The 488,361-nt window shown below is 43.0% G+C and overlaps 20 protein-coding genes and 1 long non-coding RNA gene across 39 annotated transcripts; 10 read left to right on the forward strand and 11 right to left on the reverse strand.

Moving 5' to 3' along the window:
- Window positions 1-1,464: 1,464 nt before the first annotated feature.
- RAB3B (RAB3B, member RAS oncogene family) lies at window positions 1,465-53,252 on the reverse strand. Of its 4 annotated transcripts, XM_050306872.1 has the most exons (6): window positions 53,140-53,226; window positions 48,113-48,193; window positions 41,930-42,157; window positions 11,164-11,282; window positions 6,273-6,397; window positions 1,465-3,241 (listed from the first exon to the last, which is right to left on the reverse strand). In XM_050306872.1, the coding sequence occupies exons 2-6, from the start codon at window positions 48,131-48,133 to the stop codon at window positions 3,054-3,056; spliced, it is 681 nt and encodes a 226-aa protein (XP_050162829.1). In that variant the 5' UTR covers window positions 48,134-48,193; window positions 53,140-53,226; the 3' UTR covers window positions 1,465-3,053. The 4 variants fall into 4 exon arrangements, with proteins under 4 accessions (XP_050162829.1, XP_050162830.1, XP_050162832.1 ...); XM_050306873.1 differs by lacking the exon at window positions 48,113-48,193 and having other exon boundaries at window positions 53,140-53,252; XM_050306875.1 differs by lacking the exons at window positions 48,113-48,193; window positions 53,140-53,226 and adding an exon at window positions 50,097-50,114.
- Window positions 53,253-60,733: 7,481 nt separating this feature from the next.
- On the reverse strand, window positions 60,734-69,742 carry TXNDC12 (thioredoxin domain containing 12). The gene is made up of 7 exons (XM_050306876.1): window positions 69,543-69,742; window positions 67,533-67,593; window positions 63,268-63,320; window positions 62,811-62,884; window positions 62,181-62,250; window positions 62,008-62,091; window positions 60,734-61,590 (listed from the first exon to the last, which is right to left on the reverse strand). The coding sequence occupies exons 1-7, from the start codon at window positions 69,631-69,633 to the stop codon at window positions 61,511-61,513; spliced, it is 513 nt and encodes a 170-aa protein (XP_050162833.1). The 5' UTR covers window positions 69,634-69,742; the 3' UTR covers window positions 60,734-61,510.
- Window positions 62,232-67,526, reverse strand: KTI12 (KTI12 chromatin associated homolog). 2 transcript variants are annotated; one of them, XR_007627734.1, is made up of 4 exons: window positions 64,838-67,526; window positions 63,268-63,320; window positions 62,811-62,884; window positions 62,232-62,250 (listed from the first exon to the last, which is right to left on the reverse strand). XR_007627734.1 is itself a non-coding variant. In XM_050306871.1 (1 exon), exon 1 carries the CDS (start codon window positions 66,057-66,059, stop codon window positions 65,337-65,339), a length of 723 nt encoding a protein of 240 aa, XP_050162828.1. In that variant the 5' UTR covers window positions 66,060-67,526; the 3' UTR covers window positions 63,513-65,336. The 2 variants fall into 2 exon arrangements, 1 of the variants encoding a protein (XP_050162828.1); XM_050306871.1 differs by lacking the exons at window positions 62,232-62,250; window positions 62,811-62,884; window positions 63,268-63,320 and having other exon boundaries at window positions 63,513-67,526.
- A 632-nt stretch (window positions 69,743-70,374) lies between the features above and the next one.
- On the forward strand, window positions 70,375-79,789 carry BTF3L4 (basic transcription factor 3 like 4). Its single transcript, XM_050306880.1, has 6 exons — window positions 70,375-70,475; window positions 71,506-71,569; window positions 72,416-72,529; window positions 74,835-75,036; window positions 76,414-76,473; window positions 77,330-79,789. The coding sequence occupies exons 2-6, from the start codon at window positions 71,516-71,518 to the stop codon at window positions 77,374-77,376; spliced, it is 477 nt and encodes a 158-aa protein (XP_050162837.1). The 5' UTR covers window positions 70,375-70,475; window positions 71,506-71,515; the 3' UTR covers window positions 77,377-79,789.
- A 17,129-nt stretch (window positions 79,790-96,918) lies between these two features.
- Window positions 96,919-148,662, forward strand: ZFYVE9 (zinc finger FYVE-type containing 9). The gene is made up of 19 exons (XM_050306319.1): window positions 96,919-97,059; window positions 111,314-111,418; window positions 115,995-116,099; window positions 116,863-118,943; window positions 123,321-123,420; window positions 126,721-126,897; window positions 127,202-127,371; window positions 128,072-128,195; window positions 129,914-130,036; window positions 130,958-131,113; window positions 137,837-138,061; window positions 139,642-139,724; window positions 140,464-140,568; window positions 143,214-143,364; window positions 144,765-144,845; window positions 145,300-145,462; window positions 146,267-146,372; window positions 147,296-147,472; window positions 148,162-148,662. The coding sequence occupies exons 3-19, from the start codon at window positions 116,030-116,032 to the stop codon at window positions 148,321-148,323; spliced, it is 4,254 nt and encodes a 1,417-aa protein (XP_050162276.1). The 5' UTR covers window positions 96,919-97,059; window positions 111,314-111,418; window positions 115,995-116,029; the 3' UTR covers window positions 148,324-148,662.
- Window positions 148,663-150,651: 1,989 nt separating this feature from the next.
- Window positions 150,652-178,485, reverse strand: CC2D1B (coiled-coil and C2 domain containing 1B). 5 transcript variants are annotated; one of them, XM_050306321.1, is made up of 25 exons: window positions 178,437-178,485; window positions 177,990-178,094; window positions 175,171-175,312; window positions 172,380-172,495; window positions 171,615-171,734; window positions 170,633-170,770; window positions 168,522-168,780; window positions 167,909-168,033; window positions 167,703-167,778; window positions 166,420-166,530; window positions 166,201-166,331; window positions 165,860-165,932; window positions 163,988-164,106; window positions 163,033-163,216; window positions 161,001-161,173; window positions 160,772-160,897; window positions 160,187-160,245; window positions 159,809-159,925; window positions 159,273-159,346; window positions 158,591-158,649; window positions 157,015-157,066; window positions 155,583-155,682; window positions 153,007-153,097; window positions 152,547-152,677; window positions 150,652-151,778 (listed from the first exon to the last, which is right to left on the reverse strand). In XM_050306321.1, exons 2-24 carry the CDS (start codon window positions 178,053-178,055, stop codon window positions 152,558-152,560), a joined length of 2,631 nt encoding a protein of 876 aa, XP_050162278.1. In that variant the 5' UTR covers window positions 178,056-178,094; window positions 178,437-178,485; the 3' UTR covers window positions 150,652-151,778; window positions 152,547-152,557. The 5 variants fall into 5 exon arrangements, with proteins under 5 accessions (XP_050162278.1, XP_050162279.1, XP_050162277.1 ...); XM_050306322.1 differs by lacking the exon at window positions 178,437-178,485 and having other exon boundaries at window positions 163,991-164,106; window positions 177,990-178,209; XM_050306320.1 differs by lacking the exon at window positions 178,437-178,485 and having other exon boundaries at window positions 177,990-178,208.
- Window positions 178,486-179,033: 548 nt separating this feature from the next.
- Window positions 179,034-192,872, reverse strand: ORC1 (origin recognition complex subunit 1). The gene is made up of 16 exons (XM_050306901.1): window positions 192,776-192,872; window positions 192,252-192,379; window positions 190,912-191,081; window positions 190,338-190,710; window positions 189,452-189,749; window positions 188,557-188,661; window positions 188,017-188,206; window positions 187,145-187,251; window positions 186,409-186,510; window positions 185,769-185,940; window positions 183,755-183,862; window positions 182,850-182,999; window positions 181,531-181,650; window positions 179,930-180,096; window positions 179,629-179,716; window positions 179,034-179,315 (listed from the first exon to the last, which is right to left on the reverse strand). Exons 1-16 carry the CDS (start codon window positions 192,862-192,864, stop codon window positions 179,121-179,123), a joined length of 2,562 nt encoding a protein of 853 aa, XP_050162858.1. The 5' UTR covers window positions 192,865-192,872; the 3' UTR covers window positions 179,034-179,120.
- Window positions 192,873-194,100: 1,228 nt separating this feature from the next.
- PRPF38A (pre-mRNA processing factor 38A) lies at window positions 194,101-198,017 on the forward strand. Its single transcript, XM_050306505.1, has 10 exons — window positions 194,101-194,292; window positions 194,370-194,529; window positions 195,035-195,156; window positions 195,338-195,423; window positions 195,570-195,680; window positions 196,228-196,340; window positions 196,857-196,883; window positions 196,962-197,059; window positions 197,390-197,438; window positions 197,679-198,017. Exons 1-10 carry the CDS (start codon window positions 194,163-194,165, stop codon window positions 197,719-197,721), a joined length of 939 nt encoding a protein of 312 aa, XP_050162462.1. The 5' UTR covers window positions 194,101-194,162; the 3' UTR covers window positions 197,722-198,017.
- A 941-nt stretch (window positions 198,018-198,958) lies between these two features.
- Window positions 198,959-241,069, reverse strand: TUT4 (terminal uridylyl transferase 4). 2 transcript variants are annotated; one of them, XM_050306504.1, is made up of 29 exons: window positions 232,362-233,034; window positions 230,537-230,700; window positions 227,197-227,313; window positions 224,955-225,132; window positions 222,875-222,963; window positions 221,679-221,730; window positions 221,071-221,140; window positions 220,028-220,154; window positions 219,423-219,542; window positions 218,818-219,039; window positions 218,498-218,672; window positions 216,463-217,205; window positions 215,845-215,995; window positions 215,210-215,296; window positions 214,221-214,324; window positions 213,805-213,862; window positions 213,607-213,710; window positions 213,154-213,243; window positions 211,488-211,601; window positions 210,299-210,376; window positions 209,725-209,902; window positions 209,326-209,373; window positions 209,158-209,240; window positions 207,727-207,842; window positions 206,539-206,699; window positions 205,545-205,642; window positions 202,560-203,082; window positions 200,513-200,686; window positions 198,959-199,505 (listed from the first exon to the last, which is right to left on the reverse strand). In XM_050306504.1, the coding sequence occupies exons 1-29, from the start codon at window positions 232,921-232,923 to the stop codon at window positions 199,414-199,416; spliced, it is 4,878 nt and encodes a 1,625-aa protein (XP_050162461.1). In that variant the 5' UTR covers window positions 232,924-233,034; the 3' UTR covers window positions 198,959-199,413. The 2 variants fall into 2 exon arrangements, with proteins under 2 accessions (XP_050162461.1, XP_050162460.1); XM_050306503.1 differs by adding an exon at window positions 240,956-241,069 and having other exon boundaries at window positions 199,072-200,686.
- Window positions 241,070-244,759: 3,690 nt separating this feature from the next.
- On the forward strand, window positions 244,760-253,856 carry GPX7 (glutathione peroxidase 7). The gene is made up of 3 exons (XM_050306506.1): window positions 244,760-244,973; window positions 251,207-251,468; window positions 253,287-253,856. The coding sequence occupies exons 1-3, from the start codon at window positions 244,767-244,769 to the stop codon at window positions 253,448-253,450; spliced, it is 633 nt and encodes a 210-aa protein (XP_050162463.1). The 5' UTR covers window positions 244,760-244,766; the 3' UTR covers window positions 253,451-253,856.
- A 16,299-nt stretch (window positions 253,857-270,155) lies between these two features.
- Window positions 270,156-287,514, forward strand: SHISAL2A (shisa like 2A). Its single transcript, XM_050306926.1, is given in 4 exon segments — window positions 270,156-270,369; window positions 277,057-277,196; window positions 287,032-287,103; window positions 287,106-287,514. Coding segments are annotated over 4 exon segments (504 nt in total). The 5' UTR covers window positions 270,156-270,187; the 3' UTR covers window positions 287,216-287,514.
- Window positions 287,515-295,412: 7,898 nt separating this feature from the next.
- LOC126635641 (uncharacterized) lies at window positions 295,413-309,587 on the forward strand. The gene is made up of 3 exons (XR_007627756.1): window positions 295,413-295,486; window positions 307,217-307,310; window positions 309,484-309,587. It is a non-coding gene; the product is annotated as an uncharacterized LOC126635641 (long non-coding RNA).
- An 11,654-nt stretch (window positions 309,588-321,241) lies between these two features.
- Window positions 321,242-323,810, reverse strand: LOC126635754 (cytochrome c oxidase assembly factor 7). The gene is made up of 3 exons (XM_050307258.1): window positions 323,611-323,810; window positions 323,400-323,540; window positions 321,242-322,602 (listed from the first exon to the last, which is right to left on the reverse strand). Exons 1-3 carry the CDS (start codon window positions 323,714-323,716, stop codon window positions 322,154-322,156), a joined length of 696 nt encoding a protein of 231 aa, XP_050163215.1. The 5' UTR covers window positions 323,717-323,810; the 3' UTR covers window positions 321,242-322,153.
- A 2,813-nt stretch (window positions 323,811-326,623) lies between these two features.
- Window positions 326,624-347,594, forward strand: LOC126635878 (protein zyg-11 homolog B). Of its 2 annotated transcripts, none has more exons than XM_050307561.1 (14): window positions 326,624-326,741; window positions 331,980-332,145; window positions 334,511-335,265; window positions 337,562-337,702; window positions 338,912-339,088; window positions 339,259-339,323; window positions 339,911-340,010; window positions 340,092-340,142; window positions 340,627-340,788; window positions 340,895-340,942; window positions 341,559-341,756; window positions 341,850-341,902; window positions 342,502-342,599; window positions 344,863-347,594. In XM_050307561.1, the coding sequence occupies exons 1-14, from the start codon at window positions 326,739-326,741 to the stop codon at window positions 345,051-345,053; spliced, it is 2,208 nt and encodes a 735-aa protein (XP_050163518.1). In that variant the 5' UTR covers window positions 326,624-326,738; the 3' UTR covers window positions 345,054-347,594. The 2 variants fall into 2 exon arrangements, with proteins under 2 accessions (XP_050163518.1, XP_050163517.1); XM_050307560.1 differs by lacking the exon at window positions 326,624-326,741 and adding an exon at window positions 329,029-329,076.
- Window positions 347,595-347,761: 167 nt separating this feature from the next.
- On the reverse strand, window positions 347,762-354,312 carry ECHDC2 (enoyl-CoA hydratase domain containing 2). Its single transcript, XM_050307573.1, has 10 exons — window positions 354,159-354,312; window positions 352,964-353,031; window positions 352,253-352,340; window positions 351,643-351,729; window positions 350,523-350,615; window positions 349,859-349,915; window positions 349,291-349,478; window positions 348,815-348,865; window positions 348,483-348,530; window positions 347,762-348,030 (listed from the first exon to the last, which is right to left on the reverse strand). Exons 1-10 carry the CDS (start codon window positions 354,277-354,279, stop codon window positions 347,953-347,955), a joined length of 879 nt encoding a protein of 292 aa, XP_050163530.1. The 5' UTR covers window positions 354,280-354,312; the 3' UTR covers window positions 347,762-347,952.
- A 950-nt stretch (window positions 354,313-355,262) lies between these two features.
- SCP2 (sterol carrier protein 2) lies at window positions 355,263-374,474 on the forward strand. Of its 8 annotated transcripts, none has more exons than XM_050307566.1 (16): window positions 355,263-355,419; window positions 356,941-356,995; window positions 357,518-357,589; window positions 358,069-358,200; window positions 358,795-358,859; window positions 359,852-359,978; window positions 360,867-360,930; window positions 361,173-361,259; window positions 363,300-363,450; window positions 363,952-364,099; window positions 365,701-365,808; window positions 367,609-367,762; window positions 370,453-370,543; window positions 371,102-371,231; window positions 372,578-372,657; window positions 373,624-374,474. In XM_050307566.1, exons 1-16 carry the CDS (start codon window positions 355,378-355,380, stop codon window positions 373,717-373,719), a joined length of 1,602 nt encoding a protein of 533 aa, XP_050163523.1. In that variant the 5' UTR covers window positions 355,263-355,377; the 3' UTR covers window positions 373,720-374,474. The 8 variants fall into 8 exon arrangements, with proteins under 8 accessions (XP_050163523.1, XP_050163522.1, XP_050163524.1 ...); XM_050307565.1 differs by having other exon boundaries at window positions 355,264-355,419; window positions 370,450-370,543; XM_050307567.1 differs by lacking the exons at window positions 355,263-355,419; window positions 356,941-356,995; window positions 357,518-357,589; ... (7 more) ...; window positions 365,701-365,808; window positions 367,609-367,762 and adding an exon at window positions 367,840-367,868 and having other exon boundaries at window positions 370,450-370,543.
- Window positions 374,475-377,102: 2,628 nt separating this feature from the next.
- PODN (podocan) lies at window positions 377,103-403,947 on the forward strand. 2 transcript variants are annotated; one of them, XM_050307562.1, is made up of 11 exons: window positions 377,103-381,301; window positions 383,607-383,845; window positions 385,411-385,504; window positions 387,025-387,089; window positions 391,124-391,233; window positions 393,172-393,328; window positions 395,216-395,331; window positions 397,183-397,840; window positions 400,204-400,352; window positions 402,001-402,202; window positions 403,264-403,947. In XM_050307562.1, exons 1-10 carry the CDS (start codon window positions 381,268-381,270, stop codon window positions 402,167-402,169), a joined length of 1,791 nt encoding a protein of 596 aa, XP_050163519.1. In that variant the 5' UTR covers window positions 377,103-381,267; the 3' UTR covers window positions 402,170-402,202; window positions 403,264-403,947. The 2 variants fall into 2 exon arrangements, with proteins under 2 accessions (XP_050163519.1, XP_050163520.1); XM_050307563.1 differs by having other exon boundaries at window positions 377,103-380,332.
- Window positions 403,948-415,354: 11,407 nt separating this feature from the next.
- Window positions 415,355-461,011, reverse strand: SLC1A7 (solute carrier family 1 member 7). The gene is made up of 11 exons (XM_050306839.1): window positions 460,871-461,011; window positions 459,723-459,802; window positions 447,424-447,639; window positions 435,803-435,845; window positions 434,813-435,032; window positions 431,497-431,596; window positions 430,160-430,393; window positions 424,038-424,232; window positions 420,994-421,128; window positions 417,684-417,783; window positions 415,355-415,630 (listed from the first exon to the last, which is right to left on the reverse strand). Exons 1-11 carry the CDS (start codon window positions 461,009-461,011, stop codon window positions 415,394-415,396), a joined length of 1,701 nt encoding a protein of 566 aa, XP_050162796.1. The 3' UTR covers window positions 415,355-415,393.
- Window positions 461,012-462,630: 1,619 nt separating this feature from the next.
- Window positions 462,631-468,249, forward strand: CPT2 (carnitine palmitoyltransferase 2). Its single transcript, XM_050306954.1, has 5 exons — window positions 462,631-462,779; window positions 463,510-463,590; window positions 463,698-463,804; window positions 465,046-466,350; window positions 467,270-468,249. Exons 1-5 carry the CDS (start codon window positions 462,652-462,654, stop codon window positions 467,599-467,601), a joined length of 1,953 nt encoding a protein of 650 aa, XP_050162911.1. The 5' UTR covers window positions 462,631-462,651; the 3' UTR covers window positions 467,602-468,249.
- A 1,209-nt stretch (window positions 468,250-469,458) lies between these two features.
- Window positions 469,459-474,913, reverse strand: CZIB (CXXC motif containing zinc binding protein). The gene is made up of 8 exons (XM_050306955.1): window positions 474,772-474,913; window positions 474,609-474,692; window positions 474,479-474,535; window positions 473,648-473,729; window positions 473,143-473,174; window positions 472,637-472,714; window positions 470,541-470,606; window positions 469,459-469,767 (listed from the first exon to the last, which is right to left on the reverse strand). The coding sequence occupies exons 1-8, from the start codon at window positions 474,775-474,777 to the stop codon at window positions 469,690-469,692; spliced, it is 483 nt and encodes a 160-aa protein (XP_050162912.1). The 5' UTR covers window positions 474,778-474,913; the 3' UTR covers window positions 469,459-469,689.
- A 707-nt stretch (window positions 474,914-475,620) lies between these two features.
- MAGOH (mago homolog, exon junction complex subunit) lies at window positions 475,621-477,371 on the reverse strand. Its single transcript, XM_050307207.1, has 5 exons — window positions 477,243-477,371; window positions 477,069-477,127; window positions 476,868-476,978; window positions 476,477-476,559; window positions 475,621-475,900 (listed from the first exon to the last, which is right to left on the reverse strand). Exons 1-5 carry the CDS (start codon window positions 477,328-477,330, stop codon window positions 475,801-475,803), a joined length of 441 nt encoding a protein of 146 aa, XP_050163164.1. The 5' UTR covers window positions 477,331-477,371; the 3' UTR covers window positions 475,621-475,800.
- Between the last annotated feature and the right edge of the window lie 10,990 nt (window positions 477,372-488,361).

Raw genomic sequence — 488,361 nt, forward strand, 5'->3', positions numbered from 1 at the left:
TCCCAAACGGCACCGCCGAGGCCCCGTGGGGGAGCTGCCCCTGCAGCGATCGCAGCCCTTCTGCCCCACCGCTGCACACCTGCCCAGCTGTGCTTCCCTGTCACGCCGGGGTTCCCGGTGCCCGTGCGGGAGCCGGTGTTGGCTGCTCGGGGGGCGGTGAACGCCAAGGAAAGGCGTCAGAGGCCAACAAATGAGGGCTGTCTGAGGAACAGGCGTGAAAATTCAGGCTGGATGTTCTACCTGATACTTCAGAGCTTTATTCCTCCACAAGATGGAAGCCAAGACCCATCTCTAATCCCAGGATTTCTCTATAAGTCTCTTGCTGCATCGTGCAAGCCAAAGAGATGCTTGTGAAGAGCAGTCACATCTTGCTTTTTCACATTCCAGTACCTCTTTTTATCTTGCAGCCGTGCTGTTCTACCAGCCCTTCCTATCCTGGGTCACTGCCATTCAAATGGAAGGCTCCATACGAAACCACATCACAAATTTTGGCGTTTGTCTTCAGTGCAAGCAGGTTTTTGTGCAGGTTTTGGTTCAATGCAAGCAGGTCTGTTACTTCCCTTTGCTCTGATAAATCTCTGTCTCGCCTTCTGCCATTACCTCTTACAAGTTAATACAAGAACAATTCCTGACTCACTGCTGATACTGAAATCAGCTGCAGGCCATTTAAGGCAAAAGGCTTTCCCTGTATTCCTTCACAGCAAATGCAAGATGATGAGATACACAAAACACACATTAATGCAGAGATGTGCCAGTTGCCTGTGATGATTTGATTCCTTATTTGAAATAAACTCTGCAGGATTTCTGCACCAAATACTATTTTTTTTTCTATGTATGCAGTGTAGTGCAGGATAGAATTCCTGTCTTTTCCAGTTCTTTAGACTGCCTGTGAAAAACAATTCCCCCATCCTAGCTTGAAGGGCCTGGAATGTAATTGTATTCTTTAAAAAAACCCCTCTGACTTGACTGGAACACAGTGAAACACAACTATATGTTGGGTAGGATAGGAAAAGGTCCTTTTTGCTAGGGGAAAAAAGAGAAAAAAATACTAAGTAAAAGACAAGAATTGAAATTCTATTTCTACTGACTGCATTTTCTGTTGCCATTGAGTTGCTGAGCTGACAAATCATTATCTGCACTAAGGCACTCAGTTTTATCTGCACAGCTCAAAAGCATTGCTATCTACTGTGGATTTTTTTTAACATTATTTTTGCTAGTTATTCAAGTTGCCCTAAAACCTGCTGCTTCTACAATTAAAACACAGCACTGCCCATTTATTGGCCAAATAATCCTTGTAATCTTCACTCTGCTTCAAACCTACACAGTGATTCCAGACTGCACAAAGACCACTGTAGTTTGACGTACTTTTAGAGCATTAAAAGGATTTCTTCTTTACACTTGCCCAGCATTGCCTAACCCAAGTGATGCAGCTGACACAAACTCTCTGGCCACACCCAGTGACTTCATTTCTCTTTATTTTGCAGTTTCAGGGGTTTAGATACAACAGCCACAATCCCAGCACTGCACAAATCACACGTTCAGGACTAAATCACACGCACCCAAAACACGCCACGGGAAAGATTTCCAAAAGCCACACACAAACAGAGGGATGAAACCTGTAGCACAATGAGCTCAAACTACCCCACAGCAGTTGCATTTTTGTCCAGAATTTTGTGCTTTTTTTAATTAGAGCTATTACACTTTGAGACAGAACAGAACGAAATTACAAAAGCACTTAATAGTGTCATGATCCAGCACATTACAGGTACTCCACTCCAGTTCCTGACATCAGGAAGTCCCCTCAGTCAGAGAAATTCACAGGCCAAAGGTAAAGCCATAAAACTTTCCAGGATTTTCACCTTAAATTTCTCTCCACATCCACTTAATTTAAAAATTTTTCCCCCCTTCAAAGAATGAAGCAACAAAAAGTTTGTACACTAACTCTTAAAAGGATGCCTTTGCCATTTTTAATTCACAGTTATGTTTTATTAATCAACCTTCCTTTTTTTAAAAAGTTATACTTTGTGGTATTTGAATCTGAAACCAGAATAACTATCCCCACACACGTACCCATCTACCACAAAATTTAAAAAAATAAATTAACAGCAAATGCAGAGAGAAAATCTCGTAATATTGGCACTAATACCTATAAAGACTCATATTTTGGCTCCTGGTATTTTTATCTCTCTGACACAGCACTATTCCAAGTCTTAGAAGTCAGATTTTGCCTCCAGCTAAGCATGGAGCAGCCGGTTCCTCCTTTCCTTCATCCTGCAACAAACCCACCAGCAGGGAGTTGATGAGAGTAGATCAGACCTGGAGAGGTAAAATTACAGGATACAGGGGAAAGGCTGCAGGACAGTCAGCTCAGAAGATTAGGGACGAGAAGGTGCCAAACACAGCAACACCCCCAGCACCCTGAAAGCTGTTAGTGGTGATGGGGGAGAAGTCTGGAGGCAAGGGGAGCCCCTGGAAGGGCTCTCACTCCTTCACCCAGCACCTGTCAGACAGACGTGCTCTGCTTTCTGCTCCATTGTACAGGAAAACTGAGGCCCATGTCTTTAGGACAGAAATGATGACTCTCAAAATACCTGGGGATTGATTTTTTTTTTTTTTTTGGCTTTATGTTAAAAAAAAAGTATAATCTTGCTTTAGAAAAGATTTTCCCCCGTTTTCTTTTAGACCCAACGCTCTTAACTGGTTTTGTGCTTCCTGCTGTTCTTAACCAAAAAACTCTGCAGTAGAGGAATTTATAATTAAAAATGCAACATTCTCTGTGGAAATAACATTTGGAACACCACACAATTATTTTTCTTCTGTGTAACTCACATTCACACAAGGTGCACTTACAATTTTTTTTTTTTTTTTTGCAGATTTTTAAATTATTGGATGAGGAAATACATACTATTAACACTCCAGCACATTAAACAAACATACCAGTTTCCTACAACAGAGACTTCTGCCTTTGGACTACATGATAACGCAGCAGCACAAATGAAAAGGTGAAATTTCGTCAGGAAGGGAGAAGGACATTCCTCAGAGTGAAGTGCTCACTAGCACGAGCAGTTCTGCTGCGAAGGAGGTGGGTTGTCCGTGAGTCTCATGCTCCTTCCTGAAGTGCCCCTGGAATTGTCTGATTCTACACTCTCCGACATCTTTTCACAGATTATATCCACGAGACGCTCAAACACCTGCCTCACATTGATGTTTTCCTTGGCACTGGCTTCAAAATAGTCAAAACCTGTGGAAAAAGGGAGCAGAGAGTATCAATAGAGGCTGCTGCTGCTCCTGCTGGTTTTTAAAATATCTTTTTTTTCAGAATTCACCTTAAGGAAACAAGATATTAGATAACTCTTAAGCTCAGTTGATTCCCACGATCTCGAAACAGTGAGCAGAAATTCTTCTAAAATTTAGCAAGCATCAGTGAGATGCTTTCTGATATTCATAAAAGGGATAAATGGGTCCTTACTATCACCCTGGCAAGCACATCTGCAGATGATACAGATCTGAATAAAGCCAGGATAAAGGAGTTGGATTCTCCCCCTTTCCCCAGTGCAGGTCCCCTGGGCTGCAGCTGGTGACACGCCACCCCCAGCAAGGTGTGAGGAACCTTTCTAGGCTCCACACACCCTACCAGGCTGGCTCTACCAACCCCTGCTGCAATCTGGCAAGAGCAGAGGCCAGAAGGAGGAGGAAGATTGAGGTTTCATTCCTTCTGCTGACCAACTTCTGCACTCAGGAGCGAAATGCTCCATGACTTTAGACTTGTTCCTTCCAGTTCTTTGTCTGTTTAGATGGAAAGCTCTCCAGGGTGATGGATCCTTGCATAGCACAGAGCACCATCCTGACAAGAGGTTCAGCACCACTGAACTACACCCAATTTCAATTCCAGTGTCCAGTCACCGGCTCCTCATTGCAGTGATGAGCACAGATCCTCAAACACTGACCCTTTCTGATTAAAAAAACCAGCCAGCAAGGCTGGAGTTATGCCAAGGAGGGGATGGCACAGACAGCTCTTTCTGCTGCTTCCCGCTGGCACCCAGTTCTCTGGGAGAACCAGCATCCCACAGACAGCCCAAAGCCTGTCCCAGCAGCAGGAATGCACTGAACTGTGAAGCATTTCCTTATCTTTCCACCTCCAGGGGCCTCAAGGGCCAACCAGTGCTCACAGTGGCTGTTGCTGCCGTTCTACCAGGTTATTAAATTGCCAGCAGCAGGAGCTGAGGCACCAGGGAGAGTTTCTTTTGCAATAAGCTGCTGCTCTGTTGTGCTGCATTTTGGGGATGTTTCACATTGCATCAATTTCCTTTGATTCTGCCACAAACAAAGGGAAAGATAATTTGTCTTAACTGATTAGTCTGCCACTGCCATCTCTTTTGGTTCAGCTCATGCTCAGGCCAATAGCAATTTCTTAATCTGATTAGGGAATTATTTCAACGATGGTAATGTCACTATGCAAATTTGGATCAACATGCTGAAGGACAACCTTTATGTGAATCATTATGATGAACTGTAGCAGTTTAAGCAGTCAATTAAAGAGATTCCCCCACCTAACACACAAAATAATTTCAGATAATGCCGTACACATTAACGTAGTTACTATAAGGAAAAACTGACTGATAAAATCAGATCTGTTTTTTAGCCCTTTTTAAAAGTGTCTAGCATTTTGGAGGCTGCAGAAGGGCAGGGCTGGGACAGCACTTCCCAAAGGATTGATTAACTTTTGGGTTACCCTGCACTGGGGGGTGTTTGTCCAGGGTGAGCTGCACAGACACGAGGACAGGTCAGGGGCAGAACTGGAGATTCTTCAGCAAAACAGTTTCCTACTGATGGATTCAGTTGCTATGGTAACTGTGTGTGTGTGTGTGTGTTTTGAAGTGTCCCATACATAAAGGATTCAGATTCTAGATGCCAAGTTTGTAATCAAACAAACAGATGAATTTTGGGGGGAGAAAATAAACATTAGATGTCCAAATTGGAGTGGGAGTTCAAATAAAACTTTCTATTCGGTGTTACTTTGCTCTGGACAAATATTCAGCTACTAACAGCGTAATTATTCCTGCAAAATATGTGGACACACTTGCATGCACAGTCTTTTTGAGAGTCTGCAAGCCAGGAACCAAGTTTATTCACATTGATCATTTCAAAAGCAAATTAAATTCTGATGGGTAAAAAAAGAGCCTGTAACTGATTTTGCAAACTAACCATGTCTCTGTTTGCTTTGCTAGTCCTACATGTAAAGATGTATTATTACAATAACAATAGTGAGGGGTTTAGTTTGATATTTGCTCATTATTTGTTTATGATGGCAGTGCCTCAAGGCTCAAGTCACAAATAGGACCCCTTTGTGCTTGCCATATATAGAATTCACACTCCAAATTCTAAACCTGCAGGATTTTGTTTGCAGACATGCCTTTTTTTTTTTTTTTTTTTTTTCACATGAAACATGAAAAAAATAACCTGATTGCCCTTAAACCTTTGGAACAGTGACCATCTTTTTGTTTAAATTTAAATTAATTTTTTAACAGGATTTACTTGCTATTTTGAATTCTTTAACGGAAGACAACAGTATAGTTAAATCTTAACACAGAGCCCTGATTCCATATTAAAAATATCATATATGCTTTACTATATAATGAAAAATGATAAATAAATGATAAACTAGTATAAGCTTATTTTGGTGTTCATTCTAAAATTTTCTTTGCAATCCCAATTTCCTCTCAATGGAACTGCTTTGCTTTTTCTATCCCACATCAATAACATAATGTCATTTCCTTACCTGGATAAAAAAGCTTAGTACTTTTTCAAATACATTTTACTCAGTTCTACAGTTCTCATGTATAAACTACTCTTCTTTTTGTTGTTTCATTAAAAGAAAGAAATTCTTCAACAAAAATCAACCTTTGCATTGATTTGCAATGAGTACGTGGGACTTGGAGACCTGGAGGCAGAACTGTATTTATGAAAACCTTTTCTCTTTTCATTCTGCTGAGCTAATAAAAGCTTTTGTGTTCAGACAAACTTTATCTTCCTTCCATCCTCAGGCATCACCTTTACAGATACAGCAACACTCCAAGTATTCTACCAAGGACATCTTGGCCTACTGAGGATGAAGCAAGTAAAATATGGATCTGGAATATATTCCCCTTCTTAGCTGTGAGACCATTATTAAAGTATTACTCCTGGGGGCACTTTTTATTGTGCAAACTAAAAGGAGCACAGTATAAAGTAGCAGAGGGAAAAAGAGGGAGAAAGGAAAGCTTTCCACTCACCGAGCTGATCTGCCAGGTGCTTCCCCTTCTCCACAGGAACAATCCTGTCATCCTCCATGTCACATTTGTTTCCAACCAGGATCACTTGTGCATTGTCCCAGGAGTAAGTCTTGATTTGGGTGGCCCTGCAGCAGGTCAGAAAAGATTGTCACATTCCATCAGCTGTGCCAAAATGATCATATGTTAAATCTGAAAACAAGCACCATTAATGACAACGTCACCACCTCAAAGACAAGTGACCTGGCTTACACACAAAGCGAGGATGCTCTGTAGCTCACAGCACCATTCTGGTTTACTCCTCCTTAATTTGGTGTGTTAATAAAGTTTCTTTTTAAGACTTTGCAAGGTCATGAGATTCAGATAAAAAGCTGCACTGAAGAATTTTTGAAGTCTAGGGACAAAAAAGCTTATTTTCCTTCAGCTGTCATCTGTCAGAGGAACGGCAATCAATTATAGCTCTTCAGGATAATTGTCCCATAGAGAGAGCCATACAATAGATGCACACTTCATTCTCTTTATAATTTTTCCATGATGAAACTCAAGATTTTCTTCCCTGTTTATCCTGAGGGCCAGTCCTCTCCCACCATCCTCGGTGAGGTGCCCCAAAGCTGGCAGCAGAACAGCATTAGCTTGGTGGCATTCACTTCCATCCATTTTTTCAGACCACCACAACCTATTTTATCTTCCCCAAGCCAGCTCTATCTTTTAAGACTCCCTCCTTCCCAAAGGTAATTAGGCTGCTCTGCCAGAAGCAATACACTCCTTCCCACCTCCAGCCCCTAACTCACCTTGCACTCCTTGTCCTTGTTAACCACCACTCCAGGCTGGACACTGCACTTTCAGCCAAACCTGCCATTTCTCAGGAGAGCCAGATTTTTACTTCTGTTTAAGTTTGCTTGAACTCCCTTAACAGTAAAGCACCTGACTTCTTCTCCTTTGAATTAGCAGGAGCCTCCAGCTCTGATCTACCAATGACAATTTTTAATTAGTTTGAGTTGCTTGCTTGCCTTTTCCATGGAAAGAAGCCAGTGGTGCTACTTCACAGATAACTATGGAAAAGGGGGTCATTTCAGTGGGCAACTTGCCTTGAAGAAGGAGCAGCCTGTTTGGATTGCACAGAAGGGGGTGACTGCAGAAATGAGCAAAAAGCCCAGGAAGATGAAATCTCTCCAGTCTCCCTCCATAAGCAATAGAGAGAAATAGAACCTTCAGTTTAAAACATCAATAAACAGGCTCTTCTTCTGACTCCCAGTTCCACCTCTGGATCATTTCAGCCCCTGGCACTGGATGGGGACAAACTGCCAAATCTCAAGCATTTAAACAGAATTACTCATGAAAAAGAAGCAAAGAGCATGAAGGATCCCCCACAGAAACACATCCTTCTTGTTTTGTACAAGCTAGTGAGAAACCTCTTACAGAACACCAGCATTTACTCTTATTAGGAATAAAGATCAACCAACCAAAAAAAGTTATGAAGTTATGAAGAACATAAGATACCACGAAGCCCATACAAAAAAATGGCAGCAAATTTCCAGAAGCTTTTGGAAAGACAAATAAATAAATAAAAAGGCTTGGCCAATTGAGATGTTTCAACACCTATCAGGGTGGCCCAATATACACACTGGGAGAAAGGTAGTTCTGTGACACAATAAAAATGCTGTGCCTTGTTTGTGCTGAATTCCCCAAATTAACAATAAAACACGTTTTTTGTGCTTCACACTTAGAAGAAAAATAGTCTCAGGTTCACAGTTACAACAGGAGGCATCAACAACCCAATTTAGAGATCAGCTTTAAAGATAAATAAAGCTGATGATTTGTGAACCCAGCTGTCACTTGGATATAAGTTAAATTTTACCAATTTTTATTTTCCTTCTATGAAATTGTCTAGATTGTCCAAAGCAGAGTTTCCATAATATTTTCTATTTACTTTCCATTTTCAAATACTGAATATATTCTAGTTCCAGTACAATTTCAAATGAGGTATAAACCACTGATTTATCTACACACAAAACTATCAACCCACTGTCAAATAACAGCTATCAAAGGAGACTGCTAAAAAACAATTCTAGAAACTGAGCTGAAAACCATGAAAGCTAATTTAACCCTTTCCCTCCCCCTTACAGGAAACACATAGGAGCCCCTGGTGGTCTAGGGGGTAAAGGCGCCGCGCTATCACCGCGGAGACCCGGGTTCGATTCCCGGTCAGGGCCACTCCCGGGCAGGTGGGGCTCGTTAGCCCTTAAAAAGGCAACCCACCTACGTCCTAAGGACCTCGCTGCCACCGTCCAAGCTCGCTTGGCCCCGGCAGATGAACCTTAGGATTAAAGGGTGGGCTCAGTTCCGCGCACACTGTGTCTCACCTAAAAAAATCCAATGCGCAGGCTGGAAGGTGGAAAGACCTTCCCCGGATCTTCGCTCGCGAAGACTGGCCATTATTATTACAGGAAACACATATTCAAACAAAATAATTACTTATTTTCAAATATCAGGTAAATCCCATCTTTGCATTTGCCCATTTATGCTTTTTCTTGTAAAGTGATCTGACTGAACTCTTGCCACACTGCAGTAAGGAAAATCACTCAGGCTTAATATTTTAAGGCTTCTCATACATGTTTTACTTTTTCCAGTGAACAGGAGAACAAGTCATGTTCCAGGTATTCCCAAACGCATCAAATTTTGGTTCTTTCTCAGCAGCTTTAAGAAAATCATCATTAATTGGGGTGATTGATGTGAATGAAGGAAAGGCTCTACTTCACATTCATTTACTACCTGGAGAGCCTGTCTAAATACCTGATATACAACCACAATCCTCTCATTCAGGAGAAAGGGTGACTTCACTTGGTGTAGGAGAACTATGAGTGACACAAAGCAAACCAGGATCCTCTTTTAGGACATCCACCCATAAAAAGGGTGAGGTAAAATGATCTCTCAAGGAAGAAATCATATGGCAGGCTGGAGGAGATGTTCTCATTTCCCTTGTGGGTAGGTGAGGCCCGATCAGGAGGCTGTGAAAACAGTCGTGTACCAATGAACCAAAGACAAAGGTTCTGAGCTAAAGGAGCCAAGTAGGAGACACCTTAATTTTTCATGGAGAGTACAATTCCTGACTGAAGACGAGATCCAGCATTGTGGGGAATAAACCCCACCAAAAATCCTACCTATTTGCTACGCTGGAAAATGGCAGAGGCTGATGTAGCAGCACCAGCCACAGACAAAAGCTTTTGTTTCCATTTCTTGTGCCTTCGGAAGTTTAGACAGCGATTTTGCAGGCTGGGAAAAACCTTTGTCTCGCAGCTGCATGGCCGCTAGAGGACTCTGCTGGCCCAGCATTGTGGGCTTTGCTACAGCCCTCATCTCCTCTCCGGTGCACCAGCTTCGGGAAGGAAAGAAATGGGCCGATTTTATCCTCCCCGCTACATCATTTGTGCTCAGAATCTTAAAACTGGTTAGAAAGATCCCTGACACACGGAGTAAAAATACATTGCTGGTTCACCTCTGTCCTTTGGCTGACAAGGTGCTCCTAGCAGAGATATTCCTGCAGCTCCCGTGGCAATGGAAGACGTGAAGTCAAATTGACAAAACTGACCTTTCCCGGTTCTTACTCTTGCACCAGTGCCTCTGATGGAGCAGACCTTAGACCACTTCCAATACAAAGCTTCAGGTTAAACTTCACCTGTACAAACTTCAAAATAGTAGCAGGTCCAAGATTGAGATTTGTTTTTGGTTTTTTTTTGCTAAGACTATAAGTAAAACTTACTAGAGCAGAACCAACATTCAGATGGATAGACAAGCTGTGTAGTCAGATATACCTTGTTTCACCAGGGAACCAAGCTGAAAACATTTATAGTTTAGTGAAAGATAGTCCAAGCTCTCATGCCTGCACTCCTATGGAAAACATCCCCATGCACACACTTGCAGAAGAAGCTTCATCTGAGCTCGGTGGAGGGTTTGCCACATAGAGGAAAGTGGTTTTGGCAAAACCTTTGGGTTTGTGTTTCTAACAAGGACAAAATTTATTCCTCTGTCACCAGCTGCTGAAGGATAGCTTGGGATGCTGCTGCAGTTCATCTCTGCAGCCTGGTGTCATGGATACTAAGATGGGGTGAAAGTGGAGACTACATCTTTAGTCCTGATGATCAAGACCAACTGCTTCAGTGGACAGCGAGAACAAAACAAGGGCGGCCCGGAGGAAAGCCAGATTATTAGAAACAACCAACCACGTTGTTGCAGCTTTTGAGTTACAGCCTGGATTAGAGGGTACAGAATAAGTGATCAACAGACAGCCAGGCTGAGCTGGATGCTCAGAGCCAGCGCCACAGCCAGCACGTCACATTCTCCCCAACAGGTCACCCAAATCATTGCAAATCCATCAGACTTGGGAGATCCCATTAACACTGCACTGCCTTTCTTTGCACCCTGACCACTTATCTGCAGTACACAGCTACCAGGTTACAAGCAGAAATGATTGAGGGGACTCACAGGGCTACTGCTTCTGAGGATAAACACAACCTCTCCCCAAATCCCTGGGATTTGAAGCGAACAACCACTGTTAACCTGAATTGTTTTAACAGCATACCCAGAAACCTCATAAGCCCAAATAATGCATTAAAGGATTAATTTCTTCACAATAAATTTAAACTTTTAAAGGCAACAAGTTCTATAGTATGCTACAGCATTTGAATTGTAACGTTTTTATTAAAGTGAAGCTGTAGAACTTTTTTTAAGGAAAGTTTATGAATTAAATTACTTATCCTAGAGTTTAGATGAAGAGGAAAGAATACGGTGATGCAAAGCAGTACGGAGGGTGGGATGTCTCATGTTCTCAACAAACAACTGTGAGGAGAGAATTGACCAAAACCCAAACAAACCCAACAAAAACAGTGTTTCATACCAGTCCTGCACTGCATTGAAGGAGTCTTCACTGGTGATGTCATACATGAGCACAAAGCCCATGGCTCCTCGGTAGTAGGCTGTAGTGATGGTCCTGTATCTTTCTTGTCCAGCTGTGTCCTGGAACAAAAAGGAATATTTAGGCTATAAGATTTCAGCTCTCAAAAGCAGGAGTTAATTAGTAATTAGGTCCTATATCTAAACTAAGGCAACCATTTTTTGTTATTACACATTTTAAAATTCTCATTTGCTCCAAAATGACATGAACTCTACTTACGTTTTAGCATTAATTAGGCTTGTGCACCAACCATGATTTGTTAAATGCGTTTTGACACATGTACTATTAAAAAAAAAATACCAAAGATGTCAAGTCTTTAATTGCTCTTCTCTGCCTCAGTGCAATAATAAAATGTTGCCAGAGTTCACTGAAAGCTGACACTTCAAAGCAGAGGCAAAAGAAAACAGTCCAGGACTGTACCAGGCAAAAGACATTTATGTGTTGCAATTCAGCGTCACGGTCAGGAAAATGTCCTTGAGAGAGATGCTGGGGGTGACTCAGTTCTTACCTCAGATTAGAGACAATGATTAAAGACCTGATGCAATGAACTTCACCACACGAAGCGAATTAAATGTGGAATATCCCAATCACAATGTCTGAGGCGCACATATTAATTTGAGAGTTACTAAGCCTCTTCTGCTGGTTCAGCTTAATTCTCTTTACCCATAGAGCCCTGCAGAGAACCTCTACCTGTGTTTGTCATTTCTGTGTTCGTCACTTCTGTGTTCAGCCCGGCAGCACAAAGGTGAAACTCTGGCATATACAACAGAAGAATTCTGAAGGACTCGTGACAGCTAGAAAACATGTCAACCACCATCTGCTGGATGCCAATAGCATTTATTCTTCACGTTTTGCCTGCTTTTAAACTGAGGGATATTTCTACTCCAAATCAGCAGCTCTGCAGCCTATCCATTCCCTCTGGAAAAAGGAGAGAAGTGGTGTGCTGATCATATCTCTCGTTCAGGAGATATCTGTCAATTGAACAAACACATTTCATCCATTTTTTGGCAAGTGGCAGCTCTGTGAACAGCTGCAGGGAGGCAAAAGGCCTTACCTTCAAAGCATGTGCTCAGTATGAGGTGTTGACTGCTATTTACTGTGCTGGTTTAGCAGTTCTGAATTGAGCTTTAGTCCCACAAAACCCACATGAGAGAGCATCTGCTGCCACTGGTTTAAAATGTGGTTAAAGTTCTCTTCTCTGGAGAAAAAGACCCTAAAGGACTTATTAACTGTGTAACTACTTGGAAGAGTAAAATAAATCCACGTAGAGCACTGTTGCAGGAGTACAGAGATCAGACACAGCACATCACCACAACCCCAGGAGACAGTGGGTGGGAAACTACTCAGCTTTAAAATCATCTTGCCCATCATTTCCAGACATGCAGCTTTGTTTTTTTCTGCATGCAAGAGGCAGTGTTGGCTCTTCCAGAACACACACCAGCTCGTCACACCTGCTGTTCTGCACCAGAATATCACAGAGCCTCTCTGCAGGAGGAGAGCTCTTGTAAATAAACTCCTGACAGCTTGCTTAAAAGGCTCTGCCTATTGCACTACTGTGAGACTTTCCACAGCTGTAACACACTGTGCATTTCCCAGTGGACAGACTGTGCAGCATGTGTCTTGCCATTTCTCCACCAATTCTCAGAAAAAAAGAAAGGATTTTTTTCCTTAAAACCTGTGCATTTATTTCAAGAGGGGGTAGTCCATTGGCAGATCGTGATGAAGCATCATACACTGCTTGAGAAAGAGTTTTCCTGTTCCCTCCTGACAAGAGGTACCAGAATGAGGTGGACTCCACCTTGCAGCCTGAGTGACCTTTTCCTCTCCTGCCAGTGATAAATCCACCACAGAGCACTCTCGTAGTCCCTGGCAGCACATCCTGACTTGGCTGCTGAACAGCTAAACCAGCCGTGACAACCAGATCCTAACCGTACTTCTTCCAGCAGGAAGGTCTCAGCAGCAATAGTGTTGTTCTTTTGTTCAGAGAGACAGCATAGTTGCTTTATTTTTAGCCTGATTTCATAAAGACACGAGGCTTATTAAATCATCAGTGTCCACACATGCACTTTTGATCAAATTTAACCGAGGGGAAATGCTCTCAGATGTTCCTTACACATGTCACAAAAAATAGCTGGTAAGGTGAAGAGAGACCTTGAGCATACCTTAGCTGGGAAGAAAGCTGAAGTGCAATGATCTTTTTCCAACTCCAGCAGGAGAGAGGCTCTCTTTGTGCCTCATTAGGAGAAAGCCCTAAATCAATATTAGTAACTTCTGTAACCAACAAAGCCAAACAAATCCATAGGAAGTCTGGCTTCTTCATTTCTCATGCTCCCAGCATTTCTGTTTTACACCAGCATTCCCAGGTCCTTCTCCCTCCCAAATCTCACCTCGTATTTTCTCCTCTGTGTTTAACTAGTGCTCATCCTGGCTTAGGGCACGAGGCTGTGACTGGGCAGTAAGCAACTGCAAGACACATTGTCTGGCTACATGTGGAATAATTCAGAAAGAAATTAAATTTGACAGTGGCTCAGAGCAAGGACTTAGCTCTGGGGACGTATGTCCAGGCTGTCCTGGGAAGCAGCCACAAGGGATGCTGAGGGTGACTTCCAAAACCTGTCCTGATCCCATCTCAGTGCCTCAGCTCAGTGAGGAATTGGACTCATCTGTGATAAAGGCAAATTATTGCCTGAAAACTCTGGAATTTAGCAAATCTAGTTTGCTGATTGCAGTATTCTGCCTGTGCCCCCCTGTGTGTGGGCAGGGCCCCAATTTATACATCAGTGAGAGATGGGGCTGGAGGAGGTACAGAACACCAAAGGGCTGCATGCATTTACATAGTCACAACCCCTTGTCTGGTGGACAGTGCGCTCAACTCATTAGAAAGGCAATTTGCATATTCATACACTTGGGTGCCTGCCTTCTCAGGTTATCAAAGGGAGTGTGCTGTGGGGAAAAGGCATCCTGTATTTCCTGGCATGTAAAGTTTATTGATAAGCTTGCCCTGGTAGCCATGTGGTGGAATGCAGAGATGTGATTCATCTCTACGTGAGTCACTGATGCCTTCCTCGCTCTGTTTTACTGTACAGGTACAGAGCATGTCATCTCCCCTTACAGGTTTGTAGTTGCATTTCTCCAAATGCAATTGAATTGTTGTTATATCACCCTGAAATTACTTTTTTCCTCGGGTTACATTACCTTTAGACAGCGATAAATTGGCTTAATTTTCTCGACTCACACCATGAGCAACCCCCCCCGCCACAGATGCCTCGACTGAAATAAAATAAAATAAACTGCAAAATCCGAGCTCACTTTCTTCAGCATTTACAATAATTGTCTTTACCTCAGTTTAAACCCCCACAAACCTTAGCTAATTAGGCATTTCAGGTTTTTTATGTTCAAGTTGTTTATCCAATGAAGGAGAAAATAACTGACAGAGATTGCTCCCCCCTCCCCGTCGAGTTGTTTGCAAAATTTCCAGGTAGACCACAAACTCATTAGAAGACAAGTAGATGAGGCACAGGCAGGGATCAGCAGAGAGGTGATGTAGCACTAATTAACAGTCTAGCCAAATGCCTGGGAAGAAGAGCCTGAGCTTCAGCATCCAGAAGCCCGCTAGGCTGTCCCTGATGAGGAATCAGAGCTTGGCTGTAACCAAGCACAGAAGGGTCTCTGTGAGGTATATTTACACCAGTGTGCTAACAGCTCTGCTCTTGTGTAGTTTATGTGTGTGTCTGTCTTTGATACAATTAAAAACACCCACAAGACCATTAGTTGGGAGCTTGAAACAAAAATTTGAAGGTTTTGCATTAATGAGCAATCAAAATTCAGAGTTTATTCAGAGGAGAAAAAGACCTAAATGCATTAGCATTGTGTGCAGATGCCCTCCAGTGACGAGATCCATCACATAAGCATTCACAATAGAAGCACAACCAGCTTTTCTTAAATTTACTTGGCTGTCTCAGCAGAAACTGCAAGGTACTTCCACAGAAAACATATTTGAGTTTTTAAATTATGACAGACGCCCTTTGCTGCAGGTCTGAAAAATCAGAATCCGTGATTCTGAACCATCCTTCTTCTAGTGAAGATTTCCAGCTACAAGTTCTTTGTTCCAAATAAAATGTCACTGAAACATCTAATCTGTACTGAATTTAATCCCCTTAGCACCATGACTTTTCTAGCAGTGTATGTGACAAATAGCCTCTAAAGAAATAAACCTTTCCATTTTTTTAAAGGATTATGGTTTGATTTTCATGGGGCTTGGGGTTTTTTTTAAAGAGGAATAAAACTCAAGACTAAGAGTTGCTCACTGTCCAACTAGTTGGCAACATTTACGAGATGCACGTACTTAGCACCATCACTTAGAATAGAGAACAGAGGCCACCTCCACTCCAATAACCAGCACCCAGCACAATCTGGGGCTTCATCACTTGGGGTGAAGGAGCTTCTTCTTCCCTGCTGTTGAGTGTCACATTGCAACACCTACACTATAGGGTTTTGAACCTTTTTTACCTTGTTTGGAGTTTGGTCAGCCTTGGAGACAGGATAATCCACTTCCCAACCCTGTAGTTATAGGGGCAATGAGTTGTTAGACATCAAAGTGTCAGGGAACACCTGACTCCCTGCAAACACAGCTCAGTTCTCAGCAAGACTGGCCACCTCAGCTCCTGTTCTCTACCTGACAGATAACCCCAAAAAGCAAGAAATAGAGGCACATCCTGAAGGCAGAGGGATGTGCCTGTTTTTCCTCTATCTGGTGCTCAGTAATACCCGATCCCTTTACATCCAAGACCTGCTCACTTTCCTTTCTGCACGGCTGAGGAAACATCTGTACTTGCATGGTGCTGTGCTGGTGTCTCTGCTGTGAACAGTGAGGGTGCCACTGGGCCATCAGTAACTCCATCCCACCCCACTCTGTTCCCATCTCTCCAGCTGTCCAAGCAGCCCTCTCCACGTATGCCTCGTTCTGCCTTCCCCACAGGACTGAAGTGGCTGCTCAAAGCAGCCTTTCCTTACCTTTCAGAGCTGCTGCAACGTGAGGTGTTAAAATTCTCACAACCTCCAGCAAATCTAGTTGTTTTGGTCACTGTCACTGATGTCTGCTGGGTGTCCCCATCCCACTGCTCTCCTGTCAGGACATGCATTTCAGACATCTGGGACTGAGCCTTCCTTAGCTGGATGTTTCCCCAGTGCTGAGCACAGACAGGATCTGTTCTGCCACCGAATCTCCCGGATGTTACGTTCCCACAAACACATTTCCTTTGCAAAAATACATTTTTGAGTGGAAGCCACCAGGAATCAGATAAACAAAAGTCACCTTGAGAAAGAGGAAGGGGGGGAAAAAAAACAACCCACCCACCAGGTACCACAAGGGAGAGTAACCTTGGACAGACTAGGATGTGTCATTAATAAGAGAATGCTAACATTGAGCTTAGTGTTCCTGCTGGCAGCTAGAAATAGGAACAAACAGGCAAGCAAGATGAGTCACTGGTTAAGACATGGAAAAGATGTGATGTCATGAAAAACCTGTGAAGTTTCAATTGCTGCCAGGAGCAAAATAACACCTGGTTCCTTCAGAACTCAGCTCTGATTAAAATGCTCCAGTTCAACAGATCACATTAAGCACGGGTTTTGTTTTGGGTTTTTTTCTCTTGTTATTGAGTTCTCCAATTGCCCAAAAGTCACTGGAACCTTCTCAGACATATTTAGCTACCTGGAGAGCCAGTTTCATTTAAGCAATATGCAGGAAAGCATTTCTGATGTGAAAACCCCTGTCTTTTTTGACAAAAGGCTCTATCCTTGCAAAGTGCTTTTTAAACATTCCCCCATTATGGCTATTTTCACTTCTACTCTTTAGAAGCAGTAAAACCAGCAGCCTTGGGTAACTTCAGTACTACCAGTTGCAGAAACCTCACTTTTCCTAATCCTATTTTACTTACCCTGTACAGAAGGTTCTACCTCCCTGTTTTCTCTAACATTCCCACACTAACTGCTCCCACCAGAGAGAGAGAAATTGTTTGAAAAGAGACTTTTAACACCTGCAGAGTCTACAAGAGCTCACCAGCATCTGATCAGCCATCAGAGGCCTCGGTCATGCCCAGCACACACATTTTTGAAGTTGTTATCTGTAACTCAGTGGCTGAGTGTCCCTTCAGGTGAGGCCCTGCACTTACCTTTGCAAGTACTTTTGTAAATGAAGCTGATGGACAGGGAAGAAAGGTTACATAGGTTGACCTAATCCACCATTAAAATATTTCTGGTGGTAGGGAAGCTCTTTTAACTTTTCTCAGCAACTCCACACCGTGTAAAAGAAAAAGTGAATCACTGAAAATGCACCAGGCTGCATTTGCTCAGCAGAATGCAATTCCCAGGCTGGAATCGGGCCAAGGTACTGTGATTGACACTACTGCTCATGACCTGCTAAGGCGTTAAAAATATAATTTCCATTTTCCCAGGTGCCTTGAGATTGTAGGGAAGATTAGCAGCAGTTGCCCTTCCTGATCTGTCAGAGGGTAAGGAGGACTGGAATAGGGCTGCTTGCTTATAAACATTATCTTCATCTTCTCATCTTTTTGTAGGTTGAGTTTTTCTGTTAGAGTATTTAAAAGCCAGTGCCTGCAAAGGTGAAATCACATTAAGAGATACACACACAAAGATTAAGTACACCGTGCGTATTTCTTAAATTCTGAGTCGTGAAAAGTATTATTTTTCATGACTTGGAATTAATATGAGATTGATCTTATATTTTTGATTCTTCCTGATCCAGTTACCTTGATAGAAAAATAAAGAAATTGCAGTAATGGAAATATGTAGCATCCACACCACACACCTACTTCAACTTCCATTTCTTTACTGCAAATAAACAGCAAACAAAGTTCAAGAGGTATATGATGCATTTGAAAGCTCATCCACTGTGGGCAAAAGTGATAAAACCATCAATGACATGCTAAAAGAAACCCTAAAACATTTAAGAAAATGTTAAGAGGCTGAGATCCTAGAATAAGGAGCCTTCTGGGCACTGAATGCATTATTATCATAGAATATGTTGCTGCTTTGGCCAGATCTTTTTAGTTGTCCCACATATATCCTTTAATTCTGTTAATCAGAACTGTGAGAACAGCTGTACCACACACAGATGCCTGAGCACTGTCAGGCACTATAAGCATTATTAATTAGCTGCTGTTGAGAAGCAGATAAATTAATCACACCCAGAGTACTTCAGAAGCAGCACCAGGCTCCTGTGAATGCACCACCGTGGACATCCTGAATGGTCCTGCAGGGCAGTGGGTTGAGGTGCTCCGGTGCAGCTCCCACCGCGTGGGTCGCAGCAGCACTCTGCTCACCCGAGAGATGCACAGCAGGAGGGGAAATCTCAGTACATCACGAATCAGCTGCCAAAAGAACAAGCGCGCAGTCTGTGAGGAGGAAGTTAAGCGACGTGCGGTACAAATCTGCCTGAATTCGGTAGGCTGGTTCTTTGATCTGGAAAGGAGCACGGGCAGGTGAAGGGAACCAGCATCGCGGTGCTCCCGGCCTCCCTCCCCCTCCAAGGCACGCAGGCAAAACGGAGCAAATCCCCGCGCTGAGAGCAGCCGAACAGGACTCAGACAGACTTCCCGGAGCCTGTTTCTGGGTGATCAAATGTCATGGTAACCAGCGCGAGAGCCAGGCAGCGACAGGGGCTGTTCGCGGAGCCAGCTCTGCTCGAGGATGGGCAGCGCGGTACCAACACGGTGATGGTACCACCCGCTGATGGTACCCAGACCGGCCCCCGGCTCTGGGCAAAACCTTCACTTAAACTCATTTACAAAGCAAACAGTTCGGCGTTTACAAAAATCAATGACTTTGTCACTGCAAGATCTGCTGCAACTCCTAATTGTAAAAAAAAACACTTGGTACTCTACTAGGAACATCCCTCCTAGGGCTGGTTCTTATCAAGGGAAGATTTCAGCTGATTTAGTTGTGGATTAGGGCTAAATCCGAGCCTCATACTTCACAGGAACCCCCTAGAGATATTATGTCAAGGGGGTCAATTCTAAGACAAAGTGCTCAGAAATTCTGGGAAGCTGTTTATGATATCTGTGAGACCAAAATACCAAATTGAATTACAACCATGAGGCAAGAACACGTACTTTAAACTGAAGGGTAGCAGCAAGACAAAAATAAAACAACCAAGCTTAATTTATATTAAGAACAACGTGCCAATAAAAGTAAAATATAATATTCTTTTAAGGTCTTTAAAATCCTAATGTGTAATTTTTCAAGATTTGGTGGAAGTGAAGAGTTGATCAAGCAGTTTTCAATTTACTACCTTCCAAATTAGGAAAAAAACCTCACTGCTGAATTCAAGTGAGCATTAGACAAAAATATAAAGACATTGAAGATTCTAGAAGTCAAGAAGGTAGAATGAAAGCTAAAAGACAACAAAACCCGAGAACAACTTGAACCTCATAAATCAGAAGGTAAATAAAAAGGGAATGAAAAAAGTACTCACTTCAGTGGAGTTTGAAATACATTTTCTAAATGCTGGAATTTGCAATAACAGATTCCTCTATCTCATATGTTTTTATTTGACAGAAATGTGCACATACTTTGAAAAGCAATTTAATAAATAGATCTGATACACTGGTGACATGAAGGGGAGTTTGTTTAAATTCACCAAAAAAAAATTTAAAAAAAAATCAAATGGAATTTGAAACTCTCCAAGTAAACCCACATCTCTACTGAGGATATAAAGGAAGCCTTTCAGCTAAAGAACAGCTATTTTGGAGGAGTCCTAAGCATCTTAAAATAAAGACTTTGTCAGCCACAAGAGCATGGCAATGCTCAGTAATAGCATAAGACAAAGAAAATAATTTTCTACCATTTCCCGTAGTGTTTTCTATTATAACCACACAGACCAGATGTTAAACTCGACATTTCATTGAGCAGCAGCTGCAGAGGCCTCCTGAGGAAGCTCAGAAAGCAGTTCCTGGGGTGCCCTCAGGGCTGAGGTGGTTACAGCCAATGCCTTTCAAGGTGTGAGGTCCTTTTCCACACTGTTTTAGGTTCACCCACCTCTGTGGTGATGTCTCCTCATTTCCATTTGGAAAGAGATTCATGAGCAAATGCTCCATGACATATGTGTGAGATGTTTTGCTGTTTGGTATTTTTACTGTTTTATTTTTGCTAATCACTTCAGCACCACAACTCCTCCCTGCTCTGTCACCAACTGCCTCTGGCCAGTGGACACATCCAGGGCCTGAGTGGCTCAAATCTGTCTGATGAAAAGCACATCTTCACATCTACCTTTTTTAGAAAGACAGAGGAAAATCACAGCAGATTTTCCAGCTGAAGAAAATGTGTTGTTGGCATTCTAAAAAAACAAGCATGCTGCTGCTCACCTCCAGGGTCACCTGGCCCCTGCCATTCACCACCCAGTGGGACTTTGGTCAGGCTCTCAAGCACAGCCTACTGCTTGGACTTGCAGTTCAGCCCAGCTATGGGGAGATGCCACTTGGTGATTGAACTCTGATAGATAAATTAAGTCCTGATTTGTAAGGTCCTGCCTGCATCCAGTGACCTCAGTGAAGAATCCTGCATAGGCAGGCAGAGGTCCTGACTCCTCTTAAACCAGAGCAAATTTTCAGATAAGAGTTAAAAGACACAGCATTTTTCCACGTGGTCTATTTCTCAAAACACAGACCTCAGCCCAAGGAAAGAGGGCTGTAAAAAGAGCTGTTAATGACAACCCCAAACAGTCTTATTTAAAGCTAATAAAAATCCTGTGTGCAACAAGGACAGCACGAGATCATATTTGTACAGAACACTAAACATGTGTGATGCTGTACAGATCAACAAAAATATGGGTGACATCAGTCTTCATTATATTCTAGCAATTTTATATTAATAGAGCTTCACAAAGTAGGGAAACTGCATAGCATCACCCAAAGCAAGCAAAGGTGTATCAACAAATCTGTGATTGAAGCAATCACAGTATCAGGCACAATCCAAGCACAAGTTCATGCATTATGCTACTTCCCAAATCACTCAGGCCCTCTGCCAGCAGTAAATTGCCAACAGGCTCTCTGGACCACCGGTTCAGTTCAGCAAAGGGCCATTCCACACTCCATTACTGTTGCACTTCTACAGACACTTCCCAGCTTAGCAGTGAACTTGTCGTGTTACGCTGGGGAAAACACATACTGAAATATTTATCAAATGAAAGCAGCTTCCTTAGCAAGAACAAACCTCTGGGCAGACTGAGCTCCCCTGCTCTCACGTGTATCTATGTGAATTGTCTGGAGAAGGTGCAACAAGTTGATGTTTTGAAGAATACAAGTTATTTACTGTGACAGAGACAAAAAGAAGGCTCTTAGGGCTTTTTTCTCGGTCCCAGCCTGGTACAAACCACATCTCTTGACTGAAAGATTAGGTCTGCCAATGAGCTAAAGACATTTTCACAAAAGAGGGCATGACTTCAGCAACAGCATAACTGCTTCAAAACATTGTGAAACTGCAATTAAATGAATTATGATTTCTGCCTGCTGCTATTTTGCCTTACTCCAACATCAAAGAATTATAACTCAGCCCAATTTTGGAAGCTGTAGAGCAGCAGGGGAAGCTCTGGTGTTGGCTGTCTGCAGCTTACCCTGATGCTTGATTCCAGGATCCAGGCAGTGACAGTATCTGCAGAACAGAATGATTTCTGCTCTTGGAGGGAACAGTTCCTGTTTCACTGCTATACTCATACCACAAACACCATTCTCAGAAGAATGGAGTCCAGAAGAAAAAAATGTACCCCCATTTAAAGCATTAATAGAATTAATACAAAGAACTGAAAGGAAAAAAAACCGTCCTCTCTTCACAAGGCACCCAGATCTACTTTCTCCATACAGTGTCCCAAAGGGAAGTAATTTCCCTTTACCAAAGGTTTTTTTTTTATCTTCTGAGCCAGTTGAAAAATTATGAAAGCAACAATAATATCCAAATCTATTTATACGTGTTCTTTTGCTAGTTCTTCGCATGGAGCCTGAAGGGAAAGCTGAAGACTTCATCCCTGTCATCCCAGGACAAACTGAAAGCTCCCATAAATCTCAGACAACCTTAGCCAGGCTCTGTTGGCAGGCCATGTGGTAACACCAGAGCTCATCTCCTGCCAACTCCTGCAGCTGAGAGCAGGGAATCCTGAGATCTAATCCTCAACAAGGAGGTTTTGCCACAGTTAAACAAACAGTGCTTTGTGCCAGCCTTCCTTATGCTTAGTGGTTAAAGATTTCCTAGTTCCACTTATCCTCGTAAAGTGGGGCATAAATAAATATGCTCCAAACTTCATCCATGATATGTGCTCTTTCTGGAGCCAAACAGTCAGACAATAAGTATTAGATGATATAAAGAATAAACACTCTGTTCTAATCTCAAAGTGTCCTTCCACATCACTAATGGTATCATATCAAATCAGCCCTGCATTCATTAGGAGTTACATCAACAGACAGCAAATGTTACATAAAAACCCTCAGATAAGAACAGGCAACATTCTGGTGCATGTTTACTTCCTTTTAATTAGTGAACAGACTAGCTGCAGCCTAGCTCTTGAAATGAGATGTAAACATAAATGACCTCCACATGTGCCCCATCTTTCAAAGCAGCTTATTGACAGGAGCTGCAGGAACCACCTCCCACCCACACTTGTTTCAGTGATATATCCATTTCCTCTTCAGAACTGGAAGAGGCTTTTTTGTGTGAAAAGAAGAAAACCAACAGGTATTAAAGATGCATCTGGCAAACAAAGAGGTTCATCTCTGTGCCCATGAAAGAAAATGGGAGGGATGATACTAGAAATAGATCTGATGGTGAGGTGAGACACCCCCGTAAAAAGGGACAAACTGAAATAAACCAAAAGACCAGCAGAAAAGATGGGCTGGCTTATCATAAACCACTGGAAAAGCAAGATGATGGGTTCAGTACAACGATCATCCCAGGATGTTACAGGGCTTGTTTCAGAAAAGGCAGAACAAGCAGCTTCTTTGGGCAGGGTCAGTTCTCTTCAGCTCTGACAGAGATCAGCAGGACCAGGTCTTCAGGAAGTCTTTCCTTCAAGCTTGAATGACTCCCTGATTCTGCAATTCCCACAGAACATTAGAAACTACAGCTGATAAAGTGATATTATCCCTGTCATACTCAATAAAACCAAAGAACTCTTGTTGATCTCAGTGGGTCTAGGACTTGTGCCCATTTCACTAATTAAATTTTTAATAGAGAAGGAAAACTCTTCAATCAGTTTTTTTATTTGGTAATCATAGACTTCTGCTGGTGGGTTGGGGTTCTTTTTGTTGCTGGGGTTTTTGTTTGGTTGATTTTTACATCTTTATGTAGAGTTTCTCCTGTCATTTCCAGGGGTTTGGCCAAACTCAGCACCCAAGGAGTTGTGAAGAAACCTGGTAAAACTTTACACATTCTAAGTAAAAGATGCATTTGGTTCATGCTTTGTTTGCATCCAAGAGACTCAGGTCAGGAAATGATGCTTTGTGACATATGCTTCTAACATGCAGCATCATCCCCCTCTTGAAGCTTTTCCATTTTGTGACCATAATCTGAATGTCTGACAAGTTCATAGCACGGAAATGCAGATTTTAGTGCACAGAATGCTCTAAGAATTATAACCACACTCTGGAGAGGCAGAGTTGTCATCACCTCTACATCCATGTGGTTACTGAAAAGCCATTTCTCAGACATCATTCTCAGATTTCAGGAGCAATTAATGAAATTCTCTAATAAAACAGAAACTCAATCGCAGGCTTCACATCTTGTCTCAGACTGTGCTTAGGTCAGAATTCTCAGGTGTTAACAGGATTGTTAAAACAAAGAAAGTGAACAAGTGAAGGAAAAAAAAATCAACTAGGCACAGTTGAAATGTTTGTAATTAGCATCTTTGTTTTACTGAAGGGATTGCAAAGCTTCAGTAGCAGTATATAGAGCATCAGAGAGTTTTCAAACACACCGTCATAACAAAAGGGAAGAGAAGAAATTCAGAAAGAATGTGCTATATTAACTTGATATTGCCAAGGTAAACAGTTTTACAATCTTGTAAGAGAGATTAGGATCACAAGTTACCAGGGTACCATTGTTCCTTCCAGCTTCCCATTTTCAACATAAAATTAAATACTTTAAAGGCAACACGGGGCTGTGCTTTCCCCACTGCCAGCTCACTCATCCTGTTCTGTGGGAAGCTGCAATAACCAGCACAGGATTTTTCAGAATTTCTCTGTTCACAGGAGTCTCCAGCTTGCTATTCATAACTCACTATAGTTACAATTTGAAAGGGAAATGATTTCTGGATGCACTTTCTCAACGTAACTTCAGACAAAACAACTGATCCAGATTTTGCTCTCGGCCACGCTGCTGTAGAAGCTGGAGCTTCCTGGGTTTGTCTGATCTCAGCTGAGATTAGCAGCTGATCTTCCATTTCTGCACTTGCTCAACAGCAGCAAAGCCCTGCCAATTCCAGAGCATGCTCCTGTCACTCCAGATGGACAGTGCCAGAGGGGCAGCTCGGAAAATGAGAAGAGAAAGCGTGTCACAGGGTATTAAAGCAAGGGAGACAAGGGCACATTGCCAGGGCCTTTTAGGAGACCTGCTGAGCCTTTGTGAGAACAATTCTCTCTTCACTGACCTTTTACTGGCAAGTATTTTTCTCCCAACTACACAAACACCTTTCTGCCTCCACTGATTACTTCTGGCTACTTCCAACGCCCTTGATCTACTTCTATCCCAAACTGGCCTTGCAGATAAAACTTGAATTTTTGGGGCGTGTGAGAGACACATCTGTAGACATGAATATGATAAAGTCATATCCAGGATGAGTTTGTGTTCTTCCTAAGGAATGAAAAGTTGATATATAAAAGAAAAGAGAAAAAAAAAAAAAGAAAAAGAAGCATCAGTTTAGAGATATCTATTCATTCATACTGAAATACAGATTGGAAGTAGCTATTCATTTATACTGAAATACAGACTGGAGGTAGACATTCATTTACATTGAAATACAAGTTGTTTTGGCCACAGAGAATTAGGTTTCACAGTGTATTAAGACTACACTTCATTTGCCTTTACATCTGTTTACCCATCTGAGGGAATACAGATGTTAGCTCACAAGCTATACCTTCCAAATATCACACACAAACTGCCTCACGGACACATCAAGGCTGTCATCTGCTAAATCCAGGGGGAGATACCAACCTGCTGCCTGACAGGAGCAGATTAAATATCAGCAAACCTCTTCCTGATCTTAGCAAGCATGCTAACGTCCCACGAATCACTCTTGCAGAACATATGGTGAAAGCAGAAAAGCCAGGTTGTGTTCTGTGCCCAAGGAGGACACCCCACATAGCTACAGAGCAACACTTCATATGTCAGTGGGACTTTCTGCTTCACAGGGGTGCTGTCTCCTCCTCTCAACACATCACAGTGCCTAAAGGTGAGAGAACTCCAGAGTTTTTTCAACTTCAGGTTTTTTCAACCCCGCCAAGGAGCCTCGGGAGGTGGGGGAGAAGCAGAGCTCCCTTCCCGCTGCTTCCCTTCAGTATGGGAGGCTCCGGTCCACTCAAACAACGTGATTTACACGGCTCACCTTGGTAGCACAGGCACTGTGATTACTCAAGTGCTGCATGAGAAACCCCACACAGAGAGATAGCTGTAAACCATCCCACTCTCTTTCCTGAAGCAGCTGTGTCTATAGTGATTATTTGCATAAATCACCGGGATCAGTTGCTATCAATTACTCTGCGGTGGATTATCATTTAATGTTCTTATACAAATAAGGTTTTATACCTCCTTGATGAAGTGGGTATTTTTGGCTAGGTGGAAATCACTCTGGGGCTTAGACATCAGTAGTGTCCAGAGAAAGGCAACAGAGTTGGGGAAGGGTCTGGAGCACAAAGAGCAGCTGAAGGGGGGGTGTTTATGCTGGAGAAAAGGAGGCTCAGGGAGGACCTGCTCTCTACAACTCCCTGACAGGAGGTTGTAGCCAGCTGGGAGTCCCTCTCTTCTGCCACGTAACAAGTGACAGGACAAGAGGAAACGGCCTCAAGTTGTGCCAGGGGAGGTTCAGATTGGATATTACGGAAAATTTTTTCACTGAAAGCAGACTGGCACTGGAACAGGCTGCTCAGGGAAGCGACAGAGTCACCATCTCTGAAGATATTTAAAAGACGTGGATGTGGCAGCTGGGGACACGGTTTATTGATGAACATGGCAGTGCTGGATTAACGGTTGGACTCGACCTTGGAGATCTTTTCCAACCTCAGTGATTCTATGATTCTAAGTCTCCCACAAGGAGAGCTGCTGACCTGCTATGACACTACTCCTTTTACTTTGGAAAGATATTTATTTCAATTCATATTCGTAAAGGTGAGTCTGGTGGAGCTGGTTGTTCTAAGCTGTGCATTTAGAGCGAAGCCTGTTTGCTCAGCATTTGCAGGATCACAACATAGACAAGTTGATACGACTTTTTGAGAGTGCAGGAGGAAGAGCTGCATCAAGGAAAGAGTTACACTTCTTTACAAAGAGCAGCACTTCATACCTTGGTTGATTTACACCCACACAACACAGCAGGAAGGATTCCTATCCATAACTGAACGCTCACAAGCAGAAGTTTTTAGCCTCAGGTTTGAGATGTTGCATCCAACAATCTCCTCTCTCTAAAAATTCTCCACTACGATATCATGCTTTTTTTCCCTAAGCAACATGTGCACAAACATCTAAATCTAACAGGTTCCAGTAAATTAAAAACTAACAGACCAATTTCAAAGACACTGGTCTGAGCTGGTCACCCAGACCTCAAGACACCTCTGGTGGAGTTCAGCACTGTATTTCAACAACCTCCTTTTGAAACTTTTTAGATTCACCTCCTGATCCACAGGCAGAAGTTTTGCTAAAAAATGGCACCAGGTTACCCTCTTCCACCACAAAGTGTGGCAGCTGAAGGGGTTTTCCACACCTTGGCATAGGGGGGCAAAGCCCCCAGACTCCACACTACTGACTGGTTAGCAGGTTTTTTGGTTGGTTGGGTTGGGGTTTTTTTATAGCTACCAATGTTACCCATTTCCTGAGGCAAAAAAATACATCTATCCTAGCTAGAAATATTTAATGTCCTAATTTGTACTGACAGAAAAATGTGTTGTCAAGCTGCAATCAGAATAATGCATCTCCTCCTGTTCGTCAAGGAGTAACCACTGAGACAAATTTCAGAATAGTCCAACACATTTTTCCTGTTCTTTTCACGTATGTGATACAAGCACTGTGTATCAACTGTGCTAGCAATTGAAACAGCCTTTCAGACACATTGGATTGTTTCTCATTAGCATATCCTCATGTCAGTAATCAAAATCAATCAACTTTAATCAAACTAATTTTCCGTGTGCTCTGTTAAGATATATACGATATGCTGGCTGAAATGTATACCAAAGCAAGACTCTGCTGCTGTAGGAAGCTTCTTTCTGCAGCTACATCTCACAGCAACACTGGCTCAGTTTCCATTAAAATCCAAAGAAAATCCTTGTTTTAACTATTTTTAACCAGCCTTGTGCAGCTCCAAAGGATTAATTAACTGACTTGCTGGAATTAGTCATTAGCAGTGCATCACAATACCTGCTGTCTCTGTGGGGTCCCATCAAGGGTTAAAGACAAGAACTTACTCTCTGCTCAAACAGGACCTCTGAGAAATCACAATTCAGGAGGCGTACCTGGAGCCTCAGCTTCAGTAGGATTTGCAAGATTTATATGATGGTATTTAAGTCATCGCTTACTCTACCCGGTTAAACATCTGGCTGCTGTCAGATTTTCAAGGTATACCGAGCTGGAATGCACCTGCTCACAATACCAACTACTTCCTGACATCATTTGTATTACAAGAATGCTTAGGACCCTTCATCACGAAGCCACTGCTGAAAGGTCACTCAGGCTGGCTGAGCAGCACCTCCTGTCTCAGTCCAGGAGGACCGGGAGTGAGCACCAACAGCCAGGGGGCTGCAGGAACCACCACCCCAGTCAGCACTACGGTTACCATCTCCCTGCTAGACCATTTACTTTGCATTCCAGGCATGAGGCACTGGGTGGATTGCCCTTCACAGCCCTGTGTTTGGGTTTTATCCCACAGTTCAGCTGCAGAGCTGATATCCAGCGTAAGATGATACGCCACCAGTGCCTTCAGCATCCCCAGGGACCAGGGGAGAGCTGAACCACCCTACAGTGCACTCAACCTCCCTGCTGCTCCTGCTAACAAAACCAGCTGCAGAGGACTGCCCAACGTTGGCTGGGAAGTGTGCACACAGCCTGTTTTTATGTTAAATGCATTACAGTCACTTTAACAGCCCTGTTCTAACCTGATTTCAAACAGCAGGAAGCCATTCCTTGCCTCTCCACTCTCCTTACTAGAAGCCTCAATTTGTACTTGACGAGATGACTTGTTTTTCTCTCAGCTGATCACTGTCATATGCCTAACCAAATGTGTCAAGCAAAGTATTAGAAGGGATTCATAAATGCTAAACCTCTAAGAGGCTTAGGAGTGAGAAACATAATCGAGTGTCACTGCTGGAGGCAGAGGAGTTGTTTAGGAATTCTGATAAGCATCAGTTCAGCAGATACTCATTTTTATCCTAGTTAATCAGAAACAGGAAGCTTCAGAAAACTGAAATGCTTCTCTGGCTCTGAGCTCATTCACCATAGGGTAGAGAAATCACCATGGGGTAAAGAAATCACCATGGCAGCTCAGATCAGCGGCTGAAGTGTTTCAGCATCTGGTCCTGAATAGTACAAGCTTCTGATCCAGTGATCAGAAAAGGATGCTTCCAGAATAGATACAAAATTGCAGTGAAGTACAATTATGTAAAACTTTACCAACAGGAGAAACAGCTTCTTAACTTAGAGGCCAATCACTAATAAACCAGCTTGTGGTGGACCACCTTTTCAATACTAAAATATTCCTGTATAACTGAAGCACTAAAACCTCTCCGCCTTCTCCGTGCAGAATCAGACAAATTCCACAAATCCTTTTTATGATGATGCTCTCAATTTAAAACTTTTTCTTAGCCCTATAGTTGTAATTTAAGGGACTTCACCCCTCATAGGTCCCTCCCTCACTGATGAAACTATACGGTGATAAGATGCTCTCTGATCGTTCTTGCTCAGAAGCCTTAGAAATCTACAGTCATCACATACATCAGGCAAGTTATCTCCCATCTCAGTGGCTGATAAATTTTCAGTCACATTATCTATCATTACTGCTGCCTCTCCCTTTCAATGGTAACTGAGGAGTTATGGTAGAAGGACTGTAAATTCATGGGGTTTGGTCCCTCTCCCAGAAGGAGCCTGTGGCTGGAGATTGAGCTCTGGGATGGGTTCACTTGCCCTGCAGCAGCACCAGCCCCTGGGACTGCTCTTCTTTGGTATTTCTGTTCACACAATACCACGCAGAGGCTTTGAGAGCCAGACCCTCTTCCCGTGCACTCTCCTCAGCTTCACAGCAGAAGTACCCAGCTAGACAGCCCTGCTTCGCTCCTGTGCTGCTGACAATCCAGCCTGTATTTATCTCTAAATTGGAAAGAATATTTCTTATTTATTTTCATTCTGGCCTCGACAGCGATATTTCACGCACAGGTTGGTGGTATAGCACATATTTGTGAACTGACTTCCCACAGAAATCTGTCAAAAGGTCTTCACAGCGTCGGGAAGGCAACTGAGCCCAGCAATACAGATATCTGATGGAGGCATTCCCTCTGTCCTGATCTAGTTAACCAGCAATCACATTACCTTGCTCCTTCAATACCTCTGGGCTCACTTCAATTCACTTTGGTCTCTCTGAACTTGACACTATTGTATCTGTTGCTGTAAGATCCTCTCCAAAATAGAGTTCGATTTGACAAAGGGCTGAACATCTTCAACTTCCATTTCACCAGTGCAAACATACCTTTGCTCAAAACACATCTGGACTCAGAGGGACCACTGCAGCTCTATTAATTAACAATTAGTTGTAGGCTTGTAGTGAACCATCTGAATTGGATGGTAGGATAAAGTAGTCAACAAGTATATCAGCTATTAATCAATTTTGAGCTGCCAAAATACGCACACACATAAAAACATTCTACACTAATAACTTAATAGTAAATTACTTCCTTGTGGTTTCCACAAGGAAAACATCCCTTTCCTTTAGTCACTTTTTGCACTCTTCTCACTACACCTATATAGGAAGTTTCAGTAGCACCATCATATCAATATGGATACACAATCTGCATGCACTTGACTTCAAAAACAGTATTACTAACTGCTTTCTACAAGATAAATGTTTCATGTTATCAAAATAATTCATAAGACATATTGAATTTCATGACTCCTTGCTGCTTTCAGAAGTCTGTTTTCTGCCACAGACAATCAAGAAAAATCTCTAAATAGGTTCATAGTCTTCTGATCATTAAAAAACCCCATACTTTGCAATGTTACTTTGAAGGAGGAATTCTGCAGAAGTAGAGCTGGAAAAGTGAATTATATTACAAGTTGAAAAAGCAGAGAGGGTGCTGCCATTCATTTTAGTCACTTCCAAGCAATTTCGTTCGAATCCGCTGAAGGCAAATTTCAGTGTAAAGTATGAAAGCTCAAGATCATCTAGTTACTAAGATGAATGCCTGTTAAACCTTCAGCTGGGACTATTGCCTTCATTTATAAAAACACAATTTCTTCTCCAACAACAGAATTAGCATAAGTGCTTACAGTCTTGCTCACAGGATCCACCAGCCATATCTCCTTTCTTATTTCGATCTGAGATTGACGTCAGCAGCATTCACAACCTTTTGAGAACTCATTCTCCAGTTTCTACTTAATTTGATGTCTCAGAACATTTATGTGACTCACAAAATTTGGTCTTTGAAGCTTCAGGGCACAAAGGTGGAAAGAAATCCAAAGGGGAAAAAAATAAAATTGTGTTTAGTATAGTAAAATAATAGTAAGGAAAAAGAGTCAGATAAAATATAGTCAGGTGCTATTTTTGGCAAGGGTTGTTTAGCAAAAGAAGCACAATTTTCATTACTCAATAAAACAAAGAAACACAATTTTCTGTTCCATTCATTACTCAGAGTGAATGAAGAGGTCGGTCATCAGAGCAATGTTACACTCTAAGATTTTGCAGCAACCTGTCAGAATTGAGCTATGCTTTGAAAGCACCAAAACTGAGAACCAAGGCATCAATAATCCCAAGAGAGAACACTCCCTTACACAGAACACGTCTGACTCTCAGAGAAAGCTCCTCTAGAGTCAGAAGTCCCTGCTGAAAACTGCTCCAAATTAAAAGTCTGAATCCAAAGGTGAATCTGTGCTGTGCAGAAGTGTAAAACTTGAGAGAAGCTCATTTCTGAGGAGTAGGAAGTTATTATTGATGCCAGCACATATTTTATTCCTGAAAACCCCTGACCCTTCCTCTGCAAACACACAGGTGCTCTACATCATCTGGATGAAGGGAAGACTGTGCAGATGGGGAAATGGATTCCTGATTGCACCTCACAGGGAGACAATCTACTGCAAAGCTTCTCCTCTCTCAGATGGAGGGTCTCTAGTTCCAAAACTGGGTCTGTGCAAGTCCTTCTCTGTGAAAAAAAATGAACTATTCCCCCTTCTCTGAAAAGAGAACACCACTTGTATGAATCCCTCAAGCCTTGATGCACTGTCAAATTAATACTCTCATTGTTAATAATCAAGAATTTAATAGATGATATCTTAAAATTAACATGTCTTGGGAATCATTTCATTTAAAAAATAAGGATCCAATGAGTCATGACTGCAAAAGTCACTCAGCATCTCCTTTTGAGAGACTATTTTGAACAAGTACCTTATTGAGCAGACAGATTTTAACAGAACACACATGACTCACCTGTGGCATGAGGGCAATTAAATCTTTATTAATTTTTTTTTTATATCCATAAAAGAAGTATACAAGAGGTGAAAAATATCCTACTTCTCCTGTTTCCTGATAACACTCCCAGAGTAGTTAGCAAATATGATAGCCTGGCTTTATTCTCTACATCCTGCACCAAAAAAAAATACATTAAGAAAAGAAATCAATGCTACAATGCTTCTTGGTCACATAGACTATAGTTAATAAAAAAAAAAAAGGAAAAAGAAAAAAGAAGAGGACCACATTGCATGGATTCTGATGTAACCAACAAAACAAATACCACCTCTTCTCTGCCTTTGTGTTAGGTGATAAAAAGCAGTTTGGTTTAGTATTGGATTTTTTAGGGTTTTTTTAATCTGTGGTTCTTGAATCATCAAACTGACTGCACTGTCCCTTGCAGTTGGAGGGTAATACAATGCCACACCCTTGGAGGATACATTTTCAGGGAGGATAAACAGCTGCCCTTGCAGGAACTTTAAAACTCTGAAGATTCCAGCTGGAGTCAAAGGGATGTGCAGGTTTGATACTTCCAGCACCAGAGCGAATAAACACCTCGTATGCAGTCCGTGGAAAATAAAGCTCTTCATTTCCTTCTGTTTGAGCACTCGGGTTCTGTAAATGGCAAGGCAGGCGACTGCCCTGCCATCACTTAGCAACATCAGGTTTTGACTGGAGCTACTGCACTTCCCGGTCTCCTGGCTGCATGGAGAGAGGAGGATTCCCACAGCATGTGGGAGAACTGGCAAATGACTCTGAGCCAACACCACGGGCATGCAGAGGTGCTGTCGTGTCTAAGTCACAGCCAGATTCTGCAAGTCCCACCAATTTGGGTGAAATGTCACATTAAAACAGAAAATATCCTGAAGACCGAGACCTTTTCCAAATTTAGGTGAAAGATTATTCAAATCACGGTTTTGCCATGACAATGGTGTGGAAGATTTCTGCTGAATTTGTTCCCTTTAGATTTCTTGCAGTCTCTTGATAGAATTCTAAGTAGTTCCTATGCATGTTTACATCAGAAATTTAGCAGAAAAACTGAAGTAATTTCAAACATGTCCAAGACTTGACATCAATGGCCACAGCTTTGAACAGGTGACTGTTAAGTGGAGCATGTGCAACCCCAGAACAGTTGCAAGTACATCACAGAGGCAGAACTTTATGCAGATTCCTCCCTTGGAAGAGTTTTGCTTTCCCCTAAAATCATTAACCATCAAAAGTGAAAGGAAACTATTGATTTTACACTTCCAAAGCCTCAAGGGAGACCAAGAAGTTCTCACAAATTTACCTTATTAAATATCTTTGCAGTGGTGACTCTTCCTGCATGCTATTTTCAAGATGAAGGACATTCTTACAGAAGAGGATTATTTTTTACTAGGATAAGAAGCCCTAAAGAGGTATGGAGTTGCAGCTGTTGCATAATTATAGCACAACAATTGGAATGAGCATCAGTACAGAAATAACATTCATCTGGAGCTCCTGTAATTGGCCAACCCGTTTGGTTCTGTTCTGTGCTTCACACCGTGTCTCACACTCAGGAAAACAACCCAGGCAGGGGGTTTGGTGAGGAAGGGTGTATAAAAACAGGCTGAAGAGCTTTGCCAAATGCATTCCACCTTCTTCATCTTAGACAGCACTGAGCCCAGACACCAACCACCTCCCAGGAGGGCTGGAATCCATGTGGTGTTCACGCAGACCGACAGTTCTGTAACAGCAGTTCCATCCCTGCAGAAACCAGACACCCTGGGTTTGCTGCTCAGAGACACTGAGCTCATCTCCTTTGGTGCTGTTTTCCACTCTAATTATGTGATCAATAAAGGCACTGGGGTTTTTCTTTTCATGGTCCTGCTTTGGTTCTGCTCAAGTTTCACACCAGTTTTCACGGCACTCCCAGTTTTGGTAGTTCTACGGTCCAGCAAGGGCCACGAGAGGGTGAGAAAACATAAAGGTTAAGGTCCATCATTCCACTCTTAAACACGAAAGATTTCGAAAATGCATCCCTTAATTACCCTTGCCTGGCTGTAAACTTCCAGTGTTATTGTGCCATGTGATCAAATGATGCACCTGTGTGCTTTATTATAGTCAGAATATTTCTTCTCCAAAAACTGACTTCCTCTCTTTTCCCCAGCTCTTCTCGTTAACTCTTAAGCACAACTCCATGATTTCAACTGCTGCTATGACAGCGCTCTGCAAGAACTATCCTTACAGTCAGTGCAAGAGTGCTTACAAAGGTGCTCTCTGACCTCACCACGAGCAAGCCAAGGTGCACAACACAGAGCCAAGAGAAAAGGACAGGAAAAGTGGCATAATCTTACAGAAATGTGTACAGCATGAGGCCAAAATGCACAGTGAGGAAGCAATTTAGCACTTGGTGGTACCTCCAATGGGAATGCATTCTTTAGCCTTTCAATAATGTAGGACAGTCTTAGAGTTTAAAGAAATAATCCAAAACATCTTTGATGGGAGTTATTTCTCTTTCTTCCCTCAAAAAAAAAAGAAAAAAAAAAAGAAGAAACCTGCAGTCCTGGGTAAAGGACTTTCCATGGACTTATCAAAGCTGACTCATGCCAGTCTACCACAATTTGGCACTTGGAGCACTTGCTTCCTCTCACAACTGGGAAGGCTCAATGCCTGCTGGCAGGCAGGGGAGTGGGATGCAGTTACCATGGCACTCGAACACGCAGCAACTTCACAACTGCCACAGCACCAGCACTGACACAGGGACCAAAGGAGAGGAGGCAGCAGGTGAATCTTTGAATAAGCACATCCAAAAGTAAAACCAGCAGCAGGGTGAGTATTGTGCCTCATAAACATCTATGCACAGATCCCCTGCATGTTCTGTTGTATTGCTCAGGCTGCAAGAAAAGCAGAGCAGCAGCCAGACCTGACAGACAGGAGCAGCCTATGTGCACACACATATCTACACACACCCCTCTCCCCCCATGACTTTCCCCTCTAGCACTGGCTACAGATGTCTGGATCAGTTTGTCAGAGAGACCAGCCAGCCAGAATCTGACTGAGAAAATACCATCTTTGAGCCTCCTTTGAGTAATAAACAAGTTTAATCACTTGAGTTGTACACCATGCGAAGGCACTTCAGTTAACGAAGCACAGCAGCTCATAACACAGTGTGTTCATCTGCTCCACTTACACCTGCTCCCCCCAGTTTCAAACACTCTTACCACCTCCTGTTTCAGTTTCTAACATAAATTAGTAGCAAAGCAGTGAGTATTTGATTAGCAAGGAAATGGATGCGAAGCCAAATTGGCAAAACCAGAGGAATTTTCAAACAAGACTCAAGTGCACAACAGAAGCACAGCATGCCACGTGTGAGCTGAGCAACCCGCTTGGGACTGGCAGCTCCATTTAGATGGAGGAACATCTTAGCAATGCTGCACAGCTCAGCCTGTGACAGAAACACAGGATACATTAGGATGCCTAGGGTACACTTTTGAGCTGCAGTGCTCCTGACCATAAAATTCAAGGTGCTTTTTTTACCCTGTTTCTGGTAGTTTTCACCAGTGTTTCCCTCTGTCAGCACCAGACAGGTCTGCGAGTTCAATGCCTACAACACAGCTACACACAGCAGTCAACTGGGTGTCTGAGCACACTGTGGTTACACTGCAGCTTCAGCACCACTTAACCAAGACAACCAGGTGAAAAAGGCCATTTTGGGAACCTGGTTATTAAAAGGAAAAAAACCACCACCAACAACAACGGAGATGTGTTATATTGTAGACAGGGAACCAATACCACTGTTCTCCATGCGCTGGATCATCACTCATTCACCTTTCTAACAAATCAAACTGTGCTTCAGGGATACTCACACGACTTTCCCTCAATGTAACTGAAAACAGCTTTGCCAGGAGAAATACAGAAGTCAGTGCTCAGCATCTGGGAGCTTAGTTCACGCTGTTTAATGACTCAGGATGATGTTGAATAGCTGCTCAACAGAAAATAAATTACAAAGTACCCACTGCTAAACTCCCAGGTAGTCCAGTTGTGCTACAGGGTACAGTCTCTCACATCAGAAAACAGTTTTGGGGGGTTGGATTCCTGGTTTTAGCTCTAAAATCAGCTGTTCAGCATACTTGAGTGTTGCATAAACATGACACTGCAGCAGACAACACAACGGATGAAAATTTTAAATGTGAAGCCACACAGTCGCTTTTGACCAAATGTGACATAGTTTAAGTAGTGCTCACTTGAGACAAATACTATGAGAGCTCATAAATTCCACCCACTGAATTATCTCATAAGTGATCACAGTGTAACCAAGAATATTTAAATATAGAGTATACCCAGTCATTATGCAGAAGATAACATTGTGAAAGGAAACAATAATCAGGGTGGTTCTGATAAGACAAGGACAACAGGACCTTATGTAAAATGATTACAAAATATCTATTCTGAATTTCAGGTAAAAAAAAAAAGCATTAAATGCAAAACATCACGAGGAGAGGAACCCATTTATCCTCTCAGAGATTAACTGCCTTTACTACATCAACAGAGTAATTTCCCTTGAAATTTCCCACATTCAGCTTCTCCTCTACTGGACAAAGTGTTAACATTGGCCCACTTTCTCTAGAAAAGGTCCAAACCTTTGACCTACCAACAGCTCTTTCTCAGACAACACAAACACACTCCACACTGCTCCTGAACACAGCCTGGGACCTCTGAACACAATTTGTACCTTTTTTATTTTACTGAAATGCACAAGGCAAGGGCAAATGCTCCGTATGAGCAGTAACTCTGCAAAGATGGAGCACAGAAAGAGATACTACACCTTGCAGTGAGAGCAAATCCACTATTGTCAGCAGGAATAACTGCTGTGGTGACAGAACTTGGACTGAAGTTGAATTTGGCCTTCACTATAATGCAGAGTTATAATGAGATAACACTGGGATTGAAGTGATTAACTATAAACAGAAATAAACCCTCCATGTCAACCGTTTAACTGCAAACACAGCAATGCCTTGCTCAGCAAGCTTAGGCTGTTCAATAAATTCAATAGTGAGAGGGATAACTAACCACTCAAGGGTTTATTTTTTAAGTTTTTCTTTTTCTCCCTTGTATCACTCCTGCAACTCTAATCTTAAAGCCCATTCAGAGTGGCATCAGCACCAAGTTCTTCTCAAAGCAGTGGTATTATTACTTGAGATGTAACCAAGACCTTGGAATTGAATTGCAGACACTGTTATTGCATCTCTTCTCCAGTCAAATATCCTGCATTGTGTTTTAGCATCAAGAAGTGCTTTATGTCCATTCAGCCACAATGATTCCCATTCCTGGGACCAGTAAGTCCTTAATGCTGCAAATAAAATGTAATTCTTGACTCCCTTACAAGGATCAACCTGTTCTTTTCGCTCTCATGAATTCCTCCATTTTAGTTCTTTGTCTAAACAGCAAATCAGAGGATTTGACAACAGCTGTGAATTTACTGAGCAGAATCAGGCCTGTCAGATCCTTAGGGACATCCATTGCTATTGCATCTATACATTAAATTACAGAACCTTAATATCTCTTTTTTTAGAAACAACTTTTGTGCAAGCATTCAAGCTTTAAGTCAGTGCTTGTAAGGAACTCAGCAAAACCATGATGGGAATGGGATGCCTGGGGAATAGATGATTCTCTCATCTGAAATGCATAATTAGTTTTTGGTTAAGTGTGCAATTAACATTAAAATTTACAATCAAATATGATGGTGTTCTAATTTTACTTCCTGTAAATGGAAAAAAAAAAATACTTAGTTACCAGTGTTACTTCTGTGAATCCCTTCTTATGAGATGAGCTGCTCAGTAACATCCACAAGACAACTGATACAAAAAGCTTTTAAAAACACTCCATATTTGCCTTCTGGACAGCTCCACACAGCATGGGGTTTATTTTGATTTACACTTTTCTGTTTTGTAATGGTAACTGCCACTCAGTATAATTAGCAGTTGTCATATTTTGGTTCTTAAAGATCCGGAAAAACCAGAGCGATGTTGCTTTGTACCCACTCCCCAGCTGTGCCTGAGAGCTGTAACACGTGTTCCAGACATCCACTACAGCTAATCTCACACCCCAACATCAGTTTCAGCAGTTAAGACATAGAAACATTTTTGTTAATGGAAACGAAAAACCTTCATCTTAGTAGTGTAATTCCGATAAGGAGCATCTTCAAAGAAAAATCATACTGCAAGTCTAAATAGGTTGCCTCTGGACACCACAGCCTTTTAGCTGAAGTTTAAATTTAATTCTATTTGCCTTTTACAAGGGGGTTGAAAGTAGTTTCAAGTGCAACATTAGCTGCCAAACCCTGTATTTGGTCCTGTTTATTATTAATCACATGAGTGGTTGTGTGTTACGTGCAGTACGTGCAACAAAAGCCAGAGCCCCCTGTGCAGGGGGCTGTACAAAAGTGTAATGGAAGTGTAATCAAATGCCCCACACAAAGCATGTGCTGTGTGGTGTGCAGGTGCTTTGGGCTGAACGCTGCCCGTGACTTTCCAGCAGTTGTTTGATGTTACTATGTAAAGAGTTCATGTCATTAATGTAGCCTGGGCCAGCACGACCCACCAGAGTTTGCCCCTCAGCTTTTAACCTCAGTGCTGTGCAGCTCTCGAGTTCTGCTGTTATTTCTACCACCGTTATTAGTTACCATCAACAGACATGCAAATGCACAGAAAAAGGGGGAAAAAAACAAAAAAACCCACCACAACAACAACAAAAGAAGAAATCTCACCTTGCTTTCACCTAAAACTGAAATCACTTTTATTCATTCACCGTGGATCTGGACAAAGTGGCCCTCTCTAGCTGCTAGGCAACCTGAACTCTGCATTAAGTATTAACTGTTTGCATTTGCCAAGAATATAATAATGTTACCTTTGAGGTTTATTTATAACAAAAACCATACCTAGCTGAAAATATAATAGCTTTCCTTCAGTAATCAGTAATTAGCAACTCTGAGAATACAAAATTGTTGGTTAAGAAAGAAATAACCTATGTGCACACTCCAAATGTAGAGAGATGTTATAAACTGGCTCCTTACAAATCAATCATAAGGAAGACTCTTTATATGAAAGTACTGTTACAGGTGGCAGTGGCTTAAAAAAAATCTAATTCAAGAATTACATTTATGTAGATATTGGAATATCTAAATAGTATATTAATATCTTTATGTAACTAATCTTTTAAATTTGATATTTTAAAGATTATAAAATCTTACCCAAGTACAAAATTAACTTTCTCAATGAACTTAATTTATATAACACCACCACTTCTAAACGAGTCAGAAAATATTTGAAATTAAAACACAGTCAACTCATCTTGGAGTTGTTTAAAGAAAGAAAGAAAGAAATTTAAAAGCCTGCAAAGCATTATGTCATGTAAGCCCTCTCTGGACCATTTTAATGATTTGTTCTCTAGCAGCAGCACTGTCATTCTACCTTAAAAACATCATGAATATCTTTGCTATGTGCCATTCCTCTCAAGCTAAAGAGATATTCCTTTCAAGTCTTTCCAAAGCAGACCATTCCCAGCCTGCTTGGTCACTGGCACAACTGATGGGGCTCTTATTAAAATATCAATTTGGGCGATGGAGGCGTTAATGTCAACAAGGCAGGAGGCCCACTAATGACATCAAAATTAAGTGGAGGAGCACTCTTTTTTGACCATTGCATTTGACAGCTTGTCAAATCCTGATTCACAAAACGCAGACTTCCTCAAACCCAGCACAGACACAACCGCGGGACCTCTGGCTTGAAAATGCTCCTCAATTTCTGCTGGAGATACAAAAGCTCGAGACGGGCCAGAAAGATGTTTACTGACACAGCTGTCAGTCTTCACACACAGCTGCTTGGCCCTTATTTTTCTCAGCTCTAAGAAAACCCAAAGAAGTGTTTGTAGCTGGAGTACCGCACCCGAATATTCAACACACTCTTCTGTTCAGCACAGGCGTCAGTGTAGAAAGTCCCACTGATGTCTCTGGATCACAGCACAGCAGCAGCAACTGCCCCCTCACCTCAGGATTTACAGAGCACAAAACAAGGTTATTTGGTACAGCCCTTCAGCACCTCAAATCTGCCACAGCTGCACACTCGAGAGCTCCACAAGCACCCCTGAACTCAGAAAGACCTGGCTTTGCAGACAGAGAGCACCAGAGGTTCCCAGAAGTGCTTCTCTCCGGATTCTATAAAGACATTTGAAGTGGTTAAATTAAGCACTTGTACCTTATCCTTCTTCACTTGGTTCCACGTTAAACCTGGCTTAACATCAAGCTCAGGAGGAGCATAATTTAACAAGTCAACATAACTGGAAAACTGTAGATCAAAGCAAAGTGTTCACTGGGGCCACAGAGTCCCACACTCACAGAAGCTCAATAGCAGCTGTAAATCATTTTAAAAAGTAATCGGAAGGCAGATTGGTAAGAAAACTCGTCCTTCCTTACACCTAGGAACACATAGTTTTGTTATGTTAATAGACCCCACTATTACTACCCGTACTCTGAAGAACACATTCAGATTAAAAGTATAATCTCAGGATGGGCAGGAGGCAAACAAGTTCAAACACTGTGGTTTTAATGGAGGTACACGATGTTTCTGTTGAGGTCCTTGAATCATAACTCACATAAGGGATCCATGCAACGAGCACAGAAAGAGAGAAGAACAGAACACGAGTTACTGTGGAAACTGTCAAACACTTAGATGAACCTTTTATTAAAAATTAAATGTTAAATCAACAGTGTTGTTGGTAACTCCAACATTACAGGTCCTATAGATAGCACCCTCTGGGGAATCCACCTGACATCTCTTTCCCTAAGAAGTTTAAAGTTATTAAAGCCTTTTTCCCCCCAAAGCCTTCAAATAGATTTAATTAAGATTATTGCTTAATTCACTTTAATCCCAGTATCTTTGAAAAAGCCCCAAATATTTTATGGTGCTTCCTGTCTTGCTTTTACACAACTTATTAGAAAATTCCACGTTCCAAAATTAAGAAAGACCAACTGGATAAAAATCATCTTTAGTTGCTTATAGGGCCTAAAGTACAAACATTTTTATTACCAAAACCCCAAATTAAATCAAACAGCTTCATGCCAGGTTATCTGCTCTAGTTTCAATGTCAGGATTTTACAACACAAAAAGGACCTTTTATAAAGTAATTTGTTGTACCTTGTATCCAGCAACCCAGAAATAAAATGAATTATACAGCTGTAGTTAAAAGAAAAAATCCTCACTTTAGATGCTTACTATATATTGTGACTAGTCAAGATCACCACAATAAATAAAAAACCCCACACGTGATTACTGTAATTTTACATTTAAATATAATTATTAAAGATCAATTATAAATCAAGTGTATATAAATCAATTAGAAGACTAAGCTCTTAGCTGGGGCAGGATTTGGGTAGAAATGCTTGGCACTGCTGAGCAGGTACAGGAGCTGCAGGAAGATACAAGTATCTTATGTAGAGGTCATAAACCAATAGAAGTGTGTAGAGTTCACTCACTGAACACTCACAGAATTTCTGCTCACTGAAAAAGTGCTACTGAAGGGCTCCAGACCTGAGTAGGGTTTGTTGCAGTTTAATAGGACAGACTCTTCAGATTGCAGAGCAGCTGCTTCAGACAATACCAGGGCTCTGACCAGCAATACAGAGAACTCAGCTCACTTCAGGGATACAAAGATGCAGCCACACAGGACTGAGGAACAACCAAAGTCTATAGCAATCCAGAAATCTACTTCCAAACAAGCCAATTTTTACCATCATATCTTTTGCTGGGATTAATACAAAGTGGTTTTGAACACGCTGGCACTTACCCAAATCTGCAGCTTCACCCGCTTGTCATTTCTGTAAACTGTTTTCACTTTGAAGTCAATCCCTACTGTGCTAACGAAGGCTGGTGTGAAAGTGTCATCGGCGTATCTGAAGAGGAAGGATGTTTTACCCACGCTGCTGTTGCCAATGATCAGGAGCTTGAACATGTAATCAAAATTTTGGTCTGAAGTATCTTTCTGCCTGTATCTGGGATCTGTTACTGAAGCCATCTAAGACAATGACAAACACAGAAAAAGAACACATTTAAGAGCAGTTCAGCATTTGCTTTCCTTAAGTGTGTACCATATGTTTAGGTTACCTCTCTACTTTCTTATGTCATAACCACTATATCTGCTGAATAAAGAGGAACACACTTTGAAATCTTCTTTTAAATCCTGGCTTTAAATGTCTATTATTCACTTGTATTGCTAAGATTCCCAAACCCAAGAAATACACCTGTTACACTGCTTTGTGTTGAACAGAATAACAGATGGATATTGCAGATTGCTCAAATACTCGTGGGGAAACACCATTCTTTACTCCTGTGGCAGGGTGCCACTTCTGTTGCTCCAATAAACTGCAGCACTGCAACCAAGAACTAAAATCTTTGACAGTGCAGCCAACTGTGCAACTCATCAAGCAGCCTCCAAGGTAAATAAACCTAAATAATTCCTTCTATGACTTCTATGGAAAATCTGCACTTCTAGCACATGCACCACCACCATTTTATCCTTAGGAAAATTCTGTCCTCAACATTTACAGAAGAAAAAAAAAAAAAAAGAAAAAAAGGCAACAGGATAAGATGAAACAGCAGGAATTTCAGCTGAAATTTTGAATCTATCCAACACCCATCTACTATCAAGGCTGCAATTGAAATGAACAGCACCTGCATAAAATATGAGGGCTCAGTGTGGCTGCAGGCAGCATTTGGAATGGATAAACTATCCCTTTATTATGTTATTATGTGGTCGTGAGAGTTGTGAATATTAGTGGGGTGGGGAGGAAGGAAGATGCAGCCTCAGAGATCCCTGCTTCCCTTGTGACCCTGAACTGGATTCAGAAAGCAGAAAACAAGAGCTGAATCTGAAATATCAGGACTCACTGAGCAGCCCTGGCTGCTTTAATTAAAGCAGCTCTGACACTTCATGGGAGAAGGCAAGGCCCTGACTTTTCATCTCTGTAGAGAGCAGAACACAACCACACAGACCAAATTGCTACTGAGGAGGAAAAGGAAACTTTACCTTTTACCAGCTATACCACACTTTTAATCTCTCATGCTGCTTCAAACTCTACCCCACATCAAACAAGCAAAGGTCTTGGCTCCTTATAACCAGGCACAGGGCTGGCAAACTGGGGCAATGACAGCACAGGTCTGAGCAGCAGCTGCTCCTCCAAAGCAGGACCTGTGCTACTTGTGTGCAGTGTCAGAAAGCACAGGGTGGAGACCCAAGACTCATCTTTCTCCAGCATCCAAGTAAATAAGCTAATTTTCCCCTCAACTCAGATTCATAGGCACCTTTGGGAACAAAACTCCCTCCAATGCCCAAATACTTCCCTTCTTACTAAGTCTCACCTGCACACAGGACTTCACTCATTCACTGAAAAAAAAAAAAACAAACAAAACCAAACCAAAAATTCACTACAGTTAAACAGCTATAAACCAAAATGTTGTCCAAAGGCAACTTAAATAGGGATGATAATTTAATTTAAATTCCCCACAGAGGGGAACCAAACCAAACCCAACCCAGTTTAAACTTCAGTACAATATGCAGGACGGTTTATCTCTAATTAAACATGTGCAACTTTCTCACACAGAGAAGGGCTGGTGCAGCAGGCATTTCATTCACAGATTGCATTAACAAGGATAGTTTCTGAAGTAATTTATCAGTAGCTCAATAGTGAACAGCTGCACTGAATGCAATAAAATCTTCCCACAAGTGTTTCTCTGTAGGATACAACACAATTCTGATACACTCTCTTCTGAACTTCAGCTGCTCTTCTGTCAGATTGCACAGTCCTTTGAAACACTCCAGAAAACAGGAACAAATTTTCTTCTCATCAGTGTATCAGAAAATAGCTCTTCTACCCATGTGTTGTGTTCATAACAGGAATTTCTAAAATGAAGAATTCAACATCTGACTAACTTCTACACACACACTCAGGCCAATGCACTCACAGCCTCCTCAATCTTAGAAATCTCAGCTGTAAAAATTATGCAGCAGGTGATTAGTTGATTTGTACCATCACCAAACTGGAAGACAGTGAGAGGTTGTCTATTTGAGTAATTTGTCTTCCCCATATACATTGTAATTTCCACAAATACCAATGAGAACACTTGTGCACTCAAGTGAAGAAGGAAAACAAAAAAAAAATCTCTACTTCTCCATTCCACTCACAGAGGCTTGAAAAAGTGAGAAGCCCTCATCACTTGAAGGCTGGTCATTTAAAGATTCAGAGGCAGACCTTTAACAAAGAAGTATTCCACTAATCATACAGGAATCAATACCTTCTTTCTGCCCCTGCTTTCACAGAATCCATCCGCACACTCCAAGCTGATCTTTTAACTGAAGCACTGCTGCTCCTATTAACCCCCCTTGATTGCTCTAATCAGAAGTGTACCTGGCTAAGAATGTGACTTTCAGATCTCAGTTAAGAAAGCAATTACAGAGTGTGGCCAGCTCGAGCAGCTTTGTTAGAAGCACAACACAGAAAATAAGATCAAATGATACTTGCACGGAGCGCGGGGCTGTTGTCATAGAAGCACAACACTCGCTGGCCTGCGCCTGCCTCTGTGCTGCGCTGGAGATGCTGCAGGTCAGCACCCTGAATCACCAGAGGCAGCATCTGAGCACAAAGATTTCAAAGAAAATTCCATCCCCTTGCTTAAATTTGATTTTTCCCTTCCCCCACCCCGGTCAATAGAGTGAAACTGAAAGGACTTCTGTGCTAATATTTGATTACTCCTCTCATGGCAGATCATGACTGAAGATGAACTCCACCAGCGTTTAGGCTGAAAGTGTTCACAGAGCTGCCCCTGAATTGCTGCTGAATTCTGAAGCCAGGACACAGCAGACCTTTCTCCCGGTTCCCCTCCCCTCCCTCTTCCTCACCTATTGTCTAACTCTTGCTTCAAGCACTCCCTAGTCATGCCAGTCCTGTACCCCACCAAGAGCTGGTTCAGAGCACAGAGAGATCCCAGTTAAAAATAAATCCTCCTACAACTTCTGTTCTGCAGGGCTGTTTGTAAAGTTGGTTCAGCTCCTGATCCAGCACGGCTGAGGGAGCCAAGCAGAGGGGACCGAGCAGTGGGAAGTGATGGCAGTTGCTATGCTACTGAGAGACAGGTCCATGGAATCACATCTCCTGCAAGCCCTCGGCACCTGGAGGAGGTTCTGAGCAGAGGGGAACGGTGACAACACACCGAGGGTGGACAGCTCCCATCCCAATCATCCAGACAGCTCACACAGCCATTGTTCCCAGGGGGTTGTATTCCCTCCTTGGTCCAAGGCCATTTAGCTGGCAGTGTGGCCCCTGCTCCCTGGGCACACAGGGATATATTACACAATTACACTGTTCAGTTGGGATGACTCCAAATGGAGCAGCATCTCTGCTGTTTCGCACCCTGACTCGGGTTCAGATGCAGAAGAGCAAGTCAAACACAACCGGCATGCAGAGGGCAAAGGAGAGGCTTGTGAGCGTTTCCATTTTGACTGCCTTGGAATGATCCTCAATAAAGCACCTGTACAGGAAAGATTTATCTGCATTCCATAAAACCCATTACATATGAGAGGAAAAAGCTGCCAATCAGGTTGTCCTTGAGGACACTTCAGTACGAAGCCTTGCATCATTTGGTTGTCTGCCTTGGTAGCCTGCTGCTTTGTTGCTAAGAGCATACTAAAACTGACAACCTTTTTTTCCCCCATGTGCTTTAGTAACGGGAGTAAGGTCTCCAAAACATCCACTTCCAACTAGTTTGTGAAAATAGGCAGTTACGTAGCTGTGAGATACCTTATTATTTCCCTATTGAGGAAAAAGTCTGCAGTGTGAGCTCATCTTTTATTAGACAAAGAAACCACGTAAGAGCCAGTTGCTGCAAATGCTCTAAAGCAATAAAATCTTAATCAGAGCTTATTAGCCACCAAAGAATATGTTCCTCGGTCAAGGCGGCTCTCCTGCATTTAGTTTCTATTTTGGTCTAATGAAGTTTAAAAGAAAAAAAGCCTATTGCCCTAAGACACCTCCATGGGAAACCAGCCTTTGCTGCTCTCAGTGCTCACTGAAATGTGTCATACAGATGGATTCACACAGCTGTGCTCTTGAATTTTTGACCAACATCGTGGTGAAGAATCAAACTAGTTGAACACAGCATAGTGTTCCTGCTCTTAAGAATCACTGGAAGTGGTCACTGGCACCGCTGTTCTGCAGTATTTACTGCCCACAGCCAGCTTCAGTGAAATGGATGAACTGCTCAAAGTGTTGGTTAAAAATCAACTGCTGTATCTCACCATTCATTTATTTCCAGGAAAAAAGCTAAGGTCGACTCCAAGTGCTGCCAGCCTCTTACAGTTTTGGCTCCAAACTAATGGAGTATGCTCTTCTCTATCCTCTCACAGCCAAGAAGCAAGAAATCCAATCATTCCCTTGGAAGCTACACATCTCTTTATTAGCAACCACACGGGTGTGTTCACAGACATGACCATTTCTATGTCTCATTTTCTCTCACAACACTGTGAGAAAGAAGTTTGAGGTTGGAAAAAAGTCTCCTTGTCTTCTATCAGTCACCTCAGTTAACCATGAAACGTGGTCCCACTGATGCAACTCATACTTCAAACTACACACTAACAAATTCAATTTCTTATGAACCTGTATGTTCTGGATATTGCAGCTTCTGGGCATTTCTAGCAGTAAAAACATCTTTTAATATGTCACTGTTTCATTTCTAAAGGCAAAACCTAAATCTCCTACATGTGTTTTGTGTTACATAGGACCAGTAACAATTTAAACGTGACTGTTAAACTGTTTCATCATCATCTGCCAGCACAGACACATTTCTTTGTTCAGGCAGATGAGAAGATGGGGTGAAACCACCCTCTATATTTCTGAGAGTCAAAGATCTTATGTCAGCTGCTCCAGGCTCAGTCCAGCCTCATTTTCTGTGTGTGTATGTCTGTGTTTTCAGCAGCTGAGACCCTGTTGTTTCTCCTGACATTTTTTTTTCACAGAGCTATCAGTGTTAAATTGTTCCTTTTATATCAGAGTCCAAACTTCTTTTTTCCTACTTCCACAGTACTGGTTTTTACTTCCAGTGCTCAAGGTCAGCCAAGAGAGAAAATCTGAGAAAGCAGCTGATGTCTATCAGTCTAGAAGGAATAAATGGTAACAGCAGGCAACAAGAGAAGGGGCACAGTCACAAACACAGCTGTACCTGTTGAACTCCTGGCTATCCATGGGCACTGAGGAGTGTGGAAGGAAGAAAAGAGATTACTAGACACACTCATTTGGTAAAGCAGAAATAACGAGCCCAATTAAAGGTCAAAGTTTTAAAAAAAACCCACATGCATTGTGCTAAAGTCAAATAGATCACACACACGGGCCAAGGCTCTTACAGAAACATAGGACAGCAGCATTGCAGACAGCTCTGAAGATGCTAAACGACTGTGGAAAATATTCTCTAAGTTTTCTGGTAGGGAAGCAACAAAAAAGTAGGTAAACCAAAAGATTTCTTAATCTCTAATACGTACAGTTAAACAGTAACCCATGAGAGATATTACTAACATGCAGCATAACTTCTTTTTGAAAGAGTTAATACCTTGCAGGGGTTTATTCCCCAAAAAGAGTCTTTAAAAGTGCATTTAAATTAAAATACTCTAGTTCACAAATTATACATCTATGTTAATTTTCTATTATAAAAACTCATTCCTTTATGTGCTCTGTCACTGGAAAATAAATATTTTTGTTTTCTTTTTCAGAACTTAAATTCTGAATCGAATTTCTATCAAGCTATGGAAATTTTTTACAACCAATGTGCGTCGTCCTAAGAATAAAGCTCATAAAGGAAATAAGGCTGTGACCTTATGGAGTCTTACACAAATGCTGTGCTACAAGAGAGATTTATCAGAAGCAGAAAACAGAGTGTGAGCAATTAACATAGCTGCTAATAAATATTGCAAGCAAGCGATAGTTACCAATCTGGATCTATAATCCATGAGACAGATGAAGGCTTTGCTGTGAGTATATGAATCAATAGAGTGGTCACACTGTTGAACCTGCGATGTAGAAGCAAAAGGATTAAAATGTTTGTGATAAAGGTGGATAATGAGAATATTAGGGATTATTAGGTAGGAGACTACTGGGTAGGCAGGTTAGGCTGGGAACACACTGCTGTGTAAGATCTGAGCTTCCTTCACAGAAGGTAAAAAGGAAAGTTCTGTAGGGTACAAAGAGAATAGAGACAGTGCTTGAGTTAGTGACAGATATTAAGATAGCAGTAAATATTTAGAGCCATCAGTTTAAAGTTTATTACAGAGAGATTATCTCAATTAAGCTAAAATAAAAGTTCCAGATAAATCTTACAAGTAGATGGAAAACCTTACATAGGAATCATCACACGTGTCCTGCAGAAATGCAGCAGAGCAAATGGAACCAGGGAGCAGCTGAAATACGTCTGTACACACTGGTGTTATGCACAAAGCCTGGATCACAGTCTACAGTGCTGCAAAGGCAACTGCAGTAGGACATGGAAATATCTGCAACTTACAGCACATCTACACACAAATAACTGCCTCAAAGTAATAGTCATTCAGATTTAGAGCAGAAAAACATAAGAGAATTTAGTCATCTTTCTCATGGCTAATACAATCTAAAGGCCAGCTTTGTCTCTGGTGCATTTCCTCTCCAATAACCCAGGGCACACCACCTTTTGTCATCCTGACTCACATTATCTTGCCTTGTGGAGGCTGCCAAAACATGTGGGCAAACTCAGACTTTATGTAAACAACAAGCTGCAGCCACCCATTCCAGGTGAGAACTTGGATCAAAAGCAAATCCCTTCTCACGACCCACACAATTGACAGTCACCTCACTTGGCAACAAGGCTGCACACTGCTCTTGCCCAGAGTATCACATGTTTTTTGGTATCAGCCACATTTCCTCCTGTTCTCACACCCCTGCCTTCTGCAACAGCTGCTCTCTGTGACAGCCTCTGGCTTGCACCTCAGTACCATCCAGAACTTGATTTTGGGGTGAAATCTAACTAACTCAATTGACAGATCTAGAACAAAAATTATTCAACTCTCTACACAGATAGTCTATGTTTATGACTTTAAAAATGTGAACTCCTCATCTTGACAGTAAAAACTAAAATGCCTTTATTAATGGCTCCAGAAGTCATTACAAGAAGGTTCTTGTAGTGAATTTGCTCTGGAATTTACATGCTACAAACAAGTTCAATGTATGCATGACAACTGAAGGATAAAAAACTCTAAGCAATGTCAGTGGTTATTTATTACTATTACCCATTTAGATCTGGGGCCAAGGCTTTAAAAAGAGCTTTATAAAGGTCTTTAAGAACCTTTGGGGTGTGGCACAAGAGCCAAGAACCAGTAGATATCACCCTTTTGCCATCAACTCTCTAACTTCACAACTCTCAGCTGCAGGCTGGGACTGTCGTTAGAAAGATTTCCTTGAGCCAAATGTCTCTGTGTATCTGAAGCCAGGCCTCTCCCATTTCCTGCACAATGTCCAACATCCTCAAAGTCCATTTTAGAGCCACAACAAAACTCTCAGGAAAGAGGAATTAGTCACTCTAATTTTACAATAGCAAAAAAATGTAAAGAAATAGTACTCTCTTCTGTGAGTCTTTTCTTGGTTCCATGCCTATTGGCAAACATGCTATGCCCCAAAATACAGAGGAAGATACCCCCTTGTGAAGGGGAGCCATTAAGTGAGCCCAGCTCAGCTCCCTCCCAAAGGATGCACAGAACAGGGAATTTACATCCTCCTTAAGCACTGAAGAGTGGATGCAGAGATTTCTGCAATTCCCTGAATATTCCATTGAATTCCGGAACCCCAGGAGGCAACCAGTTTCTAGGCCTACAGAATCACTAGCTGAGACCCCAAATCCAGAGAATAGCACGCACCAACGAGGTTGATTGGTGTTACAAAACTCACCGTTCATTAAAGCCCTTCCTTCCTGTCACAAACATTGCAGCGATGGCCGAGACAACAGACTTCAGTTTCCTTCTCATGGGCTCTCCAGCCTCGCAGCTCTGCCTCAGTTTTTCCACGAAGGAACTGGAAATAGTGAACTACTTCCCAGTATCTCACTGCTGAACACACCGACAGTGACGTAAAAGAACTCTGAGCAACACACAAGATGAATCTGTACAAGTTCTACTACAAAACACATGCAAGTAAGTCCCTGCTGATCATTCCCCAGCTTGAAGGCAAGGCACAGCTACATTCTGCACTGGGATACAGCCCTCCACGGAGAAAGCCATGACCATGCCATGCCACAGTGGTGGAAGATAAAGAAAGTTCAGGTACATGATGGAACTCATCCTATCTGGAGTTGGAGTGACACCACCTGCAGATTCAGGTAGACACCCCTCCACCAGTGTGCAGGAGACAGCGCTACAGATTTTTTCTGCATCACTGGGTCTAAAACCTTTCACTTATAGGTAAAAGCAAGCTGCTGTCCTGACCAAATCAGGTGACCAGAGACTGGTATTTTCCTGGAGAAACCACCAGAACCACACAGAAACAGGGCCAGCTCAAGATGTCTCTGCAGTGCTAAAGTTTAATTTGCTGCCTTTTATCCTCCTCTGCCAAGCAAAGACCTGTGATGAATAAGTTAATTCATTTCTCTGTTCTATGATGTTCTCCATGCTGCAAAGTAAGCCACCTGCTAACTGGGATTACAACAAGCACCCCCACATTTCCCCTGTTTTAATTAGCTAATACTTCCAAACATAAATCTTACTGCTTACGTCAAATATCAAACACTACTGTGCTGCACTAAGCTAAGCACACATTTCCAGGAGCTCACCAAATAGGCAGAACTTGAAGCACAAGATACATTTTACCAGCAGAAAACATACCTGAAATGACCACTTCAGGATACTTCTCAATGTTAGCCATTGAGAAATGCTTCAAAAAAACCCTGCTTCCTCAGCCAAACCAGTAACAAACACACACGGACCTGCTGGGGAGGGCCAGGTGGATGTGACTGCCCTTCCGTGGAACTACAACCAGCCAGGGTGATCCAAGATTCTGAAATGTCACGCTGAGACCTGCCCATTTTAATCTGGGGCTGCATCAAAATAAAAGTAAGGTAGGAAAAACTATCTCTGAACCACACACAAGTCAACTAACATGACTATTGCACTACAACAACAACTATCATGTTAACAAATAACAAATGTATTCCTTTGCTACACCTAGATGTAGCAAGAAGTACTGCTGTAAAACCTAGAGTTAGTTAAGTGTTGTCAGTTTGTTACCTGAAAAGTGTATCAGATCTGCAAAGGGGACAGCAGGATTTTGTCAAAATTGCAAAGGAAGCTTGATTTAAAGATGGGTTAGTCTCTCCTCTGGCTTACACTATAAATTCTTCTGATGAAACTGTCCTGAAGACAGTGATCATACCAAAGTCTTCAGTGAATGCATATGCAAACACTTCCAGGATAGCAAGCACAAACAGCAGGAATTAAAAGCCTTTTAGTTCTTACGCTTTCATACAGCAGTGTATGGATTCAATCTTGTACCCACTATAAACGAACACCAGTTCTCCCATGATCTAGGAACAGTTACACAGATTAAAACTATAGTTCCAGTGACATTTTTACCTTGGAAGGGGAAAAAAAAACATTTATAAGGAGATGTTTATTTGAACTCAGAGCTAATCCAGGCTACTATGAAACCCCACAGATTGTTACTTGCACAGCTGAGAGTGCAGCACTAGATCAGGAATAAGTGATAGGAAACAGCAGGAGAGGTTGAAACTAGATTTGCCACCAAAGAGTTGCACAAAAACACATATTCTGAGGCCACACTCTTATATTGTCTCAGGACATTGAAAATCCAGGCTAGAATTAACCCCCACTTTTTCTTTTTTTGACAGGTTAGACTTAATTTAGGTCAGATCAACCTGATGCACTGCACAAGCACACAACATGTCATGCTCGTTAGAAGGAAAGGACAGAGTGAAGGCAGAGCTGTGGGAAGCAAAAAGGTGGAACCACTAGTGCCGGTGTGGGTGATATTGCCCTGCAGTCCCACAGCACGATGTTACCCTCTGTATTAGATGAGCTGCGCTGCCGGGCTGCTGGGAGCATGGAGAAAACACTGGGGAAAATCAAAGTGCAGTCTCACAAAGTATGGTAAAAAAATAACTGTGTTTTGTTTAGCAGATACTGAACAAACTGGAGAGTTTTTATGAACTAAATTAGAACGACTGATCCGTTTGGCTTTGTGCAATGGACTCACTGTCCAGTGCCATAGGGCAGCGTGGGTGGACGCACAAGTCTGGTCTTTCACCTGTCCTGCCGAACAGCAGCTCCGTGGTGGGAGCTCCGGGCGGGCTGTGCAGTCCGACACCCCCCGGGTCTCTGCCCTTCCCCAGCAGCGACAATGGCACCGCGATCCCGCGTTTCCCGGCAGTGCTTTATCGCCGTGTAGTTGTGGTGTTACCTGCTCGCACTCCCCAAGCCGAGCAATGCCCAGCGTGACGGGAACGGGCAGGTCACACACCAGCTGGAGAACAGCTGGGAAGGCCCCGCTCTCCAGCCTCTCCCCTACAGCCCCCCCGCCCCGTGCTCAGGGTATTTCAAAGATAAAGGGCTATTATATCGCCTCGCATTGCTGGGAAATGTTTATTTTAGAGCTGGAACTGCTGTTGCCCTCTGCGCCCCGCCGCTCCCGAGGGCTGCCCCTCACACCGCACCTCGGGGGCGCGGAGCGCACCCACAGGCACCGCGGGCACCTCCTGCCCCCTGCCCCGGGGCAGGCCACCTCCTGCCCCCTGCGCCGGCCCGCGGAGCCCGGGGACAGCCCCGACGCACGGTGCGAGGAGGCTGGAAGAGTGTTTGGGTCCCGGCGAGGGCGGTGAGACGCGGCGAGTCCCCGCTGGCAGCCCCCTCCCCGGTACTTTCGAGGGGAAGGCAGCGCCCCGACGGCGCGGGAGGATCCCCGTCCGCGGGGCCGCGGCTCTTACCTGCGGTGGAGAAGCGCCGAGCCGCGATAAGCCAAGCCAAGCCAAGCCAAGCTAAACCGAGCCGAGCCGTGCGGGTCCCACGGTCGCTGCTCGCGTGGCGGAGCCGCCCCCCCGCCGCTACCTGGGGCGGCCCCGGGGGCGGAGCGCGGCGGGGCGGGGGCGGTGGCCCCGGTTGGGAGCGGCGGCCGAGGGACCCCGCCGTGCCCGGCACCGGGGAGCGGTCGCCGGTGGAAGGCAGGCAGGTGAGCAGACAGACGGACAGACAGGCAGGCTGCCCGAGCCCTCCGGTGGCCCCGGCCAAGCGCTCGCCCTCCGCCCCGTGCTCCGCTCCTGGGGATGAGAACCACCTTAGTCGTTCCTAAAGGCCCGGTGGCAGGGAAGACATCCCGGGTACGACCCTAACTTGCCATCCTTGTCGCGCTTTCCACACGGTCTGGAATTGTCATTAGTAGAACTGTTGACTCTGAAGCCTAGTGATGGTGGCTGTGGCATCAGGAGCTACATCTGAAGTGGTGAAAAGGCAGAAAAGTGAGGCATTGACTGCGATCTGTGTTTGCATGAAAGAGGTCTGGTGAAAGACTTGCAGCAGACCCTCTTAGCTTCAAAATCCTCCAAGACCCCAAGTTCAAATCAGAGACCTGATTGTGGTCTATTCCTTGCTGGGAAACCAAAACAGCTTGCAGAGATAATCCCCTGGACAAAGTGAGCAAAATAATGGGCATTTTAAATGTGTCTCTGACATAAGTAATGAGGTGCTTCCCAGCCAGCAAAGAAAGATGGCAGCACGTTTCCCACTGCCAGGATTTAAGCAAGTGCCTAAGCACAAAGACAGGGTTCTTGAGCAGGTCTGGGAGAGAGAGAGAGAAGCTGCTGGTAAGGGAATGCCAGAGCAGGAGCCATTGAAGGTACTGGATTTGTAGGGTTTTTGTCTTCTCTTCAGGGAGCACCTTTGAAGTCAGGGCTTTAAAACTGGGGACTGCAGATGCCTCTACACCCTGCTGCATCCCTCAGAGCACTGTTCCCTCTCCACTGAGTCTCATTGTGCGTTGTGTTTGATGTGCAGCACTTTGACTCAGCTTGGACACTGCCCACACAGGACAGCGATTGTTTTGTCTACTCCTAAGAGCTTTTAGCACATCTGGTGATATTCAGCATCTGAGCTTCAGTGATCTTTGGACTGGCTTGTAGGTCAACCAGCCCTTGGAGCTGCTTGAGCTTTACAACAGTTCAGCCACTTTAAAGGACTCTAACAATTGCTTTTATTGCTTCATTTTCACCAGGGCAGTTGATGTGGTAGTGCTATACAACTGGCATATAACCAAGGTGTGTATTTTAGGAACAATCACAGGAGAGATGCCAAGAAGTTTTGAGGAACACCTCACTGCAGATCAGAGATGCCATACAGCTTCTCCATGTTACCCAAGCCAGAGCTATCTATCAGGTGGCTCAGAGGACAACTCTACCCAGCATCAGAGTGATTTTCTACCCTCATCTAGAATGACAATGTTTATTTGCCATCAAAACCATAACTCAAATTATTGTTATATAAGCCAGACCCTAATTCAAGCCTTAAGTAAGATATCAGCTTTGTGTAGGCAACTAGAAATAATTAACAGCATAACAGAATCCCAGATCCATTACAAAAGGTATTTCAAAGACAGCCTAACAGGCTGGACACCTACAAAAGTCTTTCTAGCTCCTTGCAATCCTCTTGTTGCTCAGGGAAAGGTGGTCTCTGCGTTTTCCAAAACCTGACTTCCACTCTCCCCAGCACAGTGTCTGCAGTTATGGAGATAATCCTTTTCCCTCTGCCTGCTGCCTGCTCCTCAGTGTAGAGATCCCTTGTGAGCCAACAGCCCTATAAAGCACCAACACAGAAGGCAAGCGGTCATGAGCAGATACCTTTGATTGCACCTTTGATGGCAAAGGGCTCACTTAGGCTCACTTGGGCACCTACTTAGGGATCATCTGGTTTCACATCCCATAACCACAGCCACGACCGCAGAGCTGCTGTTCAGCCTAACTTCCAAAGGCTTTTCCAGATTTCTTGCCACCCCTGAATCCCAGTGTTTACAAACAGGCTCTTTCTCAGTCAGGGATAACCAAAAGAAGGGATGCACCCAGGTAATTAAGAGACAGGAGAATTTGTAGTGATTTTTTTCTGTTTATCACTTTCTGGCCACGTTTCTATAATTTATGGAGAGAATATATTTTGCTCTCCTGGTGCACTTCCCTTCCAGGTTTTAACATCATACAGTCATGAGTTGCTTACACAACTTCCAGTAAGGAGAGCCTGTGTTATTTTAGATTTATAGATGAGGAAATGAGGGAACAGGAAAGAACTCCCACAAGCTCACGGAGGTGGAAGGGAAGAGCAGATGTTGTGCTTTATCTTGTTTTCTGACGTGTGGATCTATCTCACTCTCTCACAGCAGCCCTGAGAGCACATTTATCAAGCACAACACATACACTCTACTATCCTCCCAACATTTTTAATTCAAGACACTGCATCCTCACACAGTGCAATTGATCTAAGGAAACAATTTCAATCTTTTTAGTTCCCTCTTTTCTAAAAAGGTTGTGTGTTTTTGTTTTTTTTAATTAATGTATTTATTTATTCTTAAAGCAAGAACAGCACCAAAACACTTGAATCAAGGATAATGGTCTGCTGTGTGTAATGCTGTAAGAAGTAATAATAGTAATGACCCTGTGTCTAACAGATTCATTGCCTAAGCTCATTATAAGCATTGGGCATAATTAAACAAAACTGTATCCCAAAGTTTGGGATCCCACGGTTTGCACACGCAGTGGTGGTTTCAGCTCACTACCAGCTGTTATCCAGGGAAGGCAGATAAAAACGTGCCAACCTCCAGGAGAAAACAAAATCCTCCTTGTCTGAATAGCACTCACCCAAGTGCTTCTTTGCCTCAGTGTAGAATAAAAAGCATGTATAGCCCATGCTGTGTCCCCAGGATGTGTGCAAATTCCATTCTCTTTAACAGACCTAATGTACCAAAATCCTTACAAATGGCATTTTGAACATTGTTCATAACATCAGAAACGGTACAATAAAGTGACATCCAACTTTGACTGTGCTGCCAGTGCAGCTTCTTTTATGCACAGCATGTTGTGTTGTGACCTGAAACACACTCAGAAAGCAGGGGGAACATTTGCAGTTCTTATCAATTAATATTTCTGCAGCACATCTACCTACACCATGCTGTGCATGAGCAAAATGGCCAAAAAATGAGTGTAGACCAGCAAATTATGTCTAATCAGCCAGATCCTACAGTCTTAGCCAAACTCAGTCCAGACTGTCCTGCCCCTTCAGCTCTGCCCAAGCTCTTCTCTCTGCTTCTATGGGCTTCTCTCCCTTGCCCTGACTGGGAGTGGTAGTAATGGGAGAAGGAAACTTTAGGAAGATATCTCCCCTTCATCCCCCACATCACAGCAGAGACTTGGGAAATGGAGGAGGAGACACCTGTGTTGCTCACAGGAATGCAGACTATGGGAGCAGCAACCACCCAGTCCATGATTCCATACCCAGAACATACCCTGGCTGCTCCCTGCACTTCACCTGACAGGCCACTCTGCCCTGTCCTGGGAGGACTGGAGCCCAGGATGGTGTGTAACTGCCTGTCTTACTGGTCTGAGTCTGAACCTGGAATGCTGTAAGCACAGGTCAGCCAGTTTCTGCTTCCAGCATAATTATCAATAGAAAAGATTGGGGCGTTTTTTTTATTTTCCATCCCGAATCAAAGGAACCTTCTGCAGATTTAGCCATCACAAAATTGTGCCATGACATTTTTCACAGCCTAGAGAGGATCACTCAAGTCCTGTCCCCAGTGCCTGTGACAGGTCACAGGAGCTGGCTGGGAGTTGCCAGTGGAGATTCCTCCTGCTCTGCTGACACCAGGCTGGCACTGCAGGGGTGAATCACCAGCCCTGGCAGGAGTGGTGCTCCTGGGACAATGGCAGGCCTGGGAACTGTGCACAGCCACTCCTTGCTCTGGACAAACTTGGAAAGGAAAAGCAAACTGAGTTTATTTGACTAACTGCTTAACAAATCAGCACCTGTTTCTTCATGGAGGAAAGTGGGATTGAGTTAATATGCCAAGTAGTGTCGAGACAAAGTGACTTTTACTATTTTGACAGACCTTCATTAATTGTTTCCTGGTTCCCTCGAGGCAGCAACCTCCCCTATGCAGTCAGTGCCAAAGGCAACTTACACAACTGTCTGGAAGGGGCGTGCAACCATTTAGAGACACTTCATCTTTGGCTTTGCTGTCTTTGAAAAGAGCGTGGATTTTCAGTAAAGTTTCCCTTTTCATCCACTCTCTGGATAGAGCTCTACTCAGTGTAATTCCACCTTTAGTGCTTTCTGAACCTCTGTCCTTAGGTCTCAGGTTTTGATCCACCTATAGCACAGTTGTCAAGGAACAGCCCTGAGGTGGTTTTCCTGGTTGGGCAAACCCCATCAGGCGTAACACTGGGTCAGCTGCAAAGAAACACCACGGCATAATGCAAATGCAAATCCTCTTGCCAAAAGCTAAGAGAAGTTTCATCACCTCCAAGGATATAGGACCTTGTATTCATAGGGGTTTAATAATACTTCACTTCAGAGCTATTCATTACATGAGCTCCAAGTGAGGATGGTGAATGAAGCTCATTAGCAGTTGGATACAGGCTGGATACGATGGCAGGCAGACAGCCACAGGGACAAAATTGCATTTGAAGTAGATGATTCCTAAATTCAGCATGCCAGGATGACAGACAGGACACTCTGGCCGTGCTGGCATCCTTGGTTGTTGTACTTTTGTTCCCTGCTGCTAAACATGGCAAAGGAAAGGTTTCTCGAGTCTCTTCCTTAGAGCCTGTTCAGCCTCAGGTGCACAAAGCAACCTCTGCTCCCAGGCAGCCATATGGCCAGCTGCAATCCAGGCACTCCCTAATTAACTTTGGTGGTTTTTTTTTTTCCTCTGTGGGTTGTTTCTGGGAAAAAGGGGACTGACAGCATGTTTGTTTACTTGAGATGGATTTGGCCTGGCAGTTCCCTGGCTCTGTACTAAGAATTTTGAAGTGTCTTCGGGTTTTGTTGTTGCCTCACAGGAGGAGAAGCTGAGAATCCATGGGGATTTCTAGGATGCATCTGAAGAAGTTATGTAAGTATGCAGGTCTACTGCAAGTCACCCACAGATGGGCAGCAAATGAAACAAAGCTGATGGGGGCAAACTAATCTGAAGCCTTAGTTACTGTGCGGTGCTGAGCTGCTGCAGTGTATAATTAAACACAACTACAGCAAACACTGACCTGCAAGCAGCTCCTCTAAGCCCTGGGGACTTGCTTGTGTGCATAAAGTCACACAACATATATAAAGCACCTGCTGGATGGATCCCTCTGCACAGAAGAAAATGCCAACCTGATCTAGACGAAAAAGAAGAAGGGTTTAAAGAATCTGCAGTAGGAGTGAGCAACTAAAATGTCCAGGTACAAAGCTGGAAAGAGAAAAATATTTCACTAACAGACTAAGTTCACCCTGCAATCCAGAGATGTGAAACAGCTTTTCCAGGAGTTCACTAGCTGTCCCTAGCAACCAAGCTGTGGCAGCACACGTGTCATGTTCTGCTGAGACCCCAGCTAAACGCTGAGCAGGCCAGCAAGTGCCAAGGGCTCCATCTTGCTACACAGGACGAAAGCAAAGTCTAGGAAAGAGCAAGTGGAAGGGAGGGTGGGGAAGCTGTGCCTGCTCACCATGGCTGAACATACAGAGGGCAGAGAGGATTAGTGGGAAAGTAGGCAGCCACATAACAAAGGAAAAAGGATCATGGAGTGTTTTTTTTTCCTTCCAAAGTAGCAAGTCTGGAAGGCGTAAAGTGCTGAAGGAGAGGAGCTGTGTGAGAGAAGACACGAAGGAGAGTAATTTTGAATCAGGTCCTAAATGCAGAGGATGAAGCACAGTGCCCACATCTGTCTCTGGGTGAAGAACTTTTTAAAAATTACTTTGAGACCACGTTGCTTCTGACATCAGTGTGTTTTGCAAAGAAAGGGACAGCTGATGTACATCTCACGGACTGTAATTTCACTGCAGAGATAAGACAGGAGCAGAGCCACTGCAAAGCTGTGCATGGAGAATCGCAGAGCTGCAGCCTGCTATTGTGCACTAGAGATTGGATTTTGAAGGATGATTTGTTGAATCCTATCCGAGATGATAACGCAGAGTCCTCCCCCTGGTGGCAAGTAAAGAAAGCCACAGAGATGGCTTTTTTAATCGTGGCAATCTAAGGCTATAAATGAATGAGCATCAGACAGGTCCTATTTTTTATTAGGTCAACTGATACAGCTTCGGGGGGGGGGGGGAAGACAACTTTTGCAAAACACAAATCCTGTTTTAGGACTTACATAGGTTTACTTTGAAGGCTGATACAACTTGAGAATAGTTACCGAGTTCAATTCCGTCATCAATTTATTGCAAGAGAAGCAGAGGATGAAGCCTGTAGAATAACTTTCAGTAGCTGACCAGGGTAATTGTGATGTGCAACAATCTCATTATTTCCACCGAGTCCTCATCTTTCAGTGGCCAATTGAGTTTTGGTCTCTAAAATCAGACACCAGGCGGACTGGGATGCAAAGTAAAATTCTTAATGCTACTGAACAGTAAAAATGGACTCAGTAGACAAGTTGGGTTTATTATATATACAATTTTCTCCACTTAAGGTCCTCAGATAGCTCTTCAAAAAATATCTGTGGAAAATGTTCTCTGTGTTTGTTACGGGAAGTTACAGTAAGTGCCTTTGGGACAGGAATTTCTGCTTTAGATGACTAATTTGGTGGATGAGGGGAGAGCAGCAGATGTAGTTTATTTTGGCTTTATTATGGCTTTCTACACTGTCTCCCAAAGCATCCTCACAGACAAACTGATGAAGTACAACCTAAATAAGTGGGCAGCGAAGTGGATGGAAAACTGACAGAACTGCTGGGCTGAAAGGGGCTTATCATCAATGTAGTACCCTTGGCTGGACTGAAAGACCTTCATTAACCACCTGGATGAACTGACAGAGCCCACTCTGAGCGAACTGGCAGTGAAACAAAGCTGGGGAAGAGTAGTTGATAACCAGATGGTTGTGTTGCTATTCAAAAGGATCTGAACAGGCTGGGGAAACGGGCAGGGAGGGTTGTCAGGAACTTAAAGAAAGGGAAATGCAAAGTCCTTCACCTGGAGAGGAATAACTTGTGCAACAGGAGTCTGGAAAACAGCTTTCCAGAGAAAAATATGGGAGTCCAGGTGGAGAACAAGCTGACCATGAGCCAGCAATACACCTGTGTGGCAAAGAAGCCAACTGCATCCTGGGCTGCCTTAGGAAAAGTGTCCCCACTAGGTTGAGAGGTGATTTTTTCCCTTCTGTTTTCCTTTTCAGTTCTAGTAGATAAACACTAGGTATCACCTTGTCCTTGACAGCATAGGCAGTGTAAGAATGGTTGAGTTGTAATGACAAGGAATCTTCTTCAGCTGTGACAGTCAACAGAAACAAAAACATATCCCCTCCCGCTTAAGAACAGAAAGTTATGCTCTTTATCACAAAACACTCTCTGCATGTTTATCTTTAAAAAGGTTTATTTTTTTTTTCCACCCTGGTACAAAAATACAGTACAATGTGATGGCAAGGCATTCGCCAGAAAACATTCAAAGAATAAAAGGGGAAACCCCATAAAGCTTCAACATAACCCACCCTCACTTGATGGAACAATCAAAAGGTGAGTGCCTAAGGAAAAAGTTAAATTTCTGTCCCAAGGCAAATAAAAGTGAATCACACAGTTTTACACAAAAATACATTTGCAGAGCTGATAATTTCACATGCTACTTGGACATTCATGAAATGTATTCTACTGGGTTTACTGGCAGAATTTGTGTTTTGGGATATCTAGAAAATACCTGGCCTAGGAAGATGCCCCTTTCATGGTAATGCCCAGTAAAAACAATGGGATCACATAATACCAGTGAGAAAAGAGGGATTCGACCCTGATTAGGTGTCAAAATGTTGGCTGCTCCGAATTTTTCCAATCACACTGTTTGCCCTCAAATAATGTTCTTCCCTACACACCTCCCTTTTAACACCAAATATTAGTGGCTGCTCAAACACACAAAGGGACGTGTTTGCACATTACCTAGTTGCAAATAACCATCACAGTGCAAACTTCCAGGCAGGAGGAGAAAACACTGTGACTGATGCATGTGTGTGAACTCCAAACAGGGTTTACCCTAACATTGTTGACAGGAGAATTATGTCCCTTCAGTGCAACTACATTCTCGGTCTGTTCAATCGTTTCCTTTTAGAGTTTTGAAGCAGTGAAAAAGCATCATTTAGTGTATCCATTATAGTTCATCTCCCAGGTGCTTTTGTTTGAAAGCATCACCTGTCAGCTTCTCCTGGGCCTCCTTCATCCCTTGGACAACTGAAAGATTAGACAAGAAGACACCAACTATTAATCCCACGATGAAAACATCAAGGTGGACTGGTAATGAAAGCATTTTAAAACAACAGTTATAGAATGTACATCTACAAATTAATCTGTGGGGGAAAAAAAAACAACAACCAAACAAAAAACATCTACAGTCCTGCATCATTTCCTCAACTATGTGTAGCTGGATCATGCAAATTCCATGCTTTTCCATGCCACAACTGGAGACAAAGTTCAGGTCCTACAGACATAAGGTGAATTATGATTCTGAATACGGTTCCTCAGGTGTTAGAGAACCACTCACTCACACTGTAGCTAACAGCTCCCAGTTATGCTGTAAAGCACCATCATTTTTCTCCACTAAACTAAAACTAATTCACTAAAAATGAGGTTCAACTACTTTGCACATACCTTGGTCAGCATTGGTATAGAAATACTTGTAGCTGGGGTTTCCTCTCTCATTTATGATTTCTGGATGGACTTTTCCACTGGGATCTATGAAACAAGAAACCCATCAGGAAATGCAGGTGGTAACAATAAGAACCCAGTCCCGAGAGTGGACACAAGAGCTGTGGATGCCCTACCCATGAAAAGGATTCTGGGAATATAACTTCCATCAGGACTAAAGGCTTCATCCTTGGGCTCTTCGTCATCCTACCAAGGCAAGACAGAAGAGAATGAATGTATTAGCAAGGTATCTAACAAAACACAACACTGCTTTTTAAAGAAACAAGTTATTGCCTTCAGATTCCTTTTACCCTGAGCAATTAACATCTTGAACAGGTGCCAAGTAACTGCAGGATCTTCCACTCTCAAAGGAAAGTATGTTATTTTTACCTAAACAAGTATCCTCTGTGAAAATAATAATATTTTTTCTGTCCTGTTAATTTGCATTACACACCCCACTTTGGTGTAGGAATGTTTGATAGGTAATGAGAGAATAAACATAAATTCCTTTATTGCAGCAACAGAATCACACAAGATACAAATTGTTAAAGAGACAGTGGCAGAGAGCCAGGTTTATAAACACAATTAAAATAACCAGACTGAAGAAAAGTCTTTTTAAAACAATGAGCTGCATCAATCAATCCTGAATGCCTATTCAGGAGTGCAGGATTTAGGATGCACACCAAACAGGATGGAACCAGTTAAGTTGGATTCCAAATGCTTAATTACCAGGTAGTAACATGGACACAGATCAGAAAGCAGCCTACCTCAAGGTTGACCATAACAAAATTATGGGCAAGTTCAGAGATCTCCTTGGATTCAGCAAACTTTGGCTTTAAAGCTAATTAAAAGGGAGGGGGAAATAAAAATAAAGAGGTATGTAAAAACAGCGGAAAACATTTCAGATTTTCAAGCAGTATCAAAATCTCCACTTCATCTCTCCCTCCGGAAAGCTGGTACTTTACTGTAAGCAGTGAGTAAATGGAATGTGTGTATCAAACTCATGTAAACCAGTATTCTCGCTCAACTGCCTCATCCTTTAAGCTCAGCCATGACCCCAGCTTGTTTGTTTGCGATGGCAGTGCCATATTATGCCTGTCTTGATGAAATACAGTTACCATCAGCTACATTTTGAATGCAAAGCTCATGTTTCTCACGGCTACGTGATTTGCATGCAAAGGTTCATTAGAAATTTCAGCAAGCTCTAGTATTAACTACACTTACCTTTGCAAGCTCCACACCAGGACTTGTGAATGATAACCATAAGAGGCAAACCACTAAAAAAAAAAAAAAGGAAGGAAGAAAACTGTCAAAGAAAGCTTCCAGAAAGCCTCTAAATCAAATTCTTTTACATGTACATTTTAACAGTCAGGGCTTCCTCAAAGGCTCAATGTACAGAAAATAAGTGAGATGTAAAGAGATTCTGCTGAGTTCTAAGGTTGGCTTGCAAAAAGTTTTCCCAATCTTAAAACATGTCATATAACACTTTATTGTAACTGCTCACATAGAGAAGATTGTCTTTGGAAGACTTGCTCTTATTAGTTTAGGTTCCTCAGATACACAACTGCTCATGGGGTTTTTTTTACTGGATTACTGGAAATGGTGTTAGTGACACCAGCTGCTTGAGAGATCTCAGGATGGATTTTTGTGGCTGCTTATGGCAATGCAGTGGATGACAGCCACCCATCCATTCTCCTCCCCATTACAGCCCACATGTTTCAGTCACCTCCTGTGACCAAGACCCCCACTGAGCAACCATCAAACCCAGCAACCCTTTAGCTGTAAATAGATACGAAAGGAAATCTCTACTCAGCAGCGTTCAGTTATGATCTTTAGAACCAGGAAAGGGTGGAGAGGAAGCCATTAACATTTAGAGTCATTCAAAGAGAAGTTGGCCCTTTATAATTAACCAATATGTCATCACCTTCACACTGGGCTCTGTTTGCACTAAGGACCAAGAATACACATTGCCCTAGTAGAGCTTGCATTGCATCCAGTGTCCTCTCCCTGAAGATGAAAAACCACATTTTTCTTCATTGTTTCTACAGAGTCGCAAATTGTTTCACCTCTTTCCTGAGGAGAGGCCAATTTACGTCCGGAAAATACACACTGTTCTTATCAAGGACCAGTGGTTCACGTCGAAAGAGTTCAATCATCTGGCAATCAGTACTGCAAAATTTTTTTTTTTTTTTTTAAGAGAGATTTTCAAAGCAGATTTTAAATATAAGTGCTCACAGCCTTGCAATACCAATTCTTAGTGAGAACTCACAGAGGTTTGAAATAATGAATGTGTTTTCTCAGCTTTATTCTCTCTCCTTTGACTGGTAAGACAAACTTATTTACATCAAAACATTTTTGTAGTCATTTCTCAGTTTTGCAATGCATAAATCCCCCAGCAGTCGGTGTGACAGATTGGACTATTCCCTCTCAGGGAGCACTATACATACAATTAAAACTAAAACAACAATTTATGAGAATGAGGGGTGAAGCATCCACCAGAAAGTGAGAAGTTTATACAAACTGTACCTGTGTTATAGCAAACCCCCAATTATTGGAAACTAAATGCAAAACTAAGCTACCATCCCATCGGGTATGGACCTACGAGTTTCAGCAAGAACAGACACTGCAATTTTAGCTTGTTTTTCCTATGAGAGCACTCATTCTTAAACAATTAGTGTTTTTAAAGGTGTTTAATGATGACCTTGCAGAGAAAAGACATGGCAAGTTATTTCAATAAAATAGTCCTGCAGATTAATTGTTTAGTCCATTTAAGGCACACATTTTATTGATAAACCTGTTTGAGTTTGCTAAGCCTGCATCCTTTTGCAGTGCAGAGCTGCAAATCTCCCTCGGGTTCAGTCAGATTTTTTGAAACAGTCACATCCTAAAACACAGCCTGTTCTAATTCTGGACCTGAAGTCTCTTCTGCCGTTTGACGTTATCTGGAGGCAGCCCTGGAAAACCAATCTTCTTATTGAAGACACAGTCATCACCTTTTGGGCTTTCATATTCACACACTACTTTATTACTGAGGTTTATGTCTCCACAGGAGACTTCACTTGCTTGGGGATGCAACAGTTGCTCTCCTTCCTGATGGGGAGAATTCAGGGGTGTGGGGAAATGCACCCCTACAGATTGTCTCAGAAATAGTCTGCTCGGCTGCTGCAGGGATGCGGCACCCAGAACTGCTCCTGCCAACTATCCGAAACACGACGGGTGGGGATCCAGGCTCTTCTGGAAGGTGTGTTCTTACTGTCGCAAGTACTTCGACGACCACGGCCGCTGCCACCGGTTCACTGGATGCTGCGGCTCAGGTACTGCAGGAACATGCTGGCCAGCTGGGACATGTTCTCATCGCTGGGCTGCATCTTGGTGTAGCTGATGAACTGCCTGCGCAGCCGGCTCAGCTCGGCCAGGCTCACGGGCCGGCTCAGCACCAGCCCCTCGGCCAGGCCGGGGACGCGGACCGTGTCTCCGGGCAGCGCCCCGCCGCTCTGCGCGGCCATCACCGCGGCCAGCACGTCCTGCGTGACGCGGTCCAGGCGGTGCAGGAACTCCCCGGACTGCAGGGGCTGGGCGCGGGTGGAGCGGTGCGGGGGCGGCGGGGCGCTCTCGAACAGCGCGGCGCGGATGTCGCCCAGCGGCAGCGGCTCCTCCCCGCTCACCGTGAACAGCGGCCGGTCCCAGCGGCACGCCGGGTCGGGCTCCTCGAAGGGCGGCTCGTCGGGGCCGCCCCCGCCGCCGGCGCAGTGCAGGAGGCAGCGGGCCGTGCCCGCCTGCCGCGCCGCGCAGTACAGCTCGTAGCGGATGCTCCGCAGCTCGTTGCCCGCGTCCACGATCACCACGTCCCGCCGGCTCAGCCGCCGCTCCACCTCGGCCCGCAGCGCCGCCCGCCCGCCCTCCGCCTCGGACACGACGTGCGCGGCGCGCTCGGGGCCGCCCAGCGCCGCCCGCAGCTCCGCCGCCCGCCGGCTCTTGCCGCTGCCGGGCCGCCCGCACAGCACCACCAGCGGCATCGCCGCGCCGCCACCCACCCGGACGGGCGGGAACTGCTTCCGCCGGTCACACACACGGCGAGAGCACCCCCCGCTCCGGGTGGCAACACCGCCGTGCGGGCTGCTCCGCCCCTTCGGGCGTGCGGAACCGCCGAGCCCCCGCCTCCGGCACCGGGACACCGTCCTGACAGGCGTCCGGCTTAGAAACGCGACCGTGCGAGCTGTAGGAACGCTCGATCCCTGCGCTCGTCCGCAGGGAACTCAAAAACGAGACGCCTCCAGCATCCCCCGACGCATCCACGCTTCGCAGTTTATCGAACTGAAGTCTTGAAACTTCCCAGCCCACTGGCTCTGGTGCATCTTATTATTTCTCATCTCCTCCTGACCTAAGGTCAGACTTAGGAAAACAAGTCTACTTCTTAGGTTTATATTTGCTTTGTTATTAGTGCTTTCTCCCAGTCCTTCAGTAACGCTCAAATGCTGCTGAACTCAAATGAGTGAATGGGTCTGTAATTCCGACAGCGAGAGGGTGTGGATTACACCCACCCCTTCCTGCAGAGTCTCCTTGAGCAGGAATGCTCATCCTGCCTAAGCCTGAGAGCTCACAGCTCCCCATCCCTCCAGCCCCCCTCTGTCTCATTTTGAAGCTTCCTCTGCTTCACTGCAAAGTAATGCTCCAATTATACCTGTAAATACTGAAATAATATACTTTTTTCAAAAATATCCAGTTTTAGAAACTTTTAAGACCTCTGAACTGTACCATCTGGGTTAATTTGGTATCTACATTAGAGTAATGTATCAGTTTGAGAGCTGAACTCAAACAGCAAACCTGGAAGGCAAGAGGAATTTCTGCTCATGTCAGCATTGTCAGATCTAGGTTATAAATTTAAAAGCATACCATTTTCCTGCTCACATTTTAACAAGAAACAAGAAATTCTGAGGAGAAAAAATGTGAAAATATAATGTTTTACCTTTTTAGAGACTGTTATTTTTAGAGTCTGTTATTTTTAGAGTTTAAGCTTAACCAAATCAGGTTCTATCAGTTCACTAGTTTGAAACTTCCAGACTTTTTCCTGCAGATTGGAACAAAATATCTCAGGCTGAGGCCTCATCTATATAGGCACAAGGAATTTTAGGGAAGCTCTCAGCACTGCTGAATTCAAGGGGACTGAGCACTATTTACACATTCATTTGTGGGTTTGAGAACCATATCTTTCTTTACTATGGGAAATAATTATTTTATTCTCATTTCAAAGACATGCTAGGGCTTCAATGATTTAATTAGACTGCAGTGATTAAACCCAAGTGGTGCCTCAGCAAAGATATCAAAACTCTGTATTTTCTCTCTAATAAGCTGTAGGGATCTGAAGTCTCCTAAACCATCCTCATTTTTGTTAACAATGACTCTTTTCTGTGGATAAATTTAGGACTGATACAGAACCTTTGCGAATGCTTTTAAAGACACTTTTCTGTATTTAAAACTAGCAAACATACCTGGCTGCTGCCTCTTTCTTCCCATCTTCTAGTGTTCTCCAATGAATATGATCTCCAAAACCTGCCAGAGAGAAGGGTTTATAAATGCTGCATAATTTAGCATGTCAGCTAACAGAGGAAAACAGTCCAACCCTCAAGAGTATTTTCAGCTTATTTTATATTCTTTTTTTAAAGCCAGCTACAATCCCAGTTCCGGAAAGACTTCTGCAAATACTTACAACCCACAGAGTCGTATGAGGAATCCCACTGAAATTAATTAACAAAAAACCATACCATGCTAATGAATATTTATATCTATATGCAAACGACATCAAAATTCCCCAAATGGATATTAAAACTGAAGGGCCTTCTGATTATTCTCCATTCTTCTTCAATCTACGAACATTTATTAACTGATGAGTGACAAATTAAACATGTCAGCATTTGGCTTCCTAAATCCCACTGAATGTGAACTAAAGCAAAACTTAAAAATTCCTAGGCCAACATAATGATCATTAATTGCTCTAAAACTATTATGCTAATTATTGCTGCTGCTGATAATTGAAGAGTAAGAAAGAACACCACTACACAGATTTCTGAACGATAGAATGACTGAATGACAGGAAATATTTTATCCCATATCCAGATAACAAGTCTTGTTGAGTCAATTGACACAAGAGTGAGTCAGTGTATGTTTAACAGCTGCAAACCAGGGACTGCCAGGGTTGGGAATTTTTAGTAGCCAACAAAGCACATGGCCAAAAGCCACCTGGAGAGCGGAGATGAAGGAGATCCGGGAACTGTTCGAAGGGGAACTCCCTTGGAAGACCTCCTCAGAGGTCTTATGGCTCCAGTAATTAACAATTAGTGCACTGGATGATCAGACATCAGCCTCGGCTTGCCACTTCCCATCGCTGAGAGTTTGGATTAGTCAGCAACCCCCAGGGTGCTGAGGGGAGCAGATTTCAGGAGCTACCCAGAGGTCAGAGCCCCAGACTGCCCAGTGCTGACACAGGGGAAAGTGGACACTGTAGACAACTATGGCAAAGAAGCTGGAGAAAGCCTAAAACAGAGTCAGCAAATCCTCGTGGCACCTTAATTCAGTATCCGGGAGGTGTGGACAGTTGGCACAGTGTATTACCTGATCTTCCCTCCTGATATGAACCAATGTGAACACATATGACGCAACACATCAAACAGATGAGCTCGCAGGGAGGTGGGGATGCCCTGTCCACATCCAATCACACCCCAGCTGCTCGGGCAGCTTTGGACACAGGGCTACTTTTGGACAAGCTCAACGTACCCAAGCAAAAGCCAATAGGATTAGCAGAAGTCGTGTTTACCGAGAATATTGACACGTCAGCTATTTCAGTCACAGGCCAAAATGTTAGATTAGGGAAAGCCTTTTATTGTTCTAGCTGGGAAACCCTTTTTGAAAGCTTTTCTATACTTAAACCAAAATCCTATTTGTAGCAAGCTTCAGTATGTTTTTAAAACAATTACACAACACACTACGGACTGTTTCTTTTGAATGAAAGTCATCTGGGGAATTAAAGGAGGATGGCTGGCTGGGATCCACACCACAGAGCTTGGCTGTCATTGATCGAATTGGTTACTACCGGTCCTGAGGAGGAGATTTGCCTCTTAGGCAAAGCCACCACCTGGGGTGAAGCTCAGGCCCCGGCTAAACCCGGCTATTAGACACGGTAATTAGTCAAGGAGCCTCGGTGAGCCAAGAGAGGGGTGAGGAGCGGTCACCGAGGGCAAGGGAAGCCGAGGGCGGAGGGAAGCGCCATTCATCGCCTGCCAGGAGCTGGGCGGGCATCGAGGGGCTGCCCCGCAGGGCTCCGCGGAGCGCTTCGAAACGGGGCTCAGCCGGACAGAACCACGATGGCAGGGACAGTGCAAACCCCCCTCACCTCCAGCCCCCAGACCCGCGCTGTGTCCCCCCGCCCCCGGGCTGAGGGACCGGACCCGCGCCCGCGGCGGGGATACGAGTTGAGGAAAGCCCGAAGAAAGCGTTTTCCTGACCCTTTCCGAGCCCTCCCTCGGAGGAGGCGGCGGAGGCCGCCAGCACCAGGCACAGGCAGAGGACAGAGGCGGCCGCGGACTGAGCCTTCATGGTGTCGGCGCGGGCAGCGGAGCCACCGGGGACGGCCCCACAGCTCCGCACAGCACAGGACCCGGCGGGGTTTTTTTTTCCTTTCCTTTTTTTTTTTTTTCCTTCCCCGTTTTTTTAAAGCCCAGGAAGTGATGTGAGGCGGATGTGGGCGGTGCGCAGCCTTCGCCGCTGGGCTGGGGGGTGCCGGGGGAGGCACCCAGCGGGAGGGGATGCGGCGGGGTACGCGGAGCTGGGTTATTGCCCCGGATAAGTCCAGGGTTATCCCTGTGGGAGCAGGCAGCGGGAGGAGTGTGTGTGTATGGCGATCCGCTTGTATTTTCTCCTTCCCAAATAAACTCTTTTATCGCACTGCTCTCCGGAGTTGCCCAGCAGCTGTCGGGAAGGCAAAACCGGCCGCAAAGCGCCGTGCGTGAAGGAGGGTTCGCTAAGGGGGACAGCGGAGCACATGGTGACGCCTTCGGAGCCACCGCGCCCCGGGTTTGGGTCACCGGCCACCGCTCCCTGACCAGGGGCACCAGAGACTACAGCGGGACACCGCTCCTTGCCCCGGCGGCACCGCTGCCCGCCCCGGGACACTGTTTATTGCCCCAGGCCGCCATTCCCCGCCCCGGCACACGGGGTGTCTGTCCCTGCACCACCCGGAGACTACAACTCCCAGGAGACCCCGGGTCCCCCTGGTTCCCGCCTCTATGCAAATGAGACTGGGCGGCTCCGCCAATCGGCGGGCGGGCCGGCGCCGTCACGTGGCGAGGAGCTTCCTTTCTCTGTGCGCCTCTCTTTCCTTCTCCGGCCGCCATCTTGTTCTCGCCGCGTGTTGGCCGCGGGGGCTCCGCCGCGCTCAGGTGAGGGGGTCCCGCGGCTCCCGCGTCCCGCCGGCCCGCCCTCACCGTGCCCACGGGCGCCTGGGGCGGGGGGCTCGGTCCCGCCCCCGCCCGCCGCGCTGGGCCGTTCCCCGAGGAGGCGCCGAGGGAGCGAGGCCCTGCGGCGGGACGATGTGCGGGGGCTGCCCCGGCTCGGGGGGCCGCGGCCATACGGGCTCCTGAGGCATCAGCCTCGATCCCCTCTCGTTCCCCGTGCTCTGGGGGTGTCCGGCGAGCCGCCCCGAGCCTCCTCTCCCGCCGGTGCTGGTCCCTCTCCCCGGCACAAAGCACACGCGGAGGAGGCTTCCCCGTCATTCCCGGGATCTCGGATCCCTTGCTGGGGCACAGCAGCGGAACGCGTGCCTTGTGCTGAGAGGCTGGAGGTGTTTTCCCACCCATTACGGGTTTTTTTAGGGTTTTCAGTTTTTAAAGGTCCCACCTGACCCTTGGGAGAAGCCACTGGACTGAGTTCCCAGTCACTGAATGGGATCGCAGGGCTTCCAGAGGTTCCTGTGGGAAATCTGCCCCGATCTGAAGTCGCGGGATTCAGAGCTCTCTTATTAGTTACGAGTATCAGAAATTCACTCTATGGAAATAGTATTCGAAGTGGATTAGTGATGACTCTCTGGGCCCTCTTAAAGATAAGGGTGTTTCCCAGAAGCAGTTGTGCTGGTTTGGGTCTGGTTTGAGTTCGGTTCAGTACTTCCAAAAGTAAATTGGCACATTGGGTATTTCCCTCAGACTGATGCAGAATGCAGTGTCTTGTTGATTTGCCTCATTGTGACACAGGCATTTCAGCTAAATAGGCTGCTACGGGACCACTTTGAATTATTTAGGTCTTAAAGCTTTTTTTGTGTGTTTTTATTTGACACAGTGTTTTGAGTTAATGTTCTGCAAGTTTCAAAAAACCCCACTTCAATCTTAGGAATGCTTTGAAAATGGACTGTGACATTTTTTTTTCTTACTGTTTTGATTGTTAACTCGGGTTTTGTGTCTTGTTCTTATTCTTCAGACACATCACTATGAACCAAGAAAAACTGGCCAAGCTCCAAGCGCAGGTCCGAATAGGAGGAAAGGTAAGAAATCCATCAGAGTTGCTTTTCGAAACATGGGCTATAGTTCACAGAAGGGGAGAAAATATACTCCTGAGACTTGACAGATAATGATTTTTGTGTGATCTGTATCGTGGTGCTTCTACCTGAAATGCAAGTTTCAATTCCCAGCTGCTCGATGAGCAGTTTCCAGAGTGTAAGTTAATTCTGTTCTGTTAATTCAGTGACTTGTTGTGACCTGTGGAAGCTCCAGCTAAGCTTACCTGTTGGGTGTTCCAGTTCTGCCTTTCCCTTCTCCCTGTTAGGGATTTTCAGTGCCTGCTGCAGGCACTAACTCTGCATTGAGCTTTTCTTTTCTCTGGGCCAGCAGGTAGTTAATCTGACCAAAAAAAAAAAAAAAAGAAGGGCATGGAAGTTATTCCAGTGCAGGGGTCTCATTCCCCTGCCAAACTTCTACCAAAGTTTGCAAAGTAGAAATTCCAGAATTGCTGTCTGTGGAACACTTTAAAAATGTTAATTACTTGCTTACAAAAGCATGACCATTTTAAATCACTGTGTTTGTTCTTCATCCTGGAAAAAATAGAGTTCTTGGGGAAAATTTCTTATATTTTGCTTAGTAGTAAATAGTATTCTTGTAGTCTTGTAGTAAGGGAAAATACTGCTCTATTTGGTGTCTTTTAATCCTTTACACTGAAGAAAAACCTTAAAATTGAGACTGATGCTACAGCTGTAGGTAAAGGGACACAAGACTATAGAAGTGTCTCATAACTTGGAAGATGTTGCTCAGACTGTTGATAGGATTTTCACAATTAGTGTTGAGAAATACTGGGCAGAGCTGACTGTTGTCTCTTTCTGTTGATTCTTTCCCAGGGGACAGCTCGCAGAAAGAAGAAGGTGGTGCACAGAACAGCTACAGCTGATGACAAAAAACTTCAGAGTTCCCTCAAGAAACTGGCAGTAAATAACATTGCTGGCATTGAAGAGGTATAGTGATAAGTGTTTCCTGTTTGAAATTAAATTCACCGTATTGTTTTGGTGGTGACGTGGTGGGTTTTGCTTTTGTCTTTACAACAGGTTTCCAAGCAAAAACTTGCAGATCTGGTTATTGATAGGCAATGTTATTTGATTGATTGTTGTCTCGTGTACATGAAATATGTGTATGTACCTGGAGAAAGAAGGGAGAAGGTTCTGCTGGCCAGATAGTGGTTACAGGAGGTAGTAACAGTGTGTGTGGTGTGTGTGTCTTGGAGTCATCAGAGAACAGAGCTTCTCTTTGTCCTTGACTTTTACGAAGCTGATCACCTGCTCAGAAGAGCAGTAAATGCACATGTTCTGTGCAGGCACATCCAGGGCAAGAGTTGTGTGGTGCAGAATATAAAGAGAAGTTTAGAAATACCCGGAGTAAGAACTTGAGTCCATATGATTAAAGTTAGGACCTTTTACTACACAAAAATTGCTGCAATTGTTTGCAGTATTTATGGGAGATGATGTTTCTAAAAACACTGCAGAGTCCCTACAGAAGCAGCTTCTGTGCTAATGTAAGTGGGGATGTGAGGGTTTCAGATGTTCTTGAATACCTCTAATTGACAGGTATGAATGAAACACGTTTTCCATAACACTGTAGGGAGTGACACTCATACGTGGAAGGAGGAGGTGGTGGAGGTGTTCCTCCATCATTAATTCAGTATTACTGTGGTGCTTGGTTAAAGAAGCACAGTATTTAATCTGTGATTAATTAATTTAAGCAGGATTGCAAGGTGCCTGCAGAGGTCACGTAGTGCATTCTCTCTTCCAAAGGCAAATGCAGATTCAGTGTAGCAGCCTGGTTTGCCTGTAAGTTCTCAGTCCCCTGTTGCATAAACACTTTTATTTCTCTGTTGTCTTAAACTCAATATGTTTATACTGAGCTCTGTGAACCTAAAGAAGGACACAGTTCTGGGTGTGTGCTTCAGTTTCCTTTTTCACACAAAGCACAGGATCTTTATTCAGACACAGTTATTAAGGATTTTAAACATCTTGATGTGAAGATAATGCCAAATGTTTCTGCCTTGATAGCTGGAGATAGAACTGCAGTGTGTTGTGTTCAGGTGAAAGCAAGCTGACCTTGGTAAGCTTTGTGTAGAAGAGTTAGGGGCGGGTAGCAATGCTGAGTCAAGCATGAGTTACTCATCTGTGTGGTTTTAAGAGGTTTTTAAGTAGCAGGATGACTGTGCTTGAAGCCTTTACCATTTCCTCATGTGCAAAGGACAGGACATTTGTTTAGTTTTGCGGGAAAGCAGCACACTTGTTTTTCCTGTTCAAAACATATTTTGAAATTTGCTGTTGTGTGAGGATTGAGAACTTGGATGCTTTTATATTTTAAATCTCTTATTTCTCCCTGTAATTTTTACTAAAAACCTTGCTTATTAATTTTGTCTCACGAGTTTAATACCACTGTTGTGTTGTGTGGATGGGTAGGACTCTCCTGCTTTGGTCAGCCAAAATTATTTTCCACATAACTGTAGTTTAGCCATGGCCAGAAGAAAAACCTTCTTAACTTTCCATGCTGTCTCCCATTAAGTTTAAAAACACAACCTAAACCCATACAAATATGCCAATACAAACTGACAGAAGGTGCAAAGCAGGTCACTCCACTGGCTGTAAAACTTAATTCTTGGTGATTCAGAAGAGCAGGAAAGAGGAACAGAGCAGGATCCCTGTATCCTTACTCTTTAAACAGTCATCATGGAATTACTGGGATTTCTTGATAGGTGTCACAGGTACCTGTGAAAGGCAATGGCTTAAACTGGTGTGGCTGGGCTGTGTTGGAGTTTTGAGTCTGTAAAGAGTCACCACAGAGCTGAAGGGTTTGGTTGGTTTGTTGGGGGAGGTTTTCCCTCCCCAGACATTCTTCATGTTAACATGTTTATACCTTGCAGTCTAACAATCTCTATATATTTTTTTGCTTTTGTTAAAAATATACATGAACTGCATTACAACATATATTTATAGCTTATATATTTATTAGTATTCAGCTAAGTTTATTTTATGAAGGAACCATAGCTCTTAAATTCTGCCTTATCATGAAGTATGTATGTATGAGCCCATATTTTATCATTAACTCATATTTACTTCCAGTTTTGGTGATATTAATTTCAGATTCTTTTGTCATGGTTATATTATTCTCTAGGAGGAGGGGTAGCTTTGTAATTTTTAATACTTTAATACCCTAAATCTAGATTTTAATGATCGCACTCGTCCAACAAGATACTGCAACACTTTGGTAAATGTTATTACTGTATTTAAACAGGTGAACATGATAAAAGATGATGGAACAGTTATTCACTTCAACAACCCCAAGGTTCAAGCTTCCCTCTCTGCCAACACTTTTGCAATCACTGGTCATGCAGAGGCTAAACCGATCACAGAAATGCTTCCGGGCATCTTAAGCCAGCTTGGTGCTGACAGCTTAACAAGTCTCAGGAAGTTAGCTGAACAATTCCCAAGACAAGGTGGGTCTTCTTGCAATCTTCCATGGCTGATTTCAAGAACATACGAAGTACTTAAGGTTTTAACCCAAGTTGAACAGTTTGTGACTTAAATAAAAGCGCACACACCCTTGATAACTTTTTATTTGCCGCTGTTGAGGAAGTGTAGGGTGGGGAGAAACTTTTCTTGTTGATTCAAGATTATATAGGCAGGCCCTGATTTTAAAAAGTTAAAACAGGTAAGTCTGGCATGCTGTTATTGCAGGTTATATGTATGGAAGAATACTTAGGAAAGCAAGTTCACATTTTTACTTGGAAAAACTCAACTGGTTCTTTTTGTCAGGGAATGGGCTCTGTTTTCTTTCTTCATACAGAACATTTCTGTTGTGATTATAGAGGAAGAAATATGCTCTTCTACTCTGCAATTCCCTTTGGAATTCAGCCAAGACTTTGAAAATCTAATTAAAAATCAGAGTTTTGATTGATAATTAAAAAAAACAAGTCGGAGTTTTGACTGTGATTTTTGATTTTGCTATTTATTTTAAAACCTTAGGAGCATGAGGGGGTGTGTATATGTGCTATAATTATTACTGTAATTTTACAGTTCAGAAATGCAGATTAGGGACAATTCCAGTTAAGACTGTTCTGGCCATTAAGATGACTGTAGTTGGACGTGTTGCAGTTGTCTGTAACTGGAATATACATCACCTGTTCTAATGTTTTCAGCAAATAGTTATTCTTTTTAAATTAGTTTCAGCTTCTTCCACATTTTGTGTTCAGAGTTTAAGTGAAAGTAAAGGGGTTCTTTTTCTGCTTTATTAATAAGTAAAATACTTTTTAAAATTCAGAGGGGTGGATAATCACAAGCGTATTTCATTTGATGCAACCTCAGTACCAATGGATGCTGTGCTTTCTTTGGATAATACAGTGAGGAAAAAGTACTTTATTTTTTAGCTCTTTCATTTCTCTAGGTTACTTGGAGCACGATCTGTGACTGACAGAGTAGGTTTAATGCAGGACAGCTGATATGGAAATACTTTTTCCTGCAGTTGTGGCCCCTTGGTAATTGAGTCATATGATATGTTGGTCACTGATTGGTACCACCTTGTTTTTGCATTGAACACATGACATCAGATTTAGTCACTCTGGGGGTTTTCTGAATGATTTGGATTTTTTGCAAGCTCTGCATGAATTACCCCATGGAAATGGCCCTGCTAATACTTTGATATAATAATGTCCACACATAGGCCTTTTGGTCAGGTTACCTGTCAACACCTGGTCATTTGTGTGCTTTCCACTTGGGGAAATGCTTTCTTTTTTCACCTGAGTGGTTTTGATTGTGTCGTGTGAGTGTCCCTAATTCCGTATCATGAGAACTCAGCACCAAGTTTCTCTTTACAGTGTTGGACAGTAAAGCACCAAAATCCGAAGATATTGATGAAGAAGACGATGATGTCCCAGGTAGGCACATACACACTTTTCTGTCCATTTAATGTATAAATATTTTGATTCATGCACTGAAATATTTAGCTCTTGCTGTGATTATACTCCTCACTTGCTAAGGCTTCATATACAGGGCAGCATTAAGACGTGGCTTTGAAGTCCAGCTTTTGAAAAAGGGTTTACTTGTGCAAGCATCTTAATTATTAAGTGAAACTAGGTTAAAATACCTTCAGTGAGATTGAGCAGGTATCTGAATATCCAAACAGGGGTTTAGGGCTGCAAAATGACACAATTGGCATAGTTATGGGGTTGTTTTCAAATCAGAGACTGGAGTAGGGATTTTTATTTGTGTAGTACAAGAAAAAAAGTTTGTCAGTATCTGAAAGTAAAGAAATATGGTAAATTCTTAATTTGACAATGAATAACTGTCTTATTAATCACCGCATTCTACTGTATCTGTCAGTATGTGTTATCTAAAACAACACTTGTGGATCAGAGGTTCAATTCCTCCTGCTTTGGCACTGCTTTATTTCTTTGTCACCTTGCATAAAATTCAATTCTCTAAAACTTCAGGCATTCTTTACAGAATGCAGATGCTCACAACCCAACTACAGCTAATAGAGCACCTCTGAAAATCAGATCTTCATCCTTTAATGTTAGAATTTTCACTGAGTGTTCCTGTGTTTCTAGTTCTTTATGTCCAAACCCATATTTTCTAAAGCCTTTTGAAATCTGCCCGTAAGGAAATGGTTTCTCTGAATGTAGTTAAGTACTACTTAACCTCTCCTATAATATATGCATTTTCATTAAACTTACTTTCATTAAAGGTAATCTTACTAGGCATGACTGTATTAAATATCTTAATCTTTTTCAGATCTCGTAGAAAATTTTGATGAAGCATCAAAGAATGAAGCTAACTAAAACATTAATAGTTCTGGAAGCTGGCATGGACTAGATTTAAGAAATCAGCTATGTGGTTCCAAAGTTTAAAGAAACAGAGAACATCATCTGTTAATAGTTCAGTAATATAAATATTTTGTATTTTTATGATGCTGTTTGTTCAGCATTTTCTGTCAGTTGATTTTGCATTTTGCACTTACTCCCAGGATCTACTCTTTTGGTCAAAAAAAGAAATGTCAGTGCAGTTTGAGGGGTGTGTGTATGTGTGTGGGTGTACGTACAGTGGAGAACAAATTGGAGAACACTTATTTAACCATTTCCCCTTTTCCTTTGGAAGTAGAAATAAAATGACTCTTCAGCATTGCTACTTTTGAGTACCACCAGATAGTGCACAGAAGGTAGTTGAGGTGAACGTTTTTTCCCACATTTTGTGACCTGAAGGCATTACACCATTAACACTTGGGGTTAATTTGCCGTTAACTGTTGTACTTGCAGATGTTTTTCAGTGTACACGTTTGTTATCAACCCTGTGTTGATCCCAAATGACACCGAAGATGAGCTGTTTCGACAGCTTACTTGGTACAGTAACTTTTTTAAAACCTGGTCTCGGAAAAGTGTGCTTTTCTTAACCTTCTGCAACTTTTTTTTTTTTTTTTTTTGTCTCTAACCTTTTGATACAAGCTGATATTTGACTCTTTCCATGTAGGCTTAGCAGTGTGTTCTCTTGGTTACTGGAGTATTTCCCAGTCAAAAGAAAACCAAACATTTTGGTTCTCTACTCTTGGGTCACTTCCTAAGCTTGGAGGTCTGGTTGGTAACAGTCCAGTGCACCAGTTTTGCACAGTAACAGGTTTTTGCTTGACTAACTTCAAGCTGTTCTCTTGGCATGACTGCATTTACCAGCAGCTGATGATCCACTGTCATTCTTACGGCGCTAGGAATTAAATGCACTGTGTGAGCAATGCTTAGGGTGGGAGGGAGGAAAGAGTTGTTGACACTTTGCCTTGCTTCCTGCTGGGCAGTTTGTGCAGTGATTAGCTCTAAAGGGATTTTTTTCTCTTTTTTTTTTTTGTTTGCCTGTAACTTACCTTGGCCTATAACCTACCTCTAGGTTTGGTGTCATCTACGTAGTAGCTTCTTACAAAACACAAGCACTCCTCAGGCACGAGGAGGACATTGGGAAGTACTGTTGGTACAGTGCAGTATTTATGACCTTTCTTTAAAATGCTTAATGTGAACCTGTTTTCTCAGAGGCTCTTTCAAGGTTCTTGATGTAATGTGCATTACAGTATAGTTAGACATCATTGTAACCTCTGTCAAGGGCAGCTGTGGCTTAAGAAAGCCGTTCTGTTTTTGGGGTTTTTTTCTACATCTGTCACTTAACTATGGCTTAATTGGAACATATCAGCTTTTGATGTAGGCTCATCTGCTAGAGAACTGTAATAGTCCAAGCAAACAGTCCGTGAGTTCTGGAGACTTCATGAAACCACCGAAGTAGAGCTGTAGTGGTTTGTGCTCTGAACTCCTCGGTTCGTTTTACAGGCTCCGTTCCGTTTTTCCTGTTATATTTTATATACTACATGGATCTTACTACAAAATAAAATAACAGTACAAAAGAGGAAATGCTTCCTCCCGTGTGTTGTCTGCTCCTCCCACCAAGGGCAGGTGGATGCAGCAGCTGTTTGGAGCAGCCCTGCATTCCTGATGGCAGTGACTGAGGAAGACACGTGCAGGACAGGGGAGGATTCTGGTAGGGCTTTAGGATGTCACACTCCCTATACTCACTCCTGTTTTCTCTGTGGTGGTGAATGAACCTTTGGTTTGTTGTATGGCTGATCAGCTGCAGATGATTTGTGTCTGTAAGGAGATGTCTCCATTGGTGTGTGCCCTGTAACATGGAATTGCCTTCTGCTGCCTCTGCGAGCCCAAGGAGCAAAGGAAGGACACGAAGCAACAGCTATTTGCAGTGTTCTTCCATTTGCTTGAGAGGGGTGAGCAAAGACCCTTTCAAAGTAGCAACTGTACTGAGATGATGTATGGGACCTCCCCTTCCTGAATACTAATCAGATACTGAAAATTCCTACTCATTGATTTCTGGAAGTAGGAAGTATGTCAAAAGTAATTTTGAGAGAGGTGAAAAGTAAGCCTTGGAAACAATGATTCCGTAAGTTTATATAGCTGAACTTTCTAATTCCTCCAAAATACTCATTTAGTTTTTGCTCTTGGTCATGACAATTTATGTGTTAAACCCTCAGTTTTTCCTATGTTGACAACCAGTAAACTAACTATGCTAGCTTATGTAGTTCTATTCAGTTTTTTCACTGTATCTGGAAACAGTCAACCACTTACGATTTGCTGCTGGAAATACTAGAGCTTATCAATCATTAAACTGATTTTAATTAAAAGTAGCCCATTAAGGCTGTTGTGGGAAAAACTCTTTTTTCTTTGTATTTATTCATGGTATTACACAAACAAGTGTTTGTACATGCTGCTGGAAATGCAAGGTTATTAAAAGTAGTTTCAGGGAGTGTTGGGAAACAGAAACTTCCCCCACAAAAGTGAACGTGAAAATGTTCTTTGCTTGGCTTGAAACTAAAATATGTTGATAACTCGCTTGTATTTGTCAGCTTCCCATGGGAACTGGGAGTTGCTATGAACTCCCTTTTGCCACAGTGTTCACAAATAAGGGTTTGGATTTGGTGTGTACAAGATGAGCTGTGGAGGTCTTAGGGCTGATTTAATTTCTGAGCAGGGTGTTGGTTGAGCAGTGGCAGGAAGGAACTGAGGAAGCCATAGCAGCACAGTAAAGCTGTGCTCTATGTGAGAGATGAATTCAAACCTCTCCTGAGGAACATCCAGGAAGGATCCTCCTGATGTTCCCTGGAATCAGACTGTGCTGCTCCGGACAGCAGGGATGTACAGAGGGGCTGAACACACTGCCCCTTAGGTGAAGGTGAGTGAGTGAATTCTTCCACTGGCACTTCAGATCAGTCTGGTTTTATTACTTGAAGACAATACTGCTTTCTCCAACAAACTGAACAGGCTTTGTTCTGGAGATGCACATTTTCCTAATTCAGTGATCCATGTTTTGTAGTTGAGCAAATGAAGTGGTGCAGAACAGAAGCACATCACAACAGCAGCCACAACAGCTTTGCAGGAGTGATAGCAGAAGTGCAGAGAATGGTTATTCACCTTCAACTGGTTGCTTTCCCATCAAGTAATGTTTTTTTATTCCCCAATTTTCAAAGACCAATTTGCAGACACTGAAGAACTTAATGGATTTATTCAGAAACATGAGGGCTGCAGTATCAGTCAAGAATGCAGGAGCAGGCAAAGAGACTGATTCTAAAATCAGTTGTCTTGGTATGTTTGGGTGGAAGCTTGGGTTGATTCCTAGAGCAGGGTTATTGGGAATTAAGCTTTCATTCACATCCATCTCTGTGTTGGGCAAGACATAACACTTGTACATCTTCCAGTGCCTTGCTTTGCCTTTATTCCAGCACTGCTCTGCCTCCTCTGTGTACTTTGTAAATAATTGAACACGAAACTGGATGTTTTTTAAGAGAACTACATCTCTGTGCAATTGGTATAAAAAAGCTACTTCTACATGATGAACACATGGTATTCAGTGGGTTGTCAGTCTATTGAATACCCTCTCACTACTCAACAGACCCTCAGCTTGCTCAGATGCCCTTTTTTCTTGACATGTTTGACAGATCCTCAAATATTAGGCAGCATTTCCTTGAACTTTGCATTACAGGTATATTTTCATAGCTAAGCTAAATTAGTCACCTCCTTGAAGCAAAAGGAGATTTTGTGCTCACTGGGGTTCTTGAAGCTGTTTTGATATTTTTGATTAAGTATTAATGCTGAGGCAAACATTGAAACAAAAAATCCTATTCCAAGGCCTTTTGACCTTTCAGTGCACGTATCCCAGCTGAATAAAAGGAGTTGTGCAACCTCTTGCCCTCCCTTGCACCATCCTTGTGGCAGCTATAGTAACTGCTTATGTCAAAAGGTAATATTAGAAAGTATTTAATATATTTTTAGATTACGTTTAATGCAACTTAGCTGACAAAGAAGAGCCAGTGCTGAGACCAGCTCTCTACAGATATTGGGAAACGTGGCACAAACTCCATTTTGAGAACAGCGGAGCTCATTTTGAGGCCATGTGTGAAGCTGGAAATTTCCGAGTGATGCAAATTATAACCAGATACAGGTAAGTGAAGACTTAAAAGCTCAGCTGATTGTCAGCAGGTTACCAGGCCCATGCACACCAAGACTGAAGTTCCCTGAAACGCTTTCACTAATCTCGGGCTTCTGTGCTGCCAGTGGGGCAGTCTTCCCTTCGCTTTCTCAAGCTGATCGCTGAGGTCAGCTGGACCAGCTTGCTCTGAAGCTGCAGCTTTGGAGCCCCTCTGGTGTCCTTTGCCCCACCCCCTGCCAGGCAGTGTTGAGTCTGGGAGATGAAGGGTGAGGGCAGCGACTGCAGGCGCTGTTTGGGCAGTGGGGATGGGCAGCAGCCCCGAGCTCCAGGCTGCGCTGGACTGGCCCTGCTGCACTGGACTGGCCCTGCTGCACTGGACTGGCCCTGCTGCACTGGACTGGCCCTCCAGCCCTGCTGCTGCTGAGGCTGCTGAGGCTTGGCTTGGCAAGACAGGGCAACCTGTGCTGCTGCTGCCAGGATCATACAGAGTTAGGGAAAAGGGAAGGATTTGCTGTATTGGTACTCTGGGTGACCACGTGGTCAGATACTGGAACTTGCAGTGTGTTTCCAAACTTGATGTTGTGAAACGGGGCTCAGTCCAGTTCACTGTGACTCGTGAGACACAGGCACTGTCTGCACCGTGGGCTGATAAACTGCAGCATGTGACCCCAGAGTGCCCTGTCACCCTCTGCTCCAGCCATCCCTCTGCTGCACAGCCTGCCTGTGAGCCTGTTCTGGATGCTGTTCAGATGAACACTGATTCATTGGGGCAAACCATTGAAGTTTTGATTCATCCCACGGGTTCTTGTTCGCTGAAAAATCACCTTTTAAGTTATTGACTGAGATCTTGAATGAGGAATTTCCACTTTTGTGACAAGATCTGGTTTCAGATGGGCTCTGGCACGTGGTGTTGAATTGAAAATAGCTGTAATTTGCTTTCAGCATTGTTAGAATCTCCAGGGATAATGATGCAACTAAAGCTTCTGCTCTGTTCATTTTGAAGCTCTTGCTCTGTTGCTGGAGACTGGCGTGCTCTGTGCGGTGGACAGTTGTAATTAGTGACACTTTTGCATGTTTGCTGTTCCTAAAATAATTTTTACTTTGAATAAGGATTTCTTCCCCTGTGTATCTGAAGTTTCGCACAGCCTGCTTCCTCAGCTCCACTGAAAGACACCAGGGATATTTGGCTAATTTGCTGAGACTTCTATTTGGATACAAAAGTGATGTTGATCTTCTGAAAAACAGGGAGTGTGTTACATTTTCTAGCCCTTTTTTTTTATCACCTTTCTCTCTTCAGTGATCACTTGATTTCTGTGTTGTTGTAAATTATTAACTTTTGAACACAGAGATATTATTGCCTCTAACTCTTCTCCTGCCCTTTGAGTTGCAGGATTGCTTTTATTGGCAGCATGCACTGAGAAATCATGTTGGCCACTTGCAGCCCTGAAATTGTAATAGTTTATCCCATTACATGGTGATTTTTTCCAGCTCAGTTCTCCTGAGAACCTTGAAATGGGTTTTCCATAAAAATATTCCAGCCACTCTTTTTCTTTTAAAGGCTACAGTCAAATTTGAAGGGATAATCTGACTATTGTTTCTTGTGGTGTACATGTTCTACCCTGATGATTTTGTAAATGATAGAGGATTTTTATAATGCAGTCTGGGTCACTGAGAACTGGGGGAACAAGCTTGCTTGTTCTTTGTCTGCAAGCAGACATACATCATTAGCATCTTAACTGATGGAATCTTTTCCATGAAAAATGCACAAACTCCTAATGCTTTTAATCTGCACAAGCACTTCATGAGTGTGCAATAAGCTGTAATAAAAGGTTTAGGTGTCTTATACCCACATTTCCTCAATGGCTCCCAGTACCATCCTCAGGAATGTATTCCAAGTGCGCTCTCCTTTGTGACTGCTTGTTTTGTCATCTTCCTTTCTCTGTAGCTGTGGTGAGTATTGTCTGAGAACCAGAACTGTAGAATTTGGGCTGACAGCACAGTATGCTGCTACTTTCAAACTGTTTGGGCCCTCTTGTTCAGTATGATTCGGGATGGCAAGTATTTGTCAGGAAAGAACAAATGAACTAGGACAAGAATTCACTTGCATGGAATAAATATGGTGAGCAGTTCTTTTTATTAGTTCCTCTGCTGAGACGTTAATCTGTGTCAAAATTTGTATGAGATGTGCCTTGGTTCAATTCTCACCCTTTTATTGTTAACACTTAGATAAACCAGGATAGGAGAGAGGTGATTAAATACTTGTCCTCAACTACTCTTGCCCTCATAAGCCCATGAAAAATTGCTGTGGGAGGAATTACATGCATTGTCTGCTTGCACAATAAAAACAAGCTTTAACAGTTGTTCTTACCATAGTTAAGTAATCCTATTAAAGCAGAAACATTTGCAAGTTTTATACTCGGGATGTCTTTCTGGTTTGGTAAAAGCAAAATAAAGGGCAGATTTCAAAGATGCCAAAGAGTGGTTTTGTTTCTCTCCCTCCCCTCCAAGAAAGCAGCTTCCTGATGTATGTACTGTTATTTATTCTGCCCTATTTAATTCTCCATCACGGTCAAAATTGTTTGCAAGGGTTCTGGCAGGCTGAACTGAGGTACCAGGCTTTTTTAACAAACTCAGAGCATTCAGCTGACTGAGGGACAAACCTGAACAACATTCAGAGATGTCTCACTGAGATGCTGAGGAAATAGCTGGTCAGACCTTCCCAAGTGTCTGACTCACTGCACTCCACAAAATCTCAATCATGTGATTTAGCAAGTCATAAATAAGCCTGGGGTGGGGTTTTTTTATGGGTTTAGTGACACCTGGTGAAGCCATGTCCTTTTGCTCGAGCAGGGAGTTGCCACACTGCTGCAAGGGCAAAATGTGGCCAGGAGAACAGAAAGGGTCAAGCAGAGCTATGGAGTTCCTGGGACAAGCAGGAGCAGCTGTGCACTTGTGACCCCATTCTCTCCATGTGCACACTGCCTGGGATGGAGTGCTGGGGTTTGTGACGGTAAGAGCGAACCATTCCCTGTTTGCCATTGCTGCTGACTCAATAAACGACATGACATGATGGAGATGAGCGTGTGTTTTGTGGATTTTTTTTTTTTTTTGGTTGGTTGGGTTTTTTCCCCCTCCTCAAATGTATTAGTGAAAGAGAAATGAACTGCTGGGGCAGCAGGCACACCTGCCTGGGATAGCTGAGTGACTGATCAGCCAGATCTTTATGTAACATCAGTGATGTTACAGCTTCTTTCATTCTGATTTTGTGACTTAATGTCTATAGGGAACCATAATGGTTTGGAAGGGACCTTAAAGATCATGTAGTTTGAATCTCCTGCCGTATTCCAATGTTTGTGGGATTCCAGACTCATCCATTCCATCTTCAACACCTGGCAAATGGGAATTTTAGGTATGTTTCCATGAATAAGGAGGCCAGCAGTAGCCTGGTATGTGAAGCATTTGCTAAGCCCGTGCAGCTGCAACTGATTGGATATTTTCTACCATTAGGGGAAATGAGCGTAGCCAGTGCCATTCCAACCATTGCTGGGCTAGTGCTTGGATCTCAGGGATTGCCTGTTAAACACTGCAGGGCAGGGGAGAACACAGTTGCCATCAGTGTTGCATCAATGTATTGTGTCGGGCCTTGCTCGATACTAATTCCTTGTTAAATTATTTTCTGTAAAAAACCCAGAATGAAAGACAGCCCTTTCCCTTAAACCTCCACAGGGATTGTGCAATGAATGAAACTGGTTTTCAGTAATTATGAATGGCAGTAAAGTCCATTTAGAGGGGTCAGGGATTCTTCCTTACAGAAGTAGCTGTAGTGTCCCAGCAGGAGGACATGGATAACAGAATCCATCCCACACATATTCCCTTTGAAGCAGACATAAAATTGTTTAACAATCACCATTTTGTGAAAGTTGCATTGAGGTATTTGTCATCCTGGCAAAGGGAGCCATCCTTGTTTACTGTTCAGCTTTCATTTTTGTGGTCTGTTACAGTAAATGGCATTTTTACCAAGCTCGAATATTTTCTCAATCAAAGTCTTTAGCAGGGAGTGCTTTGAACTGAGCTTAGAAAGCTCATTCACTTCTTTCTAGTATTTGAAGTCCTTTGCCTATTGCATGAATTACAGGCCTAATGAACTCCCCTTTGTCCCACACATACATTATCTTGAAATTCAGTCTGTGTTCCCCAACCCTTAATTCATCAATCACCTGCACACTGCCACACTCCTGGAGCCATGAGCCTGCCACAATTCTGTCAGATTTTCAGATTTCTTGCTTGTAGCTTTGTCCTTCTTATTCAAGCCCTCTCTCTGAGGTATCCATTTCCATTTGCCATACTACACAAAGTTCTGGCTCAGTTTTAGGTTGGCTCCTTTATTCAGCCAAGAGACAGCATTTCAATTACTATTAAGATGCTCAGCCTTTTGCAAACTATAGGGGGAGATGTTTGCTCAGCAGGTTTGTTTTTTTTTCCCAGTGTGAAGCACTCATTTACCTTAGAGGAAAAGGAAAATCACACCAACTAAACAGAACTTTTCTTTCTGGCTGCCCAATAAAAGGACCACCTCATTCCTGGAGGGAGAATGAGGGAGAGGGGTTTGGTTTCAAGATGTTTGACTTCATTCTGCAGCTGGGTTCTGTTCTTGCCCTTTGGTGCTTGGTTCAGGCAGGAGTTTTCTATCTAGTCAGCTTTCCACTTTTTTCTTCTTTTACTGTGCTACAGTTTTATATAAAACTATTATATAATTTATACAAAGTGAGTTACTTAAAAAGTCTGTCCTATAAACAGAATAAGGGATTTGGTATGGGGTATTATGAATGGGTAAACCAATTCCATCATTTTCCAAGTTTCTTGAAACCTAATTCCCTCCACAGAGAGTTTTCTCAAGTGTCATATGTGGTACTTGAGAACCAGTGAAGGTGACTTATTTGTGAATTAAAAAAACCTTTTTCTGAGCCTTTTCCTGTTTCCCAGTTGCCAGTGTTGTAGCAGCCTGGAGGGAAGGTGCACAGGCACTTGGGGCTCCTGTTCTGTAACACTTCAAAATGACACCAATTTCAGAACCCAGAAATGGCCGTGTGAACATGATCTTCAGAGAGGAAATTAAATGGGTCAGACCTGTCTTCCCCAGTGAATTTATGGTGTGGGGAATTTCATGTCAACTCAGCTGACTGCCTCATTTTTCACGATGGGTTTTCCATTTTCAGTTAAGCTGTTGCTATTTAAAAAGATGACTTCCATGTCATTTGCAAAGCATGTAGAAGCTGGAGGCAATTCAGCATTTTGACACTCTTAATTAACTGATGGCCTGTCATGAAAGTAGGGTGTAATTAAATGATGTAGTAATTTTGGCCGTGCTGCTTTTCAAACTATTTTTATATCTCAGCAGAATAATTCAGGTGGTGACATCATGTCAGTGTATGTGCTTCTCCTTCCTCAGTGCCTACTCAAGAATTGTTGCTCGTGGCTCAAAACAGCTGTAAGACAATAAATTCCAACCAATTCCTGGTGAGAGAGGAAACAGAAATTTAAAAAATTTCCTGTCCCGGCCTGTCATCCTGTTGGGGTCTGTGAAGATGAGGTGCAATATGTGACAACCTACACATCCTGTAGGAGAGAATCACACATTCAGGTTTCCAGGACAGTCCAGATGGGTTCATGAGAAATGCTGGGAGAAAATAAAGTTAATATTGATGGCTACAGAGCCTGAGCCTTGGGACACTGCTAATGATTTCAGTAAGATTGGATTTGGATTTGGCCCAAAATACTTTTGGCTAATGAAGATTATGCTGTCCTCAGCTAGAGGGGCGGGTGTTGAAATGGGAGTGCTTTTACTGGGTAAGCAAACACAGTTTTATGGAGGTATTCCAGGAGAGACATGTCCCTAACGCAGCCTGACAGTGTTACTGTTCAGAAATAAACGGGATTTGCCAGGAGCCAGTAATACCCACTGCATTTGGAGCCAGGTTCTTTTGATGTCCATTTTCTGATGTGCTGCCCTGGGGAAATCTGCCATCTATTCATCTCTTCAATCCTTTAATAACATCCCTTGTGCCAGGAACATCAGAATGCTGAATGCCAGGACTGAGACGTTACTATGAATATGCTGAAGATCTTTGCTTGGTGTGCGATGAAACGATCTTTGGGGAATAAGTGAAACAAAAGAGTGTGTAGGATATCCTTTAATTCAATGAGGAATGTGGGTGGAGAAGTAATTGAAATGAACAAGATGCTTTGGATTTTCCTTAATGCCTTGAACACTTCGGGGTGTACTTAAACCTGTGTGTGTGTGTGTGAACGGTTTGCTGCTCAAAGAACGAATGAAAGCAGGAGCCCGTGGTTTTTAACCTGCCCCCATCACTCCTTTTCCCTGAGGTGTGAGCACTGTATTCCCTGGGGGGGTTCTGAGAGAGGAGAAACAACCCTACAAAGGATTTCAGACCTGTGTGTGTCTGACTGACAGCCAGTCCTTCGTGACCTTCCACAGCAGGCACCGGTTGCTTCTTTCGAGCGTGGTTAAATCTGAGCAACGTGTTCCTGAATTATCTAAGGGGGAAGGAAGATGTGCCTGCAATCTGCAGCACAGGTGTGGGAGCCTCTCTCCTTCCAAAGGCAGCTTGAAATATTTTGTGCACACAGGATGGTGGTTTTGATGCCCACTGCACCCACTGTCACCAGGAAGGAATAGGGAGGAAAAGACCAGGATGCCAGTAGCAGATAAGCCAAGACAACGTTGCCTGCAAAAGATTCCTTCAAGAATAAAATCCCTTTTGTTGGAGTTGGACTCAATCACACCTTGAATGATTGAATTACAAAAAACCATTAACCAGAGCTTGAGAGTCAGGTATGTCCATGGACAGCAGCTATTCATTTATCTGCAGCACAACAAAGAAGGGAAATGCTTAAGATAACAATGAGCCAACTACATCTATCACTTCCTTTCAAGGAAGTTTCAGTTCCTTTCTAAAGAAAACCCTTTGAATCCAGAAAGACCTAAAGAACACACTCATATATACATATTAGATCAAACCCTTCACATGAGCACTGAAAGAAAAAAAGATCCTATAGATGAAGGTCCAGCTGTCCCTCATGCTCTGCCTTCCCCTGCCCAGCACTCACGATGCAGAGAGACTTGTGATTAAAGAGAGATGGAAAATGTCACAATCTTTGCAGAACAAAGAAGGATCAGAAGGAACGTAGTGGAAATAAACAGAATTGAGGATTTTACAGACAAAGATTGTTCTTATATGAGGGAAAAAAGGGCATTAAGTTAAATTGCGCAGCAGAGCATTTACAGCTGATGAAAAAATATACTTTTGAAGTACCACAATTAGTTCATGCAACTCACTGTTACAAGTTGTCACAGATCAAAACAGGATTTAATAGGATTAGATGTTCTTCTCTATAAGCTGTGTGTTCGTTTATATTAGTTAAGTACAACAATGAGCTGATTTATTTCATTTGTATACTGAATCTGTAGAAAAATCTGACAGCTTTTTTGGTCATAGAATATAGTTATGTTGGAAGAAACAAAAGAGCTTACATCAAAAGATATCACTTCAACACTCATAATAATGGGTTATTTAATAACACCTATGTTGATATGATTTTTCAGCAATAGATTTATTTTGCACTGTGTATAATTAAAATTGAGTTGAGTTGGAATTGTCGTGTTTTGATTTCTCTAAAACGGTTTTGTCCTTAGAATTTTCCTTGCATCTGAAGCGTTGACATTCGAGGGAGTGGATTTCTGTTCACAAAAACAGTCATTGAAAAATCCTCCACAAAACATCCTCTGTGCTCCTGTCTGCTGGTGGAATTCCTTTCTGCTGTGTCTGATGCAGTTTGTCCCCAGCCAACATATTGACTAAGTCTTGCAGTGCACCAAGCACTGAGGAGGTTCACTGGAGCCCACACAAATGCCTGAGTCTGTCATTTAAGAGCTTGTAAGCTCCCTTGTAGGCTCATGGTTGGTCTGGTTCTGGAGGATCTCTGTTTAAAAATCATCCCTTCTTCACCACTGTGCTTCCTAAGGGCCACAAAGTGTGAATATGGTGGTGGAATGTATGGAAAAGTGCTTATGGCTTTTAGAAAGGACTGCCAACAACCCAGAAACTTCCTTCTAGAAGCTGTGAGATGTGCTGGTCCCTCCCTCCTCACCAACATATCATACTTAAGACAAATTTTTTTAGACCAAACTGGCACAAATTATCACTTTTATCTAAACAATGAGAGTCACAGTTCTCAATCCACCATCCTCTGGTGTAGTCCTAACATTATTCCTGGAGTACTATCGTCTTTGAGAGAGTTTTATATGACTGATGAAATTAAATAATACTACAACCTAGTGATATCCCAATAAACATGGGATAGGATGCAAAATCAGGAGATCTTCAATTCCAGTCCAAACTCTTAAATGCATTTTTTGAGTGACATGGAGCAGGTTGCTTAATCAGCACAGGGCAACTAGCAGGTTTCAACCATTTGTAAATTACTTTTGGATCTTCACATGCTAAAAACACATCTGTCAGCATTTGAGGAAGATGAAGTTCTGTAGATGGAGTTACTGCCTCAAACTCCTATTCATTTTTGAACCTCAAAGTTCTTTTGCTTCGTGGAACCAGAAAGCACATATTTAGGTGATGATTTCATATCTTCCAAATGATAGCTTTTCATGTAATCATCATAATAACACTTCTCATAAGAGACTCTCCAAGTGGCTTCACAGACCTTCCTAAGGTCTCATGAAACTCTTACTCATGCTGTAAATATAACTACTTCTGCTACACACAGAGGAGAGAGGATCAGACGGGTTAAATGTCACCCAGTAAGTCAGCAAAGAGTCGAACAAGAACCTGTTTCTCCCAATTCCAAATCCCAGGAGGTTTGTTGTTACTGAGCTCAGACATGTTCATCTGGAACACTCTCACAAATACTTGAACCCCATGGGTATTCATTGAAGGCATTTCCATCTTCTGGCCAGAACAGGAATGTAATCAAAAAAGGTACATAAGCATTTCCAGGGCTTCCAAACACAGACGAATAAAAAAATAAGAAGAATTAAATGATCCAGTTGCTTATTGTTTTCTTGTTAACTAAGTCCTGTAAATTGATTTACTGCTTAAGAGAAGCTTTCAAACTACCTAAATATCACATCTCGTTCCAAATACCAAGTCCAAATAACAACCCTTGAAAAGTTGTCCTGTGAGTATTGGAAAAATAACCTTTGTTTGCCCATGGATTTGTGTTGCCACCCTCTGATCCCTTCCTTGCACTCACCCCAGCCCTGCCACATCCACAACAACCCTCATCCCACAACAACCTCAGCTTCCTGCACATCCTCTGCAAGGCCAGAGCAGACAGTGATTAACAAACTCCTTAAGGACCAGCAGAGTTGGGCTGGCTTTGGCTCGGCCCCTCTGTGTCTGGCCATGGATTGACACAAGACTTGTAAGAAGTAAATTTCCTTTGAGACATCAGTTTTACAGCTGTGGCAGAAATTGGCCAAGAGACCCTAGAGATATGGGAAGGAGGGAGGGGGAGAGGAAGGCAAACAATTTAATGGAATAAGTGTTATTACTTCATTAAGCTTGGGCTAATAATTTAAAATGGGTGCCAGAGGGAGAGAAAAAGAAAAAATTGAGACGTAATTGTTCCCACATAAGTTTAAAACAGATACAGACACAGATCTCTTAGGGCCTGTAGGCCAGTGTCTGGAATATTGGAGAGAAAAGTGATGGATATTTCAGGATTTAGGCAGCATAAAGAAGTGATGCCCCCTTCTAAATGCATAGTCTATTGAGTTGACTGTTGGAAAGGATTAAAATGCAATCTTTTTTTTTTTTACTCCTAAGAATAAGTCCTATCTGGTGGAAAATGCATCATAGATTAATTAAGTGGCTTTATCGTATGACTCACTAATACTGAGTTAACCTTAATATAGGATTCTGAGGATATTAAGCCAAGGATTTTATTGATTCACATTGTTCTGGTGCAGGTAGCACTTGAGTGTAATGGATGAAGTCTGCACAAAATTTAGAAAAATCAAAGATCCAAGGCTGATGAGGTAATCAAAGTGTATTAAGACAGCACAGGAGCTGGGCCAGTCTCTCAGCCACTAGAGGGCAAAGCCACGACACTGCAAACTTCATCATCGCCTCTTTCTAAGGGTGCTACCAACGAGGGGTTGTTTTTTTTACAACAAAAACTGGTTAAATGATCACCAAGCCCTTCCCCATCAGTGGCATTAGTAATGAGTACTTACAGTGTTGTTTCTGTTGGTGTGGTACGCAGGCAGTCTGAAAATTTAATAAAAAGCCAAAATTTTCTTCCATGGAGCTGTGAATAAAAGCTTCAGTCACCCAAGAGGTTTGGACCCTTTAGGTTCACAGCAGAGGCCTTTCCTACTCGAGATCTTACATATCAGTAGAAGACTGAGCACTTGTGTCAGAAACTGCATTGGGAAAGTAATGAACATTTTGCTGTGAAGGTTTCCTAATTGTCTGATGGTACCAGATCAGACTGGGAAACTCCTGAATGTTTCCATCACTGTCAGATTTTGGAGGGGTCCAGAGCCTTATATACAATTCCCTACGCAAGTCAGTCTTTGACCTTCTAATGTTAAGTGTTCCTGTTCTCCTCTCCCTGGTTCTTGCCCTCTCTTGTGCCTATGCCTATTATCAATCATCTGTCCTCTGCTCCTGCTAAAATTCCCACTCCAGTGTTCTGAGATCAGGCATGGATCAGCTTTGGTGTGGACCTGAGAGACTGCTTGGCACAAGACCAGTATCCTGCCTGTGACAGTGGCCAGCAGCAGATGCCAGAGGAAGAGTTTAGTAGCAGGATAATCAGACAGTCACACTTGTCAGGAGTAACCTCCCAGCTCCCAGCGATGCATGTCTCAGACTCCCCGGGTGAGAAGAGTTCTCTTGGCATGCAATATTGCTTCAAAGGCTTTGCCTTCTGGGAGCGAGTCCACCCATCCCTTCCACCGGTGTAAACACTGCCATCCCCACGGTCTGCTCCCGTCATGTGCTGGGGAGCACATGAGCCGTGTCAGATGATGCTGAAAGGGATGACAGGTTGTTACTTCTTAGTGCCCAAGGAAATCGGGTTCTGTGTAGACGAGCAATTAGAATCCACAGCCACGCTCACAGAGCTCTGTCTCATGGGGAGCAGACTCACAGCACCGAACTCCTGCTTCTGCCAAAATTTCATTTCTACAGTCACCTGATTCTGACATCTCCAGTGCTGGGAAATCTAACTTGTCCCTTTCTAAAGTGTCTCAGTGATTAATTACCTTCCCTAGTAGAAGACCTCACTGGGAAGCTGAATACAGTTTTGGGAGTGCTTAGAACCTGGGATTGAGTCACTCTTTTGACACTGAAATAGACTGAACATTTTCACTTCCAATATAATTCATTCTTATTCATCTTCTCTGAACCATCTTTTTTTTTCCCCCCTTCTATTAAGGAATTAAGGAATTTGGATATCAGACTTCAGGAGCACTGGAACTAGTACCAGAAAAATAAATACAGGCGTCTTTCTACATTATTCTGTTTATATCCCCAAGGATTGCATTATCCTGTTGGCTACAGCACCACACCACCTGCTTATTTTCTTCTGATTATGTATGATGATTCCCCAGGTTTTTGAGCATTAACTTGTAAAGCACAGATTCTCTCATCCTACAATCACTGTCTTTATTCTTTGGTGCATGTTTTTACATTTGGCTGTACAGAAATGCATATGACTTGTTATCAAGCTGTCTCAGCTACTTTACAGCATGACTTGTCATTTATGAATCTCTCTTGCTTACATCACTTGCAAACTTCGTAAGTGATAATTTTATGGTTTCCTTAGAGCCATTAATATCAATGCAATACAGCATAGAACTAATTGCCAGAGGACCCAGAAACACATTCTTTGATGATGACTTCCTATTTCCCCACTTTGTAACTGTCAGTTAGGTAGAGTCTCAGCAGTTTTAAATGTGCTGTGATGAATCTGTATCATTTTGGCTTCTTAATTAAAATGCTGCAAGTCGTCAGAACAAATATTTTGCAGACCTACTTACCTTCATCAACAAAACTTGTAATGCCATTAAAAAATCAAATTATTTCGGCAAGATTTATTTTCCACATTAATCTGCATTTATTGCATTTCCATCCTTTAATTGTTTTTTAATCAAGTAATGTAGATAATGTCCCATTATATTACCGAGAATTCTTGTCAGTCTGGCAGGTCCTAATTACCCTGGTCACCTTGTTTACCCTTTTAAAACATTGGGACAATGTTTCATCCAGTCCTCTGGAACTTTAACAGTGTTTCAAGATTTATTGAAAATCATCATTAATGGTCTAAAGATACTCTGTGCCAGTGCTTTTAAAACTTTTGGATGGAAGTTACCTGGATCTGCTGATGCCCAACTTCATTAGCTTCTGTTTAACATCCTCCTCAGCGCTTGTTGTAATGGAATGTATCTCATCATCATCACATGGTATTCATTTATCATCTGCCTCTTCCCCAAATACAGACAAGAAGTAGTTGTTGAGTTCTGTCTTTCCTACACTGTTGTCAACCACTCTACTCGTTCCACCTAGGAACAGAGTGGAGCCTTTATTAAGCTTCCTTTCCCCCCTAGTTTCTGCAACTTTCACCGAGCAGTTAAAAAATCCTCTTATTTATCCTTAACTCTGTTGTTCAGAGATTACTCTTGCATCGTTTTGAATCCCATATCAATTCCCTGGATCTCCTAGCTCCCAGTGTATGTCTTTGTATTGAGCCTGTAACTCTCTGCTGCTCCCTTCAACCAGGGCACCTCAGAGCTTCCCCTCACCTTTGTAACTGCGCTTCTCAAGCTCTTTCCAGATCCCTGACTTTTGCAAATTGGAGTATCCTTTTCTATATGCTCTTCTTTATGCCTTTTCCTTGGCAGCTTCTCCTCAGGAGCTGTGGAACAACGGCAAAACACTTGGGAAAAGAGGTAGGAAACTCAATACCAAATGTCTGTGCTATCATGGGGGATACCACTGGGCATGGTTTCTCATGATGATGCTGTAAAGGATCAGGGACATGGAAGAGCTGAAGATACTTCCTGGAGAATTTGTAACTCTGGCACCAGCACTGAATGTGCCAAGTAGAAGGTCATGGTCCATGTCTTACAACTTTGCTGGGGCTTGGAATAAAAATTATTGGTTTGGTTTGGAATAGTGTTTCTCACTATCCGTAGTGAAATGTTTCCTCTTTGGACACTTGCAGAAGGAGCACAGTGAGAACACAGGATGGACAATCTCCCTGCCTTAAGATCAGGTGCCTGGCACCACAACTGCCTGGAGCAGCCATGTGGGTGTTGTAGAGTTTGCTGCTCCTCTAGATACATCTTCATTAGGAACAACTCATGTGGCATCCAAGATACCCAGAAGCAATGGGGAATGAGCCCATGTCCCATCACCTTAACTCACAGAGATGTTTCCCACTGCATGTTTTGCATGCTTTCATGTGACAGCACTTTTGCAAAACAGCTGATTATAATATCCTTCAGGAAAAACCTCTCAATGTTTGGTGAGAAAACATTCCAACAAATGGTTGTATCCAGAGGGATTAAAGTAGAACAAAATTATGATAGTGATATGCCTCTGTGAGACATCTGTAGATGGCAAAGCTATGTGCTTGCATGCATTTGGCCAGAGGGTATGGAGTGTTACACTGCTTACCCTTTAATTTACTTCCTTTTAGTTTGCCAGGCATATTGTGTGTTTAGCAGTCTGAGGTGTTTCAAAAGAATTGTTTTGAGGATGGTAATTGTGTATTGGACCGATCTGAAGCCCTCATCTGTGCTTCACAAGCATGACACCATTAATTGCTACAGAGATAGCAAGTTGGGGTTAACAGGGAATGCTTTATGGGAGAAAATAGATTCCATCTCCATTAACATGCTACTCCCAGCTATGATTGATGAGCATTTTTTTATCTTCTCAGCTCTTTGCCCATGGATTGATGATTCAGTTGATTGGGAGCATCTTGCGTTTTCTGCTTGAAAAGCATATAGTTCTACCAGAATCAATGAATAAACATTAAGTGCTTCCCTTTCATTTCCAGCGGGATGGGCTGATGCTCTTGGAGCAAGGAGGCCTAGATTTTATCACCGGGGCTCATTACACCGTATTCACTGGCGTACGTGGGAAGTTAATGGAGAAGCCCAACCTACTGGAAAGTGATAGCCTAGAAGTGTGAAGGCCTGAGAAGAGGGAACGGCTGTGCAGCTGCATTAGCAGCCATCACACTCGCCTTTCCATCCCTCCTGAGGTGACATGGCCCTCCTGCACCTGGGAGGTCACAGCACTGCCCGAAGGTGAGGGGACAGCGGCTCCTTCCCATTCCCCCGGCGTGAAGCGAGCCCTTCCTGACGGGGAGCCGGGATGAGGGGTTCCCGAGGTGAGGGTTCCAGATGCGAGGAGTTCCTGAGGCAAGGGGGTCCTAAAGCGAGGGGTGAGGGATTCCTGAGGCGCTGAGCGTTGCTGCGGGAAGGGTGAGGCTGCCGGTGGCAGAGGGGCTGGCGGTGCGCGATGTATCCGGGACGGCAGCCCAGCACTGTCCATCCCCGCGCCCGCCGGACCGAGACACGCGAGAAGTGACATTTCCTAGAGCTCCCGAGCGCCTGCAGCCAGGCGGGGAAGTGTCCCGGTCCCGGCATGGGCGGCCCCCTCCTCTTGGAGAGAACGGGCGAGGCTGCGGGAGCTCAGTCACGGTTTGGCATAACCTGTCAGCTCGCCATCGCGGCTCGTATAAGGAACGAGCGTGTTTGCCTGTTGATGTTTGGTGTGGCGTGTTTTCGTTTGTTTTATTTTTCATTTCCGGAACCCTCTTTGCGGACGATCGGACGTGCCTGGGAGCGGATGGCCCCGTGCCTCGCACCCCTCAGGGCGGCCGCGGGTGTCCCTCTCCGATGGTGAAGGTCCTCAACGCGAAATGGCGAAAAAACACTCGGACGGCTCCCAGCCGCTAGCGCCGCTGACCGGGGCGTGTACGGTCACATCGCACCCCCGCTGCAGCCGCCCGCGGGGCAGCTCGCTCGGTGTGGTGCGTGGGTGTCCCCCCGGCCGTGCAGCCTCCCAGCCCTGTGTGTGCGCCTGTCTGTCTGTCTGTCTGTGTCTGTCTGTCTGTGTGTTTTTGTGGCTGTGGGTCCCGCGGGCTCGGTGGGACCCCGCGCGGGGAGGGCGGGCGGCGGTGCCGGCGCGGGGCCCGCGGCGCGGGGCGGGGGCGCGGCCGGTCCGCGCCGCCTCCCCGGCGGTGCCGCAGTGCCGTGCGCTGCCGCCGGGGCCGGCCAGGGGGCGCTGCTGCCGGGCGCTGCGGCGGCCTTGGCCGCGGAGGCAGCGAGCGAGCCCGGCTGGCGGCGGCGAGGGCGCGCCGGCCCCCCGCGCTCCCGGGGCAGCACCCGGGGGATCCCCCTCGCCATGCGCACCCGGCGGCGCCTGCTGCCTCCCGAGGTGAGTGAGCGCCGCCCGGCCCGCCGCCCCTGGGCCCGGCAGGCCGGGGTACCCCGCTCCCCAGGCCCCTGCCGCCCGCAGCGAGGCCCCGCGGGCGGGGAGGGCTCCGGCGCCTCCGCGGAGCCTCCGTGTCGCCGACAGCTTCGCGGGCCAGGGGGGCTCCGGGTGCCCCCTCGCCCCGCCGCCCTTGTCCCCCGCACACCGCCCAGGGGAAGGCAGCGGTCGCCCCCCAGCCCTCTCCGGCCGCCCTGTTCCTCCGAGCCCCCTCCCCGCCGGTCCCCCTCCGTCCCCGGGGTGACCCGCTCGCTCGGGGCACCTTTCTCCCCGCGCCGGCGATGCCGGGGGTGGGGAAGGAGCTCTGGCTCCCCTCGGGACCCCCGTGTGCCGGCGCGGGGCAGGGCGAGGCTGTTCCCGGGCAGCCGCGGCCGCCAGCCCGGCGAGGGGAGGATCCCTGTTTGCATCTCGTGCCCTTTTTATGGCCTGATCTCCGCTCTCTCCCCGGGCAGGGAATGTTACTTGCTCGTCGCGATGTGTAACAAGTCACTCCTGCAATGGTGGTAGTGGTGAAGGGGGATGGGGAGAGCGACCGGGATGCGTTTTATAACATCTCTAATTACGTGAAATTGTGGTCATGTCTCACTCTAAGAATAACTGGCACTCTTGGCATGTCGGACTTTTTGCAGAGGTGGGCTGGTTACTTGCTTATAAATGTTACGGCTAAATAGGTGCCTATGGCAGAGGGTGGCTCAAGAATTGTTTTTATCTCGTTAACCAGACTGAGAAACAAGTAGCAGATGGAAATTGATAGACTTTATATTTTCGTGTTAACGATCTTGTTTATTTATAGACAAGATAGTCCTTATTATTTTATGACAGAGGTTTTTCAGAGGGTGTAATTTTTATACATGTTTTCATTTGGTTCTGATATTAAAAGTTAACTGAATTCTGTCAATCTTATTTATTAAGTGTGGTTGTCTAAGATTAGAATTTCTGAATAACACTGCCCTCAATTTTTGGGTCCAGGCTGAATCCAAAACTAGAAGGAGCCCTGTATAAACAAGTAAAATAATAATGACAACAAAAAGATGCTCTACTTGAATAAAAGCTTATATTTTCGTTGGACATCATTTAGCTGACAGGACAATGTTTGAAAACATTGTAATTAACTTTTATTAGCAAGAAATCCAGATTTTAGATATACCTTCAGTGGTTGAAACATCACCACACTCCTTTATTACTGCCTGAACCCAGCAGTGTGCTGCTTTTTATAAAGTTACAGCATGTGATGCAAAATGAGAAGAACAGTCTCCTTGACCCAAGAGAGACAAAATTAAAAATCTCTTCAGAGGTTTGGGGAATCTGAAATGGAAGCTGAAAAGGGTCTAAAATTTCAAACAAACCTCCCTCTAATTGAAGCCCTGATCCACACTGTACAAGTAACCGTGTTCTGACACACTGATTGATTCTCGTTGCTTTTTGGGGCCTCGTTTAGTGTGTGAAAAAGGAAGAAACCCACCCCAAAACTGCAGTGCTGGCTCCTGATACTGGGTGTTGTTTTTGTGTGTTAGCTTTGAGTCAGTTATGAGGCCAGGGATTAAACGCTTTCAAAGACACACATTTCAGGATCTGAGGCCTGGGGCTAAGGCTGAGATGAAATACAGTTTTTTTTAGTTTGGCATGAAGTCTGACTGTGGTTGTCTCAGGGAACAAAGGTAGAGACTGAACAAAGATGCGATATTAAAACTTGTGGCCAAAGAATGATAAGCTTTTAATGTCTGTTGTAGTCTGTCCACTAGCTGTGCAAGCTTTAGCAGAAAGCAGCTTGCTGGTTTTTGGCTCTACAGGCTATCTGTGAAAAATTACCTGGAAATTATTATGGTAAAGGATTAGAGCGCAGTCTTGCTTTTGGATAAAAGTTGGCCAAAAATAGATTTTTATGTATTGATGTTTTGTTGATCAGAAAAATCTTTTCGATGCACTAAGCCGAGAATCTTCCAAATAAAAGTGACTTTCTTGACCAAAAATAAGTTGAGGGACAACGGTTTCAGCACACAGTCAGCCCCTGTGCTGATGAATCACTGACCTTTTCCAGAACACTGTTGTGAGGCACCAGCATATTCATGGGCTGCTTTGAAAGTTTTATGTAAAGGCTGCTGTTTATTTTTTTAAGGTAAGTGAGATTAAAGTCTCTAAAGAAATCGAAAGGTGGCCTGTTTATAGTTCTGTTTGTGATTCTTTAGGAGGCTTGAACTTTGAAATGGACAGAAATGTGAACTGACATGTTTGGTTTTCCCTGCAGTTGTTTCTGTGAAGCATTGAGAAATGTGTCCCTACAATGATACTGCAGGTTTACAAAGCTCTTGGTATTGATAAGAAATAGATAGTCAAGAGTAAATGGCTGAAAGTAACTGGAAGTGTCGAGTTTTAGGTGATAGAAACAGCTTTTACTTCTGTGTTGGCTTTAAGTGTTGGCTGTATCTTGCAACACTGGGAAAATGATATCAATTAATGTAAATGAATGGGAAGTTATAAAAGATACATCAAGGATCCTTCGTTGACATAGTAGTTTCTACTTGAGTTAGAATTCAGGAAAATTAGAATTTGGCATACATATTCATACAACGTTTTTGACTGCTAACTGGAGCAAAACAGGCTATATAGTTATCACAGGAATAGCACACTGAAAAATCAGTGTGGTAAAAGTAAATGACCATTATCATAATGCACACAAATGTAATTTATATATAAAGAGTGATTTGTGTTAGAGAGATAAATTATTTTGTTTTTGCAGGTAACTAATGTACTTTCCTACTTACTGTTTGTTTGACTGGGTTTCACTTAATTGAAACAAAAACATAGCACAATTTTATTAAATTTGGCTCTGAAGATTCTTTTTAGACATTGCACATTTGTAGATTTTAAGTTGCTTAGTCAAATCTTAATGAATGTATTTCTCAGCTACTGTTTGTGGGGAGGAATGAGTGTGAGCGTCATGCTTAGGGTATTAAACTCTGTCACTCCTTTAAATGTTACTTTCTAGAGAAAATTACAAGACATTGCAGATCCCAGGACCTTTTCATTGGGAATAATGGAATACTGCACTCAGTGCTTTTGTCTTTGACAGGTATTTGTTTTGTGAATGTGGCTTATGAGGGAGAAACTTTTGTATCACACACATGCAGAATCTGGGATATTTAGGAATGCTGATATTCAGATTGCCATAGCAGACAGGTGGAACAGGAGAAACACTTCTGAGTTTATATTCTTTCAGTGAAAAATTCCAGTCTGCTTTATTCCTGGATTATTACATCAGTAATTATATTACCCTTGTACTACTAGAAGGGATAAGCAGAGATGTGAAATATTGGTATTTATTTATTCTTCAAGAAATAACAGCCCTTCAACCTCAGCATCAAATAGGCTTAATGTGAATGGCAGAGGAAATCCATAAAGGGCCACTTAAACTATTCTAAAGGTCGTGAGTAGAGAAATCTAATTAATTTAAAAACACAGGTTGAAGACAAGCAGTGTGTGCCCAGGAACCTATGGGTGACAACACAAGTCCAGCCAGTTGACTTTTGCACAGGCATAGTTCTGTCACAGTAAAGAAAAAAAAAAGTGTAAAAAAAAAAAGTGAGAAGCTATGTGAAAAACAGGTGTGGAGTCCCTAAAGCACAGAGAATCTCCAGGTTGGAAGTGTGGAGCTGGAGTGCTCTCTGCATAGCTTGTGTGGTGTCTTCAGCCTGAGTATAAACTGAGGCGAGAGTTGTGTTCCTTAGGAAGACCAGTGAGAGAGAGCTTTAGGAAACGTTACTGTTGGTTTGCTTCCACGTGAAATTTGATAATTTGGAAATGCCAGTGTGTGACTGTTGGACCATATGCTGTGTTCTGAAGTTTTGGTGTCACTGTGTTAAACTTTTCACATGCTTTGTCCCTAGTGTACATTGGGCAAATGAAAACGTGGACTTCACTGTTGGATTCCCACTTGCTTTGTTGTTTTGTTTGTCTCTGTGTCCTCGAGTAGCAATTAGTAACTTTCATATGGAATTGTTTGCAGATAATGGTAGTGGCTGTACCCTCTGTATTCTGTCTCAGTATTATATAGAGAGCATATATAAATATCTTTGTCTTGTTTGCTACACATGTTAATTGTTACTTATCTCTCTGATATTTTGGTGACAGCTGGAGCTACACATCTACCTATGAGTCAGTGGAGTCAATGTAGTATCAGATGTTTAAGGGAATACTCTGAGGATCTAGAAAAATTCCAGTAAGCTCTGCTAGGATCCTCCAGGTGTTTCTGTCAAGAATTGCAGTCCATGCTACTTGTGTAGATTTTGCTTCTGTTTCTATCCTTTCCCCTCCCCCTTTTTCATTATCAACAAGGACATTTGATGTTTTTTGGGGATCTTTTTGAAGTCTGATTGCTTAATGAAGTTGAATCTGACTTCACATTTGGAAGTGCTATTGCCAGTTAACAATTTTTCTGAAAATTTTTTCTGTCGGATTTCTGTTATGGTTTGGTTCCAAAATAGTAACAAAGGTGGAAAGCTCCCTAATGGAGGCTTGAGGCATCAACTGATTCTTTAGACTGTGCTGCCGAGCCCTGGTGTGGGGGATGGCTTTGTATATAGAGCAATGCAGTAATGGATCTTCACCGGTCTCTCCCTGGTTTTTGGCCTGACTCGAGCTGAATTGACATTCACAGGAGTTACAAAAAGCACTAAAGCCTAATATAGACAAAGCTGGAAGTATTTGTTTGTGTTTTTTCCTGCTATTATCTATGTTTGAAAATACTTCTGTGCTGTAGAATTTGGCTTGGTAGCTATTTTAGGACTGTTCCCCAGCTATTTTTCATTAGTGGCAGAGGAATAAGGCACGATCAAAGATGCTGTAAGTGTTTTCAGCCTTTCATTGTGTTGAGAAAAAAAAATCCCTTGTCCATGTAAGAGCTGGAAAACAAACACTATGTACCAAATTCTGACTGCAATGACTATAGTGTTTCATTGTGAATTTTACTTATTGACTGCTTGTACTTCAGTTTTGCTGATGAGCAGCTGTGGGCCGGTGTAAGAAGGCAACATGTTTAGTGCATGTCTTCAATTCAGTGCCTTTTTTTTTGTTAGTGAAGTGGTAGCTGGGAGGAACCTGTCCTTCCCTCTTCCCAGCATACAGAGTATCCAGAGGTCACTTCCTATCAGGTGATAAATTGAAATTAGGCCGTGCTTATGTCAGAGATTCCTGTGAGCTCTATCAATTACAGAAGTGCTGTAACTGCCCCAGTAGCACCTACCAGCCTTATTTCTGCATTCATGCAGTTTGTAAAAATACTGTGACTGGAAAGGGTTTGCTTACTTCTGTGAGATACTGGAGCCTTTTTAATAAATAATAGAACTCAAACTTTATAAACGTGCTCTGAGTACAACGTTCGTATTTTACCGTAGATTCCAAATTTTATTTATGGAAGTAATATGGGTGAAATACATCAGCAAATTCATAACAGATTATCAAAGGACAAACATACACTGGTGCATTTTCCCAAAAAGTAGCATGATGCACTTAAAAGGAGTTGGTAAATGTTCAGTGTAAGAAGAAGATCAAAGAGCTTTCTAAATCGCAGAATCGCTTCTTTGTCTGGGAATGACACCGACTATTAGAGGAGCTCTTCTGTTTCCACGTTCAGTTTTGTTGTGTCAAAACTCTGCTTTGAACTCAGTGTACACGTTGACTTACCTGTTTGCACTCCAAGTGAGAGCTAGAAGATTGATTTAGGAACACTAAAGTAAAGGCCAAGCCATTTGAAACTGTGAAACTATGAATTTATAGTGGGTATAGTTGTTATAAATTCAAGAATTGGCAAATTGTATACGTATGCATAAAATTTATTGCTTGTTCAGTTGACCAGTCAGATTATTGGAAGTTTGTAAGATACTACAGGACAGAAGTTGTAGATATTTTCAGATTTGTGAGGGTTTTGTTTCCTAGTTATTATTTACTGTACTTTTCTTACATTTCTTTTAACCTGGTCAATGAAACTTTTCTCATTTTTCCTTTTCTTCTTCAACAACTTTTGATTTTTTTTCTTTCCCCTTTCTCCTTTTTTATCCCATCTTTCTCCTATAACACCATAATTCTGAGGTTTTTTCCCAGAGCTGTCTGGGTACTGATTGCCCAGCAGGTTGCTGCTAAAATACATATAGCAACAGTCCTTTGGATTTGTTTTTACTGTGTAAATGCTAGTTTTCATGACACATACATATATTTTAAATATGAGTGTAGAAAATAGTAAGTGAACAATATGATCCCATAATCCTAATTTCTGTAGGAGATTAAAGGTGCAACACTTGAAAAGTGATAGCATTTGAACACTTAACCACTGTGTAAGTCCTCTTATTTGTGTTACTGGGACTGTGAACACTGAGTTCTCTTTGTAGGCTGGAGGAGAAACAAAAGTTACATGGTTAAAATATACCCAGCAAAGCAGTTGTGTCAATGTAATTTTTATTCCCTATCTGCACTGTAATGCAGATAAACGAACATTTAATATGAATTCAGATAATGTAAGAGGAAAGTTCCCTCATTGTATATTAATTTTTTTTTCCATTTATCTAAGCAGTCTTTTGGAAATTGCACGTTTTCCTGTGATACTGTGCAAGTGCATGCTGTAGCTTGGAAATACATGCTATAACTTGGAAATACGTGTTACAGATTGGAAATACATGCTGTAGCTTGGAAATGATTTGCTCCTGAGACTTGGGTTTTTAGAGAAAGGCACAGGTATCCCATTTACACCCTTCTGGGGGTTTGTACTTCAGCACACAGCTGCTGTTTCTGTTTGCCAGTCACACTGGTAGTTTATCAGAGCATATTGGCTGCCATCCTGTTACGAAGGCGCATTGTGAGTGCCTTATTGGTTAATTCAAAGTGAGTATTTTAATGATCCGTTATTTGGGGAACTTGAAAGTGTGTGCAAGGCCCACTTCTGAGGTTATATTATTAACAGATTACTTTAAATAGCATATATATTGAAGCAGCCTCTTAGCTGAAACATCAAATTGCATTGATTGTAGTAATTCCATACTGAGTTTTTGTATAAATGATGAAGGCAGAATAAAACCCCAATGTAATTCATGTGTTTCACAGTTCTTTCTTGACTCCTATAAATGAAACTTTAAAAGGTTGTTACTTAAGCATCAGTCTGCCTTTGTGCTTTTGTGCTTCCAATAATTATATTGGTGTACTGACTTAATAGCCTCTATATTGTATTTACCTTAGTTTCGCTTAACAAGTCACCCATAAAATGCATTTTAACCTATCATCTCTGGAATTTACACGTAGATTTTTTTTTTATTCCTTTTTTAATACTCCTGTAGAGTGAACCTGGGTTTTACTGTGCTTGCCAATTAGAAATTGCTTCTGAGGCTCATGGGCAATAGAGACATGTATGTGTAGTGGTTTTGTTAACCTGCTCTTTTCCTGGTTTTGTTTTTGTTTTTTTTGGTTTGTTTTTTTTGTTTAGGTCTTGTTTGTTTGGGTTTTTAGTTATTGAGCTTAATTCGTGTACCCATGGCTTTTAAATACTGCTGTACCTTCTGCTTTGAGGAAATATATAGTTGTGCCTCCTATGTGTTCAACAAAATGTGTCTTAACTAGAGGTTTCAAGCATAGATGCTTGAGAGAAGTGGGGAGCTGGGCTTGCTCCCACAGTTCCTGGGCATGAGGAATAATGTGGTGTGGTTAATAAGGTTGTTTACAGCTGGTGTGTTTACAGCACACCAGTGGCTCTGAACAGTAATGCTGAAACGTGGGGTTTCTCTTTTTTTTTAACCTAAGGAAGAAGGATGGGCAGGAGGAAAGAAAACAGGTGCAGAAAGAAGTGAATGAGGAGGGAATGTGAGGGGGGAAAAGAAGACAGACAGGGGAAGAAAACGGGAGTATGTCACAGGCTAAGGAGGGGTAAAGAGGTGGGGAGTCGATGGCTGAGCAGAATCAACCACCGGATCAGTGGACAAAAGAATTAGAGGTTTCTCAGTCTTTATCTATGTGAAAAATGTTGCATCTGAGTTTAGGAGAATTTGGTGTTCCTGAACCTCTGTAAGATTTCTGATAACTGTGTTACCACCCATAACTCATTAATAATAAATTCCTTTAAATGTTTTTGATTTTTATCTGTTAAGCCTTTATCTCCTGTGACTGCCAACAGTGATCCAGAATTATGGGCACTTAGCATTACAGCTGAAACTTCCTTGAGTCTGACATAAATTTCAGGTAAATGTCCTGATTGCTCCAGTTGTATAATATATGGGTGAGGGAGGGAAAGGCTTTGCAGTGAACCTGAATACAAGTTACTCAGCATTTCTGTTGGTTAGTGCTCAGTCCCTTCAGCACTGGTAACAGTGTGTTAATGGACCTCAGCAGAGATGGGAATAGCAGTTTCAGCACACACACTGTTGCCATGGATTATTGGGTTGTGTGCAGTGAGTTCGTAGTTACAGATGACTTGAGACGTAACGCACTGTGAGCATCAGCAGTGATGTGAGATCATGATCACAAACGTGGGAGTGAACTTTGCTACACTGACAACAGTGTTTTATAATGTGCTTGCTGTAGTATGAATAGAAAGGTCGATACAAAGTGGCAATTAAAAGTTACTGACTTTCAGGTGATTTCAGGTTGAAGGGAGTGTGAGATCAAAATCCATAGATCTCTGAATTTATTTTCAGGGATGCATGGTAATCCAGCTCTACATAACATAGGATTTGAGAAATAGTAACTGTTTATTGTCTGTAATTATGATATTTCTCTAAAATGTGTGTCAGATTGTAGAACTCTGTTATCAGATGAGCAGAAGTGACCACTGTAGTGTTGGAAACTGGAGTGTGCTGATAAAGGTGGCTTTAGCAGCTGACTGATGCTCTTCAGTAGAAAGGGACTGTGGACTTCTAGATTGTTTTTCTGTTCAGCTTGTCCTTTCTCTAAAGAGCAGCTGAGGGCATAAATTGTGTCACTTCTGGCAGCTTCTCTCTCCCCAGTGGGTACAACTGGAATTGATGGGCTGGTAAATGGTAGCAAAGCAGTTTTGCTTTTTGCCCGTTGTCCTTCTCATCTGTCCCATTGTGGCTGTGTTGACAGTTCTGGTTTTATTATCAGATAGAGACTTTGCTCACAGCACCCACAGGTATCTGCCCCTCGTGGGCTTTATAAAAAGGACAGTTCCTTGGCAGTGGGAGGCTTTTAATTACTGATTCTAGGATACCTTATTGCACAAATCTGAGGAACAGCTGAAACAATGTTGAGCCTATTTGGGTTTCGTTCTTGTTCCTACCCTACATTAGAAAGAAGAAAAATTCATGAGGTATGAGAATACAGGGTAGATCCACTCTGAGATACATGGTGTGTGGCTTTAAATAATTTTAGTCTTCAAATCTATTAAACACTATAGTCAAACTCATGTTTCTCAAATACAGAAACATATAAAAATTCATCTTATAAACCTACTTATTCTACATGTTTAGTTTGTATTTGAATAAAGATAAATAACAGCTTCAGATCAGTATGTTAAATGGATGGATTTTTTTCTAAAAAATGCACATTGTTACACTAGATGGTATTGCATGGAATCCATGCACAAATTAAGAAACATGATTTCATATTAAATTTATCTTTAATGCATTAGCTTTTTGTGGCTTACAATATTTTAAACTTGGGATTTATATGAAGCGAAGTGTTACGAAACATTAGATATAAAAACCAAATTTTGAAGTGACCTTTGTGAGCGTATGAGTAAGCTCAGGAAAGGATTTTCTCCTTTTTTTTTTTGTTTCCAACTGTATTCCTCTGGAAAAACTTGCGTGGAAGGCAGAATTGCAGTGTAAACCTATCTATTTGTTCTTCCCAAGAGCAGGGATGGGTCCTGTTCCAGGCAGTCCCAAGCAGTTACATAAGCAGGACGTGGTTCCTGTCTCCAGGTGCTCAGGGCCCGGCTGAGGCTGCTTGGCAGGGCTGGGGTCATGTCAAGAAAACAAATCAATTGCCTTCTCCTCCAAACAGTCAAAAGGGTAGGAAATGGAATGTATTTTCGACTGTAAAGTGTTGTAAAGCAGGTGTCCTTTCCAGTTGGGCTGCTTTTACTTTCTGGAGCAGAGAGGTTGAGGATGCTGATGGAGTTTGTGTTACTTTTGACTGTGATGTTTCCTGCAGCACCTCTTGGAAGCTGCTGCTCTTTTGAGGGCCTTGCTGCTGCTCAGGATGTGTGAATGTCTCCTTATGGAAACTTGGCTGGAGACAAAAGTGAAATAATGGCTTTAAAATGGCATGGGGAAAAGTCAAGGCAAAAGATGTAAATATTAGTGAAATCATTAGGGAGACTGTTCTGCTTTAGGCATCGTCTGGCTCTGTTTGCTCAGTTGATTGGAAAAGAAGACAATTCACTGCAACATTGAAATAGTTTCTCTTCGTCAGCATTCACGGGTAGTGAGCTGGTACAAAGTGTTGTATTACACAGGAATAGCCTGCCATGCCCCAGTCTGCTCTTTGGTGCGTTTACACTGGGTAGTAGGAACATCAGCAAATTGTGGGAAGTAAAGCTGAAGGATGCTTGGTCATCTTGAGCTTTTGGTGCAGGGAAAGGATTAGCAACAGTTGTATCTTGTTTGTATTTGTTACATCTCATCTCTTGCTGCTGCTGCTGTTAGTATTTCTTATTAAAGGGATTTATGGTGAGTTTTTAATGGGAATTTCTAATCCTGAGCTGTGGTTTAGACCACATATTTTTAAAAAATTCTGTTGTCATTTGCTGAGTCTCCTTTAATAAATTAGAGTTTTGAAAACCATTATTTTCTTCTCTGGTTGCCTTGCATGATTGCTGCTTTTATTTTTAATAGAACACTTCATTTTGAAATGTTTCATTTGGGGCCTAATCTGAAGTCCTTGCCATTGCAGGCGTTTTCATGTGTGTGACCAATATTGTTACTGCTGTGTCACAAACTCTTTGTAACACTCTATAACACTTAATAACCTCTAGATTTGGCACACACCAGGTAGAAAGAGCTCCACATTTTGGGACAATATTGGTTAGGGGTGTGGTAAATTGCCAAGGTGTGGTAAATTTTTCCAAGTGTTACATCACTTGAGTGAAGAACCCCCAACTTTTCCGCTTGTGAGATGTGAAGCTTCCAGAGTATTTGATCAGATAAAGTAATTCATGTCGTATAACTGATGTGTGTCCTGTTTCCCTTCTTGTTTAAGGACACTGATTTCCTGTTGATGGAACCCCCTGCTCTGGGATTTCTTCTTGCAGTTTGTATTCCTGCAGAGTTGGGCCCTGAGCACGTCCCTGTCTGTAGTCTCTGCATCTCCCATCTGATGTTTCAGGGTGTAGACAAGGGATGAAGTGAAGATACCAGCATTGAAATGTGGGTTTGCATTGGAGATAATGCCTAGTTCAACTAATCTAACCATAATAAAGTGCCTTAAAATGGCTGCAAATGTCTCCCTGCCTACTCAAAGACATCTTCTCCCTGGTAGCACATTATAGAGGATCTCTGGTGTGGTTAGGAGCTGGATCTTTGCCAGTAGATGGAAGCATTTTTTAGCATCTCCTCAAGCTTTGAGCATTTTCTGCATTTTTTTAACATAGTATCAAAATTGCTTCTTTTTCAGTCTCTTTCCATTTATTATAAGCTATTCCACTTTGTGCTACTTCAGATTACTTCCATTTAATGTTGTAAACACTTTTTACTTTTTTTTTTTTTTTTGTGGAAGGTATTTCTAATTCTCTACTTTTAGAGTTCTTTGCTTCTCTTCTTCATCCCTTCTTTATTCTGTGCACGTCTCAGCTTGTCACATTTCTCTTCAATTCCTGTTTTGCTTTTGCAGTAATTGGTAGTCTCCTTCTTGGAGTTCCTGAGGGAAATCAGACATGGAGGGTATAACCAAAGCAGCACCTGAGTGATGCCTCTGTAGGGCAGGAGACAGAGATGTTCAGCAACCACCAGCAGAATAGATAAGAACTCAGCTGCTCAAAGCAGCAAACCAGGCCAGCAGAGACACTGGGCCTCCTCTCTTTGCAATGAGGTCTCAGTAAGCCCATAATCTGTAGGTGGAAATGTATTTTTTTCAGGTGTGATGGAACCCTTATTTAACAGTGTGTGTGATTCGTGAAAAACCTAATAATCCTGAGGTCATATGTTACTTGTGAGTGTTCGTGACTCTCATTTGTAGTTATTCTTTTTGTCCCAGTTTTTTATCTAAATATACTTCTCTTACATTAAATTCTTATCGAAAAAAATAGTTTGGGTCTGTTGCCAACTTGTTTTACTTTTTCATGAAACCCAAATGTTATGATTTACTTTTTTTTTTTAATTTGCTTTCTGTTTAAACATATTACATTCATATCTGTAAGCTTGCTTTGATTTTTGCATTGATCTTTGGGAGGGGAAATGGCTGCTGAGAGTAAATATTGACCTGTAAACAAAAAACTCCAGGACCTCCAGGTAACAGCTCTTCCAAGCTTGCTTTGGAGACCCGGGAGCCATTGATTAGATCTGTGTTCCTCTGTGCCCGATGGTTACGGACAAAAAAGTCATTACCTGGGAAGAATGGAACAGGGAGAGCGGAGCAGAATGAGAACAATGAATAATAAAGCTGCTCTGTTGCCCGGGATATCACTGCCTAGAAGGCTTGGTGGTTCAGAGCACCGGTGTCAGCACAGTGTCAGCTGGGGGCTGCCAGGTCTGATCCATTCCTGAGCAGGGGAGGTTGAGCTCTGTGGTTAAGGTGGGACTGGTTCCTGTGAAATGTGTCCAGCGTTCGGGGTGCAGCTGACAGGCCTTGTCACAAATCCCAGGCAGGATTGTCATTAACTGATCCGTCTTTTCAGAGGGGTCATGAAAACTGAGTCGTTTTCCTCCGGTGCAGGCCAGGAGAGGCCGTGGTGGTGGCACAGAGAACCTTCCCCACTGCCACACTGCATGACAGGCCTTTGAAAAACCTTGTTCTGAAACCTTTCAGTGGAATTAAATGCATAGGAAGCCTGGGGAAGAACACTGTGTTAAGATAATATCTACTACTTCCCAAATATCCAAAATTCATCTTAGTTTACAGAGGTGGAAGTATATATATAGCATCAGAAATTGTACTTGTATACAGGAAGAGTTCTGTTGGCATCCAGAGCTGTGGGATTCTGAGTTTGGAAACAGTACTATCAGAGTGCTACTGTTCAGTTCATTAGTTTCCTGGAATTATTACTGTAGCTTATTTCTGAAAAGAATAATAAACAACCCTGGGAAAATTGTAGTGTAACATTCAATATTGCTTTCATACATGGGGAGATTTTTTTTTTTTTTTAAATTCTGTTCATTTTGCTGGAGGTTTAAGATTTTTTTCTAAGATACTGCATCTTCATCAGAGCACTAATAACTATTTCAACTACTTAACAGGTCAAAATACCAGCACCAACAAACCTTAAACCATGAATTTAACTTCTCTTACTCCATGTTGCACTTTTTGTTATAAGCTCAGTCTGTTTTCTCTGCCCATGGCTGTGTGGGATTTTTGAGCTATGCTGAGTGTTAAGATGCAGCCTGTGAAAATGAGCACCTGACCTACAGAAATGCTGTAGCTGGGAGAGCAAAACAGTTTCTTCTGAAGACATTTTTTTTTTGGTCTTCCCCGCTAGTGAATGTTGATGCTGTTGTGGTTTTTTTGTGAGAAGAAGCCTTTAGGAAATGAAGGGAGCCTAAGATTGTAGGGGGAATAATTTGAAGACAAAACCAGTTGTTTAGCTGTAACAAAATCAGTGGGAAGCTGATGAATACAGTTTACAGAATTCAGAGGGCTGTGAGTTTTTGTTGAGAAGCAAAGCTACTATCTCTTTATTTTTGGAAGACCTATTGTAGTGTAATATAATTAATTTCAGAGTCTGGTTTATAAATTGTTACAGTCAAGGTCATCAGGAACACAGGGACAGTTGGAGTTGCTGCCTTACTCTGAGGATTTCCAGTTAAGTGAAGAATAACAGTAGGCAGGCAGCAATGTAGGCTTTATTAGCAACATTTTTCACCAGCCTATTGGAGAGCAATAGTTGGCACAGTGCACAGATCCCTGAATTTAAAGCTGCAAACCTAATCCAGATCCTTGGAAACTTGCAGCACTTGCCAAATGTGCCTGTGCTGGCTGCAGTCACATGTTGAAAAAAACATGGTTTGTGGTGGAATTGCCAGTCATAAAATACATGTTTGTGTTTTCTTTCTAGGATCAAGTAGAACACCCTGATTCAGCAGAGCTGGCTGGTTGTGCTGCAGTCACCATGAGGGGGCACAGGGTCATTCGTTTCCTACCATATGTGTAAGAGAAAAAGGTAAGAGGCAAGTTCTGCTTCAGAATAGAATGATTCATTATGTACCTGAAATACACAGGGTTTTATGTATTCTCATGGATATATGTTTATACACATAGAATTTATGTATGGATGTATCTCTTATATACAAGATGATGGAGTATTTTTAACATTTTGTAATTTTGTTTTTCACTGAGAATAATCGCCTTGTTTTAGTGTGAAGATTGTGTCTTATTTTGTTTGGGAGAGGGGGGAGGTGGGCAAAGTCTTCTTGCTCAGCCTGTGCTGTAGACAGATCTCATCAGTTAAAAATACAGCTATTTCTGGACTCTGAACAAACTGTTCTTCACAGCAGAGGTGCTTGGCTGCTTCCTGCAAGGGCAGGTAATACACACATCACCAAAAGGGAGCTGGAACAATGTTTGGACTTGGCTATTGTTTCTTGGGGTTGAAGGAAGTCTTCAGGAGTACCAGACCTAATAAATTAGTTTGCCCAGTTGATCTGCAGTTCCGTGTGGTCACGCTATGGGAAAATGACATTTTCTGGGTGTCTGATTTTTATCAGGAAGAATAAGCAATGTTCAGTTTTTCTTTGATCATATCCCTCGTGACTTCCATCTTAGGAACTTTTCATGTATACTTTTAGTGAGGACTGTAATAAAGTGCATTTTGTTTAGTAAGAGATCACTGAAACATGTAGGTTCACAGTTTCATATTGCAAGAGTAGTCTCCACAGGACAGCATGATGGAAATTCCCGAGATCTTATTCTGCTTCTGTACACACTCTCTGATTTTTAGGCCTTTGCTGTGAGGCTCATAGTTGCATGTTGTATTTTTTATTGCAGAGTTTTAATGTCATTGTGTGCTGGTCATCCACTGTTGAGGACAATTTGAAAGACTTAGGGCTGTCAGTTCCTGTGGGGAAAAAATCCCACGGGTGATTTAGGATGTGCAGTGCAGAATGTCCTGGGTTACATAATCCCTTATCACAGAGACCAAAACAAATCCGAGTCTTGCTGCTTTGCAGGTACAACACAAGGCCAGTCTCTTGGTCCAGCTCATTCCCCAAGAAGGAGCTGGCATGTGGGATATCTGAGCTGGCTTGAGAGGCAGTCTCCAAGGTTAAGCCTGTTCAGAAAAACATCTAATTTTAAGGAAGGTTTTTCTGTCCTTTATTTCTGCCTGCTTCCCTCCCCACTCTTCAGCTGAAGTTTGCCTTCTGTGTGAATGCAGTGGTGATGAGGTAATTCTGGGTACACATGGCACAGACATTCTGGGCCGTGCACCTTTGTGCTTAGACATCAGGGGACAGTAGAGCATGTAAACTTCATAAAACATAAATGCTTGAGTTTCAGAAAAGAAGGTGGTGATAAGCCCATGCTGTTGTATGAAGACATTGATAAGTAAAACACAGAGTTTCTGAATTATGCATGATCTGTGATCCAGTGGGAGCTTGAAAATAATCTGATCTGACAGGCTGCATGTTTTAATCTGCTTTTTGCCCTGGAAGACAGAAGATGATTCTGCAATGGGTAACAAGTGGTCTCAGGTTCTGGACTTACTATTCCAGTGGATGGTACCATTGTATTAATCTTTTTTGTGCACACAGTTAAAATAAAACATGTAACTTTAGTATTTAATGGTTTGCTTTGCCTATGGTTAGTCTTTTCTGCCAAATCTTTGCAAGGAGGACTGTATTTTTGAAAAACCACCTTGTGCTTTTCACTCGGTGGTGGTTTATGTCTCCTTCTCCTTGCACTGGCACAACATCCTCTCCTTCACGTTGTTCATCCCAATATGTACTAACTTAGGAAGTGCCTCCTTTTTGGCAGCATGCAGCTAAAATTGCCATTGAAATGTCTTCCTGATTTACTCTTGGTTTTATTCTCCTTTTGAGTTGTGTGTTTGCTCCTGAGCTTCTCTCCATGCTATGACTTACAGTAGGTGAGCAACACTAAAGAGTGCAACTTATACAACTATGAAGGATCTTTTAAAAATGTCATTCCAACCTTTGTACTAAGAGGAACTTTGGGACTAGAATAATTCCAGAAGTGTTTACAGTGGTACCTGTGAGTTACAGTCAAAAGTTTCAAAACACCTGTAAAGGAATATACTTCTTTTTCTTTATGTTGGGTATTTCACAAAAATATTCAAAGTAAAATTAAATTCTAAACCACAACTACCTAATTATTACAACATGCTGTGCTAGAGCACTTTATTTTCTGTTTTGATCTTGAGTTGCTGGCTGTGGAGAGCTGAGCATTAGATCTTCAACTGGCAAAAAAATGAGTTGCTGACAATGTATAATCAGGAAGCGTCGCTGGGATCTGTTAGAACACAAGGACTCGTCCTCCTCCTCTGTCAGACAGAGGGCATTTAGGACTTGTGTGGCTTTGCCAGTGTGTTTTGCCCTTGGACAGAGATTTCTAGAAAAGCTGCTGGGGTTGTTGTGTTCTTTAATAGAATAATAATAATTTTAGACGTTAGAGCTGAAGATTTGCAGCTGACCTTTTCTGAGCAATACCTCCTTGTGCAGACAATGAGATCTCATTTAGAGTGGCTGTCAGCTTAGTGACTGTGAGTTTAAAAATAAAAGGTTCTCCATATATCCTGGTACATCAGTGAGTGAAATAACAATGGTGATATAAAAGGTCTTTTCTCTGTTCAGCTGGAACTCACGAACACAAAAATTTGGTGTGACGTTTCTCAGTCCTGCGGTGCTCCACTGACAAATACTCCTCACATCACTGACCTCAGTGGTAGGACTTTGCCTTGGAATAATTATTTATGTCTCCAACCGTTTGCTAGGCAGGAATGTTATTATAATGTAAATGAAATACATCATAAATGGGTGTGAAATTATAAGGTATTTTGTACAAAACAGTCTTAACTTCTTGAGACTTCTGAAATGCAGCCTGTGATCAAGGTGGCCAGCTTTGCCATTGCTTGTGTTATAATCTGTGCATCTCTGTACACTAAATAATATGGGCCCTCATCTATTTTCTCTGCAGAAGGAGTTATCCAAAATCCCAGGTCAGAGGACAAATGTGGGAGTTTGTAAGCTGACAGATCTAGTTTATCCCTGAATTTTTTGCAAAATGGTCTTTTTTCTGTTGATGCTTTTTGCAGTTTCTAAGTTACTATTAGACTGGTTTCCTTTAAAATTAACCTTTGTATATATATTTAAAACATGATTTAATCTGATTATAACATGATTTAGTCTGATTATATTAAATAGCAATGTATTTATGTTGTTTCATGATCACCTTTTGAAACAACCATCTATCAAATTTGAAGTCAACCCTAAAAACTGCATTTTGTGATATTTTGATGCACAACCTTTTTGTGCCAATAACCTAATTATAGCTGCTGCCCATAACAAATACAAAACTGCTCTCAGTGTTGTAGTAATGGAAATACAGGTGGTTGATGTTTTCCTCCAGTCCAGATACTCTGGTGGAGATGGTGGAGTGTTGTTTTAAACTGGAAACTTCTCTGCAGTGCTTGCCGTGTCTGTTGTGTGTGTGGTGGAAGAGAGCAGGTTTGTAACTGAGCTGTCGGGTCTGACACTGCTCTTCACTGCAAAACAAGGTTCTCACCCTCTCCCCCTCCACTGCCTCATTTCACAACAGTGAGAGCCAACCCTGAAGAGAATAAGGCTGGTTTGGGTGATGTTCAGGGAACAGATCAAAGCAAGGTCTCTCTGTGGTATGTAGGTTATGGCACACATTTCCCAGGGAAAATGTCTTTGCTGGCAGAGAATGTTTGGAAAAATTGAATCTGGATGTCCTCTTCTTCCAAGACTTTGGAAGAAAGAAGCCCAATTCCTACTGTTAGGGCAAAATGTTATTTATTGTGTGAAGATAGAAAGTTATGTAATGATTTAGGGTTGAGTTTTTGGTTTGTTTTGGTTTTGTTTTTTCCACTGTCGTCTTCCTCTGTAGCCTGAGAGCATGATGTTCTGATGACACTATTTACTTGTGTGCATTTTTCTAGATTTCCAGTGCCTGCCTTTCAGGGAAACAAGGATTATTGAAGCAGACATTTTAAGAGCCAGCACAATTCAAGTAACACCCATTAAGTCCCTTACCAACTTTTACAAGTATGAATCTGTGAAGCATCTCTGGGAATTGAGGAGTGACACAGAGCATGCTAGGCTAGTACACATTAAAAAATCAGAAGCACAGGGAGTTTAAACTACTCATTCAAAGCCACATGAGCTAATTGGTGGTAGCACAGAAATAAAAGTTTGGTCTTTAGATCGTTGGTAGGCCTTTCTGATTCTCTAGACTGGTTTTTTCTGACTGGTGTCAGGGCAGTTTTGCTCTTACCATTATGGTGATCGTGATGACCAGACACATTAACATGAGAGACTGAAGGTAATAAAACCCAGAGCAAGTCTGGGGAGGTCGTTAATCTGAATGAAGCAAGTTTAAGCACACAAATAATTTTTATTCCTGGAAAATATTTGGATTTATGTATGTAATGTATGTAAAATTTGATTTCCAAAGGACTTTTCCTCTGAAATCAGGACACTGTGTTGTGGAACACTGCTGACTGAAGGTTAAGCATCTGATGGTAATTTGTTCTCTGGCAGGTTCAGACAAGGATCTGGTGGTCGTTCCCTGACAAATGGAGAACTATTTCCAAGCAGAGGCATATAACCTCGATAAGGTTTTAGATGAATTCGAGCAAAACGAAGGTGAGTCATTTTGAACAAGCTCGTGGATGCACATCAGATGCATTCTACAGAGAGCACTATTGAAGAGGCAGAGAGCTGTGACATCCTTTTTGCTTTTGAGTTGCAAATTAATCTCCGAACTTGCAAAAAAGGTCTGTTAATTTTGCACGGTATGCCTTCAGTGTTTCTTAGTATTCTCTTCTGTTTCCATTAATCTTGTTTACTCTTGTAAAATCTCTCACTCTTTCGATAGCAAATGCTCTGCACTCTTTTAAAGAAAGGTTTTGTGAAGCTTAATCTCAGTAGCAATATTTAAATCATTTATTTTAAACAAATCAGGCAAAACTTATTTTAAGCTTCTTTTGCAGAAATGTTTTATTAGGTCACATAAATCATAAAATGAAAGTTATCATACTTGAAGCGTTAAATTTTTTGCTTAGTCTAATTGCTAATTCCGTACTGTCAAGGAAGTCGAACGTTTTATGGGGGTGAGAGTCTTACTAGGCACTTCTAGCTGTCTAAAGTATATTAATCAGTACTTTAAAGCTGCAAATTCAACCTGATACTAATTGGTGTAGCTCTAAATTCCTGAGTTCCAGAAACATTATGCAATTACACTGCTAATGGTTGATCCAAAAATGTTGGTTATGGCAGACGTGTTTTATTCCTTTGCCTGTATTTGAATGTCTCTACATTTATATTTGGGGCATTTTAATGCAACAGAATTAACAGAACCTGTAGCTTCAGCAGGACAGTGAGTTCTCTTGTTGAAACCCTTTTCCAGATGCCGCTGTGTCACCTACCCTGCTGGGTGCAAAGTGGAATCAGATCCTAGATCCGCCTTCTCGCCGCCTGTCGTTCAACCCCAGCGTGGCCAACGTGAACGAAGCTCCAGCTCCTAATGAGTGTCAGCAGAGAGTGAAATCTTGCTCCTTGTCCCATTCAGCGACCACACCAACAGCAGGAGGGGATCACTGTGCTAATGGGAAGGATTTTAGCATAAACCCAGAGACCCCAGTCATGTGGATTGATGATCAGGCAGCAGCAGACGATCAGTTGATTAAAAGAAACAGTAATCGCGGTGATCAGTGTCACGCTGTGGAAACGGGGGAGAGGAAATGTGGGAATACAGCTTGCTTGCCAGAGGAGAAAAACGTGCTAGTGGTGGCAGTCATGCACAACTGTGACAGAACACTACAAAGTGGAGATTTGCTGGATTGTAAAAATTACAGCAGTGAGTCCCTAATGGACACTGTTGGCTTTACACTGGATAACGAGAGCCGACAGAGTGACCAGTTGAGTGTTACTGTAAATGGATCCACAGAAAAGGATACAGATACAGAAAAGCAAGTAAACAGGCCATGCTCTGAAGATGACTCTGCAAGTCCTGTGGTTAATGCTTCATCTGAAAGCCTGAGCACTGCATGCCCCTCCTCTCGATTAAAGGATGATTTTAATATGAGTAAGGATTCGGTGTTTTCAGAAGCTACAACTGCAGGGATCAATGCAGTGACGCTCTTACAGACACCAGTTGATGGTACTGTTAAAATGCAGGAAAATTGTGTATCAGTTGAAAATTTTAGTAGTAAAGCCATTCCTCAGAGAACAGATCTAGAAGCTCAAAACTCTTCTCCTGGTTCCAGTAATGGAAGCTTCGTTGTAGAACAGGAAACAACCCAGCAGTTACAGTCTCAGCTGTCTGGGCTCACTGAAACCTGTCAGCCTAATGTGGCTGGAAGTGGCAATCACAAGGAATGTGTTGCAGAGCAGTTTGGCCCCGAGGATGTCGGTGCCACTGACAGCGAAGTCGTTGAATGTGATAAAAACCTCGGGCCGGCGGAACTGCTCGGCGTGGCAGAATGTTACCCTGAGTCTCAGGAGATGGCTAATTGGGAACTGACAAAGCTGAATGAGATGAACAATAAGCAAACTCTAGGAGAGAATGAAAGGCTTGTGCAGACCAAACAGCCTGATGATGCATGTGGTAATAGCAAAGAAGGTGGAGATGGGGCAATGATGGAGGCAGGCACAGACTTGAAAGGGACTGGTATAGATGAGCTTGAAGGGCCCAGTCTCTCTGATGTGATGGCTACATCAGCAGCAAGCTCTCTGTCTAATGGTTGTGATTCCTATGGAATGCAGAACCCAGTTGTTGCTCACGTTCCAAAGACTTTACCCTCCAAGGAAGACTCGGTAACAGAGGAAAAGGAGATTGAGGAGAGCAAGTCAGAATGTTACACTAATGTTTATGAACAGAGAGGAAACGAGACCACAGAAGGGAGTGGTCTTATCTTAAACAGCACTGGTGACCACATAAAGAAAAATTATTTACATAATCTTTGCAGTCAGGTTTCATCCATGCAAGGGCAGACTTCACCAAAACCAGTGACTAATCTGCAATATATCAGTGTTCCTTTTGGTGGTGCAAGACCTAAACAGCCTACAAATCTGAAACTGCAAATTCCGAAGCCATTGTCGGACCACTTACAAAATGATCTTATTCCCCCAAATTGTGGAGGTAATAGCAAAAACAAAAATGTCTTTGGTAAGACACAATTAGGGGATACAGCAGACACGTTTCCTGGTGAAACATCTTCAAATGCCTCTGGTACTGGTACTAATGGGGAACATTTGGATGAGTATGAATCTGGAGTCTCTAATAGTTCGTGCCTTGCAGTAGCCCCAGATAGTCCAGATAATGATCTCAGAGCTGGTCAGTTTGGAGCTCCAGCCAGAAAGCCTTTTACGACTTTGGGTGAGGTGGCTCCAGTGTGGGTTCCAGATTCTCAAGCACCAAACTGTATGAAATGTGAGGCCAGATTTACATTCACCAAAAGAAGGCACCATTGCAGAGCTTGTGGGAAGGTAAGTTCAGATTTTGTGAGTAGCTCAAAGCACTGTTGGTTTTTTTCCCCTGGTACTGCACAACATCAGATCAGAGGGCTTTCTAAGCCACTGGCTGTAGTCACCTGTGACACCTCTTCCTAAAAATCCGTGTTTGAGTGAAGGGAAAAAGGAAGTTTCTAAGCTCTGATCTATTTAGGGTTCTAATAAAGAATAACTAATTGTTATTAGCCTGTATGAGCGGTGTATTGATTGCAGCGATCATCACCGTTGGGTTTATGTTGAACTCTTATAAAATGGCAAAGTGCAGGAAACTAGTTTACAGAAATTACTGCACCAATAACCCCATTAAAGATGCTGAAACAGCCTGCTGTGGATTGGAAGTGTGCTGTTGGATTGCTGGCATTCCTGCTGGAATGGCCGATCAACTCTGTTCTTTTCATCTTCTGTCCTAACTTTTCTCATGTTGCTTACATTTTTTTAATAGTATTTACACGTTTTGAAACATAAATTTAATCCTGGAGAAAAAAAACCAGTAAATGATCTGTAACCTGATGTATGTGCACATGGTGAGAAACTTTGTAACAAAGACAACTAAAACATAATTTCTGTATCACTTGTTGTGTATGAAATACTTTAATGTAGAGGGGTTTAAAACTTTTATCTGTGTGCCATCTGTGTGAACACAAATTCTTATGTGATGAATTTATCTCTGAGATGCCTCAGTCATCTTCTCATTGCAGCTAAGGAGAATCTGTAAGGCAGAATGTCCATCATTTTAGATTTGATATATTAACTTATACTGTCAGTTATTTAGGTCATTCTTCTGATTTTGGGGTTTTTTTTGAGTTCAACAAATATGACTTCAATTTTCATTTACAGTAATGTAATTCATTTACAGTAAAGTAAAATAATTCTAATTATTTTTGTGTTTTAAACAAGTTCATTGCTTGGATTTAATTGCTTCTTTGTAAAGACTGTAACGGAACCCTGAATTGCACAAGTGAATATGCAGAAAACGAAAATATCTGTAAAAAATGGATAAAACATGCAATGCTAGAGCAGAGTGGGTCTTTTCTTTTTTCTTTTCTCTTCTCTTCTCTTCTCTTCTCTTCTCTTCTCTTCTCTTCTCTTCTCTTCTCTTCTCTTCTCTTCTCTTCTCTTCTCTTCTCTTCTCTTCTCTTCTCTTCTCTTCTCTTCTCTTCTCTTCTCTTCTCTTCTCTTCTCTTCTCTTCTCTTCTCTTCTCTTCTCTTCTCTTCTCTTCTCTTCTCTTCTCTTCTCTTTTCTTTTTTTTAACATTATTCTGACAAACCTTGAGAAGAACAAGCGGTGTTGTTTTGGATTGCCTGTGGGGAACAGATAAAAGAAAAGGTCCCTCTGCTCTGTTTCTGAGCTGTGAAAAGTCACATTTGATATTCTCAGTGTTAGAATAACCCTCAGAACGGATTGTTTTTAGAAACCTTTGTTAGCCAATGTTTGTCTGGGCCAAATTTGCACAAGTGCAGCCAAAAGATGTGGCAGAAAGCACTCAGCAAGAAATGCTCACGATCAGTGTAAGTCAAATAATACTTAGCTCCTCCTGCAAATTGCTTCACATCCTCAGTTCCTGTAAGGATCCTGGGCAGGGAGAGACCAAAGGCTTTGACAGGCAGGCTCTGATGGATGTGGCTGCAGTGGCTGGAGAAAGAAATACCTGTTCTCAAATGTCTTAATCTCCCCTAAAGAACTGGGGAGACGTTGTCTTCAGTTCTTCAAATGGGGAAAGTTTTGGGTCTAAATATTTTGAACACAAGGCAGGTTCTTTTTAAGCTTTATCAGCATCCTGGCAAATCAGTGTAGTAGGGGTGAAAGTTCCTGATTCATTTGAGGATGAACATTGCATTTAAAATTAGTGGAGTGGCACCTGGGAAGTCTGTCTCGATTTTTAATTTCAGGATAATAATTGCAAAGTTAATGGAAGATATGAACCTCGTGGGATTGGCAGGAAGTAATGCACTTCCAGTAAATTTTGAATTAAGAACCTGAAGAATGTGTGTGAACACATTCATAAATGATACATATTTGTATATAACTTCACATATAAATTCTCTGTATTTACGTACTTTCTGTTGTCAGATGAAATGATCATCCTTGATAGGCAAACCAGAAAAATTGGATGCAGTCTTTTTTAGTGGCAACCAAAACTATACTTTTCCACTAAAATATAAAAAGACCCACCAATTCCCCTAGCAACTAATGCTTTAACAACTCCCAGTGAACCTGAAAACCCTGGTAACATCAAATCTTGCTTTGACACTGCCGTGTTATTTTTTTATAGCATGATATACTGAGATAATGACTTGAGGATTCTAATAACAAGTCTGGCTTGTCAGTGGATTGTGTTCTCTGCATTACTGCTCCTAAAGGCTGATGCAGCCTTACAGAGGAGGTTTGGGTGTCCTGTCACTGTTTCTGTTTTCTCTTTTAATGTTTAGATCGTTGCATTTGGGAGCTTTGCTGAATGCCCAACATGAAGGGTCCTAAATTAGATATTAATTTGTGTCGGTCCTTCCTTTATGGTTGAAGACATTGATTTTTCCATGTTCGACACTGAATGAACTTTTGACTGGAAGTTTTGCCCAGAGAACTGAAATGATGTCAAATGTCTCTAAAATATGCTGTGATGTTGTTATTAATATTCCCTAGAATGCTTGTAAATTGGGTTAAGGGGTAAATGCAGAAATCAGATTTTCAAAGTACATTTGCCTTCTTTTTTTTTTTCTCTAAAATGTTTTTACATATGTGAAAAGGTGGGGTTTATTTCTGCATGAAAATGCCAGTGTATACTTACTCCTATTTTGGTTTTGAAATGTTTAAGTTGACATAATTAAGAAACATTTAAACTGGTTGTAGTTAGACAGGGTGACCTCCTTCTTCACATTCGATTTTCAGCTCTCATGGTGAGCTCAGGACTTAGATTTGCTTATTTTAAACATTTTCCACTAAAAGACTGCAAATAACAGGCTGCAAAGTAGTTGTAATTTGGTGTGATCTTTAACTTGGTTGAAATTTAATTAGGCTTACACATATTTATATATGAGATTCCATGTAGTTTCTTGTCTGTATTACAGAAATAATGTTGAAGTGATGGAGTAATTTGATTTAGAAAGCATTACAGACATTACTACAGCATTAGTACATCATAGTAATGCACAGTGGATTGCAGAGATAATACCCACCTATAATTAAAATCTGAAATTCTCTCTTGCTGTGTGAAGTCATTTGTTAGGTAACTGCTTCTGTTTCGAGATTTCCTGGGTTTGACATCACCTCTCTGCATTAATGGATGTTCATCAGTATCTTCACATCACCTGAACAATAACCCCAGAGGAAATACTGTTGTTTTTTTTTTAAATAAAGAAAATATTATTATTTCCAACAAATAAAAACTCATTAGGGCACCTGACTTGTCAGTTCTGCAGCATTATGAGAATGCAGTTGCTACTGTGGGATTATCTCTGCATGCATTCTGAGTTATGGTGCATAAGCCATGCTCATGGTTGTGGGTTTGCTGGTCTGAGGAAGCCTCGAGCCTGTTCCCTGCCCGGGACTGAGGAGTTCTCAGAGCTGGTTCAGGTGAGAAGCTCCAGCTCTGCAGCTGCATCTCCCCAGCACAGTGTCCTCCTGGGGCTCCCACTGCCCCCTGAGCAGCCCGGGCGTGCAAAATGCGGTTCCTGACTTCTCTCCAGTGCTGTGAAGTTGTAGTGTTTGTAATCACGTCAATATGAGCTTTTTTTTAGATAAATGGGGCAAAATTTTCTTTCAGTACTGTCATTCAGCTTTCTTCAATGTCTTGGTTTGTGTGTTGAACACTTAAAACATTTTGATACATCACTGTTCACTTATCAACTGAGGAACAGCTTGTTATATATGAAGAGAGAAAACAAGCAGAGTTGCTAATAGAGATGAATTGTGCTGCTGCAAAGAAAAATAACCTGTTTGAATTAACCTGTGCCATAGCAATCTCATATATATGGAAAACTTGTGCACTGATGTGTATTTGATTCTACAAAGTACTCGTGCTCTCTCTAAGACTGAAGTTAATTCTGTGAGGGATTGTAATGTAGGAGGTATTTATTACCCCTTGTCATTTATGCCAAACATACTTTAAAAACACCCCAGTGCAGTCTCAGGACAGCATGAATTTCTGTTTTCCACAAAATACTGCTGCATCAGGATTAGTAGCACAGGCACGTTGGCAAGTATTAGCCACTGTGGCTTCAGTGGGAAAATACCAGTAATTTACCTGCATATATCTACCAGTAATTCTGCATATATTTGCAGATATTCTGTTGCCCCAACCCATCAGTTTGTGCCTGTTTTTGCACCACCCCTCAGTTGTTTCCCCTTGGTTGCAGGTGTTTTGTGCCGCCTGCTGCAGCCTGAAGTGCAAACTGCTGTACATGGACCGAAAGGAAGCCAGAGTGTGTGTGATCTGCCACTCGGTGCTCATGAATGGTAAGTGGAAAGAGAATACAAGATGTGGCACTTCACTGGCTCTGTGTGGAGCTGCAGTGATTCTATTTAAAAAAAAAAAATCAAAATGCTTTATTTGTATGGGTAAGTATTCTCAAACATAAAGGTCCCTGGGAGGCCAGCGTGGCATCCCAGTGGAGAGTGGAGATTTCTAAGCTAAATACGGTTAACAAAAGGCAAAAATTGGTAAGGTTACAGTGAGTGTGAAAGCTTTTATTTGTGAGTGCTCTACCAGGATTCTAAAAACTGTGATTTGGGCCTTTTTTTTTTGTCTGTTTTCTTAATTCAGTAGCCTACTCTGTGGCCTTTGCTACCTGAGTAGATAACCTGTTACACTTTGGTATGGAATGACAAAGAGGAGAGTAATGCAGTTGTGCCTCTTCTAGATGATGCACTCTAGGGGATTGGGAAGGTAGTATTTATCCACAAATTGAATCCAACTCTTCTTTCTCCTTAACTCCTTGGTGCTGGATTAGGAGGTCTGGTCTAAAAACAGGTCCACAAATGTGGGCAGCTGAGTTTGTCTTGTTGCTTTGGGCACCTTACTGGAGAGTCTGTCAAAGCCAGGGTGGTGCTGTGGGTGAGAGCCTGGTGTGAGCGTGGGACACAGGAGAGAGGTCACCACTAGTTCTGAAGTTGAGATGTAGGACAAACAAAACGTTCTGTTACCTCTGCCTGAAGTAAGGAAAGACTCAGCTGAAGGAAGGAAAGACTGGGTTTGGTTTTGACCAAAGGGCTCTGGAATGTACTTTGTATCCTGTGGTATCAGTATGGGCAAACACAGAGTGTTCTCTTCTCTGGGGCCTCTGAGAATTTCCAGACCTCCCTGCACTGGCAGATACCTTTGGGTGGGTGATTATCTGACTTATGCCCATGACACTGAGACAGCTGCTGCTGGAAGACGCAGCGTTCAGTTTTTATGTTTTGAATTGAGCAGGCAGAAAAATTGGATGAGGTTGAGAGAGGACCCATGTGAGTGTTTAAATCATGAGATAACCTGTCTCCTGGTGAGAAATTCCAGGCACTTCATCTTGGGTTTATTAATGGGAAGGTGAATGGGTGGCTTGGTCTCAGGGTATAAATATATATTGGATAACTGAGACTTGCTGACAGAAGTTAATTCAGTGGTAGATGAAGGTCTGACAGGTGCACTCTAACATGTCATAGGTAGAATAAGAAATCAGACAAATTCAGGCTCTAAATGCAAACTTATCCATTAGGATAACAAACTGTCTTGATAATTACTGAGCAGTTATCACAGAATCTCCAGTGCTGCCAATGATTAGTTAAACTTTGGGGGACTTTTCTCAAAGATTGCTGCTGTAGTTTTAACCAAGAATTAGTTAGGAAAATGTTGGTTTGTGTCAGCATTCAGACAAGGTAATTTTGACAGTACCTTTACACGTTACTGAATAGTGGATTATTTGGTCTACAGCTTTCAGAAAGTTCTGCTAATTTGTTGAACATCTAAACTAAAACACTAGCCTTAGAAGCTCATAGCTTTATTTTTTCTTCAGAAAAAAAGTTCAGTGTTATGCACATTTGGTTGAAAGTAACCAAGTGTTTCGTCTTGAGATGAAAATCCAAAATTAGTAGACGGTTCCTGTTATTAAACAAGAATAATTAATACAAATTCCAAAATATTAAATTTTCAAACATATTAAACATTAATCAGTGTGCAGTGGTAGGTTTTAATTATTAATAATTCTTTACTGTAGGCCAAATATGTAAGGTGACAGAGAATTGTAGGTTGTAATATCTAGAAATTAAAAGTGAGTCCCAGTAATGACATTGAAGGGGTGCTACAGTGTTATGTTAAATACATAATGTTAAAAAAGGGCATGTGGGGGTGCTCTGGGTTACTGATGTAGTTAACCTGCAGCCTCACGGTGTCCAGTCCCTCCTGCTCCTTGCAGTTTTTTGGCAGCTGGGGGTTTGCCCCACTCAGGAGAACATCAATCTTTGCTGGTGTTGGAACCAGGGTAGGTTCGCCCTTTAAAAGCGATTCTTTGTTTCATTGGGTTGCTCGGTATCTGGTTTGTGTTTCACGGGGTGTGGGGGGAGGGTTCTGTGTTTTCTGGCGCTTTTCCACGGCCAGGCTGTGTTCCATCAGTTTCCAGTGCTGTTGTTACTGTATTTTCAATTGGTACATGTGCTGACTTGGCACTTTGCTTGATTTAAAGAAGGCTTTAAAAGTGTTCTGTTGCCATGCTATGACTTTTCTAATAAAATGACCCTAGAGATGTAACTTTGTGCTCTTCTAACACTTTCTTCTTTCAGGACTTTCAGTCTAAATGACACAGAATTGCTGTTTAAAAAGGGCTTCAGTTTAAATAGTTTTCTCAAATGGAACTTCAGTACTACTGACCATTTCACTCTTGGTTTTGCAGGTTGATGGGGGGAAGAAGGAGAATTTGTGTTCTGTTGGGTTCTGTTTGGGTTTCTTTATTTTCACCTTGGTTTTCTAACAGTTCATAGCCAAAGGAACCCAAAGGTGTACGTGCTCTGAGGCCTTAGGTGGCATGATATTTATGCCTGACTCAAAGAATGTGTTTATTTGTCACATACTAATATGGTTGAAGGTGCAAACACACATCTGAATTCTCTGCTACCCTGCTACAAACATTCCTTACAGCTGAAAAAAGTAGTAGTACTGTGGAGATACAGTCACTAGTTGGAGATTTCCCTGTGATGGATATTTTTGACAAAGAAGTTTTATGTGTTCTTCTTTGGTCAGCTGAATTAAGGCTCAAGTCAAGCCTTCCAAATTAAGAGCATAAGGGGTTTGTTTTACAGTTGAGGATAAAAGTTGTTGATCTGTACTGATATGCCACAGATAAAATGAAATGCAATCATATACAAATGATAAATGTGCTCAAGTGTTCTGTGGGTTATGAAACATTTATAATAGGAATGTCTAGCTGTCCATGCAGTTTATATATATATATTTATGTATACATTGAGTGTTTTCAGTAGAATCTTTGAAGAAGAAACAAAATGGAGCATGAGGAACTAAGCACCACTCAAGTAAAAGTGTATTGTTATAATTTTCAGAAAATATTTCTGTATAAACTGATACTTTTCTTGCACAGGGCCAGTGCTGTTTCTCCTCCTGATGTGTTTTTCCTTGCTCAATTAGTCTCCTGTGCTTCCACATGAAGGGAGCTGTTCTTTGGAAGGTGGCAGGGTCCACACCCTCTGCAGCTGGGAACTTAACCCAGTGTTTTGGACTGTTGGATACCTTGCTCTGTGTTCATGGGTCCTGTTCTCTGTTTGCTTTAGCTCAAGCCTGGGAGAACATGATGAGTGCCTCGAGCCAGAGCCCTAACCCTAACAATCCCGCTGAATACTGTTCTACTATCCCTCCTTTGCAGCAGGCTCAGGCCTCGGGCGCCCTGAGCTCTCCGCCTCCCACTGTCATGGTACCTGTGGGAGTTCTAAAGCATCCTGGAGCAGAAGGTAAGAGGACTTCTTTTATTTGCAGTTCACCTGTAGCAAGAATTTGGGCAGTATCTGCACTTCATCCATTCCAAATTCTCCAGCTAATGGCAGTTGTGATACTCCTGCCCTCAGCAGAGATATCAGGTCTTTAAGGACAAGTAAATTGCTCTCAGCAGTTGTGTTTGTGCACGATGCTGCCATAGGGAATGCACTAGGTGATGTTGCAAGTCCCTTCAAGTCCACATTTCTATTTGTGTACTGAAATTTTCCAGCTGATGTTGCTGTGAGATCTTAAATCCTGTTTTTCTTACGTTCTCCCCAGTGGCTCAGCCTAGAGAACAAAGGCGTGTTTGGTTTGCTGATGGGATATTACCCAATGGAGAAGTTGCTGATGCAGCAAAACTGACAGTGGCTGGGACAACTTCCACAGGAACCTTGGCAGTGTCACATGATCCGTCAAAGCCCATGGCCAACAACTCTTTATCAGCAGAAGTAAGGGAGCCTTACTCTGAGTTCAGCACTCAAAACACCTCCTTGTCTTGGCCACAAGCAGTATATGAGCAAGGAAATCTGCTGAGGCTTGTCTTAAATTGCTGTACTGCAAATGTCCTCCTTATTCCAGTGTTTGCAGAGTGCTTAAACAACCATGTATTTGGAACTGAAATGAGCTTTTATGGGGCAGAGCATTGACCAGTGTTTGTTGGCTGTGTAGCTTCCAAGTGTTTGGCTGTACAGCCTGTGTGTGAAGGACATTTGTGTAGTGCATGTTTTAAAACAGGTGAGTCATGGTCAGTAAGGAGTTTAAAACAGTGAGATTGTCAAAGCATGAATCAGAAAAATGCTCTGTTTGTCACAAAATGATATATGCAGGAAAGTGCAGATACAATCTGACCATACCCCATGAGAGTGGAATTGAGACTCCACATACAGGTTTTGTGAGGAAATGGAGGTGTGTGGTGATAGAGAAGGGAGCTGCAGTCTCTGTCTAAGCAGACTTTTTAGTAATAGTTCACATGCAGGAGTCATCACGTGATCATCTATTGTTAAAGAGCCAAATTACTTGGTGTTGCTGGTTCTCCAGCAGACACAGACTCCTTCCCCTACATCTGCAGTGATCTAGTCAGCCAGCTCTTCCATTTTTATCATTATTACTTTGGTAATGTTGCCCTTCCTTGTTGTTTGCTTCTTGTAGACTGATAATGCCTCTGTATTCTCGGGAAATATAACTCAGGTTGGCAGTCCTGTTGGCAGTGCAATGAATCTAATTCCTGAAGATGGGCTTCCTCCAATTCTCATCTCCACTGGAGTAAAAGGAGGTGAGGGTATCATTTGGCAGCTGGCTTTTATGCTTACCAGTTGCAATTTACCTAATGCTTACCGTGTTTATTTTAAAAAGAAGATGCTGGCAATATGCTGAGTATTTGAGGAAATTCTCACTAAATACTCCTGGGTACATTTTGGGACACTCATTTGCTCCACTGGTCCCTCTGAGCCTCTGGGAAGAGCCTCACCTTGCAGTGAAATTCCTGTAAGAAATAAAACACAAAGCAAAACGAATTAACTTCGGTCCAGAAATACGTGCTAATTTCTTCACTAATCGGGCTGTGGGGAATGTTCCACACAGAGATAGATTTTTAATTAGTCCTATGAATATTCATGTTCCCTTCTCTGAAACGCTGTTGGAGCATCAGCTCTGTCTGAGGCATCCCTGAGCGCTGCAGCAACAACGCTCTGGCACATCCTGGCCCACGGTGAAGCTTTTAGTCACTGTGATGTCCCCTTCCAGAGTATCCAAATGGGGGAGGCTTCAGAAAATTAAAAACTGATTTTTAAAAGATATATTAAAAAAAAAAAAGTGTATTTGTTTATCTGAAATTGCTTTCCACAGTCTGATTCATGGCATCCTTTAATGCATTCCTGGAATTATTTTTTCGTCTCTGGTTTTTTTTATTCCTATTAAATGTTTTGCTGATGCTGTGCATTTTTGATGTATAAGCTGGAAGTAACCTTTTATTGCAGGATAGTGTCAAAACTAAAATGTGAGCAGCATTTAATTTCAAAACAATCTGTTCCTTCCTGTGTTAGCTGTTCATATGGATGCCTGATTGTTCAGTCTCCTCCACAAAAAAAGGAGTGAAACTACAATATGCTTTTCAGCTTTCATATAGATAGCCTCATAAATTGTATTTTGCATGCTTAGTTGCTGTTGTTTCCTATGCTGTCACGTGCTGAATTTTCTTAGCAGCATTTTACTTCCCATATTCTAATTCTATTAAAAATAGAAAAATAATTTTTCACATTGGAAAGCAAAATTACCTTTCTCTCTAGATAATTTTAGACTGGGGAGGTTATACATTTCTTTCAAAATATGTTTTCATCAGTGCAGCTGTTTTTTGTTAAAGTTTAACACAGAGTAGATTATAATCAGAGAGATGAAAAATTTTAATTTGCTAATCATCTGGGTCCAATCACAGAGCACACTACAGACATCTTTGGAGTTTCATGTTGGGATCAATTTTACACTGGATTCAGACCTTCCCTGGTTATAAAAAATGCTGTTTCAGATTGTGTTCCCCTCTTTGTTGTAGGTCATGCACAGAAAGTGTGAGTTACCTGACACAGGGACAGACCATGTGTTGGTGTTTGTAGCCCAGGACTGATGCCCTTCTGCTTTACTGTGCCATAAATAATAACAATTTTAACTTCTTTGTCATTTGGGATTTCAGTTGACACTGTGACACACTTCCCAATTTGATTTCAATTTTCTCCTTCAGTTGGTGCCAAAAAATAATTGATTTGTGAAAACAAGCTGCACCTTTCTAAAGGGTGTACAGAGGTTATTGCATAAATACTATTAAAGTTTGAAAATACCAGCCTGGGAAACAATCAGTCAAGCCAGCAGTACTTAAATAAGTGTTTCTTTAAAAGGTCAAAAGAGTAAAAAAAAAAAAGCATCAGAATTGGGGTTATCTCATTATAATGTGGAGTCTGTAGCAGTAAGTTAAGGATTTCATTGTGTGTTTTTCTTTCATAGACTATGCTGTAGAAGAGAGACCTTCTCAGATCTCTGTCATGCAGCAGCTGGAGGATGGTGGCCCTGACCCTCTAGTATTTGTTTTAAATGCTAATTTGCTGTCCATGGTAAAAATAGTAAATTGTAAGTTTTTGTTATGAAATAAATCTTGGTCTGCGAGGGGGGAAATGTTGTATATATTATTAGTAGGAACAGCAGCATTTTTATTTGGTAGGATAGTCTCAGAAAATGTGTACACATTGACAAGTTGGTACTGAGACATATGAAGTTAAATTACAAAAGGCTTTTTTCTGTTGATTTAGACATCAATGCAGATAATTTTGTGTAGAAAATATAAACTAGACTGATAGAGCCTCCAGCTTTGGAGATCTGTGTCTCCTGTCCAGCTTGGTAGGGCTGGGTGTTTTATCCCTTAATAAATTAAGATGTTCACAAGCCTTCCAGCATCTCTTCCATTGCAGTAGGATGTTTTACATATGTATAAAAATGTAACACATAATGGACAGAGGTTTTATTGAAACAATTCTCAGCAAATGAGCTGTGAAGCTTAGAGCATGTGCCTTCACTGACGTTCGTGTGAAGCAGAACAAGCCAGTGAGGTCTCATGAAAAGGCCTGACATTCAGCTCTCCATCCTAAGAGAGAGATCACTGCTGGAAGCTGGTGGAGCTGTCAGGATCATGGGATGCACAGCCAACAGCCTGGCCTCTTCCCAGGCCCCTTCATTCACACTTCCATTCTGTCCTTTAATCTGAATGAAGACACTGCTAAAAGTCTGCTCTGTGGTGTTAATCCCAAGCTCTCACAGGGAGCTGTAATGCTCTGGCTCTTCCTTAGCTGTAAACTGGGAATTACTGAGCTGCCTTTGTTCTGGGTGTGCCTTGCTCGCTCGGCGGCAGATTTGGGATGTGATTTATCCGCCTGACAGACAACGCGACAATTCTTGCTGTACAACTGCCCCTTGCACGCGCTGCCTTCCTGCAGTGTGAGAGGTGGGGCTGTGTTTTGAGATGCTGCTCTCCTGAGCCGTGTTTTCTCTGGGCAGATGTGAACAGGAAGTGCTGGTGTTTCACTACCAAAGGCATGCACGCGGTGGGGCAGTCGGAGATCGTCATCCTCCTGCAGTGTCTGCCCGATGAGAAATGTTTGCCCAAGGATATCTTCAACCACTTCGTGCAACTTTACCGGGATGCCTTAGCAGGTAGGAGTGCTCTCTGTTAAAAATGCTTTGGGTTGGGCCATACTGGCTCAGGTGCATTTTTGTCACAGGAAACAGCTGGTTTTGTGTAAAAAGAGTATAAAAAGAGAGTAAGGGTTGAAGCTGATAGGGGGATGAGTTCTTATTGTTTATTACTACCCAGTGTTATAGTCATCACACCAAACAAAGGTATTAATGAGCTGCTGGTAAGCTGGGGAGCTGCTCCAAAGACCCTCCAGCCAGGAGTAAAGTTTTGGGAATTCTTGTGGATACCATGTTCAACATCCCCAGACCAGGTAGTTCAGAAGTCTGATGATTCCCACACAGTACCTGTGTCCGTTGCCACATTATGGGGATACTATTTATAATATAAAGTAATACAAATATATCTGTGTATGTGTGCCTGGAATTGTGGGGCATTGCAGAAATTATCCCCGAATTTTGAATTTCTGTACCTCAATTGCAAGATTTGTGTGTAAAGCTTTGCACATTTTTTACATTTGCTGAGTAAATAGGCTGCCACTTCTAGCTGTTGGTAGAGTTTAGAATTCAAAAATCGTTGTATAAGGGAAAATGCAAGTATTTGGTTCCACTGATTGGAAAATAAAGCTGGTTTTGCAGAGATGAAATTGGATCACATTAAGGTTACATGCTGAAAATACATTTTCAAAGGGTTCTGCTTATAATTTGCAATGCCTTTGGAGCCATTGAATCCGGTAGTTTAATAAAACAATGAAAAAGATCTTTGTTTCCTAAAATGCCTTGATACAACAAAGGTCAGCTTGTTCAGAGAGGTTGCCAGGTTCAGAATGTATTATTATCACAGGTGATAGTGGATCTTGTGTACACTGCAAACACCTGCCTTTCCAAACCTCAATTCATTTGCAGTTCTTTATCTTCTGATTATGTTGTTCAGAGAGAGGTAGATATGAAAAATTGCAAGCATGTGTATATAAATACATGTATAGATGTATATTGCAGATAGAAACCCAGCTTGGTGTGTATATTGCTATGAAGTTCTGTATAATGACACTACAGAAATACATAATTTATAACTCCTACATAATGTATTTGGAATTCTTTTTTTAGTACCGTAGTGGTAGTAATTGGATATTCCACAATTCCACTGGTCCAAAGAGCTGCTTACTATTGTACAATTCTTAATCAGAACACAAATGCCACTGTTTAAGAATTGCACTGTGTGCTTTCCTGTGGTAGGGTTTGCTCTGGGCTGTATTTCAGACATGAAGTACAAACAGATACCTTCAGTTGCTGTATAAAACCTCCAGGTTTTGTAGATCACAGCACTTGGTTAAGCTCCCATAGCACTGTGGAATGCTCTCCCAATATCCATCCTTTTTCCTTTCCAAGGCACGGGTTGTTTGAGAGGGAGAAGTACATATCAGCATATTTGTAACTCTGGTTTTTTTGGGCTTTATCCAGACACAGAGACAGGATGGGAAGCTGCAGAGTTTCAGTTGGGTCTCTGTAATCCCTTGGAAGTGTTTAGCGGTTTTCCTGCTGTTGGAGATGGAGCTGTTCTTTCCAAGTTGTTCATTTCAGAGGTCCTGCACCTCTCCTGGGATGAGGTGATGGACATTTAGAGCAAATGAGAATTCCCATTAGAAGTTAGAGATTATTGAAAACCCTGCCTCACCTTTTCACTTTTTATTACATACTAGATTGGCTTACATTTATTTTGTCATCAGGAAACTTAAATAAATTCTGTGATGTTTTTTATTTGTTCCCTTTGGCAAAAATTTTCTTTTTAAAAGGTTTCCTTAAAAATAAAAAGGCTGCACCGCCCTGAGCCTTCATTAGTTTTGTTATGGGAAGTCCCCAACATTAAGCTGTGCTCTGGGTTTAGGGCTTTCTAACTGTAGAAAAACCAAGAGATTTTGAAGGAAAAACGACATTTTTCACTATAGATTGTGTGCATGTGAATTGCAAGAAACTAAAGTTGTCAGTTAAGGCAAGCATTAGTTGCTGCTCACTTTCCATCACTTTAGTTTTCCTCTGGCCCCTCTGTCATCAAGCTCCCTGCTGTGTTGCTTCTCTTGTTTTGAAATTGGAAGCTAATGATTTCTGTTGTGGCTGTAGTAGTTGTACTGTTGTGGTAGTAATCCCATGATTATCCTTGTCTGTTGGCTATAAGCCTGGCAGTGAATGGAAAAATGAGAACTTCTGTCCCTCTGAATGGGCACTTTGAGGCAGTTGGATGTGTTAATACAGCGCTGCCAGATCTGCCCTAGTGCATCAGCCCTTTGGTGGAATACAATCAGTGCTACTGTTACTTCTGGAGTGAAAATGTAAATCTGGCAACTGCATGAAATGGCTTTGTGGTCACCCTGGGGTTGGGGATATTCTGTGTGAGGGTGGATCCATCCCAGGCACAGTTTGTGTATTTTTCACCCAGCCTGGTTTTAATCAAACATGGTGGTAACTAATGCAGAGTAGAGCTATAAAAAGGCCCAAGAAGTGGATGTTCTGAACAGAGGAAAGGTTAACTGAGTGAGTAATACAGCCCTGCTACCGTTACGTGAAAGGATGGGTACGAAATCAAACATCATGTAAGGTGTGTGAGTCGTGTTTGGAGAACTGCCACAGACTAGTCTGAAAAACTTTTGGATGCTGGCAGGGGTTACTCACTGATAGTAAGTGAAGCATTATGGCCTTTGCCAACAGGAGTAAGTTCTTTCCAAATTACTTGCTGATGTGTTGCAATAAAAAGATGCTGAGCATGGTCAGAACTTTGGATGTGGAGTTTCACGTGATTTTTTTCTCAGTGCTGGCACCTGCTACAGGTGTGCTGTGCCATCGAGGTACAGTCAGGGTCTTGTCTCTTCTGTGTCTCTTTGTGGCTCTTGGTGTGAGAGGGACTGGGTTTGTGTTCCTTCTCCATAGAGAATGAGCTCATCTGCTCTTGAAGAAAATCCATCTGGCAGGGCTCTTCACAGGTAAATACTGCTCTGAACTGGGGTTCTTGGGGTTTTCAGGATGTCAGCACGGTGTTGGTACTTGGCAGTTCCTGGCTGTTCCTGGTGACAGTGGAATGAGGCTGGACAGCTGTGGGCTGACTTCCCTAAGCCTGCCCTGAGACTGGATGTCCATACCACCTTTGTGACCTGGCATGAACCAAGGGATAGAAGGATACATTAGGAATTTAACCTTTCTGGTTTTGCTAAAAGCACCTACCTGGCTTTACCACATATTGAGGACCATAAACAAATGCAGGAATCTTTATTTTCCCCTCTACCTTTCCCAGTAGGGATTGCCAAACTGCTATGTTAAGTCCATTGATACCTAAGTGAAGAATTCAAACCAGCATGGATCACAATTGAAGGGAAATCACATCAGTGGAGAAAAGCATGGTTTTTTGAAAGGACTTTGTAGAGATGTTTAAGATTTAAAGTCAAGGATAACCCAGCATAATTGAGAAGAGAGTAAGTATTGACCCCCTGCAGAACTGCTTTAGATGCATCATGCACACCTAAAGCACTTCCTAAATAATGTCAGTTGTCTGATGTCAGGTGCTGGAACTTAATAAAAGGAAAGGCACCTTTCTGCTCACTCTGAGATTACCTCTCCAGAAAGGAAGTTGTGATATTTTTTAAATTACATTACATGATTTTGAGAAGGATAGCTATTTTGGAAAGCTTTTTCTGACACCTACACTTTCTCTACAAGCTTCTGAAACACAGTTCTGTGCTTCAAATGTGTAGTGGTGCAGTGGGTTGGGTTTGACAATGTAATAGCAGCTTCTCAGTGGGGCCTTGGCTTGGAATCACCTTCAGAGATGTGGCAGGAGAGGCTGACAAACCCTGGACAGTGCAGAAGTGTCTGTGGGGCCCAAAGAGGCTGTCTGACTTGGGTTTGCTGATTGAAAAGGGCACTAGAGAAGAGAAGTGTGTAGGAAAACACTCGAGTCTTCCCATGCTGTCCACATCCAGTCTCTTGTGTGCTCTTACAAATAACAGATTGCAGCACAACTACCTAATGCCAGTAATTTGCCCTCTTAAAGCAGTGGTAACCTCTTGGAGCTTGCACTGTGCAAGCTATTTGTGTCAGAAGGAGTCATTTATAATGCTGTGGCTTATGGAAGGAAAGGGCTGAACAGCTGAGTTGCAGATTCCACTCGTAAGGGTTTTTTCCTGTTTCCGTTGGCTGAAAAATTCTTATTTAGGCATCCCAGGCGTGTGAGCCTCGGAGCTCCATCTCCTGAAACGGAAAAAATAAGGAGTCATCCCCTTCTGCTGCAGCACTTGGCACCAGTCTCAAGTGGAAACGTCTGATTGCTTTGTCACGGCAGTGGGCAGTGCCACACGCCTGGGATCTGTACAAGGCCCTGCAGCTGCACTTTGCCTGGCCTCTCCCACACAGAAAACACCCAGGAAAGGAGCAGGATCCAGTTCAGGCTGGCAGCTCACATCCCTCAGCCTGCAGGGGCAGGAAGGATTGTTATGGTCACGTTGGAACCGAGAACCCTCAGCAAGGAATGGTACTATTGGGTCTATTTGGGTAGGAACAGATGGGAAGGGGAAAAGGAAGCACAAATGGAGAAGAGGCGATTAGTGAGGGTAGGTGGCAACTGCAAAAGCAAATGAGTGCCAGCAGCTATTTTAGATAAGTGCAAATCTTTCCTGAGCACCAGTGGGTACACAGGTTTGCACTCACTAGCAGGATGCCCGAGCTGGTGCACTGGTGTATCCTCTGAGCAGGCAGCAGTGTCACAGCACCCCTGACAGATGTGCATTTGGCATGGGCAGGGTCAGTGACTCTCAGCAGCTGACGACACTGGGTGTGGCTCTGTTAATCATGTTAGGGGGACCAGTAGCTACTTTTCATCAGGTATGCTCAGCTGAGCCACTCAGTGTCCAGTTGTAGCCACTCTGGGAGTTGTGCAGTTTGATCTGGGGTGATACTGTGAGCTCTGGGTTGTGTGTGTCTGTAAAATTACAGATTGACTTTCCAGGACAGTGACAAGCCCTGAGTGACCTGCACCCTGCTATGGGATGTCTGGGCTGCCAAAGCCTGCTCACCTTCTAACAGAGAACTTGAGAACTTGGTTTGTGCAGCACTTTGTGGGTGCAGAAAAAAAAGAATCCACGAAAGTGCCTTCAAATTTGAATAACGAGGAAACCCCTGAGAATATTTGTTAGTTGGAGTATGAAGGGAGCCTTTTGTTTAGAGGCCTGGCAGTAGCTCTGTTTAAAGCTGGCCAGCCCAAGGTCAGGTGAAGGAAGCAATACTCAGTGGTGATTGTGCCAGGGGTGTCTGGAGGGATGCAAAGCAAGCATGGCCACATCTCCAGAGGGAGGGCTGGAATAGCTGTGTTATTCTCACAGGTTGTATTACTGAGGATGTCAGAGTTGCACTTCTGTGGCTCACGTTTTCACCTGCTTAAAACCTCGTGTTTGTTCGTGCGTGCCTCGTGTGTGAAAGGCAGAAAGGCTCCAGTTACTCTCCAGTGGTTGTGCACATTGGAGACATGCACGTCACTGCCTTGAGTTCAGATACACTCCATTACGAGGTGCTGAGCAAAGAGCAGAAAGTCTGCTTAGCAGGCTGCAGGTGGGAAAGCCTGGGATTGCTGCAGGAGCCCAGGGGTCTGCATGAGTGCCTCAGTGCCGGGCCATTCCTCAGGAGCGGTGTGATCGAGCACACCATGCTCCCTGAAATTACTTGTGTTTTTCTTTGAGAGCAAATCAGCGCTATTAATATTCACATCTTCCTATGGAGAATTGTGATCAGCTGTTCTGTACATTGTTTGCCTGCTGTTGTTGTCATTTGATAAAAGGAATCGCACCATGGGTCTTCGCTTCAACGTGAAATGCTGTGTTGGATGCTATAATAGCCTAATCAACATTCAGAGTCAGTCAGCCGTTCCAGTGTAAACATTTTGGGAAATTAAGAGCATCAAAGAGTAAAAATGTGAATAAAAATTAGTGGTGTTTCTCCCCTGTGTCTCTCAGTTTTACATTAAGTGTACTAATGAAATAAACACTCTTTTGTGTAATTCCTGAAATGACCCAGATCTCCAGGAGGTGTCTGAGCAGGCACCCCAGTGGTTTGCCGAAATGGAAGGACAACCAGTGGGCATTAGTTGTTTGACCAGGTGCACAGCCCTCCTTAAATTGCAGCTGAATAGAAAAGTTTGGTTCAATCATCAGCAGCTTCTGCAGTGGAAGTCCCTTGAGTATCTGGGAGATACTGAAAACAGGCTTTCTGTGGGGGTTTTTGTAGTGCCAGGGGGAAGTTGCAGGAACCATTTCCTTGGCAGCAACACTGGCCTGAGCTGCTCTGTGATACCTGTGATATCCTGTGATCTCCCTGGCACAGGTTGCCCAGAGAAGCTGTGGCTGCCCCATCCCTGGGAGTGTCCAAGGCCAGGTTGGATGGAGCTTGGAGCAACCTGGTCTGGTGGAAGGTGTCCCTGCCCATGGCAGGGGGCTGGAATGAGATGAGCTTTAAGGTCCCTTCCAACCCAAACCATTGTGTGATTCTGTGAAACAGGCAGATCACAGGAATGATTGAGGCAAAAGCCTCCCTGCTCTCCAGGAGAGGTTGGAGCTCTGTGTTGTTGTTTCAGGTGTGAGTAATACACAGAAGCGCTTCAGGAAGCAAAGTGAGTTTAATTTGGATTTTTCGGTTTCCCTTCTGAAAAACTCCTGGCATTCTTGGCACAGCTCTCAAACTAGTGAAGTAATGACCTTTTTGTTTCCACAGGCAACATCGTTGGCAACCTGGGACACTCCTTTTTCAGCCAGAGCTTCCTCGGAAGCAAAGAACACGGAGGCTTCTTGTACGTTGCAGCAACGTATCAGTCCCTGCAGGACCTGGTGCTCCCAACCCCACCGTACCTGTTTGGCATCCTCATCCAGAAATGGGAGACTCCCTGGGCTAAAGTGTTCCCCATCCGGCTGATGCTGAGACTCGGAGCCGAGTACAGGCGTGAGTTTTGGGAACAGTGTGATTTTTTCACAAAATACCTACATTGCTGGAGAGCAAAAAGAAAATCCTAAAATTTGCCTTCTGAGAATGAAGACTGTAGGTTAAACTTGTCCAAAGAGACATTCGTGTTAAAGATGTGTAGGGTTTTTTGTGTATCCATGAGGGTTTTTGAAGTAGTGCATTTATTCCCATCAATATTTAGACAAACAAACAGAATGCCCATATTTCGGATGTGACATCTGTTTTGTAGCACAGAAAGAAATGTTTTCATAGTGACAAACAGAAGTACCTGCTCTGACACATTGTGAAGCTGGGATTTGCATTATTTCCACAGCTGTGGTTTGGATTTAGGCACATTCCCATGTGCTGGGGCAGTTGTGACTGCAGGTCACTCCTCAGTCTCTTCCTGGAAGGTGCTGCATTTGTGTCCAGGGTTTCCTGGGTTTCCTTCCCTCCTGTTTTCTGGTGGAACTGTCAGATTTGAGCCATTTGTGCAGCCCTGCTGGCTCTGCAGCAGATCAGATCAGCTCAGGAGTCCCTGTGGGCTGCTGGATTTGCAGAAAACATCTGCTGAGCATCCGCAGATCAGCCTTGCAGCTCGGGCTCAGGGAATTCAGAGCATCTGGGAGTAGCTGAGCTGCTGTTCACAGACACGGGAAATGCAGCCCTTGTCGGTGCCTCGGGGCACTGAGCACCAGCTGGTCGCTGTGTGGGGGCCGTGGTGCTTTCAGACACTGCACTGATTCCCATCAGGAAATCCTCACCATGTTATTCAATCCTGCAGCCCCTTCTGACCACACTGGGAGCTGTGGAGATGTGTGGCATTTGGGGAAATCAGGCTGAGTGTTTGCCTGAGGATAGTTTAGGAACCTTCCTTCAAACGTGTGTTTAGGAAGCCTTGGCACTGAGTGTCACTGCATGAGTCACGATCCAGGCATTGTGGTGGCTCCTGCTGCAACACAGTCAGGCAGCCAGATCCAGACACTGCCCTGGGAGCTTCATCACAGCTGTTTTACAGGTATGGCCAAGGCAGCCAAGGAATGCAGGTGTTTCACATTGCTGACATACCATAAATGGCCTATTTAATTGTTTGTGACGTAGCCCTGTAGAGCTTGCCACCTTCTTATGAAATAATGAAAACAGCAAATGGAATAATCTGGATTATCACTTGAATGTCCCACCTGTCAGCCACAGAACTGACAGGTTTACGATGCCGTAGTGGAGAGCAGCAGGAGGGTTGTACAAAAAAAGGAAGAAGCCATTTCCAAGGCTCAGAAAAGTCTCAGAAAAGCATTTAGAAAGGCCATCTTTGCCATCAGGGTCCAGGTCAGCAGGTTCAGTGCTGCAGTGTGGCACTTGTCAGCTTTCCACATAATTATTCTTGTTTCTGGGGCAGTGGCACACATGGAAGATGCATTATGGCCTTAAACCCTTCTGCCCTTTCGCTTTTTAAACACTGGACTTTCCAGCCTCTTCTTTAGCTGCTGCTCCTCACATCCAGCTGAGGAGGTGCTGTTTGAGTCTGGTTTGCAGGATCTCAGTGTGTAAATGACAGTCTGACCTGTTGTGTTTTATTCCAGTTTATCCCTGCCCACTTTTTAGTGTCAGATTCCGTAAGCCTTTGTTTGGAGAGACTGGACACACGATCATGAACCTCCTTGCAGTAAGTGCTGCCGTGGAATTCGCGTGTTCCATCCCTGGGAGTTCTCTCAGTGTGGGGAGGACTGAACTCCTGCTGCACGTGGCATCAGGTTCAGGAGATGCCAGGGGAGATAGTGGGGGTTTGGATGAATTTACCTGCTGTGCTGACAGTGGGTATGAGCTTTCATCGACACAGTGAGTTGTAACCAGGTACCCACATCAACATCCCAAACCTGGCCGCCGGAGGATGTTTGGATGTTGAAAAAAGAGCATTATTTGCTCAGATTGCTTCCTCAGAAGTGCTGGGTCATCACAGCGTGCAGTCACAGCTCTCTGATTACACAGTGCTTCAACTGAAGGGAAGTTATTATCTCTTCCTACTTTGCAAATATTTTCAATATAGAAAATTCTCCTTGATGCATGACTTAATCTCACTGCTGGAAAAACTAATATCTCCATCCAGTACCGTAACAGAACACAGAGAGCAGGTTGCATTATGTACAGTGATGATATTCAAGGCTGGAGAATATTAATTTTGATGTAAGAAAATGAGTGAAAATACTTATGCTGCCTTACAGTCACAATTACAATTACTGCAATGACACAGGTTACAGGCTGTGGTGTCCCTGTCCCTCCCTGCCTTTCAGTCACTGATTACAGTTATTTGAATGGGTTAACTAATAGTCACCAGGGGAGTTATGAAACCTCTAGTGTTAATGATGATCATTGTGCCTAACTTAAAACCTTGTTTTAATTACCAGGACTTCAGAAATTACCAGTACACACTGCCTGTGGTCCAAGGTTTAGTGGTTGATATGGAAGTCAGAAAAACCAGCATCAAAATTCCTAGCAACAGATATAATGAGGTAATGCTTGTCATTCATACGTTTCTGTACAGTTTCTTTGTGGTTGGAGTACCTGGGATCTGAAGGAATTTTTATTTTATTCACAACCACAAGGGAAAAATGCCTCAAAAGCAAAGAGGACGTGCAGGATGCACAAGGCTTTTGGAAGTGAATGGGGGTGGCTGCACAGGAAGAACACAGTTCCATTCAGTATTAATTAAACTCTTAAACTCTTTTTTCCTTCAGGTTTTTGAGCTGTTTACATACAAAGTGTAACATGTTTGATTTGAGCAAATCGATTGACAGACTTTACACTCGAGGTAAACTAGGAAGAAAAAATGCATTAGCTTTTCTCTCATCTACGTTGTGTCTTCCCACTGAAAGCATTTTGTAGTGTTTGTTGGATTGCTGATTATTTTATGTGAAATTTCCCTCAACATCTAAATTTCATACTTGATTTCTGGCGTGAGAAAATCAATCAGCATCTGCAGGAGTTAGTGCTGCTGAGAAAGCTGGGGGAGGAGGTGTTTGAACAGTAATGAAAGAGAACAGTGGAGAAGGTGATTGATTTTATGTTCTGTCTGAGGAGAAGGGGGTAACTTGGTACTTTGAAACCAATCAGAGCTGGGGAGAGAGCAAACCTCCCGGGCAAATGGTATTTACAAGAGTTCTTGTAAGATCAGAGCAGAATGCAGCTTCATCTCAAGAGGGAATTCCCCTGCAAGAAACATTCGAGTAAAATCCGTGAGAATAAAGACATTCATTGGAAAGAAAAGAAGAAAAAGTGTTCTTAGGTGAAGTTTGAGAAAAGATTAAATTGATGAAGCCAGAAGATAAAGGGTCTGTTAAAAGGTGCTTTAATTTTTGATGCAGCTGTGAGAGAATGGAAGAGGTCAGGGAGGTTTGTGTGAATTCAGTCTGGATTGGCACAGCCTGCAGTTCAGTGCCAGCCCTGCCTGGCCTCACAAGGTGCCAGCTCCACTCGTGTCACACTCTGGCTGAGCAGGGCTGGGAGGGAGTTGCTGTGCCAGGGAACCCAACAGCAAAACCTCTGCCTCGTGCTTGGGTTCTCTTGCCAGTGTCCAGCAAGGATTCGACTTTTTAAATTGAGAAAGTGTTATTTATTTAACATTATTGCTTGTGATCCAGTTGAAAGGTTGAATTAGTAGAAATTTTTCATCTGAGTTTAGTTTACATTAAGATGAATTAAACCACAAGGCATTTACTTTTTTTCCCATGTAAAGCAGTCAATGACTCAAAGTATCTCAAAAATTAAAAACTCATTCAAAATCTCATGCATGGATTAAATGTGGAGAATTCAGCATGTAATGAACAAATTAGACATTAATATGTAGTTTTCTATTAAATGCATATTTTTGTCTTCAAACTATTTAAATTATCTACAACGTAATCCTTAGTTGCATGTTTAGTCCCTCAGCAAAGGTGACTCATTTCTTAATCAGTCACCTTCTAATGAAGCACAATTGCCATGTCCAGTTGTTCCTTGTGCTGAAGGCAACTGCTGAGCTCCACCCAGATGGCTGTTCTGGAGCTAAAATCTTTCTGGAGCATGACATGATAAACTGGATAATGAAACCCACTGTTGTTTGATGCAAAATCGTAATTAAGTTTCCTCCCCAAACATTACACCTGTGCACATTTGTCAGCAGTGAGCATCAGCTGATGTTCCTGACACTATAATTAAGGTTTTGTGTTGGACTCAGAGAGACAGATGTGTTGTGTGTAGCCTGAATACTTATCAGCTCCAGGAAGGAGAGGGTGGGAGTTTTGAGTGCTGCTAAGAGATGTCAAATAATTCCGCATTTTCCTTCCCGCCAGGGTTTTCACTGTGGGGGAATTTGTGCAATTCAATTTGACTTGTTTTCTTTTAAGCAAACATGTCATTTTCGGGTTTGAAACAAATTCCAGAGCTAGATGACTCCCTCAGTTTTCTTTTGGATCAAAAATCACATACTCTGTGCCTCCCTGAAGAGTGGAGAGAAGGAAAGGAACTCTATAATGTACAGGAGTGTTTTGCCAAGGCGTGTAACTTGGTGTGTGTCAGATGATAAGCAGCAAAACTGAAGGGCAGAGGCATCACAAATATTACTGGATGCTTTCTGGAGGCCTTCTCTGCAGAGAATTAAAATTCTTTCTGGATATCTATGATTTGGATCTTTTAGGAAAGTGTTTTAATTGGGAACATTAATTCCAGTTTCACCAGTTCTTTCAGAGAGACACTGAAGCTTTGGTGTCTGGTCCTGGCAGAACAGGATGAGTGCCCGTGTGGCATTTATGATTTATGTCCTAAGCCACTGGAGTTGTGTAAACAAGCCAGATATTTCCTCCCAGGGTTTTTCTAATGGCTTTTTTCTGTGTATTTTTAAAAATAGGTAGAGGTAACAGCTTTTGCAACTTACATAGCTCAGCTGTCCCTGACATCATTTATCTTAATGGCACAAAAGATGGCACTTTAAAAAATCCAAGCAGCAAAATACTTGAACCCTCTTCTCAAAAGCAGTTTGTGGTTCCGAGTGATTAAACCTGACATGGGACACGAGCACTGTTGGGAAGCTTGCTCTGTCTGTTTAAACTGCTCCAAGAACCACCTGTTTCTGGAAGTGCTTGCTGAAGTGGGTGGGAATTCTAACCCTTTGTGTTTGCAGATGATGAAAGCCATGAACAAATCCAACGAGCACGTGCTGGCGGGGGGCGCCTGCTTCAACGAGAAGGCCGACTCGCACCTCGTGTGTGTGCAGAACGACGATGGGAACTACCAGACACAGGCCATCAGCATCCACAACCAGCCCAGGAAGGGTGAGAGAGGCTCAGCTCTGCCTGGGTGCTGCTGTCCCAGCCCTGTGGGGCTCTGGGAATCAGTCACAGCTGGCTTTGGCTGCCTTTCACTGAGGTTCTGTCAGAGAAAATCGTTCTGAGCACTGGCGTTACTGCTGGGCAGCTCTGTGAGCTGGACCTGCAACGTGAGGAGTTTCCCATCTGCCCTTCACCCCTTGGTGCCTTTATTCCCCTTGCAGACCCCATGAGCTCAGGTGTCAGGGGCACACTGGTTTGCAGTCTTTGTGCAGCCCACATCACACTTCTGTGGGTCAATGGTGCTGTTCTGACTTTGCCCGAGATGTGTTTCAGCAACTTCAGAGATGAAGCAAACAGAAAATAAAGCAGAGAGCAGTTGCTCTCTTGTCCCTGTGGCAATGCTGCTGGCACAGGACAGCTCAGGACTTGCAGTGCTCCAGAGGTCACCGTGCTGGAACTGGCTTAGGCAACACCTCTCCATTAATAATGAGCTGGCTTTGGCATTACTGGAGGTGCAGGTGAGGTTGTGGTTGCCTGTGCTTGACCTACACCATGTGAAAGGAAGAAGATCAGATTTAGTATGAGAGAAAGGCAAATAGGAATAACCAACAACAGCAGCAGCATTTTAATAATGCAGCTGCAGGAAACTTCTCATGTTCACCTTAATTAGACCATCTGATTTCCAGGCTGTATTTTTGTTACAGTAGGCTGAAAGGCTGCAGCAGCAATGTGCTGAGAATTTAAATGGGGCTTTGGGGAACATTTCTGGCAAATAAATTTATACAATCTCCAAATGAGAACAAGACAGAGGCTGACACTGGTGTTTTGCAAGTATCCCCAGTCATCCCAGTGAGAACACTGCATGGGATGTCACTCAGGACTGACAGTCTTGTCTGACTTCTGTTAACTTCACGTGTGGGTCAAGAAGAGGGATTCCCAGCAGGAATTTCATGGTGCTTAGTAATCATTTAAGATAATTTTACTTTGTCAGGTGGCTCTGAGCTGTGGCCTTGTCAGAGGGTTGGTGTTACAGTGCAATCCATGAACAGCTCACTCACACTCTTCGCCAGCTGTGTGGGAACACTTAGAAGTTAATTATGTACTTGGTTACCCAAAATTAGTAATTCTAAAATTTAGAGGTGTTTAGGCAGGGAGAGGGAGAGTGATGAAATAGGAGGATTCATCAAGCTTGACAAAAACTGTTGTCCAGTTTAACTGGGTGATTTGCCTTTGCATATCCAAGCCTATGATATGCAGTACAGTCACCATAACTCCAAGCAGCATTTCTTCTGATTTAGGTTAATCACCTCCTGGGCTGATAGAGCTGTGATACCTGATTCTGGTGTAAGGCATTGCTTTACAAAAGCCTCCCTAAACCTCTCCTGTTGTTGTTGTTGTTGCAGTGACTGGTGCCAGCTTCTTTGTGTTCAGTGGAGCTTTAAAATCCTCTTCAGGCTACCTTGCCAAATCCAGTATAGTGGAAGGTAAGAACTGAACTGCTTCTTCAAACACCCTGCTTTCCTCTCAGCACAGCTCAGCTCTGCAGCTGGCAGGGCTCTGCTCCATGCCTTGGGTCTGGGGATCATCCTGCTGCTTCAGCTTTATCCTACTTTTTAGCAAAAAGCACCCCCTTTCCTCTAATGAGGAGGGACTTGTGCAGATGCTGTAAAACGGGGTCACAAGACAATGAGGGTAAGATGTGACATACCTGGCTTGGGAGCTTGTGACTGTTGTTTCCCATGTCAGCACTCAGCAGAGCTGTGTTTTGGGAAGATGAGAGTTCAGAAATGGTTTTACAGAGCATTGCTGCCCATGATGCCTAAAAATGAACATTAAACGTTTGTGTTGCAAGCAGAGGAAGGATGTTGTGGTTTTTTTCTATGTAGGCTCTGTTTGTTGTGGTTTATCTTGGCTTATGAGGATTTCTTGGTTCCCCAGATGGAGTGATGGTCCAGATAACTGCTGAGAACATGGACTCCTTGAGGCAGGCCTTGAGAGAGATGAAAGACTTCACCATCACTTGTGGCAAAGTAGATGCTGAAGACCCTCAGGAACAAGTTCATATTCAGTGGGTAGAAGATGACAAAAACTTTAGTAAGGGGTAAGTAGAAGAGCACTCACTTGATACTGGTGACTGATTCTGTTAAAATTTTTAATTGATCTTACAAGGCACGTGAGTCTTCAAATCAATAGGAATTCAAAGTCTGTGCCTCTCTTTTGAGTGATAAGATGCAATTAATTGTCATGAAAATGGAACTGAGATACCAGAGCTTTGGGGCATCGATTTAGAAAATTGCCAATGCTATGGATTTTTTGCCATTGCCAATATCCAGTTACTGGAAACCACTAATCTGTGTCCAACACTCAGTGCTGAACCCTGCACACTGTGGTCACTTTGCTCTCTTGGTGCTTAGTTTGCATTAAGTAGAGCTGGAAATAAAATTGCTGAACATCAACAGTATCTTTGGACACTTGATACTTAAGCCAAAAGAAAGGTGGATTTGGCAGCTTAAGTATTTATGTCAGTAAAGTGCTGTTGGGATGTATTTGATATTTAAGGACTCAGCACCTAGAAAGGGTATTTCTGTAGTTTCGGGCTCTCCAGATCAGTCTTGGGTTCTGTAACCAAATCCTGGGCTGTGTAAGTCGTGTTTCAGGTACTGCTGGCCTACAGAGTTTACAAATGAACAGAAATCCAATCTGTATGAAACTCCTCTTTGCTGTGGTAGCCCCTCAGATCCCCCAGCTCTGGAGAACAGCTTTGCTGGAAATGAGCCCCTGGTTTGTGCACGTGAGCCCCTTCAGGGGCTGCCCTGATTCCAAGGGAGTTCCCTCCTGCAGCAAGCTCTGCCCAGCTCGTGTCTCCTGCTGCCTGGGAACTGACCCTTCTCCCTCCCTCTTGCAGCGTTGTGAGCCCTATTGATGGCAAATCCATGGAATCCATAACCAGCGTGAAGATATTCCACGGCTCGGAGTACAAGGCCAACGGGAAGGTCATTCGGTGGACGGAGGTGAGTCTGTCACACCCAACTGCACTGAGCCAACAGCAGCACTGGGGCTGCAGCCTCAGCCTCCTCTGCCTTGGAGCTGCTCACCCAGCTCACCCAAACGAGAGCAGCAAACGCCCCTGAACAATCCTGGGATGCCTTTCCCGCCTGCAAGGGCAGACACCGTGCAGGACACAACACCCTCCCCCTGCTGATACCCCGGCCTGTGCCGCTCTGGCCCCCTCTGCTGACAGGGCTGTGGAACAGGGGGCACAAGAACAGCACTTGGTGACTGCATTACACAAGGGAACAGCTGGTTTCATCTGCATTCGAGTTAAAAGCTGCCTTTTTATACAGAGACAAATCTTCATATAAATGGTTTTTTAAAAATGTTATTTCAAGCCACCTTCTCTGAAATGGTTCATGTTAAAATGAAAGTGCTGTGGCATCAATCACTTCAAAATGCTTGCACAGCTGATGTTACCTGTGACTCTGCCAGCACACAAATGCTGATGTCAGAAGATTTCTGTAAGTGTGTCACTCTGCAGCTTGCCACCTATGTGTCCTTTTTTTCCCCAGGTCAGATGGGCTCAAAAGAAACAAGTTAAGTGACAACAACAGCTCAGATCTTCAGGCCTCTGCTAAAAATGTAATTTTTCTGAAACTAACATCTGTTTAAAAGCACTTTTCCATTAAAACTTTGTGTAATACCTAGTGAATTTCCATAGTGAGGCTTTTGACCAAAATCTCAGAGGACAGGACTATTTAAATCTTCTGAAGATTTAAGACAAGGCCCCCTAAGGTGGCTTGTCTTCAGGGGCTTTTGCTGGCCTTCCCTGAACAGCTCTTCTTTAAGTCTTCATTTGTGGAAGTTTAAATGGCACGTCAGTAACCCCAATCTTCTAGAAAAGCCAAGTGTTATGTCTTGTGTTAACTCTTCCCTTCAGGTGTTTTTCCTTGAAAACGATGAGCAACACAACGGTCTGAGTGACCCAGCTGATCACAGCAGGCTGACTGAAAACGTGGCAAAGGCTTTCTGTCTGGCTCTGTGTCCTCATCTGAAACTGCTGAAAGAAGATGGAATGACTAAGCTGGGTCTGCGTGTCACCCTGGACTCGGATCAAGTAAGTCTGGAATCAGTTTGGTTTAACTGGGAGGTTGTTCCCCAAAGAGGGAATACAGCACTTTAACCAGAATGTTGGAAGTACCCATAGCAGATGCTAATCAGGTGGTGCTGGCTGTTGTTTGGTGTTTTGGGACATCTCTTAGAGCTGGAAAGCCAGTGTCCAGCCTGAATTAGCACAGGCTTGACCCCCATATGGCACGAGCAGCACAGGTGTATTAAATGTGCTCCTGTGTGAGCACAAACCACTGCTCACAAGGTGGCTGCTCCTAAAAGATCCCAGTCTGCATTTGAGGCCAAGGAATGGACAGAAGGTCCCCTCGAGGGCTCCACAGCCACAGCTCCCAGCAGAGCTGAGTCCCCCAGGACAGCTGGGCTGGGCTGGGAGCAGCTGGGCTTGGTGTCACCCAGCTCCTGAACAGTGCCCAGCCTAAGCTGATAACGCTGAGGGCAGCTCCTGCTGCTCTCAGGGAGCTGCTCTGGCAAAGCAGGAGAAAAAAGAGGCTTCTTTTGCCCAGGCAGCCACAGGAAGCAGAAGTACAAAAGCAAGGGGCAAAGCTGCTTTAGTGCCTGCGAGATCCAGTTCACGCACCCACTCCTGAGGCAGAGACCACAGCTCCTCCTCCCTCCCTGCCCACTGACTCAGCCTCATGTCCCTCTTAAAACCCACTCTTACTTTGTATTTTGTAGGTTGGTTACCAGGCTGGGAGCAATGGACAGCCACTGCCCTCTCAATACATGAATGACCTGGACAGTGCCTTAGTGCCAGTGATTCATGGAGGGGCCTGTCAGTTGAGTGAGGGGCCAGTCATAATGGAGCTCATCTTTTATATTCTGGAAAACATCTCATAAGAGGACTTCATTTTCTGTTCAGACCTGTTCCAGCAGCAGTTGTATCTGAATCATTTGCACTTTAAAACTGGAAAAATTAAGCTTTTGTTAACACTATTGGGGAAGTGGGGGGAGGGGGGAGGGACAGTTGTTCCATAATTCTAAATCTTCTATGCATTGTCAACAACCAGAGGATCAGGGCAGCTTCTATACTACAACATGGCTATGCTATCCTTGCAGCTAATCCACTTCTGTTACTGTTTAGAAAAATGCTCATGTTTAAAGACTTACAGTCCTGTACTCTCGATGCTCAAAAGGGTGCAAAGATCACTGGGGCATAAATAAAAAGTGAAACTCCAACCTTGTAGTGTTTGTAGATGGCCATGTAAGAACCAACAGCCAAGCCCTCCATTCTGACCTCATCACAACCTTCGTGGGTATTGCAGACACTGAACAGTAACGTTTACATTATTTTGACCAGATTATTGGTTGAAATACGTTTGGAGAAGCCCTTGAGAACTATGGAAAGATTGTGGTGGTAGTGGATCAAGGGTTGGACTTGATGATCTCAGAGGTCCTTTCCACCCCATCTGATTCTATGATTCCCCAGCCATAACTCCCCTTGTCTGTGTCCAGAGGAGCAGAAGGCCAGGCATCTCTCCCAAGGTTCTGTGACCTGCAGTTGTGTGTGTGGAATAGGCTGGTTTACTTTGTTCCTCTCGTTACCCCTCACCTCGGCAGGTTCCTGTAATGTCCTAGAACAACTCTGCTCTTCTGTACCTTGTTTACAAATCTGGATGAAGCAGAGGAAACATTAGCCCTAAAGTGCAGTTATCTCTCGTTCCTCCTCCCCCCCCAGTAGGTCCTGCTTTCTAAAGCCAAGCACCGCCCAGGGCAGCCGTGTCCCCTCCCTGCTGTTCCCGGTAGTGTAACGCCCGTGTCACGTATCCAGCTTGCACCTCATCCTGCAGCCCCTGTCAGAGCTTACCTGTGTAACAGTGTCGAGTGGCTGTTCCTGCATGTTCTGCTGAAAAAGGCTTTGTGGGCAGCTCTGAACACCTGCACTTGGCCCAGTGCTCTCAGTCTCACCTGAGAGGGCTTTGGGAAGGAGAGCAGCTGCTCGTGTCTGCCAGGGCATTAAGAAGCTGGAATTGAGCATCAGCCAGAGGAAATGTGGTTCCATGTTCTTACTGTCTCCATGGAAAGCTGCTAACCAGTGGGAAGAGCTGGAAGCAGGAGAAGGGGTTTGGTTTGTTTAGCCATAGTCATGCAAAGCAGCTCTTGTGAGTCCCTCCCAGGAAGAGGGGTGAAGGCTTCTACTGTCTACAGAGATGGTTTATTTGGGAAGAGAGGTACTAATTTATGGTGAACATTTATGGTGTGTCAGACATTGCCCGGTCCCTCCTCGCTGTCCCTTCTGGGGGAGGCAGCAGGGCCTGGTTTGGTTGTGCTGTGAGTGAGTAACAGCAGCGTCCTTTCCAAGGGCAAGGGGAGTGCAAGGCCCCTGGGAGACCTGGGCTCCAGTTTTTAAACAAATAAACACCATTGGCTGGCCAAGGGAAAAGGTAACACATCACACAGTGATGTGCACAGAGCCCTGTGCCTGCACAGAGTGCATTTGGGAATAAATAGCTGCTGCTTTTAAAAAGAAAAGCAAAGTCTGACAAACCCAATGTTCCAAATTAGAGCTGGCACAGCTCAGCCCTTGGAGAAGGCAGGCCAGGAAACTACAGCCAGCTCCACAAACAAAAGCTGGCCAGCAAGAGGTAGCCCACTGCCACTTGAGAGGGTGTTCATCCAGGTGAAGCCTTACCTCTGGCACTTGGGAGAAGGTGGCTTTTAATGCAGCTCGTTTAATGGTTCCTGCTGGGCCAAGCCTAAGCTGTGACCCCCCCAGTGCTCCTGCTGAGGTGTCTGTGCAGCCCAGCTGGGCTGAGGGCACTTGGATCCCCCTCTGCACGCTGGTCCTGCACTTTGGGACAGGCGGCACTCCACGGTGTAGGCACCATTCAGCACCTGGAAGAGCATTCCAGAAACTGGGAAATGATCTTCCTCCTCGAGCCTGCACTCCAGCTTTGCCCCAGCAGCGGCTTTCCAGTCACTTTAGTTGCATTGTTATGCTCAATAATGCAGTAAAAGAGGTGAAAAATGTTTATCTTCTCTTCCTTTGCCCCAGAAGTCTTTTAGGTTTGGATTATGTTTGTGCAAAACACTATCAACTGGTGACTGACATGTTTGCTTCAACCATAGCCTTTGAAATGACCTTAATTACCATGTTGTTAAGAAATGAGTACTTGTTTAGAAAAAAATTGTACTTTTAAAATTCAGTTAGTTAACACTGCAAAAAACTGCATATTATATTTTTATTTTCAACATGTAGTTTTGTATATTAAATTTATTGAAATTAAAAACTAAACACTGTATTGTCTTCATCTGCTCAGAAGGACAGAGGCAACACTGCCTGACCTGTCTGGATTCTGTCCTGTCTCCCAGCCTGCCCTTCCAAACCCTTTGGGCAGGAGCACATCCTGCCCTGGCAGATCCCTGGTTTCTGTTCATCAGATGTAAAAAACACAAACAGCTTTAGTACCACTTTTTGTGTGCTGCTGATCAAAAGCATTCCTGAAAACAAGTCATGATCCAGTTTTCTACATGACAAAGAGTGACTATTTTCCCCATCACCTGGAAGAATTGTAAAAGCCTATTCTTGTAAAAATACAAGGAACATTTGGGAAGCAGCAGAGTTTAGTGTACTTTTTTTTCTCTTCTTTTTAAAATTAAAACCTCAACAAAACAAAGGGTGAAGGCACAGTACCCTTCTGTGCTGAACAAGCAGTGCAGCAAGCACGGCAGACAACTGGTAGCCAGAACAAAAATGTGGGTCTGTAAACACCTGCTGCCAAGGAGCCCCGCAGCCTTTGGAACCTCAGGTGCCAAGGGTGTGTCCAGAGGAAGGACTCCCACCCCGAAATTGCTGCCTGAGATCTCTCCTGTTTTAGGAAACAAACAAACAAACAAAAAGACCCCAACCCAAACAGGCCTGGCCAGGAGAGAACAGAAAAAGCAGTAGCAGACTGTTCACTGAACCACAGCAGCTGCTCAGACACTTGGAAAAAGGAATTCTGGGGAAGGTCTTACCTGTGACTTGACCAAAAAGCTCTTGCACTGCCTCAGGGAATTCTTAAGGGGCTCAACTTTCCCCCCAGCACTCTGCATAGTTAATGTAACATTCGTCCTGGTGCTACGTTAGTAGTCCCACGTTAAGGCAACTCTGTCTATTTTGTGCAGACTGGTCCCAAGCCCTGCAGCAGCACTTCCAGAGCCTCCCGTTTGCCTTGAGGGGATTAATAAGCACTATGGCTGTTACCAAAATAGACATTAGGGTCAGTAGTGCATTCTTGAACATCTTTGGTGCTTGCAGCTTAGCAGCATCTTCTGCCTTCCTTCAGCCCACGGCTTCTGACATTCCAATGGATCTGGGGGAAAAAACCACCCAAACGCCATCAAAACTAGTTGCTGCAGTACAGAACAGATGATGACAAGGTGACATTACATGTAAAATGCTGACATGAAGGTTCTGGATGGTCAACTAGAAAAATCAATGGAGCACAATTATTAAGCTCCAGTGATGGAAAGTGCTTCGGCACAAGGCCAAGTTGTTACTTCAGGGAACGCGTCCCTCAGCCTGGCTGAGGCTCACAGCACCTTCCTGACCTCCTTGGTGGAGAGGAAACCACTAAAACAGTCCCTCTGGTGCCCAAATTCAGACTCATGCACTGGAACAAGACCTCTCAACCTGTCCAATTCAGCAGCATTTGGAAGCAAAGCTGTGGCAAACAGATGATGTCACCCTGAAGCTGATGAATATCCACTTAACTGCCATTTATAACCACAAAATAAAATGTGCTAAGGAAGAGGGAGCACGGAGGCTTTGGGAGATCAAGCAAAGGGAGATGGATCACTTATCAATCTTATTTTCTAAGTATTACTCTAAGTAAAGGTGACACCAGAAGCTGTCCCTGTATTTCAAGTGACTGTGAAGCATCTTTGAGATACAAACTAATCAGAGGTTCTGTAACCTCATTTATGAAATGATGTCAACTCCCCACCACAAATACAAAGAGGAATGGTCTGAACCAGAGCTGTGTAATTAGGTCAATGTCACCAGGACACATTACTCAAGCAGAGTTTATCTGCAGCCCTGCCAGGTCCCACCCAGACCCCCCTTGGAGCAGTGGCCGTACCTCCCACAGCACTAATGCTCCAGGACCAGCCAGTTCTCTGTCACTGTTTGAAGATCTTGACCACTGAGGGGCTCCCTGAGTCTCACTTTTACCTCCAGTTTCCCTCCAGTGGGCTTCCTGCCATCAAAAATCTGCAAGAACCACAAAGAGAAGAGCAGTTAGTGCACATTTGAATTACAGTGTCAGAGTGGAGATGCCTCAGGCATCCTTGACTGTATCTGCCCACGATCCAAAGGTGACAGAGCTCACCTGCAGGATCAGCTGCAGTGCTGGGAGGGGCCACAGCCACGAACTTCCTCGGATTAGAGTTCAGCAGAGCGCGTGTCCCCACATCCCAGGCAAGGTACCAAACTCATCTGATACCAAACTGCCCACTGTACACACACACTTATCCAAATATTCATTTCCCTTCTGTGTTTAAATGTTAAGTGGAAGAACACACCTCACCCCCCAAACATACCTCAATGATCTCCCTAACTTCACATTCTGATTCCAGCTTGTCCAGTTTCAAGTGTGCCGTCCCCACGTGTTTGTCACTCCTGAAAAAGGACCTGTTCCAAAGAAACCTTCCTTAGGCAAAGGGTAAGGACTGTCAGGACATTAAAGAGAAAACAAGCCCAGGATCATCTGTTTGCTCCATCAGCACATCCAGGAGGGCTGGGCAGGACATGCTACAAACCTGGGGGCACGAGGCAAACCCTTAACACAGCAGACTACAAGGCACAGGATAAGAAAGCACTCATTTGTTAACTGTTCTCGTGCAACCAAGTTAAACACGAGGACAGCAGTGAAGAAAAACAACCACCTAAACCAGCACTTGGAGTGGCAGCAGCTTCTGACCCTGCACAGGGACACAGGGAAGACAAGCCCAGCAGCCAGGACAGGGCAATGCTCTGCTACAGGACAGGGCTGTTCAATGGGACAGGCTGAGGGACTTCCCAAGGAAGGGAATCTCCAGTAAAACAAACATTTCACAGGCACCTGCTGCTTTTGGCAAAGTACTCATAGGGAAAAGTCACATGAATCATTCTGTTTCATCTTGATAAATCCAAATATTTTCAACAAGTTAGGAACATTTCAGCTCTTGTTTTGATTCACCTTCATACTGGTAGTTTAACAGTCAAAAACTATCACTACAGAGTCTGGAGGCAGGAAAGACAACAGGCCATGTCTGCTGTGTTTTAGACAGGAAATCTGCCCAGAATTCAGAATGTTCCTTTTTATCCACAGTGATTAAGAAAAAAACAGGCAAGCAAACCAACATACAAACCACCCCCCCCCAACCCCAAAACACCCACCCTTCTTCCTTTATCGTCAAGAGATATTAAGATACTATCAAGCAAGAATTGACATTTGCAATAAAATTGCCAGAAATTTATATATGGAGCCTCCTGATCACATCACTGGTGGCAACAGGAGATGGAGACTCTCATCAGTGAGAGTTGACTCACAAAATCATTTAAAGAAGTTCAGCCTTCATTGGCTCACGTGCTGAATATTCACAAGCACCTTAAAATGAGGGGTTACATAACTGTGCTGCAGCGTGTGGGGCACTTTGCTCAAAACTCTGAGGATCAGCAATTCTTGCTGAATTTTTTAAAGCTTTTTTTTTTTCTTTTTAGAATTCAAGAAACAGTGAAGACTGGTTCATCCCTGCTCAGTTCCAGGGGGTTTAAAGTGAACAATGAGAACTTGCTCTAGGCTATGGCTTCAGAAACAGCTCTGGGGAAATCTCCTTTTATCTTCTGAAGCTTTTAGGAGAGGCTCAAGGAGAGGCTTTTCTTTTGGAAAAATACATTGCTGGGTTTTTACTTGAAAGTGTTGTTAAACTGAAGTTTAATATACATGACCTGAAACAAGTCTCCTTTGCTCACTGAGCACCAATAATTCTTGGGAGATGGTCAAAGAGTTATCAGAGACCCCAGAGCTACAACATCTACAAAGGCCCTTCTGAAAGCATTCTTCTTTTGTAGTCTTAGGGAAAGGCAGGGAGCAGAAAGTCCTTAGGAAAGAGCCTGGATCACTTCATCCTCCCCTTTCTCCCAAGGAGATGGTTGGGGAAAGGTGATTAAAAAAATCCATTTTGAACAAATGTCAACACTTCACAGCTCTGTGCAAAGGAGACCCTGAACAGAGAGAGTGGAGCAGTCAGGACTGACAGAAAAAAAAGAGGAAGAAAATCAGCTTTTCTCTCTTCAACAGAGATGCAAAGGGAAGATGTGGAGTAAAACAGTGGGACTTCCGCTCAAATTAAAACATCTACAACTTAAGAATCATCCTAGAGAACCTACAGATGATTTCTGCAGGACCCAGAAACAAAGAACAGCACAAAGAGTCACCGAGACACAACCAGGTTATCCAACAACCCAGCCCAGTCATGGATCACAACCAACTCAGGGATTAGGGAATGCAGGCCACTCTGAGTTTGAGTAACTCAGTTATGAGCCTGGACAGAGGATGATCTCCCTGAACTATCCACTGTTAACATCCATCTCACTGTCCTGCTCCCTGAGCTGAGGGCATCTCAAGACAGTCCAACAGCCTGAGAGCAGTGCTGGGGAAACACTGCAAGATCCAATGAATGAAAGAATATAACCACAAAACCAGAACACCGGTTCTGCCATCCTCTGTCATCTGCTTTACTGCTGGTCATGTTTTGCTGCCACTGGCGTGTCAGTGTTGTCACTTATCCCACAGAACATTTCCATTTTCTAGTCCTGATGACTGAAACCAAAGTGGGTAAGAATCAAAACAATTGCAAGTAAATCTTTGCCTTCTGCATCTCATCAAGTCCTCTTAACACACTAATCCCCAACTCCTCTGTCAGTTATGAATCAGCTTCACTGAACTCGTGCCTTTTTCTCAACCCCACAGGGGAAGCTCCAGAGCTCAGGCAGGTTTTGAAAGTTCTCAGACATGAGAACCAGCCAACATTTCATTGCCAGCTTCGAGACTGTGCTGCTCAGAGTTCAGCTCCACCACTCTTTCCAGCTGTTCCTGGAGCAGCAGTGAGGGGGGAGCAAACCGAGGACTTACCCTTTATGAAATACTTCAAATTTAATCCCTTTGGAGCGAATGGCTCGGCGGAAGCCGCGGTGATTGCGGTTGATGTTCAGCTTGAACAGCTGGTTGTATTCTGCAGGTCAGGGAAAGAGAGAGGAGAGAAAGCTGGGAATGTGCACTGCTCTGTCAAATGCACTACTCAGACTCTGGTCTCAGTTTGGCCCATCTGTGAGAGACACTTCCCACCACATGAACTCCTCCTCAGGAGGCTCTTCCAGTCATTCCCAGGTGTGTCCCTGTGCTGCAGCTCACCTCGCACCCCCAGAGTTACTGGAGAGCCAAAACTGGGAAATTCAGGTCTTTCAGCAAGTAAACAGAGTGTCTGTGGCTAAAAACACAGATACCAAATAATAAGGAAAAAGAACAGTGAGGTTGGAATGACTGGGAAGGGGCATTTTGATGATGTAATTAATTCTGTCTCAGCACCAGATTCATTAACGAGTGTGGCAAGAACTGTTTCACCTTTTGATCAGAAAGGTTCACAAGATTGTCCAACTAATGCTCCAAGACTTATCTGCTCTGCCACCCAGGAACAATCATCTGTGCCTGCCAGCCTGGAAGCCCCAAACACTACCAAGTGCAGAGCAAGTTCCTGGAAGATCTGCAGCTCCACTCTCAGTGTCAGAGCTTCAGGGCTTCCAATCTTAGCACAACACATATGCAAACTCACAAGATGTATCTCTATATATGGATCTCTTTTGAGAGAAAATCGTAACTAGTAATTTGGATAGTGAATTCCAAGTTGTTCTGATACTAAATGGCTGCTAGCTGCAAGAACTGGAAAAAAATAATGGAGCAATAAAAGCAACTCGAGAGTGCAAGAGGATTAATTCTAAAAGGCATGATGAGTCCAACACCTGTGCTCCATGGCAAGGCCAAAGGGGGATTTTCAAGAGGTACAAAGGAAGTGTTTCTGTTGGTTTCAAGACACAGTGTCTTAAAAAAAAAAAAATCATCTCTTTCTGCAATGATGCTTTGTCAGGTTTAGAAACATCAGCTGATCAGCCAAAATCACGACAGAATTGGCAATCTCACAGGACACCAGATCTGACTGGAAAATGTCTGATCCAGGGAGATATTAAAATTAATGGTTTAACTTATTTAATAAAGAAAATTTATTTATCTGGCCCATCTGCCAGCAGGGTTGACAGCAACAGTTGGAGCACAACTGGAAGCTCTGGGATTTCACTAACCCAGGACACAATAACCACCACCAATGGTGGGAGGAGGGTGAAAGAACTGCCAGTGCAGCTGAACTTCACCCTACAACAAACCCTCCATAAGAAAGAACAACACAGGAGCTGGGAGGCCCTCTGGGCTGAGTCACAGGATGAGACCAGCCTGGACTCTCCAGGAGTTCTTAAGGTGGAATGTTTTTCCCACTGTTCCAAAAAAAAGCACTCACCTGGAGAATTGTTATTGTTAATTACAGGTGTTTTACTCTTTTGAGGTTGTTCCTATTAAAAAAACAGACACACATTACATAAATCCATCAGCTATTGCTTTAAAATACAGAGTAGTGACCAGTTTTGTTATCAGCTCTACTTTACGCCTATGCAAGAAACAGGAGGTTTTTGGGGGTTATCTGAATGATAAGAACAGTCATGGTACATTCAAGACTAAAATACTTGGATTTCATTGTGGTAACAAGTATAACACTATATAATGAACAAGCCAAAACATTACATTAAATATAAGAGGCCCAGATAAGGTAAATGGTCACAGGTAATTCAGTGCAATCCCCATGAAGTCCCTGAGTGTGGCTGTTGAATTCCATGACAAACTGAGCCCGTTCCACACCGCTGTAATTCTGTCCCTCCTGCATTAGCTGGAATAATAAGCTACACAAGGAATTCATCACAAATCATTCAGGGAATTGCCCTACTATTATTTTGCCTGACAATCAATCTGCCATCAAAATGAATTAGCTTTTAACCTAAAGCAGAGTACAAACTAAATCTCTGGGGAATGAACAAGGACAATGTGACCTAATTACTGCAGCTACTTTGCAAAACTGATTTCAGCTCTGAAGGAGAAAGGTGGTGTATTTGACTTTTGGCTAAGCAGCAGAGATCTGCTTTTCTTTAAACAAAGGAAAATAGATTAAAAGCAACTATGCTGATTCTTCCTTATTTCACAGAAAATGATTCACACAGACCAATTCTGTTTCCAGCCACCCTGATGAGGTGACTCCTTCATTAAGGCCTTGAGTAACTCAAACTGAAACACAAACCTGCTCTGACCATCACCAATTTCCCACAGGTAATTGAATTTATTATAGTGGAACTATTGCAAAATTTATTAGGATGTAAAAGTCCAGGCTTTGCACTCTCCCAGGGCTCAGCATTAGTCCTGGAAGAGCAAGGTTTGGTTTTGCACTACACAGAAAGCAGCAAAGCCCCAGAACTTCTACTGACAGCAAGACCAGTCAGCCCCTCCTCAGGTGCCCTCCCAGCTCTGAGGTTTGAGTATTTTTCAGACCAGAGACTGCTTTCAAAGGTGAAGGGAAGACACTGGGGAATTCCAAGGAAAGAAGTGATATGTATGTGTATACATATTTTATATCCATACACATACATACATGCACGCACACACAAGCATTGATTAGTAAGGCCAAGAAACTTGTATGGCCCAAGTCATTTCTCCAGATACTCACATTGATATTTGCTAATTAAATCACCACATGCTTTTATTTGATGACAAAGGCTAACCCTTTCACTCCATTTCTCTAATGAGAAGAGATGCCCCAAAGCAATGCCTTTAGAAGGGACTCAAGAGGCAGATCACACCTGAGGTGGCCCCTGTTCCCTGTATCATCATCTGCAAAAACAGATTCAGTAGTTCTGTTTTTCAGAAGAACAAATCTGTTTTAAAGGCAATTCCAAGCAGGATGCCTAGGAGTGTCTTCCCTTTCCCTGGAGACCCCCCCAAGCTCCTGCAGTGGCAGGGGGGGAGGAGCAGCAGAGCCAGGACACACTCACCGCACTCGGGTACTGGAATTCAAACTTCACAAAGGCATCCAGGTCTCTGGGGGACACACCTGAGGGAGACAAAGCCGACCCACACAGCCAAAACAGGGATTGCCGAGCAGCATTTTCAAGAGCACAGAACTGGCTTTCAGCAGGACTCGTGTCCTGCCTCTTGGCAACTGAAAAACCCACCCACCAACCCCAAATCCACAGAAAGCTGGCACCCCAAGGGAAACACCTGCTTCTCTTTATGCTGCTGGTGGTCCTCAGACAGTCTAGCACAGAGGGTTTACAAGCTCCCAGGAACAAGGACTGAAAGCAGTAACATTGGCAGGATTTTGTCTACTGAAGGGTCAGAACACATCAAGGTGGTGCAATCTTAGGGCAGGCACTCACAACAAAATAGGAAACAAACTGTGACCCAGTTATGAGTGAACCCAGGACAATTTACAGTTCTCCCCTCTGTCCACATGGAACCCAGATTCTCCTTATTCACCTGTCTGCTTTTTAAAATACTGTTTAAAAGGTTTTTTGGTGAGGCTTGAGCCCAAACCCTAGTTATTTTGTTTCAATGAGTGTTGGCTACAAAGGTCTTGACTCCTAAAGTGTCTTCAAGATAGAAAGAAATCTCATTCCCCACTACTGTCCTCACCTACTCAGAGGAAAGAGCCCCTCTGCCCTTTCCAGTACACACCTGGAGGAGCTGGTAGGTTTATCCCCCTGACAATAAGAAGGTGCATTTCTGTGCTGTTGAGCTCAGAAAATATCCTGTGAATAAATAAAAAAAAGCATAATCACCTCATAGCCATCACCTGATCCACTACCAACCAGGATGCCACAGGTATTGGGCAGACCTTTTTTAACAGTGCACTCCTACAGAAATCACCTTCATAAAGTTCAACAGAGCAAGGAAAGAACACAAACAGAACTAAAAATATCTCTCAGGCATGCCAGGAACAAAGCTCAAAAGGCAACAGGATTGAGGGAAAAATACAGAGGATGCAGGAGTGGCTGAAGTAACAGAATATAAGACATGAAGCTGGAGGTGTTTTGAAAACAACCCACAAGACAGGTTAGAGAACAACTTCTTTGCATTCAAGTTGTTGAGAGAATCCTTTCCTAACCCTGGGTGCCACCTGAGTTTGTTTAAGCCCACAATTCCCTAAACAAGAGTGAAAGACCAGAAAAGTCATTCCAGCCTGCCTGAGAAATCCTTTTGGTTTTCCACACCTTATCATTTTAAAGGTTCTTTCCTCAAAGTGATGGCTTGGAGGATCCATTCCTTGTGCTCGTGCAAGCTGGAGGATCTCCATGTCCTTTTTACAGCCTTGTGCCAGTTTCTCAAACCTACAGAAAAGGAAAAAAAAAACCCAATAAAAAAGCTACACCCACACTGAGACTCGAAACAGCCTCCTGCCAGATACTGGCCCCAAAATAATCCCAGAGCAGAGCTCTGAGAGCAACCTGCAGATGCAGGAGTCATGGTTACTGACCCCTCTCCCACAAGGAGAAGTTTTCCAACCCAATCCCCAGCACCCTTAGGGATCAGGCAGTCTCAAGCCTGCCATGACACTGTGGCATGACTAAAAAACAGGCACTGGGTCTTACCGAGTGGTTTCTGCCACGTTTCCCAGATGCATGAATTGCTTGGAATACTGCAAACACCTCTGCAACACAGACAGAACCAAACAAACACAGCTGCACTCAGTGAGCCTCACACACACAGCCAGCACTGCCACAGGGTTTGGAGGTTCATGACAACCTAATTTAGGAAAAGCCAAGAGTTTTCCCAAGTCACTCAAGAACAGCCACCACTCTACCCTTCAATCCCAAAGCTGAGCGTTTCTTTGAGCTGTTCTCCCTATTGCTTTTTAATCACTTGAGCTGTAGACATGAGGCTCACCCAAGGACTAATCTTAACCATTCATAAAACTATTTTTTTTCAAACCTGAGTGCTCATATTTAACACTGATAATTTGACAGTCCCAAGCCTTCAAGCACACCCTCCTCAGGTTTCAAATAATAAGAGAATCCAAGTCTGAAAATTCTCCTTTTTAGGACACACAAATAAGTATATTCAAAGAAAAACAAAAGATCCCACAGAAATAATGATGAGATCGTAATATTAATAAACCCCAGAGAAATGTACAAAAGAGACCCCAAAACATTTATAAAAAAAGATAAAGTGGTCACCTCATGTTGGTCCTTCAGCAATTTTACAAGCTGTGCATATACTTCATCTGCTTTCTGAGACAGCCTGACATCCTCATGGTGCACGAAGATAAAATCACCCTCGTCGTCTGTAGGGGGTGATGGCAGCTGCAACACAAGAACACCACATTTCAGAGCTCTTACAGGGAAAAGTAAGCACTTACACGTCCAAGAATATGGAAAAAAGCAGAATGTTATCAGTGCTACTAACCTTGGAAATGTCCACAGGTTTGCCGTGTTTGGCTTGTTCAATCTTCAGGTCGAGGCCCTTCGCAGTTCTGAGATACGTCTTTGCCTGTTCCAGGTTATTGCCCCTCTTTGCTTTGATGGCTGCCTTCATGTATTGCTTCTTCCTGTTCTCCAAGAATTCCAGCTGTTCCCTGACTGAAAACCAGTTGCATAGAAACCCTCACTCATCTGACACTGGCAGTGCCCCTGAAACAGGTGTCAGTCAGGAAAAGTACAGTGAAAGTACAGATATCAAATAAGGACATTTCCTTATGGCACTCTGTTTCTTGGACACTTTCCATTTCAAGCATTAGAAAAAGAAACAAATCTCCTTCTCTCACAGCATCCTTCATCAAAAACCTCATATGACTTCCCAAGTGTAATTACAGCCCCTGATGTGCAGGCAGGACACAGAACTCCAGCACAACTGACTGGTCCAAAGTAGCAGCTGAATTCCAACTCTCAGCTTGCCATGGTAACTTCTAAAACCCAGCAAATATCATGAGCATCCTCTGGACTCATTTCTTCCCTCTCCCCTGACCCGTCAGCAAAAAACCTCAGATGAGCCAATGTGCAGGCACATTCAGATCTACCACCTCTGCTTATTTGTAATCCCTTGCTGTCTTAGTTTCTTATTCGTTCTTGAGTCTCCTATTTCCTTTCCAAAACACTGAGGACAACCACACAAGTGAGGCTGCTTTATATTGTACCAGGTTGGTGTGTTCTGTGAGGCTGAGCCAGAGCACAGGTATTTTCAAAGAAAATCTGTGGAGAATGGACCCAGCAAAGCCACTAAGACAACCAATCCCACCTCCTGGACTTTCCTGGCATGGGCCTTAGGTGCAGTTTTTCTGTTCCACTCCCACACCTGCCCACACCCTGCACTTTCCAGGAAGAAAAAGATAAGACTTTTACAGTGGATTTATTAGCTTTGTAATTCTGAGGGGACAGAGGTAACATGAGTGCACTTTGACTAGTGAAATGCACTTTTCACTAGCAAAGCACTGACATTTTGTTGGGAAAATCACGTTGGCATGGCTCTGTCCAGGTTCTTGTTGCACCTACTGGTCTTATTTTAGACTACTTGAAATAGCCAGGATCGATTCCTGTAACACCAGGGACCAGGTATTATCAATTCCTTCACTGCACAAGTCCAGGGCAATTCACTCAGGAGATTAATATGTCAGCTAAAACTGCAAAACCCAGGAAGCTCCTGAGGATTCATGGATTTGCAAAGCCAAAATGGACCACTGCTACACTTTAGTGGTCTTTATAAAACAAGTCAAGGTGTTTTCTAGAGAGAAGATTTACGAGCTGATCACAGTGGCACTGTATAAAAAGCCTTTGCACTCTGCAGAAGAACTCTCATCAGCCAACCAGGCAGCTCTGCTTCATCCTGAGGGAAATCAGTCAGGGAAGAAGAGGAGGAAGGGATTACAGTCCAGTTATCAGCGAGAGCCTGAGCAGTGCCTGTGTGTGCCCAAATCCCACCGTCAGGTGCTGGTTGTCCCTTACTCTCTGCACAATTAATCTTGTGCAGACAACTGCTCAGTGACCTCAGCAACAGGCAGAGCAGAGGTGGAGGAAGCACTGCCAGTGGGAGATCCCTGCATGAAGCACCAGGCAGAAAGCACTGTGTGATGCAGGAAGCTCCACTGGATCAATGAATAATTCACACTGGCAGCCTGTCCCCTTTAATGAGAGTATATGCAGAGTTCTACTGTGAGCAAGTTAAACATTATGAATCGATACACTTGTTACATCAAAATTAATTAAAAACCCAATCACCCATATAATTACACATGCTGTCTCTGGGAAATAAAGCTGCATGGCTGGTCTGCATCTTCCCTCCAGCAGACATACATACTGGGGCTCCTGTCAGAGGAAATCTATGCCACACACTCACAGGCTCATATCTAAACTAGAATGAAAACGTCTTTACCAAGGGATTAAAGTAAACTAGAGCAAACAACCTGCACTGTGGATCACTGGGAATGGTGATCCCTTCACCTTACCAGCTGGAGGGAGGTGATCCAGGGACTCAGCCTTGTGCAGGGTGGAGGGTGATGCAGCTCGTTTCAGGTGCTCAGGGGAGCTCTCCTCAACAGCAGACACTGGAATGGGCTTCACAACCTGAGTGGGCTTCCCAGGCAGCTGGGCAGGCTTCTTGGCCACTGGGGCCTGGGGCAGAGGTTCACTCTGGCAAAACAAGGTGAATTTCACATTAAACACATAAAATCTATTCCAGAGCTGAGGACAGCACCTCAAGCATCAACAATCATGGTTATCACCGGCCTTCTGGTATCCCTCTGAGGGGAGCATAGCATTCCACAGGCATATTTTAACTTCTGGAGGTAGCTGACCTAAGCAAGCATCAAAACTCCACCACAGACAGAATAAAAAGAATGTTGAACAAGGCAGTGATTTTTAAAAAAGCAGATGCATGCAGAAAAAAAATCATCCAGGAATTCTCTCCATTAAAAGCTACTCCAGGTGAAAGCACAAACAATTGTCAACCAAATCTAGAGAGAGAAAGAAATCAAACCAAAGTCTAAAGGTTTGTGCAGCCTGACAAAAAGCAGCAATCGTTGAACATCCTGGGAAGAACAAACATGGGAAGCTACTGGGATGCAGGATAAAAGTACAGGTGTAAGTACTTCAGAACGATGTAAAGGGGTGGAAGGGATCGGAAGTGTTGGCTTGGAAAATAAAACCCACATACAAGACAGCTCTGGGAAAGCCAAACCCTGGGCTCAGGCTCTGAGGGTACTGACTGTAATAACATCTCAGCTCTCTGTGTCCCCTCCAACACAACACAAACTGAAATTACTACTGACATCCTGCGCTCTTCAGACTTTGGGGAAACCGATTTCATCTCAGTGCCCTTCCCTGGAAATCAAATGGCCTCACGTCTGGCTGCCACAGGAGACAGCATTTCAACTTTTACACATCCTGCCAGGAAATACTGACCTCCTCCTCCTCCTCCTCCTCGTTCTCCTCCATGTGTGCCAGTTTGCTGGCGCTCTCCAGAGCAGCGGCGATCGTGCTGCCACCATCTGCTGCTGCAACACCGGGGAGAGGGGGAAACCCTGGCAGGAAAGGGATACAGAAGTGGAGAGAGTTGCACATGGACCCACATTATGTCTTGCATATTTCTTGTTTTCTGTGAAACTATTTCTATCCAAATACCTCTTATCTAACGCATTTTGGAATTCAGCGTAACCAGACTGAGGTCAAGGCCACAAAGCCTTGCTAGAGAAGGTCTGAGTGGTGGGCTTAAGGTCAGACCTCTCACAGAAATGCAGGTTTAAAGGGCTAAGAGTAAAATGGTGCAATAACAGAGCAGTTTTCCAAGCTTAGCAACTGGCAGCCAGCCAAGGAACCTCACAGCCTCAAGATTTCAGTCGTAGAGATGTCCCCAGAACCAGCAGAGAATTTGGTCTCATTTTTCCTCCTCTCACTGCTGCCTCACCTGAGCAGGTTGAGAGTTCAGCAGACAAACAGTGCTACCCCCAAAGTAACAAACAACCCAGTGCTGACAGCTGGGTAACACTCAGCCTCTGCTGAAAAGCTACTGCAATGCAGAGGTTGCAAAGTTAAGGCAGAATCAAAGTAGTTAAATGCAAAGTGTAGGAAGAATGATTCTTTTAATTGTTTTATTATTCTTTTAAGGATGTGAGGAAGATAAACTCTCACTTCCACATTACCAGTTTAGTGTCAGCTTCAAACAAGAGACACCCTAAAGCCCCTACAATAAAATGTCTTGAAATTTCTCTCATTTAATATGCAGCAGGTATTCTTGTTGCCAGTCTCATGAGAAGTGTTAAGAACTAATGACTAAAGTGCTTCTAAACCTGGAGATGGCTGCTCTGGGGACAGCACAAGCCTGAAGTGCTCAGGCAGGCAGAACACAGAACCCCCGTGACATTCAATCCATTACTCAGCAGCATTTCTGTCTCCAAGGGCGCCAGGGCTGCTCCTTGTCACCACCCAGATGCAGTGAAAGGCACTGCCAGCCCAGGACAATTCACTTCTGGTTCAGTGGCTGCCTGAGGGTTGTCTCAGTGTAACTCCTACGGCCTCTCAATGCTGGCTGGAAACTGCAGCTCATATGTAAGGAAATGGAGGAGCTCTCCGTGTTTCCAGAGGGGTAAACAAGGAGCATGGAGTACCTCACGCTCACAGAAAACGGTGTTTAATAAAAAAGGATCACATTCCAGAATAAGACAGGCTAAACACCCTTTCAGGGCCAGCTCCAAGGCAGGGAACCTCCAAAGCTGGCACTGCCCACTTTCCCACCACTGCAACACCTGACACCAACAAAAACACCACAAGGTCTGTGTCTGTTCTGACTTCAAAAATCCAGGCACGGCTTTGCAGGGCCAAGTGGATCTTGGAGAAGAACACATCAGGCACGACATAAAAGCAAAGATGCTTCCCAAGGGAGAAATGGTACCATGCAAATCAGAGGCAGAGCATTCACAGCTGAGCTTGCCCAAACTTTTACAGACATAGCACTCCTGTGTTCTAAAGAAGATAAACAGGACAGTGTCTCAAGAAGCAGGCTCAGTTCCTGCCTCAGTGGGACCATGGGCATCATTTGTTTTGTCTCTGTAGACTACTTTTACCTGCTATCAAACAAACAGTCAACAGGCAGTGTCAGTGTTTGGGAGCACATTAGTAAGCAGTTTCACAATACCACCAAATAGCAAGCCCACTCTACTCACTGAGGAAAAAGAAGGAACTGTTCCACAGGATGAGGAGGCAATATCTGCAACCCCCTTCCGAGCCCAGTAGGTATGCAAAAGTTTAGGTATTAGGGCATTTTATGTTCACACTTACCAGGAGGAACAGGTAGCTCAGAAAAATTCACCTTTCTCCCTGCCTTATGGGCTCTTATGGCATCCTGGTATTGCTGCAATCAGGAAGACATACAGTGGAGTTGACTATAAATTAGCAATCATTTGTATTTCACCAGCACAAACACCCTAAAAGACCCAGTATTTTGCTACAATATGTGCATTGTCTCTCTGTCTTCCTCCAAATGCTTTCCAGCTTCCCCACTGGACCTCTTTTCCAACAGAAGGACAATACACAAATTATTTCAGCCTTGAAAAAGTCTTGAGCCAGAGAACCCATTCAGCTGGCTTTGCTGGACACCAACAGCCCTGTTGTGGCTTCACCTTGGCAATCCTGTCGTGCATCCTGCCCTTCCGCTCGTCCCCGCTGGCCTTGGCCTGAGCTGCTGCCGACCTGTACTTGTCCAGCCGCTGCTGCAGCGCCTCCAGCACCGTCCTTGGCTGCTGCAGGGAATCTTGGAATCACACAGACAATGAAAGGCTAGATCATGGAGATCTCAAAATGTACCGTATTATTTCCATGACTTGCTCCAAAAGTCCTACCTGAAGCTTCTTGGGACTGAGGTTCAGCTGTTGCAAGATCCTGGGAACTTCCCACCCGAGGTGGTACCTTTTGCTTGGGTGCATCTTGTACATTTCCCAAACTTTCAAGATCTGCAAAGCAAGGAAAGCAGGAAGTTTCACAGTGTGTTCCATATACAGCAGGTCAACACATGATACTCAGAAACCCATCCATTTGATCACATCAACTTCCTGAAAGCTTTTTGGTTTCCAAACAGTATCTCCATGGCTAGTTAAATCTAAGGTTCCCACTACTCAGAGCAAGTGCTTTATAACAGAAAATTCTCCAATGCTGATTTAATTTAGGTTAGGGCTGCTTGAAGGGGAAAAAAAAGGTAAAAACAGTTCAAGCATTCTAAGAATTCTCTCCCCAAAATAAAACTTCTTATCTTGGCAGATGGAAAGAGTGAAGAAGACTGCTAATTGACTAAAATATCCTAGTAACAAAAGATGTGCTGGAAAAGGGAAGAAACTAATACCATCAGTTCAGAAATCTCTGGCATTGTACAACAGTAGGTATTTCAGAAAACTAAATATCATTCACTGCAAATATCTTGCACTTTTTTAAGGCAAGATTATGTGCTCAGTGAAGTTTCTCTGTAATGCCATTTAATGATCAGTTTATAACTTGTGTCATGAATCTCATGATTTACTGAAATAATCTGTCATTTAGTTTGTTAGAATAAAACAATCTACTAAAGTAAATTGTCTAAAACACTGGGCTGCACAGACCAAGCATTAACTATTGGGGATATTGTATCTATTAAAAAAAACCAGAACCCCCCCCCCCCCAGAAAAAACAACAGAAAAAAAATCTACAAAACTCTCTCTTACTAGGAGTAAGGTATCCTTAATATTGGTAACTTGCTTAAAAAATTAGACTTCACTGCAATTTCTTCATTAATCTCTCAATTTGGATGTGAGGAACTTCTGTTTAAACACATAACACTATCAAATACTACAGTAAATTTTCAGAGTGTGCCATTATCCTTCTTTCCTTTTCACTTCAAATAGTGGCTATTATCTAAAGTTACAAAACTGGGAATATTAGACATCAATACTTACTTGAATTTTTAATTTACAGAGTAACTTCAATATAAGTAATGATACCTCATTTTCCTTCATTGGCCTTGATTAGAATGTGAATATGCAGAAAGCCTCAGACCTAAATGATCTTCAGTTCTTTTTATAGTTGTGCAATCAAGTGCAGAATCATTCCATTACAGCACAGACTTCTGAAAAGGTTTCCTTAAGACAAGCCTTACCCTGAGGAGATGGAGGCATATTCTGGAGGTCTATTGGCTGCCCACTGTCCAAAGCTTCCAAGACCACATTAAATTTCTAATGCAGAAAAAAAACCCAAAGCATAAGATTTATTTGAGCACGTCCAAGCCTCACCAGTATCTGCCACTCAGTGCCTAGGGGTACAGCAGAGAGGATGCTCAGCACTCAGGATGTCTGGTGTGCATACCTTGCCTGCCCTCATGTATTCCTTGGCTCTCTCCAGGTCCCCTTGCTGCTTGGCTTTGAGAGCTGCCAATTTGTACTCCTTCTGCCTCGTGAGCAGCACGGCTCGTGTGCGGCTGCGCTGCAGATCTGTGGGATGGAACAGTGATGATGCACTCAGAGCAGCCCAGATGTGCACCCCTTGCTGTGCCCACCTATGCCAACCCACATCTGTCCTCTTCTGCTCTGAATCAGCCATTTGACAGACATCCTTCTTCCCCCAGTCACAGGTCCTACCAGACCCAACAGTTCCATTTTTCCAATTTAAAAAAACCCAAAAAACCCACAAGAAGGTCTTTCAGTCTATATCTCAAAACTATTCAAAGGTTGGGATTCCACATGTCAAATATTGAAGGGGAAACTGCAGCACAGCAAAAGTTAAGGGTACTGATGAGCACATAAGAGCTCTGCAGTAACAACTGATTCCACTGCCAGAAGTTCAGCATTCCATGGGGAGCTCTGAGACATTCAGCGGGGAAGCTCCAACACAAGCAGTGCTTTGCTACACAACACAAAGGTCAGGGAAGATGCAGCATTAAAAGAGTGTTGCAACTGCTTCTCCTCTCAGGTCACAGTACCTGTTTCCACAGCAGGATTAGTGGCAGCACGACCTTGTAGAGACTCTGATTCCAGCTGCTCCACTGCCTCAGGAGAGCTCTGCTGCTCATCATCTGCAGCACACTCAGCTTTATCCTCTGGGGAATCTCCTGAGTTCTCTGGCTCCACTCCTGTGGTTTGAGATATGGAAGAACTCTTTCCTGTTGCAACAGGAGGTGGCATTTCTTCCTCATTGATTTTTTTGCCTTTCTTCACTGCAGCCAGCATGGTTTCCAGTGTCTGGCAGAGGTGGAACAACAACAGGCACTTCCATCAAACACATTACTAACATAAAATCACTGAAACAGAAATTCATTCCCTCATAAGTGATGGGATCTGTTGCTCACACACTACAGATTGCTGCCCCTCAGCTCCCTGTTTTTCTGCAAGGCCAACTCCAGCCCAGGGAAGGGTGTCCAGTTGTATCAGAGCAACACAACGCTAAGGACTTGCTACCCAAACTACATAAATGCAGGTATTTCAACACCCAGAACTGCTGCATGGGACCTACTCAAGTTTATCACAGAGAGTCACCAAGGAAGCTGCTCATACCAACTGTAGATGGATTTTATGTCTTTAAAAACAAAATGAAACACACTGTTCTGAAAGGTCACTGCCTGTGTGGATTTAGGGAAGGAAACCCATTTAATGCAAGGGGAAAAAGCCATTCAATATTACCAAAGGATATGGAGCTTTGGCTGGTGACTCAGGATAAGAAGATCTCCCCATCTGCAAATGGGGTTAACTGCTGCTTCCTTTTTGAAAACCCTTCCCCCACCCCAAATATTTCCTTCCTCAGTATTTTTATTTTTTTAATTCAGTTTAAGGTTCAGACAAAAGATCAGATTGCACTTGAAGCCAAAATAAAAGTTTTACTTCTTGCATGTCCACAGAAACCGAAATGAAAGCACAGAAAGACAACAACGAAATCCCATCAGTGCCAGAATCACTGCTATTTTTAGTCAGTCATGACACTGTTTGACCTATTAAGTAACTGTAGCAGAGATACTTTAAACTGACTGTGAGATTGGGGTTCAGACCAGTGCAGCAACCCCCACACGTGGGGGATGACAGACTGACTGGAAATGCAATTAAACACCGAGCTTAAAGTTCACAGTTCCAAAAACTACGAACAGGAGAGAACTCTACACCATTTGTTGGCATATCATTGTGCTAATTAAGGAACTCTGAGCTGTGAAATGAGATCTAGTCTATTATCCTCAGTTACACTGCTTAGGCACAGGGAAGTTCCCCCCATGAAAAATCAAGGAAGTGGCAAACAGCACACTAAGCTTCATTACTGGGCAAAATAGCTGCTCTGCCCATTCCTCCTGCTCTCTGAAAGGTCAGGTGGTTTCGTGCACATTCCTTTCAGAGCTGCCAGGCAGGGGACACATGGGGACATTTTTCTTGGGCATTTCCTCCCCTAGGTTTGGCCTCAGTACTGCAAGACACCAGGTACATAGTGAGCCATGACATCCTGCTCTCAGAGCACAGCTCTGAGCTGCAAAGCTTTGCTCGAGGAGACAGAGCTGGCTGCTGCCTGAGGGGATGCAGGAGAGCACATGAAAGCAAACAGGGAAATCAAGGCCCTGCACAGCAGCAATCACCAAGCACCACAACTCACTGCAAGCACGCCACCTGCCTGAAACCAGGCAAGGCTGGGGACCTGCTCTGTGCTGCAGCTTTTAACTGCCTGAACGAGACATCCCATTCTATTCATTCTCCAGCACAGCCAAGACACTCAGGGAAAGGTACCCCCTCCATTAAAAGAGGTACTCCCTACATTAAATCCAGCATGTACCACAAACCCTGCCTACAACCACCACTACTCACACTCAACACCAACAAAGCTGATGCACAAAAGGCAGATGAAATTCCACCTTATCTGTGTATTTGCTGTATCAGGTTGGTAGAAAGAGACAACAAATGTTTTTAAAGTAACACAAGGCAGCATCTTAAAACCTCTCTCCCCTTTCAACAAATTCACACCCCTGAAGAAAGACCACAAATTCACAGACCAGGAAAGGCCACATTTCAGAGGACTGCCTTTGCCTCCCCCTTACCCACACACCTGGTGAAGCCAACTCACCTTCAGGCCTCTCTCGTAGCGGCGGATTTTGGCCCCCTCACCCGACTCCCTGGCGTTGGAAATGGCTGTCCTGTAGTCAGCAATTCTCCTCTCCAGGGTCTGCTGGAGCTCACTGGTAACAGCAGGAAGTGAGGAGGTCTCAGAAAAAACAATAAAACAAGTCAAGACAACTTATTTCATGCAGCTCCACAAGTTTCCCCCCAGCACTGACATACAAATACTCCTGTTCCACACCCGCTCCTGAGAGCTGGGTCTGCAAGGAAGGAACAGCCCCTAAAACAGAGGAGTGTTTGTGCTGCACTAACGGGCCCTGGATCCACCTCTGGGCTTTCCCTCAAAGGCATCATAGAGAAGAACGGGTGGAGACATCTGGAAAACTCACAGTCACAGGGTAATTGGAGCCATGTGGTCAGTGAGTAGGTGAAGAGAACAGTAAAGTCTCTCAAACACACACAACAGAGGGTGTGAAGGGGTATTTTGGCACAAACCCTGATTTTTTTTCTTTTCTCATTTTTAAAATACGCTAGTTTGCTCCCTTCTGGGCTTCAACCTGCTTCTACAACAAGAGCTCTTTTTCCTCCTCCTCCTACAGCCTGGAATTAGTGCAGTGACAAAAGCAGCCTAAGCAAAGTTATGAGTAGCTACTTACAAACCCTCCACAGCTACAGAGACCCTACAGATGGCTACTGATGTCATTATTGCCATTATCTCTACAGGAACTCTCTCAGTCCCATTTACCAATGGGCCCAACATACAGGGGCATTGGAATGTGCAGCACACAACAGAAACATGCAGTAACTGCATAAAGGATCTGACTGCCAGAGGACTGACAGCATTGCTTTCCACAGAGGAGGCAGCAATAGTGCAGCTTTCCCTTCCTTGGAAGTCAGAAGACCTGTCCCAGATCCCTGTTTGTGATCCTCATCCCAGCATGACAACAGTGATTCAGCAGAACTGGGAGGAACATGAAGCTCATTCCTACCTGTGACTGCAGCTCAGGTTGTTCATCCTCTGTTTCAGCTGGGGATGGCTCTGTTGCTATCAGTTCATCCTCACAGCTTCCTGTCTCACCTTCCTCCCCCAGAACTTCTTGCAATTCTGCCTAAAGTAAAAGTAAATGCCAACAAAAGGCTCTTCCTCAAAATTTCTTATGTTCTCAAAAGACAAAAATAAAAAATCTCAAGTTCCAAAATATTTAGCTGGATCTTGAACCCAAGTGAGGTCTAAAGATCTTATATTCCAGTCTTTTTTTAAATGTAATTTTATTTTTTATTTTAAAATGAAGCTGGTTCCAGATAACACTGAAAAGCCACACTGCAGCTCAGGATCACCACACAAATTCGTGACTGGAGATCTGAAGATGGAGAAGCTCAGAGAAGTACTTTTACAGAGATCATGCAAACCTAGATCTGAAATTCTCAAAAAGCATCTACTCAAAACCACTGCTTAACATCTTTCCCTAAATCCTGCCAATTAGATCACTGAAATGACCAAGAATTCCTCGGGAGACATTCTCTCAGGCCAAGCACTACCTGAAGCAGCAGCAGAACTGTGACAGCAATCAGTTTAAGGAGAATCTCCCTGGCTGTATTTCACCAGCTGTCACGGAGTGGGATTCCTGCTGTTCTCCCACTTGCTTCTCACCACAAAGTTCACAGATATTTTTGCAAAATGCAGTTCTGTTTAAAAAAAAAAAAACCAACAACAAAACCCTACTAAAACTTATTGCTAGCAGAGTTATGCATACCAACAGATCTGTATCTTTCTCCAAGTCTTCATCATCTGCATCTTCCTCCTCATCTTCGGTCAGGTCCTTCATACACTCTGCAGCCATCTTTTCAATGTGATCCATGGGCAGAGGAGCTGTAAAAGGGAAGCACAAGGAACCATAAACCATAAGTAACAGTTCATGCAGTCACTGGATATAAATCCTAAAGGAGTTGCTACCAGCTAAAGAGAGCAGTGACTTCCCCTCGTGTCCCCTTTCTCAGCCAAGTTCATGGGTAAATGCAGGATATTCATGGATAAAGGTCAGCCTGGGGAAGTGAGCATCCAGGAGAAGCAATAGCAGTGTTTCTGAGAGTAACAGTCAAGGCAGGCAGGGAGACACTTGCACATTTTCTGCACTGCTGTCTCATGCCCATGAGATTTTGCCTTTTCCAAATCTTTCTTGGCTCCTTCATCTTGTAATTTTGCTTCTGGTCTTCATCCTGAAAACTCGACTTAACTTCTCCTTGCTGAGTTTTCATCTCTGCTTCATGCTGTGCCAACCACATCTTCCTAAACTATCAACTTCCCCCACACTCTCTCAAAGGTGAAGTTGTTTGCACACAAATCCCAGCTGTCCGTGGAAATGCCTCTGATACAGTCATATGTCTGCACAGGGAAGTGACTCACCAGTGGCACTGAAGGCTGCACAAAATATACATCTTCATGCTAAAGCTTTACAGTCAATTTAAACAGATCCCATCCACTCCCTGCACTCGCTGCATCAGCTGAAAATTAACCCAGGTACAAAGCTGTTTCTGTTCAAACAATCTCATGTACCCTATCAGTGCTTCAGTACTTACATCAAACATGTGGCAGAGTTTTGCTGAGGGTCAAATACATGAGCAACTCGGACAGCAGGTCACATCCAAAGGAATTGGCTGTACAGAACACCCCATCAGAGGCAAAAAATCCAATCAAGCCTCCTCAGAAGGTCTGTTCAGCTCTAATCCAGTGCACAAGTTGGGGGCACAATTTCAAACACACAAGTGGCTGCCCAGCCAGCATTTCTCAGTCTCAGGGATCTCTGTGCTGAAGATGATGCAACAGTACAGCTTTTGCTGCCTGCATGTTCAAGCTGGAGGAGGAGATCACTTCCCCACCCCCATCAGAGCTCTAGGATGTAAATCCAGGAGGGAATTACTGCATCTTGTGCTCAGACAAGAGCTGAGCACCAGTTCATGTTAAACTGGATCCCTTTCTCCTGCCCTTTTCCAGGCAGGATCTGTTCCTCCCCTGTCCTTACTGTATCCCCTCCTTTTTCCTCTCCATCCTGCCCTACCACTACAATATCCCAGCTCTCCTGAGTCCCCAGTGCCAGCTGTCCAGCTGTCCATCTTCCACAAGCTTCTAATCCATGCGCTTCCAACGCTACCAGGAAAAGAGCAGCTGCAAATCATTCTGGAAGATCATTTTATGAGCCATAACACATACATTGAGAAAGCACAGTAAACATTAACTTTGCACTGTCTGAAGTTTCATTTTCCTCTTCAGAATAAAGAGACTGAAAAAACCACAGTAAGTGACATGATCAGGGTGAGAAGGAAGTCAGCACTTGAAAAGCTGACAACAACTCAAGAGCTCCCGATGCAGATTCACCCTCAAAACACGCACGTTTTAGTCATGAGTAACCTGTGTCCAAGGGCCAAAATTCTGCTATTGTGCTTTTTGTACAATTGTGCTTCCTAACTCTAAGAGTTAATCTGGAGAAGTGGAAATTATCTGGAATTTAGTTTTAGACACAAACACCACCTCTGTCTCTCATCAGCTACAGTGTTTATAGAGTCACTTTTTCTAAATATTTAAAAATCCTTCATTTCCCTGCTGCTCTGTGTGGCATTACAGGCAAATTACTGCAGAGCTGTAAATAAGGCTGGAGGTGCCTTGACCCTTCTTTCCAGCATCTCACACACCAGGAATCCAGGCTAGGTCCCATTTTCCCTGTCCCACCTCAACCAGTTGCTGCCACCCCTCCCTTGCAGCTCAAACAGGCAGGGAGCAAACCAGACGAGGGACCTTATTCAGCCAGCACAACAAAAGTTTATTTTCCTGGTTTCCTGAGCCAGCTCACCCATGTTTATCCACAAACACAGACCTGCTCAGAGGCAGAGCATGCTCATTAGTGTCCCTCTCAGCAGCAGCCCTGATTTACAGTAGATTAGACAAAATTAACAGATCCTTAAAATATTAGGAATGGTAACGATCCATTCCAAGAGACACACTAACCTCCTGCACAACACAAGGTACACGATTCTCCCAACAATCCCATCAGTTCCAAGAATTTCCCCCTTAAAATGGGATTCAATTTTGGTTATATACTCCAAGTAACTAAAAATATAATGCTCATTCAGTAAATTTATTCTTTAAACAGAACCAGAAGAACAACCAAACAACAAACAACCCACACTCCAATTTCCCTTTAGGAATCATCCAGCACCTACTACACCTTTTTAGGACTTCATATGCTAAACAAGCATGTCTTAATTTAGTCACTACAATGGCTGGCCCTCAGAGATCTTTTTGCTATGTCTACAAGAGCATGGACAAAAAAACCTCTTACCCTTTTTGTGGAGTAAGAACTTAAGTATAAGTAAGAACTTTCTAAGTATAGGAAAGAGTAGTTGCAATTTCAGCTTCTACCAGTGACAGAAAAAAAACCAGTTTAGATAAACCTAAAGATTCTTTAGATAAATAATAACTTTGGATAAATTTATAAAAGGTAACTTTAATAAATTATTCAGGTTGCCAATAAATAAAATATTTTAACTTACTTTTCCCCTTTGGTTTGGATTTCCCTTCTTTTACTTTCACTCCTGTGAGAGCAGCCAGCTCTGCTTCCAGGTCCCCATCGTCCCCACCTTCCTCTGCTCCCAACAGCATCTCCTCAGGACTGAACTCTACAAACAGCCCCAGCTGGAGCCCAGGGAAAAGAACAAGAAAGAAGTATAAAAAAATTCCTGCAGTTAGAACAAAGATGACACCTAAAAACATTACACTGCATGGATTATTTTCATGCATTCTGAATTTCACGCATTCTGAGTTCTGCTCTTTTTTTTTTTTTACAGCCCCTATCACACCATTTCTATAACCAAAACAATGCATACCAGGCACTTACAACTGATGTAAAGTTCATAAGTCTTAATAAGCCAGAAATACTCTACACAAACTATGATTTCTTAAAAATCAAGCCCATTCAACAGTCTGGCATAACAAGGTGAAATAAAACGCTGTTTGTTTTACTGAGCCTCATAAAGCAGATACCATCAGGGAAGCTCAGGGTAGTGCCTGTGACAGCTAAGCCAAAAAATATTCACTCCTTGTTCACACACAACAGGTCTGACATGTGGGCACTGCAGGGACTTCACCCTTACCTGCTCTGCTGAAGAAGCTTTCTAGATACAGAACTGTTCTGTACCCCTGGTTAGTTTGGTGTCTAAATCATAAACACATGGGAAGCACAGGGAAGCACAGGGAAGCACAGGGAAACACAGGGAAGCACAGAGCCTTTAGAGCCCAGCAATGCCCACACTGCAGCACCAGGCTGGGCGGATCATCAGCTCAGGGATAACATCTCAGGGGTATATTAATAACAGTAAACACAACCTGACAGCAGGGGTTGGACTTAGTTGCTCAACACATGCCACAGGACATCAGAGAAACATCTTGATGTCCGAGTCTAAAAGGCATTCTGCTAAAATGACAGTTTATCACAATTTTTATAGTGCTGGTTAAGGTACTAACTGCCCCACAATAAAACATTTTAGTTGAAGTATGCTAAGCATTTTATAGACAGGAATTAACTGAGTTAGATTCATCCTATGAGGTAGGTGGAGCAGCTTTCCTCAGACTTTCCCAAAGCACAAGCCCCTGATGGCTTACTGATTCTCACAGGGCCAAGGAGGGAGCCACTTGAGCTTCTCTCCAGCACAGCAAAAAAAACATCAGTTGTCATTATTAGGAGAGTTAACAACCTCCTCCTGTCTCAAGGATCTGAAGTGCTGCAAGAAGCTGAAGCTGCCTCAGATTATAAACCAGTATGTGCAGTAACTTTTTCTTTTAACCCTGCAGAAACTGAGGTGCTGATGGCTACTGCCCTGAAATATTTTGTGTCCCCCCTTGAACTCTTTTATAATACCAGAGGAGAAGGTGAAGCATAGCTGAGAATTACAGAGATTACAGCAACAGCACTCAAAATCATCAGCAATTTGTTTGTAGCACCAATCCTGCCCCTGACATTCCATAAGGACGGGGCAGATCAGCCAGGCCCCCTCTGCCTGATCCATCTCCTGGCCATAGAACAAAACTAATGTATTTGCAGTCTGGGATAGAATGGAAAGAAGGTCAGGATAAGATTTAAATAAGAAATATTTACAATGGTGATCTAAAGATTCAAGTTCAACGTGCAAAATGGAGCAGGAACACATCTGATCTGTTCATTACCACACTGCCAGTGTGCAAAGTGAACCCAGTGTAGTGACAAATGAAGTCAAAACCAGAATCCAGCAGTGCCAGCTCCAGGTCCCTCAGTCCATTCAGTAAAGCACATTTCCAATGAAATTAATAATGTTAAAGAAATGTTTAATACATCAGAAAAAAAAAAGTTATGAAAAACTTGCAGCTGATACACTACACAGCAGAAAACCAGATTAAACTGAGTTAATTTGAAAGTGAACAAACCATTTGTTTCAAGAAACAGTCATCATGCTGTAAGGAAGACTGTGTATATATCTATCTATCTATCTATCTATATATACACATACATATATCTATCTCTCCAGTTATTCCACCTCTTACCAGCCTCTATTCTACCTTTGAAGATTTCTAAAGTTCCATTCTGGTTGTAACATATTCTTTACCTCTAACTTTTTTCTTTACTGTTCTACACAGAATTTTGTCCTGGCTGTATTTCTAATTTTGATGCCGTTGCCTGACTTCTTATACCTGCCAACCCTGACTAAATCATGTATCTCTCCACAAGGCTTCTGAAACTACATCCAAAGGTAAATAGCGTGAAAAAAACCCAACACACAGACACATCTAAGCTCACTTCCAGCTACAGGAAAGGGGTATAGGCTTATCAGTCTATCTGTTGCAAGAAAAAAATGACTGTACACAGGGAAGTCAAAATTAACTGTCTCTGGTTAGCAACTTAACGTTCCCCCATGTATGCTCCTAAAGTTGTTGTTTGATATTCCGGTTTTCTTATTTCTGCTTCCTTAGAGATGTAACGAAAACCTTCCCAGAGTTACCGAAGTTATTGTTAATTCTCAACGTAGCTGGGCTAAGTAAATACTGTAAGCATGAGTCATGAGGTCTCGTGCAAAGATTACAGCATTACAACATGTGGCTTCCCCCTGCTGCATATCAGCTATTTATTTGAAGAAGAATGCATTAGAGAAAGCAGGAAAACAGGCACCGCTCAATTTAATTTTTTCCATGGTCCTGCAGTGTGATTAAGGCATGGGAGGTTCCAGCAGGAAAAGAGCAGCCAGAGCTCTGAACCAGCCTACCCTGAGGGGCAGCGGGAGCAGGAGGTTTCCCTACCTGCTCTGCAAGCAACAACATCTCCCTGGCCCATTGCCCTCCTTACCTGCTTCGCAACTGCAGCTCCCTGGCCCTTTGCCTGCGGGCTCTTTTTAGGTCTTCTGCCAAGCATGTTGGTTCATGAATTTCACAGGAATGTCTCTCTGAGGGACTGAGAGCACACGAAACCCCGTCAGCACTCCCTGCCTGTCCCAGCGTAGCGCTGGCCGGCCGAGGGCAGGCAGCGCGGCCCCGCAGCTCGCCCCGGCACCCCTCAGAGGGACAGGGAAGGAGCGGGGGCGGCCCCGCGGATCGCGCTCCCCAGGGCGCGGGGAGCCCGGCCCGGCCGCACCCCGCACTCCGCCCGGCCCGGGCGGGCAGCGCGCCGGGACCCCCGGCCCCAGCGGGGTGGGCTGGGGGCAATCCCCGCCCGGTGCAGGGCCGGGCCGGAGGGGCGATGGGCTGGGGAGAGCACGGCGGAGGGGCCGCACGGGGACAGGCGGGCCCGGCTCACCTCGGCTCCGCTCCCGCCCGGCGCGGCCCCGGCGGCTCCGCGGCTGCGCCGAGGGGCGGGACCGGCTGAGGGCGGGCGGGCACAGCCGTCTGTTCCGAGCCGTTCCGAACCATCCGCATCGCCTGCGCTACCTGAGGGGACGCCTTTGGGGAAATCCTTGATATTAATCAATAAAAAGAGCTGGTTACCCGAATGACGCACTTCCTTGCGGTATTTTTACTTTCTTGCGAGCAAAACAGTCTCCTCCGCTCAACCGTTCAGCCTGGATGGCAGACTGGAAGTTCCCCTTAATATGTCAAGGAATGAAAGTTTAAGGATGTTTTAATGATGTTGAGTATAAAAGTCACCGAGGAAAAGCTACAGAAACCACCAGGCCAAAGACAACACAAGTCTTAACAAAGAAAGGGGATTCAGGTAATCCATTTCAAGAAACCCATTTCAAGCTCATACACCTCAGGTGAAAGGGGAGCCAGTTACTAGCACATAAAAATATTTTTAAAAACAAAGGAGGTTGGAGTATTTAAAATGCTTTTAAATTAATGCTTTATTATTAAAAAGAGTGCATCAAACATTTTAAAAAAAAATACATTTCGCTATTTCCATTTTATGGACAGTTTAAAAAAATAAAAATAGGCAATATTTAAAACCTTGACACACAGTAAAAGGGATAAAATCTCTTTTGCCCTATTCCTCCTTGAGTGCATACATGACATCGTCCTGGCTGAGGTTCAGCCGCACCCGCATGTGAAGGTATTTACTGCTGGCCTCCAACAGCAGCAGCCTGGAGGCACCGAGCCTGGAGCAAATGGCCATCATTTCTGACACAGTGGGCCTCTGCATCCCTTCAATCCTGCACAGAGCCATGTGCTGGTGGTACACCTGTGAAAAAAAGAAGAAAGGACACAGGTCACATTTACATCCTGCTGCAGTCGAGTACACCCAGGTGATAAAGAGGAGCTTCCTTCCCTCCACATCCACGGCAGGGGAGGGAAAACTGGCTCCAGGCTGTTCACATGAAGTGCACATGCTGCTGTTCCTTGACAGAGTCATTACCTTGCCATCACGTTGTCTTCCATCAAATTTTAGGACTAAAACTCCAAGTATTCAAATATTTACACTTTTGTCCAATAATTTTGACAGCACCTCTCTCTTTTAAGAGAAAAAGCAAGAGTACTCTGAAGCACAAACATACCTGTTGAACTGTTGCCTCCTCAACTCCTGCCCTGCGAAACTCTGCTAAAATTGCTTTCAAAAAGATTTGCTCGTGCAAAGAGGCATTCCTGAATGGAAAAACCAAACAGACAAAAATCAGCTTAAGAAGTTTAGAACTTGGGAAACATCAGGAAGGGAAATCACATTCAAATGCAGGCTGTTTTCTACCCCAGAGGGGCAGCTTATTCCAGCCTACAACTCTGGCACCGCAGGAGATGTTTTTGAAATAACCAGCGCAGTGAAGGAGACACAAAGCAAAGCGGTTCCTCTGAGAACTGTACCTGATTGCAATTATATACGGTGATGAGAACATTTCATCGATGGCCTCAGTGACGTGGGCCATCCCCACTATCTCAGGGCTTCTCTTCTGCTTGGCAAACTCACAGATCTCTGTGGCCCTCCTGCAGATGTCGAGGCAGCGCCGGGCGTCGCCCGACAGCGCCGCAACCTGGAAGGACACGGGACAGCTTTGGAGCAAAACTTCCCTCACGTTCACAAAAGAGCTCAGCGAGAATCAGCAGACAAACAAAATCCAACCCTGAGCACCCAACAGGAGAGCAATGTCACTCCGAAGCGTGTTACTACAGTCCCAGATCCTAAATGACAATCTGATTGACCAAAACCGCCGGCCTCATCTGGGCGTCACACCCCACCCTGATCTGGGCATCACAAACTCAAGGCTGAACAGTTTTCTTAACTACAGAAGTCAGAGGTTAAAGAAAAAAAAAATAAAGGTGAGAAATTCACTTTGACACCAAAAGCTTTCAGAGATACCAATTTAATTATCAATAAAGACCCTTTCCACAACTCAGGTTCATAGAAAGCTGGGGGCATAACACCAGAAACCTCCCCGGTTTTTCCATATTCATTATAATACTGATTTTAAGAGTAAACTAATAATTTTAGTAAGTCTCAAAGGAATATCTGGGATAGTGAATTTTACATTTAGGAGTGCCTGACAACACTTAGGTGTCTGAAATTTCTGAAACTAAATATTTCCTTCCACTTGTGCTTTATAATTTTAATAAACTTATGAACATCTACTAAGATATACTACTAGCCTAGTTTTCACAGTAGATGCTGGTAACAAACAGTCCTAGAACTCAGCTAGAGCCAAGAATGAGAAACCCTTTAGAAAATCTAATTGCAAGTTATATTCATGGATTTTCTGAGGAAAAATCATACTAGAAAAACATTGCAGTTATTCAGTCTACATCATTGCTATTATTCCTACAAAAAGGTGGTTCCTTCCTAACAAAACAGATTTACTTCTGACACATTTATTATTAGGGGGTTTTCATCCTACAGTGATGTTGGATGTTCTGACAATTTCAATAGATTAATTTAATATATAGTTGCTGACATACCACATTAACAATGCCCACATCTCAATCTGAGAAGCTGCTGATCCCCAATGCGTTATTTATTTTTTGTACAACTGAGTATTAAGACTTGCAAACAGAACAGGTACTATTATGACAAGGCATTAAGCATCTTGAGAAGGAAGATTAACATGGATATTTCCACTGCCACTGGCACGCTATTTTTTCAAGAAGAACCAATGACTCACATTATGCCAAACATTGGAGAAACCTGACATCTTATCACTGTGCATTATCACGACTCTCGCTGTCATGCCTCCAGCTCTTAGAATGTGCTGCTGCCTTCACAAAGTGGGTGGGAAAAACAAGGCCACTGCTTTAGCAATGTTTCCTGAGAAAGCACCCTGAATAATGTATGATCTGCTACTTGTGCCCCGCTCGTCTCCCATGCAGAAAACAACCCCAGAAGCAAGCCCAGCTGCTGTTACAAAACTCTCCCCTCTGCCCTCCTGCTCTTTACCAAGAGCAAAACGAAGAGCTTGTGTTTGCTCTGTGCTCACCTTTCTGGAAACCAGCTGAACTGCATCCTCTTCAAACGCCTTCACACCCTTCAGTCTGGACGAAATAATGTGCTGTAACTGTTTGTAGGTGTAGGGCTGGAAGGCCATTCTGGTGAGGCCCTGCAGTGAATGACACAACACAGGGAGAAGCGTTTGCAGTGCTGGAAAACTCCCAACTGCTCAAGCATGGCCTGTATGGTTAAGTTTAACTTTCTCTGGTAGGAGCAATCAGTTTTTCACATCCTTTCCCTCCAAGTGATGTGCTTTAATCGATCATACTTGTGAAATGAATGTGCAAATCCACAACACTGACTCAGTGAGGACCTCTGGCTGGATATCCCTACTGAAAGACCTGAGGAGCAAATGCAGCTGCTATTAGAATTTAAATTTCTCTTATAAAACTTCTAAACAAATCAGAGCCCCTCAGCACAAAACTATTTTGATTACAACTCTTCACACATTAATTTTTAATACTGTAGCAGCAGCTGTGACAAAATATTCATCTCTCCTTTAGCAAATCTGTGTAAGTGTACACAGTCTCACTATTGACTTCATGTTAGCAATTCTTCAGCCAAGAATTAAAAATCCTCTTATGGCTCCAGCAATAAGAACTGCTCTCAGATGAGGACAAATCTGTGTTACAGATGGTGCACTGCCTTTCATATTCTGCAGGAGGCCTTGTATTTCTTATGCAAAATTCTTCTCCCTTGTGACTGTGTGGACTCAGCTGATCTGAAGTGGGTTTAGCAATTCACACTCGGGGAAGCTATTTTGGAGTCACAGAAGGATGGAGGCACAGAGCTTTTTGCAAATCATTCCTCAGAACAGTGATGAGGAATGACCCAGGAAAACATATTAAACACAGGTGTAGAGCACACCCAACTTTGTGTGCAACAGGATCCACCAAGATCCACCAGCTGATGATGGCAAACAGAGAAGTAACGAGGTGCCTGGAATTAAAGGGGAAAGAGCCAGGGAAACCAGAAGAGAATTCTTCTGAGCTCTAGAGTAAGCAGCTTAACCATGAAGCACAGCATTTGATTATCCAGATCTTTATATATTTAAAAAGACATCAGTATTAATTCACTCTTACCCAGTGTACTTACAGAGCATAACATCTCATTAAGCAAGCAGGCTCCTAAACTTACTTTGCCAAGATTTACGTGTTCATTATCAGCCCTCTGGAGAGGGAATTATGAAAACCATTGTTCAGCCTCTGATATAACCAATCCTACCCTTGGCCTGGATTACTTTTGATTGCATCCAGTGTTTAACTTGTTCCCATTTTAGGGCACAGGAACAGAACTGCTGGGACATACCAGCCTGCTGGCGACTCTGTTCATCATGATCCTCTCTGGCAGGTCCATGGTGTTGGCAATGGCCAGGATGATTAACTTGGAGTGCTTCTGGGTGGGCCAGTCAAACAAGTTGTACATCACGTTCTGTTTGCGGGTCCACAGCAGATCAAGCTGCAGAGATACAACAACCAACATCAGACTGGAAAGGAATGGCCTCTTATTTACAACACCTGATGGGGAGGAGGGGGTTGAGAGAACTAACTCTGCCACTTCTCATGTGATCCTGAACAAGCTGCCTCTGTCGTGTTTTCTTTCTCCTTTTACTCATAGGGCTGCATTTTCTGAATTAGGGCTCTAATCTCTTTTGGAAAAGCACAGTCCTATAGGTGCTTCAACAGCATTAGCCACAGTAGAATGATTAAACAGCTGGAGTTTTTAAACACTGCTGTGACACTAATACTACATCTGACAAGATTCAAAGACCCTGCATGTGAGAACCTGAGTTAGCTTACAGCAAAAATAAAGAGTGCATTTGATTATTACTGAACATATCACATTGGAGGCATTTCGAAACTGGATATCACTTATTTCACTGTGGAGTTTTCTCACTGGAAAATCAGCAGCTTCCAGTCAAAATACATCAGAATTCTGTATTTAGAACTTGGTATTACTCATTCCGTGTCTTGGACCAAAACAAAACATAAAACCGATGTGAAATCCAAGGCAGAGAACAAAATGGCAAAAGGATCCTTAGCCTTTTTAGGAAGCTGAATTTCATTGTGTAAGAGGAACTATTTGTGTGTTTTCTCTCCTAAATCTGTTCCTTTGAGATACGACACACTCAAAACATGTCCAATTTGTCTTTTTATCCATCCTCCAAAAACTCCTTTCTTCAAGGGAAGAGCACTCAGGGTTTTTTGTCTCACCTCATCCACTATGAGCACTGTGGTTTTCCTCTTGGGCCCAGGTGTGTTGAACAGTTTTGCCAACAGTACTGCAGCATGGGTTGCTGTCACCTTCTGACCTGTCAGTAACTGGACAATGATCAAACAATGCTGCAGGTTAATCACACCAACATTTAATTCCTGTTCAGTTTTACCTTTCTCTAACAATCAACACCAAGCACCTGGAATTTTTTTTTTCCACTGGGGAGTGAAAAACAGAAAAAGTGGCTCATAAGACACTCAGGTCTACCAGGAACTGTCCAAGAAGGAGAACAGAAAGGATAACAATAACACAGCTAAAAAGAAAGGCCATTGGAATTTTCTGCAATTTGTCTTAGAATCATTAAATGATCCTGAACCCAGTCTCAGAGGACTCCAAACCCAGCATATCTCAAGGCTGTCTCTGAACACACACACCTACTGAAAACATAAGTCAGCTGACAAGAATTGCCTGACTTCAGTAATCTTGGACTCCCATTAAATTATTCATGAATCATCAGCAGGATCTAGAACTAAACTTATTCCACTCCAAGCTAAAAAAATACCTTAAATACCTTCTGCAACAATCTATGTGGCAGAACAGATGAGCTGACATCTTCTCCTGCAGGTCCAAAGACAGCCAGAATTTAAAGCATGACATGTCAAAATTACACTAAATATGTGAATTAATTATTCATCAGTTCAGAGTCAAGCCATAAAGCAAAATGGAGATTGCATTTGAAAATTGTATTTCTTTTCTAGAATCCCTTATAAACTGACCTGAGATTTCACAATTATGAAACAGGTCAGAGCATGCCAATAATGTATAATCTATACTTGTATCGTGTTTCCAGTTCAGTCAGGATGGTCTGAATCTGTCATACAAAGCAGTTGGATCCCAGAGAACCCCGATCTACAGCTCTGGAACTCTGTATCCAGGTGTAACTAGATCCTGTCTTTAACCTTCTCTCTATCATCTGTCAAGGGCTTCCTGTGCCTGTACCTTCTCTCTACATTTCCATCTGCCAGAGAGGCAACTGCAGGAGGGAACACTCCAGGATTTGTTTCAGTCATGCAAAGAAACATCAGCAAGCTGGAGGTCAAGACTGACCTGCAGCAAGAGATGAAGCAAAAGCAGCAGCAGCAGCCGCCTGGCTCTTGGCCAGGGTACTGGGATAAGGGCTGAGGAACGGGAGAAATAAGTGGTTCATGTGACCGTGGACTCCCCTGAAGGATGTTTAACTGGGCTTGGTTAGAGTTCAGGACCTGTGGGAGGCAACAGCTTTCACTTCCAAATGCCTATTCCTTATTAATTTTAAAATCTGATGCTGACTGAGATAGGAAGAAAGGATGTTAAGATGTTAAAATACATTAACACCACCATGAGATAAGGTAATTGTCAGGAAGCCTTTCACTGTGACCTGGCCTCAGTAAATCCCTCTGCAAGACACTGTCTATGCTGGTCTAAAGGAAAGGATGCAAATAGGGTAATTTAACTCCCAGCTATGAGGAGAGGGATATTAGAACACTGTATGCCACTACTTGCTCAGAAAGATGTCAAACTTAAATAAATGGAGCAGAAGTTTATAATGAAAATGGAATAGATGCTTCAGGAAATCATTTCATTTCCAGATCACTTGCTTAAAGTTATCCTAGACTGACAGAGCTCTTGAGCAGTTACTGTCTAATGCCTATTGGGTGATCCTGATCCAGGCCTCAGAAGGTTAATTCCCACCCATGTGACATAAGCACAGTCAGTAGTCCCACATGGACACAGCAGAGTGGTTTGTTATGGATATCAGAAACACACTTTTGTTGACAGACAGTCCTTCTGTAGGTGGATTGCTATTATGACAGACCAATTAACGATTAAGAGCCCACTTAGTCATTATTCTACTGCTACACTGATTTTCAGAGTTGTCATCTTAGTGGCTGTTCAAGCACAGACGTGAAGGAAAAACTACAAAACAGGAATATTTATAAAAATAAGCTGCTTTAGATTTTTCTGTTTACCTACCTCTAAGATCTGCACATAAGCTTGGTGAGGGTCTGTGAGCTTCATGCCATTGATCTCCACCAGCTGGAAGGACGGCAGCTCGTCCTTTTCTGCAGCTTGCTGGAGGCAGCGGATCACCTCGTGCACAGTGGCAGTTTTCCCTGTTCCAGGCACTCCAGAGATGTACATGCACCTACAGCAGGAGAACAGCAGCCTGAGCAAAATGGGAACACTCCTGCACTGAATGAGCTGCAATTCCTGGCCTCTGACACAAGTCTTGAGTACTCCTCTGTCACTGCAGGCAATTCCCTATGTTTCAGCAAACTGGAACATATAACACACTGGAGGATCATGAGGGTTTTTATTATTCCTGAAGCAATTAGAGACTTAAAATACTTTATAAATGTAATTTACCTCTTTTTAAAAAAATAAATGGTTCCCCAGACATCTAAAGTTGACTAGTTATATTTTTTTTTAATTTTTAATTTGAATCTGTGCAATAAAGAAGCCCACATTGTTTCTCTTTCTTCTTAAGGAAGAAAAATACCAGGAAAATTCAATTAGGAACTTTAAACAATGATAACTTTTTAAGTAAAAGTAGTGTGTGTTGTCTGATTGCTTTTATGTCATAGGTAGGTTGGTTACAGTCTCCCAAACTCACCCTCCTGTACCATCAATGAGTTTGCTTTCCACAAAGTTGTAGATATCCTGGAATTCTTCCTCCCGGCAAGGCAGAGACTCTGGGACAGCAGAAACATGCAACCTTTTCATTCAAAAAGAACAAGAAAATTAAAATGACAGTTCTACCTGAAGGGCCCACTGATAAAACAAACAGCCAGATGTGGAGTTTTCCAAATCTCTTTTACATAACTCAAGTCTGAACATCAATGTCAGGTATCTCAAAAGAAACAGCCTGGTTTCTCCATGTGTTTTTAATTTATGCAGCAATAAGGATCTAGCTGTTTTAATTCACAAACTATTTGTAAGTCAGTGCAGAGGAAGGATAAAACAGGAGAGACTGCTTATAGAAAACTGAGTTTAAAACCCAGTTTGAAAGATGTGGTCAATCCCTAATGCCTTTTTTCCCCCACTGTGAAGATCTACAGTGATACCTGTAAAGCTTTTTGGGACACAAAGAAGAGACAAACAGTGTACCTTTACAATCTAAAGCTGATAAGACAGGTTAGAATCACTTGAGATTGTAAAAGTAGCACTGTAAATATGACTAGTATTTGTAAATCTAATACTGTGTTGTAAATTAATAGGGGCTCTTCTCACATCAGGCGTTTTTACCAATTTTATTCAATAAGGTAAAGATGACATTCCCAACTTCAGCATAGCTACTGCTGTGCATACCTACACAAACAAAGATGATTTCCTCCCTGAGCACAAGTTACCTTAATCTGGCTTCTTCCAGTACGCTGGTTGGTTTCTGGGCTGCATTGCTGCGCCTGGGAATTTCGGGAGTGGCATTCCGGGGAGTCTTGGGTGTTCCTGGTAAAGGCTGCAAAGGATAATCAAATCTCAAACAGATTCCCTACATGCAGCAACTTCTGTGGGAGACTAATGATTCGTCAGAGTTTCCCAAGCACAAACTACCCAGGGATGCCAGAGCACGAGATGGACAGAGAAACAGCCAGGGGGTGCTGACAAAGCATTTACACCTTTTAACTGCCTGAAGAATTTTCAAGTTGTTAATGCTTTTCTGAAGTGCTGTGTTGAAAGTGATCTGGTTCTCAAGAGAGGGCAGGCAAGCAGAAACTGATCTATCTGAAGTTCACTGTTCAAACAAAAGCCATACAGTATCTTAATTATTCTTCTTTGCTGTGCTTGCAGCCTAGTTACAGTAGGTTTTCTGTGTTAAACATTTTATTGTCATTAGACACAGAGTAAAAACGAGCCTGGCTAAGGTGCTGAATACAGCCTTAATGAGCCAGGCCTAAGATTCCTGCAGCCTGGGATCCCATCTCCATCAGTAGCCAGCACACTACAAAAAGCTGCTGATCACTCTCTTCGGTGAGGCCATGATGCTGTAGAGCATTCAAGCCAATATTTTCCCTGTTTAGCCCAGTTTTTTAATCAACATTGTCACAACATGAGAGTGGTTTATACACTTGCATAACCTACTCATATCAAAGATTAAATTAATCCAGATAATGCTTCATTAAAAGCTAAGGGGTTCAAATACTTAACTCTGGTACACAGGCATCAAGCATTCAAATAACTGGCTCAGAAATAATAAAAATGGCTCTTCCAGATGGAACCTTACAGTTTTCTTTGGGGTCTTTGCAGGAGTGTGAACTGAAGACTTGCTAGAAGATGTTGGGGTGCTGAATGTTCTGCTTGATTTAGTTTTCTTTTCTGGTGTACAGGGCACATCATCCTCCTCCTCCTCTTCCTCACTACTTGAAGAGTAAGAACTGTCAGAGCTGGACAGATCACCTTGCTCGTTCAACACGCTGTAAGAAACAGAAATTAAAAAAATACATACAAATCTAAACACTACGAAGCCTCATTTGTACATTCTCAGCTTTTTCTGCAGTTCTCATCATCAGCAAACCAACGTGTATTCCACTTGAGCTGCTAATTTTCCATGGCTGTTTAACAGTTTGGAGGTTTAGAGGAAGTCAGTTTTCTGAAGAACACCGTGAGTCAGCTTTATGTTCCTGAAGATAAGACAGCTTTTACTCACCCTGCAATTAAGCTGCACTCCTAGAACCATTTGCATATCAGTGTCATGCCAGACAAACTCTGGAGCCTTCAAGCCATCAACAGCCATCTGAACAAGGTATCCCAGGTGCAAACTTACCTGATGTGCTGTGCAATGAGAGCGCTCGTTCTCTGGGCACATGTTCTGCGAGAGCGAGGGGTCAGCACAGGGCTCTGAGTGCCCCCTTTCTGATATCCAACTAAACTGGAAGGAAAAGAACACAAAGCTGTTTGTGTTTCTTCGTGTTGCACTTGTAAAGACACACAGAAGGCCTCTCAAACTCCAGGCTCGATTGTTATGGCCAATCCAGCATGAATTCTTATTTGTCATTAACAGATTGGCTATGGCATGGACACTGGAAGCACAGATTCCCCCCTCTTGCACTGCCTCTTCAATATATCTTTGCCAAGATAAAAACCAAACCACCTAAAAAATATTTGCTATACTTTGCAAATATAGCACTGCCAGACTGAAGGGACAGGGGCTCAAAACAGTTGTGGTTTTATTTGGTTTAGAGGTTGGATTTTGCCTATTCTTTTCTAACAGAAAGAGAAGACAAAAACTATTTCCTTTGGGCCTCTCTTTGATCTGCCCTTATGAATATATTTTTCTCCTTGTGTTTTGATATTCCTTGGTTGTCTTGGGTGCTTCTCCTCCCTACCACTGAAATATTTGTTAGTACAAAACTTTCCTACTAGTTCGAAGAACACGATGAGATGAATTCCAGATGCTTTAATTATTTGTTAACAGTTCTTGGAGATTTTTTTAGATCTATAAATACAGCTGAAATGCCATTACCTCATCAATGAAAGGTAAACATTTTTATGTTCTATAATAAGTGACCAAAAAAAAAAAAAGTGCAAATTCCACTGTCACATCAGCATCTTTACTCTTGGAAAGGAGGAAAATGACTTATGTCCAGAAGTCTTTCATCAATGTATTTGAAGAGAACGACACGCAAATGGCAATCCCATAGACAAATAACGACACTTACCATATGGGGTCATCTTCCACGGGAAGGTTCTTGGCTTTCTCACTCAAGTCTTTGGCCTTGGTGTAGGGGGACAATCGAATTGTGTCACTGAACCTCTGACAGGGCTCTGCAGTGTCAGATCCAGCCCTGGATTTGTCACTGCTGCAAGGGACCTTTGGTGGTGGGCCTAAAACGTCACTGGTGAATGACACTTTTCTTTTAGTAGCTGCTGATTCTAATGGTGCTACGGCATCACCGTCATCATCCAGAAGGCCCAGAACTTCACTGCCCAGGAGCCTGCCTTTGGATCTTGTGGGACCTAGAAAGCAAGGGCAAAATGAACCTTTGTCAGGCTTCAGTAAGGCTGCTTTGGTTAACTTTCAGAAGGCACGGTACAACTGGCTGTTATTTGAAGGAGATGGGCATTTCACTCCAGGAACAAGGAACTGGATCAGGAGAAGGCATGGACTTCCTATAAAAAAATGACTAAATAGAAGACAGACACATTTGCTGTTTTGTAACCCACCTCCATCACTTACAACTTCACTGAGGTTGCAGGTTGAAAACACTGCATGTTACATAGGATCAAATGCGCTCATCAATCAGGTGAGTGGAAACATTTTAGCACATCATTAGGCAGAAGATTAAAGAGAGGGGGATGTTCTGAGGCCAAGCTGGGCACTTCACTGAACAAGCACTTTAATTTAGAATTGTCAGTTACAAAAGTTGCTCGAAATAACAGACAAGACAGACAACCGATGTGCCCAAAAGGCTTGGGCTGGTCCCAAAGGCAGCTAAAAAATACTGATGCTGAATGTTAGCACTGTTTGAGCTACCCAAAATGGAGAGGCACAGGACATGCTACATTCAGAACTCCCTAAAGGACGGACTATTGCCATGTACGTACTGCTTAACTCCAACTTCTTCCGTGCTGTTGGGGTTTTGATGTCATGGGCCGCTCTCTGTGATTGCCTCTCCTTAGAGAGGGAGGACTTGGAAGCAGAATGTTTTGATTGGATTCTCAGCTCGGCACTTTTGGGTTTTGTGGCGCTCCGAACAACACTCTCTCTCTCTTTTTTCAGGGGTGTGAGGGTGTCTGAAGGAATAAACGGTTCTGACGAGTCCAGGGTGCAGTCTTTTTTCTTCTTGGCTTTCAGCTTAGAGAATGTGTCTGGGGACAAAGCCTTAAAGCATTTCCCATCCCAAGACTGTTTTACATAGAAAGTTTGTTCCTTGTTTATTGTAATAGGTAGTTCCTCCCCTGGATGTAGTGGTATTACCTGCAAACACAGAAAATACCAAAGCACACACACATTAACACTTACATTAGCATTCAGCTATTTTCTGTTCATAGATCTTATTATTGTAACTCATGCAATCCTTCACTTCAACCTACATTCACACCAGCATAAGTTTATTGCACTAGAGGACTGTTCCTGTTTCTCTCATCCCTCTCTGTGCAGAGGGGTTGCAGTACATACCATGATGCTTTTAATGATGGTCTGGGCATCTATATCAGTGTCATAGCCAAGAACTTGGTCGAAAAACACCTCCTGGGGAGAAACCTCTCTTTTGAGCAGCTTCCTTTTGTTCTGAGGTATCTCTCCAATATGGCAGAACCACTGCACAACTGCCCGTTTGTGCTGAGCACCTGGAACAACGAGAAGAGGTCAGTGAATGTGAAGAATTTTATTGTAAATAGTTAGGGCCAGACTGTGTTGACTTAAACCAAAATGCCATCAAGGATAGAAATCCTTCCAGGTGAGAAAGCATCTGGTAAGAGATTGCAATTCCCATTTTCTAAGCTAAATCAATGGTTGAGTTGAGACTTTTAAGGACTAAGATAACACCTACATAGGGTCTCAACCACAAAATACCAGGAGACCAGATCCAGCCCACCAGTTCACTACCACAGATGAAGCGGTTCCTCATTTGCATTCATGTGATCTCCTCAAACCCCACTAACTAAAAGCAGTGGCATAAAAGGAGAACTGAGACATTTCAGAACGTTATTTGTAGTGCCACTGTACTTTCAGAGGCCAGACACGTTTTTTTCACTGCCTAACCAACCAGTGCCTTGTCAACGATACATAACAAAAGAAAAAGCTTGTTTTCAGGCAAGTTCCAGGTGTTTTGTTCCAGAACGAAAAGAATCTTCACTTATGTTGCAATAAATGTCCGTTAGTAAATAAATAAGCTGGGGTGATTTGTGTTTATGTTTTAAAAAAGGTAAAAGAAAATTAGAAAACCTCAAAGCATTATTATGATAGCACAAAAAGAACAAAAGCTGTTCAAGGAAATCAGACATAGCCAATGAGGAGCTCCCAAATTCAGACTCAGACATAGCCTTTGTATCACTCCCCTCCCATGATGTATCTTTTCATATCTAGGAATAAAAAAGGAGTTCTAGAAGGGACAGAAGTAACAAACCCCATTTGCTCAGCCCTGTATTTTTTTGTTAAATTGCCTGATCTCTAAGATCTATCTTTCAGGGCTGCAATGCTCTTGCTCCATTTGGATTCTCCAATCTCTAAATAAAGCACGAACTCACACTGTCTTCCTCAAGGAGCATTTCTTTTTAAATTAAACAACTAAGCAAAAAGACTGTAAAAATATAATGTCTGTATCAAATTTTGCTGAAACTAGCCATCAGTACCAAATATTTGGGGAGCATGTGAATACAGATGCAACAACTACCAAAGTTTAATTTTCTTAATAAATTAGGCCAGTGATACAGTGTTAATGCTAACTACATCCCCACGAAAAGGTAACTTTAAAACATTTTTTTCTCAGATAGAAGGTAAATTGTTATTTCTCTTACCATCTTCATACAAATCCAGGAGCTGTGCTACATAAGGCCGATCTGCATTCACCCCTTCTACTAGAACAAAGTCCCCAAGTTGTATACAGGTTTCTGTTCTGCTGCTTTCTGAGGTGATAATGATCCCCCTAGAGAGGGATAGACAGGTAGATTAACAGAAGTGCATACTCTTCCCAATTCACATATCATTAAACTTGATGGCTCGTCAGCTTTACAGCCAGTTACACCCCTTTTTGAAACGCTTACAGTTTAGTTCCCTGATTAGCTTTCAGATATATTTCAACTAGACAGTTGACACTTATTCACAGATATAATTAAATGCTTTTCGTTCCACGTTATACAATTTATAATCCAAGCGCTTTGTAACAACGTTTTGGTTATATTTGTGCAGTGTCACAACAAAATGCTCAAAATCTTACTCATATTCTCAGTGCCTGCCACTTTAACCTAAACGATGTCAGAAAGGTAAGGAAACATTCCTTGATTGAGTTTCCCCGAGCAAGACAGAAATAAATGTTATTTACTTGTACTGGGAAGTCCTCAGCTTTCTGTCTGAGCTCATGGGTTTTCCATACCAGGAGTAGACAAGTTTGCTTTGCTGCCGGGTGTTCATGATTCCCAACGAAAGCTGAAAGAAATAAGCAAACACATTAAAAAATATATTATTTAAAAACAAAAGAAGGCAAGATGGAAAAATACATAGAAACGCCACAAACTCTTTTGGTGTGTACGAAGAACGTGGGGGTTCGCTCAGAGAAGAACACCTTCCCTAAAGCCTCCAGACACCCTTCCCCGAGGGAGGAGGAAAAAAGGAAGATATTTAGTAGTGAATTTTTATTCAATTCCTATTCAATTCCCCCGCCGCTATGGCGGGGCGGGCTGCGCCCTCCGGAGACTGAACATTGGCTTGTTTTCCACACCTCACTGCGATCGGGTTGGGTTGGTTTGTTTAATTCCTTTTTTTCTAAGTAAGTATTTTCCTTGGAAACTCAGGGCAAGGCCCTGGGTGCCGATCACCTCCCGCCCGCCCCAGGCTGCCGCTTCTGAGAGGGGCAGCGCTGCCTCAGGGAGGGACCGTGCCCCGCTGCGGGCGGCGCATGGCGGCACAGGGACGGTGTCCGCCCGCCCGGACACACACGGGCCCCGCCGCAGAGCCGCTAACCCGCCAGACCCCCTCACAGAGCCCCAAACCCGCCAGACCCCCTCACAGAGCCCCAAACCCGCCAGACCCCCTCACGGAGCCCCAAACCCGCCAGACCCCCTCACAGAGCCCCAAACCCGCCAGACACCCTCAGAGATCCCCAAACCCGCCAGACCCCCTCACAGAGCCCCAAACCAGCCAGACCCCCTCACAGAGCCCCAAACCCGCCAGACACTCCTCAGAGATCCCCAAACCCGCCAGACACTCCTCACAGAACGGGTAAGACTGGAAGGGACAACAGTCACTCATCCGGTCCCACCTCCCCGTTCCAGCAGGGTCATCCCAGAGCACGTTACACAGGACCGCGTTCAGATCTGTTCTGGGATACCTCCAGCGAGGAACACTCCCCACGCTCCCCGAGCAGCCCGTCTCGGTGCGCGGTGACTCGCGCGGGACACACGTCCCCTCTCTGTCCCCTCACAGTCCCGACTCACCGCGACCCCTCCGCGACTCCCGCGAGCGCCACGATAGAACTTCGCGCCAAAGGCGCGAGGAGCTCCGCCCCCCGGCCGCGCGCGCGCGCACACGGGAGGGGCGGGGCGGCCGCCATGTTTGTGGCGGGCAGCCCGCAGGCAAGATGGCGGGTGATGGCCGCGCCCCGGAGGCGGAAGAGGCCTGAGCCCTTCACGGGAGGGGGGTTCGGAGTGCGCGGCTGAGCTCGGGGCGGGCAGCGGGGCCGGGGCCGGGACCGGGGCTGTGCGGCCGCGGACATGGCCAACCGCACGGTGAAGGACGCGCACAGCATCCACGGCACCAACCCGCAGTACCTGGTGGAGAAGATCATCCGCACGCGCATCTACGAGTCCAAGTACTGGAAGGAGGAGTGTTTCGGCCTCACGGGTATGGCGGGCGGGCCGGGGCGCGCCGGGGGGCCCGGCGGGAGCTGCTGCTGACGGCCTGTCCCGTCCCTGTCGCAGCCGAGCTGGTGGTGGACAAGGCCATGGAGCTGAAGTACGTGGGGGGGGTCTATGGAGGGAACATCAAGCCCACGCCCTTCTTGTGCCTGACGCTGAAGATGCTGCAGATCCAGCCCGAGAAGGACATCATCGTGGAGTTCATAAAAAACGAGGACTTCAAGTAAGTTGTAGCACGATTTTTTCCATTATTTTGTGGTGGTGTAATGAGTATCTGTCCAAAACAGCCGGGGATACCTCAGTGCAGGGTTTAGCTCTCACTGGGCCCTGATAAACTTACTCAAACCCAAGTGTTTTCTCTTGCTTTTGAAACTGCTCTCCTTGTCATTTGTGTTTAGAGTGGCTTGCACTCGTGGTATGTGCTTTTCGTGGTAATAAACCTCTGCCTGAACTATTTGGAACAAGGTACGCAGGGAGCCATGTTGATCTAATTTTTCTCTGGCTTTAGCAGTGATGGCACACCTATACAGACATTACGTGTGTGTGTGTATATATACACACACTTGACTATATTTATTATTCATAAACTTGAACATGTGAAGGAGGAAATCTAAATGGCTGTGTATTCTATTTAGTGTACTGATTCTCCTCAGAAACTTTAAGGAAAGTTTTGTCCCAGCTGCTACCTGTGCAAAAAGCCCAGGTCCATGAGGAGGTTTCCTTTCCAGGTATGTCCGAATGCTTGGAGCGCTGTACATGAGGCTGACAGGCACTGCCATCGACTGCTACAAGTACCTGGAACCTCTGTACAACGACTACAGAAAAATAAAGAGCCAGAACAGAAATGGGGGTAAGAACTCCTGCTTAGCTGTGGTTTCTTAGTAACTCTTTTGTTCAACTTATCATGCTAGAGTAAATGTTCTGTTTAGCAATATAAACTTAAACAACTGTGGCATAATCAGCCCACTGGAGTGTTTCATCTTTACTCTAGCCACTAATCTTGTCTCTTAAATGCTGTTTCTCACCCGCAGAATTTGAGCTGATGCACGTGGATGAGTTCATTGACGAGCTGCTCCATGAGGAACGTGTGTGCGATATCATTCTGCCTCGCTTGCAGGTTGGGGAGAGTAGATGGTTATGGAATTCTTAACTGCATCAGGTTCAGGAGCTGTATCAGCTGCTGGCTTGTATAAGCTGTGGATGCCTCCTCAGGTGTTTGTTCTTACTTGGATTATGTTTGGTAAAGTCTGCCATTTCTCCTAGAAACGGTATGTTCTGGAAGAAGCTGAGCAGCTCGAGCCTCGTGTTAGTGCTCTGGAAGAAGACATGGATGACGTAGAATCTAGTGAGGAGGAAGAAGAGGAAGATGAAAAGGTCAGTGAACTATTTTGAAAAGGGATAGTTAAAGCTGAACCACTTTAGAACACTTTATGGTCTACGATAAATATTTGAGGGGAGGCACCAGGAGGCTGCTGGCAACTCTTACCTCCCCCCTTAAAATATTTCCATATAAGCAGCTTGTGAGGATTTGTTAGATCCTGAAGCAGTTCTTGAGTGCTCTGTGTTTGTTCAGCTTTTCTGTCTCCTGAAGTTCACAAATCTGGTTCTGTTCTGTGTTAAACATATTTCAGGTAAATTGTTTTACATATATGTGTAATGGAAAGAGCTGAAGGTGATGATGAAAATGATGACCATCGCAGTCACTGCTGCTGTAGTTCTTCAGAATCAGCAGCATGAGAAGTGGCTGTTTTAATTTCCAGTGGGCAGGTTTAGGCAGAACCACTCACATGAGATACCTGAGGATGGGGAAGCTCGACCGCATGACTTTTGTAATTTACATTAATTATTCAGAAATATTTACTGATAGCTAAAAACCGTGATGAAACAAAGCTTAGAGAACCTGCCCCCTCCTTGTTTACAGCTGGAGCGAATACCATCTCCCGACCACCGGCGCCGGGGATACAGAGACCTGGACAAACCCCGCCGCTCTCCCGTGGTGCGGTACAGGCGCAGCCGGAGCAGGTCTCCAAGGAGGTGACGTGACCCTTCCTGAGCAGTGTTTTTACCTGTTCTACTGCAGGTGGCTGGAGCACAGAGGTGAAGGTGGCAGTTCAGCCAGAACCTCTCACACGTGCCAGTTCCTTTAGCCACTCCCTAAAGTAAGGAGTTGCAGTGCACAGCCACACTCAACCCCTCTGCCCGTTTCTCCAGTCCTTCGGTAACTCCTGAACTTGCTGGCCAACTTTAGCTGAATTTAACAATGCAGTGAGGATGTTAAGGAGAAACAAGTGCTTTGTTTTCATGTATGCCAGAGGCTGCAGAGAAAATCCTGGTAATTCCTCTTACTGACAATAAGCCAGGAAAAACCCAGCACTAACCTCCCTTGCTCACTGCAGGGGCCAGTCCAGAAGCAGGTCCTTGTGCAGCAGGCCGAGCACACACTAACAGGGGTAGGGGAAGCCCTGGTGCTGTTGCTGGAGGATGTGGGAAATGAAACAGCTGGTTCTGCTCATGATTTTTTGTAATTTTTGCTTTTCTCCCCCATTGCAGGCGAAGTCGCTCTCCAAAGAGAAGAAGGTAGAGTTTTATTCTGTTATTTAGTCTTAGAACATGTGCATTTTCAGTCCAGCTCTCTCACAAGCGTCTCTCTCTCAGCCCATCACCGCGCCGGGAGAGGCACCGCAGCAAAAGCCCGAGACGGCACCGCAGCAGGTCCAGGGAAAGGCGCCACAGATCCAGATCGAAATCTCCAGGTATTTCTGTCACCTGCAGATTAACTCTGGCAAGTCTTTATCAGCAGAACATCCACTGCAAGAAAGATCTGTGTCACCAGCATCAGTGTTTAATCTGGCTGACAGAAGTGCTGATTACATGAAAACATAGCTGGAGAAGTCCTTTAGTGCAAGTAAAATTGCCTTGAGCAAGTTTTCAGATAACTGCCACGAGGTTAATTTAAGTGCCTAATTAAGGCTAGGGTTGTTCTGCCAGTATCTAGCACACTTGGGCACTAGGAGCAGATTGCAATGGCAAACAAAGAAGAATTCTGGGGTCTGGGGAAATAACTGTACCTTTTTACCTCACAGGGCATCACCGAAGTCACAGACACAGAAGTCATTCCAAATCACCTGAAAGGTAAAGGTTTGACCTATTTCTAAGGGTATCTGTATTGCTGTAGCAGCTCTTGTCATTTAATCTTGGAGATTGAAGGTGGCTTTATATAGTGTTGGAGATCTACTATTTCACTGAGTGCTTTTCTCAGTGTTTTAAGTCACACCATCCATATCTGACTGCAGAAAGCACCCTTTACTGCTAAGACTCACCTTGGTCTATGAATTACTGGTACTGTGTCAGAGAGCTTTTCTTCTGTTTCAGATCTAAGAAAAGTCACAAAAAGAGTCGTCGAGGGAATGAATGACAAACTAAACCCAGCACACAGTTTAAGGACCTTGACCTGCAGTCTAATGCTGTCCCATCTGCTTTATGGGACAGCTGGATCTGTACTGGCTGCTTTAGCAGCCCATGTCTTCAATCATTCTCCTCTTGTGCGAGTCTCATTGGGTGTTGGGATTTTTTTATTAAAAAAAGTTAAGGATACTTATTATGTAGTGAGTTAGTCATCCTTGGGATAGAATTTGAGGATTGTTTTTTAAATTGTTTTCCTCAAGGCCCATAAAAGCTACTGAAGAGCAATAAAAAAGGTTTGTCTTTCAAGGCTCCTGGCTGCTTTCTTTTGTAATACTGTGTTTAGATGTTCCCTTTTGAAGCTGACACTGCAGAGCCACCAGCCCTGAGCTATCCCAGAGCTCCAGTACAGGAGGGGAAGCAAGACTGTCAAAAGCCAGTGAGTTTACAAAAAACTCACTCCAAACTGCTCTCCACCATGCAGCTGTCACGGGCTCCTTTGTAAAAATCACCCTCACGTTAATCTGCTGCTTCTGCTGCCTCTCAGACAGTTTAGAGGGTTCAAGTAGTACAAAGTGCTTAATTGTTTTGAGGCAAGAAGTTCAATGTATTTAAAGACAGCAAACCACTACACTGAGCAGTTTGTGACCTCCCTGCCTATGCCACTGATCTCAGGTCTGCCTTCTCTGAATCAAGTCAGATGTGGGCAAGTGCCTGGTTTTTAAACTGTAGAATAATTAAGGTCTTACTGAAGTTATAGTTCTCATTATGGCACATTTAATTCTGTACCCCAGGAACTCAGTTTTTAAGCCCCTGTGTATCACATCTTTATTGACAGCCTTGTTTCAGGAGCAGGGATGGGCAGGTTTATCCCTGCATTTAGGGCTTAGGGATTCTCATATACTGCCCAGTGAGTCCTGACAACACAGAGCATGCCCAGGGAATTTATGGAAAGTCCTCTTTAAAATTACTTCCCAGTACAGCAAGAATTTTCCAGAGTAGCTGCATATTATTTTGCAAAGTTAATGAACAGAAAAGCAGGTGTGCTTTTCCCTCAGGAATTTCCAAGACACACACAACACAACATGGAACAACTCCAGCATGGACAAAAACAGGTCTACTGCTTGAATGACTTGTTTAAGATGCTCATCTTAAGATCTTTAAATTTAAGCTATTTTTGTTATTCTAGTTTCTTAATTCCAGTTAAACAAGCATGCATACAAATAGGGAAGAGGAAAAAGTTTTATGTCCTTTTTTTGCAGTTTTATTTTTCTTTTAAAAAGTTTTTTTTTGGCACTACATAGTTCTGTAAAGAATAGAAGTGACAAATTTTTAAACACATGAAATCCCCTTCTAATTTTATTTTTTTTTTTTAGAACAATATATATAAAGTCTGAAGCAACCAAAGTATGAATACAGCTAATAGAAAATAAAGAACTTAATTTTAAAAATTCTCTCTCTTTACAGTTTATCAAGATAAAACAAAACACAATTCCCCTTAAAAATAGGGTAATAAAATAGATGAAATTTGTATCACTCAGTTTTGTGATACTAGTAAAAACTATAGTTCATATCTATGTACAAATGATACAGTTTAAAAACAGTCTTAAATAATCTTGTATCTAAACATGTTGCATTAAGATTTTAAATCAGAACCTGAATTTCTTCCTCCCCTCCCCCCACCCACCCACAATCCCACTGACTTTCACTTTTTCTGTTGAATGTAATTCAGATTCAAGTGTGGGTGTCCTTGAGACAGAAGCGGGAAACGCTGGTTACTCTGCATCAGTGGACCAGCTAAAAGAAAATGGATCACAGTTACTTCAGCAAATCCAACATTTAACAGTGCTTGGCTACATTCAGTGTACTAATCTAACCTAGAAATAAAGCCATTTACTAGACTGACACAAATGCTATCTGTGCAACTAACCCATTTAATGGGACAATGCACTATTACTTTAATCCTATCTCCAAAATTCCCTAAGAATTACCAATACATCATTTTGCTGCATTGCTTCATATATTTAAGAGAAATAACTTCAGGATAAATTGAAGTTTCACTTGGAAACCCTGCTACAGCCAGCAGATTAGGTTTCCAAAAAGGATTTGCACCGCTATCTCATTTTACACCAGGTGACCCAGCAAGATGTAACTGCAAATCCTCCAAGGCAAATTTGGGCATCATTTCTCTTTTTCCTACAGCCCTTCCCAATCCTGCCAGCTGGTGAACAGCTCTACCTTTCACTGGCATCAGACAGAGCTGAGATAAAGTCACTCCTGCAGAGTACCCTGACTGACTGAACCTGATCTAACTTTGACAGCACGTGGGCTGGACTAGGTAACCTCCAGAAGCCCCTTCCAACCTCAAATTATTCTATGGTCTTGCAAGTGTTTATCTATATAAGTCAGTTCACAAAGCAAGGCACAAAAGCCAAATAAATTAATTAGACAGATTAAATTTCTTCATATTTTTAACATGCTCAGGGGCCAATCATCTTAACCTCTGCTGAGGCAGAGGTGGCTCTACAGTGAGACAGCAGCAAAGGAAGAAGAGGCCAGAAGTGCACCAGACAGTGCAGCAAACTGGCTCAGATTGCAGAATTTGATTTAACCCCTTCCCTCCCACAAGGATTTCCATCCATCCATCCATCCATCCATCCCTGGAGGAGGCTGATTGCACTGGAGGATTCATTAGGGTTCCAGGGAGCCTGGCGGGTGCCACGTGATTGCTCGGCTCTGAAAGCCTCGGGGACAGCACAGAGACACGTTGCATGAGCTGGGGATGCACAAACTAGTTCTGGTACCTTGAGGGTAGAAAGGTTTGTTCGGTGGGTAGCTGGCATTTCCCTGCTGCATGTAGTTCTGAGGCATATTGTAAGGCCACGCTCCTCGGAGGAGAGGAAAATGGGTAGGGGTCCCATGGTCCCAAGGGACAGAAGGAGGGTTCATTTTACCAAACTGTCCTTGGAAACCCTGATCTATTTTTCAATCGAAAGGGAAAAGCACATTGCAAGTTGAAAGAATTAAACAGTAAGTCACAAATACAATTTACATCTTAAAATAACAGTTTGTAGAGGGGACTTAATGGGATTAGTCTGATGGGCTACTTTGTTTTTAAATATACATCAATAAAAATTACCAACTAAATTACTTCGTAATTTGCTATAATAGAATTTATTGGGGAGGAAGAGAGAGGATGAATCAGTATTAAAATCAAGACCTAGGATTTCATTATTCCTATGTCATTCTCATGATGAATATACAAGGTCTGAAAAATGTTACTGCTGTCTGATCCCACACAAGCATCCAGTGACATGAGAGCTATTAATTATCCTACTGCAAGAAATAATTCTCAGTAGTACACTGGAATTCCACTAATACCTATATGCTTAAGAAACTTGCTATCTAGATCATCAGACCAATTAAAAACTGATTCTTAAAAATATTAAAATTGATTAAAATTGAATTTTAAAAATATAATTTGTGTCCTTATTTCCAAAGTTTGTAAGCTATTCCATTTAAAATTCCAGCATCACTGCAACGTTAAGGATGAGAAATCAAGCATTCAAGGAGGCAGGACACACAACATGAGGTGTAGCCCTGGAGTATGCACGAAAAAAAGTTGTGTTTGAAACTTCTAACGATCCTACCCTCTGATCAGTTGTCTACTGAAAACAAAATTTAAGCAGCTCCTTCCAACTCAAGGTTATGTGAGCCAAGACCAAGTTTCCAAAAACTTACTGTTCTTAAATTGTCCCAAGACAAGTAAGAAACCAACCCAAAGAGAGAGGAGACAGCTCATCTCTACTGGGCATCCACCCAGTGACCCCAGCTGAGTGGCAGCTAAGCCAAAAACGAAATAAAACTGATTAAATGCAAGGAGGAGAAATACTGTGACTGGGAGCTGGGAAAAGGAGAGTGATGAGGTCAGATATAGGTGGAAGATGAGGAATGGGAAAAAAATACTGTGACTGACAGCACAAGAAAACTGGAGAATAGAGAAGAAACTAGAATTTGTGGAGCTTGTCAGAACTTCCACCTTGGGAAGAACTGCCCCACTATGTTGTATGATGGATGTGGGTTTTTTAAACATAGGAAGAGTTACTCAGAATAAATCAGGAGACCATTCCCATCATCTACAGATAACAGTTAACATTTAGGGGCTGCCACAGTTCATGTTGCAGAGAAAACTGAACGGGCTGTAATTATTATATACTGCTTTTTGTCAGCCTCAAACACACTTGGCTCTGCTATGAGGTGAGAGGCTGTTGCCCACTCGTTGCAGGAAAATGTATTTTCAGGAATCAACACTGAGATTATGGAAGTTGAATGTGGCAGGATAAACTCCAGGAACAAAGAATGGATAAGATGACGTGACACTGCCCTAAATGGAGGCAATATTCAACTTGCACAGCTCTAATCCTGCCAGTCTCTAAATTCCTGGTTGCAGTCTCAGCATTTAGCTAATAAACAATGTAACAACATACTGATCCTGGGGGGCTTGTCCAACCTTAATGTTTCTGTGATTCTGTAACACCACAAAACCATCATTTATCAGCATATTCACAGCAATGTGCTTTAGACTCAAACAATGATTAGGACATTTCTCAGTTGAATGCAGATTTCTCATTGTTGCACAGCCATAAGGGCCGACAAGACTAATGCTTGAAAGTCACAGTTACAGAACCTGCCTAATTTTTTTTTTTCCTATGAAAATGTTAAAACACTGAAGGTAAAGGTTTCGTTTCTTAAGCATCATATTTAAAAAAAGTTGCAAGAGTTAGCTGTTTCTGTAACACCTAACGTGGGTACACAAAGTGAGAGGGGTTTGATACAACAGAGAAGAGTTACCTGAGTTCCCCACAGTGCCATTGTTCACCAGTGAGTTTGGAGTCACGGGATTGTGCCAGTGTCCCTCATGAGAAGTGCTGGGGATTCCCATGGGCCTGGCAGCAGGCTGTGCAAAGATGATACTGGGATCATTCAGGCTTACACTGCTCTGGTTATTGGTGCTGCTGCTGCTGCCAGATCTCATAGAAAACGGGACATTTGTCGAATGAGGAGGGTTACCCGGTGCCGAGTGAATAACGGGCCCGTGAATGGGCCAAGAAGTGTTGGGAAGCTGAATTTGGTGATGGTGCATCTGAAGCAGTCCCAGGTTATGCAAGGTGGAATACTGACCTGGGGGAGATTGGGGAAAGTTAAACAAAGGCAGCTGGACCTGATGGGGTGGCTGAGCACCCTGCTGTGGCTGTGGAACGTGCTTAGACTGGGATATTGATTGTGGCTGAGTCTGGTTAATGGAGGCTGGCTGAGAGGAGTTCTGGGTAAACTGCTGAGGTTGTGGAGAGTAAGAGGATTGATGCGAATCAGACTGGAGGGGAAAAAAAATATGTATTTCTGATTAGTTCATTACTTACTTAATGGTGGTTTTCTTTAATAAGCACACACTGTATTAGACTATTCATAAAAAAGGCAAAGCCCTCCCCAGCAATACCCAAACACTGCACCCAAGTTCCTGCTGGTTTCAGTAAGTGCAGTTCCACTGACACTGACTTTCACCAACAGACAATTTGATTTGTTAATGTGGCACATCCCACCATCAGAAACATCATTCTGAGCAAACATCAGCCCCAAGCTCGTCATTCGACTACTCACACATCTGTTTCTGATTTTTAATCAGTGTCTTCCCCACCCTACTTATTTACTACAACCCAGAATCTCATTAACTGATTACCTTCTTTCTAAATAGAGTGGTTCTTATTACTACATACAGTTTTTTAAGTCATTCCAAAGCTCCTAACATTTCTTTCATTTTTTTAAATCTGTTAAACAAGAAATGCAACCTCCCCAAAACCCAATTTCAACCTTCATAACCTGATGTTAGGCCATGGCTAAAGGCACACAAATATTAATTATTACAGCTTTTGCAGAACTCTTACAAAGCTTTCCCTTTATCAGCAACAGAAACAGGCATAAGGCCCCTTCATCTGTTTGGAATTGCAACTAAAAAAGGAAGCACTTCAAGAACTGGAGTGGCTGAGAAAAGAGTTCCCCAACTTCTCTGCCAATATTTAATACCAATGTCTGGATTAACCCAATCTGGTTCTAAGCACTGAGACAAGATGCTGATGGTGTAAAATGAGTGCCTCCAACAAGGCAGTCAAATGACAGACAGGCACCTAAACCAGAGAGGATCACCTGAATCTCAGATCTCATTCTGCCCCCAGGATTGAGTCTCCTCTCCATGGACTGCAGCCCCCAGCCAAGCTCCAAGTGCCTCAGCTGCTGCCAAACACCTCAACTTAAAGGTCTCTGCAGCTTGTCCCTATCCACGACTGCTCCCCCGTCCATTTAAATTGGCAGTCACTTTTCTCCAGTGACCAGAGGTCTGCAGGACTTCCAAATGTCAGAGCATTCCTTCTTGCAGCATGCTCTGTGTCTGAGCATGGGAAAAAAAACAGGCTGGGATTGCTCCCTGCTGCTATTCCAACTGTCCCTGTGGGAGTGCCTCCTATACCTTTCCATCAAACCAGGAAGAGAAGGTAAAACTGGGATTTGAAAGATGACCACCAGTTTAACAGTTTAAATGCTATAACAATAAAGCACATGCACAGGTTACAGCCCTCCTGCAAACATTAACCCACCACAAGCATGCACTGGACATGCCAGCAGCAGCACTGGAGGAGTGTTAAGCTCCAGCCTCTTGATCTGCTTCCTATTCTCTACCCCTTGCTTCACTGATATTCCCCCCTTCCCATTCTCCTCAAACAATTCCTGCCCAGCACATATTCCTCAAGAAATCCTGCCCAAATGACAACCATGCACCACAGAGAGTGGATGACACCCAGGGGACACAAGAATGTGCACAGGCAGTAGGTCCAGTGCAAATGTGTCTGCCTGTGTGTGCTCCCACATGTCCAGCTTCAACTTCCCAAGCAGAAATACAAAGCTCCCCAAAAAATCCTCCTGTGACATGTTCAGCCCTTCACTTAGATAGGGCTGTACCAATCCCTCCTTAACAGCATATTATTACAGTAAAAATAATGTCATAAGGTGTCTGTTACTGGAGCCAACATTCCAATAAATGCTTGCTGATCAATTAGAGCATTCGTGATCAGCAGCCCTGATTACTGTTTGCTTACTTGCCTGCTTCATTAGCATGTGTTTCTGAGACTAACAGCTGAAAACAGAGGAATTTCTGTTCTATTCTGTACTCCAAAAATATTAAATGCCAGCAGCTGTATTTGCTCAAATACCCTCTGCTACCCATCTACACTTAGAAGTAGGTTAAACATATTTTATGCAGCTCCACAGAGACTTGAACAAATTCTAAGACAAAACTACAAATAATTTCCCCTTTGTTCTGCTTGTGGTTCTAGCGAGCTCTGGCAGACTTCTGATTGAAGTCTGAGGCATCTGTGTTCCCTGTCTGTGACAGTCCCTTAAGACAGTCCTCTTAAACCAAAGAGTGAGTCATGCTTGTCACTACCCTCAGTCTCCAGCATGTCGTCAACAATGAGCTATGCTTTACCTCCCTGAGGAGCTCCAGAACATTGTCAGAATAACTGAACACAAGAACTTGGAAAGGCTCCCTATCTTAACTCTGGCCTTTCAGAATCACAAGGGATCTCACATGAAATTTGACTTTGAGGTTTCCACACTGAAGAGCCGTAAATGCTCCCCAAGAGCCACTGTGACAAATCCAAGTTTCCTGAAGTGGCAGAGTGCAATGCTGTCATTGCAAAGGCCAGAATCTGAGGAACACACACCAAGCCCTTCCCAGCATGGTTGGTTTGCTCCAGCCCGCTCCAACCCCCAGCTCCCTGAACTTACACATTCCGAGGACTGTCTGGTGCGCAGGGGCCGCTCCACCTGCTGCTGGCTCACGGCCACCAGCTGGGAATTCACCATGCTCCGGACCAGCTGGGTGCCTGAGCAGGGAACACAAGTGTCAGTACAAACCCCAGCTGACAGGTGACACAGAATGAACAGAACTGGGAGGCAGCAGTAACTCGTGTGACAAAGTAAATCCCTTTAACCTCTCCTTTAAGTGAAAACCTGTCCCTCTGCTGGCAACAGACAACATTAACAGGTACAGCAGCTAAATACAAAATCTATTTCTGACTAAACCAAATTCTAGCATGAACAAGGCTCACTTTGCTATCAGGTGGGTTTCTACACTACTACTGCAAGCAGTGGCATTTTAAATAGCAACAGCAGAAACTTTTGGGCAAAGAAAGTAAAGAAAAAAAAGAGTAAAGGATAACAGAACACAGAAGAGAAGCCAGGTTCCCTCTGAAGTTCATTTCTGAGTGCTTCCTCTACTTTCTCAAGTAGCACAGCCACCTAAGGGCTTAAGTTGAATGGGTTTGCAATTGGACCAGTCTCTAAGTACTATCAGGAATTAGAAAGCTGGATCTAGCCTCCTAATTCATCTGTACACTTTTTTGGTGATTTTTGGTGAAAATACATTTACTTACCTCTCACAGATGGTGGAGGGTTAGCTAACATTTGAGAAACATTTGGAAGAGGAAATGCATTCAATTATTATTATTATTATTATTACTGCTTCTAAATGCACCCAGTGAGTGGCAGACAGGCAGTGTCACACCCTGCAGTCCACTGTACTTATTGTTGAGTACAGTTTTACCACCCATGCAAAGGCTGTACTTCAGGAGACATTACTCCCCTTGAACAAAAGCAACATTTAAACCAAAAGCAATGACTGAAAGCATTAGTTTTAGGTTGATTATCAGGTCTGTACAAAAATGTAGAGAAAAGGGACCTCAGAACTTTCAAATTTGACTGACAACACAAACTAACTTACCTGGCACGCTGTTATTTCTCTGACGGGTCTGTTTGAATTCAGGACAGTCTCTCCTAACATGACCCACATCCCCACAGATGAAACACCTTTTCTCTCTTGTTTCTCTGTCATCTTCTTTCACTTCTTTTTCATCATCCTTCTCATTCTCCTTTTTCTTCAACCTGAAGAACATTTTTTGTGAGCAGTATCACCAAACCACACACACAGACCCAAAGCCCTGTGGAGTTGTTACATTGGTAAGTTCAAAGGAAATGGTTACACGACCAACAGCTGTCCCAGAATACAAATATCTTCGGAATCTGCTACAGTAAGAGTTTGTGTGAAGAGCAGATCACAACTCCTTTTCCTGAGGCAGATGCAGGGAAAAAAGTGATGCAATTCAATGTGCTAGTGCTTGTTCAGAGAGCAGCTGAAAGAAATAGTCCACCTGTGACCTCAGGGTTCCAGTCCACCTTCATGTATCTTGAACTCTGATGACTGAACAAAAGGCTGTAAAATAAGGACTTTGTGGCAGGAAGAGACCAAGAATCCTTTAAGGAATGATGGAGCATACAGCTGTCAATCCCTGCTAAACTCTCTGGAGATCCTGACCTGTAGGTACTGGGGACTCTTTTTGCAGGAGTTCTGAATCCAAATTTAATGAATTAAATTAATGTACAAGTGTGAGATCTCCACATGACCAGCACCAATCGATGTTACAGAAACGCACTTTAACTCTGCACATTTTAACTATTCCTAGAGCTGAATAAATGAACTCCTACCTGCCTTGCAGATGTTTGTTATCAGATCTACAGAACAATTCTAATTCAACACTGTCTTCTGAACAGGATCACTACATGAAATCCATTTGAATACATGACAAATTGTGCAGCCAGGTAATACAGCCTCCACCTGAATGTTTACACTATAGAAAGATAATTTAGTGATCTGAACTTTAAATTAAGCTTGACTACATATTACCATATTATAGGCTTGATTTTACTCTGAGTGTGCTTGCATAAGCATTCTAAGATTTAAAGAGATGATCATAAATGTTGTAAGAAAGGATGGAAAATCGAGGATCAGATATGAAGCTTTGATTTTCTCTTCAATTCAGCAATTTTTTTTCACTTTCATTAAATCTTCAAATATCCAAATCTGTTCTGACTGAATCTCCAAGATTTTATGATAGCTTTCTATATTACTCACCTCCTCCTCTTTGGACAGTCTTTCATGTAGTGACCAATTTTCCCACAGACACGACAACATCTGTCATTGGGTGCCAACTCCCCATCTGTCAGCACTTTGGAGTCAAAAAAGTATTCCTATGAAAACACATCAGACAGATCAAATATATGAACCATTCACTGACAAGACTGAGAAATGGAAGCATAAGGGCCAGCTTTCATCTCCTAAATGTTACTACTTCTTGGATTACACCTGGTCCTTTCCTTCCCCCAGGTAATGGCAGCTTTTTCAGAGACACGGAGCAGCCTGGGCTAAAAACGGCTGTTTGCTCTCAGGGCCAGGGGCTGAATTTGCAGAACAGCTCATCCAGCTTGCTGCTCACCTTCCACCTCCCCAGAGCTCCTCAGAGGGCAAGTCTGAGCTATTTTGGTGTCTGAGTCACTGCTTGAATTCTTTTCAGAGCAGCCAATGTCCCTTCCCAAATGACATGATTCTGTCCCCCTGGACAGAACAAAGCTCAGGTGGGGAGCAGATGGAGCAGCTGCAGACTGACCTGCATCCCTCCCCTCCCCTGGAATGTGCTCAGGACAGCTGCAGTTCTGCCCTGTGTCAGCACAAAGGCCACAGTTTACAGCCTCTGAGCAACAGAAATATTGTGAAAGTACTGCCTGAAAGACTGAAATAGAGGCACAAACTCAGAAGAAAACACAGATAAAGCAAGCAAACGGAAAAGAGAAGATAGGGAAGGATGATGGGAAATAAAGGTTTTCAAAATATTTTTAGGATCCTTTAGAATTACAAGCCTAGTTAAAAGTCGCTGGGAGAAAATCCTCTAAACTGTTTTAGGAAACAGCTTTCTAAGTTGACGTTAAAAACACTAATTGCAGCTGATTTGCTTATATTAAGAAAAAATACAGTTGCAGATTACACTGGACCCTGGATCACAGAGAAGCACCTTCTCCAATATAATGTTCCATGAACACACTTCTGACCCTGACTAACTGTGCAAATTTTGAAGATCAACTGGTAATAAAATGGTCAATTATCATCCTTTTCTTTCCTTAAGCAGCAACTCTTAACTATCCCCAATGGGAAAAATAAACATCTCTTGAATGTTTGGTTTAGCTACATGAACAGCTAGCAAAGTTCCTAAAGCTGTTCTAGGTTTTATAGCCAAATTTGCAGTTTTCTGCAATATTTAGCATCACACAAGGAAAAGTTCTATTAAAAATAAAAACCAAATGAAGTTTACTGTCCCCAAAAATACCCATCACCCATCCAACTACTCCTGTAATTTTATACTGCAGGAGCCCAAAGCTGTACATTTTATGCAGTATAATTCCATATATTGTGCATACCAAATTGATAAATACATCAAGAGATTTGCCTTGGGTGCATCAATTCAGTGGAAAAGGAAAAGTAAAAAGCACACTAAAAACTCTGAAAACTTACAGCTTCTCTTCCAACAGCTGGGTAGAATGGGGTGCCAAACAATTTTCTGCCATTGATAAACGCCTTCATTATGAAATTGGTCACTGTTGAAGGAAGACAGTTATTAGAAAACAACAGAAAAGGCACAACTCAGTGAAGATTAATCATTAGCAGATATTAATGGCTTACTTTTTCTAGAGACTCCAGCACCGAGATTATGATTCAAGTCAAAAGGATCTGTGCAGAGAAGGGAGAAAACCAAATCAGTGCTGGAAAATACATGCTGCAACAGTTTGGTTTTGTTTTAAAGCAGAGAATTCCACTCTGAATGCATCCACAGAGCAGACCATAGCAAAGCAATGCTGAGTGTTCTGAAAACATGGGACTACCCAGAACAGAGTAAGACGAGTGATTCACTGACGTTTAGTGAAAGTTATGAGTCTGATCTTATTTTGGGAGCCGCAGGACTTTTTTAAAACACTGCTGGCAGCTTCCTCCCATAAAGATCCTGTGCAAAGAGAGCAGATTCTCCAGCCCCAGGGTTCACTGCTCCCTCACTAAGGGCGAGGCAATGCAGCAGAGCAGCACCTTCGATGGCGATGCATTTGGACGTCCACTGCTTCTCGAACGTCGTCAGCAGCTTCTTCTGCCGGATGCTGATCACGTACTCCTTGAAGTCGAATTCCTCAGTGTAGAACCTCAGCAGGCCCAGCCAGAGCTCTCCAAGGGATTCAGTGTTCTTCCCAAGGGAAGGCAGGCGCTTCTTCTGCAATTGGAGACACCTCATGCAGCCACAGTTACTGAAGATACTTCTGCAACATCTCCCTAATTACGAGTGTGTCTCAACATCTCCCTAATTACCAGTCCGTCTACCATGAATGGTTTGGTTTCATTTAGTTAAACTAAGGTTAAATCACTACAGTTAAGACTAATCCTGGACTGTTTCTGAGAATTAAAAGTATTTTTCCTGCTTTATGTTATTTAGAAATGACTTAAACCAAGATAAAGCAGACACTCTTTTCAGCAAAAGGGAACTCATCTGGGATGTTCTAATTATGGATATGGAAGTTTAATACTCATATATTACACTGCTTGAAATTTATTACTTTCCCACAAAAACAAGATTTAATTTTTAGTGGCTCTTCTGGAATGAGAATATTACCAATTCTTCCATGTCATCAAAGAAAAAAGCATTCCATCCATCCACCATTCTCTGTGGAATCTGTTTGCCATCAAATATCTGCCAAAACAGAGAGGGCACAGTCACTACTCTTAAGTCCAAGTCACCATAAAACACTTATACAGTTTTGCTGTTAAAAATAACACAAAAATATAAATATTTTAACAGTTGCTTCTTATACAGACAGAATTTCCCATTGGTAAAACGTTTGAAAGTCATTTTGCATTATTGCCGTACCTCTCTCAAATTATTTGGATATTTAATTTTTACTTGTTCCTTGCAACTAAGAAACATGACTGAATTACCTTGTCAAGATTCCAACATCCCTCTTGCCCACAGAGTCTCTAAGGAGACTTTATACGATTTCTATTACATTTTGACTTTAGCACAGCCAAGGGGAAATTCCACTGTTATTTAAATGCACTCTCAGGGTAGCAATAAAATAACAACCCCCAACCACTACTAAAGAATCAGCAAGAAAGTCTATGAGTCTCAGCTGTAATGCTTAAGCCAATTTTCCTCTTGCACAGAAAGCCAAAAAGGCAGAAAGGGATAATTTTCAGCCGTGCTTGGGAGTTCCAGCGTGTCTCCAGGAAGAGGCAGAGAGCTGCCTAATTATATTTTCTCCACCCATACAATGGAGGTACAGCACATTATTTTCTTAATAAAGTTTCCTGGCACACGTGAAATATTACTTTTAAAGATGTACCAAGGCATCAATTATCTTTTTTTTTTAACCTTACCAAATAATAAAATAAACTTTTTCTCTTACAGAGTAAGTGTTGAGCAATAAATAACGCTTCTGACAATAACTGGTTGAAGAGCTGGACTCACATTTCAAGAGCATCTGGTGCAGTCTCACAATTACAATTCCCTTCTCTCCATACCACCTGCCAATTTTTTTTCCATCCTGTTCAGCTTATAACTATCATCAGGAGACTAAAATCCCAGAGTAAATGTAACAGCAGAACTCAGGCCCAACAGATCCCCAAATCTGTCCTAAATTTCTCAGTAAGTTTTACCAACTAAAACCAAGTGGGAGTTAAGAAGCTGCTAATTTGAAAGGCCCCATATTTCCTTCACCCCCCCCATCCTAAAAGCCCAGACTTCTCATATTTGGCTTGAAGAAAAGGTGCATCCATTTTCACAGCCTCATATTCTGCAAACCAACCTCCTGCAGGACTGGAATAACCGGTGGGTTCCTCTGCTGGAGGAAGTACAAAACCATCAGGATGTAGGCATAGGAGGACAGGCTCCCACGGGATGCATCCCCGATATCGCAGCGCTGCAGAAACACATTTCAACCCAAACACTCAGTTCACAGTTTATTATTGCAGACTAACAGCTCTGTCAGAGAGCAAACAGAAACCCCACCAGTACCAGCAAACGCGTTCCACCTCATAACTAAAAAACTGGTTTATGGAGCCTGAAAAATAAATGCTCTCTAGAGTCAACTGCCATCTGGCAAATCCACAGCATAAGTGACTAATGTAAAAACAGAAAAGCTTCTCTTGGCCAAAATATTTCTTTTTTTTTAAATTATAATGTGCCAAATTGGAAAAAAAAAAAAATCAAAACCCCCAAAACAGAAATCCCAGGTTTTGACATCATAAAATTTAAATTTCTTAAACTCATGTTACTCAAACTGTTTTTGTGATTCCTTACTTTGGTTCCCCTCTCCATTTTTTTATAAAATAATCAATTAATAGGCAAGTATTTCCATGTTGTACTGGCAACTCAGGCAATAAATAGGTGGCATTTTGCAAGCATGTAACACATCCCTAATGAAGGATGGTCCAGCCTGCCCAAACTGGGGAGCAAACAGCCCTGCCCAGGGCAGGGCTTCAAACCAGAGGAGCTCTGAGGTCCCTTCCAGCCCAAACCACTCTGTGACCGTCTGATCAGGGAATTACCTTACTATGCTTGAGGATCTTATTACAGTATAACCTTTCCACAGCACCTGCATCTAAGATATCCTTTGTTTCAAGCCTGTGTCATAACAAACAACACATTTTTAACCTCCCAGGTCTGGAAAAAACAGGGATTCACAAATTACTTTCACATTAGCAGCGGTACTGACAGCTGTTCCTGGTTTTTCTGCCAATGCAAGCAGAGGAGGAAGCATTTTGCATATACATTCAGGAGAGTACATCCCACACCTTGGAAATTTGATCTTTAATTTTAATTTGATCTAAAATTTTTAGAATGTACACAACAGTATGCAAGGCTACCAAAAAAAGGTAAGATTCATTATTGTCAAGACAAGGCATTTTTAATCCGAGACACACAAGAGACATGGCAATATTGTGCACTACTGTCACCACCCCAAGACATCAATCATTCCTAGTCTTGGTGACAGAATATGAACACGTCCACTGCATTCTGGCACAAAGTTACTTTATTCATCTTGATGTATTTTATTACATTAACTTCTGGTAGCATCAAGCACTCTCCACAAGCCATTCAGACCTGCCCCAGTTTCACTAAGCTTTCTCTGGATGTGTCTGGGGAGTGTATTTAATAGTGCAGCTTGAATAAAAAGCAACACCGAGTTTCAATTAGAACATCACAACAAAAGATGCAGCAGATTTGGTATTTGATTATTTCCAAACTCTTAAAGTCAGGTGTATGTCCCAGGCATACATCACCCCTTATCCACCTACTCCTGACTTTTACATCAAGCAAAACAAGGCAAATACCCCAGAAGAAAGCTGCAGCAATCCCTGGGCTTTCCCCAGCTATCTCTATTGTCTCCTTTCCAGGTGATATTAGTAAAAGGCAAACTCAGTAGCAGAAAAACCTGTGTTGCATAAATAAGTACTTTCTTTTCCTATTACCTTTGCAAAAACTTTCATTGTGTAGCCCAGATATTGCACTCTAGGGTCAATAGCTGCATATGTAGCCAGCATCCTTGTGTTATGCTGTGCCTGCAAGAAGGAAAAGTAAAATCAAACAGGTGGGAATGGAAGTCATTTTGCTGTGCTGGGGGAAAGCTGGAATGAGCTGTACTATTCCTGCTGGCAGACAGGCCCTGGGGGATGTGGCACTAAGAGCTTTCAGAAGCATCCACAGAAAAAGGCTTTGTGTGCCATGACCTGCTCTGCCATCAGGTCATACTCGGTTGGGCTGAGGGTGGGGGCCACTGGCTTTAAACAGTGCAGGAAAAAAAAAACCAAACACACAAAAGCATTTTCATTCTGATTTCAAAATTATTCCCTCAAACGATTACTTGAGTGAGGCAGAAAGAATGGAAAAGCTTTCTTTGAACATGAAGCCAAGCAGATGCTCACCAGTGTATTGTATAAACTGATATCTCCCTCTAAGCCACTCCGTCTGTGTTCAAACTTCACTATAGGCACTTTGGCTGTTGTTATAGGCAAGATGTTCCTCAGACCTGGGGAGGCAACACTTTAGTACATAAAACATTTCCATTTACTACATTTATAGTAAATCTAACTACAAAACAAATGGTATTTTAAAGCACCTACCTGGATGCTTCTTAAGAACTTTTGCCAAACCTTCTATGATTTCTTTACAGTTTAACTTCTAGGAAAAAGAAATATCACAGCTTCAGAGATTAAAACATGGGTTTTATTCCAACAAGCACATTTACTATCACATATATTTCATAGAGGAGAAGTCTATGTAGTGGCAATAAGCAAGCACATGGATTTAAATAAACTGGTGACTGTGCTCTATGTGGAGATCTGCAGTACACTGTGTGTTTACAGGGCATTAAAGTACAATAGGCTGTGTCTTGCTTCAGCTGTGCAGAGTGCAACAAGAAAATGTGCTCCCTGCAGATCCTACCTTTTCTGTGGACAGAAATCTTAACTGAATTAAAAAGATCTTAAAGAATTCTTGATTTTAAAATAGCAGATTTCATCAGTTTCAAAACTCTCACCTCTGCATTTTCGTGGCCTTCCAGTGTCATGCAGATGTCGAGATCGCTGTCCCGAAATCCAAATCCATTCTTTGAGGAGCCAAATAAGCAAAGCCTGGCTTTGTCTAACCAAAAGAATACACAAAGAAAGGTAAATTCCATCACAGCTGAATGGTTAAGTGCTTACTATGCAACATTGCTTAACTGCAACGTGCAGGTGCCCCTAAAAATGAGCTTCAAGAGAGCTTCCAATGTCACTTCAAAGACTTCAGCTTTGATAATGGAGGAAGCACAATACTTAAAAAATTATTTACAGAAAGTAAGGCAGGATAAAGCCCATGTAATTTTTTTATGACTGAGGTGTATTACAGTTACTGTAATCATTAAATGGTACCTCTAAATGTGGTGCAATGTATGGGACAGCACTTTGCTGTTTTAAATAAATCAAAATAATGAGCAAACCCAGTCATCAGTACAGCTTCACCACAAAGATAAGACAGAGCTACTCTTCAGGCAACCCAAGCAAAACTTCCAGTTCCACTCATCCTCCTTCTACACTGTATATTTTTCCTGTGCCGAGGTAGATTTGGTCAACCAGTAAGGTTTTGTAATCATAACATACTCTTCAAGAAGATACAAGCAGTGAGATTACTACACTTTATGGAACACTCTCTTTCCCAGTTGCTTTGTTTACAACACAGTATTACAGTGTCTTTTCAGTCTTGGAAAGGAAAGGAAAATTATGTATTTAAGAGGAATTCCTTCCTAACTGCAAAGAATACATTCTTCTGTTCAACTGAAACTACTGCTAGGAAAATATATCTAACACCTATTCACAGCTTTTTTCCTAACCTTTAACAGAAGTCTGCAAGATAGTTTTCCATACAGAGGGAAAAAGAGATGCCACTGCTTAAAGCAAGGAAAATAAAATGAGACCAATCACATCTTCATGCTCTGGACAGCATGACTGAAGAAAGCATCACCAAGAATCACCACCTCCCATTACATACCATTGTACTCTTTTCGAATGAATCGTTCCAAACTTGCCAGTATTTGTTCTCTGTTCTGTTGCTCAGATAAAGGAGGGGATAATTCATCTAAGGAAAGACAAGTTAACACACAGTCAGACGTGAAACTCAGCTACCTCTAAAATCTTTTTCAGCTAATTAAAAGATTGGGATTTTTCTTCTGTTATGTTTACTTTGCTTAAATGTGCGGTTTTCTTTTTCTAGTCATTAGAGTTTTCAGGAGTTTATTTCAAGCCATCTGATTTGACTGCAGTTATTCAAACACAGAGTGGCCTGCTGGGCACCTGCTATCCAGCCAAGTTTACCACCACAGCACCCAAAAGGGCCTTTTCCCAAAACACACCAGAATTGGAACAAGCACAAAAATCAGTAACTTTTACAGACCCTGTGAAAAATCCCACAAAACGTTAGTTTTTCAAATCTGTTACAAGGTTATCACAGCCAGGAATTATGTGAAAATTAAAATACTGATCAATTTGCAGCCTAGGGCACCTGGAAGAGCTTCTCCCTACTGAATTATAAATAATTGTAAGTAAGTAATTAAGCCATACAGATTTTAATTTTTCCAGGTTACAGATCACAGCATACAGGGGAGTACAAACACCTCCTGAACTTACCAAAACATCTTTTACACACTATGTCAAGTATTTCCCGAAATCTGTCTGTCATTGGTGGTAGTGGTTTTAGATCAATTTTCTTGAAATCCTCTGGGCAGTCATTTTTGGAATGTCCATCCCGTTTGCAGATGCTGCATACTATAGTTGGTGGCTTTTGGGGAAAAAAAAAGCACACAAATGCAATTTCTTACTTCTAAGATAGTTCAGCAGACCTAACAATTCCAAGCAACCAAGAACATTTAACATATGAACAACAACAGAGCCTCTGAAAAGAATACAACACCTCTCAGCAGGCTGCATTTAGATCTCCCAGTGCCTAAAAGCACCTGGAAATTCTGCAAGCAAGTAGGAAAGGAAAGGGAGAAATAACCCACAAAACAAACAAAAAATAAAACTCAAGATCTGTGTGTGTGTAAACCTAAAAGCTTTGAATAAAATGGGGGCAACACACCATCTATTCCAAATGGGACACAGGTTGGTGTCCTGCAGTCCTGCATAACAGGTTCTCTCCAAGGGCCATTCCCAACACAGAGCGGAACCACCTCCCTGCCATCCATCCGCCCGCAGTCAGAGCCATTCCAATCCCAGCCCCCCTGCCCCAGGGCCAGCAGCGCTCACCTTTCCCGACGTAAAAATCAACTTATCGAACACGTAATGCATTTCCTCTGGGGAGAGTCTGCCTTCATCTTTGAGATGCCGGGGTTCCCCCGCCGCGGCGCAGAGGGGCGAGGTAGCTGGTGTGCCAGTGCACGTGGGCTGCGCAGACGCCTCCGCGCCCGAGCTCGGCCTGCTCTCGGCGTCAGAGAGGTCATTGCTCGAGTTGGTGTCCTCAGGCTGATGTTCCCTGCAGTTACAGTGGGGGCTGAGCTCACCTTCAGTCACACAAACGGAGATTTCTAAGTCATCCCTCTCCGGCGGTGATTTTTGCTTTAATTCACAGCACTCGTTAGAAATAAGGGATAAAGCTTCTTCTTTGTCTTCATCGTAACTGGAGTCCAGTGCTGGAAGGAGCAAAGAGTCCACATCCTTGGAAGTACAACTTTTGGCTTCAGCTTCGACCACTTGATTACATTCAACTTCATTCTCTGGTACGTTACATCCACTTCCTATATTTTGTTTATCTACAACATTTTCCTCTTGTGGAAGGCAACAGTTTGCTACAGGCTCTTCAGATCTCGTGAATTTCTTATTATTAATTTTCCCTTTTTCTTTTTTCTTGGTATCTGGCTTGGATTTAATCCCATCTTTACTTTGTGGACACGCAAAATATTTATATGCTGTCCTAAATCTCTCCAGGATGTACTCAAATACCATCTGGCTATTCAGACTTCGTGCAACATTCCTCTTAAGTGCAAAAGGATCTAGGAAGAAAACAAACCACAAAATTTTCATTAGTAATCTTTAACTTCTATATTTCACAAAAGTAGCTGAAATCCCTAAATTATTATATAGCAGTTAAACAGAGATCCAGAACTGTTTTGAATATACTTAAGAGGATGTGAGGCCCACAAGTTTGTTTTAGAATCCTTCCATACAAAACACACTCACGTGCAGCCATGAATGGCTGACTATCATAAACTATTCTAAATAATGTTATTTAAAAAGAAAACCAAGGATGTATTGTACCCTTATGGTATGAGCAATTTCTAAACTAGAAACTAAAATGAACATACGAAGGCAAAATAAAAATAGGCCTGCTAGAACTTTTCTTCCTCCACTGAAGCAGGATTCGCATTTCCCTTAAGAAATTAATTTGTCTAAAAGTAACATTAAAGTTATAAGGATGACATGAACCAACCTCACCAGGTTTCATTCTCAGTCCTTCCTAGTGATTTCTACATCAAACATGTTTTCCAAGCAAAAAGAGCACCTGCATAGTTGCTATAAGTCTGCCTGGGAAGATAGTACCAAACTGAGATTCTGTTACTTCATAACTTCAGCTACAAACTTAACATTCACAAGTCAAAAATGAAAGATTAAAAACCATAAAGCAAACAAAAACAACACAAAGAGACCAATCAACAGCAGGTGTCAGAACCAGAATGTAATCTGGGGTTTTTGGAAAGGATTTCCTGTTTCTTCCTCAATAATTTGTCCTGTCATTTACATCCCACATGTTGAACAAACACTACTCTAATTTTACTAAACTCTAACTAAAAGTGATTGAAGAAAAGAATTAGGAGAGGAAATTAAACAAGCTTGGTTTTGTCTGTTTTACTTTTCCTTCTCACTCTTCTTGTACCTTATTGACTCAGCCTTCAATGCACCTTTAGCACCTCATTCTGTCTGATTCTCTTTGTCCTCTCCATCTCCTCAAGTGTTACAGACAAGCCACTTCAGCAACATCTCTAGAAAGTGTTCAAAAGTCATTATTTATGCTTTTATAAAAGTTATCACCTTACATGGTTTCTTAACCTTCCTCAAATACCCAATTTCTCTATTCTTAAGGCCACTTCAGAAAGCCATGCATGGCTCTGGCACTTGCCCTGCTTTTTGAAACAGGGAAAACTTGTCTTAAAACAGACTAAATAGCTGACAAAATATAAATTAAAAATAACCTTATTGTCCAGACTTCTTGAAACAGACTGGTAAGTGTTAGGTAAACACAGAAGATAATGCAGGGTGAGTACAGGAGTGGAAAGGATGGTCCTACCTTCAATGGCTATTCGCCTTTTGGGCCAGTTTTTATTCTCTCTGGTTAAGAGCTCCTGTACCCGTATGCTGATGACATATTCCTCCAAAGCGAATTCCAGTGTGTAAAACTTCAACAGTTCCAACCACAGTTGCCCCAGTGAAACTTGGTGAGGGGTTTTGAGTGCTAAGAGAGACTGAAAAACACGGACAAGAATGCTCAGCTTCAATAAGAAATTATTATTCCTCTTTTTTTCCCCTGGTTCCACTTAAGGTTTAAAGATGAAAAAACAGGGATAAGAGGTAGTAAACAGTTTTCAATGAAATAAAGCCATGACTTACAATCCCGTGTTTCTCCTTTCCATTACTTTGGTTGTCCACTTCGGAGCTTGCTGCCTTCTTGCCACCACCTTTTTGTTGTTCAACTTTAGCTTTACTTTCTGCTCCAGCCGAGTTTTTTGCTGCACCGTTTGTTGGGGGTTTGTACTCCCACCTGACGAACTCATCATCTTCCACACCCTTCAGCTGGTGGTCATCCGGCCTCTTGGAATCAAAGCCTTCAATCTAACAACAATTAAAGTGGCTCTGAAACAAGACTGTATGTAATACACACAACCAAATGATTTCATCAAAGGTAACACTGACAATTATGGTATTTACACCCCTCAAGAGTAGCTGGTGTCAGAGGAATAAATTCAGAGAGCTAAAGAAGAAAATAATTGCCTTTTGTCTAAAACACAGCATGACACAATTGCAGGGGCTACAGCAACTGCCTTTTTAAAGAAGTCTTCAGAATCATCAAGCATCATCTTTGTGAGGATTAATTACCAATGCATTTTATTTACAATTTTCTTTGGCAATCAAATTCTGCACGTTATGAGCTTGCAGAGCACAGAGATGACGTCAACAATTTAACAATAAGGTTACTATATCACCAAATCACTTACCCAATTGCCCAAATAGGATGGTAAAATACGTGGTTTTCTTTGTTGAAGAAAAAATATCACCATTAAGGCAAAGGAATATGAGGGAATGCCACCTTCAGCCTGACAGTCAATGTGGCAGAGCTGCAAGAGAATAAATAATTACTTCTCTGATGTAACACCAGCATTTTAATTTATGACCTATTATAAAAAGGACAAATACCAAAGAAATGTGAGAAACAGAGTGAAACAGAAAATCCTGTCCCTCCGGAACTGCAGTCACCATGCCACGACACACGCAGACAAAATACAAACTACAGGAATTCCTACAGTGCCTTAAGTTACGCTATTTTATTATACATTCTTTTCTTCAGTTCCACCACATTTTGTGATTGTGGGACGTATTTATGCTTCTCATTTCAGTCATGCTTCTAATTCCAGCTATTGGCTCTGTGTTGCTGTGAGGCAGCACCTCTCGTAGGGAGATGGGGTGAACTAATGGCATCAAATATTTCCTACAAACATATTCATGGGACTTACACATGAAACTTACACATATTCATCTGCTTCATACATTCTATTGTATGCAGTACTTAAAGAGAAGAAATGACCATCATTCAATGACTTACTCTAGCCCAGTAGCGGAAAGCCAAAACCAAGGGGATAAGGACAGGCTCCAGTTTTCCAAGAGCAGCCAGCAGGTCAGTTGTAAGGCAAGCCACGTCATTCCTAGCACTTACTTTACACGTCAAACCACTGCAATTACAAACAGATAAAGGGTTATCACTCTGTGGATACAGATGATGCCTGGGGGAAGGTGGGGCATCACACCCACCACAACAAAAACATGAGCCAGTGTCTCCTTGTGTAAGAATCTGAATTTCTGAAACAGAAGCTACAGAATATAATTACGTTTTCTTTACTGTTAACTCATCTAGAACTTACAGAAGTTCATTATAGCTAAAAATATAAAACAGTATTAAGGATTTGCTCTAAGTTCTGCCATTACTTAACTGTGCTATCTTCCACGATTCAACCTCCAAGTATATTGTCTACATGCCAAACACTGAAACAAATAAATAAATTAATACTCCAGACTTGTGGCATTTTAAGAGTTGGTTAAGTTCACAAAACAGCTCTCTAAAAACTTCCCTTTTGCTTCTCAGAATAATTATTTCTATCCTCTTACAAACACAGGAAAAGATATGCCCACCCTTGTTGCATTTACTTGCCCAGAGTTTCAATCCGAACTTCCAGCCAGTCAAGCAATCCTGTTTCATTTTGGAGGTTGCTGCTTCTCAGGAATTTACTGAAACTGTCAGATGATGTGTCCTTTCTGGCAATGTGGATCTTATAAAATGTTTTTAAAGCCTTGGCTTAAACTGCTGGCAGCAATTTTAAATAACAACTGAAACCCATTCCACTTTTCCCCCAGTTAACTCGAAGTAGAACACATCTTTTCAGACTCCTACAACTAACGAGTTTTATGGAGCACAAAAACAAAGGTAGCTTTCTTTCTAGATTACACTTCCATGTATGAGCAATTCCCTCCTAACAGGGATGTTAGCTCAGTGTTACAGCAACACTTCTTGTCAGCAGTGCAGGCAACAGCTGCTGTGAGGAGCAGAGCAGAGCCTGGTATGTCCCTCAACCCCCTGTGCAGTGACAGTACCTTTTAACATCTTTGCAAAAGACAACAGGGACTTTGGCATGGAAATCCGACTCCACATCTGAGTAGACAGCTAAGCAAGGAGAAAAAACAACACTCTGTTTCAAGGCTTTTTACAATTTTCCCAATTCTGTTTTCAAAGCTATTACAGTTCTACCACAATTTTTCAGAAGTGCTGCATAGCTAACCAGCAAGCAATATTTTCTGGTTACTGCTGATGCTCACCACCAGTATCAAAGAGCCAGGCTGTGTTCCTGACAGAACAATGAGGTTACAAGTTCCAGAAGGCTTGTAAAAATTCTCACTCATGTTCATGAGTGGAAAGCAGCTTTGGAGTTTACTGTTCAAAATTTCTGCTACAAGAAGTTTTTCATCTGGCATTTAACACTATTGCCATAACTTCTGGCAACCTGAACTGGACTAACTGGGCTGCCGTTCTCTTGCTGCAGCTTCTCATCTTTCAGTCACACAAGCACTGGTATTAATAAAAATCACATTCATAAAAACAGCTCAGACACTGATCCATCTTTTTAAGGTTACAAAAAAATTAAGCATGAAAACCTCTAAGCAGTAGACAGAATGTTAAATAAAAATGAGATGCAAAAACTCACCACTGTTCTTCAAGATCTCAAGCACCTGGATGAGAACATCTGGCTGACTCATCTACAAAATCAGAGCAGGTCCCATTATTCAGACTATCCTATTTTAGTTTACACTTTATTTAAAAACACTTGAGTGACACAATGAGTAACTCCACGTTCTTTCACAAAAGTGAAATCAGGTGTCAGTATTAATGAAAAACTTGCACCCTGAGAACAGGTACTAATAAATGTATCAGCCAGCTTTTTTCCAGCCCACAGCTTTTCTAGTCAACACTTCTGTTCCAGTTCATATTAACAGGCTCCATAAAGTTAAAACAAAACACTTGCCATATATTCAACAATTTCCATGTCAACATATGCCACTAGAAATGCACAACACCACCAAATTTAATGTCAGTGCTTTCCCAAGGGTTTTTAAAGATTACAGTTTTTAAGCGTGTTTTCTTTTCTCCCCAGAAATCAGCTTAAGTGGTGTTTCAAAGATAAGCATAAATAGATCAAAGAAAGGCTAAAAATTAGCACCACCTTTAGGCTTTTGTGCACAAGTGCCATGGCACACCCCATGAAAAAGGGCTCAGTTCTGCTTCCTGACTGCAGGATCCTTTCAAAATGCCCCAAGTATGACCCCAAACAGGTACCTGGAACTTCACTCTATCACACACAGTCACAAAAAAGGGCACGTTCAGCAGCTGTGCCTCTAACATCCTGCTAATATCACATACCAACAGCTTCAATATTTAAAGGTAAATCATACTGGTCTGCAGGAATTTTGTACTGGAACCTGTAAATTGGGATGTGGTATTTCATTGCAAGTGACCAAGCCACAAAAGGAAAAAATGTCCCTTCTAGCCCCAACTTTAAAAGAGGGGAATCAAGGCCTACAAGATTTTACATCTGAATCACGAGCCCAGGAAAGCACATTTATCCAGAGTCAACTATTTTCATACTGCTTCAATGCTTATTAAAAAAAAAAAAAATTAGAAAAACTAAGATTGTCCAGAAAAAAACAACCCCAGAATTAAAGTTATCTAATAAGCAATGTTAACTTTATCCATAGCACAGCTGACATCAAACCAAAGATGAGATGCTTTGTGATGTTCTAACACCATAAGCCCCAGGAGGAGATGAAGGCAATGGAGTTGAAATAAATGTTGATGACCTTGATGTAAAACAGTGTCAGTTAATACAAGATAATACCCACACACCTTAGGGGGGAATTTGATATCAATGTTCACATCGCTGGTCTTAAAAGCGAATCTGGTTAAACAGGAGCCATACATCCTCAGGGAGCAGTCTGCAGAGAGACAAACAATTATTTAACAGCTACTAAATACAGTTTTCTTTAGTGGATGATGCAAACTTTGCTTCAGATACTGCAGCTCACAAGTGGCACTCCCAGAATAATGAACACTGAAGCCCTTCCCTGTGAAGGTCAGTCATTTCCACCACACACATCCCAGGAAAACAAATCATTCAAACACTTCAATTCCATGTCCAAGTTGTTTTAAAGGGTTTTTTTTGCAATAGTTCTGTTTGGTTTTAATATAAAACTACCCATGAAATAGTAATAACTGTCTCTGTCTCAGTGCAGGATTTTTTGTAGAAGCTTTTGTTGACTCCACTCGATTCCTCTGCAGCTCTGAGCCAATTCTAAAACTCTGTTCATCTCATCAACAAGTTTCTGTGCACATTCATTATGGACCATGCACATAAAACATAACTTCAGTATAATCCCAGGCAGAGTCCAGGATCCATTCCTGTGTTTGGAGTTAATGCAGTTCCATACAAAGGTGCAGAACAAATCTGAACTAATTAGGAAGCACCTTTTCAGGAATAACATGAGCAATGTCGTTCCACTCCATACACAGTAATTTATCCCACTTCATGATACAATTTTTGTAGATGAAAACTTTCCTGTAATATCTATTAGGGTCTCACATGTTTAAAACAGCTGAAAATTGAGACTGTTCTCAATCCCTCCCAAATCCAACCCCTGCTCAGGGTGGGGCACCTAGAGCAGGTTGCCCACAAATGTCTCCAGTTGGGTTTTGAAAATCTCCAAGGATGGAGAGTCCACAATCTCCGCAGGCAACCTGTGCCAGTGGTCAAGCAGTCTCACAGCAGAAAGGTTTTCTTGTATTTTTAATCAGGACCTTTATGTGTGTTTTGACCAAACTCTCTCAATCAGAAAATTATTCTTAGAAGAGAAAATCAATCTTACACACAGAGAGCTTCAAACAAACCTATTTTCCACTCTTTAGAAACCAGTCTCCTCTCAAAATGAATGTCTGTATGGTTAATAATAATGATTTGAAATTATTTCCAAGGGCTTTTCATAATAGTAACAATTTTTGCATAGTTCTAATGTGAGCTCAAGAGAAAATTATGCCAGAGCATTCCATGTTTTCTACTCTGTGCATTAATTCAGTTTTTCCTAATTTACAAACTTAGGAAAACACATTCACTAAAATATTGTTGAGTCTGAAAAGGAGAACAACAACCTGTGATTTACTGTTACAGACTCCCCTTCCACTACCCCTGCACCTCCACAGAAGCTCATCAGTCCAAACAAGTCAGTCAGACAAGTAACAGTAAAATAATAGTTTTTCCTGAGTATTTATGTTAAAATGTTATGTAAAAAAGCTTTGTCTTATGCTATTTAGCACCTTATATTCAAACATGTATTTAACAGAGCACCTGAAACTAAAGCTGATCATCTTGCAGCTAACAAAATCTTTCTTATTGATGTATTTTCATAGAGTAAAGGGGAAAAAAGAAGGTATTTATAAAATAAAAGGACAGTATAGAACAACACCCAGTTTCAATATACACGAAATAAGAAGCCTGAAACATTTTTGGCAATGAGATTAATATTTTCTTCTGTTCAGCTGAACTAAACACCAAACCACTGTTACCATAATGTCAGCATCACCACAGCTCCAAAACTCTGCTCTCAAACTCCCAGTCTGTTAACTACAGATGATAGGAAATCAATGCAAAGAAGTAAATGTCAGATATTATCTTGCTGTTGGATGATCTCACCACTTTAAAAAGGATCAATAACTTCAATTAATACATATCAGAGAAAAGGACAAATGAGCACAATCATATTTTCCTCTTTTTGTATGTTTGTTAATTCCTTTAAAATCAACTGCATATCTTAATAGTGTATAATATCAAGACAATTTAACCCCAAATTCATCGATTCACCATTGATGAAGGGATCAAAATCTATGTAAAAACAACGAAAAATTTTCCCCGAAAGGAAAGGAAGAACACTGATACCTGGTAAAGGCTGCTGAATAATTTTCTCCATCTCATTTACAATCTCCTGACGAATTCTGAAGTCCTCATCTGAGATGCCCTGCTCATGTGCTGCCTGGATGAGGGTAAAGCTCAGAGCAGCCAACTGTGCAGGAGAGGGGGGTGGCAGGGCCCGCAGCTCGTTTTCCTCTTGCTTTTCCTGTGTAATTATTGGATAATACAAGTAATAACTAATATTTGAAGGAAAAAAGGTTATCTCATGCTACTGTATGACATCAGAGCACACTGTTTCCTGTTTGTGTGCTCCTATTTACGTGGTGTCCTGATCAAACACTTCCGAAGGCAGGAGCTGTGCCCAGCCCAACCAATCCGACAGTGTGGCTCCCAGAGTGGCAGCAGATGCTCAGGATTTAAAATAGAGAATGGTGTTTCACAGCTGCCAAGTGGGGGGAAATCTGCTGTGTTCCCTTCCTGAGCCACATTTTCTGACAGTTCTGAAACACAATTCAGCCACGAAAATAAAAAGCCGTAATTGTTCCCATGTAATAAAACTAACTGAGCTGCAGAAGTCGCACGGATTTCTCCAGAGTGGATAGTACTTGAAGGAGAGGTATCAGAGGCAGGAAAAGTATTCCCAGCTCCAAGGAATTTTTATAAGTTCAGTCCTTTTGCAGCTTAAACAGCTGGTGCCAGAAAGCACTGGGTTTAGTGCATCTAATCCAACAGCAAGAACATGTCAGGTGCATCAGGTCATTTGGGACTAAGGACAACAATCTCTTGTTTCATAAATTCACCAACTAAATGAAATATGTGACTGACAACAGAAATAAATAATAACCATAACATAAAGCATTAAGAAAATACACAGTACAGTATGAAAATGTTTGTTTAGTTCTAGGCTGAATCTCTCAACTCTTCTGTTCTTAATTGAACAGATTCCGCATAAGAAAGAATATGGGCATTTTTAAAGGGTTTTTTTATGTTGCTACTTTAGGATTTTTCCTGAGTTGGGAAACCACAGCTGCTGCTGAGCTTATTTGATAGTTATGTATCTCCTGGAGCTGTACATAGGATATTTTATGCAGCAACATTCAGACAGTTACATTTGTATCACTATAATGGGGCACAGGACAGAAAGCCCTTTGGAGACCAGTGTTAAACACCCAAACCGCTCCCTGTCCCCTCCCTGTCCCCCAGCATTCCATTCAGCAGCAGAGAAACCCCATCCCTCAGTTCTTATCTCCACCTCCAGATGAAAAGCAGGGCAAGGAAGTGTTTTTATATCAAACATGGGGCTGGTTCATTCTTTTTCCCCATGATGCAACTTAGCAGACATTTAGAGAAGCAGAATCCTTTACCAATATCAGTGAATACAAAAAGGTTACTTTTGGAGATGGAATGGATTTCTGGCACCCAGAGTGTGCCAGGTTAGGACCTGCACACTTTATGGAATTAGAGCATTAACAGCAAACAGAAGGATGGTAAGAAATACACAGGAACAGGAGAAAGCAATTTGACCAAATTTTGGGGAATGGTTGTAGGAAGATTAATTTTAACCATTTAAATCACAAACCCCAACACACTGGGGAATTTGGAGCTCTTCATCAGCACTTACAAAAATGGGCTGGCAGGAAAATCTGGGCACTTGTTATTGGATTTCATGCATGTAAAAGTTCTCTTGAGCAAACCACACCACCATGGTGTCTGATAAAGAAATTGCTTTTCTCTCTGTAAGCCTCAGAACTGCTTTTCATATTAAACACAGTTATAAACTCCAGCAGATGAACTGTCTCCCTCCATCCTGTGACTACTAAACTTCACAAGTCAGACCAAGTAAAAAAAAAAAACAACAAAAACCCAGCATTCCCAACCCCATCTCTAGTCCCCAGAGATCTTATTACCAATGACATTACTTTTGGGAAAAAAAAAAAAAAAGAAAATCTAATTATATTGCTACATAATATATATATTTCTCACTTAAGTTACCTTGCCTTCTGCTACTAAAAGTATGATGAACTGCCCACTGCTCAGAGACACTAACTCTGAAGCAGTGACCAAAAATGTTCTTTCCTCTCTGCCTGGATAGATCATGAAGCCCTTCCTCTCCAACAGAAAACAGAAATTTGTGCATCTCTGCTCAGCACACAAACTTTCACCTTAATGAACATGACCAAAGAAAACAAACCACGTAACAAAAACCACATATTTAAAGAAAAGAAAAGAAAAAAAAAAGACAAAATAGCCCGAATTTAACTTAACTTACCATTATATTTTTCTTATGCCGTTTTTCTTTAATATGCTTGTGAGCTCCCTGGATGTTTTCAATGTGAACTAAGCAGAGCTTGCATAGATACTGACAGTTGGTGTATTCTGGGGAGCGCTGAGGAGAAAGGGCCAGAGATTAAAAGAAAATATTTCTCCCAAGAGTGGCTGAAAAACCCAACACTTTGAATACTTTGAATAATAAACTGTATGTAACACTTTTAAAGTCAAGGTGCTTTGCAAACATTCATTATTAATCTTCAAATAAAACCAGCAAAAATGGTTTTTTACCTGTATGGCAAGTGGGGAAAGCAAGGAAAGGAAGGGAGATGACTTAAATATGATACTTCTCAGGACATTTTAGTGAGGGGTGATTCAGACTGGAGAGTTTATGCTTCCTAAGGCTGACCTAAAGGCCAGGAAACCATTCCATTGTCAGCTCAGGCTGACAATAAGTGGATTTAACCAATCCCAGTGTTTACCCTCCTTTCTGTGAGGAGAAGATGGCAAGCATTCCTCATGCTACCTGCTCTGTGTGTGCTGACAGCTGGGGGGGTTGGCAGCACATTCCCAGCACTCTGTGCAAGGGCTGCAGGTTTGGCCCGTTAAAAAGGGAGCGAGGAGGAACATCACCACTCACTAATGACGCTGAACAAGGTGTGATCTCTCATGTTGTTCCCCTTTGATGAATAATCTGGGATGCCCAGAACTGGAGAAACACGCAGAACAAGCACCTTTTTGTACAGACAGGCTGGGAGAGGTGGAGTACAAATAGAGAGTGGCCACCAGGGAGATCCAAGTCTGCCAGAAGCAGCCAAACCTCCGGAGATGATGGGGAAGAAGGGAGATCACTGCTCTCAGAGTCCAAGAGAGGATGCTGGGGAGTTTATTCAACCAGGAGAACCATTAAGATCCACTAGACTTGAAGGCAGAAAAGGGGAGGTGTTGTCTGCAATTACCTCCCTTTCCCTGGCTCATTCCTGCACTTGTATCTTCTGACACTACTTCATGTTTTCACCCCAGTAAATACATCTGTATTTACTACAACCAAAAAGCAGATGTTTAGGCAGTGACACAACAATGAATGAACAGAGAACACCATTTTAAGACACTAAGGTAGACCACAGGTCAGTTAAACAAATTTTGACTTACTATATGGAAACATAAACCACTGCTAAATTTGGGCAGGTTTTTCCACTTCATGAGTTTGACCTTTTGCTTTCGGAAAAAAAAAAAGAAAGTCTGATACTCTCTAAATGCAGAGTAAATACCAATGTAAAATAACACTATCATTATGTTTTAATTAGTAATTCTCTTCATCCTTACTTTCTGTGAGGCAGATACCTAGTAAGATGAAATTAAACATCCATTTGGGAGGCAACTGATGGACAGTTACACTTGGCTAGCTGGGAAGATTCACATATTTGATACCTGATGACTGAAGCAGTTCAATAATATTTTACCACTCTTCTATAATAAAATGAGCATCAGCAATAAAAGTATTTTAAAAATCTGTGTATTTCTTTACAATATTGATCTGCTGTATTATGTCAATAGATGTTGCCAGAGAGGCTGAATCATGTAACAACTTTTGTTTTGCCCTTATTGTAAAGACTTTTTTAATCCTCTAGTTATGCTTAACTCCTCTGAAAGGGGCAAGAACTCAAAACAGCAAGACGAAAAAGTTACAGACTCCAAGCTGAGTAAGACAGATGCATCCAAATAAGCCAGGTCTCACGAAATTTGTCCTTGGATATTCAAGGAGCTAATCTATAACACAGCCAGCTGTACTTTAAAGAACTCACAGAGAATGGGAAGGTTCCAGATCACAAGTAAAGAGAAACTTATGAATATCTTTAAAAGGCGAAAGGAGATGAGCCAAGGAATTAGAGACCAGTCAGAATTAGCATTCAGAAAAATACTGCAGTGAATTATTAATAAGCACACAGGGACAAAGGTGACAACCTGATCTGCTACAAACAAACTGTATTAACCCAAACTTAGGGTTGCTTTTTTACAGTGCTTGCAGAAGCAGCAGCAGATGTTGCATCTTGAATTTTACCAAGTTTTTGTCACTTGTCACAGTATCAGCCTCCAAAGGAGACCATAAACACTATCCAAATAAAGAATAGTAGGGTGGGAGCAAAGCTGCTCAGAGAAGTGTCCTCAGAGCACACACCTCAAAGCATGTGCCAAGGATTTCTCAGCAGGGGTCCTTGGGGGTCAGAAATATCCCCACTTTTCTGCAGACTTGGGAAATGCAACAGAGGGTGTGCTGACTACAAATGTGAAAGACACAAACTTTAGGAGGGGATACAGAAGATGTAAAATAAGAAAAAGTTCAGGAATTACAACAAATTAGAGAAATGGAATAAATAAGCTGCCACTAAATAATACCACAGCAAAGTATCATTCCTCCTTAGGTATTGCCAACTGCAAAAAATGCAGGGCTGGGAACACCTGATGGATCATCTCTGAAGGAAAGGTCGTGGGGACCATTGCTAGTCAAACTACAAGCCACCATCCTATTGCTGCTAAAAGAAACAAAGATGCTCAACAAAAATGCCACCTCTCAGACAGATGAAGTCAGCTTTCCTCTCTGCATGGAAGACTGAAAATGGCATGGCCAGTTTAGATACCAATGACACAGTGAGTGTCTGTAGAAAGGCAACAAGAATGAACCACTAAAAACCCCCAAGAGCAGTGAACAAAGAGAGTCTAAAGAAGGGAAGACTGGAAGAATGGTAATGGAAGAATGGTAATGGTGTGCAGATGGTGTGAAAAGGAAGTAATAAACTTACAGTTATTTTCCTCAGACAACACAAGAGGAATTAAAACACTAAAAGAGACAGTTGAATTAGACATTTAGAAAAGCTTCTGGGTTGCCCACACTGACTTGGGTGTTGTTTCACTGGAGATATTATTAAGAGCAGTTTAGATGAAGATCTGTAAGTGGTCATCCCCAATATAAGTGACTGGGTCACCAAAGAGAGCATAAAATTCTGCTCAATCCTGCCTTCTGAGTTTCCAGGGAACCAGACTTTACCAGAAAATCTTATGTAAACAATGGAACTGGAAACCTTTAGGTCTGCAGAGTTAAAAAATCCTGTTCTACAAAGGCTACACGTGCCACAAAAGGAACCAGAAGTTTCCAATCCCTATCATCAGCCACAAGGACTGACCAGTCAACTCCCAGGGATAAATCTTAGACCATCAGGTGATTTGTTCTTCAGAAGAGAGAAAAAGAGGCTGTAGTAGAAATACCACCCAACCAAACCATGGTGATGATAATGAGAGAGGACACACATTTTCTTCTTTATCTGATAAATAACCCAACCTACTTTCTCAAGTCGGGAGATATAATCTCTTTCCAGCCGTTCCTCGGCTTGTTTCAATCCCAGTTGCTGTTCAACTGTCAGATTGGATTCATCAAGACCAGCAGTGGTTTCTAAATAATCTGCTTCCAAAGTATGTTCTTTTGTTGATTCAGAATTCTTGATTTTACCTAGAGAAAGAAACAGTTACTTTCTTCAGAATAACTCACAGAGAGGAAAAGTGAAAATTAGATAGGAGCCAAACACAAATCAGAGCTACATTCCAGTTTTTTTTCCAAAGGCTGGCCAAAATCACCTTAAATGTTAGAATCTTTCCATTATGTTAACTAGTATTTTAGAGAGACTTCAGAGACTAGTCTGCTACTGAGAGTGCTATCAAAAAGAGTTTGAAAAATGGTAGTTTAATTTTGTGTTTCAGTCATAACTTCAAAGTCTCTTACTAGGGCAAGAAAGGGGCACTTTTTGTTATGCAGAACAGAGTGTGACACCCTACTGGAACAGATATAAGAAATATTAGGCATAAAATTATTGTACACAACACATTTTCAGGGAATAAATCATAGAAGTGCCCTAAAGCCATTCACCCATGTGACCTTACAGAGTCAGTCAGCAGGCAGTTCAGGCCCTCAATTTGGAAGCTGCTGGAGCTGCACCTGAACACACTGTGACACCTCACCACCCCCAGCTCTGGAACGCTGCTGCTCCCAAACCCAGGGCAGCTCCCAAGGGCCAGTTCCTCCAGATGCCTATGGATTGGTCATAGGCCACTAATCCGCACAAACATCGACATCAAATTATTCCTGTCGTTTTTACATAAGCAAAAGTGAGGGTTATTTGTGCTTTGTTGGTTTTTCTTTCCTTTCAGGTGAGATTTGTGCCCCCAGAGCAGTGAGGAATCCAGACTGAGTAAGTTTCCAAGTTCTGGTTTCTCAGTGACAGATGGTCCCCCCAGTATATGGTGGTGGTGGTCTACAAACAGCTGACTGAGCACGGGATGCTGCCACCTCAACCTGGTTTTCCTGTTAAATTTTATTAAGACAACTGAAAAAACACACACTTTACTATTTTCCTACTATTTTCCTACTATTTTCCTACAAGCAACTGCTGTACAGGCAATATTCACAAAATTTCCTGTAGCTGTGGGAAATACCTCAAACAGAAGGTCTGCACTGGGATAGCATCTTAAGAGATGAAAAATGCACTCTAAAAGAGTGTGACAGATCCTGAACTACGGAATTAACCTGATGAGACAAAGCCTGATCAACATATTTAATTTTGACATTAACAAATATGTAAAAGAATGGCACGCTCATAAGGGTATCTGCTGATGGATGATACATATTCCAAAGCTTCCTCAATCAAAAAGCCATCTGCCAAAACCTATTTTAAACATTTTTAGTAACCAGAAGAGCACAGCAGTCACAGGAAAAAAAATAACTATTTTTCTCCTACTTATGAAAAAGAACTTTTCTTGCTGATTGTCCCCCTCTGAAAAGCAGTAATAACTGGCATTTCCATAAGTAGCAATGATATTATGAAGGGTTCCCCCTTCATAAGGCACTATATTCACAAAATTACCTGAAACCCACACACACTAAGTAGCTTACAAAGATGTTTAGGTCTCAGGCATAAGAAGAAAGGACAGCTATTATCATAATCTCTTGTTCTCCCAGCAAAATGCTCATATTAACAGTGTGTTCTCTCTAAATGCAACCAGCAACTTTCTCTGTGTGAAGAAAATACTGGAACAGAAATATTTCAAAGCCCTTTTCAGCCTGTTCACAAATGCACCAGAAGAAAATGGAATAAAGCAGTGTTAAATAATACTCACTGAAGTCATCAGGCTTATGTTCCATTTTCCTCTGATCTGCAGCAGCCTTACCAGGATCACCAGTCTGATCAACACCAGCCTTCAAAGCAGGAACTCCCAGTGGATTTTCCAGCACCAGTTTCCCTTTCTGTGTAGCTGTTGAGCTTTCCATTCCAACCCCATTCCCTGAAACATGGGAGCCTGGAGCGTTTTCTCCCCCTGCCTGGGTTTTTGGCTGTTTCAGGTTTTCCAGCACTGATGATAAATTAGAGAATTTTTTTGCTTTCCCATGACTTCGATCCTGAGCGTTTGCTCCCGTATCTTTAGTGCCAGGAATACAACTATTTACTTTGCATGATTTATTTTCCCCTTGTTTATCAGAACAAACATCATTTTGTTTACTTTTTTTGCTGCTATTCCCACTTGGAGAACTTCTCCCAACATCCTTCACAGATTTGTCATTCCTATTATGTTTGTAATTTTGATTAATTGTAACTTTGACAGGTTTGCCTTCCTCACAGACGAGACGGACAGACTTCCTTGGGTCATGATTTCCATTCTTTGAGCTCTTGGCCTCTTCCATTATAGTGAAGACCTGCTTCTCCTGCCTCTTGAGACCACTTGAAGTGCAATTCTTCAGCAATTTGCAGTTGATTTTAAATCCTCTGTGCAGGAGAGGATCGTAGCTGATTGTCTGCCGAGAAAATAATGAGAAGACATTTTTAAATGGAAGGAAAAAAAATTAAAGCTCTACGTAGACAGCACATTAAGTAAACTTCTCTAAGGGAAATGTGGAACTACAAATTATTATAGGAAGCATATTCCTCCCCCCCCAGGCATAAGTGAATTTTCATAATACATTCAGTATTAAAGTAAACTCATGAAAATGTTGATCAACCTGATTTGTATTTAAAAAAGGAGGGGATATTAAGAAATGAAACATGGCAGAACACTGCAAAAAACACTGTGATAAACCTGCCAACAGCTTGCTTTTTTCTTTCCTTCCTATTTCTGGCTTTCTGAGCAAAAACAAGAACCAAGATGTCTGCAACTACACTGGAAAAAATAAAATTAAAAAAAAAATTTAACACATCTAAAAAATCCCACTCAATATATACACAGCTCAAATTAGCCACTAGAGAAAACTAATTCTGCTTCCAGCAAGCAAGCTCCATTTTATTAACTGATTTCAAGAAGCATTTGGAGATACAATGCAAAGCATTAACAATAAACCTGCCTGACCACCTGCACCCACAGATACTCAGCAAACTTTTGACACATACAGCTCTCACATAAGTTAACTGCCAACAATTAAAGGAGATTTTGCTCAGCAAAGAAAGCCCACAAATAGTAAATATTTTGTTTAGCTGTAGATTAACTTTACTCATCTACACCTCAGAGCTTTGGGTGGTGTGTAATCATCTGAGCTTGATGTTGGCCACAGCTCAAAGGCTCTTTCCAATGGGAAGTTATGAGTAAGTGGTCTGTTTGTAAGGAATTACTCTTTTTAATACAGAAATATAGGTATGTTCTTTTTAATAAAGAAAATCTGTTCACAAGAAAGTAGATTTTGTTTTAAATAACCTTGAGATAGCAATTAAAAATTATGAGAATGAAGTATTAGGCATAAATGAAAATAAATTTTGTAAAACTATAGCAAGGTATGGAGTGCAGAGTTTCTCTCTTTCCTGTCCAGTTCATATCTGAGTTTTAGAGAACCCATCAAAACAAGTAGCTCATAATTTAGTGAAGAAAAGGAATAATAGAAAAGTCTACAAATTACATCTATTAAAAGTATAACAACGTACTGTTGTACTTTAATAAGAAGAACTAGAAGGAAGGATCAGATTAAAATGTCTGCTTAAAAAAAAAAAACACACACAAAACCACCTTTCTGAATATTATCAGTATAAAAGACAGTAGCTTTTTTTCAGCCTATATAATATAGTTACTACCTCTCTCTCACTTTAAAGAGACACAAATCAGAAACTACTTGAGGACACAAAGCACGTACTAAAATGGTTATCTTAAGTCTCTACTGAGATAACTGAAAATACATATTATCTTTCAAAAATGAAAAGCAAAGAAAAGAACAAAACCCACAAGAATTTTCCTGAAGCTGATGTGAGCACCACAGTCTTCAGCAAAATAAAAAACCTGAGAAGAAAAAAAAAAATAAAATCTATATTCCTAAATCTGTAGCAATGGTTAAGTATTTTATCTCAGAAACACAATTAGTTAGTATCACAACTATTTTCTATTAAACACTGACTGCACCTGGCTCGTACTTATTGATGAAAAAAATCAAGAAGATGAACCAGTATTTGCCTCTGGACTTGCCTTTCCCCCAGCAATTCCTGTCAAACAGCAGCAGGATCCGGCCACCTGTCCCAGCACTGCTCAAACCCCAGGGTGTGAGGAGAGCCCTGAGCCCCCCAGCTTGGCTAAACTCGGACTCCTCCAGTGCCTGAGCCCACGTAAAGCCCTGCCCTGCAGATGGAGTGTTCACACCTCTGACAGGATGGACCATCTTCACGCTCCACTGCGCGTTTGGGTTTTTTAATGGAACCAAAGGGAAAGCAGAGCAGGACTTTTCAACTCTAAACTATTTCTTATATTTCACTTGTTCAGCTTCAAGAGGGGGAAAAACCATCCAAACCAACAAAAAAGCCCCCCTCCACACACACACACACATCAATTCCGCTTCATTTCTGGCTCGTTCGTGACCCCACATCCCCCTGACACGGCAGCAGTGACACCCTTGGTCCTACCCGGCTCCTCACTGCCGGCTCCGCGGGCTGCTCCTGCCCCGCGCCTTCTGCAGGGAACCGAACTGGAACCACAAGCCAGCCCAACACACAGCTGGCACCGCGAGGAGGAGGAGGAGGAGGAGCACGGCCGGCAATAACAAACAACTCGCAGGGTGGGGACAACTCCTGTTGGCACCACTTCCACATCAAAGCTGCCGTGGAACTCCCGGCATGGCAGGAAAAGTGGGGCCTCGGATTGCTCTGCTTTTTTTTTTTTTTTTTTTATGTGTCAAGTTGTTGGAGTCATATTTGGAAAGAAGGTTTTAAAAAAAAAAAAAAGAAATCCACAAAAATTATTCAAATTATTTGATCTCGTCCATTCAATGAAATACACGGTTATATATTCAAAGAGAATATATAATCTTTAATCAAATGTACAAATGTGATGGGAAAAAACAACTGAGGAGACTGTTAATAAAAACTAGAATCCAGCTAATAAATTGAGTACTGTGATATTACATATCTAGAGCGTGAGTGTAATCAAACGTAAGTAGCTAATGTTAAAAAACCCACAGATATATTCCTTGTTCCTCAGAAATATGAATAAAAAGAGGTCATGAGATCTCATAAGACAAGGAAAAAAAAGTTAAGAGTTCTGCAATGAAATGCAGGATCTGAAATGCAAGTACAATTATAATGTTGAATTCGGGGATTTTTTTTTTTTTTGCTTTTTGTTTCTCTTTTCCTTTTACTTTTTAATGCTGAAGTGATTTTAAACTGCTGCAACATACTCAATAGTGCCAAATTACCACCTCACAAAGAACTGCAAAGTAAACCAACTATTAAAACTTAACACGAGAAACAAAGCAGAGACCACTCCTAAACCCAAGAGGGTCTCAAAAAGATTCCTCTGTCAGATATTGGCCATCTACATATGAGAGAGGGGAGAGAGGGAACCAGGGAGAGGGAAAGGAGTGCCTCTGAAAAAAATAACACGGTTGGAAACAAAACACTGGAGTGGAGTGAATCAGTGCTGAGGTGGCATCTTTCTGGAAACCTGGATGGCACATCTTGTTCACAGGCTCAGGCTCATACCAAACTGCCAGGTCTGCAATCAAACAAGATTTTTTTTCCCAGACAGGCTGGCAACAAAAACAGAGCTTTTCACCCGTGTCTGCAAAGTAGGGTGTGATCAACCTGTAGAAGGCATCTCAGTATATCTCATTTATTCACTACCCCGGAGTTACAGGGACTTGGTTTCCTTTGCTTTCTGAAAGTACAGTGCCAGGAACTCCTCTGAACTCTAGCTCAGCTCTTGGCTCTTTTAGAAAAATAATCTGGCTGAAATACAACTGCTTGAGGTCAGACAAGATACTATCTGACCTCAAGCTCTAGAAATGAATAAATCTATACATATCTACAGCAACCGAATTAAAAATGTTTAAAATCAGCTTGGCTTAGAAATAGTTTTAGGCTCACGAAACAAAGCAGTGAGAATGTTTCACTTTCATTTCTGCCACTTTCAACTCTTTCCTCCACCTCTCAGACTAGCATTAGAAAATTCTACATTTGAATTGCAAAACTCAGGGTAAGGCTTACTTCCAAACGGGAAAAAAAAGCCAAACAACTTTCAAGAAGCTATTTCTACTCATTTACCCTTCCACTTCTCCCTCTCGAGTTGTTCTACTGTACTTAACTCCCTCAAACACACACATTTTGGGTCAAACTTTGACCTAAACAGGGCCTCTTCAAAAATAAAGGCAAGTCAAACTGTGAGCTCCTGCATTCTGAGTTGCTCTTCTGCAAAGCATTTCTTCTTAATCATTTCATTAGGAGCTGAAGTGCCTGTACCTGGTTTCCTACACATTCATTTTGTGCTCCCCAGTCACAGTCTCGCTCACAGCCCTTTGGGCAAACAGAGGAGACGTTCTGGGGCTGAGGGAACATACCCATGGACTGGTTTGCAGCTACTCCTTATGAGAAATGGAACTTCCTCTCCTTTACCGAGCCAGGATTGTTCCAGAAAACACACACAAACTCGATGATCTTTTGACATTACTTCAAATATGGTCTAAAACACGGTCCCAACTGGCTGAAAGGTCCAAAAGTAACAAGAGTAACTGAAGGGAAAGAGAACAGGCTTGCGAGTTTTGTTTCCCCAGGGAGTACTCGATTAAATATAAACAGTGACAGTACTACAAACACAAGTGTTATCACTCTCCTTCTATAAAACATTCCCTCCTCTGAGATAGGGACACGTGTATTTTATCCAAGGCCTGCTTTTATCTGCCCCATTATGACTGTCCTTAAGCTCAAATCTCCCAGCCAGCCTTCCCCACAGTAAGTGGGGTGATTAACCTCAGTGCCCCCCTCGCCTCTTTACCAATACAGCCCAGCTGAACTTCCTCCACAAAAACAAAAGGAAATTCTGCAAACAAAGGTTACAGCCAGGCAGGAACAACAGGAAAGGTTGTCTTCTGCACTCTGTTCATATTGCAGCACAGGTAATGTCCACAGACACCCCTAATATGCTGGGGAAGAGAGGCTCTTCTGGACTGTTTACAGCCTTAGGCCTATTTTTCTGTCCGAGAACTTCTACAAACCATCCAAGCCTCTCCTATGTTCTGTGTCAATAATTTTAAAAAGTTATCACACATTTATGTTTGTTTTATGATGAACAAGACGTAACTATTACGGATTCTTGATATTTTTCCAAAGCACTTAAAACTAAAACTACCAGAGATTAGTGGGCACTAAAGCGCCTCAGGCTCCACCAGCACTAAACCCATCGGTATTCTTAGTAACAAACACAAGTGCTACACAGTGCTTCAGCTCTCCCTGTTACTACAAGCTATAGAATTTATCTTAGTAAGTATAATATTCCCAAAATCTATCTAGAAGAAAGCCAGTACACTGCACACAAAATTTAACACACAAATCAGGGGTGCAACAAAACGCACTCTGGGCTCAGTGAAAATACAGAACTCGGTAGGAAACTGGTGCTGTATTTACAACTGAAAACTTCTAAGGAGTGATCACTACATTAACAACTATGTATATGTAAGTAAAAATATATAAAACTGTAACAGGATGATATCTGAATTACAAAAGTACTGCTGAGTAACTGAAGTAACAAGAAAGGCCTCGCTTGATACAAAACGTAGTAAGACATGTAGGTGCAAATATCTTACCACTGAATTATGAAATGAGCAAAATCTGCTGGATGTGAGACCTGTAAAGGATGTGCTTGTTACAGATCACTCTCTCTGCATTGACACTGCTTTTTCTACAGCACGGGGTGACTCACAGAGAAGGTGAGAGAGAGGCACGTCACCATCACCCAATGCCAAGAACACACTTTCTGACCCTACTACTGCTGTGGACTCCCCATGACTGGGGAAAGCCGTCCTCTGTCACACCCGATGTGTAACTAAGCTACACCAGCTTCTCTACCTCTCCATTTCGTACAGGCTTCTCATGCTTTAGTCCATTTTGGTTCTGATGCTGGGGTTTACTGTCAGTCTACTCCACAGCCGACTGCAGCAAGCACTGGAGCCAGAGGAGCGGCAGCACCTGCCTCCAATCTCACGTATGCTGTGACACGCTGGGATCAGAGCAGAACCTGCTCCGAGGTAGCTCCAACTTTAAAAATACACACACACACACAACATTTGCACCGATGCCCCTGAGGAGGCTGGAAAAACACAGCACAGCAATGCCCAGCTTTAAAGCCTTTCAGAGGCTGAAGTGGCTTCCGGAGACCTGAAGGGATCACGAAACTGGCTTAAAGAGCAGCCACACACTGAGCTCAGTTTAACCAACGTGCTCTTTACCTCCCTTTATGTGGTGCTTATGCTAAGTAAAAATACAGCAGTATGGATTGGTGGCATCTGGATCTCCTACATAAGCAATAATGATCCCTTCACCCCAATTGGAATCCTTGAGGAAGGGATGGCCTGTGAACTACTTCATACCGGTTGCAAACTTCTTGCAGAAAATAGTATTTCATACATCAACAGAAATAAAAAAAATAAAATCTAAGAACATCTCATAAATATTTGTTTTTTTTCCCCAAAGATTTGCTGAAACCTTAGAATCAAAATTGTGAACCAAGGATACAGTATGAGTACATCTGCATGTATGCATGCATTCCTGATGAAAAGAAAAAAAAGGTAAAAATTAAAAAAAAAAATAGGTAATTAGTTTTTAGTACTTCTAAGTTAAACAATTTACCAAACAATACACAAAATCTTCTCAATGTGCCAGAAGCACCAGAAATGTTGACTTCCACTGGATTGCTTCCATTGTGTGAATTAATCCACTAAGAAATTGCAGGCCCTTCTTTCTGTGAGTTCTCAATACAAGTCAGTGCCAGTATGACATTATTTCATTAAGCTAGTGACAAAAACAAAGTTAATTTAGTAGAAATGCTTTGTAAAATTTCAAAAGCCAGCATTACAAGTAGAAAACGGGACATACTCTCAGCTGGGCAAAATTCTGAACTGCCTTATGGCATCACTGTGAACACACGCTTTGGATTGACAAGCAGATCCACAAGACATTTACAGGAGCTCCCCAGGGATATCTTCCTTTCAAGTAGGACACAGGGAAATCCTGCTCCCCTTTCTTTCTCCCCACAGCAGCAATTCCCTTCAGAGGAAGAAGCAGGTAAATGCCCTGAACTGTGCAGGTGTCCCACAGCATCCACCAGTTTCTTTTCCACTGCAAGCTGAGGTGGGAGAAAACGTCCCAGCTGTCCTCTGTGCAAGAACAGAACACAGAAGGAACTTTCTGATCCCTCCGTGTTTATCTTCTGGGAACATATCCCAATATGCACATTCTGGGAAATTGCAATTTTATCCCAAAATTAATTTTATGAAGGTATTTTCAGTAAAGTTAAGTAGAAAAATTATTAAAGCAGCTCAGTGCAAAACTGGTTTTTGCAAAAGAGACCTCTTACTCCTAATATAGCACCTTCTGCCAGATACTGTAATTAAGTCATACTTCCATGGCTGGCTTACTTTTCTTGTCACGGAAATAATTATGTCATAACTATCTGGGGTCAGACTATCCAAAGAGCACCTACTGAAACTGGAAGCACAGCTCAAACAAAACCATAAACAACATGTATCCTCTATTTTGAAGCAAATGCAATGACCCCTGAATCCAGGACACGGTGTTCAGGAAGCCAAGTGACATGGAGGTGGCAGGGATACAAAAAAAATTATTAGATCCATACTTAGATACAACTATCTCTTTTTAATGTACTAATCTCTACCTTAGCCTAAATCTGATTATATTGTTTCTCTGCATGTTACGAGTTCATCCCCCTCTGATATACCCAGAAAGAACCTCAAAAGCGAGGAGGCCTCAGGTAACATGTCATATTCAGCCAGCTGGCAAATCGCAACCTATTGCAAAAGCGGCAAAGTCGTTCAGCTGTATTTGTACACAAAATAAGGCAACAAAAGAGCACGACCACGTCGGCGAAGGGATGCCTGGGCGTCACATCATAACTCACGGAGGGTGGAGGGGGCACGGCCGGCCAGGGCAGCCCCTACACGGGGCATTTCCCCGCGGGCCCCGGGGGTCTCTCCCCCCGCAGTCTTTTATCTCACAGGGCGAGCGAACAACAACCCGCACGCAGCAGCCCCAGCCCGGATGCGCCCCGGGGACGGCCCCGGCCCCCGCTGACCTTGGGGCGGCCCCCGCGCCGCGACCCCCGGCGCGCCCCCCGCCCGGCTGCGGGGCCCGAGGCCGCCGCGGGCCGTCGAGGCGGGGCAGGGCTGGGGCGGGGGGCGCCGGCGCGGACAGGCCCCCCACCCGAGCGTGGTCCCCGCCCCGGGCAGCCCCCGGCCCCGGTACCTGCGTGCGGCGCTAGCGGAGCGGGCGCGGCGCCCCCGCCATGCCCGGCCGCGGCTGCTGCAGGCCCCGACGGCAGCGCCTCAGTCCGGCCCGGCCGCCATGTCAGCCGCGCCGCGCGCTGCATTGTGGGGCGAGGGCGGGGGGAGCGCCCCGGGGGCGGCGGCGCTGAGGGCGGCGGCGGCTGCCACAGACTCGGCCCGGCCCGGCCCGGCCCGGGGACCCCCGGCCGCCCTGGGAGGCTCTTGTGCCTCAGAACTCCCCCTTGGCTGAGGGGCCGACGCGCCCCTCTCCTCAACACTCCCGGCGTTCAGGGCCTCCCTCCCGCAGTGCCACAGCAGCGAGCGGGGATGAGGGAATACGCGGAATAAGCAGCACGGTTTTTATTTAATCCCTCCCCCCCAACAGCCATCCTAATTTACACCCTTTCCTTTTCTCAGACCAGGCCTCTCCCTACGCATAAAATCATCAGGGTTGGAAGAGACCTTTAGGATCATGCAGTCCAACCATCCACCGAGCGCTGCCCCTGTAACCCTTAAACCACTGAACCACATCATCCAGTGCCACATCCAGGTGCCTCCTAAACACCTCCAGGGACGGTGACTCCACCACCTCCCTGGGCAACCATTCCAATGCTTGAGCATCCTAACAGTGACTTCATTTCTCCTAATAACTAATCTGAATCTGCCGTCTCAGTTTAAGGCCATTTCCTCTCATCCCGTCACTGCAGGCACGGTAGAAGAGACCGCCCCTCACCACAATCTCGTCGGGTGGTCGTGGAGAGCGATGAGGCACCTGCACCCCGGGTCCTGCCGAGCTGGGTTAGAGCTCCACGGAGCCCCACGCCCAGTCCTGGCCTTGCTCCCCCCTTCCCCAAGGCTTCCCCTTCTCTTCCTCTCCTCTCGAATCGGTGGAGAGGGGCAGGTGTGCCCTGAGGACACTGGGGAAGTGGCTCCAGGCTCCCTGACCTTGGCTACGGAGCTGGCCCCGGAGCAGCCCAGGACAGAGGCTTGGCCAGCACGTCTGCTGGCAATTTGCAGGTCTCCAGGGAGAAGAGCCAGCCTGCCAGCTCTTAGTGCTGGACGGCGACCTGAAGGCACTGGCAAGTGCTTGTCTGAGGCAAATCCCTCTGTGAGCCACTACTACCCCTTTTTGGCACGGCAATGTCATGTTGTTGGCACTTGAGGCTAAGGAGGCCTTTCCAGAAAAACAAGGCACGTAAAAGATTAGTCTTGAACTGCTATAGGGGTTCAAAGGAAAGTATTAAAAATAACAAGAACTGTAGTGCTGGAAACACTGCCTCAGGGAGTATGTGCAGGTAAACAAAAGTTGCAAAATCTGTAATACTGGATTCTATAAATACTGACGAGACATACTTCTGAATGTATTGTGAAGTCAGCACAATCCTGACTAGGGGTAACCTGCTATTTTTTTTGGTTCACTTGAAGTTCACACTTTACAAAATTAGGATTGGATAACTTAGGGTTGTACTACAGAGGTTTCACCTTTAGGAACGTGAGCCAGGGCAGTCCAGGGCAGCAGTGACAGAAACAGCGGTGCTGCCATGGGGCCAGCTCAGGTTAACCGGGTGGTGGTTTCAGCCAGTCCTGTTTGACAAAGATTTTTATTGGGTTTCACAGGTCAAAGAGTAAATTGCAAAAGTAACCTAATTATACTTGCTGCTGGATACAGTCCTCCTAGATCAACATTTAGACATGCTACTGAGCAAACACACACCAGTTTGCAAACCTGACTAGCATATTTCTTTCAAATAGTTGGATAGACTTTAATATGAAATGTCAGTTCAGTTTGGCTTCCAAAACTTGAACCATTAGAAAGCCAAGAGTCTTTGACATGGCTTCTCTCTGTGTTCAGGAACAATGCTTTCTTCTTTGCTGCTGTTAAAGAATGTTTTATTGCAAGGAGCAGTATAGAAATATGGCAGTAAAAGAGGAAGCTGAGTTCTACTGCCAGCTGGCCATTATTTAAAGAATTCCCAATTCAGTGCCAGTGATCAAAACCTTTCAGATTCTGGGCTCGGTTTGTAGGATAAAATATAATCCTGAAAGCCACCAAATTTTATCCAGAAATCAGAGACAATAATGATCAAGCTGTAGGAAGCAGATTTTATAAAGTCCCTTTCCAGAGCAAAACTTGCTTATCTCCTGCTGCAGTATGACACCTCATTTTCAGTCCCATACCCAAACTACTATAACATTATGCCTAAAAAACGTACAAGTGTATTGTGGATTTCTTTTTCATTTTCTGGCCAAAAAATGCTTATGTTGATCACTGTTGGAATGATTTTTTAAAATTATTTTTAGGATTTACTCGGTTTTTAACATCTATTTAAGTGTATCTACTGTATCAAGGCCCTGTTCTCTGTCTCTAGCTATATTGGAAGAAACTCTAAAGCTTCTTAGATAATTTACTTATCAAATGAGGAAATCATACTTGACTGTCATCTCAAGGATAGGTTCCTGGTCAATACTATGGGCAGGAAAGTTTACAGAGAGATAGAACTTATCTGTGAAGAACTTCAGGTCCTTAGCAAGTGTCTTCCCAGCATAGCAGAAGATTTTCCATCTATATATTTTTGTAGCATATTCCATTATTTCTTGGTGCTGGATGTCTACTTAAGCTGAAATACATAAAAAAGATGTGAAAATTTGAAATGCTCAAAAACTATAATTAAATTTGTCAACTTGCTGTACATGTCTTCTTCACTTACAGTAATGCCAGTCATGCTTGAATTACCTAAGCAAATTTAATCAAAATGTCAAAGATCTACCAAAACTCAGTTAAAAAAAAAATAAATCACCAAGTGAGATGACAAAATGTAATTTGCTCTTCAAAAGATAGATTTTCAATATGCCTTGGAGGTTCTACTTAATTGTTTTCTGTAAATCACTGCATTTTGCTTTTCTTTGCCAAGAACTATCGAAGTCCCAGCCATGGGTGACCAGTTTCTTGGGCCAAGAAGAAATCAATGACCATTTAATGCTTTCTATTGTTGATACTTTATATGTCCAAATCCTTTTCTTCCAGCGGGCATGGGAGTAAAATTGTACAAAAGGCAGTTTTTTACTGCAGGCAACCCAAGAATGACATCAGTGCACCGAAGCAGTGGTTGGGCTCTGCATGTCGGAAAACCTTGGTACCAAATTCAGTTCCTGAGGCTTAAGGCCTCCTTCTTGCTTAAAACCCTTTGGTGGCGTGGATTGCCCCCTGTCACACCGTAGGACCAGTGCTGGGGCACTGGCTGCTCACTAACCAGGAGCTTGCAAAGCCGAAGTGCCTGCAGGCCCGGCTCCTGTGGGGGTGTTCCGTGTGGGGCCGGGCACGGAGTGTTTGTAGTTCTGGCTTTGCTGTCTGTCAGCCGGGACTCTTGTTCAGAGCACGCACAGCAGTAACCAGTAGCAACCAAGCCACTGGTATCCTTTGACATTACACCGTAGTTACCAGATGCTATACTTAGTACACTAAAAAAAGGCACTTGCAAATCTGTCAAAAATCATAACAACTCCATCCCTTATTTTCCCAGGACGTAGTTAAAGCAGGATCTTTATATCTGACTGGCATCCCACAGACTGTTCTCGAGCCAACCAGTACTTTAAAACCACGTACGGTACTCAATGCACCACTTCCACCGTGAAGTGCTCCATGTCAGAGCGCGTGGATCCTCCACGAGTGCCCCGTGCCGAGGTTTGGTGTGGACAGAGCCTCGGGAGTGCTGCAAAAGGCCGGTTTGCAGCAGCCGGTCCTTTGCGGCGGCGCTGTGCCGGGCCGGGCAGAGCGGCGGCGGCCGTGCAGCATGCTGGATCCGGAGGGCAGTGTGGAGCACCAGCCTTCCCCTTCCTTCCCCAAACTCCTGCTCATCCCTCTAGCCATGCTCCTCGCAATTGCAGCGCTCCTGCTCTTAGCCTTTTCCGCCACGCGGCAGAAAGAGCCTGATTTTTACACTTTCAAAGTTGTAAACATCAGGGGCAAGTTAGTCTCCCTGGAGAAGTACAGGGGCTCGGTAAGTGCCGCGGTGCTGGGCTCTGGCCCAGGCTCACTAACAGCCAGTCCTTGCATGTCTGCGGGGCGAGAGGGGGGAGAGAGCACAGAAACTTGGGGCACGGTCGCGTGTAGGTCTGGGTTTATCACTCTTTACCTCACCACTCTTGAACTGATGGGCAGTGCTGCCCGCATGCTGCCTGGGTGCCGCTCCCCACACCTCTGCACTCCTGTTTAGCGATGCTATCTAGTTAATCCAGGCTCCTCGTCAATAAATGTTTGCAGTCTAACCCCTGTGTGTGTCCGCGTCTTCTCCCGGCGGAGGCGGCTGCCGCCTGTAGACGTGGCAGGCAGGGAATGCTGCCCGCCCGCCGTTCCTGCAGCGCCATGGATTGCACTGGATCGTGGCTGTTCACTTGGAAGCTCGGGAACTTTGCGTCTTTGTGTAACTTACTTTTGGAGCTTATTTCTGCCTTTTAAGTGCATGAGTTCTTATATATTAGTTTTACTTAAATCCCATTCCTTTTTAATGTTCTACATTAAAAAAAAAAAGAAGGGATTTAGTCAGTGGCTAATGGAGTAAACAGATTTCACCGTAGTTAGTGAAAATGTGAGAGACATTATAAAGTAATTATTGTAATATCAGAGTATAATGACATTGTAACATCGTGCTGTTCCTCTTTCGCTTTTTAGTAAGTGAAAAAGGGCATGTAGACACACACATACTTTATGATGTCTTTTAAATTTTATTTACATATTACATTAAGGAGTTTTAGGCAGAGCTTTCCATGCCATTTTAAAACAGTTTCCTTGACTATAACGTGATTTTAGTTTAGTTTAGGGTAGGTTTTTTAGTGGTTTGATCATGTAGAAAAGATAGTCAGTACCTATGGAAGAGTGATGAGGGAATTTAGCACACTGAGGGCTTACTGCTATAAACTCTTATAGCCCCACTCACAAATTACGGAAGCTAAAACCAACATAAATCCCACAAGTGCCCCCTTCAGCACTCAAGTGACACATCTGTGACACAGCAGGCAGTCCAACAGCTTCCCTGCTGCTCAGAAAGGCACCACCTCTTCTCACTTTCGCCCTTAATCTCCAGCATTGTGTTTCCACTTTCCTTTTCCCCTCCTCAGGTGCTTCAGTGAGGTGTCTGAGCTCACTGGTGCACAGCAGGTCACTGAAACATTGGCAGGAACGCAGAGAAGGCATGTGGGGAGATGAACATTTTCCTGAGCTCAGCAGAAAGGGATACTGGTGGAGCTGGAACAAATGACAGGACTGAATCTTACCTGGTCCAAGTTCTCATCTCCCTCCACGCACAACCCAGATACAGCAGAACTGGTCCCATGCCCACTCAGATATCTCTAGTGGAAAAAACCATGGAAGCTGTTTAATACTGAGCAATATTGGTGCTTTTCTAATGAGTGCCTTCCAAAGGCTCTGTCAATAAATTCTGCTACTGGGGCATGTTTTGTCTACAGGTCATTGCAAATCTGAATAAGCAAATACCACCTGTAGCTTCTCTACCTGGGAGCCAGAATCCACATGGAAAGGAGTTAAGGGGGAACTCAGAATTCCTTACAGCTACCCCACAGAGAGCTGTGGGTGTTCATTCCCCACTGGAATTGCAGAGCCTGGTTTGGAATCTCATGAACAGGCAGGCTGGGGGTTGTGCCTGTATCCCAGTGCTGTGATTCCAGGCCATCCTTGAGGCGGGACTGGTTTCATAAGGGAGAATTCTAGATCTGTCCCTTGGAAAAGGGAACACCACTGATGAATGGTGATCCCTGATCTCTGCCAGGCCACACGGAGCAGTTGATTCCTAAAAGGTGATGACCAGCTTCTGTATGGATAAAAAGATTTGCATTCAGACATCCTATGGATGTTCAGGCCAGCTGCTCTTTGATAATGCATCTGTACCATTTTAAAGAAAATTGCAGCAATAAAACACATCCCTTTCTGTCATTATATTGTCAGAACTCAGTATCAAGATAGAAGAAAGTTAATTAGAACTCCCATTTATTCCTTAAAATAAATTTGCTTAAATCTGCAGTTAAATAAGTAGTGTTAAGGCGTAGGTTTATCATAATATTTTAAAGCTATTAAAAGCAAATAATATTAAAGTACTACGTGTGTGCTGGTGGTGTTCTAAAGAAAGTGAGTCACTAGTTACCTCCAGGAACAATAGTCTGCTAATTGCCAAACCAGCTTTTAACAGCCTTAAGCTTTCTGGCAGATGTAGAAAAGACATTTTCTTCAATTCAGTCACTCAACTAATTTAGTTAAATAGCTACCTAATTGGTAGTCAAGAAACTAACTGGGAATTGAAAAAGTCCAAAAGCTTCCAGACTACAAAAAAAAAAAAAAAAAAGAAGAAGAAGAAAAAAAGAAGTAAGTATGCTAATTCTAAAAACATAAAAACATGAGAGCTTGCAGAATATTTTTCAATAATTCCTTATTAATATAAATTTTTGTGTATTCAAATAATTGAAACATCTTTTTTCCTGGTAAGAAAAAAAGACTGGTTGATATTATATCAATTTCTATTCGAGTTCATCTTCATAAAAAGTACTCTCCATTATATAGTACAGGAGAAATGGACTAACAATTATGCAATAACAAAAATTAAAAATATTAGGGAACAGTTTGTGTTTTTTTTCTGAAATAAATGTGCACAGACATAATATCCACTTTAATAAAAATACTGCAAAAATGTAAGGGAGTACTCCCTTTCTATGGGGGCATAAGACATTATATTGCCAGAATGCTAAAAGTGTGGCACACGTGCTGCAAAATCAGGTATTGTGTGACATGTACCTGGGAGCAAAGGCTGGGGTGACTGTAACAACTGAGGAAAGAGCATCATGAGTGGAATAGACCCCAAAGCTGTCTGGTTTACTGTGCTATGGGAGAAGGCCATCCTTCCATGGCTTTTCCAGGCTTCCATGCTGATGTTGACCCATCCACGTTAAAAATGAGGGGCAGTGATACGAGGCTGGACAAGAAGAGGATCCAAACAAGATCAGTTCTCTATCTAATCTATCTCCCTGGTTCAAGAATCTTACCTTTCATTTTCTGATGTGTCAGATACACTGTAAGATATATTCTGACCAAAAATAGCACCTATTTGGGAGTCAGAACTCCCAAGCATCAGCTGTTCCCTGCTGTGTTTAGACCTGTCTTTGGTCTAATAGTGCCAAGGCACCCCAGAGCTGAGCACTGTGTGCTGGGGTGGAGCTGAGCAGTGTCAGTGCAGTGCCTTTGGAAACCCTCAGCCAAGGGTACTAGAGCCGTGGGAAAGCATTAGGCACTACAACCACCTAAGTATTATTTTACTGCTGGAAGTAATGCCAGGCACTTTGGATCACAGCTCCCTGCAGTCTGAGAGTGGGTATTACTGAGTGGGGGTAAATGCAGAGAACAGCATTTAATTATTGCACAAATGCTGCTCTTTTTCCAGGGAGGTAACAGCTCTGTGGGTTGTGTAAGCTGACTCTTATGGCTCAGATCTAGCCAGTTAAGAATCTCCAGGTCTAAAATCCCTGCTGAAAAATCCACAAAGGGTTACTTGAAGATGAGACCAGATTCATAAATCTGTCCAGAGACCATTCCCTCCAGGAGCACATTGGTGTAAACGTTAAATAAACCAGGAAGTGTTAAATAAATGAGTTCAGTACTAGAATTGCCTGAGTTTTCTAAGCAAAGGGAAGGACAGGATAGAGTTGAGAGGTCAGACAAGAGCTAATAGAGAATTCAGCTTCAGTGAAATGATTTCTGTGAGGTCCATGATGAACTGTTTGCACTGCACACTAGGTGGTGTGCTTGACCTGCACTCTCAAGAGCATATTGAACTTCATTTAAAGCATTAATAGTTGTAGGAAGTCAAAGTACAGCCTCTACATGAGAACAAAAAGAGTGACTGTTATTTATTAAAAATAAAATATAGACCAAAAAAATAATTATTTCTAGTACCAGACACTTGAAAGATAACTTGGTAAAGGTTTTTAGAGAATCATTTTAAATTATCCATATGAAATACCAATAAATCCTGACAGTTTTGGTTATAGGTGTTAGTTACACTTTTAGGAGGTTTGCACTATTAAATTATGGAGTTCAGTGGGGGACAATTCAGTTACAGGGAATGCATTTTTCTAAGGAAAAAGAAGCATAATGTGTTTGCTGTACAAAGTGCTGGTGTAATTTCCTTCTATTTTGTGGGAGAATGTCTGGAAGTTTGCACTGTTTGCACCGTGATCTCTCAAGCCTTTCACCACCATGCCAAATAACCACAGATTTTAAACAGCTGTAAATTAAAATTGTTTCTTTTTGAGTGACTTCTTTCAGGCCCTCTTTTTACTTAAAATCAAGTAGAGGTTATAAAAGCTTGATTGCTTTCATCTTTCATATCTGTTTTAATAGGAACACAATGCCTACACCAGCTTATTCCCCCAAACCTCCAGTGATAAATTCTTACATTTCCATTCTATTTGAGATAAATTACCAATAGATGTGAATACAATAAGGGATGTGAATACTTCTGCATCATGAAAATGCCGAGCCTTAAACTATATTTTAAAAAGCTTCTCAAATTTCATATGAAAGAGCTATGTGTGACTTCAGCTCTTAGTGGTACAATTTATCTTTACTTCATGCTAAGCTACAGTTATCACTATGCTTGGTAAATCAGATTATTTGAAAGGAACAGAACTGCCAATAGTTATTTTTTATGGCCAATATATGAGTTCTCTTTGAAATGCTGACAGTCTGCAACAGGAATTCATCATAAAATTGTTATATCCTCTCAAAAAGAAAAATCTACTTATGTACCACATATTCAAATGTTTTAGGAAACTGAATTTAAAATTTCAGGCAGAGCTTTTAAATGCCTGAATGAAAGTGATGCTTTGGAGGTTGGCTGGGTGGCTGCAGGTCATATTTCACATGCAAGTGTCCAGGGAGTGCTGAGATTGTGTTCTGTTGACGCTGCACCACAAAGGAGATCACACCAACTTGTGCTTTGGGAGATTTCCTGTCTGCCAGGGAGAGCAGTGCCACTCCAAAACCACTTTAATTTCAGGAGCTGGACCTTGTGAGTCCCTTCCAACTCAGGATATTCTATGATTGTCTATAGCAATATGCCTATACAAGGTAGAATATACACCAAGTGTTGATTTTTAATGTAAGAGATTATAAACACCAACATCTCAGCTTTTTCTTCACTCATTCCTACCCCTCCTGGGCCTTTCATTTATGATCCCATACCTTCCCCAGCTAAAGGCTTTCATATGCCAGCTTGTTTTCTGGCCTTAAAACCCCTATTTACATGTAGCTATTTATTTTTTGAATACTATAATTTACTTGACACTAAATACTTTTATATTTTGCATCGAAGTATTAGAACGGATTCAATTTATGTAGAATGAGCAGCAACTTGAAAGTCATTTAAAGATAAAATATCTCAAAAAACCAATGGAAAATTCCTCAAGGCTTTGAGAAACTGGAATATGTGTGGTTCAGGGTGAGGTCACTTACTTTCCCCAACAGATTCTTGGTGGAACCTGTTCCACACGTGCCTTTATTTTCCCGTGGGTGGGACACCTTCCTCCAGCTGCATCTGGGTAGTCTTCACTTTTTGGAATCTCTAACTGAGGCAGTAAAATTTTGTGAAAAAAACCTGCTGTCATTTTATCACAGCTGAGTAGATTTACTCTAGAAATGGTGGGAGATTTTACAGCCCATTCTGCACGGACCAACCTCAAATCCTGTAATTGCTTCTATTAACTTCCAGGTCAAGACATTTAACCAGCAATGATAAATGGATCAGCCAGTTCTGTATGGGTACTAAATTGTGCTCAAGGAAAGCTGCTGCAGAGCAGATGCTTCACAACAGATAAACAACAAAAAATACATTCATTTGCGAGTTTCTTTCATGCAGCCTTCATAGCTCAATGGGCACTGCTTGAATGTGCTTAAGAAACCGTCCAAAGGGCAGAATGGAGAAATATAGATTCTCTGAAAACTGAAAATTGCTTAGAAGTTTATTAATTATTTTCATGGTTGCCAAATAGGAATTTGGTTGCCAAATGAAAGAAATATTAAATGTTCCTATTGTGAACAGAACTCGATGTAGTTTCAAATATGTATTCAGTCACAGTTCTCTAGGCATTCTTTCTCTTTTTAAATAATCTGCATCCCAGCCTACCTGGTGGAAAGCTGACATGTCTAGCACGTTTTTCAATCTCTCTTCAGGTGTCGCTGGTTGTCAATGTTGCGAGTGAGTGTGGATACACAGACAGCCACTACAAGGCCTTGCAGCAGCTGCAGAGGGACCTGGGCCCCTACCATTTCAATGTGCTGGCCTTCCCCTGCAACCAGTTTGGGCAGCAAGAACCAGACAGCAACAGAGAAATCGAGAGTTTTGCACGGAAGACGTACAGTGCCTCCTTCCCCATGTTCAGCAAAACCACGGTCAGCGGGGCTGGAGCAAATCCTGCCTTCAAGTACTTGATTGGTGAGTAATCTGGAAGCTGCAGGGTTGTTTCTCCAGTGTAGAATTCCTCTGATACAAAATAACAGCTGACAGAAAAGAGATACCTGTGATTGTGTTCCCGGAGCTGGCAGGCCCAAAGAGGTCAGAAGTCACGGAGCCCTTCTCGCCCAAGGCAGGATTTCTCTCTCTGTCCCCTCTGACAGCTTTGTCTGACCTCCTAAAAAGATCTCCAGAGATGAGGACACATCAGTAACAGTTGTCCTGTTAAAAGCTCACCTAATAAACCTCTCCATAGGATATAGATTTTGAAATATTCCCCTGTATACACCCACCACCTGACCTTCCTTCTTCCACTTTGCAGCCTCCGAAGTGCTCCTCCTGTCACATGAGTGCTGCAGGCTGGATTTATGAGATTCATCTCTACAGCTGTAGCATAAGTGGAAGCAAAGCACCTCATAATTTACTTCAACAATCAGAAAGTGAAACTGGGCACTAAAGGATGTCCTTGAATACTCCCTCCCTCATTCCTCCCCAAGCATTGGAATAGCCATGCCCAGTTCCTCCAGTTTCAATCTGCTTTATGGCACCGGAACCCGAAGAGTTTTGCAGGCCCTTAGCAGCCAGCTGGCAGAATCCATTGTAAGGCAGGATATTCTTTACCATGGCACTATTTTTCTTGCACTGAACAAACGCTCTGAATACCATTTAAAGGCTAAATTAAAATGTCAGTCTTAACCCAATGTGGAGGAAATGTCTTCCAGCAATGAAATCAAATAAAGCCCCGTGTGACACAGAATCCCTTGAGCTCCATCCTGCAAGCAAGCAATTCCAACGCTGCTGCTTCTCTGCAGTGTTTGCCCACATACCACTGAATTTAAATGAGAAGTGATAATGCTTTTGACTGTCCCAAGTACACCTCCTTCCAGGTGCCTGGGATGGATCTCTCTGCTAGCCAAACTTCCCTTTAATCCTCTTCAAGTCCTTCCATTTCTGTTTTGCCCAGCAGGGTTGTTCCTGCAGACATGCCACGTGAAACTCTCCAAACTCTCCAAACTCTCCCTGTTGTCCCCCAGGCTGCAGGAGGCTGCTGGAGGCAGCAGTTAAGCAGCACAGTGTGTAGTCTGGCTGTGTCTTGGTGGTACTTTGAAACATCTTCTAATTCCTCGTGAGGTTTTGCTCAGTGTATAATCAAGTGGGAAAAAGCTGCTAATTTGTCTGTAGCATCTGCACTTGTGCTTTTAGTGGGATGAGGTTCCCAGGCTAATTGAAAACGCTGACAGTTTCGTTAGTCACGTTGCAGAATGGGAAAGGGTGAAAGTTCAACTGGTGTAAAATGAGCTTGCGGTCAGGGAGGGAAAAACTGGAGTAGGTGAGGAGTAGGAGGAAACCTGCAACAATTACTTTGTTACTTTGTGTAGCATTTGTTGAAACAATCCTCTGAAGCACCTGACACTGGAGTGCTTTTGGAGGGGAAATTCTGGGTCAGCAAATTACCAGTCCTGGCACAGCTACACTGCTATGCCAATGCCATTTTCCTACCCAAGTCCACTGTGTCAGGTTTCTGGGTGGCACAGACACTCACACGCCCTCACACTGTAACACCCATTAAAGTGCTTTCTCCTGGCTGTCTGAAGCTTCCCTGTTCCCATTGGTCCCCAGGGGGCTCCTTTCTAGTTAAAGCTCCCTGTCTGTCAGAAAATGAATCTTATTCAGCCTGAACTCCCTATTAATTTTACATTCCTCCTTCCTCTGAGAGGGTAATCATCACATTGATATGAACAAATGTCAGGAATTGCCTAATGTGCTCTTCTAATATTTCCCTTTTTTTTTTTCCTGTAGAATCTACAGGAGAAGAACCAACCTGGAACTTTTGGAAATACCTAGTGGACCCCAATGGGAAAGTAGTAAAGGCCTGGGACTCCACTGTCACCGTGGAAGAAATAAGACCTCACGTTACAGAACTCGTAAGAAAAATCATCCTGAAGAAGAAAGATGAATTATGACTTTCAAAAATCCCAGCATGCCAGTTACATCTCTGTTGAGAATTGGGACTGGACTTTGTCTTTTCACATTCCAAAAGGGAGGATATGGGGAAGGGGAATTAGGACCAGCTGAATCTAGATTCACCATCCTAAGAATGTAGACAGCAGCAAGTTAGCATGGGCTAAGTAATTGAAATTTTTTTCTCCAACTGAATTCAGTTTGACCTTTCTGGAAAAAAGAAATTCTCAGTAATTGTTTCTTCCCCAATTCAAATTATTCATTGTGGGCAATGCTATAGGAAGTCAGTTCGTGTACCTGTAGGAAGAAGGCTCAGAATAATGAGAATTTCCTAACTGGGATCTCACTGATATCTACAATTTTGTTGTTATATTTTGATGGCAAACAGAATAAAATCAAGAGTAAAAAGTGCATGATTGACTCAAGGCATGTGCTAAGATGAGGGACAGAACAGGTACCTTCCCCAGGCAGACTTGCATGGATGTGCCTTTGCAATGACCAGGGCCAAACACACCTCATTTCATCTGTCTGGAAACTCAGTTTGGAAGGGCATGGGGGAAATATTAAACTGAAATGGAGGAAATATGAAGACAAAACCTCTAGAAAAATCCTCCACAACCTATGAGAAGAATGTCTGTATTTTTTCCCCAAGTAAAGATTGCCAGATGGTATTTAAAAAGTCATTTGAACATCTGTAGGACCAGAGCCTATAAGAAATGGCTGTTTCTTTCTTCTAGTAACATTTTGTCTTAGAATTACTCTCACTCATAAAACTCTCATAAAACTGATGTTAAATTTATTTTTCCATTTATGACACCATCCAATTTTGGCTGCATGTACAGACAAACATCAGACAATCAACATTTTTTCCCTGGAAGTAATTTTTGCAAATATTTAATTCTTGCATAATTACCTAATTTAATACCACATTACTGTTACAAATTATTAATGGCACCTTTTCAGACATCTGCTCAGACCTCAGCCTGCAGAATTCCTTAGCTCATGCTAAAATAAGAACACCAACAATTGCAGCCTCATTGTTCCTTGACAGAAGGAAAATCTTGTCAGAAGGACTCTTTGTGTCTCAACAAAAACACAATGTTCCCATGCTCTTAACCCCAGGATGCTTTAAGAAGGCTCTAGTCTTGTCCAATTGCAGAATTATTGACAAGTGAAAGCTTTTTTTGTGCTTTTTAATGGTTTTTCAGGTAGCACAAACAATGTTTGTCCCTGTAGTTGTCAGGGCCCAAGTGTACAAATAAACCTTAATTGACCTGACCACAGTAAGGACGTTTTTCAAGTCCTCAATGCCATTAAAGCTCTTCAGTGTCCAAACAGGCTCTGGGGGAAATCAAAGGCAGGGATTGTGGCCTGGTTTGCAGAACAAGAGGGGCAAGAAGAGATGTTCTGTGCAGCTGTCTAAGGAAGGAAGAGCTCCAGGTACTTTAGGATTTCCAGGAAGAGCGTGGAGGGCAGAGATTGTACTGCACAAAACAATCTCAAATTGCCTGGGAGAAGCTGAGAGTGAGGTTTTTTTAGGTTTTAGTGAAAAAAAAAAGGGGAGTGGTATGTGGAAGAGAGGATAAAAGGAAGAAGTAACAGAAGAACAAAAGAAAGAAAGGTATCAAGTAAAAAGGAAGAAATGAGAAGGAAATGAAAAGACAGTTTACAGCCAAAGAATCTTTGGGACAAATGGGGCATAGAAATGTTCCAGTCTGAACGTTGACACTAATGAGTATGTTCCAAGCTATATCAGCTACTTCTCATTTGAACTGTAACTCAAGAGTGCAGGAAATTGGGGGTTGTGGCAGTGACTGTGTGTATTTTCCTCTTGATGGTGAGAAAAGTGAACTCTGTGGTTGATTCAGTCATTTAGTCTGTTCTTACAGGGATCACTCTAAGACAAAGGTTGCTAAGGATATCTCAGAGAGAGGAAAATCAGCCCCAGCTGATACTTTGCTGGGACAGAGAACCCAACTGCTTCAAAAGAAGCTCTTTATTATCCATAGACTGTTTTTCTCTGTTCCTTGCTATTGCTGCAGTGCCCCAGCATTCTGTTTGCAAGTGCTGCAGGGCTCAAAGTTTTGTCCTTCTCTCCTGGTTCTCTTTTATAACTGAAGCCTGGATGAGCCCAGACCAGGCTTTCAAAAACTTTTTAAGCCCTTTCTATTTCAATTTTTTGTGTCCCACTTCAAACAGAGCTCTGGATTTCCATAGAAACAATTTCCCATTCTCCACCAGGCAAACTCTACAAGCCTAAAGAGATGTGATGGCAAGGATCAGTTGGAAAGGTTTTGTACTATATGGACAACTGTTGTCTGTGCTGCTTTTAAAGGCGTTACAAGGCACAAAAAAAGCTTTCACTTGTCAACAGTACTGCAATTGGACAAGACCAGAGCCTTCTTAAAGCATCCTGGGGTTAAGAGCAGGAGACCTGTGTTATGGTTTTGTTGAGACACAAAGAGTTCTTCTGACAAGATTTTCCAAGGGTTTCTGTCAAGGAGCAGTGAGACAGCAATTGTTGGTGTTCTTACTTTAGCATGAGCTCAGGAGCTGTGCAGGCTGAGCAGATGCCTGAGTGCCAGGAATGACTCCAGACTGGTGGCTGTCAGAGCTGGGGTTCTTACCAGTTTGGCCATTTCAAGAGCACTAAGGTAATAATATTAAATATGCAAGCCATCAACAACAGCAAATTTGAACAGGCACATGATTTTAAGCACATACCTACTCTTTCTGGAGTTAAAAGAGTCGTTTTCCTGATTAAATTAAGCACACGGCACATATTCCATCCTTTGTTGCACTAAATCAGTTTGTAGAACAAAGGCTTTGATCTTTTAATCAAAGTTATGGAGTAGAAGTAAATCTTCTCAGTTGTAGATTAATTCGTCTCTAGTCCTGCTCTAAGTCCTTTAGGACTCCCTGCTCAGAGGACCTGCAAATTACCCTGCTCTGGGTTGGACTTGTCTGTTGAGATTGGATAGAGACCATGCAGAGATCAGAAATTACTTTTTTTGCCTCATGAGTTCCAACACTGTTTTAATCTGACAGAGATATCCCCTACAGCAAGTCCTGAAACCTGTAAACCAGCTCGGAATATTTAGCATGAAACATTTTTCCTTGCCACTTCTCTGCTTTGCAGAGACAATATCAGTGTGCATTTACAGCCCAGCACTTTGATGCACGGAAAGCAATTATCTTGATCACCTAAGACTTGGTGTCCTACAGTTTGCAACTTTAAAGGTGTAAATTCTTGGCAGGTTGATTTAAAACACAAACTGAGCCCCCTGACATGATTGTGGCATGCCACGGGGAGAAGAAATGACTTTAAAGCCTGACTCTAGGTTTAAAGTTAGACAGGGTTTTTTAATCTTTCAAAACTCATGAAGAAGGTGACAATCAGACCTACCTGTATCCAAAGCTCTGTTTGAAATGGAATGTGCTCCACTGAAATAGAGCAATTGAATGGAGTGATAGAGGGGGGGTTAACCCCCTTTTTTGGCATCACAAGGAGAACAAAACCAAATACCCTCATTATCCTTACAGCCCCATCTGGTATTTTAGTTATATTTTAGTTTTATACCAGAGACAGTTCACTTGACACAATTTTTCAGTTTATCCTTTCCAACACATTCCAATTCATTCAGTAAGTTGCTGACCATAGTCAGGACTTTCAGAAGACTGAACATCCCTTTGGTTAAGCAAACAAATTTTATGCTGCCTTCAATTATTAGATCAACCAAATACATTCTCTACACATGTAAATCTATACTGCAGCTACTCACAGAGCCAGATGAAATTTAACAAGCTTCCTTCTGACTCGTTGACAGAAAGAATCAAATAAGCAGAGGAATCAGGTGTTCTCTGTGACAATTAACACATCCTGCAGTAAAAACATCACTGACAAAACACAAGGGTGTTTACAAAGCTTTTGATGGATGAGACACTGAAGGCACCGAATTTGAGAACCAGTTCTTAATCACGTTAAAGCTCCACAGCACAGAGCAGAAAGCAATCACTGAGCTGTACCTGGACTCCATCTCGAAGGTGATCTGTGATCTAAAGCTGCCCAGACAGCTCCCTAACACAGTGATGGCCACCACACAGGATGAGAAACAGCAAAACTCAGCGACATCTTTCAAGCCAAGCCTTGGCACAGACAGCAGTGGGGCCCGTGCAGTGCCAGGGGCTGCCCTTTGCCAGCTGTCTGTGCACAGGAGCTCAGTGAGCCCCCAGGAACTTTCCATCCTTAGCCCAGCAGAACCTGATCCCAGCTGTCAATCCACCTGAGAGATCAGCCAGGCTGTTCTCTCAAAGCACTGCCAGATACCTGCTCCAAAGAGGATCTTCTCAAGTAATTCCAGCAAATGAGAACACTTGAAGGACCATTCGAGTTTCAAGTAGGCAGACCTGTATTCTGGAAGGTGAGCAGAGGCAGGGAAGTGTTTAAGATGATTCTGCTGATGGAGATTCTTTTGCCCACTCAAACAGAAATAACAGCACTCACAGGGGCAGGGGCAGACTCTTTCCTAAGTGCCACTTGGTGGAACAGTGACAGTAAAAGGAAATAAAACTATTCTAGAACAATAGAAAAGACTGAAATACAATTGGCTGGAGAACAAACCTGTGTAACACTTGATCTATAAATGCACTTCTGGAGAACACTTCCCCATCAGACAGGAATTACAGAAATTTCAGCTTCAGGGAGCTGCAGTTTTAGCTTCCTTAAGTGAAAGATGCAGTAAGAAAGTTGTTACCGTATTATATAAAATAGTCCTCTGTCTTTTTTGTCCCTCTTACCCTAAAGGCATTGCTGCTTTGTTGTTGGTGCTTTAACCTGATTTATATGATAAACAATTATATTTTTATTTATCAACCACGTAAATCTGACACTGATGAATAAAAAACAGCTGGCAAGGAAAATATCCATGACCCCCAGATTGTTCATCCATCCTTTAAGAAAGGGCACAACAGTCAAACTGTTCTTGTCATGAAAGAGCTTGCTGAATTCCCTGCTCAAATTATAAATCAACTTCTCTAACCCTTAATTATTGTCACACCACTCATTCTGATTTGTCCTTACTTCTATATTCAAAATACTGTTTATTTTATTACAGGTATTTTACTGTCCTCTGGAGAGACCACTAACCACTAGAGATATGTAGGGAAGTGTTTTTCTGCCATATAAGCATTTTACATTTGCAAACTCCTCTTCCAAATCCAGACATGGTATTTTAAGTTTTCAAGCAAAAGTAACCCCCAAACCATCAGTTTGGTTAAGGTGAAACATTTAGTTGGACACAATTGATGAGGAACATTTCAAAGCTGATATTGGTGTTTTCAAACTTCATTAAAAAATATTAAAAATGAAAATAATTTCAAATCAAGAAACAAAATCTAAATGGTAACATAAAAAGCTTGGATGATTTTAAAACTTAGACAACTGATTTTGTGAATTTTGTCAAAACATGTTTTTCTGCAGGTTTCAGCTTAGGGAACAGTTTGGTGAAAAAAAGTTGACAATTCCTGATATGAAAATGTTCTTTTGATAAAGTCTTGCTTGCTTCAGAGCTGCCAATCTCTTCTGCCTTCAGCTACACTGAGGTGGACAGGAATATATCAGTGAGTAAAACTGCAGTCTCAAGTCTCTGAATCATTCAGTTTTATTGAACACTGGGAATTGCCAGGCACCATTTCTGGTTGTTAACTGCATGCACAGTAAATGTGGTTGTCAAGCCATTAAGAAACTGGGAACAAAGAGTTTGGTGAAACAGTTCCAGAAACCCAAAGCATTTCAAAGACCTGACTCAAAAAATACACTATCATGTAAATAATCCATGCAGTAAACATGTGATCAATATAATTTTAATAATTTAAATAGAAGAAAGGACATAACACAGATTTTTTATTTTGTCATCTCTCAGGAAATTTCTCTGCCCTGTGAATATTTACTCTGGTCTGAGTTAGTTCTCCGTCAATTCTACTTGTCAATTTAAAGTTCATCTCTTTTCTAGCCTTTCACCTCTGACCATTTCTTTGGATTCTTTTCCTGATGTGTCTTTCTGACATAATTAAAGTTGAAAGCCTCACTCCACAAAGTCTCACCACACCTATTAAAGAGTGTCCTTAAAACATCTGTTAGTAGGTCACAACACAATAGATGAAAGGAGGAAAAGGGGCTCCATGGAAGGTGCAATAATTTGAAGTCATTTTATTTTCTCCTTCTTCTGGTTTAGTTTATGATCAGTGCTGACTTTCTCCCTTTCTCTATTAACAGCAGGACAACAAAGGATAAAGGAGATATTTCCTGGCAATGTTTCGAAAGGGGAATCTTGTCTTCATACAGGATGGAAGAGGATCATTCTAGTTTGGTGCCAGGACTAGTGGTAATTAGATTTTAGCACAAAGGACTAGTTTTATGTGCTGGAATAATTCTGAACATATTTTTGTGGTGTAAAACTCAAGAGATGAACCTCACCCTCCTGGGCTTCTGCTAGAAAAAGCATTTCACCAACACAGCAGAAATGCAGTTGCCCAGGATCAAGGACAACTGAATATCCCTGAAAATCTCTCTGAAAAAAACTCTCCCCTGAGTTTGTCCTAAGATATGCTCTTCCTAAAGTTCTGTCCCAGATACACAAGCTCAGTAACTGCTACAGATGGCCAGATCAGTAAACAAATATACCCAAGCCTACTGTGCATCCCAATCTTACAGGGAATACTTGTCTGTTCATTTTATATCCTGCAAAACATCATTTCTGAGCACTTCACTATTTATTGAAAGCCCTCCTGAAGAATCCTTGTTCCAAATCCCATTTACTAGGCTGAAACGCACCTGGGCCTTCCAAACAAGCTGTGCTCTGAGCTCCCTTTTGGAGCCCTAGTGCTTTGTCAAAGACAACATCATTTTATCCTTCCTTCCAAAAGCACTTTGTGTGCACTAAAGCACTGCATGAGAAAAACCTGCTGCAGATTTTGGCATCGTGTGGTGTTCATACTGGGTGCTGTCAGTGTTGGGCTTGGCTCCTTGCACTGTAAATGCCTCCTTTCTCATATTAAGCATATGAATTAATCAGTCTTTTTTTCCTCTCATTTAATGGAGTTGAGAACACTACGCAAAATATTTGTGAGTGGATTAATGAGTGAATAAAATAACATCCTATGTGGAGACTGGTGCTTAAAATATACCACATAGTATGAACAGAAGTCATAAATCAAGACACAAAGCAGCAGTAGCTACACAGATGTGCTGGAAGGACCAGGGGTTCAGCATCTATAGAGACCTGGCTTTTTTGTGTGTATTACATTACTAACAGCCAGTTATAAACTTGATTTCTTGGTCATCTCTGCTGGCTTGAATGTCAGAAATGCAGGAAATCAGCTGTTCTCAGGAACCAAACTCATCTGGAGCCACAGCAACTGGGGAATAAGGAAGTAAAACCCACTTGAAAAAAGTCTCTTGCACTTCTAGCACGTCACTGTCGGTGCAGTTTGGTTCCCAGTCTTACTTCATGTACTTTAGGAGTTTTCAAAATAAGTTAAAAACTCCCTCAATATATACAGCAACTCTCATAATTACATATTCCATTTACTGCTCCCCTTTCCTGCTTGCATTAATTACCTGTTGGGAAGAGCAGGATGACGTCTCTGGGCCTCGATGGTGACTCATCAAGAAGTGACCTCATGGCAGGGGACTGATTTGGTTACCACTGCTCTAAATACATTTCAGCCCCCGATTTAGGAGCTGAATGGTTGGTTTTCTAAAAGGAACGGACAGTAACACATCCATTTTTCCCAGAAAAGCAAGGAATGCTCAGCACTCTGCCCCTGTCAGGCCAGGTTTGCTTTTGCAGAGGCTCCAGCAGGGAAGCAGCACACTTGGTGTTCGTCTTCCTTTTCCATCCTCACGTGGGAGATGAGAGGAGATAGTTGGGCTTTCAAAATTCCTACATCCAAGAAATGATGTGGAAAGCCTTACAGGTTAGGAGGATTACCATTTGTGTTGGGCTATAGATAGGATGTTGGCTGTAACTGTTTATACAAGCACAACTCTTGCATCTTTTTCTTTTTTTTTTTTTTTTTAACAAGATCTCAGATCTTCTGAGAACAAATCGCAGTAATATGAAAACCTTACAGATTTCGTATAGGCATTCTTCTGAAACAGAAAAGAGATTAGAATTTAGAGTAGGAGTTTCTAATGTAAAAATGTCTAGTGTGATAAGAATTCTGAATTTTAAATCTGTAATGAGATAAAAATTCAAATTTCTGTCAGAATAGGCAGGGCAGTGCCTGTGTCTCAGCCTGAACGTTTTGAATGTGAAATTTAAAATGCAATGCAATTATAAAGCAGCAACCAGTGAAGCAAATAATGGAATTCTTGGAATTCCATCTTCTTTATCTTTCTTTACTTTGGTACAAATGCTGATTTCAAGTCAAATAATAAAAAGAGGCATGTAGAATCACATTCATACCTGTGCACTCACAGCTCAGGGTTGTGGCACTGGTGCTGAAGCAAAGTGGTTTCATGCCATATATATATCTATATATCTATATATCTATATATATGTTTACAAAGCTGTGTGTGTGTAAGATGGAAGCATTCTGTACCTTATTCTAAATTCAATCTGTACTGAAGGCAATGAGGTTCAAAACAAAACACAAAAATTTTCAGTGAGATGAAAAACAAGAATGTTTGTTACTGCTGGAGGAACTAAAGTAATAATAAGGATGGTAAAAGTGGAACATTTTTAGTCAAATGTGATGATAATTATATTCTGCTACTGTAACTTAGAGAAACCTGAGAGCATCATGAAAAAGGGCTCTAATTGATCCTATAGATGAAGCAATTCTGCTTGTCAGTGACACCATTTTCCCACAGCATGTAAGAAGTTAATGAAAAGCACAGGACGGAATGTAATCCTCTCCTTCTGAGGTTGTACAGATGTATCTATCACCTTCAGTTAATCCAAAGGGAGAAAACAAGCTACCAGGTAACAGCTGAATAATTTGGCAGCAGTTACAGTGAGAAATAGAGAGCAACAAATGAAATAATTACATTCCCTTCCATAAGACAAACAGCAATGCTACTGTAAATTGAGCTAATTTAGCTTGATGCTGCTTTGACTGCTTCTGTTGAGATGTTCATGGTGTCTGACAGTGAGCTGCACTGACACACTGCACTTCAGTAGCAACACAGAAACAATCCCTGTCAAAATCCTGGTGCAAATCCCAGGTACAGAATGGTGAGAGGATCCAATATATCTACAGATTCCTAAGGGAACATCTGACTGTAAGACAGGTCACCTGAACCATTTGTCTGAGGTGTGACAGCTGAGCATTTCACCAAAGCAGGACTGATGAGGGGGAGACCTGACCAAAACTCACCTGGCCCAGCTCCAAAAGGCCTTGTGTGGCACTAAGAGTGATTCCATTAATTACAGGATGAGTGGTAATCAGGGGCTCTGATCATGAGGGATGTGTAAGACTAAGATGTAACAATCTCGTGCCTCAGCTGCATTTTGTAACTATTGTGCTAATGCAGTTGAGTTGAAAGACCTGCAGTGTCTCAAAAACAAACAAACCCAGGTAACCATCAGCTTTATTAGGAGTCTGGATTCATTTAATGCTCTGAACCATCTTACTAAAGGACAGGCCGTGTAAGGTGTTCTTAACAAGACTATGCTTTTTATTTTTCCTTTGGATTAACTGCTTGTGTTGGACAAATGTTCCTCCTCTCTACCACTGAAGTAAAAATGATTTTGAAATGGAATAGGCTTTACAATTTTGACCCAAAGGAAACTGATTCTCTTTACAGCATCCCCAAATCTAGTAGTGCTCCACAGGTGGAAAACAAACTCACCTTCAGCACCTAAAAAGAGGAATAAAATTGATCTTCTGCAGCTAGCAAATAAAACTGAAACTCTGTCAAGAAAACAATTGCTGAGAAAGTCATGTCCTTGCTTGTGACCAACACAACAATATCAGGAGCAAAAAGTCCTCATCTCACAGGGGACTGGGCAAATGAATTAGTATCTGTGAAGCAATCAGAAGTATTACCAGAAACCATGGCTGAAATAATTCTGTATTCCCAGTAGGTATGGTTCACATGCTGTCGAGAAGCTTTTGACCAGGCATTTAAAAAGAGTAACAAAATAAGGTCCTTAAAAACTCCATTGCCAAAGGAGATGAACTCTCTCAAAAAATAGTGTGTGATCATATTATTAGCTCCAAGTCTGGCAAGTGTAAATTCTAAGTAACCTAATATTCTTTCAATGTGACTTTAGATATTTGAAAACAAATAGAGGAAACAAGAGCAGAATTTCATACTTACAATGACATGAGTCATCTGAGATATTTCAAACCATCATGTGGAATTTTGCCACATGAATTGATGAAATAAATAAGCCACTGTCATCATACATGTGAGAGAGAACTCACTGAATCATACGTTTTCCCATAGGAACTAAACATATTTGCTGATAGGAAAGGAATGGAGACCAGCAGGAAATTTGGGTTCTATTCCAAGCTTCACAGGCAGAGCAGGGATTTCCTGGTACTCCAAAGACTGATCCTCTTTGCCCTGTCCTTTCCATTTGCCTCTTTCCTGCTCCCATCTCTTCAGCCCAGCCCTGTTCTCTTCAACTCCCGAATCCCAGCCCCTGATCCTTATGTTTATCATGCCAGTTTCTTCCCCTAAACCTTTGGCCTTAACATCTTCTTTCACACAGGATAGGGAATTTCAGTCCCAAAACAAAGCTTGGTAAGACAAGAAGCAACTGTAAATAGGCTCCTGCAAAAAGCTTCTCTCCTGCTGCAGAGCTTTAACAATAGATGATGTTACCCCTACACACAAAATATGAAGACAGTTGTGTGGGAGAGTTAAAGAGGAAGAGTTATTGCTGCTATTGATATCTGAATCTCTTTGAATTATAAATTAGAATGAAAGTTCTCTATGGTGGCCAAGTGAGAGAAAGGATTCTGAGACAAGGCACACAAAAATATGTAAAAACTATTTATATAATTGTATCACAAATCAGCTTTTGATATTTTAAAAATATTCTTAGTAGGACTGAGTCTAAATTATTGGCCTAAGAGCTTGAACAAAATGAAGAAAATTAATAAGCTTCGGTGGAAATGGTGGGAAGAAGTTTTATTGTATTATTTGTAGAAGTCAATGCTTCAAACCTGTTTTCTTCAGTCTTTTCCCTAAATCTTCAGTTTCAGACAAGGTAAACTCAAACTGTGATAGAAAGTGACAATTCATTAGGAGCCTATGAATCTATAATTTTCTATTTAGTCTATTAATATAGAACAAATGCTGAAAAGATCAAACAACTTACATGTTTTATAAGTGCCTTCTCTGGTGGATACCTTGCTGAAACAATTTGAAATAATAGGCCCATCATTCCTGACTGTCTTGTAACTGAGTACCTCAGTTTCACAATTATCCCCATAATTATCCCCTATGTACAGAACTACATCCTTGCTGGAATCCTTTAAAATTTGCATCCTCCTATTCAAGCAGAAATTGCACTACAACATATAATCTGTTCCTAAAATTACAAATGATTTTATTTGACAAGCAGGATAAATAAAAGCAAAGTCAAATGATTGAACATTGGCTTCTTTTTGTAAGCAAGGACCTTACAATTTCTATGCCTTTTACTCAGAAGAGTAAAAAGAATTTTCCTCTCTGAAAAGGAAAAAGAAATGAAAACCACTCCACAAAGACAAATTGCAGTCAAGACTGGCCAGGTTCATTGTTGAAAACTGTATTATCCACCCGATTATTCTATTTCTAGATAGGAGAGTGTTAAAGGGTAAGAATTGCTTAAGTGAGTCATTATTCTGAAATATTTGCCAATTACAGAACAAAAAACACTGCAGATAATGAGGGCCATTACACATACAAACACAAACTACATATCAGAGCTCCATCCTCACCTCAAAATTACCAGTGTCAACTTCCTACTTTGCTGTGTTTCACTGACTTTCCCTCTTCCTTAAAATTTTACCTAAAGTCTCTTCTTACTTCCTCTTTCTTACTTTCCTCTTCTTCATTATTTAGCTCTGTGAAGCAGAGACAGCATAAAGGCAAAATCTGTGCTATATATTGACTGGAGCAATCAGCTAAAGAATACAGTGTATGATTGACAGTTAAAATGATCAGAAAAATTGTTAGGCTCTGGAGTGACACGAAAACTCATGATGGTACTTCACACATGTGTCCACTTGCACAGAGAGGACCTCAAACTACAAACACCTTTGCCCAGGGGTGTCAGACAGCTCCATTGCTATCACAAATTCACAGAGTTCACCTCCCCAGTGCACAGGAGTGCCAAAGCAGACAGTCCTCTTCAGAATGCTCCTCACATCAGTCCTTCTTTTTTAGTCCTCTGAGTGACAGCATCTCATGTACTCCGAGTCTGCACCACTTCAAACTTCTGTTCCCCTTTCTGTTCTGAACCTCATGCTGTCATCTGCCTTTCTGAAGTGCCTACTACTCATGTGTGATAAAACATGTTGTCTGCACTAACCCTGCTGTCAGTTTAAGTTTTCACTCCTAATCAGAGCTAGTTATACCATCTTGGCATGACAATTTTGTTTAATTGCATAATTTGCCACCAGATTACTTTTGAGAGTAATTTATGCCACTCTTTGCCTATTAATAATTAGGTTATGTTCTTAAGGAAAAACCTGCCAGGTAGGTCTGAGGGTTGATGCTCATCTGACAGCTCTATTGGTAATTTATAATTAATTTGCTGTTTATTAGAAGGTTGGTTGGTAGAATTGTGTCCCACAGCTGTTAATGAGAATGCTTGTTGTCAGCTTTTCTCAGTGGTCAGCACAGAGGCACAATTCACTGTGAGTTGTCTCTAAATAATGGCTAAACCAAAGTTTAGCTTCTCCCCCAAGCCCCCTTTGCTCTAAGCTGTATCAGCCAGGGGAACTCTTGTAATTTACTGCAAAATTAAAGCAGCTCCAGTTCTGCTGGCCAGTACAGTGGGGAGCCAGGACAAGTAAATAAGAGGCTGTGTGCTTTTCACATGAATTGCAGTTTAGGTGGAGATTACAAATATTTGTAATGATTACAGAAAATGCTGCTGTTCTAATTACTGCACAGACAACATACATATCTTTATATTTATTAGTTCATTGGGAAGGCTGGAAAACAGTTATAAGAAAGAAAGAGCCAAAGATGCAGTTCCACGGCACAAAGAATTTTGGGAAAGGGCTTTAAGTACAGCCAAAACAACTTCTTGGAAGCCAGTATGAGTGCCAGTGAACCAGCTGAAGATTTGCAGGAGAGTCTGGGGTGCAAGCTTTTAAGAAAGTTGGCACATTTTGTCAGACTTAGAGCTGGAGCTTCACTGCAGAAGAGACTCACAGGGACGATAATTCAGCACTCAGGGAATAGAAGTATCTTGTTGTGGACACAGTTCTGAAAGCTGCTGCTGAATTACCTGGATAATTTGTCTGTTACTGACACATATCCTGCAAAGGTCTTTGATCTGTGTTTTTCTGAAGGCTGGATGATCTCACTGTTAGGCTGAAACACACTCCTCACTCAGCAGAGAGAACTGCTGTAGGGATCTGCGTAGAAACGTAAATTGATATTGGTAATAGTGAAGAGAGAGCAAGGGCAGCATATTTTATGAAGTCCAAACCACTGGCTCTTACTGGAAGAGGTCAGTGTTTTGTAATTGGAATGGAAAAGGAAGTTGATGTGGTTTTCTTCTGACATAAAAGATGATGCACGTCGTCCACTGGTCAGCGAAGAGCCTCCCACTCCTACTTCAAATCCTGTTTCTGAATGTCATCAAAAGAGGATGTTTTTTTATTTCAACCCTCCAGCAATGACATAGTTAACTCAGTCACTGAGGTAGATAAAGTCAGTTCTAATGTTTCATATAAATCTTTCCAAATAACTGGAACAACAGAGCACTCTAATTATTGTCACCCAATAATCACAGCAAGTACAAACTGATTGCATGATATAAATGAGTATACTGATTGCTAAAAAAAAGATTTTGCCACTTCAGAACATTTCAGCTTTCTTTGAAACAAAATTTCATTAAGTTTGGAGAAAAAAATCCACCCTTGCTCCAACTCTGACTCAGATCTGTCTTATTAAGTATGAGTGGAAGTTTGTGTAAGACTGAGCATAAAACTGTGATACCTAATTTTATTTGTTCCAAATCACTGCAGTAATAATTCTGAGAGGAAAAGAGTTAGCTGAGTTCTGAATAATAGGAGAAAAATCTCCAAAAGTAAAATAACAATGTGAAATACAAAAATAACCGAGAATGTTCTGTGTCTCTTGACCACTTGATTTGAGAAAACGCAGTTGAAAAGGTGTACTGAATGACTCCTGGAATCAATTCTCTCTGCCATGGTTGTTGAATTCTGGTATGAACAGAACCTTGGTGGAAACAAACCAAGCATAAGATGAAAAAAAAACAAAACAAAACACCCAGAGGGATAAAGAGAATCAGAGAGAAAAACAAAGATGGGAATTCGGGTTTTGGAAGAAAACAGTTATTATCAACTGAACAAAGTACATGAAGACATTTCAAAGACTAATACCTATTAGACTGGAATTAGATGTTTCTCTATCCTGGGAAGTTGTAGGACTTAGATCTGTGCTTTGAACACAGTATTGGCAACCTCTCAAAGTCTTGAATCAGTCTCCAAACCCATGCCATTTACCACTGTACTTCTTGGTTTCAACCACACCACGAGCTCTTTAGCTGACTGGTGCATACACACTATCTGGCCAACCAACTGATGGTTTTTGAGCTGAGATTCATCCATCCTTCCCTCCTTAGACTCTCCTCAATCACAGAAAAACAGTTCCTATGTCACTGTGAGTCAAATGACCAGGAGATTGGTCTCTAAAAAAAATAAATAATCTCAAGTAACAGAAAATCCTAACATGTGCTGACACTATTGACATATCATTTTCCTGTACATATTTCAATTAAGTCAATCCTCAATTTTATCATAAAACTAATCTGATTATATCTGATTTCACCAGAACAACACAAGTGAGGAACATACAACTCTCACAAAATCTCATAGTTATCTAGCCTTTTTCTCTGATGATGTTCAATACCCATCGATCCCTCCTGGCCTTCCCCTTTGCACCAGCCACGTCACTGTCATTCATCCTCTCACTTTGTGCAGTGCATCATGAAGTGCTGAACCTGTGTTTGAGGTACCTAAAGTCAAATTCTCAAATTGTTCAAGCTTAACAGTTTAATACTTTGAATCTTCCCTGACTATTCATGTATACATCTAAATACTAGCAAGGCAAATCTGTAATTCAGCAGAAAGAGTCTGACTGAATTTGAGTTCATTTCACTTGATGCTAAGTCAGGGTTGATTTCACAAAATAAAACCAACCAAGCAACCAAAGAATATTTATACTTTTTAGCAAGCACAGTCTAATACAGGAGGACTGTATGGAGTAGTGGAAGGGTTCAGTGTCAGGGCTCTAAGCAGCCACCAACAGGCCCTCACCAGCAGTATCTGGGTCCTCACCACATCCACACCCTCTGCCCGTTGGTCCAGGAGCCACCTTTAAGCTCAGCTGGGGCAGCCTGGCCTTCCCTAAGCTCAGTCCTGTCTCCTGCTCTCCTGGATTCTTGTTGGTCCTTCTGAACAAACTTTAAACCTATGCTGCACAGAACTTGCCTCCTGCCCTGTCTCCTGGATGGACTCAGTATCTTACCTCACCTGGCACTGCTGAGAGTGCCCGTCCACCTGCCTGTCCACCTTCAGATCCTGCAGGACCGCAGCTCCCTAAGCTGCCATCACTCCTGGCTCTTGCTTTTGCCCAACAGCTGGAAGACATGACATCCCCACTTGCCTGGAGTTCATCTCAAGGCAAGACCTGAAATCGAAATGTGAAGTGCTAGCTGACTTAATGCAGTCTTATTAGTTCAAACCAAGCTCTATTGATGTTGCATGACTTCCCTTTCTCTCTAAAATGTGAACTTTTCCTTGAGGAGGTCACTTGTCTGGTAAAGCACTTGATCCAGGCTCTCCTGGATCTAGAGAAGAGACTGAGCACCAGGTCCTCAGAGAGGGTAAGCATTCCATTGCACTCTCAGAGGCTTTTTATTACCCTTTTTTCCGTGAGCCAAATCACAAACAGAGAGTGCATTGTATGTGTGTCGTCTTGAGCTGAGATCTGCTTACCCTTCCCTCAGGAGAGGCTCTTTCATACAGGTAACAGAATGACTGCTTGAGCCCCGATTTTTAAAGTATCCCGAAATGCCCTCTGGAAAGAACAGGAGATTGATCTCTCAGAAACATTAAACTTTACATGAAGCTTTTCCCTCAAGGGCTCCTGAGAATAACGGAGGTGCGGTCCCTCTCCATGACCTCCCTGAGACCCCACCGAGGCGATGGGTGTGAGGGCGGACCCTCGAAACCCCTGCTCGACGTGTGACCCGGCGCTGAAGCAACCCCGAGCCCCAGCCTCTGAGGGGAGCAGATGGCGCACACAGCCCCTTCCCGCCATTCCCTCCCCTCAGGGCTCTGCCGGCTCCCGCCGCTCCCGCCTTGTGGCGACCCCCGGTGGGGGGGAAGTGGGCGCGGCGGTTCCCGCCGCCAGCGCAGCCCCCTGCCCGCCCAGCTCCGCCCGCCACAGCCGCCTCTCTCCTCTCCTCGCCTCTCCTCGCCTTCCCTCCCGCCCGGGCGCCGCCGAGCCGAGGCGCCGGGCGGGCAGCGGCACCATGAGCGCCGAGTGCAGCAGTTACCTCAACGCCGACAAGGTGCTGGTGAGCGGGTTCAGCTGCCCGCGGGCGGGCGGCGATGCCCGCGCCGTGTTCTGCTGCGGCTTCCAGGACGTCAAGTACTGCTGCGATGACCCCCACAGCTTTTTCCCCTACGAGCACAGCTACATGTGGTGGCTCAGGTAGGGGCGCGGCGGTGCCTGCCCGGGTGGGAGGCTCCGGGCGGGCTGGTGAGGTATTTGTTAGCCGGGCGCTTTTGGGCTGCCCTTGTCCCGCCGAGAGTAGCGGGAGAGCGGCATCTTCATCCCGGAGAGACTTTTGCTTGGGCCAGGGTGGTTTCTGAAGGAAACAACTCGTGGTCTTCGCAAAGGAAGCGCTGGGAAACGCTCGGTGCCTCTGGATAGAGCATCCCGAGTGTTCCCCGCCCTTCGGGTGTGAGGGGAACAGCGGTCTCGGGGCCCGAGCGTGTGAGGTGCTGCGGGCATAAAGTTCCCAACGACTTTAGCTACTTTTCCTTGTGTGGTAAGGTCAAGCAATACGTAACTTTCCACTTGGAAGGTGACAGATAATCAGCCCGGTGCTCTCCTGGGGCAGTGCGAGGGTCCGCCTGGCTCTGGCTGTATCTGCAGCAGAGAGGAGAGCTGCACACAGCCAGCCCGGCTGCTCCCTGGTTCCCCTCGGGCTCCTCAGCATCCAGGCTGGCTGTGTCAGGATCTTAGTCCACCTCTGCAGGGTGCTCTCACTGTGTTTCCTATGGACTTGATATGCTTGATTTTGTCAAAGCCCTTTCAGAGCTTGCTTATACCGTCTGCTTCTGCAGCCCTGGTGGCAGCCTGCTGTTTGAAGATACAGCCTTTTATCTGTTTTATACTGTTCCCACTAGTTTTCTGGAGTGCTCTCTACTATTAGTATGTGTGAGATCCGGTGATCAGCAATTGCATGTTCAGTTTATGCATGATGTTTAAAATTTTGTGAGCATTTGGTGCATCAGTTCTCAGCTTTCACCTCTCTGAGCTGAACAGCCTTAGTCCTTTTGGATTATCATTGGGGCAGGTTCTGTGTCTGATGGATGGTTTTAGCTGCATCTCATCCATACTGTGTTTCACTCCACAGTGCCGGAGTTGCATGCTCAAGGTGTGGGTATGGCAAGGTTCTACAGAGTGTCAAAATGCTACCTCCAGCCTTGCTCTCAAAATTCTTCCTCTTGGCCAACTTTTTGTTGACGTCTTTGGCTGCCGGTTCACATTGACTCCGTGATTTCAGTGAGCTGTCACTGATGACTGTAAAACTTGCCTTGAGTTCAGAACTGCCAATTCTAAGTTCATTGCAGTGTAGGCTTGGTTTTGCTTATACATCGTACTGTTTATACATTATGTTATGTACACTGAAACTCATCTACAACACTTTTGCCTGCTCACTCAGTTTTCCTCAAGTCTTCTAGCATTCCTTGCCCTCATGGCATTTGATCACTTGTAGGGACTTAGGATCGTCAGAAACTCAGATTTCATTCTTCACAAGGTCATAGATGAAGATGCTGAAGAAATGTCAGTCTCAGTGACATCTGTTTATACTGAAAAAGCCCACCTAGCCTTGTGCTTTGCTCCTTATTCTTTTAAGCAGCCTTAAATCTGTAACAGAACCTTTCCCTAAGCCCGTGTCGGTTCAGTCTTTTAGCCACACCTTCAGTGCGGGGCTTCGTCAATAGGTTTTCTGAGACATCTAACTCTGTCCACTGGGTTCCTCCGCCCATCTGTCTATTGACACCTCACAGACTCCAGCAGGTTAACAAGGCAGTGTTTTCCCCTTGTAGAAATGCTGACTCTTTCATTAAAGATTTTATGTCAGAAAGCTGCAAGTGCCAGCAGCTTCCTGTGGGCAGAGCGTGGTAAGGAGGGGGATGGGAGCAGTGGCTTTGCCATCAAAGGACCTGTCCCTCATACTCAGGTAAGGTGAGGGGGGGCATCATGGCCTGGGAATGATAGCCAGGCTCAGATTCAGCACTCAGCACCCTGTGTTTACCTCTTGACTTGGGGATATTATTTTTTTTCCCTCACCTTTCTGTCTTGCAAGGGGGTGGGATTCAGGTCTGCAGTTCCTGGGTTCCCCTCTAGAGCCCTGTTTTAGGTTGGAGTTGCCCTCCCAGGCTGCCAGACCTCTGCTAGGGTGGCCTTGTGGGATGATGGGATGCACACCTTGGCCAGCAGTTTTGCACTTTCACACGTGAACTCCTTCAGGGCTCATGAATGAGTGAATGAATGCTATCCAGTACTGTGGGCTTATTCATGTAATTTGTCTAATATTTAACGTATTATTATTTAAGATCTACTTTGTCTGGTACAAGGAGTGGGTTGAATATGGGGATCTCCCAACCATCCACCACTGTGACTGACACAGAATTACTCAGCTTCTCTGATGTGAGAAGACATCTCCAGGTGTCCTTTCTTACACTTAGCAAATACTGTTTTGATGTTATATGATATTTGTGCATAGTCTGATGTTTTGATCACAGTAAACCTTCTCAAGATGGCAGAACTACTGAAAGATGAAGTTTAAAAGGTTTTGCTCTTGCATGGGGCTGATATGCTGCAGTGAAGTTTGTTAAAGCTTGGTATTTTCTGAAAGTACCTCCAAGAGCTGAATCCCATGAGAGGCTTTAATGAAGCACCCCTCTGAAGGGCCTTCCTTCACAAAGATTTTCTGGAGTCTGAGAATTGACTTCTTAGCCTCCACCTAGGTCAGAAATTTGGGTTCAAGCTTTGAAACCTGGAGATGGAACATACCAAGGAAGAGAATGGAAGCTCTGATGGGGGAATTGTTTCAGGTTTTGCTTTACTCTTTAGGTTCCTTTTCCTAAATCTTTACTTGATTCCCCCCGTGAATTTGAAAGCAGTGACTGAGTGCACTACAAGCAGTTGGTGATATCACAGGGATTGTTTCAGTTTGGTGACACACCAGGTGGAATTTCAGGAAACCATTGCATATTCCTTTTGTGGTTTTCCTGCTGTGGGAGAGGCATTGCCAGAGCACTTTGTAGGCAGCTCTGACAGCAGCAGGTCATGGAGAAGCCAGCAGGCTGGGCAAGCTGAAGCCAGTCACTAGCAGGCCTATGCTATTCCTTTGTTTTGGTGCCAAATCTCTACTGCCTGCACTGTGTTTAGAACCAGACACTGCCTTGGCAATAGGGAACCTTCTTTTCCTAAACCACTCCTGCAAAAACTGTGCTATTTGACAAGTCCATCCTAACACCCTCTGTCCTGGGAGCTCTTGGACAATCATAAATAACAGACCTTTGAGCAACTCTGACACATTTCATATTTTCACCAGAATTTATGATACTTAATATTATTCTTTCTTGCTTATATTTTTTTTCTTTGTTTTTTTCCCCCGGTATTTAAAATCAAATAATACAGTATCTTTTTTTTTCCTCTTTGTTAGAACATATTTCTTGAAAAGCTGACCTCAGCAAAGAAAAGTGAAGGGTGCATTTTTTACTCTCTTACATCAGTTGGGAGCCCGTGGAACAGGGAAGGCAACATTAGCAAAAGGCAGGGGTGTGCAGATTTCACCACAAGGTTATGCAGTGTTTGAAACAACAGAACACAGATGCTGAAAAAGTCTGGTGAGCAAAACACTGAGCTCAGCCTCCAGAGCTGTGTGCTGTGCATGTACATGGCAGTCATCACATCTGCCATGGCTCCCAAGCTGAGTGGAAGGGGAGAAATGCTGAACTTGTGATATTTGTACAGAACTGCTGCAGTTAAATTCAGCCTTTTTGTTTCTCATTGTTTTAAAAGATTTTTAGAATTTTTTTGGTCACTCCTCAGTTAAGTTTTATTTTGCAAATTTAATGGCATCTTTCAGTATCACATAAAATTATAGTCTCCATTCCAAAGCTGTATCTTTTTTGTTTCATATAATAATATATATTTGATTAAAAGTTTGTCAGGCCACATAGAGATGTTACTCAAAATGCTTTATTAATTACTACCTTGACCTAATGCTGAGGCCAAGCTTTGCTCGGCTGTGCAGATCTCCAGGAGTTTGTTTTGGCTTTCCAAAACAGCAAGTCTTTTGTTCTTCTATGCCCACTCTTCCAGTCTCCTGAGTATATTTATCTGTTTGCTTTGCAAATACTACAGACACCACGTCACTGCAACAATGGCATTAGGAACATTTGATTCACTGGGATCCAGATGACTCATGAGCTTCCTTTTAGTGTACCAGTGGGCAACACTGCATCTGCTTAGCCAATATTTGCTGCCTGGCTGTTCTTGGTGTGGATGGACCAATTTTATTGACTAAAAATAACTGTAGGTGTGTGGTGCTGAGCATCCACTGACAGAAACGTCGATGAGCCACCAAGCAGCTCCCTGGACAGCAGCCTGGGGAGCCCTGGGGAGGCTGCTGGCAAGTGGAGCCTCTGCTGAGCAAAGCCTTTGGCTGTGCTGCAGGCCCAGATGTGCCACTTGGTGTGACAGTGACGGTGAGATGTGTGGTGTGGAAAGTAACTATCTTTAGTATCTTTGGTGCATGTGGAAAGTCGCTTGGGAGAGTTCTGTTTGGATCTGCTACCAAACTTAACATCGCTGAGGTTCAAAGCATTGAGCAAACACTGCCAGGCCTTCAATGCCATTTTTGCTAAGTCATTGGTTTGGGGTTGGGTGGGTTGTCAGTGCAGAGGTTTTCACTTGCTAGTGAGGCCGTAGCTGTGGGCAAGAGGGACTTGGAGTTTGTTTGCTGAGTGTCTCTGCTGTCAGGAGACTGACCTTGAAGATACACCCAGAGTACCTGTAGACTGTTATTATGTAGACTGCTGAGAGCTTCAGACAGCTCATGTTTAAGGTAAAAGCTGGAAAATGGCTAAAATGCTTTTAGCAAGGACTAAGAGTTGTTTCTGATAACAGCTTTAACTGCTAAAATAGAAAGAAAAGATCCTGCTTAAGAAACATCAGTGTTCAGAGCTGTGGAAAACATTCAATTCTTCTGAATTAAATACATTAAGAAATAACCACCCCAAACTTTAACCCAAAATTAATCTTGAGGAACTTAACCCCACCTTCTAAGTGGGTTGCTGGCTTCAGAGCTTTGACAACAGTTTGGCATTGAAACACTGTGTTTAAAAAGAGTAAGTACAAATTGAATCCTGATTTCTGATTCATTTAGGAAGTGGAATCCAGAGTGTCTGGTTTTGTGAGGCCAGAACCCAGCTGAGATCTCTGATCGTATGGTCATGCTCAGATTCCATATTAAGCACAATATTGCTTGCCTGCAAATTTTGTTTGGGCCAAAAAACAAGAAGGAAAAATTTGCCTGGTATGTGCATATATGCACAAACACATAATGACACTCTTGTTCATGCAGATGGTAAACACCATGACAAATCTGCAGAAGGGTAGAGCTGTTCTTCCCACAACCAGTCATTTCACTGATAACAACTTCTTTTAGTTATGCTAAAGTGGAGCTGAATGTGGCACAAACCTCATTAATGAATCTGACCGATAACTGCCGAAACTGCACGGTAAAGTCATCCTGATATCTGCTGTTCTCATCCTGCTGGTTTTAACAGTTCTTCCTGTGGACAAATCTGTCTGCTGGTGCTGTGGGAGCTCACGGAGAAGCTTTGCAGTAGCTTGAATGTAAAATTCATAAAAACATCCCAGGGCACAGTTCTTCTCATCTCCCTGCAAGGCCACAGTAGAGTTGACTTCTCACCGATAGCAGTGATATATAAAGGCATTTTTATGACTAGAGGATGGAGCTGGTAGGATTCAAGAACAGTCATTTATCTTCTCTCCTTTTGACGTCTGTCCAAATTGTAAATAGAGCAGCAATAGAAGGATTCTCAATCCTCAGACCCTTCATCTGTGACCAAAAGGCCGCTGTTTAATTTCACCAGAAGTCAGGAACTTGGGCATGCACTGTAGAATAGAGGACTGGAACACTGAAGGCATCAAAAGGCCCAGGAGAGGGTAGGAAATGATAGCTAGACTGTGTTGTACCGGGGCCTTTATGTCATCATGAGCATTTTATATTAGGAAAAGACTTGAAAAGAAGGGTTGGAAATAAGGAGAGATTTCTGTATATACATACACTGCCTCATTGTGTGCCTGTGGGAAATGGATAAAGTAACTTTTATCCTGCAGGAGTAGTATCTTGATAAAATTACTGTATGTTTGGCCTGAGGAATTAAGTTCCTGCTTCTTTGAGCCTTTGATATTGTGTGTAAACTAATTCAGCTTTAGTTTTCCGTTTACCATTACAAAGATCATGGGAGAATTTCACTGGTCCTGACTGGAGATTTCTTGCATTAACACATGGGCACACCAGTGATCACAGGACTCTGCCCTGCTCTCCAGAGCTGCTCACAGAATTGAATAACATGGCTTGCATGGTTTTTACACTATAAAAATGGCTTTTCAGACTGAAAATACAGCTTGAATAGTCATGTTGTTTGAGCTGCCTGGAGCCCTAGAATCCCTCTGTGTGTGTGCATATGATCTTATGCTTTTCTAGGAATATGCACTGCACTGAAGAGCTTTTTGATTTCTGATGTTGGTTACTGCGTGACGTTACTTCTGATTTTCATCAGCATGCTTTCAGTCAGACTCAGCCTTGGTATGCACAGGGAGCAGGAAATGTCACCAAGGGTCAGATGTTCAGCTCCTGTACAGTGACACTGACCCTTCTGAGGGCAGTGAAATAACTGCATTTGTGCAGTTTAAGTACTGAGCTCTAAACTTTTGTTTACAGGAAAATACAAAATCAGTCCCACGCTTGAGTACGAGTAAACTCCAGGCATCATCCTGACCACTGCTTAATGGGTATCCCAGGCTGTTTGTACACTTAATGTCTTTGTTTTTCTCTCCTAGTGTTGGAGCACTGGTGGGCCTGTCGATAGCAGCAGTGGTGCTCTTTGCTTTTATCATCACTGTGTGTGTTCTCTGTTATCTGTTTATCAGCACCAAGCCACGCAGCAAACTCGATACTGGTTTAAGCTTGCAGATGGCAGGTAAGACCTGTTGTTTTTGATGTACGTAATCACCTGCAGAGGAAAAGCTTTATTCTGTCTTTAAATGGATGTGGAGGAGTCCAGCAGTGTGTATTTTCTTTCTGATGGGGACCTCAAGATGTAATCGAGCTGTCCTGCTGCTTTACCTGCTGTGTGAAATCTGGACCAAACTCAAAGCATTTAACACAAGCTTAGTTTGTGTTTAACACAAGCTTTTACTTAGTTAGGCATTGGAAGTTGAACAAGTTGAAAAAGGGGAATAATTATTGGAAAAAAGTCCCTTCATCTGCGATTTTTTTTAATTTGTTGTTTTAAAATGCTTCTCCACCTCCGTGGCAGTAAATGACCAATGAGTTACTGTAATTTAGCCTATTATAGAGCAGTAAGCCCCCTCCTGAGTGTCTAGTTAACACAGTCCACTTCATACCAAGCTTCCTATGTCTTATTTTGTTCTCCAGAGGATGCAGGTTTTGGTCTAAAAGTAGTTCTTTGGGCCACCAGGAACTGCGGATCCTCCCTTTGGAGCTGTGTAAGCCAAGCGAGCCGCTGAAACGAAAGTCACACATTCAGCAAACTGCTACTAATCTGCAAATTGAAAACTTCACACTTGTCCTGGGGAGAGAGTGGAAATAAGACCTGCTACCTAGAACAGCCTAAATAAACTCTTGAGTGGGATGAACAAACCGCTCTGGTGCTCCAAGATGGTTGTGTTCTAATTATAGACTGCCATTATGCTTTTCAACGTGTTGCTGTTCAGCTTCTTCCCTCCAGTTTTCCTGCTATGGCATCAGCTCCTAATCCATTGCCAGGACAGCTGTGCTGTTCTCCTCATGCCTTGTGTTTTTGTGCCAGACATGTTTGGCACGTGGGGAGCTGGGAAGGAGGCGGGGGCTGTTGCAGCTGCCACGCGATTCCATCTTTGCATTCCGAGTTGGACCCTGCTGCAAACCCACATCCTGCTTGGGCATTAGAGATATTCCTCTCTTCCTGTCGTGAGGTGAACAACATCCCAAGCTCCCCCACTGATGACCCAGCATTCCTGCAGGCATCCCATCTCACGATTCCAAATGTTAGGAGCCCGGGAAGCTGGGAGATCTTTGGCTTTTCTCAGCCACCTCTTGCATGCTTTGGGGCTTTGTTCAGGCTCCATTGCTTTGGATTTAAACACTGCTTTGGCTTTGCTCTCGTCCTGTGTTTTTCACTTCTATTATTCTGCTTCTTTGGCTGCTCTGAATGACAATTATTTCACATCTAAACTCTGATAGTTTTAGCTGTTCATGAGATGGGCTGCAGGAAATTGAAAGCCGTTGCTTTGCCTGTGGAAATGCTGAGGGATTTCACAGACAAGCCTGAGTGCTTGTCGTCATCATCCTTGGGTTTCTTTTGCAGGGTCTGAGTGTCTGAGGACACGACTGCTTTGCTGCTTTCAGGCCCGGGGAACAATAAAAACAGCCTCTCTCCTCCTCTTCCAGTTCTTCTGAGATCTGAGCATAATCATATCTAGACAATAAAAATGAATTAAAAAATTAAACCAGTTTTAGAAGCTTCAGGAAACTGCAGGACTGGGGACCAAGAGTTTTATTTGAGCTCAGTTCAACCCAGCTTTTTCTAAATTGGCATAATCTTACCTTTAGGTGAAGGCTGTGTGACACATGAGGTGTTGTGCAACATGTGTATCCCTGGAGCATTCAGAGAGTATTCATTTCTGAAGGCAGTGTTTTTTATTGTGTTCAACTTCATGCATAATACATTGCTCAGTTAGAGTTTTGTACTTCATCAAACATACAATTGATTGTTGTAAGCCTTTCTTACCTCACGGAATAGTTAAAGTTGGTCATTGTTCTGTGGGCTCATCCAAAATCCCCTGAAGGAAGAAGTGGAATAGTTGAATTTTTACAGGAATGGTTTCAAGATTGATTATAAATCTAACAATGTGTGAATATGGGAAGCCTTTATTAAAGCTACTGATTCTGCAAAAGGCAGATCAACTGGAATTTGCCTCTGTTTGGCCTTGGACAAATGGTCTTTACTAGCACCGGCAGAGATATTACAGATTAGGTTCCTGAGTTAACTAAGGATGTTTTAGCCCTAGCAAAAATTAACATTTTAATCTGAACACTGAATTTCAAGAAAAATGAGCTCAGTCACTGGTATAGAGAAGGAAGAACCACTTAAATGCTACTGGAGTTACACAGTTCTATTTGTAGTATCATAGTGCAGAGTGCAGAGTTGATCCCTAATATGCAAGACAGTCTGTAGGGACATCAGTAACCAGAACATCTTTGTCCTTTTACTTATATTACCTCTAAAAACCAGCTCTCTGACCCAGGAATTGAGCCATGCTTTTTGAGACCAAGGCTACTCAAATCCTTGGAGCATACTTTCTCTTAGCACAGTGAACTTGCTGTTTGATTATACAAGTTGCTCTTTAAGCTCTTTCTGAGAGAAAGGATTTTTCCCTGAACTCATTTTTCAGTGTTTCTCTTTCTCCCACTTGAAGGCTGGGAAACTGTAACTGGTAGAAAAAAGTCCCAAAGAAATCCAAGCCCTGAGCATGCAAACATTCTGGATTTATCCAAGGCAAAAGGGAATTTGGCCATATGCTTTGTTCTTCTAACCAAAAACTTCTCTTTGTTCAGAAGGTTTCTCCCCTTCAAAATGCAGGGAACTAAGAAGTCAAAAGATGGGGAGTGTTTTGTTAAGGCTGAGTGAACAATGCTGGAACATCCCCTCAGTGCTGGAGATCAGGAGGGCTGAGGAAACATTGCCTGATTGTCAGGAGAGGAGGTGAACAGGCAGAAAAGGAGGAATCCAAAGGCACGAATGCTCAGCTCTGGGAAAAGATGCCCATCTACTTCCCTTGGGCAGGCAGCTGATGGGAGAGGAGGGATCATCTGTGCTGGCCCCTTGGGATGGGCTTTGCCATCAGAGGTATAAAAGGCAGACAGAGCCTCTCCACCTTGGTGACCTGGAGTTTTAAAACACGTTTTCTGAGTTGCCCCTGTGTTTGTTCCAGATGTGGGCAGACCTTGGAGGTGAGGTGAGGTGTTTTATGAGGGTTACTGACACTTTCCCTTCAAACTTGGCACAGGAGGACCTGTGTAATGCATTCAGAGTCAGACAGCAGGGACCTTTGGGTTGGAGTGTGAAGAGAACTGTGACCCTGTAAATTAATCAGAAGTGCTGGGAAAAATGTGCTCTAATAGAACTTATTAATTTCTTGTTCTTGCAAAGCAGTGACATCACAGTATGCAAAAGTTCATTATTTCATTTCATTAAAAACTCAGCTTGAAAAATAGCCAGATGACCTTCCTGTGCCCATTTCTCTCCTTAATTAAAGATTCCTCATGAGGCAGGATTCAAATATTTGAGACATTCAGATATTTTGATAAAAAGGCACTGAACTCTCACACATTCCCCTTCTTATCTTCAGTAGAATTACCTGAGGATTGGTTCTGAAAGCAGGTACCTGCTGTCTGAATTCAGACACACTGCTTGGCTTTTGCAGTGTGCACTGATAGCTTTGCTTTCCAGGTTTATCAACAATGGCAACTGTATGGTCTTTGTGTAACAAGCCTTAAATTTTCCCCAGTCAGGCTAATTTTATCTTTGCCACTCATCTGCCTCAGATTTGTGTATGGGGAAAAACCAGCCAAATGGGCTCAACTATTAAAAAAAAAATAATATAACTGTTTTGGAGCTGGGAATTCCAATTTAGTGGAGGGAACATCATTAGGAAAGATTAAATTTGGAAAGGTTTTCATTGGACTCCTTAGCTTTTAAATTTCCCAAACCTTCTTGTAGCAGTGAGTTTTTTTGCAGCTCATTAAGAGTCAGGTTTTTTTACTGCAAAGATACCTAGAGCTGGTGTAGGCTTCAAAAATAAGGGGCCTTCCTCTATATCTGAGTAGGAATTTTTCTTTCTTCCTTTTTTTTTTTTTTTTTTAATCACAGCTGAAATAACTCACATAGTTGGTGTCAACTAAAATCTTGGCTTAAATCCCATTTTGACATCTTTGAAACCAAACTGCAGCTTGTTCAACTCGAACAAAGTAAATTGCAACTTTCCAAACCCCTCAAACCCAAATAATTCCTTTGCCTGGCTTTGTGTCAGGTGTTTGGTTTTTTAATTAAAATACTAGAATTCTTGACTTTTGTCCTCTCTTGGATTCTGGGAATCTTTTTTTAATGCCTTCCCCATACACTTTCTTGGACCCAAATACCCTGCCCTGTTAAATTTATCTTTTCCATTCTCTTTGTTCTTTGTGTTGGCCCAAGCAGTGGAAAAGTGGAAAATGAAGTCCAAGACAGTGTTGGGCTGGAGGGTATTGGGAAATACAGGGAAACTTGGCTTGGGAGGAAGATTGATGAGCTCCCTAAGGAGACTTAGGTGAGAGAAGGGAGTAGGGAGAGGTTTTGGAGCTGGTAGGTAAAGGAGAAAACTGCAAGCACCTAAATGTGCCAGGAACATGTGGAAAAGGGGTGGGATGAACAGAGTTGAGAGCAGCAGAGCAGGGAGGCAACAATTCCAGAGGGGATGGAGAAAGTCTTGGAGGGTCAGGGAGTGGAGCAGTGACTGTGGGGGGGCTGGAGAGCAGGCTCAGGCTGCTTGGGGATGTGGAGAGGGAGCCTGGAGGGTGGGAAGCAACTGGAGATTGAGAGCAGTGAAAGTGAGAGGAGGGACTCAAAGTATGACCTGTTGTTCGTGGATATGGGGATTAGCATGGGAAGCACAGTAGCAGGAAATTAGGGTGGGAAACACAATGAGGAAAGTGGGAAAGGACTGACAAAATGAATATCAGGTAAGAAAGAAAATAAATTGAGTTCAAAGTGTGGTCAGGAAAGTCTTTCCAGAGCTTTGCTTTCCCAGCTGTCAGCAGGTATCAGTGAAACCACCAGCAGAGCATCCTCCTCCTCCCTCCCTGCAGGGATCCAGCTGCAGGGCTGCCTTTAGTTCTTCTGAGCAGCTGGGCAAACTCGAGTTATCTGCACTGAATCTAAAGATTGCAGCCATTCTGCTCCAAGCAGGTGTGTGGCTCAGTTAGCCTGTGGAATTTTAATAAACTTTAACCTATGGAGTTGAGCTCTGAGAAACATTCAAACGCTACTAAACTTCAAAAGCAAAGGCTCAAAAGACGGGAGTTGCCAGAACTACAGATTTTCTGGGCAACTGGTGCCATGCCTACCTAAAAATGGCTTCGTTTGCTCCTGTCATCACTTGAGTCTTTGTGTCAAACATGGGTAACACTTCTTTCACGCAGAGAAGCCTCCCCACACACACACAGTGCTTTGGGCTCGCTGGGTGGAAGGAGCAGTGAAGGCAGTGGTGACTGATCATGTCTGGAGAGGAACGAAAGTCTGAGATTTCTGATTTACTTTCTTGAATATGGGATTTTTTTTTCCCCTCCACTTTCTTGTAGCAGACACTCTGATTCCCTGCTTTAAGTCCTCCTTATACCACAGTGCTGCTACCCTAAACTGCTCTTCCCTTTGATGTTTATTCCTTTTTAACACAAGTATGTTAATAATTGCAGCCTCCTGGAGGCTCAGAAATGGAAAGTGGAGTGGTTTTGATCTATCCTCTAAAAATTGTAGAAGATTCCAGGAACTGGAATCAGTGCAGTGGGCACATCTCTGTATTACTATTTGAAACTAAAAGAAGAATAATGCTGTTAGTTCTACTAAAAATGCTTTTGTTTTACAGACAGTGAAACCAGAGGGAGTTCAGTATGTTAAAAAACAGAGGCACTGGATGGATTCTACCAATGCTGTAAAGAAAATAGGTACTGTGAGAACATTTATTTTCATCTTACTCTCTTGTATATTCTTTACTCTGTTTTATATGGATTTCATAAAATGCCACGACTCTTTAACTTTCTGATAAGCACTGGCAACTGTCTCTGATTTATTTGTACACTGCCCTGATGCTGCCCTTGCACAGGGATGCATCTGCAGAGACTTGGCCAGAGTCCTTCCACAGACAAATCTCTTCCTGATTTACTGGTCCATGAATACTCCATCATGGTTATGTGCCAGGGAAGATTTTATTCCCCTTATGCTGTCTTTGTCCTTTCCCTGATGCTGTCCTGGGTGCACCAGAGCTTACTAAGGAGGCAGACACTGGAACTTATTGAGAAGAATTTCTTTAGTGATGATTTGCTCAAAAGTATGACAAAGGGTGTGAGCAGGGAAGTGTTTGGTGGGCATTTTAGTCACATTTGGCTTCTGGGAGATGGCACCTGTGAGTGCCAAGTCAAGTCTGACAGAGAACTGGAGAGGCTTATCTTGAAAGAAACTTGATTTTTATGCTGAAATCCTGTTTAAAGGTCAAACTGCCTGTGACACAGACCATGCAAAATAGTATTTAAAATGTATGGCAGTGCAGACGAGTTGTACTTCAGACTTAAGAGGAATTTATCAGTAATACAGAGGACTTCAGGAGGCATGAAAACATGCATTTTACTTTCTGCAGGGGGTGAAAGCTCCTGGCTAGGCAGGCACAGAGTGTGAGAACAGCTGTGGATCAGCAGTGTCTGTCACAGGAAAAATAAGTGGTCCCCTTTGCTCAGCAGTCGTTCTCAGATGAGCAGGAAAGGGAAAGTGTCAAGAATTCCCTGCTTCATGTATTTTCTCTTGTAGCCTTAAAAAGTGCCAGTGCACCTTTCTCAGGGCTCTTTATGGGCACAGGGGGTTGCTTTGGGCTGCTGGGCCTCATAAAAATACTTCAGCGTAACAAAACTCATTTCAAAATTCCCAACCACCTCCACACATTTTATTTTATTTTTTTTTTCTGCTGTTGCAAATGAAATGGCTTGTGGGAGAAAAATGCCATGGGAAGACTAAAATGGATCCTGCAGTCAGGAAACCGTCTGTAGTGAGAAAATCCAAAAATATCCCAGGCAGGTGCCAAGTACTGAGACGAGCTGAGGTCTGGGAATGTGGCACTGCTTTCTGAGGGCCAGGAGCCTCTCGTTTCCTGCTGCTTCTGCTCGCCTGCCTTCCTCTGGGGCAGAGAGGCTCCTGTTCAGGGGATGCCCTGAAGTGCAGCCTGCAAACCACTGGTGCTCCAGGGAGAGAGAAACAGGGAGAGAATGAAAGGCCAGCTGCAAAGGACTTCTGTAGGGTTTGAAAGCATGCATTAGATAAAGACAAAAAAATGTAGAAGTCTTGTTTTTGTGCATGAATTACCCAACTCTTTGTGTTGGCAAAATGAGGCTGGCATTACCGTGAAAACTCAAAATACCTGAGACCTCTTTTAGAGCTAAATCCAGAAAAACTACAATCCTTAGCCTGTGAGCCTTTTTCTTCCTGATCCACAGCTGAAGAGCTGGGAACTTTATGTGAAAAGGAAAAGGGAGGCAAGGACCTTCTCTGAACCTCAGCAGATAATAAGGTTAAGTGTTGGTAGAAATTCCAGGTCTCTAGTGGTTTTTTGCCCTCTGCTTTTCACCTCTGTTGGTTGCAGATTCCTTGCCCTCACCTGTCACTGGGAGCAGTGGCTCTGCAGTGCTGAGCCAGAGACTCCATCAGTGGCTGCACACTTTCTACTGCTGTGAGAAAGCTACAGGTGCCAATTAGATTTGATTTATCATGCAGAATTCCTCTGCCAAATTCACTGGGTTTTAATTAGGAACAGGACCCCTGACAACTGGTGTGGTTCAACACGCAGTTCAAGCTTGTTTGTGTGTTCTTTTCCAGCAAAAGGGCAAACACAGCTTTTAGCTTTAAAATGGGAGAGGAACTAGGCAGCTGGAGGCATTGCTTCTAACTTAGATTGATATCACAGTACATTATTAAACAATTGAGTTATGCACAAGAAAAATGTGACACAGATTTCATGAAGACAAATCACGACAAACCAGTGTAATTTCTCTCTTTGTCAAGGTAATTTTGCCTATCAGATAAGTGGGAACAAGTGGCTGTGACTACAGATCTTTATGAAAATGCAGTCAAAGAGAAGTTTTCAGTGACTCATTCTCAAACACATTTTTGGAGGGGAGAAGGATGTCTCGGTGCTCTATCCCAGGTCAATAGTAAGAGCTTGGCTGAAGGACTAAGGAGGATACGTATAAAATTGATGAATGACACCACCCTGGGAAGGGTTGCAAGACTCTGGGGCAAAACTACCTTTCAGAATTATCTCAGTGCCCTGGAGAAGTGTTCTGAGGTAAAAAAGGTGAGATGCAATAAAAAGCAAATTCTGTAGTTAAAAAGGAGAAATCAAATCCTCAAATACACCTAAGGGAGAATAGTTGACTAAGTACTAAAGAAATGTTTCCTAATGTCCAGTCTAAACCTCCCCTGATGCAGCTCTGAACCATTCCCATGCACTCTATCCCTGGATAGCAGGGAGAAGAGATCACAGAATCACAGCATGGTTTGGGTTGGAAGGGACTTGAAGCTCATTTCATTCCAACCCCCTGCCATGGGCAGGGACACTGCCACCAGGCCAGGTTGCTCCAAGTCCCATCCAAGCTGGCCTCGAACACTCCAGGGATGGGGCAGCCACAGCTTCTGTGGGCAGCCTGTGCCAGGAACTCACCAGTGTCTGCCACATTCCCTTCCTCAGGAAGCTGGAGAGAGGTGACCCCTCAGCATCCTTGTCTCTGAACTAGACAAGTCCAGAGTCCTCAGCCACTGCTCACAGGACATCCTTCCAGCCCTTTCTCCAGCTTTGTTGCTCTCCACTGGATGCTTTTGAGCACCTTAATGTTCTTCTTAACTTGTGGAGGCCAGAACTGCCCTCTGTATTCAGTGTGAGCCTCCCCAAGGCTGAATCCAGTGGGGTAATCCCCTGTCCTGACCGGTGGGTTATTTGGGGTTTATCACACCCCAAATAACCCACTTTGCCCTCTTGGCTCATCCTGAGCCTGCAGTCAGCCAGGTGGCAATGCTGGGGAGGGGACAAATCTGTGTTTATATGTAAGTCTCATGTTTTCATTTAAGTTGGTCAGGATTGTATAACCGTCCTCAGAGCTTTCAGCAGAAAAAATCCAGAATCTGCAAAAGGCATCACTGATAATTCAGATAAGCATCATTCCTCTTAATGAAGCAGTACTGAAGTGATGTTCTTTGCTGGTTAGGATGTTCTTTGCTGCCAGTTGCCATCTGCCTTGAATCCAAAATTTCATGCTTCAAAACTCCTGTCAGTAGCTGATTTAGCTGAAATTTTCCAGCCAGACTTCAGTGCATGTCCATTTTTTTGCATATCCAGAAGAGCATTTGCTTCTAAACCCATCTGTACCAGCAGCTGTTGTGCTTCACCTCAGAATCAATCCTCCTTTAATGAGCAGTAGAGTAATTTATTTGTAAAGAAATTTCTGCAGTGTAGTTTGGAATATGTTCTGGTATCTTTCAGGTTTAAAGGCACACGTTGCAAGTATGTCTGTCATTAAAAAGAAATTAAATGTGTGGTTTAATGTAGGTCTTAGTGATGCATTTTCCATAGAAATGTTAGATGAATGACTGTGTCTGCTAAGCCTTTTTTGGTTTCTTTTAGCCTCATTTTGCCTTGAGCCTTTGTCACAGGCAGGGGGAAATCCTGACTTGCACAGCAGAGGAGCATCAGCAGAGCTACCCATCCACATGCACCCCCAGAGGAGGCATTTAGTGTTCCATAGCTGTAGTAGTGCCCTCCAGAGGTGTTCTTCACATCACAAAGGTTAGCAATATAAAGACATACTTGCAAAGAAGTAATGCCAGTGAAATGGGTTGAGCTCTGTGGTTTGCCCTGGGTTTTTTTTGCAGGATCTTCTTATCAACTCTGATAAACAGCAGAGGAAGAAACTCTTCCCCTCTTCAGTCTTAATTCTGAGCTCTGATTGGTATTTTGCAGGTACAGAGCTGCATCCTTCACGAGGCCCCCACCAGAACAAGCTGCTGACAAAGCCAAGTGGCTTCAAGAGATTTCCTAAGCTGCAAGGATGGACTGTGACTGGGAGGCATGAGAAGCTGACTCACTCTTCCAGAGGTGTTTCCTGGCTGTTACAGCCACTGTGGATAACAAGAGGCCAACCTGAAGCTGTGCCTGCATATGTTTGTGTATGGTTCTGTACTCAGAAATCGTATGTTTTGATTTGCACATTCCAGCTGCTGCTGTCAGTCATTTACATGCCAGTTGTCGTGTTTACCCTGTTGTCCAGCAGAGCAGAATCTGGCACACCACGTTGACCAAGCTTTGTTTGAAGCCTTCCCTGTGTGCCACCCTAGTGTGGTGTCTTCATGTCCTGACCACGGTTGTCTTTAGTGCAGTGTGACTGTTGGGTGCACAGACCAATGTGAAAGCAGTACCTCAATAAAATCTGCCACTTGTGTTGTATTTTTCTTAATTGATCATTTCCCTCCCCCCCGCTTTTTTTTCCTCAGAAGATTCTCGTGAATCTGGCAATTATTTTGACAGGAGAATTTTCCAACAAAAGGTGAAGTTAGTAAAGAGGGAATTTTTGTAGGGAAGTTCTGGTTTTAACAGCGGTTTTAACTGGAAGCAGTATACACTGAAATGAATTGAACTAAACATCCACAATTGTTTTGCAGATCCTGCATCAAAATATGTTGGAATATTTCTTGTGAAGCAAACATAAAAATTTTCAAGTAATATTTCAATTTGGAGCAGTAATTTGTGAAGTGTTGCACTCCTTCAGGTAATCAAAGAGCTCTAATTGCACATTTTATTTCCCCAGAAGTCTCAGAACAACCAAGACAGTCTTAACTGTCATATTTGAGTTTTCAAGTCTTTTAAGCTCTCAGTCCTGAAATCATGACCGTTAATGATAATGATTTCTTTTTATCTTGTGAGAATTCTTTAAGGTGAGTGATGAAAAGAATTTAAATAAAAAATATTTAACCATGCTGTTGATGATAAGACAGATTTGTGAGTTTTGCCATGTGGTTTCCTTTGGGGATCCCAGCCCTGGGACACACATTCTGGCAGCATATGCTTCCTTTTAGAGACCATCAATAAAAGGCTTAGGGAGGACGAGAAAAAAGAGGATTTAAGTTATTTTAACTGCATGCAAACCTGAGCTAGCACATTAATTTTTAAATGGTAAACTATTAAAGATGTTTTAAAGTAACAAAATATACCCTTATTTTTAATGTTGCAGATCTGAATAGCTTTGATTTTTTTTTCTCTCAGGCAGTTTCTCAATCTTTGATTCCTCAGTTAAGAAGGTTATTTTCCCCTCAGATATTGGGCTTTTCATTCATTTTGAGTATCTTAAGGTACCGAAGTAACAGAATAAAAGCCAGAATGCAAAACAAAAAAAAAGCTTTCAGTCTAATGCCTGTTTTTGTTTTGTGTTAGCAAAATCCATTTCTTTGCCCTTTCAGGTAGTTATTTTGTAATTGAGGTATTCTAAATGTCACCAAAAAGCACCTCCCACGCTGGTTTGATGAGGGACTCTGTGCACTGTCCATAACAGCTTTTAGTGTGCAGTCACAACAAGGGGGTGACTCCCCCTGCTTAATAGGCATAAATAAGGCCTAATGGACTTGTTAGGCATAGCCCTAATTTTTGCCCTGGGAACATTTGAAGCTTAAATTGCTTAAATTACCATAGTAAAGCACATTCAGGGCTGTTGTGCTGCCATCAGCTGTACAGAGGCTACTCAAGCTCACAGAGGAGTTTCTATGAGTATTTTTTATTGTTTGTCAAAGTTGGGGAATTCTTCTAATCATAGGGGTCAAAATGAAAATGGGAGAATTGTGGAGTAGTGTGGAATAGGCCTCTTGGACTATAGGAAGGGTGTTTGTCTCGCCACTTGCAGGTGCCAGTGGAGCAGCACAAGCAGCAGCTCCTGATGGATTTCCCTGGGAGCAGGCAGATTCCCACGGGCAGTTCTGGGGCTGGCTGCATCTGTCTTTGGAGTCCTGCTGGCACAAGTGGCACTCACTCCAAAGGGATGTGCCTTTGGCATCCCTACTGTTCTACATGTTGCAATATTAACAACTGGCTCTAAACTTGTATTATTTCACCTGACTGTGGGTCCAAGCAGAAGATGCCTAATTGGTGGTCCCAGATAACCAATCAAGTATTTAATGGCTTTCATAATTAATCACTTTATTTAAGTATAACTCCTAAAGGCCCTATCTTTTTCAGTTTCTAAATTGGGGAAGAAAGACCAACGAAAAGTCCCATTACTGAATGAAAATAATGTCTGTTTAAATTATTTTCCTAATATGGCAAATGCTGGAGATCCTCATGGCTGTTCTATCACTCAAGTTGTGGAAAACATTAAGCAGGAAGAGCATAAAGATTCAGCTGCTTCCTAGGGATACAAATGAGAAGTTTTTAAGTTTTATTCTGTTAGCCTGAAGCTCACAGAAATCCTGTTTCTTCATTTGAGGTAAGGAATTTAAAAGTTTTTTGAATAGATTTAGAAGTGATTATAGTTATAAGGTCAGAAGAATAGTCAATTAGGGAGTGTTTGTGGAAGATCTACTTGTTCTTTTCACAGCCAGTCTGGAAGTTTAGGAAGTTAAGAAAAAGTATAAATAGAGTTCATATTTTAACAGACACTGAAGAGTGGGATAAAGATCCATTAAAATATTGCATTAAAAGTAGAGGATGAGAGAATTCTACCATGGGCCAGTTTTGGAGAGTCAGCTCTTAGCCATATGAAGCTATTTCTGGTTCAAAAAAAGACATCTCTGCTACACTGAGAAGCTGAAACAAAAAATGAAAACCCGATCTGAACAACCACCACCACGATCTGCCCGAGCTCCCAACATCATTTATTTCTGGAGATCTTTCAAAGCACATGCTGGTTTCTAGTGCTCAGTGGCATCAGTGCCCTTAGCATCCCCTCCCTGGCACTCTCTTGTTCCTTGGTGACCACAAGAATGTGATCTACAGGCAGAGATAATTGATTTATATATATCTGTGTGTGTGTGTGTGTGTGTTGGAGCACATTTGTTTAAGATGCCTTTGTGTGGGAAGAATCTACACAGGCATCTCTGAAATCCCTGAGTCTGTGACCAACAGACTGAAATTTTGATTTTACATGTGCTTTATTCTTGCTACCTTAAAACATCTTTTCAGTCCTCTCCTGTATTCCTACCCTTTTTCCAATCCATCTCCTTTAGAAAAACTGTTGAAGAGCTTTGTTTTGTACACAGAGTACATTTTGATGGCAGCAGCAACGCAGAGTGGTGAAATCAATTAGTGGCAACAGTGTAAGTACAAAGAAGTGCATAGAAGCACCTTTTTTGCAGTTGATGTTTCAGGATACTTTAGCTGAAGAGTATCTTAGGAAACCACAGCTTCCCTTTTGCCCTGGTTACAAAAAAAGCTGCTGGCAAGATGGTGTTCAGGCCCATGATGTTTTTAATCTGCTCCATCAGCTGTGCTAAGCATTTTGCCACCTGAGTCGTGCAGTGTGACCTCGAGACTGAGAGGGAAAATGGGTTGTTCAGGCTTTGGATGGCTGTGGATGAACTCCTGCAGAGGGACATGGGGTTGATGGGGCAGCATCCTGAACTTCCTGAGCCTCGTCCAGGCAAAATCTCAATTCCAAGTGGGTGTGCAGGAGCAAGAGCCAGGGTTTGTCCCCAGAATCAGAAGAGCACAAGCGGATGGTTAATGAAAATTTTATGTTGTCGATTCCACCAGAAAATCCTTTTGGAAACCAAACCTCACATCAGAACCATCCCTGCCCAAAGCTGTGACTTCCTGTAGGGACAGCAAGATATTCCTCTTGTTCCTGACAAATAACTACTTAGTTCTGCAAACAAGTGTAATGAAAGTACGTTTTCCTTAATGAATGAACTGCGAAGTCGAATCAGGATTTTTCAATCAGCCATGGATATTTCAGTAAGTTGGGTCTGCTCCTTCCCCAGTGCTGAATTACAATGTCAAACCAGCACAACTCAATTACAGGAGAGGAAATAAAGAAACATGTTGAATACCAGCAAGTTACTTCAAATTACCAGTGCCATAACTACCTGTGGGGAATGAGAACAGTCAGGGCACAGATTCAGCTGGGGGAAAATTGACTCACAGTGACTTATTTGCAAAGTTTCAGGGCTCAATTTTTCATCCCATCTGAGCTTTATAGACTGGTTGCACCTTTCAGTCTGTTGCTGGTTTTGCTACAGAGATTTTTTTAAGCTCTGAAGAAGTGAGGGAAAGTAATGGAAGAATCAGTATTTGTGCATTTGGCTTTTAAAAAGGTAAAGGAACTTGTTGATTTTCAGTGCAATATTAGTTTGCATGTTGTTATTCTTATAAATACATCCCAAAAGCCTTTCTCCAGAGGAGAAAATATTGCAGCTGAATAATTTTTCTTTGCATTTTTAAGCAGAGATGAGCACCTTATTCCTTATTTTAATGTTCTGAGAGATACAGTGCAGTGACTTTATTGTCACATGAGGTTGTAATGGAGCGTTTTATACGGAATGAAGAGCCAGAAATGTCAAGTGAAATGTATGGCCTTGTTTGTGATGAAGGCAACAAAGTCAGAATCTCTCCACAATTAACAGGTAACTCCAAGAAATAGATTATGTATTGATGCAATACATTGGTTTTTTAAAAGTAATAATGAATTGAGCCGCAGTTGGGAAATCCAGTACTAAAGTTGTTGGCTCTAGTGACTACATGTACAAATCACCTCTGATTAATATGATCCTTTCAAAGGACAATGTATTAGATCCTGTCATTTGTGAATATTTCATATTTTTTATTTTCTCCATTGCCATGGGAAGGCAGGAGCTGGGAAAGCAAAGGTTTGGAAAGCAAAGGTCATATCTAAGCTGCATTTGTGCTGGTAAAACAAAGAGGTAAATGCACCTAAGTCAATATATTAGGGATGTGTGTTTTGTTTTAGAGACAAAAATTACATTTGTCATCTCATTTCTTTCCAGGTAAGAAATCTGAGAACGTGCAAACTTCATTCCTAAGAATCCCCACCACATTTATTTGTCTCAGATACAATTGACTCTATCTGATGCAGATCAAAATATGTCTGTCCCTTTCAGTAGAAGCAAAACTGGGACAAGAAGAAATCCTCACTGTAAACACAATCTTCTCCCTCAAAGCTTGTCCTGCCAGCCCTGAGGAGTTAAGCTCCCACCTCAGACACTGAAGCCTTTCCCTCTCAGAAGTGAGTCTGAATCCCGATCCTGCAGCACAGCCCCACTTCCCCTGTTAGCACAAAATGTAGGAGGGTTGAGACAACAAGGAAAAGAAGTAGCTGTGAACCTACAAGTGACCCGGAGTCTGTGGGGTGACCCAGTGTTTGGCCAGCTCAGATACACACACTGAGCAGAGCTTGGAAGCAGGAAGGTGTTGGGAAGGCATCCAGCTGCAAAGGGCCCACAGAGAAGGATGCTGCTGGCACGGGCTGTGTGGCAGATGATCATGGGCTGTTTTCAAGCGTGTTTACTGCAGTTTTTGATTAAGAAGTGATCAGATCATTCGGGGGTGAGGGGGAGGGAGGCTGGGTCACTCCTGGGTGAAAGTTTGGGTTAATTATTAGCAGTAATTTGGCAGAGGAGGGAAGGGAAAGGGAGGTAGAAGAGGAGGGGGCTGGCATTCTGACACTGCAAGAGGAACCTCTAATTCTTACCCCCCCTTCCCCTCTGACTCTACTTTTCACTCCTGAGTGGTGATTCACCTTTGTCTCTTATTATTCACTCTTCAGTGTGTGCATTTAAAGCACCCAGGCAGCATGGAAACCACCTCTCATATAAATGTCATCTGTTCCATGGAGACAGAACCAGAAAGATCATAAAGTTACAGCGAATCCGTGCCAGCCTCACCAGTGAGTTACATGCAAGTGATTTCCTTGAAGCTTTGATGACTTTTTGGGTTTGTGGTTCTGGCTCTGCTCTTCCCTGTGCTGCTGATTAGCATGTTAATGGGCAGCAGTTGGCGTAAAGATCCCTCTAATACGTCACAACTGGAGAGCTTGTTCCCCTTGAGGAAAATAATGTTCCTTGCAGGGTATCAACAGGCAGTGTTTCATATTTAGCAGCTTGGCAACAGCAGGTAGTGTGAGGAGCTGAAGAGTCCTCAGTGGTAGCATGTAATAAAGTAAAATAATTGTCTAAGTTATTCACAATATCACAATATCAATAATAATAATAACAATAATAATAATAAAGAAGTTGTAAAGTGGTTGCACTGAGCAGTCAGTCTCCAGTGTTAGATCAGGGATGTGGAAAAATTCTTTACCTCACCAGCTAATGGTTAGTTATGAACCAGCCAGAAATAAAACCATCACAAAACATAATGCTTTGTACAGCTGCTTCCATATCTTGATGGAATAGCATGAGGAAGCATAAGAGATCCCAGGACAGAGAAAAACACAGGTGCAGAATTCTGGTTTGGGAACTAAAGGAACTAAATTAAATCTGGAAGTTACACTTGGGGAATTCAAACACCCAGAGAAGGAATTCACTGGCAGATCACTGAACTGTATCGGAACAGTGCTCAGCATCCATTGCTTATCCCAAATGGTCACATACAGGGAAAGGGAAATAGAGAAGAGCAACAAGCCTGTAGAGTGGGAAAGGATGGAGTTAGAAAGGACTCTACAGCATGTATCAGATAACAACCTGTGGAAGGCATCTGGTCATTTACACCAGAGATAAAATGTTGGAAATTGTGTGGATATGCCCTGTGGAGGACACTGGCCAACAGACAGCCAGGTCCAGCTTTATCATAATCTGCAGAAAGTTCTGTGGCCCAGGCTCATCTGGGACAAAGTTGTGAGGTGCAATGCCAGGCATACACCATCTGCTTTCTTGTGCTGTTTGAAAAGCACACAAAGAAAGAGGAGAAGGACCAGGTGTCTCAGTTTAAAATGAGACACAGGTGTTTTGCTGAGGATGAGTTATGAGGAAGACTCAAACTCCTCCCTCTAAGCAATTGTAAATCTGAAATTAAGAGGCTCCAATTGAGGGGGAAAAAAGTGTGGAAAAAGGAAAAATAACAGCCCTTTATTAAAAGATATATGTGTATCGGTAGAAACAACAAAAGAAAACAAGTAAAACAACCAAGCAATACTCCTACACCCACAAATAATCCCCTTCAAAACAAACCAATAAACAAAGAAAAAAAGGTAAACAGTTCAGTTGGTGCCCTTTGGTGCAATTCCAACCACAGTCAACAGGGGGTGCTGTTGGATCACTGGTCATTGCCACGTGGAGTGACACCCTCCGGGGTGTGTTGGAGAAACCAAAAATGGGTTTCCCTCCCCCCACACTGGGAAAGGGAGAGAGAGGAAGGAGAGAAACAACAAAAGTCCTCCCCAGCGGGAACTCCCTCTGTCCTGCTGGCCGAATCGTGCAATATTGTTCTTCCCTCTCCCTTTGAGGTGCACAAGAACCACTACCAAGAAAGAAACAAACGGGAACGGGGAAGGGGAAAACCTCCCAAAACAGTTCCTCTCCGATGAAAATCCAAGCAGAATCCACAGCTGACAGCCAGGCTGAGAACAAAACCCACTCTGAGCTCCTACTCTGACCTTGTTCCAGCTTCAGCAGCCACCTGAACTCCTTCCCCACCCTGTTTCCCAGGAGACCAGAGGAAAAAAAAAAGTAAAAAGGAACTCCTCACCCTTCCCCAAAAACAAGGTTCTGAGGGCCATTAACTGGGAATGTGACCTCACCAGCAACTTCTTTTGTGTTATTTAACTGCCCATTTAACATCTCCTCCATGCAGTGGGCAGGGGGAAGGGACAAATTCCTACTTAGTTTCTACGAACCAGCAAACCCATGACACCAGGGAAGCCAAAATGATTCTCTACCCAGGGCTCATTGCTCCAGAGGGGATGCAGGTGTGCTGCTGTAGCCAAAGAACTCAGGGCAGGTTGCTTTCATGTTTCCTTCTGCACATGCCAAAGCTCACCCTGTCGTGCCCAGCAATGCCTGAGCACAGTCACCCTGTGCTTGCTCTTCATGGCAGCTCACGTGGCAGATGGCACATTGTCAAGTGCCCACATCCAAACCTTCACACACTTCTGTACTTTTTCTAATAGCAGCAGAAATGCAAGAGAAAGATATTTGGGAAAGTTATTTTCAGCCGTACAGATTTCAAATTCTTCCTGTTTCTGCCTCAGGAGGAAACAGTATTTGTGCAGGTTTCAAGTCTCACGGCATAAGATGATTCAGGGGAAGGTATTTGAAGTTTTGGCTTCTGGCTCACACCTCCCCTAACATTTGCACTTTTCCGGTTTTTTCTTCTCTTTCAGGAACACCGTGTTCGGTTCAGTACCTAAAACTCTGGGGTTTGGCTGGAAAATATTAGACTAAACCCTGCTAACCTTCAGAATGTAAGATGAACTGTAAAGGTATGTCTTGAAACCAGTTTGGAATGTGATTATTTGAACAAATACTTGGGTAACACACAGGCTTTCCAGTCTAATGACTAGGGAGAATAGGATCTGCCAGTACTAAAGACATATTTTATAGAACAAATTTTTAGGAGGCAGGAATGCTGCACATGCTTTAGGAATCATGCTTTAGGAATGAATTGAAGGAAACATCCAGGAACCCATTTTCTGGCAGTTAAAGAGCAGACAATGTATCATTAAGCATAAATTGAGCCTGAGAATCAGATCCATGCTTACCCATTATTTGGTGCTAATGAGAAGCGTAAGTTAAAAAAGAATAGTATTTCTCAATAAAGCAGAAATATGATCACAATCATTGTTTCTTATTTTAGCAGAAGGAAATATAGTAGTTTCATGGTACAATCACATCATTAGAAGCAATTTAAATGTCACTGTATTTCTCTATAGACCATAGTTCATACACGCCTAATATACCAAGAATGTTGGATCTTGTACTAATTTTATCCTCAGAACATAAGAACTTCAGACACAGAAATCTTGAACCCCTAAATAGCCACTAGCTCTCAGAGTTGGGAGTTTTGTAGAACATTGCTTGTTTTCATTGCAATGGTCACTGCTCACCTCGCTGCTGCTGCCGTGACCGGGGTTCCCAGCAGCCCTGATCATATTCTGGAGCCTAAGAGTGCCATTAGAGACAGGACCAAGCATTCCTTGGACTTCTGCTGTGTATATTGATTCTCTGCTTCTCCTCACACTTCAAAATCCTTTGCTCCACCAGGAGACACGGAGCTCCATGGCTGATGGAAGTGCCCAGGGCTCTCAGTGTGGAGAAGGATGCCCAGCAGCACAGGGCAGCTTGGGACAACAACTGTGGGTGGGGAGGAGAGAAGAAAAATACACACAAGCTGCACATGGCTGGTCCATAAGCAGCACTTGGCTGGCAGGGGTTAGAGGTGAACAATGGGGGTTCAGGTGAATGCAGACTGCTGTGACACTGCTACCACGAGAGCTGCTTTGAGCTGCCGAAGCCCCGTAAACGCAAGTCCCACTTTGCGTCTGTTGCCTCCCTTCCTGCTGCGTACCTGCAGCCCTGCAGATGATGTGGGTAAGGTGTCTCCCTGGAATGCTCAGGGAGTGGGTCACTAGCAGCAGGGATTAGACAAGGTGGTGTGGCTGGAGAGGAGGCTGCTCTCCCCCAGACAGCAGCAGCGCTCTCCAGCCCGTCACAGACTCGCTGCCAAGTGCGGCAAGCGGAGAGCCCTCAATAAATACGTTCAGACATTTTTATTTTCTGTGTACTGGGGCTGAACAAAATACTCAAGGACTACCAGGCAAGCACTGCGTGCCCCAGCCAAAATCATTTCCTCTGTTATCCATAGCATTTGCAGCAGCAAAAAGTAATGAGAAATACTTGGCTATTGTCATTTTGGGCTGCATCTATTCAGTCTTCCAGAACTGAATGATTTGGCTGGATGCTGGAATATCAGGATAAAAGTCTCTTCATCCTTTAGTGCTCTGAGCCCAGTCATGCTGGGCTTCTGCTTCCATTGGGAGCCCCTGTAATATCCATCAACCCTTTGTCAAGTGTGTGTTTAGACTCCTGGGAAAATACACTGTTGACTGTCTCCTGGATGATGCTGTATGGCCCTGAGCACTGCATCTGTGAGTCAGGAGTGCATCTGTCAGCTCACAGCTGTCAGCAGAAGGGGCCTGATGCTGTTCTTGTATGCATGGCTAGTAAGGCAAGCCTTGCAGAACCCCTGCTCTGACTGGCTCCAACCAAAATCAGAACTCGGCTTTGAACCTTAACTACATATTGTGATCCTTCTAAATTCATCACTTTCCTGTCTTCTGTGCTTTATTTTCTCAAATAGCTCTTATCATGTATTTAATTACTTGCACTGTGCGTGTGCATCAAGGTCTGGGCCAGATTGTCTGCTTGATTGTTCTTGGTACTACCCAGTCCCTTTCCCCACACTCCTTTTCCCAGCTCTTCCATCATGTTACAAGGGTAGACAGAGAAAGGACTGTGGGGTTTTTAAAATACACTGAATTAGGATCTTTTGGGTAGAGGGAAAACAGAATTAACTGAAGTACCTTTATATAAAGGAATAATATTTTTGTCACCAATGTTTGATGCATCTACCACTACTAATGTACCAGTCCCATAATGTACAGGGAATGTAGAACTATAGGAATATTTCATTATTTCATTGTATTTTCATTCAAAACTTCCTATTCCTCTGAGGACATCCTAAGTACCTCCTTGAAACTCAAAAGCACCTAAGTGATGAAAATGAACACGCAGAAGGAGATCCCCTGGGTGGATCTGTGGTGTGTCGGTGTTTCATTGCAGTTGACTTGGTGGCATTAGCACTTGATGCCTCGAGACAGCCTCAGGTGCTTCCCTGTGTCCTTCCTGTCTCAAGCATTTCTTCAAAAGCTCATCTGTGGGGGAGATGGGATGGTGGGAAATCAGGGGAAGATGAAGTTTCTCCAGTAGCTTGAAAACTGAAATGTGAAGTTTGTTTTAAAGGGTCCCTTGATTGCTTCCCTGTGCCCCATTGTCCCCAGGTGTGAGCAGCAGTGAGTGGTTGGAGGTGTTGCTGCAGTGGATTTAGCACTCAAGTACTGCCTGTTCCAAATTGCTTTGCTCCTGAACCCAGTTATGGTTGCTTAGTGACAACCCCCTAATTGTCTCTCATGACTTTGACTAAGCCAAGCATTTAAAAGCAGAAAGGGAAGTGCTAAGGACGATGCAGCTCTCCTGCTGTCCATATAACAAACCAGCTTTGGTACTAATCTGTTTTCTAGAGCGGGCAAAGGTGTTTGTTTGCCGTTCTTCTCCAGTAACTTTATTATTCCTGAGAGTATTAGAGAGAATTGCATTAATTGCTATGGTAATCGTAACAGGAAGCAATTACTTTCAGCAAATAACAATTACTTCAGCTGCCCAAATTTGTTTGTGACCACACCTGGCCTTAATCCCAGATTTATAACAAACATTTTTTTCTGGAAATTAAAAGAGGAAAGACATTGCTGCTCTTCGGTGGGGAGGGTGAGCAAATCTGCATGTTAGGGATCTTATCTGTGGCCAAACCCCAAGGACATAAGCAGATACTTCAAAATCTCCTGACTTTTGTAATCATCTCATTGTCAGGGGTGGCTCAGGACTGCTTTTAGTTTTGATTGGTAGCTTGGTGTAGACAAAAATGCAAAATACCTGGGAAAAGGATTGAGTCCATGTGAAAACTGGGACTAGCTTGGTTTCACTTAAAATAATCCCTAATGTTGTTCTTACTTTGCTGTCTAAGGGCTTTGGAGAAGTCCTTAGTGAGTACAGATTTATGAGAAGGAATTAGAATAAAAAACATTCCAGGGCATGTGTTTGCTCTGTCAACATATGATTGTAGTGATGAAATAGTGTAGCATTAACAGTACTAGAATATTACAGAATGCCTCTCAAAGACATTACATTCTGTCTAGAGATCAAATGCCATAAGTTAATAATGTGCATAATAGCTTTTCCCTTGTGTTTCTTTGGGGTTTTAAAGCAATGTATTTTACCCAATAGCACTTCATAAACTGTTTTGGGGTTTTTTGTTGTGCCTGACCTTGGTTGAAAACTTGTTGACAAACAGCTCCAGCAGTGTTTGGCTATTCCAGCAGCCTCCCTCGACATCACTAATATTCCTTTAACCTGCCACAATGAGAACTCCCCAAACTGCTGATTGCCAGGGTGCTGCACTACAAGTGAACTGAGAAATGTTTAGTCCTTGCTTTTGCTTGGGAAGATGGATGGCATTTTCTGCTCTGCCTGTGCTCTCCAGTGCAAGGCCAGCCCTGGAAAATGCCCAGGGGCGTGTTAGGAAGGGATGGTTTCATCCAGCCAGGATAAAGGTGGAGCTGGAGGATCGATAAGAATCGATGCCCTTGTTTCTCACCTCCCTTCCACATTCAGAACTGTTCTTCAGGGATTCCAGAGCAGAACAATCCAGAGCTGGAGGCTGGAATCAGCCCAGCAGGTGAAGGAAAACAGCGGGAAGCTCCCACTACGTTGGCTTTCCTAAAACCTTCCCTATGTGCTGGCCCAGGCTCGGTTTGCTGTGACACAAGTACATCCCAAATCCCTCAGCTCTGCTTCATCCAGGTAGCAACCGTATTTTTTCTGGAGAAAGAGCTCTACAGTGTTAAATAATGTTGATGTTTTCCACTGCTCCTTATTTCTGGTGTAATAATTTATGGGCCTGGGCCTGATGGGCAGAGTAAGTGGATTCCCTGGGGGTTTGCTGGCTGAGAACATTTGCTGAGCCCTGAACAGCACAACTCATAAACAGTGTGTTAAGGCCATGTTTGCTTTTAATCTCTGCTTCTCTCTGTGTGCCAGCAATTCGGAGGAATAATTGACATTACCTGGACATCTAAGGGTCTGCTTCCACTTCTCATGAGCAGACATGACCTCACCCTGTGCTTGCTAGGAAAATCCCATCTCCCAGCAGTGGGTTAGCAGAGCCTGACTGCTGATAGCAGCATGTGCTCAGCTTCAGCACTGGGCTGGAGAGCTGAGGAGAAAAGATGCACCAGTCTTAAGGAAGTTGAAGTGAGGTTTATAAAGACCCGACTGTAGGTTACTTCTCCATCAAACCGTGTGAATGAGGCACTTTGCTGCATCTCCAGATCCCTGGGTGTAATTAAAAATCTTGCTTGGTGTGAATTAATGTGACTGGAGTCCAAATTCATCTGGCTAGGCACTTTCTTTAAATGAAATATAACCTAATTATACAGGCCAATTATCAAAGAAACTGTATCAGAACTCCCTTGGCACAATTCCAGAATCTGATCCCAATGGTTTAGTGTTTTGAATAGTGCCAGGCTGCAAGTTTGGACACCATGTGATTTTTTAAGTGATGCAAGAAGTATGTGAAGTGCCATTGTACACATGGTGTCTTCCAACACCCAGTTTTCAAATAGCACTTCAGTTTTCCATCTTTATTTATGTGGCTCAGAAGGGTAAAGGACCGAAATAAAATAGCTTTTCCAACAAAGGCACGTAATTGAAACCTCACATTCAGCCACTAAAAAGCTCCCTGATGGCCAAATGAAAACTGAAGTGTTGAGGGATATCAATGACGTGCTAAGCCAGGTCTGCCTTTGCCTTCCAAATTAGAAACAACCAGAATTAATTGAGAAAAAAAATTGCTTCAGTCAAGTTGAATTTTAAAAGATATTGAATTATTAGAGTGAGGAATATTCACTGGGAATGTGAATGAATCAGCAATATGGATATATAGATCATGAAAACCGAACGGTTCAACAAAATTGTAGCAATGTTGGTTTTTTTCCTCTTCCCAGCCAATTGACAAATTGGATCATCTCTCTTTTTTACCACTGTTGAAAAAGCTGAGAAAGTCCCATTCTGATGTGCCAAAGGATTGCAAGAGAAAGCATCCAAAAGCAAAGTCTGGGTGCTGGCACTGCCTTGTGCACACTGAGAGCTGCTCTCCAGTTGCCCCCTGAATGCACCAGGCCACTGGCTCTTGGTGCCTGAACTCTCTGTGTGTGCTTGGGTTTTTGATCAGTGTTGTGGGTTTAACCAACAAAACCAAATAAAGAACTTGAAGCACAAATGATTGGTAAGATACTGTACCTGGTACTGCAGGCCAAGTCAGAGACTAAGCTATCCTGTCCTGAATCCCTAAAAACAGCTCTAATTAGCAGGACTTTAATGGACCTGCCAGGTTCTGTACAGACTGTGCTGTCCCCCTATGGAACTGGCCCAGTCCCCTCCAAAGATAAAGACTGAGCTGTTGCAAGTTATGTAAAAATGTGACCATCTTTAATGCTGGGCATAAAATTCTTATCCAAAGGCACAGGAAGGCTGATGATACAGGATGACTACATCCACAGGACTAACATCTGACTGGGATCCTGCCAGATAACCCAGAATCTTACTGGAGGAAGAGAGCATATCATTTCAGTGGCCAAACAGTATAAATTATAATGAATTATCCTTTGAAAGAGCTACTGATCCACGGTGTGTATATGTACATTGTGGGAATATGGGAATTTTAAAAAATGCTTCCTAAGTGTGTATCGAGACTTCACCAAAATGCTTTCATCTTTATTTTATGCAATGCAAATGTAATTCATTTTTGCTATTCCTATTGCAAGCTTAAGTGAATAAAAAAACAACTTAGGCTTTTACAAATTATAGTACTAGCATGAAGAACAATAGAAATCTTTCTTTTGGTACCATGGGAAAGCGGTAACAACCATTTCTTTAAAGAAAAGACAGAAATGCCATTAATCTAAATTACTGGGGAGCAGATGTGGAGGCTCGCTAACAAATCACATCCTGTTAGAAAATAAAAGCATCCTTTTATGCATATGAGCACCAGTGATGCTGGGGTAGTTAGGAACACATTAGGAAGCTTAGGATGCCAGTTCACTATTCCAATTTCTTTAGCATGATCTCTGTGGACTTTTAGTTATTTCATCATATCCCTGCGATAACTTCGTTGTACAGTCCTGGAAGATTGTAAATACAGGTGAGAAAACAAGGTGGAATAATACAATGTTTAAGGCTTTAAAAAAAAATTAACTAAGCAAACTTTATAACCCCCCAACCCAAACCCTGCTGGCCAACCCAAGAAATTTGTGTAAGAGGCAGTGTCTCTCCCAGCATCAGGTGTGGCTGTAACACATGGCTTGCATTAGGGATTCCTCGGAGAGTTCTGCCAGGTAACTGCAGATAACTGCTGCTACAATCAGCCCCTCATTTTGAAAAGACCTCAGATTGGTAGCAGTGATGTCGATTGACAGGGCCCCCTTGCAGTGTGCAGTCCCAGTGAAGGATTGCTGTGGATTGTGACGTGAAGGGAGCACTGGAAGGGAGGGGGGATCTGCATACACTTCCCTTGTTAAAAGCCCGAGTCAGTCAAGGGAAGTAACAGCCCAACAGCAGTTTTGTACAGTGTAGACTGGTGGAACAGATGTTCTTTCAAACCAGTGATTGAGGAAGGGTAAGGACAAATATAAACTTCTCAGCAGCCTGGCTGTGCATGGTTCAGTGTTCATTTCAAACATCAGGATTGCTGAATTCGGGATTGCTGACTTTCCATCCTGAACCCATGCAAAGGTTCATTTCAATCCAGCAGCTGCCTCCGTGCCCTCCACCAGGTACTTTGAGGGAAGGAGCTTCAACAAAACACCAGTAGATGGCTGAGGAAGAGTAACAACATGCCAGGGAGGGAAGGAAGTTTCTTTAATCTTCCTGAATTTGTCCTGAAAGCAAGAATTCTTGCTTATGTGTTGTAAACCCAAGCAGATCTTTTAAAAGCAAAGCAAAACAGATACAGCTGCGCAGGGTACATTTGTCTCACCTTATTTTAACGATCTATAACTTAGCTGGTTTCAGCTATTTGTCCACACTTCTCCTGTAGCCAGTGGAAATAATAGACAGCAACCAGCACTTGGCAATTTATCCTGGCCCCCTGGCCCAGGAGAGAGATTTTACCCTGTAGCAACATGTGTTGCTGCATTTGCTGCTGGAAGGGACCCAGGTTGCTGTCTTGGAGCAGAGAGCAGCCTTTCAGATATTTATAGGCAGGTGAGCTGAATCCCAAAGGCAAAACCGTGTGATGTGCTTGCAATTAACAATAGGAAAGCTCTGAAAAGCAGAGACATCCTTGAAGAGTTTTGTTCATCTGTCACAGTTCCAACAAATGTTTGTGGAAAATACCAAATGCAGGTCAACTCATAGCTGGATTAATAAACTGTACTGATCTTACCCCAGCAAAAAACAGGCAAGCAAACATCCATTGATACTGAAACGAGTAAACAAGGATCCAAAGCTGCTGGTAACTTTGCCTCAGGGTGCTCTCTCTGCTCCTGCTGTTCTCCATCAAACCATCCAACATCTGCAGAGCAGCAGAAGGGAGGTGACTCCCTACATGGGGGCATCTCTAACTGAGAGCAGCAGGGGGGAGGCATTTGACATTCAGTCACAGCTGATGTGTGACATCCCTGCAGAGCTGTGGGATGGCACCCCTGCATAGAATCACAGAATCATTTGGTTTGGAAAAGACTTTCATGGTCATTGAGTCCAACTGTTAACCCAGGACTGCCAAGCCCACCACTAAACCATATCCCTGAGTGCCACCTCTACACATCTTTAGTGAAAATGCATTGTATAAGGAGGTGCCTCAGGCTCAGAAATGTTGACATTGCATCAATTAATTTTTTTTTTTTTGCCTAGTCTGAATGGCAGAAATGCGCTAAACCATTTATTAATTTCTGAAACACATACTGAAAAAAAAACCCAACCAACAAACCCTTGCTTTTTAAGAATTGCTATTATCCTCTGCCTGTGAAGTGTTTCTCTTCTTATCTGGAAATGTTTTGAGCGTGTCAGAAGTTTAGGCTGCTTTAAGGAGTGGTTTTGAAACGCAGAGAGTGTGTAAAAAGCAATGTAATGGTCTGCTGGAAGACAGGACATTTTGTCTTCTGACAGTCAGATTCTGACCACGTTGATCACAGCAAGGCTGTCCTGCTTCACTGAGTTTCTTTTACCAGCTCTTGTCCATGGCAAATGGAGATTTTATTTTATAACTGCACATTACACTTATTCTTGCACACCATCTGCAGTTTTCACTGCTTCTCCTTGGTGATTATTCCTCCGGAAAGGAAACGATCAAGAAAATTATGGGACAGCATTCACCATGAATCCTTCCTCCTTTTCCTTTAGGACATTCCTGAAATGCAAATGTTGAGAACAAGAAATGGTTCAATACTCTCTAAGGTAGCTGTCTGTGTCAGGGTCAATCAGATTCCATCAGGCAGCCAGATATTCCTCGAGAGAAAATCTTTGTTAGTAACAAAGACATCTGGCTTGGATTTTGTAGCTCACAGTCCAGTAATATCATGGAATGAAAGATGGGGAGCTGACGTGGCCTTTCTTCCCTGCCAGGTTCGGCTCCGGCATTTAAAAAGCATTAACTGAGTTTGTCTTTTCTGACAGCTGCATTCTAAATTGAAGCACAACCTGGGAGCCTCATTCCCTTGGGACAGAGACTGGATTTGAATGAGTTGGAGGGGATCAGCCCTTACTGAAACTATCAATTTGTCTTCCATAATTCAAAATTTGAAGCGTGCAAACGACCTTCCAAAGCCCAGAATGAAAATGGACCATGGGTTTAGCATAAAGCCTAACCTCAAACAGCAGCATCGGGAACAGGGGTGATCCTGTTGTGATGAAATCTGGGCTGAGGGAGCAGACTGCTGCTCTGAAGGGCATGTCCACTTTGGCATTGCAGTCCAGCATCTCTTCCTCTCAAATGATGCAATTCCATCATAATCCTACATCCTGATGTTGTGTGACAGGACAGTTGCGTGCAGGGGGAAGCAGTGGGAGTGCCAGTTTTGGGCAAAATGCTTAATGTAGTGCTGGCCCAAAGGACTCAAGCAAGAGCAGATGTGGGAAGGCACCTTGGCTGCTCTCAACCCTTCTCAACCTCCTCACTGTGGGAACAGAAGGTCCATTTTCTGTGTAGGAGAGGAGATAAATCAGAGAAAGGAATCATATCCACAGATGGATTGGGTTGGAAGGGATCTTAAGGATCATCTGGTTCCAACCCCCTGCCATGGGCAGGGACACCTTCCACTATCCCAGGTTGCTCAGAGCTCCATCCAATCTGGCCTTGAGCACTTCCAGGGATGGGGCAACCACAACTTCCCTGGGCAACCTGTGCCAGGGCCTCACCACCCTCCCAGCAAAGAATTTCTTCCTGATGTCTAATCTAAATTTGCCTCTTATTTAAAGATTCCCGGGGAACCAGTGTGTCCATGTACAGGCACAATTCTCTTTCTGGCACATCCTTCCATAGCATTGAGATATCCCACCTTAGCATGCCCACAGGGCAAAGGTTTTATGCAGGATGAGCTCCTCACTGAGTCTCTGCAGTTCCCAGAACCACAGACCCAAAGTGGGTGAGGAGGAGTCTTAAGCTTTACTACACTGATAAGTAAAATACTGTAACTTAATCAAATAGGGAGGGCCTCAGTCTGGCCAACTGGAAGGCCAAATCCATAAATTCCAGGTGCTGTGAGAAGTTGTTTTTTCCTTCCATAATGTTTATTCTTTCCCTGGTTGCACAATTTTAATCAGTTTATTAGGAAGATGCTCCTTGATCAGCAAAACACCAGAGAACTGGTATGTTCTAATGTCCTTCAGTGACAAGAATTGTCATTTTGCAAGTCATCCACTGTGGATTCATGGTGGGAGGGAGCAGCTTTAGCTGGAGGTTGGAAGAGCAGGACAAGACAGGAGGCTACAGGGAAGAGTGGCTTGTGCAGAGGACTCCAGGCAGCAGTTCTGGGGGAATTAGTCTCTTGAGTAAACCCACCCTTAAATGGCTGAGGGGTTTCAATGGAAGGGCACTTCAGCTTCTCATCTGCATAAGCAGGAATAAAGTCACCTCCATTTCCTGCATAAGCAGGAATAAAGTCACCTCCATGGCCATGTCCAGCAGAATGCTATTATCGAGTTGTTATTTCTGGAAAAGAAGAGCAAATTGGGTTTCACAGCCTGATTTTTACTCTCACATGTGTTTTCAATTTCCCAAACTGGGGATTTCAATTTGCGAGAACCTCTGCCCAAAGTTCTCATTTTGCCCTTGCACCTTTGCTGCCGTGCCCAGCTGGGTGCTGGTGCATCCTTCAGACAGTGTCTGTGATTATGACCCTGCAACATTTTGAGGAGAAGTGTGGCAGTTTTCTGTCAGACTGTAGTGCAGTAATAAAAAGGCTGTTTCTGTTAGACTTATTTCAGCTGAATTCCTTGTGCACTGCTCATGCCAGCAGCCTCAGCTACAAAATAACATCGTGCCACATCATGACAAGTCTCTGAGCGAAGGCAAACTGTTCTGAAAGCAAATACCAAGTTGTTTTGGGCAGATGTAACATCACAACCACCAGCTGTGCTTTGAGATGGACCAGATGGCAAGACTTTGAGATTGACAGATGAGAAGTCCTGATGCTATTGGGACTAATGTAAATTCCTGCATCAGAAACCTGTGGAAATGAGGGTTAGTTACTCTAGTGGTTGCAGAGGTGGAGCCAGTTGCAGACTGAGGTGCTGTGCAGTGCCTGCCACTGCTGCAAGATGCTCCAGAACATCTGGGGCAGGGAGTGCAGCTCTCCCTCAGCTGCTGCAGGGAGCAGGGGCTTCTGCTGGCAAACTGGGCTCAGAGTTTTGCAGCTGCAGACGAAAAACTGCCCCAAGGCACGTTTTTAAGCTGAGAAGGATACTTGGCACTGCATCAGCTTTGTGGGCTCCAGTGCAAAACGTTGGCAGCTCAGGATTTTCCAGATCCGTAGTGAGGGAGTAAATGATCACATGGTGGGTAGAGCTTGGGGCAGTGAAGGGTTGGTTCATTGGTAATAGAAAAAGAAACAGGGAAAGCTGGAAGTCAGCATTTAAATGAAGGTGGAAGAGAGGTAGCAGAGAGTGGCTTTCCCAGTGCAGGGAATCCGTGTGCCGTGGGCACTGCACACCCTGGATCTGCTGGCAGGAGCCTGGGAGCTGGAGGGCCCACCTGCCTGAAAAGGGTGTGTCACTGCTCACCTCTGCTCTCCCTCCACAGCCTTGCTGTGACCCCCTGGACTTCTTTCCTGGAATTTGTCTTTGTTCTGGTTTCAGTGTTTCTTTCTGTCTTTCCCCTTTCATAGTGCAGAGCTCTTGAGCAAAGCTGTCCTTCCACTCCTCGTGGATGTCCCTCCTACAGTAGCTGCATCTTAAACTGGAATCCAACTGAAGCAGCAAGTAGGTTTTGCATTCTAAACCCCTCCTTTTGCCCTGGGTTTATTACTACTATGTGTGTTTTCCAAAGCACAACCCACGTGGAAACGTGCAGCATATTTAATTTGAACGTGTTCTCAGAGCTTCTTTGCTGCAGACAGAACTTGTTCAAGCGAGTCAAGAAATCTGATTGATTCTTTGGATCTTACAGGGTTGTTTTGGTAGCCACAGACATCCCCCACAGCAAACATTTTGAATTAGAGGCTCTCTGGCAGTCATGTTACCTGTGTCGCTTGCCTTGCTTTGAGGACAGCTGGTTTTTGTGTTTGTCTGGGCTTCTTGGCATGTTCATGATGTGCTAAGGAAGAGAGAGAACAGTAATGATGCTCAGCACTTACACAGCACTTATTCCATTTTGCTGCATAAATATTAACTGATGAATCTTCCCAAAAGCCCCAAGGAATAGATTAATACTATTATCTTTCTATTTAGGGAAATAGAAGCAGAGGTGAAAGACTGTGAAAAGGAAGCAGAAGTGCACAGATGTACTTTTTCTAAGCTTTTCATGGCTTATGAAAGAGGCCTGTAGATATTTTTTATAAATCTGATTACAGTTTATATTTAGGTGTTACAGCAAGATTAAATCTTACCTTCCTCTGGCTTTACTGGGAACCTGACAAATGAGGAGCAAAACCATCCTTAGTATTTAATCAAAAGATGAGAAAGTTAAACCATCAGGGAGGACTTTTCTTCCAAAAGTTTTATCTCAACAGGCATCAGAGATAATAAAGACTTGGAAACAACGAATAAAACCCACTTATTGCAGCTAGACACTGCTCCCCTGCCAGGCTGCTTCCTTCAGCAATAATCAATTATCCTGCTCCCCCATGCACTGCCCTGCTGCAGTCCTGGCTGGGCTGCTGTGGGGTCAGGTGCAGGTCCCCACCCCACAGTCCTTGCACCTGGCTTTTGAATAAAATGAACCAAAAAAAAAAAAAAGACACCTGGTTTTGGAGAGATGATAATCACTGGCTGTTCTATCATCCAGCCTTTGAAAAGCTCCCCAGTACTTTTTTAGTAACATTGAATGTACTTAATTCCAAAGAGCAGACATTAATCTCTCCAGCAATTAAGACACTCCATTCTATGATAACATTACTGTCCTTGAAGAAACACAATACACAAATTATTTTTATGGCTTGTATTCCTTGAAAGATGCATTTGTCCTTTCAAAACAGAGACATTATGCTCTCAAAATCCATTTTTAATTGAAAAGCCTCCCACTACCTCCATGCAGGTGTGGATGTTTTCTGATTACCACTAATCAAACTTCAGGCTTGATGCATTTCCCACTCAAGGAAGAGCAGGATAAACTCATGTTAATGGAAGAGAGGAAGCAATGTTGGTCTCAGGGATTTAAACAGATGGGGTTACTTTGACTTCCATTGAGTTTGCAGAAAGGGAGCAAGAATTTATTTTAGATAGAGCGCATTCAGTTAGACACAATGCTTTTATATATACAGTATAAAGTGACAAATACGTTCATATCCTTTGTGATGTCTACTCTGCAGGCTCTGTGAGTGTCACCCTGTCACTTTGGCACCTCTCTGTCTGAAGGGTGCTGCTGCAGCATTTTGTGGTTTAGCTTGTGAATAGCACAGCTGCACCTGGGGCAAACCAAAACCACGCAGGCCAGATCCTGGGACAGTCCAGAACAGGAGACACGAGAGCCTGCTGAGTGCTGGCCTGGCCCCTCAAGCAGCACACACCTCACAGCTCTGTCAGCACACCCGTGGGAGGGACAGCCTGGGGGGTTGCTCAGAGCACAGCTAAAAATGTCATCGTGTGCAGGGACCAGAGCTAAAGACAGAGTAAAGAAAACAAAGCACCCAATTTTTAGTTAGTTATCCCTGGTTTTAGCAAGTTTTTCAGGATTTTCTGCCGTAGTACCCCTATGGTAGCTTAGAAGTGCCAAAGCTAAAAGTGGTACTGCCTGCTGCTTTTCCATGTTTGTACCCCAGGCTGATTGGAGTAGCCTCCTGAGCATAGAAGACTTTCCTCCCCAGTCTCTTCTCTGAGATACCAACAAATGTACAACTATTACTCTGACGTCATGGGTAGACCTGAATTCTTCAAATCTTCCCTTAATATACACCCTGTGTTCCTCAGCTAACATATTTCACTTGTTTTCTCTCAGGGCTGCCATGAAGCTTTACAGACCATGTGTCATGAGAAGCAGAGTTGTGCTCACACCTCTGTAGAGTTGTGGCTTCCAGCTCATTGGGAACCTGGCAGTGAGTCTTGCCAGTGGTTTTGCTGCCTGTGTTAGGTAAGTGCCCTTTCTCACCTCATGTTCCTCTCTCCACCTCACTTACTCTTAGTCCTTTAGTCCTGCCACAACAGACATTTAGGGTGCATAATGACCAAAATCATGTTGAGAGTTCTTTATTTTCAGTTTAAAAAGGTGCCATTTTCTCGTGTAGCTGTTACAGCAAGTGTTGCAGGTAATTTCTTTCTCCACTCTGTGATGAGCAACTGTTGGGGGGAAACTGCCACAATGCAAATCTGCACTCCCTGGCCTGGAGCCAGGGTAGTGTGTGCCACTTGGGGGACTCCTGTCGTGTCTGCTGCCTTCTTTGACATTCCTCTAGCCAGCTTAATGCTTTGCACTTCTTGGTTCCTGAAGGAAAACAGTGAAATTACTTGCAGTGACATCCCAATAAATTTTCATTTTAGGAAATTAAACCACAAGTGATTGCAGTACAAAGAGGCTGTTAGTGACTCATGTTCTTTTCTTTTTTTTTCTTTTTTCTTTTCTTTTCTTTTCTTTTCTTTTCTTTTCTTTTCTTTTCTTTTCTTTTCTTTTCTTTTCTTTTCTTTTCTTTTCTTTTCTTTTCTTTTCTTTTCTTTTCTTTTCTTTTCTTTTCTTTTCTTTTCTTTTCTTTTCTTTTCTTTTCTTTTCTTTTCTTTTCTTTTCTTTTCTCTCCCCAGGACACCTACACAAAGCAATGCACTTAAAATGGTTCATTTGACTGAACTGGCCCCGTTCAATCTCCTGGCAAGCAGAGGAACCACAAACCCCATCAACGCAATTTTGGGTTTTAAGTGAGAAAATGCAAGTGTGAACTGTGTCAGTATGGACAAACTGAACCTCTCTGCATCTTCTAGTCACTCCAGACCATTCACAGGCACAAATCTTTCTAAACCTTCCTCTTCTTTGCAGACCTCCAGGTACTTTTGGGAAAAGTGCCTGCTCAGCAGGGCCTGGGAATCGCCTGTGGGTCAGCAAGGGCAGGTGATGGGGCTGATCTCTTCTGTGAGCCCAGCAGCTTTTGAGAGACAGGCTTAAGGCAGAGACTACAGCATGGTAAAAAACCACGGGATTCTACAAAGTATGAAAAAACATAATTGTCTCATCCCTTTGCTTTTTAATGGAGATTGCTCCCACTAATATACACAAACATATTGATTTCTCTTTTGGCTCACTGATAAAATGTGTTTCTGCAGCTTTGCCTGTCCTTAGGCTGCATTTGTTACTGGTGCCAATGAATCAGGGTGTTGAGCTAAATGGAAACACTGCTCTGTTACCCCTTGTGCTCCAACTGGTCTGTTCCATCTCCACTGGTCTGTTCCATCTCCACTGGTCTGTTCCATCCACAGGGATCACCCCGTGGTCAGAGATGCTCCCTAAGGGCACTGCTGTATGTGAGAGGCCCACGGCAAGGTGGGGGCAGGAGCTACAGAGATCCTGCCAATCCTTCCTAGTGATTGCTGGAGCTCCCAAACCAGCACTTGGGATTTTAAATTGGGAGCTCTGAGACACGAGGAATGCACTGAATATTAATGGCTTTCTATGGATGACTGAAGCTTTTCTGGGGAAGGTGATAAGGCAGCACTGCCCTGATAAGGGCAGCTCAGAGTTTTAATGCAAAAGGGAAATGGCAGACTGTGCAAATGGCATCTGGTGTTTTATTCCTTGGAAATCTAAGAGAATTGTGTCAGTGAAAGTGGTTTGAGGCCTTCTGCTAAATGAGGTGCTTGAGAGGAAATGATCTGAGTCTTCAGGTCGGGCCAGGAGCCTTTTTACTGAGCTGGGGGGGGGGGTGAGTTCTGTTTGCACATGTTCCTCACAGGGCTCCCTCTAATTTCCTTTGTCTGAAATGGGAGGTTTGGGCTGAAAAAAATGATCTGTGAAGCCATCTTTGCAAAGGACAATGTATTCTTCTCTATTCCATCCCACCAAACAAACCTTCAGATGTTGTTTACCAGATTAGAGCTGGAAAACCATCTTGGGCTTTGGCTTTTTGGCTTTGCTTCCCAGGGAGGTGACAGAGCAGGGCTCTCTGTGCCAGCAATGGACATGCTACCGCGGATCCTCTTTTGGGGAGAACTGGACCACGGCCTTCAGAGAGCTTTCACTTTCCAATCAAAGTATTTTAAATAAAATCAGGATTTAGTGCACTTTATAGCCCCTCTACTGGAACAGAAACTGGGAGCAGTGGGTTTCCACTCTTTTCCTTTCCTTTCCCCTAATGCCAGGTATTATTCAGCTGTCTGGGACTTCTGATACAATCTTTGTACCGGCTTGAAAATATCAGCGTATCACATGGCAGGTAAATCTCTTTTCTTACCAATAAATAAACAAAGCAGGTAATTTCTAGCGTATCATTGCAATGGCAGCGCTAACAATAAAAACTGAAGAGCAGTTACACTCTACAATTGAAAGATAAATCTGGGATGATCCTTCTCACTAGTATAAGAAGCTCCTCTCTTTTGTTCTGCCTCTCTCTCTCATTGCAATGAACTGCATTTTTACCCTGACCCTTTGCTAGTTATCTTTTCTGATGCTGAAGAATTGTATCTTGCCTGCACCTCCCAGAATGCTGAAAGGACTGCTGTGCTTCACCTGATTGCAGACAATACCCTACTGTGCTCAACTTGAACTAAATAAGTGCTCAAGCCAAGTAAGGCTTCCCTTCGACTACCAGGGCTCCTGCATCTGTGCTGCTGGGTTCTTCTGGCTTGCTTGCATATTGTTTTTTTACTACAGTCACTCATTATATTCGTGGTGGTTGAGGAAAATAGGAGTTTTCTGCTGGGAAGATCAGTAAACACAGGAAGAAATTGCCTGCAGAGGCTTTGAAGCCTCTGGTAGAGGTTAAGCAGTGCAGATAGCTCCAGGGATGATAAATACAGATAATTCTGGCTTGGGGTAGAGAAATAGACTGCATAACCATAAGACTGTGCCCTTCTAGCTCAGTTTGCCCAGGTTTCTATCTAACACATGCATTTTTAATCTGTACATTAGTGTCCCCCAGCAAGGCATTTGAATATCACTCATCCCCCAATAAAATTTGATCTCGCCAGGAGAATGCTCATAAAAAATTACCTTGTGCTATCTGCAAGAATGAAAAGAGTAGGACTTTGGCATCTAAATACAATGATGTTCCAGGACAGAAAGCCAGGGAGCAGTGGCTGATGTTCTGGAGAGCAGTCCTGGGGTGCGGGTGCATTGCTGTGCCCCGAGCAGTGTTAGGGTGGCCTTCAAGTGGTGCCTCCTGAACAAACCAGGAAAAGCAGAGCCCCAGGTCAATGGCAAAGGATTGGACCACTGGGAAACAGCTACATTTGCAAAACAGACAGAGAGAGGCTTTGTAGAACTAGAACTAAGAGTTCAGTTTGTTTCATAGGAAGATAAAAGCTGTCATGGGCTGAGCTGATTGCCTGACTCGATGGAACCACTCAGTGGACCCCCAGCACTTCCATGCTCTTGGATTCAGGGCAGTTCTTTGGTTACATCTAGATGCCAAAGTGAAGAAGAGCTCCAACACTTACTGTGCAGTTTAACCTCTTTGACCTCTGAAAAGAGAGGTTTCAGCCCTCACATCTTCCCAACAAGAAATGCAAAGCAGGTCACACAGACTCAGCAAACCAAGCTGCTAATCATCTTCTCTCTGTTCCTGAGCTAGGCAGGAACACTGCAAATTCCTGTAAAACAATTAAACCCTGAGTACAGCTCCTGCACCAATGCCTCCCATGTTCCTCCTCCCTTCTCTGAGCCTTTCTGGTGGGCAAAGCCAGCGGTCCTGCTGACAAAGATGGGATCCATCGGCCTGAGCACCAGACATGTCCCTGAATTCTCAGATGTGTCCATATTTCTATCTGGTATGGCTGCCTCAGAAGACATGGGGAAAAATAATAAAAGCAGTAGAGCCTTTCTGTATTTGTGACTATCCCTTTTTCTCTCAGTACAAGTTAGTGGTGTCCTTGTTTACTTTTGTTATGCCTCAGGGTTTGGTGCTTATAAATCACCACAAGTCCTCCCCACATTCCCAGCTACCTGCTGTACAACTCTTCATCCACTCACCACATTGATTGCCTTGGCTTCTCAACTTTTGTCTGAGATACAAAGGTTTCTGTTCATCTGCTGGACCTGTGTTCTTGCTTTCCTCTTCTGCTCCTGCCATGACGTTGGTCTCCAGTTTCCATAGAAATTGCAAGCCTCACCTTGCCCTCTGGGTCACAGTCCCTTTGCTGCATTTCATGACTGCAGACATTCGTTTGCTCCAGGCACTTAAGTAAAAAAAAAAAGATGGATTTGATTCCCTTCACATAAGAGTAATTTAAACGAGAGCATTCTCAGACTGTGGAGGGACTATAGAGGGCAGATTGTTGTGCCAAGGTCACTGTGTGTGGAGGCTTTAATGAAATGGAGTTTCATGGAGCACTTAATGGCAAATGAAGGCAGGACCTTGAGGTCTCAAGAGGAGACAAGACTATTCTAATTCCTCTGATGCAAAAGCAACAACATCCTTAATACAGAAAACCAGAAAGATTAAGAGACACTGATTACAGCTCCCAGGCATTAGCTGTGTCTGCTGTGACCTGCCCCTCCTGGCAGCATGAGGCTGCCTGTGCTGCTTGTGCCTCATGATGTGCTGCTGCTGCTGCATGTGGCTGTAAATGCATACCTGTGGCTGGAGCAGCTGCAGGCAGTGTGTGCTGTCTCCTGTGCAGAGAAACAAGCCCCAAAGCTCACCTCCTGTTAGCACTTCTCTGACAGGGCAGTGGCCAACAGGAATCCAGAGATGACCTGGAGCAGCACCTGCAAGGGAAGGGTGCAGCAGGGCAAAATCACACAGCGTGATTCAGTGGTGTCATATGGAGCTGTTGCCTACCAGAAACCTGTCCAGCTGTGTTCCCTGTGCTCCTGCAGGAATGAAAGAAAAGCATCCTTTGCCCAGATGCTGACTATTACAGGCCAGCACTGGTAGCCAAGGGAACAGTCCTCTCACAGCAAAATAAGAGAAGCACTGCTGAGCAGCATGTGGAGAGCACAGCACACAAAAGGCTCGTCCTATCCTGAGAACATTTGGGTTTTGTTGTGGAGCTAAGGTTGGGGTTTTTTTTAAATGTAGATGTCTAGTTCTAATCTTTTATCCACTCAGAGCACTTAGACTGCCTGCAATCTAAAGTGCTGGGGCACTCTTCAGTCTTTAATGGGTTCTGCAGATGCTTCAAACAGCTCTTGCAATCCCATCAAGTAAATGCACAGCTGTGTCTGAACTTGAAAACTTGTTCAGTTTCCAAAACTCAGACCTATCTGTGTTTGTGTGTGTGTGTGTGTTGTGTGTGTGCCCCTACCCACTGCTTCAGCCCTGGCTGCAGATGGCAAGTGAAGAAGCCCGTGGAGAAAGATTACATTTCTGTCCCAGCCCTCGCCTCCTCTGCCCCACAGGGGTTTAAACCTGGCCCTTATCTAATGACTGCACATCACCAGCCATGTGTTGGTGCCATAGGGGCATATTCCTGTTGGGGGTTTCACTCCTTATGGATCGTAGAGGAATTAAAAGAGGAGATCTTGAATTGTGAAAGATTTCTGTTTCAGGTTGTCCAGACACCTTGCAGATATCCAAGAACTCATTTGATCTGATTTGGGATTATATTCCAGCAAATATCTGAATAAGCCATAATCTGGATGTGGTTCCTTTGTTAAACAGCAAAACAGGCTTTGGATTGTCATGATTTCCTTTAGGAACACACGTAGTTGGGACCAAGCTCTGGAAGCCATCATCTGTTTATCTCCCGAGTTAACAAGGTAGGCCAGCATCTCCAAGGACTCCTGGCAGGCTCCCTGCTGCACTCAGTGTTACTGCAGCTCTTGCTGCACTCTGGAGACATCAGGGAACAAAGCAGTTTGATATGGGCCTTTCCTGGGATCGAGAGATGCTTCAATGGCCACATTGAGTTACTTGTCCTTTTCTTTTACTGACTGAGCAACGGGAAAAAAAGATAGAATTAACTCTGAATTAATTAATCAGATGATCTTTTTTTTGTACAAGGACAAGTAAGTTCTAGCTAGAAATAATTCCTCTGCTACGCAGTTAATTCCAGATCATTTTTGTCGTGAAGATGCCTTTCTTTTCAGACTCTCAAGTATTTCAATCCTGTTTTTCTCCACCAGCTCTGCTATGAACTGACTTCTTGGAGTGTTTGGGTCAAGCTGAGTTACACTCCAGCAGTCCTTTAAAGCAATCCCACAGGTCCCAGGTGAGGGAAGCTGATGCTTGATGTGCTGCAGAAAGTGTGCAGAGTCCCTGTGGTTTTAACTGCATTCATGGGCTGAGCAGTGTTGCACAAAGCAAGTTCTAACAAGAAACAGCGTTAATGTTTGGCACTTGCTCGTTCAAGCCTCCAGGCACAGGGAGTACTCGATCAATTCCTCTCCACACGTTCATCTGATCAATGTGCAGGACAAAAGCAGAGAAATAACCCACAGCCCCGATTGCACAAGGACCTTTCTGAAAGCAAATTTGCAAGCACTGAGCTTCAGTGTAATTAGGTTTCAAGGTTGTGCCTGCCTCCCAGCCTCACAATGTCTCTGGTCCAGCCTACTGAACAGGAGCCGCATCAAAAAGCTTTGTTCTTTCATACTCAGACATCAAAAGATGTTTACTAACTTTCTTTTTGTCACCCTATGTATGTCCCCAGCATTAATGCCTTTTGAGTGCCCTAAGAAGCTTCTGCAACGAGGGCTCCTGAGCACCAGGTGCCTTGGCTTGCCTCTCTGTGCCATTTTCCCAGGCTGTGTGTGTGATTCTGGCAATGCACCCTGGCAAAGGACCTTGCCTTTGGCTCTCCAGAGGGCAACAATCCCACTGGAGCTCCTAAGATATAAAACTTTTCCACAGTTTGGCTCCACACTCTCATCAAGTGGTGCAGTGTTATCTGCCTGTGGGATGACAGCAAGTGTTCTGGGTCAGAACAGCAAAATGCTGAGGAGAAACAGTCATTGAAATCCAGGGGAGGTTATTTATTTATTCAAATCATAGGTCAAAACCCTTTCTTGAAATCTTTCCCCAAAGATTATAATGGGGAAAGTAGTATATATATATATAATATATATAACATTTCCAGGGCTCTGCTGTGATATAAATATAGCCTTAGGCTGCAACTTGTAACTGCAAGGTGTCTAAGGCAAAATCATCCTGCCTTTGGAAGGATTGAAAGCTCTACATTCTTACCTAAAGATCACTAGGGTACAGCTGCAGCATAAGAAAATACTCTCAGACCATAGGTTTTAGTTTAACACACATATTAGAATGGCATTAAATTAGGAAATAAAGTTCACAGAGAATTAGAAGTGATCACTAGACATGACCTATCTCCTGTCATTTATAGAACTGTATTAACTAGCTCTTAATTTGTGTTGCAGTTTAAGCCATCAACAGATCAGCACTGTTGCTGTGGTGTGACAGTGTGATCTGGAATGTCCACAGCCTGCTGTGGGAGCAATGAACACAACAGCCAGCAAACATCACACTCGGGCATTTCCTGCTGCAGTTCACAGCAAGCACAAATTACCCAGCCAAGTGCACTGCAGAGATGTTTTGCTTAACTCTTAAAGGGTGTGGGAAGTTTTTAGTGTTTGCTGTAACAAAGGCTTTGTGCTGCTCCTCTAAAACCATTGCTCATATTGAATTAGTTCACAGATTCTGTGGCTTTTGTAACTGTGTCAGTCCCTGGCATTCTCTGGCATCAACCCCTGGGTTCTGAGGAAGGTGTAAAGCTCACAAAACCCAGCAGAAGAGAACTGAGAATAAGCTCAGGGTTTCAAATTATATCTGATCTCTCTGAGGGCCTTTGGACCAACTGCAGAAGAAACAAGAAAACGATGGAGAAACTCTTCACTTAAGAAGGCACAGAAAATAACTCCCTTGAAGTAACTCAGCAAGGCTGCTTCTGGTGTTGACAATGTCACAGCTTCTTATTTTCTCTTCAGCAGTTATTGGTGACACTCGTGCTGAGGTGGCTATCACATCTTTCTGGAATAAGACTCCATAAATATTATCTGAATAACATTCAAAGGCCAGTTTCCCATCTCAGTGTTTCTTGGCTTGCAAAGAATTGACAAGTCCTTGCCACACTAAATATGATTTGGAGAATGATCACTTTGGTTCCCTGTTACACCGTGTGACCTGCCATGAGCCTGTTGTCACTCAGTGGGTGCCTTGTCCTCCTTTCCTGAAGTACAGAGATGATCCTTCCCAGCAGTTTGCAGCAAAGATTGTTGCAAAGCAAAGAGAGTTTCCTGGGCAGGAAGCTCCACAGGGACGTGGTGTGCTTCCAGTGGCAGGAGAGCTGGAAGGAAACCAGCCCGCTTCTTTTCTGTGTTTCTTGTGAGACAATGAGATGCTCAGACCAGGCCATGATGTCAAACAAGGACTGTCAGAACAAGGAACTTGTAACACAAATTCAGGTTAGTTCAAGTCACGAAATTACATCGTGGCCAAACAACATTTTCTTTGAAGTCCTTCTTACCCCAGCTCTGTATGGAATGGCTCTGGGAGCTGCAGAGGACTCTGTGTTTTGTGGTTCACTGGGTGAAGTGCACTAGAATGCTGTGGATGACAACTGTGATATAAACATGTAGGATTTTCATCTTCTTTCTTTATTCCCTTCCATCAGAAGCCTCTCAGTTGCTAAGGAAAACTCTCCAGGGTTGTTTAAAGCACCGTACTTCAGTCTTGCACAGATAGAATGAGATCTTACAGAGAACTCCCACCACACTCATGAATGGGAGCATATCCATGCATTACAATTATGCTGTTCACAAATCCCCACCTGAAATCAGCACTCCAAAGTGGCCTGAATTTTGTAATTCCATGGCACACAAATTTCTTACTAGTTGGTTAGGGAGAGAAAGGATTACAAAAATACTTTTTAAAATATTAAAAAGCCATATCATGGTATTACAAACAAGACTGAAATGGTGTGTCTGTAAGAAACATAAAACATTTGGAATGAATATAGCAGTAGTAATTGTAAGTAGTGTTAGGAGTAGACAGCAATAACATCAAATCAGAAATATGTGATATAATCTGAAATTAGTGTAATTAGTTGTTATTGTGCTTGCTTTGAGTGTGGATACTGAAAAATGAAAGCACTGGGAGGCTACAGACATGGCAAACTAAACCAGACATTGAAAATTTGGTACAGAATTGATCCTTAAGGTCTTCTGAGTCTTGGAGAAATCTGTTTTGTGATGATTCTAGGCCATATTGCTGATACAGTGTCTGGAAAATCAGAGCAGGACACCCATGTTTACTACTGAAATATGTACCAGGGACTTGGTACAATCCTGACTCAGCCTGTGCATCTCTGCATCAGGGTGTCACCATGGGTGCACACAAATGGGCTGAACTGAACCCCTGGGTGTTACCCCAGCACAGATTACTGCAATGGTACACAACTGAAACTGCTTATTTTCTAATCTGTTTCTTGCTGTGTCATGACTCCTTTTCCTCTCTCTCTTTTTGCTTCAGCCCCCTGAAAAGGCCAACTCTGAGCAGAGCTGTGTCATTCTGAGGTCTAGTGGATGAGCTGTTGGGAAGCACAAGGGAAGGAGGAATTCCTCCTTCATCATGTACCAAAGGAGAAGAGGAGCTACTTGAGGGTTCTTCTCTCTTATATGGTGAGTGAAAAATTGCCAACAGAGTCTTTCTTTCTGCACAGCACAACAAAAGGGTTGTGCTGTAACAAGGAACACTCTTATTTTGGTTTCTTGCTGTGGCAATGACACAAACACAGTCCCCCACACTGTCCCTTCACACACACACTGCAGAGAGGAGTTGCTCCTGATGGCTGAATAAACGGTGAGAAAGCTGCAAAACTGCTTTTATTTCAATAAACACAGAAACAGAACCACCAGAACAAGCCTGTTTTTCTGTTTCTGCAGTGTCACGTGGCTCCTTTACCCAACAGCATCTTTTGTCCAGAATTAACCCAAATGACACTTAATGACACAACATGAAGTGGCGCCAGTGTTTTTAATCTCGGCACAAAGCCGGCTCTCCACTGGTGATCTTTCCACATTTGCAGGAAGCATCCTGCAGAGAATGCTTTCATCATTTACAGCCATGCATTCACAAGTCTATTTAATTAATTAGAGTTGGTCACCATTCCTTTGGAAGTGTATTGCTGCTCTGTTAACAGAGGTCAGTGTGAGCTTAGATCAGTGCAAACAAATGAAAGGGAAAGCACACAGTGGTTTAGGAGCTGGGAAGCTGAGACAAATGCTTTTATTTCTTACAAAACCCACTGAGCCTGAAGAGATTAACAGGTTCTTCCATATTTCCAAGCATGCTATTATGATCACATATCTGTCACTCTTTCTTTACGATCTCAGAGGCTTTGAAGAAAGTTTTCTTCCCAGGAGAACATAAAATTTAGCCTTTGTAACATCAGGTAAAAAGAAAGAGCAGGAAGATATCAACCTTTTGATAATACCCTCATAATACCAGAGCAAGATGGTTATAAGCCAAGATTTGCAGGACAATTTTCACCTCCTAACAGATTTTGATTATGTCTCCTGAATATAATCTTGAGGCTGAGAAAAGACTGCTATTCCTAGTCTATACTCTGCTACAGACCGCATTAACCATGTAGAATTTGTTACATCTGTTACAGCATCATCAGTATCTGTGAAAAAAGGTGTAGGTGTGTCCAGAACAGGCAGCAAATTGTTCAGACTGGAAACCCAAAAAACCCTTCCTTAATTTGGGTCTGCCTTTTCAACCAGTGATACAAAATTGGATGATACTTCATAAACTTATCTTACCAACACACTTGACAGCTTTTATGAAAATGGTTCTTTTTATAATTTGTAAACCATGCAAGTCTGTGAGGCCTCAAGTGCTATGCAAAGGCCTCCCCACAGCATGTACCTTATATGTGGCTCTAATTGTCTGAAACGTCACTTTTACTGAGGATGTTCCCAGGTGCCTGTGTTGATTGGAAGTTCCTGGGAGGGTTCACTAAAAATCATTAGTCTTGGTGGAAGAAAGCTTGCTCTGGTGCTTGGACTGAGGATCTGAACAGGCCACTCTGAGGCAGTGAGCATTACAAGCTCAAAAAACAGGTCAGGGCTTAAAATGTCACCCAGTTCTCCAGTGCCTTGACCCAACAGTAATTGCTTACTTCTGCACATGTCTTCCAGACTGTTTTATTACTAGTGTTACACTCCACAGAGGTAGCATTTACTTACCTTTCCCAAGTTAAACAAATGTCCAGAATAGCAAAGAATCGGGCAAAGCGTGTTCCTCAAAGAGCTTTACCTTCCTGAACTGTCATCAAATATTAACAGAAGAATTACTTTCACTGTTGTCACCACTGTTTGTTTTTCCAGGCTGCTGAATACACAAGCCAGAGGCCCTAGAGCCATTGCAGTAATGTTTTCATACACTGCCATCTGTTGTTGCAGTGTGTCCGTGTCGCTGCTGTGCTGTCCCACCGGGGTTTCCATTCCAGCAGGAAGCAGTTCCTCTCCAGGAAGTACGTGCAAAGCATAGGCAAGCTTTAATTCATACATGCAGAAGGATTCTGACAATTCTGCTTTCAGTTATGGCAACAGCCAGATTAGTGTTGCTTTTAATCCCACTTCATTTATTTCAATAGTAAGTTTGTACCTTTATTCAGACCAGAGCATTCGTGTTCTAAGTCAGTGGTGAATTTACAGCAAAACATAACACACACATATCACAAACTTCCCATGTATTTATACACACCAAAATTAGAAAGGATCCTGTCAGTGCATGAATACATTAACACACACTGGTTTATTTGGACAGCTGTTCCAGAATCTGCATGTTTACTTTGGAAATAATTAAGCTGTGGATTTGAGACCAAGATCTGATCAGTTAGCACCTTATTCCCTAAATGTGTATTGTAAAAAACAGAATATAAGGATTCAGAAGCAGTCAGAAGAGTAAAACAACTCGTGTGTGATTAAATAAGGGGTGATTACATGTTGGAGAGCAAGCCTAAGGCACCCAGCCACACAGTGAACAAACCAGCTGGCAAGTGGAGGAGATCAGGAGCTGGGAATTGGCCTAAGCCTATGGAATCACAGCTGAGCATCCCTGCCTTAGAGCAGCTCACCCAAGTGTGCAGCTATCCAAGCTCCACAAGTGCTTGTGAGGGACATGGCACAGTTCTGAGTGCCCAGGCTGGGATTACCTGCAACTGTGATTTCTGTGTTACAACTGCTCTGAGCACAAGCCTCGGTGCTGAAGGACTGGACACAGGAGAGAGCCTTTGTACTTGAGACCATGGGGACAAGCTTCCAACAGGCCAGTTCTCACCTTCCTTAAAACACAGGATGTGTCTGATCAATACACTTAAAGAACTTGTGTATTCAAAAATGTAGAAAGGCACGGCAGTTAGTCATTTACTGCATCCACAAAAATATAAGTTTATTTGCATATCCAAATACAGGATATTTATTTAAGTGAAAACCGTATGCTCACAATTTAAATAATTTCACTTGCCATTGAATAAAACCGCAGTCTTAACAACTGCAACTAACTTTACTCCCCAAACACCAAAGAACTCGAAGCTTCTTTCTGTTCTTTATGCAGCTGTTTTGCCCTGTTTTTCAGATCCTCTGCCTTAGCATCATTCTTTTCCACGCCATCTCCCAGCTTGTACATGCGACTGGCGTTGGCACAGGCCCACACGTGGCCCAGCTCACAGCCTTTCAGGGAGTACTTCAGGGCACGGCCCATGTCCTTGGGGACCCCAGGTGCCCCCTGCAGATATATCACACCCAGGTTGAAGCAGCTGGCAGCAAAATTGCCGTCACAGGCTTTTGTGTAATAGTCTCTGGCGACCACGGGGTCGGGTTTGTCATTGTTCACTCTCCCATCGTGGGCCAGCAGCCCGACGTTGTGACAGGCATTCACCGACTTCTTCCCACCTTTCTCACATGACTTCAGGAAAGACTTGTAGGCAGCTTTCAAATCCGGTTCAAGTCCACCTGTCAGCCAAGAAACCAAAACATTTCAGTGAGGACATGCTAAAACAGACAGGAGGTCTCTCTGCTTTGCAGCATGCTTCCCTTCCCACTGGAAATACAGCACCCCTCTGTTCTGATGCTACAGTCAACATTTAGGACTTCAGAGACTGTTACTAGTTTTGAGCTACAGTACAAATATCGTTCCTTTATTTATATTGTGACTAGTATTGTCATTTAGAAGACGTTGCACTCATTTAACTGCTTCCTATTACTGTACCAGCAAATATATTTTGGTCAGACTTGGGGGCTACCTAGGTAAGCAGGTTTACCAGCCTGTGACTTTCTTACTTTCTCTAAAAGAGAAGAAATCCAAATGTTAAGAACCGAACACGCTGTAGCATCAAGCCCTGGCCATACTTACCACTTATACAGGTGTAATTATAAAAAAATAATACACGTGGTTAACCTACAGCTGATACTTCAGAAGGAAGCAATTTATGGTTTTCCACCCTTCCCCTGCTTTTATGAGGTGTCCATGAAAGGGGCGAGACAGGGGGTTGCTCCTTCAAGGTCAGGAGGACGTGCAGATGTTCGCGTGGCCAGGTATTGATGGGGGAGGTGGAGAAGTCACCATCCCTAGAGGTGTTTAAGAGGTGTCTGGATGTGGCACTGGGTGATGTGGATTAGGGGTTACAGTGGCAGTGCTGGATGAACGGCTGGACTTGATGATCCTAAAGGCCTCTTTCAACCCTGGTGATTCAATTCTCTGCCTCCAGGCGTTCGGCACCTTTACAAAAGGAAGAGCCCCCCCGGCCCACCTTTGCCGAGGGCCTGGTAGGCCCCCAGTTTGTAGCAGCTCTCGCTGTGCCCGTGCTCCTCGCAGTTGTCGCGCATCACCCGCGCCGCGGCCGCGAAGTCCTTCCTGACGGCGTCCAGGTAGTCTGCGAAGCGCTGGCAGCCTGCGGGGCACGGCACAGGGGCTGAGCGCCCGCCGGGCCCGCCGGCAGCGCGGGGCGGCGGGGCCCTTACCGTCCGGGTCCTTCTCCTTGAAGCACTGGTAGCTGTACTCCACGTGCAGGTTCTCCAGGTACGCCCGCACCTCCTCCTCGTCCGCGAAGTTGATGAACCCGGCCATGACCGCGCAGGGCCACGGGGAGATCCCGGGGCCGCTCCCGCGAGCAACGAGCGTTCGGTGCGGCACCGGCACCGCCTCCAGCACCGCCCCTTCCCCGGCCACTCCTCCCGCTCCTTCTCCTCCAGCCCCTTCCCCGGCCACTCCTCCTGCTCCTTCCCCGACCGCCTCTCCCATCTCCGCTCCCTCCCGCGATCACCAGGAACTCTGGACAGTTCAGCAGCTTTAAGCGATAGCACGCCGTTAGTATTTTACTCTCGGAGTTTTGCACCACCGGATGCGTATTCCCGAGGTCTGATTCGGAACACTCCAATCCACAAATTGAGACGCGTCTGAGACTAAGACAGTTGAGACTTACGTACATTAATGCGCTCTGCATGGTTGCTTCCCCCATTCCCCCATCTGCCTCCTGCATGCTTTTGTCTGGATTAACAGCTCCATAATTCCGCAATTGCGGTGAGAGACTGTTCTCAGGAACCGCCCCTTCCTGTGGTACCACCAAAACTCTTGGAGGTGCTCTTGGAAGAGCTGGAACCTGACACCGCATGTCTCTGAGCTGGCAGAGCCAGGGGCACTAAAAACAGGCAGGGACTGGTAAGCACTAAACACACATCAAACCTTGGGTCTCCAGTGATCCGAGAACCACAAAACGGTTTGGGTGGGAAGGGACCTTAAAGCTCATCTCGTTCCACCCTCCTGCCATGGGCAAGGACACCTTGCACTGGGCCAGGTTGCTCCAAGTCCCATCAAACCTGGCCTTGAACACTTCCAGGGATGGGCACTTAACAGAACTATGGATGAACTTAACCCGAATGTGATATTAGAATAATTACACAAAACATGGCACACTATCCAATTCCAGCAGTTTTGAGCACAAATGGAATTTTCTGTAAAGCAGCACATTAGAGATGAATTAGAGATAGATGAATTGCTTAGAGTTAAAATTAATGTAAAAGTACGCTTGAGTTAAAATGAATTACAGACAATATCTGCAAATGCTTTGTCCCAAATTATTTCAGGAGGATAAGACCAGCTTGCAGAGTTTTGAGGATAAATAAAACTCAGTTAAATCCTGTGCAGAGAGTCCCATAGGAAAAAGCCCAATAATTTATTAAGGGCTGGAGCTAATTGTGACCAACCATCAGCAAACCCTGCTGAGCACATGGCTGAAACACCAGTTACAGCTTCTAAAGTATTTCCCTAAAAGTTTTCAGACTGCTCTAAATTTGGGTGGCAGTTAAAACACATTTTTCAGAGGAAGCTAAAATCTTGTGTTCAAAATGTACTGATCCAAACCCATTAGAGAACACGAGTAAGAACATACACATCGTTTGGTCCATCCTGGCTGAGATTGGAGGCTGTGGGAAGCTTGTGTTCCGGAGAGGGCCTTTGGAAAAGGAACTGGTTTTGTACCAGAAATCTTGTTTCTCTGAAAATCCAGCTTTGAAAAACATTCCAGTTTGCACAGAGTTAGGTAGAAATTCCTTGAGCTTGTTGGTTTAAGTCCTTGAAGAGTCTGCTCCTGCTGGGATTTTGCCTTTGCAGTTTCTGATGCCGATGTTGAGCCAGGGCCAACTCAGCCACACAGCCTCTCCAAACCGGGAATGGAGTGACAGAGAGAATTCCCAAGTACAGCAGGGCAGGCCAAGAACTGGCACTGGGAGCAGGGGACCAGTCTGTCACTTCAAAGTTTTCACTGCATGAACCCAGACAGGAGAAAGGAAGATAGTTCCTATCATAAATACATATGGAATGAGGAAGAGAAGGTGACATCTGTTGAGAAGTTGGCAGTGAATCAGTGAATTTGTTAAGAGGTATCAAAAGAACAGCCTGGAAGCTTGCAAAGACATTAGGAAGTGGATGAAACTCATAATGGACCAAGAATAATAATACCAGCTCCTTCCTAATCTAAGCTAATTTCTGTGCTCATAATTATATAAATTATTTCTTCTAAGGAGATTAGATTTTTAAGTTACATTCAGAACATGAAGACTCTTAATTCTATTCTTGTCAGATCCAGAGTACATAATTTATTTTCTCTACATCAACACCCTAATCTAAAGAATTGGGACTATAACTGACCCTTGTTATGTTGTCCTTAAACAGGCAAAACTGTGCTTCATGGTATTTGTAGGATATTTTATCATCTTGTAATGACAGAAATATAAGTTATTTTAGCTATTATACCTTAATATGTATTTATGTGTCTTGCTGGTTTGCAAACAGCAGTTATTCAAAGCTTCTGTATGTAGAATCAGCAATTCTTCAAGAGTAAACTCTTTCCAAATTAATTTTATTTGGTCAGGGTACTTGCATTACTCTTTACTTTGTATCCTGAAACAAAAAATAACTCTATTCCCTTTACAAGTAATACACTGTAGTATTAGTCGGGAGACAGGTATTCCTCACTACTACTATATCCGAATGCTGAAATGACTTCGTATGTAAAAGTTTATTCCTTATGGCAAAGCCGCTATTGAACCGGTGCAGGCTACTATTCATATTACCAGAATAAAATAGTTCGTGCAGGAAACACTTAAATTCCAGAGGCTTGTGAGCAAGAAGTGACGCCGGTTCATGGCTGTGAGAGGCCCCCAGAGCCAGGGAGCTGCTGCTCACCTGCTCCAGCCCGGGCACTCCCCGGCGCCTCGCTGTTCCCGATCCTGGCTCCAAACCCACAGCAACCAGGCGGCAGGAAGGTCCTCCCTACACAAGTAACCAAAGAGGCCGAGAGGTTTTGCTGAGCAATGGCCCTTTCTCCTCACACTCTGAGCTTACCCGGTGGCTCTGAGGCCCCGCTCCCCCAGCATCCCCACAGCTCTGTGCCGCCGCAGCCCCTTTAAGGGGGGCGGGCTCGGCGCCGCGGCCCGGCCGGCTCAGGCGCATTCACTTCCAGGTCGGGGAGGTAAACACGGGGGAAGGGAGGGAGGAGAGAAGGGAAAAAAAAAAAAAAAAAAAGGAAAGAGCAGGAGCCCAGCGTCGGGACCGGCTGGCTGGGCGCTCGCCGGCAGCACCCAGCGCCGCGATGGTGAGGGGGCGATGAGGGGGCGATGAGGGGCTGGCGGTGGTGGTGGGCAGGGTGGGAGGGAAAGAGGCAAGGAGGGAGGGAGGCAAGGAGATAGGGAAAGAGGGAAGGAGGGAAGGCTGCCTGCCCGCAACCCTGGGGTGCCGGACCCGGCGGAGGGAGCGGAGGTGACCCGGGGGGAAGGGGCCGCCATGGCGGCGGCGCTGAGGGGCTGAGGCGACCCGGGGGGGGGGCCCTTGCCGTCCCTCACGCCGGTACCGCGGGCCGGGCCGGGGCAGCCCCGCCGTTGTGTAACCGCGGCGCCGCCCGTTATGTAAAAGGGCGGTCGGACCCGGAGGACGGGAGGGAGGTCGGGAGGTCCGAGCCCTGCCCGGTGCGCCCCGGTGTCCCCGCGGCGCCGTGGGGGCGGTGATGGCCGGGCCGGGCTCGCCGCCCTGACCGCCCCTCACAGCGGCCGGAGGGGCCGGGACAGCGGAGCGCGGGCAGAGCCCCTCGGCGTGAGGGCACCACTGCCCGGCCCAGCCTCTGCGGCTCGCCGGCCCCTGCCTCCCCCGGTCCGGAGCTCTCCAGCCCTCCGACAGCACCTCGGGAATTGCTTTGTCCAGACAGGAGGAAGCGTGGGCCCTGCTGGGCTCTTCCAGCTCGGAGCTGCCAAAGGAACAGCCTTTCCCTGCTCCAGACAGGCCGGAGCAGAACATATGGGAGCTGTTTGGATTGCTGCTCTGCTCCAGACATGAGTGTGCATATTTACTTCTAAAGGACTAGCAGGAGCTTCCTGGGCGATCTGGTCTCATCCCTTATCGTTAAAGGCTTAATTTTAGGGAATCCTCTAATAAATTTATTTATCGTTATTTTTTAAGTAGGTACTTTTTGTGCCTGCTGTTCTAATCAGTGAACTAGGGCAGAACTTAATTGTTTAACTATGTACTGACTGTTTCTGTGCATCTTTGTTGCTGTGGCACTGTGCTTCTCTCCTTAATGGCCTTTTCCCTCCTGTAGTTTGTATTCAATGTGGTGTATTTATAGGCAGAATTCGTATCTCTCACCTTTTGATCTGCTGGGCTAAGAAAAGCTGGGTTTATTTTCTATTCCCAACATGCTTTTTTTTCCCCCCTAGCATTCTAGGAGCTGTTATGTTTAAATTCAAATGATTCAGGTATTGCTTAACCCGAATATCCCCCTGAGATACTCAGGTGTCTTGAAAATGACCTAATCCTTCCCTATTTTTTCCTTGATGCTTCTCCTGACACCTTCTTTGGCTGCTTGAGGTGGTTTTCTTATGCTTTAGCAAACCACTCAGGTTCTTCTCTCCAGTCATTTCTAACTGAACTCGTATTTGAAGTTCTTCATAATAATCTTGAAATACATGGCCTTATTATGTCGTTCTGATGTGGCAGTATTTAATTTTAGACCTCTCGTGATCTCTGCTGACTTTGTATCACTGGCAACTTCAGTCGCACTTGTTGTGCCAGAATAGTTTATGTTAAATTTGAGTTCTGGGCATAATCATTCCTTGAGTCTGGTTAACAAATTACCTACATCTGTTTCATTTCATTTAATTCAATTTAAGTAGGATAATCATAAAGCTTTCTTAGTAACATAAATCATGGAACTGTTTATTTTTCGCTGCCTTTGCTTTATTAGCACTCAGAAGAACTGTGATGGCTGTTGCTTGAGTTGCTATTTCTTAATTGTTTTAAGAATGCTCATTTTAAGACAGTAAGTAAAATTTTGGGACTGTGGAGAGGTGGAAAAGAGAAACATGATACATCTGACACCAAAGGTTGAGGCTCTAAATTATCTCTCCTTTCCCTGGCAATATTTTGAGAGAAGTCACTGCCACAAACATTCAGGGACCTTACACGTTTCAGGTTTGCTGTACTGAGCTGGGTGTAAAAATCGGGGAGCACATCACAGATGTGGCTCTGCTAGAGCTGAAATTGCTGTTTCTGTCCAGTGTTATGTGCTGGTTTGCTGAGGGGGGGAAAGAACCAACTAAAACAAAAAACTACTATGAAAAAAACCCACTCTTTGGTTTGTAATGAGTCTGACACACAGAGCCAGTAGGAACTGTGTCTTTAAGGCTGGAGTTGGAAGGCTCACCACACATACAGTGAAAAAGGCCCACACAGCAGTGGTATTAACTTTTTTTGCCAAGTTAGGTTGTAATAACTGACAGAAAACATCAGTTAAACCTGTTTCTTATTTTTTTTTAGGTACTGTATAAGCAGGTTCTTGCTTGGTGGTGTTTCCCCAAAGGAACAGGATTTTGTTTTGATACACTCAGCCAGTTAATCTAGGCATAATGCTGGGCTTAAGATTCTCTAACTTATTCCAGGTACTTCAACATGTCCCCTCAAGCTCTTTTTTTCCTTTTTAACTGCATTTTGAAATATAGGCTGGATATATTCTAGTGGTATTTAAAGTTGATTCAAGGGGTCTTGAGGAGAAGGTGTTGGAGGACAGTGTTGCTTGTGAAAACCTTTCCAGCTGCCCTGGTGTGAGCTCGAAGCTGAGCTGGTAACGTCCTGTTGAAGTGGGTTTTGCATTTCAGCTCCCCAGGATTGGGTTACTGTCAAATGCCAGTAGCCAGAAAGTTTACTGTCCCCCTGGAAATTTCTGGTTTGCCTTGGTTATATTAAGCACTTGAAATGTTTTTTGTTTGTTTGTTTTTTTAATAATTTAAATAAGCCTTAGAAAGCCCATCTAAATGCAGTTATTCTCCTTTTCATGCTGTTCCAAAAGCTAGCTGGATTTAGATGTGTCACATTCCTCCTACAACATGTGTTCTAGCTAATGAAGGCACCCAGGCTTGTATCATGTAATGCATAATTTTGTGTTCTGTGGAATTTAATTTAGTATTTGTTTCCTGCCTACTTAATTAATATGATAGAATGAAAGAAATTGGGAGTTTTAGTGAAAGTATCAGAAAGTTAAGAGGGCTATGAAAAAGTAAAATAGCATAATGAAAGTCTCTAATTAGAGTATTAGAACCAGAATGTGAAGTGGGCTGAAAACAAATGGCAGATTTGTTTTCAAGCTGACATTAAAAAGCACAGCAAAAGGAAGGAACCGCTTAAATTCTGACCTTCTGAGAGCCTAAGTACAACTTTAACTGGGCACTGTTCTCTTTAGAATTCTCTTGAAGAGAAGCTGAGCCACCAGCTCACATAAAATGTTTACAGGCTGAGTTCAAGCTGCAGTAGCAGACAGTCTAGGAAATTGTTTTTATGGTGCTTGTCCAAGGACTTTATTAGATACAGATAAAAACATTGTACCTCTGCCCAGGTTACCTCAGGAGCCTTTGTTAGGGCTGTTTCCTCAGCTTTTGGGCAGCCAGTTGAAGTCATTACAAATGACTCCTACAACCGGGATAAGTGGAGTTAATAAAAATGGTCCTCTGTTGTTTGCAAGGGTAACTGATCCCTCCTGCTGGGGTTTGTCCCCTTATTGTCTGGAGATGCCCTGTATGAACTTCTGAAGTGATTATATAAAAATCCAAACGTTATTTTTAAATGACAGATTGGCCACTTAGAGGTACTGGTTGAAAAAAAAAATAGTTGTCTGAGTCATCTGCTAGTGGCCTATCTGCAGGGCTAAAAATTCTCCTTGGAGTTTGCTCACTGATAGATAAAAGTGTTTCAGCTTCTCTGGCAGAAAGGGTGGAGCGGTGCCAGAAGGAATGAGGAGAGCCAGGATTCTGGGTTTGTCACATCTGAGCATCCACGTGGAAACACAAGAGCTGATGGGAGATGAGGATGTTTTTGCTTCAGTGGGAATGATTTTCATGTACCCCTGAGTGAGGATTCTGATTTGGGGTCGAATCGTCAGCTGTCACACAGATCCTGGGTGTATGTATTGACTTCAAGTTATAAGGAAAATTTTCCCATTTCCTTTAAAAATGTCCTTTTAAAATAACCAGTTGGCTTTTTTCTCTTTAGGAGTATCTCAGGCATTGTTGTATGTTACAAATAACCAGAAGGCATTCACAGTTCCAAATTTTGTCCTTCCTTTCCTTATCAACTTAAGATTGGAGGCAGCCAGAAGTGCTGTTTTCTGGTAGTGTGAGCAAGCTGCATCACAAAGGAACTCCTGTTTCTGCAACAAAAACAAATGTAATAATTAAGCTTAAAAAAAAATTAAAATTAAATACTTGGCAAAATTGAGTCAAAGGAGTTGGAAGTTGAATGTCAAAAGCTGCAGAAAGAGCTTACATTTGAATAATTTCAAGGTTTTAGTTCCCAAGTCTGTACTTAAGTCTTCAGGAGCTATTAAATTGCAGTCTCTCATTGTTGTCAATAAATGATTCGTTAAAGATAAGCTCCATTCCATCTTTACTCTAATGTGGTACCTCCCAGTCTTCAAATATGTGCACCTTATCTTAGAAGACTTATCTCTGTAAACTTACTTGTATTTCTTCTTGGTGACCTTTTATGTATTTCTGTACTTCTGTGATGAACTTATTAGGCAAATGAAGCAAGGGAAGTTAAATGAGCTGGGAAAGAAAGGTGAAATTATCCAGAGCTTTCAGTATAAAAGGGAAGCTCCAATTTTTGCTGCAGATGAGAGCTGGCACCAGTTGATGCTGTTATTTTCAATATTGTCTGGGGGAGTATGTACCAGTCACTCGGCCTCCTTTTGTGTGCTGCTGGGGATGATTCACAGTGCTGCAAGTCACTCTTTATGTTGATTAATCTGTGTGCCTGAAAACAGTGGGGTATTATTAGGCATGGAATAGAAAAACCTTTTGAGACTTTTATGTATCAGTGTACAACCTCAAACTCTGAAGGAGAAGGTCAAGTCTATATTCTGCCTTGTCCTTTGTACCCAAGGTTGTGCTAGAGGTGGTTTCCAGGCACAGAGTAAAAAGGAGGAACAGAACTACTGTAATAGATGTTGCTTTCCTGCTGCACAAAATTTGGAATTAAACCAGTTCTTTTTGAGTTTCCTTTTTTGATCTGAAGCTCTAACTGCCCTTTTCAGTATCAAAAATGGCTCCTATACATGAAATTTATCTGCAGTATATAAAATTTATTTGCATTTCTAATATAGGTTGGGGCCAGTTGTTAATATTGTGTGACCTGCCTTTGCCTGGCTCTGTGGGACTGTGATGGGACACATCTCCTTTTGTAATATTTACCAGACACAAACCCCCAACATTACAGAGTAATGGGAGATTCATAAGCAGAGAGAACGATTTGACTAAATCTCCTTTGTTTCACTGTGTTTTGTGTATGACAGGAGGAAGCTTCTCCTTACTCTTTACTTGATATCTGTTTGAATTTCCTGACTGCCAACCTAGAGAAGTTCTGCACAGAAAGGCAAGATGGGACACTGTGCTTGCAGGAGCCGGGGATGTTTCCTCAAGAAGTGGCTGATCGGCTGCTGCAGACGATGGCATTCCATGGTAAAAACACTTATTTGTGGGGCAGCAGTGAAAATATTCTACTGGAACGTGCCACTGCAGTTCTGATGGATTTTCTAGTAGAATCTGCTGTTGCAGCTGTTAAAACTGTGTTCATTAATCTCTTAATAGAGAATTTCTGTTATTTTTTGGGTTTCCGCAGTTTCAGCAGAATTTTGCATTGCTGTGTAGGGAGTTCTAAATAGGTCATTTGTCTTGCCTTTATAATTTTAATGTTCCTTTAATTGAACATTCTTTAATCTTCTTTAGTCGCTTCAGAAAAAAATAAATATTTGATTCTACTGCTTCTCACAACACTCAAATATTCCAGTGTCTCTCACAGAGCAGTGCAATTTTCTTTACTGTGTGTCCTTAGGATTAAACTAAAAATAACCTTGTGATTCATCAAAATAGTTTCTCATCTTTTTGGTCACTTTTATGGAAGTGGAATTGTTTGCTCAAAAGCAGGTGGTGTTGAGAGTGGTACAAGCACCTTGTGGTGTTGTTACACTTGGTGTCCTGGCCTGGCCTGTTCTCTGTCAGCACATCTCTGAGGGGAGGGCTGCCCTTGTTTGCTTGCTTTTGGCACGATAAAGGGAAATCTGTGCCAATAAAGCTTCTTACCGTGAAAAATGGAATGTGTAGGTTACACTGGAGAAGAACCATTCCTGGAGATCCTGGAGACCTTTGATAGAAGATGAGATGTGACACTACAAGAATTCCTGTTAACACATCAAGTGCCCTGTCCTACAGGTGCAGATTTGATTGGGTCTTACTGTGCAAATACTGGTGTTCTGGTCAGAAATAACAGAAGAAGGTCCTAGAAAAAGACAAGCTCAAAAAAAATTCATCTTCAATATACATTGCTTTCTGATAAGTAATTCTTTAGAGTAATCCCAAGAAATCAGATTCAAGACAACTGAATTACCAGAAACTTATTACCAGTGATGAAGACGGTTCCAGATACCAAAATGTCCCAAACACATGGAGGGCAGGATGGAAAAACATGCATGGCAGGGTAAACAGGGCATGGCTGAGGTGGACCAGTGAGGGAGCCTCAATCCTTAGATGAAAAGATGAGCAAAAATGAAGAACTAATGTAGTGGTACTTGAACCAAACTATTGTATTTATTGCTTTTATTTTTTCTGCTTGGTACCACTTGTTTCACCCCATATTTTTGCTTTCCCAGCAAAAGAGGACTGTCCTGACTACTACGTCAGAAATGCCCAAACAGTTTGCTCTTTAGAAAGGTCTGCAAATCTTAACATTATTTTGACTTTTCACAGAGGCAATTACTAGCTCATGACTTAAATCCAGACTGTAGTGGCAGTGATGTTATTTTTCACATCTAATGCATTTTTATTTTGCTTTCTGTGTTAAGTGTGTGTGAAGACAGGAAGTTAAAACCCAGGAGTGCTGACATTTATAACCCTGTGGAGTGAAACCAGAAGGACATGTTCTCCGCACTCCTTTAGTGTGCAGGGTTGTGCCACTGTACCCTTCCAGTGGCTTTTTATAAAGCAGTAAACCCTCTGTTGATAAGATACCACTGTATATTCGATGCATTTTGGGTAGTTCCATGCAGGGAACTCAATGGATTGTTTCAGTTAGGATGTTGCCTCCATGTTGCATGAAAAGGCTCCTTATGCATTCTCCTTTCTACAGAGTAAAAAGAGAATAATTTCAAAAAAGGATTCTTGCATTTTCCTTTTTACATTGCTGTCTTTCCTCTCCTTCCCGCCCTTTCCTTGCCCTCCTCTTTCTCCTCTTTTAATCACTTCTTAGGTTTCTTTCTCACATTCAGCTTGTTTCTGAGCAACACTCCTACCTTCTTCCTGAGGGATGTATAGAGCTTGATTAGCTTTATTTAGTGTATTGATCCTCCTTATGAATTCAGTCAAATGCTAAATTATTCAGTTAAAGCAGGATGAGATCAGGTCATTGATAGGTGGTACAATCTCAAGGATAATGGATGTATGGCCAGGGAAGAATTACACTCAGAAATTTTGAAATTCTGTTTTTAGCACAAGTTCTAACAAGTTTGGGGAGAAAATCCAGAAGCAGTGGGATTGTTTTTGAATCATATCCATGTTTTATTTATTACATGTTCCATGTTCTTAACCAGACAGGTAATGTGTACGTATTGCTCCATAACATATCCACCCTGTTCTTAAACCTGGAATTTTCCAAAAGCGAGGTCATAATCTTAAAAGTGGAATCTCAAATACAAGATTTTTGGGGTCGGTGGTGTGACGATCCAAGACAAACTACTTTGTAACTAATTTTTTTTGCTAACCCTTTGGCTTGTTAAAGTAACAGTGGTGTTCTGTAGCACCGGAGCCAAACACTGATGCTGTTTTCCAACAGGGCTGCTGAACGATGGGACTGTGGGGATCTTCCGAGGGAACCAGATGCGTTTGAAACGGGCTTGTATCCGGAAAGCCAAGATCTCGGCCGTGGCCTTCCGGAAAGCCTTCTGCCATCACAAGCTGGTGGAGCTGGACGCCACGGGCGTGAACGCAGACATAACAATCACAGACATTATCAGTGGACTGGGCAGCAACAAATGGATCCAGCAGAACCTGCAATGCCTCGTGCTGAACTCCCTGACCCTCTCCCTGGAGGACCCGTACGAGCGGTGTTTCAGCCAGCTGGCGGGGCTGCGCGCGCTGAGCGTCACCAACGTGCTCTTCTACAACGAGGACTTGGCCGACGTCGCGTCGCTCCCGAGGCTGGAAAGCCTGGATATATCCAACACCTCCGTCACTGACATCACAGCGCTCCTCACCTGCAAGGACCGCCTCAAGTCCTTGACCATGCACCACCTGAAATGCTTGAAAATGACCACGACCCAGATCCTGGACGTTATCAGAGAACTGAAATACCTGAACCACCTGGATATCTCGGATGACAAACAGTTCACATCGGACATAGCCCTTCGCTTGCTGGAACAGAAGGATATCCTGCCTAACCTCGTGTCCTTGGACATTTCTGGGAGGAAACACGTGACAGACAAAGCTGTGGAAGCGTTCATCCAGCAGAGACCCACCATGCAGTTTGTGGGGCTGCTTGCCACCGACGCCGGCTACTCGGAATTCCTGACGGGAGAAGGGAACCTAAAGGTTAAGTGGGGGAATTAATTTCACTGAAAAATTGTGATGTGCAGGAAAAATAGAACTAATCATTTGTAACAAATGTATGTGGGTGTTTCAGGAGGAGACTGGAGGTTCACTTTTTAACTGTTAATTGTAATGACTGACTTTATGTCAAATTCCTATTTAATTCTGACACAAACTGCTAAATTTGCATAATACTATTCTTGTAAGAAGTACCTGTTTTCTTTGCAGTGAACCTTAGATCCTGATTTAACACACCTAAGAGAGCTGAACTTTGTCTAGTCTGAAGTCATTTAGTAGGATAATATTCTCTGGATTCCAGCACAGTGTCTGACATAATTCAGAGTGTGTAAGAGGTGGAGGTACAATTTGCATAAGCTTTGAACAATTCATGATTAACACAGCAGGTACAATAAAACTGAATAACTCAGCTGCTCTTACCACCACCACTGCTATTTCCTATTACAATATTTTACCCACCTTGAAAGGTCTTTCGGTGATGAACATATAAGAAGTAATTACTTGGGATGAACAACTTCCTCTTCTTGAACAAATCCTAAATTCCTTAGTCCCTTAGGGTGAGGCAGTGTTTGCTGAAGTGCATTTATTTATCTTTTAGTGTCAGGCACCAAGACTTCAGTTTTCAAATTCACAATGCTCTTATTATAGGTAAGTGGAACAACAGCTACACAATTTAATTTTTTGTCCCCTAAAACTTTTGAAATTTGCTACTGGCCAGGTCTCTGGAGTTCTTGGTTGTCACAGCAAGAGCAAAGTGTATGAATGGTGAAATGGCTGGTTGGAGAGAGCAAGTTCCTCTTTGGTGTGATGATGTACAGCATCAGGAAGTTATACCTCATGTTTGGTATAAAATAATTCAGTGTAGTCCTACTGAGAACACATGCTTCAGGGAATTGTCTGTGCTGTGAAAAGGCAGGAAAGAAGAAGTTTCTAGTAAGGTGACAATCCCAATGGACTTGTAGCAGTGTAGTTAGCAAAAGGCAGTTTGCATTTTATTTTTCTTTTTTTGAGACATAGTTGTCAAGAAGAGACTGTGGGCTGTGATTGTTTTTATTTCCTTTTTTCTTTTTTTTTTTGGTGACCTAAATTCATTAGTAACTCTCCTGAAATATTCAGCTGCTTAGTCTAGATGCTGCTAAAGAATAAACAGGACACAGCATTCATGGAAACAGCAGAGGTAAAATATTACTGTCTTTACAGCAGTAAATTTCCAGTGAAATTTGATTATGAACACCAGGCAGATATTATAGTTAAGAACATGAAACCAAGTGGAAATACTTCATGTAGGGTATAACTGGCTGCAGAACATGTCAGGAAATGCAATTGCCCTTCTAATCAGTAGAGAATGTAAAACAAAATCCGAGATGGTTTCAGTTCTCTCAAGGCTGTACTATATTTCTGACCTCACAAGTTTCAAAAAATATGTCTATACAATACAGGATGAACAGAATGTGACACTTCAGTCTATGAACATTTACTTTCCTGTGTGTGACATGTTAAGGAGAACAAGTTCTACCCTAGGAACTGAGACACAGTGATTGCAGCAACGAGTCATTAACCAGTAGGACTGAGGAACAAACCATCCACAGTTATACAACTCACAGTTATAAGGAGATAAAATATAGTTAAATAGAGAATGTAGCAGACTGGGCAGTGAAAAAAGTTGCAGCCAGTTGCTGATTTAATATTCTGAACTTAAAGCTCCTGTTAGTCAACAGCTCAGCTTCTAATGCAGTCTTTGCCCAACTTAGTTCATTGTTCTTCACAGGTTTTTCAAGTCTGTTTTTTTTTCTTTTGCAGAGAGCATGAGTTAGTTCTCTAACATGGTACTGGAAAGCCTTTGCTGCAGATATAGTTTATAAGAAACTTGATACAGACAAAGAATGGATTTTTTCTTATTATTGCTAGAACTAGAACACAGAGCCAAAAAATTACAGCTAAAACACCATCATCAGTTTATCAGCTGCAGTGACAGAGCACTCAGTTACAAAGGGTGCTTGCAACCATTTGGTGCATCATACACAGCTTTTGTTAGGTGTGAAGTGCTACTTTTACTTAGTGGTTTCATACAGTTCTGCTTAAAGACAAAACTGAGGCCTAATTTTAGCTTACAATGTGGCTTCTCAATGGAGAATGTTTGCAGATCATATAGTTCTGGATTAATATCCAAAGTTAAAGCAATCCAAAATATCACTGCCTTTGCGACTTTGCACTTTTTACAAGGAAGTTTCTAAAGTACAGTGATGACATCTTGAACTAAAGATTATTTCTGTGCTCCCAGGTGTCAGGAGAAGCAAATGAAACTCAGATTTCTGAAGCACTGAAGCGTTACAGTGAACGGGCCTTCTTCGTGAGGGAGGCTCTTTTTCATTTATTCAGCCTGACACACGTCATGGAAAAAACAAAGCCTGAAATTTTAAAGGTAAGGTAATATAGTTTTGATGATTGTCATGCATTGTCCCTAAACCTGAGCTCGCCCCCCGAATCCTGGTATAAATTATTTTATAAGCTTTCAGATTTTCGGTTGTGTTTGTTAAGATTAAAATGGTAATGTTGGATAACAATTAAAGAGCTATTTAAACAGTAGTGATGTAGAAGATGCCCTGTAGCGTTTCATGGTAGGTGAAATGGATCTGGACTCATGTATAGTATCTAAATTAATTTTTTTCCATAACATTTAATATGATATGAAGAAGTTTTTTTATATGCTGAATTCTGTCAGTAGAACATAATTGGGTCAAATCAAAGGTCTGTCTGATCTCATTCACCAGACACAACGTGCCTTCTGCTGAGGCTCACAAACAGTAATAATAAGGAATAAGTAATAATAAGTGACAGTTTTCTCTACTGTCACCTTCCAGTGTGACAGCAAGTGCATAAATATTCTTAGTGTTCTATATTGGGCTCTATTTTGCAGCCTAGAAACTTCCTTAGAAATCCATTCTAGGATTGGCTTTCCATGTCTGGAACACCAGAAGTGGTTGATTTTTGCTGTGGTAAAAAGAAGCATCAGTAGGACACATGATTTTTGTTTTTCCTGTCCTCTTTGATGTTGAACAGGTGGCCTTGAACTTGCTGGCCTCAAAAAGACTTTGTCAATAAATAATCAACAAGAAAAATATTCCTAGGGGGGATCACAATCAACATATGTAGCCAAAGGTAATTCAGGAAGGAGCTGCAAGTAATCCATTCTGACCTAGCAGCTTAGGGTGGGATTTGAAATTGCTCAGCACCAAACAAGCCAGCACATTGTTACCATTGCCCTGCAGAGATTCTGTCCTCCCTCATTCACCTCTGAAAGGGTTTAGTGATTTTTATCCCAGTGTGGAAAGCAAAGCCTGGATCTTTCTAGGAATTTCTTCCATTCCATGCAGCCTCTCTTTTGAGAGCTTGCTGCAAGCTGTGCAAAAGGACTTGGAGCATTAGAAGTTGTGAGCTTTGAATCACTGAACGGAAGGAAATGTTCCTCCTGAGAACTGAAATCCCACCAGATGGATTTCTCACTGAAGCGAAAGGGAGGCCAAAATTGGGAGCTGTGTCAGTGCTGTGGCCTCGAGCAGCAGTGGGTTGTTCTTGGAATCTGTGTGCACACGTGTAAGTAACTGAGGTGGGTCAAACTCCTGTGTTTCAGCTGGTGGTGATCGGGATGAGGAATCACCCCCTGAACCTGCCCGTGCAGTTGGCGGCCAGCGCGTGTGTGTTTAACCTGACCAAGCAGGACCTGGCAGCGGGAATGCCCGTGCGGCTCCTGGCTGACGTCACTCACTTGCTCCTGAAGGCCATGGAGCACTTCCCAAACCATCAGCAGGTAAAAGGCAAAATTCCTAGGTTTTTCTGTAGGATTCTCTGTCTTGGGGATTTTAACAAAAGGCTTCTCTACATCTCATGACCTCGTGGAAACATGTTTAATGATTCACAGTAAGAAAGTATTCTGAAATATGTATGTTTCTGATGAAAGAATTCTGTTTCATTTCTCAGCTGCAAAAGAATTGCCTTCTTTCACTATGCAGTGACAGAATCCTTCAGGATGTTCCATTTAACAGGCAAGTTAAAATGATGGTAAATGTAGCATTGCAGAATGTTTTTCTTCATCTATTCCTTCAGCAGCTTTGTTTCTGGTCTCAGTTCTGGTCAGTTTAAATCATTCCATGGTGCTGAATTTACCTGGCCTATGGCATTTTAGGCCTGTTGACCCAAACACATTGACTATAAGTCTGAAAAAATCCTTTAGTATACAGGTATTTTTTACTTCAGCTGGATGGGTCTATCACTGATGGCATGTAAAAAAGTCAGGATTTCTATGGTAATTTTTATGGGATTGCTTTTTGCAGTCATTCTTCTACTTAAATGTTTTGTCCAGATGCTTTCAAGTGTGTTCACCTGATGTTTCAGAAGATTGTGGCAAATTTCTCTTCCTTCTTTGGAAGCAATTCCTATATACTTTATATTAATTTGAAGTAAGAGACACTAAGCAAACAGCTCAAAGCTGGCAGGGGCCCATGGAATACCTGCAGTTTGACTGTATTTCTACTTTTTCTGGTATGGGGCATAGTGCTTCCAGTTTCTATTGTCTGTGTACATCTTTCTTTTACTAAGACTTCTGAAAATTATTTTTATTTTAAACTTCCAGGTTTGAAGCAGCCAAACTTGTTATGCAGTGGCTGTGTAATCATGAGGATCAAAACATGCAAAGGATGGCTGTAGCCATAATTTCCATTCTTGCTGCAAAGGTATGAAATTTAAGCTTTGAGACGATAGGATAGTATTTCTAAAGTCTAAAAAATTGTTGATATGGTTTTGTTTGTTTACAGCTTTCAACAGAGCAAACAGCTCAACTTGGTGCAGAACTCTTCATTGTTAGGGTGAGTCAGATGCTTCCCTGACATCCCATCCTCTCCAGCTTTTCCTGCTTCCAGTATTCCTGAGGCACAAAGTAAACATAAGGAGATAATCTGTTCTTAGAGTTCTACCTGGATTTCTCTTGATTTGAAATCCACTGTGTCAGGTGAAAGGTGCTCAGAGGGAGAATATTTGAAGCAAATGCTTCCTGCAGTCAATGTTTCTGTGGGGTCCAGAGTTCTGTGGGTGGCTTTGTGCCATCCACAGTAGTGCTACACATACAGTTACTGTGAAAACAACGGAATTCCTTCAAAAGGCAACCATGTTCAGAGGGGAAAGTTTAATAGCTGTTTTATTTGGTATCGTTTGACCCTAAACATGCAGCTCTTTACTCTGCATGTAAATGCCAGCTGTGCATTACCCTGGTTGGTGCAGAAGCAGCAGAGGAGCCAGTACATGTTTCGATACACAGCCATAACTGGGATTTCTTGATTTTTATCTTTCCAGCAACTTCTACAAATAGTTAAACAGAAAACAAATCAGAATCTTGTAGATACCACCCTCAAGTTCACACTGAGTGCACTTTGGAACCTCACTGATGAATCTCCAACAACGTGTCGGCACTTCATTGAAAATCAAGGGCTAGAACTTTTCATGAGAGTCTTGGAGGTGAGGAGTGCAGTGGTGGTGGTGGATTGTCAACACAGGGTTCTAATTAATATTGTTCCAATAATAAACATAAATGGTTACCTGTTGTTTGTCTTTTTTTCTGCAGTCTTTTCCATCTGAATCATCCATCCAACAGAAAGTTCTTGGACTTCTGGTGAGATGAAAAAGAAAAATCTGAAACACATACTTCTAAAATTTGATTTTGAAAGTGGTTTTTTTAACCCTGTGTTAATCTGAAAAATTCCCTAATATTTTTAAGTTCTTCTTTAATTTTTATAATGTGCATTATTCACAATTGACATGGTTTTGGACTGTTTTATGAATTTGTCAAAAGTTATATTGAAATTGATGCTTGCAGTAAATAAAAGGATCTTCTAAGAAAGGATGGTGGGTGAGGCTTCACGTGAGTCCAAATGCAAAAAGTATGTTGATAGTCAGTGGAATTCAAAATTGTGCACTGCTGAAGTTTACTGAAATTGTGTTTGAGAATGTTAAAATCAGCCTTTAATTTAGTGTAATCTGCATGTTAATGGCCCAAAATTACTTATGAGAAAACCCCTTTTTAAAAGAAATTCCTGCATTAGGCTGGAAAAATGTTCAAAAGTGAAAGTAGTATTTTGGCACGTGATGGTCACCTGGATGTATGAAGAGCTCATCCAGCTGTCTATATGTGTTTGCTGACACATTGTGACTGAAGTTGATGTTTGTCTCCCTCACACCACATTCTTTGTATTGATATTCTCTCTTTAATTTTTTTTTCCCCCTTCCAGAACAACATAGCTGAAGTTAAAGAACTCCATTCTGAACTGATGTGGAAGGACTTTATAGACCACATCAGTAAATTGTTGCACAGTGTGGAGGTGGAAGTGAGCTACTTTGCAGCAGGGATTATTGCTCACCTGATATCTCGGGGGGAGCAGGCCTGGACGTTGAGTCGCAGCCAGAGGACGTCTCTGCTTGAGCAGCTGGTACAGAAATGATGGTGAATTTTGTCACACTCTCCTAGAGTTTTCTCGATGTTTGTATTTAACAGTCAGTGTTCTCGGTTCTGTGTTTTGCAGCATTCTGCCATTTTGAATTGGCCAACCCCAGAGTGTGAGATGGTGGCTTACAGGTAACTACTGTCTTGATCTAGAGTTTGGAAAATGAACTCAACTAGATTTCAAATGTGTTCCCAAAGCAGTGTGAGCTGCCAGTCAGACATGGTTTCATCCAGTGGAAAAACACCTACTGGCTAAAAATAGGCAGTGGGCTAATTTTCCTTTTGTGACCAAAGAAGGTTAGGGGCTCCTGTAGAATAAAAGTCTGCTGCTTTTCTGTTAAAGGTATTCAGCTGCAGGCCTAAAAGACTTAACCTTGCAGGTTAATCTTTGTGTCTATCTTGGCTCACACCAGGTCAGCGCTGTCTGTCCCAGGTAAGAAACTTAAGGCCAAAAAGTACAATTAGATAATTGCTGGAGATCTAATACTTACATTTTCCACTGCTTTTACTCCTGTTTTTAAGGAGCAGGAGGCATCCAGATCTTATGGTAAACACTTAGCACATATCCACTATGTCTGGTTTTTGCTAATAACTGTCTTAAACTAAAGTTTTAGATGCAGGCAGTCTCTTCATATGTCTCTCTCCCAGTTAACCTATAGACAGCATGTGACCTCTGAAATGATACCTGGTAGCAAAGCAAGTAGCTGTTTCTCTCCTCTTTTTTTTAATAGGTCTTTCAATCCGTTTTTTCCACTGCTTGGCTGTTTCATGACACCTGGTGTCCAGCTATGGGCAGTGTGGGCCATGCAGCACGTCTGCAGCAAAAATCGTACGTATTGAGATCATATTACCCTTAAAATTCTTATTTCTTGACATTTTCACTAACATGATGTGGGGAAAAAATAAGAATTCCTTGAGTATTTGCTCCTAATCCTCTGGAGAAGATACTTTTGGGCCTTGACTAAGTGGGGCAGAAAAAGAAAGTAGTAAAAGTTCCTTACATCCTTTTTATTTACTGGAATTTAGCTGTTAGGTGCACAGTATTAATTCCAAAATGTGGACGTGTTAAGATCAACTCTATTTTTTGCTTGCACAGGTGTTTTTATTCAGAAATGTAACTATTAGTAATGGGCAACAGATTTCTTTTAAGTTAAGAACAATGCCCATAGCAGGTGTCCCTGTCTCACTGTGGGAACAGAAGTGCTGGGTAATCCTGCCCTAATCGCCTTTGGCAGTAACTTGCTGGGACAGAAGGGTCAGTTCCTTAATCCATCCTTCCCATCTACAAAATGGAAACACCAATGCCTAGACTGTAAAATGATTCGAGAGCATTTGATAAAAGTGTTGGGAAAGGAAATAAATCTCCCAACTATACCTAAATGTAAGAGTGGAAAAACACTCCTGACATTTAATCTGGGTTTTTTTGTTGTTCTTTTGACATAATTTTTTTCCATGAATATGTGTATATAAAGCAGCTTTCCTCTAAAGTACTAAAAGCAGTTTCTGTGCCAGTTTTTAATCTTCTTGACAGCAGTATATCTAGGCTTGTTTATCCCTGTCCCATAAATCACTGTTTCTGCAGTGATGAGGCATCTATTCAGGACCAACCACTAACATGGCAAAATATGTAAGTGCACATGGACTACTGTTTGCTGCTCTTTATAGAGCTCATAAATATAATGAGCTACTGTTCCGAGGCTGCTGCCCAGAAACCTGAGAGTGCTCTTCATATAGGACTGTTCTGACAAAGCTGTTTCACTGCTCAGACTCTGGATAACACATTTTGATTGAGACCCTGTCATTTCTCTCTGTCCTTTAGTCCTGTTAACTTGTTACTGTCCCATTAATTCTATTTATTTGTAATGTTTATTTTGTGCTGCCCTTACCTCTGAGCTTTCCACATGCCACAGGAGTTTGTGTTGGCATACTCCTGATGGGAGATCGAGGCAGTTCCTCGAGTTTACTTCTGATGGTAATTGATGCCAGAAGCTTCTGCACAAAGTTGCAGAGAAGCCAAATGTTTGGTAGCAAACATTTCCCTACTCTGAGGGAAAATGTGTTTAATTCTGAAATATGAAGATTTATTTTGGGGAAAAATCTTCAGCTGTTGCTACTTGGCTCCAAGGAGGCTTTTTCTCCTGGAGAGGAGATGCATTTTATTTTGCACTCTTATAGATGAGGCTGGAAAGTAACCTGGAATTAATGAGTTTTTAATTTTTTCTCGTTTATTTTTTCTCCTCGATGAGCTGACTTCACTAAAATGTCAGTAGCACTGCAGTAAATGTGATCCCCAGTGAAATGCTGAACGTCAGCACTTCAACAACTCCGGTGTTGCATCACAGGGATGAGTGGGGAAGTTGGGCCTGGCTGAGGCCTGTGGGTTGCATTACAGTCATCCTGACCTTTCAATAACCACCCCTGAGCCTGCACATTACAGTCACCATGCAGCTCTTTTTAGAGCTCTTCCCTGCTCTCAGGGACACCAGGGCTGCTGGAGGTGCACTTGCAACTTTCTGAAAGCAACAGTGAAAATGGAAGAAACTCTGGAAAGGCAACTTGCAATTTGTAGCAACTTGTAACTAATTAAAGGCCACCATCAATAGTATTTGGCAAAGTGTATTTGAAGGAATCAGTTTGTGTTCACTCCACAAGCCTGTACAAATGCTGTGGAATATCTGACACCATATTTTGGTAACTGCTCTGTACTGAGGTTTTTGGTAAAGGTGCTACTTTCACCTGGATGTTCATAGACACTACAGTACTTCTTATTCCCATTTCTTATAGTTTGTATTTGTGCACTTACAATGCCTGCAGAGGAGGTGGGGAAGAGAGAATCCCGTGCACATCACAGGGCACTTTCCAGTCAGCTGAGACAGACTTGGTAACAGACCTCATTACAATCTGAGCCCTGTCCAAGTAACTCTTGTTGTGTTGTCACTTGATTAAGTACCAATTCACATCTGTGGACACTTTAGGGAGTGTCCTAAATGTTGCCTGGAGACAAAAGTGGATTTGAATCAGTGTTTACAGTATCTGCTACCTTTACCCTAGATAATTCTGGTTTTAATTCCCTTCTTATAATCTCGTTACAGCTGCCAGATACTGCAGCATGTTAATTGAAGAAGGTGGTTTACAGCATTTGTACAACATCAAGGAAAACGTCCAGACTGATCCCCATGTCCAAAGGATCGCCATTGCCATCCTGGACAGTTTAGAAAAACACATTATGCGTCACGGGAGACCCCCACCGTGTAGGAAACAGCAACAGACCAAACCAAACTGAAAGCTGCAGGTAGAGGAGTGTAAAGTATTGTCTCTGTAATAATCCCTTCCGATGTGTGTGTAGTTGGAGTAACTTGTAATATATTGGTCACCATTAAAGTGATTTGCCAGTAACTGTGGTACCCAAAACCATGTGTGGAAACCTTTGCTGATCGTCAGCTTTGATGGCAACCACGTGTGTGACTTGTCAGGGGTCAGGCTTGAGCTGGTCATGAGGTGGGGTTTAGTACTGACTACCAGGAGATGGGACTCGTACAGATCAATATGCACATCTGAAAACAAGGCTTGAAGGAATATCCTGTTTTGTGACTCCTGGGGGAAAAGGTTATTCCATCCCTGTGACTGCTCTTCATAACACTGCTCACCGGTTTGGTGTTTGAATAGAACTGTGCGTGGCTGGGAGATCCAGCACTCCTACAGACTGAACCACAAGTCCGTGCATGCGGGTTACAGTGAGACTTGTAACTAAGGCGACCAAAATGTCTGTTATCTCATAACCCTTCTAGACACAAATGGGGTCTCCAACTTCCTTTACCTTTGGCCTGCAAGCCACGTTCTGTTGTTTTCGTTACTGCTGGAACAAAGCCTTTTTGCAGTTCATTTCTCCAGCCCTCCCTGCTCTTAGCAAGGTGGGCGCCACATCACGTTCAGGGAAAGGGGAAACCCACTCAAGTAAAGCAGTAGAAACAGGACTAAAATGAAACAGTACTTTAAAGGATGAACTCAGTTTGAGATTTTAAACTTTATAAGAAGAAGGGAGTTTTGTTGTTGTGTGACTGCTTTTGGTTGTGTGTGATATCTTTTGTTTTTAGAATACTTGGGAATACGGAAAGGAGAAGGCTCATGAGAGCAAAATACTGACTTGACTTCCTTATGAAGGGGATTGCATGTACTCGGCAGAGGCCCAGGATATTTGGTCACCTTATTTATAAGAGACTGATTGCTCTCGTGTTCTGTAAATAGTCAGTATTGTGCAGTGAATTATATTTCCAGGTCATCGCAGTGAGTGTAAAATACTGCCAGTGTTCTATGTAAACCCTGTGTCAATGGCATTGTTTTGTGGAGTGTGACATTTTACATAAAGATGCTAATTGTAACAACCTGTTCCTTTCTTGGGTCCCTATGGGTTACAAATGATGTGTCCAATGAAACATATTGCACAGCATACAGATGCCTGATACAATGCAAGTGATGGAAGCAAACTGCATGTCCATTCAAATTCAGTTTAATTTCAGGTATTGTTTTGGTTTATCTGCTTAGTGTCTGTATTTCCATGGCAGCGGATTGATAGTCAGAGATTCTTCTGTATATATTTGGGAATTGAATTTAAAAGGAGAACTTACGTTTGGTAGCTTTTGAGCAGGGATGGCCTCTTCATGATGACCATATTTTACTATTTTTAACTCCTTCCTTCTCCCAGCTCCGGTCCTTCAAATAAAAACATCACCTCTAATCTTCAATAACATAGTTATTGTGTATTTCAGCAACTCCAAAAGGTGCTCATCCAGTAATTTAATCAGTGTTGTCTAATTGTTTTTAGTACAAAAGTATAATTTGGCTATAATTTCATGTGTGTATCTGGTTATGTACAGTTTTCTCAGTTCAGACAGAAATTCAGCTGGCTGTAGCTTTGAATTATGAAGGTGGTTTAAAAATTAAAAACAGCCTACAAAGCTTTTACCCCCCACCCTTCTGAGATGTCTGCTATGGGACTTCTATAGAGCTTCCATTACATGGAGTGGAACACAAAACTTGTTAAAATTGGTGTTAATAGAATAAATATAAATCAATTGCTACAAGATTTTAAAATAAAGATGACAACTCTCCTTACAGTACTGTATTTTCCTAACAACAGGAGGACTTGCTGAAGCATTTTAACTAAAATTGCAGAAGAAGTACTACTCCCTGCAGCACCAAGTGCAGGTGATAATGGCATCAGGCCACAGGCCTGGAAGACGTGTCACTTCATGAAGTTCTGCAACCAGCAAGCAGAGAGATTCTAAATGATTTTTCATACCCTTTTTCTTTTGCTCCCACACACTTCAGGCAAACTGTGAGCAGAATTCTTTCAAGCTGAAAACTAGGAATTACTACAAGGTATAAATCCACTAAATTTACTTCTATGTGCCACTTACAGAAAGGTCTCTTCACATTCCCATGCAGCTTCAGGAGTTTCTGCCAGGGTACAATAATTCTGGAAGCAACTTTTAAACTCTTGTATTCCATAGCATCTTTTGTGAAGGCTGAAGATCCTGACTCTGCTTTATCTTTTCAGATCTTTACATAGAAAACTGGTACGTGTAGAATTTGTTAAGGTGACCTCACCCACAGAATTGTTGGGGTAACTTTTGGCACAAGTGAAACTGTGGTTTGCTTAGAGACAATCATAGCATGCAGTGACAGCCAGTTCCAATGTGGTAAGCCACGCTTTGTAAGTATATTTTGATAACCTAACCTGTAAAGTATTTACTAACACCACATTTGTTTCCTAATTTACTTCTGTTTGAAAGCTCCAGTCTAAGGAAGTAAGCACTTTATAAGTTGTCTTTCTCTTCAGTGTTTGTTTTTCCTAAGAGTGTTTAGATGCAGTACGTTTTCTGCCTTTTTTTTTGTTCTTAAATTTCTTTATGGTGAGCCAAACTTCTCCATATTCCTTACTTGGCATCTGTGTGAGAGCAGCACTGGCTCAAGATGTACGTGCTCTAAGGGTCAGGTGTACACAGGTAAATCTTTATTGGAAGATTCGTACAGAAAAACGATCCAGTGGGGTATTCAGAAATGCAGTCCAAGGCAAGGGGTTAAGTGCACAGAATGGTGGCATAAAAATCATCCCCAAGAAATCAGTGGGTGCTCTTCAGTCCTACTTTACTTTCCAAAGCTCAAGGGGAAGGCAGGAAGTGTTATTTGCCGATGAAGCGTGGGGGTCGTTTCTCCCTGAAGGCAGCCATCCCTTCCTGACGGTCTCTTGTGGGAATATTCTACATCAAAAAGCAAAGCAAATGTTTTCCACTGACAAGTAGATGTGCTTTGAAGTCCTGGCTAATTTGCCAGTAGTGGTGTAAGACTAAGATTGCTTTTCTTTCAGTGATATGTTAAGTCCCACCTTCTGTGTTTTTGCAATTAGAAAAATAGAGACTGGGCTGTAGAGTAACTCCCAAACAAAGCATCAAAGACAAAGACCATAGAACTACACAGGAAAACAGTTTTCCCTAAACTTAATACACTGAGAGGCACATTATATTGTAATATAATAATATACTATATTGCTCCATTAACTGAGAAAGGTGCATGCTCTCAAAACTTGGCACAAAGAAGATTCCTCGCAGGAGGAATCATTTTAAATTTGTTAAAACCAAAACCACTTGTAAAGCTCATCCTATCGTTAAAATACAGTTGTTCCTTTGAGGAATGAAGTCTGAAGGTGACCTACCTGGGCATAGCACATCCCCTCAATAGCCATCCCTGATGCGATGTCGACCTGGGGATGAGAGGGAAGGGTGACATTTGTCTGAGGTACAGCCCACAAAGCTACTTCACAGTTCTCAGATCAATAAACAGTCACTTGTAGTACAGAGTGACCTTCACTCCTGTATTAGAACTGCAGTGTAAGTGACTAGAAGAGAAATTCTGCCCTGTTAATTTTATCTTTAAAGAAAATCTTTAAAACCTCTGAAATGGCTTCTGAACATTTTTAGTGTAGTAATTTGTAAGAGCTGCTCATTTGCTTCATTCACTTCAGTATTTATAAAAAAAAATTATTACCTCCATTCCTCTGTTTATTGCCAGTTTTCCCATTTTCACAGCAAATGGAGCCTTTATTAAAAAAAAAAATAAACTACAATAAACATTTAAAATAATTAAAGACACATTCATTCATAATAGAGGAATTGTTATGTCTAGCTCCAAATGACCTAGTCTACAACAATTTGCAGTAAGTTAGCAAGTAATTAAAAAAAATTTTGATGTTTCTGCAGTTCACAGCTGTACACGGTGCAAGGTTTCAGTGTGTTCCCTAGGGCTGCATGACTGCAGCTGGGAGTAAAAGTGTCCTGGGGCTTAACCAGCTGGATGCTAATGCTTGTTCCTACAGAAACTGCATTCACAAAGGACAGTTAAGAGACTTAAAGATCAGGGACCAAGACTTCAGTATTTCACAGGAAGGAATTTCAGTTATTGTTTGCTCTCCAGTGAAGCACAAACGCTGCCTTTACTTTGCCTGCAGGAAACAACACACTTACCTGGGGCAGGATTTCTTTGGCCAAAGCCAGTGCTCTCTGGTAAGCTGCATCTCCCTCGCTGTTCTGGGGCACTGAGTGATTTACCAAGCCCATGGAGAAGGCCTGTTGTCCATCAATCTGTCTGCCAGTGAAAATGAGTTCCTTTGCGAGACCTATTCCGACACATCTGGGCAGGCGCTGGGTTCCACCTTGGGACAACAGTGAAAACACCATGTCCCATTTCTGAGAAATGCCCACTAGTATTCTGTCTCCTTATAAAACCAGGAGGTGTAAAAAATAAAGGCATCATATAACTACTAAGCTGACTATGTCAACATTTTAAAAGGCATCTGAAAGGCTTTAGCATCCTTTTTGAGTATTATGATAAACAAGAAAAGGTGTAAAGGGACCTTCCTAAATTCAGAGCAAGGCTGAGGCAGGGTTTGGGACAGAACTCTTGATTCCTAGATCTCCTGCAGCACTGTAAGATGCTTCTTCTAATTTACATTCAAAACACTCCAAGTGCTCTAATGGCAAAATATTTACTGTACAGCTGGGAAAGTGAGACTGATGATTCAGTGAAGGTCACCTGCTCCAGGAAGAAGTCCTCGTGTGGTCTCAATAAGGCCCATTTTAGCTGATGAAGCTATTAAAAAATAAAGCCAGGTTAGTTACTTTTTGATTTGTATAACTGTAAGTTTTTCATACTGAACTGATTGATAAACTACAAACTGGCACTCCATTTCTCCATGTAGCCAGAAAGTGAGTCCTACAGTGCTTCATCAGTGACCATCTCAAGTGCCAAGGGGGATGTGTGATATGGCTGCTTACCCCAGTGTAGCAATTTTATCTAGAGCAATGAACCTTATGTCCATACTAGATAAAATGTAATGGATGGAAGCACAGAAACAGAAAATCTTCCAGCCCAAACTGATTTAAATTGTGAAGATTAGATCTAGCCAGAGTGCTGATCCAGAAGTACATTCCAATAACTGTTTAATTCTACTAATAAAGTTTTCTAAAGGAATCCTAATCTTACCTAAAAATAGGCTTTACTTCTTAAGCATGGAAACCGCTTTCCCAATAGTAACTAAATGTCACAATTTCTGAACAAATGCTTCCTCCTTTCCTGAACTGTTTTAAGTTCCTCTCAAGCTTCTGGATTCCATTAACAGTCCATTCTCAAGCACATAAATTCTCTTTAAAATCTAGTCACTGATTGCAGGATGATTCCTACATGGAGCAACACCAACCTGCCACTCGGAGGTCACAGGCCAAGGCCAGTTCCAGGCCCCCTCCCAGCGCGTAGCCATCGATGGCAGCGATCGTGGGCACAGGCAGGGCAGCTGCAGGACACAGCACAGGTTACACACTTGTGTTCCACAGGTTCTCTTCTGGAATTTTAAATCCTTAATCTCTAAAGCTTTTAGTTGAAAATTGCCCAAGAACTCATTTTCTACTGCAACACAAAACGGTGAACTGTCTCCTTGCTAACTTATCATGTGAATGTCCAGCTGCTGCAGTTCAACAGTCAGAGCAAAGATGCCATCCCAAGTCACTGTCACAAGGATCACTTTTTCTGGTGCTTTTGTCAGCCAAGGCTCCTGAACTTGGTAAACACTGTTGTTACCTCACAGTTGAGCAACGTGAGGTATCTGGAGATTAGCTGCTTGATACCTTTGCAAGTACTCTGGGAGCTGGATGCGAATTTCAGACGTGTTAGTTCTGTGCTGTAACCGCCTGCTGTAATCTCCCTGACTGCTCCTGTGGGTTTTTTAATTCCTGCAACTCTGACTGGTATTTTAGTCAGCTTTCATTTTGGTATTTCTCTCTAGTGAGAGCAGAGTAATTCATAAATAGGGGAAGAAAATCAATTGCAGGTGTCCATATTTTTCTTGCAAAAAAAATAAAAAGAGGGAGTGGAGGAGTTATAGATACAAACCCAAACATTCCACAAATCCATTTAGCAAATCCATTCAGAGATTCCAATCCATGTTGTTAGGACACTGCCATATCATGAGAGTTTCTGAGCATGTACTGGAAGTGGCCCAACCAGCACAGCTCACGTTGTCCAGCACTGCCTGCCTAGGATTCCACAGAACTGGATATAAACGCTTTGCCATAGCAGGTATTTTATTTATCACACCCATGAGTGTGCACTGCTCTAGTTGTGGGTAAGGCAGTACTGAAATGCATCTTGTCCTGGGAGTGGCAGCAGGAGAGTTGGTATTTAACCAGGTCTTTGCTTCAGGCGTAAGCTGGAATCATTTGGCAAGTGACTCCTACATGGATAACCTGCTGGTTATCCCCTCCAACAGCATGTTTCACTACAGGTGGTCTAGGATAACTTTTCCAACTGAAATAATCCTTTACCTATTTCATCCATGAGATTTCTCAGCCTTCTAACAAACAGTCCAACTTCTGCATCATCCATCTTTGCACGTTCCTTTAGGTCTGCTCCTAAACAAGGGAGAGAAAGGTTAGAATCCAGGAAAAGGTATCCAAACGGTGCTCCCTCCTGTCCCTCTCGGAGGACAGACCATTTCATTTCAGAAGTCTTGAAATACAGCATTCTACAGAGTTAAGTAAGGTCAGAGGAAGTCTGAGTGTGGACACCTGGGCTGCAGCAGTGGCAGGTGCCCCTCTGTGCCCTTTCCACAGATTCCACAGGAGGAACACCAACCAGCGTACGTAAGGATGACAATCCATAAAACTGGAAACAAGAACTCCAATACCAGAGCACCTGTGCTTGAAGAAATGGAAAACAAATAGTGGCACCATGCAGCCTGTGTGGCTCACTCTGTCACACACATCTTCATCGTGGAAGCCAAGAGACAGACAGGTGAGAGAACAATGTGGTTCTTATTTGCCACACAAAAAATTGCCTATTTTTCTTTTAGCACACATTTTCTGCTTGATCTGATCACAGCCCCGAGAGCCATCATGTTTTTTGAGCATAGTTTGCAGAGCCTTTGTTACTCACCTGCACAAAAGACACCTTTCACCTGGCTCTTGAACACCACCACACGCACCTTCTCATCGAAGCGGAGCTGCTCCAGGGCACTGAACAGCTGCGAGGGAGGGAGGGCACACAAGGGGGGAAAACTTCAGGCATATGGATGTATAGACCTCAGCTAGAGCAAGCTCCTAATATATGACACAAGTGTTTTCTTTTTGCCCTGCAGGTGCCAGGATTTTTCTGGAAATCGTGTAAGTAGAACCAGCAGGATCTGTCCATGACAACCTCAGAATGATGTGTTTCCCCATCTCTTTTTTCCTTCCACTCAGAGATGAACCTTTGCTGTACCTTAAACTCATTCCCCTTCCTGTCCAGGCATGAGCTGGACTTCCTCTAGGATGCATTATCCTTGAACAGATCACCAGCTAAGGTGTGACAACGAGTATGTTTTTGTGGTAATTACACAAGTAAGGACATTAACTGGCATCCAAGTAAAATTAAATTAAATTAGCTAACTTCAGTAACTCCAGTATCTCTGTCCAGTCCACACCTGAGATACTGCAGTAACTATCACAATCCCTTTTTCTCCAGGCTAACGTGCCTTGCCCTGGTGCCCTCTCCCACTGACCTTCAGCAAGGGTTAAGTTTTTGTTTTACATTTCCTACAACTATTCTTACTGCAGTTGGTTATTGATCACAATTCCAAACACACTTACAGGCCAGGCCCATACTCACTTCGTTTACAAATACTTTTCCCAGTGAATTTCTTGCGTGGGGTCGGTTCATTAGGATTTCAGCAATACCTTGGTAATAGGAGACAATTTCAGTTATACTTCATTTAGTTCTCTGACACAGTAATTCAACTGGGAACAATATCTGCATGTGCTGCAACTTCTCTTCCCTGAAAATGCATGTAAAGTATATTCTAAACCAATCAGTTATTTGAAAAGCAGAGGTGGCACACCATGTCTACAGAACCCAGTTATGCAGAAAAACTGTAAAGTCTTTAAAACTGTACAGTCTTACTACGTTCAAGTACATTCCTTAATGAAGAAAATGCTCTTGGGATGGCTGTTGTCACGAGAACAGCATAGACTGGTCACTCTCAGTTCATGTTCCAGAACTGTTATGAAATTGCAGCTCCATTTTATTTTAACTTAATAAGCTCATCAGTGGAAAGGACTCCGCTCAAAGTTCCTAAGTCCAGGCAGAAAAATAAGGCCAAAATATGTATCTACTTCTCCCTTACACTTGTGATTTGTAAATTATTATCCAATGGCCTCTTTGTGCTTTGGAAAGAAAAAAAGATGTGTTTCTTTGGCTGGACTTCTGCTCACTTCCCAGGCCCCAACGTTCTAAGATGCTGTTGCTGCTGCTGTAGGAGCACAGCTGTACCCTGCACGTGTGTTTTCCTCTGCCTAGGCCAGGGGCCAGCTACTGAAGCAGAGGTGTGTCACCCCGGAACACAGACACAGGTGACAGCAGCACCAGCAAAGGACCTTCACAGCTCTGGTAACTGGTATGTAACTGGTACGCTCACGGGTATGTAAGCAGCAAAACTACCAAGAGCTGTTTAGGAGCTCTTGCAATAGTTACACAGAAAGTAAATCCACTGGCAATCTGAACCAAAACTCCAACTGTTTATTGTCTCTCATGCATATGTGCACAGACATGCCCAGGTCCTGTCCTACCCTTCAGCGCTGTACACTGCTGATATCAGAAAAATCTAAGGTATGCAAGCCAGAACTTTTTGCGTTGATCTCTCCCGCACACGTAACTTAAGAATACGCATCTAGCTGTTCATTTGGCAGGAGTGTTCTCGGAAACAAGGATCGAGGCATAACCGAAAGCAAAGACACGACGGACGACCTGGCTTCAGCCCGCGCCCTCCCTGCAGCACCAGTGACCCCGCCGGTCCCCGGGCACTCACCGGCGCTGTCCCCGCCGGCCGAGCCCACCAGCACCTCCGCTCCCCGGCGCGGCTGTGCCGAGGGGGTCCCTCTGCGGGCCCCGCGCAGCGCGGCGGGCACGGCCCGGCCCAGCCGCAGCATGGCCGCTCTAAGGACACGGGACACGGCACGGCCCCGCCGCCTTTAAGGAGGAATGGTGAGCTGCGGGAGTCAGAGACACACCGACAGCCCGCTAGAGTGGAAGGGGTACTGACAAGTGAGGACGCGTGCGGTGGAAAAGGAGGTAGATGCCGCCTGGATATCTGTGGAAGGCAAGAGGTGACGTCCTTTCTGTCCCGTGACGGAGCCGTGGAGATCCTCTAGGGTGGCACCGCGAGGGAAGGGGAAGGACTCTTGGAAGGGTGGGTTGATGAAGGTCAGACGTCCAGCTTTCACCGCGAACCCATCCAGCATTTCAGGAAAACAGGATGGTCCCTTCAAGTGACGGACCTGAAGACATCTCTGGAGGAAAAGAATCATAGAATCAAAGGGGTTGCCAAAGATCTCTGGGATCATCGAGTGCACCATGGATCACGACTGAGTACCGTGTCCAGTCTTCCCTTGAACACCTCTAGGGACGGTGACTCCAGCACCTCCCTAGGCAGCCCAGTCCAACGTCTAATCACCCTTTCTGGGAAGAAATTCTTCCTGATGTCCAACCTAAACCTCCTCTGGCACAGCTTAAGACTATGTCCTCCCGTCTTATTGTTTGTTACAAGGCAGAAGAGACCGACCCCCACCTGGCTCCACCCTCCTGTCCGGGAGTTGTAGAGAGCGAGAAGGTCCCCCCTGAGCCTCCTTTTCTCCAGGCTGAGCCCCCACAGCTCCCTCAGCCGCTCCTCATATGGAACGTGCCTTGCAGACCCTTCCCCAGCTTCGTTGCCTTTCTCTGGACACGAAGAGACTTGCATCATTCCAGCTCCACTTTGGAAAAATGTCTGATGAGTCAACAAGATAGGGAGACTCGGGGAAATAGGCAGGGATGGCTGCAGGGATGGCCATGGCTGTGCTATGGATGGGTCCATCCCGTCCGGGGCCGCACCGGCTCCTGCGCTCCTTTAAGGGGCGTGGCGGGGCTGGCCCGCCCCGGTCGCTCTGCCCGTCCCTCGGTGTCGCTGAGGGCCCGCGGATCGCGGCAGCAGCGGCAGGACAAGAGAAGGAAGAGCAGGAGGAGGAGGAGGAGGGGGTCGCACCGCCATCATGCAGCGCCGGGTGTTCGTGGTGGGCGTCGGGATGACCAAGGTACCGCCCCCCGCCCTCCCCGGCACGGCGTGTGTGAGGGGGAACGGCCCGAGCCAGGCTGGGCTCGCCGGGTGTCCCCTGTGGGCGCTGAGGGGACGCAGGGGGAGCCGCCCGCTCCTTCCCTCCCCGGTGGGGTGAAGCCCCTCACGGCGCCCGGCGCCGCCTCAGCGGGCCCCGGCGGGGCAGAGCCGCGCGGTGCCGGCCCGGGCGGCAGCGGTGCCGCGCAAAGTCCGCCCGCGCCCGGCCTGAGGGGGAGGCCGGAGCGCGGCCAAGGGGAACGTGTTGAACCCGCAGAGCGGGTCGATACCGCAGACCTGCAGCGGGCACAGTGTCCCCAGAGTGTCGCCGCAGCCGCTGGCCCGCGGCTCGGCCTTGCCCGAGGGGCCCGGGGCCTCCGCCGGGCTGTTCTGTAGGCGGTCACTCAGCGGCCAGCACAGTTCCCTCCGCAGTCCCTGAGCGCGGGTTGCAGCCAGGTGCGTGTGGGGCTCTTCTCCCCAGTAACAAGCGACAGGACGAAAGGAAATGGCCTCAAGTTTCCACAGGGGAGGTTTAGGAGTAGGAGTAGGATTAAGTAAAATTTCTTTACCCATAAGGATTGCCAAGCTCAGGAAGAGGCAGCCTAGGGCAGTGATGGAGTCACTCGGGGCCATCATTTACTGGTGGATTTGGCAGTGCTGGGGTAAAGGTGAGGCTTGATCTTAAAGGTCTTTTCCAACCTAAATGATTTGATGATTTTCAAAGAGGAGTAAAAGCTAAAGGAACAGACTTTTACAATGATCGACTCACTGACTGATTTTTTTATGGCCTTCAGTATGAAGGTTCTCTGACTAAATTAATGGAAGGAGGCACTACAGAAAGTACAGCAAAGTGTTGCAAAAGACTGGACTGGGGAGAAGTGCACAAGGACGCAGAAAATTAACTTTTATACACTCACAGGGAATGTCAGATAATTTGTAGAATGAAGACATTTTTTAGCAGTGACACTTTTTGTTAGTGATATAAAAATGCAAAGCACATGTGTTTGTGGCGGACTCTAACGAGTCACTGCAAAGAAGACAGAAATGTCATCTCTCCTCCAATAAATTCTGTACAAAGAACAAGAATTTTCTTGTTACAAATAGGAGTAGAACAAAATAAAGGGGAAAGGAAGTATTTATCAAAGTCTTAGTGAAGATTATGTCATATATTGTGATGAATCAGTAACAATGACAGTTCTTCTCTGTCCCACTCACAGGCTTTGCACAGGGTTATTGTCCATCTCCAAAACCATGGATCTTCATTAAGACTGGGCAAAAATGGCCCTCAGCTTCATAAAGTGCCACTGCTTTATCTGGATTTGGCAGTAGCGCTTGGGAATTGTAAAGGTTTTGTGCACACACCTTTGAGTCCATTAAATTACATTGTTTGCATTATTTAAAACTGATTTATAAATTAAATACAAAGCTTTTAAATATACCAATTTGAGCAAAAAAGATATTAAATCTCACTGTGATTTGGGTTTGTTTTTTTTCCTCTTGTCAGTTTTCGAAGCCTAATGAGAAGAGTGCTGATTATCCTGAAATGGCTAAGGAAGCAGGTAATTTAATGCTTTAAAGTAAAGCGTTTTGTTTGATTGCTGATGCTTATTTTAAGTCTTACAGTTAATATTTTTATTATATGTAGGAAGGAATAACTGCTGTTCAGGAAGTAGATACATATAAAAAGCAGATCTAAAACTGGTAAAGAAAAGACCACTTCCAAAAATCCATAACTGACCTGTCCAACTCGCTGTCTCCAGTGCTGAAGTCAGCAGGATGGCTTAAAATTGGATTGGACCCTTAAATAATCTATTAAATAATTAATACTTAACTATAGTTTTCAAAACATCCTTTCATTGGGATGAACAAAGTTTGTGCATGAACACGATTGAATGAAATTTGCTGGTAAAGAAGCTTGTTCAGAACTCAAAGCACTTTGTGAAATTGTCCTTATGAGTATTTGAATGCAGGAATTGTACATACTGCTCTAGGTTTGCTTGTTATGGTTGTGAGAGCTGCCTTTTTTTTTTTCCCCTTCAATTTTAAACTGTTTTTTTTTTCAACTTGTGACTATTTTTTAGGCCAGGCAGCTTTAGCTGATGCTGGGATTCCTTACTCAGCAGTGAAGCAGGCGTGTGTGGGTTATGTTTATGGTGAGTAATGTTTGATTGGGATGTGACATCCATGACAGTTGCAGACACCTCTGTGGATAACGTATGGGGGGATTCCATCCATAAGCTTTTTATTGTGGGGAAATCTCTTTAAGGAGAGTTTTGCATTCACTTTCTTCCTGCTTCTCTGTGAATGGCTGTGTTATGGCAACTGGAGTAGGGTCAGTCAGCTGTGATACCCAGAGCAGCTTTCAAGCTGCACCTCTAAGTCCTTTCTGCCCCTTTGATTCACAGCCTGTTGTCACAGAAGCAGGACAAACTTCTGTCTTTAAAATCTGATGAGTGTCACCTTTTTTCTGAGGTTCTTTGCTGTGGATACCTGCCAGACTCACTCAAAGGTGACAGTTCAGAAGGTCAAGTTTACAGTTTAAGGGGTAGCATTGCACACACATGGCAGGATTTCTTTTTGTGGGTGGAGTTTGAGTTTGTACCTTACTTTAACGTGGTGTTTCTCTCCAAAGGTGACTCCACCTGTGGACAGAGGGCCATCTACCACGGGTTGGGTCTGACTGGCATTCCCATCGTTAATGTCAACAACAACTGTGCCACTGGGTCCACTGCTCTGTTCATGGCCAGACAGTTAGTAGAAGGAGGTGAGTTGTTTTGCTCTGGGGCTGGGTAATACATAGTCTCTATTTCTAGAAAAGGAAAAGGAAAAGGAGAGAAGAATCTGCTAAAAAACCTAGCTTTTTAATTTTTTTTTTTTAACTTGAAGTTAACACAAGTGTTTGACTAACACATTTTGGAAGGGAGGGGAAGAGCAATGCCTTGTGACAGATTGTGGTTTGAACTGATAGATGAGCATTTCCTTCTGTTTCTGCAGTTCCTTTATGGACTTTGATACATTCTTGCACTTAAATGCTGATGTTTCTGTAATGAAAACTGTAGTAACACTGTATGATTATCCTAGTATTTGTAGCAGAGACAGAAGTGCTTGCTTGTCTGAGATAATTGCTCTCAAACAGTTAAAATAAACCCAAATCCTGTAGTGATCTCTCATTCTTGAGTATCCATATGTTTGTATCAATACCATTTCCACTTTAATTTGACTCCCTTTCAAGAACGAAGGAAGGAGGAAGAGCAGCTGGTAGGTGTTTATGTACCTATCTTGTAATTGAGTAGTTGTTAGTACACAGTGTCATTTATAATCACATTGTGCTTTAAATAGCCACAAATTTTATTTTAAGGTTTGGCAGACTGTGTTCTGGCACTTGGCTTTGAGAGGATGGCAAAAGGATCTCTTACTACAGGTGTAAGTGTGTGAAACACTTCATATGTTCTGTGTTTGTGGTGAGTGACACCTCCCCACTCTCTGGCATGTTCTCATTTATCCCAGTTGCTCCGTGATGTCGCTGTAGGTGATTACAAAACGAACCATTATTTTGACCCACAGAAACTTTTAATGAGTTTTAGGATTCTGATGACAGCTGACATGCAAATTTTGCCTGGAATGTTTTAGAATTAACTTTGTCAAGACCATGTTAAAGGTTGGGTTATTAGGGAATAATTAAAAAAAACAGATGGAATACTGAAGCTTTGAGTATTTGAAGTGTCTTCCTCAAAATGACACAGCAACTCAAAGAAATAATCTCTCTCTTCTGAATTGATGCTTACTCAGTTGACCTGTTAACACTTTCCCCAGACCTGAGGGCTTCTTGACTCTTCTTTGTTTTTGCTGGAGAAGTCTATGAAGATTTATTTGTATTTTGCCTTATGGCAAGCAATATTAGAGACCATATGTCATTTAACTACAGAACTGCCAAATTTGGTATATGCAAGAGGTTTGGGTGAGAAATGTTGCATTTAACAAGTGGTAAAAATAAGCAAGGATTATCTTTTAACGTGCTCTACTATATTTCTTCTAAGCTTCATTGAAAATACTACTATAAAATTAATCTTACAACTTGAAACCTTATTAACTATATGGTTTTAAGTGAGGGGAAAAATACCCAATGTCCTCTGCTGAAAATAGTGACTGTGGTAGAAATCAAATAGCTGTGATCCTTGCCTTGAATCAGTGCAGTGGTTATAATTTTGAGCATTTTCTGCTTATTTGCTCTCTTTTATAGTTGGGAAATTACCAATGCTTAAAAGCAGGTCCCTGAAGTGCAACATACTGTCCAGTGGAATTGTTAAATGCTCAGAAAAACCTTTATTTTGCTTGAAATCCATGGCACTTTTGTGGTGATGTTGTAGAGAAAAGGAAATTATGACCTTCTTGGTAACTATTTCTCTTCTCTTTAGTTTTCAGACAGAACTAATCCAATTGACAAACATGTGGAGATTATGGTAAATAAATACGGCTTAGCAAGTGCTCCAGTGGCACCTCAGTTGTTTGCAAGCGCTGGCAAAGAACATATGGAGAAATATGGTATGTTAAAACACATTTTTTTCATTGTCTTCTTTTAATGAACTGATTTAAAATAATATATTAGGATCTTGTTTTTAAAAAAATGGTAGCGTTCAGTATCCTTCCTTTTACCCAAGCACTGCAACTGCAGCATCTGCAGCTCACACATGAGGGAATACATTTGGGTGAAGAGTTCCCTACAGAGCAGCTGGTGATGTGTAGGCAAACAAAACCATCAGGAGACAGACTGAAGGCTGTGACACAGAGTGGCTGCTGATGGTGCTGATGGTATGGTTTGTGTGTGTGTGAGGTGGGAGCAGTCAGGCTGCACAGCTTCCTGCAGTTTTGCCTTGTTCCTTAGGATGGCTGGATGGGCTTGGGACTGGATTCCTTGGCAAAGGCTGTTGGGTGGTTGATTTAATACCTGAACTAGGCTGCTGACACTGCTGTTTCTCACCCCCTCAGCAGACAAGGGAACTGGCCCCATGGTAACAGGCTGGACTGCTGTGCATCTTTTACTTGCACTTATTTTTAGACTGTTATAGGGAAACATTTTACACTTAGACTCTACTATTTCACTGCAGCTGTTTTGCAATGGTAGGAAAATAAGCGTTGAAGTTTCAGTTATATGGTATTACATCAAATAAAATGCACTTATTTTCTGTATTTTTTTGTAACTGAACCTAGATATCCAAGTGGCTTGCTCTGATAGCTAAAACTCAACCATGTTGAGTGGTCTTCATGTAATTCTGAGAACTAAGCTGAGCTCTAAGGAAAGCCTTGATAGTAGTGAGTCTCTTGTAAAGATGCTTGTAAAGGTCAGATGCTTGTGACACAATATTTAAACTGTTCTGTTAGCACTGTTTGGGTAAACAGAGTATTTCAACACAGCTTTCTCTCCCCTTCCAGGAACAAATCCAGAGTACTTTGCGAAAATTGCATGGAAGAATCACAGCCATTCAACCAACAACCCGTGAGTTGTGTGCTCTGCCTCGGTATTGAACAGCCCTTGGTAAAAAATTCCTGCACCACCAAGTACTGTTTTTAGAAATGCTTTGTGGAGCATATTCTTTACTATGGAATGGGGATCTTCCCCAGCATAAATTCTATATGCAGTGCCTTGTACATTGGAAAACCAGCTCTGTAGCTGCCTAATAGAGTGACGTGAGCGTGTCTAGTGCTGAAACTAAGATGGCGTGTGCGTGTTGTCCTCAGGTATTCCCAGTTCCAGAAGGAGTACACATTGGATGAAGTTCTGCAATCCCGCAAAGTTTTCGATTACTTGACTGTCTTACAGTGTTGGTAAGGAGAGGACTTTGCACTGGGAAATAAATCTTGATGTTCTGATAAATATGGTGGGAAATTGTCGTGGTTTTGCCCATCAGCCCATCCCTGGGGCTGAGGATGGTTTTGTCCAGGTGATTTCCGGACAAAAAACCAATCAAAAAGTTCAGTGACGCCTTTGCTAATTACATCTTTAAGAAAATGGAAGAGAAGGTTGTGGCGCAGTTGAAATTAGGAGCAGCAGCCATGTAGAAGGGTAGCGGGCCCGAGGAGGGCCAAGGCCCCCTCCTCCCCGGCTTGGGCCGGGGGGGGCAGGTGCAGCACTGAAACCTCCCTTCTCTCTTGAGAGAGAGTGAAGAAAAAAAAAGGTTTAAAAAGACGAACTGCTTAGATGAGAAACCGCTGCAGAAGAATTCCAGCCATGAGATAACAAGATTTCCAAGGTCAAAGCTGCAGTCGCAGGAGAGAGAAGAAAAGTTCGAAGGGGGGAGAGCTGCTGTTTTTCTCCTTTCCGCTCTCCCTCCCTTCAGCAGGGTAAAGACTGAAAAATAAAACCCTGCCACCTGTAGAAGTTTGCTGGGGTGAAGAGACCCCCCATGCGGCTCACAGAGGAGCTTGTGGATGCACCAGAGATTTGTGACTTTAACAGAGAAAGCCTTATGCTGGAGTAAAAGCGGCTCAGATGAGGCAGAGTCCTGTTAAAGACTTTGTGACCCTCGAAGGGATCAATGCTTATGCTGGAGCGAGACGGCTCAGATAACTTGGGATCTCAGTGAGAGATCCATGCTGCTGCTGTTGAAGATTTATGACCCTGACGGGTATTAGAACCTACGCTGGAACACAAAACGGTTCAGGTAGGGATGTTGGGATCCATGTGTGGGATCCGTGCTGCTGGTGCTAGAGAGAACCTACGCTGGAGCAGAAAATGACTCAGGTGGGATATTGGGATCCGAGTAAGGGATCCAGACTGGACCCATGCCGAGAAGTCAATCAAGGACTGTTCTCCCATGGGGAGGGACCTCCATAGGGAAACAGGGGTGAACTCTTAAACCATTATCCCCTGTAACTCTGTGGAAGAAGATCCATAGTAAGCAAGTGTCCCCTTGCAAGTCTATGGAAGGAGACCCTTCAGGACCTGGGTAACCCTCAACCTTCGGTTTTAACCCAGGAGGGGGGTAGGCCCAGCCCTGGAGGCCAACACAGAATAAGAGAGAGAGATAAAGAAGTTCCAACTGCGACGAAAGTGCTGCAGAGTTACTAGAGAGAGAGAGAGAGCTGGAATTCTGAGAACAGAAAAAGACTGCTTCTCCTCCTTGGACTGATATAAAGGGAGGTGGGGGGAGAAGTATCTTTTGTAAATACATAATACCTTTTACTTAAGTAGAATTATTGTAGATATAATTCTTTAGTTTTAGTTCGTTAATAATAAATACTCATACCTTTTTTTAATTCAGTCTCTTTTTGTCTGCATAAACCTTCTCTCAACTAGTAGTAATTGTATGTGGGGGTATAAAAGTAAATTGAGCCAGGGCAAAACCACGACAGACATCTACTTAAATAAAAGTCTGTTTGTGTGTAAATTAAAATTTACAGATGACTTTAAGGAAAACTTTTTATAGATAGAACAAATGTGGAAACTCTGTCATGACCAAGCACTGGATACTCGTTCACAGTGTAATACAATGAGCTGAAATATGGTTTATACTTTGGGGTTCTCACATAATTCTGCATCTTCTACTCATGTGCATCCATTACTGTTAAGTGTTGATTTTTCTCTTCAGCATTTCCTATGCACTCTTGATCTGTTTACAGCCAAGTAGAAGCTTTGATTTTTTCCTAAATTGAAAAACCTTAATGATACGTTTCTATTTTGATGTCATGATTTTCAAAGGCCTGGTATAAATATTACTGAAAGTGCCCAGTAAACACTGTTGGAATTTATAGTTTCAGCCAAAGAAAATGTCTTTTCATTTGTCCTTTTTGTTTGTGTAAAAAAATCTATGGAAGATCTACATTACTAATTTAGAATAATGACATCATTATTTTTCTTTCAATCAGTCCAACATCAAATGGTGCTGCAGCTGCAGTTTTGGCTAATGAGGAGTTTGTGAAAAGGCATAAGTTGCAGCCAAAAGCTGTGGAAATTCTAGCCCAGGTGATGGCTACTGATTACCCAAGCACATTTGAAGAAAACAGTTGTATGAAGATGGTAGGTTTACATTTCCCTGTTCCCTGGGACTCATTGGGATGGCTTTTCTGGGGTTTTTGGTTTATGGTTTCTTGTTGTTTGTTTTCTTTTTTCTGCTGCAGTCCTGTTCTGTTTAGGTTTAAAACACAGTCCTAGTCAGTGGCTGACAGAAAAAGGGAATAAGACAGTTCGAGGATTTGCTGCAGGGCTGTTGGTCTGAGCCACACAGGAGCAGTGTGGTTTGGGAGCAAGGTCCAGAAAATAGAGGATATTCCCCAGAAAGTATTTTGCATAGCAGCAATAAGAATTTAGAATGTATCATTTCTTTCTATGCAATTCCTACTGTACAAATATTAAACTCTGATATGTGATGCATTAAAACACATCAGAATACCACCACCTCCTCTGGGTTACTTTCACTGACAGGATATAGAGAAGCATGTTTAAAATTAAGTGTAGACATGAAATGGCTGGCTGTACTTCTTTAATGCTGTTTTAACACACAATTCTTCCTTTTGGCAGGTTGGCTATGACATGACTAAAAAAGCTGCACAGAAATGTTTTGAACAAGCAGGCCTAAAGCCCACAGATGTTGATGTGATTGAACTTCATGACTGCTTCTCAGTTAACGAGTTCCTTACCTACGAAGCTCTGGGGCTCTGTCCAGAAGGTAACAGCACCAATGGACATCATTGTTTTATTCAAGTGGAGAGCACTAAAAATACCCAAATTAAGGACTCCTGTGATCTCAGGATTATGCCCTTTTTTCAGGGCTACATACTTACCTACCCCTAGATCTCCATCAAGGTATTTCCTTTTCAGGGGATAAAAACTGGACAAGAATTGCCTTAGCAAGTCACTGATCTTTGAAACATCTTTACCTCAGTGATGTTGGCAAGTTGTGACCGTGCCTCTAAAGTCAGCTGTGTAACAATGCACAATCTGCCCAGATTAGTGCAATGTTGTTGAAGCGGGTGGATTTATAACAGGTTATAAGGCAGTGGAGTTTAGTTCTGTGTATGTATTAAAGTCTTCTACTGAAGAGGTTTTTGAACTGCTACTTCAGTTTGTGATATATTTAAATTCTGAACATATTCTTGCTTTGCATACATTATCATCTAACATAATCTTTCTCTGATTTGTTTTTAACTGATTTTGAGAAAATACCATATTCTGGCACTAGGTGGTATATTGAGCCTGAGCTTTCTTACCAAAACACAGACATTCGTGGAACTCCAAGAAGACTTTTTATGTGTTTGTGGGTCTTCAAATATTTGCCTTTGAATGGTTGCTTTTGACTGTCATTTTTGCTGTATTTTTGTGGTATCTGCAGCAAAAACTTTTGACATTATTTAAATAGGTACATTAGGCTCTTTAGCTTCATTCCTTTAATTGATACAGAAGAATCCTGATGGTAAATGCTTATTTAACTAAAAAGTTTTGTGCATGGTAATTTAACTGTGCAATTCTCACAACCTTTAGTCAGTCTGACCTTAATAGTATATGGAACTCATCTTGCAAAGGTAGAGTAATTAGGCACAGAGGTTAATGAAAGGGCATAAACCACACTGTGGGTTCAGATGGGTGCCAGACTAACCTGGTGATCTCACTTAGTGGCAGAAGTGAGTTGTAAGTACAGGAACCATGGCAGATCCTTTTTAGGCTTCAAAGTAATAACATGGGCACGAGAAGCTCGTACAAGAACAGAGGAATAAGAGCTTGGTTAAGAGGGAGAACTGTCTGCAGTTTGGAAAGCTGAGTAATTGTAAGCATTGGTCTTAAGAGTGGCTTTATTTACTATCTTAATGCATTTACTATCTTAATTTACTATGTCTTAATGCAGCCCAGGGTACCATTAGCTGCCTCTCTGGCAAGGGCTCGTGTCCAACTTGTTGATGACTTCCCATGTCCTGGGGGTCACAAATTGCAACTCATTTACAAAAGACATAGTTATCACTGCAGTTCCATGAACAAAGTGATAAACAGCTTCATTGTATTGGTTGTGTCATAATACTGTGTATCAACAAAACAATCCAACAGCAAATTAAGAAACACTTTTGCATCCAACGCTTCCCTTCCCAGTTCCACTTTCTCCAGTGGTATAAGCAATTCTCACTAGGGTAGCTGGGCTAATTCCAGTTGGCTCTTTGTGAAATATGAGCTGTAGCATTTCCTGGGTTTTGCCTGACCTGCAGCATCTCTGGTAAATGACAGCAGAATTGGCAAATCACTTACAGAGACCATTTCTCTTACATAAATACTGTTCTATAGGAAGAGCATGTGACCTGATCGACAGAGGAGACAATACCTACGGAGGAAAATGGGTGATTAATCCCAGTGGTGGCTTGATCTCAAAGGGACACCCTCTTGGTGCCACAGGTAAGCAAGGCCACTTCAGTGAGTCCCACCCTTTAAATAGGAGATGCAGCCCTTGAGCAGGCAGGGGCTTCCCACTGGTGCTTGACACATGAGAGCCTCCCCATGAACTCCAAAGCTTCTTTCCAGTTTCTCATTTCCAAACAGTGCAAGTGTTTGGGAAGGTTCACCACACAGGATTGCTCAAACCTCTGTGAATTTGACCATTAGCACTGACTTAATTTTTGGTGCTTTTTTTTCCCTGTTGTTACTAAAGCAACATGCAAACAATTAAACTTTATTTTTTTTTCTAAAAAATTGTTCAATAGTGTAGCTTCTGATTAATATGATTAGAATAACTCTCTTTATATTATGTCATCCTTTAAATTTGAGATCTTGGAGGCTTTTACTGCCTCTGAATAGCCTGTTCCATTGTTAGCTGTACTAGAAGCCATATCTGTTAAGTCTTGCATGTCAAAATATTTATGTGATTTTTACAACAGAAGCTCACTTAGTCACCATTTACCAGCAGCATGAGTTTTCCTTTTTGTCTGTTGTTTTGTTTTGTTTTCTGTAAAATGCTGTGCATGTTTCCAAATGAGTTGGCTCTTGGGTAAAATGTGATTGGATTTGTGAAGATAATTCACCTTCCTTGTTTGGAAATGAGAAGTTGTCAGAAAACTGGAGAAGAGGAAACCTTGTAAAACAGCGAAGCTTAATCTAAACAGCTGCAACAGTGAGATGATGCACAGTTAGTGTCAGGGGCAGGGAGGACTTTTAGGAAACTCTGGGGAAAAAAGGTTGCAGATAAATGAGCCTGTGGGTGTCTAACAGGATGAAAGTATTGCATTGCCAGGTTTGGGGTAGATTTTTGTCAGTTCCAGTGACAGATGCAGAAGCAGTTATTGGTATTTTTGCCTCTCTGTTGCCATGGGATGGGGGAAGAGTCATTAAATTTCCAAACCATTCCAGGCCAGGCTGTACCACTGTGCACACTCACTCCTTGAGGCTGGAAGAGTGTAAATGAAACCTGTTCACTCTCATCTATGGCTGGAATGATAAAATTCGTTGACTTGACTCATCTTCTTCATAATATTTCAGTTGGCAACATGTTAAATTTGGACCATAAAATGCAGATTCCTTGTCTGCATTGTCCACTGGGCTGTGCAATTGTCTGGGGGAAGGGAGAGAGGGAAGGAGAAACGTGTGAGAAATGTCTGGAGAAGGGCAGTGGGGCTGGGGAAGGGTCTGGAGCACCAGGAGGGGCTGAGTGGGCTCAGCCTGGAGAAAAGGAGGCTCAGGGGGGGCCTTCTGGCTCTGCAACTCCCTGACAGGAGGGTGGGGCCTGGGAGGTCGGGTTTGCTGGCAGGGAACAAGGACAGGACATGGGAAGCAGCCTCAAGCTGTGCCAGGGGAGGTTCAGGTTGGAATCAGGAAGAATTTCTTCCCAGAAAGCGTGATCGGGCTTTGGAATGGGCTGCCCAGGGAGGTGCGGGAGTCACCGTCCCTGGCCCTGGAGGTGTTTAAGGAAAGAGTGCATGTGGCATTAGTGCCATGGTCTAGTTACCGTGGCGGTGTGGGGTCATAGGTTGGACTCCATGATCCCAGAGGTCTTTTCCAACCTAACTGATCCTGTGATTCTGTGTGTGGTGAAACCCTAACTGCAGAGAGAGTAGGGTAAACGCAATCCCAGAGCCAGGGCTGCGATGAAAAGCGGCTGCCCTCTCCTCGCGCCTCCCGAGGAGATCGATCCCTTTCCAGACACCCGCGCCGTCCGCAAGGAACTTCCCCAATTCCCTGACGGCTCTGCGCTCGATGTTTCAGGGCTGGCGCAGGTCGCGGAGCTCTGCTGGCAGCTGCGCGGCCTGGCGGGGCGGCGGCAGGTGCCGGGGGCGAAGGTCGCGCTGCAGCACAACCTGGGGCTCGGCGGCGCCGTCGTGGTCACTCTGCTGGGCATGGGCTTCCCAAGGGCACACAGGTGAGACTGGCCCTGGGGACTCTGCTGGGCATGGGCTCACCAAGGGCACACAGGTGAGACGGGCCCTGGGGACTCTGCTGGGCATGGGCTTCCCAAGGGCACACAGGTGAGACGGGCCCTGGGGACTCTGCTGGGCATGGGCTCACCGCGGGCACACAGGTGAGACTGGCCCCGGGGACTCTGCTGGGCATGGGCTCACCGCGGGCACACAGGTGAGGCAGGGCCGGGCCCAGCACCTCTGGGCTGCGCACGGTGAGGGGGGGGAACTGCTGAGGGAGCCTTCCTGCCCCGCGCCCTCACGGCTTTGTGCCTCAGAACGTGGTTGTTTGGGAGCTCTGGGCGCTGCGGAGCAAAGAAGAGAGCGCGGTGTTGACTGAGCTCGCTGAGCGCTCTCTGAAAGTTGCGCATTAACTGCTCTGTGCCCGCAGCGCTGCGGGTGTTGCTGGGGCTGTAACACACTCCGAGTCCGGGGAATAACGCGAGCTGTCCGGTTAACAATGTGCACTCGGAGTTGGGAGTCACGGAAAGAGGAAACCGGCCCTTAAAAACGGGTCATGTGACTGCCTCTAAGGAAATGTCGCGTGTTTGGAGGAGGGAAAAAAAGTCAGCAAAACAAAACAAACCCTTCCAAGAACAAAACAGGCCGCGTCGAAATGAATTAATTGCAACTAGGGGGCTGCCAAAACCAGCAAGGCATCCATGGGAATAGAGGTACCCACTGCTAAGATTGTTACTGGTTTGGCTTGCTTAAGAGTTGCTTTCAGCTGTGTCACATGTGGTATTGTAAGTACTGGGGAGAGTTCAGGTGTACTACTGGTCCAATCCTGGCTGCAGAATTTGCAGTTGCAGCCTTTTTCAGAGTGAGAGGAGAGCACTGCCACAAGGTATCTGCACCCTGCTGCAGTTCTGTGCTGAGATGGACAGAATTTGTATTATACTAGAATTTCAGGAGAGACTTTTTATACACAATTCCCTTTCCATTTTCACTTTCAACTTGGCTTAGAAAGATGGAGCTGCTTTTTCTGGGACTTAAAGGCTTGTAAAGGTTGATGCCAATACTCTATATTTGCTCTAAAAGCCTGTGAACAGCAAAGTTTGTCATGCACTGGCCTTACAGTAATAAATATTCCTCTCCCTCCCAAGTCACATTTCTAGTGTCTGTTTTAGCTAAACCTGAGCAGTTCCTGGGAGGGGATGATATAATCTGGAAGAGGTGACAAGAGAAGCTTGGAAGGGCTGCAGCAGTTATTTTTTGTAGTACAGAGTCAGGAGTGATAATCCAATCACTTCTGTCATCTCTAAGGGCTTGCAGCACGTGAAAAAATAGGTGTGATAGAGCAAGAATGTCTTCTCATGGATTCTCTGCAGGCTTGCTCACAGAGCTGGGCAGTGGGTGCTGGGATAGTTTTAAACCAGAGCAGGAAGGATTGTTACAGGGAATGTACTATTTTCCATCGCTTTGAGCTCTGTCTTATAAAATACTGTAACTTTATGGAACAGAGGAACTGTTGCTGTTTTTACATCCTTGACCTTGAGGTACTCCTAGAAGTAGTGCCTTCCTGTCAGGAAGGGCTTTGCATGTAGAGATGATGTCTCTCCTGAAGAAATGAAGTCTAATTTACTACAGCTCAGGTCACCCTCACTGCTATTGAAAATTTTTCAAAGACTTTGTTAGTGTACAACTCAAAGCAGAGAAACCTTAGCAGTGCTCATTTCATCTTACACTGGAGAGGCTCTAAATCCCTTAGCTCCCCAAAGGCTGTGTGTGGGAGATCCCTGAGTTGCACTAATGTGTATCAGACTTTGGAATGAAGCAGCCTGATCTCTTCAGACACTTCTTATGCAACTGATTTATGATGTGCATTGTGTAATTGAGGGAAAGGTGGTGAAATTCCATGTTTATGGAGATATTTCACTCCAGTTTGCTACAGCAAGGTATGTAAAACTGAGCACTGATTCCAGATCTGGCCTGTGGCTTTAGCAGGAGCTGACAGGAATGTGCATCCAGTGAATGGCAGCAGGACTTGATCCACTTGGCATTAGTTTTTGAAACAGTTCTGCTTTTTATTTGTTTCTCTTTTTAATACCTCACAAATTTTGCATCCTGTCAGTACAGCCCTGGTTTATGAATAAATTGGGTGTGTTTCCTTCAGATGACAGTGCCCACTCTTGGTGCCCTGTCACTGGTGGGGCAGTGTCAGCCCCACACCAGTAAGCTCCAGCAACATTTCTTAGGCAATTCTGTCCCTTCAGCAATACCAGGCCTGACCACAGTTTTGCACTCTGCTGCCAAGAGTTGGTAATAACTGTAAACTTGTTTTTCCTGCTGCTGGGATTGCCATTTCTTTGGACATCTCCATACTTGGCTCTGTGTGCCCCTGCAGAAATGAAGAGTTGGGTTTCATGCTGCTGTCAGGCCATGCAGGGTGATTGCTCCGGAGAATCAGGACTAATAAGATTAATGAGTCACTTCCATTATAAAGTTAATATTCTGTCCATACATGAACTTGATACTTGATGTGATTGTAATTCAAGCTGTCATGCCCCTGACAGAGTAAGCTTCCCTTTGATAGCAGAGTTGCTCTGTATTGCTAAAACGTGTCTTGCTGGTGTTAGGCCTGTTCATGATGCTTTGAAGATGCTGAAGGTGTGATTAAAGGTTCATAAACGGATGGTTTTTGTTTCAGCAGCGGCCGCGTCACGGCTGTGCCGCTCAGCGCAGCTGTGGACGGATTTAAGTCACATCTGGTCTTCAAAGAGATTGAAAAGAAGCTCCAAGAGGTATTTGACTGATTCTCTTACCCACAACAGGATTTTAATTGGTAACAGTGTGTGTGAAACCTGATGGGAATGAAGTAACATCATCGCTCCCTCAGCACAGCTCATTGAAACAAATGGCACAGATTTGGTTCTGCTGGGCCAGAAATCTTTCTACCTGTGCCATGATCTTAAATTACTTTTTTCCACGTAGTTTCTGCCTGCATAAGGGTATTTCAGTGAAGGCAAGTTTAGATTGTATGTGAAGAGCTTGCTAATAACACAAGAGACTTTGTGTCTGGTGCTGGGTGCTTCCTTTGTAAAGGGTGATTAGAGGAAGAAATCACATTTGTCAGACTCCCATTTTTCTTAGTTTAATAGATTTTAGTATAGATAACCATAGTTTCAGTTTTTTGTTTAGATTTTTTTGATGGTTGTTTAAATGATGACTAATGGAGGAAACAGATATTTTTATATTACTAGAAACGGTAAAGGTTTTTAAATTTCTTTCTGTTAAATTCAAACTCTCTGAAAATTGTGTTGAAGTAAATGACTAACTTTCACATTACCTGGTCTTTACAGGAAGGAGAGCAGTTTGTCAAGAAAATTGGTGGAATCTTTGCCTTCAAAATAAAAGATGGCCCTGGTGGGAAAGAAGCAACTTGGGTTGTAGATGTGAAAAATGGCAAAGGCTCTGTGGCAGTTAATTCAGGTCAGTGCTCCTGTACTGTGTCACTGCAGAAAACACATAAAACTAATGGAGATAAACTCACATTCTTTTAAAGCTTTAATGAGCAAAAATTATGTAGGGCTATCTTAATTAATTTTAAATTTTCCTTATTGCTGACATTTTTCATCCAGGATGTTTTGGACCAAGAGTAAAATGTCTTCTACTCTGAGTCTATCTAGAGATAAGTGTGTATTTTCTTAGAGGCTCCAGGCAGATCTGTCACAGACTTCACAGGAGTCAGAATGAAAAATAAAAAAGTAAAAATCAAACCTTGGGGATTTTGTTGTTCTCACCTCTTAAAATTTGGGCCAGAAGTGTAATTTGCAGCTGGTTTATTTCTCAGTGTGTTGGAGACACTGGTAGGTGGTGAGCTGGTCTGTCTTGTCAAGTTACTTCTCTGCAGGTAGTTAAGTAACAAAACTTCACTGATTTCAGTGCTGCAGCAGCTGACAGAAACTGGAGTTCCATTTAAAAAAAGAGAGGAATAAATGAGACACAGACTGAGGGGTGGTGAGGAACCCCATTAAAGTATCAGAAACACAGCATTTGTACCCTTGCCATGAAGGTGTCTTGGCTCACATCAGAAGTCACACACCCCAGTAAGGCAAATAAAAAATAGCAAGAGTGTGTCCTCAGAATCTCATCTATCCATGAACCTGCAGCACAAACCTTTTAATTAAAAACAGGACAAGGGATTTTTATTTGGAAATTCATTGTTCTAAGTTATTACAAAAAGAAGAGCACTGTTTTCTGTTGCATGCACAGTTTATCAAACATTTCAGTTTAACAAGAAGGCGAGTATAGGAAAAGATGTGTGCAGGTTGGCATATATACCACTTTATATTGGAGCTAATTAAAATAATTTTTCAGCTCAATTTTAGTAAGAAGATCCTAAAAACTTCTGCCTTTGAATGAATTCAAATGGGTGCTTTGAGAATGCACATGTTGTTTCCACTGGAGGAGAGGACAGGAAATGCCTGGAATGTCAGTAATGAATATCTTCAGGGTGTCACAGGGGAAAACTCATCTATCCTGATTTATCTTAATACTAGCAAATTTAAACTCGATAAAACTGAAAAGCAACTGTCAGTGCTTGCAATCAACATTCTGCCTGATACTATTATTTCTTTTCAAGGAATAAATTTACTTTCACAAAGGTCCATCTTCCCTCAGTGTTGGTCTCTTGCTGGTGTTTTGTAGTGGCTCTTGGATGTACTTAGGTACCATTTTGCTAACCTGTAGCATCAGCAGATTCTTCGTGGGGTTGCAGTTTCTATTAGTGTATTATTTTTCATTTTGAATCTTCACAGTCACCTCTTCCCTTGCAGATAAGAAGGCAGATTGTACAATCACGATGGCTGACACGGATCTGTTGGCACTCATGACTGGCAAAATGAATCCTCAGACAGTAAGTACAGCAAACATGGGATGATAGAGGACTGACTTGTTTGTTCTGAATGTGTATAATTTGAAATTATTTAAATAAGCCTCCTCTTCCAAAACTGCTGTGGCTGATCTGAAAGATGGCAATTCTTGACCTTCTCTAAACAAATTGGCCAAAGTTCGGATTAATCAAGAAAGATTGATGATTAATCTGCTTTCCTGAACAGAAACACTCTGTCTCAGACATGCTGTAGGTAATCCAGAAGGGGGTGGAATAGCTCTTGCTTTGCAGAGCAGAGGGGGAATTCCCTGTTTGCTGTGTGCCACCACAAAGGGGGAATGTGGGCCCTCTGTTTGGAGGGCTCTGTGCTCATAGCTGGCATTAGTGTAAGGAGTGATCTTGATGCTGAAAAAAACAAACAGATTAATCCACTGAATGCCTGTGATTAGTTGGGGTTTTTTTGTTTGGCTTTGTTTTTTTATTCCTCATGTGTGCCAAAAGCAGTTGTAGTGTATGAGTAAAGCAGATGTGTAAGTTTATGTGCTGTCCTTCTAAATTTGAAATCCTCTGGGTAACATTCTTTCAAGTTTTTGGTCTGCTAATCACAGGGTAAATAAGAATTTTCACAAAATGAAGTGCGTCTAGGAGAAGTCTGAAGGTAAAACACGTTACAGAAATGTTGTAATGTACAGGTAGAAAATTCAGAAGCGATTGCAGTTTTACACCTGCAGTTTGGATATTTTAGTGCATGTGCTTCACATTTTTACAAGGTCTGGAGGAGAAAAATCAAAAATATAAGAACACAACTTCCTCAGTTTGCTGTTCTGCCTTCTAGTGCCAGAAAATGCATTTATCCCTGGATGTGAGGTGTGTGCCAGAACTGTTGGAATTATCAAACTGCACATATCAAACATGTAACTCTCTGGGGGGGTGCATTTGGGGTAACTTGTTGTAGTACATGTCACAGACTCTTTCTTTCTTTCTTTCCAGGCATTCTTTCAAGGCAAATTGAAGATTTCTGGGAACATGGGCATGGCAATGAAACTTCAGAATCTACAGCTTCAGCCAGGCAAAGCTAAACTTTGAGCTCAGTAGAGTAAATAGTCAGTATTTGATGTTCTTGACAAAAAAGTAGAATGAGACTAGACATTATCAATAATCTGGAGCAGGCTGGGTTTGATTGGACCTCTCTCACCTCAATTCTGTGGTTAGAGACCTTTAATTCTCTTCATAAATTCCATCAGTTTCTCTATGGCTAAGCTTGAGACACTAACTCTTACAAATGATATATGGTGGGCTTTTGTGACAGGTTTCGTTCTAATCAATATGGAAAATCTTATAAAACTTAGGATGGAATGAGGCTGCTTTCTGTTCAGGTTAGTTGGGAAGGAAGTGAGGAAACTTATAAATAGTCTGGCATATCAGTAGAGGGAGCTGCATTTTTTAAAAGCTGTAATAGCAGGTCATACAAATGCTTTCAGACTTCCACTCTAACAAATTTGCTGCTGCTTACATTAAAATGGTCTTGTAAAGGGGATCTCTAACAACGTTTTTTTAGAATAAGTTTTAGGAATTTGCTATAAAATACTTTTCTTATTACTACTTTGGAATGACAAGAGAAATAAAATATCCAGAAGCAAGCAGGAACTGGAATGTTGAAAACAAATTAGGTTTGCCAGGAGAGCAGAGAGGGAGTACAACCAATATGTTACCTGTTTTCTCCTGACAAAATCTGGTGTTGATCATGACAAAATTCTTGTCAGTAATTTCTTTAAGTTCTGTTTTGGGCGAATGTTTTCTGGTTGGAAGTTTAATAGAAAATTAAATATACTTTTCCTGTTCTTCTGTGTGTCTCTTGCTCAGATTCATAAAAATGGATTTCATGTTAATGTGCTGTTTTGTTCAGGTTCTCACAAGGGGCACTGCAGATGTCCATTTTTTCCTCCTCAGGCATTGTCAGTAGGCAGTCCATAACCTGCATCTCAGCCCAGCAGGTCCATCTCACATCCTCACATGTGGGCTATCACTGAGGAACTTACTGAAACTTCCACTTCCCTGCTTTAACTGCAATCACAGCTGGACTCCACGATCCTTGGGGATCCCTTGCAGCTCAGCAGATTCTGGGATAATAAAAATGAGCCAATTCAAGCCCATCATTCTGCTTCTCCATAGTGGATGGTGACGGGTTGCTGAGCAGTAAGAACGGCTCTATTGCATCAGACCCAAAATCTGTGTAGCCCACTAGATCTCTGACTGTTGGTACCTTGGAAGGAATATTATGATGGCCCAGTGATTGTAATTTTGTACATTTTTTTTCCCAGCTCACAAATTTGAGTCCAAACTGATAGGTCTGGATTGCCTTTCAGGAGTTTATCCAGTCCCTTTTTGAATCCTTGGACAGCTTTTTTCAGATGGATCACGAGCTTCTGTACCTACATATCATGTGGAATTAAACTTTATCTTCTACATTGCAGTTTTATACCTCTTAGGATTTTGTTTTTGTTGTTTTTTTCATGTTTGGTGGTGTTGGTTTGTTGGTTTTTGTTTGTTTGTTTGTTTTTTTAACTGGAAGAAACCATGAACAGCTCCAGAGCACTCCTGGTGTTTATGGTCTTGCCCTGTCCCCGTCAGGCTTCACAGCTCAGAGAGGACGTTCTATTTCCCTGTGTCCCCTGGAGACACCCTCGTGACCTTTCGGCCCTCCTGGTGTCCTTCCTGTGTGCTGCATTCCCATTGTCCTTAAAAAGTTTTCTAGATACAAGAACATGTTCTGCTTTTGTTTTCCTTTCCCCCTTTGCTTTCCTCACCACTGCTAGTTTTAAGATGATGTTTTCTTAGATGCCTTAAAACTGGGGGCTCATTTCTTTCCTGCTGACTCAGTGCTTGTTCCTGCCCCGTGACACTGAAATATTTTTAATTATTGCTCCGTATGCTTAATTTCTTCTGAATTTCTGCTGTCTTTTACTGTCCAGGCACTGGGTGTTCAGACCTGCCTGCAGCTCTTGTGCTCAGCTCTGGGCTTTTCATATCTGCATGAATCAACATTTGCCACCCCACTGTCCATCTTCTTTTGCAAGGCATTAGTTTTCCATTAGATAGGACAGAGATGGCCTTGCTCCACTGTAAACTTCTTAAAATACAGTCTGTTCATGTGAATCAGGTTTCCTCTTGGGTATTGTTTGTTGACTTATCCAAAGGATTGGAGTAGATAGCCGTGTCTCCAATTAAAGCAGTGTTAGCTCTCAATAAAATAACATTTGTCAGTGCACCCACTGCTTTTTTCCAAGTTCTTGCCATTTGGATTTGGGTTCAAATAAAGGAGAATTATGGGATTGCAGCAGGAATTTTGTACTGAAAACAGTTTGTTCCTCCTTTTAAATCACTGATACTACCAAAGAGCTCTGAGCTCTGTTATGCAAGCTCAGAACATGCCTTTTTCAAGAATTTTGAACACAAACATGTTTTGGGGTTCTGTTTAATTAAAGAAGCAAATGAATTTTGAAGTGTAAATAAGCTAATGCAGATAATAGGAGTCCATGCCAATAATGGTTTAAGTAAGATGTGCTCAGTTGCAGATTGATGTAGGGTTTTTTTGGGGGGGGAAGTTGCACCAGAAATACTAAGAGAAAAAAAATGTGCAAAAATAACTTTCTTTGCTACCAGGTGAGAGAATATAGAAGAGAAAAGATGAGAAATCTCTGGGTTTGTACGGGCCTGGGGCTTTCAGGCTTGAGCCCTTGCAAATGTGAGTGTGACAGGAGGAACCCCAGCTGAAATGCTCCGTTCCCAGCAGCAGTGGCCAGAGGGAGCAGTGCAGGGTTAGCACAGCCTGCAGCCCAGAGAACCACTCAGTCCTGTGCTGCTCCTGCAGGACAAAGTTGTGTATTTACCACATCTACCAGTTAATGTCTTATTTAGACATTTGTCTTGCATTACTTCTTCACTTTCAGCACCTTCTTTGTGTTGTAAGTTGCTGAGTAATTTTAAAATGTAACATGTCCTCTGATTTTTCTGGGTGTGAGGGGGGGTGTGTGGTCTTTTCTAAAAGCACCTGATCCTCCAGTGACATTCTGCTGGCTTAGAATATGATAACTTTGAACAAATACATTTCACAGTGAATAAAATGATTTACCCAGTTCATCATGAGGAAATAGGCAAAGCTCTGTGGTGCAGAGCAGTCTTTGACACTATCAAGTTCTGTTACTCAACTTTTGCATAACTCAAAGCATTACCCAAGTTTGTGCCATTCTAGAAATCTTGTTACAAAAGTTTTCTTTCTCACTCCCTCACGCTCTGCTGACCAGGCAGCATCAAACCCCTCTTCTCCATGTGAAATCCTCTGGTGAATACCCTTTGCAGCTCTTGGTTTGGGGTTTTTCCAGCCATGAGAAATGTGTTCATCCTTTGACAGCCAGAGGTGCTCTCAGTTTGGTAGGTGTATTTTACCTTTATTTTTTTCTGTAAAATTTGTGCTAATTCTTGCAGATAGGAATGTTCATTGTAAAGGATAAAGTAAAATGTGTTTCACTGCTGCAGGAGAAGCAAATGGTCTGGCAGGGTTGGAGCCAGTGAGCAGAGTGATTGCTGACTCAGCAGATCTGGCTTGCAGGAATTTGACTGGATGTTTTGGGTTTGGAGCACAGATTTTGGTTTTAAACTTTTACTGGAGTTTTGTGTTTCAGCCCTGCTGCTTTGCCTGATCACAAATAGGTTCAGTGCAGAGCAGTACCCTTACTTTTGAAAACAGATACGGTGTCAAGAGTGTGATTGCTGCTTTCCTTATATTTGAGTCATCAGAAGAAAGTGCTTTTCAAAAGAAAATGTGCCACTTTGAGAAATCTCAGTCTCTGTGTTGATCAGGATAACAAGTAGGAATTCATTGCAAAATTCTGAATTTGGGATGTTTGCAAGAGACCTGTCTGGGTAAATGAGGCACATCCATGGGCAGCTGAGGCAGCCTGGGGGGAGCAGGGACTGCAGCTGCAGGTTGGTGTGTGGGGCTGTCTGGACCCCTGGAAATAACTCCCTGGGGAGTGCGATCCGTGTCTAGTGCAGGTGTTTAGAACTGCAGGTGGCAGAGGGGGAATGGACAGTTTGGCAAGGGCCACCATCCTGGCTTTCCCTGTGGGAAGCGAGTCCTGGTCCAGGGTATTGTGGGGTGCCTTTGGTGAGGAGCAGAGGGATGGAGGTTGTGACCTCACCCCTCAGAGTGAGGAGGTTGTGCCCAGCTGAGCATGGCTGGTGGCAGCTGGACTGAAGAGCTGCTTTTTGGGGCAACAGATCATTTCAGACTGCAAAAGGATGGGATAAAGAGACTTGACAACATACTCCCTCTCATGATAGAGGAGAATTCCGATAATCACAAGGCTGGTTTTGTCCATTTCCCATATGTCCAATTCATCTGAGGTCAGATTAAACTCTTACCTCCTTGGAACAGGAAATACAGGGCTTCCTGTTGTACAGAGCTCTGAGCTGCATGTCAGCTCTCGTTAGACAGAAAAGAGGAGGAATGCAATTAGCCTGCTGGATAAAAGGCAGGCAAAAGTCCCTTAACTCTGAAAAATCAACACTTGAGGAAGCAAACCACATGTGGAGAACAAATGCTGGAAAAAGCCCCGACTGTTTGGAACAAATGCCTTTATTACTTAAATAAACAGCAGCGTAATTTGTTGGAGTGACAGTGTGAGCTGTTCTGTGCCCTGTATCTGTAAGAAGAATTCACTGCTAACTTGAAAGCAGATGGTTTTGTATGGCCCTGGGTGGGTTTTCTGGGAAATGTTAGTTCTGTACTGCCATACAGGAACAGAAATATCCTAGTAATGCTGCAGCAGCCTAAAAGGAACGTGGATAGTGTAAAACAAGTATGAAATATGCTGTGTCTGTAGCCCATATTTCAGGTAGATTAAAAGCAGTCATGGATTTTTCATTTTTTTTTAAACATCCTCTGGGAGAACAGACATCTTCAAGTTCATTGGGATCAGGACACAGATGCCAATAGGCTCATAGCCAGGCTCTGTTGTGCATTCTTAGGTTTGAAAAGTACTCCCCTTCCTGCTTTGGAGACAAAACCCCTTTTATTCCATGTGTTTTGATCATTCATTTTTTGAAGCAAATGACGGCAAGTTACTTAAAAGACTTTTCAATGGTCTTTTTTCTCTCCTTTCAAGTAGAGGCACGATATCAGCACATAGCAGTGAGCACCTCAGCAACCCCGGTATTTCTGTAGAGTTTTAAGCAGATAAATGAGGGTGAGAATAGAGACCATTTTGTAACTTCCACCTCCTGAATGCCTCCTGCCTCGCTCCATGCTGATCACAGGTGAGCTGGTGCCTGTAGAACCACTCCTCTGCTTGTACCTTTTGTTCTCTGCCATGCTGTTGTTTGACTGTGTGTGTGCTACCTGAGTTAATCACATCACATCTAAATTTAGCTGTAATCTCTTCAGAACAGTAGCAGTAGTTGCAAAGTCAGAGCTGAGCAGGTCTCCCATATATTGCCTTACTGCAGCTTGGCCCTGGACGCTGCTGATGCTGAGGTCTGCAGGAGTACCTTTGAAATCTAAGAGCTCAGGTTGGCAAAGCTTGTCCTTGACCTCCACTGGGGCCTTCTTCTGCTGGGGCAGGGCAGGAGGTTGTCCCTGCACAGAGCCTTGTGTGCCAGGCCCGTTGCAAAAGGCACTGGGTGTGCTGTGGCACAGTCCCAGCTGCCTCAGCAGTTGGGTGCCCCAGGACCTGGTTCTCAGCCTTCTGTGATCTGCAGAAGTAACTGTACCAAAGTTTAAAGTGAGTCTTTAGTTTTTTAAACCTGAAAATGTTTCTTCATGCTGGCTGCAAGCACCACTCACACCCAGCAGCAGGGAACATGCAAGAGTGCAAGGACTCAAGTTGCCTGGAGATGTTTCCTGCAGCTGATTCTGTGCTGGCAGTCTTGCAGTGGGAGTCCTTTGCTCTGGAAGCCCCAGAAAGCTGCAGTGAATGAACAGAGTGTGTTATCTTTGCATTTGAGATAATACCTGGTGTCCAGTCCTGGCTCTGTGCTGATGGATAATCCTGGGCTGGCTCTGACACTTGGGTGCTTCTGTTTCCCCACTAAAGGAAGCACAGTGCCCCTCTTTATGATGCCCTACCTCCAGATGCTGCCTGACAGCTAATTACTACACTTACACAACAAAAACCAGATAAAAATGCCCTTCTGGGGAAGGGTGATGCTGCTCTCTTCCTCTCCCTTGTGGGCTGCTGTGGCATCAAGAGTGAGCAAGATGATCTCCCTCCTCCTCCTCCTTTCTCTCAGCAGACTGGGATGAGATGGGGTGGGCCCCCAACATAAGCACAGTTTTTCTCCTCCCTGCAAAAACTATTTACATTTTGTTGTACGGACTCAGGGTACTGTAATTCAGAAAGGGTAGCAGGAAAATGTGTCCTGCATCTCTGAATCACTAAGGAAAAGCAGCCAGCTTTGTTTTGTTTTTATTTTTGTTTTAGTAAAAACGCACTTCCCACTCTTAACTTTTGAAACTTCCACGTGGCACAGAGGGGGATCAGTTCCAGTTGATATAAGCCTGGATGAAGAGAGGGAGGAAATAACTTAATTGCTTTAGTTCAGCTGGAGTGGAGAGCAAAGAATCAGTGTCCCTTTATTTGGAATTCAGCAAGAAGGTCGTGTTGTTGGTGAGGACAGATCCCCTGCAGGTTCTGTGGAGGTACTGTCTGGAGCTCTGGGGGCATTCACAGAACAGGTGGCTTTATATTTAAAATAGGAACTCTGCTGTCAGGGACAAAAAGCTGTGTTGCTTTCTTGGAAGTATTGCTGCACTTGGAGCATACTGTGTTACCAACAGGGTGTTTCTGTGCTTTCACCAAGAGGGGGGAAATAAGGAATGGGAGGCTTCTGGGCTGAGTGGGGTGTGTGTGTGTGGTGGAAGGTTCTGGTGTTAGTGCTGTAATGTGGGGCTTAGAAGATAAAAAAGAGATTGGGTAGATGGGGTGTTAAAGCAAATTTGGGGACTCTGCCTCTCAAACATCTGTGGTTTCAGCCTATCGATCCCTGGTCCCAGAAGATCAGTTGATAGGTTGAAAACCAAGGGAGAGTTAAAGGGGAGGGAGATGAAATGCAGGAAAAACTGCTGATCTGTCACTCATAGCTAATTTGAACCAGACCCCCAGAGAATGGGAGGACATTCCCACCTGGGATTCAGATTTTGGGTTGAATGCAGCTAAAATCAAAGGTCTAGTCCCAGTGCAGCTCCAGTCTGCTGCAGGGAAATGCAGAAGCACACACCATCCCTGCTTCTCCTGTGCCAATTCCAGCACGCTGGCTTTTGGCATCGCTCACGGAGCCTGCGAACTATGTTGACAAAAAGTAATGGGAGATTGTTTATTTCCCAAGGCTTTCTGTTCAGTCTATAGCTGCTTCCTCTTTCCTACTCACATTTTCCCATATGGTGACTTTGGAAAATTCCTCTCCGATTTCGCTGGGAAGTGCAGGAAGCTCTCGTTGGTAGAGGGTTGCCTGTTGCTCTCTCTCGTTCTGCTGCTCACATCTGGAAAGGATCTGGCTCGGAAAGGGGAGACTGCTGTGAGCTCAGTGCATGTCACTGACATGGCATGAGCGAGGGAGCCTGTGGGGGCAACACAAATGTTCTCCATTCAGCTCAGTTCTGACAGCAAAGGTGAGTTTTTCAGCACTTTATTTGTTTTAAAAGCTGGGTTGTCAGAACCTGCAGCAGCAGCAGTCTGCCTTTCAGCTGCAGATTTTAGCAAGGATATTCAGTGCAACAAGCTCAGTTAAGCTGTTGATTTTAAGGGAGAATCCTCTCATTTGGTGGATGTTTTTCCTATCTCTGTGTGTGTGTCCTGTGAGAATGTGTGTGGACAATAATACAGATAACAGAGATGAGATACTTTGAAAGGGATTCTGTTGTTTATTGAGGTAACTGTGGTCACTGAGTAACTCCTGAAACTTCAGTTTACCTCTGGAGACCGTGCCTTTTGTTAGCACTGTGTCTGTGGGGCACCAAAGGGCAGGTGCCAGTTCTGTCTGGACTCAGAAAGATGCAGCTACAGAAGCCCCTGAGCTGGTTTCAGGGTCCCTTCAGCCTTTGGGTGGCAGGACCTGATCCAAAGCCCACCTACAGCCAGGGAAGAGGACTGTTTCTGGTGGGTTTTGAGCTAGTCCTTTAGAAAAGTTTCTTAAGAAGGCTTTGGATCAGGCCCATGGGAATGAGTTGAAATGGAGTGAGTTACCTCAGACTTTCTTTGAACTAAAAATCACAGTCATGCCTGGTTTTACTGCCTGCACTCCAGATGTACACAGATGTTCCTGTATCCAAATTGTCTCCCTGAGCAGCACTCACTCCAAAGGCATTGTAGCAGACAACAGTGTGCATGTTGATGGCAAGGGGGTGAGACTGCCTCTGCAATTTTATTGTGCAATACATAGAATATTTCCTGTTAATTTTTTAACATCCTTTCAGCTGCATATGGGGAAAAGTCAGCATGTTGCAAATCTACAGAGCCCAGTCCCAACCATGGTATAACTGTGTTTGTATTGCTACAGCAGGGCTGGTTGGGACCTGCATATAAAAGATTGTTTTCTTTAGTTTCTTTTGTAAGTATCTATAAGGGTAAACTGATATATAGGGAAAATACTTTGTTAGAGACCTGAGATACCTTCTGAGATTATTTTCCCTAAGATTTCTGAAATATTTTCTGGGATTAGGTCACCAAATGCTAAAGATTTTACTAATCCACTGTTGGCATACTCATATGGCCGGTTTTGATCTCACTGTTAATATTTAGCAGCCATACAAGGAATGTTTTATATTATAAAAGATATTAATTTCATTATATTCAGCTATTCAACTATATGGAAGCTGTGAAATAGTGAAGCAGGGGAAAGAGGGATCAAGCACACAGTATGAAATGCTTAAAATCACCCAGCATGTTTGTAGCAAAGACCAGGACAAAGGCAAAACCATCCATGTCTTGAGGGATGCCCTGCCTGTAGTCCCACCTGCTCCCATTTCTTCAAGTATAAGTCAATGTTTAAAGAAATGTAAGATTTTCATGACTGTGAAGAGAGCAGGATCTGTCCAATGCTCCCCAACCACCCAAAAATCTGTGAGAGCCCCTGGTGCAAAGCAGCAAAGCCCAGTGGGTGTAAATGGAGATGTGCAGTTCTGACAGCTGCCAGTCTGGCTCTGGGAGGTTCTTGTTTCTGATTCAAAGAAGGAATGTGGGCTGGCAGAGGTGAACAGAGTACTTATTTCATGTCATGAATCCGTTGTGCCTTTTCACCTTAAAACATCAGCCTAACTAATTCTCATCACTGTCGAATGCTTTTGATTAGAATAGCCAAGAGGATAAAAGACAAGCCATAACCAGCCCTGACTGCAAACCTTTACGTATGAAATCTGAGAAGGGCAACAAATGGGACCGAGGGGGCTCGGTTAGGGCCAGCTGGCTGCTGCAGTCGGTATCCAACTTCTGTTTGGATTATTTTAACCTGCTGCCAGAAAGATAAAAGCTGAACATGAGCCAGGCCTCTTAGGTTCGGATCAGCACTGTCCAAAATCCATAGGAAGCCCGTTTTGTTTTCAGTAGCCGTGAGGTTTTGTTGTTTTGCTCCGTGCACGTGTAGTAGCCCCTCCGAGAGCCACTCTTGTGCAGCCTCTGTGTTGTTTAAATAACGAGAAGAGTTTCTTCCTAAGCAAAACTGTGAGGAGCAGTGCGACCGACAGCCACACTGAACTAACACTGCATGAATCTCCGGGATCACCTGGCATTTCTTAATATGAAAAAAGCAATAAATAACCGGAGGCGTCGGGTCCGGTGCGGGGGATGCTGTGCCCGGGGCCCGCATCCCGCTGCCGCAACCGCGCTGAGAGGGCGTGAAGGCGCCCCGGGAGAGCGGGGCCGGCGCCGGGCTCTGGTCCGGGCCGTGCCCCGGGGCTGACCCGCTGTCCCGGCCCGCAGGGGCGATGCCGGCGGGCGGCCGGGCGCTGCTGGCGCTGCTGGGGCTCCCGGCGCTGCTGGCGCTGGGCTGCGCCACCCACACCCACACCGAGCCCGGGGGCGGCCCGGCCCCGCGGCCCGGCCCCGCCTGCCCCCGCGACTGCGGCTGCAGCCAGGAGGGCGTCGTGGACTGCGGCGGCATCGACCTCAAGGAGTTCCCGCTGCTGCTGCCCGAGCTCACCAACCACCTGTCCCTGCAGGTAAGGGCGCGCCGTGCCCGCATCCCGCCCTCAGCCCGCTCCCCTCAGCCCGGCCCTGCCCGCTCCCCTCAGCCCGGCCCTGCCCGCTCCCCTCAGCCCGGCCCTGCCCACCGGGAGCCGCAGGTGCAGCTCTCGACGGATGGGCCTGATAATCGGCACCAGTTCTCTCCCCACAGATCCAGGGAGGGCAAAAGATACGAAATTTTTCTCCTTGGTCTCTCCCAGCTTCATGAGAAGAATTTTTTGTCCGAACTAAAAATTGCTGTTTCTGGTGAAGGCCTTTCATTTTGAGGTGTCTTTGAGAAGGATGGTCTAAGTTACTTCATTAATGAGAATTTTCTGGGCAGCGCTGGCTGTTAGTGCAGGTGTTGCAGACACAGTGACCCAGTGCAGACACAGGGCCAGCCCGTGTTCCCTCGTGTCCCGTCTCTACCTCAGCACATGAACTGAGCAAGGAGCAGGGGTGGCACAGCCGGTGCCTTCCCTCACCCCCAGTGGCACTGCCTGTGGCAGGGACACTGATGTCATGCCTGCAGCAAATGGCTCCACTCCAGAGACCTCATGTCTTGTCAGGATAAGGACACGTAAGATTGTGAGATTCCAGCTTAAGGTAGAAGAAGTAGGATGTCCTGGACTGTCAGCAGGTTTCCATGCTCTGCTGTTAGTTAATTGATCCCCATGACCAGCATCTGGGCAGGTGTCCGTTCTGTGGCAGTGCTCTGACACCTGCAGGTATGGCAGGGCCAGAGCATGGCAGCCCTGTGGCTGTGCCACCTCTGAGCAGTGGCAGCAGTTCCAGGATTTCCAATGCCTTGCCCTTAATCAAGGTCTATTGCTTTTGGTCTATTGCTCCTATCTGCCAGTTGTGTCCAATGGATGAAATGTAGATTTTGTTCAGAGCTTTCCAGTTAGAAAAATGGTAATGTAAGCTGGCATGTAATGTAAGCTAGCATGTGCTAGCCATGGCTCCTGCCTCTGTTGCCAAAAGCAAAGCAGCTTTTTGGAGCAGCAGCTGTCACTTGCTGTGCACTGGCCTGGCTTCCAGCACAGCAGGACCTTAACTGGTCCCTTAGATGCTAAAATAGAATCACTCATTAATGGTCAAAATGTTAATCAGCACATTAATGAAAGTCTGATGGCAGTCACCCTTGACAGTGGGACTAGTGAAGGTGAGCCCAGTTTGACACTCCCTGTCTGTGACAAGTGGCTTTTCAAACAACCCAGGGATAACAGAAGTGATAAACTTGGAAATCCACCATGCCAGCCTGTGCTGCAGCCACGAGGTTTGGCTTTGGCAGATGGATTATGGGACTTGCCAGGCATAATCTCACTCTGTGTGCTACCAGTGCTTAAGGTATTCCTGGGGGTGAGCAGAAGTTCAGGTCTTCCAATGCTGTTGGATTTGGATGTCTTGGTTTTGAGATTTGAGTATGGCTCATTATGGAGAGGAGTCCTGACAGTGATTTGGCATGGTGGGGTCACTTCCAGATTTTATTCACAGTCTGGGTTTACTGGGATCCTTCTTGGATTACTTTGCTCACGATTAATACTTTCCATTTTCTTAGAATAACCAAATAGAAGAAATCTTTCCAGAAGAACTTGCTCGTCTTTACAGACTGGAAACTCTCAATCTGCAAAACAACAGGCTGACTTCAAAAGGTGAGCTGGCAGAGCCATGGGGTGGACAGAGCCTCCAGAACACCAGTGACACCTGATAAAGAAAGCCACAGAGTGATGGATTGACTTGGTTGGAGTGGTTCTCTGCAAGCCTCGCTCCTTTGGCCATCACACAGATGGTGGAGACACTTTATCATCTGAAACACAAGACTCAGTGTACAAGAATGCAGCCCTGCTGAACCAGGAGGAGACCTGGCAGCAGCTCTGTGTGCTGTGGCGTGAGATCTCCTCGTCCAGGAAACTCCCTCTGGTCCCTCAGGCTCTTCCATGCAATGCTCTGGGGAACCAGAAACCTCCACGTGCTCAGAGATTTCCTCCTGACCGACCTTGTTCAGTTCAGTCTGGGCAGGCAGTTAGTGGAGTTCAGTCCAGTTCTGTCCTCACTGAATTTGGTATAAATACAAATATATATTGCAAATAAGGACATTTCTACCCTCCCAAAACCATTCTGGTTTTAGTAGGCAGGTTTTCCTTGCTCTGCCATATGCTTATGAGGGAAACTTGACAAGAAGTTGATAAGGAAAGCAAAAGAAACAGGAATTGTAGTAAATAGTAAGAAAGCATGATACGGGATGCGAAAGATTTAATTGTTGTTAACTTGTGCATCCCATTTACTTGTGATCTGAATGCTCTTGCTTTCCTTACTGCAATGTCAGGGGACAGCCTTTATTGAGAATGTGGGGATATTACCCCTGGGCCCCAGGCACAGCACTCCTACACAGCATGGGGAAGGGCTGTGCCTCATAGGTTCAGCCTTTGGCATTATTACCTTGGGCCTTGTTCCTTTCACAAGCTGCAGTGCAGCCCTGAGCTTCCAAAGTGTTTTGACATGGGAAACGGCTTCACCTTTGACTCCTGGTTATCTCAGTGCCAGGGGAAAGTGTTACTTGCAGTGTTTCCATTGTGACAGCGATTGTGGTTGTGTGATCAGCTGGATGTGGAGTGGCTCAGCTGAAAATTAATAATTCCTGGGGGAGGATAAGCTGTGAGCTGGTTGCTGTGTGGATGGATCTCTCTATTGTGGGGAGCGAGGGAAGGGTTGTGACATGCAGATACTGGTGTGATTTTGGCTATGTAGTCATACATCAGATCCATTCATTAGGCAACCTCAGATTATGCCCTTGCAAGAAAAAAGATTTGCAGAATCATAAGCAAAGTATAAAAGAAACTGCTCAGTGTGGTTGCTGCAAGCACCAATAATCAGCTGTAGAGAGGGTCTGCCCAGCTCTGTCCTCGACCCCGGCCAGGGGGTTTGGCCACAAGCCTTGTATGCTCAGCATTCCTAATAGCCTTCCATTGCTCTTAACAGCCAGTGTTGTTTTGTGGCATTTTTAATTTAAAAAAACCCCAACAACAGGTGTGAGTCAGACTATTTCAGTGGCCATAAAAAATAGTTCAATCTCACATGAACAATACCTGAGAGAGAAAGCTGCCCCCTGGTATTTTCACTCAGAGGGGCAGTAAGGTGCCAGTGTCACTGATTAGTTATTCCTGTTTTTAAGGGTTGCCAGAGGAAGCATTTGAACATCTGGAGAACCTGAATTATCTGTACCTGGCAAACAATAAGGTAAGTGGCTCTGAAACCTTTCAGAGTTCTTTTCCAAATTGGTTCTGGAAGTTAAATGAGCAAGTTGTCAATTCTTCTAAAATGTACATACTACATAAGCAAAGTTTGCTACAGTGATATTCTAATGCAGGGCCATCTAAGGTCAAGACAATCAGTACGTGAAAAATTTAGAGGCTACACATGCAGGTCTATTTTGAACACTTATTTATTTGTGCAGCTGGTGAAAGGTTTTCTTTGTGTAGGGAGGTACAAAAAGCCTCTGCATGCATAAAATACCACTGTCTTCAGTGGGCTTTGGATCAGCTGCATGCACATTTGGTTTCTGCCTGCATGCAATTAAACTGTGAGGGAATGGTGTGAAACGCTGACTGTCTCATCAGATTTGGCTGTTCACAAAAATTTGTGAACAAACAGGTCTTAGTACCTGTGTTTGAGCCATCAAGATCTGTCAAAGGCTGTCCAGTTTTCCCTGACTCCCATTAATTAATTATTTCAGCTGCAGTGGCAGGAGCTGAAATGCTTTTTCTAAAGGAGAAGATCCTGAGTGCTTTCCTGTTACTGACCCAAGTTGGATGTCTTGACAGAAGCCCATCTTTCATGCCAAGGCTAGGAAATGAAATAGCTTCTCACATACCCTTACATCTGGGTGGTTCCCATTATGGCTTTCTTTATCCCCAGTGATTGTCCACAAATATTTGTTACAAAAGAAACTGGGCTACCACAGAAAAATATAAGTTAAAACATCAGACAGAGCTTCTTTGTCTACAAAAATCCTGCCCTTCCATCCCACCCTCCCTCTCTCTATATATATATTTATGTCTTTATATATATTTTATTATCCTCTTAAAATCTGGGACCATTTGATGTTTTAATTAAATACATGTGGCCTCATTCAGATTTCAGTCAGTCCAAGACACATCCAGAATCACTCCATACAGAAATGTATGGAGTGATTGAGAATAGAACCCATTCCTCAGTACAGTAACATTGTGTTCTTTTCTCCCTTTCAAGCACCATTTCCATGTAACAATCTTGGCAGTTAATAATCCCATAAAAAGGAACAAGCCAGACTGTGACTAATATTCCAGAACCTTGCACTCTGATTTTCCCTGTGTGACAAAACAAAGTGTTTGGTTTTTCTGGCTCTACGGCAGAGAAAAAAGAGTCCCAAAAGAAATTGCCAACATCAGCGAATGTCAGAAGCAGTTATAGTGAGAAGTTGTGCACCCACAAAAATAACACATTTCTTTATACATCCCAAGCCAGGACAAACCAGATTGGCTTCAAACTGCAGGAAACACTGCGGATCAAGTTACTGCGGTGTCTGGAGGAGAGCAGGGATTTGCTGGTAGTTTGCTCCTTGTTTTATGGATTATCTTAATGCGTCTTTATCTTCCATTGTGATCCCATCAGATGTAGCTAAACCATCTTTCATTAAACTGGCATAGGTGGTCAGAGAAAAGAAATGTAACGGACTGAAAGCCTTCTGTGGGTTATGAGGGACAAGCACTTCAAGGAAAGAAGGGATGCTGTAGTTTCCTTTCTAATTTTTCACCCCATTCTCATGTTTTGCATCTCTCATACAGTATGCACAGTAAAGAAATTATTTCACCAAACTATGGGTCCTGAGCTGTCATGGTTTACTCTAAGCTGGTGACAGAAGGTTTTGCATTTCCTCCTATTCCCAAAGTGATCCAGGATTCACCTGGATCCAAGACTTCTGTTTTATATCAAAGCTTGATCGAAGCAAGAAAACTTGTTTCAAAACTGGCAATAACTTTTGTATTAACCTTCTGAATTCGTTAGCTAACAGTGGAGAAAACACTCTCTGCCATATGGAAAGGAAGGTCCAGCAGTAAAGCTGCAAGGAAACTGCAGCTGGAGAAATGCAGATTGTTAGGCAATAAATTGGACAAAGCTGTTCAGTCAACTTCATTGTTGCTAATACTTACAACAACCCAGCATTAATCCTTCAAGCAATCAACCAGTGGAATCAGTCTCATGACCGAGTGCTGAAATGCCAAAGCAAAGCCCTGAGCAAGTGAAAACTCTTTCTGGATGAAACTTCTCTTTCCTCTTTCTTGTGGTTCTGATGTCTCTCATTCCACATGTCTGAGCCATGCCCTTTGTTTTGTATAAAAGTTATGACCTAACTGACCATATATCTGGAGAAGAGCTTTAATGTGCCACCCTGTGTGAAAATGATTAAGTGTTGTTTCCTGTGTCTGAATTCTCAATATTATTATGTCACAGTAGAGACTTATTTGAGGCACTGTCAGACCTTCCTAGTCAGAGAGGAGTGAGTGCCTTTATCCGGTTCCCTGGTAGCACATCTCCCACATCAGGAGAGGGGAGATTGCCATGAAGCCAAGAGCAGTGCTGTGGCAACTGCAGTAATGTGCAGGATGCTTAATTCCACTGCTTGTGTACCTGGGAATACTGACAGGAGTGTCATTTGTGGGAGGGGTCTCTTCTGTGTTGGGGACCGTTAAACAATTAAGGCAGGCTAAGGGTGGAGATTTCAGGACAGCTGAAAATGAAGAACAGTAAATAATGTACTCTCATCCTTGTTAAAGAAAGGACTGCATTATTAGTCCAGTAAATTGGAAGTTCATGGCTATAGTTCATCAATGCACACTTGACACACTAGATGGGTGTAGACACCCTTTAGGTAAATACATAGTTTAGGGCTTGGGTTAGGCAGTTCCCCAGTGAAGTGTCTGTTCTCTCACACAGTGTTCATATCTTAAATATTTTTGGTTTTACACTATCATAAAAAATTTGAAAAATATGTTTTCTCCTCCTGTGAGTCTTGCTGTGCCTTGCTGGCTGAAAGGACCAGGTTCTGTTTCACACAACAGAGCTGTGAGGAAGAAGCTTCACAGATTCCATGAACTTCAAGCTGGATACAGATTTCATCATCCCAGTTTCCTACCTTGATCTCAGAGCTTTAGGTGACAATGAATTCAGTATCTTACTAGAAAAGTTCTCTCCAGAGTGTACATAAAATACTGGGTGGTCCCAGCAATGAACACCTGTAACCACAGGGACTGCACCTGCCCACTGCAACTCAGCGCCTTCTGTTTCTGTGCCCAAGGACTCTCTGTTACACCACTGTGTTAATAATTTGTCTCCCAAGGCCTTAATCTTCATGCAAAAATGTTATGGGTTTATGCTTCCCAGAAAACGCTCCTCCAGCCTGGATTGTAACCTGTGTTCCTGGTTTCCAGGTGAATGACTATGACTTTGCTATTAACAGCCACTCAGTGAACCTGGCTATTGCATTATCTGGATGCTCTGTAAAACTGAGCTTAATTTGATCAGTGCTCTTCACTCCACCAGTTTGTTCAGGTGCACATGTTTCTAGTGTTATTTTTCAAAATCCCTGATAAAACCAGCAAGAGACCAAGAGCAAACACGTTCAATCCTGTACCTGTTGTCAACTGTTAAGTTTTGGAGACAGAACCTTTCTGTATTTTCTGATACATCACTTGTTTATTGAAAAGGTATCACTGTACAGTAGGTCTTTGCTTTGAAGTCCCTTTTGATAACCCAGCTTTTCTGTTCTTTGGGAACCTGGATCCTCCATTGCAGAGATCCCTGTAAATGGATGCAATGGAACAGATACATGAAGTGACAGTTGCTCTCCATAATATCCTTTCAGAAGGGAGTAAGCAGTAGGTCACTGTGAGGTGGGCTGGAGTTTCTTGGCACAGCACACTGAGGAATTAGGAACAATAATAAGCAAAGTGTTTGCTCTCTGAATAACAATCTCTTGATATCTTCCACCAAAAAGAGACAGGACTCTTCCAACCCAAACAAACATTCTCATATCTTAGAGCAAAAGTCTGTCTCCTTCCTGGAGAGATTAGTGAGTGGGGACAATTTGTTTTTGTTCATGCAATCCACATCAGTTTAATTTATTTTTGACCGTTTAGAGAAGATAAATTTGCAAGTGTTTTACTGCTTGTCTAGTACTTGGTTAAAACATTTGTTGCATTTAATTTGAATTCCCCTGTATATTTCTTTTCCAGCTAACAGTGGCTCCGAAATTCCTACCAAATGCCTTGATCAGTGCAGATTTTGCAGCCAATTATCTCACTAAGATATATGGGCTCACATTTGGACAGAAACCAAACTTGAGGTAAGGGACTGGGAAGTAAAACAACAGTGTTCTGCCACTGCTTGGATACAACTGGTGGGTGATAAGAAACTATCTGGCTAAGCCATGTCATTGCCCACTTGTGTTTTTTGGAGAGAAGTTGACTGTTTATTATTCTCAGCATGAAAGATCAAATAATCTCTCAAACAAACACATTCCAAGGGCTTTTACTGCCTGCCAGACACTTTTGCATATATAAATGAAATTGTCCCCCTTTCATCTGTGTGTCAGTTATAAGAGTTGAAAAGAAGAGCTTTAGTTCCTCAAAATGGAGAATAATGTTTAGAAATCTCTAGTTTTATTCTAGTCCATTCTTTTTTGAGAATAAAATGGGGTGGAGGGTGCAGTACTCAGTGCAGGTGAGTATAACTCAATTCCATGAAAGCTTCAGCAGCTTCAGAAGTGGCTCACACCCTCAGATCTGGTGTCAGAGTCTCTGCTGGTTTCAGGTGGGGATTTGCTCAGCTGGATCCAGTGCAGCACATTGGCCCATCCCAAATTCAGATGCACACAGACCACCTCCTGGGAGACAGGGGCTTTTCCAAAGGGGCTCTGAGTAATCTGGATGGACACTTGGCAGCAACTCCTGCAGAGACCTCCCAAACTCTGCTGGGAGCAATTTGTGCAGCCAAGTTTGGAAGCAGTTGATAGCAGCTGACCCAGCTGAGCCCCTGCAGTCCAATCTTGTGATGGACTGAGGAACTCTCCATTCCCACTGCAGCTCCCCTGCACTTACTGGGCCTTTTGTCTCTTGGGCTCTTGGAACCTGAAAAGGCTGAGTCACTCACAGATTTCTGGCAATATCTCATGATGAAAGAAACCACATTTACACATGTTTTCTTCCTTAATCTGAGGTGCAGAAGCTGCTGTGTTTTGATTTCATATTGAAACTACTGACTCTTCTGAAGTGATTCTCACACTCTCCTATACCAACACTAATTTTAATCAGAATGGGAACTCACTGATTTCCAAGATTGCTGATATAAAATCCTAACACAGTTTTTTCAGTTGTTTTATTTGCCCCCAGCAGAGTTCATGGTCTCAGACTGATGATTTGGAAAGCAAGGTTTTCAGAAGGGCAAATGTTTGTGAGTTAAAAGTACAGCTGACCATGCAGGGTAAACAATATTTCCAGTGTGGCTCTGAACTCCCTGGAGTGTGTGATCACACGATTGTATTTCCATACTGAGCCTTTCCTTCCTTCCAGAAGGATGTTGCCAAGTTCTCTGCAACTGGTGGAGAATCCAAGAACAAGTTGAAAAAGCACACTTTGATACTGTGCTCTTTTGCAGTTTTAACCTGTCCCTACAAATTTGGCTGCCTGCTGCATCTTGGGGTAAACACAGGAAAGGGAGAGGGAATCAAAGTCAGTAAAAAGAAGTCAAATGAATTCATTTAGTTGAGCCAGTGAGAAGCAGGAATAACTTCCCAGGGGTGCATTGTTTTGTACAGAACTGAAAGCTGTATAAGAAAGAATGAATCAATTTTTGAAAACCTGATTGGAAAAACTCTTCTGTGAATATTAAAGACTTAAAGTAAGAAGAGCAAAGGGAAATAAGAAACCCTGTTTCTCTCAATCCCAGAGGCCGATTAAAAACCAAAATTCTTCCAGACTAAATCTGCTGTCTTTCTGTCAGTATCTTATGCCTTTCTGAGTTCTAGGAGAGAGACTGAAATTTGTATTCATGTGCAGGTTTGGATTTTGAATAGACTTAGATTTCAGAGAGTAGTGGGACCAACCACTTGGTGTTGCATCTACATCCCTTGCTAAATTAAAGGGCACATTTTAAAAACAAATCCAATTAACTCAAGGAAAGAAGAAAATACTGAAATTTAGTTCTAAACAGCTTTCTCCCAGGAAAAAAACCAACTCCATATCTCACTATGTGTTGAACTTCATCTTTTATCTCCTTCCCATAGATCTGTGTATCTTCATAACAACAAACTTTCAGATGCTGGGTTACCTGATAACATGTTCAATGGCTCTGCTAATGTGGAGATACTCATCATGTCCAGCAATTTCTTGAAGTATGTTCCAAAGAATCTCCCTCCAGCACTGTATAAATTACACTTACAGGTAATGACAACAAAGTTTTGTATTCCTTTAGGGTTGTGACAAAGTTCTGTGTTTGTGTGGGATTCAGCCCACACAGCCAAGCCGTTCCAGTGCACTTGGAAACATCCCCAGGCCCATTTTCAGTCTCCTCTGCTATATCCTCAGCTGTTGCTGTCTCCCATGTCCTTCTTTTGTTGTCCATGAGTAACTGTGTGTTTTTGCAAAACACCAGGATGCTCACAGGGGACAGAAATGCTTTTCTGTGTTTTCAGGGTAACATAATTGCAAATGGCATTGTTGGTCTCTTCCCTGCGTAGAATGACATTAATACATAGCAGAGCGAGAAGGTGGATCATTCTCCAGTTAAGTTTGCCACTGGTGCTGTTTTTCCTGACAGCTGCTTACCCACCATGTGCTGGCTTTGCTCACTAACTCCTTTCACACAGACACTGTTTCCCAGCAGCAGTGACTGCTGTTTGCTACTGCCCTGGCAGTTCAGACAACACACTTTGGATCAGTGATTCTCTGCTGCTACAGCTTCTCCAGCAACAGTGCAATAGCAGAAGTTATGGTATGAACTACTCTCCAGCATTTTTAATTCCATGTCATCTGATTTTGATAAAAAGGCTTCATCCTGTCTGTGCTGGAGATCCCAGCCCTGTAACAGTGGCAGAGCTGCAGCGGTGGGGAGCCCTGGATCCGCCTGCTCCGAGTGCTGACAGCTCCTTGGACATGGTTAGGCTGGAGCCTGTTATCAGCCCCTGCACTAAGGCAGTTCTCTGCTGCCTCCCAACTCACTTTTCCCTTGAAAGTTTCACCACTTATTCCTGTTAAAGTCTTCTAGAGAACAGGCTTCTGCAGCTTGAAGAGCAGTAAAGGCAACCAGTCCGATCCTTTAAATCACTGAATTTCTCTGCAAAGTATGAACTTATTAGTCCTCTGCATTTTTTTGACATTTATAGGTAATCATTGTCTCCCAAAGGGATCTCTGAGGATTTTGCTTTGAACTTGTCTCCTTCCCTGCTGTCCTCAGTTGTGTTAAGGGCAGAGATGCTGATGAGAGAAATGAGTGTTTTATTTGCTGTTACAGCAGTTACATTTACCTTGATATTTTGACTGGGGAAAAACAGGACAATGGGAAATGAGAGACAGCCAATAGTGGACCAAAAGTGTCTGAAAGCTGTACTTATGATGTGACAGATCTTTTTTCTTTTACTATTCATTGAGACACTTGGCCAAAATCTATCTTTGGTGATATCTATATTAGGTGGCACATGCATCTGGTCCAGTCTGTCCATCCCATCATTGTGTGTACATGGATCAAGGGAATTTTAACAAGTTTGGTGTCAGTGTTTTATATATCCTTTTATATATCCTAGAATTCCTGTATAGAATTTCTAAGTGGCATTTAGTTCTATATTTTATTTGTGTCTGCCTGCTGGCTACTCCAAAGCCACACTAAGGCCATGGGAGTAATTAAACTCAGGAACTGTACCTCTGGGAATGACATTAATGCTGGAAGGATGGCTGATTCCCAGCTTCCAGCCTAATTCTTCTTTATGGTGAAATCTGTCTTACAAGACCCAGAAATTCTGAGCAAACTCCAGAGGTGGTTGCCTAAATTACATTACACATTGCACATAGGTGGAAGACTATGAATGCAAAATAAAACTGTCTGGCAGGCACAGAGCAAATTCTGCCTCCTTAGCCCAAAGGTTCCATGGGGAATCAATAAAAACAATTTGTATTATTTCAGCCTGGTATTTGTATTTATTTGTTCAGTGGGATTGTAATGCCCCCTGAAATATCTTATGTCTAGCCCTCTTGAAGGTTAACTGCCTGTGTAAGCTGAACAGAACCTGAATGTCCTGTGTCGATTCATGCCAAGTAATGTGCTTTGTGCTCTAGAGCAACAAGCTGGAGAAGATTCCCAAAGGAGCCTTCAGTGACCTCACAGGTCTGCGGGAGCTGTACTTACAGAACAACTACCTGTCTAATGAGGGAATGGACAACGAAACCTTCTGGTGAGACTGAGCTGTGCCGCTTGTACCTCTGTGTCTGTGCCCCCTGGGGTACAGCTGTACATCCACTGAACACAGGACACCACACAAATCAAAGTTGTTAAAAGCTGAATGACACTGTGCATTTCCCTGCTGAATCTCAGATGCTGCCGCTCAAAGGCAGAGGTCTGAGTGAGTGCTTGCAGAATAGTTTTATACAAAAGGCACAGACTGCACCACCCCCTGACTGCCACAGCCCCAGTCCCAGCAGGTACTAAGTGCCCTCTGGGAAAAGCCACCTGGAACAACGCTGGCAGCCAGCCTCTGTTCTTCCAAACCAGTCAAAACTGAGGTTGCTCTGGACTTTCCAGTTTCCAGGGCAGTTCAGCACTTCACTGGAAGTCAAGGCCAGACCTTCATCTTTGCTGAAGCCACTTCTGTGTTTCTGTGAAGGAGACTTGAAAGCAGCCACAGACACACAGTTGTGAATTGACCTGGCCCAGCTGTGCCCCAGTGCAGGAGACTGGAGCAGGCAGGGATGCAATGGTGCTGCTCAATAGCCAGATGGCTGCAAAAGCTTTGCTACAAACTGGTGCAACAGAAATAGCCTTTGGCTGTCCTAAATTTAGCCTGGGACTTAGCACTTGGAAAAGTTAACAGTTATTTCTCTGTTTGCTCTGAGTGTTGCCCTTGTTTTACCTGAAAATCCAGACCACATAATTGGTCCTGCGCATAACTTAGTTCTGCAAACTTTCCTGATCTCCAGACATGAAAATGTATCAAACTGTGCTTTCCTTTTCCATTTCCCATTCCCAGAAACCTCCCTTAGTAGCTCACTATATCTGTGCTGAGTCCACCTCCAGGTCATGTTGGACATATAATCTCTGTTAAGAAGTTCCCAAGCTGGGGAAACCTTACAAATTGCAGCAATGCAGTTCTTTACCCAAAGAGTCTATTTATTCATTCAGACAATGCTTGGATAGCTGTGAATGGCAGTGTAGTAACCAATAAGTAATTTCTGTAATGCATTAGTTGTCACATTTCCTGGACACTTCCTAGTCACTTGTAGTGGGTTGTGTAGTGCCATGCAGATTGAAAGTCTCATTTGTACTCAGAAACTGACTTGAAATACAGGGAATCCAGCATTCCTCAGTCCTGGCATATAATACCATTGATCCACATCCAGTTGGTATAAGTGGTTGAACTGAGGATTTAATTTAGCTTCAACTGAGACCATGGAATCCAGATTCAGTAGCTTACACAAAGCAGCTCTAGTCCTAACTCACTTCCATAATGCTGGAGGGTCAGGAGGAGTTCACTACCTTAGCCCAGGACACTGAGTTAGCGTTTCTGCTTTACATAAGAGGAACATTTCATCATCTAAAAAGCAGACCTGCTTTTCAGTTTCAATATATCCTTTCAGAGAGACAGAAATTCCTTCTGCTCAGGCTTTGTTTCTGTGAAACTGGGAGCTAAATTCCTTGCTCTGATGGCTCTCCTGTGGCACCTTCCTCGTGACAGTTCTCCACCGAAAGTGCTCCTGTGTTGCTGTCGGTGGTGTCAAAGGAGAGAACAGTGACTGCAAAACTCAGCCCTGTGGCAGTCTGGATGTCTGTGGACTCTGGCAGGTTTCTGTGGCTGGTGTGGCTGGGGAGCAATGGCAGTGCCTAGTCTGAATGCCTAATGGCAATACAGGAGCTCGCTGTTTTGCTGTGCTCATCTGTCATACCAGGAGACAAAAAGGACAGTCAGTAGCAGGAGCTGTCCTGGGTAAAAAGACTCTAAAGCAAAGATTGTAAAATCCTAGGGGAACTTGGTTATCATTTCACCTTGCCAAATCTAAATGGAGAATGTTTTCTTTCCTTCTTTCCCAAGGAAATTGTCTAGTCTTGAATACCTGGATTTGTCCAGCAATAACCTCTCACAAATCCCAAGTGGTTTACCTCGAAACATCGTCCTCCTCCACCTGGAGAAGAATGCAATTAAGGTGATTGACAGAGATGTGCTGACCCAAATTAAGAACCTGGAGTACCTTCTGCTCCACAATAACAAACTAAAAGCCCGAGGGATTCACCCATTAGCCTTCCAGGGCTTAAAAAAGCTGCACACTGTCCACCTGTACAACAACATGCTGGAAAGGATTCCCAGTGGGCTGCCCCGGCGCGTGAAAACACTTATGATCCTTCATAACCAGATCTCTGAGATCAACAGGAATGACTTTGCTACCACTTACTTCCTTGAAGAGCTGAACCTGAGCTACAACAAGCTCAAAAGTCCCCAGATCCATCGGGAGGCCTTCCGTAAGCTGAGGCAACTAAAGTCCTTGGATCTTTCTGGAAACAATCTCCACACGGTCCCCTTTGGCTTTCCAAAGAACTTGCAGGTCCTGAAGCTGAAGGAGAACGAGATAAGCATCATCCCAAAAGGGACTTTGTCTGGGATGACAAAACTGCGGGAACTCTATTTGAGCAACAATAAACTGAAAGTGAATTCAATTTATTCAAGAGCTTGGAGAGAACTCAGCAGTCTCCAGGTAGAAACAACACCTTCTCTAGTTGTTGTAGTGATGCTGATGTCCTTATCTGTCTGTCTGCCTAAGCCAAACTGCATAACACCAGTACTAGATGTGCTTGGGCTTGCATTGTAAGTGCTACATACTCTGTTTCTAGATAGAAATGATGTGCTGTTGTGCCAGAGGTGGGTACCTCCCACTGCTGGCCAGGGCACTGGCCCACTGTGGACTGCTAATTCTGGGAAATGTAAAGACAGCTTTGTTTCTGAGCCCTAGCAGTGTCCTATATTTTCAGATAAACATTAGTGAATGTTGTCATTAAAACTGAAATTAGGCCTTTCAAATAGCTTGTCTCCCAAAAGATTTAAAATCAGCTCTGAATAGAGACAGCAGGAGGAAGGAATGCATAAACAAAAACACTCTTAATTCTCAAAGCCCCCACATCAGCTTATAGTCAGACAGGCCAAGCTGTAGGATTTAGCAGCTCAGCTGGCTAAGGCACCTGGATAGCAGCTAGGAGGTCTGGATTCAATCAGCAGTCTTCTCATTTGCTTAATTGTTGGAGAAAGTTAAACACAAACCATAAGGCAGGCTGGAACAGTCACATTTGTGCTGTGCAAGATGACCTTTCACAATCGTTACACTGGCTGAAGGATTTGTCTGCATTTCCTTTCAGGCAACAGCCCCTTTCCTGCAGTGGAAGGCATTACTTGTGCCATAGGGCAGCCACTGCAGGTTCATGTGGGCACTGTGCAGGCAAAGAGTGCACATCCCAGAGCAGGTCAGGGACAAGGGACATGGAGCAAATGGCACACTGGCCCCAGTGTGTGTCCAGACAATCCAAACGTTAATCTGTGTGAACACTGCCCTTTCTGTTGTTTCTGGGACTAAACAATAGCTCGTTTTTCAGTTAATGTGAATCAGCAATGCAGCAACAGTATCTGCAGAGCTGTTGGTTTGCATCAGCTGCAGATTTGGCCCATGGTTTAATAATACACTTGGCATTTGTTTGGTGCCTCACTCACATGTGTCTGTGTGTGTGTGTGTGTGTGTGTGTGTGTGTGCAAATATACCTAACATGAAAAGTAGCCTGGAAGGAAGATGCTGTTGAGAATTACAGATGCTGAGATTGTTTTCCTGCAGTACCTTAATAAAAATATAGGTTGTTTTATTTTTCAAACAAAATTGAGATCTGTTAGGCAGCTTGACTTGGTTAGAATAAGCTTTCTTTGTTGGAGGGCCCATTCCAGCTACTTCATGGGACTTTTATTCTACTGTCACTCCTCAGTGTCAAGCCACAATAACGTGTTGGAGAATCAAACACTGGTCCTGCAGTTGGACCTACCCCCCAGCAAACCCCATTCCCATCAAACAGGATTCAGATAATAGCAAACGCTTAAAACTCAGTGGGACTAATGGTTCATTTTTGGCTGGTGCTTTTCTTTGGAACAGTGTTACTGTTGGTCAGTTGTTTCCATTATAGTTATGGCTGAGTATTTTTCATCATTAAGGGCTTAACTGTGCAAGTGGTTTCTGAGTTGGTGCACTGGAGTGCATTTGACTGATAACCAGCACATAAGATCCTGATCGTGCAGGTACTCAGTAAAGGCTTCAGTCCTCACTGTTTCCATGGAAATCACTGCAGACTTTCTGCAACTGCAAAGCAAGACTTTTACATAATGCGCTTGGCAGCGCTGGGTTAACAGTTGGACTCAATGATCTTAAAGCATTTTTCCAACCCAAACAATTCTATGATTCTATGATAATTGTTTGCCAGACTGGCATTGTGTGGGGAATAAAAACACTGGAATCATGTTGTTTGCAGAAGTGTAGCTTTGAATAGTGTGTAAGTAGTGTGTGTCAGCTTGGTGCTATGAAAATGCTGCAATACAGGGTAACAAAACACTGCTATCGATCTATTCTCTTGCATAAAATTAAACAGAGGAGTGATAATGACCTTTAGTCCTGATGTCTTCCTCCATGTTAGAATGTTTCCAGATGTTTTTATGTGTAGCTGTACCTAGTTCCTAACCTTAGCCAGGGAAGTGTTTGCAGTAGCAGCTTCCAAGAAATTCACATGCATATCTCAAACCCAGCCTGTTTTTAATTTACCTAAAGCAGGCATAGGCTAAAGCCTGGGGACAGAGATAAAGAAATGTTGGAGCTCCAAAACAAACCAGCATGATGTCTGATGTGAAATCAGGATGCTATGCAGTGTAAGAGAGTAGAATTGTCTTGGCCACACTTACCTAGATGCAAATTAGAGGTAGAATAAATTAGTTTATGCTATAATAAATATCACTTCAAACTTAAATCTCTTCTAGAGTGTTTATAATATTTAAATTCAGTTATTTATTTGCCCCTTGGTTGTCTCTTCGTTGCAGTCACTAGACATGGCTGGCAACCAGCTGACCTCCATCCCATTGGGCCTGCCGGAATCTCTGGAATATCTCTATCTCCAGAACAACAAGATCACAACGGTTTCAGAGCATGCTTTTGAATCCACACCCAAAATAAAGGGGATTTACCTCAGGTAAGGTCCAGTTTCCACTTAAAAACACAAGATTTGTTTTCTTCTTTGTCCACTTTATAATTGCTTACTTTCTAGGAAGCGTTTAAAATGCTAACTTTCTAAATAAGCAACTTTGTTTTATAGTAATATGTGAGGAAACGATGTTCATCTGCTCAGGAAAGACAGGGATACACATAGTAAGCTCTTTCTGTTCAGAGAGCTTGTCTTTTCTATGGTTATTAGAATGGATTGGCATGTTAGTAATTCTAGGAAATTAATGTTTAACATTGTGTCATATTCCAATATTCAACTGTGAGCCAGAAGTTTACAGTCCACTTGTAGGAGCGCAGCTTTGCCTGTGCCTGTTGGCCCTGGATTTTGACAAAATCCCCCTCTGGTGAGGGTGTGTGACTGACCTGGAAGTTGTGCACATTCCCTTGATAGTTTTGTCAGAAATAAGTGGCAAGTTACAACTGTGACAGTTACGTAACTAAGATTAGAAGCTTCACTGGGTTTCTTCCCACTCTGTCAGTTGGATGAGGATGTTTTTTTATAGGATACTGACCTTTTTTACATGTACTGTAAACTCACAGTAATGTAACTGATTTTAAGTAGAGCTTTATACCACAAGAAGTGAAGCAAGAATCTGTCCCACTAATATATTCAGTTTTAAACTGATGGCATATTATTGAAAATATTTATTAGAAGTATCTTACCAATCCCTATAGAATATTTGGTTCAGCTGGTCCAGTGGATGTGTTCAAAAAGCTTAGTCTGCACAAGACTAAATATGGTCTTATTTTGTCTGTATGCAGCTAAAGTGCCCTGTAGTTCTGAATAATTCTGGAGCATACCTTTTTGGATGAATGATTCCATACCAGGCAAATGAAATTACAAAGTCTGGTGTAAATTAGAGCAGTCTGTCTATTCAGCTGCTCACATTTATGAGATTTTAGTGAATGCTTGGATGTGAACCAGAAACCACATACCACATTCTATATTTCTATATAAAGAAGAAAGGAATTTGCAAAACAGTTTTGCTAACATATTTAGGAGGCAACTCCACCCAAGCTAAGTCATATTTTTTAATGGGAGACTATTAATCACTGTGAAACAATAACATACATATGGAATATTAGACAGAATATGATTTTAAGCGTGTTCACAAGTCGCAGACCAAGCAGTAAATGTGAGAGGTTCTTAAACTGCAGATTAGTTTATTTGTGCTCCTGGAAACACAAATAACAGCTGAAAAATTGCTGCATGTTGTTTTTTTCCTAAGGAATACTTGGTACCAATATTTTGAGTTTTGTGGGTGAAGAACTGAAGTATCAAGGGGTGACAGAGAATCTCATGAAAAACCAAGCTACACTTTGAAATGTGGGTTATGGAGCAGATGACTTTCCTCTTTGGGAAGGAGAAAGCAGAATAGCAAGAGAAAGAATTTTTGGGGGAGGAATTCCAATATAATGATTTTGTCTCCTTCCCCCATCCAGAGGAGTCAGCACTTCTGGAGTGCTGTTGTGGGTCAGTGTAAAGACAGAGTAACTTGGGTCAGTGGAAAGTTAGAGGAACTCTGCAGGATGGTTTCCTCCAAGTCTCCTCATTTCTGTGTTGGATATAAAAAGTGGGTTTATTTTAACAGGAGGGCCTTTTTATTTGTTTACAGGTTTAATAAGATTGCAGTTGGAGCACTGAAAGAAAGTACCTTCCAAAGCCTAAAGCACTTACAGGTACTGGACATTGAAGGGAACCTTGAATTCAGCAACAGTTCAAAGAATAAAGATGATTCAGAAGAGGAAATGGAAGATGAGGAAGAGGAAGAAGAACTGAGATAAAATGTGAACTCGCACAATCACACCATGTGGGAGGTAACAATTGTAGTTCAAGGATTCAGTTCTCAGACTTTTGTGCAAATAATTCCAGTTTACACATATGATTAAAGCATAACAAGGGTGATCGAGCCCTGGACTCAAAGACTTCCACTAAGACATGACTGTGAATTGCAAATTAAGAAGGATTGAAAATAAATTATTTTGTAAAATGGAACAATCATTATCTGTGTTTTATCAGAGGCAGTGGACTGTTCACTAGTGGCTTCTGCTTATGGCCACAGCGGGCACAACAGTTAAATATGACAGTCCTTGTTTACTAATTCTGATAACAAAAAATGAAAAGGTATCTCATGATAACTTTTAAGCAGGTAGTTCAAAAGGAAAACAAAGAACAAACTGTGAAGTTTACTCATGCAGAAGCCCATGTGAAATGGATTTTAAAAAATTATGCAAATTAAAGTAAGATTAGACTCACTGTCTGTTAAACATGGCATTAAGATTACAGCCTGTCTCAAACAGTACTTAAATCACTGACCACTTGGAGTGGGAAAATAATGCTATACTTGTTACATTTCTTATGGAAAGAATAGTCTTTCTAGTTGAATCTCTTATACTCAACTGCAGAAGAGAAGATGAAGGGAGAATAAAGTTTGAAGAGCATGCATTTTTCCATAAGAAAAGTGATCTGCTTAATGTATCTCTTAAGCATCTGATATTAAAAGAACAATGAGGTTGAGGACTACTCTTTACTTCTGGAGGTTTAAACTTTAAGAGTGGAAAAAGAAAATTAGCTTTCTCCCTAATCAACATTTTGTCACGGAGAGTGACACAGGGAATTGCTAGGAATAGTGCTAATACGCTTAAAAGATGATGGGGCTTGGAAAGGGCAGAAGCTACTTGGAAAGTCAAACATCAGACCTCGAGGCTGGGCTATATGAAGACTTTGTGAGGCAAGAAGTAATTTATATCTGCAGACTTAGAGGACAAATAACTTCAAAATCAGTGTATCTCTGCTTTAGTTTGGGGCACGTGTAAGTTTATCTTACTCTGAATTCTGTATTGCATTATGTAATCTATTTTATTTTTCTGTTTTGCAGGAAAACATATGGAAAATTACATATATGTCTATGTGTATATATCTCTATAGATATACAGAGAGCACTTAGCAGAACGTGCAATGAATTCCACAGAAACTGTTGTGGCACCGAGCCAGGCTCATGGAAGACAGTGTGTTACAGTGCCTTATTCAGGGAAAGACCCTGAATGCCTTTCCAAAGCTTCCAAATCATCTTATACAAGACCCAGGATCATAAGGGATTGCTCGGGAACTCACAAAAGCTGGCTTTTGTTTCTTCTGTTTCTCTTCCTTCACTGTTTCCATCTGTAATATGGGACTGTTTTCAACACATGCCTTCAAATGCCATTTTTGTCACTGCATTTTAAGTGAACCACGTGTAAGCTGCTTTTCTTTCCCTCCACCCCAAAGAAGCTGTTGGTGATCAGGCAAGATGAACATTTGCAGTAGTTTCATGTGTGGAGCAGTGTTATGAGGCATTTTGGTCATCAAGCAACACTAATAATTCCGGATGCAACTATTCCCCTGTTATAACAATGTGTATATTTGGATGAGAAAAACAAAGTAAGGCTGGATCCCATAATATTTTATCTCGACTGCCAAAACCTGCAGTATATTCCTGTTTTAGAAAGGTTTTAAGATAAAACTATTTCTCTTGTGAATATATATATATATATATATATAAAATCTGTATGTCTGCCTTCCAGAGCTTTGGTAGAGTTTGTTTGCTCTTGTTTGCCCATGTGGCAGTTGTGTGAGTGTCTCTGAAGGTATGGTCAGAGGATGGAATGATAGTGTGAAGTGTACTATATGTGGCTGGATTTTTTACATAGTGTATCTCATCGAGAATCAGGAGTGAGACTAATGATGTAAAAGAGATAAGTGAGTGTGTGTCGAGAGAAATTTCTTTATTTAGTTCAAGTCTGGAGGCAGTGCCTGGTGTAGTACTCTCTTAAAGCCTCACCTATTGTTATGATGTCGAGTACTCTCAGCTCCCGTTGGAGTCATGGAAAATAAGGAAACCAAGGAAAAGAAGACCCACAGAGGTACCAGTTTCTTAGTTGAGTATAATGTCCTTCATCTGAGGCAGTTAATCTGTGTGAGGAAATGGTCTTTTCTTTTGAGGATTTCTGACTGAACACATGTTGTTTTGCATACTGCATTCCAGGATTTACTTGGAAACACAGTTGGCTTGATTTGTTACCAGCTGTTTTCCTGCTGGAGATCTAGTTCCACACTCTCCCTTTGGTTCCCTTAGCACATGACAGTAATTCCAAGCTGTTTCCTACCTTAGACAATTCAACACAATCATCAATCATAGAAGGAAAGCAAAACCCCATATTTTTGAATAGCAGCTATACAGCTGAGCAATAAAATAACCTTCTTGACTGCTGGGATAGATTCTTACATAAAATGTTTACAGAAGTAGCTCAAGTTAACTATCTATCTCCAGCAAACACCAGTAGAAGGTTTGTTAGTCTTTGGTGACACAGAGCAATTTATTAAACCCCTGAACAGGCTGATGCAGATTTGTACAGTTTTGTGGAGAACTGTTCTATTATCTTTAAATTTCTGTCCCTTACACTGTGCTTCTGTGAAAAGTCAGGAGCCTCAGACTTCCTTTGAATCCCTTGAGAGTCTGATGCAGTGAATGCAGAGTGAAAGTACATTTTAACACCTGTAGATCAGGCCCAAAATGTCAGGATGATACATGCACTGTTGAGCTTCTTTAGCAAGCAGCAACCTTTGCCAAAGGAGACCAACCTACAGTTGAAGGAGTGTATCGTGTAGACCAGGCAGAGTTAGGAAACCCTCATCCAAGTTTATTTCAAAATAAATCCATGCTGTCCTTTAAATAGGTCAATGTTTTCCAGCAGAAAAAAACCAACAAAACCAAAAACAACAACCACCCATCTTCCCCAGTAAAAGCCTAAAACCTCATGAGAGGAATGTATTTTGATTGTTGTGGAAGAGACTGATGAGGGAGAACCACAGGTCTGGTTCCTCACTTACCTGGTGTCATCAGCACCTATGACATTGGACATAATACTGTCAAACCAAAATGGTAGTTTATTTCTTTTAAAGGAGTAAGAGGCTTGATGAGAGATGTTGAGAAATAGTCAGAAGTCCATGGGACTAAGCCCACATATTTTTTTGACTGTGGGTGGTAGCCATAATCCAAAGGTCCAACCTTGGGTGGAGCAGGACCCATGAACAGGCTCTAATTTTATTTCTTTAGGGAAAATGAGAGTTGGGAAACTGGAATTTTCTTAGGCCACAAACTGGTAACACAAATGTTCTCGTGTAACTTTCTCCCTGTGAATTGCTTGGGTTTGGGAAAGAGAAGAATAGAAAGATTTTAAGGCTTAGATAGATGTCTGAATAGTGAAAACTTAAAGTCTAAAATATTCAGTTGGCAACTTTATCCCTAAGTATGCATTTGCACGGGCTTGGTATTTCTGCGTGGTCTGTATGGAGGAGTTTATTTGCTGTTTTGCTTTTAGAAACCATGTTTCCTCATTACAGAGGATACTGCACAAAACAGGGAGGGAAATGGGATTTTTCCAAGCTATGATTTTTCACAACAACCAGAGTACAAATGCAGCATGTGAGCTAGAAAGAACTAATCAGGTGCCAAAAATAGCCCCTGGATAATGAGCTTTTATTGCAGACGGTGGGCACGTAGCCCATCTGTGTCTCCATGTGGACAGGCCATTCTGCAGCCATCCTGCCCCTCATCCCTGTTCCTTTGGGATCCCCACCCCATGGCCAGTCATGCTGCCCCTCATCCCTTTCTGTGGGGATCCTCACCCCATGGCCAGCCATCCTCCCCCTCATCCCCTTTCCTTGGGGTCCTCGCCCCATGGCCATTCCCTCTCGAGGAATGGGGCACCCAGCGCCTGCTCCCTGCCCACTCCTGCCCTCTCCTCGCTCCTGCCCCACACGGCTCCCCTCGGGGAACCCCATGGCTTGTTATTTGGGTGTTTCTGGGAAGAAAGGCCCAGGATAGCTGTTTCTTCCCCAGAGGTATTATCTGCCCACACAACGTTATGCCCTTTGCCTCCCCGGGGTGCTGTGAGGGGCTAGGGGTCAGAGTGGATCCCGGGAGCCCGTTTTCCTCTGCTTTCCACGTTCACACCCCTAGAGGGCTCCTCCTGCTGTCCCAAAGGGGCAAAAAAGCCCCCCAGAGGAGCGGGCGCCATCCCGCCGGCCGTGAGGGAGGAGCGGCCCCGGCCGTGAGGGAGGTTCCTCGCTGGGGAGGGAGGTGGCACGAGGCCGCGGCGTTCCCGATGCCAAGATGGCATCCCTGTGGGCCCCTCTGGAAGGAACACCGTGATCCCGCTGTCCCCAGGCTCGGCTGGCAAGGAGGGGTGAGTTTGGGGACACCAGCGGCCATGTGGGCAGGGCGGGAGGCGGGTGAGGGGCTGGGGGTCGAGCGCCTCAGTGGTGTGGTGAGGGGGGTCCTGTTTGCCTCGAGGGCCTCACGCACCGTGCTGTGGTGGTTGGGGTCTAAGTGTTATATTTAATGAAAAAGAGGTGCTTTCTGCAGTATGTAGATATTCTTCTGAGGAAAAAATTAGTTAAAAACCTTTTTTTAATTAGGAAAGATGGGGCAAGACTATTTACAAGAGCGTGTGGTGACAGGACAAGGGGCAATGGGTTCAAATTGAAAAAGAGTAGGTTTAGATTAGATATTAGGAAGTAATTCTTTACTGTGAGGCCCTGGCACAGGTTGCCCAGGGAAGCTGTGGATGCCCCATCCCTGGAAGTGTTCAAGGCCAGTTTGGATAGGGCTTGGAACAACCTGCTCTAGTGCAATGTGACCATGGCAGGTAGGTTGGAACTGGATGAGCTTTAAGTTCCCCTTCCAACCCAAACCATTCCATGATTATGTGAAAAAAAAAAAAAAAACAAACCCTCCAAAGAAAAACTTTGGATGAAATTTGAATGGGGATGTGGTGGAGCAGAGGGAGGCTACGAAGGCCTCCCTTGTGGGAGTGGCAGCAGCTCCTGAGGAACGGACTGTAGCCCTGGCAGCAGGACAGAGTCCCTGGCCTGGGACTGACCCTGCAGTGGGACAGTGTCCCTGTGGAGCTGCAACCCTCACTACGGGCTCTGGGCTGGCAGCTCATAAATCCTGCAGGATTGTTCTTTGAAAGGGCAGCGGGGGGGAAAGGATCCTCCAATTCCTGCAGGTGCTGAGGAGCTGCTGAGGTTGCTCCTGAGACCTCTGTGCTACAAACCCCCTCCTCCTGTTCTGCTGCTGTGCAAGATGGATAGAGCAGGCTGAGGACCTGGAGGAGCAGGTGTTAGGTACATGCAGGAGGGAGGGCACGGACCTGCATTAACAAAGTGGTTGAGAATGGGAAGTATCCTCCTTCCTAAGACCCCATTGCCATTTTTTGTGCTTCGCAGTGATCCACACAGAACAGGGAGGCAGGAGGGGGCTGATCAAAACTTTTTGAGTGTTCTCTCTTGGCAGTGTTTCCTAGTGATCAGTAAGAGTTTAAGCTTGTGAGGTTGCTTGACACCATGTTGACTGAGCCCAGTAACTTTTTTACACATTTTGCTTACAAAAAACCCGAGCAAATTTATTCTTATTTGATAATAAAATAGTATTTTTTGATGGGAAGCTGTCTCTTGGAAAGCTTCTGTGATACAGTCCAATATCCTGTAATTGATTTCATTGTACTCTGATATGGGTGAGTTTTGCTTCCTAGGTTTGGGAATAGTTGTCCCCAAAACTTAAACATATAGAGAGTTTTATATAATATGAATTTAGCCTTGTTTTTTCATGATATTTCTTTTTCTGATGGGATTAATTTATGGAGGTCATTGTAATTGGTTTATTATGTTGCTAATACAAGAACAGTGAGTAAATTCCCTGAAGAACTCCATTTCCTTTAGTGAGGAAAATATTGGTGTGCCCTGTAGCTCTGATTCATGCTGCTATTGTGAAGTCAGCCAGCTGTGAGATATATGTGTAGGCAATGGATGATAAATGTGTTCTAATAATCCAGTATACAAAGTATTTCCATAAAAATTCTTCAGTAGTATCCAAGGACATTAAACAGTCCATCAGTAAAGTCCCTCTTTAAATGGTTTTGAATCAGGCACAGACTGTTTTAATGCACAATTGTACAGGCTATCTCAAGTTTTCCCCATGAAAGTTCCAGAATCTGTTTTTAGCATATGATTATAATACTGCTGAGAATGTTGCTTCTGATAAAAATTCATACTGATTTTCAGTATTCTCATCTCCAGCTGCATACAAGAAATTAATGATACCTATGCTTTTATTACTTGGGATATAATTGTGTATTTTTTGACCGTCATCACAGAAATTAGCTTTAAAAAAATCTTAAGATATATCTTTTATACAGGATTAAAATTAACTTTGATAACTTACAGAGCACTCTACAATCTCTCCTCCTCTTTATGGCAGACTTGGGTCTGTTTAATTCAAATGCAGCAGTGGGATGAAACTCAAAGCCCTTCCTGCTAGAGCTTGATCCAACTGCAGTGCTGGACTGACACCCTCCTGTCCATCCTGATTCCTCCTTCCCCAGATATTTGGTTAGGAAGGATTTCATGCCAGAGAAATGCTTTCTTCTATTAAAAAATAATAACTAAGAAGACTGGATGATTTATTCTAAAACGAAGATTATACATTTATTGATTAAACTAGCAATATAGACTACCCAAATCCCTGTGCTTTGAGTTTACTTTCAAGAAATCTCATGAAATATTAAAGAAATATTTAAAGTATTTCAGTGGGAAAAAAGATGGAAGATTATTATTAAAAATGCTCAGTTTGACTTAGTTCTGTATACTTTCCACATGTTTTTAATAGCCTAGTGGTAAAACCCAATAAAACCACTAGAAGCAATGAAATCATAATGAAACATCTCAAGGTCAGTCTCATTTTTCTTTTGGTTTTGCCATTTAGCCCATGCAGTATTTGTAGCAGATGTAATGTGAGATATCTGTGAACATAAAACACTTCTTGTTTTGCTTCCCCTGCTTTTTCCATCTTATTAAAATACCTGGGTTTTTTTTTGGGGGGTGGGGAGGTGGGAGCTGGAGATGTTAAATCCTTATTAGGAAAATTCAAAAGCAACAATTAACTACAGTGGGTTTCATGTGGTGGGTCGAATCCTGGCCTTCAGCTGTTGCTGTGTGCAGAAACACCACAGCAGGCATTTGCTTCCCCAGTGAAATGCAGAGACTTCTTTGTGCTGAACGTGAGTGCTTTCAGAGCAACAGATCAGAACTCTGTGCCTTGCAGAACAAAAACTCTTATGATGGAGCCTGAAAAGCACAGCTGTGACCTACCTGAGCACATCTGTAATTCCCAGTGGAACGGGAAGTCTGGAGTTTTGTAATGACTTTAGGAACAACATTTGCTTGTTCTGCTGCTGGACTGAAAGCTCTGTGCTGGTTTGGAAGGAAGGGCAGCTGGGAAGGGATACCTGTGGATATCTGCAGACTTGCCTTCAGTGGCTGTCCACAGGCAGGAGCTTTGGGAGGAGAGGGATGCCTTGCTCTCCCTCCCCTACATCTCCAGCTGTTGGTACCTTCTCATTTTGGAGCCAGCAAGGAAAGGGGGGTTGATTCTATTGCAGGAGAGTTGATTCTATTGCAGGGTGAACACTCTCCCTCTTCCCCAGGCAATACTCCCCATCTTGTCTTTCTGAAGCCTTCTGTGCTCGTTCCCCCAAATACGACTGTCTCAGTGACAGACTGCTGGGATTTTATGGTGACAGCCTGTAAAATTTCTAAAATGTCCTGTGATACAAATCTGCCAGAAATCTCAGCTGTGCCAAATCCATTCCTGTATATCATCTTCCAGGCAATGGGGATGCAACTGTCGCTGCTTTAAAAATGATGGAATCTTAGATTTTGTCACTTAAAACAGAAGCCTGGCAATTCTGTGACTACTGTGAGTACTGATCCTGTGCTTCCAGAGAGATAGAAGTGGCTGATCCAAGGTAATCATATGAGTCCTCTTTAATGTGTTACGTAACTGTCTCAGTCTTCAGCTCATTTATCCTTGCCACGCATCACCCTGTTGAATCAGGAAAGGACTTTTTCTCTGTTTATAGATGGGCAGCAGACCCTGCATTCCTGTGGTCACTTGACCATGAGATCACATGAGAAGTCTGAGTGAATAAATGGACGGACCTTAAGCAGTGACCACCCTTCCTGTTCTATTGATCTCATCCATTTGGGGTTTTGTGGGACAAACCCTCTCATAAATTCCAGAAGTATCAATCAGTATGCTCCAAAGCACAGAGTGAGGAATGTAATTTTGAGCATCTATCACCTCCTTAGTTGTAGGTGAAATCACAGGCTAAAGTGGGAATTTTAATACGGGTATTTCATTTGCAGCTCGGCCCTTAGTGAATGGATGCATTAGATTTGTCTTTTCCAAATGCAGCAAAGTCAGACATTTTCCAGCCATTATTATTGCAAAAGGATGTGCTCTCCTCCTGCAAGATAACCAACAGTAGCATCCCTGTAGTAAAACCTTCATTGCTTTCTCTCCTGGCTCTACTTCCATTGCTTTCTCTGCTCACTGAGCACTCAGCCCTCTCTGGAGGGCTGTGACTGGGCCCAGCTCAGCGCCTGGGGGGGAACAGCAGCAGTTCCTCAGTGCCCCTGTGTCTGTAAGGAAAGAGCTGCCTTGCTGTAAAAACACACCTGGGCCTGCAGCAGAGCCACAGACATGGGAGTACTTAGTGTTGAGCAAGATCAAAGGCATCTGGAGTTTTCCAAATTCAATTCCCAGGTGACACATTTTGCTTGCACACATCAACCACCTTCTGCTGGTAGTTACGTCTTTTTTATGGAAAGCGCAGAAAGGACTGAGATCATTTCAAGACTGTCCATCTGGCTGGAAGATGAAGCTTTCCATCTGCTTTGAAGTGTTACAAATCAGTTCTCTGTTCTTACAAAGGGACTAAAATTAATGTTTGTTGTGAATTGAAAGCAAGAGCTCATCAGGTGGGGAAGTTACAGAGTCACTGTGTTTTCTAAGTGATTTAGAATTCCTGGTAGAGCAAGGAGGGCATCACAATTTAATGTTTTGGCTAATTATTTAGGTCATTTTATTTGTATGGTGGGATGCACATTCAGGTGGCACAAATAAGCTTAGCTTCAGTTAAGTCATTTAAGTGGAATCAGTTAAAAGTAGCTAAGAAAATGAGTAACTATCCGTTCCATAAACTTCCCTGTTTGGGTTGACAGCCAAAAACTCTTGGGAATTAGTGGGATGTGTAAATGCTCTGGTTGTGTCTCTTTCTCCCAGTTCTAATTCTTGCGCAAGGATTTATGACTGCAATTCAACACTTCAGAACCTCCTTGGCATTGGCAAAATCCTCAGAAACCTATTTAAATATGTCTTTAATGATGTTTCGCTCCACAGCAATCTGGAGTGGCTTATTTCCTCTCAGTAGTATCATCAGAGCAATGCAGCTGCAAATTAATAAGCATAAAACAACTGCCTCTGATAAGTATGTGTTAATTTGGATTGCTTCCCAAATTATTTCTTCCATAGCTGTATACAATGCACCACCCTTCTTAATTATCTTCTCTCCCTCCTGGAGACTCTTCTCCTGTGTATACTTTTATTGGCTCAGTTCCCTTTTTTTTCTTAGCAGGGGGAGGCAACTTCAAACTAAGATTGAGTGGTGCCAGTTAAGAAATATGTTCTTTCCACATATGCTTGAAAGTATTCCATGCAAACTGTTGTAATCAGTGATTGCTTGGTTGATTGATTTATTTTTTTAATATAGAAGTTTTGAGACTATAAAGGTCCCATGTTTGTTTTTGTGCTCTGAAGAAAGTAGGAGAAACATATTTACTAACAGAAAGCTTGCACTCTAACTTGATAATCAACAGCTTTGTTATTTTTGTTAGAAGGAAGTGTCATTATAGCTGGAAAATGTGAACAGATCCATGCATATAAATATGTTGTGGAACCTACTGCTCTCCTAATTGCACTGTACATCAAGCTGCTTGACAACACACACCAGGAGGCACAGAAAATAGCTAAATGGAGGAAAACTTACCACAAAAATTCTCATAACTCCAGTGTTTGCCTTTCTCCTGCTCCCAGTGGTGCCTTGTGCTCAGTGCAGTGGCTGCAGGAGCAGTCAGGTGCTCCAGTCAAGGTCACAATTCACTAACCAACATACACCAGGACAAAGAACCCAAGTGCCTTGGGCCTCCAGTTAGCAGCATTTCACACCACAGATGACAAAGATCAGGGGAGAAACTGGACCACTGCCTTCCTCCCAGGGGAATGGGAGGCACATATTGGTGCAACTCCCAGGTTGTAAACACTTTGTTTGTTGATCCAAACGCTACAATGTAAAACCCACAATGCATTTCAAATTTGCAAAGCAGAACTGGACACTCTTTGAATAGCATTTAAATCAGAAAGCTATTAAACAGCCTGTTGATGCCATACAGATATGGCCTCCCATTGCTTACTTGCCAGAGAGTAATGGGAGAACTGTGGTTTCCTTTGCTGTGTAGGGCTTGTGCAGCACAACTGACCAAGTCTTCTGGTCTCTGATGCTTCATCTCAGCCAAAGTTCTCCTTGTAAATGTCACAGCTTCTTCAGCTCTGGAGTTGACTTAGACCTCTTGAGAAGTGACTGTGCTGAAGAGTGGCAGACAAGTGAGCTGTGTCAGGCAAGCAGGCAGAAGGATTTGCACTTTGTAGTCAGCCAAAGGTTTTAGGTGGCTGGGGACAAGTGTGGTGGTGAGGCCAGCAGCGCTTTCTGCCTGGCAGACCACGGCCCATTGACATGTGGGCATACCCTCCAAAAACACTTAGCTTGGAACTACTTACTTCAAATCTTGGGTCTCCTTGGACTCTTTCTTCATCATTTCATCTAGGCAAAGTGGCTGTAAACTGATGGATGACTGGCAGGATTATACTATCACTTCATGTGGCTGTAATTGACGGTGTGAATTTGAAACTTTATGTTGTGTTTTCTTTGTGGGCACAGTTGGCAGGCAGAGATCCTGCCCTCCCCACGTGCCCTTCCCCTGCTTCATCCCCGGCTGCTTGATCTTGTCCCTGTGTCACCCCTTCACTTGTGTTGACACAACTGTCTGTTCGGACTGCGCTAAAAAACATATGTGAACTGGTTTGAATTAAAAATACTTCTCATCTGATTCTTTGTCTGGCTTCATAAATAATTAGATCTGTACAGCTGGGAGAGGAGGGGAGGCAGTGCAGGGAGGAATGGACAGCTGGGGAAGGATGAAGGGGACCTCCTGGAGCTGCCAGTGCTGCTGAGGCGAAAAGTATCAGATGTTGTGTTTGTCAGTCCGTGCTTCTGCCTGTTCACAGAGGCCCAGAGAAGCCTCTGCTCTCCCAAATCACTTTTTTTAATGACACTCCATAGAGCAGGTCTGTTACAGGGCTTGTTCTGGAGCAAATTCCTCTGAATCATTTCAGTTCTTCCCTGGTTTTTGTGTTCTGTGTTTGTTATTTTCACTCTAGGGTCAAGTCAGGTAAATAGTTACCAACTGTATGTGTTTTCAAATTGAGACATAATTTCTGAGGAATTATAGACAGAGAAGACCATGTGTGTTCTTTCTGGCTTTACTATTTGTTAATAAAACTACCTATACTACAGTGCTCTCAGGCGAGTAATTAGTGCATGACATAAGAAATAGTCTGAACAGGAGCCCTCAGAGAAGAGGTGAATATGCACATCTCAGGAAAAGCTCTGATCATGTGCATGAAGCCCTTCTGCTTTTGGTGAATGCAGAAATTGTCCTTTTGCACGGGGTTATTTTTTCTCTTTAGATGAGAGGAGCATATTAGAATACCAGACATGTTATCTGAAACTGCCATGCCACAAGTAGCTAAATATAATATGTCAAGTGTATTGGTATGAACTGGTATGTCATCTCTGGATCAAATCCCAACTTTTCAAAAGGTGTCCTTACTTCCACTCTCCATTTTAGTAGAGAAATAAGAAGACATTAATAGTACAAGGGCACAGACAGCCTGTTTTTAAATGGCAGGTTTATTAAAAATGTCCTATATCACAAACATTGGAAACATACTCGGCAGATTTTACTGTAAATGAAAGATCTGGTAGATCATGGAAAGGGAGTAACTGTCAGTGTAAATCAACCACTGGATTATGAGAAATAATGAGGCATTTTCCACAGCAAACTCCTCACCAAACCCCGTTGTCCCTCAGTATCTGGGGGTTCCAGTTTGAGTTCAGTTGCCCTTAGGACGCAGCCCACGGTTCATGAGCTGAGCTCTGAGTTTGTACATATTTACAGTAGAACAGCCTAAAGCTTCCAGGAGAGGACACGTTAGCACCAGTGCTTATGCATTAGGGCTCACCTCGCCTCTGCCACTGCATCTGCATGGGACTCACTTTACTGAAGAGTTAGGTTAAAAAAAGGTTCGTAAATCTGGCACTTGGAAGGCAAACTGTGCTCTGCAGTGACATAGGAATTCTTCGTGTATCACACTTGAATGCCTGGCTCTGGAGGCTGCCCGTCAGAATTACCTTAATGCCCTTTCTTGCACAAATACACACTTGGCTTCCCCTCTGCTTGGAGTGTTATTTAGTAATAGATGTAACCCCTTGAGACAGAGAAATCAGTGTGATTATCTTACTGCTGTTCTAAAGCTAAGCACAAACTCTATATTTAGTGAATATTAGACAAAATTAGTATCTTCAGCAATTTTGGTGAAACATTTTCACATAGCAAAAATTCTACATAGTTACAGTGTTCAGAATTACTGAGATTCACAAAAAAAAAGGCTTTGGTTAGAAAATCAAGAAGGGTCAAATAGAAAAAGCTTTCTTAAAAAAAAGGAGCCAAAGGAGTCAAATACTCTATTGAAGTCAAATGAGTGCAGAATAAAACAGCAGTCATCCATTAGTTAATTTTTCAGTATTAAAATCTTCCACCTAGAGAAGCCCCTGTCTCTTGCAAGCTGTGCCTTTCCTGACGTTCACAGCTGGTCACTTAGCTCCAGTACAAGCAGGGTGGCCATAATTCCACGTGTTCCTGTTCAAGGCAAAGAGTCCCTCTTCCAGCTGTGAGGTAGAGATTGGGTATCAGGTCACTGGGGTGTGAGATACCACTGAGTGCAGCAGTTACACGTTTGTTTCTAGTTCATTTATTTCAATAGTGCAGTGGTCTTTACTGTTGGATTTCTTAGTGTGATTCTCCACTGGCGTTTCTTCTTGCTCCACTTGTACGGGTATATGGTGCTGAAACCCTTTCACTGTTTCTGGTCCACGAGATTCATTCATGGTCTTCACACAGCCGTTTCTCTGGTAAGCCACAATCTGATGGATGTTAACAGGCTTAGTTTCACAGATCAGTGGCACCTACGTGAAAAGCATTAAGATCTGGAATACTGCCACTGATTGCTGTATACAACAGGATACTATTTTTACTTGGAAAGCCTGTGGGCTGCTTTACATTCACCAGGATTATCTAGAGCCTCCATAGACTTGCAGGACCTGTTTCTCATATACACTAAGGCATCTTTGCACCATCTGCACAAAGTGAAGGTGTCTCTGTGTAAAAACACAAATTCTGTCATTACTCTAATTTAACTTACGGTAGTAACTGCATGCCATTGGTAAAGCAATAGAAACAGGGCAAATAGAGACTAGAATTTCAGGGCTGAGTTCAAAAGGTGCAGACTCTCAGTGCTGAACTTTGGGCACTGCTTGCCCCTAAGTGCAGTCACTTAGATCAGTAAGTCAGTCATTTGTTTTTGCCATCTGCCTTTTTTCTAACCCAATAAACTAACACCTGTCTCTGCACTGTTTCAAAAGAAATAAAAAGGATTTTATTAACTGATTCGTAAGTTAAATATTGAAGTGTTCTTTAAATCAAACCAGATTCTGATGGGGAAAGTAAGACGTAAATACTGGCAGAGAAGAGAGGTGGGCTTGCAGCTGAGAAAATATGGCCTTTGGGTATTCATTACTAACTGCACACATTATGCAGCCAAAATGTATGGCAGACCAGCAGTACATTTTAATACAGTTATAGAGCATGATTCAGAGAAAAAATCTCATCACAGATGACTGAATAATCCCTTAGGAGGGATTTTATATTATTGAAACACCTCTTCTTTAGTTCTGCCTGAGTTCTAAGTACAGCAGTGAAATGTCAGAGGGCTGTGTTGTGCAGGAGCTCAGACTACACTTCTGGCTTTGTAAGGGGTGACATGCCTTACCCTTAGGTTGTATGTTTGGGTTTTTTGCAGTTAGCTGTATGTGTAGCCCATATATTCAGGCCTAATCCTGTCATCAGTAATTACTGCAGGAGGACACAGCCTGTCTTTCTGTACACAAATTGAAAGAGCAGCAGGAATTTTAAATGAACATAGCAGGAAGGCATGAGAATGGAATTGAGCAGAATGGGAGAAATAATGATAGAAATAAAACTTTGCTATTTATCTGGAATACTACAAATAATGCACAGAAACAAGACACATCTTGTGACAATTAGTCCCGATAAAGAAACTTTCCTGCATGAACTATTCTGACTTTATGGAAGAAAGGTAGTGAGAGTCTGCCATGAGCTGAAATGGCTGGAGATTAGCACCTCCAAACATCATGGGCTTATGGAATTAGGAGTCTCCTTTGTCAAGGATTTGAAGGAGGGGCATGAGAAGGAGTTCCTGTTACAGGTAAAGACTGAATTGTGCCAAAGAGGAAGGGGAAAATGCATAGGAGTGGAAGGAGGCAGGGGCTTCAGAATGCACAGGTGTGTGTGGTGTATGAAATAAGATACAGAGAAGGAAGAACAAAAATATGTAGGGAGGGACTTGTATTAAGTGTAGAAGGCATGAAGATGCCTGAGAATGAAGTCTAGAATGGAGTAATGTGCTTGTGCTAGTCTGGAAAGAAAATGATTGCAATGGTGGCTTCAGATGATGCTGACACAGAGGCTGGAAATGCCCAGGGGAGTTGCTTTTGATGTGAGGCTATTGATTATGGATATACACACTCATAGGTACCTTCACCACCCCCTACACAAAGCATTCAAGAACATTTGTCACCCTGCTCTGTTGCTGGTCACAGTTTTAGAAGAAGGACAATTACTGGCCAGTCAGGACTTGGGTCCTGAGTGGGAGACCAGCAGCTCCAGCACCCTGTGCCATGGCGGGACAGCGCAGCTGCTTCCCTGCTCCCAGCCCCGGTGTGCCAAGCACAGCTGACTGGCCAGCCTGGAACTCCAGTGGCTTTTCACATGACCTCATGGAAAAGCATCCCTCCACCCCACCTGCTAAGCAGCACGTGCCCAGTTCTGTCCTGTGTGTGACACACCTATTATAAACTAGGTGACCCCAGTGGGGGAGCTGGCAGGTTCTTTGCCACAGCGTGGCACGTGCTGGCACGCCCTGGCTCATGGCATAGTTACCTCATCACCATCCTTGACAAACTCCTTGCGGCAGATGTGGGCCATGATCCCGGCAGCCAGCGCGTCTCCCAGGACATTGATCATTGTTCTGAACCTGTCTCTGGAAAATGAAATAGTCACGGTAAGTTGTTGGCTCTTTGAGTACGTTCCTGGGCCTTCATCACTGCAGTAATTGTGGCTAAGGCCCAGTTTTTTTATGAGCGCAAAAGTCTAGGAATGGTAGTGAGGAGTTTGGCACGGGGCAGCCACCAGTTATGGAGCAGCTCCGCTGGGTTTTCCAGCCTTTTCTGAGCTCAGTGTGCTGTGCTGCCACACACTTTATTTTGTCACTGAGGTAACTGGAGCAGTGATGCCTCCCTACACAGGCAAGCTGATTGGAACTACAAAGGTGTAACAGAGCACACCACGACTGCATTTATGTCCCAGTGTACATGATAAGGTCCAGTAACACCCTTGATTTGGAGACTGGTGCTGCAAATGTCTTCATTCAATAAAAGTAGAGGTCAGCCAGTACAACCAGTACCTTATATCAGTGATTGAGGTCTCAATCTCAGCAACCAAAATGCTACTTTAGAAGGTTATTGGTTATACCCACAAACCAGGCAGGCACTGACCATATTTAAATCACGATCATTCCTCAAAAAAGCTATGGTGGCTTTAGCTCTTGTGGTGGCTCTGCAGTGGCTCCTACAGATTCTTCATTTCCAGTTACCTTTTCCAATTTAAATTTGTCTGCTTGACAGTACTTTGTACATATACAGTTTAACTATTTTTCATTTATTCAGGTATGGAATTTCTTCCCTTCTTTCTTTACCTTCTGCCCACTGTCTAAAAAATAAATTTATTAAAATACAGACTGTAAATCCACAAAAGCAAGTGGCTGTCATGGATGAGTGTTATGCTTAAGTTGTCCTGGAATCTATTAGTTAAAACTGATGAGATTTCAAATAGACGATACAGCTTTTAAGTCTGAAATAAATCACCTCTTTTCCAAGAAAAACATATACATTTGAAAACTGTGTCATATTAGTAACTTAATTTATAAATGTAGGTTATAAAATGGAGGTTCAGAAATCTCCAGATGTTTGGCTTATTGAAGTCAGTGATGGTCCAATATCAACACTACCCAGAATTCTGATCCTGTATCTTAATATAGAAAAGAATTGAAACTCTGTACTGATTTTTTTCCAGCTGTTTCAGGCAGGTACTTGGTGAATATAAATGTTTATCTAGTTGCCTGCTTAATTATCAGGAAAGTTCCTGCATTAAAGCTTTTTTGTGTGTGCAGTTACCCAAGTTGTACGTGCAACTGCACTTAAGTTCAGCAATAGTGTTTCGCAGCCTACACCAGGCCGTGGTTGTTGACTCCAGGACCCAGCCCTACACTTGTTTGCTCAATCCATTTTTCTAATTCCTGCTCTTCCGATTTTGGGTTTTGCCGTGAAGAAAATTCCCCCAAGAATATGTTAAGCAGGGAAAAATCCTGTTACAGCGCATATTGATAAATGTTCCTGTTGAACATTGACTTTTTTTTCCCTTGGTTAATCATCAAATTGTGATTCTTGGAAAGATATTCCACGTTGTGACTTTTGGATTGTGCAGAGAGTCAGCTGTGGTGAAGAAGCTGCGTGCAGAGCTCGAGAGTTTGCACTCCCTCCTGAGCTCTGATGAGCATCTTTTCTGAAGACAGGATTTTTCTGAGGAAACAGTGCACCACGCTGAATCTCCTGAGAAAATGAATTGCCTGGTGCGTTGATGAGCAGTTGTATTCCCTGTTCCTGTGTGTGTGAGTGGTCTGCACTCCCTCTGAGTGGAACACACTGCACACACCAACATTTCTCTGCTGAGAGCCCAGCCTGCTGCTGGGGCATTTCTGTCAGTGCAAACATGTGAGTCAGGTTGGCAGTGGTACTTTGGCTTTAGATGATCTGTTAAAGATGCAAAGCTTTTACCTCGTGTTTAATGCATTAGCTGAGAAACATTTTGGTTCTTTTCTTTACGTCTCTAAGCACTACCTAGAGGTGTGAAGGTCACAGACGTGTTATGGCTACCTAAAGGAGCTGTAACACCTGCAGTGCATTGTAATGGGTATTTCAGTCTCGTGAGATCATCTAACCAGCCTTCTTTAAGCATTCTTCATACTCCAGTGCTTCCAAAACTAATACTGAAAATATTCATCATGTCAACCATGTTGACACTTTGCATCTGCAGGCTCTTGAAACCACCAAGTGCCGATATACAGAAAAATACTTTTTGTTTGAAAGGTCATCTGCAAAAGACAGAAAATTGGGTCTGTTCCTTGCTCACTTTTTAGTGCTGTCTGGAACTATAGCCTGAAAAGTTTTTTCTCTGTTGTTTTGAAAAGTTGTGTAAGACAAAAAGAAGCACAATTCCCATATATGCTGGAAGACTTACTGGAAAAACAATGAAATGTCGATGTTGCAAGAGCTGGGCAAAAACTGAGCAATATAGAGGGAAAAGGCTATTGTAATACAGTCTTGAAATATTCATACAACACAAGACTCATGACTCCTATTAATGATAATAATAGTAATATTCTCTTACATTGAACAGGAAATAGTTCTTCTGACAGTTCTTTGTACAAAAAAATACGTGGCTGAAAGTTTAATAAAATTGGATCTATAACAGAATGGACTTGTAACCCATTTTTACCCAGAACCTTCATGTGATCAAAATCCACTGTATTAAAGGAGATATATTTTATATGGACAAAATAAAAAATAGTTTGAAATCAGAAAGAACAGAATTGCGTTGGGATCTGTGATAAAAGGAGGGCATTATTAGTCCTATTGCAGTACGTGGCAAGTATTACAATCAGGCTGACTCTGTCGTGGTTTCATTGCCTGACTGTCCTTCTAGATAAATATAACTCTCTAAATTTTCCTGGATCTGATTTAAGATAGGTACTTTGTTCTACTTCATCCTCCCTCCCTATAAATGTGAAGCTTGATCACTGTCCTCTTCAGGACAGTCTCATCTAGGTAAGAAGCTGCTGTGGTGAGCTCTTCACCCTGCTCTGCTTTAGACCAAATAAACTCCACTTCTTCAGCCTTTCCATGCAGGTCATATTTCCAAGTCTCATCCAGACTCTCTCTCATTTGTCTGTGTCTTTTTCAATAAATTGTCCACATCAGCAGAGTATTTAATGAGGCCGCATTAACACCATTTCAAACAACATAATCACTTGCTATGCCTTTTATATATATCTATATTAGTACACCCCTGGAGACCATCTGCCTTTTTAGCCAAGTCGCCACAATGGAAACCACAAGAGCTGAATGTTACTTACAGTGCCCAGTCCACAGCAATTATCAACGTGATGTCGTCTGTTGGGAGCCCGACCGAGGTGAGAACAATGACCATTGTCACCAGCCCAGCCTGGGGGATGCCTGCAGCACCTATGCTGGCAGCTGTTGCTGTGATACTTTAACAGAGAAAGAAAGGAAGAAGCTTTATCAGTGATGGGTTACTTCCCAAGAAACCACATCGTGTTCCTACAGGAGCTTTCCTAAACCCTACTCCTTCTCACACAAGCCATTGCAAGGAAGTGCCAGTGTTTTGTGGGCACAAACCAGGTGCGAGCAAGAACAGGCCAAACTGTCTGCCCAGGGCTACAGTCCCCCTCTCAGCCTTCGCAGCCTTGGCACTGGTGGGGCAGTTCTGTTGCCTGTTAATGCCAAAGGTGCAGAGCAAAGGGCCCAGTCAGGCTGTGGGTTGTGTCAGCTCCTTGTGGGCCATGGCACCACAGAGCACTGCGTGCCATGAATCTGCCAGCACTGCTCATCCCTGCTTCCCCCTTGGCAGCAGAGCTCCCATCAGGCATTCCTGAGTCACCATGGGCAGTCCCTGTGCCAGGCAAATCCGTGCCTGGGTTTTTGATGTCAGTCCCTCACAGAGAGGTGAGGCCAAGGGGAAAGAGGCTGGGCCAAGGTGAAGGCCTTGCACAGCACATGGCTTTGCATACTTGGATCGAAATATTCAGCAAGCATGAATGTGACTGTACATCTTCAGCTTTTGGAAAGTAATTTTGCTTGACCTTCACACCATTTTTTCAGCCAGGCAAGCAGAACTGAATAGGAGACCAGGGCAAGAGTGGATCTCGCAGGCTTGACATTTTTTTCATAATGTTACTTTTAGGGGAGGGATCTCATTCCTTTTTCCAGGACTAAAAGTGACTGGATGTATTAATTTCTACCAATCCAGCCACTTCCAAGAGCTAGGCCATCCAGCAGAAGACAAAAACCAAAGGTTGACAAAGGATGATAGAAAGTGTGTACACTGCAAATCCATCACATTCATCAGTCCAGACTGTCAGAGCTTTTGGTAAGCAGTTAAGTCTCATCAACCTCCTATGGAAAATGAGGGTAACAGCAATTACCCACATGGAAACTGAAACACAGAGAGATCCAGTCTCTTGCTTACAGCTGTACAGTGGACCAGTACAGCAGCATCAGGATTTCTAACTAGAGCCCTTTTCTGCAATAAAACCCCTCCAAACATTTGCATGTGGGTGTGATGGGGAACGAGAAAGACTTAAAACTACATTTAAAAAATGTTAACCTGCTTAGTATCTTAATAGCACTGTAATAGAGTATAGATGGAAAGGAAGGGACACAAGCTCAGTAGCTGAGTCAGAGATAACTGTAATGAACTTTTAATATTAAAAGGCCCTTGTTAGTGCTATGAACCGACTGGCTGATCAGAACTGCTGCTGCCTCTTAGGGCAGTTCAGGCCAGAAAGTCTCATGACTTAATTGGGAGCAAACCCAGGAATGTTTGTCTAAGATTGTTCCATTCCATTTTTACCTTGATGTAGATGTTTCTTTCTGTAATATGCTCAGTTGATGAAAACAGAATCTTTACTCTCTTTCTCTGCTACATCTTTGTTTGCATCATCACACTGATAGAAACTGTCAATCTGGATTTTACAAACTATGAGCAAAGTAGACTGATTATTTTTCTAACATTTTTCCCCTCTGGCAAAAATACCCTGGAACTCAGAATATTTGAATTCTAAATCTCGAGGTCCCAAAGTCCCAAGATCTGGGACAGAATTTGGATTAAGATATTGAAGGTCCACTGTGATTTCCTGTTTGCCTTCTTCTTTTGTGAGTCTTTTTTTCCTTTTCTGGATTTTTCCGATCTTTATTTGTGTTTTCATTCCACTGTTTTACCTCTGTCTGGTGCTTGTGTACTAGCACTTAATGCAGGGAGTGAAAATAAGAGATAAAATAGAGTTCTGCTAAGAGAAAACTAGAATTTACCTTCTTTCCATTTACCATCATCCTCCTTCTCCTTAATTTTTAAAATTACCATTCTTTACTTCAAAGTGTCTGTAATGTCTGCTCATGCTCTGGGCAGGCCATATTTTGGGATTACATGCTAAAAAAATCTCCAAGTTCCAAATCACAAAAGACTAAATTTTAGCACAGGGTCATTCCAACACTTTTCAAAGAGAGCGTGAGCCTGAAGTGAGAACTCATATGGGCACAATTTGTTTCTTTTTCATCTGGTCCACCCAGATCTTGCCAGGAGCCCATTAGCAAACCTCAGCTGTCACGTGGGGTTTGCTTCAGGACTCTTCTCCTCTTGTCATGAGGGTTTTCAGGTCCAGCAGAAGACAGACAAGGCCCAGCAGTGTAAATGGGGCTGCGGTGAGGTCAGTGAGTGGGTAGATAAGCACATCTCAAATATGTTGCACAAGGCTCTGACTATGAGGAATGTTTTTATAATCATTTGTTCCCTGCTGGAAACCTGCAGGTTTCAGTCTCTGAGGGATTCTTTGGCAGTCACTGGAGTTATTCTGGCAGTAATTGTTCAGCTGGATCTTCTAGTCTTTTGGATCCATGACAGACTTTTCAAGGATGGAGTACACAGCCACAGCACTCTCTGCCCACTGAGAGCGTGGTTGTTTATGAAGTTTTCTGCTTTAACAAGCAGCAGAGAAGACATTTCAAAAATATCTGAGTGATATGACCCATTAATGAAAACCTGCCCTGATGGTAGCATCTGTCCTTCCCTCCTCCCCCTAATCCTCCAAGAGCTTCCCAACACACTATTCCCTGTTATCTGAAATAGGACTTGTAGTTTTGCATATTTTAACCTTTTCCTCTCATGTAAAGATGCAAATCGTACTTAAAGTTGAAAACAATTCTGAAGTCCAGTCCTAAAGTGATCTGTGTGAAAACAAGACAGTTATCCCCCAACAGGAGCACATCTCCTGGTGTGCACGTGCACGCATTGAGCAGGACCAGCACAATTTCTCTCTGTGCAGTCCCTGAGCTCTGCATTACTCAAACCCAGCCATTCTGTGGGGAATGCATCTTTGGTTACCTTATGGTGATGATCTGCCCGAAGTCCAGCTCATAGTTGTTGACCTGTGCGATGAAGATGGCGGCCACGGCCTCGTACAGCGCCGTGCCGTCCATGTTGATGGTGGCCCCCACGGGCAGCACGAACCGCGCGATCCTCCTGTCCACGTGGTTGTTCTCCAGCAAGCACTTGAAAGTGATAGGCAGCGTGGCTGAGCTGCAGGACACCAGAGAAACACATGCTGCTTTAGTTTGGTTTCTGGGGAGTGAAGGAGTTGTGGCAAACCTGCTGCAGGCAGGGGGGGTTTGACGCTGTCTGGCACCGCTCTGCACGTGTGCCCACTTGGCAGGCAACTCGCTCCTCTGCTTGAGGGAGGATAAAGACAGTTACATCTACAAAGGCATAAACATATTATATATATATATATATATATATAATAGTGCACATTTTGCTTCCCCAGAGTTAAAAATACTGTTCTCTCTTTCCCTCTTCAAGAAGAAAAGGGGCAGAAATCCCACAGAGGCAGTGTTGTACACCCAAATGAAAGACAGGTGAACACCCTGCGCAGCTTGTTAGTAAAATCCCAGAAAATTGCTGTGCACTCATGGATTCTAAAAGCGTTTCCTCCCAGGCCCGCCTCATGTGTAAACAATTTCTTATTTCTGCAAGGGCTTAGGCAAAGACCTTATCAACAGCATGCCTGAAAATAGAAGTTACAGACCAAACTTCTGTATTTGGGAATGTAAAATCCCATTTCCTCTCTGGGACAGGTCTGCCCACGTCCCTTGTGTGATCATATAACAGCCACATAATTGCAGGTGCTGTAATGATGTGTACATATGTAAATGAGATGTATGTGTGTGAAATGGAATAGTATAAGACTGTTTGTCAGGTGTTTATTTTAAAACAAGCTTGATCCCTTCAAGGCTTTAACCCTCATTTTCATACCCTAAAAAAAAAATCTGATTTTTGTTTTCATAAACTGAGACAATCAATAAAACATTATATGGTCATACATTTTCTCATTTTCAATGAGAATGCATTTTAAACAGTAACACATTTTTAAACAGTAACACTTTGAAACGTGTATTTGTATATTTTATAGGTCTTTTTGTAATATTCTGCATTTTACCATGTGGTGTCACATTCACTATATGATGAGTAGTTAAACTGCATTCAAGTGAGTGAGTAATTTTTAGGGCACATGAGTTTGTATGGAAAGTAAGTGATACCACTGAAGAAAATACACAAATGGCAAAATATTTTCCTTGTTATGAGACCAGTTTTAATATACTAGCTCAGTATCTGAGACTATCTAAAGAGATGTAATACAGCAAACCCCTTCAATATTATTCCAAAGTTACCTCTTTAAAAAGATAGTTTTTAAAGACAGTCTTCCCTCTGCCATTTGGCTTTTTTATAACAAAACCCTGTCTGATTTCTCTGTGGGACAAAGAGGAGGAAAAGGTATTCTTACAGGTCCTTTCTGCCTTGCCCACACTCTGACATACCAGAATATTAAAGCTAAGTGCCTGTTCTGAGAGCTGAGCTGTGAAATGTGCAAATTTTAGCAGACTGACATGTTCCAGTTTGGTTGAGGTGTGACAAAGATTGTGCAAAACAATCCCATAATACCAATAGCACAGCCAGCAAAATCTGTATCTGTTTCCATTGCTGTAAACAGAATGTGTGACACTCTTTGTGCAGGAATTCAACTTTGAAACTTGTGCTCTGTCTCAGAGCCAGGTGTGTCTTCCATTTGCGTTTTGTGCTGGTTGAAGTCAAATTTCTAGGGCACATGACAAAGCAGTGGGTTTGTTGTTTGTTAAGTATTATAACAAACAAGAAAAGGGGCAGAATGTAGGTGCAGTGCTGATGAGAAACGTTGGGCAAGATATTGAAAGGAAACAAATTCCCGAGTCTCGGACTCCTGTACCTTCCTAGCACAGGCAACTACTACAGAGTTTCACTCAAATTTACAACACTGCATCCTTAGAGCCGGTAGACTGTCTGTCCTGACTACTCCTGCTGAGAGGCTTTCCAGAACTCACTGCTCAGCTGAGAAATCTAATTTACAATCTAGGTGTACTCTTCTCAATTTACACTAAATTTTCCTTTATGTGCTTTATGTTTTTCTCCTTGCATAATCAGCTGTTACAACTCATAATGTTAAAAATCAACTTTGTCCTCTCTCAGCCTGGATTGACCCACTCAGACTTTTCCAAGTCTTCTCTTACCAGATTGCTGCTTTACATCCCTGATTACTCTGTCAGCACCTGTTTCATCTCAATGAACTTTCCCTGAATACAGGTGACAAAAATGATTTGAAGCATCCCAGGAGAGGTTGTCTTGTTCAGTGGTGGTTTGTTTTTATTCATAATATATCATCTGGCACATACCAGAATCACGTGTGTCTTATGTAAGACTTTGGCTGTTGGTGACTTACAGGTGGCAGTGAAAAAAAAGAGTTTCTACTGTATTTTTTGAGTTATATAAATATATAATTTCAATATTATAAAAAGCATTATCAAATTTTATTTGTCTCTCCAGTTAAATTAGGTAAAGTTTGTTTTCTTGAAAGCTATTTTATTTGTTGATACTTTATTTAGTGTTAAACAGTAGAGCAGTAACAAGAAAGCCTGACATTTAACATTTATTAGGAGGAGAAAATACTCTAAAGTGCTGATCTTAATCTGTTTAGTCTTTAAAAAACTGTCCTAAAGCTTTCAGCTGAGAGGTATCTTCTCCCAGCACTAACTCCAACAATTAAAAATACATTTCCAGAGTCTTATCTCAATTTTGGGATAAAATGCTGCAGCTGCAGAGACTGAGCATAAGCTAATGCTGGATCAGGCCAAGCTCTTACTAGTGTGAGCCACAGAGACAGCTAGTCACTGTGCAAGAGCAGCTGTTCAGCTGCTCTGTTTATCTTATCAGTCAAAAGCATTTTGATATTTGCTCCAAAAAATCAACAAACTGATCTCATCTCCCGTTTCTAAATCTGCCTTCAATTTACACTCTGCAGTAGCCAAGATCTCAGCGTTTCATAAGCAGCAAAACCCTTGACAAAGTCGTGGTTTATAACTTGTCTTCAGAGAAAATGAAAATTGCTGCTTTTGATGGGAGGTACCACTGAAAAGATGATGCTTTAATTCATTAATGGTATGGAGAGATGACCTAGAAAAACAAAATTCCCTCTTGCCACTGGAACGAGGAAAACTAAAATCAAGAAGAACCTTGCATGTAGGCCAGATATTGCTTTTTCAGAGTGGGAAGAGGTGACAGGATCAGGAGGGTGTGGGGGGACAAAAGCAGCAAGTGCAAAAACCCCACATGTGCAGCCTGAACCCCCCAGGGCAGGGCAGGGCAGGGCAGGGCAGGGGGGGCAGGGGCAGCACATGCTGCACTCCCCTCACTGAGGCACTAAAGAGGAGCCAGGAAAATCGGGAGAAGCATAAGGAGACTGGGAATGGGGTACAGAAACTTTCACTAAGGGACATGGGTTGAAGTGTTGTTCAGATTCAGTAAAATCATTGCCATGAGGTGGCTGCCTCCAGGCTTTCAGCTTCCCCTGGGTTACATTCTTGGGATTTGTAAATGGTGTTGTTTTTGCTGCTTGTAGTTTGAGTTTTAGCTTTGAAAATAAGCTTTCCACAGGTGAAATGAGTATCAGCCCACTGATCTGGGGTTTTCTATCTTTAGAGGTAGGCATCAACTGACACAGGAATATCTCCAAGAAACACATCAGTATTCTTAAAACCAGCTCTTTGTTCTCCTCCAAGATGATCTGAAAATCCAATACCCACATGATGAGTGTTATATAATGCCCCTGTGGCAAGTCTGATTTAACCAAACACACATGTGATGACTGTCAGGAGAAGCAGCTCTCCTGTCCAGCCCCAATTATTTGTGCATGTTCTTTTGGCAGCAGCTCAGTTATGTGCAGTATCCATTCCTTTCAGAGCAACCAAGGTGAAAAGTTCAGCTCTCTCTAGACAAGGCACTGCTATTTGAGCAGGAAAACATTAGAAACCATGTTGGGCCTGTGTTGGATTTGCAAAATATACACACTCTTAAGAAGGGACAGTCAGAGCTAAATCCATCAGACATGTCCAAGCCCCAGATCCGTATGTTCAGAGCCTTTCCTCAGGATTCACCTTAACTTTAGTAGTACATTAACTTCTGTCAATAGAGATACTAAGTCTGGTAGCAAGTCCTGCTGGTGGTTCTTGACAGGCTGAGCTGCCAGCTGGTGCCAGAGCTCTGTTCCCAAACTACACCCTCTCCGGACCTACAAATATGTCCTTATTCCTTGCACAGCTGTCTCCAAGCCCTTCATGTCCCTGGAGCTGTCGGAGCTCAGGGGGACTCAAAGCCAGCACAGGTTTAGGAGAAATCTGGACTCCCCATGTATTCCCTGCTGTCAGTGGACACTCCCACATCAGCTTGGGATAAGGAAATGGGGCTGAAAAACCTTCAAGTAGTGGTTTACCTTGAAGAGGCTCAGCAGAGACAGACACCTCTCTCTCATCAGTGCTGTAGGTTGAGATTTTGGCTTTATGACTGTGCCTGATCAGCCTGTCTACCTCTCCTTCCCACGATGGCTTTTGGGGCTCCTTCCTAGGAGTCCAGCTCTCCCAAGGAGGAGCTGAGTTCCAAGAAGAACCACAGGCATTCTACGTGGTTGGAAGTTGCCTGCAGTGACAGTCCCTGCGATGTGCAGGTCTGTGAAAAGAGCTTGATGACATTTTATAGGTCTTTATTAAACCCTCCTTGTGAAAGGTATCCATACTCATGAAAAAGTTGGATGTTTTTGTTGCTTTTTAACAGAAAAGGAGAGGAAAGGACAAACTCTTCTATAGATGCTAAAGATAAAACAAGGACCCAAATTTCCTCTTTTATTTTTTCCTAAAAAGAGAAATATTCAGATAAATTTTTTAGGAAAAGTTCTCTCTTTCTAGAAAAAAAAAAAAAGGGAGTGAATGGAATAACACAGCTTAAAAAAGCTGAGTTGTCAGCAGTAGAGTTTTTCAGAAACAGAATTCCTAGAGGAGCAGGGCAGATAGTCAAGTGTGTCAAATGTGAGCCTGATGAGCCTTTTCCAACACTAACATCTCAGAGTGCAAAATTAGCATCCTGCTTGAATCTGGGGATGTGACAAAAGCTACAAACTTTTTATGTTCTAATAAAAAAGCTTGCTTTAATTATTTAAGCCTAATTGGAGTTTAAACATCACCCAGCATGTAATTTTTCTTGATTTTGTATTTCACAGTATGTTGCTCTTTATAGGTCATTTTGGAGCAAGCTGTTACATGTGCAAACACCTTGTAAAATGTAACACATTGGAAAGCCAGTCCCTTCTGTAGTGAAATAATAACTCCCTCCTCTACTTCCTTTTAATCTTAGGTATTCCTCCTGCCACAGGTGCCCTGAAACTGTGTTGTCATATCAGCTACGCAGAAATGTTATTTTGTTATTTCTGTCTCCACTCCCTGCAAGGCAATTCCAGCCCTTTCAAGCACACCTCATGCACCAGTTAATCCATGTTGGGAGTCATTTTTCAAAAGCTGTTTCCCATTTTCATTGTACCTTTGTTCAGCTGCAGTTAAAACTCATTGTACATCCTCCCTAAAAGGGATGCAGAAAATCCTATTCCTTGAGCAGAAGAGCTGAATACTTTCCCAATGCTGGACAATAGCTTGCAACCACAGTCTTTTCTTAATGTACCAAGAAACAAAGACTAAGATGAGTAGAAAGGGTAAAATGTTTCCACATGACTGAAATAGGAGGTTCCCCACTAATACCAAAAATGCAGTCTGGACAAACTGTGTGTCTCTCATACATATTAACTTGGTAGAAGCACAGTATTTTTTTTTTAAGTGGAAAAAATCTTATTTCCTTTTAAGTCCTCTAAGAAAACCCATTTTTGTCCAATATTTTTTAAACCAAGGGAAAACTGTGACGAACATTATTGTCAAATGGCTCCCACAGAACTTGCACCAAATGTTGAGAGACATGTTTTTAAACATTATACCAGTGAATGGGACCATTGCTCAGATACAGATGTATCTGCTGCACTACAGGGACAGTGCTGTTCCCAATGGCAAATATTTCATTTCACCTCTCTGGAAACTCTGTCATACCTGGAGGATGTGGCCAGAGCAATGAGCAAGGCTTGAAGAATCCCTCTGATGAAGACAATGGGGTTCTTCTTGGTGATGAAGAAGTACATCATTGGCAGAATGAAGAGCCCGTGCACCACCAGGCCACACACCACCGTGATGGCATAGAAACCCAGCTTCTTCCCGATGGCCGAGGGGTCATCCATTTCCAGGATTTTGCCAGCAATTAGGAACACAATTCCAAAAGGAAAATACCTGAGCAAAAAGAAAGTCATTATTAGGAGGCAGCTCCCTCCTATCAAACAGTATGAGCTGGGGAATCCCTCCTGGAGCAGAGCACTCCCAGCAGCCTGTCTGGGTTCCATTGTTTTGTCAGATGAAGCCCCTCTCTCACACATGAGGTGTGACCAAAGCACAGCTGAGGTTGTGGTGCTGGTCGGGAACCACTTGGCAGTGTTTTGGTTCAGAAGGCAGCTCTAACTTCTTAGCTTAAAGCAGGTAAGCTGCTGGGAAGGAGGGGGATGAATCCTGAGCTCTGCTCAGAATAATCGTTCATGGTTATTGGAAGCTGTTAAGTAAATGTTTATGTTGCCTTTGGAAGACAGAGGAGAAACACCAACATACATTAGACATGCTCTTGGACTGCCTGGGAGTTTGATTTGGGGAGGATAAATAGGCAGAAGCATAGTTAGTTTCTGAACCCCCTCTGGACAGATGTTCTGTGAAAACTTATTTTTCTGTGCACAGCTGCATACAAAGCCCTGGGTGCCAAAAGAGTTGGAGATTAAAAGGTAGCTGGAAACAAAGGCTGAGTGCTGGCAGTGGTTCCCCTCCCATGTCAGGCTGGGCCACACTGGGGGACCTTCTGAAGGGTGGGGAAGGTGCTGAGCTGATAGTTTGTGTTGTTGGCAATCAGCTGCTGTTCCTCTGATCTTTGGGACAGGTGGGCTGGCAGGTCTGGCTGGGTCTCCAGCAGTGCTGTAAGGGATGGAGGTACCAGCTGGAGCATCCCATCATGCTTCTGCCTTGTGTGGGCTGGGTGTATCATAATCCCTCTTGGCATGCCCAAGGGTTGGCAGTGCCCTTAGGGCACACAGCACCCCCCACCCCCCCAGCTATTCCATGGCTCACTGTTTGGGAGTAACACAGAGGGTGCCCCTGTCAGAATGACAGTACAAGCCAGGTACAGGATGTGTGTGCATCTTCACATGCTGAGGCCCTGCAGAACTAAGGATCATTCACCCCCATTTATTTCCCTAGAAATAAGTTTGTGAAATTTTTGTACATTCCCTTCTGTTGACATTTTCTTACTCTTAAAAAAAAACAAATCTGATTTTCTTACAAAAACAGTTACTTACCAAACAGCAACTGCCACAATCTTCATGACAGATTCGTTCAAACACTGGCAAAAGCTGACCAAAGGAACTCCACTGTTCCCCATTCTCCCCAACATTATACCTGCAAAGGCATCAAGGTTCAGTTTCTCAGGTGCCTTCACACAAAGCCCCAGTGCTTCCCCTCTGAAAAACATTTTCTAGGGAAGGATTTGTCTCTGTCTCTGCCTCACCCCTGTGTGCTGTGTACAACCTGACAGCACCCAGGGCACACCTGGGAGGCAAAGCCAGGCTTGGAGGTTTGCTCTGGTAATGGGGAGTTTGTAATGAAGTCTCCATCTTATATTTAGTAATTGTCTGTCTACATAATTGCAATCAACCCTCATAATCAGTCAGGCTTTGCAAATTCAGGAGAGGTAAGGAAATGTAAATCTGTGGGAAGAAAAGCCAAGTTGCTGTAAAGACTAACCAGTAAAGAAGGAGGCAAGTAAAACTCCTTTATGTGCCCCCAGTGCTCAGAAAGGAAATGAATAGAGCTCTGAGATGTGTCATCCAACCATGTATTCTCCAGACAGTGGTAGTTCCCATTAATGCATATAAATAGATGACATTTTCCTATAGTTAATTATCTGCCATCCCTCCCTGAAAGGATTATAAGTGATGGAGTTAACTGCTCAAGGAAGCACATCAAAACCGAGCTGCACCCAGTGAGGCAGCCTTTGAAGGAGCACAGGGGGCAGGGAGGGGGGTGTTGCTGCCACTTGCTCCGGATGTGCCGTGTCCCTGCTCTGAGCAGGAGCCCGAGCTCTGGCCCCTGGAGCCCACAGCTGCACTTGGGAGCCACGGCTCACTGCCAGGGCAATTCCCTGCTGGGGCAGGGAGGGAGGCTGTCAGCTGCCTTATGCAGGGATTTCACAATAACAGTGCATTCAAGATGTTTGCAAGCCTGTTAATATTCATCTTCAGCTGTAAAGTTTAGGTTAGAAAGCAACGCTCTTTCATTAAGCATGTTGCTCGTATTGCAATAGGACTTTAAATATAGTTCAGCTCTTCTAGGTGGTGGCAGTTTTACAAGAGTCTTATCTTCTAAAATCTCTATGATGCCAAAAAAAAAAAAGTTTTCTTTTTAATTTTACAGGAATGACTGTGATTTGCTCTTTTAAACACTATCCTACCAAGACATGTGGGTGTGGGGGGACAGGCAGAGCAGTGGGAAGGACTGAGGCCTCCTGTCTGCAGCACTGACGTCCCAGGGTACATTTCAGTGCACACGTTTTCCTTGTAATGAATTCGATAATATCTTCTCCCCCAAGGATAAAAAGATAGATGTGTCAGTGCTTAGCTACTGTCATCATCTCTGACAGCAATCCCTGCACACGTGTGAGGAGAGGGAGGGCAGCTAATCACAGCTAATCCCAGCTGAGTCAGCATCAGGGCTTTACACCCTGCCTGTCAAATATTGCCCATTTTAATGCATGCCCAGCAAAGAAGTCCAGTCACTCACACACAGCATTTACTCTGGACTGAGATTACTGAACAATTCACCTCCTGCTTCAGGAAAAGACAGTTAGCTCAAGTCTAAATTCTTGTCTCTTTATGCTGTTCAAGGACCTAAAAGAAGCTGTAATAACTCCTACCCAGCCTAGTGCTGCTTTTCTCTGGTGTAAAAAAACCTTTGTGCAAATAAGGCTCAGCCAAAGTGGGCAAAACTGTTGCACCAAGGCCTGTATAAATTTCTTTGTACTAAACAAAAGCTTTGGAAGGATGCTCTCCTTTCACAGAGATTGAAGCCACATGTCTTCTGTCTTCTTGCTTCCATTTTGGGGAGGGGTCCAGAAAGCTGAGGACAGTGATAAATGCTTGGCTGCATCCTTTGTCCAAGATGACAGACTGGAACGGTCCCAGGGTTTGAGGGTTTGGTGTCTCAGGTTTGCTGGTGGCTGACACAGTCCCAGGTGACCCAGCAGGGCCGTGATGTAGGTAACAGAACTGGTACTACAGTTTTTGTACGTCAGCCAGGAAGGAACCAGAGCTCAGCTTCCATCTCTGGAGCCCCAGGCCAGCAAGAGTGGGGGACATGGTAAAAGTCACACAGTCAGCTCTGGGACAGTGAATGATCTTCTGGGCTCAGAAGTGTGACATTGCCCTTGATCCTAATAAGTACATGTAATTAATTCCTTCATATCCAACACATTCTGGCTGCAATAGTGTTTGTGGTGCCATTGTACTTTGGAAATCCACTGAAAAATACTACAAACTGGGAGACAGCCAGTTTCCAGCAGGGTTGTGTATGGAATACCACCCACTGGAGAAACTATAAAAACAGAGACAAAGCCGCTAATTCGGGGCTTGAATCTCGACCCCTTGTGCTGTCTGAACCATAATATAATAAATCCAGGCAAAGATGTTTTGTGGAACCACCTCTGCTGACCAGATTAACTTCCAAGAATAAATTTATGTAAGGAAAATATGATCAGCATTTTTTTATAAAAATCATCAAAACTTTATGATTAGCTAGGACATGTTTGTTTAAATTTCTTCTTCCAAATCCACAAACATAATATAACACATGTGGCACCAATGAGTTCCTCCAGCAAGTTAAACTGAATAAATAAGCCACACAGAAGGTCTTACAGTCAACTGTGACAAACTACTACATGGTATATAACCCTCAGCATTGCAGGAGAGCAAAAATAAAATGAAGTTTTAATCAAAAAAAAAAAAAAAAAAAAGAAGATCCACAGATTTAAAACTCATAAAATATCCAGCCAGGAGAGTGGAGCTGGGGTGTCTCAGCCTGATGCCCCCCAAACCAACAGCGGTGTGGGAAGTTCTTTATTCTTGTGAAACAACACCTGGAGCTCTGGGCATTAGAGGTGTAAGAACTTCTCAGGCTTTGGGAAGAAAGTCAGCTGTGGACTTGTTTATGGTAGAATTTCTTGAAACTCTGGGATTTTTCTACTGTCCAGAGAGTGGAACAGAATGCTGGCAAAGGGGCCGTGGCTCTGACCTGGTATAGCCCTGTCTCCTCTGAGCACACTGTATTAGTGCTTCTCACAGTCAGCAAAAAATGGTTCATAAATAAAAGCTCAAAATAATGGAGAAAAAATAAACCAGAAAGAATGCGAGTGTATGCACAGAAAACAGAACTGCACAGCTTTGGAAAACTTATCTTTGAAAGGTTGGGAAACAGCTCTGTAACAGTCTTGCCTTTTTCCCTCACAAAGTTTAGATAGAAACAGTTAAAAAGCTGAATCAGTAAACCAAACAACCCAAGCCCAGTGCTTTACTCTTAAATGGATATTTGGATTATTACAAACCAAACATATCTGAAACCTACCCATGGTGGCAGAGAATATCACAATGCCCAGCACATTCATGCCATCACTCGTGCCTGGCTCGGATTTGTAAATCACTTCAGGAGGGGGAGTGATGTCCAAGGCAAAGTTCTGGATGTTGGATCCATTCTCATCCTGGACTCCGTAGATTATAATGCGGCGAGTGGTGCTTTCGGATGAGGCTTTGTTGGGTTTAACGATGGGAATGCTCCTGGTGCGATACTGAAACAAAACAAAGGGGTTTTTAGTCTAATATCCCAGCAGGAATTAATAGTTTAGTGAGATCTCCCAAGTGCTCTGTTTCAACAAGGCTGCATGTTAAAGGGACAAGCATGAAAAGAATGACAGCTCCTGTCCCTGTGCTGCTAAAATCTGTAAAAGTTGTTGAATTTTTTGGAAAAGCATAACAAAATCGGAGTTTCCTCCAATCAGACCCTTGTGCAGCAAACACATTGTGTGCTGACAGAGCTACTGTCCTATAGGACAGAATTGGGAATGACTCCCTAGAGTGCCTTTGTCTCACCAGAGGCAAGGTTCCCATGCAATATTCCCCAGGTGAAATAACTACAGCCATGCCTCTTGCTCACTCAGAACTTTGAGAAGAGGTTTTCTGGCCAAATTCCAATCTGAGTAATTAGATTATTCACAAACACATTATTTTGTTGCTTTAATTGAACATGGTATCCTGTTCTTCCTTGTGTGGTGTTTCTGGGAGCTCTTAAAGAGACTGCAGCTCTCCTCAGGTGGAGGTGGAGCTGACACAGGTGTGCATGTCACCTCTCTGGTCACACTAGGGAGAATTTGATGCTTCTCTGTTTTGCCTTGGGATACCTTGGCTGCTGAGGCCATGGAAAGGGACCCACTAACTGCTGGAAGTGCTAACAGTATCTGCAGCAATATGCCATGTCTGTATCTGCACTGTGCTCACAAAGATACATGTCCCATATGATGCTGGCTCATCTTGCATCAGGAAAAGGAATAGAACTACTTACCTGCTTGAATGTGGCCTCCACAAGATTGGCTGGAAACATGTTCCTAAAAATGAACAAATAGAAGAATAATTTCTATGGAACTGAAACCCACTTCTGTTTCCTGTGTCTTGGGTGTCCCAGGATAAATCAGTTCTTTACCCTCCCAGGACACAGTCAGTGTTCAGGGGTGTATTCCTGACACCCCTGGGTGCTATAACCTACTTTGGGTCTTCTGAGCACTCCTGTGAGTTAATTCATAAACTGTAGTGCCCCCGATACATTTTCATCACTGGAATTGTAAGTGGTGTCAACTTTGCAGTGGTTTGGTCAAGAACAGTTTGCTTTTCAAAAAGAGGATCTCATTCCTGATTAAAAGAGTTGAGATTAGAGCTGCTCTAATCTCTGCTAAATTTTATTTTATTATGGTTCTGAGGCTTCCGAACAAGAGCCTGAATGAGGCCAGCAGTTCAATTTTGCTGAGCTACAGAGGCAGACAATGAGCAGATGCTGTGAGATCTGCAGTGAGTCTCATAGATTTTTAATTCCAAAAGGGACTCTTTTTGTCACCTTTTCTGACTTTCTCTGTATGTTAGTCTGTAACATTACACCCAATAATGGAGCTAGTTTATAACTTCAGTGTGAGCCAGATTACTACTTTGCAGAAAGACTTTCAATCCTAATTTGAAATGGAGAGCACACCCTCTACAGGCTTCAAAGAGGAATCAAAATATAATTGGGGGAAAAATCTAAAAAGCCATATATTTCCATACAGCATTTGGGACTCAAGATTTGTGTGATGATTCGAATAGGATCGTTTTCAGGACTGATTTATATCCAGCCCTAAGCTTCTGAACCTGGGGGCAGAAGACAGTGACAGCCTATGACCCAATTATCTGCTTTCATATTCATATGAAAGGAGAAACTCTCGAGTTCTCCAACAAAATTACTTTTAATTCAAAGTCCTGCTTAAGCCTCAAAACAAGGCGACACTGAAATATTTGTGAAAAGCCTGTTCTTATTCCACAGAGAGTTGCTATGTACAGATCCAGCTAAAAGCAGGCTGGATGGAGACATGTCCCAGAGCTGCTTTCCTCTTTGCAGCAGCAGCACATGCTCTGTGCTCATGGAGTCACTGTGCAGCCCTGGCTTAAGAAAAACAGATTTTTGTGCTATTTTAATTGACCATCATATGACATTATGGTTGCACTTAAAAGTATGAGGTAGATGCTGCATCAGTAGCATCAGGCACTGAGAGCAATTGCTACAAATAGATAATTAATTATCCTTTTTAGGTTAAATTAAAGAGAGAAGAATTTTAATTGAAGGGTAGTAGTACTGTCTAATGATTGAAACAGGAGACTGAAATGAGGTGGTTTTGTTGGCCTGCTGTGCGAGAGCAGATGAGCCACAAAAAGGCATCATATGTCATTTTTTTGGGCAAGGCTGGTGCTTTGGGGCAAACTGGTGCTACACAGACAAGTTACTGACAGGCAAGAGATGAGGCTGATGAGCAGCACTTTAGGAAATCTTCTTTAACTGTCCTGACCTTTCCTCACCTGAGGCAGGTAAGGCAGGTCAGATCAGCAGCCTCTGGCAGGCAGCCCTGGCATTCCTGGGGGATAACATTTACAGCTCTCACCCTGGAAACAACAGCACAAAGCTGAGGTTGGCTCTGCAAACCCTCCCTAAGGCTCGTGATTCTCTGGTTCAGATGTTGAATCTGCAGCCAAAGCAGGACACAGACAACAGGCAGCTGTGCTTCACTTTCCTGTCAGGTACAGAACCTTCTGCCTGGGCTCCAGGGGCTTGGCTGACACAGGGACTGAGTGAGGAACAGCTGGATGGAGCTGGACCTGGAGGATGGAGAGGATGTTCATAGGCAGGGGAAGCGCTGGAGAGAAAAGATGCTTCCTGCTTTATTATGCTCCATAAGGGAATTTTGCTTCCAGGTTGTTAAAGGCTTCATTAATATTAAATCATCTTTGGTTTGTCATTTGAGATGATGGGCTGAAAGGTGCTACAGGAGTGCACAGTGTGATGGTTGTGCCCTGAGCTGCTTGTGAATGTGAAATATTTTGAAGGCACAGATCCACCCTGAGGATTCCTGCACAGCTCTGAACATGCACCTCATGTAGGAGCCCTGGCTTTACACAGAAGCATGAATTTAATTGCTGATGGTTTCCACTTTCTCCCTCACAGTCCTAATTAGTAGAATTAAGAACAATTAAGACTGCTCGAGAAAGGAAATATCATATGGTTAGTAGCTAGATTAAATGACAAATTTGTAGAGGATTAAAGCATTTTGTTTCTTTATCATTCTTTATCCATCAGGAATTACAACTACCTACTTAATACTAGATGCTGGAATTCTCCCAATATTTTTTAATATATTATGCACTGTGATCCAGTCTTTGATTCTAGCCTCACCAAAATTACACAGTTTATCCAGTGAAAGGCTGACCTGAATGTTTTTGCCAGAGCCTCGGCTTATTTTTTACTTTAAGCTGGTTTACTTGGATTGAGAAAATCTAGTATTAGCCAAAATTAAGTTTTGTGAATTAAAAGCATTTAAGAGAGCAATTGGTAGAGGAGAACTTTAACGGTCTACAATAATGAGAAGGAAGTTTTAAATTGTCACCTAGAGCTGGGGGATGTCTTGGCCCATTTGGGCCAAGATTGGCAGTTTTATTGCAACTCTGGATGAGGGAAAGATCTACCCACGTGGATCTGGTACCAGGATCATGAAGTGAGGCCGTGTCTCCACTCAGAACAGGCTCTGTGTTTATCACTGACCTACCCTGAATTAAAGACATTGCCAGCACTTACAGAGCAATAGTTCAAGCTGAGCTCATCACTGCTGTCACCACCTGTAAATGCTGTTGTGTTTATTCAGTTAGGAAAGCCAAGCAGATAAAATACTTCTGAAGTTCCAGCATTACTTTCAGATTGCTTACAAGACACAGAACACAAAATAACAGTGCAGGATACTTAGAGGGATCTGGGATTTATTTCTCTAGTACAGGCAGCATTGTCTCTAACCTCAGTGGTGCAGTTCAGCATTCCTAGCAGAAATAATTTCACATAATAGTAGGGAATTAAATCTAGTGCATAACAGTGAGGGAGGCTGATTTAAAACATAGATAAATTTAGGCCTAAGACAATGATATGGTTGTAAAACAGGAACTGAGACATAGGCCTTCTGGTTATATAAAAAATTAACAGTTAAATAGTGCCTGCCCTGAGGGATAACACTTCCCAGAGCATCTTCTGCTTCAGGAGCTCTGCCAGGCAGAGCAGGAGCGTTCAACACAGGCTGAAGGGTGAATGTGCACAAACTTCAGTACCAGGTCAGTGAATCTTCTCCAGACCTGAGCTGCTGAGCCCCAGCTGGCAGGGGGTGCCTGACCCACATCTGCTGTGACGGCAGCACACGCGCTCGGTGACCCACTAATCACTGTCTGTGAGCACGGGCTGCTGGTGGGCACAGCCTCATCCTTCCACCAGCAAACTTGGGAGGCCTTCCCTAGTTGTGTGGGGGATAAGATGTACCCAGTTACAAACAGGTATGTGTATGGAATATGGAACTACTGTGGCAGTGTGTGTTCTGCACTTTGGAGCCATGGATGTTGAGAAAATCCTAAAGACTTGTATCAAGTACAGACATCACCTGGTCTGAGCAGCAGGTCTGAGGGTGCAGCTTCCCATTAGACACAGGACTACTTCTTACCTTTTGCTGCCAAAAACAGGAGGTCCTCTTTCCTTTCCCATTGTCTCCCACAACTAACCCATGAATTAACACATTCGACCATTTTTACTCCTCTAAATTTCAGCTGCTTTAGGAAGCTGAATGGTGCTAGGAAGTCACTTCTCAGCTCAGGCCGTGCCTTGGCACTGCCCCCAGGACGTGGGAGCTCTCCTGCTCTCTTCAAAACGTGGCTGGCTCTGAGAGCTACAGTAGAGATAGAAACACCAGCACTGTTAAACTGTGTTCCTGGGGCACTGTTGGCTGAATTGTCCACAGAACATTTGCCTGCAGCTACTGGTGCTACAGTGGTCTCTGTTTGACATCTCCTGGATAACTTCTATTAGAAATAACAGACTGAATTCTGGTTACAGTAATACTACTGAGTATCTGAAACACTCATTCTGAGTCCTGACTGCAACATCTGTTAACTCAGAGCATTCAGCTTTAGCAGATCTTTCCAGTGAGAAATTAGGCCAGTGGCTCTGAGAGCAGCCCCAGGTACGGCAGATGTTGTTTCCTTGCCTCTTCCCTCTGGCACACTCTGTGCTCTGCAGAGCAATCTGGTTTTGCTCTCAGACTCTGATGTTATCAGCACCTAATCCCTGCCACAGCAGACAGTCTGGCTGCAGTCTCCCACGCTGTGGAATTAAAGCCACCAGACTGGGTCTTTGCTACGTACGTGTCCTCATAATATTTATTGGCCTATATTTGCACTGGGCATGAAGCAGCTTTGGACGCTGCTCTCAAATTTGAGTGAGCGTAGCTGAGCTTGCAGGAACATTGTTTTAAGGTTGAGAATTTGACAGTATCCTGATATTTAAGTTTTTGAGACCTTACCCCATCACTATCCAGCAAGGGTACAGAGAGAGTAAAAATGGAGTCTGAAGAGCTTCACATGACAACTGTGAAGTTTCCAAGTTTTTCCACGAATGAACAGCACGGTGGTTCCTGTTTACTATAGACTGAGGTCCTTCTCAGTGGCATTATCTTAATCTTAAAAATTCGTTTACTTTTGACGTCCTCTGCATGATTTCATGATCAGCTGTGTAGAACCCTGACTACTGTTACACAGGAGCCCCAAATCCTGTCCTTAGTCATACAGATATACATCTGAAATACCTTCCTGCTTGGTGTCAGGGGGCTCTAGCAGGGTTTGCACTCCTGAAAGAGAGGGCAACATTTAATCCAGCAATGACCTATCACAAGGCCATGGGAGAAAGCATCTTGCACATCAGAAGTCACCTCCAGTGCCTCATCTCATTTCACAGTATCAATCATGCTACCTCCTGCTAAAAGAACCAAAGGCGGCTTTTGCAGAATTTATGAGGCATTTAAATCCTCGTTACGGTGATAAAAAGTATTAATAGAATGCAAAGAAATCACTAATCAGGTCTAAGCCATTTTGTCTTGCTCGTCTTTTTTGAAGATCAGAGCAGAACTCAAATTGCGGAATAATTTGCCGAGCACATGAACTTTTTATCTCTCCTGAGGGCTGCGTGGCATTTTAGTCCAGTAAGAGAGGGTGAACCTCCTTACCGTGCTGCCTGTGAAAGAAAAGGTCCTGACACAGCCCCAGCAGGGCTGGGGCTTTCTAAGATAATCATTCTTAGGGCTGCAAGCACAAGTACCTCACATCTTCAGGAATCTGGAAAAGGCTGAGTCACATCAAAGCTAACATGACAGGCCCACACATTTCCACCGTGGTTTCAGCAAGGCAAAGTTATCTCCTAAGAAGTGTATGTTAATATTGGAAGATGGCCAGGCCAATTGTCAGGAGGATGGACAATTTATTCCCCTTCAAGGCTGAAGCTTTTCTAATGGAGTTTTAACTCCTGGCCCTGTGCAGTCTCCACGCTGTGGAATTAAAGCCACCAGACTGGGTCTTTGCTACGTACGTGTCCTCATAATATTTATTGGCCTATATTTGCACTGGGCATGAAGCAGCTTTGGACGCTGCTCTCAAATTTGAGTGAGCGTAGCTGAGCTTGCAGGAACATTGTTTTAAGGTTGAGAATTTGACAGTATCCTGATATTTAAGTTTTTGAGACCTTACCCCATCACTATCCAGCAAGGGTACAGAGAGTAAAAATGGAGTCTGAAGAGCTTCACATGACAACTGTGAAGTTTCCAAGTTTTTCCACGAATGAAAAGCACGGTGGTTCCTGTTTACTATAGACTGAGGTCCTTCTCAGTGGCATTATCTTAATCTTAAAAATTCGTTTACTTTTGACGTCCTCTGCATGATTTCATGATCAGCTGTGTAGAACCCTGACTACTGTTACACAGGAGCCCCAAATCCTGTCCTTAGTCATACAGATATACGTCTGAAATACCTTCCTGCTTGGTGTCAGGGGGCTCTAGCAGGGTTTGCACTCCTGAAAGAGAGGGCAACATTTAATCCAGCAATGACCTATCACAAGGCCATGGGAGAAAGCATCTTGCACATCAGAAGTCACCTCCAGTGCCTCATCTCATTTCACAGTATCAATCATGCTACCTCCTGCTAAAAGAACCAAAGCAGGCTTTTACAGAATTAATGAGGCATTTAAATCCTCGTTACAGTGATAAAAAGTATTAATAGAACGCAAAGAAATCACTAATCAGGTCTAAGCCATTTTGTCTTGCTCGTCTTTTTTGAAGATCAGAGCAGAACTCAAATTGCGGAATAATTTGCCGAGCACATGAACTTTTTATCTGTCCTGAGGGCTGCTTGGCATTTTAGTCCAGTAAGAGAGGGTGAACCTCCTTACCGTGCTGCCTGTGAAAGAAAAGGTCCTGACACAGCCCCAGCAGGGCTGTGGCTTTCTAAGATAATCATTCTTAGGGCTGCAAGCACAAGTACCTCACATCTTCAGGAGTCTGGAAAAGGCTGAGTCACATCAAAGCTAACATAGCACACAGTGGCTTTTGGCAAAAGACACATTAGTGTACAGCATAGTTATTTCAAAAAGTTCTTTCATCATTTGAACCTGGGTCATTTAATGCACTCTTGAATATCTTATTGAGTGTACATAAAATGCAGTCTTCATTTGTAAACATTTTAAAATGTTTAAAATGTGATTTCTTGTACTGCACAGCCTGGACTTTTTGAAAACTGCAGCAGATATTTGGTTTCTCCTGCCCTGTTTTCAAGATTCACAATTTCAATAAAGTAGAATATAGCCCTTAGCTTGAAAAAAAGGGAAAGGAAGTGATTTTAAAGAGTGCTCAGGGTTCCCGTGAAAGCGCAAATCCTCTGCAGTGTTTATATCCTGTTCTTACTCTAAATGGTATAAAAATAAAACCTCTCTTGGTTAAGCCAGATTGAGTTTCTGGGTACCTGCTATTAAATTGGATGCAATCCTGAATATTCAGTGATAAAAGGCTCTGACTTCTCCTTCCAGGGAACTTCAGAAACGTACAAATGTATTTGTCGTGGGTTAAGGTGGGATTTGATCCTGACTGAAGTCACTGAATTGTTCTATTTGGAGCTTTTGAGCTGAATGATCTTGTGAGCTCATGCTGTTAGACTGGAGAGAAACTAAAAGTGTGTATTAACCTTGCACCTGTCAGTGCCCAGGTTTGCAGTTTTAGCTTTATATAAAACAGCAGGGCTGGGAGCCCCGATGTTGCTGGGATTCCTTTCCTCCTGTGAGTGTTTCTGGTGTTTGCTTGCTTTATCTCATAAGCCAGATTTTGTTTCCCTTGGTGACAAATGCAGGTGGGCCTGATTTCACTCCTTTAGAAGGACTTACCCTTCTAAACCAAAGGTAACAGATGTAGTGGAAATATTAACTGCTAATGTAAACAGTGTGGTCCTGACTCACAGACCTAGTTTTACAAATGTTTGTCCCCAAATTATGGGCGTTTTCTATTCTCCTAGTCAGGTGAATATATGCTACAGAATTAGACAAACCTAATATTTTAAATTGAACACTGTTTCTGTAAGTATATCCCTTTTTGTCCCATTGAATAATACACTCAAAATTTGAATTACTTAAAAAAAAATAATATCTTGCCTTTCTTAATTTTTTAACTCACAAGAGGCTACTAAAATTTCACCCTTTTATTTTTGGGGACATAGCACGAAGTTAATTTAAATAATTCACCCATGAAAAAGAAGGTAAAGATGTGTTGATTCATTGCAATTGCTGTTGAGGTGCCCCAAAAGCCACAATCCTAGAGCAAGACCCCTGCTAGGTCCTGAATGAGCTGGGAATATTTCCTCTGGCCCCACGGATTTCTCTGAACAATCCTCAGGGAGGTAATTCCTTTTCCATATGTTTTGGTTCTGTAGCTAGGAAAGGAAAGTGGCCCTTGCCTACCTCACAGAAATATTGCACATCAGGAGAATAAAGCCATAAAAATTCATAAAGCACCACGTGCTTAAAGAGAACAAGATGATCCTTAGCCTGAGGATTTATAGCTTTACATATGGACGAAAATGTACTTTCATAGGCCTTGCAGTGCTCACACCTGGAGCCCTGAATAAAATGAGGGAAGTTTTTTACATGTGTCTCACTGTAGGAATAAAGTGGCAGCTAAAGAGGAGCATCCTCAGAGCAGCAGCTCCTGCACAGGTACAAGGGTGAACCACCTTCCACAGACAGCAGAACGTGTGTTTGCTTTAAAGGTGGATCAAATTAGAGCAGGAATTCAGACATTTAAGGCCAAAGCAGCGGTAAAGATTTTAGGTATCACTGCTAATTGAATGCTGAGAACACTTGTGTTGTGCTGCAATCGATGGCCTCTGTGTCCAGGATGAATCCAGGAGGAAATCAGTAGGGGCAGGGTCACATCCATAGGTTTGTCCCCAATCTCCTGGGGGTCCCTTTAGACAGGAAGTTTCTCAAGTCCTGCTGTTTAGAGTGGACAGAAATGGTTGACTTGTGGATACAGTTTTTGAGGCATGAAATTCAGAATGTTGATGAGGTTCTGCATTTCCTGGTTGGTGTGAGGTTTAGAGCCATTTCAGGGTTGTGCAGCACAGTGTCACTGTGATCTCCTCCTCAAGTCGTATACACTGCAGGGTTTATTGATGGGCTGGGTTTTTTAACATAATGGACAAATAAATATACAGGGGAAGCACCATCTGCAAAATAATGCATAATAATAATCATGTGGTTATTGATTGGTGTTGCAGGTGCTGAGGATAACCTTGAGGGTCTGCACTAGGATTTTTGTTTGTTTGTTTCATTTATTGCTGAGTCAGTAGATTCTTTAATTTCTGATTTAAACCGTGTCTAAAAGCAAAATCCTCACCCAAAAATTCAAGAAATTCAATTTCTAGCAACATCCTTCCTACCAAAAATTCCAGACCTGACAGTGTCATATATAACATCACAAGAAATAATAACATATTTCATCGTTTCAAAGTGGCTTCAAATCTGTAATCAGTGAGGGTGAATAAATGTATCCCTGTGCCAAGATTCCTGCTTTTAAAGTAAACCCCACAATTATGTCACATATATCATCTCTCCACTTGTACACTTCGCATTCTTCATTTGCAGAATAGCAGATGTTTCCTGTGTAAACTTCTGGGCACATGTGCAATTGATAAATTGAGAGGAAATTAGTGAATTGAGAAGATAAGCCAATCTGGGCCGAATGAGATGGTCTCCAGCTGTGAATGGAAGTGATTTACCATTGAGCTAAAGGATCAGCTTTTCTAGCTCAAACCAGCAGATACATCATTACATTTAATCCAGACTTCCACAGAGATATTTAAGAGTTTTGCGACTGACTTGGGCAGAGCCAGAATTTCACCCCTAGTGTTTGCGTGGGCTGAAAGCCCATTCCCCACATTTGTGGTGCTCTTATTTTTTTATTTAGTACATGTGGTTATTTCTGTCGTGGAGGAATAAAAGCCATCCGTTTGTGCGCTGGGGGTGGAAGGATTGCAGCTGTGACAGCTGCTGAGCACAGCAAGAGGAGAGTGAGCTTTATTCTATCTTTTGAACCTTTGCTGATGGAAGTGGCTTGCTGACCTGTCACTGTTGACACCTGCCCAAACCAGTGAAGAATTGAAGGTTTTGCAGGCTAAAAAGCACATGCCTGGTTGGACACTTGAATACCTGAAATGCATGTGCAAGCTTTTATCCTTTGCTCAGGTAAATGTTGTAGGAAGTGAAATTATAGATGATGGTTGCAAATGTTTCCATCAGGACGTGGTGTGTTACCTGCAGTGAGGCTCAGTGGAATAAACTGTTCCCAGATCTCCCCACCACACCCCTGATGTACAGAGATGAGCCAGACAGACGTGAGAGATGAGATTATAACTCAGGTCCTGGGTTCCAGTCACAGACTTGGTTGTTTCATACAAATACAATACCATAGAATTCAATTTAGATTTTAAAAACCCGGATTACTTTCTGTCTGACTCATCTCCATGACAAGCTCACTCTTGACTCTCAAAAGGCAACTGGGCTGGTGTGAGAAAGGGGATGGAACCTGTGGTGAGGGAGACCCTTCCCAGACAGAGCTGTAAGGTCAGTTTGGATGTGACATTGGGACCATATGTCCTGCTGTGCCTTTACTTGTCCAAGTCCAAGGACTTAGCTCAGCACACCAGAAGTGGTCTCCAAACACTGCCACTATGAAGACAATCATTAAGGTTACATTTTTCTTAGATTCTCTTTTACTTATGCTACTCTGTCATCCTAAGGGATTCAAAGCTCCAGTAACTTGCTCAGGGCCTTCCTCTTGGTGTAGGAGTTACAGTCCTGTGTGGAGCAGAAACAGAATGATGTGACTTAACATGATGTCACAGACAGTCATGTGTGAATTCCACGGCACATTTCCATCATGGCAAAGTCACTGGGGAGATACAGATGCCATGAAGGGGCATCCTCCCATTGCAGATGAAAATGGTGGGTTTGTGGAAAGGTACAGAAGAAAGTGCTCTCAGCTGCTGCTTCATGATCAAAATCATTTGGCCCATTTACAGTAAGACATTAATAAAGTACAGGTGGCCTGGCTAAATGCAACTTGGAGGAGAAAAAAACCCATTGTTATAAGCTTTTTCTCACAGTTCCTTCTGATTTGAGGCCCTAGTAAATGTACTTAAAGTATTTGTGTGCTGACATGCTGTCAGGGTCAGGAATTTGGGTTTTTGAAAGACAAACTGCAAGATTTTTAATTTCAGGAAGTTGAGCTCTAAAGAGAATTCTTTGTGCTTCAGACACACCCTTGGCCTAGAAGCCCTTGCCCACTTAGTATGAGATCCCTGACTTGAGGGACTACCAAACAAAGGCAAACTTGGTCTTTCTACATGAGCAAAATAAATCTGAGGCACATACTGTGGTCAGTCAGGAAATTAATCTTTCTAGCACCCAAAAGGATGGAGGTCCACAAAGAGGGATATTCTGCCAAAATCCAGCAGTGCCCTCATGCCGCTCTAAAACAACAACCAGCCCTATTGCCAAAGTAAAACAAATAAGAAAAAGCCACAAAGCAGAACAAGTAATCCACAACAGTGTCTTTCTAATCATGTCCTTTATCTGGGAGTTGCTACGAGCAGTTGTGAAAGCACTTTTAAGAATTATTATCTGAAAAATATGGATTTCAGCCCTTATATTTAAGGGTTTGTCTGTTATAACCTTCTGGCCTTATTTGAATTAACTACTCTCCTGATGTTAATAATAGATTTGATGGGGAGGTCCACAGGCTACATAGAATTCTGTGGAGTATAAAAGACCTCCTCCAGTGTTGCTAATTGGTGGCCATTCATTTAAATTTTACTAGAAACAGCCAGTATAAACATCTGATAACCTGAAAATCATATTCTGAAATTTACTGTTTTCTACATTTAAGCAAAACTTTCATCCTTAAATTCAGAACTTATTCTGAGGCCGCTGCTCCTCCTGCAGTTATGTACAAAATGTTCTGTTCAGAAAGCAGAAAGAATGAATGTCGTTACCGGATTAAGTCCAGCAGAGCATCTGCAGAGCTCATGATGGGCTTCCCGCCCTCCTCAGTGCTCTCCTTCTGTGCTGCTCCACCAGGATGGATAATGGACACCATAATTATTCCCACAATCACAGCCACAAATGTTGTCCACAGGTAGTAAGTGACGGTTATGATCCCCAATCGACTGGAGGTCTTGGCATCCAGGGCTGCCAGCCCAGACATCAAGCTGTGGGAAGGGAACACATCACAGATTGTGTCTTGTGCATCACATTAATGCAGCTGAAAGCCTAATTTCCTAATTATTCCAGTCTACCTGCTTCCCTTAGGATTGCCTACACATCAGTGCTTTTAGAAGCTTGCCAGGAACACTACACTGCATCCTCTGGGTCTAAAGGAGGGTTTCCCGGTTGCCCTGTGAATTCCGGGTTGCTTGAAGGAACCTGCAAGCTCCGGCTGCACATGTGAGGATTAAATCCTGCTGGCTGTTCCCTGGAATTTGAGGGACAGTTTTACATAAGCTGTTATTACATGTCATGGCTCAGTTCACAGGAGCAGTGGCAACAGTCAGTCAGAAAAACCTAGGTATGAAACTCTATAAATAAATGTATAGAATCATACAAGACTTCAGGTTTGAAGGGACCTCTGAGGGAAATCTGATCAACCCCCTCACCTCTTCCTGTGTGAGGCAGGACCACAACTTCGAGATCAAAAACACCAAGGAGCAATTTTGTCACACTCTCTTTACCTAAAAGAATACTTTTTTTCCTTTCTAAATCAATTCAAAGCACACTATAGTTTTGCTTTACCAGGGGGCTTTAAACTGAGATTTAACTTTGAACACTTCTCTGTGAACTCTCCAAAGCATGAATCTCAGGAAAAGTGCAGGTGAAGTAAAATCCTGCATTTACTATTTGGTGTGCCCCACTGTCCAGTTTTCTCATCAAAACAGACCTGTTAATCAGGCCTCTTCTCATAAACATTTGCTAAGCTGCACCTCCTTGAATGAGATCTCCTTGACCTCACTCTGCCGAGGGAGGTTGTCTGGAGCCGATGCTAAAGTGCAGCTTAACCTTTATAGTTGATTTAATGAAATCAAATGGGTGGATTTAGTGTTCAGGTTCCTGCTATCCACTAGATTAATTAAGAGAATGTATTGCTTTTCTGCACTGCCAATCTCTCCTCCAGCATGGGTTCTGTTAATACTGCGGGAGCAGGGATGCACTGTGGTTTGGATCATTCAGAAAGAGAGCATCTCAACAACTTTCACTCTTGTAACCTTGCATTTTTGCTCCCATTTATCATTGTATTTGATAAAAATTCTGCCTTTCTCTGTGTCTGTAAAGCACTGTGTACAAACACAGGACTACATACTAAAAATACAGTAGTAGGAATGCTACTCAGTTCCTTGGAATTTCCCTTGGATGGGTCCATACAGGAGAGTAAACATTTTTTTGATTAAAAAGTTGAGTGAAATACATTTATCTCAAAATAATGTATCAGTTTGCTGTTAAAAAACCTCAGTGTTGTTATTAGATTTCTAGGACTGATCTGTTCTAGCAGGCTGAGTTTTCACAGGCCATTGAGCCAATTTGTTGCTGCCCAGACCAGATACCTGTATTGTACTGGACTGTTCCACTCCACCCTAACCTGGCCAGGGGGAAAAAAAAGGAAATAAAAATTAAAATCAGGTTGATTTTTAATTAGTTGGCTGTTTGTCATGGTAATAATTTTCAGTGTTCCATATAGATATTTTATTCAGGGCAGTGACACCAGTGGTACAAAGGCCTGAGTGTTGACCAGCAGATGTGTGAGTTGCAGGCAGGACACCAAGCAGTGATCCCTTGGAGAGGGAACTGCTGAGGGACAGACATTGCCCTTTCTGCTACTGCCCTGAAGCCACTGGCAGTGTGGTGAAGCCACACTGTTCCTGCTGTCCTGCATGCCACTGCATCAAAACTGTGTTTGTTCTGCAGAACAGAGAGCTGAACCCTGTCTTGCCTGCTCACCTGAGAAGTATTTCCAGATGTACTTAGGGACAAAAGTCCTAATTAAATGTGCCCAGTGGATCATGTGCCTTTAGAGTTGCTACCTCAGCCTCAACATGCAGGGCCTTAGGATTTGGGAGGATGCTGTGCAGCTAAAATTTAATCACACCTTGGCTCTTAGGTGACAAATCCTGAGGGAGCTAATAATGAGATTGCTCTGTCTTGGAGATATTCATTAACAAGATCATCATCTGTAATGAGATTATCCTGTCACCAGATAAAGTCATGCTCAGTCCATGCTGTGATGAGAAAGTCCTCAAAAGTAATTAACTATGGAGGTGCAGTGGGGTGACCAGTGTGACATGAACAAAGGGCTGGGGTCAGACAAAGGCCTGTGTTTCCCATGGCCTGCAATGCTCAGTTTTAGGAAGGAACCACTGGGATCAGTTCTCCACAGGCTGGGCACTGACACTGGTCATGTCATTTTAGGCAACTGCTCAGAATCATTTCAGAAAGAAGTGCCTGTAACCTGAATGAGACAATAATCACTCGTTAACTCTTTTTCACTTGACTTCATGTTTTTGATGTTCGAAGGAACAGGGCAACAGACCTTAAGATGAGGAAGCATATTGTTTATCACAGTTATTGTATGAGCAAGTGATCCACAATTACATCACAGGAATTTCTCACTGCTGATCTTGAGCTCTAACATTCACACGACGTAGGCAAAGAATGACAAGAAAAATTACTTTTTTCCTAGGGAATAGGGAAGTCAGGAGGAATAAACTTCCAAATGGTTTAAATCAAGATCATTGTGTCCTGTTCATGTTTTCCCTTTAAGTCTAATTTTCATCAGACACTCCTGGCTACGTAAAAACTTCCCAACAATTTCCCAAGCTGCTTTCTAAGACAGAAAAAAGATATTCCCACGGATTCCACTACTAGACTCTCATGAAATACACTGGAATGAAAGCCAGCCTACCTTTAATTCTTGTCAAGCCTCAGAATCTGGTTAGGCTTGAAATAACAGGTCAGGTATTTGATTCACAGAGTAAAGTCATTTGAGCTCCTGTGTAGCTAAGTAGCATCCACACATATGATTCATGTGTAGCTTCCATAACATGTTTTAATGATTGCCAAATGGGCAAAACAGGATTAGGACGACAAAAAACAATCTGCAGCTTTTCTGAATAATTACAGTATATCTCACTCATTTAATTAGTCTAGCCAAAAAAAAAAAAAAAAGCCCACAAAATTGGAATTTCATGTTCAGAGACCATTTCTTAGCTTGGATGGAAAAGCAACTGTCAAGTCTAAAGGAAAGGGGAAGACCTGATCAATTCCAGGACTGATTAAAAATGTAATTTAGTTACTACCTTGTTTAAAACATTGGTAATTTTTGACAGAAGGAGGAATGGAATTCTTTCCAATATCTTGGAAATCTAATTAGTCCCAGACAAACAAGTAGCTAAACCCTGTTGAGCACCTCTAGGCTTGTTCTGGCTGTCGCCATTAAGCATCAGAGTACCAATGAGGTATTGTATTTACAAATAAAATTAGAACTTTCTATCTCCTCTGCAATTCTCTAGCTTTTTCTCTTGCTCTCTGATAAAAGCACATTTTTTGGCCTGTCACAAGATCAAAACCTGTATCCTCAGAAAGGGACAATACAAGAAGCTGCTGTTAAGACCCCATTCTGCATGTTTATTTTGTCTTCCTCTCCACCAGAAGCCATCTGGATGTTGCTTTGAAATAGATGGATTATGGATAAAGTTATCAGAAGGGATTAGTGTGATTAGAAAGACATTAATCCTGTCAAGAAGTAATGGTCAAGTATTAACCACCAGCAGTTGTTCCTAGAATGATGTTTGTTTTCATTCATCCCGTCCCCTCCCTCCCATTCTCATTTTGTAATTGCATCCCTGGAAAAGACCTTCCTGAGCAAGTTCTCCCAGTGAGGCTGGGAAGTGCCTCCAACAGCCACATTAGAGATGATTACATGACAGTTGAGCCTCATGAAAGTGGAGTGCTGCTTCACTAATGCTGTTGCTCATGCAGGCAGGCTGGTGCTCACCTTTCCGTCAAGGTCAGTGCCTGCAAGCCTCAAATGATAATAATGTGCATTTCCACAGCACAAGCCATTTAATCATCTGGAAATGCTTGGCTAATGCAACCTCCTCTCATGCAGGAAGGCAGTATCTCCATTTTACAGACAAGGAAGCAGAGAAATTAGGTGCATTTTATTTAACGGCAAACCATTTACAGTGAAGAAAAATATGCCTGAGGTGATCTCTGTTGTAGTGGACTATCTCACTTTTCCCCATCTGTGCTTTCAAAACAGGCTGCTTCACTTCCATGGAGGCCCCATTTATGGAGGTACAGTTTGCAGCAGAGAAAATAAGACTCTCTAATGAAGAGATAAGAAACTTTCTCTGGCTCTTTCTGTAGCTTCATGCTTGATTTTGCTCTTAGCCTCTAGTGTAACTAAAATTATTTCATCAGTGAGAAAGAGGGACCTGAATGACTTCTTCTTGCCAGAATATCCTTCTGCTTTCTTCTAACATGAAAAATACCTGCAGAGCAAGACCCCCTACCATGACTGCAATAGAGAAGTGATGGTGGAGTGATCACCAGTGCCACGTATTATTAAAAGTTTCGTAGTATCACAGCATGATTTTCAAAGGAGTTGAGAGGTCTAGGATCCTCCTGAAGATCCAGGGGGCTACTAAGGTTTATCTCCTTTGCAAATCAAGTAATAGCAAACAGCTTTTTTAAAGTTTAGTTATCTCCATATAAATGAAATGGTGTCTAAGCTCAAAAAATCCCCAAATACAAACAGGAGTGTTGCAGCTGTTGCTGTGTGCTTAGATTATCAGTCATAAACAGCACTTTTAGAGCCTCAGTATAAAACTATTTTACTGAGCACAGTGGAAGCCCAAAGGTGTCAGGTGTGATGGAAAATCTGGCTCTTGATCTTCAAGCAACAAAAATGTATCAAGAAGATCCTGCTGTCTGCAATAACGGTTTTCAGTGACTGTGTTTAATTTTACAGATGGATGCAAGGAAGGAAACCCATCTATATTTATAATACGTCATAAAATGCAGCATTTTGAGATTTAGTTTTTTAAATTGCTGTATAAAACAATAAGAGTTTTATTTTCCACCCAAAATGTTGAGATCTCCTTTTCCTTCTCATCTAACACTTGTAACTATTACTGACAAACTGACATGTATAGCCAAAAATCCTGCCAGATTTTTCATGTGCAATAGGAAATCTGTTTTTATGGACTAATGTAAACAAGGCAGGACTTTGCACAGCACACAGTGAGGGCTGATGTGCAATGGCTGTTCTGTCACCTGCGTGTGAGGCTGCTGTGAAACATCTCTGGGTGCTGGAAGGGATGAACAGTGACCTTTGATCACTGACTGATAAAGGAGATTGTGGTATAGTTCGTGCACAGCCCAGGCTGGCTTGTTGACTTTAGCTGTTCTGTTAAAAAAAAAAAGAGGGAATTTCCTAAATTCAAAGGTCAGGATGCAAACAAAACTAAATTATCTATTAGATATGCATGTGCAGCTTCAGATGGTGGAAGGAGCCAAGAATCTTAATAATACTTGCTTTTCTCTTCTGTCAGTTCTTTGAAGTGTTTCTAGATTAAGAAAGGAGCAAAAGGATTTGAAACACAAATTTGGATTATAAACAAATGTCAGAGTTATTCAACTGGTTTTGTCCTAAGGAAACAGAGGGAATCCAGCCAGCCTGTCAAGCTCCACATGTCATCCCCATTCCTTGGTGAGACACTAAGTATTTTAGAGCTCTCAGAGGACTACAGAAAAATTCTGTCAAGTCACAAACAGTTCATACCCATTTGTAATCGCTTCAGTGCTTTCCACACCCATTCACTCTGTGATCATAGATTTCTGTTGCACATCACTGCATCCCTACTGACACTCCCTAAATAATTTGTGCTGAGCTGGTCCAATTTTGTCATCACAACATGCACAACAACTGCAACATGTCATTTTTCACTGGAGCAGTTTGGACCTCTGGGTTGCTCAAGCAAAAGAAAACATCACAAAATAGTATCTGACCTGACCATTAGACTCAATATTCCTAAACACAGCTAAGAACATTGATAATGTTCCAGATGATAATGTGGAGAAACTTCTGAAGATGTGCAAGGCATGGACGTTCTTAATAAGGTTTAAATAAGAGGCTGAAGCAATCTCAAAGGAGGATTCTTGGGGTAATCTGCCATCAGTTCTGGAACACAATAGCAATATGGAGAATTTAAAGTAGTATAATGGTGTCAAGAGAGATTGCTTTCTGACCAGATCCTCTTCCCCTTTGGTTAATCCTTCTCTCCCAGTTTCATCCAACTACAGTTTTTCTTTTACTTACTCTAAAAGTAAATATATTTATCCCCTCACACATCTCTAGAATTACTTTCTCCACAATAAGACTGCAGATTGCATATCCTAGGAAAGGGCTTAACAGCTTGTTCTCACTGGGGTGAAATGTATTTTTATTTTTACCTGTATTACAGTGATAGACATTGCAGGTAGTTCAGAAATGGGATGCTGAACACACTTTATTTTATCTCTCAGGTACCCCACAAGTTTTCTGTATTTTCCCATACCATTTCCTCTGTTGGGAAAGGCCTGTTCCCAAGTGCCAGTATTTTTCTAACATAGGTGAAATAGAGGGAAAAGTCCAGAGTCCAGTAATGTGAAGAAAAAAGCCCTGTGTTCCCCAAGCAATTTAATTCAATGGACAAATGGATCTGCTTTGGTACATTATAAAACCCTGCTCTGAGCAGGCCCTTCAGAGACCCAGAGGCAGTGTTTGGCAGCTGCTCCTCAGCACCTCACCAGATAATACAGTGCATAAATTTGGTTCCACTTGATTATAGAATCTGAGAAGTGTTTAGATTTAAAAAGCCCTCTAAGATCATCAAGCCCAACTGTTCCCCCAGCACTGCCAAGTCCCACTAAACCATGTCCCCAAGTGCCACATCTACTTGTCTGTTTAAATAGGCCCCACTTTGGCAGCTGCACAAGGATAAGAGCAGAGTGACTGGTATTTAGGAAATAACGACCAGAGGGGATAGTTTAACTCACACATAGCAGAAAAGACCAAGCAGAACCTGAGCAGAAGCTTATTTATCTGTCCTTTCCCACTCAGTCTCCAGGTAAATTATGTGAATTTGTCAAGGCAATGCAGAAAGTACCTTTTAGTGCCAAGGATGTATAAGAAGAAATAGTATTGCACATATTGTCATTCATGTAACACCAGTATTATTGAGTGAATTAATTTTGGCTGTCCTCTTCATTTAAATAGAATGATAAATCAGGAAAAAAAGATAGATTTCCTAGCCTTTTAGACATCTCTGTTTTCCTTCTGAATGGATATTATACTGACCATACCAGGCACTGGTTTATAATCATGACAGAAGTTTCAGATTGCAGATTTCAGTGCTGGTCTCTGAGGGTTTGGGTCCAACCTTTCATCCCTGACAAATGGTAAGCTTAAGCAGTAAAACAGACAATCTCCAGTCTGTGGTGGATTACCAGTTTCACCTACGGCTGGCAACAAACAAAACAACACAAAACACAACCTAACCAAGCCTGTCTCACAGAGTTATTTTAACCCAGCCCTGGACTCCCAAAGAATATACAGCTGCTGTGAAGTTATTGAGGGTATGTCTGCACAGACAGCTGCACAAACTCTCTGTGCCTTTGCTCTGAGCTGCCCAGGCAGGTCTGGAAGCCACGTTAGTCCTTGGCAGGAGAGCCTGGACACAAAGCCCAGCTGATGCCATGGCACCAGAGTCATCAGCTTGGCTCCCAGGATGAGGGGGGTCACAGCTGCCTGCACCCCAGCACCTCCAGCCTGCACCCACAGCATCCCAGCCTGCACCCACAGCATCCCCATGTCCTCTTGCACAGTTTACACAGTTATCAACTCTCCAGATGTAACTGATGAGCTCGGAGAGGCAAAGTTTGATACGGCCCAGTGCGGCCCAACAGTGGCAGAATTCCATCAGAACACAATGAGCAATGTTTGTCATTAGTGGGATGTAAAAATGCCACTGTGTTCCCCAAAGCAGAGAGCTGTGGAAAAAAATATCTGGGGAGAACAGTATTATAAGGGAGTAGTTTCTAATTAAATACCAGGCTTTAACAGCGTGAGTAAGAATCACCAAGTCGGGAATCTGAGCAGAAGGATGAAGGATTACCAGAACTGATGGCATTATGGACAGGAATCCCCTTAAAGAAACACAGTTCTATATTTAGCATATCGTATTTAATTCATCAACAAAACTACAATAGTAACCAATAGTTATTACTACCCCCAAGTGAGCCTTTGAATAAATATAAAATTTTATTACTATACACTTGCTTGTATCAGGCACAACATACTCAGAGGAAGAAGCTTTATAAATTAAACAATACAGGTCAAGTCAGGTTTTTAGCTTTAACTATGAAGGGAACAATAGTTCTTTAACAAGGTCTGCACGTGGAAAAGGATAAAGTCTTTGCTTCTAATTACTTCTTAAATATCTAGAAAATGGTTGGTGGTAAATAAATTTAATAATCATCATAATCTTAGGAAAACAAACTGCTTTCTCCAAAGTGAATATTCCCTGGGGTAACCAGCTGAACAGTTTAAGTCTGCCCTGACAATTCTTTCCCACAAGCACTCTCACTGCTTACTGCTAATCATAGCTATAGAAAACTCAGATAAAAACTTAATCATATAAACAAGGAGGGTGCTGAAATAAAGCATGCAACTGTCTATTATGTATATAAGTAGACATCCAGGACAAAGAGAACTCAGTAGGTTCAGCTGGTGTAAGCCTGTGTAACTCTGGCTTCAGCCTGCTTTTCTGAAGAAGCAAGGCTTGTGCAGTCAAACACTGCCTGTGAGAGCCCTTATTAATAACATTGTAATTAATTTTTCTCCGAAATTACGCAGAGGGGATGGAAGGCTCCAAAAGAGAGAGTCAAGTTCCTGTAAGCTCTGTCAAACTGTATGTTGAATGCAGAAGAGAAAATCTGTGTGGGCTTCCAGTGTGAGCGTGAAAAAGAAGCGGGGGCTGCAAGCCCTGCCTCTTCTGCAGCCTCCCTCCCACGCCTGCAGCACACACGTTTTGCGCTTGTGTTTGGTGCCCGTGGTGAGCTCTGCAGCGCTGGGAGCCAGCCCCGGCCGTGCCCTGCGGGCTCTCCGGCACCTCCGAACGGAGAGGGAGACGGGAATTTTGTCCTGGGGGAAGCGCCACGGCACGCGGCCCCTCGGTGTCCCCGCGGAGCCGCCTGGTGGCCGCGGGCGGTGTGGCAGCCCCGGCCTCCACCCGTGCCGGGAAACGCGGGAGGGGCCGGGAAAGGTGGAACAAACGGTCTGCAGGCTCGGCCCCGCGGTTTTCTCAGCATCTCAGAATCCTCGGGGCGGGATGCACTGGGAGGCACCTCCGCCACACCTGAGAGAACACCTGAGATTTCTGTAAGGAAGAAAATGTCCTATTTGCACTGCAGCTGTCAAATCAGGATCGAAGGCACTGTCCCAGAGAGAATCAGGGAACTTCAGATCTCCTGCAGCTGATATTTCAGGCTTGTTGAGGACATCTCCCTGTCCAACTGCACTAAGAGCTCAGGCAGTGCCTAAGTGTGAAGCTGTGAATTCAGATTTGGCTCCTCTCTCACTTCTCTTAATATTCCCATTCCCAGGTTTAAGAACAGTATCCTATGTTTATACATATAGTAAACACTGTACATCTGGTAACTACCAGGTTTAAAAGTTTGTAACAGTCCACTGCTGAGTATCCCCAGGGCAGACACAGTCTGTCAGACTGTTTGTCCCAGATGTTTAAATTTGTGTTGCTAACAGAAGTGGCATCCTCTGTTGTGTGGGTACCTGCCCTCATCACTGAGAAAAGCAAACTCTGTATGTGAGATACAGGGGATGCTAATAGGTGTGAGCAGGGCTAAAGCTCAGGCAGAGGATGGGTGCAGTAAATATATAGTTGTTTCAGAGTCATTCTATGATGCTGCGAAGCTTGTTTATGTAACCAGGCTAGTGGGTGGTGATTACTTTTCCAAGATTTTTCTGTCTGTGAGAAAAGAAAAAGTAAGACCACGGGTGACAGGAGACATCAGAACAGGTGTGGGAGCTGTGGGATACAGCACTTCCAGGTGCTGGAACAGAGGTGAGCAAAACAAGGAACTGTCCATTGAGAAACGGTCTCATGTTGTTCAACTGATTTCTTCTGCTTCCAGGGAACTTTTAAAATAAACACCATTCAGAGATACCTGACTATATCACAATTACCTCATTCTTAATGGATACAATCTGCAAAGTTCCTTGTTTTACTCTCTAACTGTCAGATCAAGAGGGAAAGTACAAATCTTCAGGCATTTCTGTGCTAGTGGCCTGTAAGTGCAAGATTTTCTAGTCTGTTGTCAGTCTTCTGACCCACACAGTTACCACATTTTACTTCTGCTACAATACTCCAAAATAAACTCTGGACTTGGAGATGGGGTATTTTGCACTCAGTCCTTTTAATCTTCCTTTCTTGCCTTTCTATTTCTTTACAAGTAATTTTTTTGATTTGTGTATTCAAGGAAAAACTTGCATTAATTTCCACAAGGAGAGCAATATTTAGAGCTCTTGTCATGGTGCTTTACCTCTGGCTTTTGTAAACAATAATAGAGAGTAATTTAAAAGATAATTTAAATGCCTTTGCTCTGGCAGGACAGGCTGAGAATATTCCAGATCTACAAAGAAATGTAATTTAAATGTGCATACAGATTGGTAAAACTACAGAGCATGGCTTTACTGATTTTATGAAATGGATGTGTGGAAAACGTAATTACATCTGGAGTAGCTTTTGCTTGCAAACCCCTGACATTTCAGTTTGCCATAGCAAGTGATGGTTTGTTACACACGGAGATGGACTCATACTGTCGTGCAAGGAGAGTTAATCCATTTGAGGGTCAGTCAAGTTTCTTCTCAGGCTCAGAGGTTCACTCCTGACACATCTGTAGGTAACCTGAGCCAGCACAGGCTGTGTCAGAGCAGCTCTTCCCTGCTGTGCTGTTGCTCTTCCTAACATCTCAAGAAAACACAAGAGGATCTAAAGAACTACACATTTTAGGGAAGGGCATGTGAATCTGCTCAACCCTTTTCTGTCCTCCTTACTACACCACTTCCTCCTGTGAGACTCGTGTTTTCTTTGGAAAACTCTCCTTCCACCTCTCAAGAAGAAATCTCTTGACATGTTTTGTTTTGATGTTCTCTTGCTGCACGGGACAGAACCAGGTGTGAGTCTGTGGCCACGTGAACAGTTTCATGCACAGAGCACCGTGACTCAGCTTTGTTCTGTGAAAGGCCATGAGAAGGCACATCTAAAGGCAGATAATTTAAAATTAAAATTGGTGCTCAGCTGTGTTAATTTTCAGCAACTCTCTTCAATCTGAAGACTACAAACTTATTTTTTTCTTAAAGTGGAAGATGAGGTCTTGGTGTGTGTATTAGGTTTCAGAAACTGAGGCTTCAAGGAAAGGCACCAAATATTGCAATAATTTTTTCTCAGGTCTGGTAAAGTTAGCTTTGTTACTCTTCTTCTGTCTTCCCTAAGCACTGGGCACACAAATTAGCACTGGCCATCCAACTGGTGTGTGGCTGGGACTGTAGTCAGCTGGAAGACAGTCAAGCTCAGAGGAGAGAAAAACCTCTCTAAGTCATGGCCTCCCATTGCAAAGGCAGCTCCCATGCACCATCCCTCAGAACAGGATCGAGATAATTAATTCTGCTACCAGTAAAGTGGCACCACTAAAGGTTCTGCCTTTAATGTACTGAGAAATCACTTTCACTTGCAGCTGAAGCCAGGCGTATATTATTAGTTCACTGGAAACACAGGATACTGTATGACACTATAAATAACTGTGCTTTTTCATCTTGTTTGAACAGTGTATTGTTTCAATAATTTAGACTTAAGGTGGGTTTTTTGATAAGGTGGGTTATTTATTCCATGTATTTAACTTCTAACTGGCTTGAAGGGAAAAGTCCTTCCATTACAAGGGAAAAAGGAAACAGTTAAAAAAAACCACATTAATTTTAAAGCCAATAATAGCTATATGACATATTGCAGAAATGATCCTGTTGATTAAAAAACATGTTCGTGGCTCCACTATAAATACAAATTCACAGTCAGTGATGCCTCGGCACTGTCACTTAATTCAGTCACAAGTAAAACTGTGGCAATGACGAGTCTCATTTAGGAAACTTGTAAAAGTTATTGGAACTATTGTTGTCCTCACTTACCTTGAGACAACCAGTGGGAGAATCAGCATTTTCAGCATCCTCATCAGTAACTCACCAGGAAACTGGAAGTAACTAATTTCCTGGAAAATACATGGAGAGGTGCTTATTGTTTTGAGCTGAAGACTGTCTGCCTTCACAAGTGCTGCCAGAGCTGGGGATCAGATAACATGGGTGAAATCTGCAGCTTTGGCACGTAAGGTGGCAAAGATAGCAGGCTTCAAAAGATCATTTTAAAATTAATTAGATTACATAATGTATTGCTGTTCAATAAACACCCTACACGGTTCATTCCTTTACAAAGGAAGACAGAAATGAAATTTGCCATCTCTTGGGGACTGCTGTTACTGGGTTGCTCTGAATAATCTCTTCATTCTGTATTTGTGTGTTTTCCTAGATGTGTATGAAGCTACTGCTTGGTCACAAACGATGCTCAGACAGTGGTTTGCCATAGCAGAAAACAGAATCAGTTTAGTTTAGTTGCATTTACTAAAAGCTATATTTTTAAACTGAGGTTTGTATTTTGTGCTCAAACAGCACATTCAGCAATGCATGTTGTTGTCTGGTCTGTCCGACTAATGCAGCAGAAATGAGCACCCCCAATGGCTTGGCTGAAGTGTGCTGGGGGAGAAAGCCCCAGGGGACTTCAATAACACGGTCTGCTAATGATGGGAAGTCTTAAATTTATTACCATGAAACGCCATTGGTGTGATATAAACTTCTGCACCTCTGTGCATCGGGTGCTGAAAAATATTCCCAGTGTTTTCTTTAGACGTACATATTCCAAAACAGTATAAAATCCAAGATATTGCACTATTGGTTTTTCCAGGTCTATATTAGATGCTACCTCTCGTCTAGCTTAAATGTCCACTGTTATTATCCATACTTGCAACATTCTGGTGTGTTTATGCTACACTTACCAGGTGTCTTAGAGACCAAAACCCCTTTGCTGATGTATTGTTTGAGAACGTGTGAAAGGACCCAAAGAGCAGTGCAGATCAACAGACAAAGGAAATTAAACAAATTTAACGAATATAGAGACACAATTTTTATGTTCCAAAGCCTGTGCCGAAGTTGCACAAGTTCCACACGTCTTTTGTTACGTAAGTGTGGTATTTTCTCCACAGTGTTGCTGCCGTGCCCACTCTTACCTGCTGGGAGAGTCGTCTCGTCCTCAGGAAGAATCCAAGGAGACAGCCGATGGTGACGGACAACACGGAGAGGATGAGCAAACCGTTCCTTTTACAAACATCCTTGATCCGAGCGAGGATTGCATCCAAAGCCACCGCCATGCTGTGCTCCGTGCTCTGCGGGGAAGAATCAGCATCCCATGGGGAGAGAATTCCCTCACTCCTCTTGTTCGGGTGGACAGATCTGGCTCTGTATAGATCAGATCAAAGCACTTCCAGTTCTGCTTAGCTGACCTGCAAGGTCACCCCTCTGCCAATAGCCACCAAGCAAGCAGCTGGCGTTATTGTTCCAAATTAATACCAACAATCCTATTATCAACTACATCATTAAGAGCCTGGAAGAAGATTAGGGGGCTCTGGAAAATTAGAACAGAATGCAGTAGTATTTCTAAAACAAGACTAGTTCAAAACAAAGTGACACTCCCGGGAGAAAGACAGTGCATTCCTCAGTCTCCGGGTTTGGGGTCTGGACACCCAAACTTGGAAAGGGAACTCTACGAGCCAGCACTCGCACAGGGAACAGGAGCATTACTGCAGTTCTCCTAAAGGGCAGGGCAGGTAACGTTTTGAACAGCACTATCACAACAGGGCAAGCTAGGTGAAACTGGACTTCATTAATTAAAGCAGGCTGGGGTTTTTCATTACCATGGCCAAAAAAAGGCTGAATGAGCAGCTTAAGAGACACACATTAAACAGGAAACAGCCACAGACTGAAGCATGCAAGGACACCTTCTGGCGTTTGGCTTTTATTGTCTTGGAAGTGAAATGATTTCACTTTTCTTCCAACCACTATGTTGATTAGGGTAGGGCCAATTTACTTTCAGAGGATTATGAGACTAAGCCACAGGGATTGCTTTCCTTTCCTTTGCTGTGTCCGCATTCAATCCCAACGCTGATTTTTATGCTGGTGAGTATCTGATAAAAATACACCCCCATCACCATTTGCGGTGCCACGCTTTCTTATGAGAGCATCTCTGGAGCTTCTGGGATATTCTAATATTATTCAGTGTTTTTACAGAAAATATTGGATGCAATACAACAAAATACAACGTGTTTACAATTTTACATTTTATACTGTGATATAGAATTGCTGTCACGCGCTCACATATGAGTAAAAAAGCTCAAGAGGGATTAAACTGCTCTCTTGGAGGCAGGATCTGAATCCTGTATAAAGAGCAGGACATATGGATACGCACACACAAAAAAAAAAAAAAAAAAAAGGAAGAGGAAAAATAAGTGGAGTCTGTATGTTGAACAAGAGTGCTGTCAAAACAAGAGGATAGCAGGAAATTTTATTAATGCATTAATAATTTTATTATTTAATATTGTGTTTATGATTTAACTTACAGATGCAAATTTAATTAATGCAAATTTAATCAATGCAAATGTAACTAATGCAGACTTTATTAACGGCTAGGTAAAAGACGACTGATGGCGAATCACGCCACTCCAGACACTTTCCAATACCCTGATAACCTTGCTGCCTTGACAGCGTGCATCGAATCGACTTTCTGAATGGAATAGTAATAGGGGAAAGGTTTCGTTTTCCTCCCTCCTTTCCGGGGGTAGCGGCGGGCGGGGCCGGGGCTGGCGGGCGGTCCCGGGGCTGGCGGGCGGTCCCGGGAGTGGCGGGCGGTCCCGGGGCTGGCGGGCGGGGCCGGGCATGGCGGGCGGTCCCGAGAGTGCCGGGCGGGGCCGGGCATGGCGGGCGGTCCCGGGGGCGGTGCTGAGGCGCTGCTGTCATGGCGGCGCGGCAGCTGCTGAGGGCGGCCCCGGGCCGCGGGCGGCGCGGCTACAGCAGCGCGGGCGCTGCCGAGTTCCTGCACCGCAGCATCGTGCCCACCATGCACTACCAGAAGAGCCTGCCCAGGTAGGGCGGGTCCCGGGGCAGCCGCGGGGAGCGCCCCGGGCTGTGCTGCGGGGGCGCGGGGCGGGGGCCGTGCGGGGGTCCGCGCTGAGGGAATGTCCGCCCCCGGCTCCGAGCTGTGCGCTGCCCGCTCTCCCGGCCATGGCTTGGGTTTTTAAATATGGTTGTAAGCCTGCTACTGAAAAATCCCTTTGGTTCGCAAAGGAACCCCGGGAGTGTATCGGGATTGTTCTGTAGTAAGGAAAACGTTTTCTTGTGCTGAGAGGAAGTTGGCAAAGATACTCGATGGGAAATTTGTAAGAAAGTAGATGTCCAGCACCCAGCAATGAGGGGAAGGCCTGAAGCAGGGCTGGCAACCTTCTGCAGAGCTGCTTCTCCTGGCAGTGGTTCCCGTCACTGTGTTCCCTGTAAGGGGTTAACACCCATCACCGCAGTACCTTTGTAACGAGCCGGTCAAGTTGCTTCTCTGCCTTGTTTCCCAAGAATCTTAGGCTGTGCTGTCCCGTGTCCATCTATTCCCCTACTCCTCTTATTCCACAAGAAACTTATGAGGCACTTGGAGAAGATGTATTTGTATTATCCAAATATATATATATATATAGTATAGTATATATAGTAGTATTAGGAAGGATAGGGAAGAAGAGAGGCAAAGACAGACTACTGTGTAAGAAACTCAGGCTGCGTTTGTACCCTTGCTCATAAAGTGCATGTGTCTGTGTTCCACTTCCTTCAGGCTGCCTGTTCCCAAACTGGAAGATACAATTATGAGATATCTGAATGCCCAGAAACCGCTTTTAAATGATGACCAGTTCAGGTACAGACAAACACATATTGCAGTGTCATGTGCTGCTTCAGAGCCAAGTGATACAGATAAAAAATAGAAATGTGACAGCATTTTGACTATTTTCTTCATTGCTGTAGGAAAACTGAAGAACTCGCTCGTGCCTTTGAAAAGGGAATTGGAAGAGAGCTACATGAGCAACTGGTTGCTCAGGACAATCAGAACAAGCATACTAGTTACATCACAGGTACGTGTGCCTGCTGGGTGTTGGAGGAGTCTGTGGATCATCATGCTTGGTAACATCTCGTTATGCTACAAATATAATGGGCTGAAGTTTAAGTAATCCATGAACTTGCTGTGAACACTGTGGTTGTCTGTTTAGGCTTAGGTTAAAGAGCAGCTTAATAACTCCTTAAGGACACTAAAGCAATCATTTCCAAATAATTCCACATTATTTAGTAACGAAACTAAACTCTAAGGGAGGGAAGGAGTCAGAGAATATAACTAAGTTTTGGAGGCAGAAGTGGTCAGTGCCCTGCACTTAAAAGCCCCTAAAACTACAAAACCATATTCTCTTAAAGAACCTAAGAAAAGGAGCAACAGAAAGAGGAAAATGAGAATAAAGAAAAACACATTGGGAGAGGGAGAGCAGGTGTATAGATTTTTGATTATACTACTTCCACTGACTTCCACATAGAAGTGTCTGCTTAGTATTGTAAGTATTGGATAGATAGCAGCAGAGGTGGAAATACTCAAATACCTATGGAAGTAGAAGTTGCCATGTTGCCCAGTGAACGCACCTCTGTCCTTGCTCTCTGTTGAGGCTGCCCCTAAGGGTGTTAGCTACAACAAATTCTGTAGAGAATACCAGATTATTTCACAAAAACTGCTGTTTGGTTTGTTGTATTTAACTTTCCATTCACTTTGAACAGCATCTAGGGGTTTAACTGGTGGCTTTATGTTGTTCATCAGTGCTTTGTGTCCGTGAGCAGTGGGTTGTCTATATTACTTTTTGTTTAGTTATTATTCTTCTTTAGGTCTCATAAAAGACCTGTTCTACTTCAAATTGATTTCTGAAATTATGTATAGTTGCCTCCACCTTAGACTTTCAAGTCCAGGGTTAAAAGGCTACGTGATGATGACAGATGTGGTTTTCAAACTGTAAATGAATTCTAGTTACTCACCTGTAAGAAATTATAATTAAAATTGTAACTTAGGTCCTTGAGCTACCTGTTGCCCTTCTTCCAGCCCAGCTAGAAGGCTCAACCTCAGTGACAGGGAGTTGCAGAAATTGATAGTTTAAGAGTAGGTAAAGGGACATACCACTCCAAATGGGAGGTGCTGGGTGAATTACTGCATATTTTTGTTATGTTTGTAGGCACTGCAGTGTGTGTTTAGTCATGATCACTGTTGGACTACACAAACCTCTGGTCTGACTCAGTGAGCTGTTTTTATGTTCTGACCTAACTCTCAACTCTCAATTTTCAGGTCCCTGGTTTGACATGTACCTAAAAGCACGTGAGCCTGTTGTTTTGAATTTTAATGCATTTATGTCTTTTAATCCCGATCCCAAAGCGGAATACAACGATCAGCTCACACGAGCTACGAACATGACTGTTTCTGCCATACGTTTTATGAAGACCTTCAGGGCTGGTTATCTGGAACCAGAGGTTTTTCACCTTAATCCAGAAAAAAGCGACACTGAGCTTTTTAAAAAAATTATCCGATTTGTGCCTTCTTCAGTGTCCTGGTTTGGTGCCTACATGGTCAATGCTTACCCCCTGGATATGTCTCAGTACTTCAGGCTTTTCAATTCCACACGGGTGCCTAAGCTCGAGAAAGATGAGCTTTATACAGACGAAAAGGCGAAGCATTTACTAGTACTGAGAAATGGAAATTTTTATGTGTTTGACGTAATTGATAGAGATGGAAACATGCTGAAACCCTCAGAAATACAAGCACACTTGAAATACATCCTTAGTGACACCAGTCCGGCCCCAGCCTTCCCTCTTGGCTACCTCTCCAGTGAAAACCGAGACACGTGGGCATCGCTGAGAAAGAACCTACTGGATAATGGCAATGAAGAAGCTCTTCAAAAAGTAGACTCTGCTTTGTTTTGTTTAAGTTTAGATGATTTTCCCATTAAAGACTTTGTGCACTTGTCCCACACTATGTTGCACGGGGATGGGGCTAACCGCTGGTATGACAAGTCCTTTAATCTCATCATAACCAAGGATGGCACTGCAGGAATCAATTTTGAACATTCCTGGGGAGATGGTGTGGCTGTGCTCAGGTTCCAGAATGAGGTTTTTAAAGACAGCACCAAGTCACCAGCCATCAGCCCCCAGTCCCAGCCTGCTTCAGTAGACTCCTCTAAGGCAGTGCAGAAACTTGACTTTAAGCTGAACGATGCCTTAAAAGCAGGGATTACCAAAGCCAAACAGAAATTCGATGCCACTGTAGAATCGCTGTCTGTTAACATGATTCAGTTCCAAGAAGGGGGCAAGGAGCTTCTAAAGCAGAAGAAGGTGAGCCCAGATGCTGTGGCTCAGCTGGCCTTCCAGATGGCTTTCCTTCGCCAGTACAACCAGACTGTGGCTACGTACGAGTCGTGCAGCACTGCAGCGTTCAAACACGGCCGTACAGAAACCATCCGGCCTGCCTCTGTCCATACCAAGAAATGCTCGGAAGCTTTTGTCAAGGAACTGTCCAAACACAGCACAGAGGAGCTGCAGAAGTTGATAGTGGAGTGCTCCAAGTACCACGGCCGCTTGACAAAAGAAGCTGCTATGGGTGAGTAGGAACAGATCACACGCTTCTGCTTTTGCACTAAAATGTCTGTAAATATTTAATTTACAACCAAATAATTTAATTTTGGTGGCAGTCTGATGCTAACGTAAACTTGACAAAAACAGTAGCCAAAGGCTGTAGTTCAAAGTTCAAAGGCTGTAACACTCCTTTTCTCGATGGAGAGGAAAGCCTCTGTGATTTCCACATCACTGTTAATGTATTGAGAATTTTTATACTTTTTTTTTGTCCTTAGAGCAGCTGGGGTATGGGAAGATTTGATAAATACTTAGTGCATGTTATACTCCCCAAGGCAACCAGAATCTTGGCTTTAAGTCTGAGGAGTTACCACTACATCCCTGCAGGGCATAAAAGCTTTAACAGCTCTTAAATCAAACTGATTTTTTGGCTGGGCTACTCTTGGCATTTTTCAAAGGGCTTTTTTTTTTGAACTCTTCTTCCCAGAAGCATAACTTGGTTTATTATTGTAGTAAAACAGACTGTTCAACGTTACCCCATAGAGTCTAAAATTGGCCTCCTTCTGTTGATGCAAGATCCTCTTCCTCTTTAGATTATTAAGTTTTGGGAAGGCTATTTTTATTGCTTTAAACAACTTGGATATGCTCAGATAAATAGTTAATCAAAGAATGTGATGTATTATTAAAATTGTCTGTTAGCATTGCAGTTTTGTGTACTCTCATGATCCTGGTTGATTCTTGCAGTAAAACAGCCCCTCTTCCCCTGGGATGTGTGCGTGAAGGGCAGAATGCCTGGGCTCTGAAAAATAATTCCTGCTAATACAAAAATAAACCTCACTTCTGTGGATCTCTTTTGTGGCTGAAAACAATGTGATGTCAAGATAAATGAGTTTTACTCCCCACTAAAGTGACCCCTCCCTCTAATACATGTTATTTGATTTTGACAGGGCAGGGATTTGACCGCCATCTCTTTGGGCTGCGCTACTTGGCCTTATCCAAAGGGCTGGCTCTACCTGATTTCTATCAAGACCAGGCCTACGCTCGGCTCAATCACAACATCATCTCCACGAGCACCTTGGTCAGCCCAGCTGTGCAGCTGGGAGGGTTTGGCCCCGTGGTGTCCGACGGCTTTGGATTAGGATATCAGGTACATGACGACTGGATAGGTTGTAATGTTTCCTCTTACCCAACTAGGAATGGTGAAGAATTCCTTCAGTGTATACACAAGTCACTAGAAGATATCTTTAATGTTTTGAAGGGCAAGAAGATTGGTAGTTAGACATAAAGACGTTAGAAGACTTTACAGTTGCAGTACAAAATGCAGACTGTGTCTAATTGACGTACTAATCAGTGTTCAGCATGGCTGAGACTGCCCAGCTTAATTGGCTTCATGTATCTTCACTGGAATACTTTTAGATTCACTATGAAATTTGTATCTTTTAAAGAAATCAGTTACAAACCTTGAGCAGATACTTCAGGAAATACAAGCACTCACAATGTAAAGTTAAGTAACACTTCCATCTGTTCCAACCCATCCATGTGTTCTTAAAACATATCATCTAAAATAAACGGTTTATGAACTTGGAACATCTGTGTTCCATGAGTGTTCAGACACTCAAATCAATACTGTGATACTACTCTTAAACTGCTAAGATTTTTAAAAAAAATACATGCAATAATTTTAAACATGAAAGAGTGGTTCCATTTGCACTTGCAGTAAGCTTGCTTACTAACTGCTCACACTTTTCTCTTTAAACTTGAATTTATATCAGGACTGATAGTGCCTCAAGTGCTTGAAGCCTTTCCACTCTTAACTTCCAGAGAAACAAAAAAATGAAGTGGGAGGCCTTAAGTGATATGCAATCATCAAATGGGTTGTTAAACTGACTGGAAAAGACTGTATTTTAATAAAGCTGTCTATTAATAACCACAGAGCTCTTTTATTGCCATATGTAATTCATACAGCACAAGTAGTCCCTCTATCCATAGCTCATGATTCTTTTAGAAGTTGGAAGGAACACTGCTGAAAGCATTCTGCACTTACATGGTATGTATAACTTGAACTCCTGCCTTTTAAACCCTCTTGACTTCCACTCTGTTCCTTCTGGATGGATGAGTCTTTCTCTAGAACTGAGTAGAACTTGTTTTTGTGATCTGTGTAAAACTAATGCAGCTCATGTCTTGCAGCACAGCCCCCTGTCCTGCACAACCAAATCTGTTAGCAGAACAGAGAAGTCTGAGCACATCTGATGTGACAGATCAGGTTCAGAGGCTCAGAAACCTACTTGCCTTTTCTCTTCCTTTGGATTTCTCAGCTTCCAGGCTCTCCCAGTGTCTTTTTTCTTTATCACAGTGAGTGTAAGCAATAGCATATCTTGGAAGTATGGACTGCAAGTGCTGGAAGGGGAGAGGCATGCTTTTAATAGGTAAGCCTGATGGCTTATGAACTTTTTATAGTCAGGGCTGTTTGCACCTTGTAATTTGCTGTTCTGGTTTTCCCTGAAAAGCCTTATTTTAAACCCCCCTTTAAAACTTAGCATGATTGTTCATGCTCATTTAATCAAAGAAAGGAAGGCGATCGTTTGGAAACATGAAGGAAATTATGTATCAGGAAACAATAATCAGACCAAAGTCTGAATAAAGTTCACTAAAAAAGTGTGGTTTTTTTTTACTTTATGGGTTTGTTTTTAAACATGAGAACAGCAGGCAAGAGTGTGAGTGCATCCACCAAGAGTACAAAGTCTGTCTTTGACATGAAAATGAGGTTTATTTAATGACACACTTGGAAAGATAACTTGATTTTCAGAAGATTGTAACTGTGTAAATGTCAACAGCAGTCAAGCTTAGTAAGTGTTTTCAGTACAGTCAGCTCAGTGTCTTTACCTGAAGTGGCAGAAAGCCACTAAAGGTGTAGCTGTTCCCTGGAATAGTTAACACAAACCTCACTAATCCTCATAGCTATTTCTTCATGTTAAACTTCAGGGCTGTAGGGTGTCTGAGTAGTCACTGTGTACAGTAGTTAAGCTACAGTCCACCACAACTGTATATATTTCAAAAAAAAGGCATTAAGAAAATGGCACAGGTCAGTCAGGTGTATGTACTATTTTCAGTGTGTACTGAGGCCATCTCCGAGTGCTCTGTGGAAAGTATTTTATTGGGGAATGCTGGGGACAGTAAGTACAACTTAGTGATGTTGGTCAAAGGTCAGACTTGGTGATCTTCGAGGTCTTTTCCAACCTTAACGGTTCTATGAACTTGGGTTTCTGAAGTGCAGCCCTGTAAAAAAAAGTAACTCCAAGGAAACTGTATCTGATGGATACAGCTCCTCCATCAATGAGCATGTCAAGATTTATTAGGGCTGTGAACTTCAGCATTTTACAAATTTGTGGGTAACTTCATAGATTCCAACAGATTCCTTTGTTTTTTCGTCGTAGTCATTCCAGTCCTGTAGGAAATAAGATTTCACAGTGTTAGTCACAGAGGACAGAAAGCACACAGACTGGAATTCAAACTGAAACCAAATGTTACTCAAAATTTGGATCTCAGACTTCTGTGGAAAGCACTGTGCAGTCACTAAGTTAAGTTCTGACAGGTGAGAGAAGCAAAAGCACCAACCTGAAATTAAAAGAGCTTCAGTCTCAGTGTTTTTGTTTATATAATGTTGTAGGTTTTTTCATATGTAGTCCACAGTGTGTAGTGGACAAGACAGCAGCCATGGCAGGTGAAAGGATTATCTATCATTTACAATACCCTAGTCAGGTGGGTAAGCAGACATGCAGATCCCTGCCAAGTAGGATACCAGGGAACAGATTTGACCTTGAGATTCCTGCTCACAGCCAAGGAAGATTTGCAATGCTGGTGTCATTATCCTGAGCTTTGAAGGACAGTGTCTCTATTACTTTTTAATACCTCTGGGCACAGGAAAATGTGCAGGGATCTTCCTAGAAAAATCAATTTACCACTCTCGTGACCCCAGCCATTTAATATTCCAGGTTCTTGCTCTTTGGAATTCTTGAGTGACTTAAAGGTAGCATTTCTACCTTTGCCAGCTGCTAGGTTATCAAATACCTGCTTCTAAAATGACACTTAGTAATGCTGGTTGTTCATAGTTGCTGCAGTTCCTGTGGCTACAGGAAAGAGCAGGGTGTATTTTGGACGAGTGACTTGGGGAAAGCAAGCTAAGTAATTAGATTTACTAATGAAACTAAGACAACATACCTTTTCCAACAAGTTGATGTCATTGAAAGGTGTGCCAGATTCTGCACCTTCAGCAGCAAACCCTGCCTGCAAACACATTTGCAGAAAGTTTTTAAAAATAAGTTGTACCAAGAAAGTAATAAATATGATCATTGAAACACATTTAAAGAAAGTAACTCAGCACTAAATTTCATTGTATATTTAAAAATCCCAGCCATTTCTGCAGCATACAGGAAGGTTTCTTACACTGCCATTTCTAACTACACAATTTTATTAACAAGTGCCTGAAAATCCACGTTTCTTCCTGATTTTCTACCAAGGGATCTGCACTTGCATTTTGGATAGAGAAATCCCACTAATGCCAGTCAGACATTTAGCTGTGTAAGAATGTGCAGAGTAAGCCACATGATTTTAAAAATATTTCAGGATCTGAAGGAAGGTTAAGCACTTGGGAGTTAACTAAACCACAGAGTGGGTCGGATCTAACACGAGGAGAGTGATCTGCAGGGCACAGTGGCCCTTCTAGAACTGTTGGAAGCCCAGCTCAAGGGAACTGCTGGGGTGGAGAGGAAGATCAGCATTCATGGGACAGAACTGCAGAGCTGCAGTACAGAACAAACACCAGAAAAATCAAGCCCTGCTTTTGCCACCTGCAGCCACTCACCAGCCCTCTAAGGAACAAGGAGCCACGTGACTGGAATTACGAGCTTCTGCACTAGGTCTAAAAGGAGGGTGTATATCCGGAGAATCAAAGGTACTTTCTCTGCTTTCTTTTTTTAGATAACTACAATTTAAATAAGACATGCAAGCATTAAGCCACTTTAAATTGACTTCAGGTGTGTTTGTATTATGTCTACCAAGAATAGGGAGAAAATACTGTAATACTGTGGCCATGGTGCTGATCAGAAGCCAGATGTAAAGTTGTGGAGGAGCCAGGCTGGTGGGGATCATGCCAAATATAAAGCAGTTTACAGAATTGTTTGGAACTGCAGAAGTCATACAGGCACCAGAAAATTAATTCTCATTTACTGATTAAGGCATCAGAAAATTCACTCAAATACCTCTTCAGGAATTCAAGTATACTCTCCAGTCAAGTGCAGAGACCATATTAACAGTTAGGATGCAGAGCTACAAACGTCCCCTGTATATTTTAGTCTTCCCATAGCTTTTTCTTGAGGTGCAACTTCCTAGGTCTGGCTGCATAGCTCTGAAACAGGGATAAACTAATAACCCATCTGTTCCTCAGAAAGATGGACTTCACTTAAACAGATAAAGACCTCCTCTAGCACTCTGCAGCGGGAATTCTATTTATATCTAATTCGCTGTAGAATAGGCTTCTTTGGGCTGTTTCTTAGCCCAGCATCACAGTCTGAGGGAAGGATAAGACAGGTTTATATCTGTCAGTCTATTTACACCTAATCCAACGTTAAATATAGTAGGGAGTTAACAGGCTACAGCATGACCATGCACAAGCAGATGAGTCACTGCAGACTGGCTTGGCCCTGAAGAAATCCTTTAACTCTGAACCTTGAGGTGTGCTTTGCAACAGCCTTCAAGTGCTGCTGATCTTCAGCCTTTGGTCGAGGTCCACGTGGAAAAATGCAAATATTCACTTCCTGTGGCTTTGGTGATGTCAAATCCCAAAGAAAGTTTGTTTTCTAGAGGACACACACTGAATCGTGTTCATAACCTGAACTGCACGTGCTCTCTGTAACGTACCAAGGAGCACAGGGGTGCTCTGCCTAACGCTGCACTCTCATAATTCCCCTTGGGAAAGACTCTTCTGCCATAACCTGAGCGATGAAGACCTCTCAGGTGAGTTCAGGTGAGCAGTGCTGAGTCACCTGTAAGGCAGCTGGAGTAAGACTGCAAGGTGGGCATAATGTTGGATTTTCCTGGCACAGAATACCAGAGCTGTGTTACCTGATCGTGGGGTTTTGGGTTTGTTTGGAGTCAAATGAAGTAGAAAAAAAGCAGACGGGAACCCGATGGAAAGAATGGGAATTTGGGGAGGTCTAGGATGTTCCAAAACCATTTCAAACCGTGTATTTTATCACTGTAGAGTCTACAAAAAGTGTTTTTAAAAACTGGGAAACTAATCACAAATAAGAACTCACCTGTGGTTGAAAGTCAACTGGTTCCAGACCTCGGCATTCAAACTCCACTATTGTCTTGAATTTCTCACTGTCTTCAGCCTGTAATTGAGCCAGAATTCCATTAGTTTCCATCTAACAGAGACAGTGACAAGCATTAGTTTAGGAATGGATTGCTTTAAAGGCAGTACTGTCATCTCTGATGCCCCAAGTGACAGCAAAATCCTGAGCTCATTTAATGGGTGGTCATTAACTAGAATTTCTTGGTCTGCCATGAGGAAGTCTTCAAAAGGAAAGTAATACAGGCCTAATCACCTCTAATTTGAGTGATATAATTCTGTGTTGGCTTATGAAATGTAACAGATTATTCTACACTTGAGACTGTGCAGGAGTCTACAAGAGACAATTTCTGTCAGGAACAATACCAGCTTCTTTTGTGTACTTGAAAAAGGATGAGAAAGCAAAAACTCAAAATAGTAATAATGCTTATTTATCTCTCACTTGTTATATAGAAAAGGAAACAAACTTACATTGTAGGGCTTGATTGTCTGACTTAAAATATCTAAAACAAAAAAAAAAGCGTGAAAGTGAGTTGCATTCTGTCTTCAGTTTTATTCAGCACAAACCAAGTAGCAGGTTCTTCTTTCAAAGAAATTTCCTCATACAAAGTAAAAGGAACAAAGTCACCAAGCATTTCCTGCAGCTGGCCTTCAGAAGGTAGAATTCACTTTTTCTCCCTTCTGAGAAGATTACACTGCACCATTTTGTTACCTTGCCAGTGCAAAAAAATTTTGCATGCTTTGTAAAACGACATTAGAGATGAGTTTTGTTCATGCAGAAACCTGGGCTCACCGGGCCTTGCTGTCTCCTTCATGAGCGTGATGTCAACTGTGTACCTGTTGTGAACTCAAGCACCGGTGTGCAAGGGAAGGAATCCCTGGGGAATGCTCTTTACAAGCAAAAATGGGGACTAAAGAGTGAACCTGGGAGAAAAAGTGACAAGTGGATGGTGCTGTTGAACAGGTAAGCACGTACCGATGGAGTTCTCCCTGGAGCACAGCTTGCACTTCTGCACCATGGTGGCACTGCCTCGGCCGCCCTTCAGGGGAGCACTGTCCTGAAAAGCAGACAGCAGAGACACTGGTGAGTGCTCTTCAGCCGAGCCACTGCAAACCTCTGCAGAGGTAAGGCAGTTCTTACAATGGCCTTTCACTTCTTAAAAATACTTTAGGAAGGCTTTTTTTAAAACTAGAAGTTAGTAATTCAAGAAGCTGTGATTATCAAAGAATAATTCTGTTCTAGACTGAAAATGGGTAACAGTGGATGGTTATGTCTTGTCCATATAGGCAAGTTCTATTAATTCCTCAGAATACATTCTTGCCACTCAGTAGTGTGCAACAAAAAAGGATCATCATTCCGAAGAAGAGAACCTTCTCTTATCCCTTATCTTTTATCCTGCTTTTTCAGTTTCCAAATGCTAATTTAGCATGCTTAACTCACCTTGAATTACCTAAATTTCCCCAGAAATATTCTGTCAGCATCAGAGAAATATGTACAGGCACAACCTTATTCTGATACCATTTAAAAGTTTGTTTTCAAATTTTCTTTTTATAGAAAGTTGCTTTTTTAGAGTAGATGTAAATACTTTCTCACCAACAGTCACCATTCCAATGCCACATTTCAATTAACAGTATCCAATTTTTTTTTTTTTAGTATGGAATATGACAGCATTTTCTAAATACATATAGCAATTGAAAAACTCATCTATAAGTGCAGGTTGTCCTATTCCTGATGCTAATGCGTGTGTAAGAGGCAGGTCCGTGTTGCCATTTTTGTTCTGAGGCAGGTTACCAGAGGGACACGCACCATCAGCCGCAGGTACTGCCACTTCTCAGAGACTTCGCCGCAGTTCCCACATTTCAGCTGGAAAACAGAGGTCAGTGAGCTGAGAGCTGTCAGTAAGGAGGGATGTGTGGCACCCCCGGCCCCGCCGCACCTTGAGGTACCATCGGAAGTCCTCGCCCTCGGCCCGCAGCCGGGTGATGTTCTCCAGCGTGGCGCGGAGCTGCAGCCCGATCCTCTGCAAGGCAAGGGGCGGCGGGAGCGGCGTCAGCCCGGATCGCATCGGCCCGGCCCGGCCCGGCCGCGGTCCCACCTACCCCCATGGCCGCGCGGGTCTCCGGCCGCTCCTCCGTGGAGTTTTTGTGGAATTCCCTTCTCCCTCCGCCCCGCCGAGGCCGTGCCCTCAGCCAAGATGGCGGCCGCGCCCGGCGCTCCCTGCCGGGCTGAAGCCGACAGGAAGCCGTGCTTGCCCTCAGCCAAGATGGCGGGGCGGGAAGGCCGGGCGGTGCCTGCGGCGGGGGCGGGAGAGCGCGAGGGGCTGGCACCGGCACGGGGGTTCCATCCTTAAAAAGCCATTTAACCACCAGTGCTTTTAATCGCAGCGGCTACTGACTTGGGAAAAAGAGATGTGCCAGAGAAAGCAAGAGGACAGTCTGGCAGCGCTGCTGTGGGGAACACCCTCAGAGCCCACAGGGAGCCTCAGAGCCCTCAAAGTCTTTTAATTAATGCTGCACAACAGATCTGCTAGATTAGAACTTAACTAAATACATTCTACTTTGCTTTTCGAGCTTTTCCGAAGCTGGACGGGAGCGTCAGTGAAGATCCCGGGTGGCTCCTGGGGGCCTGTTGTCCCCTGTGCTGTGCAGCAAACAGGTGAGCACAGGCCGTGAGGATGGTGATGTGTGTCTGCTACTGCCACTTACCACCAGCAGTCAGCTGGTTTGCACTTCTGGGCTGGCCAACAGAACAGCCAGCTTAGGATAGTAACAAACTGTTTATCCTGACAGCTGGCTGAAGTTTCATTTCACACAGCCAGGCTTAACTCAATTTTCTGCTGCTGTGTAGACAGAGAAATACAGGATGTGTGTGATACATGTGATGTCACATACCCTGAGCGTACCGTGCTAAAAGAAGTGTTAGGAAGTCAGTCTCTCACAACTCAAAAATTAAAAAGAAATCTCATCCTTTTAATAAAGACACTCACTGACAGTTTTTAACAACAACAACAACAAAAAAAAGAAATACATAAAAGCTCCAGGCCAGAAACCCTGACAAGCTGGAACAGCATCCTCCCCCCTGACCCATTCCCCCATACAGAATGTAATACAAACTTCAATTTGTCTGATTTAAATTGGCTTAATCTTGAAGTGGAGTCCAATAAGACTGAAGACAAGACATTTAAGGTCCTGGACCAGGTAGTAGAATACTCTCAAACCTTCTGGATCTCTGCAGTGCACAACAGAAGGAAAAAAAAAACAAAAGAAGTTTAAGATTGATGCTCTTTTAGAAGAGTTTATAGAACTAAACTATTAAAAAAAACCCAACAGAGTCTATAGGGAGACTTTTTGGAGGTCACCTTAGACATGAACAGATTTTTTTTCATTCTACATTCTGCACTCCAAGTTTGCATACTTTAAGTCTTGACAAAATGTGCATTTTTTTTTCATGAAAGCCAAGTAGCAACAGCACTTAAGATTAAAAAAAAGAACAACCAACCATGACAGCCAATCTTTTCAGCTTTGGTGAAATACAGAAATCTCGGTTTTCCCAAAGACACTGATGCAGACAGGTCAATGGCAGGTCAGTCTGGCCTATGAACACAGCTGACAGGGTTCCTACAGCAAGGTGAGTTTGAAAATACATCTAAAGGCAGCTGGTACATTACACTGCAACACAGAGCAGCGTGCCCAGGAACTGATCTGCACCTCAAAACAATGTAAAATACAGGTACCCAGTGATCAGCAAGTTTAATACAGATTGTTAAATAAAAACAACAGCAACTTAAAAAAGCAGGGTACGTACTTAGACTGATTTACATCAATGAGTGAACCGATTTTTGACGTGGTAAAGGAGATGTGCTCGTCACCGATTACTATCTCAAGCTCCTGAAAAAGAAAAGGTTATGGGAACTCTACTGCTCTGTGGTACAAGTTACAGAAATACTTAAGTACTGTGATGACTTTTTTTTTTTTTTTTACAACTTTCTATTACAGAGACATTGAATGCAGCACGTCTGTGAATCACATTAACTCCTACAGCTAAGCTGCCACTGAGTGACTACTCGGGTTTTAAAGTAGCATTGTCTCTTTTTTGGCTGGAAACAACACAGCCTTGAGAGAAAAGTTCTGTTGTGCTTCCAAGGAGCTACCCACGGAAATTAAAGCATCGATTAGAGGAGACACTGTGCACTCACCTGCCGGCCCACCCTGTCCGGAGGCGGCCACAGAGCATCATCTTCCTTCGTGATTTCACTGTCGTCGATGATTCTCTTCAGCTCCTCCATCACGCTCTTGTGCACGTAAGCCTGGACACAACATCCCAACATGGAACTACAACTCCTGACACACCACTGCAGCAGGGACACCCAGCCCGGGCGGCCGCCCCCCTCACTCACCTCCTTGCGGATCATCACATCGTTCTTGTAGTTGCTGTTATTGGCGTAGCGCAGCTTCCCTGCGGGGAGAGGCCGCGCGTTAAGCCCCGCCGGGGCGGCCCGGCCCGGCCCCGCGCCCTCGGGGAGCGCAGAGCCGCCCCGCCCGGTGCCCCCCCGGCCCCCGCCCGCTCTCACCGTCGGGGCGGAACTCGAACTCGAGGAACTCGTGCCCGAACTTCCCCTTGTGCCCCACGTAGTACCGCAGGTAGAAGTCGCTCGCCATCTTCCCGCCGCCGGCCCGGCATGCACCGCGGCGGCGCGCGCCGCTCGCGTCACGGCGGGGCTGGGGGGCGCGCGCGGGCTCCCCCTGGCGGGCGGCGGGGCCGTGAGGGGAGGGAGCGGCCCCGCCCCCTCAGCCCAAAACCAGGCGGGTCAGAGCCCGAGTCCGGCCGGGAAAGAGCCCGAATCCAACCGGGAAACAGCCAGACCCCCCGTCCGGCCCCCCAGCGGCACGAACGGTGCAGGTGAGGGGTCGCCGCACCCCGCCCGCCCCAGGGGAGGGTCGGGCCCTCACCCCGGGGGGCTCCCTGAGGGGCACCCGGCCCACCCGGCCGGGGCAGAGCTGTTCTGTCGCTGTGGCGTTTGCGGTGTTTGACAGGAAAATGCCGCAGCGGTGGTGGCCACGGCCTGGGTGCCATCGCTGGGACAGGACTGGGCACATCCACACTGGGATTGACCTGTTGCAGGGCTCGGTCGGTGAAGGACAAGGTGCATCCTCTGCCCTAAAACCTGTGGCCTTTTCTAGGCAAAAAACCCCCAAAACTATTCACTTGCTGCCAGTAAGGTCTTCCTTGTAATATTTAGACATAGCAATGAAAGACACGACGTGCAGCTCTCCCTTTGTTCTGACCCCAGATGTTGACGTTAGTGTCACTGCAAGAATTCGATACCCAGGTTGTTACATTACAGTCATTCCATCCTATGTAAAATAAAGCTAAAATGTGTATTTATAGAGACATATTCTTCAGAGACAGAACAATCACTGGGTGTGTATGCCTTTAATCAGAAGGACAAGAACTCCAATGCCCACATTTCTGTCTCCTGAGGCAGTTTGGTGCCTCACTGGGACTGGTTGAGGGTCCCTCATAGCCAATGGCCTGAAGTTTGAGGACTTGGGGTAACATCTGCCCCTTTGCTCTCTGGAACTGCTGAAAGGACATAGCCAGAAACAGGCCCTTCTGTATAATATTCCCTTCTGAAAGGAAAATTCAGACATAGGGTATCTCTTGTGCTGATCAGCAGATGGGACCCTTTTCGTTGAGGACACAGAATGGGGGAGGGCATTTGTTGTATTGTGCTAGAACTGGAAATGGCTTTTACAATGATGATTTCATTTAGGTGTTTTATCCTGCTTATTGTGTGAACTTGGTTGTCCAGTCCAAAGGTAATACCAAGTACTGTCTGGTTTGTCTTCAGGTTCAGAGATTTGTTTGGGATTTTTATGTGAGAGAATGACTCTACTGTAATTGTCTAAATTGTTTATAAGCGTTTTCAGGAATAGCAGTACTTAATGTATTTTTGTTTAAATTACTGTGTTGGAAGGAAACTGGAATACGAGTTATCCTGAGAACCTGCATTTTAATTCCTCCTGGAGGTATCAACTGTCTTTGACTTCTGTATACTAATACATCTCATGATAAATGGGTACTATGGGTGAGATAAAAATGCTTTTTGCTGTGTGTATATTAGGGCTTTTTGTGTTCTTAAAATAAATGTCATGTTTGAGGGTGATGCAATGGATGGAGTGTTGCTGCCAGGGGTGTTCGGGTTATCTTGACACACTCACAATCAAAAACATGCCACGCTTGAGTGCACTGGCTTAAGGATGTGTTTGTGAAAGAGGAATGTGGCTCCTTTCATTCCGCCTAAAAGCACGTGCAAGCAGTGATTGCTCTGTCTCTGAAGAAAATATCTCTATTAATACACATTTTTAGCATTATTTTGCACTCTAATATAGCAATGTGCAAACAGAATCTTGATACTGATACTGGTTTATAAGGGGGTTGGGTTGGGGTTTTTTTGTTGCTTTTTTAAGAAGAGCAAAATCTCCATGATTTTCACTTCTGACCTGTGGGGAGCAGATATCTCTAGGACTTGGAGAAATGGGAGAAATTGGATAAACATGCTCTGAATATTTCTATTTGTTTGGGGTTTTTCTCATGTCAGTAAAAGAGCAGATAGCTCAAATATATCAACCTGCTTTGGGTCCCTAATTTAACTTAGTTTTAACATTGTGAGATTTATGATCATTTGTTGAAATTCCTGCTATTTTTTTCTCCTCACTAGAGATGTTGGGCACTTGGGAGAACTGGGTGACAGAATTTGTTTCACAGATTCCAAATAATTCAGGTTGTTTTCTGATATTTTTCCACGTCTGTAACTGATGAGACAGTGCTCTAAACATGCACAGTTTTATGCAATTCTTTCCCCTTGTATCTAGAGAGGCTTTAATTCTTACTGACTCCCTTACCAAAGAAACTACTTTCACTGACTAAAGTAAGACAATATAATATTTAAATGTTAATAAATCCATAAAATGTTTCTTTAAAATGTGTTCAGCAGCATTTGATGTTCTCATGATGTGGACCTTGACTTTGCACATAGATCCTCATTCTGCCTGTGTTACTTGTTTAGCTGCTGGGAAGAGAATCATATTCTAGTTTTGAAGAATGTTAATTCCTCTGCCTCTCTATTGTGTGAAAGATGATAATTAGTATCAAAATACAGCTGAGTCAGCAGCCTGTTGTGTCTGCTGGAGACAAACTGACTGTGGGTCTCTGTGTTAACACCGAGCTGTGCATTGTAAAACACTGTTTAGAAAAAACAGCCTGGTTTGTATCTTAAAATTGTGATATGGATAAGTTTTATTTACTTGGTTAAAAGTAGAGGTCTGCAAAGGACCCCTGACTGTCGTGGTGCCAAGTGGAATGACCCTGCTGCCCTCTGAGGTGAGGTTTTCCCTGCAGTGCTGGGCTGGTTAGTGACTCAAAGATGCTCTTTGCTCACAAGACAAAACTCCCTGGTGGTGGCTGAGCAAACAAAAATGGGATGTATTGACATGGGTATTAGAAGGAAAAAATCCTGAGCGTCACATGGACTCAGATGTGTAAAGGAGTGCCTGGAAAGGAGAAAGATTAATGGAAGTTAACAGAAAACAGGCCTGGAAGGGTCTGTCACAGTTGCCAGGTTCATCTCTCTGACCTCAGACAAGAACAGCTCTCTCGTGTGAATCTTTCTGTGTATTTTAATGAAGCTTTTTGGGTTTGATTGATTTTGATTCTCTGCTTTTTCTGTAGATGGTTTTTGTGCCAAATGCAAGTTTATAATGTAATTGGCTGTGTCATTTGAAAAGTCAGTCCCCATGAGAATCTGTTGGGTTTGGCAAGGCTGGAAGTCGGGGTGCAGTGTATGAGAACTGCTGGCCTGGAAGAGTAACTGGCCCATTACAGATAAATCCCCCTCTTTATAGTTTATTTCCACAGATAATTTAAGAAAATATATATTACTTACTTAAATAGTTGTGTTTTTTCATTATAGAACTGTGGCTTCAACTTACACAACAGTATTTGCAGAAGTGCTTTAGTTCTCACTTCAGAATTTTACAGAGGGAGTTCCAAGGGCTGTCCCAGGGAAGATTGTCCCCAGTGGTTGCTTCTGAGAAAGAATCTGCACATTTTGACTGGAATTAGCCTTCGTGAATTGTCCTCTAAGTAATTGCCTAAAGTGTTGGTATTACATAAGAGAGAGGTGTTTTATGTCCCTGCAGGTTTCAGGCTCTTTGTTCAGCCGTTGGCCAAGTGCTGCATTCTGGTCATGTATTTCTGTGAAAGCTGGTTTTGTTTAAACAGATCTGCCAAACTGTTTGAAGGTTCCCCGGGTGGCAGGGAGCAAACACAGGTATTTATTTAACCTTCAGCCCGTGGCCTTCCTTCAGGGGTGGGTTATGTCCACACAGGGGCTGTATGTTTGTGGAAATATCCGCAGGAGCATTGAACATTTTACCTCCTTGGTTGGAATGCCTGGGTCCTGGGACGTGTCACTTCAAAGGGCATCCTTGCTGTGGGGAGCTGCTCAAGATGATCCTTCAGACAAGGGCTGCAAAGAGCCTTCTCTTTGTTCCTATGTGGCCTTGCTTTAGCTGCAGTAAACACTGTGCTATTTTTTTCTTTTATTTGAAATGTTTTACCAAATTGAAGTTTTGGTCATCTGACAGGGCCTTTTGGCACACCAGAATTTCACAAACTTGAGAGATCAGGGGCAGTGCATATAGAATAGAAACTTTTAGATTTTACACTTCATGTTCTCTGCTACACTTTGACAAGAATCAGAATTTTATCTATTTCTACCGTTTTTACCTGTGTTTCTGCATACTTTTTAATCGGTTTTGCAGTTCATTTTTGCTCCTACTTGTCATTGCCTCTAAACAACTCGTTCTTCCAATGTATTTGATTCCAATTTTTGGTTCTTTGCTTTTCCCTTATTCTATAAAGAAGGAAACCGATGTAGTAGGTCAGGAAATCCAAACATGAGGCTTCATTAGCAAAAAGGTGAACAACTCTGGCAGATCTGCCTTGTCATAGAAAGCTCCCAGGCCTTACTTGTCCCCTGCACACATCAGACTCTCCAGTCTTTACAACCATCTGAAAATCTTTGTCAAGAGAAATACCCTGCTCTCCTTTTACACAGATACTTGTACCTTTGAGCAGCCTTTGATCTGGTGGAAATCCTATCCATTTCCTGTGCAATCCTTGTTTGGAGGACCTTGGTACAATTTCCAGGGACCCCTAACTAGAAACAGGCAAACCCTCAACTTTCCAGAGAGCCCTTGCAGATAGACTTTGTGTGCAGGTGATGTGCTGAATCCATTCAGGGTTGCCATGGCAACCCTTTTCTTCTTTATCCAGCAGAAGATTGCTGTATCAGTAAATGGACCTTCTCCCAGGACCCTGGGGCTTTGGTTCAGGGGGCTCAGAGCTCTTGGGAGCAATAGATGGGCAGGCCCTGCATTAGCAGTGTCAGAGATCCTTGTTGGTCACTGATGCTCTCTGTTCTTCAGCTCTGAAGATATTTATTTATTCTCTGCACCTCCTCTATGGTTTTTGGCAAAAGATTGTCCCTTCTGTACTACATGGACACACATGATCTCAGATGCTGGGGTTTGAGCACTATTATTTCACAGCTAGGAGATACAATTCTCAGTCCTGATGTTCTCCTGTCCTTCTTCCCTGATCTCAAAGGTTTCTTGGTCAACTTTTTCAAAATTCTGTTTTGCTGTGCACAACTGCTCTCCTGCCTTCAGGAGCCATCAGATCAGTTCTGCTCCGTGTTCATCTCCCTGGCAGTTTCTCAGTGATAAAAAAGAGAAAACAGGGGGATGGAAACCCAAACGAAGATGACAATGATGATACTGCCTGTAATACACTAATCCCCTTCCAGAAGCCAGGAGTTATTTCTCATAATAAAGTGATTTGTCTGTCTCAGAAAATGATTCTTGACTTCCAGTCAGTCAGGATTCCTGTGACTGTGAGTCTATCCCATTAAACCACAGGATGGTGCATGAGCAGCACCTTCCTGACAGTGTTCAACAGAGTCCTGAATGGCAGCCTTGAGAATTTATGTGTATATTTTTATGCATTTACTCATAGGAAAATGCACATGTATATGTTTTTTGTACATCAAATAAAATATCTTGCCCACAGATTGATCTAGGGATAAGAAGGATTGGAAATAATTACATGTTTCTATTTTCAATGAATAAACCTATTTTGCAGTTATCCCAGTCAGCAACATCCATCTGTTGGGACACTGACCCCACGAGAGAAAAATTACAAGTAAAATTATGTTTAGACTAACATTATGTAATTATCATTAATTTACATTATATTTTTATTTTGTACTGTTTATAGAACAGTTAGTGTAGAGAATCCAATACACAGGGCTGGTTTGGATACCCACTCATATTCCAGCCTAAATATCCACTCCTGTTCCAGCACCAGCCTGGGTGGTCTTTGCCCCATATCTTTGGTCATGTTACAGATCTCTGGTGGTACCTCCAGAAGCTCCTGTGTTGGGGTTAGGAAGGATCTGCACTGTTTTGTCCTCTGTGGTGGCACAAACCTCTGATTTAGGAAGAACAAAAGAGCTTAAATGCTTTGCCCAATCACTTTGCATCCTGCACTGGAGTAAGAAAGGTCAGGCAATAACTTTTGTTCAAAAAGGAGACTTCAGTAGAATGGATTTAGTTTATTTAATAGCAAAGAAAAGGTCACGTCTTTTGTTCTTTTATTCTCACATAAATTGATTTTGTAAAGTTGGAGTTGGTTTATCACCATTTGTTCTGTGGCTTTGTTATTTCAGCACTGGAGAAAAGGTCATCTTCTTGCTGGGTATCTGATATTCCATGGTCCATTAGAACTGCATTATTTCTGCTGTAGCTTCTTTTTCTTTTCTTGCATTTTTTTTTCCTCTTTTATTTTTTCCCCCTGACTTCACCCATCCCAAGTAAAGTCAGCTCAGCTGGGTAGTTTGTCCTGCAGTCTAGGATAGATTTTTTTCATGTTTTGTTCACTGTTTGAGAGCTTGATCAGAGATTCCCTCTCTGGTAACCTAGTGGAGTGAACTGCATTCTGTCTCACAATGAAGTGTGAGTAGAAGACAGATGACTGAGTTTTTTTGCATGGAATAAGAAAGAAAAATGAAAATATTTAAAAATATGGAGGTCTGATGTGAAATTTATATTGTGACTCTTCTGCTAAGGAAATAGTAATTTCTTTACAGCCAGCTCCTCACTGGCCTGTTTGCCTGACTTCAGTTTTGCTCCAGCAGTCTCTGAGATGATTAAAGAGGAACTGAGAAAGGGTTACCTCAATGTGCTCATCAAATCAGAGGTGTTAAGCCAAGTGAGTGTCAGTGGGGAAAGGCTTAATTTTAGGGTAGTGGCAGAAAAGAAAGCAATCACCTTTGTGTTCCTGTGTTGTCACAGCATAAAGAAGTGGCTGGAGGAGTTGCCTTTTTATCTGAAATTACCATGCACTTCTTTGCATGACCTTGTTGAATTGACTGCCAGCACAATAATTATATGTGGGCACAAGTTTCAAACTGCCAAATATTTTTGTTCTATGCTAAGTACCAGCACTAATGACCAGGTGCCAAAGGCTGACAGGAACTCACATCTAAAAAGTTACCCTCTGTATTTTTCCCTTCTAGTTGCTTGAGTTTCCTGTCAGCAGCACCTGTGTGTCTGCACTTGGAGGTTAAAATTCCTTGTGACAGGGTTATCAAATCTTCTGAATAAGTGTCAGTTGTGGCTACTGCCCTGCCAGAGTTCCAGCCCAGCTGCCCTTTGTTTCTTTCTAATTGCCTTTGCTCTGAATCACTCACATTTCATGCACTGTCCTTATCAGTTCCTCTCACCCTCTCTGGAAGCAAACTTTATTTATGCTTTTATCACCATTTACTCTTCAAAAATGTTGGTGGAGAAGAAGAGGTTGGTGCTGCAGAGGTGGGGGTAAGCTGACAAGAGTAGATATTGTGTAAGATGAGAGTCAATTAGCCAAGTTTCTGCTTAATATGGAAAGAATACTTAACTGGGATCAGAGCTCCCCTGGAGCCCAAAGGAACAAGATGCTCTCTCAAAATAATAGTAACTAATGCTTTATGAATCTAATTTTGACATCTTTTTGGATATTCCTTGGGTCTGATGACCAATATTCTGATAGCCCTGTGTGTTGATTTTTCTCTAAGCAGAAAATGTCAATCAGAATAATGTGTGGCTGTAGGCTCCTGGTCTGCAGGAGCAGCTGGAGGTTATTCCTCCTTGTTCTGGTTATGAAGGCAGAATGTGCTCTAAGAGGGAGATAGTAAATCGAAGCTCAGTGTGTCCTGTAGCCCTCATAGCATTAATAGCTATTGACACTGCAAATTATGTTGTCTTCATTAGGGTTTTTGCCTTGAAGCCACTCACAGAAATGAAAAGGCTTCTGTACCCGCACATGAGAAGGCACTGCTGCATTTTGAGCATTGAATGGAGCCTTTGCAGCCTGCCTGTGTAGGTCACACAAACAGCACCCGGGTTCCTCGGGAAAGAGGGAGATAACTGAGCATCCAAGAAATACACAGGTACATGTGCTGATGTGTGTTTGGGCCGGGACATGAGCAGGGCTTGGATGCTTTGCTGTTTGAGCTCCTCAGAAAGCTCTGATTCCCTGCCCTGTCCAGTGTCTGGGTGGTGAATTTGCCAAATACACCTCTGCCCTGTGAGGTGGAAACAACAGATGCCACCTCTGATGTGACAGGGCAGGGACTAGAGATTCACAGGGGTTGGTGTCACCTGCAGCACTCTGCTCTGCAGTCACGTGGAAGGCACAGTCCGTGCAGGGACTTTGTAAGCACAGCTCTGTGCACGAGATGTACCAAACTGTTGAAAGTACAGCTTATACTGTTGTGTGCACGATTATTTTGGATATGTATTTCTTGCTTTTCCATTTGCCAGCCACTGCAATCTTGGTTTTGTCACCTTATCTTTCCTGCCAGTTGGAGCTTTTTCCCCCCTTCAATTAATTGAACCCACCCATGCAGTAGATCCCAAATGAAGCCATTTGCTTTCTGCTTTGAAGGTACAGTTGGGAACCAGAAATTCTGAATGGCAGCTTACTGAGCACTTAATGCTGAAGTCTCTCCAGGCTGGATTTGTTTGTTTGCTCTGGGCTGGGGTGAAGCATTTAGGAGAATGTGTTCTTATGGGACTGCTTGTTTGCTAAGTTGTGCCCATTCCCAACAAATCTGGAGTGTATATGGTGCATTTACACACTATGCAGTGCTTGGTACTTCAATAAATCAATGGTTAATATTAATTCATGATGACATGTACACTTGTTACATTTTTATTATAAACTGTAAGTGCCTGTGAAAGTTAATCTCCTGTCTTACCCTGTTGCAGAGACCTAGATCAACCTGTACTGATTTATTCCTAATTTAATGAGAACAGGGGAATCTGGGGGGAGGTTTAGTGGGTTTAGTCCATCCTTGCTTGGCTTGATCAGGCGTCTCTGAAGCAGTGTGGGTGTGGTCCAGCAGCTGCTGCTGTGAACACAGTACTTTTGGACTGAGTTCAAGCTGTATTGCAGATGCACATGGAGCAGCCTTGTTTTACCTTCCTGAATACCCCGGGAACACCTGGCTGAGCTCCCTGTGGGAGGTGCCGCTCCCAGTCAGCTCTTTTTTCCTGAGCAATTAGTGCCGTGTACCTTGTTGCTATGGGAAACCAGAACTGCAGCGAATTCTTGGCACAGAGTGGCTGAAAGTCCAGAGTAACGAGCTACAAACAAATGCATCATCATCAGATGCTTCTGTCCTGGCTTCTCAGTTAATTCATCTGGGTCTGGTGTGGCTCCAGCATGGAGCCATGTGGGGGCCATGAACTGCTTTGGTCGTGTGGACAGGATGTCTGATAATCTTCAGGTACTGTATTGGCTCAAAGAAATTCCATGTTCTGTAGTAAATAAGATGATGATTAAAATGAGGGAAAAGCAAATAGAAATTACTCATCTGATCATCAGGATTCGCTCATATTGGATCAGACTCATTCCATTTACCCCATCTCCTGTCTCATTGTAGCTGTAATGGATACTTAGAGAAATAATTACATCCTAGTGCTCTCTCTGCACCATTGCTGATTTTATTTACAGGTACTGTACATCCTCAGTTGTGTCTTTCTGAGTTACAGCTTTGAAAAATGTAAAATCTTCCTCAGTTATCTTGAACTCCTCAGTGTCTCTCCAGATGCAATAGGTCTTTTTTAAGATGGGAAGATGGAGGTTGTATGCAAAATTAAAATTACCTGTTCACCAGGAGTTTTCTCTACAGCAACAGCTTCTGTTCACCTCATCTGCTGATGTGATTGAAAAAGTTTTTATTACAAACTTCATGATTTTTATTGCTGCTGATGCCTTGAGCATCAAAGCAATAGGAAGTCAGTTCACGAGGTCAGGCTTTTTATTTCAGATATTGCTACTAATAATGCAAATTTCCAGTAATTTCATGTTGATTTTTCATTATTACAGGAAGTCTAAAAGTCAACTTAGCCTTTGTAAGAAAGTTCCTGTCAATAAAATTTAGACCTAAACATTTCTTTCCAAGTATTGTTTATCTTCTAAGCATCATTTCAAGGTGTTATCTTTGCTTAAATCTTATTTAGGTAAAATATTATAGATCCAGGGATTTTTCTTAAATGTTTGGTCATAAGGCTTTCCATCATCCTTTATGTGTAACGTTAATTAATTAAATTAATGTATGTGCTTTTAGCTAAGCCCCAGTGGGGGAATATGTGCATGAAAAGAAATTGCTACAGTTGGAACTAATTAATTCCTTGATTGGCAGACTCAGCAGATGAAATCCTGAATGGGGTGATGTGTGTGTGTGTGATTTGGCCTCAGTTGTACCTGGCCAGGAACAGGTACAAGCTCTGCTTTTCCCCCGACTTGGTGGCCTGCAGGCAAGGGCTGAGGAACAGAGCTGATGTGAAGACAAAGCCCATTCTCAGTTCAGTAATCCTGTGTGCACCACCCGTGGAACCAGGCTGGGCCTATCCAGCTATCAGGGAGATTTGCTCGTCTCGCTGTCAGAACTTCAGCTCCCTGCTAAGGCTCTGCCTTATCACCACTGACAAGATTACAGTGTTTGCCTTAACAGTGTGGAGAGCGTGGCAGCAGCAGCTAATCCTGTGAGGAAATGTCCTCCCACTGAGGTGCACAGGGAAATTAGATTGCTGCAAATAATTTGAAAAAGAGTATTATTTTTTAAAGCATGTTAATTCACGTTGTGCTTGGCTGATGCACAGCTACAGATCCGAGTCAGCATTGCTACCCTCCTGTAAGAGCTGAGAGCTCAGCTCTAATGGTGCTCCTTGGCTTCCTCTGGTCCTGCTGCCACTGCTGGGATGGGAAATCCACCCTGAGGGAGATGGGCTCCCTCTGGGGACACCACGGGGAGGTAATCTGCTGTGAAGCTGATGGTCTGTGTCACTGTGTCTGCTGCTGTGAGAGCAAAAGCCACAAGTTCATCTTTATCTGTGTAAAATTTCACTGACAGTGAAGTGAGATTTGTGTCTTGGCCGGGGAGTCCGTGCTCACCCCTGTACAGTTAAACAAGGTATGCTGGCTCAGTTCACTCCCTGGTGTAGTGTAAGGAGCCTGCCAAAGGCTGGCCAGGCACATTCATCCAGCTCAGAAGAGCCAATTTGGTCTCTGCAGCCCCA

Source organism: Myiozetetes cayanensis, unplaced genomic scaffold (genome assembly GCF_022539395.1).
Source record: "Myiozetetes cayanensis isolate MyiCay16 unplaced genomic scaffold, myiCay2020 scf12, whole genome shotgun sequence".
Classification (NCBI taxonomy): domain Eukaryota; kingdom Metazoa; phylum Chordata; class Aves; order Passeriformes; family Tyrannidae; genus Myiozetetes; species Myiozetetes cayanensis.

What these genes read in the sequence shown, in the direction of transcription:
- RAB3B (XM_050306872.1), bottom strand. Translation starts at nt 48,133, where the DNA reads ATGGATTATAGATCCAGATTG. An exon ending in TTCAATGCAGTGCAGGACTG is followed by an intron (nt 6,398 to 11,163) that starts GTATGAAACACT and finishes GACCTGCTGCAG; the next exon opens with GGCCACCCAAATCAAGACTT. An exon ending in GCACCTGGCAGATCAGCTCG is followed by an intron (nt 3,242 to 6,272) that starts GTGAGTGGAAAG and finishes CTTTTTCCACAG; the next exon opens with GTTTTGACTATTTTGAAGCC.
- KTI12 (XM_050306871.1), bottom strand. Translation starts at nt 66,059, where the DNA reads ATGCCGCTGGTGGTGCTGTGCGGGCGGCCCGGCAGCGGCAAGAGCCGG.
- TXNDC12 (XM_050306876.1), bottom strand. Translation starts at nt 69,633, where the DNA reads ATGAAGGCTCAGTCCGCGGCCGCCTCTGTCCTCTGCCTGTGCCTGGTG. An exon ending in CGAGGGAGGGCTCGGAAAGG is followed by an intron (nt 67,594 to 69,542) that starts GTCAGGAAAACG and finishes TCTCTCTGGCAG; the next exon opens with GTTTTGGAGATCATATTCAT. An exon ending in AAGAAAGAGGCAGCAGCCAG is followed by an intron (nt 63,321 to 67,532) that starts GTATGTTTGCTA and finishes TTTTTTTTTTAG; the next exon opens with TGGTTTGCCTCTTATGGTTA.
- BTF3L4 (XM_050306880.1), top strand. Translation starts at nt 71,516, where the DNA reads ATGAACCAAGAAAAACTGGCCAAGCTCCAAGCGCAGGTCCGAATAGGA. An exon ending in AGGTCCGAATAGGAGGAAAG is followed by an intron (nt 71,570 to 72,415) that starts GTAAGAAATCCA and finishes ATTCTTTCCCAG; the next exon opens with GGGACAGCTCGCAGAAAGAA. An exon ending in ACATTGCTGGCATTGAAGAG is followed by an intron (nt 72,530 to 74,834) that starts GTATAGTGATAA and finishes GTATTTAAACAG; the next exon opens with GTGAACATGATAAAAGATGA.
- ZFYVE9 (XM_050306319.1), top strand. Translation starts at nt 116,030, where the DNA reads ATGGAGAACTATTTCCAAGCAGAGGCATATAACCTCGATAAGGTTTTA. An exon ending in TGAATTCGAGCAAAACGAAG is followed by an intron (nt 116,100 to 116,862) that starts GTGAGTCATTTT and finishes ACCCTTTTCCAG; the next exon opens with ATGCCGCTGTGTCACCTACC. An exon ending in CTCCACTGGAGTAAAAGGAG is followed by an intron (nt 128,196 to 129,913) that starts GTGAGGGTATCA and finishes TTTCTTTCATAG; the next exon opens with ACTATGCTGTAGAAGAGAGA.
- CC2D1B (XM_050306321.1), bottom strand. Translation starts at nt 178,055, where the DNA reads ATGCTTGGCAGAAGACCTAAAAAGAGCCCGCAGGCAAAGGGCCAGGGA. An exon ending in AGGAGGAGGAGGAGGAGGAG is followed by an intron (nt 163,217 to 163,987) that starts GTCAGTATTTCC and finishes TTGTTTTGCCAG; the next exon opens with AGTGAACCTCTGCCCCAGGC. An exon ending in AAGTTAGGGAGATCATTGAG is followed by an intron (nt 152,678 to 153,006) that starts GTATGTTTGGGG and finishes TGGTTCTTGCAG; the next exon opens with ATTTTTGATGGCAGGAAGCC.
- ORC1 (XM_050306901.1), bottom strand. Translation starts at nt 192,864, where the DNA reads ATGAACACCCGGCAGCAAAGCAAACTTGTCTACTCCTGGTATGGAAAA. An exon ending in CTGAGGACTTCCCAGTACAA is followed by an intron (nt 192,380 to 192,775) that starts GTAAATAACATT and finishes ATCCCTCTCTAG; the next exon opens with GGGGATCATTATCACCTCAG. An exon ending in CTCATTGCACAGCACATCAG is followed by an intron (nt 188,207 to 188,556) that starts GTAAGTTTGCAC and finishes TGTTTCTTACAG; the next exon opens with CGTGTTGAACGAGCAAGGTG.
- PRPF38A (XM_050306505.1), top strand. Translation starts at nt 194,163, where the DNA reads ATGGCCAACCGCACGGTGAAGGACGCGCACAGCATCCACGGCACCAAC. An exon ending in ATAAAAAACGAGGACTTCAA is followed by an intron (nt 194,530 to 195,034) that starts GTAAGTTGTAGC and finishes TTTCCTTTCCAG; the next exon opens with GTATGTCCGAATGCTTGGAG. An exon ending in TCATTCTGCCTCGCTTGCAG is followed by an intron (nt 195,424 to 195,569) that starts GTTGGGGAGAGT and finishes CATTTCTCCTAG; the next exon opens with AAACGGTATGTTCTGGAAGA.
- TUT4 (XM_050306503.1), bottom strand. Translation starts at nt 232,923, where the DNA reads ATGGAAGAGGCCAAGAGCTCAAAGAATGGAAATCATGACCCAAGGAAG. An exon ending in CAATGAAAGTTTTTGCAAAG is followed by an intron (nt 211,602 to 213,153) that starts GTAATAGGAAAA and finishes GTGTTTCTGCAG; the next exon opens with CGCTGCGATATCGGGGATGC. An exon ending in TGGCACTGTGGGGAACTCAG is followed by an intron (nt 200,687 to 202,559) that starts GTAACTCTTCTC and finishes ATTGAAAAATAG; the next exon opens with ATCAGGGTTTCCAAGGACAG.
- GPX7 (XM_050306506.1), top strand. Translation starts at nt 244,767, where the DNA reads ATGCTGGATCCGGAGGGCAGTGTGGAGCACCAGCCTTCCCCTTCCTTC. An exon ending in TGGAGAAGTACAGGGGCTCG is followed by an intron (nt 244,974 to 251,206) that starts GTAAGTGCCGCG and finishes ATCTCTCTTCAG; the next exon opens with GTGTCGCTGGTTGTCAATGT. An exon ending in TGCCTTCAAGTACTTGATTG is followed by an intron (nt 251,469 to 253,286) that starts GTGAGTAATCTG and finishes TTTTTCCTGTAG; the next exon opens with AATCTACAGGAGAAGAACCA.
- LOC126635754 (XM_050307258.1), bottom strand. Translation starts at nt 323,716, where the DNA reads ATGGCCGGGTTCATCAACTTCGCGGACGAGGAGGAGGTGCGGGCGTAC. An exon ending in CAAGGAGAAGGACCCGGACG is followed by an intron (nt 323,541 to 323,610) that starts GTAAGGGCCCCG and finishes CGTGCCCCGCAG; the next exon opens with GCTGCCAGCGCTTCGCAGAC. An exon ending in CTACCAGGCCCTCGGCAAAG is followed by an intron (nt 322,603 to 323,399) that starts GTGGGCCGGGGG and finishes CTTGGCTGACAG; the next exon opens with GTGGACTTGAACCGGATTTG.
- LOC126635878 (XM_050307560.1), top strand. Translation starts at nt 329,044, where the DNA reads ATGCTGGGCTTAAGATTCTCTAACTTATTCCAG. An exon ending in ACTTCCCAAACCATCAGCAG is followed by an intron (nt 339,089 to 339,258) that starts GTAAAAGGCAAA and finishes TTCATTTCTCAG; the next exon opens with CTGCAAAAGAATTGCCTTCT. An exon ending in CAGAACTCTTCATTGTTAGG is followed by an intron (nt 340,143 to 340,626) that starts GTGAGTCAGATG and finishes TTATCTTTCCAG; the next exon opens with CAACTTCTACAAATAGTTAA.
- ECHDC2 (XM_050307573.1), bottom strand. Translation starts at nt 354,279, where the DNA reads ATGCTGCGGCTGGGCCGGGCCGTGCCCGCCGCGCTGCGCGGGGCCCGC. An exon ending in AAATCTCATGGATGAAATAG is followed by an intron (nt 350,616 to 351,642) that starts GTAAAGGATTAT and finishes TGTGTCCTGCAG; the next exon opens with CTGCCCTGCCTGTGCCCACG. An exon ending in CCAAAGAAATCCTGCCCCAG is followed by an intron (nt 348,866 to 349,290) that starts GTAAGTGTGTTG and finishes TTTTTAATAAAG; the next exon opens with GCTCCATTTGCTGTGAAAAT.
- SCP2 (XM_050307565.1), top strand. Translation starts at nt 355,378, where the DNA reads ATGCAGCGCCGGGTGTTCGTGGTGGGCGTCGGGATGACCAAG. An exon ending in TGGGCGTCGGGATGACCAAG is followed by an intron (nt 355,420 to 356,940) that starts GTACCGCCCCCC and finishes TCCTCTTGTCAG; the next exon opens with TTTTCGAAGCCTAATGAGAA. An exon ending in CTCTGTGGCAGTTAATTCAG is followed by an intron (nt 371,232 to 372,577) that starts GTCAGTGCTCCT and finishes CTTCCCTTGCAG; the next exon opens with ATAAGAAGGCAGATTGTACA.
- PODN (XM_050307562.1), top strand. Translation starts at nt 381,268, where the DNA reads ATGTTCTCCATTCAGCTCAGTTCTGACAGCAAAG. An exon ending in TGTACCTGGCAAACAATAAG is followed by an intron (nt 387,090 to 391,123) that starts GTAAGTGGCTCT and finishes TTTCTTTTCCAG; the next exon opens with CTAACAGTGGCTCCGAAATT. An exon ending in TGTATAAATTACACTTACAG is followed by an intron (nt 393,329 to 395,215) that starts GTAATGACAACA and finishes TTTGTGCTCTAG; the next exon opens with AGCAACAAGCTGGAGAAGAT.
- SLC1A7 (XM_050306839.1), bottom strand. Translation starts at nt 461,011, where the DNA reads ATGGCGGTGGCTTTGGATGCAATCCTCGCTCGGATCAAGGATGTTTGT. An exon ending in CGAGACGACTCTCCCAGCAG is followed by an intron (nt 459,803 to 460,870) that starts GTAAGAGTGGGC and finishes TGTATTTTCCAG; the next exon opens with GAAATTAGTTACTTCCAGTT. An exon ending in GCTCTGGCCACATCCTCCAG is followed by an intron (nt 424,233 to 430,159) that starts GTATGACAGAGT and finishes GGTGTCCTGCAG; the next exon opens with CTCAGCCACGCTGCCTATCA.
- CPT2 (XM_050306954.1), top strand. Translation starts at nt 462,652, where the DNA reads ATGGCGGCGCGGCAGCTGCTGAGGGCGGCCCCGGGCCGCGGGCGGCGC. An exon ending in TTAAATGATGACCAGTTCAG is followed by an intron (nt 463,591 to 463,697) that starts GTACAGACAAAC and finishes TCATTGCTGTAG; the next exon opens with GAAAACTGAAGAACTCGCTC. An exon ending in GCATACTAGTTACATCACAG is followed by an intron (nt 463,805 to 465,045) that starts GTACGTGTGCCT and finishes CTCAATTTTCAG; the next exon opens with GTCCCTGGTTTGACATGTAC.
- CZIB (XM_050306955.1), bottom strand. An exon ending in CAGTTGACTTTCAACCACAG is followed by an intron (nt 470,607 to 472,636) that starts GTGAGTTCTTAT and finishes ATGTGTTTGCAG; the next exon opens with GCAGGGTTTGCTGCTGAAGG. An exon ending in ACATCAACTTGTTGGAAAAG is followed by an intron (nt 469,768 to 470,540) that starts GTATGTTGTCTT and finishes TATTTCCTACAG; the next exon opens with GACTGGAATGACTACGACGA.
- MAGOH (XM_050307207.1), bottom strand. Translation starts at nt 477,330, where the DNA reads ATGGCGAGCGACTTCTACCTGCGGTACTACGTGGGGCACAAGGGGAAG. An exon ending in GTTCGAGTTCCGCCCCGACG is followed by an intron (nt 477,128 to 477,242) that starts GTGAGAGCGGGC and finishes CTCTCCCCGCAG; the next exon opens with GGAAGCTGCGCTACGCCAAT. An exon ending in ATGTGATGATCCGCAAGGAG is followed by an intron (nt 476,979 to 477,068) that starts GTGAGTGAGGGG and finishes TGTTGTGTCCAG; the next exon opens with GCTTACGTGCACAAGAGCGT.